General features: G+C 47.4%; 8 protein-coding genes and 1 pseudogene across 25 annotated transcripts; 3 read left to right on the top strand and 6 right to left on the bottom strand.

Moving 5' to 3' along the window:
- The first annotated feature begins 140,331 nt into the window (after nt 1-140,331).
- On the top strand, nt 140,332-140,784 carry LOC308428000 (small ribosomal subunit protein uS17-like; annotated as a pseudogene). The gene has a single exon. The product of its transcript is annotated as a small ribosomal subunit protein uS17-like (transcript).
- A 120,171-nt stretch (nt 140,785-260,955) lies between these two features.
- On the top strand, nt 260,956-263,414 carry EGR3 (early growth response 3; the record flags this gene model as incomplete). 2 transcript variants are annotated; one of them, XM_080926551.1, is made up of 2 exons in its annotated part: nt 260,956-261,109; nt 262,405-263,414. In XM_080926551.1, the coding sequence occupies 2 exons, from the start codon at nt 260,956-260,958 to the stop codon at nt 263,412-263,414; spliced, it is 1,164 nt and encodes a 387-aa protein (XP_080782677.1). The 2 variants fall into 2 exon arrangements, with proteins under 2 accessions (XP_080782677.1, XP_080782678.1); XM_080926552.1 differs by lacking the exon at nt 260,956-261,109 and adding an exon at nt 261,533-261,585.
- Nucleotides 263,415-283,457: 20,043 nt separating this feature from the next.
- Nucleotides 283,458-319,304, top strand: BIN3 (bridging integrator 3). The gene is made up of 9 exons (XM_080926050.1): nt 283,458-283,542; nt 301,267-301,315; nt 306,661-306,701; nt 307,045-307,106; nt 310,400-310,536; nt 310,975-311,015; nt 315,743-315,884; nt 316,047-316,181; nt 318,524-319,304. Exons 1-9 carry the CDS (start codon nt 283,535-283,537, stop codon nt 318,668-318,670), a joined length of 762 nt encoding a protein of 253 aa, XP_080782176.1. The 5' UTR covers nt 283,458-283,534; the 3' UTR covers nt 318,671-319,304.
- Nucleotides 319,305-319,550: 246 nt separating this feature from the next.
- Nucleotides 319,551-334,699, bottom strand: CCAR2 (cell cycle and apoptosis regulator 2). Of its 2 annotated transcripts, none has more exons than XM_080925881.1 (21): nt 334,598-334,699; nt 333,581-333,674; nt 333,289-333,380; nt 332,750-332,841; nt 332,431-332,545; nt 332,136-332,265; nt 331,862-331,958; nt 327,134-327,253; nt 324,969-325,191; nt 324,780-324,893; nt 324,324-324,487; nt 323,760-323,931; nt 323,302-323,533; nt 322,978-323,210; nt 322,232-322,376; nt 321,837-321,919; nt 321,360-321,506; nt 321,135-321,246; nt 320,871-321,059; nt 320,554-320,759; nt 319,551-320,320 (listed from the first exon to the last, which is right to left on the bottom strand). In XM_080925881.1, the coding sequence occupies exons 2-21, from the start codon at nt 333,636-333,638 to the stop codon at nt 320,264-320,266; spliced, it is 2,781 nt and encodes a 926-aa protein (XP_080782007.1). In that variant the 5' UTR covers nt 333,639-333,674; nt 334,598-334,699; the 3' UTR covers nt 319,551-320,263. The 2 variants fall into 2 exon arrangements, with proteins under 2 accessions (XP_080782007.1, XP_080782008.1); XM_080925882.1 differs by having other exon boundaries at nt 321,837-321,916.
- Nucleotides 334,700-336,304: 1,605 nt separating this feature from the next.
- LOC308427954 (uncharacterized protein C8orf58 homolog) lies at nt 336,305-340,022 on the bottom strand (the record flags this gene model as incomplete). 2 transcript variants are annotated; one of them, XM_080926248.1, is made up of 7 exons in its annotated part: nt 336,305-336,413; nt 336,848-336,954; nt 337,076-337,202; nt 337,320-337,435; nt 337,576-337,716; nt 338,068-338,540; nt 339,974-340,022. In XM_080926248.1, the coding sequence occupies 7 exons, from the start codon at nt 340,020-340,022 to the stop codon at nt 336,305-336,307; spliced, it is 1,122 nt and encodes a 373-aa protein (XP_080782374.1). The 2 variants fall into 2 exon arrangements, with proteins under 2 accessions (XP_080782374.1, XP_080782373.1); XM_080926247.1 differs by having other exon boundaries at nt 336,848-336,951.
- Nucleotides 340,023-344,647: 4,625 nt separating this feature from the next.
- Nucleotides 344,648-356,404, bottom strand: PDLIM2 (PDZ and LIM domain 2). 3 transcript variants are annotated; one of them, XM_080926671.1, is made up of 10 exons: nt 356,271-356,404; nt 354,365-354,459; nt 353,555-353,706; nt 351,376-351,445; nt 351,121-351,272; nt 350,927-350,996; nt 348,215-348,294; nt 347,917-348,044; nt 346,346-346,463; nt 344,648-345,131 (listed from the first exon to the last, which is right to left on the bottom strand). In XM_080926671.1, exons 2-10 carry the CDS (start codon nt 354,455-354,457, stop codon nt 344,954-344,956), a joined length of 1,041 nt encoding a protein of 346 aa, XP_080782797.1. In that variant the 5' UTR covers nt 354,458-354,459; nt 356,271-356,404; the 3' UTR covers nt 344,648-344,953. The 3 variants fall into 3 exon arrangements, with proteins under 3 accessions (XP_080782797.1, XP_080782796.1, XP_080782798.1); XM_080926670.1 differs by lacking the exon at nt 356,271-356,404 and adding an exon at nt 355,809-355,943; XM_080926672.1 differs by lacking the exon at nt 356,271-356,404 and adding an exon at nt 355,809-355,943 and having other exon boundaries at nt 347,917-348,041.
- Nucleotides 356,405-360,126: 3,722 nt separating this feature from the next.
- On the bottom strand, nt 360,127-385,607 carry SORBS3 (sorbin and SH3 domain containing 3). Of its 6 annotated transcripts, XM_080925942.1 has the most exons (22): nt 385,544-385,607; nt 384,887-385,033; nt 380,715-380,859; nt 380,366-380,483; nt 378,856-379,049; nt 377,186-377,249; nt 373,789-373,827; nt 373,282-373,375; nt 371,723-371,813; nt 371,442-371,528; nt 371,297-371,350; nt 370,559-370,645; nt 370,029-370,090; nt 369,364-369,506; nt 369,084-369,133; nt 368,953-368,999; nt 368,662-368,776; nt 365,244-365,369; nt 363,302-363,610; nt 362,481-362,593; nt 362,143-362,249; nt 360,127-360,326 (listed from the first exon to the last, which is right to left on the bottom strand). In XM_080925942.1, the coding sequence occupies exons 2-22, from the start codon at nt 384,988-384,990 to the stop codon at nt 360,265-360,267; spliced, it is 2,211 nt and encodes a 736-aa protein (XP_080782068.1). In that variant the 5' UTR covers nt 384,991-385,033; nt 385,544-385,607; the 3' UTR covers nt 360,127-360,264. The 6 variants fall into 6 exon arrangements, with proteins under 6 accessions (XP_080782068.1, XP_080782064.1, XP_080782063.1 ...); XM_080925938.1 differs by lacking the exons at nt 384,887-385,033; nt 385,544-385,607 and adding an exon at nt 383,124-383,187; XM_080925937.1 differs by lacking the exons at nt 384,887-385,033; nt 385,544-385,607 and adding an exon at nt 383,021-383,117.
- Nucleotides 385,608-394,756: 9,149 nt separating this feature from the next.
- On the bottom strand, nt 394,757-457,914 carry PPP3CC (protein phosphatase 3 catalytic subunit gamma). 4 transcript variants are annotated; one of them, XM_080926438.1, is made up of 15 exons: nt 457,614-457,914; nt 438,380-438,577; nt 437,733-437,857; nt 431,231-431,342; nt 423,435-423,580; nt 421,779-421,918; nt 417,409-417,486; nt 417,233-417,327; nt 413,311-413,436; nt 412,379-412,447; nt 402,241-402,270; nt 401,317-401,398; nt 400,675-400,772; nt 396,373-396,402; nt 394,757-395,156 (listed from the first exon to the last, which is right to left on the bottom strand). In XM_080926438.1, exons 1-15 carry the CDS (start codon nt 457,660-457,662, stop codon nt 394,978-394,980), a joined length of 1,557 nt encoding a protein of 518 aa, XP_080782564.1. In that variant the 5' UTR covers nt 457,663-457,914; the 3' UTR covers nt 394,757-394,977. The 4 variants fall into 4 exon arrangements, with proteins under 4 accessions (XP_080782564.1, XP_080782565.1, XP_080782566.1 ...); XM_080926439.1 differs by having other exon boundaries at nt 402,241-402,267; XM_080926440.1 differs by lacking the exon at nt 457,614-457,914 and adding an exon at nt 445,633-445,891.
- Nucleotides 457,915-469,776: 11,862 nt separating this feature from the next.
- SLC39A14 (solute carrier family 39 member 14) lies at nt 469,777-513,338 on the bottom strand. Of its 4 annotated transcripts, none has more exons than XM_080926914.1 (11): nt 513,219-513,255; nt 495,590-495,689; nt 488,472-488,547; nt 483,875-484,147; nt 481,500-481,686; nt 480,734-480,903; nt 475,925-476,044; nt 475,242-475,430; nt 474,922-475,129; nt 473,892-474,076; nt 469,777-472,911 (listed from the first exon to the last, which is right to left on the bottom strand). In XM_080926914.1, exons 4-11 carry the CDS (start codon nt 484,130-484,132, stop codon nt 472,765-472,767), a joined length of 1,464 nt encoding a protein of 487 aa, XP_080783040.1. In that variant the 5' UTR covers nt 484,133-484,147; nt 488,472-488,547; nt 495,590-495,689; nt 513,219-513,255; the 3' UTR covers nt 469,777-472,764. The 4 variants fall into 4 exon arrangements, with proteins under 4 accessions (XP_080783040.1, XP_080783039.1, XP_080783042.1 ...); XM_080926913.1 differs by lacking the exon at nt 480,734-480,903 and adding an exon at nt 478,750-478,919; XM_080926916.1 differs by lacking the exon at nt 488,472-488,547 and having other exon boundaries at nt 513,219-513,338.
- Nucleotides 513,339-524,911: the final 11,573 nt, after the last annotated feature.

Genomic DNA, 524,911 nt, shown 5'->3' with positions numbered 1-524,911 from the left:
CCTTTGTTAGAGGGGATCCTGGGCCCTGTAACTCTCTAGCTAATACCTCTTCTTCTTGGGAGAGAAAGACAGGCTGGTTCATGGGAGGATCTGAGATGCAGACTTGGGGTCCCGTCTTGAACCAGTGCAAATGTCAAAGTTGTAAACCTGCTCATAGTCAGTATAATGGCCAGGGCTGGGACAGTGGCTAACTGGAGAGGTGGCCGGAATCACCACCCCTACCTGGGTACACAGTTCCCAGTTCCTACTTGCAACTTTTCTTCAAACAGAAGTTCTGCTGGACTTGCATCCACTTGACACAAGCTAAACTCATCTGAGAGGTGGGACTCAAGATTGAGAAAATGGCTTTGTCAAATGGACCAGTAGGCAAGCCGGTATTTTCATAATTAGTGATTGTTGGGGAGGGCCCAGTCCATTCTGTGTTCTGTAAGAAAGCAAGCTGAGCAAGCCAGGAAGCAGCACCCCTCCAAAGTCTCTGCATCAGTTCCTGCCTCCAGGTTCCTGTTCTGTTTGAGTTCCTGTCTTGACTTTCTTCAGTGATGAACAGTGATATGGAAGCATAAGCCAAATAAACCCTTTTCTCTCCAGTTTGATTTTTCTCATGGTGTTTCACCACAGGTGCAATAGTGACCCTAAGTCTTCCTATCACCTCTCCAGCATTCTCAGCCAGCGCCCACTCAGTCCCGGTTTTGATGTCCTCTAAACTGTGCCTCCCCCTCCTTCCCAGGCTCCTTATCCAGCCCAGGACCATGCTAGCCCATGACTCTGCCCAACCTTTATTTTTCTTTCTTTCTTTTCCCCTTCTCTTTCCTTTTTGTGGTCTGTAGAAGCAGTTTCTCTGGGAAGCCCTGGCTATCCTGGTAGTCACTCTGTAGACCAGGCTGGCCTCAAACTCGGAGAACCTCATGCCCCCTGCCTCCACAGTGCTAGGATTAAAGACGTGAACCACCACCGCCTGACTTTATCTGCCCAACCTTTCAGTGGCAGATCTCTGAGGCTGGGGTTTCTCCAACACCTGGTAGCCAGCAGCTCTCCCATCGTCCGGAGCTGACCAGCCCATGTCAGAAGCCTGCTTCTCTTTGCTTCAGATTTCTTCTCAGGCCTAGAGTTCCCGCCTACCCCACCCCTTCCCCCTTTTTCTTCCTTCTATCCTGTTCAGCTCATTCCCTGCAGCTTGGATCCACCTACCTGTTCCCTCGCTTCACAGGCTAGCTGGCCATCGGCACTGCCCTTCCAGGCCGCCTAGGCCCTGCCCTGCCCTGTGGTGGCCTCCCTCCCTTATACCGGAAGCAGTGCCTCATTGCAGTCTTACAGATCCCTGCGACACAAAGATAGTTCTCGCTCCAGCATTTTCTGCCCCAGACCCCCAGCATCCCTTCCCTCACCACAGCTGTCTTGAACCTGTCTTCTGATGTCACTTCCTCCTTCCCTCCCTACAGCCAAGCCAGGCCATCACGAGGCTTCTGTTTTCCTGTGGGCAGATACCTACTCACAAGCTAGAGGTTTAGCTGGAGAGAGAAGCATCCCCCATGGTTCCCAGGAAGGTGTGAACCTCAAGATCCCAGGCTAGTCCCAGCACTGCCCTCTTCCCATGGCTCACTTCACCTCTTCCAAGGCCAGCCCAGCTCGTACAGACCCCTCTGTCCATCTGTCCCTCCTCCAGCCAGTGTGTTTCATGTGCTTAACCAGCGGCTCAGCCTTCCAGATTGCTAAGCACATGTTCACAGTACCCATCTCCTGTTGGAGTCACCCCACCCCAACCAGACTTGTGATATGGGCAAGTGTGCCTGCTGGAACAGGTAGCACCCCTACTCAGAGCCTGAAACAAAGATCAGACATAACCCTTAAGCAGAGGCTGGGGTATTTTGAGATACAGAGCCGAAGTAAGAAGAGGGAGCCAGGAGCCCAGGTTCTTCTCGGCTCCCTGACCAGAGTAATACCTCCACCAGGTCCCCATGAGGAGGTGTGGCCTTCGCAGAAGCAGCCATTGGGACACAAATATGCTCCCCATGCCACCCCCCATAGTGGGAAATATTTAATCATTCTTTAAAGCAGCCTGAGTGTCACTTCCTCCAGGAAGTCTTCTAACAACACCTGCTGTCAACCTTGGGGTTCCCGGTCTTCTTCTGTGTTACACTACTAACTCGGGACACACTGCTAGTAATAATGCTCTGCCCCTCCCCCTTTCAGTATTGAGAACTCCTTTGGAAGGGACATGCACCCCCAAAGGGGCATTTATCTATTTGTCATGCTAGTCTGGTGCTTCCACAAGCACACAGTAGATGTTCAATAAATAAACATTTGAGGGACAAATGAAAGTTTGGAGAGAGGCAGTAGGGTGGGGTGGAGGAGGACCACACCACACTCACGTGTTGTTCTGACTGGTCTCACATGGGCTATACCGGCCTTTTCTCTGTCTTCCCATGATGCTGGGTTTCCTCCAGGATCCTGGTGGAAGCGGCAATCGGGAAGGAAGCTAGAAGGGAGGAAGCAAACTGGTGAAAGGGAATAGGCAGACTTCGAGTCACACAAATGGTTCCCCAAGTAACCTCTCCTGTCTTCCACTGGGCACAAGAGAACAAGCCACACTGTGTGAACACAGTGGATGGCTCCCCGACCTCACTGTCCCTACCTGACTTCTCTGTCCCTTCCAGGACTGAAATCTCATGTCTCTGGATAACAGGATCGTACCTTCTGTCTGTATCCCAGCCCTCTGATCCCCCTCTCCACCCCCCCCCCCTCGGGCAGAGCAGACCACACAGGGCCACTGAGTGAGGCTAGAGTAAAAGTCTGAGTCTGACTCACTAGAGTAATAGAATCTCATGTCCACCTTGGCCCCAGGGATCATCTGCTGAAATGAAAAGGGAGGTCAGGGGAGACACAACAGGGAACATGAGCAAGAGTTCTTGGTGCAAGGCTGGCCCAGGCCCTCGAAACAGGCCTGCATCCACACCATGACAAGGAGAGTCCATTAACCATCTGCTGCGGGCCCCACTGGCCGAGGGCATGCAGAAAGATCCACCTCCTCCCTCCAGGTCTCCTACCCACAGCTGATCCAGGACCTCATTAAATACCTCCTATGGCTCTAAAATAACTCTTCATTCAGCAGAGAAATTTGAGCTCTTGATGCTTTATGTCTTTCAAGAGCTGTAAGAACCACCGCTCATGCCAGGCCCTGTAGCAGACCGAAGCAAGACACCCCGCAGTAGCATGGCTTCAACCCAAGCCTCTTGGGAAGCAGCTTTTTCAGGACAGAGTCCTGAAGCCACCACGAGGCAGGCAGGGCTACACCAGGATGAAGCTTGATGGCTCTGCTTTGTCCAAGAATGTTGAAGAGAGGACAAAAATGCACCCCATAGCCAATGCTGCTAGGCCCCCAAATCCTCGGCTTCCTTCAAGCTTCAGACCTTCCCAGCAAGGGCAGGTGCTGTCCTCAGAGCTCCATAGAGCTGGGGGTGTGAGGCCTTAAGGAGGCTGATCACCCCAAAATAGATTTGTGTTTTTCACAACTTTTTTTTTTTTTTTTTTTTAAACGAGCCACTGGCATCTCTTGCAGCATGGGGAAAAAATAGCCTCAACTGTTAACAAATAAAAGATTACAAAAAAGATTATTAAAAGCCCTCACTGTTCCCCATGGCTGTTTGTGGGGAGGGAGATGAGGGAACTCGGCAAACAGAGCCTGGGTCTCTTCTCTCTGACTTGCCCCTTTCACCTGAGCTGCCAGAAAGCAGGAGAGGCTGGGAGGAGTAAGGCAGGGACATTTGCGTGGACCTTCAGCCATGCCCACCTTGAGCCTACACTCTTGCTTTCTGCTTCCAAAAGGCATAGGGCAGCTTCATACAGACCACACTGCAGCTGGTTTCAGCGAAGCTGGGGAGCAGAATTTGGGAGGTTAATCGTCAGGAAGGCTCCTCCTTCATGCTAAAGTCAACTTAGCCTGAAAACTACTCCCCTGGGTGTTGCTGGCTGACACTAAGCATCTTGAGTTAGAGGATGCAGCTGCTTTCAGTGGCAGTAGCATTGCTTGGGGCTACCCAGGAGGGCATGCGGTCCTTACCTGAGTCTCCCTGGAGAGCTCCAGGCTGAAGCCCACAGAGCCTTTTGTGCCTCTGTCCCAGACTGGGAGCTTTCTCAGTATCTGAACCTCTAAGGATGCAGGAAGACACTGAGTTAGTGACTGGGCTCCTGTCCCTGCAGAAACCTCAGGAAAACAGATGAGGTGGTTGGCTTGGGGGACTCTTGTGGAGTCCCTGGTCCTGATCTTTGACAGGAGGGGAAAAGCCCCTTAAGCTCTGAGGCGCCCCTTATTCTCTCGAGGCCCCCCTTATTCTCTCGAGGCCTGGGATTCGTTCAGACCCACGTCACCCACCTTTCCAGGCTTGGCTCTCTCTTCCCTCCTCCCTTATCTCCCTTTTTCTCCCCCTCCCCTTCCTGATTCGGTAATAAATGCACATGGTTCAGCTTACATAGTTTGCACGGTGAGTAGGCAGGTGACTAGCCAGGACACCTGGGACCCTGAGGGACATTGCTCAAGCGTCTGGGGGTAGGGACGACTGATCTGAAGTTTCTTGAGAGAGCTACAGCAATGAGAGACCCACGGGCGTAGCATCTCTCACCTCCTCAGGACCTCAGTCTTTCCAGGGCTGGTTTTCAAATGGCCGAGAACTGGGCGGAAGTGCTGTGTGGAGATTGCTGACAGGCCACTTTATTGTCACAGACCAAGTTTACCCTGCAGGGTGTGGTCATGGCTGGCTTAAGCCCCCTCATACCAGGGAGCATTGTGTGAGTGAAAGGAGACAGAGGCATGGAGCCAAGCCACAAGACAGCTGGCTCAGGAATCCCAGAGACCCAACTTGCACACGAGAAAGGAGAAAGAGTTGCTCAGAGTTGAAGACTTTCCATGGGACAGACAGGACACAAAAGCCCTCTGCCTGAGCAGGTGCCTGGGCAGAGGACTGTGGGTAGATGCCAGGTTGTCCACTGGAAGCATGTGCCCCAACTTTGGTCTTCTGGGGATTACTACATGTTCTGAAAATTTCAAGGTTGGTCACAGACTTACCCACTCCCTCCTGGGAGTGCCAGGGGCTGGGGGGGGGGAGGGCTGAGTTCTTTGGAAGCCTGAGATATAGGTCAAAGCTCAGAACTAGAGGCAGCCCCAGGAAGAGCTTGGAGTGGAGTTGCTCTGTCACTTTCCCTACAGGGAGCCTCGAAGTCCTAGCTTGGGTCACTCAGATGCAGATCTGAGGACCAGAGAAGCAGATGAGTTAAGATATGAAGTCATGGGTTCAGCTTGGGGGTTCTGGACACAGGCTGCCTCCAAGGACAGGCAGTGGTGTTTCAGGAAGAGGTGGTGTAGAGGGACAAAGATCAAGATGGCGAACCATGAGGCCCACGGCACACTGCCTGAGACTTCCCATTCTCTGCCAATACTAAGGCTTGTTTGACCACTTATGCCTGTCATTAGCTTCCTTCTCTCATTCACCAAATACATGCTAAGCTCCTTCCGGTGCCCGGTGCTGGGCTAAAGGTCATAGAGATTATGAAGTGGCAAGGATGCCAACAATCCAGGTCATCAAAGGACTTAGGTTTCGGAGAACAATGACTATTTATTCTATTTTATAGAATGCATGCCTGGTATTGTGTGCTATGAACTATCTTGTTGACATTTTTAAAATCATCACCACCATCACGACTACCACCATCACTACCACCACCATCATTATCACCACCATCATTATCACCATAACCACCATTACCACCACCATCATTATCACCACCATCATTATCACCACCATCATTATCACCATAACCACCATTACCACCACCATCATTATCACCACCATCGTTATCACCATCACTACCACCACCACTACCACCATCATTATGACTATCATCACCATCACCACTACCACCATCACCATCACCACCATCATTATCACCATAACCACCATCACCACCACCATCATTATCACCATCACCACCACCACCATCACCACCACCACCATCATTATCACCATCACTACCATCACCACCACCATCATTATCACCATCACCACCATCACCATCGTGATCACCGTCACCGTCACCATCATCTTTTTTCTCCTCCTACCCCTTGACCAAGGAAGGAATTGAACCTGAAGCTTCCAGAGGAGATAGTCACAGAGCATATGGTCAGCATAAAGATCCCCACCAGGAGATAGGTGAGATGCAAATGTCCTGGGGCAGGTACCCATATAGAGGAACAGAATCATGGGCCACTACCAGTTTGCTCCATAGCATTACATCCTAGTGTTGATTGTCTGGGGCTTGCCACACGTGAGGCAGTGTTCATGACCCGATTACATTATCCAACCCTGGCTCCTCTCCAGTCTTGGCTCTAACTCCTCACAGGTTTTTCTGGCCTTCAGTTTTTTGTATGGAACTAGGTGGATGGCTAAGGTCCTCACCACCACACACACCTCCATCCTGTCACCTCCCCCACTCTCGTTTTGGAAATTCTGAAGTGTGATCTTATCAGGTAGCTTGGTCTGCAAACAGGGAGGGTCCCTATGGTTTCAATGGCTGGTGGTGTGGAGGGGAAGAAAGCAGAGAAGCAGGCTCTGCTAGTCTGGGGTCCTCTTTCAGGCCACTCTGGGTGGGACTGGAGCCATTCTCGCCTCAGAGTCCATCCATAGCCTAAGGAAGTCTCTGACTACCCTGGCAGGAGTCCTTAGCTCGGACCCGGACCCGTAGATCTTAACATTCCAGAAGAGAAAGTGTTGCCTGGGGGCAGGGTGAGGCAGACAAGATAAAAAATTCCAGAAATTTATTACCTGGGACCAAAGTGAAAGTAAACACAGTCAGGAAGATTCTTAAATGGGCACTTTAGAAAGCCCTTCCTAGTCACCTAGATTCTTGAACTAGACCCTAGGCCCTCTCTGCTTTAGCCCATGTTCAGGGTAGCCCACGTCTGAATTATAACTGCCTGGCTGGGACACCTGCAAAGCCCCAAGAAGCCCCGGGCTCAGGTCTGATCTCTGTGGTATCCCTCCTTGAGACCAAAAGAGTCTCTCACTCAGCTATGGGAGTGTCTGCTGAAAGCCTGCAAGCTCCTGGTCAGCTGGGAATGAAAAGACGAACAAATTGTAAGGGTTCAGGGAAGGTAGAGGGGGAGAATTGGAATGCTCTCTATTGATCTATTTCTTTGGGGGCCCCAAAGTATGAAAGGCCATCCAGGGATTGGGAGGCAGAAGATGCATCCATCCCAAAGGCTGGAAACACTAGTATAGAAGACACTTTCCAGGAGCATGTGAAGCCCAAGCAGGGGCCCTAAGCACTAGGAGAGGCAGGAGGAGATCAGGTGACCCTTGAAGACCAAGGTGGCCCCAACATCACAAGCTGTTAATGTGGCCCATCCCAACCTGTGTCCCCTTTGATGGATATGAATTCAGTGGTCTGGGGAAGTTGGGGAGGATATGGTGTCTGCTTGCTGGACCTCTTACATACCTTCCCTTCCATCCTGGCCAGAGTCACAAGAAAAGAACGGAACCCGGGTTTGCGCTGGCCACTGGCTACTGGCTACACTCCAGCTGGCTACATCTGCAGCAGGCAAATGTCCTTTGTCTCCTATTCTAATCTGGCAGCCACAGGCAGCTGCTGGATCACAGTCCAAAGGATGGTACAGGCTGACAGACCCAGCACCAGGCTTCTCAGACACCCACTTTGTCTTCATACACCACATTTCATAACAGATCCAACACTAAGAGCTGAAGACCTGGGGTGAGAGAACCCTTCCTCTTTTTCCAGTACAGCGCCAAGAAGGGCATAAACTTACCTGCTGTGTCTCCTTAGGGGCCCAGCTGACTTGTCACTATTTTGTGTCTGTAGACAGTGGTGGACTGGGGCAGGTTGTTGGGAGGGAATGTGTTAGAAACAGCAGGCCCATTAGATTGTAAGGCTGGGATCCAGTTCCTAGCCTATGAGAAAGCAGGTAAATGCTCTGGTAACCAGGAGCATGGCCTGGAGGCTGGCTTCCTGTTCTTACACCCTACCCCACCCCTTCCTACCCCATCCCAACCTCTAGGTCTGTACAGAGCCCAGGATAAACCACCTGTTCCTGCTTTTGTCCAGGTGAGTGTTCTAGTGCCTGGCCTATCTTCTGCCTCCCTTGGAGCCCTATTTAGCTGCCCTCAGACTCCTGGTAGGACTTGGCCTGTCCTCCTGGGTCCCTGGTGACTCACACTGCTTTGGAATTTCACTCACTGGCATTTTCTGACGCACTTCCTGAGAGCCTGGCCCGGTGCCAGTGAGCGGGCATTGCAACAGCAACCCCACCAGTGATTATTACTTTGTCTACCTGAATTCCAGACCATAGAGGTGAGGAACAGGAGAGAAACCAGGTGGGGACAGGGAGGCTTTGTTCAGCCTGGTTTTACCTGCACACAGGTGGAGAATAGCAGGAAGGCTAAGGATTAGCATGGTTGCCCAGGAAACAGAAGACAGAAAACCTAAACTGGTCACCAGGCTTCTTTCTTAGTATGTGCTTCTGAGGATTCAAGCAGTCCTCAAATTCCAGCGATCCTCCTGCCTCGCCCTCCCAAGGGCTGGGATTGCAAGCCTGAGGGCTTCTGGGAATGGCTTCCAGGCCTCAGTTTATTATCATTTGGTAGATCTTAAAGGTTTGAAGGCTCCAGATGTAGATGCTGAGTGTGTGCTGAGTGTGTGACTCCCTGCAAGGTTGAACCCTTCCGAAAGGAGCTGTCCCTACAGACTCATATACGTTGTGTTCTCCAGTCGGCCATGCAGTTGAGGGAGGCTGTGGGGCTTTAGGAGATGGCCCTGGACAGCACAAGTAGGTCACAAGAGGCAGGACTTGGAGGATCATTGCCCAGCCCCTGGTTCTCTCATTCCTGGCACGCCATGGTATGAGGGGCCTTATGCTCATTATGGATGTAGACAGCAGGAGTGTAGCCAGTAGCCAGTGGCCAGCACAAAACTGGGGTCTGTTCTTTCCTTGTGACTCTGGTCAGGATGGAAGGGGAGATACGTAAGAGGTCCGGCAAGCAGACACCATATCCAGATGTAGCCACCAACGTGAACTCTGCTGTGATGGGCTGAAAGTCAAGATATATGCTTCCTCCCTTAAGTTGTTCTATCAGGCATTATGTCAGTGATGTAGAAAAACACATATTTGGGCTGGAGAGATGGCTCAGTGTTAAGAGCACCAACTGCTCTACCAAAGGTCTTGAGTTCAATTCCCAGCAACTACATAATGGTTCACAACCATCTGTAATAGGATCTGATGCCCTCTTCTGGTGTGCAAGTGTACATATAGGCAGGCTGCCCATACACATAAATAAATTTAAAAAAAAAGAAAAATACATATCTGTATGTATAATAATATAAATATATACATATATTTACATGTATATCATTTGGAATAACATGTGACCTGGGTGGGATTTCAGCAAAAAAAATGGAAAGGGAATGTTGTGGCCAACACAGGGTTGGAGGGGGCAAATGGAAGATCTGAATTCATTCCCAGCTGCTCTGGGTTACAGATGGCCGTGGCCACGCCCATCTTTACATTTCTCATGTTGCCGCCCCAGCCCTTCTGTTTTTCACCACAAGCCAAAGCCAAACTAAAAGCCGAGCAGGTAGCAGTGCCACATTCTTATGTGTCAGCCCCCAAACTGTGACCCCATACAAACCTCTTTGCCTTATACATTTCCCAGTCCTAGGTGTTTTATTATGGGGACCCAAATAGACTAAGATGGTCTCTACCCACACAAGATTTTGTTTTTCAAGTTAAAAAAAAAAAAAACTTCAAGCAGATAACAGCTGGCCATGGAATTGTCAGAATTCAAACCAAAGGCATGCTCCTTACATGTTTTGGATGTTCTTTTGATTTTCTTCTGTGGCCATTAACATTTTTTAATTTTTATTGATTATTTTATTTACATTTCAAATGTTATTCCCCTGCCCGGTTTCCCCTCTGCAAGCCCCATCCCACCCCTATCCCTCCAGCTTCTATGAGGGTGCTCCCCAACACACCCACACACTCCCATCTCCCCACCCTGGCATTCATTCCTCTACACTGGAGTATCAAGTTTTCACAGGACCAAGGGGCTCCCCTCCCACTGATGCCAGATAGTGCCATCCTCTGCTACATATGCAGCTGGAGCCATGGGTCCCTCCATGTGGACTCTTTGATTGGTGGTTTAGTCCCTGGGAGCTCTGGGGTCTGGTTGATTGATATTGTTGTTCTTCCTATGGGGCTGCAAATCCCTTCAGCTCCTTCAGTCCTTTCTCTAACTCCTCCGTTGGGGTCCCCATGCTCAGTCTGACGGTTAGCTGCAAATATCCGGATCTGTATCAGTATGGCTCCAGCAGAGCCTCTCAGGCTCCTGTCAGCAAGCCCTTCTTAGCATCAGGCCATTAACACTTTTAACAGGTATAATATATAACATATAAAACATGGCATGTGCCTGAGTTATAAACAGTAGAAACCCAAACAACTGCGAGGCCTTTTTCAACTTTAAAAATATAATATAATCCTAGCGTAGAGCGGCAGTGCACACCGTTAGTCCCAGCACTCAGAGGCAGGCAGATCTCCTCGGTGAGTTCAAGACCACCTCGGTTTACATAGTGAGTTCCAGGATAGCCAGACTACATAGAGTTACTTCTCAATAACCGCCTCCCGCCCAATATATATAATGTAATCTGTATAACTCAGGAGAGAAGCTATATACCATCCCCGATTCTCCTATATCTCTACCATCTTTCCTCCCCTTTCCCTCCCGTTCCCCTCCCCTTCTCTCCGTTTCTACCTCTAACTTCTCCAGCAGAGAAACTCCTGTTATATAATATGGGTTTGTCATTTCAGTGATGATTTTTTTAAATTATTTATTTTATGTATACAAGTACACTGTAGCTGTCTTCAGGCACACCAGAAGAGGGTGTTGGGTTCCATTACAGATGGTTATGAACCACCATGTGGTTGCTGGGAATTGAACTCAGGACCTCTGGAAGAACACTCAGTGCTCTTAACCACTGAGCCATCTCTCCAGCCCTCAGTGATGATTTTTTAAATCACTTGCATCATATCGTGTGCGAACCCCTAAAACGTAATGTGGGTTTGCTTGCTTTGTGTTAACTTCTGTCTTCATCTTTTGGGTGAGAGGTCAGGAGTGATGGGGATGGAACCCAGGTCCTCCACACATGCTTACACATGCTCTGGTGTTGAGCTCTGCTCTCAACCTGCCTATTTGCTGGTCCTTTCTGGGTTGTTTTTCACATTAACATGTGAGACTTGTTTCATTTGTTCAAGCCTCCTCTGTTTGTAGCTACTGCCCTTCATTTTTGCTACAGCGTACTACTCCTCAGCTGTAAGCAGGAGGGGGCTGTTCAGTTTCTTTGGATATTATTCTGCTTATTTTTATGTGCACACATTCAAGCCATCCTGGTTGAGGAAGTAACTGGGTTTGGAATTCCCGTGTGATGGAGAATAGGAGTGATTAGCTGCACAAGAGAAGACTAAAGCCCCTTCCCAGGTGGCTTCTAAAAGGTCCCAGCCAAGCACAATAGTGCATGCCTGTATTTCCAGCACTTGAGATACTGAGGCAGGAGGATTTTGAAGTGTAAGGAGAACTGAGCTATACAGTGAAACTCTGTCTCAAAAATATAAATAAGTAAGTAAATAGATAAATATTTCAACTGCTTCCTGTTCTCACCTCCATGTGGGTTTTTAGATGTGACCTTAGACCTTTCTTCTTGGGGTTCATAATGGTGTCCCAGTGGTACAATCTATGGCTCACTGATTACTAAAAAGACTAAGGAAATATTTCCCTACGTCTTGGTACATTGTGTTTCTTTGTCTGTGGTATGCCCATCTCTGTCTTCTGTATACACACACACACACACACACACACACACACACGCATGCATGTATGTATGTTGTTGTTTTGAGACAGGGTTTCTCTGACAGCTTTGGCTGTCCTGGAACTCACTATGTAGAGCAGGGTGTTCTCAAACTCACGAGATCCCTCCTGCCTCTGCTTCCGGAGTGCTAGGATTAAAGTGTCACTACTGCCTGGCAAGGAGTTCATACTCTTAAACATGCAAACATCTCTCCCACCTCCACTCCTCCTCAACCCACCCCTTTTCTTGAGATGGGGTCTCACCACCACATAGCTCTGGTTAGCCTAGAATTAAGTATGTAGACCAGACTAGCCTCAGACTCCCGACATCTGCCTGCCTTTGTCTCCTTGACCAGGTGCTGGGATTAAGGTCAGAGGTCACACCCTCTGACCTTTTCCAATTATGAGCTTGACAAATGTGTTGACAGATGGGGCTTTGGGGAGTTTTATGACTTTCCCATTGTGTCTTTTGAAGAACAGAAATTCTTAATTAAATTGCAGTTGAGTTTATCAAGCTGCCTTTTCAGGTAGACTTTTCTATCTTAATTGAGAAGTCCTTCCTTACCTCAAGGTGACTAATTGGGTTTTCTCTGTTTTCCCCCTTGGGTGCCAAGTCCTGCTTTTCTTCTCAGAGCTTTTCTGTGCTCAAAATTTAAAAGTCAAGAGAGTTTTCTTGCTTGTTTTTGTCCTTAAGAAAAATAGTATTTTATTTGAAAAAAAATTTTTTTTCCTGGGCCTGTAAAGTTGGCTCAGCATTTGCCATGCAAACCTGACTACCTGAATTTAATCCCTGGAACTCACTTCAAAAGCCCAAAACCAGATGTGACGCTGCCCATTTGTAATCTCAGCACTTCTATGGAGTTGGCAGAGACAGGAGAATCTACTGAAGCTGTAGGCTGGTTAGCATGCAACAGCAGGGCCCCAGAAACAGGACCCTGCTTCAATAAGACTACGAAAGTCATCTGATGCTGAGGTATGTGCACTTGAACAAGTGCACGTGTGTGTGCACGCGCACACACACACACACACACACACACACACACACACACTTTCTCTCCAATCAAAATAAAAAATAAGATAAAAACAGAAAGCTATTTTTGTGTGTGTGTGTGCTCCAGAAATAAATCAGTAATACAATGTTTTACAGGCGAATGAGCCTGGGTTCTATCTTCATTACCAAAAAAGAAACAATAACTTTAAACAAATAATACTTTCCTGGCTCCATAGAAACATATACATGAAAGAAAAGGACCCCCAGACATGGAAAATAGAAACATTACAGAAACAGTCATCTGCAGTAGCTACAGAAACTGGAAATCTGGAAATCCACATGTCTTCACTTCCCTTTCCTTCTATATGTTCACAGTAAACATTTAGAAAGCAGAAGGAAAGCTCCCGAGCATCATACAGCTCTGAAAGTTAAATGTTTCTTCCAACATCCGCATTGCTAACCCCGGAGCAAAGCTCTCCATTGGCAAGAAGGGAGAATATTCCAGATTGTAGATACCATTACCATCTGAAAAACCTCCTAGCCTCGGCCATGGTCAGGAAGAGACCTCTGACTGCTTCTTACTGTCAAGTTGTATCTCTAGGGGACCCTCTATGGCTCAGAATAATTCTAAAGAAGCCGACTCAAATTTTAAGAAAAAAAATACTGTTGAATATTTGATAGAAGCATCCAGTCTTCATGTGAATTCAGTCTTTTCTTTAGGTGGTTGTGGGAATAGAACCTAGGGCCTTGCTTGTGCTGGATAAGGTTCTACCACTGAGATACATCCTTGGCACTCACTGTGCGTTGGAGGTAAAATCCGGTGCCTGTCCTTTTCCCTCTGTAAAGCAGGAGGCAAAAATATAGTCTATAGCTACTATCAAACGTTTCCTTCATGTTTAGCTAGAGCTAAACCAACAGACTCAAAACTTTTTGTCTCCTTCAAAAATTTATCTCACTCTTAAAAATTATGTGTATACTTGTGGGTGTGTGAGTGCAGTGTGCCAGGACTGGCCAGGACAGGGCCTGAGATCCTTTGGAGCTGCAGTTACAGGTTATAATACAGTTATAGGCATAAGCAGAGGATTCTGGGAACTGAACTTGGGACCTCTGCAAGAGCAGTAAATGCAGTTAACCACTGGACCATCTCTCCAATCCCACCCTGGACCCACTCACACATACTTTACACTGTGGTACCTGCACTGTTTCATTAAATTGATGGGCAGGCTGCCCATCAACACAAACTCCATCCTTCCCCATCCTGGCTCATGAGTAGCAGGCAGAGCCCATTCACCAGGTCCCTGTCGTTTCTAAAGTGATGCTAGAGATGCTTCACAATTCAGACAGTATCTCAGCGGTGAGTGAGATGGTTTATTCATTACGAGCACTAGCTCCTCTTCCAGGGAGCCAGGGTTTGATTCCCAGCACCCACATGGCAGCTCACTATAGTCCTTAAATCCAGTTCCAGGGGATCTGAAGCTCTCTTCTAGCCTCTGGGGGGGCACAAGGCATATAATGTGGTGTGCAGGCACCCACATATATAAACTAGAAGAATTAGAGGCAGGAGAGATAATCCGAACTGTAACAGTTTGAGAAAAATCGTTAGGTCACAAGATTAGGCCTTACAAGTAGGATTAGTGTCCTAAAAATGAGAGCGGGAGCTTATTTTCGAGCTACCTGAGGACACAGCCAGGATGCGACATCTGAGCCAGGACTGGCAGCGCCGGTGTGTAATCGCTGAGGCAAAAAGTTCAAGGCCAGACAGGGAAATTTAGTTTCAAAACAAAAATGTAAGAGAGTTAGAGACTAAGTGAAAGGGGAGCTGCATTCGGTTTCTAGTGAGACAAAAACAGAACTCTCACAAAATCTGCTGGTGCACTGGGAGCTCTCGCACTTCCCAGCTAGCAGGCCTGTGGGCAAGTACGTTGTCGCTCCTGGTCCTCTCCCTCCCGACTCCCTTCCCTTCCCCTTCTCCTGAAATACTGCCCAGGACCCAGTGCTGTCAGTCTCTGGAGACAGCCACCACCTTGCTCATACATGGTGTTTGGGGGTGTGGGGGGGGGGCGGAGGACTTTGAGAACCGGCGTGGGAGCTGAGGTGGGGTGCTGAGTTTTAGGCACAGGACTGCGGCACTTGGGCAGAAAGTGGTGCAGACGCTGAGACCCGGGGCTAGGGCAGCCAACGAGATCGCTGCGGCTAAGCCGGCTCCGGGCCAAGCTGAGGCCAGGAGCTGGCACTGGCGGTGTCAGCTGGCCACTGTGCAGCGTCAGCTCTGCAGGGCAAACTCGGGGTGGGCTTCGCAGACCGCCCCTGTCTGCCTCTTCATTCTAGCCTTGCCCGAAAGCGGCCAAGGGACCTGAGCTGGCCACTGCTTGCAGATTCCCGGTAGGGACCCGGTGGCTTTCTCAAAAGACTGTGGTTGGCGAAAGAACTCTTAAAAATCAGACTACTTGAACGGTCTCGAGGGGCCTGCCCTACCTAGTCAGCTCCAGTTAAGCAAAGAAAGGATTGGTTGGGGGATGGGAGGGTGGGAGGAGCTTCCTGCTGCTCCGGAGGGTTCCACAATGGGGCAAGCTGAGTGTGGCTCCTCCCAACTCCCACAGCCCAGCTTTTAAAATAATTGTCACCACAACCAGGCTTAAAGAGCCAATTTCCCCCGCAACCATGTTTGCAGAAACTCCTGGCCTTATGAATTACAGAGCTCCTTATGCCTAAGCATTAATGATTTGCTAACAAAAGGAAATGAGACCGCTGTAAGGAGGTGGGGGTGGGGGAGCGTTGGCTTTAAGTTCTACAAACAGATAAAAGATTAAACCAGAAAAAGGTTGGCCCAGAGCAATTTAGCGTTTTCTTTTGATCGGCTGTAGCTAAAAGAAAAAAAGTTAAATATAGGGTATGTGAACAAACTTTAAAAATACTGGTTTGGGGTGACAGGCTATGAGGTCTGGGTGATCACTTAACAGTGATCCAGTTGAAAGAACCAGCTGGTAACTTAGGACTCAAGTGTTTGTAGGTGTCACACAAAGCTGTAGGGGGATTAGATTCCTTAGAATGGAGAGCCAAACTTTTAAATATCTACAGAGTTTGTTTGCTGAAAAAACTTGGCACCCGACATCGACATCGGTGGAGCATTGTGCTTTGAAGACAGTTAGGATTACAATCTAAATTGTGCTGGTTAAACGAACGGACTCCTCTGTTTTTTCAAAATTATGAAGGAATTTGGTGATTAAATACATTCTCTTTTCTCTTCGCACTGGGAAGAAAATAGCCAGGTTTTTCACTGTCTCTCCTTATAAATATTCTAATGAGACAACTGAGCATTTAAACCTCCGGGGATTTAATGTACTAGTAAATCATTTAGGCAAATTAAAAATAGGCAAAGAACATGCAAATATGATTCATTAGAAAGGAATTAAATATAGAAACATTTAAAAAATGTTTTTACAATGGGCCTTATGAGACAAGCCTATCTCCTTGGGAGGTTGAGGTGAAAAGCTGAGTCCCAGGGTTGCCTGGGTTACAGGACAAGTTTTAGGCCAGCTTGAGCAACTTAACAAGATCCTGTTTCAAAAGTAAAAGGAAGGCTGGGAGATATAGTGAAATGGTAGGGTGCTTGCCCAGTTCTTCCCCAGAGTTACTATAAAGATTATTTAAAGATTATTATTCTATCTCTAGAACTGAAACAGAAGTGAAAATTAGATTAACCCTTCCCCTCCCTAGTGTGGGACTACTACCACACTGCACCTTGTCCGTGGGAAGAAAGTGTACAGCCCCAGATAAACTGTCAAACCAGTAAGAACCCCGTTCCATCCCACTGTTTGGCAGTAGAGCTTGAACCCAGGTTCTCTGAATGCTAAATAGCATTTGCGATAGCGGGGAGGTGGTGCTGCACTTGGGAGACAGAGGCAGGCAGATCTCTGTAAGTTCACAGCCAACCTGGTCTACAGAGCAGTTCCAGGACAGCCCAAACTACTCAGAGAAACCCGGCCTCAAAAGAAAAGAAAGAGAATACTCAGAAAGAGAGAGAGAGAGGAGAGAGAGAGAGAGAGAGAGAGAGAGAGAGAGAGAGAGAGAGAGAGAGAGAGAGAGAGAGAGGGAGGGACGGAGGGACGGAGGGAGGGAGGAAGACTGGAGAATGCTTTTGTGGGAACTGGAGAGATGGCTCAGGGGTTGAGAGCACATACTGCTCTTGCAGAGGACCTGAGCTTAGTTTCCAGAACCCACATAGAATGGGGAAGTGAGGGCACGGGCACACACATGTGCATATACACACATAAATGTGCATGTGCACATAATTAAATAAAATAACTCTTTTTAAAAGAATGTGTTTGTATTTGTTTCTAAAGTATGGTTTTATATGTAGACTAAGTTGGATTTGAACTCCTGATTTTCCTGTCTCTCTTTCCCAAGTACTTGGTTATGGTGTAGATGTGCAAAGTTAAAAATGTCCTTAAATGATAATATTCTACTCTCTCTGCTTGGTGGAAATATAAGTTGGCAAACTTTATCTGGAAAATACTTAGATGATGTGTGTAGGGCCCCAGAGTTACTATAGATTATTTAAGACTCCAACCACTTTATGAGCCAGCTACTTCTATTTATAATCTCATTATTGTATTTTATTAGTATATGGGTGTTTTACCTGCATGCATATCTGTGCACTGTATGAATCCAGATCCTTCAAAACCTAGAAGAAGGCACCGAATCCTGTTACTGGAGTTCCAGACAGTTGTAAGCTGCCATGTGGGTGCCTTGGTTCTTTGAGAGAGCTTAGATTGAACCTCTTTAGTCCCCAGCTACTTCTTCCATTGAATCCCATGTGTGCACATATAAACCCTTCCATCTCTTTTTAACCTCTTCTTTAATCCACAGGCCTAGGGACTGAAGATGACAGGATACACCAGATGTCTGGGGTCTCTTCCTTCTTTTCATATTATTCAGGGGCTTAAAACGTTCTCACCACTTGCTCCAGGGAAGCCTAATGAAATCTAAGGAAATAAATAACCTCTGTCTGGAAATATTTAGCAGCATCAGTAATGATGGAGAAAATGTCATGGGAAACAAACCTGCCAGTGTGAAGGGGAAAGCTTAAAGGAATGGTGGATGTCTGTCCATAGGATGGAATGTGGGTAGCAGCGGATGTCCTAGTGTGTGTACACATACACCAGCTACATGATGGTTGATTGTTTATCAATGGACTCTCAAGCATTAAGAAAAAAATTTGCTCACAAAAAAAATACAGAAGCATATAATTACATTATTTGACATGTCAAAATTATACTTCTTAACATTTTTCTGCATATCTTAAAAGTATTTTCCAGATTGATATGATACATTTAACTTTTGATTAAAATGTGCCTCAGTGAGGGTTTCTATTTCTGTGACGAGACACCATGCCTGACCTTGGCAACTCTTTAAAAGGACAACATTTAATTGGGAATGGCTGACGGTTTCAGAGGTTCAGTCCATTATCATCATGGTGGGAAGTATGGCAGTGTGCAGGCAGACATGGTGTTGGAGAAGGAGCTGAGACTTCTACATCTTGATCCACAGGCAGCAGAGGGGAGTGTGAGCCACATGGAAGAGCATAGCTTGAACATAGGAGACCTCAAAGTCAGTTCCCACAGTGGCACATTTCCTCCAACAAGGCCACACTCACTCCAACAAGGCTACACCTCCCTCTGGGCCAAGCAACCAAACACACAAGTGTGTGGGGGCCGTCCCTACTGAAACCACCACAGGTGAGAAAGCATCCCAGTCACAGAATGCACCTACACAAACTCAGGCAGTCTGGCCGACTTCAGACCCAGGCCCATAGCTAACATCACGGTTTGGGGTCTCTTCCTGCAGCATGCACTAAGGAAAACAGCGCAAGCCTGAATCAAGCCCTGGAGCTGGGGTAAACCCTGAGCAGTGTGAAGCTGAGGCTGGCATAAGATGGCATCCTTTTTCACAGGTAGCTTTGTGAGTGGAAAGAGTGACAAAGTACGTACAAGAAACACACCAATGACATAGTCACTATCATTAGCCAGAATGATGGACGACGTTAGCCAGGCATGCTGCTCACACCTGTCAGCCCAGTGTTTGGGAGATGGGAGAGCAGGGTCTCAAGGCTACACAGTAAAACCCAACCAAAACAAAACAGTCTTTGCTCAGTCAGGCAGTAATCCAATTGGAAGGCTAAGGCCAGGAAAGGAATCACAAGTTCAAACCTACCCTGAGTTACATAATGAGCTGGAAGCCAGGCAGGGTTATATAAGGAGATCTTGTCTCAACACACACACACACACACACACACACACACACACACACACACACACACACACACGGGGGGGGGGAGGGAAGGGGGTGGAGATGGCTCAGTTAGTAAATTGCCTTCTATATAAGAATGAGTCTAAGTTTGGGTCCCTAGCATTCAACTAAAAGCACGTGCTGCTCTTCCAAAAGACCTAAGTTCAATTCCTGGCACACACATGCTGCCTTATAAGTTTCTGTACCTCCAGTCCTATGGAATCTGACACCCTCTGCTGAACTCCATGGGCACCAAGCATGTACGTGCACACAAACATGCATGCAGACAAATAAAAAAATCACTCGTATACATAAAATAAAACAAATAATCTAAAAATAAATCTGAGGTAGCTCAAGCAGCCACAGTTGGACAGTGGGACAGTCTGTCTGGTAACCAAGGAGACCACTGAGTGACGGGGGAGCAGGTAGCTTATACACAGAGGACACAGTGGGCGAAAGGGTGGGGTAAATCCTGGATGAGACAGGGCTAAACGAAGCAGGATTTCAACATGCTGCTCTGAACAAACGAAAGTTTAAAACAGAAGAAGTATTTTTGGGGGGTTGCAGGAGGGGGGATGGCTCAGTGGTTAAGAGCACTGACTGCTTTTCCAAAGAGTTCAATTCCCAGCAATGACATGGAAGTTTACAACCATCTGTAATGGAATCTGATGCCCTTTTCTGGTTGTGTGTGAAGACAGTGACAGTGTAATTCATATACATAAAATTTTTGAAAATTAAAAAAAGAAAGAAGTATTTCTTCCTGGAATCTTCCATCGAATACTCTTGGACGGGAGTTGTCCAAGGCTAATGCAGACTACATGAAGTAAATCATGGATAAGAAACTGTTCTCTAAGTGTCCCACCTGCACTGGTGATGTGCTCTACTGTCCTGCCTTCAGCTGTGTCCTTTCTAGAAGGTTCTAACCATCCTCTGTCCCCAACTCAGAGCTGCCACTCTCAAGGCTAAGCTCAAGTTCTGCAGTTTTTTGTTTTTTTCCCCATCTTCTTGACCCCTCTCCTGGGTCACTTCTGCCCATCAGGGAAAACCCACTCTATGTAAGAACTCCCAGAGAGTCACCTCCTCACTTCTTGGGAGATGTTTCCAGGCAGCCACATGATCTACTTTGCATGCATGACAGACTCAGTATGTCACTGCCAGCCAGCCATGCACAAAAGCTTAATCCATAGCCAGTAGTCCTTCCTTGAAAGTGACCTCAGCATCCTCCCCAGGAGTTAGGGGAGTCTTCATTAGGCCCCTTTATGATACAAATTGGGTAGGAGGCTGATAGTAGGACCTAGTTGGCAGTTGCACTCTGGAAAGGTGGGTGTGGAGGTTGCTTGTTGCCTCAGTGAGTGGGGCAGCAGGACTTGAGTCCTGGGAGGGAGAAGGCACATGAGATGTGGGTTTTGGGGTCAGTAGCCTGGGGTCACATACTGGGTCCCTGGGGATAAGTACATGTGGAGACACCACAGGAAATGGCTCAGGTGACATAACTGAGAAAAGGACACACCATGCACTTAGTAGGCATGGTGGTTTGATAGGAATGGGCCCCATAGATTCATGTGTTCGAATGCTTGGCCATAGGGAATGGCACTATTAGGAGGTGTGGCCTTGTGGAGGAAGTGTGTCACTGTGGGGGCGGGCTTTGAGGTCCCCTATGCTCAAGCTGTGACCAGTGTAGCACACAGTCTCCTTTCACTGCCTTTGGGTCAAGATGTAGAACTCTCAGCTCCTTCTCTAATACCAAGTCTGCTTGTGTGTTATCATGTTCCTGCCATGACAACAACGAACTGAACCTCTGAAACTGGAAGCCGGGCCCCAATTCAATGTTTTTCTTTCTAAGAGTTGCCATGGTCACGGTATCTCTTCACAGCCATAAACCCCTAACTAAGACAGTAGATGGGTTCTTGACCTTGCCTCTTTTATTCACAGGTCTTCAAAGGAGAAGAAACGTTTGAGTCCTGGCTCTGCTTCTAGAACCTGGGCCAGCCACCTCCCGGCAATCCCTGGTCTGCTCCCACACTGGTCATGTTTAATTATGAGGTCAGGAAGGGATTTCTAGTAGAGGGTTGCATAGCCCGTGACTACTCTGCTGGCTATGTTTCACAGGCCACCACCAATCCAGCCTGGTCTCTGAGCCTTGCGGGCCTTGGGGAACTAAAGCTTCTTTCTGACCTGTTCAGCAGTGGTTATGGGATTCTCTTTTAGCAAGGCATAGGGAGAAAAATTAGAATATGAACTCCTTAGACCTGTGGGAGTTAAAGGGAGGCCACCCAAACCTCAGCTTTCTGTTGTCCTTTGGACCATTGCATGAGACCTTTTGTGGACCACTTGAGTCTCCCCTCTAGAGCTGCAGGCTCCATCTTGTCTCTTTGTCTCACCCTTAATACTAAAGGAGACACAAAGAACCCGCAGGCCACCCTGCACCCGCACCTTGCCTCTGCCTTGTGACTGTGCTTAATATAGGCCAAACGAAAACAGCTCCCAAAATAGAGCTGCTCTGAGAGGCAGCTGCGGCTAGGAAGCACTCCACAGAAAGAGAGAATGTGCAGGTGACAGGGGAGCCCAGTTCTCTTCAGGTGTTACATAACCCAGGCTAGCAAACTGGGGCCCTCAGTCAGCAGAGGGGAGAAAGCTTGCCCTGTCCCTTCAGAGGCCTTCTCCTCCCTTTCCCCCAGACCACGGGGGCAGCCCCACTTAACAGGCAAGGAAGGAGTTGGGCACAAGGTCACCCCTCAAAGCATCCCCAGGGAGCCTGTCATGCATGCCTAAGTGGTCACATGACTTCCTGAGCTGGCTTGGAGCCTCAGAGGAGTCAGGTGACTCCCAGAAGGGTTGGTGCCTGGGGTGGGTTTCATCTGACCGAAAAGGTGGGGGAAGGAGGGGAGGAGAGGAACAAGATGGGCAGAGGAAGCAGCGGCAGCGGAGGGTGCCCCTTGGCCAGCATTCTCTGGAATCTGGAACAGCCTTTGGCTTAGCATTTTTCATCTTGCTTCAGCCAGGAGGAGACTTCTATCATGCTGGACGGCTGGCTGCCTTCTCCCTTCACTCATCTTCCCGTTCCTTCAGTAGTCCCTTCATTGCTTTACTTCCTGTCTGATACTACTTCCCGTCTGACTGAGCCCTCCTTGGCTTACTTTATGCTTTGCTGGGTTTTCTTCCTCCTCAGCTGGTCCTCCTCATTTCTTGTGTATACTGTCCTTCCTCTGACATTCTTTAAATGTCATTGTCCTTTGTGTTTCTGACTGGTTCTCAGCAGGTGTGAAAAAGACTATCTCTTAGCTGCTAAAATCACTGTGGAGCCTAAAATGGTGAAGGCCTCCGGAGAGGGTGCAAGAGCTATTTTGGGGGCAGTTATGGGAGGTTAAAAGGTGCAGTCAGTTCGAGGGAAGGAATTGATAGTTATAAATTGTCCACACGGAGGACAGGGGCTGATGTGCAAAGGCCCAGAGGATGGAAGGCATACCATGTCCTTCATGAAAAACTATAGCCATTGTAGATTGATTCTGAAAGGCAGGATGAGGGTGATTAAATGCCCCGCAGCCACAAAGGGCTCTGCATGGCTGAATGCTTTCTAACCCAACAACCGAGGCAGAGGGTTCTCAAAGCCTGGGCAGTAAAGAAAATCTCTGGCCTTACCTCAGATCTGTTGCATCAGAAATTCTGTATGTGTGGAACAGTGTGGTCCTGTCTGGGTGTGGGCCCAGTGGTGGAGGTTTCTAGGTTTGGGAGCTGCTGAGGCCCAGGGCATGAACAGCTTGGAATGATATCTGGTTACAGGAAAAAATGGTATATGTCTTAGTTAAGGTTCCTATTGCTGTGAAGAGACACCTGACCACAGCAACTCTTTATAAAGGAAAATATTTAACTGAGGCTGGCTTACAGTTCAGACGTTTAGTCCATTGTCATGGTAGGAAGTATGACAACAGGCAAGCAGACATGATGCAGGAGAGTTCGGTATCTGGATCTGTAGGCAGCACGAAGAGAAAGTGAGCTACTAGGCTCGGCTTGAGCTTCTGAGACCTCAAAGCCCACCTCCAGTGACACACCCCCTCCAACAAAGCCACACCCCTCCAACAAAGCCACGCCTCCAACAATAATACTTCCTATGGGGGCCATTTTCATCCAGTCCACCACGGTGTGAATGAAACAGGGCAAAGCTGGCGAGGAGTGTTTGAGGGGAAATGTTAGTGAGCTAATAAGATGATGTTAGTGGACTCCTTCCTCCATTAGCAAAAATTAAAAGTGGCCGGAAGCAGTGATACACACCCGTTAATCCCACCACCTGGGAGTCAAAGGCAAGTGGACCTCTGTGAACTCAATGGCACATTAATGGTCTGCACAATGAGTTAGGAGGTTTGGAGTGTGGCTTAGTTGGTAAAATGCTTGCCTTGCAAGCCTGAAGATCTGAGTCCATGAAAACCCACGGTGTTCACTTGCAATCCTAGCACTGGGAAGAAGGAGATGGATCCCTGGGGCCTGGTCGCCAGTCAGACTGCCCAGTATAGTAACAACCAGAGACTTGAAGCACCCAGTGGCCAGGCATCAGCCCGCACAGAGTCCAGCACGAGGGCAGTCAAGCGTGTCTTCTGCGTTGAGTTATCAACACACAAGGTAGTGGTAGCCTGGACCTATGGAGCTGTGGAAGTCACCGGAACACAGGGAGACCAGGAGTAGGGGCTTTTCCTCCAAGATGTTTGGCTGCGGGGGTCGGGGGTGGGGAAGGAGGGAGGTGGTGGTTAGTGGGGTTGTAGGGATGTAGAGAGTGTCTCTATTGGTTCCCTGGGTTACAGATGCCAAGAAGGATGTTTGCAGGCCGGGCAGTTCTTAGGGAGAGTTGAGTGGAGGAAGCAGCGCCACCGATGGAGCCACTGAGGGAGTGGGCCTGTGATGCGGAGATAAAGACCTCTGCAGAGCTAGCTGGAGCTGCAGAGCTGGGATGGGCCTTCAGTCACCCTTCCATCAGGACTAGGAGAAGGGAAGAGCCTCGCTCTACCTACACATTGCATCTTTCTGATTTCTGTTTGTCTCTGATGCTTTGATATGGACTGGGGTTGCAGACCCTTGAGAGACTGGCTCATCCTCCAGGCTGGTGATTCTTAGAGCTGAAAAATAACACTCCCCCCCCACCCCATAACACAGTTTTTTAAAAAAAGATTTATTTATTTAGTGTATAAGGGCTCTATCTGCATATACACCTGCACGCCAGAAGAGGGCATCAGATTACATTAGAGATGGCTCTTAGCCACCTTGCGGTTGCTGGGAATTCAACTTAGGACCTCTGGCAGAGCAGCCAGTGCTTTTAACCACTGAGCCATCTATTTCTCCAGCCCTTAAGTACAGCCTTTACATTTACAACAATTCAGGCCCTAGGCTTTCCGTTCACTTCATTTGGGCTTACCCACTATTACTTAATATGCCTTAATTGGGGCAGGGCAGGTTCTGACACCTGGATAGAGGAACACCCTAAAACTATCAAAACTAGTTGAGTGGAGCCAAAGGACTTTATTAATATTTTCAGTAGAAGTCACAATAAAGGCTTTTGGTCACATTTTTCCCTACCCATTTGGTTTCCCCAGGTGACAGTGTTTTGCCAAATGACCCTGTAGTGTACCTTTTGCCCTTGGGACACTTTTCTTTTTGAGTGTGCTGGGATTTGATCCCAGAACTCCATGCATGTGAAGCTAATGCTAGCTTCAGAGGCACTTTCATGGATGTAGGGACATGTGAACTCGAACTCTCCTGCCCGGACAGTCATATCTCTCTCTGTGGCTTACTAATCTTAATAAAATAACCCCGATGCTTCCGACATCAGTCATTGGATGAGTCCTGCCCTGAAAATGGATGTTAGTGTGGCCTAGGCAGCTAGCTAGCCTTGGTAGTTTCCACAGGGGATTATGCTGTCAGCATGGAGGTGGGGACTGGGAGTATATATTTCTGTCCAGAAGGGGGCACTTGTTAATGAACCTCAATATCCACTATGGACTACTTTTGAAGACATTCTTAGAAAGTGCTCTTAAGATAAAATGAATGAAGGGAGAAGGGATCAAAAATGCAGAGGAGAGGACAGGAGAGATGGCTCAGTGGTTAAGAGCACTGACAGTTTTTCCAGAGGTCCTGAGTTCAATTCCCAGCAACCACATGGTGGCTTACAACCATCTATAATGGGATCCGATGCCCTCTTCTGGTATGTCTGAAGACAGCAACAGTGTGCTCATAATAAGTAATTCTTTTTTTTTTTTAAATGCAGAGGAGGGAAAGAAGTAAGTGATTGGCAGGAGGCAGAGGCCTGAAGGCAGGAAGAAGGAAATGTATTTAGAGTCCTGGAAGGATGAATTTTTATGTTGGAAGGAAGGTGGAACAATTCTGGAAGCTTTTGTCAGGAGGAGTCTATTCTTGCCTACACAATAGGAAGGAGAGTAGGGAAGAGGTTTACTGAAGAAGGGGAGGGTCTGCAAAGGTTTGTAAATGGGAAGGGGCATAATTGAGACATAGTTGTAGCATAAAGAAGCAACGAAATGGGAGAGCCAGAAGGAAGTCCTTAGGAAGCTTGCATGGCCAGTCACTGAAGGGAGCATTTCTGGGAGATGGGGAAGCGTTAGGCTGAGCCTTGAGGAGTGACAGCAAGGCAGAATGGTGGGAAACCACTCAGAAGGGGAGGCAGAGTGTGCTGTGGCTTCTCAGACCTGTGGTGCTGGGTTTTACCTGTCAACGCCAAGATCTGAGTAGAAAGGTTGGCGAGTCTGGACATCACCAAGGGTGAGGAGGAGGGGCAAAGAGGTCAGCAGGTGTTATTGCTGAGGAGCTATAGGGGGTGACTTGTCCTGGAACCTGGGTGAAGAAACCTTAGTTGTCACGAATGCTCATTTGTCTCTAGGCACAGGGCACAGGACAAAGTTCTGTTTGGTAGAGGCTTATTTGAAGATTTCTCTCCCACTGTCCCAGTCAGGGTTACCATTGCTGTGATGAAACACCCTGACCAAAACAACTGAGGGAGGAAAGGGTTTAATTTGCCTCCACTTGATATCAGGGTCACTATCAAAGGAACACAGGACAGGAACTCAAACAGACCTCTGCAGGGACCATGCAGAGGCCATGGAGGGGTGCTGCTTACTGGCTTGCTCCCGTGGCTTACTCAGCCTGTTTTTTATAGAACCCAGGACCACCAGCCCAAGGATGGCACCACCCACAATAGTGATGTGCTGGGCCCTCCCCCACTAATCACTAATTAAGAAAATGCCTTATGGCTGGATCTTATGGAAGGCTTTCTTTCAGATGATTCTAGCTTGGGTCAAGTTGACATAGAACTAGTCAGAACATCCACCATGGAAGAAGCCATGGATGTTACCTTTTGCACACTGACTTCAATATTCATCTCCTATCAGTTTCCTCATTCCTTGGTCTGCCCTTTGAGCTGATCATAAGACCTTACCGTTATTATTACTTTATTATTAATGAAGCTGTTATGATTTGGATCTGAAATGTCCTTTGTAGACTCATGTTTTGAATGTATATTCCTCAACTTACTGTGCTATTTTAGGAAGCTGTGGAGTCTTTAGGAGATAAGACCTAGCTGGCAGGAGTGAGTCACAAGGGGTAAGCCTCTGAAGCTTGTAGGGTCCCTGGTTCTAGCTCTCTCTCAGTTCAAAGGATTTCAGAATCAACTGCACAAAGGTCTGACTCATTCCCAGCAGGCATCGTCTGATAAGCTCGCTCTTCTGAGTTGGCATACCAGGGGGGCTGTGAGAAGGCATGCCCAGCTTTCTTCTGAGATCTCAAAGTGAAGATCAAGGCTCCAGCTTCACCCCTGGCCTGATCTTTGCTTTTTGGCTGGTGTTTGTGGATAACCTGACACATGGGGCCAGGGTCTCTCCCATTCAACATGTTACACTTGCTGTAGGTGACTCTTTTGACTTTAATGGCTTGACTGTGTTCCATCCTCTACCTTGCTATGTTCAGCAATCATGTGGTCAGACATAAGGGCTTGGGGCTAAGTCAGGTACTAAGGACTCCATACATGTGTTCTAGTTCTTAGCAAAGAACAGAGGATGAGCTTACAGAACACAGCCTCTAAGACTCACTGATGCAATGACTCACTGTGCAATGAACAATTCTAGTCCCATGAGACCATGGCCCTAAGCTTAGCCCTGACCCGTGACAGCACTTTCTCAGGATTTGTTCTCTATTTGGTTTTTGTTCCTAAAGCAGTCTCTGATATTTTATGATAGGTTAAGTAAATGCTTGTCTTTCCCATTAAACTGCCTGCTGCTTTGTGCAGCCTGGTAATAATATGCAAAGCTGAGATCGATACTTTGTACATTGGGTGGGCTCCCTTGAGGAGTTTTCCACTCACATTCCTTAGAAGAAAGCAGCTAAGCCACTCTTCCAGACCTGGCTGAGACTTTTTTTTGTCCCCCCCCCCATTTCTGATTCCATACTGATATGACAGCAAGACACCCAAGCTCAGAGGCTGGCAGCAACCAGCCTGGAGAGGACCCAGGGTGACACTGTCGAGTGGCGAGCGAGGGAATAAGTAGGGTGAGACACAGGGGAGCATTCGAGAAACCGGACCCTACATGATCTGTTGCCATTGCAATTTGGGAGAGCTGCGAGTCAAACCGACAGCTTGCTGCAAGGAAGGGACAGTTGTGTTCACAGGCCTTTTGGGAGAAGATAGAATGCAGGCAGCCAAGGGTATCTTAGCAAGCAGGGGGAGGGGGAGAATAAATAAACACACAGGCTTTGGACACAGTAGAATCTGGGTTGGGATCCAGCTCTTCCATTCACCGATTGTGCACCCTTTGGTAAGTATGCCCAGCTTCAACTGCCAACCAGGGACCTAGGTCACAGGCTGTATTAAATAGAAAAGTGCAAGTTAGACATCCTCTCAGGGTGCTTGGCGCGTCGTGAGCAGCAACACCATCGCTGTCTTTGGAACGGGCTCGTTGGTGCAGTCATCCCGTGGAGCAGGATACCTGGAGGCAGAGAGCAGAGATGGGAAGTCTGTCTATCTGTTCTTTCCTTCCTGCAAGACAGGCTCAGGAAGTGCAGGGGCAGTTAGAAATGTCTGCCCTGAAGTTCCTTCAGAGGTCACTTCCAAAAAGGGACGGATGCTGCCACTAACTGTGAAGACCTCTTGGTTCTTTTTGCAGATCGAAGGCTCTAAGGACTCTTGGTGGCAGCAGGGACTGTCTGGAAGGGATGCCCTTACTGAACTGGCACTCAGTGGAACCTTGTGAGCTGACATCGTGTGGCTTTGCTTTGTTCTGTTTGCAGTAGTAGGAATCAAACCCAGGCACTTGCTTATCCCAAGCCAACACATCCAGTACTCTTTCAGTTTGGGTGAAACATGTAAGCATTGAGCCAGGCAGCAGCAGGATCAGCATCTCCCAAGTGAATGCCTGCTGCTCACCTAGGCTTAACACAGGAACTTGGAGCTGGAAGCTCATCAGACTCTCCTGAGAAACATCTGACCATGTCTGGATCTTGCCCTCGGAGAGTGTGGCAGAATTCTCCTGGAATATGACAGCCACGGCTGTTTCTAGGACTCCAGTGGGCAGCTAGGGTTGAACATGAACTAACTACTAGTGTATGAATTTCCAGTGAAATTCTCCCTCCTTCCTTTCCTCCCTCCCTCCTTCCCTCCATTCTCCTTCTTTCCCTCCTTCCCTCCCATCCTCCTTCTTCATCCTCCTCCTTTCTCTTTTTCTTCTTCCTCTCCCTTTCCTTTCCAGTACAGGGAGTTAAAAATTAGGGCCTTGGGTATATTCAGCAAGTGCTTTACAATTAAACATTGTAAATGTTTAATTAATATATAATATTTTTTTTTTGAAATCGGGTTTCATATATCTCAGACTGGCCTTAAATTTAGATCTTGAACTTCTTGATCCTCTCGTCTCTGCCTTCAGAGTGATGTGACTTACAGGTCCACGCCTCCATTCAATGATCAGACTCGGGGGTTTTACGTATGCTAAGCAAGTACTCTACCAATGAGATGCATTACCTAGCCTTTTGTCCTTGTTTCTGTTGTTGTTATTTTCTGAGACCGGGTTTCTCTGTAACAGCTCTGTCTGTCTGTCTTGCACTCACAGACATCCTCTTGCTTCTGCCTCCCAAGGGCTGGAACTATTTTTTTATGCTCGATTTTGATATAAGATTCACTAAGTTGCTGGGACTTTTGAACCCCCTCTGTAGCTCAGCCTAGTCTTCATCTTGCTAGTCTCCCTTGCCTTGGTTTACCTAGTAATCGAGACAGCAGTGTCTCTGCTCTCAAATTCATTAGGTTCTTTTATTTCCTTGGAAGGAATTCCCTAGAAGGAGTTAAATTTGTAAATCTAGGTGTGGTTATTAAGACCCATAGATTTGTCCCAAGCTCGCTGATTTTAGGACAATCGCACCCTTGGAAACAGGAAGTCAGTTCTTCCTTCAAATTTCTGTAGGTCACCCAGGTTGGGGAGGCAAGGAAATTTTCTGTGTGAGCCTTCCTGCCATTTGTGCTTTACTCAGATGTGGTTCATCTGTCTCTAAATGCTGGATCCAGCTCTTTGACTTCCCGCATCCGTTTGCAGCTCTCTCCTGCATCTATAGCGTCCCCCAAAAAATAAGAGGAACAGGGAAAGAATTGCTTCTGAAGTTCCTGCTCTCCGCCTTAGAATCCTTTGGAGGATGGCAACCTCTCCCACCCTTCTTTTCCTCTCCTCTCCCATCGAAACTAAAAACAAGTCTTGGCCTTGGAACTTCTCTGGAACTTTCTCCAACTGCCTCCCCAACAGCCAACTGCTTCCCCTGTCCTGTGCTCCCTTTGCAAACATTCTCTAAGAATTATACGTCCCCAATACCAGTACATTTTCATCCCACTGGGCAAACACTGTGCGGGTACCCTGGAGAGACCTCTACCAGCTTCAAAACGGATCAAAATCCCCCAGAAGAGGGAGAAAGCAATGTAGGATCTAATGCTTTAAACCAGGTAAGTGAAAAGGTACGTTTGCCTCTTCATATGATATAGAGACTTTCCACAAGCCAGAGTTTAAAAAACCAAAAATCAAAACAAAACGGAGGGACTGAGACGCAGAAACTTGGCCTAGTGAGCTGACAGAAATTAGTGTCAAGGATAGCATTTTCTAACCCTCCAGTTTCATGTGATCCGAATACATCATTTGTAGCATTTCTAAGTGCTTGCCTCTGAGAATAAACACTTCTCTAATCGTCCCTATAAAGAGCACTGGAATGTTTCCAATCGCTGGGGCTCTGGGCTGGGCAAAGAGCAAGGCTCAATCTGACAGTCTTTTAGCATGTTGCCTTCCTTAAAATGTTTTTATTTTATGTGTACGTGTATACATGTCACATGTGTGCAGGCATCCACAGAGGTCAGAAGACGGCATTGTATCCCCTTAGCTGGCGTCACAAGCAGTTGTGGGTGCTGGGGACCAAATGTTCATCCTCTGCAAGAGCAGCAAGCACTCATAACTGCTGAGCCATTTCTCTAGGCCCACAGTTCCTCCTTCCCGGCCTCCTCACTCCTTCTGTGAAACAGAAAAACAAACAAAACAACAACAACCATTAACCCTATCTCTTTCCATACTTGGAAATATGGAGATCCACAGACTGAGTCTGTCCTTGGAAGGAGAAAGTGAGGTCCAATTTTGTCCAGCCTGCCTCTTTTGCTTCTGGTCCTTGTGCTTTTTGGCATAAAAAAAAAATGGTATGTCATTGCCAACCCCATGATAATCCTATGACAGTTTCCCTCCTGCGTTTTCTTCTGAGTTCTATACTTGTTCTTAGAGTTAAAACTGTGACTCACTGTGACTCAGTTTTTATGTGTGGCATGTTCTTTGGCATGGGGCTAACTGGTGTTATAGCTAGCAATCCCCATGTCTTGAGATAGTGGTCTCTGTTTTGTGTTCTTAGTATCTCTATTGGCAATCATTAAACCAAAATATATGCAAAGGCTTGAACTCTTTATGTAGACTAGGCTAACCCTGAACTCACAGAGATATACTTGTCTCTGCCTCCTGTATACTGAGATTAAAGGTATGCACACCACATGCAGCCCTCGTGTGTGTGTGTGTGTGTGTGTGTGTGTGTGTGTGTGTGTGTGTGTGTGTGCGTGCACCAAATATCCAGGAGCTAGAATTACAGATGGTTGTGAGCTGCCCAACATTTTGGAAGATCAATCTGTGTTTTTAACTATGGTGCCCTCTTTCCAGTTCCTTCACTGTTTTCTTTCTTTCTTTCCTTTTTCTTTTCGCTCCCTCCTTCCTTCTGTCCTTTCCCCTCCCCCCTTCCTTTTTCAAGACAGAGTTTCTTTGTAGATCAGGCTGGCCTTGAATTCAGAGATTCACCTGCCTCTGCTTGCTTGACCTGTGCTGGGTGGGATTAAAGGTGTCCGAGTCCATTGTCTTAATGTTTCTGTTTACGGTGATCTGAGATCATGTCCAGCTTTCTCTGTATCCCCTCTACCTTTGTATATTGTGTTTTAATTTTATTTCTCTCTGGTTATTCTATGAGTTCTTTAATAACCTCTTCTTTGTCAGTTTAATAATGTGCTATTGATGGACTAGGGATGTCCTTTGGTGATAAATGCTTTCTCTAGCATGCATGAGACCCTAGTTTTGATTCCCAGCATTGCTAAAAATGTATGCTATTTAATTTCAACCTGTTTGTGACGTTTCCGGTATTTCTTCAGCTTGCAGCACGCACCTTTACCCACTGAGCCCTTTCCGGAGCGTACTGACGTCTCCAACTACAATCTGGTTATTTTCTAGTCCCACTCCACAGAATCCAAAACACATGCTGTATGATTCCCACAATTTATATCCATTAAGACTTGCTGTTGTGGCCTAACACAGTACGTAGGAGAACAGTCCCCGCGTTTAGTTTTGGAACATGTTCATTATCCTTTTGTTGAGTGGGCTGTTAGGTTTATCTTGATACATTCCGTAGGTTAATAGTATTGTTCAGATCCTCTATGTCTTTACTGAAATGGTCCAATAGGTAAAGACACTCGCTGTGGAGCCAAGCCTGATGATTGGGGTCAATTCCCTGGACCCATGAGGTAAAAGAAAATAACTCCCATAAATTGTCCTTTAATGTCCACATGTATGCCATGGTCTGTGCACCCCACACAATAAATACATGCAATTTAAGAAAGTTAAAGCACACTGTTGAGTTCTCCAACTGTTATTTTCACCAAGTTATCCATTTCTCTATTTAAATCTGTCAGTGTTTGCAAGCTTCACACAGTTTGGATTGCTGGTGGATAGATAGCTATAATTGTCATATCTTTGTATTAGTGTGTTGTTTGTTGCTAACAGAAAATACACAAGGGTGGTGTCTTAGTCAGGGTTTCTATTCCTGCACAAACATTATGACCAAGAAGCAAGTTTGGGAGGAAAGGGTTTATTCAGCTTATACTGTAGAACCCAGATCTATCAGCCCAGGGATGGCACCACCCACAATGGGCTGGACCCTCCCCCCTTGATCACTAGTTGAGAAAATGCCTTCCAGCTGGATCTCATGTAGGCATTTTCTCCACTGAGGCTCCTTTCTCTGTGATAACTCCAGATTGTGTCAAGTTGACACAAAACCAGCCAGTACAGGTGGTTACTTTATAAAGATGGGGTTCATTTCTAGTTTTGTGGGTACAAGAGCATGGTACCAACAACCCCTGTGGCTGCATCACATGGCACCAAAATGGTAGATCCAATGCAAGACTTAGAGGTCACTTAAAGCAAGAAGCCAGAGGGTGGCCTCTCAGACTCACTCGTTTATAATAGGGACCACTGCTCCTTCCCAGGATGGGGCCCTTAGTCACTAAAGCACTTATTAGTCTCTTCCATCTTTGCTCTCCTTGGTGGCTTTTGTTTATTTGTTTTATTTTTCTTGTTGTTTCAATGTGTCTTGAGAAAGGCTCCCAATATGTCACCTAGGCAGGTCTAGAACTCACTCTAGTCCCAGAAATCTTCCTGCTTCAGTTCCCTCCAAGCACTGAGATCATAGACCCGTATACAAGCTGGACTGTGGTTCTACCCCCCTCCTGCGTCTCTTTCTTTTTTCACTTTTTAGCCTTGTCTGCCACCGTGCACCACATATATTCTTTGCGCCTGTAGAAGTGGTGAGCCTCCATGTGGGTGCTGGCGATCAAAACTGGGTCCTTGGAAACGAGTGTCCTTAACCACAGAACCAACTCCTTAGTCCAGGTTCTGCAAACGAGTGTTCTTAACCACAGAGCCAACTCCTTAGTCCAGGTTCTGTGTTTCTTAGTGTCCAACATGGTCACAGCAGAAACCAAGCATCTAACACCCAATAACCTGATGATAGCAATCTTCTCAGCGAACTGACTTTTTATGTCTCTGGCTACCTCATCTGAGTATATGTCTGTACACCACATGCATACAGTGCTTGTGGAGATCTAAAGAGGGTGCTAGATCATCTGTAACCGGAGTTGTTTTCAGTTGTCAGCTGACATGTGTGGGTACCAAGAACCAAACCCCTGTCTTTTGCAAAAGCAGCCTGGGCTCTTAACCACGAAGCCATCTCTCCAGGCCCAGGGGTGGTGGTGGCAGTTGTCTGGTCTCATTGTGTATCTCTGGTTGGCCTGGAAATGCTATGCAGACCAGGATGGCTTTGAACTCACAAAGCTTGGTCTGCCTCTTTCATGGTGTGTATCTTCACACTAGAGTAAAAATCATGTTCTCCTGTTCCCTTCAACCCGCCAATCTGTAACTTTTTTCTGCAAATTTTGACTGGAAAACTTGGGCAATTTAAATTTAAAGTAGTTACTGAGAGTCCATGACTTGCTTTGGCCATTTTAAAAGAATTTTTATTTTTTTATTCTTTTTAAGATTTATTTATTTATTATATATAAGTACACTGTAGCTGTCTTCAGACACACCAGAAGAGGGCATTACAGATGGTTGTGAGCCACCATGTAGTTGCTGGGATTTGAACTCAGGACCTCTGGAAGAGCAGTCAGTGCTCTTAACCACTGGGCCATCTCTCCAGTCCTGTTTTGACCATTAAAAAATTTTTGTTTTTAGCTTCCCCTAACCCATTTCCACTTTTCCATGTGACCAACTGATTTTTTTCACAGGGGTTGGGGGATGAAGCATTTGATTAACTTCTAATCTCCTTTTGTGTGTATTGTACAGATTTACTTTGTGGTTACCATGTGGATTACATAATACTTTTAAAAGCTATCACAACCCAACTTGAACAGATGCTGTGTAATTTCAATTAATTATAAAAACATGTTTCTATAGAGCTCTGTGTTGTCCTCCATTGTTTATGTTGCCAATGTGATGATATATACCTTTAGGTACTGTTTACTAGCTGATAAGGATTTATGACTCCTCATATTTATTGTCCTTAAAGCTTGTATTTAAAAGGGAAGCTACACATTAACATGGAAATAACAAACTTTTATTTTTGCTTATTTTTGCCTCTGATGGGCAGCTTCAAATCTATTTTTCATCTAATTTACTTTGTTTTTTATTTCTACCTGAACATCTCTTGCAATATAGTTCCGCTGCTAAAGAACTCCCTCACTTGTTAACCTAGCTACCTGGCTAATTTCTCCCTCCCATCGGGAGGATAGTCTTACTGGATTATAGAACTCTTGGTTGACTGTTGGTTTGTTTGTTGCTTGCTTTAGCATAGGAAATACACTATTCCATTTCTGACTGGCCTCCCAGATTCCTCATGAGGAGTTGGCTGGCAATGGTTACTGAGAATTCTGTACAGTTACATCTTTTCCTGTTTCTTTCAAGAGTTTCTTTGTCTTTGTCTTTTCAGTTGTTCAAATAGGTGTCTCAGGCTAGGTCTTCAGTTTATCTTAGGAATGCATGATGATGCTCAGTTTCTATTTCAAAAGCTTGACGTGAAGATTGAATGATCAAAGTGCCTGGCTCACCCAAACTGTGAGCTCCTCCTCCCCACCTCCACCAATTCCAGGCTGTCATTCCTGCCTGGACCTGGGACTTGATCTGAGCCTAGGGATAAGGCTACAAGAAAGCAGATGTCACACATGAACCTGAGTGTGGATTTCTCAGTTCTTCTATACACAGATGCTTTTGAAGATCTTCATTTCCAAAGCAGCTCATCCCCAGATGCTCCTTCTTAGCTATATTTCAATCTGTTATCTTTGTCTCAGGTATCTGTGGGACCAAAGTCCCTGTCGTCTCTTTCCTTGGTCGAGACTTGAGTTAGATGACAGTCTTGAGGCCTATCTCCCAATGGTTAAGGAAAGTAAAGTTTATTCTGCCCTCTCCAGTTTGTGAAAGGGTACCAGGAATTCAGATGCCATCTTTCCCAGGCAATGCCATCCTCTGTCTCTGGAGGACCTAGAAGCTTTGTGGGAACAGGCACAACAACTGGTCCAGAATGCCAAAACATGGCACGTAACTAGGTAGAGGGATGGATGGATGGGTGGATGAGTGCATGTGTTAGTGCATAGATAGAGATAGATTGTTGAATGGGTGGTTGGGTGTATGGGTAATAGACAAGTAGATAGAACAATAGATAGTTGGATGGGTGGATGGGTAATAGATAGATAGGCAGAGAGATAGATAGATCAATAGATAGATAGTTGGATGGGTGGATGGGTAGATGGATGATAGATAGATAGATAGATAGATAGATAGATAGATAGATAGATAGTTGAGGGGTGGGTGAATTGATGCATCTAGGGAGTGGTTAGCTTACCCCAAATGAGCTCTCACTGTAAGACCCTCTCCCTTTTCAATGATTGACACTTCCTTTCCTTCTTCCAGTGACAATGACAGTAAGTTCTTAGTTGCAGAGAGTCCTGCATGCTTGCCATGTTTCGGACTATGAGACTTAAAAATTCATTTAATTTGTAGAACCCAGAAGAAGGCTTCCCTGCTAGAGTTCTGGGTCTTGGAAACAGAAGCAGAAAAGAGTTCCACTCAGAATCAGGCACTATACCCCACCTTTGTGCTTTCCCAAGTGAGGGCTGGGGGCGTCGGGTTTTTGACGTGCTATCTAGGGAGGGAGCATGATGTAGCTCAGTGAGGAAAAGTCCTCACTGTCAGTTTGTCAGTTACTAGAGCTGAAGGTGGGAGTCCAAAGTCCCCAGTCCCTGGGATCAACAGAGTGGATCACACCTGTTTTGGATTCCAATTACAGTTCCCACCTCAAGCCCCACCCAAGGGCTGCTCTGAGGAGGAGCAATGTTCCAGCCCAGGAACCTTTATTCACTGCTCAGACTTGGACTGACTCCTCCCCGCTCACCTTCATGGTCTACCCCACCCACCTCTCCAGATGCTGTCATTTTGGGAATGTGCTGAACTCACCACAGTGCAAGGCACAGCTGGGTGTGTCCCCAGGTGGCATTGTAGAGCCGGTCTCTGAGTAAGGGCTCCATTCTGCATAGCAGCCCCTCTACATAGGGTCCCACAGTCCAACCATCTTGATGTTCTGGTGGCCCAAGAGGCTGTGGACACGGGTAGCAAAGAAGCTGGCGATAAAGCAGAACAGTTGAAGAATATATCTGTATCTGTATCTGCGTCTACATCTATCTATCTATCTTCTTATCTATCTATCTATCTATCTATCTATCTATCTATCTATCTATCTATCTACCTATCTATCTTCTTATCTATTTATCTATCTTCTTATCTCTATCTATCTTCTTATCTCTATCCATCATCTATCTATCTATCTATCTATCTATCTATCTATCTATCTATCTATCTATCTATATCCCAGAGCTGTCTGGAGTCAGCCCTAAAGCCCTGAAGCCCAGAGCTTGGGCCTTAAACTTGTCAAGTTTTTTTTTTTCCCCTCCATATTCTTCTTCAGAGCTAGCTGCCTGAAATGTTGAGAGCAAAGTTATAGTTATGTCCTGCTAGGGAGGGACCTTGGCCGGGACAGTAAACAGAGTCCAGCTTGGAGCAGGTCCATGTCCTCCCAAAGTACATATGGCTAGAGCCCAGACTCAGGGACCCTCCTGCTGTGCCTCTCAGACAGAGCTCTAACTGCCAGGAGGATCCCTGGAGCGGGGCCTAAGAGGGGATGAAAGTCCCTGCATAGGGTCACAGAATCACTCCAGGTTTTTTGTTTGTTTTGTTACTCCTTTTAGTTGCCAAGGGCTGTGACAATGAAGCTGGTTGCAGCAGCATTTTGCTTGAGCCTCCTTGCAGCCATCCTGTGGGTGGGTCTCTCATTGACATCTAAGTTCCCTGAAGGAGAAGAGAAACCTGGAGAAGGTGGAGGAGGAGTAAGAGGATGTTTTCTCCCACCATTGCCAAAAGAAGATACTTCACTATGCAGGTAAGCAGGGCAGGTAGTGTAGGAAGGGGTGGCCTCCTGGAGTGTATGAATCTAGAACTCAGTGGCCCCATGGCTTAGCCAGCTTTTTGAGAGCAGGTATGAAGTCTGGAGACCAACTCAACAGAGGGAGTGCCTACAGATTTCCAGCTAGTCATCCAAAGCCACCAGAAAACCCCCTCCCTGGGGCTTCTGAGACAAAGGTACATTTGAATGGGTGTGGGTGGTGGTGATGGGGGGGCAAGCATAAGAGATCCTCAGAGCCAGAGGTTATTTGTCAATAGTAGGCCTGTATGTGTTTTGCCAGGGATCCCTCAAGGGATTGTGGTCCCAGCTGGAGCTGAACTACCTGCATTCCTTCAGAAGGTGAAAGTTCCCCTCACCCTGGGTGGTCACCAGCTGCAGTCTCTGGAATTCTGCATTCTCCTCACCTAGGTAGAGAGGGAGAGCCAAGCCCACTGTGGGTAGAGCAATAGGCTTGGCTAGGCAGGTGGTCCTATCTTCTAAGAAAGCAAGCTGAGAGAGTCTAGGAGAACTAAGCCAGTAAGCAGTGTTCTTCCCTGGATTCCTCTTCAGTCCCTGCCTCTACGTTTCTGCCTTGGCTCCCTCCACCATGAACTGCAGAGTATTAAGATGAAATAAATCCTTTCCTCTCCCAAGTTGTTCTGGCCAGTGCTTTTTCACTGTAGCCCAAAGAAAACTAGGACACTTCCTAGACAGTAACACCAGCTAGGGACCAAGTACTCAAACACAAGAGCCCATATCTAGGGGACACTTCTCGTTCAAATCACGAGACCTTTGTGACAGGGGGGCCTTGGAAATGAAGACACAGCATTGGACGTGTCAGCACTGAGGACAGACCAGTACCTCTGGCTGGATCTCTCCCAGGGAGGAGTCCTGCTCGACTCCTCTTCTAGTCTTCACTAGGGAGCCCGTTCCTCTTGAGTCTGGCAGAGAACTCTGGAATGTTGGGCTTAGTACTCAGAGGCAGGAATCCATAAAGGAGAAATGTTTCTTCTGTTTTAAGTGGAGATAAATTATCATCAAGAAAGATTTTTTTTGGGGGGGTTGTGGGGGCAAGGTCTTAGTTACAACTGGCAGAGCCTACACTCGGTCTCAGAAGTGGAAGGGCTGTGGTTAACCGTCTGACTTTGTTTGGTACCCTACATGGCTGCAGCAAATGTGCACAGTTAGTCCTTGGAACCTTCCCCATGATGGGAGTGTTTCCCAAAGCCAGGAGGAAGATGTCAGCCCTTCAGAGCACCCACCCGCCCCTTACCTCCAGGCCTAGGGCTCTTTAACTTCAGCCCACTTCCCCTCATTTTGCTTAAGGAACTGCACAAGACAATTGCAAGTTCTCTCTTATTAAAGAAAAATGTTTTTGTGTCTATGTAAGTTTATAAATACCTTGCTGCCCGCCCATGGTCCTTGGTGTATCCTCTTATGTGAGGCACCACATGGCCTTCACACACTGGGCTGGCAGTGAGTACTCTTTGGAGGAGAAAGGTAGGCAACAAGAACACAGAACTACTCCCCAGAGCCCCTGGCAGGTCCTGTCAAGCAGTTTCTCTGGCTCTGAGCCCATTCACCAAACAAGGCTCCTGCTACCAACTGTTTAACCCTTTTAGCAATACCATAGCAGTGTGGGGTGGGGAGCACCTCTGTCATCAATTGGCTTCCTTCAGACCCTCAGTTTTTCCCAAGTAAGAAAACCCATCCCTGCCTGGTGTTGGTGGTGCGTGCCTTTAATCCCAGCACTCAGCAGGCAGAGGCAAGCTTTATTTCTGCGAGTTTGAGGCCAGCATTGTCTACGAAATGAGTTCCAAGATGGTCAGGAATACACAGAGAAACCCTGTCTCAAATACATAAATAAATAAATAAATAAATAATAAATTTAAATTTAAAAAATGAAAGAAAAATCTATTCCCAAAGATGTCTTCAAAACTGCCCAAACTATGTCACCCCAAGAGTGTTACAGACATGCAAAAAGTTAAAAGAAACAAACAATACTCCTGAAGTGTTGGCTTCTTGTGCTCTTTGGGACCACAGAGACCAAGTCTAGGTGACGGGGGTGCCCACCCATCAAAGCACACTATGTGTGGATTACTAGCTGCCGTGGATCCAACTGCCTTTCTCCAAATTTGAACCTCCAGAGCTACTGAAAGTACAGGAGAGCAGGGGGTAGAAAAGGCCACGTGGGTCTCACTAGGAGGCTACCCTTGGCCTCCTCTCAGCTCTACAGGAACTCTCCTGAAGATGTGATCCTCACATTCCATTCTCCCCTCGACCCCCACCCTGCAGCCCCCATGTCCTTCAGGTTTCACCCCTGCACAGCATGGTTGTCTAAAGAGCTATCATCTATTAGCAGAATGGCTCAGCTGCATTGGGCCACTGGGAAAGGCTGGGAGCACAACCCCTGGTCTTTGTGTAATAAGACTGTTCTGACAAGCTCACTCCTGATGTCCTAACAGGCCCAATTCAATCAATTTTCTGCTCCACCGGCAGGTTTCACATCTGTGGGTTCAACCAATTTGAGTTGGAAATGTTTGGGTCAAGGGACTAGTTCCGATTCCGGCCTGCTCACACATTTCATAAGCCAAATTTCGCTGTCCCAATGGCACACAGGATGGCTCAACCAGCACAGGTTCATATATAACAGCAGGCGCATGAACACAAGAGACCAAGAGCAGCCTGGGCTGTGTAGAGAGTCCCTATCTCAGAAAGAAAAAGGAAAAAAAGGGCAGAGATTATGGGAGTATAGCCCAGTGACAGAGTGCTTTCCTGGGTACCACACACATATGTGGATACGTATGCACATACACATGCATACACATAAACAGTATACATGTATAGACATTTACATAGATATACACACATACACAAGTACACACATGCACACACGCATACATACAGACATGTATACACATACATATGCATACACACAAACATGTATACACAGGTAAAGACACATTCATAGAGATATATACATACAGAAGTACACATATGTACACACGTATACACACATACATACATAAAGATATGTATGTACATACATACCCATACACATAAACAGTATACATGTATAGACACACATATATAGATGTACACAAGTACACACATGCACACATATATGCATATGCTTGAACACACACATTGCTTAGGTATTGGGCATGTACAGCCCTTTGTCTTCATTTCCTAAACGATACTACCACACAGCAATTTTGCTGTATGTATCATAAACACTACAGAAACGATCTGACTGCACAGAAAGACGTGTGTGTGTGTGTGTGTGTGTGTGTTAATGCAGACATCATACCGCTTTCTTCATATTCATACATAAGAGAGTGTTCATGCGTCGGGTCCTGGATCCCATCTCTGGCATACTAAGGTTGACATTTGTTTTTTCTGGGCCACTCACAGTATATCAGGCTTTGCTTTTCCCACTGACCCATGCTGTGTCTTCATACCAACCCCACGAGGAAGTCACTGTCCCTGTCTCAGGCAAGGAGACCTACCTAGGGCCTCAGTCACACAGTGTCACACGGCTGGTCAGTGTCAGGTCTGGAACTGAATTCAACCCAACTCTGCATGCCCAGCGGTGCTGGACTGCAGGAGCCTCAGGCTCTGCTGAAACCCTGGCATGACATGACTGCCCCTCTCTCTACAGGAACCTCGAAGTTTTCTTCATGGAGATGGGGGACATCAGCTGTAAAATTGTACCCAAGTGCAATCTGTACAGACAGAAGATCACGACATGGCCGTCTCCGATTGTCAAGTTCCACGCCGCTTTGGATGTGAGTGACCTGGGTTGGCTGAAGCAGAATGTGGGTCCCTTTAGCTCACTTTTCTTGGGAACTTGGACCGTCAAGCAGAGCCCCAGGGCCAGGTTTGCAGGAGTCGGGCAGCTCTTGGCCTGGAATGCTGGTGCTCAACCTTCCTAATCCTAATCCTCTCAACAGTTCCTTGTGTGCTGGTGACTCCCAACCATACAATCATTTTTGTTGCTACTTCATGACTGTACTTTTTACTTCTGTTATGAATTATAATGGAAATATAATATGCAGATGGTCTTAGGCGACCCCTGTGAAAAAGTCATTTGACACTCCCCCAAAGGGGTTGTGACCCACAGGTTGAGAACCACTGACTTAGAGGTTATGTCTTTCCTACAGTGGACCCATGACTAAAGTCCTGGATTCCTGCGGTATGAAATGTGTCCTTCCGGTGTTTGAAATAATCTAAAACAGAACACCAGAGTGTTTTAGAAATGGGGGACTAACTACTACGTTTCCTGGGAAATACTTGTTAATACCTGTTCTGGAAACTTCCTTGGTCTTGAAGGCCCAGAAAGCTTAGGGACAGGCCAGGCAAATGGGAAACAGGGAAGTTGGAAAGTTCCCTATTTCCTTCTTCTGGTTGTTTTCCTCTTGTTGTCTCCTGGCCCAGACAGAGTCCACAAAGCATCAATGGCTGAGGCCTTTCTCCTGTTCTCTGCCAGGCAGGGGGCACCAGTGTCCAGAAGTGACATGAAAGTCACAAGAGGATAATAGACAGAAGGTGCTGACCCTTCTGTGCAGTAGGGCAAGAAGGCACTACAGGGCTCTTTCTCCTCCCCAGTGCAGCCCCAGAGGCCCTGTGCCACCCTGCTCAGGCAGATCATGGTGAGGCATGGCAGACCTGGTAAAGCAGGTAACCTGGGCAACAGCATCACCAGGATTGCTCGTCTGGGTGTGTCTGGTCCATCTGTCTCCCTCCAAGTGTTTTCACTATTGGAGATCAAATGTGACGTCTCATGGTTGATGTGGCTGATTTTCGAAGCTGTGTTTGGCTAAGCTCTCCTGTGTGCAGTATTCCCTCCAGGAGACTGAGCAGCAATACTACCCCCCCCCCCATCCTTCTTGCAGAAGACCTCAGCTAGTGCCATGCCTATGGGGAAATCAAGAGGAACAGAGAGAGGTCAGCTACCACTGCTATACTGGGCAAGATTCCACCCCCACCCTAACACTCACCCTATGTATTCTATGAAGATCAGCATATCCCCGTGGGATGGGACCTTTGGATTCACTGTAATTTATTAGTTCGTCAGTCCCAAGAGTCTCCAGCTCTGTTTTGCTATTGCTACAGGGGCCACTAGATGGGGGTGTAGACTGCCAAGTTCCTGACCTCCCTGGAGGGAGGAACTGGAGACAAGTTAGGAGTCTGGTTTCACTGGGTTTACTCCCTCCTGGGCTGTGGATGCACGTGGGGGTCTCTGCCGCATCCTGAAATCTGCTGTGTCAGCCTGGAGGTGAAGGGTGGAAGTGAGAGAAAAGAGACTTTATGCTGCCAAGGAGAATCAAGACTCACCAAGGAAGGTTTGATGGAAGCAGAGGGCGGGAAGAGAAAGGAGTTTTGTACTAGTGCACACTTACGGCTTTCTGAAATGTGACTGACTCAGGAGAAGGTAAAGCCAGGGGCACTGTAAAGCTTGCACCCTGTGGCTCTTTGTGCTGCGTCCTAGTCATACTGTGAGTCCACTCAATTCTCTCATCAAGCCTGTGAACTAAGTGCTTTGGTGAAGGGGTCAGGGGAAAGTACCAGGATCTGTACTGGATGACATCCTGCTAGTCCCCAGACCAAACAGCACCCCCACCCCCATTTTCTATGCTAGATCCCCAAAGGTACATCAGGAGCTGCTTGCTTGCTTTTGAGAAGGGTGGGAGGGGCTTATGGGGGAAGCAGGGGCTGTTCTGATGGGTGTAAGGATTTAGCCAGTGCTGAGCTGGGCGGTGGAAGTACCAGGCTCAACATAGGTTGGTCCTGCTCTAGAACCCTGGGCTCCAGCGGCCAATCACTTCCAAGGGCTTTGAGGGGGACTTGGAGGAGGGGATGCTGAAATCAAGCTTCTCTGGTGAAGATGGAAAGGAGGGTGGGAAGGACAGTAGGCACAGGATTAAAGAAGGTGGCGGCTGGGGCTCCCTTGAAGAGACAGCTGTAGAGAAACAGGCGGAGCTGGAGAGGAAGAGCGCCATATTGGAGCAGGGTACCTCAAAAGCTGGGCATGGGTAAAGAGGACTCGCTCGATTCTTCATCTAGAGGAGGAAGTTATTTCCTCAGAGCCCCCAGGGTTGATGGGAAAAGGCAAGAGTTGGCACATAGCTTAGCAGAAACACCACCTTTTTCGCAAAGTGGCTGAATTTAAGTCACCAGAGTGACAACTGTCAGGGGACTTGCCCAGGGAGCTCTCACTCCCATCTGCCAAGCAAGTTCTGAGGTCTTGGCAGGAGTGCCTTAGGCATGGGGCAGGTCTTTGTTGCCCCATCGTGAGGTGAGTTGGGGAGGGGTAATGGGGTGGTGTTCCTGCCTTTCCACACCATTGCATAGGCTTCTCCCATCTTTGAGCTTTACTTCCTCCTTCAGGAAGTCTTCCCTGACTACTGGCCCTGAACTTTACTTTCCATTCTTGTTGTCTTGTTCCAAGCTCTCTAAGTAGCCCTTACCTTCTAAACTGAGCACTTGCACTCCTTCTGTTGCTCATTCATATCTGGTACCACAGCGGCCACCTGATAAGCACTGATTCGCTTGCAGTCCCCGTTGGCGTGGCAGACCCCATGCTGCATGGATGGCCGCATAGGATGGGAGTGAAAAAACGAGAGTGGAGAGATGGATAAATGAATGGACGAACTGATTAATGAGTGGTGAGTAGGTGAATGGGCAGATGGATAGATGAGTGGATAGATAAATGGATGGGTAGCCAAATGGGTAGATAAATGGATAAATGGACATATAAGTGTATGGATAGATATATAAACAAACAGAAAGTTGAATAAGTGGAAGGGTGGATGATGGATGGATGGATAGATGGATGGATGGATGGACATGTGATTGGATGAATGGACATGTGGATGGATGGATGGACATGTGGGTGGATGGATGGATGGATGGATGGATGGATGGATGGACATGTGGGTAGATGGATGGATGGATAGATGGACAGGTGGATAGATGGATGGACATGTGGATGGATGGATAGATGGATGGATGGATGGATGGACATGTGGATGGATGGATAGATGGATGGATGGATGGATGGATGGATGGATGGATGGACATGTGGATGGATGGATAGATGGATGGATGGATGGATGGATGGACATGTGGATGGATGGATAGATGGATGGATGGATGGATGGATGGATGGATGGATGGACATGTGGATGGATGGATAGATGGATGGATGGATGGATGGATGGATGGACATGTGGATGGATGGATAGATGGATGGATGGATGGATGGATGGATGGAAATGTGGATGGGTGGATAGATGGATGGATGGACATGTGGATGGGTGGATGGATGGACATGTGGGTAGATGGATGGATGGATGGATAAACATGTGGATGGATGAATGGATATGTGGATGGATGTATAGATAGATGTATGGATAGATGGATGGATGGATGGATGGATGGATGGATGGACATGTGATTGGATGAATGGACATGTGGATGAATGGATGGACATGTGGATGGATGGATGAATAGACATGTGGATGGATGATGGACATGTGGATAGATGGATGGACATGTGAATGGATGGATGGATGTATGGATAGATGGATGGATGGACGTGGATGGATGGATGGACATGTGGGTGGATGGATGGACATGTGGGTGGATGGATAGATGGATGGATGGATGGATGGATGGATGGATGGACATGTGGATGAATGGATGGATGGATGGACATGTGGATGAATGGATGGATGGATGAACATGTGGATGAATGGATGGATGAATGGATGAACATGTGGATGAATGAATGGATGGATGGATGGATGGATGGATGGATGATGGATGGATGGATGGACATGTGGATGGATGATGGACATGTGGGTAGATGGATGGATGGATGGATGGACATGTGGATGGATAGATGGATGGATGGACATGTGGATGGATGAATGGATATGTGGATGGATGTATGGATGTATGTATGGATAGATGGATGGATGGATGGATGAATGGATGGATGGACATGTGATTGGATGAATGGACATGTGGATGGATGGATGGACATGTGGGTGGATGAATGGACATGTGGATGGATGGATGGACATGTGGGTGGATGAATGGACATGTGGATGGATGGATGGACATGTGGTAGATGTATGGATGTATGGATGGACACGTAGATGGATGGACATGTGGATGGATGGATGGACATGTGGGTGGATGGATGGACATGTGGGTGGATGGATGGATGGACATGTGGATGGATGGATGGATGGACATGTGGATGGATGGATGGATGGATGTATGGATAGATGGATGGATGGATGAATGGACGTGGATGGATGGACGGACATGTGGGTGGATGGATGGACATGTGGGTGGATGGATAGATGGATAGATGGATGGATGGATGGATGGATGGACATGTGGATGAATGAATGGATGGATGTACATGTGGATGAATGGATGGATGAATGGATGCACATGTGGATGGATGGATGGATGGGTGAATGGATGATGGATGGATGGATGAACATGTGGATGGATGATGGACATGTGGTGGATGGATTGACATGTGGGTGGATGGATGGACATGTGGGTGGATGGATGGATGGATGGATAGATGGATGGATGGATGGATGGATGGATGGATGGATAGATGGACATGTGGATGAATGGATGGATGAATGGATGGACATGTGGATGAATGGATGAATGGATGGATGGATGGATGGATGATGGATGGATGGATGGATGGATGGATGGATGGACATGTGGATGGATGGATGGATGGATGGATGGACATGTGGATGGATGGATAGATGGATGGATGGATGGATGGATGGATGGATGGACATGTGGATGGATGGATAGATGGATGGATGGATGGATGGATAGACATGTGAATGGATGGATGGACATGTGAATGGATGGATGGACATGTGGATGGATAGATGGACATGTGGATGGATAGATGGATGGACATGTGAATGGATAGATGGATGAACATGTGAATGGATGGATAGATGGATGGATGAAAAATGAATGGCATGTAAAAAAAACCTTTTCTGGTGCCTGAGCTATGAGCAGTAAACCCCACTGCTTGCCCATTAAGCTGTTTGGTGTCCTCAGCACTGAAGAACAGCTGTCGAGACCAGGGGCTCAGGGAAGCATTCTCTGCCCAGGTAAAGATGGCTAGGAGTGGAAGGGAGAGGTAGGAAGGGATGTGGAGAAAGTCAGGGGTTCTTGAAGAGGCAAAGGCATTTAGGATAAAAGGATGCCTCCGAACCTAGAGCTAAGAGCGGGCTGGCTAGCTGGTGCCTTTCTCCCCTCGGGTTCCCTCCCCTGGTGTTCCTCCTGACAAACACTAAGTGGCCGACATTTGAAAAATGCATCCCCGCTCTCCAGCCAATGAAAACTGAAAAGCCCCAAGAAGCATCTTGACTAAGGCTTATTCGTCATCTTAAATCCAAACAGCTGGAATCCTTTTGAAAGGAACAAATTGCCCTTAAGTGGGAACTCTGTGCTTCGCCAGAGGGCTAGAACAAAGCCACAGTGCTCTCTGTCCTGCTGTTCCTTTAGGTTACCAGATCGTGCAAGCAAGGGACCCTGAACATTTTCAGGCACCCCACCCTGCCACCTGTGTCTGCTGCAGCATGCCTGTGTTGCCATGCCCTAGGGACTGTCCCCGTGCCCACTTTGTGGAGACAGCTTTCTTAAGGCCTAAAACCATCTGGAGACAGGCACAGAGGTGCAGGCAGCCACAGACTGCCTTTCGGGTGCTCTCAGATCTCACAGGCCTTTCCTGGCTTTCTCTTTCCAGGCAGAGTAGGGTAAGGGCCTGCTACAGGCACAACCGAGTCCATACAGGGCTTCAGAAACTCGAGATAATCTGTGGCAGAGTGGCTCCTAGTGGAAGGGGCAGATTTATGGGGCCCAAAGTAGGCTTTCCTGGCAGAGGGGGGATGGGGTGTACATGTTCACAGGGGCTGCCGACTGTAGACATTTGCTCAAGGGTCTGTGACCACACAGGCTAGCCATGTTGTTAGCAACCTAAGATGATTCATATTCTGAGCTCCCAGCTCCAGGTCAGCTCTGTTGACTTGAAGATAAGAAGATGTCACCTATCATAAAGCTTCCAGGATATGTGTAGGAACCAGGCAGGTAGCCCCAAAACAGAGGGATGTAGGTGTGGGCCATGGCTAGTGAGGGACAAACAGCAGCCAGAATGGCCAGGTATGTGGGAAAGTGAGTTGTGGGAGGCACATGGAGCCTGAAGTTTATCTTGAAGCCACTATCTCACGTTTAGGCTGAGGACTGGGAGCAACTTTGGAAGGGCAAGGTCACTGCGGCGGCAGATGAGGTGGGAGAGGGGAACCGGAAGAAATGCCATGGCAATGGAGTAGTGTTAGGGTGGTGGTGGGTCTATCAGGAGAAGGGTAGAGCGCGTGGAATTCTAGTTTTCAGGGAGAGATGGGCATGTGGGTTTGAGTGAGGCTGAAGGCTTGCTGTATCTTTGAGAATGGAAGCAGCGTTGTTTATACTCACGCCTCAACGTGGTCTCCTTGGGCACAGTCCCAGCCTGCGTCGGTCCACACTGATCCTGAGCAAGGCACCGTCACCAAGCAGGAGACACAAGGAAGCCTTAGCTCTCTCCAGGGACAGCGCCCGGCACCAGCAAGTTCTGTTGTTCAGCATCCCAGGACCTTGTGTGTGGCACAGGGACAGCCGCAGGCAGACACACTAGTCTGCCTTGTCTGATTGATGTCAGACAGAAAGACTGGGCTGAACATCTGGAGAAGGGGGTCTTCCGTGCCCAGGCCCAGGGAAATCTATAGAGGACCCCCACCTCCCTCTCTTGGGTAAAGGATACAGCAAGCTTAGTGGATGCAGGCCAGAGGTGTCAGCTTAGACAGGTGGTGGAAAACGTGCGTTGGACCCAACCACAAGGGAGTCCTTGGTGACCCTCATGAAGATACTAGGGAGAGAATGAGAAATGGACACTGTGGAGTAGGCTAGTTACTCATAACAGTCGGCCAAAAGAAAAGGACACCCAGGAGCACTTCAATCTGACAGGGTAGAGCAGATTGGTAGTGAAATGCCAAACTGGAGGAGGAGGAGGAGGAGGAGGAGGAAGAAGAAGAACAACAACCATGGTCCTGCTGGAAACATTTGCAGGGAGAGAGATGGACAGTGACAGTCAGCTGGCCCCATGCATCTTGGAACTGACTGGACCACCAGAAGCAGGAACCGACACGATGGGGGATCGTATCCTGGAAACGAATGGAAGGGCTTCAGGCACAGACCACGAGGGGTCCTCATGCTGCTGGGTGTGACAAGAGAAGAAAGGAAGGTGAAGAAGGAGGCAGCCAGTAGCCATGGGGAGAAGTCATGGTGGCCGTGTCTCCTACCTTCCCCAGATAAGGGAGGGAATCCCAGCAGCCTAGAACCTGGGAGCAGAAGGAAATGTATGACCGGGTGAGGGGACCATTGGCAGGAAGGCCACCATCAAACCAAACGATGTTTTAGGGAAAACACCTTCACCTGAGGAGCTACGGCCTTTACTTACTAACTAGCACCAAACCTGGAGCTTCATACATGGTACAAAATTGCACTGGGTGTTGTTATAGGAAGGGATAGGGTGCTTTGCAGTTTGTCTTCTGAAAGGCAAAGGGTTCAGAAGAAAGGTAGCGGCTGCAGGGTGCCTGTGTGGTTGGAGGCCAGAGATAGGAACCCATGAGGGACCCAGGTGGGCAGAGAGCATCAGCCATAGATTGAAGCCAGGAGACTCTGCTCAGGTGTCCCTGGCTTCTGAGCTTGAGTGGTCCAGCCTGTCCCTGTCCCGTTTCAACCTAGGTCATATGGTCATCAGTTGTCTGGGGGGTCACACAGCAGAGCCAGGTGGTGATAAGGGAGCCAGGAAATTCCCTAAGCTGACTGGTGGAATAGGAAACCCCAGACAGCAGACCTGCCCACTCGTCCTTCATATACAATCTTGTGTCTGAAATCTACCCTGAGAACATATCCTAGTGCTTATGTTAGACTCGGGGTACTATTCACTCACTCATAGATCCATGTGTCTGTCCACGCACACCTGCCATTCATTCATTCATTCATTCATTCATTCATTCATTCATTCATCTCCCCCATGTATCCATCCACATCCCATTTATCCAACCATCCATCCATTAGAACTAATCTTTTTTAAAAATTATTTATTTATTTTATGTCTGTGAGTACACTGTCACTTTCTTCAGACACACTAGAAGAGGGCAGCAGATCCCGTTACAGATGGTTGGGAGCCACTATGTGGTTGCTGGGAATTGAACTCAGGACCTCTAAGAAGAGCAGTCAGTGCTCCTAACCTCTGAGCCATCTCTCCCATCCTCACTGGAACTAATCTTGATGGGGGTTTGCTTTCTGTAACTATTGCCAGGCCCTGTTTCAGGAGCAAGGGGTGCAGACAGCGTACTTGGCCCCGCCCAGGTGTCTCAGATAAGCAAGGATGTCCGCCACTGCTATTGTATGCTCCTTAAACACGGAAGTTGAATGGAGGTCATAAAGACCAGCCACGGTGGAGCTGGAAATACAGCTCCCCATAAACCAGGTATAATGACACAGCCCTGTCGTCCCAGCAAAACTCTAGGTCATCCCTAGCTACACACTGAGTCTGAGGCCAGCCTCAAAAAACAAACGTGTCACAAAAACTAAAATAAAGCAAACTGCATGCTAAGGGGTGACCTCCAGGGTGGCAACCTTGGTAAGTGCCTTGGTCTTGACCTTTGACATAGTTCTCTTTATCCCCTGATCATCTTCCTCATTGAAGTCCTTACAGAACTTCCAGCCAGACCTGAGTCTAACCCCAGGGGACTCCAGAACAGCAGCTATGGCCATGGCAAGGCAAGATGCTTGCTCAGGAGCACAGCCATCTGATGGCTGATCCCAGCCAAGGGTTGAGGAAGCGTTTGCAGATGTTCTCAGATCAAATAGTGTCTTTGAACAACTGTGTGGGCTGCCGCACGGAAGGGCACATGGGACCCTGCAAATAGAGTTCAGTGGCTTTGCATGTGGTTGAGAAAAAGGGCAGGAACACGTATGTATGTATGTGTGTGTGTGTGTGTGTGTGTGTGTGTGTGACTGGACAGGGTCTAGGCACAGTGGTCTGTTGAGCACCAGCAAAGGCTTCTTAGCCTTTGTTGTTCAGAGGATGTGCATCTTTAACACCACAGAGGCTTGGTGCCAGTTCTCACCAGAGAAAGAAGGCAGTGGGTCCAAAGAGGAGTCCTGAGGAGGGTTCTTCTGATTTTTAAGAGACACAGTACACCATCTATTGTTCACATCTGCAGGGTGTGGTGGGGACAGTAACAGCAGGCCGCTCAGTGGGAAAGGCAGTCTGATACTCTGACTTTAAAGGCTCTGCTCACTCTGCAGGGACCAGTTGTACACCATCACTTTGGGGAGCCCATTGTACTTCATGAAGTCTGTATGACCCTAACCACAGCCTCGTGGGCATCATGAGCAGACAGGACAGGTCTCAGTGCCTCTGCTTTGCAAAGAAGGGAACACAGTTCTGGGGAAATGATTTTTTAATAGACTTTACACTTTAGATCAGTTTTGGATTTGTAGTTCTACAAAGAGGAAAATCAAAAGGCTTCCCCTGTCCCCCGTCTCCCCTTCCTGTCCCCCTGTGCCCCTGTTTCCCATCACTCTGCCCCCTGTTCCCATCTCCTGTCCCCTGTCTCCCTGTCCCCTGCACACAGCTGTCAGTATCCATCTATGTCACCCAGAGCTGGTGTCCCACCCACCATGCCATGGTTTTGTGAACTCTCGATGACATGCAGTCACTGTTATGAGTAGAGTAACCAGACAGGGTGAGCTCAGTGCCCCCAGGGCACAGGGCCTTTCCTGCTCACCCCTCCTTCCCCTGACATGCCTGGCAACTGCTGATCCCTTCCGCTGTTTCCAACGTGCCGTTTCCAGAGTGTAACGTAGTTGGAGTCATTTGGCATGCAACCTTTTCAGATTGGCAGCGCCTCTGCCGCCATCAGCCGTCTGAACTCCCAGCGAGTTTCACTCAAGTCAATGGCCAACTGCCCTGGGCTCATCCCCCCTCCCCCACCAGGATTGCTTTTCCTTCAAATGGACGTTTCTACCAAGACTCTGATGTGAACAGAGCACCAGCCACCCCCCCCCCAACTTCAACCCCCCTCCTCGTCTCTCCCATATAGATGTATCCAGGATAAAGATGTCTATATGCCTGGAAAACAATCACAGGTAGTTTTGGTGAGTTGAGATCCGGAGCAGAGTGCAGGCCACTGGGAGTAATAACAGGGTACGCGTCACAATTTTCAGTGCACTTCCCCTGTTATGACACTGTGTGCTGTGTGTTCTCCGACATACTATACTTTCACATTTCTTATCTCGCATCAGTCAGACAGGCTGGACAGGTGTGGGGCTCTAAGAGGCCTAGAGAGCCAGAAGGATGAGTTCCAAGTCATCCTTAGTTCCATGAGGTCAGCCTGAACTTGATAAGACCCTGCCAGAGGGGGCACACCATGGCCTACAGCCTTGCACGCACTGGCTCACTGCCTCCAGACCTCATACGAGTCTCACCATAACCTGGGAGACATTATTTTCATGTGACACAGGGGCCCTGGCTTCTAAGTCATTCTCTTTCCATTCCCACCGTGCCCAGACGTTTATGTGGAGACATTTACTGGCCCGGCTGAGGGCACGCATGTGACTGTAACCATATTTAGGTCCCGGTGTCAGCTCAGGCAGTAGAGTCTGGGAGGCTGAGGCACAGGAAGAGGCCTCAGCTAGACTAAGGGAGTCCAGAACCGAGCTTGTGTCTAGCCTTGTCGCTTTCTAGCGAAGGGAGGGCCGCATGGAGGGTGCTCCACATGGTTCAACTGCTACCTCTTGCTGTAAGTTTGTGTCCCTCCGCCCCTTCCCTGCCCCCTGGCACTGCCCTGAGCCTGTGTGGCCCAGTCCCTTTGCCTAGTAATGGAGAGAATACAGTCCCAGGTGCCCAAATGGCTTCCCAGGTTCAGGGAAGAAGCCAGCACAGGAAACAATCACTTCTCTGTATATACAAGCTAGAGTGATCCCAGAAATGTCCAATGCCTTAACCAAGGGACAAGAGTCGGCCAGGTGTGCAGGAGTGTGTACGGATGGAGGACCCTGCAATTCTTTGCTGCTTTTGGGGTCTGCAGGGACAGAACATTTGGGTTTCGCTATGGGGATGGAGAGGGACTAGGCCCATGTGTGCTCAGGGGAATGTAGGGCCCTAGACTCCCAGAAGAACGGTGTGGCAAGGGAGGAGAACTAAAAGGGGGGGGGGGTTGGGAGGAGGCGAGGCTGGGGGCGGGGCGGGGCGGGAGGCTGGGTCCAGTTCCTTAACCTGCTTGTGGGTAAGCAGAGATGGTTCTGTGCTCGCTCCGAGGTTGTAACGGAAAGAGTAACCACCAGGGAGCGCTAGGCGACCGTCATCCTGCCCTAAACAACGCAAAGCCCCGAAGCTTGGCTGGGGCCACCCGGGCAGGAATACGGATGGTTTGTGGAGCGGGATGAATGAAGGTACAGAGCCTCCGCCTTGTGGCTCTGGTGTGACGCTTTAAGTCCCAAGCCTAGCTGGGTCTCTTTTTTCACCAGTCCAGAGTGAAACAGCACCTCTGTTACCACAGCGCGAGTAACTAGATGAGGGATGTTTTTCGTTTATAATGCCCTCCGACTGGCCCCCGACTCCTGATTATCTGGGTGAAACTGCCGATGAGAAGGACATTGAGGGTACCCCTCACTGCCTACCCCAAAGCACAAAGATTTTGAAAAAGTGCTCCGCGTACCCCAGCCCCACAGACTTCCTGGGTGGAAATTGCAGACCGCGAAAGCTGCCTGCCTCAGTTTACCGAGGTTTAGAATCTAAGCCTAGGGAATAAGAAGCCAGGGGCTCCAGGAAGGTTTAAACCTTGGTGCGATTGCTTGGAGCTCTGCCACCCCGTGCAAACTCCCTGGTCCTCTAAGATTCCCTGTTCTCCCTTAGACTCCCAAGAATTTCAAGGCTAGAAGCCAGAGGGCAGTCCTCTGTGGGATTCTTTTGGCCCCATCTGGGACATTACCCACAGTGGGTGGCTCCCTCCTACTAGACTCAGGTTGCTTCCAGGACCCATGTTCTCATTGTTTTCTCTGCCTCCTCCTTAGCTGTCTCTCTTTTCCTTGGGTGGCCTTATTATCCACACACCAAAGTTCTCAGTTCGCATAGCCACTGAGATGTGGCCCCTCACAGGGATATGTCCGACCCCAAGCATCCAGTCTCCACCTCACTCCTTACCAAGCCTGATCCATCTTCAGTTTTAACCCCGGGACTGGGAAGAGGGGTGGGGGAGTGGAGGGGTGTCTCTGTCTCTCCCACTGTGCTACCAAGGCACCAGAGAAATCTAGCTACCTCTCCTTTCCTCGGGGTCCCTACCTTGGCAGTGGCAACCTCTCTCTGGACCTAGACCATTGCCACAGCCTCTCGCCTAGTGGTCACCAAGCACGGTTGTCTGTCCCTAGGGCCAAACATGTTCTCAATTCGGCCATGAGAGGGAGCCCTTAAATCTGCGGGTCAGATGAGTTCAAGTCTTTGTCCTGTTTTCCTGTCAGTTTCCTGAGTAAAAGCCCTGCTGCTACCAGTGCCCGCCAGGTGACCTGGCGTCTGACCTGTCCCTCACATCCTGTCTGCTCTCAGCCCCTCTGCACTTTGCCCAACTAACTTACCTGGTTTCCTAGTATTCCTGGGGTCCTTTGCACTGGCTGCGAGTCACTCCTACCTTCTGATGCCCCCACCCCCTCCCACCTTCCTGGAATGATGCTTGAAGGTTGCTCCTCAGGGAGGCCTCAGAGAGTCCCCTTACCCCCCTTACCTACCTAGTCACAGCCTTCCAACCTACAAGAGACTCCATCAAGAATTCTGGGGTTTGCTAGTTTGCCTTTCTGCCGCCACCACCCACCCCACGACTAGACAGTGAACCCTGCGAGGGTAGGGCTCTTCATCTGTTTAACCCAGCTCTGCACCCTAAGCTGGAGGACCGGCTCCCAGGAATATCGACTCAACACAGCACAAGATGCAGTAAGACTAGGGCTGGATGTGGCAGCCCAGTAGTAGAAAGAGTCCCAAGAGCAGTCAAAAGAGAGACAGCCCCCATTCCCACTGCTGGGAGTCCCAGAGAAGTCCCAAGATAAATGACCATAACATGCACACAGAGGACTTAGCACTGACCCTGCAACCCTGTCTCTGTGAGCCCCGTGGCTCTTGTGTAGTTGATTCTATGGGCCGTGTTCTTGCGGCTTCCCTGACCCTTCTGGCTCCTACGATCCTTCCTCCCCACCTTCCCCAGGGTTCCCTGCACCAAGGATGGGATCCAATAGAGACCTCCAATCGATTCATTCTGCTCCCTGCAGATCCTTCTCACCACTGCTTTGGTGTTTCTCCTTCCTTGCATCTTAACGGTCTTTCTCATTCGTATTTTCTCAGAATGGCTCTGTTTATGGTAGAGCTTAGCCTTTAGGCCTATCTTTTTCATCCTTCCTTCATTCTTTCCCTCACTTCCTCCCTCCTTTCTTTCCTCCTCTCTTTCTTTCTTTTCTTTCTTTTCTTTCTTTCTTTCTTTCTTTCTTTCTTTCTTTCTTTCTTTTCCTTCCCTTCTTTGACCACTCATGGCCTCCTGACTTTCTTTCTTTTTTTTTTTTCTTCTTTCGCCTGGTAATTCAAGCAATATCCATAGGACTTACAGCATAACTCTATGTATTCATAATGTGGCTTGATGATAACCATGGAGCTAAAAAATAAAAACAAAACTCTCAACGCCTGGGTCTCGCAGGCTCCTGTGTGCAAAGTCTGTCTGTGTCTGACACTGACAGTGTGCAGATGATGATGATGATGATGATGACGATGTTGATGATGCAGCCTCACAACTTGGCAGCCAAAACAAGGCCAAGCCTAGTAGGCAAGAGAGTGAAAATAGTTTTTACCTCCTCCTCCTCTTCTGCACCCCTCCCTTGCTTCTTATTCTCTCTCTCTCTCTCTCTCTCTCTCTCTCTCTCTCTCTCTCTCCCTCCTTCCCCTTGGCTCCTTTCTCCATTGCTGGAGACTGAACCCAGACCCCTGTGCCCTCCTGTCATTAACCCTACCTCTTCTCTACACTCTCCTCGCTCCTTGGCTGGGAGATAAAGGCAAAGAGAGACAGGAGGGAAATATTAGGCCTCTGTACAAATCGAGGCAGATAAAAAAGGCCAAAATCAGCTGTTCTAACAGTAAACACCCAGGAAACCCAAGGAGTAAATGGCCAACTGTCTTTCCAGGTCAGCGCCTAGAGAGAGCGCTTCGGTGAGGTCCGAGGGCTAGTGAGAGATGGTTATGGAGGGGCAGCAGGCAGTCACAGCACCTGCCTGGGGCTCTAAGGCCCCTTGAATAGGGTCAGACTGGAGAGAAGAACAGTATTTGTGGGAACAGAAATGAAAGGTCCTCGCTGCACCTAGCAGTTCTTCACGACGCACCATTTCTTCAGAACTGTTCTCCCAGTTCATCTTGCAGGTAGAACAATGACTAGTCTCAGGTTTGGCATTGGATCTCCATTTTTTTTTTTTTTTAACATGCTTTTGAGCTTTCTGCACATTTGGCTCTCCCAGATGGGAGTAGACCATGTGAAGTATACCTTGCTTGGTGTATAATCTTGGAATGGCTCTTTTCTCCTCCAGTTATTAGCAGCATTCCAGGGTTGCCCAGGGAAGGCACCTGCAAGGCCAAGGTCAGACAGGCAGGGGCAGATGGACCAATGTCTGCTGGGCAGTGTTCTCAGAGCTGGTTTACCAGGTTCCTGCCTCAGAGCTCCCAGGAAAGTCTGCACTCAAGGGAAGCCTGACCTGACTCGGAGCAGTTGATAGAAACCAAACCCAACGCAGAATGACCATAAAGCAGCATTTAGATTATATCAATGTGTCAAAGCGGTGGCCTGCCTAAGGAGCAGAAGAGAAGATGCTCATCAAGGCAAGAACAGTTGTATTATAAGCTGTAAAAAGTGCTGCCCTTCTGGGGCTGAGTCTGGCACAAACATATATTATCCTTACACATAAGGGCTCTTGCAAATCAGTACCAGAGAGATGAATACTTCATAGGGGAAAGATGCAAAGATGCTACCAGATGATGCTAGAAAAGTGAAGGTTTATTAAAAATATGGGAAATTGAATATATAAGTTAAGAAACACAGGGGTGGGTGCTGTTTTTTGTTTCTGTGTGTTTGTTTGTTTGCTCTGAGACAGGACCTTTTGTGGCTCATGCTGGCCTCAGACTCAGTCTGTAGTTGAAGATGACCTTAAAGTTCTTATCCTCCTGCCTCTTCCTCCCAAGTGCTGGGATTACAGGCATGTGCCATCAAACCCGGTTTTCAATCCACGACACAGGACCAAGTCCAGAGCTTCAAGCATGTCAGGCAATCACACTACCAACGGAGCTGGATCCTCAGCCCCACTTAAGATATAATTTAGAAATGGTGTAGACTTTATGTCAAACCAGCCAGATGGCAGTTTGTGTCCTTCTCTTTAAGGGGAGAGTGAGTGTGTTATAGACAAAAGTACAAATCGCCACAACCTCTCTAGAAGGTGATTTGGTAAAGTGTACCAAAACTATTAGCATGTTCATCATGCATAGACAGTAATTTTAGATCAAGGAATTTATTCTAATCAGATGACTTAATCAGCCACAGATGGACATTTATGTAAAGGATGTTCATTGTAGTGTTATTTAAAATAGCAGGAAAAATGAAAGCTATCTAAACGTTCAGTAATAGGTAGTCTTAAGAGAAGGTACTCTATCCATATGAAAAAAATACCAGCAAGCCATTAAAAAAAATCACATTCTCAAAGAATATTTAAGGCTATTGAAAAGTCTCACAGTATATTTTAACTGAAAGAAACCAAATTATAAAACAGTAATTTCACTCTAGCCCCAATTTTTAAAAAAAAGTATGTCTTTTTGTGAGTGCAAATTAAAAAAAAAAAAAAAAAAACTTGACAAATAGGGAACACATCAAAATGTCGACACCGGATGATCTTGAATGGTAGGATTCATGGTAAATTTTATTTTCCTCTGTACACTTGTCTGTAATTTCCATATGTTCTCCAATGAATGAGTATTATTTTAATAATAAAGAAAAAATGCTATGGAGTTGGGGTGGGGAGTGAATGCTAAGAGAAAAGACTTTGGCTACCCAAATGGTCTTAGTGCTGGTTGCTATGGAAACGGTAACTTTGAATTGCCCAACTTTTTGTGAATTACTTTCCTGCTCTGTGGGTTTAGAGCAGGAGCTGGATTCAGTATTCCCCAGGCTGACACGTGCCTTGGGAGTAGGGGAGATAGAAGCTGGGGGCCCTGGTTTCATCTTGGTTTCCTTTCTTCTTCCAAATGGGGAGGGTCCTTGCTCCCATGGAGGATGCTGGGGTGAGAGCTGCCTCCAGGACTAATCCTGTTCCTCTGATCTGGGTTCTTCTAAACCTCTGAGGAGCATTTGGTGGTTCTAGAACCTCTACTAGTCTGGCACCCAAAGATGGGGTCCTAGTCACAGCATGGGGTAAACAGCAGGTGACTTGATTTGTTATATCTGCACAATGAGCATGGGAGTTTTGGATTGCAAGCAACCATTTGCAGACTTCAGTATGTAAATAAAAGTCCTGCTAGCTCAAGCCTGGTCCTGCCTTCCCTCCTGCCACCAGAGTTAACGCCCACCTTGAAGCAAAACCAAAGGTGGAGGCTGGGTACCAGGTAATCCTGGTTGAGCTTTGGAGGCACTTTCCTCTGCCTATTCCCAGGCCATGGAATGGCTTGCACTGCCATTTGCAGATCCTGTTGGGCATGGAGAACGGATTGAGGCAGCCCCAAGTTGGAATTTTAAAAAGCAATGTGTCCTTTGAGCAGGAGCCCGGGCTGGGGGCTCTGCAGGCTGTTGCTTTGTCCCGGGGACCAGATGGAACTTGTTTTTCTGTGCACTCTGTGGTTTAACCCTTCACTGCGCTCCCTCCCCAGCGGCCCCACTCAGGAACTGCTGCCTCTGGGGTGAGGAGTTGGTGAGGGAGGTGAAAGAGTACTCCTGCATCTAAGTCTCCAAGATACTGCTTGGGAATGCTTCCCCTTTTATCCCCCCCCACCCCCGCCTGTGCTTGGTTATTTTGTTTTATGTAGCAGGCTCAGACATGTGCCAGACACGGCTCCAAGCACAGTGGAAATATTAATCCAGCTACTTTTCAGAACCATTATTATCCCCATTTCACAGATGTAAAAACTGAGGTCTAGAGAAGCTAAGCAACTCGCCCAAATAAGTACAAAGGCCTGAACCTCTCCACCCAGGGATCTCAGCAGCTGAGTTTGAAACTTAGGCTTTATTAGGAAAACTGTGGGGTCCTTTGTTTCCCTTCAGCCATAGCTCTGGCCTCTGCTTGTAAACACCTCTCTTATTCCAGGCCCCTGTGTAATATCGGAACCCCAGCTCTTTCTGAGGAGAGACGCTCTCTTCCTTACTCTACTGACATCTGGAGTGGAGGGGGCTGGAAAGAGACCAGGACTCAGCACTCACTGTCCCCTACCCCCAGCTGGTGACATGCAGGCTGTGGGGGAGAACCTAAGAAGGACCTGATCCTAAATGAAGGGACTTGAGGTTAGTTGCATCTTTTCTAGGTCATGTGTCTACCTGGGACCATTTACTCCATCTGCCTCAGAATCCAACCACAGGGGACTTGGGAGCTTGACAAGGTCTTCTTTGGAGTGACATAGGCTTGGAGTCAAGAGATACATTTGGATTTTTTAAAATTATTATCTTGAATGCCAATCTAAGATCACATGTACAAGGGAAGGAGCTGTTCAAAGTTCATCCTCTGAGTAGCGCCATCTTATTCATTTATGGTCCCAAATTTCCTATTTTCAATGTATTTCTAAAACAATTTATATACAGCCTTGTCTTATTAGGCTGAGTCTAAAGAGCGTGATTTGGCTTTTGCTAAGGATGTTTGTATCATCCCTGGAAAAGGCTGCCATACTTCAATGTGCTATCTGGAGTCCGATCATTTCATTTCTTTGAGCTGCAGGCTCATGTTTTGACAGGTTTGTTTCTACCTGGCTAAGGCCACACCCACTTGGGAGCATAGAAAGACCCAAGGGTGGGTAGTGAGTGCTTGTGGGACAGTCTCAAGACTAAATCCACAGGTCTAGGATTGGACCCACCCACAGAGGGCCCTGATCCAGAGTCCAATGCCGGTTATGCAAATGAGTATGCAAATGAGGAACACTATCTAGCTAGCTGCTGATCACCTGGTTTTGAAAGACCCCTGAATTGGGGAAGCCCCTCACTCAAGTACTGGGAAATGCGAACCCAAGAACTCACGGAGAGCCTATCTTGATGCAATCAGGCAAGAGGCTTATTTCAAGAGCTCTGGGGACATGTATCTCACGAAGGAGATAGAGGAGTTGACCCCGAACTCAAATGGGGAGAAGTATTTATAGGGAAAATCACATAAGCAGTTAGCAACAGGTGCATAGCAATTTCATTGGTTCATTCAAATTGGCACACCCTGTCTATTTTGGACATGGTTCAACTCTAGCCACCCGGTTTTGGGGCACACTGACCTTCATACTTGTTTTTCTCAGAACTGCAGAGCCAGACCTTATTAAGACCAGGTGGTCTTTGGTTTTTGTTCTCAGCCTTGAGACATACTTGTCCTCAAGACAGGGTTAGTGGGGCCAAGTTAAAATTTTAACTCTTTCATTTTCATACTGTGCTCTTCTTTTGCTCACCTTTTGTTCTCAACCTGAAGAAAAGCCATCCCTCCCTCCAGTCTGATGAGCTGTGGCTCCTGAACAGTCACAGACCTGGGGGTTTGACTACCTGTGTAGTTGAAGTGTGGTCTATTGGGTGGTGGCTAGGTCGTTGGAGGATTCCCTTTTGGAAGGGACTAAAGCTATCATAAAGTGAGTTCTTACTGAAGTGAGTTGTTATTAAAGAGTCAAGTCCAGTCCTTGACTCTTCTATTTTCTCCATATGTCCTCCTCCCCTACCATTTAGTTGTGTTGTGATCCTACCATGGGAACCCTCACCGAGGGCCACAGAAGAGAAGCCCCGACCTTAAGCCTCCAGCACTGACCGACCGTGGCCTAAGGAAACCTCTTTTCTGAAACAGTTCTTGCTGTACCATTTCCATAGTGATGAGTACGGCAGGGACCCTTCTAGGTGCCAATCTAGCCCCAGTCCCAGGAGCAGAGCTGGTTATGAAGTGGGCTACCTCTCCTGTGCTCTTGTAGGTCTGTTGTCTTCCTCTCTGACATAGGTTGTTGGGGGGGGGGACAAGTCCTCTTGTGGTCCAGCCTGCCTTCACCTGGCCAATGTCATTTTCACTTCCTTTTCATCTGCTGTCCTACATGTCTGAGGTCACCTCATGAGTTCTAATGACCTGTCCTCAGTGGGTAATAACTGGGGGTGATTTTGGTCTCATTCCTATTGCTATAACAGAAGACCAGAATCTGATTAGATTGCACATAGCAGGGTCCCAGCTTTATTCATTATTACAGAAATGATAAAATAAGGGCTACTTTGCATACAGCCATCTGGTTTTATATCTTTTACATACTGCTTCCCCTTTATGGACTCCCCATCCACTAATCATATCTATAGTTCTCGAGTGCTATGGTGCTGAAGACAAGCGTAGGGCCCTATCCCTAGGACGGTGTCTCTGGAAGGGGAAAGAAGATGGTGAGAACTTGGGAGAGGTCCAGCTGCCCTAGTCAAGGCGGAAATTTATTTTCTTGGAGCCTGGCCGTACGGCAAATACAGATTTAAAAAAAAAAAAAAAAAAACTCACACATATAAGGAATACAGGAGCTTTCTCAGACTGCTCAATGGTGTCTTGGGGATCAAGGAAATTTTGTGGGGTTTCTTGCTTTTCCCTGAAACCACCCAAGACTGCTAAAATTATTTTAAAGTTTATTCTTCTTCTGTCATCTGTCACTTCTTGCTGCTGTCAAAAAGATGATTAGTGTCCTTATGGTCCCTCTAATTCTTGACAGGGATGGGAAACCTAATAGCAGAGAATGTCAGAATTATGTCTAAACTAAGAGTAAATAGGCTCAGAATTCAGATGTGAATCTAGGGCCTGCATTGTGGCTTATGGAGTCCGAAACCCGAAAGACCCATTTGTGTGACCCTTTCGTGTCACTGAGGACCAAGAAGACCACACAGAGAGCACTCTGAGTTCAATCCATGTATGCTAAGGGAGGCAAGACTGAGTTCATCCCCACACCCCGTCCCCCCATTCCGTATTCAGCTAGCAAATGTACCTTTCTCTATAGAAGTGTATAAAGGTGCTGAAGAGATAGCCCAGTTGGTGAGGTGGTAGAAAGCCTGAGCACTCTAGAATCTATGTGGCAGTGGTGGTGATGGAGGGTGGATGTGGATGTATCCATATGTGCTTGTGACCTTAGCACTGGGTGGAGACAGGCCAATCCCTGGTGCTCATTGGCCAGTCAGCCTAGGCCAGTTGGTAAAGTCCAGGCCAATGAGAAAGCCTGTTTCAGATGGGGCAAAAAGAAAAGAAAAGAAAAGAAAAGAAAAGAAAAGAAAAGGCATGTGTGGAATGACAACCTGTGTTTTCCTCTGGCCGCTGTGTGCATGCTCAAACACACCCACCCACAGGGAAAACATACTCAAGGGCCTGGCGCCTTTTCCACAGCAGGTGTTCTGCTAAATGCCATCTTGCTCTCCCCCAGGGTTTCCGATGCTCAGCAATGCTTAGCAGGAACAGTGGCCTCGCTCTAGAGCTGTGCCTCCCCTGTATCTTCCCCTTAGAGGGCATGCCCCTTTTCCATCCTTTCATTCTCTTATGGACTTTGTACCAACTCTGAAGGGTTGGGTGGCAGGTCTCCCTGTCTTCTGTCCTCAAGCCAAAGCCTGTAGACACTCTTGCCAGAAGGCACATTGGGCAGGTGGCCATAGATCCACAACTACCATCTTTCTAGAAACTTCTCTATGCTTCAGTCAGCACTTGCCCGGTGGCCACAAGTAGGAAGGCCATCCGCCCGGCATCTTCTGTCAAGTTCAGTATGGTGCTATACACCTTTAGTCCCAGCAGTGGAGAGACAAAAGACCAATGGATCTCTGTGAGTTCAAGACCAGCTTGGTCTACATAATGAGTTCCAGGCTGGCCAGAGCTACATAGGGAGGCCCTGTCTCAAAGGCAAAAAGATGTTTCTGACCACCACTGATGAGTGATCCTATAATTTTCTTCAACTCAAAAAATTGGGCTGGAGAGATGGCTTAGCAGTTAAGAGCACTGACTGCTCTCCCAGAGGTCCTGAGTTCAATTCCCAGCAACCACATGGTGGCTCACAACCATCTGTAATAGAATCTGATGCCCTCTTCTAGTGTGTCTGAAGACAGCTACAGTGCACTCACATACATAAAATAAATAAATAAAGCTTTAAATATTTTTAAAATTATATATATATATTGGGGGGTGGGCATATAACACAGGTTCCTTATGGAAGTCAGCAGACAACTTGGGGGAGCCAGTTTCCCTCTCACTCAGTGGGTTTCAGGGATCTAACTCAGGTTAGATCAGGCTTGGCAAAAAGTCCCCTTGACTCACTGAGCCATCTCACCAGGCCACCATCGTTTTAAGTTCTTTCTAAGATGAGATGCCCAACATCTCCCCCCCGACCCCCCCCCCCCCCCCGCTATGACCAGGGAGACAGTAGCTTGGAATCAAAGCCCCTTTTCAGGAGCCACCACCTAAACAGTCCAGCAGCAACCATAAAGACACACAAGGTGAGCCCCAGGGACCAGGAACCCAGCACCAACATTAATAGACAAACCCTCCCCAGAGCCTCCCTGGATGCAAGGCAGACACTTCTTCCCCTTACCCCTTGCAGAAAGTCAAGCTTGGGATTTTTAGTTTAATTGTTTTGAAATACCAACTACTACATGTGATCAAGCTGGATTCTCTTCCACCTCCCTGACAGGGAGGCCTCAGACACTGAGCATGCTCGTCACCTTCCAAGGCTACCCTGAGAGGAGATGGCATAGAATGAGAGAGCCATTGAGTTGGGCGAGGATGGCAAAGGCTAGATGCTCCCATCAGCCCCTGTGCCCAGGGATCTCTGTAGGCTTCTCTGAGCAGATCCATGATCAGAGCATGGCAATACATAACTACACATCAAATACTACTCAGTGTGTGTGTGTGTGTGTGTGTGTGTGTGTGTGTGTGTGTGTGTGTGTGAGAGAGAGAGAGAGAGAGAGAGAGAGAGAGAGGTGTTTATACATGTGTGTTTTGTGCAATGTGTGTGTGCATGACCTACTTTATCAATCTCCACTTTATTCCTTTGAGACAGCGTCTCTCACAGAACCTGGACTTGGGTGGCCCAGTGATCCTCCTGTCTCCACTCCACACAGTGCGGGGGCCATAGTTGCATACATGACTATGCATGGCTTTTATGTGGGTGGTAGGTCTCTGGAGTAGGTTTCTCCCGCTTACACAGGAAGTACTCTTACTGAACCATCTCTCCAGCTGCATGAGTTCTTGGCACAGTCACCATTAAGTCTTCCCACAACAAGACTTCCAGGCAAGCCCTACTATTATTCCCATATGGAGAACCATATTATTCCCATATGCGCCTTGCCCTGAGCCACTACTGCTAAGCTTCAGGACTGGCCTCCGAAGTCCAGTGATGTGCCTCTAGAGGCTATTTATTGACTACCCTGCACTGCCTATCAAGATCAATGGTTTTAATTAACTATGACACAGTTCCATGAAGCCTCCACAATGGGGATCGGTTTCCTGTCTGGTACATTTTTCTTAATGAGGCCAGTCCTTTACTGTCTTTCTCAACACCTCCTTTCCAGACACTGTCAGGCTTCCGGCCCTTTGTCCCAGAGCCTTGATGTTACACACCCACCCTCACCTGCCCCTCCCACACTCTCTAGACTCTCGGTATATCTCCTCCCAATTTCATGGCCTTTATTTTGTTTTATTTTGTAATCCAATGGATTTAATTAAGGTTGTCTGCTGGAGCACAGCCTAATCCTGTTGGCTGGCTTAACCTTGTATGGATATTCTGCAGGTAACCACAGACGCTTCAAGTTCATGAGTACAACGGCCATGTCATGTCCAACAGACTGCCTTTCTTTGCACCTGAAAAAAAAGATTGAAAACATTTTAAAACTGTGTGTAAATATGTGTCCGAGCGTGGGGATGTGCACGTGAATGCAGGTGTCTGAGGAGGCTGGAATCAGATGCTTTTGGTGGTTGTGAGCTGCTTGATTGACATGGCCCCAGGGAGCTGAACTGCTCTGCAATATCAGTAGGTGCTCTACTCGGTGTAACCACTGAGCCATCTCCCCCGGCTCCAAGAAGATAGCGTTTCGTTGAACTCATGCCCATTTCCCGTCTCTCACACTTTGTCTCCTTCCACTTCACCTGTTTTCCATAAGCCTCGTAGGGAGTAGGGATTGATATGTGCGGGCGGGGGTAGATCTCTGCAAATACCACGGCCAGCAGAGGAACAATCTACCAGAGGCAAGAAGGCAATTTGGTCCAGCAACACTCAGCAGCCATGGTTACTTCCAACTTCCGAGAGTCTGACCCCGAGTAGTTTATCTTAGTCACATTTAATCACTGCACAGTTCGGAAAAGGGTTTCCCCGATGACAATCAATTTCATGTGCACAGCAGAGCTTAAGGCACAGCATCAAAACTCTGTAAAGTGCAAGCGCCATCTTCCATAATGATATGCTCCACAGACTGACGGTGACAAACCAGCTCGACATAGGGGTCTAGGGGGTGGAAAGATCTGGTGTGGTTTGGCCTCACAGTTAACACACAAAGGTGAGCAGGCTAGTACCAACATCTGCCCCCAGCCTTCTGGGCAGAAAATGGTTACACATCTTTCCCTTTGAAAGAGGCCCCGTGTGTTTAACATTCTTGACTCTCCTATTGCTTCTCTGTGGGCACAAGGACTGACACCCCCTCCCCCCCAGCCCCCCCAGACATCTCATGTATGGCTAAGCTCTCAACGGTCACTCTCAGAACCCTCACTAGCTACCGGCTTTTGCATTGTTGCTCGCTACAGAGAGGGGCTGCTCTGGCCAAGACTAACCTATTACTATAAACATGGGTATTTGGAAGGCAGTTTGGCAACACGTCCACTTATCAAAACAACACTAGGAGGTTCCCCCCTCTAAGGGCCTATGACTTCCTAGACCGTGGGATTTTGGTCAGGTTGACAATGTCAGTATGAACTCCCTCCTCGGGAAGAGAATTCAGATCAAAGCGCCAAGCGATTGGTTGCCTTTGTAACCCCCCCTGCCATTATTTAGAGCAGTGCTTACATTTTACTTGGAAGTTCCGTAGTATCTCCTGTCCAGTGGTCTAGTCCTGGGGAAGGACGACAATGCACTTTGCTAGCAGCCTGCATAAGACCTTCTGGCACAGGGAAGACCTGCCAGCAGGGAGGGAATGTTCAGGTCAGTTCCGGCTTGATTTCTTTGTGCTCTAAAATCCATGTGTGTTGTCTGTTCAGAAGCAGGGTCTTACCAGTATGTGGTGGGTAATCAAAGAGCAATGGCAGGACCCAAAAAGATGGTTCCTCGGTTAAAAAGTTCCTGCTGTTCTTCAAGGACCCAAGTTCACTTCCTAGTACCCACACCAGACAGCTCACAGCTACCTAGAACTCCAGCTCCAGGGGACTAGATGTCCTCTTTTGGCCTCTGCTGACACCCACATGAATGTGGCATGTATGCACAGAGACACACATGCATTCACATAAATTTTAACATTTTTTAAAAGAACAATGGGTCAGAGAGATGGCTCAGCAGTTAAGCACACTGACTGCTCTTCCAAAGGTCCTGAGTTCAATTCCCAGCAACAAGTGGCTTCCAACCATCTGTAACGGGATCTGCTGCTCTCTTCTGGTGTGTCTGAGGACAGCTACAGTGTACTCATATGCATTAAACAAGTAATGTATATGTTTTTAAAAAGAACTATGACAATAATCTGTGCCGTTTGGGGTGGGAGGCTCTGGGACCTTCCTGACCAGAAATTTGGAGGGAAGTCTCTTATGCCCGGCATTGAGATTTTTAATAATCTTCTGGGGTAAGCATCATTCATTTATTTAGGGTACCAGAGTTCAAACTTCATGTTTTAAAAATTATATTTTTAAGTTAGCTAAAACTTACAAAAGTAGATTTTGGCTTTGGCTAACCCACCCTCTTTCTTATGACCCCATCTCCACTTAACCCTTTAATCCCCAGTATCCACTCCTTCACTTTGATATTGCACGTGTCCTGTTGTCCCCTTACCCTTTATGGTCTTGACTCTTGATCTTCTCTTCTTGGTTCAACATCCCCTCATCCTGAGACTACAGGCGTGGACTACATGTGTGTCTAGAATTCCAACCATACATTTCCTCTACAAGGGGTAGCTCATCTAGCCCAGACTCCCTGAGAAAGGCTTACTGTTTGCAGAAGAAAAGCCGGAAGGGAAGGACTATAGTCCTCCCAATGGTCTATTTATCTGGGGGCCAAGGCGCGAGGAGGAAAGCATCTCCCTAAGGAAAAGGAGCCCCGAGTATCTTCAGCAGCCAGGCCGAGAGCACAGAGCACTTTGGTTGAAAGTTAGCACATTAGATTGAGCCGCTGCTGACTGGGAAGATCGTCGTCCCCTGAGCCGGAGTAGGCAAACCTTCCAGTTTGCCATAACAAAATATTGTGGCTCCGAGGCTTAAAGAATAAGCGTTTATTCTCATAATTCAGGAGGCTCAAGTTTCAATCAAGGTGCTGGCAGACCCTTTGTCTTGACAAGGCCTGGTTCTTACTCATTATGTGCTAACAGGGTGGTGAGAGGAATCTGAGTTGTGCTGTCTTTCCTTATCAGGGTGCTAATCTCATTCAAAAGAGGGCTGCCCTCATGACCTAATCACCTCCCTAAGACCTCATCTCCAAACACCATTACACTGGGGATTAGGGACTGTCTGTGAATGTAGGCAACAACATTCTGTCTGTCACAGAAGGAAATGATTAAACAGAACAGCAGCTTTAGAAGGCAGGCACAGGACCTCCAGGGCTCTGGTCTGGGCCTGGTGAATCGGAGCTGCTGTCGGATGCCAGACAGATGTATGAAGAATGCTTTTATGTGCACGAGTTTGGTGTTCAAGGGAATCCTATAGGCTGGAGATAGAAGTCGATTGGAAACCCACCTCTCCTAGGCAAGTTCCTCAACTGCAAAGCAGGAATCATAATGCTCATCTCATGGGGTTGCTGTCCATTTTAAATAAGAAAACGAGCCACTTGGCAATGTATGTGTGTATGCTAAGGGCGGAAAGCCAGCTGTGAGGAGTCCAACTCTGCGACAAGCACTGGAGAAATCGTGAAGCCATTCTCCTTCATCAGGTAGCTCCCCACAGGTTTTCTCCTCTCCCACATCTCTTGCCCTGTGAATAAAACAACATCCCCTCCCCTTCTCCACACTCCTAGCGCAGGTGTCCTCACCTGTGCAACCCTTGTCTGAAACACAGCCCCTCACATCACAGGGAATAGGCAGATGGAAATGTAAAGTATTATCTATGGAGTCTCAAGGGGCTCTGCATGATGAGAGGCTGAACAGTCTTAGCTTCAGGGAAGAGCAGTGAAGGAAGGAAAGGAGGTGGGGAAAGCAGGAGGAGGAAGAGGAGAGGGAAGATTAGGAATAGGAGAAAGAGGAAGAGGCATAGAAGGAAGAGGAAGGAGGATGAGGAAGAGGGAAAAGGAAGAAGAGGAGGAAAAATATTTTCTCGATTAATAGAAAAATATAGATTTTTGCTTATTTTAAAATGTTTCTTCTACATTCATATTGAATCTTTCTCACATATCAATGGCAAGATTAAGACTTAGTATATGTCAGGTATAGTAGCACGCACCTTAATTCCCACTGCTTGGAAGGCAGAGGCAGGCATATCTCTCTGAGAGTTCAAGGCCAGCCTGGTCTACATAGTGAGTCCCAAGGACAGCCAGAGCCACACAGTGAATCCTGATCTCAAAAAGCCAACTAACCAACCAACCCACCGAACAAAGAGACAGTGTATACCTGGGTTTATGATTCACACACATGTACACACAGGTACATAGAACATACACATACACACACAGGTAGAAAAGCAATGATGCAGACAAACAGTTGTTTTTCACATCTGTTAGGTGTTCTATCAGCTAGTTGTAAATAAAAAGTATTTTTAATTTAATAAACTTTAAGTTACATGCATGGGTATTTAATCTGAATGTTTATATGTGTACCACATGCATGCTTGGTGCCAGAAGAGAAAAAAGAGGGCATTGGAACCCTTGGAACCGGAGTTACAGATAGTGAGGCCCCAGGTGGGTGCTGGGAACTGAACACAGGTCCTCTGTAAGAACAGCAAATGCTCTTAACCACTGAGCCATCTCTTCAGCCCCTGAAAAATATTCCTTTTTTTAAGGTGAAGCATCTAATTTAATTAAATAATACTTTTAGGTAAATAAAAACTTAGGTGATTAATTAAAAGACTAGAACCAGTCTGTTCTCTGCAGGGCAGACAGAAGATGAAATGAACATCTAGTTAAAATAATGTATTGTTCATGTGAACATTAAACATGACGAACTTCCTGATACCCCTCCATCTCCAAGAAAAATGTTTAATAAGCTTTCCCCTTACATAGAGGGAGCAGGGCTTTCAAATGAGGAGAGGACACTTCTGTATAAGAACCGACCAGATTTGTAGTACAGCTTGAGGTCAGAGATGATGATTCTCCCAGAAGTTATTTTCATTGTTGAGAATAGTTTTCTCTATGCTGTTTTTTTCTTGTTGTTCCAAATGAATTTGCAAATTGCTCTTTCTAACTCTATGAAGAATTGATTTAGAATTTTTATTGGGATTCCATTGAATCTGCAGATTGCTTTTGGCAAGATAGCCGTTTTTACTATATTAATCCTGCCAATCCATGAGCATGGGAGATCTTTTCATCTTCTGAAATCTTCTTCGATTTCTTTCTTTAGAGACTTGAAGTTTTTGCTACACAGATCTTTCACTTGCTTGGTTATAGTCACATCAACACATTTTATATTATTTGTGATTATTGTGGAGGGTAGAAAAATATTCTTAATTGAAAAAAATATAATTTTTATAGTGGTGAATTTGGCTAAACCATTTTGTGCTCCCAGCAGGTCACACTCCCAGCCACACGTTAAAGCCCTCTGGATTCTCCAATGAAACACACACACATACACACGCACACACGCATGCCAGTTAATTTTAAATGCCTTGGCTATCTCAAAGGCTGGGTAGTTCTAATCCTCCCTGCAGCTAGCACACATATCCCTCCTATAATCCTGGCTTAACGCCCTTTAATTCTGCATTTCATCTCTGTTGCCCTGGCTCCTTCTGGGCAGCTCTCTAGTCTTTGCTGCTTAAGACACTTCTGCGCAGACCTTCAGGGACCACGTTTCTTCTCACCTACATTTTGGATAATTTTCCTTCTGCAGCTCTAAATCTGATCTGTCTCTCTTTGAATCATGGCAACCTTTCCCTCTTTCCTGTCCTCGGGTTCTTAGCTGTGCAAATCTCAAGGTCCAGCCTCAGTCTACCTGCCCAGCCACTAGCTATTGGCCCTTTATTGATTGAACAAAAACCAACTGGGGACAAGATCCTTCAGCAGATTCCCGATTTGGGGGCTGAATTAATTCAAAGCACTAGAACCAATTCCCAACAAATTTCCTCTGTGCTGAACACATACAGACTTTTCCCTTGCTGTCAGTCCTAAGCAATGAGATATAATGATTACCTTTCCAGCATTAGCTCTAGGCATGCATTAAGGGATCTGGAAAGATGTGTGTAGCTTTTTATGTGAGTACATTATATAGGACATCATTTTATGTAAGAGATGAACAAACTTAGTATCTACACAGGAGGTCCTTAGATAACCATACCCTCAGATAGTAAGGAACAACAATGTTGTCTACTTTATTTATTTGATTTAGAAATGTATAATATCTATCTCTATAACATCTATCTTTAATCTATATCTTTATCTATCTATATCATCCATATCTAATCTATATCTATCATCTATCTATGTATATATATTAAAATGCATTGTATGTTATGATTTGAATCTCAAATGTCCTCTATAAACCTGCTGGGAACTTTGGTCCCTAGCTGGCAGTACTATTTGGGGAGACTGTGGAACCTAGCTGGTGCATGTGCATCACTAGGTTAGGCATGGAGGAACGCACTGCCTGGTTTATAGAGGTGAGAGCTTGTGGTGGCGGCTGCTCTCACCACAGCAAAGCAGGAAGCAGACAGAGAGACCGCAGCAGCGGCAGCGTACTCCTCCATCCTTCCCTACCACCACAGGTGGACACTCCAGAAACCGTGAGGCAAGATAAACAGTTTCTTCTTTAGACTGTTCCTGTCCGGTATTTTGATCACAGCTAGACAGAAATAACATAATGTACACATATGCATGCTACGCTCTTCATGTTACACGAGGCCTGTGAGAGGAAAGAAGCCGCTGTTTATCAACGCAAGTTGGGAAATGTAGAGTTAAAGGAAGGAAATCCCGGCTGTGGAATTCCCGGCCTCGTGTGTGTACCGGGCAGAGAGATGTTGAGGTAGCCAGCGTTGTGAAACTCTGACTGCTAGGCTGATGCTCCACCAACGACCATGGGAGGCACTGATAAATTGTTTAGCCTCTCCTGACTCCATGTGAGAGTCAGGCCAAGGACAGGATGTCAAGGGAGGTGAGGAATGAAATATCCATTATCTCAAAAAGACTCTGTGAACAAAAGAAAGGCAAGGGTGCCTGGCTCAGCCCCCAAGAGGTCCACAGTCACAAAATGGAAGGATGTGGAGCGGAGGTCAGAGAAGACCCTGCTTAGCCTGAGGGTTAGCCTCAGTGAGCAGGATGGGTTCCTTATAATGTCCCCATCTAGCCCTGCAACTGTCAGTTAAAGAAGCCACCAGGTGGAAAGGAGGAGGCAAAAGCCAACAATGACTGGTCATCAGCGGCTGTTACCTCTAATCAATTCATCGTCCCAGGTCAGATCATCATAATCCCACACTAAGGCTGGGACAGTGGATCTCTGAGCTCTATTTTCTTGTCTGTTCTCTGGATTAGCCTCCATCCTCCTCTGGACTCCCACATCACCCATGTTTTAGTAGCTCCCATTCCATACCATGTCAAGAGGTGATCTGCCGGAAGCATATTCCAAAGTCTGGTACCAGCAGCTTTATGGCAGCTGTCTGCCACACAACACGCCTGCCCCAGGGAAGAAGAAGAACTAGGAAGTGATCTGTCTGTCTCTACCTTGCCAGATCTAGGGGGTGTCTGCTGACACACATGACAGTTTTATGCGGGTGCTGGAGGTCTAATTGGGTCCCCATGCTTGCTTGCATAGCAAGCATTTACCAATGGAGCCACTTCCCCAGTCTAGTTTGTAGTTTTTAACCACACCTGGAACCTTCCCTGTGGTTTCTTCTCAGGTTCCTTCCTCTGCCTCTTTCTTCAGGGACTCATTTACTGATAGATTCGGCTATTTGGAGATGTCCCACATTCTACTGATGGTTTCTGTTCCTCTGCCTCTTCTCGATAGCTCATTTTCTGTCCCATCCCGTTATTTTCAGTCTTTATCATAGGCCCTGAGATACATCTCTTAACATTCTATGGGGGCACCTTCTGAAGATCCTTCCCATCTCTCTGGAGATGTCGAAGCATTCTTATACTTCTTTGGATACAGGGAATATGGTTTCGATAAGTTTTTGATGTGCTGGCGTAGACCCGTTTGATCATCTGAACTATTTCTGGATTCATTCCCATTGACTGAGTTTCGTCCTGGTTATGATCTGCAGTTTCCTGCGTCTTTGCATGCCTAGAAGAATTTTTAGGTGCCAGACCCTGTGAATCTTGACTTTGTTAGGTGTGAAGTGTGAATGTAATCTTGTAAACATGTCTCAGCTTTGTTCTAGCATGTTGCTGGGTTCGTTAAAACAGCTCAGTTCTTTCTGGGCTTTGATATTTCTGCATTAGGATGTAAGACCAAAGCAACCAGCTTTCTTTCCCTAGAGCTGTTTTGGCCCCATTGCTGCGTGTGTGACCTTCTGCCTGTGAATTAGGGGGCTTTTTACTAGGTGTGGTGGGAATACTACACTATCTACTTTCCCCAATGCTTTGGTCAAATACCTAACAAGAAGCTACTGAAAGCTGAAGTAGTTACTTTGGCTCACAGTTTGTGAAGGGATTCAATCCAGCATGGTGGGGAAGGTGTGTTAAGAACATGAGGTGGTTGCTTACATTGTCAGACCTGCAGTCAGGAAGTAGAGAGGGGGCAGGAAGTAGGGACAAGCTGTCAAACCTCCAGGTGCACCCCTCGTGACTCACTTGAGTCAGGTTTAACCTCCTCAGGATTCTACAACCTTTCAAAGTGACTCAACCAGCTGGGCCCCAAGTGTCAAACACGGGAGACTATGAGGGGCATTACACACCCATACTGCAATAAATACCAGCTAGTCTCAGTCCTTAAAACTGTTCTCTTCATTTTGTGGGAGTGGGATAGAGGGAGTTCTTTATCTGCATTCAGATAGAACCCCATGTGCTGATCATCTCTTTGCTGAAGAGTTGGGAGAGCTGGACACACATCTTTTTGCAATTTTAATCTCAGCATAGAGGAGGCAGAGGCAGGAGAATCTCTGTGAGCTCTAGGCCAGTGAACTCCAGGCCAGAAAGAGCTAAATAGGGAGACCCTCCCTTCCCACCTCCAAAACGAAACAAAACAAATTTTCTGAGGATCTGCTAATTCCGGAATTCTCTCTTTCTCTCGTTGGTTTGTCCTCCCCCAAGGTTCAGCCTCAAAAACATTGTCTCTCATGTTTTACTCTGGTTTTTTATGGTCTTAGGGAGTAAGGCAAATCTTATCTCTGACACTTATCCTGGCTGGAGTTGTCAGCTCCTGAAACACAAACAAACAAAAAAGCAGTAGAACCCCCTTCCCTGCAATAGGAGGAGTGAGGAATATGCCCCCCCAATAGGAGGAGCTAGTACCTCCTCCCCCAATAAGAAAAGGTAACATGTATATGCCAGTACACATATCTACACACACACACACACACACACACACACACACACACACACACACTAAATAGAAAGAGTTAGCACCACCACCACCACCCAGCAATAGGAAGAGGTGTTGCCAGAACCCTCTTCTGGTTTCTAGTGCTGTATCAGTTGGTGGCACTTGCTTGCAGGAGACTGAAAACACAGTCTGCTGTTTTAAGCAGAAACTTACTACAGGAAACCGAGTACCCTCCAAACCAGGTGATGGGCTAAGTAGCAGGCTGTAGCTTGGGCCTCCAGAAAACACCCAAACTGGCCTGCCTGGACTTGCTATGCTTTCTGCTACAGTAAGAGATCCGGGGACCTAAGAGGTCGCTGTCCACATTACCAGCAAGTCACAAGCTCTATAGTCGGGAGATTAGGGAGCCCAGGCTCAGTGACCCAGGCGCCTCTAAACTCTTGTGCTGCTGCCTAGTGTCATATCTATAAGAAAACAGGCTGAGCAAGTCACAGGACGCAAGCCAGTAAGCAGCGCCCCTCCACAGCCTCTGCATCAGTGCCTGCCTACAAGACCCTGCCCTGTTTGAGTTCCCGAACTGAGTCCCTTTGATGATGGACAGCAATATGGAAGTACAAACAAAATAAACCCTTTTCCAACTTGCTCCCCCACCCCCCACAAGTCACGGTGTTTTGTAGCAGCAATAGAAACCCCAACTAAGACAATTCTCATGGTGTGATGGACTAGACTTGACAACATGGAGTCTGGATGTCTCTCATCCCAGGACTCCCTCCCCAAAACTATGAACTTGATGACAGCCCCGGATCGCTGTTGCCCAAACCCCATCTGCCATATGACTTCTGTACATAGACCAGGAAGGAAGAGATAATCTCAGTCTCACTCTTCCTCCAGAGTATATTTCCTTGGGGAAATTGCCTTTACCTCTAGATCCAGCATCCTTAGGGCAGGATCTACATCTTTTCTACAGTCACCTGCTTTCAGGTTCTTGGCCTTCTCTGCCTGCAGAAAGCAGTAAGGTCTAGCTGGGACTCTCCTCACTCCTTCCAAGGGGCTTTCTCTGTCTTACAGGTAACATCTGGTGGTACCCAACGCCTTGCTCAGAGACTTCAATATTGCTTGGCTCAACCAAAAATAAATTGGAAAAGAAAATTGAACATTGCATCAATTTGGAGCAAGTTTATAAATTCTGCAGCTAAGCAATACCAATAGAAAATGATAGATCGCCACAGTGCGGGGCGTCCCTGCAGTGATGTATAGTCACATTAGCTGAAATACCGTATTACATGATTCTGCTTTATTACCCGTGCTGGTGGCAGACAGAAAAACAGATTACACTTGAGTTCAAATCGATAGGAACTTTATTTACTGGCCTTTTAAAAACATATTTCTGCACTTTATAAAAACATACGGTAGATGCTATTGATAGAGCTTGTCTACTTGTTAAAAAGCAATTTGCCCAGAACGAGGCTTTTAAGCTATAATTTACGGCATTACTTTTTGCCTTTTTTTTTCTTCTGGGTTCTGTTCATCTGGCTGTGCTTTGACGACTTTCTTAGACTTCTCCTGCCTTTAATTTTCTCTCCCACTTACCATCTCCCTAAACTCTGAGCTCTCCCGAGCCTTTAAGCAAAATGGAGAACCAGATAGCATCTTCCCTCTGTGGAGGCTGAGACCTGTCTCCCAGCGTCTTGTGGCTTTAGATAGTCCTATAAGGATGCTCTGAGCCTTGAACCCTGATTTCAATGGTCCTGTGTGGTGGGAGCACAGCCCTCCTTTTATAGCTATGTAGATGTTTGATTCCAGAAGGTCAAGCTTAGATATTATGAGCCCAGATCAAATCAAGATCTACTTGGAGTCTAAGATGTGCCTGGCAGGTAGATCAGCATTATGGCAGAATGAAGAAGGTGGCTATCGGGAAGTACAGCACTATGGGGATGCAGAAGGAGGTGACAAATGAGCTGGGCCGCCAGGGGACAGAACTGACCCAGTTGGGGAGGCCAGTTGGGTATACTATGGGAAGTCCGAGTCATTGCAGAGTGACACTCTGCATAATTGTTTGAAAAGGTCCAGGTACGGGTGGTCACAAGCCTGAGAGCCTCCCCGGGGAGAACTAGAGAAGTGCTACTGTTTGAATGTGTCTGCAAAGCCCACTTGTTGGGCATTGGTTGGAGGCTGGTGAAGAGAGATAGCCGAGTTAGTAAAGTACTTGTGAGCATAAGGACCTGAGTTTGATCTCTAGGGCAGGTATTAAAAAGAAAGAAGGGAAGAAAAAAAGGGTAGAGAGGAAAGGAAGGAAGAAAGTGAGGTGGCTCAGTGGGTAAGAGCACTTCCTGCCATACTTAATGGTCTTGGCTTAATTCCTAAAAACCCCATGGTAGAAGGGAAGATCTGAATTGTCTTGTGATTTCCACTGGCAAGCATGGTACATGCAACACCCCCACCCTCTCTCTCACACACATACTAAAATATACGTAAGCAAACATAAAAGGATTAGTAAGGGAAGAATATGGGGGCACCCATGGAACATTTAAGATTGTCCGTCAACCTCCCCACACATGTGCTCACACGTGCACACCTGCCCACACACGACCACACATGCACAAATGCACACAGACAAGTAAGTTTACACGTTGGAAACTCAACTTCCAGATTTATATGTTAAGGGGGTTTGAAGGTGAGATGTCTGGGCTGGATAAGGTGGCAAGGATGGGTTCACTGTGATGGCATTTAGTGGCTTTATATGAAAAGGAAGACATGCTTGAGACGGCCCACCGAATCTGTTGTACCACATGGTACCCGACTCCATGTTGTAATGGAGCCTGAAAGCCTTCTCCAAATTCTTGGGCCTCACTGTTGGATGTTCCACCCTTTGAATGGTGAGCCCCAAAGTCTCTGCTCTTTGTACCTAGTCATGGGTATTTTATTACAGCAACAGACTGATGCTCAGAGTTAGCAGTTAAGAGTATTTCTGCAGCTGCATGAGAGCCCCTGCTCTCTGCATAACGTGTCTAGTGTCTGGGCCTTACCTAGACAGGTCACACTGTCTTTTATCTCTGTCATTGTTTTCGTTACTACTGGGTGAGGGAACAGAGGTTTTGACGGCCCACTAGAGTGAGCCAATGCCTCAATAGGTTGCCAAGGCTTCAGCATGGTTCCTGTGAACATGCTGGGAGCTAAGAGAACTTTAAAGAGGTGGGGTCCAGCGACAAGTCATTTAAGGAGCCACCCTCAGGAAAGATTAAGGCAGTTCTTGTTCCCAGGCCCGCAAGTAGTTTTAAAAAGAACAAGCCTAGCCCCTGAAATCGCCCAGGTTCTTGATCATCACGTGATCTTGTCCTATTCTCTCCTACCACCCACCACGTTGTAAAGCAACTAAAGGGGGTGGGGGGCAGCTCACAAGAGATGGGGCACCCTGAGCGTGGACTTTCAGTCTCCAAATGGAGACATATAATCCTCTTTGGTAAATATGGTATGCACCGAGCATTTATACATCAACGAGTCTTGTTGAAGCCACAGGACATGAGTCCAGAGGATTGATGGAGAGATGGAGCGCTGTGACTCCCATAAAGTTCTCAGCACCCACATGCACTCGACAAGTAAAAGTTCCCTTTTGTTAGTCAGACAAGCCAGGATGGGGCGCACACCCCGGGGCCTGAGAACTGTGCTCAGTACGATGGCTACTCCACTCACTGCAAAGTGGACCACTGTGTGTGAAGAGTTGTCACTCCATGGCCGCTACCAGCAGGCACATGCTCTGTGTGCAGACAGAGGGGCGGGAGCTCTGCGTCTGAGGCAGTTGGGCAACTGTTACACAGGGAAAGCCACTGTGATTTGAGATGAAGGAACGTGCAAAGGTGGCACCCACTGGAAGAGGTGAGCTGGGAGGGGAGAGGGACTTGAAAGAACAGGGGGAAATGAGAAATAATTGTCAGCCAGGGCAGAGGACCCAGCTGACGGGGATTCCCCACCCCTCGAAATCCAAATGGGACACAAGCCAAGCAAACCTTTCCCACGGGTTTCTCTTTGCTTAGCTTCTCCTCCCTCCTGACTTGTGATGTGCGCAGGCTCTTGCCCGATAGCCAGTGCGTTCTGCCATCCCACATCCGCACAGCATAATCGGCTCAGCATAGAAGGCAGTACCGTCACCGTGGTGGTGACAGCAGGCTCCAAGCCCTGCCAGGTAGCTTTAGCAACTTTCCAGTCTCCCTTGTCTTATTAATTAGGAGAGTCTATTTCACTGGTGTGGGCTACGGATCTCAGGGAACAGCCCAACTTTCATAACTGCATCTAGCTGGCTACCAGAATCAGGCCCATTTAATATCCACTTTAAAGAGGCCAAGTGCTTGTAATCCACATGGGCACCCTCTCTGTACTACAGGGACCAGCAGAAATGTCAATGGTGACAGAGAGTGACATCTAAGTGCCTCTTCAGTCGCCTCTAAACTTGCAGACTCTTCAGCCCACGGGTCCGGCTCTCTCTCTCATCCTCTCGTCTGGCTCCCCTTTGTGACTCAAGGACATGCGTCCAGAGTTCAATAAGTCCCCCCCCCACCTCTTTGCCTCAACATAAATATTTGTGAACGCTGGGACTGGCGGTGGAGGCCCCTCCCGCTTCTTGCCGCTCTCCATAAATAGTATACCGTCATGGGAGTTTAAGCCGCCCTGAGATGAAATAATTGCTTAACAATCATATAAGACAAAATGATTCAACAGATGACAATGGCGGCCCTCGGTATAAGGAACAGGTGCACTCAGTGTACCGTATTATAATGTGCTAATGCAGGATTGACAGCACAATAATAGGAGTGAGGAGAGGCTCAGCCTATAATTCCAAACCAAATTCCAGGCTGTCCGCAGAACTCAAATCCTAGCAGGCTGTAAAATTAGAGGTAACACTGAGCAGGGTTCAAGACGCTTCATTAGCAGGTTGGCAGTGTGTTTCAGGAGCAAATTTTGTCTGTTGAAGGAACTAATTTTGTGCCGTCTTTTTTTCTTTTTTTTTAAAAACATTTTTATTTTATTGAGTGTGCAGATATCATCCTCCCTGGAGAGGGACATAAGAGTTTTAAGATCTGGCCGTTGTAGCCCCCGAGGCATGGAGACAACATGGGGTCAGCGACTGGGTGGCCCAGAATTGAGTAGTAGTCTGGCTGTTAAAGGGTAAGACTTAAAGTACAGGTGGTGGAGCTGGTTTGTTTGTTTGTCCTGAGCCAGGGACTCACTCTGCAGCACTAGCTAACCCAGAACTCACTTTGTAGCCCACGGTGGCCTCGAACTTACTGGGAACTGTCTGCCTCTGCCTCTCCAAGTGCTAGGATTGAGTGCTAGGTGACGGCGATGAGTATTATTTCAGTCAGTCCTGTCGCTTTAAAGATTATTTACTTTGTGTGTATGAATTACTTTTGCGTGAAGTACCCACGTTGGATCCCCTATAATGGGGGTTGTAAATAGTTGGTGAGCCACCGTGTTGGTGTTAAGAATTGAATCCGGGTCCTCTGCACGAGCAACAAGTGTTCTGAACTGCAGAGCTGTCTCTCCCCAGACCCAGGCCCAGTTAGGCTTAACGGTTGGTCTCAACTCCAATGCTGGCTCTTCATGTTGCTTCCACATTGTCTGGAGGGGTTTGGTCAAGGATATAATTAAGGGTAATTGCAGCAGGGACCCTTCTAGGACTGAGCTTTCTGAACTTCTAAGCGGCATTATACATAACCTGTCCCTGTTATGTTGAGGGTAGCTGGGATTGGTTTTAATCAGGTATGGTTAGAGACAAGAGGGAGATGACAGACAGGAAGGAAGGACAAGGCCACAGAAAGATGCTCCAGGACTGGTCAGGAATCGAGGACAGAGCAGGCATAGGACTCTGGATTGCAGTTACAGGGGGAAGGGGCAGGTGAGGTAAGGCAAGCTGGGTCAGGGCCGGGCTGGTGTCAATAACTCAGCAGGCTATGTGTGCCAGTGATGTCCCTGTCAGAGGTACCAGAGTCCTCAAGGCAGGCCCCTGATGGCCTGCAGCGTTGGAGTTCGATAAAGGATTGGTCGCTATGCACATGAAATGAGGTTGGTTCATTGGCTCTGACAATTGGCTTTCCCTGGGAGGCGGGGGCGTGGGGGGGGAGTCCCTACAGAGTCAATAAGGCCCCAAGATATCAAAGTACAGAACATGCAGAGTGAAGGCAGCCATGAGTACCCGCCCACAGCCTGTGCTCACAGCTTCTGTCTGGAGTCATGGTCTGCTTTCTGACACTTTAAACCATGATTTAAGAGGGCATACGAACAGCACAAACTCATTTGGTCACAGCCGTAGGACATCCCCCTCACCTCCCCTGTCCTGGTGGACATTCTCATGCATCCTATTGTTACACCCTGAGGGGTCAGGACACAAGACCTTCACATTCCTTCATCAGTTAGACTCACCCCCAGTGGACAGTAACTGGTACGTCATAGAAAAACTCTTCCCTTTGCCCAGAACAGTTTGTAAGGCTCTGGCCAGGTTGCCGTGAGTTTCTAGGTCATTTTTCTAGGGGAAAGAGAGGGTGTGGGAGAGCTAGAGCAGATTCCAACTCTGAGAACTGTGGGTTGATGTCTATACGCAGGTGAGGGCGGGCACAAGATAAGGCGAGGCCTGTGATTGGGCAGTGAAAAAGAAAGGCAAGGGCAGAGTTTTTGAGAGATAGGAAGGGAGAAGATGAGAAGATAGAAAAGAATGACCCAGACCCGTGTGGCTTTAAATAGCCACAGGTGGCTATAAATATCTTATAAGGGATGGATAACCACAAGACAATTTGTCTTATCTAGGTGGGCAGTTTATATCAATATCAGTTGGCACTGAGTATTTTGTGGTGTGAGAATTTACTGACATAAACTGACTGCCTCTAGAATTTTGATTTTTCTAGGTTACAGGGGTTTGTTCCTTACATGGGGCTGGTGTGACAGCGACCCGCATGGGAACTAGATGGACGGCCTCTGATGGGGCTAACCATAGAGACAGAGGGTAACAGGCAGTAGCATGGCTTGGTGACCTTCATGTTTATTAATATTTACTAACACAGAGAACTTTTCTTCTGAAGCATGAAGGGGAGAGAGATAGGAAGAAACATCAGAAATGCTTAATGAGATGAAGGTGGGTTGGAACCCAACCCACATGGACAGTTGGTGACAGTCATGCTGGAAAAGCTACCCAGTCCAGTCCCAAGATTGGCTTGGGCTTTGGAGAGCAGGAGAAATTACCCCAGAGAGGGAGCCAGATTCCAAAGGAGGAGAAGGCGCTGGCTGGGTTTTTCTTCTTCCAACAAAGCTTTTGTGCCCACTACATGTCTGGTGTGGCTTTAGGCTCTGGAGGCAGCTATGTATAGAACAAAGTCCCTGTATTCAGGAAGCATTTGGCCAGAGAGAGGGACAGATGGAAGATAGATGAAGAAGTCCAGAAGCCTTAGATACCCTAAGTTACTTATCCCCCATCATTCTGACAAACTTCCTGGTAAAAGAAACTTAAAGGAGGGTTTCTTTTGGCTTATGGTTTGAAAGGGGGGCAGTCCACCATGGTGGACAAGATGAGGAGGGAGTTCTTGGCAGTGCTACTGGGAGTCTGTATATATGTATCACAGCAGACTAGACAGCTGACAAAGAGGAATGCTTATTTCCTCCTCCCATTCTTCTTCCTTTTTCTCCTTTTGCTACTCCTCTGGGAGTAGGGGAGCCCCTGGGAATGACATCAGCCACATCCAGAGCTGACACTCCATCTTGGTTCACTCTTTCTGAAACCATCCCCACAGACTCACCCAGAAGTGTGCCTAAAGTTGATGATAGCAAGTAACCAACTTAGGAAGTGGGAATTGACAAGCTCCGGGCCCTCTGTATAGCAAGACCTTGCCAGGTAGCCATCTCTGGTCACCAGATCACCTTCTTCAGAGATTGCCCTTGGTGTCTGGGTCAGCTGGGAATTTTCATCTTTGTCCAAATCGTCACTGAGTACTGAAAATAAAAAAGGTAATTATTCTGGGGTAGTTGTTTTGGAGATTGCTTCTGGAGATGATGGGAAGTCTGAGGCATGAATGGAGAATGAGGGGCCATCCCAGATTAGTAGCAACTGGAAGCAGTTACCATCCTCAGGTCAGAGTGAGGATGAAAAATTCTGGATTCCCTGAGCCCAGGTATCCCTGTGTGAGCCCTGACTCAGGGGCCGGCAGACACTGGCTGAAGGTGGGATCACTGTCTGGGACTGTCTTAGTCAGGGTTTCTATTCCTGCACAAAACATCATGACCAAGAAGTAAGTTGGGGAAAAAAGGGTTTATTCAGCTTACACTTCCACATTGCTGTTCATCACCAAAGGCAGTCAGGATTGGAACCCAAGCAGGCCAGGAAGCAGGAGCTGATGCAAAGGCCATAAAGGGATGTTACTTACTGGCTTGCTTCCCCTGGTTTGCTCAGCCTGCTTTCTTATAGAACCCAGGTCTACCAGCCCAGGGATGGCTCCACCCACAATGGGCTGGGCCCTTCCCCCTTGATCACTAGTTGAGAAAATGCCATACAGCTGGGTCTCATGGAGGCATTTTCTCAACTGAGGCTCCTTTCTCTGTGATAACTCCAGCCAGTACAGGGACAACAGGCAGAAATGGGAATATTCCAAATTTCTTCCTTTGCCCTTTAATTCTTATGCAACACCTTTGGATGACAGACACAGCCTAGACCAAGTCCAGCTGCAACAAGAGGTTTTGGGAATGCATTCTTCAGAAGTCCATGGAGTAGCAGGGCAGGAAGGGGAAGGAGTGGTTCTTCACGAGGGCTGGGGCTCCCCCATCTTACAGAAATGCCTCAAGGGTAGCAAAGTCCCTGGTAGGTCAAGGGAACCACTGGTTTTCATTCGTGGAAAGTCACCCTCTCTACATGAAAAGCAGAATCCAGATGCCATAGAGTGGCCGGGACCTATTTGCCTTTAAAGTTGTGGGGTGGCCATCCACAGCCTGTCTCTATTCCATTGGTTGCAGTGAGGCCCCTGATTTATACTGCCAGTTGAGTCTCCAAGTGACTTTGTGCGCCACTTGACACAGGAACCCTGTGAGAGTTATGTGCCTGCACAGTAAATTAAGTGGCTACAACCACACCAGAGTCCCTTAGACAGAGGCCAGAGACGACCATTCAGGGCTTCTCTGCTTAGCTGAAACGTCTTGAACACCCATTACCAAGACTCTTATCACTGTTAACTGCCACCCCATTATCTGCTTTATTCTGGTCCACTCTTTTATATCAGTTCTGGTTTTGTCGTTTACTTGATCATTTGAGACAAGATTTCCTGGAGCCCAGGCTGACCCTGAACACTTTATGTATGTAGCCCATGGCTTTGAGCTGATCCTCCTTCCGTTCATCCCTAAGAACTGGGGTTCCAGGCATGCATGTCACCATTCCTGCTTGGGTGGACCTATTTGGATTAGAGGCAAAACTCAAAATGTGTGCCCACCTGCTTTTTAGGAAAAGAAATTTTCAGCTACTTTCAAAACCAGTTGCATCAGGGCATGGCAGTACACGCACCTTTAATCTCTGCCCTCAGGAGGCAGAGGCATTCGGATCTCTGTGAGTTCAGTTTGCATAGTGAGTTTCAGGACAGCCCAGCTACATAGTGAGACCTTGTCTCAGAAAACAAAATGTTTGACACATTGTATTTTGTGCAGGAACGTTGAAAGCCATTTGTTCCTTTTTTTTTTCCCCTGGGAGGGAGGCTTCAGGGGATTTTGATGATTACAGCTCCAATCAGCCACCAGCGCTTGGGTCTCAGATAATTGCATTGCTGCCGCAGATGTGGGCTGAATCATGTACCTCACTTCTCCAGTGAATGCTCCTCTGTCCTCTCCCCACAGTGTGCGACGATGTAGTCAGTGAAGATGCCTGGGAGCCAGTCCTGTCCCAGTTTAAGATGGCCATGTGTGGGTTTGGTAGATGGCCTCACCGTTTTAGCCTACCATTCTCTCTGCTGTAACGGAGGAATTGGAACCTGATTGTTTCCTGCTTCTTTCTCCCCCCCCCTCTCTCTCTTTCTTTTAAAGGTCTTTATATTTTGTTTAAAATGTCTTTTTAAAAAATGCTTACCTTTTGATAATTTCATAATTTACAATGTCTATTCTGGTCATTAAAGTACTAATAACTTGTCCCTCTATCTTCCCTTCTACCTCTTATTACCCTCCTACAAGTCCCTTCCCACACTGATGAGTTTGTTATTGTTGTCTGAGACCCATTGAGTTTAACGAGGATTATCTGTGTGACCACAGGTTTGGAACCAGGAATCCTCTGGAGTCTGGCGGTACCCTTAGTGGATACACAGCGAAGGACAATGACTACCTTCTGCCCAGAATTCATCATAACCAGTAGTAGTTCAGTTTGGGCGGATGGGGCCCGCCAAGCTCCTCCCCGACGCATGATTGGCAGGCCTAGTCGGGTCTGCTCACTGCAGGCACCATAGCCGCTGCCGTGGGCTTCCGACTGCGTTGGCTGTGCCAACCCAGAAGACAGCATTTCACTGCTTTTGTGGCTCTTCTTGGAAGGTTAAAATTTGCCTTTGGTGCTTAACGGATCACCCGCTTATCGCCTATCTCTTTTGTGCCAGGGCTAGGGCTTAGATATACAAGAATGGCTTAGGAGCTATCCCTGCTTCTGGGGTGCTCCCAGGCTGGTGAGTGGGGGCTCCCAGAACAGATACATTGTGATTGGAGTTTTAGGGCAAAATTTCTGGCTCCGAGAGTCCCAGTGAACCAGGCTCAATCATCCGCCCCAGTGTATCAAGGAGATGAAGATCAGTGAGTGGTAGGCAAAGGAGTTTTGATCAAGGTGCTCTCTCATTGGAAAGGACTGATAAAGGGTCTCCAGGAATATGGACGCTGGGATTTCCTAGGAAAGTGTAGCAAAGGGGCAGACTGGGGTGTGCACAGATGAGTCTGCCTACAACCTCAGCTCTGGTACTGCTAAGGGTTTGCAGGGGGCTGTGATGTGTTTTGTTTTGTGCTTTGGGGAGCTGTGTCTGGTCTGTCCTTTGGAGGTGATCTCATCATGGGGAGAGATATATTATATGACGGTTGCTGTAGTTTGGGGAGTACATTTGATACCTTGTCATAAAGATGTCTATCAGTCCAGCCGTTCCCGGGATCACGGCGGCAGAGTGAATCAGGAACGGGAGAGTTATGCGGTTCAGTCCATTGCCTCGCATGCGTGGAGCCCTAGGTTCAACTCACAGCACCGCAGGAAAGACAGACAAAGCAAAACCCAAACCTCAGTTACTGTGGTGCATGCCTCTAATCTCAGCACTCAGGAAGTAGAGACAGGAAGAAAAGGAAGTTCATGACCATCTTCAGCCACACAGTGAAGCTCTAGCAGGGTTAGTGAGGTCCTGTGCCTGGTGCCTTCTTTGAGCATCACAATAAATACATTGAAGATCCTTCCAGAGAGTACATGCTTCTACTATGTGGATGTTGGTAAGTTCCTCATATCTGCGTGTCTGGCTTTTTTATTCATCATTTGGAGATATTTTCCTACCTGCCTGTCTTATGGTACCATTGACTACAAGTAGATTCTGAGACAGGAAGATTATGCCAAAGCAAGACTCGAAGCCAGTATTGTCTATGTACAAAACCTGTCTCTCTCCTTCCTACCTTCTTTCTTTCCTTCCTTTCTTCTTCCTTCCCTCCCTTCCTTTTCTTCCTTCCTTCCTTCTCTTTTCTTTCCTTCTGTCTGCCTTTCTCTCTTTCCACAAAAGAGATGAAACACTTTCTATTCTTTCTTTCTTCTCCTTTCTTTCTTTCTCTCTTTCTTTCTTTTCTTCTCTTTTTTTCTTTTCTGTCTCCCTTTCTCTCTCTTTCTTTCTTTCCTCTCTCCCTTTCTCTCTTTCCATTCCTCTTTTCTTCTTTTCTTCCTTCCTTCCTTTCTTTCATTCTTTCTTTCTCTCTCCCTTTCTTTCTTTCTTTTTTCTTCCCTTCTCTCTCTTTTCTCTCTCTTTCTCTTTCTTCCTTTTTTCTTTTTTCCTTCCTTCCTTTCTTCCTTCCTTCCTTTCTTTCTACCTACAAAAGAGATGGAGGCACTTGAGCAGGCTCCCAGTGCTTGCTCCTCTCCATTGTCTTGTCCCCAGAGACCAGGCTGGTATCACCCTATTTGCCCTCCAGCTTCTGGAGTCTGTCTGCCCATGGTGTCGTCATAGTAATGAGTGCAGTTAAAGAGCAAGGATGCTGTGAAAAGGAGGGGTCAGTCGCCATCATCCTGTCTCGTCCCCCCATGCTTCCAAGCTCTGTCCTATACACTCTCTCCATATCTTTGGCTCGTCGGTGAGTTCTGGGAATGTACACTCCCAGTCGGCAGATCCTGGGTTCTACTCCAGGGTGTCCAGGAGTAAAGAACCCATGTGAGGAGCTTGGAAGAGGAGACCCAGGCCTAACAGGGAAGCCCTCTACTCTCTCTGTACTTTGCAGGGATGCGTGAGGTGTGAGCTTCTGGGGCTGACTCACAGCCCTGCGGCAGCAAATCTTACTGACTCGGTGTGTCAGGTAAACTGACGCAAAAAAGTGTAAGAAAGCATGTGAGTGCCACCCATATGTGGGAGCCTTCGGCAGCCTCAGCACAGCTCCTTCTGGAAGTTCTGAGCATCTAGTCTCTCCCAATGAGTCCAGGCTCCCACGTGCCAGTTATATGAAAGCCGAGGGAAGTAGCCCTCTTCAGGTGCCACCCTCAGCCCCTCCTCCTGCACCCTCTCAGGAGCGACCACACCTGTCTTTCATTTACCTGCAGACCTCCAGCCTGAAGCAGCAAGGCTCTCAAGTGGTCTGTGTCAGCCAGGTTAGTTTGGAGGATATAGGGCTGGCTGGATCTGCCAGCCTTCCTGCCTGCCAGCCTGGGCCTGGCCGCTTCTGCCGAGAAGGTAATAATCCCATGTGTTGACTGATGTGATGTATGGGTGTTGAAGTGGGGCAGACAACGGATCTCTCCACTGCTGTCTGATCTTCAGTGCCTTTCCCAGCATCCTCCTCCAGCGACTCCTATTGTCAAACCCTGCAGGTGTCCCACAGGCAATGTTTTTCCAATCAGCAAGCTAAGCAGTGATACACCAGCAGGTGTTGTGGGTGCCTTTCTAGAAAGCCCTTGTTACCCATGAGTGCCGTTGTCCTAGCAGGTTTTGTGGGTCAGGCCAGGGAGGTGAGTCACCTACAGGTGAACTAGGCTTGCGCTGGGCTGACCTGTGTGCCTCCTGGCTGTGCTGCACATGACACACACACACACAAGACCAAACCAGGAGACAGGCTTCCAGGACACCTCACTTTCTCCTCTCTCCATCCCTCTCAATGTATTTTCTAATATTTTGGCTATAGGACTATAGTATTTACTTCCCTGACTCTCCCTGGCTCTCTCCTGTGGTCCCCAGGAATGACACAGTAATTGGCTATATTCTCTAATTTAGAATATCTAAGCTGTTCCCTTGTAAGTATTCACGTCTCAGGGACCTATTTATGCAGTTAGAGGGTACAGAGGATCTGGCCCTGATTGGGAAAAAAAAAAGTGTGCGAGTGTGACTTAGAGATGGCAGCCTTCTACAGTGACACCAACAAGCACAGCTCCTTCTCAGAGATTTCCTAAGCCCTCATCTCTCCACATCGAGCTAAGTCAAGGGTTCGATCCACAGTGATATAACTAGAGCACCTTGCTCATGTACTAGTAACCTTTACCAAATCAGCTGACTTCATCTAGGTGGGCAAGGGCAGGCAAAGATAATCAATCAGTTGGGGTGAATGGTCAGGGAGCCTCTCTGCCTGGCTATTTAGGGACTGTTTCTACCTCATTTTCTAAGCTGGTTTAGAAGAGGTAGAAGACATGAAGCTCTCTTGGTGAGTTTATAGGGGCAGAATAGATCCTGAGTCCAGACCATAATTCTAATAGTGAACAGGTGTAGAGTGTATCTCTATTCCAGAAATCAGCCTGTGTGGTTTCTGTTGAGATCCTCAACTGGTCTTAAGGAGACACTATGGTTGTTCTCATTTTAGACACAACCAGGCAAGGCCCAGGCAGATCACAAAACTAGCTCAAGGTCGCACAGAGTCAAACCCCTGTCTTCACTTCCATCACCTCACGATACATTGCTTTACTTTTTTTTTTCTTTTTTTCCTCACAAAACCTAATTCTGGTCTTGCTCAAACAAGCTAATGGAATCTGTTTTAGCCAGGGCTCTCTAGAGTAACAGAACTTATAGAATGAATCTCTATCTATCTATCTATCTATCTATCTATCTATCTATCTATCTATCTATCTATCTAAAAGGGATTTAGATTTATTGGAAGGACTTACACACCATGGCTCAGGGCACCAAACAATGATGGCTGCGAATGAATAGCACAAGAGTCCAGTAGCTGTTCACTGTCATTAAGGCCGGATGTCTCAGCTGATCTGCATATGCTGGAATCCTGAACAATCAGTTCTAATGCCAGGGAGGGGATGGACTTGCTAGAGGAGAGAGCAAGCAGGCAAAGAGCAAAGCTTCCTTCCTCTGCATCCTTTATACAGATGGCCTGCAGAAGGCATGGCCCAGACTAAAGGTGGATGGATCTTCCTACTTCAGATTAAGCAAAAACTCTCACAGGTATGCCCTTCCAGTTTGGAGCTTTAGGGCAGGTGCAGTCAAGTTGGCAACCAGGATACCTGTAACCCCAAAATTCTTCCACAGTTTCCTTCCTTCTTTGTGTCTGCTCCAAGGGCTGTTGTTCATACAAGCCAAGCACTGCAAACATACATCATCCAGAAGGAAGTCTGCTTTGTGAGCTGGAGCATAGACAGGGCATAGTACCTCTGTCATAGTGGAGGAACCCCTCTCCTCAGTTTCTGGTTTCTCAAGTGTCCCAGTGTCCCCAGATACTCCCATGCCAGCCTTCTCCTGGAGTGGGGACAATCCTGAAGGATGACTAGGAAGAGGGATAGGGGACGGTGGGTATTGCTTCTCAATAGTTCATTCACTCACCCAGTTCTTCAATAGACACTGGATACAGCTCATTCACCACAACATCAAGAACCTATGATACAGAAACCACTAAGCTGAGTTGTCTGCCCCATAGAAAGCTTGCCAAGATGGCCAGAAAGGTGTATGTATGCAGGTGGAACAAGAGCTGAACTGATAATGAGACAGAACAAATGATATCTGAGCTGAATCAGCAAGACCTAGGAGGCTCAGGTTAGGAAGGCCAGAAGGAGCAGGCGCATGAGGAAAGAGACATGCAAAGGTGAGAAGATCTAGGCAGGTTGGATGGATTCCAAAGCATAGCTCCAGACTGCTGGCTTTCAGCATCGTGTGTGTGTGTGTGTGTGTGTGTGTGACTTCTGGGAGACAAACAGGAAGGATGGGCTGGGTTGGCTTTCAAGAGCCTCGGGTGATGGAATCAGAGACCTGGCCTCCTGTAACTCCCAGTCTCTGCCCCCTCAGATGACAGAGCCCGGTTCTGAGTATTTTATCATTGACAGAAAATGACAGAATGTGTGCTGGGAAGATGGCTCAGCAGGCAAGGTTCTTGATGCACAAGTGTGAGGGCATGAGTTTGTCTCTTAAGAACTTACTGTGAAGCTGATGTCACCTTGCAACATCTACAAGCCCATCATTCCTACTGAAGGTGGACATCAGGACAGGAAGACCCCTGGAAGCCAGAGGGCCAGCTAACCCACTGTGTGCAGTGGGTGTAAGACTTTGTCTCAGACAAGGTAGAAGGTGAGGACTGACCCCTGAGTCTGTCCCTTGACCTCCACACACGTGTCATGACATGAACATGTGCGCACAAGTGTGCCCACGCAGAGAAAATGGCAACATTTATAAACAATATCCCCCTTTATAAAACAAACAAACAAACAACACCCCCTCCCCCCCCAAAAAAAAAAAACCCAGCTGACAGCCAGGTGTGGCAGTGTGTGTCTGTAATCCCAGCACCCAGGAGGCTGAGACAAGAGAATTTCCACAAATTCAAGGATTGAGACCCTGTCTCAAAAAACAAAAACAACAACAACAACAAAAACAAAACAAAACAAAACAAACCAGACAAACAAACAAAAAAAAAAAACAACAAAAAATTGGGTCATAACTGAAGATCAATACCTCTTGTAACTCACAACTCCAGAGAGAAAGCGGGATGGGGGTGGGGGGACTTGGTCCTGTGCCTGCTCACAGGAGAGTGTTTCTCATCTGGCCTTGAAATCTCCTGAGGCCCAGCTCAGAAAAGGCTGCTTGAGGCTGACTCCAAGGGACCACCCATCATTTCAGTAAGGAAGCTGATTCCCAAGGCAGTGGAAGGGGTTGTGGAAGCTCAGGCCTGTATGGGGAAGTGGGCAGCCAGCCACCAAGCCTTCATAAACCACCAAGGTATGGGAACCACAGAGCCTCTGCCTGAGTTTTACAACCCCAAAGAACAGCTGGAAATGACTTGCCTCTGGAAAAAAAATTAATAAAATTTCGCATTATCATTTCAAAGGCTCCTCACATAAATACTAAAGGATCAGAAAAGCGGGTGCCTCGTGCCACTCCCGGAATCTCAGAAACGGTATCTTTCGGTTATCGGATTTTTATTTCTTTGCAGCATTACGTTTTATACATATTTATTCATGCAGAACATAAGCACAGAGTTATTGAGGCTGCCATGGGAGCGGAAGGGAAGCTGTTATACATAAGAATGCACTGCATTTACGTCCTCACGCTTCCAACAATTGAACTATATGCAACTGCCTTAAAAAATAATAATAATAAAAAAACCCTCTCTGGTTTGCATTTAATTTGCTGTTTTTTTTTTTTCTTACACCTGAATTTTCATACGATGACTTTCACAGTTTGTTGGAAAGCATGAAAGGGCTGTGGGATCCGGATCCTTGAAGATACGGGGCTGGGGATGGGGGTTTGGGGGTGGCAAGAGCCCTTTGGTGCAGAGGGACTGGGAACCCACAGCTAGCTTACAACTCCCTTTTTTTTCTAAAAGCCACAGTTAACGGAACTGCAAGCATTCGTCTCGAGATTTAATAACTCATTCTCACTATGTGGAGACCCGGCCTATTATAGCGCTGGATATTGCTTTTCAGGTATTTGAGTGTCAATGATAAATTTCCATGTTCTAATAAAATGCATTTTCATAGTAATTGAAATAATAATTTCTCAGGTACTTAAAGGGGGGTTGCTCTTGCCCTCTTTCCCTTTGCACTCTCCTGACCTTATTTATTTTTATTGCCGAAGTGTTCTCCACTCTTCAGCTGTGGCGCGGGCTGGCGTCTCCACACTCCTTCCTGTTCACAACCACAGGATGGCTCCAAGCACCCAGCTGGCTAAGGGGGCTGAGAGAGCAAGACCTGCAGTTCTTGCCGAGTTTGGCTTTTTATCTTCATTTTCTTAGACCCCAGTGGACAGTCGTCTTAACCAGACACCCGTGGAGAAGAGAAAGCTACAGAGGAACACTAAGGGTGGGAACTCACACACCAGGCAAGCCCTTTGTCTCCCCGGGGCAGACATTTCCCACTTCATACATGCCTTCCTCAGGCTGCGAGTTCTCAGCATCCCCACCTACGAACATGAACATCATCAGGAGCTGCATCCATTTCTCACTTACAGAAGCGAGGCCTGAGTGACGTGGGCCACGACAGTGCTAAGAGCAGTGTATTTAATCTGTGCTTCTGTGAGCCGGGTTACTTTAAATGCTGTCTTAGTGAACTTCACTTGAACTGAAAAAAAAAGTAAAGTCGTCTCCTAAGACATCATTTCCTTCATGGCTGACAGTCAAGAGAAAGAGGGGGAAATAAAAAGTCACTTAAAACTGGCGGCTTTAAGGTGAACAATGGAAGTACAGCCAGCTTCAGGAGACTCCTGGTTCTTTCTCTGTGTGCCCTCACCAGGAACAGGGATTTTAAAGGCAGCACTTGCTCAGTTCAAGCTTTGCCTACAGCAAGGCTTTCTTTTCTGTGCCTGATTTTCTCTAATCTAGAAACAAACATACAAACAGACTCGGAAGTTGGGGATGATGCCTTAGGAACAATCTTAGGCAGGAAGCCAAAGAAGGTGTAGAGGAAATTGCCCAACAAGAGCAATACTTTCACTGCACTGTAGCCATCTGTTTCTTGTGGCTACAACAAAACGCCATAGGCTGTTTAGGTTATGAAGAAAAGAGGTTTACTTAGCTCGAAGTTCTGGAGATTCAAGGGCATGGTACCAACTTCTGCTTAGTTGTGATGAAGGCATTGTGGCGATGACCTCACAATGACAACAAGCTGGTGCATGTTGGAATCTCATGGGATAAGGAGCCACAGACTGGGGAATGGACTTGCGTGTGCATGCGTGCATGCATGCATGGGTGCGAGTGTGTGTGTGTGTGTGTGTGTGTGTCTGTGTGTGTCTCTGTGTGTGTATCTGTGTATAAGTGTGTGTGAGTGGGCATGTGTATGAATGTGCATACTCATAAGCATGTTATGAGTATGTGTACATGTGCATGTGTGTGTCTCTTTCTACATGTGTCTGTGTGGGGCGGTGTTGGAGATGAGCATGCTACCTTCAGGTATTGGTTTGAGACCAAGTCTTCCTGAGTACCTAATCAGGCTAGCTGTCCTGAGCCCCTGGTGATTGATTCCCCCATCTCCTTCCATCTCCCAACTACTCATGGTGGGGGGGGGCTTTGGGAACACAAATATTGGAACTACTTCAGCTTTGTATGTGTGCGCTCTGGGACCCAAACTCAGGTCATCGGGTTTGCATTTTCACCCACTGAATTATCTTCTCAGGCCCAGCCTTGCTCTTCTTACTAACAGCCCCCTCTCAAGGGAGCAACACAGAGGCCAGCACTGCTTCTGAGGGCAATGTCCCCAGTGACCTCCCCACCTCCCTCTAAGCTCTGCTACCTTTAACATCACCACACTGAGCACACAGCCCCCAGCAAATGCCCTTGGGGGACTGACCACAGCTAAAGTACTGCGTGTAGTAATGGAAATAATCATTTTTTCCTTTCTCAGTTTGCCAGGCATTGAAAAAAACTAAACTAAAAGGCTTGTCTGTTTTCCCTTTCTTTTACCTGCCTACATGTCAATGGTATGTTCTTAGAGGTAGGCTTCTGCATTCAGTCATGTTGGGGGTTGAGGGCTCAAATGTGCTAGGCAAGTGCTCTTAAAGTGAATGATGCCCACATCAGGACCAGAGTACTGCCTCGTGGCTTAGTTTGTCCCACGTGTGACTTGGCAAGGTAGCCAGACATTGAATTTTATTTTATTTGCTTGAATGCTTTCGATTTATTTATGTTATATGTACATGTGCTTTGCTTGCATGTATGTCTATGTACCCCATGCATGCCTGGTGCCCTCAGAGGCCAGACGAGGATATCGGGTAGACTGAGACTGGAGTTACAGAGAGTTGTCAACTTTCACGTGGATGCTAGGAAATCAAACCTGAGTCCTCTGAGGCAAGAGCAGACAATGCTTCTGACACCAGCCATTTCCACAGTCCCCCCACCCCCAACCCTATCCCCACTGGATTTCAGTTGTCCCTTTGCCTGGCAACCTATACTGAGAACACATGGCCACTCTTGACTTTAAACACCGGAGATCCAAACTTGATCTTGTACATTTGTGATAAGACTATTGTACAGACTGAGATCATGAGTGTGACTCTTTCAGCGCCATCCAAATCTCTGAGGCCACAGTGATTTTGTAGCCATTCATTCGTTCATTCTTGTCTTTATTGCTCATGGGTTTGAATACAAACTGCATTTCAAAGTATGATAGACATGAGGGTGACAAACCACGCTGTGAAATGTCCTTAGGACAGAAAATTGCTGTGAGAGAAAAATCACGGACTGGCTTGATCTTGACTTCCAGGCAGAGGCCAGACTCCTGGCGCTGCTTCCGGACATCAGCCATCTTGGCTTGTCCTGCCTCACAGTTTCTCTCCACCACACCCCAGGGCAGTGGTGATATTTTGGTGGCTCCAAGGATCCTGTTTTCCATGACCAGGGCTGGGGTTGAGGGTAGCAACAAGAAGTCTGTGGTGTTCTTCTCCAACTGAACAGAAAAGGCACCTTCAGAGGATCCTCCTCTTCTAAATCTTGCGTCCTCTTGGATCCTGGGGACTCTGAGATGAAAATTGCTCTAGGAGAAACCCATTCCCAGTTAGAGACCCAGGGGCTTTAGTTGGGAAAGAGGTAGTAGCTATTCAACCTTTAAGAGTTTAAGACCCATGGTCAAGCTGCCCTTAACCTGAGAAAATAATGGCTCCACCCCCATGCTCACCCGAGCAACCCTAATTAAATGCAGTGGATCGGTAAAAGGAAGACTTGAAGTAGGAAAGAAACTCCTTGGGAAGAGGGAAGGTCTTGGCAGGAGGGGGAAGGGATCATAACAAGGGAGATATACATCCATCACATACGTGTATGAGCTTGTGAAAAAAATTAAACACAAACAATAAAGATCAGTGGTCAGTCCAACTTAAAAAAATATATATTCTGTTTTAAGCCAGTTTGAGATTTATAGTAAAATTAAGTAAAGACCACAGAAAGTTCTCACAAAACACCTCCAACTTCTCCCATCCCTCAACCCTACCATACGGAGCTTTCAACAGGTCCCATAAGAGCATGGGTGTTAGATCCAATCAACCTGTAGAGGAATCACTATTGCCCCCAAATCTGTCATTTCTGTCCTGGAAGCACACATTATGGGTTTGGAATAATGCCCAATTACACCCATTCATCAGTACAGTGTCGAAGAAAGAACTCTCGTGGCCATAAACAACCTCCTCTCCATCGTCCCTTTGCCCCAAAGCCCTGGCCAACCACTTTTACGGTCTCAGTAATTTCATCTTACCCCAATGCCACAGAGTTGGAATCAGATAGCAGCAAACTAATACATGTCATCAGATGAGTACACCATGCTGTGTTTGTCCCTTCACCTACACACCTTGGCTGCTTGTGAGTCTCAGCGATTCTGAATAAACATAGGTGGACATAAGGTTCCAACTCCCTCAGGTAAATATCAAGGAGCACAGTTGCTCATTGCATTGGAAGAGTGTTTTGTCTTCTTGGGATTGCCAGGCTGCCTCCCGTAGTGTCTGTACCCTTCTGCGTCACCGCCAGTCGCCATGGCTAGCATCCCTGTTGCTCCGTGCATCACAAGCATTAGGTGTTGTAAGTTTGGAATGGATCTGGACCATTCCAAAAGGTGTAATGGCCTTACCTTGTAATGCTTTGATGGCATGAAATGAAGAACACCTTACCTTGCACATGTGTATTTAGTACATGTGAATATAATAGTGCCCCCTTATCCATGGCAAATACATTTCTAAGCCCCACTAGATGCCTGAAATCACAGATGGTACCAAGCCTATAGGTTTAATATCTGTTCTGTCTTCACCAAGTATTTATTAGGCATCGTGACTGTAACTTCTGCCATCCGAAGTACGGTAATAAAACTGCCTTGAGGTTTTCCTTCTTCTTCACAACCTCATGGATCAATTGATTCTTACTGCACATCTTAGCAAGGTCTCAGTGCATGATATTTTTTTCTTCTGAAGCCAAAAACTTTCACCTTTCCACTTAAATGACACCTTATGGATGCTTAGACATATCCAAGTTGTTGGCATTATTCCTTGTGCTTTGGGACTGTGCTGAAGTCAACAGAAGGTGACTTGCACACAAATGCTTTCATAGTATTAAAGGTCTGAAAGCCACGGTGGCTAACAAGTCACTAATTGACAAGTATCATGTACAGAACCTATGCACGGGATGAAGGAGTGACCCCCCCCCACCCTAGCAGGATGGAAGAGAAGGCATCACAGTTCACCAGTCTTACTCCAGATGGCATCGAACTTAAAACATGTGAGCCACTTATGTCTGGGAATTTCCCATTTGATATTTGTAAATGGTGGCTGATTTGGGACAACTGAAACTTTGAGAACTACTAGTTTGGGAGAGGGAGTGAGTAGGGTCTTCTTTGGTGACAGTGTCATCAAAGCTTTGGCCTTGCTTTTCTTCTGGTGCTGGAACTTGAACCCAAGGCATCTAAGCAAGCATTCTGCCACTATGTTATCCTTCCATTCCTGGCCCATTCTTTTGTTTGTGCTGTTTTAGTTCTTTTTATAGCAGATACCTCCATCCTCCAGCTACCTCATCTTTTTCAGCCTGTCTCTTCCCTTTTGACTCCATCTGGTCGTGCCCAGTAGGCCTGCTGGATGAATGAGAAGAAGCCAGGGTAGTTGTTCAGGGTGTGGATTCATAGGAGACTGTGTCGATCAGTGACCACCATACACTACAGACTACTCTTTAAACACCTCCATTAGGTAAGGCACCAAGTCCTGGGAACACTCCTGAAAAACAAAACAAAACAAAAAAATAACCAGCAAAAGTCTGTAACTTTGCAAAGCACACCTTCTGGTAGGGGACCATACATTAAGAGATACATGTTTAAAATAGCTGTAAATAAATGCTCTGATATCAAGATGTGTGCCTAACACAAGAATAGAATGAGAAAAATTAGAGATGCTGACATGGGATGCTGAGTCTCTGCAAAGCTCCAGGGACTTGACCAGACTGGGACAGCAAGAGAATGAAGAACAGAACAACAGATGGTCACAGCAAAGCTGGGCTCTCTCATAGAGAAGCCACAGCACAATAGTAGCTCAGCCTGTTATAAAATATAGTTGAACAGAGAGGTAAGGTTATTGCATACAGCTGAGCAAAGGGGCGGGGTTATTCCATACAAGGAGACAGTGTTGCTGGTCTTAGATATAGTCTCTTGTACATATAGTCTGATTGTAAATACAGTCTTCCTAGGGAAGCACTTTTCAGGATGTACTTGTCTGGCTATGGTGGGTATTTTCTGCACATACTATCAGACCAGAGGAAGGCTTTGCCATCCCTTTAAGCCTCACCCAGAGAGGAAGCTTTTGTGAGAATGACCCCCATAAGCTCATATATTTGAAATTGTTTTTAAAAGGATGAAAAGATATGGCCTTCAGAGACACACCAGGTTGCTCCCCTACTCTCTCTCTGTCTCTCTCTTCCTCTCTCTCTGTCTCTCTCTGTCTCTGTCTCTCTCTGTCTCTCTCTCTGTCTCTCTCTCTCTCCCCTACCCCTGGCTCAGGATATATGGCTCTCAGCTACTGCTCCAGTACCAGGTCTGTCTGTCTGCTGCACTCCACAGACTTATAAAAAGTGCTTAAGCCCCGAGTTAAACTCTTTCTTGTAAGAGTTACCTTGGTCATGGTCTCAGCCATAGAAAGGTAACTGAGCAGGGTCCTTGACACAACTGTGCTCACACTAATAGTACACACTTACTCAGGACTTCATTCAGAGCTTCCCCTAAGGAGACCTTTCCAGTTTAACTATGGTGGCAGGGTAGGCTTCATCAAGAAGGAGGCATTTAATGTAAGCAAAGAGGTTAAAGGAAACCCAAGGGCAGAGACATTGGAGGGATGGTACCAGGAGAATGACTGGTATTTTTGTGGTCTCAAGGAGGTTGATGACAGGAGGAGAAAGAAGGAGGGTGGCATGGGAGAAGGGAACTTTCTGCTTCCATGAGTCCGCAGTCCTTGCGTCTCTGTGGCTTTTGCTTGGAGAACATGGAGGAGTCATGGGAGAGGATTTGAGCTGGGGAATTACATAATTCCACTTTTGACAACAGTTCTCCCATGTTGAAGGCTGGCCCAGGTGGGAACTGGGCGGGCCAGCATAGCAAGCCAGGAAGGAAGTAGTATCAGTTAGACGCAACTGGACCCCCTCATGCTCAGTGGGATTTCTGCGGGACTAGAGGAACATCGAGCTAAAGGAGAATCAGACATAGCTCTAAGGTGCTTCACCTGACCTCTGGAAAGAACGACCTATGTTGGGATGATCAGAGGGACAGAGACAGGCCCTGCCCAGATGAGAAGTCACATTTGAGACCTGCTCTGCGCACCCCGACAAGCATTTTCCTTGAGACGTCAGGTAGCTAGACTTGGAGTCCAGGGTTGCCTGCACAAGATACTGCAAAGATACAGGGTTGCTTTGGAGGATAAAACGATTACAAATCCCCTTCCTCTTGGCCCCAGCCTTTTCAGAGACTTCCAGGGGAGGTGTAGAGACATTAGGAAATCAACCCATAAGACAGCCACACCCAGTAGAAAACAGCTTCTTCCAGACTCTCTTGAGGCTTAAGACAGGCAAAGCCATCCAAGCTGCCAAAAAAACACATTCAAGAGGATCAGAGTGAGGACAGCACCCTCCCCACCAACCCATCCTCTCCTTCCCTCCACCCCTTGCTCCAGCCATGACTACACAATACTAGAAAGACAGAGAAGGGGTAATACAAATGCGTTTCCTTTCCCTAGTGGCAAAGAAATAGACACTTTGGAGTTTTAGATAATCCCAACCAGTCTGCTTGCCTCTTCATCTCCAAGGCAGGCAGGTAAAGAAGAGGGAGAGAAGGCTCAGGGTGACAAAGGCAGGGGTACCCACCCACATCCTGGGCCAATCTGACGAATCCCTGGCCCTTAGGCCAGGCAATTCTGGCCCAGGCCCTGCTGCTGCCTGCGGTCTATGAATGCTAAAAGCTAGCCATGTAAAAAGAAGTTGTCTATGACTGTGGCTCTGCTACTCATGAGCCCAGTATTAGGTGAATTCCTAACTTCAGTAGCCTGGGTCCCTGGTCTAACATACCAGCTGTGTCCTCACCCTGGAATACAGCCAAGTGCCCAAGCGAGAGTTTTCACATTAAACGTCCCTGACTCTCTTGCAAAGTGGCAGATGGTGGATTTCATGCAATGACGTGAGCAAAGGCCCCTCTATTTCCAGCCTGGAGCAGCGAGAGCCTGTTTTCCTTGCACTCAGAGCTGCAACTCTGGGGTGGGAGTGGGAGGAGTCAGGGAAGCTTCTTGGGGCTGGACCAGGAGGAAGAGAGATGCGTTGGCCTTTGTCTCAGGCTCCTAGGCAGGGGAAAGGGGGACCAGGGCAGTTTGACAAGCCTGGGGTAAGTGTAAGGGGCAAGACCTGCCATCCACCACCTGAAAATCTAGTGCTTTAATAAGCCAGGGCTGATATTAGACCTTGTGTGCTGAGGGGACCTCAGAGAGATGGGCCAGAATGGCCAAGTGGGGGTTATTGATGGAATGTCTCTGCAGGCTCCGATCTGAGAGAGAGAGAAAAAAACTGAGTTATGAAACAGGACCAGATTAATGAAAATGTGTCCAGAACAGCCCATTCCATCTGCCTTGATTTCCACCCAGCACTTGGCACCTTCTGACCCAAATATGTTGATGGCGGCTTCTAATGTCCTACACCCAGCTTTCCCACCTCCAAAGACAGAAGAAGAAGAAAAAAAAGATTTATCACATAATAACCTTCGGGAATCTCAGCCCACTTCTGGACCACTCGCTTGGGTCCCTGAGGGAACTGTAGACAGGGCAGGTTGCCGGATAATATCAGGGGTTTGGAATCTTCTACTGGGGTTTCCTTAGAAATGTGACAGAGACCTGGAGGCCGTGTCTTCCACCCTCTCCACTTTCTTTCTTGCTGCCTTCTTCCCTGCCATTTCTTGTCCCACCCACAGAGGAGAATACAAAGCTCTCTTTCCTCCATATGACTTCTCCCAGCTCCCCGCTCCACTGACTTCTCTGCCCTCATGAAGACAAACTCAAACATCATCTTTAGGAAACTTTGCATTTAAGTTGTGTGGTGATGACATTGGTTTCCTCCTCAGGAGCTTCATATTCCTTATGGAAAATATGTTGCTTATAGGGAAAAAAAAAAGATCATCAGTTATTTGGACAGATACTCTCCTAGTCTTGGTCCTTCTTCCTGTTTATTGTGTGTATTTTAATTGAAAGTAGACTGTATTGATCCTTTTCTGGGCAGAGGGGAAGCTAGGGGGCTCACTTTGGGCTACATAGTTAAACACAAAAGAGGCTGGCTGTCATCGAGGTTAGTGGTGGCTGGGTGTTGGAGTCTAACTGGGTTTAAATGTGCGATCCAGAGACCTGAACGGTGGCTGTAGGTGTTTCTGTGTTTAGAATATGTGATTGTCACCGAGTCTTTATATGTAATTTTGTTTTCTCTTTCTGGTTGCATGGCACAGTTCCTGCATTCAATGATACCCACTTTCACCTTACCATCTTTCTGGGTGTGTAAACAGTCATCCCCCAGGGCAGCATAATACCTCCCGAAAGGACAATGCCCAGAGAGAGGAACCCAAGATCTGCTGGTAGGAAATAGGCTTTTTGCCCCATTGCTTGGCAAGAGAGCGACAGTAATTAGGTTGCTGATGTTCCCCTTCCTTTAGTCTCTAAATGGGGACCTTGAAACAAGCAAGACTTGCCCAGGAAAAAGCCCCTTTCAAGTGGGACTCCAGGCAGGTTCCCCATTGGTGACAGGCATCACCATGGCCTCTACTCCCTACATGTCCTAACTAACTAGGTGCCTCTTTTGCTCCTGCATAGATACTTTCTTCACTCAGCCAGGACCTCATGGTATGGGCTACTACAAGCTGGTGTGGCCACCCAATGACTGCACTCCCACGGCATGCAGGGTTTTCAGGGTACCACCACATTTGCCCCTTTTGTTTCCTAGGGTGTGTTTGCCTATCTGGTTGGTGGTATGAGCTGCCTCTCCTGTCAGCCCCGCTTGCCCTGCGTGCTGGCATGAGGGGGACCGCGGTTAGTACCTAGTACTGCCTGCTTCTACGGGCAGCATTCCATTCTGGGCTTCTCCCAGCATTGCACAGTGGGAAGGGGCGGGGACCACACTTTAAGTAACCTGGTGGCTGTGAGGAGGTCAGAAGGGGGCGGGGCTCGCCAGCGGCATCCTTTTAGTTCCTCCCCTCCCCCAAGCTTCTGCCTCTCAACTCTGCGGTGGGGGTGGAAGTGCCCACCGATCTGTTTTGGGGACAGCACACCTCTTTTCCTTACCCTGCCTCTGGTGGCGCAGGTTTGTGTGGAGAGCCCAGGATCCTGGGTCCCTTGGCAACCAGTAACCCCAGCCTTCCCTGTGAGTGGACCTGAGGTGATTCTCATCCCAGCCGCTTGCGCCTCTTGCCTGGCTGCCCTAAGCAAGTTGCTTTGTCATTTTGCAAAAACACCTTCCACCCTCCCCACCCCGCCCCCTAGTCTGTTTCAGAAATGGCACTGAGTCAGACCTGAGTCACAGGAGAATGTGGGCCCTGGCCCTCTCCTGAGGTTCTGCCCCAGCTGTGGCCAGCTCTCCACCCACAGCCCTGCCGCCACCGCTGGCTGGAATCACAAGCTCCCCCACCTGGCTACCTAGCTCTGAGGGATGGGCTACCCTCAACCACCTCCCACCTCCCAGGGCCAGCTCTTCCCTGACCCTCCTAACCTCCCATCCTTAGTCTTGTAAAGGCCAGTGAGTCTCAAGAAAAAGGCCACAGTCTTTTTCTCTGTCGCCTATTCCCCAGGTATGACAAAGCCACCTGCTTCTGGCTTTCCCAAAGAGAAGGCAGGTGTCAGGGTCAGTGCAGGAGTCACGTGCTCAGGAAAGGCCACACAGGTATCTTCGGCACAGTACCGGTAGATCACCAGTATGCACTGCCCTTCGGGTCGTGGGCTAGCCACTTTCTCCTCTGACTACCTTTCCTTCACCCCTTCCACCCTTCCCCAGCTCAGTGTTAGAAGGTGCCACACAACTCTATTTTTAGTCCCACCAGGCTGCCTGCTAGGAGTGATCTCCATCTGCAGCACTCAGAGCCTAATGCTAATGAATGGGAGAGACAGGGCAGGAGCAGGTACCTCTCACCCTCCCCGACTATGTTGTAGTAGAGGAAACTGAGGCACGGGGTTAGGGTTTGGAGACGTGATCCAGATACTCACCCAGAAAGCCTTAAGTTTTCTCCACCTTTTGGGGGTTCAGACCTCTGCCTTTGGGTCCTGAGTTAAGTTCACAGGTTAGGCAATACATACCCTCCGAGACTCACCACATTCCTAGGACAGATGAGCCCAGAGACTGATCATCTCCATTTCATCCCCAGGGGTTCAGTGACGTTTATGACCTGCTTATAATCCCACTGGGCTCCCTGAAGGCCAGAGGTCAGTCCTTACACAAAGAGTCGCTGCTGATGAAAGTGTGCTTTGTGTGGAGATGGGGAGGCAAGGGTATCGCCCAGGGTGGGCTGGCACGGGCTAGCCGAAGTGGGTTTGGTAATTATGGTGGTGGCTGGAAGGAGTTTGTTATTGGTAGGTTAGGAGGCTCCTGCAGAAATGTAGGCAGAAGATGATAACTGTGTAGACCAGGCACCCTGGAGAAGAGCCCTGGAGAAGACAAGTGTTTTGAGAGACACCTGACAGTCACTTAGCTGGAGAAGCAGGTGACACAGCCCCCTCTCCCCTGTAGCCTACTATCAGACAGGCATTTCCCTAGGACCTCAGGCAGGCCTCCTCACGCAGGTAGAAGGAATTGCCTTTCCTTTTCGCCTGAAGTTCCAGGGAGGTAGGCGCCCCGCCTTCCAGCTCTGCCATGGCAACCAGAGGCCAGGCATAGATTGTGCGTTTCTAAATGCTTGTTGAATGAATGGCGGTTTGATCAGATGATATCAACAAAGGGATAGGAAATGCTCCCTGCACGGAGAGTGGAGGGGTGTGGGATGGCGGGGTGGATCACAAGTTTGGGAAGGAAACTAGCAGGGTAACCTGTTCAGCCTTCGTGGCCTTTTCTGTCAATCGGGAAACACAGCTGCTCAGGGTTTCAAGGTTTCAGGGACTCTCCTTGCAACCCCCAAATTCAGAGCTGTTCTTCCAGTACTCGGGATAGATTCTGATTGGAGAAGGCTGTGCAGGTGGCAGACTTGGGTGTCAGCTCCTTAAAGTGCCCAGAGAGAAGGACACAAGGACACACGGCCATGACCACGCGGCAGTTCCGTTTCTGGGTATCACGGATGCTGGGTGATGATCCTCTTTCCATCCATAGCGGCAGCATCCTGCCTGGAGATTTCAGACCTTCTCCCCTCCCCCACCCGGCCCCACCCCATGGATAGTTTCCTCTGGTCGTCTGTCCAGGATCAAATATTGTGAGAATTCTTCAATGTTGTCTACTCTCCTCCTCCAATGACAACCTAAAATCCAATTCCACCCCAGTTCATTCTGGGTTGGGGGGGTTAGCTGCAGGAGGTTGGTTGACCCCAAAGCAGTCACACTGTAAAGTCTTCACCCAGTATAAATGGTGGCTTCTCCGCAGTCACATAGAATTAGCTTTCTCCTAACTTAAATACTCTTGTGCCCCTGAAACCGTAGCCGAGTGTAATTAGGGCAATTGCACACAAATGGTGAGAAAGACTGGCTGGGATCTCAGATGTGGGTTCCAGTACCAGCCCAATCCCCTTTAAGGAGGGACCAGTCTGCCCCCATTGTCTCCTGCAAGTGGATTCAGCTGATCTGATTGAGACTTGGAGGTTTTACTTGGAGGTTCCTCTGGTAAAGATGAGGTCAGGCAGGGTTCTAGTTTCCTCACCCTGGTTTAGCTGTGTGACCTTAGGAAAGTTAAGGGGACATAGCCATCTTTGGAAACCTTGTTTTTTCCATCTGCACACTGGGTATATACTAGAGTCCTTGAGGAGCTTAATTAAGGTGGCTGATACCTATTTAAGCACTTAGCCCATAGTAGGCCTTAGAATAAATGTCAACTTGACTTTGCTGTCTATAAGCAATGATGCAGAGAAAACTTTCGAACTAGATGACTCCGTGGGCAGAAAGAAAGATTTATTGGGGATCAAACATCCAAGGCCATCTCTGGGGTGTGGGAGCAGGAGAGAGGAGAGTAAGTCAAAAAGACAGCAGAGAGGGGATCTGAACTGATGGCCCATGAGATCAATCTGCCCTTGCTCCAGGTAGCTGATGTTAGGGGAAAGGTTAAGGGAGGTTCCTGGAGGATTATGGGTAGTCCCTGGTAAACAGAAACTGCTTTAAGAGATCTGCTTTTCTCCTGAACAGAGACCTTTAGGCTGGTTCACATGACAATAACCCTTCTGTTTACCCTGCCAGACTCTTGTTTAGGATAATGTCCCCAGCACTGCCATTTTGGGGAAAAGGGAGCTTTGAACCTGACGGAATCATCTTACTTTTGTGAGCATGACCAGCACAATTGCCCTGAAGCCTTGCTTCCTCCCCTTTGAGGCCTGGAGTCTTAAGAAAGGAACTGCAGTCCTGTACTCTACAGCTCTCTGGGGACAAGAGCATACACTTCCTTTAGGACAGCCAAACTTTGGTTTCTATTGTTGAGCCAGTCTTACAATGGAGCCCATGATAGCCTAGAACTCACAGTGCTGGTCTTAGGCACCCAGAAGTCTTCCTGCCTCAGCTTCCCAAATTGGGATTACAAGAGTGGAAAGCCTTGTTGGAAAGCCTTTTTTTCTTCCCTTAAAGATTTGTCTTTAATTGTGTGCCTGTGCACATGAGTGCATGAACCAGCGGTTCCGTCAGAGCTGGAGACCACAGGCAGATGTGAGTTTCCCCGCTGTGTCCTCTGAAGAAGGAGGATGTGCTGTTCACCGCTCAGCTGTCTCTGCAGCCCCGAAGGCTGAACTTTTGGAGGAGATAAAATAGTCCTGTAAAGAACTCTGGCAAGAACGAACGTTTCTTGGTTTCATTTGTTTGTTTGTTTGTGGTTGGGTGGAATCTCAGATTCCTGATCCAAACTTTTTCTGGTACTCAGGGAGCAACTCACCTGTGTGACCAGTGGGAGCTGGGGCTAGAACCCAGAGCCCACTCTTGTCCGTTTCTGAGTAACAGCTGTCTCAGGCTCTGTCCCCAGCCCACATCATTGGCTCACCTCAAGCCTTTGTGGTTCATTTCTTTCTCGTCCCCCTCATTTGTGTTAGGTAGTCTCCAGCCTCTAACAAAACACCTGACACGACATACTTATAAAGAAAAAAGGTTGAGCTTGGCTCCTTATTCCAGAGCTTTTAGTACAACAACAGAGGGGCCCATAGCCGTGGGTCTCTGGTGAAAGGAGAAGGGGAGCTTGTTGTGGACCAAAATGCTCACCATACCACCAAGAAGCAAATGAGAAAGAGCAAGGGTGGGGTATACAACCTGCTTTGAAGGCATGTCTGCAGTACCCAAGAACCTCTTGGTAGGTCAGACTTACAGATTCCACCTACCTCCCATTTAGTCTTTAATGCACAGACCTATGGGAGCATCACCCACAGCACTGCAGTCAAACACCCACCTAAACCTTCACCGCTGGCCTGCTTATCATCTGAGGGTAAGCCAGAGAAGCAGAACCACCAGGAAACACATGAAATCCTGGCTGTTGTGGCTGTGGATCTGACAAGCCCCCGGTCCACAGAGTAGGCTGTGAGGGCAAGCGGGCTTGCTGCTTGCTCACTGGCAGGAAGCAACCTTAGTTCAAAAAGGTTAGAAACTGAACTTAGGCAGTTCTTCCTCCAGGAAATTCTCACTAACAGAATGAAGCCCACCTGGTCCTTAGATATCAATCACATCTACAAAGTATCCTCACAGCCACGCAAGCACCTGTGCTCGCTGTTTGTTTTTGATAGTGAAAACAAAAAGTATGTTAGAATAAGTCAGCCGTGCTGTTTGGATAACCCCGGTTTTATTGGCCACTAGCCACACTGGCAGCATCGTAACAAGGAGCTGGTGGTCTGTGTACCTTCCTCTCTCCACCAGGCGAGGTGGGGCTGAATAGCTGGGTTCGGTAGCCAGGCCACATTGATACACAAAACTGACCACCACCGTTCCCGCTCACAGCTCAGTGCCATGCTGAATAATAATAATAACAACGACAACAATAATAATAAAACTTGTCTTGCCTTCATTTTTAAAATGATGGTCCATGATTATGGAAGAAAGCCTAGGGCTGTCAAGATGTGGCTCCAAAGATAAAAGTGCTTTCTGCCATGCCCAACAGGCACTGAGTTCTACCTCCAGTACCCACATGGTGGAAAGGGAAAACTAATTCTGACTTCTACTCATGTGCCACACACACACACACACACACACACACACACACACACACAAATAAATAAACGTAATGGTTTTAAAAGGTTATAAAGTTTGTCTGCCTGGATCTTCACTGTGCTATGTAATTTTCCTTTGGAGATGTGGACTCAAGTGTGTTTAACCTTCATGCCTTGGCTTCACTGCTTGGGAAATAGGCACAGTACAAGTATTTCTTTTAGCTGTGACAAATGCCCACATCTTGGGTCCACTGGAAGGGCTCAGTGGGTTTATGGAAAGTACTGGGAGTCCCCGCCCGTGGAAGAGCATGGTTCATCACGGCAATTCTTGCAGCCTATTTTTTGGACAAACTGAGCCCCCAGCTCTCCACAGCTTACAGGTTGTTTTAGTCTAGGTTTTAATTGTTGTGAGCAGACACCATGACCACAGCAACTCTTATAAAAGACAACATTTAATTGGGGCCAGCTTGCAGTTCAGGGGTTCAGTCCATTTTCAGCATGCTGGGAAGTATAAGCGCTGGAGAGGTAGCTGAGACCTCCACATCTGGATCTGTAGGCAGCAGAAAGAGAGGAAGACACTAGGCCTGGCTTGAGCATCTGAGACTTCACTGCCAGTGACACACTTCCTCTAACAAGGCCATACCTCCTAGTAGTGCCATGGGGGTCATTTTCATCCAAACCACCACACAGGTAGAACAGGTAATGTGGGAAGGACCAAGTAGACGTCATAGCCAGATGTGTGTTATCAGCATGGCAGCCAGGCTGTAGTGGAGACCTCAAAGTGTGGCCCAGGAAGCTGGGCTAGAACAGATCACGAAGAAGAGGCTGGTTTTTCAACCCCGTGTCCCACCACCACACAACACAGAACAGGGGCTCCAAAGACCTTTGCGCAGCAGAGACCTACTGCAGCCAAGGTCCTTGAGGACAGCTTTATAGGGGAGATGAAAATAGTCTCTGATGCAGAGAGGTCAAAGAAACACACAAGGAAAGGTTAGTCAGCCTAGAAAGGCATGAGTGTTCTGATCCACACTGTAACATCTCAACCCCGAGGACATCAGTCTGACTGAAATAGACTCACCACTGAAAACACACACACTGTCCTATTCTACTCATATTAAGTTCTCAGAATAGTCAAATTCCTGGAGAGAAAGCAGAACTGTGGTTGCCAGGGCTTGAGAGGAGGGGGAGAATGGGAAGTTCCTTAAAAGAGTGCAGTGTTTGGTTTTGCAACATGAATTTAGAAGATTGATTATATACTGATGTGAATATACTCAAAGTAGGAAACTGTACACTTTGCCACACACGCACATGTATAGACATTATATATACACACATACTGCAAATACATATACATGCTGTGCTGGCTAGTTTCATTTCGGTTTGACACAAACTAGAGTTATCAGAATGGAGAGAACCTCAATTATGAAAATGCTTCTGTAAGATCAGCCTGTAGGAATTTTCTTAATTAGTGATTGATAGGAAGATGCCCAGCCCATTGTGGTAGTGCCATCCCTGGGCTGGTGGTCCTGGATTCTATAAGAAAGCAGGTTGAGCAAGCCCTGGGGAGCAAGCCAATAAGTAACATCCCTCCATGGCTTCTGCATAGTCCCTGCAGGTAGGTTCCTGTCCTGTGTGAGTTCCTGTTCTGTCTTCCTTTGATGATGAGCTGTGATATGGAAGTGTAAGCCAAATTAACCCTTTCCTGGGCATGTATCTTGGTTGTTTTTGGTCATGGTGTTTCATTGCAGCAATAGAAACCCTAACTAAGATACATGCATATTTATAATATGTATTATATATGTATTAAAAGCATGTATTTGCAGAGATAGGGATTTCCAGTACATACATTAAAAAGCCAGGCACAATGTTACACACATTTATAATCCCAACACTGGGAAGACAGAGACAAACCAGTGAGCCAAATCAGAACCCAAGTGACAGGCTCTATCTAAGAGAGTAAGGTGAACAGCTCTTAAGAACCAGCACTAGGTATGTGTGGCCTCGAACACTCGAATATGCATATATACCTAAACACACATAATTAGTTAATTAAAATGGCAAATTGTACATTTATGCATTGTTGGCTCTGAAACGTCCCTTACTGGATCATGTGTTTGAACATTTTGGTCTCCTGTGGGTATCACTGTTAATAGAGGCTCTGAACATTTTAGGAGGTAGGGCCTGGCTAGAGGAGGGCAGGCCTTTCTCTGTATGGGCTGTTCCTGGCTGCAGTCTAGCTCTCTCTGTTTCCCAATCCTCTAAGATGTGAGTAAGCCACTCTGCAGGTTCCTGCAGTCAGAGCCAGCCCAGCTCCTGCCCCCCACTGCTCCCATGATACACTACATCCACTGAATTCAGGAAGCAAAACAAACTTCCCCTCCCAGATGTCATTCCTGTCAGGGGTTTTGTTGCCACAAAGAAAAAGCAACTGAGAAGAGTGTATGCTGGGACATCCTGAAGCCTAAAACAAAATAAGGGTGGGAGGTAAACTGGAGAGGCATGATGGCGCAAGCAAAAGGTCGGTGATTGACAGGGTTTGAACTTAGAGTGCAGACAGGGGCAAGATGAAAGACGAGGCCACCAATGGGCCTCCAATGCCAGACCATTTATGAATTTAGTTTTATGTTATTATCCTCAGTGTTTGGCTACATGGGGCACACCCGTGCAAGGTTGACTCTAGATAAAACTGGGAGCCAGATGGCCACAAGACAGGGCTCTCTGTGTAGTTCCATCATGTGTTTAGCACAAGAATTTCAGGCTTCTGTTCTCCTCTAAAAGTCTGTGGCTCTTTTTTTTTTCTTCCCTGTAATGAGTGTGTCATCCCTTCCTGACTTTCTAGGGATGTTGAGATGATGAATGAATTAAGGAACAGGACATACTTTGAACTCTGAATAACAAGATGAGATAATAATAATAAAACACACATGCCCAACGTTGACAGTATTGCGGATGCCCCAGCATGAAATAAAAGAAGGGACTTCTGGCCTGGCCCGTGGCCAGCCCAGCCTCTTCAGTGAGCTTCAGGAGAGGGAAAGACCCCATTTCAAACAACAAGGCGGATGTCTTAGAATTTCTGTTGCTGTGGTGAAACACCATGACCGAAATAAACTTGGGGAGGACAGGGTTACACTTCCACATTACTGTTCTTCCTTGAAAGAAGTCAGGGCAGGAACTGATGCAGAGGTGATGAAGGGGTTCTTCTTCCTGGCTTGTTCTTCATGGCCTGCTCAGCCTGCTTTCTTACATGAGGCATGGCCCCCAGCCCAGTCCAGGCTGGTACCACCCACAATGAGCTCTCCTTCCCACAACAATCACTAATTTTAAAAAATGCCTTATAGCCAGATTTTATGAAGCATTTTCTCAATTGAGGTTTGAGGTTCCCTCCTCTTAGACAACTCTAGCTTATGTCAAGTTGATGTTAAACTAGCCACCACAGTAGATAAGGCCCGAGGAACAACACCTGAGACTGACATCTACCCTCAGCACATGGACATATATGAAACCTTGGGATCACACACGCACAGGCACACACACATACACACACAGAGGCACACAGAGGCACACACACATGCACACACACATACACACAGAGAGGCACACACACACATGCTCCTCTTTTTAAAAAAAATTTTATTCCTGCCTTTTTAAGATAGGGTGATGTAGACCAGGCTGGTCTTAAACTCACAGAGATTCACCTGTCTCTGCCTCCCCAGGTCTTGGGATTAGGGTTACGAAGATACACTGCTTCACCTGCTGGAGAGATTCTTGTACTGAGATCAATGACAGTCACTTGAAGTGGCCATTCATTAAAGAAAATCAGCTCCTCTCTTTGTTTTGGCAGCATTACTCAAAACAACTAAATTCCTGTGATGTCTTTATGGTTTTGCTGCCTGATATCCAAGAAAAAAAAATACACCAACCTCGCCTATTCCTTGTCCCATTTCAGCAACCCTATTTGAGCCTTTGGTCGGCTGAATCTGTGGGTACAAGTCAGTTTCCTACCCTTCTCTCTGGGGTGGGGAAAGGACCCTGTCCTTAGTCACAATAGCAGTAAGGGGAAAAAAATGCCTCCAAGTCCCCTCAAAGAATTCTACCATATGATCTCCATGTTGTACAGAAGGTAGAAGAGATGGTTGGCATGGCAACAAAGAGTTTGCTCCATTCGTGGTTTATTAAAAATAGCCTACTACCCTCTGCACTGGGAGACATCTGTAAGTCATTCCATGGCTACCTCCCGTGTCAGGTAGTTCTCACCAGAAACTCTTCTCTTACAACCTCTCCATCATTTCCTGTTCATCTCTCTGGCTCACGGATGCCTGGCTCCATAAGTCGTCTTACATAAATACAAAGCAGGACAGACCAGCAGAGTCGTAAATCAGGAGCACTTTAAGATTTGGTGCTGGTTTCTGCCTTCCAGTTTACTGAATGCCTTGGTCACTGATGTATCGCTGTGAAGAGACACACGACCATGGCAACTCTTATAAAGGAAAGCGTTAGCTGGGGCTTGCTTACAGATTTCAAAGGGTTAGACCATTATCAGCACCGTGGAAAGCATGACAGTATGCAGGCAGACAGACATGGCACTGGAGAGTAACCTCCAGTTCTACATCTGGATCCTTAGGCAGCAGAAGGAAACAGTAGTCCTGGCTTGGGCTTCTGAGAACTCAAAGCCCACCCACTAGTGACACATTTCCTCCAACAAGACCATACCTCCTAATAGTGCTGCTCCTTATGAGCCTATGGGGGGGGCATATCCAAACCACCACAGTGACCTGCTTCTACCTCCTGCACAGTCTAAACTCTGCATGCACACAACTTGGTGACTTCAGGAGAAAGACTCTTAGATCAGTGCTGGGTTCAAGAAACCCATCAACCAAGTTAACTCTGGCCTGCTATCCTGGCAGTTAAAGCCAATTCTGGCTTTAAAATCCTGCTTACTACTTGGAAGCCAAAATAAAACTGGTCATTCCATCCTTGAACTTCTGGTGAGCCTTCAACAACTTGGCTGTGGAGGCTGGGGTTGCAGCTCAGTCAACAGAGTGTGCCTAACTTGCACGCAGTTCCGTGGGTTTGCTCCCAAGCAGTACATAAACTAGACAGTAATCTTATCACTTGGGTGGTAGAGGCTAAGGACTAAAAGTTCATAGTCCTTTTCAACTATATAGTGAGTTACAGGCCAGACTGGGCTATATGAGAGAATATATGATACCCCGAAGAGAGGGGACGGAGAGAACTTGGCTCTGGCCATGATGTTCCTGTAAAGCATGATTAGAAACAAGAGACAGGCATGGCCTTTGGTGGACATAGGTGAGACCTATGATGTATCAAGGCTTTCTCTACAAATTGCATATTGCTTCCTAATGCTTTAAGGCAGTAAACCAAAGTGAGTGTGTGTGTGTGTGTATGTGTGTGTGTGTGTGTGTGTGTGTGTATGCAACTTTAAAGAGGAGCCTGAATGTTGACAAAAATAGTTTGGACAAATTAGATATATTTATTTATTTGTATTTACTTACTTATCTTTATGTGAACGGGTGTCTTGCCTGTGCATATGTCTGTGCATCATGTGCATTCCTGGTGTCCACAAATGCCACAAGAGGGAGTCAGATACACGGGGACCGGAATTACAGACTGTTGTGAACCACCATCATGTGCTGCTGAGATTGATCCTGGATCCTCTGGAAGAGCAGCAAATGTTCTTAATCACAGAGCCATCTATCAAGACCCTAACTAGACTTCTTTTCCTTAAATTTGTTTTATTTGTTAAAGCAGGGGTTCTCTGTGAAGCACTAGCTGTTCCAGTGCTCCCTCTGTAGACCAGGGTGGTCTTGAACTCAGAGATCCACCTGCCTCTGCCTCCCAAATGCTGGGATTAAAGGCATGCTCCACCAGGACTAGCCTAACTAGACAGTTTAAAGAATACAAGAAAGAAAATTGAGCACCCCTGCTTCCACGGTGACGACTAGATGTAATACTTGGGTACACGTCCCTCCACAGACTGTTTTACAGGTCTCATCTAGCTCACCTTTCCCTGCACTATAGTTCATCAGTTCACGTTATCAAACAGTCACCTGTCATTTTTAATGACTGACTAGTATTCCAACAACTCTAATAGCACCATGTTTAACCAGTCCCTCTTCCTTGGGTATTGCTTGAATTGCCCCCATGAAATTTTCTCCCCTTTCAACTTGAAATATAATTGAAATCCAGGAGAACTTAGAATCTGATTCATTGACTCTATTTTTCATTCTTTAGGGTAAGATACCAGGGAAATTGGGTTGGAGGGATGGCTCAGTGGTTAAGAACACTGACTGCTCTTCCAAAGGTCCTGAGTTCAATTCCCAACAACCACATGGTGGCTCACAACCATCTGTAATAGAATCAGATGCCCTCTTCTGGTCTGCGTGAAAACAGCTACAGTGAACACACATCAAACAAACAAACAAATCTTTTTAAAAAGAAAAGATACCAGGGAAATTAGTAATTCAAAGGATATTGCATCTTTTCAGGCTGCATATTTCAATGAATGAGTGTGTGTGTGTTGCTGTTGCACATGTGTATGTGCACCTTGTACATACCTGGTGCCAATAGATGTCAAAAAAAGATGTTAGATCACCTGAAACTGGAGTTACAAATGGTTGTGAATCACCCTATGAATTCTAGGAATTGAACCTGTGTTCTTTTCAAGAACAAGTGCTCTTAACCACTGAGCTATCTCCCCAGCTCCTCCCTTTATGATTTCTATTTTGATATCATTATTTGGAAAGCCTTCTCATTCAGAGAATCTTTTCTTACCAGAGCACAATATTCCAGAATTCTGTGTCTCAGTATCTTAGCCACTGTTCTATTGCTGTGAAGAGACACCATGACCAAGACAACTCTTATGAAAAAAAAGTATTTAATTGGGAGATATTTTATGGTTTCAGAGATTTAGACCATTATTATTATCATGGTGGGACACATGGCAGCATACAGATAGGCACTAGGGCCTGAGAATTACATCTATAGGCAGAGACTGAAGCCTCACCACCAGTGACACACTTCTTCCAATAAAGCCACACCTTCCAAGAAACCACACCTCCTAATCCTTCTCAAATAGTGCCTCTCTATATATAAGCCTATGAGAGCCATTCTTTTTTTTTTTTTTAATATTTCTTTCTTTCTGTATATGTGAGTATACTGTTTCTATCTTCAGACAGACCAGTAGAGGGTATCGGATCCCATTACAGATGGTTGTGAGCCATCATGTTGTTGCTGGGAATTGAACATAGAATCTGTAGTCAGTGCTCTTAACTGCTGAGCCATCTCTCCAGCCCACGAGGGCCATTCTTATTCAAAACCTCATACTCAGGGAAGTCATTCTCCAAAAGACCTGTGAGGTAAAAATGTGAGAATGTGAGGATGCAGGTCAAGGTACAGAGCATCCAGGTTCCCGAACCAGCATCAGGGTTCTGCTTGGACCCCTGTGGGTTCAACCTGAGAGAACTGCCTTCTTGTTGAAATATTTTGCAGACATTTTCAGGTTTCAGAATAATGCCAACATTATCCTCAGTGCTCCTCTTCTAGGAGTTCCCAGGGTCACCAAATTGGCTAGCCTATGCACTGACATGCCCATCCCTGCAGGGTACAGGTTGCCCCCCCCACCCAGGCAATTACAAGTGAGAAGAGTGTAGGGGGAGGGTAGGGAGGGGCTGGTCCTTAGTCAAAGAATTATTACCACAGGCCACTTGCAGGACAGAAAATGCCTTTTCTTCTTGGTGAATGTGTCTGTCTGTGTTTGTATGCATATGTGTGCACAAGCATACACACCACACTGCTACATGCACACACACACATACACACACACACACACACACACACACACACAGAAAGAGAGAGAGAGAGAGAGAGAGAGAGAGAGAGAGAGAGAGAGTCTAACTTCACTATTCTGGTAGTTATTTCCAAGCAGAAGAAACTCTCTCCACAGTTGTTTGAAAGGTGGGGAGAGCAAATAAAACCTTAGGTAGAACTAGAAAAAGAACTGAGCATGTGCAGAGTAATTTTTTTCCTGCATGCTTTATTAAAGAATTAGATGACATAATTACACGTTATAATGTCTTTACACATATTTATGGTAATTACGTCAATGCACACTTGATGTTCTGTAATTACAGTAAATACACAACAATCCTGACAAATACTTGATTAAGAATTCAGATTCCCTAGGTGAAGATGGGGCAAGGCGAGGTTAACCTCACAGTGGCCTGATGGCCTAGATCATAGGTATCCTCCCTACCTCTTCTAGGCTGTCTGGGGATGTGACATATGTCCTCCACTGTCATCAACACACAGCTACAATTTTTTAGGGATGTTCAGTGAGATTGGCTGTTAGAGAACCCTACTTATTTTGGTCACTTCCTCCTCTCTAAGGTGCCAAGTTTTCAGATAGGGTGAAAGGAGGGGACATCAGACTCAGTGGGTGATCACGATTCAAATAAATGGTGAGAATATGCATCTGGGAGCTTCCTGTGTAAAAGAGCCATCCTAGGTAGTGGGGGGAAATCCAACTGGGGAGTCCTTCGTTCTTAGCCTGGTAAACCCTGAAGCATGCCTCCTTAGTCACAGGCTGGTGCTGGTCACAAAGACACCTTGCAAGTAGGTCAGTTCCTAAGAGCAGGTTGTGACCCACTGTCTAACCCTTGGACACACACACACTGGGAGTTTTCACTGTGGTACTGTGATGTCCCTGATGTGTATGGCGTTGTATATGGTGGTTGTGTTGAATATGTTTCATTTTCCTTTCCTTTTTTAAAGATTTTATTTACTTACTTTACGTACATGAATACAGTGTAGGTGTCATCAGATCCCATTACAGATGGTTGTGAGCCACCATGTGGTTGCTGGGAATTGAACTCAGGACCTCTGGAAGAGCAGTCGGTGATCTTAACCACTGAGCCATCTCTCCAGCTCCAGTATTTCTTTTTATTATATGGTGCTTTTAATGATCTCATAAACTCTGGATTCTGAAATTGGGGGTTGCTGTTGTGGCTTTTTTGTTTTGTTTTGTTTTGCTTTTATAAGCATCCCCTTTTGAGACAGGGTCTCAACATGTAGCTTGGGCCGAACTTGAATTCAGTCTTTCTGCTTCAAGCTTCTAAGTGCTGGGACTATAGGCAACTGTTGTTCTTGCTATATTATAGAATTCTTAGCCAGTTTCTCAAAACCCATTCCAGGCCCGGCGGAACCCACCTGTAATCCCACCTCAGTAAGCCGAGGCAGGAGGACAGTGCATTTGTGACTAGCCTGGGCTGCCTAATAAGACACCGTATCTTAAATAATGATGCAATTTTTGATTTTTTTTTTATGGAGATACACCACCTGAAGTCATTGTCTGTGAATCCCAGCACATCTATCCTAAGGCCAGGAAGTAAAAGCGAGTATTTCTCTTTACCTGGCAAGTTCCTGATTAGAACTATCCATTCACCCAGGCCGGTTTTTTGTTTTTTGTTTTTTTGGTTTTTTTTTTTTTTTTTTAAGCTCAAAGAAGGAGCTCTTGGACTCTGGGCTGAGTCCAAGGTGTTAGCTGTGAATCCCCAAAGACACATAGCAACGGTTCACCACCGTTCTGGATTTCCTCCAGGGGAAGGAGTTGACTGTGAGTCAACTGGCAAGTTGGAAGGATGCAGAAGCAGAGGTGGGAAATCCCAGTCCTCCCTGTGCATCCTGATCCCTGGCCAGCAGCTTTGCAGCCCTTTTATATAGAGAAGGGTGCTTTCCCAACCACCTCACTGGTCCCCAACTGACAGACATTAAATAGTTGTTAAGTTAAAAGCATCCAGTAAGTGTAAGGACTTGTCCATAGTCCTTACACTGTGCACACTGACCTCTGTCAGGATGGAAGGGAGAGAAGGACGAACAGTCCTCTTTTGCATTCACTGACTTGATCCTACCTCTGTGACCTGTAGAAACCAATCATCCCTAGAACAAGTGGCCTCAAAGGAAGATTTCTTCGGTTCCCCACGGATGGGATGGAGGTAGGGGGTGGGGAAGAAATTTACCACCCAGTTGAGTTCTGTGCAGAAAAGGACTAAAATGAGGACTCACTAATGACTCACAAAAGCAGCAAACTTATTGACGAATACAATTCTTAGTCATGAATTCACCATGTCCTGTACGTACCAAAATAAAAGCAATTACGGATTTAAACGAAGCCATGATTTTTAGTGCAGAAAACACTTGTTTTAGCCCAAGACAGGGCTTAGGGAGAGCGACCTCTAACTCCCCTGTAATGAAAACACCTGGAAGCCTTCAGGCTTCCGGATGGTAATTGCTCTGGGCAGAGAGAGGAGCTGTCCAAGCAAGCTAATGATGTTCTTTGGAGGCAAGTGGAGCCACCTCCACCCCCACCCCCCCATCCTCTGACTGCACAGGAATGAGGTAGAAGCAGACCCTCAGCATCTCAGATGCTCACTTTTGCCATCACCACAGGCCTCTTTTCCACGGTTAGTTGCTCAGGACCTGGTGGATTTAGGACCAGGCCTCATGGATGTATTTAAACACTCGAGCAAGCACACAGCCTTCTCGCTCTTCCTTGTTTTTCCCCCTTTTTAGTCAGTGAGGACTTTACATAGTCAGGAACTATATAATTCATATATTTTTTAAATATTTCATAATTTCACAGTCACAAAAGACTGCAGGGCCTGAGTCCCCCCCCCCCCAGGTTCTTCCTGGTTGGGCACTGTGATGTCGTAAACTGTTGTGCATTTATCAACTACTATAAAAGGTGGGTTCAGAGAGACAAGACTTATGTCTTTTTGTGTAAATTTCGACAAGAAATTGGGATGTTTGCATTCTAAGGAGTTGGGGGTTGTGGCTCTAGGATTTGTTCCTGAAATCAGAGCAAGGCCATTTTGTCAAAGCAATTTCTAGCCTCAGTACAACAGATAGGAAGAAAAAAAGAAAAGGAAGGAAAAAAAAAAAAGAAGCAACAGGGCTCTTCTCATTTCCAGAGGTTCATGCTTTGGAGGTGGAGGGCAGGAGTTTGAAATTAAATATTCGAGAGAGAAATCAGTAAGAGGCCAACTCCTCAGGACAGGAATGTCTATTAAAGTCTGGTGATGGGATTGCCAATAAAGACAGTTGCAACCGGCCTCTCCCTCACCTCTTCCCCACCTGCAACGGTGCTTGGGAACTCGACCACTCTCACGGAGGATTGTGCTCTGTTCTTCCCCTCTCCACCTAGCCTTTAACTGCTGGGCTACCATACCAACTGCAGCCCCTGGGAATTGAAAATTAATTTCATTCCCTGCCCCACGCAGCTGATCACAGATGGCCAGTGCCTCGGCTGAGCTCTGGGGTCAGCTGCGTGAGACCACCAGCTACCTGGAGTAAATGATACAGGCCTTGGGCCGAATAGATGTCTACCAATTCAGAAATCACATTTTCCGCTCAACTCAATTTCGGTGTGTCCCTTTGTCTCTCCACAAGATTCAATTATCAGGGTGATGGGTGCTTCTCTCTCTCTCTCATGCATGTCCCTCCCCCACCTTGCTCACCTGTGCTCTTCAGCGGAATGTTTAGTGTCCTCTCTCCTCCTGGTAACTGTGAGTAATGGGATTTCTATAAGCAAAAGAGAGAGGGGATTTTTTTTTCCTCCCTCATTGTCAGGAACTGAGTAGTTTTGATGGTGGTTGACACTATAGAAAAGTATCAGAATATCAGAAGGTGCTGATTCTAGCTGTGTGGCCTTGGGCAAGTCACTCAGCCTTTCTGAGTCTCAATTCCCCGCCTCCCAATCCCCACCATACGATAATACGTTATAGCAGGGCTGGGATGATAGATTATCCGGTAAAGTGATTGGTTTACAAGCAGGAAGACCCTAGTGAAATTCTCCAGAACCTGTGTGTGTGTAATGGTATGTGTTTATTTTTTTCTTACAACTTTATTTAAAAAAAACAGAGATACATGTACAGATTTTTTAAAAGCATTTTGGCACAAAACTATATGAATATATTTTTGTCAGTACTTGATTTTTTTTAAAGGTTTGATAGTATGCATTGAAATCTTACTAGTTACAATGAGCATAAAGTACATGTAAAACAAAACACAACATGGAAATAGTCAAAGTTGTCTTGGTGTGTAAAGATTAAGCATAATGATTTTTAAATATGGTATGTGTTTATAATCCCAGCACTGTGGACGCAGAGATAGCCAAACCCCTAGACTTTACTGGGCAACATGTCTAGCCTACTTGATGAGCTCCAGGCTAATTAGAAACCCTGCCTCAAAGCAAACAGGGTGTATGGTACCAAGTAACAACATCTGAGGGTATCCTGTGGCAGGTGCTACACATAGACACACACACACACACACACACACACACACACACACACACACACACACACACACACAATTAGTTATAATAGATTACCTGAGTGGGAAAATCTCGAGGGGTCAAATCACTTCCTTGACAGAGTGAATTCATTGTAAAGCTGCACCTTCAAAGGAGCTTGAACACAGAGTCACAGCAAAAGCCATCTAGGGTCCTAGTAACAGGTACGGTTGTAATACACATCAGGCATTCGGACCTTTCTCCATGGTGGTGTGGACGTGGTTCATTAGGAATTCCCCACAAGGTCCTGCATAACAGAACCCTTTCAAGGTGGCTTGTACACTAGGTGTGGGTGGGAGGCAAGAACTAGAGAGAGAAGATACACAAGATCTATTTGGACCTTGGCAATTAGGGGTTGCCTTCCCAGGTCCCCAAACCCCTGTCTCTCATTCTTTCTCAGTTTGCAAACCGCTCAGTAGGAGTTGAATCCAAGTGTTGCTGATTCAGTGGTGTTTGCCCAAATGCCGTTTCCTAAGAACCGTTGGATGTCCAAGATGCTCTAGGAGTCTGTTTGCTTTTTCTAACAAAGCCTTTTTTGTTTTTTGTATTTTGTTTCTTTCCTGGAAGTAGAATGTGGCATGAAAGCCAGCTGTATTTGAACCCAAGTCTATTCCAACTCCCTTCTAAACTCAGCAAACACCACCGCGACAGGCTTTGCTCCTACCCTTCCCCAAAGTCCTGAGGCTATGGCTGCTGCAGGCACCGACTGTATGTGACAGATAGGCTAGAGATGCTGGCCATGAGGTTTGGAGGCTCCATTCCCTTCCTTTGTGTGTGGGGAGGCAGGTTATCTGTGTTCGAGTTTGTATGTACATCTGCATTGCTTGTGAACACCAGAGGTTGGCATTCGGTACCTTCCTCAGTCCCTCTCAGACTTATTTTTTGAGACAGCATCTTTCCCTGAACCTGGAGCCTCCTGTAGGCTAACCTGGCTACACAGCAAACCCAAGAGATATTTCTGTTCCTGCTGTCCCAGGGCTGGGTTTGCAGGCACATGTGGCTGTGCCTGGCTTCTACATTGGTGCTTGGGGTTCATGCTCAAGTTTGTTTGTTTGTTTGATTCTTTGATAGTTCTATACGTACAAATGATGAGTTTCACTCATTTCACACTCTCGCCCTCTCTCATCTCCTGATCTTGGGTGAAACCTTTCTTTCTAGGAAGTCCCTCTCTTCGTTCCTTTATTTGTGAGTGACCCACTGAGTTGATTATGATCGCTTGCATCAGCATGGCTGGGGGTTATGTACTGGAGCACGGACAACTTTTCAGTGACTCCACCACCGCCTCCCCCAGCAACTACGAACTCCCAGCAATCCCTTAGGGAGGAGTGTTGCCCTCATTCATGATGAAATATTGGTAGGCACAGCCTTCTTGAGCCATAGAGTTTTATATCATCATTATCAGTCTCTAAAGGGTCTGATGGCAGCCCCCTCCTCACCGAATTCTTGGAGGAAGCCAGTTAAGTTCTCAAGAGTGGAGAATATTAGGACCCAAGCCCACTCCAGGTGACAAGTTCTTCGATGCCATGCACTGGTCAAATGCCCAGTCTATGGCATTCTCTCTTTAAACTAGACCAAAGTCCTCTCTCCCAGCCCCATTTACCTACTGGTTGCATTCTGGGGCAATAGATAGCAGACTGGAAGACTGAAACCATGAACCTGTTAGGAGAATCTGGCTCAGGTGAGAGTGTTCACTTAGCGTGCACAAAGCCTAGGCTTGATCCCCATGACTACACAAAACCAGACACACAAAACTGTGGATATTTGACTGTCTAGGGTTGGCCTTAATAAGAAGCGCTGGCTTTTGAATCCTCCCTCCCTCCCTTCCTCCCTCCCTTCCTCTCCCTCTCCCTCTCCCTCTCCCTCTCCCTCTCCCTCTCCCTCTCCCTCTCCCTCTCCCTCTCCCTCTCCCTCCCTCCCTCCCTCCCTCCCTCCCTCTCCCTCTCCCTCTCCCTCTCCCCCCTCCTCTCTCTCTCTCTCTCTCTCTCTCTCTCTCTCTCTCTCTCTCTGCCTTTTTGCATAAGAAGCAGATACAGAAGAGCAAGGAGCATAGTAACCCCCCCAGGCCAAGTAGCACATTCAAGGCAGCATGGCAGGTGACATCCAGGATGTCAGGGAATGTGACAGCAGCGCCAGGAACATGAATAGCATAATGCCACACATCAGTGTTGCCGGCAGAGCTCGGATAAGTTGGCAGTGGGCACAGAAACAACCGTCTGGGTCAGGAGATGCCAAGAGGAGCTGGTGTGCTATCATTTGCTCAAGCGACACACAGACGCCACCAGGGCTGCTGACACAAGGGACCTCAGCTGCCTTCCTGCCTTCGCACTGACCTTGCAGAATCAGATGTTAAGTGTCAGAAACCCGGATTGCAGGTCTGTGGGACACAGCACCCAGAGACTCAACAGCCACCTCGGTGTTTTTAATCCTGTGCCTCCACTCTCTCCACTTGGAAGGGGAAGGAAAATGTCCATGTCTTTTGAGTCATGAATGAGAAGAAAAGTTAACATCCCTGGTGAGTGTTTACTGTCACTGGATGCTTACATTCACTGGTTCTTATCTGTCTCTTCCTGCTGAGACCCTTCTGGTCCCAGGAATGAGGGTACCTGCCACCCACTGAGTGAGCTAGGCCCTGCACTTTCGTGGCAAGAAATGGGGATCCCAGTTCATCTTGCCATCTCCTGACCCAGAGGTGAAGTAATGGATTTTCCACATTTCTCCAGATAAAAACCATTTTACTGTCTTAGTAGGCCCACCATTTTTTTTTTTAAAGGTTAGGGCAGGCCTCAGATTTTTATGCACCACAGGCAGGTCTCACACTCATGGTAATACTCCAGCCATTTGCCTCCCAAATCCTAGGCTTATAAAAATGTATGGCATAACATCAAACTAATAACAGACTTAGTCTGTTTTTCTTTTTGATGTTTCCATATAGGGTCTTGAATAGCCCAGGCTATCCTCGAACTCCCTGGGTAGACGGGGCTAGTCTTGAACTCCTAATTCTTCTGTCTACTCCTCCGAGGTGCTGAGATGACAGCTCCAACACTGGCCCTTTCTTAGGGTGACATGTGTAGTCTGAGTCTTCAGGGAAAGAGCCAGGACCCACCGATGGTGGCCTCAGACAGGCCTCAGACGTCCTAAACACACGTGCAGGAGGAGTGAGCATCCATACACACACAAACACGCATCCACACACAAACACACATATACACACACACACTCCCCCCTCTCTGAGCCTCTAGGCCTCGCTCTCCTTCGTTTCCTGTGGCCGATCCCACACACTAATCCCGTCCTAGGTCCTGCTGCCCCCCTCAGTGACCCTGTACCTCACTCCCCTGAGCAGAAGGCCCCCATCACATCTCTAGCCTCCTGGCGCTGGGAGGGGGGGTTCTGGGGGGCCATGAGGGATAATGAGGGAAGCTGTAGAATAATGAGTTGAGAACTTCCAGCCTCCCTTCTCCTCCTGGCTGCTGACTGACACAAATGGAATTCATCTTTAATCATCTGTTAACTCGTTGTCTATTATAGCTCTTTAATAGCACCATAGATATTCTTAATGAAGCATGATTTAAGGTATTTACAGCCCAAGGACCGACAGACATCACTCACAGTGTGCAGGTAATGAGGCGGAAAACGGCTTTTGAATTTTCCCCAAAAGAGAAAGCTCACGGAGACAGAAAGAGCTTTAGCACAGGGGCAAAGGGGGTGGGGGGAGAAGAAGAAGGAAAAAAAAAAGGATTAAAAGCCTTGTGTTGTACAGTTTGTTTTAAAATGTTTAGGCATTTAAAGTCATTTTAGCTCTTTCGAGGTGTTTGGCTCACGGAGTTCAGCAATTATAGCTCAGAGGGTGGCAGGCTGCGGTTGAGAGTTCCCCAGGCAGCCACCTCGGGTCCTGTTGCTGTCACCCTACACTGAACTAGGGACTAGGGAGGGGCTGGTGGGACTGCTGCTGGAGTCCCAGGAACTCAGGTCTTCCCTTTAGGGAAGTTAGGATGGAGAGCCACGGGAAGGCAGCCCAGCCTCAGCAGACAGAGCCAGGTTCTCAGCTTCCTGCCCAGCTTGGGAGCGCTGGCCCCTGCTGCTACCTCATAAAACCTCCACATTTTCTGCTTGAAGTGCAGCCTATAACAAATGTTGAGAACTCAGCCTAGCATCCACCGAAGAGATCCAAGGTCACCAGCTCACTGGTGACAAAACCAACCCTGAGCCAAGGCCTCTTTCTTGGGAACTCTCCCTGCCTGCCTGAGTATATAAGATCCCTCTGTACACAGGTGGGGGCTGTGTGTGCTGAGGAGGCATTCTCCTAAGGTTGGGCTTTAAACACAGAGATCTCCAAGGCAAGAGGGAAGCGCTGAACCTGTGGCTCTCAATCTGTGGGGCTCGGCCTCTTTGTGGGTCAAAATGTCCCTCTTACAGGGGTCCTCTAAAGCCATCAGAAAACGCAGACATTTACATCATGACTCCTAACAGTAGCAAGAGTATATCTATGAAGCAGTAACAGAATAATTTTATGGTTGGGGTTCTGCAGCATTTGGAAGGCTGAGAGCCACTGACCTAAAGGATCAAGGGCTACCCTGTGACGAGAGGGATCATAGTTCTAGTTCCAATTCTGACTCTGGACTGTCAGGCCTTTGAACAGATTTCCTGACCTTCCTGCACGCCCTCTCTCTTTACCTCAGAGGGTGCCCTGTCCCTGCCATCTCTGTAGTCAAGGAGACATGAAGAGAAATGGCATGGACGAAGGAGGCGGAAGTGGCCGTCCTTCGAGCTAGCTGAGTGACGCTATTTGTCCTTGTGGTCCAGCCCACAGAGATCTCTCCTCACACCACTGCCTTGGCTTTCCTCGTCTCTCTGTGTCCGCTCAACCACAGTCTGAGGTGAGAACTGATGGGCGAGATTACGTGTCCCTGGCAACGTCTCATCCACTCCTCTTTCTGCAGCTGTCTGAGATGGTCTTTCTTAGGCCACCAACAAGTACAGACAGCAAACGGGAGACCCAGGCCCAGTGGGCCAGTTTTCCGAGGGCACCATGTTGGGCTGTTTGAAATTAGTACCGTCCATTCTTGCCTGGCTCAGAGACACAGGCCTGGGCCCTCTACCATCTGTACCTTGTCATTCCTGAAAGGAGAAAGGGCCATGGGCACCAGAGTAGCATGCAATATCTGGACAAAAAGGTAAAAGTTAGGAGGGCTGGAAGAATCTTCTGGAAGGTTTCTTGGCCTGGGGTAATGAGCATACTTGTGCTGCCTCAGAGAAGCTTACTGAGTCTCCCTCAGCCAGAGATTCCTTCACGGGCATCAGCCCTTTACTCTGAAGAACAACACAGCATTTCCCAGGCTCCCCAGCCCCTAGCTCTGTATCAATCTGCTTCTGCTTGGCATGTGTTGCCTCCTCCTACGCCTGAGGGAGCCAGACATCCTCCCAATCCACACATGGAAGTGCTCGGGCAGGGGGTGACATTCTGAGGACACAGTCAAGAGAATGGGGTCCCCTAGTGCCAAATCAAAGTAGGGAACCATTTGGAGAAAGATGCCGGGCCTCAGATGGAAAGCCCCCCTTCATCATTTTAACCCCACTCACACCTCTTGCCGTTTGCAAGAGTCTCCTATGCAGTGTTGCTTCACCCAGAACTGAATACATGGCTGAGGCTGGCCTCAAACTTACTGCAATCCTCCTGCCTCAGCCTCCCATTTGCTGCTATTATAGGTGTATGTAGCCATACCTAGCTAACCTTTCCTTGTTCTTCTCTTTCTCCCTCTATATCTTGCTTCCTTTTTTCTTTCTTTCTTTCTTTCTTTCTTTCTTTCTTTCTTTTTTTCTTTCTTTCTTTCTTTCTTTCTTTCTTTCTTTCTTCCTTCCTTCCTTCTTTCCTTCCTTCCTTCCTTCTCTCCTTCCCTCCTTCTTTCTAGCACTGGGGACCAAACCTACAATTCTGTGTATGCTAAGCAAGCATCCTGCTACAGATCCACATGCCCAGCCTCTCCTCTCCTTCCAGAAGTCCTCAGTCACATCATAGCCTCTACCATTCAAGCTACAAATCTCAGACATGCCCAACCTAAATTAAAGGGGCCAAAGGGGTATAAAAGCAGGGACTGTGGGGCCCAGTGGATTTATTCATTTGTAAATTTGTACATTCTCTTCTACCTGCCCAAACCTTGTGGAAGTCCTAGGGATAATGGAACAGCCTGCCCAGAGAGAAGAACTAGTGCAAACACAGATTCCTTCAACAACAACAACAAAAAAAAAGGGGGGGGGAGGAAGAAGGAAAAAAGGAAGAAAGAAAATGCCTGACAGTGATGCAAAGAGTTGAGATGTCTTACAGAGCCTGAGGGCAGAATACATCTGGGTGGACTAAATATGGCACAGGATAAGTTTCTTAGCCTCGGGTGGTAAAGGCTTTTCCAGAACAGTCCAATGGGTGGGTACAGAGCCCACCCACTGGAGGAGGACCCAAGTTTTTATGATCTCTGCATAGCATGAAGACACATTGATTTCCCTCCTGACTTCAGTTTCCAGCAATCGACTGGATGCAGAGTATAGACTCTCAGGAAGGTCTCCCTCGTGCTGATCTCCCTCTTTACATTTCATGGGGAAGCCTATCAATGAGGACCAGAGAAGAAGTGAAAGGCTTATGGGGCTCAGAAGGAACAGTGAAAATGAAGTCTCTTGTTTCCTTGCCATACTTACCTGGGATCTTTTATGTCGTTACAACTTCTCGGGAGTCTCGCCTGTACCATCGGCCTTTGACTGGTCTTGACCCCCATTTCTACTGTCTCTTCCCCACCTTGGTTCAAACGCTAAGGACTAGGGCAGGACTGGCTCAACACTGGAGTTGTTGCCACAAGCCAAAGGCCAAAATGAAGGAAAGCAAAGAGGGAGACGAGGGTCGTGTCCCAAACACGCTGGCCTCCTGCCTAGAATGAGGCTGCCTGCCTCTTGAGCCCCAGTAGAAAACAAATTCCACTAAATAGCGGGAGTCAATATGTCTCCGCAAAACCAGGCTTCTTGAGAGAGAGAATACAATTGAGTGAAAAGGAAAGAAGTCACATGGGCCCCTTTATTGGAATAGACTTGAAGTTGATTTTGTATGGTAGAGGTTGGGAATTAAACCCAGGACCTCACATCCTCTGGGTCGTAGTTATCATCATCATCACCATTGTCATCTGCTTTCATTTCAAGATAGTTCACAAAGTTGCTCAGCCTGGCCTTAAACTCACTATATAGTCAAGTACATCCTCCTGCCTCAGCTTCCCAAATAAGACAACAGACCTCTGGCATTGGGCCTGGCTCCTTGCCATTATCAAAGTTGTCAAAGTTTTGTGGTCCAGAGTTTCTTCATGGCAAGTCCTCATCACAATTTATAATAACTTCTTTCTCTCAGCTGACAAATGTCAGCCGGTAGTAGCACAGGTGGCTGGAGAAATGCCCAGTGACGCCTCACCTTGGGTTTTCCTGTGCAGTTGTTCCCAGGGTTTTAGGAGATACAGTTTCTCACAGCGGGGAGGGCTTGTCGGGGTTCCTGGCAAAGGGAAGGAACATGTAACAGGGACTCCTTACCTTTTGTTTGAGAGAAGGCCTCACTGTCTACACCCTTGGCTGACCTGGAACTCTCCATGTAGACCAGGCCAGCCTTAAAATCACAGAGATCCACCTGCTTTTACTCCCTGGATGCTGGGATTAAAGGTGTGTGCCACACACATCCTAGTAGAGAGAAGAGCAGAGCCCTGGATGAGAACCAGGGCAGGGTATAGATCTCAGGACCCACCCCTTACCACATACTTAGAGGTCCAGACCCTCCACAACCCACTGAAGACCATGTATCATTCACACACGCTGGTGGGGAGGGGTAATGGGAGTTTCACGTTCAAAGCCTAACAGTCTGGTATAGAAGCTCTACAAGCCCTGCAGTGACCTCAGGAGTGGCCCTGGTCATAAGCTCCGGCCACCACTTGAGGGTCTTTCTGAGAAGCATTCTGTGGTTATGTGCAGAAAGGCTGCTGCTCACAAGCCCTAAAACATCTACTTGAGATGGGACTCAATGAGGCCCCCCTCCCCTTTTCTGTCTCTCTCTGTCCCTCTCTCTTCTAGACCATTCCATACACAGGTTGGCCATACAGCCAGGCCTTGAGCACCATCTCCATGTTCCTAGAGCCTGGTCTCTGTTTTATTCCCAGCTATTAGAAATTGTTTTTAGCAAAGCATGCCTGTGACACTTAGATGGAGCAACCCGTTACCTAGGAAACTGTCCCTCTATACATGCTTTGCCGCCTGGTATCATTTGGATCCAGATGCCTCGATTGGCCTTTTTCCTTAGCCTCTCTCTGACCCCCTTTCTCCCAATTATTGTGCCAGATGCGTAGCTCCCAACCAGGACCAGCTATGTTATTTGTGGGGTTCACTGTAAAATAGTCCCCCATTCAAAACCTACTGAGGTTTCCTAGATAACAGACCATTAAAACAAGCACTAAACCCCGTGCTTGTGTGTGTGTGTGGGGGGGGGGTTCGGGGGCTCTGAGGTTGTACAGGCTGTATGTGTGAGAGGCACGTCCTGCTTCTCATGTGGTCAGAATGACCCTGCATAGTTTTCATTTGTCTCCGTAGACTGACTGGGATCCTAGCCTGGTGACAGAGGCATATGCCTTCCATTTTTATCATGGTTGTGTTTAACTCTTTTATTTTAAAGGCTTGCTCTAAAAGCACCTAAACGTGGGGTTTCCGAGTTTGCAAGGACCAGAAATGACTCCGTATAACCCTTGTTTTATCAGGATATTTTCTGCTTCCTTCAGTCTGACAAGTCTGATTGGAGCTCTAGGTCCCTGACAGGCCTGGTCTGTCAAGTCTGTGAGTGCTGCTTCTGGCTAACATGACCCAGACAAAGACTTTTTGTGAATACCATTCATCTCTGTATGTGTATTCCTTCTAAACTTCCTCAAAAAAAAAAAAAAAAAAATGAAAAAAAGTCACCACCTATCCCCCAAACACATCCTGACTGAATTACCCACAGGTTCTCCCAAAAACCTTTTGGATCGATTTGTGTTTTCAGTCTGTCTTACTTCTGAGGTTCACCAATCAGAGGAACTGCCCCCCCCCCACACATACACAGTGTAGGTTAACAATTCTTTTCATCTCTCAGCTAGCTACTTCTTTTTAAGTCTTTCCAGCCCAGCCTCCCATATTTCTGGGGGCCAAGACTGTATCCCTTATCTCTTGGTAATGTGAGACCCATGCACACCTCAACTTCTGTTAGCTGGGTCTTATTTCATCTTTGTATCATTCTGTAAGACCTTGGAGATGTCCCTCTCCATGGCCCAGAGGCTCAAATGAGCACAGCGCCTTCGGATTCTGGGATAAGACACACTGGTGACTCAGTGGATCTCAGCCTTCCCATGTCCTCCTGGAATGCAGGAGACTTTTGGGCCACTGTCCCCTGGTGACAGTCTGTAGCCACTCCCACCTGCCATTGGCCTGGCTTTAACCCACTTAACTTCTCTGACCCCTTAATGAATCCAGACTTATTTTCATAAGGTGACATCTCCACAGGCCAAGGAACATCCAGTTTCCTGGTGGCCCAATGTAAGGTTCCTTTTCTTACCATGCATGTAAGAGAGCTGAACTCAGAGAAACATGCTAGAGATTCGGAGAAAGAGACTTGCTTGTTGCTATCTTTGAGCTGCTCTCCATCGGTGACAAAGTACTTAAAAGTCAGCTGTCAAAAGCCTTCGTAAGGCCATGTCCCTTCCCACAGAACACAACAGGTTAAGAAAGCATAGCCACCTCGGACAGAGACCCTGCATTCCTCTCCCTCTCCCCTTCTGTGAGCACAGGGGGGGCCCAGATGTCCAGAGCAGGCGGGATGCGGCTGGCTTTCTGCCTCTGCTTTGTGATCATGTGCTTGTGGGCAAGTTGTACAGCCCCACCGTGAGGCAGCACTCTTAGTTTTAAAATGATCATGGTAGTGCTGAACTGAGCACGGTACCTGCTATTTGTCTAAGAATCTTTTAATATTGACTGCGTCAACTTATAGTGGCCAGTGTTTGAATGGCTATTTTTCCTTTGGAGACAGGGCCTTGCTATGCAACCCAAAGGGCTTTCACCTGGAGACCTTTTTTTCCCTTCCCAAACGGATGTGATTACAGGTCCATGCCACCACACCCTGCTTAGAGCGGATTGTCTATGGAAAAGTTTCTCCTTTGTGGTCAGCTTCTTGGCAGTGTGTACCGTTTGTTCTATAGCTGTATTCCGCCTGCATGCTTACTATGCACCTTATGTGCATCGGGAACCATGTGGAAGTACCCACTCGTCACTTAGTAACAGGGCCATGCTCTGAGGAACTCCATCATGTGTGACCGTCCTAGAGTGTACTCAAATAAACTAGATCGGTTTAAGCAAACACAGCTCTTGGCTTCTCCACGAAATCAAGAGACAAGAGAAGGGCTGGGTGTGGTGAGCGCTCCTTTAATCCCAGCACTTGGGAGGCAGAGGCAGGTGGATCTCATTGAATTTGAGGCCAGCCTGATCTACTTATTGAGCTCCAGTACAGCCAGGGCTACACTTGAGACCCTGATCCAAACAAACAAGAGAGAAGGAAACCAGGAAGTAGGAGCTGCTGAGGCCACCAATGGCCTCACAGTGTGTGCTGTTTACAATTGTATGTGTGGGGTGCATACGTATGTGGGTGCACTTGTAAATGAGGATGCACATGCACACACATGAACAGAGGTCAGAGGTCAACTCTAGGTGTCATTCCTCAGATGCCATCTTAGTTAGGGTTTTATTGCTGTGAACAGACACCATGACCAATACAAGTCTTATAAAGGACAACATTTAATTGGGGCAGGATTACAGGTTCAGAGGTTCAGTCCAGTACCATCAAGGTGACAGCATGGCAGTATCCAGGCAGGCATGGTGTGGGAGGAGCTGAGAGTTCTACATCTTCATCCAAAGGAAGCCAGGAACAGACTGAGCATCCTCAGGCAGCTAGGAGGAGTGTCTCCAAGCCCACCCCCAGAGTGATGCACTTCCACCAACAAGGCCACACCTTCTACTAGTGCCACTCCCTGGGCCAAGCATATGCAAACCATAACACCGTCCACCTTGTTCTTTGAGAAAGAGTGTCTTATTGATCTGGGGGTTGCCAAAGAGGCTAAGCTGGCTGGCCAACAGCCCTAGAGATTTGCTTGTTGCCATCTTCTCAGTGTTGAGATTACAAAGCAAGGGCACCACATGGGCTTTTATCTGTGGGTCCTGGGGCTTGAACGCCGGCTCTGTGTTTATGAACAAGCACTTCCCTGACTGAGCCACCTCCTTAGCCCCATTGGTTTTTGATGTCGTTGTTGTTTGTTTTGCTTTGATTTGTTCTCCGGTAAGGAGAATGATACCTGGACATCACGATGAGCGGTCTAGTGGATGTGCAAAGATGAAACAGGATTCTTTAGTATCATTAGGGAAGGTAGGCAACTGTCGACACCATTCTTTGTAGGGGTGATAACACAGCAGTTTTGCTTGCAAACCACCAACATGAGCACACCGGTTCTATGACACCCCTTCCCCCCCCCTTTGAAACAGGGTCTTATTCTATAGCCAAGCTGACCTCAAACCTGATATCCCCCCACCTCATGCGCTAGATTACAGGCACGCACCACAGTGCAATAGCGCCGGAAGAGGTTTTCAGCCCTGTTTTATTAAGAGATACTATGTCTATGTGCAGCCTGCAGCTGGTAGAAATGTATAGACATTGTCTCAAGAGACCAATTCTTTCTCCTCAGTCAGATTTGTGAAAAAGAGCAGGTGGGCTCTCCTAAGACCCCACCACTCTTGACAAAGAGTCACCAAACAGGAGATAGGTCTTTCACTTCCAACTCCTTACTCAGAGAAGTAAGCTGTCCTGGGACCACCACCTGATGAAGACCAGGTTTCAACCACACCTCCAATAAAGTCCTTGTGGTCGTCAGACCCTGTTATAAAGTCTGAGAGCAGTCTGGTCACATCAGTAGGTGAAAAATAGGCAGACTCTGCCTCAAAAGTTTTGTGCAAACATTTTTGGCAATGTGGTAAACACCCGTAGGCCTGTCCCTTCTCTGACCTGTTCTCTGAACCCTTCCAGAACAGTTATTTAAATCATTATTTTTAAAGTTTTGCTCGTCATTGTGTGGGAGTGGTGCAGGGGCATGTGTCACCACATGTGTGGAGGTCTCAGGGCCACTCTGGGGAGTCAGGTCCTGCTTTCTGTCCTTCCACCACGGGTTTGAAGAACCAAACTCAGGTCCTCAAGTTTGCACAACACATGTTTGCCTGCTGGGCCATCTCATAGGCCCTGTTTGATCTTTTGATGGATTGAGAGAGCAGAACATGTCTTATCCCCATTCCCCAACACACACACACACACACACACACACACACACACACACACACAATTCCCCCCCCCCTCAACCACTATCTTATTTACAATGGTCTCATCACATTCTGTGACTCTCTTGATATTGGAAAAATACTTAGAGAGCATACGGCTGGCTTTGTCCATATGCTAGGTCCTCTATAAGAAACCAGAGGCGCCTCCCCCTCTGCCCTCCCAATAGGGACTGGGCCCATGGATTAGCTCTGTCTTCAGCCTCCAAAGATGAGAGACTGCCCTACAAACTGGGCCATTCACATTTAGGAGATGGATAGAGAAAGAGAAGGTGTCAGAACAAGTCCTAACTGGGAGTCACCGTTAGACCTAATTTTACATTCCACAGGGAGAAAACCCCATACCAGGTTCACGCTCGAAGCACGTGGCACCTGCCAAGATTTGTTGTGTGTATGTTTAATAAAGTCTGTCCTCTTGGGTTCTTTGTGTTAGTTCCTCCTGCCCCTGGAAGAATCTGGATATTTTGTAGTAGCCCATCCATTGCCCTGCTGTCTCTCCAAGGTTCCCCTCACTGATTCTGTATGTGGAAGAACAGATGCCCAGACAGAGCCAGCTCTGAAGCTCGAAACCTTCTGCTCTAGCCTGTCCTGGTTTCCCACCATGTCCCCCTGGCCATGTTACCTTCCAGGGAGCAGGACAGCCAGTGTCCAATCAACGCCCTGCCTCTTGCATAGGCTTCTGCCCTCCCTAGCACTTCCCACTAGGCACTCAGACCAAAGTGTCACCGCCTCAGTCTGTCCAACCGTTGAGCAAACAACCATGTCTCCAAAAGGCCGAGCCACCAGCCCAGCTACTCACTCGCCCTGTGAAGCTGGGCTCGGTCACCCGGATGAGTGTGAAAAAAAAAAATGCCGCCTTTGCAGGCCGGAATCCGAGAGAAATTGGAAGGCTGCTGCTCTCTCCAGTCCCACTCTCTTCTTGTGTTTGCTGTTATTTTTTAACACTTTTTTTTTTCCCCTCCTCAGAGAAGCACTATCCTCTTCCCCAGAGCTTGCCTGTAGCGAAGGCATGGTCTGTACAACTGTAATTATTTCAGGAACAGATGGAGTGAAGAGCAGAAAGTCTGTTAATAGTAATAGAAACGCTACATGTTAACCTGGACTGCACATGATGACAGTCCCATGACTACCGTTCTGTTCCCACCAGCTGGGCACCCAAAGGAGGAATGAGATATTCACAAACAGACATCAGCCACGTAGCCACCTAAAGTTAGAACTCAAATTCCTTCACACCAGGGCCCCTGGCGACCACAGAGGCTTGGGCCTGGCACATAGGAGGCCAAAGCCACGCAGCTCAGCCGCAGGCCTCACAGGCGAGCCCGGGCTCGGTTTTAGGGAATCACAACATCCTGGGCCGACAGAGTCACAGGTCTAGTTTTAAGGAAAATGTCTGCTGTGCTGGTGCCAGTGAGAGCCAAAGAGCCAGCGATTTCAATGGATGCTTGGGGGGGGGGGTGGTACCCTAACTGCTCTTGACTTCCTGGGGGCTGGGAGAAAGCATGGCACCAAAGTTCCCCAGTGCCGGGCCTCACCCAGTTCTGGGACCAGAAACATCTCTTCGCTCTTACTAAAATGTGGGAAACAAAGTCTTACCCACAACAAGGGTCATAGGCAAATTTATTCCAGAAACATATTTTAAGCACCTTCTGTGTAGACGAAAATCATCACCTAGTAAGGGGGACTCTGACCATGGAATGTCACTCACAGGCTCCTGCGTATGAACATTTGGTCCCTAGCTGGTGGCATTATTATTTGGGCAGGCTGTGGAGTCTGAGGAAGTGGAACCTCACTGGAGGAAGTGGGGTCTGGAGGTGGGTCTTGAGCCCAGCGCTGTTTCCTATCTGCTCTCTGATTCCTTTCTCCAGAGGCAATGAGACCAGCTGCCTCGTATTCATTCCAACATCCCTTCCCTGCCAGGATGGACCGGATCGTATCCCCAAAAAATTCAAAACGAAAAGGCTCAACTTCCACAAGTAGCTTCTGGTCAGATATTCTGCCAGAACAATTGATCCTGGGACAGCGCCACGCCTACATGGGCACGAGTGTAGCCCAAGACACGGACACACCCCAGCAAATCAGCAAGCAGGATGCAACTGAGCTTCATTTCTCTGGGTCAAGGGACACAGAAGACCCCACAGGGAGGAGGTGACAAGAAGGATGCTGGAGACAGCAGGGCTAGCTGAACAAGGTGTCCCATGCCGGAGTGAGAGCCATGCACAGTCTGAGGTCTTTCTGAGGGTGTTCCCAGGCAGCCATTGTCATAGCCAGTCCTGGACAGCCTTTCAACTAAGTCCAGCGACCCTGGGGTTTGGATATCTACCCATATAAATGAGCTATGGTGGAAATCGGGGTTTGTTCATTTATAATAGAGAATAATTTCACCAAAGTCCCACTAGGCCACTCCCCTGGCCAGCAAGGGCCACTTGAGTGGGAAAGGGAGAGATGGCCATCAGGACTCTGCGGAAGTGGTGGGGACATGAGCTTCCTGGAGGAATGAAGAGGAGCCAGGGTGGATTTCAGACCTTGGAATCCACAGTAGCAGTAGAAAGAAGCCAGGGATTAGCACTTGGTGACTAATGGTGACATTGTTGTTCATAAGAAAAGGCAGGGGACAAGGAGGAACTAGCCAGGATGGAGATACAAATGTGGCCGTGCAGCTGGACATGGCCCGGTTGCCGTTTCAATCCTAGAAATGCTCTGCCCATCTCTGTCCCAAAGAACTCTTCTTTTCCTCTGCTTTCCTCTGCTCCTGCCTGCAAGGATGCTTTCTCAGTTTGTCCGTCAACATGTGCTGACTATTGTGGTCTGCTCAGCTGCCATTGAAACGCTGACATTTAAATAGATCCCTTGGCTTTATTGACAGAAGCGGTTCAGTGTCCCAGAGGGGTCCAAACACTCCGGCTGTAAGGAAAGGGCAAGACAGTGAACTGCTCAGGATTTGAACTCATCACTAGGCATGCCAGAAGTCTTTTGACATATGGCCACATGAGCCTAGAAGAAGCATCCCTTCCCCTAGACACCTTGAGTGGACAGATGCTGTAGCAGAGACCAGTGCTTCCAGAGTACTGGGCAGCACAGCTGAAAACTGGGGCCTCCGGAACACATTACCAACAAGAATATCTTGGGGATCCATATTGTTGGGAGTAGACGTCAACTCTGATTGCCAGGGTGTAGCTCAATGGCTGTGAACATGCTTAACATGGGTAAGGCCCTGGATTGCAGCTCTAGTCCAAAAAAAAAAAAAAAGATCCTAAATCTGCCCATCTGTCCACCTGTCCCTCCATCCCTCTGCCCCTTGCTCCTCATGCTGTGTCTGTCTGTCCCTCTGTGGTAAAGAACTCCATGGTTTAGAACTCCAGAGGCGGTTGTTTGTTCCTCATGACTGGAATCTTTTTAGTCGTTTGACCTGCACTAGGCTCTATTCAGAGCCATTTGTTTAATGAAAAGAATTATTATCGTTCCCACCTGGTATATAGTAAACATGGTGACCGACAACTTGCCTAACTGACCTGCTCCTGTGTCACCTGCCACCACGGACCCTTGATTCCCCCTCACGTTACTTCTCATTCAGGGCATGGGACACGTCTTCAATTCCAGCATCCAAGAGGCAAAGGCAGGCGGATCTCTGCGAGTCAGGCCAGCCAGGATTACCGGAGATCTTGTCTAAGAAACAAAAGAAGGAAGAAAGGAAGGGAGGGAGGGAGGGAAGGAGGGAAAAGAGGGGAAGAGGAGATTACTTTTCCATACTGGGAAAGTAACTTCATCATAGGCTGCTTGTCTAGTCTATGAATCCCCAGCACTGCAAATACACACACACACACACACACACACACACACACACACACACACACACACACACACCTGCCTTTTCTATGAAGATTCACACTTCCATCCCACCTTCTCCTAGGTCCAAACCCATTTATTTGCACCTTTAAACTGGAATCTGGTGGGGCCCTTCCTACCGTAGCTGTTGACACATTGCTTCCTCTGTGGCTTGAGAACCACTCAGAGCAGGTGTCTTAGTCAGGGTTTTATTGTTGTGAAGAGACATCATGACCACAGCAACTCTCATAAAGGCAAACACTTAATTGGATCTGGCTTACAGTGTCAGGTTTAGTTCATTATCATCATGGTAGGAAACATGGCAGCACACAGGCAGACATGTTACTACAGACCACTTGATAGAGTTCTACATCTTGATCTGCAGGTAGCAAGAAGACTGTGTGCCATCTTGGCATAGTTTGAGCATAGGAGACCTCAAAGCCTGGTCCCACAGTGACACACTTCCTCCAACAAGGCCTCCTAATAGTGCCACTCCCTATAGGCCAAGCATTCAAACATATGAGATTATGGGGATCATACCTCTTCAAAGTACCACAGCAAGTATCAAATACACTACAAGGAGCCGTCAACACTACTAGGAACTTGTGCTTGAACAGAAGGTAGTTGGAGAGCCTGTTGATTCTGAGAGTCTGAGGCTACTGTGTATGAGAAGGGTAGGGCTTATTCTACAACGGTGCTTGAAGAACCTGTATGTTTCCAGAAAGTGAAACATACTTTCTTTTATTGGCTCTCTGAGACATGGATATTTATAAGGAGCTGAGAGGAGCCCTAGCAAGTGGCATTCCTAGGCCACTGAGGGGCATCCAAAGCCCAGAGGCTATGGAAGATGCTAGACAATCCTTGTTAGGTTCCCAGTGAAGACACACAGCCCTGGTCATTCTAGCACTCCAGGATTCTCCGATCCATCCATTCTGAGAGAGCTTAGTTTTTCTAGGGATATATATATATATCGAGGGAGAGAGAGAGAGAGAGAGAGAGAGAGAGAGAGAGAAAGAGAGAGGACACTATATGTGGGATGCCACAATTCTGTGTTCATTCCTACACTCAGTCTTTGTGAACAGACATTTGGAGAAAGTTGCATCAAGATAACCAGTGCTCTAGGAATCTCTGAGATTGGTCACCGTGACATGTCTTCATGAGAACCTAGCCTGGCCCCCTAAACATTGCTTAAAAAATTTATTCCTATAACTCACTCTACATCAAGAGTAATCATGTGGTAGGAAGCAGACACGATGACCATTTTTCAGTGTAGGAGAACACGGCCCAGAGAAGGTAAATGGCCTCCATTTTGATGAGGAACTGAGGTTAGAAACCAAGTTCCCTGGCATTGACTCAGGAAACCTCTCTATATCAGCATGGCTTTCGGACAGACAGCTTCAAGCCCCTACTTACCTAAACAGGCATGGGGAATTGACATATATGTCCATTAGGAGTGTGAAAATCTCTGCAACCCAAGCTGAAGGGTTCATTTCATATTAAGAACCTAGGGCATTTCTCAGATGTGGGTGATCCCACTCCATGAGCTGGGGTCTCGAGCAGAATGAAAAGGAGAAAATGAACCGAGTGGTGGTATTCATAGCTCTCTGCTTCTGCCTCACCCCTCCACCATGTCTTCCCCACCACGGTGGACTACATCCTCTCAGACCGTGAGCTGTGATAGACCCATTAACTTGCTTGCATTTGGTCACAGCCACAGAGAAACAATCCGCAGAGCATGATGGGAGTCCCAGATCTGGGAGGATTCTCTCCCGGTTCGCCCATCATGGATACTCCTTCCTCAGCACTTCACAAAGCAAGGGTCCAATGGACCAGGAGCCAGTCCTGGTATGAAAAGCTTTGGGCTTCAGGGCGGTGCCCAGCTGGTATCCTGTCGGGCTTACCCTCCCAGTGAGCATCAGCTGCTCACTGCAGCCTCCCAGGAAGGAGGTTCTTAACTAGATTTCCCATGCAGAACTTTGTGGGGGCGGCTCAAGCCTCTACCCACTGCAGGCTAAATTTGTGTTCCACCCATCATCACGAGCCGTGGGAGCCTAGGGCGACTGTGTTTGTACTTCAGCTGTTCCATGGGTGCTCAAGTTCTTTCACAAAGACCAAATCTGAGTCCATGGACAGTGCTCTTCCTTATGAAGAAGACAGAAGCCCCTTTCACCCCAACCCTACCATACCCCAGGCCAAGGGCCCTGAATGGGAAAAAAAGGAATCTGTGTGGTTAGGATAGGAGGCATGGTGAGGACTTGGAAGGCATGGTGAGGACTTGGAGGGAACTAGACTTTTGGGCTGTGGTTCTTGTCCCTATCTCTGCATGAGAACCACCCTCCCCAGGAGGATGCCATCTTAGTGCCAATGCATGGGTGTTTGTAAATCCAAACCTCTGCCAGGGAAGTGAAGCCTAGCCCTGGAACCCTGAAAATCACCACGGGTGATACCAGACACAGGCAGGGTTAAAGCATCATCTTGGTGAACAGGGCTCATTAGGGGCCAGGGACATGGCTCAGTGGGTAAAGCATATGCCTAGCAAGCATAAGGACATGAATTTGCATCCTCAGCACCCACTTAAATAGCTAGCTGTGGCATCTATAATCCTGGTGTGGCATCTATAATCCCTAGGGCTCACTAAAGAGACAGTCTAGCCCACTGGTGGGCTCCAGGATCAATGTGAGACCTTATCTCAGAAAATAAACAGTGATTCATCACTGACCTCTGGATTCCATATCTGTGTACATAGACAGACAGACAGACAGACAGACAGACAGATACACACACACACACACACACACACACACACACACACACACACACACACAAATTTGACTGTGAACCTAACCTGGCCCTGTCAGCCCAGATCCCATTGAAGTACTATTCATAGGCAACAAGCCACATCAATGGTCCTTGGGAAATGGGAGTACATGCCCCATGTCCCTGTACGTCTCCAGTGGACTTCATAGACAGCTGTCACGAGACAAGAGTCAAGAGCCCTGCTCAAGAATGGACCTGGGGCTTGTTTCACTCTAGAGTGGCAAGCCAGGTAAAGAGAAAGGAGTGCAATCCAGGAGCAAAGCGCTGCATACCAGGAAGAGTCACACCAAGACGTGGGTGACAGACCACGAGGCAAAGGGAACAAGTCAGAAGAAGCATTGAGTCTTGGCGCACTTGCTGTTGCTATAACGAAATACCACAGTCTCGGGAGCTGTGAAGGGTAAAGATCTCTTTGGCTCATGGTTCTGGAGGCTGAGAACATGTAAGAGCGTGTCACACCATGACACTATTGTTATAAATCCACTAATGTCATCACAGGGGCCCTGCCCTCTCCACCTCATCTAACCCCCAATATCTCCACAGGCCCCACCTTCAAACTCCATTAAGTTTCCACCACACAGATTTTTGAAAGAGCCCTCTCCTTTATGGTTCTCCCATCTAGGGAAGGGCAAGGCAAGACAAGGGTTAAGATGGACTGGCTTAAACAGTTCTGGTGGATGCTGGCATACCCACCCCTCTGTCATGCTTGTCGTAGTTTGTCTTTGTAAACCGGAAACAGACATTGTCAACCTGGGAAGGAGGCATCCCAATGGAAGAATTGCTTCCATCAGATTGACATCTGAGCACCTGTACACGGGCATTTTCTTACTTGCTGACTGATAAAAGAGAGCCCAGCCCACTGTAGGTGATGTCCTCCCTCCGCAGGAGGAACTGAGCTACATAAGAAAAGGCAGCTGAGCAAGCCAACAAGCAGCATTCCTCCATGCTTTTCAGCTTCAAGCTACTGCCTTGAGTCTCTGACTTGGCTCCCCCTCAGTGACAGACAGTGACATCTAAACCACATAAATTCTTTCCTCCCCAAACTGATTTTTTTTTTTTTAACCACAGGAACCAAATACGAACCAGAACAATGATTCCATCGGGGAGAGTGGCTCAGCCTTCTAAGAGAGGTGGCTGAGGTGGTGAGCCTTAGCAAGGTCAGTTTGCGTTTGAAGAACACCTTCTCTTTGAGAAATGGCCAGCTCTAGCAGAAGTCATCAAAAAGCACCCGAAAATAAAAGACAGGACAAATATGGGCTTCATTTTTTCAGTATTTCTAGGACTCATGATTGTCCCAAGGGCTACTGAAACATGGCCATAACCTATTTTAGGATTATTTTTCATCCCTTCTTCTCTCCGAGGAAGAAGACTGTATAAATGGCCAAGCAAAAGGAAGGGGCATTGGAAACTCTCATATTCATATCTATGTTGGGATAGCATTGACTCAACCTTCATCTGTCTTAGTCATCTTGGGCTATGTACTATTATTTTGTGCCACTGTGACCAAAAGACCTGGTAGAAGTGACCCAAGGGAGGAAAGAGTTATTTTGGCTCACAGTTTCAGCCCCAGCGCACCGGGGAAGGCAAGACAGAGATGCTCCACTCATGATGGTGGCAGTACGTGGCCGAGGCTCTTTGCATTTTGGTAGATTGATAAGCAGAGACGTTAAGTCGGAGCCAGAGTGGAATATAACCTTCAAAGACCCACCCTCTTGCTAGCCTGGTCTCACTTCTCATGTGCTCAACAGCCTCCCAAAACACTGCCACAAGCTAGGGTCTAATTGTTCTACACATGAGTCTGACTAGGCCTCTATAGCAATAATTCCATCATCTGGGTGGCTGACACAAACATTTATTCTAATAGAGTAGATCTGTAGGCTAGACATCCAAGTTCAAGTCACATGCAAATTTGGTGTCTGAAGAAGGCATACTGCCTGATTTATAGAGAGTTATTTCTTGATAAAGAAGAAAGGTTCAAGAGTAAGCTTTTATGTGTCTCTTATAAGGATAATAATCTCCCCACCAGGACCCTAGCTTGCCCTCTAATTACCTCCTAAAAAGTGAGTATATCCAAATACCAATCTATTGTGGATTAGGGATTCAGATATGAAGTCCTCTTCATTCATTCATGCCACACCCCAGGCAAGGACTATATTTCAGTTTACAATTCCAGATTATAATCTGTCACTCACTGTGGAAAAGTCAAGGAAGGAACTTCAAACAGCTAGTCACATCCCGTTAGTAGTGAAGAGCCAAGAGAAACGGACGCCTGCATGCCCACTTACTTACTTGCTTGCTTGTACTCAGCTTGATTTCCCCTCTCTTATATGCTCCAAGATTTTCTGTCTAGGGAATGGTGCTGCCCACTATGAGCTAGGTCTTCCCACATTAATCAGCTTAAGACAATCATCCACAAACCAACTTAATGCAGACAGTCCCTCACTTAGAGTCTCTTCTTGAGTGATTCTATGTTGTGTCAAGTTTAGCAGAGATAACCATCACACCATCCTACACATAAATCCTTCTCCAGGCATCTCTCCAAGAGAAATGAAGACAAAAATGTCCACCAGGACATGAACAAGTGTTCATGTCGGCATCACTAGTACTAAACAAAATCCAAGTCTCAGTTAACCAGACAAGAAAATGTCTCCACACGCAGTAAGATGCTTTTCTAAAAGAAAGAAAAAGAACTGACACATATTGATACCCAGTGCCATGTGGAAGAACTTCCGAGAACGATGCCAAGAAGAGAAGCTATGCACATAAGACCACAAGTGACATGATTCCATTCATATGGAATGCTCAGAAAAGGCAAAGGGAGATTGAAAATGCAGAAAACAAATTAATGACTGCATAGCTCTGGGGGAGGAAATAGGCACAAGGTCATCTGGGAGATGGAAATGTTTTCAGTGTGTCGTGTAGAGGGCTCTACAGCCCTTGTTCAACTACTAGAAAAATGCTGGAATATATGGTAAAAGAGGCGGGCTCGTGATGTGTCAGTTAAAATGGACATCCATATTTTAAGAATTCATCTGGGTGCTGGGGATGTGGCTCACTGGATAAAGGGTTTGCCTAGCATGCATTGGAACCCTGGGTCTAGTCTTCAGCACTGTACCGGCAAGATGTGGTAAGGCACACCTGTAGTCTCAGCTCTCAGGAGGCAGAAGTTCAAGGTTATCTTCATCTGCATAGAAAGTGGGTCAAGATAAGCCTACGAGACCCTGCATCAAAACAAGAAAATCAATCAAACAAATAAAAACAACAACAAAAGGACATCTGGCCAAGTTCATGCTTAATTCTACCTCTAAGCCATCAGCATGACCCCAGGCTTCATAAGCCTGGCCCCCATTACCTGGTGCACGCTCTGTAACAAGATATTCTATCCTTTAAAAATGTAGTATAGGTCCTCTCCTTTTCTCAAGATGGTGGACACTCGGATGGAGCATGCTTACCAAAAGCAGCCTACAATCTTTCACAGCAAGAAGCGTGCTTTGCTGGGAGAAACTGGCAAGGAAAAATTTCTTCAGTACTACACAAACATTGGTCTAGGCTTCAAGATGCCCAAGGAGGCCATCCAGGGCACCTACATCGACAAGAAATGCTCCTTCACTAGTAACATCTGCATCTGAGGTTGGATCCTGTCTGGTGTCGTGACCAAGATGAAGATGCAGAGGACCATTGTTATTACATCTCAAAGTACAATCACTTTGAGAAGCGTCACAAGAACATGTCTGTGCACCTGTCCCTCTGTTTCAGAAATATATAGATTGGTGACATTGTCACTGTGAGAGTGTGCAGGCCCCTGAGCAAGACCCTTCAATATGCTCAAGGTCATCAAGACTTATGGCACCAACATGCAGTTTCAAAAGTTCTGAGGGGGACTCTGGCCAACTCCCCAGAACAAATAAAGTTATTTTCCAATTAAAAAGAATATGGAATGCACATCCCCAACCTCTCTGCCATGAGGCCATCTCTTGAAAATTCCTTGCATGAGAGAGGAAAAGCCTGAAGACCTGCCTCTCACCGAATCTTCCACCTTGCGTTGTAATTAAAGTCTAGTTTTAACAAGTCCGTGTTCACAGGGCTCATAAAAAAGCCAAATGACAATGTCGTGGCCTTTCTGTCCCCTTCATTCCAACCCTAGCACTCTATCACCCCTGGTTAATCATTTCAAATATGTTCCTGCAGTTTGTGAATAAGGAATGTCCCCCATAGCCATTTGAACATCTGATCCCCAGGTGCTGGCGCTACTTAAGGAGCACAGCCTTGCTGGAGGAAGTGTGTCACTGGGTCAGACTTTTGAGTTCTCAGTTGGCTGCTGTTGCCGCCATGCCTGCTGCCTGCTGCTATGACTCCACACCACGAAGGTCCCTTATCCCTCTGGAACCACAGACCCAAATCAACCCTGCCTTCTGTAAGTGGTCTTGGTCATGGGATCTTATCACAGCAACAGAAGAGTTACTATTTGTTTATTCAAATGCAAGCACGCTCATTTGAAGAACTACTTTATCTTCTAACACGAAAGTAAGACGCTAGATGGATAGTCCCTCTTCTTGCTTTTCCCACTTAATCTATCCTCGATCTATCCTTAATCTTCCCAAAGCACATACAGGACATTGCACATGTGGGGTGCATGGGCAGTGCTCAGGCACACATATGTGTGTAGAGGCCAGGGGTCCATGTTGAGCATCCTCATCAATGGCTCTTCCCATCATGTTTCGGGACAGAGTCTCCCATGAAACCGGGAAATCACCAGCTAGGCTGGTCAGGATGACCAGTGAGTCCCAAGGATCCTCCTATTCCTGCCTCGCCCATGCTGGGATTATGGGCGCACACTGCTACAAATGACTCCTTTAAAGGTGCAGACGCTGAGGATCCTAACTTAGGTCTTCAGGCTTACGCAGCAAGCTCATTACCAACGGAGCCACCTCCCCAACCCTCTTTGTAATCTATTTCATCGTGTAACTAATACCTTACCCACTTTGCAACAATTCATCCTCAGCTAATGTCCAAGTTACAGCCACAGTCTATTACGTTTATAGGTATCGATTATCAATCATCCACAAATAAGCCCTATTCTTGCCTCTGCTGCCCGTTTGTCCAGTTCTGCTTCCACACACAGATGGAATTACACGTTACTTGGCATTTCATGATGCTTCCTTTTATGAAGGATAACATCACCAATGTTCACTCGTGTACTACGCATATTACAGTCATTCCCTTTTAAAAAGCCGAGCGAGAGTCTACTGTGTACATAGATGGCTAGTGACTTACAAAGGCTTGCCTAAGGACGTTTTTGGCTTTATAGCAGTATGAAAGTATGTGTTGAATGGAAATCTGACTTCTTATCTTTCCCAGGCTAGTGATAGCATGATTCTATCTTGTGATTCCCAAATACAAGTGAATGTACGTTTTCTGAACACATTGCAGCTAAGCTATTATGATTGTCAGGTTACACATGATAAAGGCATGTTCAATTTTCAGCCTGATCTACTTGCCATGGTTTACTGTGATGTAACCCGATTACATGCTAAGGTGCATATACGCATATAGCAATGTTTCCTTCTGGACATTTGGATAATTCTGTATCTTGGCTATTGTGACCCGTGCTAGGGGGAGCATAGCAGTATGGTTATTTCAGAGACCTTGACTTCAGGTTCTTTGGACAGACCCCAGAAACAGAATCACTGGATTATATAAATAGGCCCGCCTTTCCAATGCCTAGAACTCTCTGGGTTCGAATGTTAGAATCCCCAAAAGATCATCTCCCTCAGCTTCTTCAGTTTTTAGGAAAAACCCAGAAAGAGAGGGCTGATCTTCGATCCAGGTCACTGTGTAACAAGCATCTTACTAGGTCACTGTTATCCCCCACCCGGAGAGGTTTCTAGCAGTCCCTGGGCTGGGCCAGGTCACATGTAGTAAGTTCAAATGGCTCTGAAGACAACTCTATCCTTTATTAGTTTGTTGCTGATGATTTGGGCTAGGAAGGGAATGATGGCTTTCTGCGGTGTGGAGGCTGACCCCAGGCCTCTCAGCACATTATGCTAGACTGCCGCCACCGCCGCTGAGGGACAGGGACAGCCTGCCCAGCAGACTCACAGTTTCAAGCATTGACTGTACATCCTTCCCCCTCCACTATGCTTACAGAATGGGGCTCCATGGTTGGAAGAGAGTTTCCTCTTCTAGAAGATTGGCTGGTTTCTTTCTGTTACCATAGGAGCCCGTACACTCCAGGAACAGTCAGATCTCCCTCCAGTTGCCTGGCCCAGCTCTGGAAGAGCTTGTTTCTTTATTTGTCCTGTGAACACCCTGCGTGTGTTCTAGTCTCTGTTGCTCTAACAAAATATCCAAGGCTGGGACAGTTTATAAAGAGGAGAGGGTTATTTGGTTCAGCATTCTGGAGAGTCCAGGGCATCACACAAGTCTATAGTTGATGCCGGTGAGGACCCTTTAGTAGATGACATCACAGTGTCAGCAAACATGCAAGGATTACATGGTGTGTTGCCTGGGTTTCTATCAACTTGACACAAGCTAGAGTCATCTGTAAGGAACTTCAGTTGAGAAAATGCCTCCATAAGATCAGTCTGTGAGGCGTTTTCTTCATTAGTGACTGATGTGGGAAGGCCCAGCACATTGTAAGTGGTGCCATCCTTGGACTGGTATTCCTGGGTTCTATAAAAAAGAAAAATAACAGGCTGAGAAAGCCATGGGGAGCAAGCCAGGAAGCAGCTCCATGACCTCTTAACCAGCTTCTGCCGTCCCTTTCCCGCCTGAGTTCCTGCCCTCCCAATCTTTGATGATGAACTGTTATGTGGACCAGTGAGTGAAATAAACCCTTTCTCGCCCATGTTGCTTTCTGTTATGGTGTTCCATCACAGCAAGAGCATCTCTAACTAAGACACGTGATAAGAAGGCAGCCAGAAAGCTACTGGAGACTCACTGGGATCTCATGAGAATCACATTTGTCTCTTCCAAAAAAATTAATAGCCCTTAGTTCTAATGGACCAAGGACCACAGTACCATCCCAATGCAAAACAGAACAGATGAATAACACTCAAACCACAGTAGTTGTCTGGGGTGACCCCTAGCAGATGAGTACCGGGAAGAGGGCCATGCGACACCCACCCACCTAAAATTACTCTTGGAGCAGTAGAGAGGCCAACAGGGACATAGAATAGCTGAAGTAGAAACAGGGAGGAGCTGCCAGCAAAGCCAGGGAGGAGCTGAAGGGAAGCCCACTCTGGGCAAGGATGCTGCTGGATGCTGTCTGAACAAGAAGGAAGGTTCTGGAACTTTGTACGGTGGCTTTATTTTTTCCCCCCAGGCCTAAATATTTTAAGCACAAAAACATGTTTTTTTTCTTCTCAGAAACTCTAGAAAATATAGAAAGGCATAAAGATGAAAAAGACTCGGAGTTATTCCACCCCTAAGACAGCTGTCAGTCAGTCAGTCCCATACATATGTACTTCCTGGTTTTCTAGTCTTTTCATGAATTGTGTGGTGGCTTGAATGTGACACCTAGTGCCCAGCTGGTGGCGCTGTTTTGGAAGGCTGAGGAGGAAGAGGAATGCCTTGTGACCAGCTGCCACTTGCTCCTGCTTGCCCCAGTGGGCTGTATCCCCTCAAATTCTAATCCCAAAGAAGCTTCCCCTTCCTTGAGTCATTTTCTTAGAAGGCATTTGTCACAGTGACAGAAGAGCAACACAAAGGGTAACTAAAGAGACGGTGTGTGCGTTTGCGACAAATTGTCTGTGCCTTCCTTCCTCTTTAAGAAGATGATGAACTTGCGGGGGGTTCATTGGGTTTTCTAACTCATCCTTCGGTTCTACATATTTTAAAACTCTCGGGATAAAATATTAAAAATTCGTATTTCTAGACAAAGGGTTCTATTTTCTATTTTGCTGGTATTTCATTGTTAGTAAAAGTCAACAAATTGTTCCAATGTGTACTGATCATTTGTGTTTCTTATTTTTCAGGTTGACTGTTCTTCTACTGGTTTACTATCCTTTCTTCTATTTCTTTTCTTTCTCTCTTCCCCCCTCCTCCTCCCTCTTTTCTCGAGCCATGGTTTCTCTGTGTAACAACCCTGGCTGTTCTAGAACTTGCTTTGTAGAACATGCTGGCCTTGATTTCACAGGCATTCACCTACCTCTGCCTCCTGTGGGCTTGGGTTTAAAGGCAAGCACCGCCATACCCGCTACTAGTCTTTTTCTTATTGATTCAAAAAGGTACTTTATATATTAAGTACTTTTTCATAGATTTTGTAACTGTCTCTCCTCAATTTGTTGTCTTTGAATTTTATTTAACGTTTTTTTCCTGCCATATAAAAGACTTTAAAATATATCCAGTCAGATGATATCAATCTTTTCTTTCATGCCATTTACTGTTAACAGTTTGGTATGTATTTCTCCAGACATTTTTCTGTGCATATGGAGATATATCTATAAATATATATATAGCTAGATATATAAAGTTTTCCGCACATTTAAGATGTCATGCACACTGCACCGCAGCTTGCTTGTTTCACATTAGTGATATAAAGATCTCACTCCAATAGTGTGTTCTGCTCCATGGATTCAACGTTCTGTTATTAAACCAGCTTTTAGAGGTAGTCCTTTTCACTTTCACATTTAAATATGACAGTTTTCTGACGCCTGGAAGAAACAGAGACCTCAATTTAGCTAGTCCATGTAGCAAGCCAATTAACCCTCTGTGCTGGCTAAATTTAGCTGTCAACCTAACACAACATAGACCCACCCAAGAAGAGAGAGAATTTCAGTGAGGAGTTGCTGGTCTGAGGGCATGTCTGTGGGGGGTTGTCTTGATTGATAACTGAGGTAGAAGAACCCCGAGTGTTGGCAACGCCATCCCATGACATGGCCCTGTACTGTGTAAGATGGCGAGAAGCTGTCTTAGCAGAGGTTGCAGGCCAGGGTGGCAGCGTTCTCCCTGCACCCTTGACCGTAGGTGTGATGCGTCAGAAGCTTGAGGCCCTTAACCCCGAGTTCCCCAAGATGATGGCATGTCACCTGGGAGCCAAAGAAATACCTTCCTCCCTTATGTCACTTTTTGCCCTGGTGTTTATCACAGCCACAGAAATAAAACTTAGACATTGCCATAGCATTTACATAAATTACACTTTTCTGAGACAAAGTCTTGCTGTGTGGTCTTGGCCAAGACCAAGATGGCCTTGAACTCAGAGATCCGCTCCGACTAAAGGTATGCACCACCACATCAGACTCCCTATAGCGTTAGTAATAGTACCTGCCCTGGCCCTTCTGACTTAACACATTATATATTAATAGCAAATATTAAAGACCGCTATCATATATTAAATATACATACATTGAAACTCAGGTTTCTCCCTTGTACCTATCTTCAATGCCATGCTGTTCTAACTATTTTAGCTTTGTAATATATCGTAAGTCTTTGTAGATAATACCATCCCTATTTCGTCTTTTTCTGTGCTGCCTCTTTTTTTTTTCCTTTTAATTTCTTGTTTCTTAAATTTAATTACAAGTCTTAGTATCATGCATGAAGTTTGCAAACTATTCACTTAAGATTTTAGTTAAAATTATGGTTATATTAATGAGTTAAAGTGTTTTCTTGAAGTTTAGTGGTAAAACGCTTATTTCAGCTTAAAAGCAGAGTGCGTCTCTCTCCAGCTAGTCAATTTTGTGGTTTGTTTGTTTTTTTTTTTTAATGTCTTACATTTTAAATCATGTTTATTCTGAGACAGTTTAGATTTTTGTTACAACTTTAAATGGGTTTAACGGAGTTTAAAAGTACATTTCATTACTGTTATTAGTATGTAGAGAAGTTGTATGTGCTTTGGTATCAGCTCACTTTACATTTCTGTTGACTTGGATGTTTTCAGGGTTTCTGAAAAGGGATTCCCAAGTAGACAATCATGTCGTTTGAAACTAAGGAAGAAAAGCTCGGAAGGTTTGGAGGCCTAATTTCTCCTTTCAGTGTGATTGTACCTTGTTTCTTGTTGTTGTTTGTTTGTTTTCCTTGCTGCTCAGCTAGAACCAGCTCTGGGATGCATCAAACATGAAGGCTCCTCCTTCCGGAACTCCTCGGGGATGACACACATACCTGGTGTCTTCCCCTTTTAATCTGTCCTTCCTGAGTCCTTGGAGACTTGTCTGAGTTTACCCTTGAATTCTCAGATGTAGGCTTCTGTAGTGTCCAATATGTGGCTCACTGTTCCTTTTGGGTTTTAGCACTCAGCAAACTGTGCTTTTATCTCTTTCTTTAGAGAGTAGCAAGTGCCCCCTCCCCAAGGCCACCCCAGCATTCTCTGTGGATCCACATCTCCCCAAGGCCACCCTGGCTCACCTCCATCTTCCTGGAGTCCACAGCTCCTTGGCTCCCTAATTCTCAACTGACTCCCTTCTCTGCTGTCTTGTCTCCACACTTGTTTGAGTTTCTGGGTTTTTCCTTTGATTCTCCACAGGTTATCCCTGGATGGTCTTCAGCATCCCCAGATACACGATAATTTTCTAAGTCTTGGGGAAAGCATGAAAAGACCATTTCTGCCTGTCTGTCCCAATACTTCACTTGTTGGCCCATTGTCTTCCAGCTCAGCCCAGCATGATCTTATCCAGGAGAAAATGACAGACTCACCCTGGGTCTCTTCTTCACCAAGCAGCCCCATGTCTTCACACACTCCATTTGCTTTGCCTAAAAAGAGACTTTTCTGATCCCTTACCTGCTTATCCTTCGAGATGGAGCTCAATCCTGTATGCCTATTGTAGAAAAATTCAGACTGTCCTCCTCCACGTTCCCTTAGAGCTTTATAAACACTCCTTCACTAGGATGCTTGGGACAACGTAGAGCACTTACATGTGTGTCCAGGTCATGAAGGGGATCAAGATGCCTGTATTCCTCTCCCATATTTACTTTCTTTCTCCTTTCTTCCAGGAGATCACCAGCCTAAGTCTCATCTGAGTTAAGCCTAATTACCATGGTTAACCAGAAAACTGATGAAAAATATAATCCTATTCTTTCTATTCCCAAATTATTTATAATTCCTCCCTACCCATAATTCCTCCCTCCTAATAACCTTGCCTCTGAGAGTCAGGGTGTGTTATGGTTGTGTCTTCTGCTTCTGCATTTGTCCCTGCTCACAACAAAGACCCAGTTTCTGTTTTGGTTCTGGATCCTGACTTAGTAGAGACTTGGCTTTCACAACGATCCCCTCTCCTCTCTGCCATCTGTACCCTGTTTCTACTAGATGATCCCAACTGGTTTACAAGCATGCCTATGTATTATCCATCAAACAGATAAAATAAAATCTCTTGACTCTCTCTTCCCTAGTGGAAGCCACTCCAACCATGTTTCATGCCATCTTTAACTGCATCTCGATTGCTTACAACCCATCTCAGCCCTTCCCACTCCTTCCAACCCCACCCAGACAGGTCTGATTAAGATAACAGTTATCTCAAAGTTGCCAATTCATTTTATTATATGTGGGTCCAAATATTGCTCTTCTAGAACACAGTGGTTCTCAACCAGTGGGCCGTGATTCCATTTGGAGTCAAATGACACATTCATTGGAGTCCCATAGATCCTAAATATCGGATTCCACACTGTGACTCAGAATGGTAGCAAAATTACAGTTATGAAGTATCAATGAGAATAATGGTTGGGGGTCACCACGACATGAGGGACTATATTAAAGGGTCACAGCATTTGGAAGGTTGAGAACCACTACTTGAATCTAGAAGTATTCGATGTGGGTTGACCCCCTTCTTTCTTTTTTATTTTTTGGTGATTTTATTTATTAGTGTTTGTGTCTGTCTGTCTGTCTGTCTGTCTGTCTGTCTCTCTCTCTCTCTCTCTCTCTCTCTCTCTCTCTCTCTCTCTCTGTGTGTGTGTGTGGGGGGGGGGGGTCTCAAGTTTCCTATGAAACTTAGGATGCTCTTGAACTTCTGATCCGATCCCTCTGCCTTCACCTCTTGATTGGTGGGATGATAAATGTGTACACCACGCCCCTTTATGTGGTGCGTGGGGTCACATCCAGGGCTTCCTGCAAGGACTAGGCAAGGACTCTGCCAAATGCCCCACACTCTCTTCCTTGGGACACACCTGCTCTTCAGGTCTTACCCCCCTCACTTCCTTCTGTCTCCTTTGACAGATTCTGCTCTCTCAGTGTGCATGGTCCTAAGCTCAGTCCTGAGCCCTCCTTTCTTCTGCATAGGCTCTCTTCTAATGTCACATGCTGACAGAGTCTATGTCCATGGCTCAAAGAGGTACATAGACACCTGGCCCAGTGATTACCCTTGAACTCCAGCTTCTGATATGCAGGGTTGGGTTGTCTTCTAGCCCACCTTTCAAACTTTTAAGATCTGAAACAGAAAGCCAGTGTTCTCCTCCAAACTTTCTCCCCTCACAATCGAGATGTTCAGTGGCCCAGTTGTCAGACAAGCATAGTGGCCCATGCAGGTAATCTCAAAACTCAGTGGCTAGAACAGGAAAAATGTGAGTTCAAAGCCATCTTGGGCTACACAGCAGGACATGTCTCAAAGACAGAACAAAACAAACAAAGCTGAAAATGGGAAGTCACTTTTGACTTTCTTTCTCCATGCCCCCCTCTCTGTTCTGCTACCCAGTCCTCTAGCCAGCCCCGCTGAGTCTACCTGAAAATGATTCTCTAAGCCACCTCTTGGTTTCTGGTTCTGCCTTTACCATTGTCATTCAACATACCACCATCCTTTTCTAGCTCCTGCTGTCTCTTCTGTCCCTGCTTACCATTCCTCTGCCTGGCAACCCACCTCACCTCCCCACAAACACCTAAAACAAGGGCACAACACAGTCCTGTGTGATCCTGCTGTACTTAGAGTTAAATTCCACTCCTCACCTGTGCCTAGAAAACCTTCTGTGTCTCCCAACTGAAACCCTCCACTCAACATGCCCACTCCTTCCCTTGTCTGCCCTTGGTCAGGCCATAATTGTTCTTTCCACGAATACAACAGGATAAGCCTTAGAGCACTTGTGCCTGCCCCCTTCCTGCCTATGCCTACTCAGCCCACCCTGCTGCACTTTTAACAGAGCGCTGGTCACAACTGGGTGTGTCCTTTCTTATGAATTCATTCTTATTACCTGTGTCTTAAAATTTTCCTGGGTGAGTGGATCTTACGATGTGCTATTCCTACTCCTAGAGTAGTTCCCAGCACACAGGAAACAGCTAAATGCTTGTTGAAGGGATGAATGTGCCTGAGTAGCTCTAACATGGAGCAAACTCTCACTGGTTTGTTGGATGAGCAGTTCCCAAGAGTGTACCGGAAGCTCCCAGAGGGCGGACAGCCTGCCAGAGGCTTCCCCATTTCCTCTCAGCTACCTAGCATGAAGTCATGGACTCTCACCCCTCCACCCCCCACACCCACCTTACACCAGGAAAATCCCATGAACACGAGAACAAAGCAGGTAGGGTGCAGTAGGCACTGGCTGCATTCTCAGCTGGAAACGGGAAGTAAAGTCTTCCCCTTTGGTGCTGTCCTATCAAGTGCCAGGCACGGTGTTACATTACTTCTTGATGCATGTGTTACAGGATGCACAGTACCTGCTGGTGATGGTGGATCCAGATGCCCCCAGCAGGTCTGATCCCAGGATGAAATACTGGAGACACTGGGTGGTGTCCAACATCACAGTAAGGAGACCAAGGGGTGTTTTCAATTCAAACTCGATTGGAATTGTTTGGAGATGTAGCTGGGAGGTCATTGTCCTGCATGGTTTCTTAGTATTCATCCAGAAGAGCTGGAGATGTGAGGGTGAGTGGGGCCTTCTGGGTCAGATTCCCTAAGTTTCTAAGACCTTCAAAGACACATCCAAATGTGAGCCATGGCGGGCTGGGTGAGAGGAGTAGGAAACTCTGGTTCTCTGTGCAGTTGCTGCTCTTTGTGATGGAGCTCTCCTCTCCAATGCCAATTTCAAGGTACCAATGACTAAAGAACTGACCCACAAAACTTCTAGAAACCCACGAGCACATCACTGTGGAGTTAAGAGCGAGGGCATGCCTATTCTTGTTGGCAGGATGGAGAATCATGTGATGGGCCTTCCACGGCTGCATCAGGGGCACAAAAGATTCAGGGACAGTTGCCTTCTTTATACAGAAATAAACACTGGCCTGTTAGCTTGTTTCATGATCGTTGGGGAGAAGCCTAACTTGCCCTTTTCAGAGTATGTCTGAGAAGCAGACTATACCAACACATGAGTGTTGGATCTTCTGGCTTTAACTCATTTGGTCTCATGTCTCATCAAGTGGCCTTTTAAAGATATTGCAATCCTAACCGACATCTTAGAGTCAACTTTCAGTGTCCTCAGGGGACCCCGAAAGTCTCCTATATAAAATAGTGTTTGGATCAAGCCTATACAAATCTCACACATTCTAATTATCTCTAGATGATTATCACATCTAACACAGTGTAAATGCTGCAGAAATAGCTTGTTGTACCATATTGTTTAGAGAATTGATGAAAGGAAAATAAGGCCCATGCTCACAAATATAGTGTTATCTGTCACCTATTTATTATCTGTCATCTATCCATGCATCTATCTATCTATCTATCTATCTATCTATCTATCCTTCCATCTATCTACCATTTATCTATCCATCCATCATCTATTCATCCATCCATCTACCTATCTATTTATTATCTATTTATCATCTATCTATCTATCTATCTATCTATCTATCTATATCAGCTTTTGGTTGAATCTGAGTATGTGGAACCCACAGATAAGAGGCCCAACTGTATAATAATCCATATGTGTTTCCTAGTTCTGTTCAATTCTAGAATCTGGTATGCATGAGTGGCCTGGTAGTATACGTTGGAGAAGTCCATGCTAGCCCATAGCCTTCAGGCTCTGTGCCCAGACAACCTACTAGTGGGTTTTACAAAGACTGTATAAAGGCCCCTGCTCTCTAAGATAACAGAAACCAGTGAAATGAAATTTGAATTTGAGTTAAGAACTGTTTTCCAGCTCAGAGACCAGACATCCACTATTGCTCTGCAATGTGTGAATCAGACTCCTTGACTTTCTGTGGCCATCCTGGTGACCCCATGAAGAACACTCTAGGAAATGTAGAGAAAACCACAGGTGCAAAGCCTAGTGTCTTGACTGTTAGAGCCAGGGGCAGAAGCAGGGACATCATTTAAAACTAGCTAATGACTCGTGGCAAGGGGAAGATTCTCACACCAGAGCGGGTATGGAAGGGAGAGTTACCCTGGCAACCAACCATGTCCCAGCACCAGGCCTCTTGGTAGGAATGAGGTGGTGGTGGTGGTGGACAGCCCTCCTTAGGAGCTGTTTAGCTATAGCCCTGATGGGGCTTCTCAAGCAGCAATGGAGCACTTTTCCTTGAGCATACTTGTGGGAGAATTTTGCGATTAGCACAGAAGCATGGCTGAGGGAGGGTCCTGGTGTGTGTCAGGGACAGCAGCAGGGGACACTTGTCAGGCCAGCCTCTCTCTAGAGCATTGTTGTTTTCTAGACGAAGTAAAGTTCTTAGGGTGGAAGCTCAAGAAAAGATTCTTGCTAGAAGCCCCCCTGCCCCATAAACTTATCACACACACACACACACACACACACACACACACACACACACACACATGCTCACACTCTCACTGTTCCCTGTGAGAGGGTTCCAGTAAGGATTCTCAGGTCAGAGGGAAAGCCATATGGGCAGAATGGTTTCCCAGCTGAGGAGCCCTGGGTCTGTGACACAGCCTCCGCTGATGTCTGACACTTCCATTCCACCCACTCCATCACCCTGATACTCACTCAGGACGTAGCCTCTGCGGCTCTGCACTGTGAACAAGGATTTAGCCCCAGATGCCCTGCTTAGAGACACAGCAGGTGGTAGGTGACAGGTGACAGCTGTCAGGCAAGGCTGCTAAGCCATAGAGCTTAACCAAAGCCACCTGCCCGGGGCATGGCCCTCACTTCCCCTTTGCCCAGAGGAGGCTCGGGTTTCCCTCACATCGACACCCACTTTCCGTCTTCTGGGTGCCGAGCAGGAAGCTGTGGCTTTCCCTCATGAAGTTACTTGGCCCTGCCGCCTGCCCTCATGTTCTGCAAGCCAGAAAGATGGCATCAGCCATGTGGGTTCAGGTCCCAGATCCCAGAGCTCTGTCAAAGGAAGGGCGGTTCTGACCAAGCCTAGGAGCCTGTTCTCCAACTCGGACTTCACACAGAAGGGTAACCTTGGACAAATGTACATTCTTGGGTCCACAAAACTTATGATCTCCACAAACCTCAGTGGTGAGGGGGTCCATTACCTGACAACCGGAAGCTCAAGGGAACAGAGGCAGCCAGGTCACTGCCCTGACTGGACAAGGAGCAAGTCGGTCCCCATACTGCCACATGGTTCCCTGGCTATGTGGTGGAAGAGCTTTGCAGACTCATGGATAACATGGTCTCCACCTTGGCCAAGTGGTCCAGAGTAATTCACAGACTGGGGAAGGCTGTGGTACCCCAGGCTGGGATGGATGGCTGATTGATGTCATCTGCTTGTAGGGCAGTTTTCAAGTAAAAACACTTTGAAAACCATTGAAACCTCAATTGCTTTGTGTGCTAGTATTATCCCTTAAAAAAAAAAAAGCAGGACTTGAGAGGTTTGGTGACACTGTCCCCTAGCAGCAATAGTAAACTGTAACTGCAGGTATTGGATGTGTGCCCCAGACTTTAAGCTGTTCATGCCACGCTACACCATTGTGGGATTCCACTGTGTCCATCATGTCTGGGGACCACTGTGTCGCCTCTGTAAGATGAAAACAGTCCCTGTGCCTCACTTCTCATGATTCTAGCTCACCTCTGGGTGGATAGAGGCTTCTAGGGCACACTGCCCAGGGAATGTTGCCTTGGTACATAAGGCACACCTGGTCTGTATTTTAGACCCACAAACCTACACCCCACCAACACCCACCCAACACACCCAAATACACTCACTAGTAAGGCATGCAGTAAAATCACCAAAAACAGCAACAGTGGCCCTGTGGGTCTCAATGGACACAGAGAAAGAAAACTGGAGGAACTTAAGCTAGCCTGGGAATCAGGTGGCGAGGTATAACCTTGCACAGGACCAGAAATGGCCACACAAGCCATTCTGTGGAGATAATGTTCTGAAGGGCTATCCAGAGGAGGACAGTATAGGAATCAGTTCTTAGGAACATTGGGAACACCTGTAGCCCGCCTCCCCCCACACACCCTAAAGATAGGCTCGAAGGGTCTAGATAGAATAGGGTAAGATTCTAGGCACGTGGGCATCTTAAATAAAGAGCAGGGACAGAAAGAAGTCCAGAAACAGAATTAGTCCTCATGTAGTGGTTAACAGCAATGGCCCTGGTGTCAATCTGCCCCAACCCAAACCCTGCACTCACCATTTTTGGCTATATGATCTTGGGGTAACTTCTCTGGGTCTCAACATACTCACCTGTAAAGTGGGAATATTTATAGTCTCCGCCTCCCACTGTTGAAATGCTATTTATAATTGTTATTTCGGGTAAAACGCTTAATGTAAAAAACCCACAGCACAGTTGGGAGCTATGCTCTTACTGCCATGGCTCCAAGACAAGTCCCTCTCATGTCCCAAGCACAAATGAAACCTAGGAAAGTTCTGTCCTGCGCAAGGGTGGAATAATGAGGGTCCAGGGGCAGGCCTGGGTAGCAATTCCTTTACCTGTTGGTTCCCATCAGCTCAGCAACAGGACTAGATGGAAGCCTCCCCCACACACCCCCACAACCTGGTCATGCCAAGGAATTCAGGGATGCAGACATCACACACGGGGTGCTCCTTGGTACCTCTCTGAATCTCTCTCATTGAGTAATAGACATGTGTAATCGTAGCCAGACTTGGTGGGACACACCTGTGATCTCAGCACTCCAGAAGCTGAAGCAGGAAGACCTGGAGAGAGTTCGAGGCTGGCTAGCTGCCCCTGAGTGCTGAGATGCCACCTAAAAACACAGACAAAGGAGTGCTGGTTGCCAGCGGCACACAGCGAGGTGGCATCTTCCTCCCTGGTGGCATGTCCTTAGGTTTCTCTACAGATGCTTTTCAGTTCCGATGAAGCCCGATTGAGACATCAAATTAGCCCACATCATTCACCAAAGGAGAAGACTTTATCGGCTCCTTGTCTTATTTGTCTCCGAAATTAACACTCGGGGCTTTTCATGAAGATATTTTCATTAGACTTCTTTTTTGTTGTTAATGAGAATATTAAACACAGGAAGATGGTACTCGAATGCTTTTCCACAAAGACTATCGTGATCAGTGACAAAGAACATGAAGAATAATTAAGGAGACAAGTGTACCCTTTTTTTTTTCTTTCCAAAAAAGAAAATCTTCCTAGAAACAGTCAATGATTCTAAAATTTGTCCTGAATGTCTTTTTTGTTTTAAGAAAGAAAAGGAGCCGCTGAGCCCTTACTTCCCTTTCATTCCATGCCCTCAACCTTTGGCAGCCATAAAATGGCAGCCAATTCTGACTTGAATCAAAGGGATCTCTAAGGGGTGATTATTCTGTCTATTTTTCTATAGGGTTGGATTTTTTTTTCTGTAATAAGAGGTTGTGTGTGTGTGTGTGTGTGTGTGTGTGTGTGTGTGTGTGTGTGTGTGTGTACGTGCTTAAAGAACCTCTAAGTATGTTCGATGAATAGGGTGAATAGAAAACCCAACAAACAGAGCCAGGATTAGCACTGCTCCCTGCTTTTGACTTTCTGTGGTCAGCATGTGTTTGAGTGAGCCGCACTGGGGATGGGGAGATAGCTCAATTGATAAAGTACTTGCCTTGGAAACAGGAGGGCCTGAGTTCAATTCCCAGAACCCATGTTTGGAAAAATAAATTGATTTAAGAAAAACCTGGTGCGTATCCTTGTAAACCCAGCACTGGAGAAGCAGAGATGATGAGAAACCTTTCTCAAAAAGAACATCTGAGAGCGACAGCCAGGCTTGTCTTTTGTCCTTCACATGCACGTGTGCACATATCAAATAAATAAAAGTTTAAAATATATATATTCCCATGTGGTCATGAATAGTTGCAGACGTATCTGAGAATTTGACTTTCTCCACTGGAAAATGGACACAGGGCATTCTTCCCCAGGGCAAGAGTGGGAAAGAAGGAGATTGAATAGTGAAGAGGAGAAGCCTTCCTAGAAAGTAACATTTTGACCTCATTCCTAATAAACCAAACAGCAGACCCTGCAGAAATTTACATATGTACCTATGAATAATTATGGAGTGTGTTTTGCTTTTTTTTTCTTTATAACCAGAGCCTTGCTAACAACAGAAAGCAGAATAAATTATCAGGACCACCAATTGAGATGATGAGGGAAAATTGAAGAGATGGGATTGTCATTTGTTTATTTATTAATGTTTTGGGGGTTGTTTTATTATTGCCAAGTGTGTGTTTGTGAGAGGGGGAGGATTCTTTCTGTAGTCCAGGTTACCCTCAAACTTGCAATTGCAGTTTTCCTACCCAGAGGGCTAGGATGACAGACACATGGCCTCATGCATGTTTGGGAATGGTCAGTCCAGTAGCACAGTCTCAGCTGGTTGCCATCTGACCTCTGTGCCCGATGAGGCCTCTGCCACCCCCAGCGTTAGGGCAAAGTGCAGGCTTTCTAGTCAGGCTTCCTGGGCTTTTTGGGCCTGGGCTGCAGGCCCGTCCTCCCCAACACTTTCCACTTCTGTTTTTAACCCTTCACCGGGTTCTTATCACTCACTGTCCCCCACTCAGCTGCCATTGTCCTACCCGAGAGATGCCTTCAGCCCCATTCAAAATAATTTAAATAAAATGTTGCTACAAAGTGGAATATTATCTTTTGATGAATGTTTTTAAAGCCCTTTAGGTTTTCATGGTAATTTGTGGTGTAAAATTATTTGGAGATAAGAGCCAAATTAGCTCTCCTATGCTGAGGTCGCTGTGTCCTGTTATCCATGTGAGCAGTGTTTAAATATAATCAGCCCTTAGACTAATGCAGCATAATTGTTCATTTGAAATAGCTTTTTTTACTCCATTCAATGAGTCATTAAAATATTCAAGGGATAATGCAGTGAATTGGAAATGAATTTATCATATTATCCCATACATACTGCAGTGCTTCAGGTAACTAAGGAGAGGGAAGGAGGGGGAAGGGAGGGAGGGAGGGAGGGAGGGAGGGAGGGAGAGAGAGAGAGAGAGAGAGAGAGAGAGAGAGAGAGAGAGAGAGAGAGAGAGAGAAGGGGGCTTGTGTACATAGGAATATGAGAAAGGTTTTCAGTGGTAAGTAGGAGGGGGAGAGGAACAAACAATCACTGTTCTTCAAGAATCTCTCTCTCTCTCTCTCTCTCTCTCTCTCTCTCTCTCTCTCTCTCTCTCTCTCTCTCTCTGCATTCTGAGAATCTGCTCTACCACAGCTCCACTGTTAACTTATTTTTATCAAATATGTTTATATCAGAAAGTCGTTATGGAAACCAATTCTGCCATCCAGGAGAATTCCTGGAGCAGGCAGAAAACATTCTCTCTCTCTCTCTCTCTCTCTCTCTCTCTCTCTCTCTCTCTCTCTCTCTCTCTCTCTCACACACACACACACACACACACACACGGGGGGGGGGCACAGTACAATCTCCGGTGGCTCTCAAGTTTAGGGGCTCAGCTCTGCCTCTTGGACAGAGTTGTGCAGTGGACCCAACTATTCACCCACGGTCTCAATCTATTCCTGTCCTAATGTAAGGGACCTGTGCTTGTCACTCCCCTGGGCTTCAGTCACCTACCCTACGTGTTTTAGTTTCTATTGCTGTGATGAAGACCATGACCAAAAGCCACTTGTGAAGGAAGGAAAGGATCGACCTGACTTACAGGTCACAGTCCCATCAAGGGAATTCAGGGCAGAGTAGAGACCACGAAGGTCTGCTTACTGGCTTGCTCACCATAGCCAGCTCAGCTTGGTTTCTTATGCTACCCAGCACTGCCTGCCCAGGGATGATACTACTTACAACAGGTCTGACCCTCTTCCATCCATCATTAATCAAGAAAATGCCAGAGACTTGTTTACAGGCCAATCTGATGGGAGCATCCTCTCCTTGAAATTCTCTCGTACATACTCCTAATTCGTGTCAAACCGGTAGGAGTGGAGGTGGGGAACCCTAACCAACATCCAGTGGCTAATGCTTCTTAGGGTTGGGGGTGGGAGTTGGGACTACGGTAAATAGACTCTCTGAATGCTCCCAGGATCTGATGGATGAGAGCATTAAGGTAGATGCCATATCTAGAATGAGGGTCCTCTGCCCTGGTCACCCTTCCCTAAGATATGCTAGGTCACCAGCCCCCAAGAAATCAGTCCATACTACCACGAGGTTGTCTAGAGACCATTTCATATCAGCCATCATGAAAAGAAGGAGGAAGGAGGGTAGCTGTCTAGTATGGCCCCAGAAAGCAGTTAGCGTAACTGTCTTTGAAGATATGTGGAGACCTCACCAGGAGGCAGGGCTCTCCTGCAGCCCCGACTGCACTAGGGAAGGGCCAATGGGTGATATCTCACAGGAAACAATACTTGATACCAGGAGGAAATTTTTAAGAATTTCAACAACTCAAAAATGTAGTGTCTACTGCAAGAGATCGATGTCCTTGTCACTAAAACAAAGAACATGGGTGACCCAGGGAAGCAACCCCCTGCATACCAGGGAGGAGCCAGCAACTCAGAAGATGAACACAATTCCAAGATTCACAGTCACAGGAGGTTAGGCTTTGGGGTTGAGGCAGACACTAAAAGTTTCTAAAACTGGAAACACGACTAGATTGCTCTCCCGCTGGAAGCCATATCCTACCGTCTCCCCAGGCCCAGGTCTGCTCCTAAAGACTATACAGCCTCCTGCTTAATCTGTCTACAGTGACCCCAGGCCTTTCCCTGGTCACAGCCTCTGTGAAGCATCACTTGCTTTGTCCCTTCATCCTACAAGCTCTTCTACAATCTACAAATACAGGAGCTTTAAGTTCGTCAGGACCTCCAGACAGATTTACACCTCCAGGGATCCAGGAAGAACTAAGATCATGAAGCCTCTTCTAGGATGGGGAAGGGTGGCACCATCTCCTGACCTCAAGCTACTGTCACAGCACTCTTGATTAAAATATTTTTTTAAAAATCACTATTTGTTTCATTTTACCTGCATGTGTGTGTGCCTCATGAAGGCCCATGAACCCAGGTGAAGTGCAGGTGGAGTGTAGTTAGAGGTGGCCATGAGCTGCCTCATGTGGGTGCTGGGAAATGAGCCCATCTTCCTCTAGGAGAACAGCAAGTATTCTTTCTTAACCACTGAGCTGTCCGACACTCCAGCCAATCCTCATCAAAATTCAAAAAAGCGTCTTAACAAGCAGGCAGGCGGAGAAACTCACCAAGAGGAACCCACATAGGTTCGGTGAAAGCCAGTCACTCTGGATTACTCGGATGTCTTCACTGACACGTGCATTGGTCCCTTGGGCAGGAGGGAGCCAGAAGGAAGCACAAGACATCTAGACCAGCAAAGGCAAACCTTACCAATCCTCAGAGCCTGTGGGAAAGGAGCGGGGACTTGGCTGCCATGGCTATGACATGATGTGGGGTTGTGGCTCATTAATAAACCAGTTCTGAAGAGCATCGGCCTCGAGGTTGGTCTCTGGTGTCAAGCCACACAGTCTCGGCATGAGCCATGTCTTGTTCTTGTTTTTAGGAATAGCATGCCACCACATTTGTAGGTGACACAAAGTTTCAAGAATTAGTTAATATGGAGAATGACATAAAATGGTTGATTTTTGACAAACAGGAAGTAGGGGTCCTCATTTCAGGGGGGAAATGGATTTAACGGGGATTGCTGTGAAGTTCTATATTTAAATTCAAATCAGTTTTGCTCGTTCAGAATGGGGGAGATCTGGCATGTCAGAGGTTCATGAAGGGAACGATCAAGAAGAGTTGTTGTTAATTCCTAAGCTAATTTAAATCTGAGTTTTCAGATAATAATAGAACGTCAAACCATAATGCAGGCATTAAGACAGTTAAGATAATCTTAGGCTGCATCAGAAAAAGAAAAGCTTTTAGATCACTGAAGATGCTCAGTGACTGGTCTTTCTCTGAACTGGTCGAACCATGTCTGTTCTTTTATTCATTCATTTATTCACGCATCCATTCATTCATTCAGCATGTGCACAGCACATGGGCGATAGGTTCCGTGCAGTCATCTGCGAGCTAATGCAGGCAGATTCCTTCTTTTTAAAGAATCTCATGTCTGGCGACAGAGACCAGGGAAGAAAAACAATGACTGGTGTGGAGTGGGAAGTGTTGGGGTGGGGTAGAGTCTTGAGAACCCTGGGGAATGAGAAGAAGGGCTGGGAGCAAACTCCCCAGAGGTTTGGACCAATCGCTGAGTCAAGTAGACGCTCACCAGGTCACCAGGTAGAGAGAACGCTCTCCGGGCAGAAGAGGAAGGATGTCACTATGGCCGGAGCTTGTGATCCAGGGCAGGTGCTCAGGAGACAAAGCCAGTGAGATGATGAGAGAGCCCATGAACAACGAAGACCCTAATGTCCCTTACCACCCATTAGAGCCCCCGGGGAAACCACACCCAAACCATTACATCCCAGACTTGGGGCTGGGGGTGGTGGGTAGAGCTCAGGTATCCACTTATTTTACCAGGCTTCTCAGATAAGGTAAATGTACATGAGAGATGATGGGTTGGGGAGAAATGTTGCCATAGAACGGCCCTCAAGTTGGATTTACGCAAGGTGATTAGGTCCCGGTACCTAGTTTAACAATGCTATATCAAATGCTCAGAACACAAGAGGGTAAACACGTGTAAAGTGTTCTTACCACGGTAAAGGGAAAGGAATTAAAAACAAAAATTGATGCATCTGAATTGAGAAACACCAATGCAGGGCCCTCACTGAGACTGGACAAGGATTTTTTAGCACGTGGAGTACAGCAGATCTTTGACCAGAGACTAGAAACTCCCAGAGGGGGCTGAAGGGAAATTCTCCATGGTTAAGAGCGCTTGTTGTTCTTCTAGAGGACCTGAGTTCAATTCCTGGCACCCATACAACAGCTCATAAATGGTCCATAGCAGTAATTCCAGGGGCCCAGACTCCCTTTTTTGGTCTCCTCAGGTACCAGACACACATATAGTACATACATTCAAACAGAACAGTCGTGTGAGTAAATAAAAATATAATTAGAAAGGAAGAGTAAAAAAGAAAGGAAGCAAGGAAGGAAGGAAGAGAGGGAGGAAGGAAGTAAAGGAGGGAGTGAGGGAAGGAAGGAAAGAAGGAAGGAAAGGAGGGAGGGAGGGAAGTAAGGAAGGAAGGAAGGAAGGAAAGGAGGGAGGGAGGGAAGGAAGGAAGGAAGGAAGGAAAGGAGGGAGGGAGGGAAGGAAGGAAGGAAGGAAGGAAGGAAGGAAAGGAAAGGAAAGGAAGAAAGAAAGGAAAGGAGGGAGGGAGGGAAGTAAGGAAGGAAGGAAGGAAGGAAAGGAGGGAGGGAGGGAAGGAAGGAAGGAAGGAAGGAAAGGAAAGGAAAGGAAGAAAGAAAGGAAAGGAGGGAGGGAAGAAAGGAAGGAAGGAAAGGAAGGAAGGAAGGAAGGAAGGAAAGGAGGGAGGGAGGGAAGGAAGGAAGGAAAAAAGGAAGGAAAGGAAAGGAAGAAAGAAAGGAAAGGAGGGAGGAAAGAAAAGGAAGGAAGGAAGGAAGGAAGGAAGGAAGGAAGGAAGGAAAGGAGGCAGGGAGGGAAGGAAGGAAGGAAGGAAGGAGGGAAGAAAGGAAGGAAGGAAGGAAGGAAGGAAGGAAAAGAAGGAAGGGAGAGCTTCCTGGGAGCTCGGCACAAAGCCAGACACCTACAGTTCTCTCTACAGGAAACAGGAAGATCACCTGAGCCCAGAGTTTGAGACCAGCCAAGGTAGCATACATAGCAAGACCTTTAGTCAACTGATCGGCCACTAGATAAATAAATATCATAAAAATCCAGGTCTGCATTTCTAAAAGTTTCCTATGTCTGCCATGCCAGCAGGCAGCCTCAAGAGACAACTTTGTTCTTTCAGGAGAGATGACAGTAGCCTTCCCTGAGACAAGAGTAGAAGACATGGAGGGGACAGCTTCAGGACCTTCCATGAGGTCAGGAGTCATCAGGACCTGCCAATGGATGCGAAAATGAGGGTGAAGGATAGTTTGGTGGAAGCTCCTAGAATTGGGTGCAATTTACTAAGATGGAGACCTTCAGACAAGCTCTGCTGAAAGACCTTTTTGGATCTTCTCGTGGGGATATCAAATGGGAGACTGATGGAAATCTGAGGTCCCAGGAGGGCATGACAGGAGCCAGGAACAGACATGCAGGGTGCTTGCAGCCAGCTTCTGCTGCCTGGAGAGAGGCAGTGAGCAATCCTTGCAGATGGCCAAGGAGAAGCTGCCTTGAAGGGCTTGAGCAGGAGGCTGGGTTAGACTGACAGTCAAGTGTGGGCCTCAGACACCAGTCAGCAGGAATTTACATGGATGGAACTGAGTTCATTCAGAGAGGAGTTGAAACAGGCAGAGAGGCTGGGGTATGCAGAGGCTTGGGAGCCATGACGTGTTAGCCGTGTCTTGGTGGGTACTGGGTGGTCCTTCATAGTTTGGGGACAGTGTTCAGGAGGCTTGTCTTCCAGGCCACCTGCCATTTGGGCAGCATGACTGTAGACTCTTGGGTGGATCTCCTATGCCCACCTTACAGACTGAGACAGGCAGGTGGACTTTGCTGGTACCAAGCTCCCATAGTAAAGAGCTCTGGATCTGATCCTCTACAAAACAGCCCTGTAATCTTTCTGCAGAAGCATTGTTCATGTGCACAGCCTGCCCTCCTGGGTCTCAGAACACACGAAGCAAGCTGTAAGCTCTCCCCATCTGCAGAGTAGCTCCAAATACCCAGGAGAGTGGTACTCTTAGAGGGAGAACATGGAAGCTACTCACACCTTTTGTAAAAGGTGAGCTGCTCCTCATTAGAACTTTACTGTTAGTCATACCTGCCTGCCCGAGAACCTACTTCCCCAGTGATCCACAACTGGTGGTTGACCACCAGCCAGTACTGCAAACCTCAGCTAGTAACCAGAGGGCCAAGGTGGGCCACAGAGAAAGGTGGGGCCTGAACACTTCTCATCTGGGAGAATTGGGGGTGGGGGTGGGAGCGGGACCAGCAGCATCTTGGCTACACTGGAGATGGATAAGGTCCCAGTCCAGGAGGTACAGCTACAGGAATTCACACTTGGCTAAGGTGAGAGCCTTAGGTTGTGACAATGAGGCTGAGGAGAGAGACCCAGAAGCATACTAGGACTCACTAGTTAGCCTGCACCCCCCACCTCCCCACTATCCCCCCCAAAAAAACCAATGAAGCCAGTGTAGAGATCAAAGGATGAGGAACAAGTGACCCCGAGTTCAGTGCCCTCTTTCACTGGGATTTTTGTTTATCAGAGACGAGGGGGTGGGAGGAAGGAAGAAGATGAAGAGGATGAAGGGGATGGGGAGAAAGAGAATGACAGAGAGGAAAGGGGGGAAGAGGATGAAGAGGAGGAGGGGGAGGCCAGTCCAGAGCTCCTCAGCACTCCTGGGGAGGAACCAACAGGTCTTTGGAATGGTGGGGAGGGGCACACAAGGGACTCCCCCCTCCGGGGGTGGAAGGACAAATGCCCAGAGCTCCATGGACTGCCATCCTACCAAGCCTTTCACTGAGAACCAGCTCTTTCCTTTCAAAGAGGGTGGAAGTCACTGTTCTCTTGTCTCCGTTGATGAACAGATTCTGGGTGGCAGGAGTCACCATAGAAACAGGTGCTATCTTAAGCAAATGAGCCTTATTAACCTTAAGAGTGGTGGAGTTTTCACAAGATTGCACATATAGGGTAGGAGGGAGACAGGGTTTGGTGGGGGGAGGGTCGAGGTGGCTGGGAAGCCGTGTTGCTCTGGGTGGGGAAGCATGTGTTGCATAGGTGTGTGCATGCGTGTGCACTGCATGTGTGGGTGCTCATCTAGATGTGATGTGCAAAACTGCTTCTGGGGGGAGGTGAGCTCAGGCCTTGCCCCACCCCCTTTTCCTAGGAAATAAGCATCCTCCCCAGTCCCCTCCTCCTGCTAAGAAACCTTTGTCTCCTAGAAAGTAGCCTTAAGGCTACAGATGCCCAGAGCTTCAGCCATGACCCTCTTCCTTCTTCTACTGCTTCTGTGTAGACCTTGCGTGTGTCCCCTTGCCTTTGGCCATTAGAAACAGGTGTTTCTGGAGAGAATAGCCAGGAAGAAGGACCCTCTTTGCCCTAGGCGGTAGTTTACTTCAGTAGCATGAGCAGGAATACAGGCGTCTAGTAGACTTGGGTCTGTGTAGCTGGTCCATGGCTGACTGACTGCTTATGTCCCTCAGAGAGCCCCCATCTGTAAAGGGCAGATTCACCAGGCACCTTCCAGGGTTGAAGCCCATGAGATCACCTATGTTCACATGGAATGGATACCCTCAGCATTCTCCTCTGTGACCTGACTCCTTTCTTCGGAGAAGGGGAGGGGGCTTTTCCCACATTTCCTCAGTATGGTTCTATCAGTCAACAGACTTGCCTGGGATGTGTCCCCCATTTTGTGCCTTGGAGATGAGTGGGAGGGGGTGTGTGGGAAGATCAGGACAGAGTGCCTGGCCCTCAGAGAAGCTGTGGTAGACAGGTAGGCCTAGAAGAGATAAAGTTTGGTGAGGCTCTGAAGCCAGGTAGGATTGGGATGGGCAGAGAGAAAGGGGCCACAGGTTCAGCTCTTGGTGTTAAGAAATAGGTCTTCTCCCTTAGGATCCCTGAGCTCTGAGTGTTGGTTCCAATGCACACATCTGCTGCCCTCTGCAGCCCCTCCTTAGGCAGGACACTCCACTACTCCATGCCACCTGCCCTATTCCCCTCCCTAGTATAAAGCCAACTGTTGCCTCAGGGACTCTGATGCCTCTGTCCAAACTCTGTAGTCCAAGAGGCTCTTTATCAGGGAGACAGGTTAGCAGAGACGGAATGCCCGGAAAGGACTCTTAGAAGTCAGGAAATCTTTTTCTTCTTAGAGCAAAGGGTCAAGAGCCCCAGGGCTGGAGATATGGATGGCTCAGTGGATCAAGTGTTTGTGTGCACAGACTGAGTTAAGTCCCCAGCACGAGGAGGCAGACTAAAAAAAAGAGCTTACTAGTGAGTCCTAGGTTCAGCGGAAAACCCTATCTCAAAAGATGAGGCGGGGAGTAGAGAAAGACACTCTACACTGATGCGCGCATGCATGCACGCACATACCCACGCACGCCCGTACCCACGCACGCACACATGCACACTGAGCTCTAACACATGCTTTGAAACTGAGACGAGGTTGCCACCACAGACTGGCTCTTCCCTGCCTCATGGCTTTCTAGGTCTCTAGAGCTGATAGATGCCTCAGGCTCACTTGGTGATACCCATGAAGACACTGATACCCAACGCCATGCAATCTATAAGTGTAGTATGGACCATAACGAAGGAAGGGTCCTAGCGTTTAGTCTTTAGTGCTCCAAAATTGCTGAAATGAGAGAAGACACCCTCCAGCTCAGGTTCGGTGAGTCACCAAAAGTTACCAGGTGGTTAGATAGGTAACTGGTGGTGCCAAAGGACCCATCTTTTGGGTCTGACTAATGGAGAAGAAAGAAGTTCACCTCTGGGTAGATGAGCTCTCTCACCTCCTTTCTATTTAGAAATCAAAACCTGGCACTTGGGAGTTGAGCTTGGCCCCAGCCAAGGGATGCAACTCTAGAATGGAGGTGTGTGTGTGTGTGTGTGTGTGTGTGTGTGTGTATTTCCCAATCCACCCATCTGTAGCTCTGGAAGCTCTGGAGTCTTCTTCCCCAATGGCTTTAGAGCTTCTTAGTGACATGAAAACAACACAGTTGAAGGTCTGGCTGAAAGGGCCTCTCACAGAGAGAAGCTGTAAGCTGACTCAAGCCCCAGACTCAACTTGGCAATAGACAAATGGAATTATTTCATGAGCATCTTAGAGAAGAACAAATCTGGAGGCCCTGGCCACAAAGCAAAAACCAGAATGTCACCCTAATTTATCTCCCAGCAAAATCTTCTCTTTCCTCTACAACAGTGGCCTCTGGAAGTAATAGTAGCTTGTCTCCCTGCCCACCTTCCATTCTTCCTTCCTTCCTCCTTCCATTCTTCCTTTCTTCCTTTCTCCTTCGTCTTTCCTTCCTTCCTTCCTTCTTTCCTTCCTTCCTTCCTTCCAAGGGCACCCAGGTCATACTTTATAGGCATAGTATGGAGAGATCAGTGCCACTGAAAGAAGTTTTTATTACTCAGCTTCGAAAGAAGGCGACCTGCCAAGCTATGCCACACAAGGTCCCATGGGGAAGTCCCGGGGTGTGTCAGGAAACAGAGGTGGCAGAGGAGAGTGTGGCCTAAAGCCTTCGCTGTGGTTTCTGCAGGAAAAGAGCAGAGAGAGGGCAAGCAAGCCCTAGCAAGCTCTGTCCTAATGAGCTGGCATAATGTCAGTGGACTCTGGGGTGATGGGGTATGTCCCAGCTGCCTGGTACCTGCCCTAGGGTGGCATGGGGCAAGGAATGTTGGCTAGGTATGAGAGGATGAGGGAGAGGAAGTGATGGAAAAGATGGGCTTGGGGCTGGTTAGTGTGTACGTGACAGGTGTGCTTACAGGCAGTTCCAAGGAAGTAGGCAGCCTTGGCAGGGATATCTTTCTAGAACAATCGCCCCTCAGGTTATCAAAGCATCAGCACAAAATACAGAAGATAAAAAGCATGACCAATTCACCCTGCACCCTATCTCTCTGAGCACTGCTCTTTTGAAATCATTCAAAATCCTCTTGTTCAGGTGGCTTCTTTGGAACTCTAAGACCTGCTGCCCCACCATCACCCACCGCCTCCCACTTAGCACAAGCTGTGCCGCACAATTTAGCACCCAATTCCACGCTATCTTGTTTCTAGCCATTCCAGGGTGCTTGCCCCAGTTTCCCAGCCCCCTGGGAAGGCTCTTCTAGCCTCCTTCCTGCACTGGTGCATGTCTAACACTGTACCCTGAGCTCCACCATGTATGTGCCTTGGTATCAACACTTATCTTGTCTAGAGTACCACTTCTGATCACATTGCCTTTGACATATTTAGAATGGTCACTCTCTTCCCTAGGTCCTTCTGATTGAACAGGCCTAACAGAGGTCTTCTCAGTTTCCTCCAGTAATCCTACAGCCCCCAGCACTGACCTCACACCACTACTCACCATCCACAAACTCCTCCATTGCCTTCCCCTTCATCAAATAGCCTCTTCTTTCTCTCCCCCAGCAAAGTGCTCTGTAGTTTCCAAACTGGCTTAGGCCACAAGATGTCTTCCAGAGAGACCATGAACTTGCCTATCATGAGTTTATTGACTTTGGTTGAGATTGCTCATCTTCCTGGCCTCAGTATCCAGCTTGGATAAAGAGTTGGCAATATGACCATCAAGGCCCCTTTGGGCATCACCATCTGGAGTACTGGCAATTACTATATAGCTCTTTCTTGGCCTAGGCAAGAATGTCTCCTTTGATAGCTTGGGGGCAGATATAGAAACTGTGGTGGCTGATATACCCTCTCCCCAGAGCCAGAGCCATGTGCTGGGTAGAGAAACCTTCCTTCCATTCCGTACTGTTGACTACGCTGTTGATAGTTTCAGTAGCAAAAGATAACTCAGCCCACCCAAGACTGGTCAGGAAGACACCTCCATCCCCCTTCCTTTCTCATCTCTCTGCTAGGTCTTGTAGGAAGCTGTAGAAGGTTAGTATTAAATGTCCTCAGGAAACTCAGAACCCCATGGAGAAATCAACTAAACATACACATGCGCATACATGCAAACACAGCACAAACACACAAACCATCTGAGAGCTGCCAAAGAAGCTAGATGAAGCCTCAGCCCAATGTCCTGGTACCCTCGCCAATCTGGGGTGTTGTTTGTCATCCTCCCTCTGAATTTGCTGACATCTGACTCTCACTCTCTGGCAACACACAGTCTGAAGCCACACATGGATACCCAGCGCCTACCACCTCAAAACAACTGCTGTAAACTTTGGACTAGGTGCAATCTGTCTGATGCTGTTGCCATTGTAAACATTCTTCATCGTGGTCCTCTTAACCACAGAAAGGCTCTGAAACCACCATGTCCCCACATCTAAGACACATATCTTAAAATGTCCTTGACACTTAGAAACGCAAAAACCATCATGTTTGTACCGATACTTGCTCCAGAAAGCATGATAAATTCACTTATATGTCGTATTAGAAGGGTATGAAACAACAATGAGATGATACCCAATAAATATGAAGATTTTTATGAAATGCTTCAGAAAGTAAATGAAAGGCTTGATGTTAGATGTAGACAGATGTTAGATGCATGATTATGTAAGTAGGTAAATATATATGTTCATATATTCATAGGTAGATACAGATATGCAGACAGATACAGTTGATACATTGATAGTCTCTACATTAATCTGATTGATAAACATTGATTTTATTGGATACAATATAAATTTTTATAGACTGGAGACAAAGCTCAGCTGTTCTTCTGGAAGATCCAGGTTTAATTCCCAGTACCCACCTAGTAGCTAACAGCCAATAGTAACTCAAGTTCAAAGAAACCTAACGCTCTTATCTGCTCTATGGACACTACACACACATGGTTCACAGACATACATGTAGGCAAAACATCCATATACATACAATAAAAATAAATAACATTTAAAAAAATTTATTGGAGCTTAAGGTATCCAGTTTTACCTAGGAGGAGGAGTAGCAGGAGGAGGAGGAGGAGGAGCAGGAAGAGGAGGAGGAGAAAAGACTCACAAGGACTATTCAAGAAAATTTGTAAAAGTGGACTCATGGGGCTGGGAGTCAGATGGAATTGTTTGCCTGATATTGGTGCAAATTAGAAAACTACAGTACGTAAAGTGAATCACAGATATGTCCTTGAGATGCATCAAGGAGATCTGGAGCCAACTAGAATACTCAGCCTAGCATGAAGAGGAACTTAACCAGTTCTCCTTCCCAGCCACTCAGGAATCTGAATCAGAAAAATGACATATTCAAGTCTAGTCCGGTCTACATCATGAGCTTCAGGGCATTCTTGACAACTTACTAGGACTGTGTCTCAAAACAAGCATTTAGGAGGAGCCGTATGTAGCTTGGTGGTGGAGCAATGGCCTGGCATATGGAAGACCCTGGGTCCATATCCCAGTGCAGCAACAAAGGTACTAAGGTTCTTTCTCAATCTGCAATCACAAGAAATTCAGAATTAACTATGTGAAATTAGATATGTGAACGTTAATTTCTAGTGTTAAATCATAAAAGAATTAAAAAAGAGGCACTGACACTTTTTACGCAATGGTGTGAAGCCTTGAAACTGTAAATAGAAAAACCTTCAAGGGCCGATTAAAAGAAAATGCACTTTGGGAAAACGTCATGTACAGATGACAAAATGTCACTGTTGTGGACATACACAGCCATGACAGTGGGTTAATGACACACAGACCTCTCTGGGCCGTGGGAAGGGGAAAAACGAGCAGCAGGTTAAATGCTCAGGACAGTGCCTGGCACAGAGGGCACTCAAAACGTGTTAGCAGTCATCAGTCCACTTAAGCACTCAATAGAAAAACGTTAGATTAGAAAACCAGCAGAGGCCATAAATAGGATAATTTTGGTGGAGATGGGGATAAAACCCAGAGCCTTATGAATATTTCACAGTACCCCGATGCTGTACCACACCCGCAGCCCTCTTCATTAACCTAAAGAAATGAACATCTCTTACACAGACAGTGAGAAATGCAAGCCAAACAAGAGATGGTCTGCCTTCATGGCCCACAGTGACCACAGCTACTGAACCTGCAGAACTTGAATTTGGCTTCATTTTAAAATTAACTAATCCCCAAGATCCTCTCAGATGTCACCAGTGGGGGTGGAGTCTGAATTGCTGAGAACCCTCTCGTAAGGTAACACCACCAGATGCATCAAATGTCAAATGCCTTTACAATGTATACAGGCTTTGACCCAAGGCTTCTTTCTAGAAATCTGTACAAAAATTATATTAAAAAAGTGATATCTGTCAAAATAAAATCAGACATGTTAAGTACAGAAAATTATAGAGGATGTGAACAGCGCATATCATCCACAGTACAAGTCACTGCCAGGTGGCTTATACTAGCTACAAAGTAGAATGTCCCAATACTACAGGAAAAAAAATGGTTAAAAAGTAGCAATAGCAATGACCTATTTATCCAGTGAGAGGACTGGTAGCTAAATTGTAGCTTGTGGAATAGTATGCAGCTACTAAAAGGACCTGGACAAGGTATTTATGCCACATTGCTGTATGAAACAAGAAAGCAGATTAGAAGTTGTTAAGCTTTGGGGCAGGGTAGAGTTCTTCCCAGCCCACATAGTCCTGGTTTCTGTTTCCAGGGCCACCAGAGCTGGATGTGGTAGTGTGTGCCTCTAATCTCAATGCTGGGAAGATGGAGATGGGGGATCAGACATCCAGGGTCATCAGCAGTGGTATAGCAAGCTAGAGACCAGTCAGGGATGTACAAGTCTGACCTTCCAAACAAAACCAATACAAGTTATTAGACAGATGTTGGACATAGTTGTACCTATCTGTAATCCCAGCATGTGGGAAGCTGAGACAGGAGGATTTTAAACTCTAGGCTAGCCTGGGCTACATAGTGAGACACCATCGGAAGGAAAAAAGGAAGGAAGGAAGGAAGGAAGGAAGGAAGGAAGGAGGGAAGGAAGGAAAAAAGAAGCCATCATTAGTCAAAGGGCATTCAGGGAATGTCTACAGGTACATTCATAGAGGACACTGTTTCTGCCCCACCGGACGACTTCAGCTCAGTAAAGATACTTAGATGGGACCTACCCCATTTGGGTGTCCGGGAAAATATGCACGAGAGAAGAACCCGGAAAGCATAGGCACCAACATGTTCCTAAGAATCAGATCCAGGCAGCAGCTGCAGAATTGGTTTTTATGTTCTTCTTTTGGGCTTAGATGTTTTTCCAAATATTATATAATATGTATTTTTATCACCATATTTTAAGTGCTGTCTAAAAAAAAAATTAAACTGCAGAGCAGAGCATATGACCATCACAGTACAGGGGTGATGGGAGAACTAGGAAAGGTCCCTGAGGCTTCCTTCAGGAGGCACCGAAGCCCCCAGAGCACCGCGCCACCACCTCCCTTCTTACAGCCTGCACATGCCTCTGTCCTCCGCCTGGAACTCCATTTGCAATTACAGGTGGCATGTCTGTCCTAGGACTCAGGGCTGAGAATGCCCTACAGGCAGAGCCCAGGATCCTCAAATCCTGACTGCTCTTTGAAAAGGTTACTGATACTCAAATAAGGCGAGGCATGTCAAGTACTGGATGAATCACACAGACACGGAGCGTCTAAGTCAGAAATGTCGGTTTAACTGGTAAGAGCAAGGAAGAAGCCTTTACCGAGGAGGACGTCTGACAACATGGGTGGGATGGAACCTAAGTCACAATCCAGCACCACTGCCTGCTAAAAAGTGAAAGGTCTCCAAGGAATCTAGGGGAGATGGCTCAGTCAGTAAAGCCCCTGCTTCACAAGCACGAGGAACCGAGCTTAACCCAGAATCCATGTTTAAAAGGCTATGCGTGACAGCACGTGCGCATAATCCTATTGCAGATCCCTGGGGCTTGTGGCCAGCCAGTCAGTGAAAGACTGTCTGAAAAGACAAGGTAGATGACACCTGAGAAACAGCGCCCAAGGCTGTCCCCTGCCTCCCACACACATCCCGCAGGCACACGCACATACACATACATGCACAAAACACAGGTCACCACAGAAATATCCCACCAACCCTGCCCCCAGCTGGACCAAGCCCTGCCCCCAGCTGGACCAAGCCCTAGAAGCCTCGAAAGGCCCTCTATGGCAAGGAACCCTACACTGTTTCACTCAGAAGAGACCAGTCTGTTTACAGGGACCACAGGTCTGTGATGTCACCCAGAGCCGGCTCACTCAATGACCTTAACACACATTTCCTTACATTTGTTGGCAATCCTTTATAAGAATCCCATAAAATCAAGCATCAACTCCCCAAGATTGAGGCTGTTTATTTTTAATCTGACTCGCTCACTGCTTTATGCCTAGGGCCTGGGATGGTGTTTAATCAATTGTAAGTACTTATTAAATGTTTGTTATATAAATTAAATAGAACTTAAATATTGGCTTACAGGCGTCTACACCGTACTGCACGTATATGTGACGAATGCATATGTATGCCTACATAGTTCTGTGGCTGCCTTGTGAATATGCATCATGTGTTTGTAGATAAGATATGCAGAGGATCCAAAAGTGAATGTGCATACATGTGTACACACACACACATACACACACACACACACACACACACACACACACACACACACACGTGTGCCATTTGGTAAAATATCAAAAGGAGAAGCCCACAGCTTTCCCAAGAGTCAACTGCATCCTTTGAGAATAGAATTCCAATAAAATAGAATTTGGATGGTGTCACAAATAAATTTGCCTTTCTAAAAGCTCCCAAATTAAAATTTGCGAGGCTTGAACATGAGGACGGGTGGCAATGAATAGATATGAATCTGCTTTATTTGTGCAGCATGGAAATCTCACTGTACCATTTCAGGGAGAGGGAAGAAAAGCCGAGGTGAGGGAAAGGAGCCGCCGGAAGCTCGCCTGCTCAGGCCGCCTCCTATCCCAACCTACATTCCTGGGTCTGTCCAAGAGCCCAGGGGACACTACAGCTCATTGCACTATCCCAACCCAGAAGCCCACACAATCCAGCTTCTCCTTGGGTGTGTACAGACTGAAGTGGAAGGGGAGGAGCCTAAGGAACCCAGTGCCTGAGGCTGAGGGTGCCTGTGAATTGCCAGCCTAACTGACAACTCTCTCGGCCTCTGGCCAACCAAAGGGTGCTGGCTGTCTCTGTGCCTTCACCCAAACACAAAAGACAGTGATTTCTGTCACACTGAAAGCCCTGGGGGATCGTTACATGCCCCAGAGACTTGCACATCTAAGTGCCTCGTGCTAAAGACTGTGTTTAAGGGTAATAGAAACAGTTTGATCTTTAAAGAACCCTGGATGCATAATATCTATACATAGTTCTTGAATTTTTATCCTAAAAACAATTAGCCAAAAAGCCCTTTTTATATGATATTTGCAACTACACTGACAGTAACAGCAATTAAACCCCGTCTGTTTGCTGAGAGGAGCCAACTCCCCCTTTCTCCAGAAGCCTGTAAAATGTACAAAGTAGGGACTGTACCAGCAAGCCTGCAGAGATAGCTCGAGACCCTCCAAAGACAGGCTCCAGCTCAGCTGTGTCCTCCATAACCCCAAGTACCCCAAAATCTCAGACAGCCATAGCAACCCAAGAATAGTCTTGGTATTTCCTTTTATATCTCCCCCCCCACCCCATCCCGACTATGACAGCTTCTGGTCTACCTCTTTCCTGACCCTCTCCCATAACTTCCTGTTCCCTCTGCCTCGAAGAAGGGCCTTTCACTTGCTATGGTCATGGTCAGTTCCAAAGGCTTTTCTGTGCTCTATTGACCTGGGGTCTCTTCAAGGAGAAACTGTGTCTAGGTCTGGGCCAGTGGCTATGATGAATAAATGAGAGAGAAGGTAAATGGGTGGATTAATCAGCCCTTGCAGTAACGGAGGGTAACAAAAGAAGCCTTTGAGGTGTATGCAAGAGAGACTGGGATTCTAGGGCTGAGAGAGAGAGAGAGAGAGAGAGAGAGAGAGAGAGAGAGAGAGAGAGAGAGAGAGAAAGAGCTGAGCTTGTACCTATCTTTCTACTGGTACCCACGAACACTGGGCATGACCTAAACACTCTCCAAATGCTCTCCTGGTTGGGGAAGGTTCCCAAGCTCTTAATTTTGATCTTTTTTTCTTTTTGTATCATTAAACAATTTTGGGGGGGTAGCTTCTCTGATACAGAGAGCTCCCAGAAGCATGCCACAAAGCAGCAAGTTTCAGGATTAGTGAAAGACCCTGTCTCAAGGGAATAAGTTGGGATGTGATAGCTAGGCTATCCAGTGTCCTCACCTGGGCCCTCTGTGCACTCAGGGGCAGGCACAACTGCACACACATGCATGCATCACACACGCGCACACACACACACACACACACACACACACACAGAGAGAGCAATGCAGCTTGGTACTGGCACAGACCTGTAATTTCAGTTAAATCAGAAGGCTGAGACAGGAAGAGGCCTCTGTGGTCTCCAGACTGAGTTCAAGGCCAACCCAGGCAACTTAATGTGACTCTGTTTCAAAATCAAAAGTACGGAGGGCTGAGGTCATAGCCCAGGAGTAGAATGTTTGCCTGGCACGCACAAGGCGCCAGGCCCAATTCCCAGTACCGTGACCGAAATTAAAATTAAAAAGCAATACAAGCTATGGTGGATCACCAGATACTCTGTACTGGGGGACAGGGCTGTAGAGTGAGGTGACATCTACAGTGTGTGCCAGGGAGTGCCTCTCTGAGAAGCCCATGTTGGAACAAAGATCCCTGGGTATCCAAAGTGGAGCTCGGAGGCTGTGGCTTCACACCAGGGTAAGGCGATATGAGGTGAGAAAGCGGCGAGCCTATCCAAGCTCTGCCCTTCCCGTGAGTCTGTTTGGAGCGACTGGGGCAATGGGAGCAGATGTAGGAGACTCGAGGGAGAAGCAAGAAAATGTCAGGAACTACTGTTGTAGTCTAGGTGACTGAGAAAGGAAGCCACAAGTCACTAGGGCTGACAAGAGCCAAAGCCATCTACAACTGCACCTTGTCTGGAAGCTAAGCTCGGCAGAGATGGGACATTAGCCAGCTGGGGACAGAAGAGGAAACCCATGTTAAGGGAGGAGAACCACTTCAAGCAAATGCCTTACAAGCTGAAGGCATTCTTTGGGAAACCAGAGATGCTCAGCTCAGGAGCACCCAAACACTGAGCTCCCCTTGGCACATAAGATCAGCTAGCTCCAGAGGACTCAGTATTCCTAGAGGAGTCACCCCAAAATGGTGCTATGGTCTCAGGCACCACACTGCTGCCTTCTGACCGGCACAGATGTTCAGTGGCAGGGATGAAGGAAGCAAGTCTCATTTCAGGAAGCTCAGACACAGGGTCCTCCATAAATACTGGTACAATCTTTGTGGGGGCAGTGCATTGGCATACACTGGAGGTTGAGAAACTGTGTGTCTTGGTATGGCATCTGACCTCATGCTAACTAGCTCCCCTAAAGGTCTAGGCAAACCTAACAGTTTTCTAAGTGAAAGGTTTGAGTCCCCTGAAACTCAGGGTGGCTTCCACTCCTGAAGCCCCACAGTTTCTCAGCTCCTCCACGTTTTTGACTTGCCAACAGCCTATTCTCCATCCCAGCGATTTTCAGAATCCACGTGACACACTCAGTGTGGGACTCTGTCTCTCTGTTTCATCTTTCTGGTTACATTAGTCCAGATAATACTCCTCTCGCTTGCCAAGAGAAGAAGGGGGAAAAATGACATTAATTAAAGATTTGGTCTGTGTCCTAATCAAAAATTTTGAAAATGAATGTATCATACTGTACGTTCTGTAATGTAGTCGGCTTTTTTACTTAGCAATATATCATTAACATTTTCCTATGTCAACACATAATCTTCCAAACCATGTTTTTTTTTTTTTACTGCAGAAGTAGTTTACCATATGGGTGTACTATAATTTCCTCAGCCAATCCTTTGCTGTTGGACATTAGGCTGTGTCTCTTTTTTTCCCCCTCGAATATATATAATTATCACCAAGGCTACAATGAACACGTGAGCAGATAACTCTTCATTCACCTCTGTGGTAACTTTCTTAGGACGAACCTCAGAGTCTCAGAAGCTTCATGTGTTCAAAGGCTGGATGGTACACACCACTGAAATACTCCCCAGTATTTAGAATTTCTGTGTATTTAGATTTCTGCCAACCATATTTTGGGAGCTGAAGGGAAATAAAGCAAGACTATGGCCCGAACCCCCACCACCATTCTACACATGGGTAAACTGAGGCCAGGTGGAGATATGATCCAGTCATTGTCCTGGGCGTTCCTCACAACTGTGTGAGACATAAAACAGTGAGGAGGAAACCAACCCTGTTTGTGTTCCTCAACTGCCCAGCCTGCCCACCTCAGATGCAACTGCCACAACTCAGGCTTCTGGAATTTTCCTCTGCCTTTCACAACCATGCTAATTCTGAGACCTACTGGCCCACAAAGGTCTCCTTCACCACTCCTCACACACCACTCCCCTCAGTAAACTGTTCCTTCTTCGACCCTCTCAAAGCAAGCACCCTGGTTCTTTTCCCAGGGACATCTCCAGAACATTGAGATGTTTCCTGTTACAGAGCCGTCTCTGTGAGCTGCCAAGGCTTTCTTCCCACCCCTGACCCCCTCATTATCCTTCCCTGGTACCTCCTATTGCCCTCTCCTAATTACCTTTCCCAGCATGCACTCCTCACAGGGCATCCCAGAAAAAGTGCCTTTACTCCCAAAGGCTTCAGCCACACCCTTACCTCTGTCCAAGGTCCCTTGGGTAGACCTGTGACCTATTTCTCCCTGTACACCCTGCAAGGGCATTCACAGTGCATGAGACAGAATATTAGCTCAGTTTTGCCTGAGTCCGCCCACACCTCCCCCACTAACCGGCCTAGAGCATCCTTTAAGGTTGAATATAAACATCTCATCTTCCCTTTAGGAAGTCAGGCACTTCACAGAGTGTACACAGAGCCCCCCCACACCCCCAACCTAGGCACCCTTAGGGAACATCCAGAGGTCGTGGCAGTTTATTTCTCTGACTCTCCACCTAGGCTCAAGCACTTGGAGACTTTAACCCCCAAGTGTGTTTGAGGACTGAAGAGCAAATATTATCCTGACCTATTAAATCCTCTTCTCTCTGCCATCGCCAACCAACTGGGATCTAGACCAAGAACTGTTTCTGACTTCAGTGAGAGAGTCTGGGTACCACGGAAACCAAGCTCATCTGTCAGAGTGCTGCTCCCCTCGCCTGCTTCCTCTATTTCTATCCCAGGCATGAACCATAGTGTCCGTTAGGAAAGGCCATTTGGAAATCTGAGACCTGCTCTAATTCTTGTCTTCTGCCCGCTTCTCCAGAACAAACTCCGTGACAGCCTGACTTCCACGTCTAGAGCAGGCCTTCAGCTCTCAACCCTTCTCACTGTTTCATCCCTTCTTCCGAAGCGCCATTCCTTCACCCCGATCCTTCACCCCGAATGGGAATCTCATCACGCACCAAGGCAGGCAGCTTGGCGGTGTTCTCGGAAGGGCCCACTAGTAAAGATTTTGCTCCTAAACTTCAGGATCCAATCTAAGGGGACCGCTTTCTTCCCTTTGTACATCCTAACTTCTCTCTAGAAAAAAAAAATGCACAGGACACAACAATGTCTTTTGGAGGCTCCCATCCTGGTATTGTTAATCCAGAACCCTCTGGAATGGAAGGATTAGCGTTTCTCTTCCTTGGAAACAAAAAAAAAGACCGGTGGTGGGGGAGGGTGGGTTTCATTTCTACTCTGTACTGGACATGTTCTAAACACCTACTGTTTAGGATCATTTCCTCCTCACACCACACTACAAGGTCATCATAAGCTCTTGCTTGCACAGAAGGAAACGGTGGTTCGGAGAAGTCACTTTCTTTATCCGGTCATATAGCTGGTAAGAACCAGGGCAGAGATTTAAACCCAGCTTCTCTTGACTCCAATGTCTGCCCTCTTTCTGGTACAACCGTTGTTTTCAGACTCCATTTCCAGGCATCTACAGAGTCCAAGGAAAGTTCTCGATTCCCCTTCTCATGTGTTAGCACTTGCTGATACCATCCTCCATGCCAAACTCCCAGGCCCCTGCCTGCTACCTAGTGTCTTTATCTTCAAGGAGGAATTGGCAACCTGGGTTTCTGGGTTCATATTCCTTCTACCAGGGGACAGAGTTCTGGCCATCGGAGTGAGCTGCGCTTCTGATCATCTTGTCTCTACTGCCTAGCCTAGCATATCTCTCAACTCTCTTCCCCTAAAGAACAGGATCTGTGGCCAGACATGTTCCAAAATATCCACCCCTTCACCCTACCCCAGAGCTGGAAATTTTGATAAGGCCTCAGCTTTGACCCCAGCTTTGGTCAGGATAGGGAAGGTACGGGTCAGCTTCCCAAAGTCGTCTCACAAGGACAAGGAATCACCATCCTCTTCTTTAAAAGCTGGTATCCTGGGGCTGAAGAGATGGCTCAGTGGTTAAAAGCACTGACTGCTCTCCCAGAGGTCCTGCGTTCAACTCCCAGCAACCACATGGTGGCTCACAACCATCTAATCTGACGGTTCTGATACCCTCTTCTGGTGTGTCTGAAGACAGAGACAGTGTACCCACATACATGAATAAAATTAAAAAGAAGAAGAAGAAGAAGAAGAAGAAGAAGAAGAAGAAGAAGAAGAAGAAGAAGAAGAAGAAGAAGAAGAAGAAGAAGAAGAAGAAGAACTGGTATCCTGGATTAGAGACCATTGAAAGCCAATGCCCCTGCCTCCCACCCTTCCCCACCTCAATGAACAAGAACAGCCCTAAACCTGACCTTTATTCATACACTCCCATCATTTAAAAAAAGAAAACGCCAAGAGACACTTCCTAGGTGAGGTTACCTGAGGCCAGGCCCTGGGCTTTAGCTCGGCTGCTCTGCAATCCCTCCTCAACTTGTAGATCTGGGGCAGGCAGAGTCAAACTAAGTGAGCAAAGGTGCCAAGGAAGGGGCACAGTGACAGCCACATGCTCAAGGAGCTCCTGCAGGCATCATGTGGATGGAGTGAAGCATCTCTGATGGTCCTCTCCACAGCACCCATGCTTTCCTCCTGGTGTCCTTGCTGTTGACAGAGGGTTATGTAACCCAGAGTGAAGGCCTGGAGTTCTCCCCAAAGCAGCAGAGTGAATCAGTTTTGGTTCTCTTTTTTTTTTTTTTTTTTTTTTTTTTTTTTTTTTTTTTTTTGCCACCGCCCGTCATTTTCTCTACAGGAATCTGCTTTATGCAGATTGGATTTAGGGGTTTTTCCTGGATGCTTCTGTTTCATTTAACATGCAAGGGCTAATAACTTGTCACAATTCAATAAGGCGGTGGTTACAAACACCAGGCAGCTGCTTATTTAAATGCAGGTTTGTTAATTAGCTTCTCTTAACAAGGCTTGTGCTAAATCAAGCTCCTCCTGGCTGGCAGCACCCAAGCCTGGCACTGCTCCCAGGACGGGAGGTCAAAATTCAAAGCAAGGAGAGCTATCCTGGCCACTCTTCTGCCTCAGTTTCCCTACAATTGAGGTACCTGTTACGTGGTTTGGTTTTTGTTTTAACAGCCACAAGAGACCTACACTGCCTCCCCCTGCTCATTTCTAGTGCTCCCCCCCCCCCCCCCCGACTCTGGGTTCTGAGCCCATCCTCCCATCCGAGGCTGTGGTCTGTGTTTAGTATTGTGATATTTTTCCCCCTGAATCTATCTCCTCATCCTCTACTAAGCCATCCTATGTTCCCTCATCCCTCTCTGGCATCATTCTCCCCTGATCATCACTATCTGTTCAGTTCTGGGGACAGGGGTGCCAGGAACAAAAGGGAACTAACCAACACAGGGTACTGCTGCGTGCCAGGGACTGTCTCTGTAACCACTGTGACAGCGCAGAACTGACGCTGTCCTCAACCTGCTACACATGTCTGCACTGAGACCTGGAGAGGCCACACGGGGCTGGTGAGCATCACTCTGGGCTTTCCCCACAACCCTGATTCCAGAGGGCACTTGGAGACCATCTACGGACATTATTAGTTTGTTAGCCCGATGCTCTCCATGCCGAGATCCTGCTTAAAGAACATGAGCCTGGTTGAATGGTGTCTGAAACATGGATTCTGGTTCCTTTTGGAGGCTGGAGGCCTCTCACCGATCACCTGACCACCAGCCCCAAGCATGCTGCTCGGGAGCCTTTGAAGATATCTAAGAGGCTGTTGTTGGGGGCCCTGGCCTTTGTAAGGGGTTAACAGAGCAACCCCAAGTGTCAGTACATGGGGGGGGGATGCAGACAGAAGCCATAATTCGGGAAGAATTGGCCACATGGAAATCAGAGGAAGTGTCTACCCATAGATACCTTACAACCTGGCAGGACAGCCATACCTGTCTTTCCTCAGAGGGACAGCAACATGGACGAAGTAACGAGAAACAACAAGAAAATAGTTGTATGTGCCTGATTATTCTCAAGTGAGGGCTGGGAAACAACAAAATATAACAAGAAAAGGAAGCGAGGTGTAGGCCTGAGACGCTGGCTGCCCAAGTTCCAGAGCAGGTGTGCCTACCATGAACTCCTGATATCGGCTGAACCTGAGAGGGCTGACATCCGCTGGGACTCTCAGTGCCACAGGATCTTCCCGTGATCATGGCAGAGGCAAGACTGGGAGATCTAGAAGATTAGCTACTAAGACGTCACTGTGGACGCTAAACTTCAGATGAGTGCAGATGTAGACATCCTTCCTATGATGCCCTGAAGCTTTGCTGCTTCTGAAACTGGGCCAGCCTCTAGAGAACCTTCAAGAGAATTCGAATTCCCAGGTGGAAGCAAGTGGTGGCTTCTCCTTAGAACAGTGGCTCTCAACCTGTGGGCCACGCCACCTTTGGGGGTTGAATAACCCTTTCACGGGGGTCACCTAAGACCATCGGAGAACACATTACAATTCATAATAGTAGCAAAATGACAGTTATGGAGTAACAGCAGAATGATTTATGGTTTGGGGGTCACTACCACCTGAGGGACTATCAAGGGGGTCACAGCATTACAAAGGTTGAGAACCACCGCCCCAGGGAAACACACATCCAAACAGACTCAAAGGTGTAGACATTTCTAATTCCTGCTCATCTGCCAACCGTCTGAAATCTGTACACGGTTCCTACACATTCTCAAGACCTTTCCCCTAATTAACATCCCTCTGAGAGTGTGTGAGACTTGCCACACGTGGCCCACGGGGGCCCTTCGTGAAAATTGCTGTTCTCAAACACCCTCGGATGGAGAACTTGGGCAGCTTCACACTGCTAGAGGGTGAGGTCTAGATCTCATAGTTTTTAAGGGTGTAGACAACACTTAGGACAGAGTAGGTAGTCCACGAATGTGTGCTGAATTAAGGAGCAAAAGGATTCTCTGCATTCTGCGATACTCACTACTTTGTTGTATCGTTGGTACAACTGCCCTCAATTCAGAACACCAAGCACCTTGTCCCATTACAGCTGGCATTAATGGGGTCTGTGAGATGGCTCAGTGGGTAAAGGTCCTTGACAATAAGCCCAATGAGCCAAAATTGGACCCAGGTGACGGGAGAAAACCAACTCCCACCAGTTGTCCTCTGACCCCACATGTAACTTGCATGAGCCTGCAGTTTCGCGAGTGCGAACACACACACACACACACACACACACACACACACACACGCACACACACACAGGGGGAGGTGCACAGGGTCAGGTCTTCTGATTCTCTGTCCTGTGTTTCTTACCTCAAGAGAGACCCTACTGCCACCCGGTACCTCAAATCTAATTCTCCCAAGCCACTGCACTGCTGTGTAACCAAGGCTGCCATGAGCAGTTTCAAGAGAGCCATAGAGAAGGGAGGAAGTAGACCACACTCCACATCCTCTCCCAACGCTGAGAGGAAGGAGATCGGGAGGACAGGCCCTTCACCTGAGGTAGGCCTCTACAGTCCTCAGATTCCCTGGGCCTTGTTGAGAAAGTCCCAGCTTTGTTTCTTCACTGGGATTCTTGGCCTGCTTTCTCTCCCCAAGAGAAGAAGGATGAGAGCCAACCAAATCCAAAAGCCCATATGGGCATCTCCAGGCATGGGCCGGGAGGCTGGGGGCCTAAGCCAGGGGGTCCAGAATGAAGTCCGAGGTCGGGTACAGGAGTTTGGTCTCCCCAGATGTCTCCAGAAGCTGGGCCACCTGACATGCCAACTGAGGCAGGAGTGGCTGTGTGGGAGGCCTGGGTACAGGGGGAGGGAACTCCTACCCCACCCCCCAGGCCTTGGAGCATTTGAAAGGCAAATGTGCTGGGTTGCCTAGGGAACAGGAGAAAAGGGACTTCCCTAGCACCGGTGACTAGTAAGGGATAGAGCCGGGGAGCTGTGATGCTGAGAAAATTGTTTCCAAAAAAAAGTAAAAAGCAGTGACTAAGCAGGCCTGGTTATGTAAAGCGATCCCTGAGGAAGTGTGGGGAAAAGCCTGGGACCCACCCCCGTGTCCCTCCTCCCCACTCCCAGCCCCGTGCCTGGGAGTTTCCACCAGCCCCGTCCCCCTCCCATTCTTCCGGAACTCCCAACTCCTCCTCAGGACTGACAAGGGAGGCCGCCTACTTGCCAGGGCAACACCACGTGGTGGGCCAGGCAAAGAACGGAAGAGGGATTGTCACGCCCCTCCCCCGCGTGTTCCCCTCCCCCAGGTGATGGTTCTGAGAACACCATTCCACTTGTCACCCAAGGTCAGGCCAACAGGGGCAAGGGGTTATTTATTTACCATTCCAGGGTCAAGGGCTGTCCACTCAGAAGACAGAAACACAGATTTGAACCACAGCTAACCTGTTTGCTAGCTGTGAGACTTTGCGTGGGTCGGGGGTGGTGGTGGCTAGTTCTCAGAGATGGTGGGTTTCTTTAGCTGGGGATGTAGGTAGATGTCTACCCCATGCGGCTTTTAGGGCTCCCTAAGAGGACTTAAGGGAAGCATGGCATGAGAAGGGTTCTTGCTCTGTGCCAGTGGAAGAATCTCAGGCAATGTGAGTCGTGCTTGGAACCTGAGAAGTGTACCCTTAAGCATCCTCCGTGTGTGTGCGTGTGTCTCTAGCTGAAGATTCCCAAACACAGAATAGACCTACAACAGCAGGGTAGACCTGTGCCTTCAAGCCCAGCAATACTCACCCCCGGAAGCTGCCTCACTTAAAAGGCTGATGAAATGTTATGGAGGACCCCCAAAAACCCACAGCTGGGGTTCAGGCAGGATCCCAAGTATCCCTGTTCCCATTCTACATATTCAGACTTCTCTGGACAAGTAGATTTTTGTTTGAGATTTATTTTATTTCTAATCGTGTGTATGTGGGGGAGGGGTACATTTCTATGAACGCAGATGTCCCAGGACGCTGAAGCGGTCCAGTCCCTTGGTCCTAAAGTTACAGCCAGTTTGTGAACTGCCTGATGTTAGGTGCAGGGAATAGAACTCTTGTCCTCTGGAAGAGCATGGACCCATCTCTCCAGCCTTAGATAAATGGATTTCAAGGCATGAGATACCCCTGGCTTCACAAAGCTACAGGAAAAGTCTGGAAAACAAAGGCTTCTGCCTCAATGAACCTGACCTCAAAGAAGGAGACTAAAATCTATTTCTTACTTTCAGGTTAAAAAAAAAGAGAGAGAAGCCTATAACTCTAGGACCAAGGGATCCAATAACTCTAGCATCCAAGGACATCTGCCCCTGTGCAGTGCCCAACAGTGTTCTTTAAGAGCTCATCTTATATGTGTCCCCTGGGGGCTAGTTTCAGCCTTGGTCCCTCTTACTTGCCCTCCTTAGTAAAGGGAAGCAGCTAGAGACTTTCCATTTCTAATGACGAATGCAGGAAAGAAGTTAACAGGAAGGTTTGGAGACCCACCACTTCCCGTTTTCCAAGTCCTCTGCTGCCTTTTAAAGTTCTGGTCCCTGCACTCGGTTCTCTTGGATCCACAGGGTGCCCTGGGATGACGGGACTGTCCCAGCTGATCTGAGCTCTCAGCAGAGACTAAGGCTGAGTTGGCTTTATAGAGCCTCAGTCCTGCTGGCTCCCCTGACACTGTGTCCTCCCCTAAGGGTGGATCTCTTTTTACTCTGCTCCAGATGAAGGTTCAAACCCAGCCCCTCCCAGGCCTGATGGACAGTTGAGTTTTCTCAGTACCTCTTACATTGCTGTCGAGCTTCAAGTACAGGCTGAATCTCTTTTCTTGGAAACTTGGCTCTCCTGGCCCTCTCTGGGAAAATAGCCCACTTCGTCCACAGAATTTAAGTAAAATGGATAAACATTCCAGTAGAGACACTGCTCAGAGTCCCGTAAAAATCTACCTTATCGGTGGGCAAGCAGAGCCAGCCTGGGGTATCTAGGGACCTACCCTCACTAGCTCTCTCCCTGAGTGTCTAGTCGCTCCATAGAGTTGGGGACCGGACACTCATGACATCTGACTCAGGTCTTCTGTCGAGACCCTAAGAGCTCCTGTCTTGCAGCTGCTATGACACTATGAAACCCACTGGCCTCATAGTCACACGTTCATCCTGTCTTGTCACCTCTTACCCACTGACCTCAGAGTCACACGTTCATCTGGCTCTGTCACCTCTTAGCTAAGTGACTTTTGACATGTCACTCATTTCTTGTATGCTCATTTTGTTGTTGTTGCTTTTAGTTTGTTTGTTTATTTCGGGTAAATTGAGGCTACCTTGGAGTTGCAAGAAGGAGGAGTGCCTGCTCCTCAGAAAGCATTAAGAGAATTTAAACACAAGGTACCTTGGACCCCACCTCAGGGTAAGGTCCTTCCTGTGAGGGGACTGAGTCCCTGTGACTCTGATCTCTGAGGACTTGACACTCTCCTCTGGCCACCACCAAAGTCACCTGTTACCAAGCAGCAGCTAACAGGGTGGGGAACTCCCCTCCTCCCACCTCCACGCCTCCCCCACCTTCCCACACCTCCTCCCTGGAGGCTCACAATTGGCGTTGTGAGGATTAGTCACCTCACCAGCGCAAGGAACCTCCCCCACAACTCAGGCCCCCACACAGGCGGACTGGCTGAATGCTTAATTGGAGTTCCTCACACCTCTAAGGACATCCTGTAATGAAGAGACAGAAGAGTCTGATCAGGAAGTGGGGGTTGGGGAGGACAGCGGGGAGGAGGGGCCTAAGGCTGACCAAGAGCTCACCTTCCCTAAAAATGTCCCCTTCAAATGGGAACAGCAGGGCTGGAAGAGAAAGGTTAAAAAAAAAAAAAAAAAAAATCCAGAGACTTGGAGATGGCCTGGGTACTCAGCATACAATCAGAGGATACTTCCAGAATCTTCCACCCAGGAGATCAGGAGACGGGAGGGTGGGCCATTGCCAGTCAGGTCCATCCATCTTATCTCAGTAGAAGTGGTACCCCTGGGCTCACCTCCACCAACAACAGCCTCTTCCCCTCCTGGGATGCTTAAAGGGGGTGGCAGGGGGTGGAGGGGAAGGGGAGCAGCAGCTGAAGGCTTGAGAATGTCAGGGGCCTATACAGAATCTGACAGGGTCACAATAAGCTATTCTACCAGCTTAGGTGTCCACCCATAGATGTCCCTTGATGAGGACAACCTGAAGAACCTCATTTGGCTGCTAGGAATCCTTGGGTATAAAGGCTCTGGAAGGAGTGAGGTCACTTGTCATTCATTGTACTACGGTCCCAGCAGAGCAGGATGCATTCAGATATGCTCAGGGGGACCGAAGAAGGGAAGGGTGGGTACCCAACTCCCAGGGGAGCAGAAGACAGCACCCAATCTAAATTTAGAGGCAGCTAAAGAGAACGGAACAGTGGCGGCCCTTCCATTTGAGGTGCTGCTGACTCAGGGCTTCACTCATGGGAAGTTAGACAGGGTGGTGGTCAGAGCACAGTGAGGTAAACGGAACAGGAGAGGAGCCATGATGGAGCCGAGCTGTCACCTCCCACCGAGGGCCAGCCAGAAAGCGAGAAGCAAGTTTGCCCACTCACCACACAGCTCCCCAGCCTTGCATGTCTAATTGGATTCTTCTCTTCCTCCTACAAGGTTATCCCTGGCGCGTGGAAAATACCTCACGGTTGGGTTCTCTCCTCTCGCTCAAGAGGAAGGCTGAAGGCTCCGAGCTGCTCTGACATTATTTCCCCTGTGCCCAGCCACCCCTGGCTTTGGGGTGACATGCCTGTTGTAGCAACAGTGTAGGAGGAACACGGGGGGGGGGGATGGCTGGATCCAGTGGATCCTCAGGATGAGCTTCCCAGTTGTCTCCAGGCTGTTTCAGGGAGACCCTGTCCAATGTAGACCCAGCAGATACCTGCCCATCTTCCTCAAGATGTGACTGTCCCCGAGGGTCTTGGGGCTGTATAACCAGCCTCCTCCCTGTCCATCCTGGACAAGAAATCCTCACAGTCACCCACCACTCACTACTTCCCCAGTCCGGCACAAATCCCACCTGTGGCTTAAGGGATCCACTCCCACATACCCAGGATTATAATCCTTCCTGAGATCATTCAGCCCTATAGCAGCAGCCCAGCTGGTCTCCAACCTTCCTGCCTAGAGAGGGCTTTCCCCTTGAAAAGTGCTCCTGAGAGGCAGGGCCATCCTGTTCTAGTCCTGAGGGTCAGAGGGATATTATGGTTCGAAGGGAAAACATCTTCTATCACGAGCTCTCGTTTGAACACTTGTTTGGGGTAGAGGCTGTGGAACCTTAAGGTAGGAGATGTGAGTGGCATAGATGGCCCCCACGTGCAGATTGTTTTGGTCTAGCCTAATCTCGCCTGCAACCAGAGTTCTCTGCTTTCTGATTCACCAAGATGTGAAAAACCCACCCCACCAACTCCTACCACGGACTGCCCTCCCCTGCCACGATGGGGCTGTGTACCCTCTTAAAGTGTGAGCCAAGAGCAATTCTTCCTCCCTTAAAGCAAGGGAGTCTCCCTTCATCGGCCGGTTCCTAGAAGCGGGGCTGATGTCATCTGTGAGATCCACACAACACAGAACATCCCATGTCACAGGTGCTCTGGAAAAGGAGAGTAGGAAGTGTCACAGCACTGCTCCTCCACCTCCCAGTCCACAGATGAGGACTCAGCTGAGTTCCGAGGGTCCTTGGCCTATGTCTGAACACAGCCCGGTGTTGTCTCCCCGACATATCCCACAAACATCTGATGTGAGGAAGGGTCGTCTCTTTCCTTCAGGAGAATTTCACATAACCCGATGCTACCAATTTAATATTCTCAAAGTAGACCTGTCTCACCCTCTCCGAATTCTCTGCCTTTGGCCTCCTCTGGTCCCCTTGACCTCTGCTTGATCTCCTGCCTCTCCTCTAAGCCTGCACCCATACCTCTCACCTTCCCATCTAGTGAGGAGCAGGGGACAAAGATGATGCAGAGAGTCCAGGCACCCCCTCCTTTGTGTGATCCAGGCTCCTTATCTTTGGGGACGTTGAACTCAGAACCCTGGCAGGGCATCTTCAGAGATGGTCTTGTCTTCTCTGCTCCAGGAGGCTCCTCTGAGGCAGCCAGGCCGCTCTCTTCCTACCTGGTACATGTGAGGGATGCTCTAGGTTTGGGTGGAGAGGATGGTGGAATAAAGGAAGGATGCAGCAGAGAAGAAATAGAAAGAAGGGGGCACAGAGAGAAGGTCAGGCAGAGGCTGTCATTTGTATTCCTCCTTGGATAACTGGTACCAGACTTCCCAGCCGCCCACTGGTGACTCTGGCCCAGCCCGCTTAGCCGTACAACGGCTTCCTCTGTAGCTTTCTTTTTCTAGACCTCAATGGCACCATTCCCCATTCTGCCCAACATTCATTCCATCGCTCCACCAGTCTTGCTTCCCTGGTACCCATTACCAGCCATCCCAGTTGTGCCCACGTGCCACCCTTCAGGAAGGCATGAAGCCACTTGCCAACCCCCCTCTATATCCAGCAGGCTTCACACTGGGGCTGCTCGGAAGAGGAGGCGCCTGCTAGCATGGGATGACTCAACCAACATCTTGGGTGCCTTGATCAGAAAAATACCCATCTGACAATCTCCTCCCCCCCATCCCCCTCTGTATCAGCCCAGGCAGGGGCTTGCGTTCTCATCCTTTAAGCAGAGTAAATGTGAGGTGACGGTGGACCAAATAGGGAGAGAAGTAACACTAAGTGCAGGGACTGACGGGTGAAAAAATGGGAAGATGGAGTAGCAGTCTCAACAGAAGACCAGTGTTTTGGTAGCTAAGACTAAGAAGACAAAGGTCAGGTTGACCAGCCATTCCCACAGCCCCCGCGGCCGTGCTCACTGAGCGTCAAGTGTCTCCCACTCACTCAGACCTCCTCAGAGCCACATGGTCTTTCAAAAAGACGGGCTCTATCTGGGTCGACGTAGATTGGTCTTTGTCGTCTAAAAAGCATTTCTATTTTGCTCCATTTCATTTATGAATAATAAGAGAACCGGGGGACAGGGAAAAGGCTCGCAACAGTTTCTGGGGACCTGTGTGAGCCCAAAGTGACTCTACATGACCCTCAAGACCAGCATCTTAGGAGCTTTTTTGACAGTGAAATCGCTGCCCTGGCTGAGGCTCCTCACATGCTCCTGTGGAATAGGAAGGTAGGAGGAGGTAGGTATTCTAGACCAGAAGTGGCTGCCATGTCTGCAGACTCTCCTCCCCATATGTCAAAGCCCCTCCCAGGAGTGAGCACGGACCACCCTGGCCATCCTCATGGGGACAGATGCCCCAGTGGAGCTCACTGCCAGCATCCGGAAAAAAAAACCCAAGAGCCAAGGAATCGGGCAATCCTTCCTGCCCACTCAGAAATTCCGGAAGCCCTTCCAGCCGGGAACCCGCCTCCCCAACCTCTCTCTAGCTTCCTCTGTCTGTCTCCTTCTTGCGACTCCTGCGAGTGCACAGGAGGGTTGAGGGAAGCCCCGTGTGCCTGTGATGAACGGAGCTAATTTCTGGTTTGCTGGTATGCCGCAGAGACGCTGCCTCCATCCCCTCCCTCCAGCAAACCCTCTCCCACACACAGACAAATAGGCTGCATATTTAATTGGAATTCCTCACACCTACAGGGTAAAGCCTTGTCAGTAGAAATAGAGCCCACAGCCAGCTGGCTTCCCCCATTCCACCCACCTTGTCTCTTAAAAAGAAATCCCCCCCCCCATACGTGAACACCACCCACAGGCCCTTGCAAGTCCCTCCCAGCATGGTTGTAAAGGAGAGATTGGTTGGCAATGCTGCTTCTTGCCTGGGCTGCTACAGCCTGGCCCACCCAACAGAGACCACCCAGGAGCTTCTCCCCAATAGACAGACCCCGGCAGCCTTCTGACTGCCAGCCTCAGGACCCCCTTAACCAAAGCTCTCGAGGCCCCAGAGTCACTGATGGAGGCTGCCCAGATATCCGGGCTACTTGGTGTAAGAGACCAGGTGGGAGGAGGAGAGCCGTGGAGAGATTCCAGAGCTAGAAAATTCCCTGTGAATAGCCAGCCTTTGGAGCCAGTCTCACATGGTACAGGTGGGAAACTGAGGCCGAGGAGACAAAACAAAGTGTCTGTGCATGGCTAACAATATGGAGTTAGACTGAATCTTGGCCACCACCACCCCGGGTGCTGCTCCAGCGTTGTGAAGTTGCTCCCAGAATGCAGGAGGAAATGCAGGCACACAGAGACAGAAAGGGTCATGGGGTTCGGGGGATAATCATGAAGGAAGGCAGAAAAAAGGTGGGAAGTCTCAGAAGGGCAAGAGTCCCTTGCAGATCTGTAGAGAGAAGTCACAGTGGTCTGTTCCCATGAGACAAGGCAGGAGGTCTAGGGGCACAAAGCAGGCAATCAGAAGCTATAAGATGACAGGCTGGAGTTAGGCTGAGTTCCTCAGGACAGCCTCAGGGACACCCAGCCCAGAAACAGTACTGTTAGCAAGGGAAAAACAGATGAGCGACGCTCCTCCCCACCAGCAGTTCCAGAAGGGGACCCTGCCACCACCAAGCCTCATGGGACCTCACCATTCAGATCAACGGCCTCGGCTGGCTAGGTTCCTGCAGAGGGCTTCCTATCTTGCTGTCTTGTTCCCGTGGGCCTCTTTCTTCCCTCCCTGGCTCAGACTCAGCCTGGCACAGGCCCGCGCGCCAAACTGGTGTGTGTATGTGTGTGTGTGTCAGCAAGTAGACAGCTGCCTAGGGGGCTCTGAAGAGCACTGTGACATCCTCGCTCCCCCACAAAATATCATCTCGGTTTGCCTGAAAGTTCACCATTAGTGACTCATTTCTTTGGGTTAAACATAGCCCTCCCTTCTCCAGTGTAGCTGCTTTGGGAAAGGGGAACTCATTGAGATCTCAACATCCCGGTGTGAATGGGGAGACAGCCCAGAGGAAGGGAGGAAGTGGGAGCTGCGGAAAAGAGAAAAAGGAGGAAGGAAGTTTATTGAAAAGGAAGAGGAGGCCAAAGAGAGAAAAGATGGGTCTGGTGTGAGCCATGCCTGTCCTACAGTGAATGTAGAAACCCAACTTTATTGATGCTCAGATTCACCAGGGGCTCAAAAATCACAGGTACACATCTGTCCTCATCTGATCCTCAAAGGCCAGTGAGACTGTATACCCCATTTAAGAGATGAAGAAACTACTGAAGCTTGTGGAGGTTGGAGGGCTTGTCAGTCTAGCCAAGGAGCTGGAAAGCCAGGGCCCCATTTGACTCACATCTGCAGAGCCACCAGCACGTATTCAGAGAGCACTCTTCCTCCATCTCTCTCAGCATCCGTTTCCCATGATAGAGGGGAAGGTCCCTGGTAGACAAACAAGAGGGACAAGGAAGAAACTGTGTGGGAGGCTTGAAGCAGGCGAAGGAGTAGACTGAGGCCCAGGCTATGGTCCTGATGCAGTCAACGGAGACCCAGTCAAGAAGAAGGCAGTGTGGATGAAGGCAAAGACTCACTGGCTGGTACCAAATCTGGCACTAACATGGAAACCACCCTACCACATCCCCCATTATGACATCCTCGAAGATGGCGCTTCAAGAGTCTCTGCTGGAGGGTCTTTGCTGACTGGCAGGAGGAGCAGGCAGACCCTAGCTCCTATACCCTGGCACCCTCTACTCTCCTTCCATTTTCTCTGCTTGCCTTTCCTTCCCTCCAGCCATAGCCCTGCAGGAAGTGGCCTGTCGGCCATATTGAAACCGTCTGCTCCTCTCCCTCTTAACGAGCCAGGTTAAATACGCTGTAATCAGAGTAATCATACACCTGGGCTGGTTCTCGAGAGAACTGCCTTTTGTACTGCGATAGGACATTAATAGCAATTATTCTGCTTTGTAATTGGAGCTTTAAATACTAATTCAAACAGCCAGAGGAAAACCAATTAGTGCTAATTTATCTCTATGTGTTTTCCAGAGCTGGTGTCTGTCACACTGTGAAGAAATAGGTTGGTAATTAGTACAGTTGGGTGGTAGATAGAAGTAATTATCAGATTCTTTCATTTTTCTTTGGGGGAGAAAATGGGTAGGGGGGCAGGGAAGGCCAAGATAGGTACTGTAAGTCTTTGTTATCTTGAAGTTTACCGGGAGGGCCTGTGAGTGCCCAGCTCTGGGCATCCCAAGCCAGCAAGGTATTCCTGAGCCAGGTGGGTTCAGGTGGGAAGGGACATGGAAGGTCTTAATGGGGACCTTCCCACTAGCAGGCCCATGGAGAACTATGGAGAATTATCAGTAATGTTGTAGTAAAGCATTCTTTTCCTGTGTGTCTGGAAGAGGGCTTGGAAGCCCCAGCCCTGGTTAAATGGGCAGTAAGGCCTGGGCCCCACGTCAGCCTCTTACTCATTAGCCGTGTGGCCTGGCAGAGGCATTGGATCTCTACGGTTGCTGCTCTGCTTTCCTCCCATGCCAAATGAACAAGAGTGCTCAGATACTGTTACCTGTCAATTCGCCAAAGTAGAAACACTTAGAAAATGGGCCTTCGGGCGTACCTGTAGGAGATTATCTTGACTAAGTTAATTGAGGTAGAAAGACCTGGCCACTATGGGTGGTGCCATTACCTGGCTGGAACCTAGACTGTATTAGGAGAAAGTGATGAGCAGGCCTCAAGTAATTATTAATCTCTCTGTGCTTCCTGACTGTGACTGTCATGTGACCAACTTTTGCCTTGACTTCCCCACCGTGACAGACTGCACCTTGAGCTATCCTTTCTCCCTTACATTTCCTTTGCCATGGTATCTGATCACAGCAACAGGAAGAAAAAAGAAAGAAAGAAAGAAAGAAAGAAAGACAAATACTTTCCTCACAGGGTAATTCTAAGGATTGATTTAAATTAAAGCCAGACTTCCCTAGGCCTGACACCAAACAGCAATGTGTACCTATTACTACACGCCCGCAGTGTGCCTGCGGCTCTTGTAGGTGCCTTTGCAAGTGTGATTGTCTGGTGGTTTCAGTCTTGTGACTCAGCATGCCCTTGACTTCCCTACTTTCTATGGTGGACCTCTCTCCAGCCGCATGGCTCAATTCCTCATCTTCATAGGAAGGGTAACTGTGGTGCCTTCCTTGAGGACTTATTGTGACGCTTATATGAAGCAGCGATCGAAAGGCTCTTAGCCAGGGGTCAAGCGTGCATGCAATAGAAGCTCTGTCAGGGCCAATGTCACTGCCAATGTCATTATGTTGTTATTTCTCTGCACCTGGTCGTGTTGGAGTCTCTGTGAATCCTCCATCGAAGGAGGTAGATATAGTGTTATAAATGCACTCTATCAATACAAATATTTTATCAAAAGCTGGTCCACCCTTTGGGGATGTCGGGTCGGGGGGAGCAGCCACTACCTCTCAGAAACTTGAGACTAGCTTACCTCAAACAAAGGAAGACAGGAGGCTAACAGCACTTCCCGGAACATCAGGGTTTGTGAGACGCCTTCACTTATGTGACCCTCGAGCGAGTGGGCAGAGAGCTGCCTTCATCTCCATTTCTCAGGTCAGGAAGTGAGGATCAGAAAGTATAAGTGATCTACTCAAGAGCGTTCTGGAATCAGAAGCCAAAGCCAAGGGCTATGAAATCTGGAAAGGACTCTCAATATGTCCTTGTCAAGTGAATGAATAAGCAGGAATGTTCGTCACCGCATCAGGCAGCCTGGCCTGCCATGGTGTGCGGGGTCCTTCATGGGCAGTGGTGTTGACCACAAAGAGGTGCTGCAGAGGGCCAGGACTCGTTACAGGAGAAATAAGTTGACAGAGGGAGACAGAGTTTGTTCTATCTGAACAAGGCCTTTAAAGAGTTGGATAACAGTCTCAAGTTGACAATGGTTCAACTTGAATTTTTCAACATTAGGCTGATGTGAACATGATTGTACATTCAGTAGAAACCATACATGGGTTTGATGGGTTTTTGTTTTGTTTTGTTTTAATATGTAATCTTGTACTGTGCCCAGGTTAGCCAGGAACTCACTATAGCCAAGACTGGCCTTAAAGTCCTAGAGATCCTCCTACCTGATTCTCCCAAAGGCAGGATTACAGCTCTGGCCATCACCCCCACCCAGACTTGGAATTCAGAGTTCTGATTTCCTCCTAGGCTAGCCACTATGAAACCCAAAGTTCTGGGAAGAGCCTTGGCTTCCGGTCAGTCCCACAGACACGAGAGGAGACAACTAACACTTTAAAGTGTGACATGTTTTTAACATGTGACATACTGTGAGTCAGGTGCATAAAATACATCCACAGCCATTTGTTGAGTCTGGGTTATGCCCATTTGTTACTGAGAAGCATCTCTAGCAAGCAACACTGAAAAGTTGTGAGGTTGTCTTAATAGAGAGGGAGACGAGGTCAGCCCAGGTCCTCATCACGGAGCCCCGTCCCACCTACCCACTGATGCATCCGGGGGACTGTCTGGACTCTATAGGGCTGACCCTAAGTCACAGAAGAGGGTCAGAAGAGTCATTTGAAGGAGAATGCTGAACAAAGGTAGAGCCTCAGCAGGAGCATAGGAAGGGGTAGAACATGCATTTTTGAGAAGCAGGATCCATTTACACCCAACTCTAGTGCAAATGATGAGTGTCAGGAAGCCAGAAGCTGAGGCTGGTAAGTTAGGCTTTGCTAACCACATGGCAGAGGACATTTGAGCAGGGCCACCTCCTAAGCTGTTCACTGATCCCATGGGGAAGTTTGTTCTCCACCTTCCAGGTCACCCATCCTTGGTGTCTACTGCTATCACAGAATACCTAAGAAATGGGTGATTCACAAGGGACAGGGGCTTAGGACTGGAGAGATGGTTCAGTAGTCATGTGGACACTGTGTAATCATGAGGGCCGGAGATTAATCCCCAGAATCCACATTTTAAAACATCCAGGTGCCCAATGCACACATGTAATCCTAGCACTGGAGAAATAGAGACAAGAGGATCTCTGGGACTTGGTGGCCAATCTGTCTAGCCTATTTAGTGAATCCCAGGTCCAGCAGGAATCCCTAACTCAGAAAGTAGATGACATTCCTGAGGAACAGCAACCCAAAGTGTCCCCTGGCCTCTCTATAGATGTGTACTAGGCACACATGAACACACATATGCACATAAGCAAAAGGTGGGGGAACTGTAACAGATATGTGCACAGTCGTGGGTCTAAAGGCTGAGGAGCCTAAGAGCATGGCCCTGACATCTGGCCAGCTTGTGGGCTGCACACCGTGGGAAGCAGGGCAAGTACGCACCCCCGAGTCTCTCTCTGCCTTGGATTCAACCACTTCCAAATACCATCGGCATATTAATGCGGGGGTAAAAGTCTTTATGGACTTTGGGGGATACAGTCAAACACCGAATGAACTTCCACCCTGAGTAAGGCAAGCCTCTTCCTGATTCCAGCGAAGGAACTGGCCGTCAGCTGGCCAAGCTGTGAGCTTCTCCCCAGGGCAGGGGCACTTGCTTCCTGTGTTCTCTCTGTTTCTCTGACAGGAAGTTTTGAAGACCTGTTTGAGGAGCTTAGGGTGGGATGGCCTGAGCAGAAGAGGGTGGGAGGGATAAGTGAGGAGAACCTGAGACCTTGAAGGGTGGGCAGGGTAGGAATGGGTAACAATGGGAGGAAAGACAAGGTTGAAGGGTACAGGCACATTAGCAGGAACAGGGGACTTGGCATGTAGCCGAACAACAGGAATAGTTAACCATCATAGCAAGAGCTGTTGGCGACTTCCTTTTCTTCTCTCTTTCTTTCTTATTTCTTTATTATTTATCGTCTTCTTTGGTTACAGGGACTGTATTTTCTAAACATTTCACACTGAACATATTTCTCCTTTATGCAAAGAAAAACAATGAAACTTGTTTTTAAGGAAGGAAGGGACATATGCTAGAGACACTTCCGAAGGAAGAACTGACGGAATTTGATAAGCGACTAGATAAGGGTGATAAAGGAGACAGATGAATCAAAAATAACTCATAGGTTTTGAGACTGGGTGATGGGGGGGGGTGTGACAGCATGCAGGCAGGCAAGGAGTGGATGAGATGAGGGGGCTCTGTATCGGGGAGCAAGACTGGCACAATGTCAAGGTGTGATTTTTTTTTTCCAGCTGTTGGCAAGACCACAGAGGGTGCTCACACAGCCCAGAGGAGAGGATCTTGGAAAAGAGGTCCAGGAGACTTCTTTGTCAACTCACCTGGTGGAGGAACAGCCTAGGGCTAAGGACAGGGATTCAATATATCCTTACACAAGCCAGAGCCATGAGGAAGGCCCAAACGGAATCACAGGCCTGATACCTGTCTCAGAACAAGCCCTCCTCCCACCCCCCAGGATCAGGCTGTTTTCCCAGCCTGAGTCATTAGAATAAAAAAGGAAAGATGGTCCTAGGGGAAGGGGTTGAGGATGTGTACAAAGAGGCCCAAGGCAGGGAGACAAACTGCTGGTCCCAAGAATCCTGGTATCTAGGCAGGTGGTTAGACAACCATGGGAAGCCAAAAAGTTCCTCTCAGAGCCACAGAGGAAAGATCTGCCTGAGTTAAGCACTAGCCCATGCCCCCTCCCAAGTTGTCCATGACAAGAAACCCTATTCTCCCTGGCTCCTGACTGTGCTGTAGTATGCGAGGCTTTGGACCTTGGAAAGCCTCACAAATATCAAGGCAGGATGATCTGTTACCACTGCCCTATATTTGTCTTGTATCTGCTGGCTGCATCGTGAAGGATACATCCCTAGAGACTGTGTATGGCTGGGACTGGCAGGTGGCTGAACAGCCCATCACCACCACCCCTCACCCCAGAATGCCCCAATTCTTCCTTAGAACCAACACCTGCCCCAGGCCCACCACCCTGAATGTGGACTCAGAAGACTCTATTGACCAGCTCAGGCCCCACCCTGGGATGCATCACTGTTTCCTTGGCAACTGAGGGGGTGGGTTGAAAAGTAACACACAAAGCAAATAAAATGAGCTCTCCAAAATGGGTGGCCTGCAAACAGGCACCTCAGCATCCTGGAGCCTCAGATATGAAGGGGGTTGTCTATCCAGCCCCCCTTTACCAAGATTGCACAGGGGAACCCAGGGCAAAGAACCCTTCCCGACATGCTGTGGGCCTCACGCATGCTCTCACCGCACCCGTAGAGCTGTCACCAGAAATTAAATCTCTGATGAAGATCTGTCTGTATAAGCACTGGTGTTAATGAGGCAAGGACAGCCAGTCATCTCCCCGGGGGTAGGTAGCTCAGAGCAGACACCAAGCTACTAAATGGAGAAGGGAGATGGGGTGTAAACACAGCTCATAGGCAGAACCTACAGGGGGACGGGGTCTGCTGGAAACCCCAAAGGCTCCCAGAGCCCCCAAGTTAATGTGATCACCCCACTGTCCCCTCCTAAGACCTTAGAGCATTTAGGGAGCTCCCAGCAGGTATTCTAGGAAAGCCTCTTGGCGTGTGTGACTAAGATGTGCAAACATTTTCCTGTGAAGGTACAAACACACAGGACAAGGACAGGGACCTTTTATTGGGAGAGGAGACATTTGTAGTCCTGGCTGGCCTATAACTCACCTTGAAGACCAAGCTGGCCTCAAACTCAGAATTCTGTCTTCTTCTGTCTCCCAAGAGCTGGGGTTGAAGGCATGAATGTCATACCCAGCCCAAGAATTCAGAGCTTCACGAGACACCCTTGAGGCATTTGTTTTAGCTGTGGGTCAGCCAGTACCCCCAGACCAAAAACTCTCTTTAGCACCCGAGAGGTCTACCACATTGCCTCTCTGCCATTCACTTCCCCCGCTTTGGAGACTGCATGCTGTCACCACCAACTGGCATATATTTAAGCGTCATTGATTGGCACCATGTGGCAGGTGCTGGTTTGTGTCACCTGTGCAGATGCAGACAGCAGGTGTTTGTTTCCTTGTCTGTGTGGCATACAACTAGTGTATGTCTCTCTGTTTCTCGAAGACTTTCATGTCTGGGCTTCTCCCAAACAGAGGCTTGAGCCCATGACACCCAGGACATCCCTGACGCAGTGATCAAGTATACACATTCCTGTAAAGCCAGGCCCAATTCCCAGGCACTCCCTCTTCACAGGGGCATAAAGTTGGGTCTGACAACACGAGAGAGATAACCTTGAATTCCCTCTAATTTACACAAAAGAAAAAAAACAGAGGGAAATTATTCGAAAACCGCAACACTTTATTATTAGTAACGTATTTGTCTGCGATGCATCTCACAACTGCTGGTCCCACACCAGTGTGTCACAGCTTTGAGGCTGAGAACTGCTAATCTAAGTGGTGCGATTTCAGAAGTTGAAGGAGGGCCACTTCCTGCCCCCAAAATATCTCCTGTCTCCACCCTTTAGCGTTCCCCTGAAGTCTCGCCCCAGTCGGTCTATTGCACTGTGTTAAACAACCCAGCATCCTCTTCTAAAGTGTGAGGACTCCTGAGGGGAGAGAATCCATTATGGCCATGGTATCCTTTAGTGAGACTTACCCTTCTACTCACCCATGTTCCACTCTCTCCATCCCCTCCACAAGATAGGCAGGGCAGTACTGTTGTCCCCACATCTCACAAGAGGAAACGGAGGCACGGGACAGGTGATCAACTGTCAGCGTGTAGGCAATCATCCCAACCTAGTTTGGTCTCCTCCAAAGATTGTGTTTTGATGCACCATTAGTGGAACAGAAGATCTTGGGCATCTATGGGCCAGAGCAAAGAAGCCTGCACCCAGGAGGAAAATGATTCCTTTAGGACATAGGGAGGAGTAGCTTTGTTTATTTCTTTTTCAGGGGTTGGGGAAAGGATCTCATGCCTTATAGCACATTACCGAAGCAGGCTTCTTTCACACCAGAGGCATAGATGCCCTTCATGTTTGCCAACATCTGTCCCATTCCTGGTTGCCATCAAGGTAAGGGACAGGGATCTATCAAGATATCAAATCACATCCTTAATGATATGTGCACAGGAGCTTCTGTCCCAGAAGAGCTCTTTTCCCTATACTCCCAGGATAGAGAAGAAAACCTACTTGAGAACCTTATGGAGCATTTACTTCTCATCAAATGTCTCCACTATAGTAGCCCTGGGGAATGCACCTCCTGGGCTCATTTTATAAATGAGGAATCCTGTGCTCCAACAGCTAAAGAAATAAAGAAGTCGAGCCCAGTGACCAATATGATACTCACCTACCCCCAGCCTCTCTCTACCACATACATGCTGTGTGGGCTTCACAGCCCAAAGTCACGTGAACCCATATGGCCAGGCCTGTCAGACCCTGAAGAGAGCATCCTTCCCACCCTGTCCCCATCACCAGAAGGTCTCACTGCAATAGAGATGCAATATGACAGAGAGGAGGCAACCACGAGCTCTTTAGAGAAGCAGGGACCATCCAAGTAGGCCAACGAGCAGGCAGCCAGATCTGCTGGTGTGAGGTGAGTGCCCTCCCTTCAAAATAGCACCTACACCACCCTTGATTCTGCCAGGGCGTATTTATTCCTTAGGGTCCTACACGTGGAGAATTATGACTGCATGATTTACAAAATTTGCATCCAAGACACAGTCAATGCCTGGATTGAGTTAGTCTGGGAGATGACAAACTAGATAAAACACAGCCATGCCTTTTAGTTCTATAAAACAGGAGGTAAAAGTCTTTTTTAAAAAAGAAAAGGAAAAAAGGAAGGAAGGAAGGAGCAAACAAAAAGCCGGGCTGTGGTAGCACCCACCTTTATTCCCAGCACTCAGGAGGCAGAGATGGGCAGATCTTTGTGAGTTTGAGGCCATCCTGGTCTACAGAATGAGTTTCATGGTAGCCAGGACTACACAGAGAAACCCTGTCTCAAAAACAACAACAACAACAAAAAACCAAAACCAAAACAAACAAAACTAAACAAACATGGCAATCAGTGGACTGTGGAGGGAACCCACCCAGCATGTGGAGCCAGTGTCCATAAGGCCTTAAATGTGTGCGTTTCTCCACATATCCATGTGCATAGTTTATATGCTATCCTAGATTCAACAGGGAACATCGTAGAAAGGGCGTTAGCTGGAGAGTAAGCAAAAGAAACCCATCTTCTTCCAATGCACTTTGTGTAATCAGCCATGGGAGATGAGAAAGCAGAAACTGCGAGTTGCACACAGGTGGTCCCTGCAGTCCTGAACTAGTCTCCTGTGGCACTGTACCTGTTCCTGGGAGATGTTCCTAAGAACTGAGAGCTCTCGATGAGACTCCCGGGAGGGAAGGGAATGTAGAGGGAGTCTCCAGCTAGATCCCTGGCATGTGGTGACAAGGGAACTGGGCCTGCCTTGGATGGAAATAGGCAGGGTTCTTCCCATTGACCTGCCTCCCCCCGCCCCTGCCAGGGCATCCATGCCATGTTTTGGTAGGTATCCAGATTAGGAGTAGGGAAGAGGCACCAAATTCTGCCTGGCAGGGTCCAGGATGACCGCTTTTGTCCCTTTTTGTCCCAACCCAATACACATTGGAAGGTGTCCCTAATCTCCACTCTGCACCTTGCTCAGTGCCCTACTGAGACAGCACAATCAGTCATGGGGTGGGAGGGGTAGCAGAAGCACATGCCAGCCAGGGAGACGCCGAGTCCCTAGCATGTGCTGTCCCATCAGTCCTCATGCACAGCACAGTTTCAAAGATGGAGTCATTAAGAACGCAGAAACATGGACAGCAGAGATCTCTGTCCCTTTAAGGTCAAGGGCCTATGCTGGTCATATTCATAGGAAGATACCCTGGTGCCTGGTGTGGTGGTGTGTCAAATACGGTGACCAAGGAGTTACCAGGTAGCTCAGCGCTTTTGGAAGATTCACTTATCATCAGCTAGTTTCCAGCATACGCAATGACAGCTCATCACAGAATTTGAGACAGAAATATATATATATATATATATATATATATATATATATATATATATATATATATATATATATATATATATTCCCAGAGAACTGGCAGAAACAAAGTCAACCTCTTCAGTTTAACCAGTGTGTGAGAGTAAAGAGAGAGAAGGAAGGAAGGAAGGAAGGAAGGAAGGAAGGAAGGAGGGAGGGAGGGAGGGAGGGAGGGAGGGAGGGAGGGAGGAAGGGAGGGAGGGAGGGAAGGAAGGAAAGACAGACAGACTCCGGCCCTCTAGCTAAGGAGTACTCAGTGTCCTAGAGTTTCAAGTACTCTGCAGTTTGAGGAAGAGAAGCTCAAATTTGCTGCTGCTTTTCCTGATCTATTTCTATTTCCTCAGGGTCTCCCTCAAGGCAGATGGGTAGGACAGCTACAATGTCTCTTGCCAAGAGAGCAGCAGGCCAAGCTCTGAGGAGCCCTTCTGAGAAAGACAGGCTCTGAGCTGGAGGCCTTGCAAATGGAGACCAGGTGTCCCCATCAGCAGGGGTCACCTGGTAAAAGTGACACTTGTGAGTTAAGGCAACATTTGAAGGCAGCTCAGTTGGAGGAGAGTTGATCTCAGTTCCTGGTGCCAAAAGTAGAATCGTAACCAAGTAGTCCTTGAGAAAATATAGGTTTTGTTGGACTCTCTCTCTCTCTCTCTCTCTCTCTCTCTCTCTCTCTCTCTCTCTCTCTCTCTCTCTGTGTGTGTGTGTGTGTGTATGTGTGTGTGTGTGTGTGTGTGTGAGGTCACAAGATAACCTCTGGTGTCAGTGTTCACCTTCCTTGCTTATTATTATTATTATTGACAAAAACTTTATTGTAAAAAACTGTCAAATAAAAGAAAGAAAGAAAAAAACAGCAGAATTATCCAGATCCAAAGTCTTCTTTGATCTCACCATGAACTTCTACACAGAAAGACCATCCCAAAGCTGTAGGGCTTCACAGTGAATCTTACACCTTCACTCAACTCTATTTTCATGTGTTTATTTCACCAGGTACCAAAAACAATACAAAACAAAACAGAAAAGGGGTGGGGGGACCAATGACAGAGTTAAAACTGGAAAAACAATTTCGTTTCCTCCTTCATGACTCGAGTCTTCTACCTGAATTCTTTCCTTCCTCATCACTGAACATTTAGCCTTTCCTGTTCTCCTTCCTATATGTTGTACAGTAATCCTATGTATGTTCTTTACATACATACACATCCATACACATATGGAGCCTGGGGTCCTCGTATGAGGGGGAACGTGAGAGTTTCCTTTATTCATTCTGAGACTGCATGACCTTGCCTAGTATTATCTTTTCCAAATCCATCTTCTTGCAAGTTTTGTGATTTCATCTTTCTTTAGAGCCGAATAGTATTCCACTTGGTGCCGGTACCAGAGTTCACCATAGCGTTATCTGCTTAGACAACCGAGTTAGTTCCAACTCCTTGCTGTAGTAAATAAAGCAGCAATTAAGCTCCCATGGGGATCAGATACCTCTCAGGTAGAATGTGGAATTTGCTGGATATCTGCCCAGAAGTAAAATAGACAGAAGTTTTATTTTTAGATTGTACGAGGAAGGGGATCTTCAAGCTGATTTTCATAGTGACTTATTAATTTTGTGTCCCCACCAAAACACATTGTTTTGGAGCATGATCCCTTGTGTTTGCCACTGCGCCATGTATTGCCCCTAGCTGGCCCTTGAGCTTGAGAGTTTCCTGTGTCTGCCTACTATCTCGTCATAGGAGTACTAGAGATGGGTTTGGGAACCAAACCCCATCATCATCAAGCTTGCATGGCAAACATTCTTCCTCACTGAGCCAGCACCCCAGCCCTTACCCCTCTTTCTTTTATGAGATGGGGTGAGGGTGGGGTCTTGAGAATTTGCCAAGGCCAGACTTGAACTCACTGTGTAGCCCAGGCAGGACTTGAACTTCCAATCTCCCTGCATTGGCCTCCGAAGGAGCTGGGCTTACAGACCTGCACCGCCAGACCCAGCTAGTTCTTGTCCACAGTGATAGTGCTCAGTTGAGTTTTCTAACAGCAATGATTGTGAACCTGAGTTGGCCCAGAAGGCTGGAAGTAACATGTCTGATCTCCTTCCTCCTCACAAAACCCTGCAAGGCAGGCACTCCAAATTACCAGTGTACAGGCAAGGAGGAATAAAACCCTTGTCACTTACTCAAAGGCCACTGAGTGGCAGGTGCCATGCAAGATTTGAAAGCAGGAGTGGCAGCTCTAGCTGTAACTGCCCCTGAACACCTTCTAGGCAGCAGGGCTATACAGCCTTGAGCTGATCACCATAGGAGAAGACCCAGAGCCAAGAATACATTCCTAGGTGTGGATGTTGGAGAGATGGCCCATCAGCATCAACAGAGGTGAACTCAGTGACTTCTAGGTCTCAGAGAGATAGTTGTCACTCCATTGCTTTGCCTTGGCCAAGTTTACCGAAACCAGTTGCTTGGAACTACTCTTTCTGAAGTGGATTAGTCAGGGCCTAGATGGAACTAACCTCGTGGCCGTGGGATGGTGAATGGTGTGCCCTGTGTCACTCCACCAAGGTCATCCAGATGTAAAACAAAGAGCAAACACAACTTTTCAGCTGGACGCAAGGTTCAGCGCACATCACAAATGATAGCCATAGAGGAAATACAGTCTGAGAGTTTACTTGGTTGATGTCATTTGAGGCCCGATCTCAGGTTGGCCAAGGCTGATTTCATGCTCCCCATAGAACCAAATATAACCTTGAACGCCTGGTCTTCCTCTACCTCCCAAGTTCTGGGATTACAAGCATGATTGGGTTTAGCAACTCAATGGTTGAGCAGATCTATCTCTCAGACATGAGTCTCCTTTAGTTGTAGTACCCCCAGCCATGGGAGGCCTGGCCAAGAAGAGGCAGCATCAGGCCATCTGTCTAGCTAGGACTTAGCCTTTTCCTCCCTTCGAGTCTCCTGAGACTCCAGAGTACCTCAGTCTTGCACTGCTTCTCTAACTATAGACAAGGGAATAAAGGCTCTAAGAGGCATCTGTGCACAACGGTTCCTAAAGGAATGGCCCCACCCCACAACCCCACCACCATGGCTTGCCACCTCTGTGTTGCTCTACAGATATATATTTATAGACATATAAATATCTTTTTCCCCTGAGGGACAATGAAACTCAGCCAAGTGGGAATTCATCGTGATCTGGTAAGATCTGCTGCAAAAGGAATTTTACCAGGGTGGGGAGAAAAATTGTATATCCAGGACAGCACCTGGTTGATAAACCAAACACACAGCTCGCAGAACACACGAGATTTCCTTCCTTTATTCTCTTTAAGTTAACCAAAGCTGTATTGTTATCCCACACTAACACGCCCCTCCTTTGCCAATTTAAAATGTGGAGATTTTTTTTTTCCTCCTTTGAGACAATAAGCAAATTAACAGTAGGGGTTAAATAATTTGTTAAGGAGTGGTAGATAGAGCAGAGTTGGGGGCTTCGGAGCGGGGGTAGGGGACTAAAATCCGCCAGTAGCAGCAGTAAATACGGAGCAGTGCCTCAGGCATAACATATCAAAGAAAATATAATGCATCCAGCTTAAAAGTAATGATCGCCATAGAATTAGATGAGAAGCATTGTGCTATAAATGTGTATTCTTTAGCGTGCTGTGATTTTACTGTAAAAAAAAAAAAGGAGAGAGAGAGAGAGAGAGAGAGAGAGAGAGAGAGAGAGAGAGAGAGGAGACAGAAAAACACAGAGCCCAGCAACATACTATAAAAAGACCCCTCTGTTGACTTCTGGGCTGTTTAGTATTCCTTGGCTGTTCTCCCTTGGGAGTGTGTAATTAGTGCTTTATGAAGAGTACATTTAAAGCAATTTAATATTCACCTCATTCAGTCTGAAACAATGTGATCCGTGCTTAGACAAATCAGTGCTCCTTGCTGACATAATCTGTCAGAACATTACCTCCGAAAAGACCTTTCAAGAGGTTCTGCTGTTAATTAGTTGTCTATCATGTATAAACAGAGCAGTGAGCAGAAGGGCCTCGACAGGCCAGAGGGATACGTTGGGAAATGCATTTTGTATGAACGAGGGTTGCGGGGGGGGGGGGTGTCTTCTCACTCACCAGTCTCCCTCCTCCCCCATCGCCTTGCCTTGCCACGCCCGCAACCACACATGCCTCTGGCCTCTTCCAGGCAAGCAAAGTGCTTTCCAGTTGACTTCAGGGGGCACTACCAGTCACTGCAGTGAAGTGTTCACAAACACACACACACACACATTCACTACCTCTCTAGTCAGATCCACCTGCAATATAAGACAGCTGCTTTTACAGCCCAGGGTACATGACCTCACAGGACATCTGAGCACCCTAGGAGGCTCTATAAACATTTGAGTGGGACAGGCCCCACCCTTCATGGGCGAGGGCCAGGCAGAAAATAAAAGTCTCATAGTCATCTTTCTGCTCTAGTCTACATGAGAGAAACTAATACACATGGGCATTTACACACGGGAGCCTACTTGGTCGCAAAGAATGACAGCCATCTTCAGAGCCCTGTTTAAGGTCACACCTTCAGGGGGGTGCTTTTGCCCAGCATCCTCCATGGTGAGTGCTGGCTCTTTCTGAGTATTTTGTCTAAGAATTTGAATAGTTCTTCTTTATTTTAGATTGAAAGCACCTCTGTGCAAGCATCCTAGATCCTGACAGGGATGCTTACCAAGTAGTAGGTCAAGACACGATTTTGCAGCATTCATAGGATGGCACCTGCAAGAAGCTATGATGTGAACTCCCTCAAGTATCCTCTTCCCCTTTGGGGCTCCAGGAGGCTGGGGACTATATCCATATAGTCTATATGTCTATATCCATATGTCTGCCTCTCGTGCCTGTCTAAGATTTGTCATGTTCCTCAGTGGCCTCAGCGCTACAACTTCAACATTCACTCCATAAACGTCCATTAGGCACCTACTGTGTGCACTGTTCTATGTACTCCATTCTAGGGCAGCTGAGACAAGTAAGTCACAGTCCTTGCTCATGAGATGCTTACAGACCCATAAACTTCTAATTACTGTTTGGGGCAATTATAAGTAATGAAGAAAGGTGATATAATTTTGTATCTAGGAGGGAGGGCACTGGAATTGAACTGCTTGGACTCAGACTTTAGACAACTTACCAGTTAAGTGACTCTGGGCAAGTTATGTGGCTGCCCTTTAGCCTCTGTGATGGGGGTGAGAACATATGCTTCACAGGTTTGTAAGGATTAACTGAGATAATGCAATAAAGTGCCGGTGTTTAGGGGGTGGGCTCAAGTGCAAGGGGGCGCAGAAATGAGCAAGGTTTTTGGACTGTAGTGAGTGACATCCTGGGAGGTGGGTCCCAGCGAAACCCTTCAGAAGGAGCCATGAGATGGCACAGACTGAGTAATGGAGAGGTGTCCTGACAATTAGGGAGGCAGCCATTTCTCCCTGTATTTCTGAGAGACGGTGGGGGAGAGAGAGAAAGAAGAGACAGAGTGGGAGAGAGGAAGAAAGACATTTCCCCCTGCTCTGGCCAGCTCTCTCACAGCCAGGAAAGGTCCTGGTTCATCAGTATGGTGCAAGCGGGTTGGGAGGAGGGGTGCCCAAGTAAGCCCAGCCCTCACACAGCACCTGGTGCCCAAAGGCTACTCAGTATATGTTCCACTGGACATTAGTAAAAAGCATGGAGTTGGGTCAGCACCGTTATATCTGAAAGAGGTTAAATGGGGTGTCCAAGGTTACCCGAAGCCGTATGTCAGGCATTTCCTCTTTCCGGTTTCCCACCTACCTTTACTCCAGTTAAACTGCAGCCCACGGGACACATCGGCGTGCTTTCACGGGGCCTGGGAGTTAACGGCTTCGGTGTTTTTAAGGGGTGGTAAGCAAAGACACAAACACACAGAGAAGATGTCAGTGACACCATAAGTAGCCCGCCAGTGTTCAGGCATGCTCTACCTGGGCTTTTCTAGAAAGTTTGCTGTGATGCTGCCCCCGGGATGCTCACACACTGAGAGTCAGGCATTGAGTGCAATACACACAGTACAAAGGACACAGAGGGAAAGCCAGACATGGGACCTGAGACATCAACTTGAGCAGTAGCCCACTCACTTCAAAGTCATTTACACACACACACACACACACACACACACACACACACACACACACACACGGTGTCTAGCAGAGGAAATGGGGCCGGGGGAGGGTGGGGGACAGCAGCTGTGTGTCTCTGTGCAGGCTTTGTGGTTAAGGATGAAACAGTTCACACAGTCTTCTTTGTGAGTTAGCATTCCCACTCTGTGTGAAAAAGCAGGGACAGGATGATTAACTGAGAGATCACCCTAACAGGGTTCGATGACCCATCACACCAGGCTGCTCTGACCCCCAGGGCCTCCATTGAGAGAAGCTGGAGCAGGAGCTGTCGGGCAGGTGGGAGGGTCCCAAGGCCACCCCTTCTTTCCACGACACTTAAATTTCTGTGCATCTCAGATTTCCCTTTCCAACACCACTCCAACTCTCCTGGAGTTGTCTCAGCCTCTGAATCACCCTCACACACATACACACCAGGAGGAGCACCCCCCACACATACAATATTCAAGATCTTGGGGATGATTTTGATTCCTATCTATCAAGCTAAATGACTGTCCTAAAGGACAGGAAAGACCAACTTCAGTCCTGACCAGCTGTGTGACTGAGGGTGGGTCTCTGTGCCTCTCTGTGCCTGCCTTTGATTCCCTGGGAATCAGAAGTCAGAATCTCCACCACTCCCAGGTCTTAAGGGATCTGGGAGAGCGAATGAGGTCATGTCTACGAGCCGGCCCAACGGAAGGAAGTCGCAGGACTAGCACAAGGCTGCATTATCTTCGGGAGTTGGCAGGGTAATTGCTATAAAGTTGCTGGAACAGGGCAAGCCTCGAGGGCCTCAGAACCAGTCCTGGGAATGCCACAGGGAAGTGGTGTGTCTTGCTAGATCCAGCTTTCCTGGGCTCTGAGATGTGAGATCAAATCCCAGCTCAGCCACTTAACAGCCTTGGGAAATCCCACAATCACTTTCAGGCTCGGCTTCCTTACCTCTAAAATGAGACTAACCCAAGCCCCAGATGGTTCTTCAGTAGAGGAGTAAATAAAATGAGCCCTGGCATACAGCGGGCATACTTACTGTGGCAAGTACCCTGGGGCTGTCACAGAGAATAACCTCGGTCTCTCTGTGAGCTGTCTCCACGCATATGCCAACACGTGCTGCTGTTTTCTGAAGGACGGCCGTCTGCAGCAGAAAGGGGCTCAGTGCTCCAAGCACCTGCTTTGGACCAAGAAAAGAAAAATGGTGGTGAGCACACGTCCCCTGCATCTTCCAAGAAGCCTGTAACATACACAACCAGGAGTCCAAGGTCAGAAGTCTCGGGGTGGCCCTTCCACCCTTAGTCATGGTGAGACTGGCAAACTGAGTTCTGAACCCAACACTTTCAACCTTTGCAAGCCAAGGCTCTCAGCCCGGATGCCTGCTTTTCTTGGTCACTGCCATTCAGAAACAGATGACAGACCTCAACGAGCTTGCAGTTAAGCGGGTCTCCGGACAGATAGGGGAACTCTTTTACTGTGGCCTCCTTTGTAAACGCAGGAAGATGCCCAAAAGTGGGAGCAGGGACGGATGCAGAGAGGAAAGGCTTGCCTCCTTAACTACATAGATCTAGGTAACTTCCGGACAAGAGTTTACGTTTGGGGAGCTGAGGCCAGTGAAAAGGAAATCTATCCAGCAGAGGGTGTGAGGACCCGTCACAGACCGGCTGAGCCCTCTGAAGCTAACAACAGGGCTGCAGAGCCAATCTGGCAGAGACTGAATTAGTCACCAGTTTTGATGAGGAGGTAAACCGATTACATAACAACCTCCCTCCCTCTCTCTCTCTCTCTCTCTCTCTCTCCTCCATAAGGCTTTCTAGAGCCAGGGCTCTACTCTCTCCCTCTGTCCATGTAGGGGCTCAGGGCCAGGGAGGCTCACATGCCAGAGCCTAGGGGCTAAGGTTGAGTCAGGAACCCTCCCCAGTCCTGCTCCCGCCCGGCAGGGCCAGAAGGAGGCGCCCGCAGTTCACCTCCTGTCTGCAGCTTGCCACCCTGCCTCCAGAGCAATCCCATGCTAGTCTTGCAACCTGCGGCTCTCAAGATCTAGGTGTCAGCCTGGAAGATGCCCCAAACAAGGAGGTAGAAATTTCTCAGTTGCTAGAAGCTCCCAGGCCCCTGGGTTATTCCAGGCCCCCTTCCCCTGCTAAATGCACCATGATTCATCATTACAAAAATTAATATCAATCGGCGCCGAACCAACACTGTTTGTAGTGGAGAGACGGCAGGGGTATGGGGGCATTGAAGGCACAACTCTGCAGCAACAGCAGCAGCATGGAATCCAAAGGCTTATATCTTCTCCAGAAGAGCAAACCTGGAAAACACAAGAGTGCAGGCCTCTGGCTCTTATGTCCTGTCACGAGTGAGACTTGGCCTCTAGGTAGAGGTCAAGTTCATTGGTTTCAAAGAGATGCCTAGGGTAGGACTGGTGTCTGTGACTGGATCTTCCTGTGCATTTACTCATTCCCTGCACAGGGCTGAATAAAGAACAATAAATGTTTGGCAATATTAATAATGGGCAATGATGATGGTGATGACTGCAGTGGTATCAGAGTGGGGTATGAGTGTCCTGTTTAGCCCCAAGCCCTGGGGGCTTCAGCTCTTCCTAACTGCCTCTTGGTGCTTCTGTTGCACTCACTAGACAACTACAACCCAAAGCAAGAGTCTGAGAAACTGTAGGAATCACACTGACCTCCTGACCTCACACAGGACTAGCTAGGCTCCATGGGTCCAGAAAGAGGAGTCACCATTACACAAGTGGGTGAGTCGAGCACTGAGCAGGTGACGTTAGCGTCACACTTGAGTCTTTCTTCCTCTTGAGAAAAAGCCTAAGTGAAGGCCAAGTGCCCAGCCCAAGCACACAGGAGACAGTGCCAACCTTCAAAGGCTGCACCCCCTACCGGATTCTAAGATGGAAGAGTTTGGAGGGGTCTTGGGGGTGCGCTGGTCCAGCCAACCTCCCATTGTACAGATGAGAATGCTGAGGCTTAAAGAAAGGTGAATGCCCAGCAGGAGCGGTCCCAGCACAGCTAGGGTGCAAGCTCCCATTTCATCCACACCGTGGAAACCAGAGAAGGTGGCAGAGGATAGATGCAGGATGATCTATCAGCTACCAAGACTGCTGAGGTCTGTGTGACATCCTGCCTCTCCTGCTCCAAATCAGACAGGCGACAGTTCTGAACAGAAGAATGGACAACCCGGCCCAGAGAGGCCACACAGATGGCCATGACGTGACGACAGGCCAGTAGCTACAGTTTCTAGAACAATGAGCCTTTCCTCCCCACCCTGCTCCTGAGAACGTAGAGAAAAGGCTACCTTACCCTCTAAGCCCGAGGGTAAATTCCCCAGGAGAAGTCTGATCCTGCTGCTATCTCTCAAAGATCTCTCCCAGGTGTCTATTTGGGATAAGCTTCCTGGCAGTATTTGAAGCTAATTAGAGGAAATTTCGTGCTAGTTTAGGCCACGAAACCATTTATTCATTCAACGAACTTCTCTACTTACTTTGTCCCTTGTCTCTTCCCTCTTACCATTGCTCATCAACGTTTTTAGTTTCCATCTGAACACACACACACACACACACACACACACACAAGCTCCCTAGCCTCTCTCTTGGCCCCTTTTCTCTCCCATCATTTTCTCCATCTGGGACCCAAACCCAGCCCACACTCAGCAGAGAGGCTGTGGGAGGGGCCCTGCCAAACTTACTCCTAGACAGATGTGCTCTGTTCCCTGCACAGCTGTCCAGGCCTGTCCATCTGTGCTCACTTCCTGCCTCCCTGCTCCAGCCCCTCACACTTCCCACGCCAGGATGGGAAAGTCTAGTCCAGAATTTCTTCTTCCCGATCCAAAAGCTGTCAAGTGGCCACTGGCACAGCAGAGCCAAGAGCCTTGGTTCCTGCCCTCCCCGGGCCTCCAGGAGGAGCGATGGCCTAGGAGACTCCAGCAAGTCTGTGTCTTCTAAACTTCCACTGACAGCTGCTCAGGACCCACCTGGCTCTAAAGTCCTCCCTTTCAGCATTCTTTGTTCCCATGACACACACCAATATTGAGACTGATATGATTTCATTATTTTCCCAAGCCTAAGAAATTGGCTTCTGGCAGGCACCTAAAACAGCAGGACTGGGGAGGTGGAGCCATTGGTAGCGTGCCTACTGCACAGGCGTGAGGACCTGTCGTTGAGTTCATCTGAGAGTCATGGGATAGCCTTGTGTTCCCAGCACTGGGGAGGCAGAGACAGGCAGGTCCCCGGGGCTCTCTTGTCACCTAGCCTCCTGAAAGACCCTGTCTCAGAACACAAAATAGAAACTGGTTCAGCTGGTCAAGTGTAAGGACTAGAGTTTGGATCCCTAGAACCCAGGTAAAAGCAGGCAGGCCTAGTGGCTGCTTATAGTTACAGCACTTGGGAGGCAGAAACAGGAGATTCCTGGGGCGAGCTGACTAGCCATATTCACACATGCGAGTGCACACACTTTCACGTACACCTACACATCTACACTGAACACACAGAGAGACACAGACCACATACACAATTCACACTCTAAAAGAAACTGAAAGGAATGACACCCAAGATTGTACTCTACCTCCACACACATGCACACTAATGAACACACATGTGTGGGTGGTAAACAAAACTGTCACCATCATGAGTCCTGCAGAGACCCATGTGGCACCTTGTAGCCTCACCACCGCCATGAGGTAGGGACTGCTTTGCTAAATGGAAGCGGCATCTCTGGAACCCAGCTTGTTTCGAGGATTCCCAGAGTTCCCTGCTGGCTCCTGTGCATGGGGCACCATTCATCTCCCTGGACCTCAGAATGGTTTGGGAGCTCTATATTGTCCATATGATAACCCCTCCTTAAGACCAGGAGCTGAAAAACTGTGACAGTGTGCCCTATGACAACCAGCCTTGACTGCAGACGTAGAGTGTGCTGAACTAGGCTGCCAGCTCACTTCTCTAGAACCCATCAGCATCAAAAGGCAAATGGGGAGTCTGATTAACCCCTTAAGATATGCCTTTGGGAAACCCAGATTAGGCAATCAGGAAGAAGACAGACAGAAGCGTATGTCTCCATGGTAGAGAAAGGTGTGGGGAATGACCCAGATAAATTGTGCCCCCTATGAAGACACAACCTTGTCTTTGACACCATGGCCTAGTGTTCCAAGAGTGACCAGAAAGATGGGCAGTCATTTCCTTTTTCTAGAAGTTTTTTTGGAGTGTGGACGGGGGGGGGGGGGGGTGGAAACAGAATCCTACCCTTTCTAGAGAAAAGATATAACCTGCATGAGAATTGGCTTCTCCAGGCAGAAATGAGCCAGGATCAAGCACCATGTCCAGGAGCAAAGCGAGAGCTAACTTAGACTTTACAGTTGGAAGGCAGGGCTCACTTCTTAAGCCACCATCTGTAAATAAAACACAATTTCAATTCACGTCACTCTCCCGGTTTACAGAGGCACCCGTGACTTTAGGTGAAGGCAGTTACTGCTCATTCTGCCAGATGCCCCAAGAAAACATGAATCATGGGATTCAATTTAGGTTTTGAGATGGTGCCATTGATATGAACTGCCTCTGAACAGCTAGCCAACTGTAGACACAGGCAGTGGTGGTTTTTGTTTTGTTTTAACCCCATCTTCTTAAGTATCTAAGAAAGAGAAATTCTTGGTGGCTGAGGGTGTGACTCCGCTAATAGAATGCGTGCATACCAAACACAAAAGCCCTTGGTTCGATTCCCAGCATCACATAAACCAGGTGTGGTGGCAGGCACATGTCTGTAATCCCCAACACCCACGGGGTAGAGAAGACTTAGAAGTTCAACGTCATCCTCGGCTACAAAAATAATTTAAGCACTCTGACCATAGGAAACCGTGTCTCATGAAAGAAAGAGAAGGAAGGGAGAAAGGAGGGAAGAGGAAGGGAGAGATGGGAGGTACAAAAGAAGGGGAGAGAGGAGAAAAAGGAAAGTTCTTTCATGCAGGGTGTCACCTTTTCCCCACTCCACAAATTGGGCCACCATCATTGTGATGGAGTCCCTTGCCACTCAGGTCTCAGCCTGAAGTGTTTAATCTGATAAGTCAGAGTCTCCTGTCACAGAAAAAATGATCACGGGGATGACGGGAGAGCCAGATGACAGACAGGCAGGAAGGCAGCTGACAGGCACTAAGTAGGCGCAAAGGCCCTGGCTCATCCTCATCTACGGCCTTGGAAGCAGGCTGACAGGCAGACTTGAGGGATCCGATGACTTATAGTCCTTCTGTGGCTTCAACTAAGATCAACCCCCCCCCTCTCTCTCTCACTCACACACACACACACACACACACACACACACACACACACACACCCCTCTTCCAAGGCAATATTTCTGTTCTGCCAGCCCACCAATGGTTGGCAGCCTCTCTTCTCACTCTATGTCTCATAGAAAAGAAAATCCATAGGCAGGCATATATCCACCGGGTTTTTCTCATAATTCTTCTAGGGTCTTGAGGATGTCCCTATGTGTCATACCCATGCATTTTAAAGCAACTGGGGCTGGAAAGGCAGGGAATTCTGGCCATCCCCCATAGCACAGCCTCAAGCAGGTTCAGTGGCATCCCTAGGATTCTGAGCCAAGGTTCTCCACCTATGTTGCTTTACTCACAGGATCTCGGTCCAAGGTGGCCACCTTGACACACCTGGGAGCAGGGACCTTGGCCTCAGAGCCCCCATAGCATGGATTCCCTGGGACTAATTTCACAACCCAGCACCGAGTTTACTACACGTTTCAGATGAAGGTGTGTCGGAGCCGAGAGCATGCTTCTGCCCGCTGTGTGGGCGTCAAGTTCAATGCCTTCTTGTCAACACTTGAATGTGTTGAACATCACTCACAAGGGCATTCTTTAAGAAACCTATTAAGTTAATTACCCAGGCATTTTTCCCTCTCTCCCCCTATCCATGTGTCTCACAGAAGACACACACACACACACACACACACACACACACACAAACTTGGCTTTCTTCCTTTCTGAGATACTTTTGATGTAACTCCTCTTTTTGGCACAATAGCATCTTGTTTATTTCTCCAACAGTTAATCAGGATGGCTACACTACACAGACCCACTCCTTCTCACTCAGGTCTTAAGACAGGGTGTGTGACCCAAGAGATGGAAGAGTGGTTTGCCTGCTATCCTCACTTCTAGCTAACTGTCCTCAAGCGTGGCAGTGACGAGGATGAGGACAGCCACAAGGACATAGGAGTCCCCCAAGAGAAACAAATCCATTGGCAAGCATTTACTAGACAGCAGCCCTGTGCCCAGTGGCTTTGGAAGAGGACAACACTGCACTCAGAGTATTGTCTTATTAATGATTATCAAACCAAGTGGGGAGGTCAAGAGATCTGGGTTCTAAAACCTTTCTGCTATGGGCACGTGCTCCTTGGATGCCTGGGTCATGAATATGTCCCTTTGTTGAATGTAGGAGTGGCCCTAGATCATCAGTTATGGCCCTAGAGCATCATGGGACTGATGTTCACTACTCATCTGTGCCTGCACAACTGCCTACAGCAACCTACAAGGATGGGGCTTTACTCAAGGGGATGGGAGGGGAGGCAGTGTTCAGACAGACCATAAATAGAAACCACCTGGAAAAGTTGATCTAAATGCTATGCTACATGAATGGCTGCAACCCTGGGTGGTGACACTCCTGGATAGGGAGACAGGTGGAGTGAAGGCTTGTGGCAGACAAGGCTCTCCAGCTCTAACAGGCAGCTGTGGTATTTGTGCTGCCATGATACCGAGGGGAACTTCTCGAATTTGGATGGAAAGCAGGAAGAGCAAAAGAGGGGGTTACAGAGACCTAGAATGAGGTACCAACCAGCCAGACCTTAACCTCACTGTATCGGATGATACAGGGACTGCTTGCTTTGAAAAACGGAGCTATACCCCACAGCTTTCTTATAAATACCCTACATAACCCAAAACCATTGCCAGGACTTTCTACTTACAAGGAAGGGGGGAAAAAGGCAAATAAATAAAAACAAAAAAAACCACAGGACAAATAAAGGCGCTGTGGGGATTCTGGGAGATGTACCATCTTGTACCTATACACATCTTGGTCTCCTGACCACAGCCTGTTATTCCCCTAGTCACAGCAAGAAGCCATCTCAACTCTCAGTCAGCAGATCTGGGTCAACAGGGCAAAGAAGCATTGAGGAACCCTAGGAATCTTCCTTCCTTTCCCTACCCCTACGTAGCCCTTCTCCTAAGTCACTCAAGCTTTTGGTGGCCTGTCCTGTTCTGGGGTGTTCGGGAATGGCCTGTATATCCTGGCGCATCAGGAGCCTTGAACCTTCCGGAAGGCCTTGGTTTTCTCAGGATGCTTTTGTTCCTAGGGAACCATGAGACTATCTATAGCCACTCCCACCCCTCCCCCTGCCTGCCCTCTGATTCAGGGTTGACAAAAACCTGGTCATTTCTGACTCACACCTCGACTCTGCACAAGTCCCTAGAGACTACATCCATCCATGTAAGGTCCAGGGGAGTGTCGATAGAAGTAGGGAGAAGAGCTGGCTGAGGCCAAGGACTTGACCCTGAACACCTCAAGGTTGGAAAATTGGGCTCACAAGCCCTCACTGCCTTCTCCCCCGAGGCATCCAGCACAGTTTCAGTCTGATGCAACACTCTGACAGGCAGGTTCTATGGCATAGGAAACTGGAGGCCTAGGCACCATCTCTCTGGGAGGAAGAGAGGAAGCTTCTGTTGCTGTCCAGACTTTGGCCATGTTCTACCTAATGCTCATTTCTGGAACTTTCTTCCCTAACATAGGACCCTCCCCTCAATGGTTCATCAGACTAGAAACATGCCCCACACCCAAGCTGCCTGACAAAGCTCTCTATCAGAGTCACCATCTTTCTTCTAGGTCTGAGAGGACCTATGGGCAGAGGTTTTGCAATAAGAAAAGGTAAAGCAGCAAAAGATAATTTTCTCCCTTCCCTATACCTCTCTACATAAAGTATGTGCATGTGTGTATGTGTAGGAGCTCGTGTATGCTTGTTTTCAGTTGTTCAAGTTGACTTTGGACTTGAATACTTCATAAAGCCAGGGCCCCAAGTATCATAACCCTTCACCCAAACTAGCATGTGTGTATATGTGTGTGCACGCTCATATGTGCATATGTGCCGCCACATACACACACCCATAGCTCTTTCAGATAGCATGTTCAATAACTGTGTGCACACCCTCACACATTCCCTGAGAAAGCCCTTGAGGTCTCTGTGGGAAGGTTTTCTGGGAGACATTTATGGTTAAAGAGGAAGTCTGAACACCGTGAAATAAACAACCCAGGCCAGGGAACCTGCAGATGCCTGCCAGGAGCCGAGTCAGGTCACAAGCATCTCACTAGGTCTGCAGACTTCGGTCCATTTCCTAGACTCATGCTGCTCGGTGAGGGAGGCCTGGGTAGAAAACCTCAGGTGAACACACAGATCACGTGACTTGGGCAAGGCCAGCAGATCTCTGCATCTTCTCATGAGTGTTGGGGTCAGGACAAAGTCACTAGGTTTGGGGGTATAGCCTGGGCAGAGCAGAGGACCTCCCAGAATGTCTCAGGAGTCTAATGCTTGATACCAACATGTGCGCGTGCACACACACCAAGTTCTGATGCCTAATGTAGTAACCACCAGCTCCAAGTGACTCTTTCCACCTGGATGAAGTCAAACGAAGTCATTGTTGCTCTAAGTCCCTTCCCAGATAGCACTAGCAGCTGTACACTTCCCTGTACAGCGCTGGATGACAGCACGGGGCCATTCTCACCATGGTAGAACACTGCAAAGGGTGAGGCTGACCTGGAGGGAGGTGAGTGGGAACCTACTTGCCTGAGGATCTGTTCCTAGGCTGCAGTGGGGGGGGGGGGTGATGCTGATAGGCTCTGGGGTCCAAAAAAGAAGGAAAGGAGGATGTGGCAGAAGAGAGGAGGAGAAAGGTGAGACCAAGAGAGGTAGAGGGTGACAGAGTAGGGGAAAAAGAGAGATCACTCTGAAGAGCTGTCATTCGTGACCACACCAACTGGCCCTGGCCTCAGACTGTGCTGTCTCCTACCGACTACAGAACAGTGTGTGTGTGTGTGTGTGTGTGTGTGTGTGATCTTTAAACCTTCTTTAACAAAAATGCTTCTCCCAATACAAACTGATCACTTCCCAAAACAGAGGGCACACCACATAGACACACCAGCAGCTCACTTTGTCACTTTTGTGTGTGTGTGTGTCCTTCTAAGTAAACATTTGAAAGGCACCACTAGGCTGGGCAAAGAGCATCTCCCATGCGATCAGAAATGGCAAGCTTTCATTGAGAGTTTACTACCTAATGACTTGTCCAGGCCCTGTCCTCCCCGGCCTTAGCCTCCCTTCTTTACTGGAATGGCTCCCATAAACATAGAACTCAAGGGTAGAGAAGGCCCTCCAGCCCACATGTTCCACGAGAGGTTGACAGTGTGGTGATGCCCTGGAAGATTGTCCATAGAAGAAAGGCAGAAGAAGGGATGGCCAGGTCTGTCAGTGGAGACCAACGCAGGGTGAATGAGGAGCAACGGGAAAGGAACAGTTTAGGAAGGACTTCCTGGAGGAAGCTGTGTGGAATAGAAGGAGAAGAGCACTCAAGACAGAGAACCCACACATCAAGCCAAACAGTAACTCATTCGCTCTTCCTGGCCAAGTCAGACAAAGGATGCTCACTCAGGCTTGCGTGGAGAAACCTCCACCACTGAGCCCTACCTCACCCCCCCACCCCCAGTTCACTCACCAAGTCTGACCCATATCTCCACAGGACTCTGTCTCCAGTCAGATTACAAGGGTAGAGAACAGCTGATTCAGCATATCCATACCCCGGGGTGCCCCTGGCACCAGAGAGAGACCCCTCAGTTAAACAGGCATTGCAGAAAAATAGCCGTTCCCTGTCTGGAAACTCTTTCTGTCCCTGGGCCTGCCATGATGCAGAAGAGGTTAGGAAATGACAAACCAAGCACCTTTCTTCCCAAGGTTGCCAGAGTGATTCCAGCAAGTGAGGAGAAACCCCCCAATGTGTGTGTGGGGAGGCTCCAAGATGGAAGCTGGAATGTCTTGGGCCATGACTCAGGAGGTAAACATGAGCCAGAACCCTTGGAGTCACTCTCAGCTCTGCTGCCCACTGGGACTATGAACCAGCCCGAAGGGGAGCATATGACACAGTGGCACACAAGGACTGGAACCCTTGGGACAGACAGCCTCTATGCCCTGCAAAGGCCAAGTGAGACCTATAGGCGCTTTGTCAGCCCCACTTAGAAAGAAGAGGGCATGGAAAGGGAAGGTTGGCTTAGGGCATAGGGAACTTGAATTCCTGTGACCCTCTGCCCTCTGCTGACTCCCTGTAGCTGCAGGTCACGTGGAAACAGGGCTGGGCCAGCACCTCCATGGTAACATGGAGGTTGCTAACTGAGTCAGAAATGACCCTTGTTACTTGCTGTAGACTTTGCCATGGCGGCCTGTAGACCTTTTCCAGACTGTGACCAGAAGACCTCAGTTAGGTAGTCCCAGCATCTTTCCATCCTCGGAGGCTATGAGGGCTTTAATGATGCCTATCCTATCCCCTTCGAGGCTGTGGCTTACCAAGATCCCCTGTGCACCCCTAGGTATTTATCTATAGTAAATGGGTGGGGCGACTTCCTACTTCATGGAATATCCTGGGAGATTTTATGTTCAATGGCCAATTTCTACTACCTCGTGTGGGCATGGACTCGCACAACTAACTCTCTCTCTCTCTCTCTCTCTCTCTCTCTCTCTCTCTCTCTCTCTCTCTGAACTAGTCCTGGGAACACAGAGGCCAAGTATCTCTTTAAAAATCCTCCCTGCATAGCAGGTCACACTGGCCTGGAGCCATAACACCCTAGGCTGTGATCTCACCAAACTCCAGGAAGCCAAACAGGGTCAGGCTTGGCTGGTCTAGGAGCAGGAGACCTCCCAAGCAAAACACAGGTGTTGCTGGTGATTCAGCAGGCCAGCCCCTCCCTCCTGGAGTCTAGTTCTTCTCAGGTGCTGGACGGAGACTGGCATGATTCAGTGAACCCTATCAGTACCCAGCCAGAGGAAGGGGGTGTGGTGCAGCCTCTGGGCACTCACGTGCTTTCTGGGTCTCTGCTGGGTCCACAGGTTCTGTTCTTAGGAATCAGGGTGTAAGTTCTGTCTTCCTTTCATAATCCCTGCCCAGTTCCTCAGGCTGAGCATTCTCAGTCATCGACCCAAATTCCTCAGGCTGTTTGTACCAGGTAAGGGATGGAGGAGCAACAGGCAACCTTCCAGACCAACAGTCCTCCTCAGCCCCAACTCTATCGGTGTCGGTGGCTGCCATCTGGCTCAGCAAACACCCCCCCCCCCATAGTCGCTTCTAGTTTGGGAACAGTGAGGATAAAAGGGGTCCACGAAATGAGGGCCGTCATTAGCCTGTTTTATGAGAACAGAAATATTCATTACACCCCAACCCCGTCATTAGAAGCCGCAGTGAGAGCTCTGGCCCTTTCTTTATGGCAGTAGAAACTGAGGGGGGTTTCTCCCCCAAAGGGAGTACCACTTCTCCCTCTAAGGACGATGTCCAACCGAGGGGAAGGAAGGACTGTAAGCCTCAGTCACAAGCCTGCCTCTTAATGTCCCTCCAACTCGCCAATGTCCAGATGCATGTGGAGAGCATCAGCAGGACCTGCGGCTGTTTGTAGAGGGGGTCCTGCTGAGAGGGGGAGTGGCATCTGAAGACTGGCACAAGAGAGCATGGCCATCCCAGGACACAACCCTGTCCATGTCCTTCATGTACTAGGCACCACTAACTGACCTACATGGTTTCCTCCCCCAGAAGGCTTCTTTATTCCCCACCAGGTCCTCCGCATGTCGCCTCTGTGTGTAGCTCTGGTCACAGTTACATGTCTGTATTCTCAAGTCCCTGTCCCGCTGTGAGCCACTCCAGACCAGACACCGTGTCCAGACACAAGCAGTGCTTTAGAGGTCTGTTGTCAGGAGCCAGGACAGGGCATGCTGGCCCAGTCAGAAAGAGGACACTGTCCTAGCCCCAATTCCTCTTGTTGCCTTTTGTCACAAGAAAGGTCTAGTGGCCTGACTACCTTCTAGAGGCCTCAGCCAGCCCAACCTAGGAGGTGCCCTGCTCACCTGCTAAATTTAACCCCTTTCTGTAAGTCCCATCGAGGGGGTAGTCGGCCTTCCCTTTGCAACTGAACCCGGAAACCTTGCACTAGAACCTATACCACTGTAAGGGGACACCGGATAAGGAAGTCTGAGAGGGTGAAGGCCCACCTTCTAGAGACATTCCATAACACTTCAGTCCTAAGGGATTAGATGAAAAGCCAGTGACCGTAAGTTGAAGCCCACCCCACGGCACAAGCCATCCAGACTGGATGGAGCGTAGCCACAGCCCACAGAGAAGAGCCTGCAGATTAATTGGCTGTCATTTACATTCATTAAAGACCCCTCTGCCTTTGTGCACAGCCACATGTGACAGTCACTGCGGAGGTTTTTGTCTCAGTTCTCTGTGGCCTAGGTATCCAAACTCCCAGGCTACTCTGCAGAGGTGGGACATGCCCTGAACTAATTGCAATGGGCCTTGACTGGCAGGAGGTAAGTTAAGGAGTCAGCAGATGTCCCTTGACCCCCTTTGGAGTTCTCTGCTCTCACCTGGTCCCCTTTCCTCCCATCTCCTTATGCCCCTCGGCACCATCACCTGGAAAGGCCAGGCCTTCCTCAAAGTTGTGCAAAGATTCATTTCAACACATTGAGACCGAGGATGCTCCACACAGGGGCTGGATGCCAAACCCCACAAGCTGCCCTGCCCCCCACCCTTCTGCCTGCCAAGAAGCAGCCAGGGACCTCTTCATATGCACCTTCCCAGGGACCACTGACACTGAGCGGCCCTTAAGAAATGTCCCCCACCAGGTTCTCACATGAGTGCCCTCTCCCTGAGGTCATGTCAGTCCCCAACCATTGCAGAGACCTACAGAACCAACCATGAGGTCAGGGTGGAGTTTGCCACATTAGCCTGGGTTGTTTTTCTCATTGTAATTGCCAAGCTCCTGAGGTTGGCATTTGCCCTCTGGGCACTGTTAAAAGATGACACAATGGAGTGAGAAGCAAGCCCAGGGCCTGACGGGAGACTGCACGGCCCCAGCCCCTGGCTGGGCTCTGGTGGGCCCCCTTCATAATCCCCTGGGTTTAGCAAACATCTGGTTTGTCACAGGCAGGCAGAGGCACGAAAGGCCACCACTCAGGTCCCAGCACAGCCGAGGAACGGGAGGGTACTGTAGCACCTGGTCAGAGATGGTACCTTGGACATCTGGGAGGAGAGAGATCTGAGCTAGGAAGGGGGACAATGGTCCTCCTATTGCCACCAGAGCCCCAGAGAGGATCATGGTCCTCGGGGCCAAGCCTCCCTGAACCCTGCTCCTCTAGTGTATAGGTCCCCACGTTCCCGTGGCTTCCCTCCCACATTGGTCTCTGAGGTCCCTACCCACATGGAGTACAGAAACGCTCTGCATCCATCACATAAAGTTGTAGAGAAAACTATCTGGGGAAAGATTATCTTGGGGGGGGAGGGATCAAATTCCCACAGATACCTTCATGTACCTACCAAATGGGGTGATTACCTCACCCTCATGACTTTAAAGACTACAAGTCCAGTGTTTCTAAGTGAGGTGACTGACCCTCTGCTGGCTGTCCCACCCTATTTAAAGCACCTCACTTGAAAGCCAGGCACCTTAAGACCTGAAGGCCAACCAGGGCCTATCAAGGAACGGCTTCCAAGGGGCCAGAGCCCGGAAAAGGCAGGAAAGTGGAACCATCCAGGACCAGAACAAAGAGGGTTCCCATTGCTGCCTCCCGCCCATGTCTGCTGAAGAATCAGCCTCCCCTTGTCCCTGGGTCCAGGGATGCTTAGGGAATTAGGACTCTGTGGCAGTTAGTATCCAGGTTGATAGGTGTATGAGAATCAGCTCAGATTGTTGAGGGATGAGGGATTGTTTGTTCCTTGTGACCACACTGGAAATTGAGTCTATACCAGGCAAGCCTTCTATCACTGAGCCATATACACCCCGAGCAGCCCACCCCACTTTTCGCACTTGTAAAAACTTTTGAAACAAGTCACATTAAGTTGCCCAGCCTGGCTCTGAACTCAGTCTGATCTTCAGCCTCGGGTTCTCATTTAGAGAACCCCTGGGATTTACTAGGCCTAGAGTGGAACCCCAGATGCTGCATTTTCTAAAGACCTCCCACCCCAGGCAGGCTACTAGAGACCGCTCACTATCGGTCTTTGGGAATGAGTAAAGCTGAGACTTGAAGTGTCTCTGATTTACTGTCACACTTTCTCGAGACTGTCCCTTTCCCAGAGCCTCCAACTCTTGCCTACAACTTCTCCTTCAAAAAGCTCTTAATCTTTTGTTCCCTGAGCACCCCCTCTCCTTCCTTCCTTCATCAAATGAACCAAAGAAGGCAGACAAAGCAGCGACAGGAACCCAAGAGTCTGGATTCTTACTGTTCTGACTCTCCCATCCCTGTCCTCGAAGCCACAGTAGCCAGCCCTTGAATGTAAGACTTCTTACCCAGCTCTATACCCTAGCCCAGCCTGTGTGACCCAACTTCAAGAGGGTCCCTCAGCTCTTAGATGACAAAGGGAAGGGCACAGTAGCCCAGAGATGGTTGACAGCTTCTGATTGGCACCTGAAAGGGAATGGATGGATTGGGGTGGGGAGTGGAGAATGAACAGGGACCGAAGATTAGTGGGATTGAGGACAGAGGAAGCCATCAAGTTGGAGTGTGGCATTCTAGACATCAACCCAGCTAGGTGTCACTCCCGAGGGGTCTGCTATGGAATAGGAAGCAGATGTCTGGTAGGGTCACCTCCTCCCAGTGTATGGGATCCCCCTCAGCTCATCTCACTTCATAAATCAGTGCAGGGAGGGGTGTCAGGTATGAGGTGCAGTCAGCAGCCAAAAAGACAGGGTTCTGCAGGTGAGAGATAAAGCTGATAAGAGCCTGGGCTGAAGAGTGAGTCCTGCAGCTCCCTCAGATCTGGTTGGGCTGCCATTTCTCAAGCCCTGTTTGTTTTAGGGATTAACTGCACTCCTTTCCTAATTACTGCTGGAGACGGTATCCCTGCAGCCTCCTGTAAGCATCCAGCAGACACCACACACACACACACACACACACACACACACACACACACACACACACACTGCACCTCCCAGCCCTTAGATCCCAGAGCAACAGGCCAGCTCTGGGCCTACCCGTGGACCTCTGTATCAGTCAGTTCTGTTTGTCTATGCTCCCTGCCACTTTCCTTATTTCCACCATCCGAGCTGTAGCCAAGACATCTGCCCAGCCCCCTCCTCCACGCTTAAACTCTTACCAGTGACAGGCTGCCTGGGAGAGGAGCGTATGTGAACTAAGGTCACATATCTGTGCATTAGCGAGAATGGAAACACAGGGGGCCAAGTATGAACATGCTAGTGTATGTGAGCATGTGTGTATGCGTCAGCATGCACGTTTGCACATACATATGTTCCCGTCCATGTATCTGCATGTATGAAAACTTAGAGGCAAGTGTATGAGAGATTATGTGTCATGGTCCTGTGTGAACATATGTGGATGTATGAATGTAGTGTACATGTGAGCATATTATACTTGCTGCATTCAAGACTGTAAACATGTATATATGAGCACCTCAGTAATGTGTATGAAATGAGCATATTAAGTATGCATGTTTCTGAATATTATATTTGTGAGTATGTGGGAGGTAAGCATCAGAGGGTAAGTGTGATTATTTGTCTCTATATATGTGTATGTGTCTGTGTGTCTGTGTGTGTGCCTATGTATGTGTATGTGAGAATGTGTATAGTCAGTGCAAACATGTAAGAACATACGAGTGCTATATGCATGTTAAATATGTTAGTAAGTTTTAAGTGGGCTTGTTGGGTGAGCATTTGTGTATGTGTATGTGTGCATAAAAGTGAGTGTATATGTGAACATGGAGGTATAAGTATGTGTATGTGTGTATATGTGAGCACATATGCATTTGTGTATGAGCACACTGTGTCTAGACATTATATGTGGATATATGAGTATGCATATGTGCATATGAGCACATATATGAGTGTATTGAGTGAGAACACATTGTGACTATGAGTACATATGTGTGAGCGTAGGTATACGCTGAGAGTGGAAATTAAGAGTATATTGTGTGTGTGTATCTGTCACCATTCTCTTTGCCTATGACTATCTCTCCTCTGCCACCTATCTTTCTAAGACCCAGTCCAAGTGAGATCTGATAGCCTCCTCAGCCCTACCCCAGTCCACCCACCCCAGAGCCGCTCCCTTTAAGGAAGGGTCTCTGTGACCTCTGCTATCCCCCAGCCATACCCATGGATCTTACAAAAGTCCTGTCACTGTTCCCCTTCCCTTCAGCCACTGAGCCATTTCTGGCCAAGTTTCCACCAACTTCTGCCTTGTTACCTACTGAGACCCTTCCTCTGATCCCTGAACCCCCTACCCATCCTTTTTTGGACAATGGCTCCTGCCTTGGTCCTCTGGTGTGAACCCCCTCCAGATCTGATGGCCCAACTGCACCTCTGTGTTCTCTTGTATGTCACAGTGTGCAGCTCTGTGGAATGGGGGATGAGTGTGGGCCCAAGGATCAAGGAGTAAGAGTAGAAAAGAGACCAGGCTCAGATGGTGTCATTAAGAGATACTAATGCCCCTCATCAAGGCCTATTAATAAACAGCATATACTGCTTGCTCCACAAGCCTGGGGGAAGCACAGGCCCAGCGGGACAAGCCACAGTCACAGTTGGGTAACCTCTGAGCCCTGGGCACAGCCATTAGCCTTGTGAGCTTGCCCTGGCCCAGACACTTCTTGGGCCTGTCACAATCAAGAAATACAGGCAACCACAGAGCCCCACCCCCCCACTAGCCTTTCATGAAGCTTCAGCAGAGTGAACTCACTAATGACCCTTATACTTGGGCGGCATCGTGGGGCTCTGTTTCCTAATTACAACAAACAACGACTCTGTGAGAAACCCCAGCTGTACATTACCGTCACTACTTAGAGGTACAGAGACTGAGACCTCTGGAAAACTGAGTGTCTCCTCAAAGCCACGTAGCAAATTGGTAATGACATTGGGCAGAAATCTGGCTGGCCCTGTAGCACTGTCAGGTTGGATGCCTGAGTCACCTGTCAACTGGATGTCTCCATTTTCTCAGTCTTGTGACTTCCAGAAGCCGGAGCAGGAAGCGTGGCTCTGTAAGCAGCGTGGCAGGCCTCTACCCTCCAAGCAGATGCTCTCCCAGCTTCACTGCTCTTCAGGGAGAAGTTCCTGGAAAGTAGAGCCGAAGTGAACTAACTTATGCAAAAGCACTGAGCAGTCTGCCCCACTGAGGCTGTCCCGTGGCCTCTATGCACACACATACGTACATCTAACCAAGCGCATACACACGCACGCACGCATGCACACACAAGCACACAAAGTTAAAAGAAAATAAATGTTGAGTCCCTTAGTAGCCTTCAACAAAAAAAAAAAAAAAAAAAAAAAAAAAAAAGTACTGTTTGTAGAAGAAAGGTGTTTGGGGTCCCGGGTCCCAGACTCACATGCTCAGAGGAAAACCGCTGATAAATGGAATCCAGCTGCTTCCCTTTTGACCTTTGGCAAGGCGGGGGAACCAAAACCCACCCTAACCCATATCCCCCTCTTGAGGTGAGAGGCAGCTCAGCCAGCTAGCTCCAATAACCGATAATCGATAACCGTCCTGGGATGGCAGCTGAGTCTCTAGAAAACAGAAAGGCTTAGCCCAGGACCTGTGAACCCAAGGTTTGCATGCTGATGCCTTTGGCCTTCCGCAATCTGATGCATTTCCCCCGCCATCGGACCCCAGCTTCTCCCTCTTGAGTCTCTTTCAAGCTTGTATACTGGTGGCCAGCTCGAATTCCACCTTCCCCGTCCCTTCCATGCTCCCACACCACTCAAGCAGAGTGTTACATACTTTTCCCACCGCTCTCACGAAAACACCTTGAGGGCGGGATTTGTCTTAGCTGGCCATTTCAGAAGGAATAGTCCGTCATGGTAGGGGAGGCATGATGGTCAAGGAAGCCCCAAATGAGGCAACAGATCCTCAGATTTTGGTCACTTAAGAAGTAGGAAAAAAGAACCAAAAGTGACGCGCATAGAAGTCCCAAGGCTTGCCCCCCATGACCCATGGGCACCGGCTAGGTACCATGTCCCAACGGCTCCACAAACTCCCAAAGGAGCACCACCACCATCCAGAGGGGGACAGCCAGTGGGGGGGGGACACTGCAGATTTGAAAACTAGCTGGCAGATTTCTCAACGTGAGCTGTCCTTCCCTCCCTCGTTTTAGCCACTGACAAAACACACAGCCTTCAGAGCTCAAAGACTAGTCTCCCCACTGTAGTTTTCTAGGATTGTGCTCTCCTCTCCCCTACAGTTTGTATCTCCTACCATCTGAGCACTGCCTTGGGCCTCAACCACCACATCCACTTTTTTGTTAATGTCTCTGCTCCTCTGGACCATGGGCTCCAGAACACCAGGGATTGTGTCTTGTGTCCAACATAGAACATTCCATATATCCACTTATTTTTTTTCTCCATCTCTCCCATCATCCCACAAACCCAACTCCAAGTACAGTGTCAAGTGAGCAAGACACCACTTACACCTCGAATGTCCTGGAACAAAGGAGCTACCCTTACTTTTCAAACCACAGACAACCTTGACCTTGGCCTTGGGAAATTTGCATATTAACCCAGTGTGATAAAGGGTGGTTAAGCTTTGGATGATGTTCCTCTTACCCTCGGCTACAGCTTCCTGGAAGAAGTAAATCATTCCCCACCCGGCCCTACCATGGTATCTGAAAACCTAGATTTGAAACCTAGCTAGCTCAGAAGCAAAACCCAGGGGGTCCTATTGTCAATTGGTGTCAAGGTAGCAGGATCTGCTGTCCGTCCGTCGGTCTGTCCTAAATACAGTATTCACCATCCTGTCTCTACTGCCTATGAGGGCAAGGAGGAAAGACCTGAAAAGTCTTTGATCTTGACATATGGTGAAGGAAACAGGTGTGCAAAATAATTGGCCATCTTGCACCCTGGGGTCTAGAAGCTTTCAGCTGACAGGAGGCCTCAGATCTGTGTGTCTGCATCCTACCATTTCCCACGGGCTTCATTCCACCTGCCCCAGTGACCAAGCCCCAGGGCAAGAGCAGCCCATGGGGTTAATTGACTGGAAGGCTTTCCCTCAGAGTGGGCACCATCTCTAGAGCTGGGTCTCCTCCAGGCTGCCATTTGGTGGCCTGGCAGCCACAGCCCCTGGGGATCTCAGAGCCTGGGAGCTGTCAATGCCTTCCACTCACTTAGCCCTTGTTAATTGCAGAACACACAGATTGCCGGGTAGCACTTTCCAGTGTTGTGCCTTTTCCTGGCTCCTTTGCCACTTGGCAGCTTACAGGCAGCTGTGCAAAACAGCAAGGAGCTTTCTCATTCCGTGCCAGTGTCAGGGAATCTGAACTCCGTTTCTAGTTTCCCTTTTGCTGTTTTGTTTTGTTTTGCTTTGTTTTTTTTGTCCCCCCCCCCCCCCGGCGGTTTCTGTTTGGTTGGTTGGTTTGGGTCTGGTTTGCTTGTTTGTTTGTTTGCTTGCTTGTTTGTTTTTTGCTTTTTTGTTTTCGTTTTGTTTGGAGGGTTTGTCTTTCTTCCTTTTCTACCCAAGTATTCCATTTCCCCTACTACTTCCTTATCTCTCTGTGCCTTGCCTTTCAAATCTGGGGCTCTTTTGATGCCCCCCCCCCACTCTCCCTGAAAAGGAAAAGAAATGAAACTTCTCTCTCTGCCAGAGGGAATCCTAGTGAGGCAGCGATTGACTCCTCAGTGTAAATGGGAAGAGGTGGGTGAAGAGATTAAACCATCTGAGCGCTCGAGGAAATGTGTGTGGCCCCGCTCTCCCTGGAGGTCAGGTAGCCGAGGACCTGGAGCTTTGAAAGGGTGAGTGGCTAGTGGCCTGTGAGCACCTGCAGCAGAACGGGGCCAGCAGGACAGCGAGCCTGCTGGGACCAGCAACAGCCAGACCCCTTCCACACCCACCCACTCAGGAACCAAACCAAGAGCCTGAGTCTTTATCTGGTAGGCTTTCTGAGTGGGGTAAAGTGACAGGCCTCAGAGAGGATAACAAAGTGTCCCCATAAGGAGAGGAAAGAGAGCATAGATGAGAGGTAGACCTGACAGGGGTCACAAAGGGCAGAGGAGCAACAGCCCTGTCTACCCACTGTGCGCAAGACATCCTAAGGGGGCTGAAGGAGCAGGAGAAATTCCTTGCCCTGGAAACTAGAGACAGACAGACAGACAGACAAGCACACGCGCGTGTACGCGTGCACGCATACACACACACACACACACACACACAAACTTCTAGCACCACACTTTTTAACCGGAGACAAATCATCCAGGAGAAGCATTTTAAGATGTTTGAAGTCTTGGCTCCTGTGGCTCTCAATCAAGCCCCAACTTTCCCTTAAATATCTCCAAGTTCTAAGCTAGCTCGACAGGGGGACAGTGGATACAGAGAGGGAAGCCAGCAAAAGGAAACCTCATGTCTACAAATACAGAGGGAGACCCATGTGCTCCCAGAGTCCAGATCCTTCTCTGCGATTAGCACCATTTGTGCTAAGGCCAGAGTGCTGTCCAGTTGTAGAGTGCTTGCCCAGAATGCACATGGCCTTGGTCTATCCTTACTATAATGTGGAATTCCTATACCGTGTGTGTACCCAGAGCCCTACAGCATGCACATGTATGCACTCGCACAAGCACATGCACTCATATACACACAAGGACAACTACTGCTCTTCCATTCCCTAAAGAGCAGTTTGCCTTGAATACCCACAGATAATAGATTCCCCTCCCCTGAAGATACTGATTGTAGAGAAAAGTTGCTTCTCTGCACCATCTGTCCTTTGACACTTAGGAGAGCTCCCAAGTATGTGACACAAACTTACCTAAAGGAATCCTAACCCTGACACTCAGAAAAGCCCATCTTGGCTTCTGACTCTTGTTCCTGAGAGTCAGAAATCCACCGACATCTATGGTGCTTGTAATTTCTATAATTATTTTTTTGTATAACTAAGCATTTAGCAAAGGACTTTTTACATTCTTTAATCTGTCATCAGGCACAAAAAGGGAAAGGAAGTTTGGGCTGGGTTTGCTGGGTCTCTAAAGAAGACTAAGAACATCTGAGGTCTGCCAAGCACAGATGGAGACAGCAGGTTAGGGCCAACAGAAAGAGGCTAAAGATGCTGGGGGCTCTTGGTGGTCCATGGCCTCTTGCAGGTCCTCCTCCAAAAGTGCAAAGGTAGTGTCTGTGCCACCCCCATCAGGGTCCTTTCTTGGTCCAGGCTCTAGGGCAGAGCTGGTCTTTCTCAGCATCCCATTCACATCCTCCTACTTATCTGGACCATCCTCCTCCAACATCCTAGCTTTCCAGGATGAATATGATTTTCTACCAGGATAAAGCTGGGATGGGATGGGATGGGATGGGATGGCATGGGATGGCATGGGATGGGATTGGGATGGGATAATGAGATGGGATGGATGAGACATTTCCATTGTAACCCCCAGGCAGACACTATTTGGTTCCATTTGATATGGGCTAGCACTAAACCCAACTCCCCACACATAGTAAGCACCCCATTCTATTGAGCCACACCCTCATCCAATGCCTGTGTATCTGATAATGGTTGACTAAGAACAATGCTTACCAGTGGAGCAATGAGGTTGTCAAGACATCGTGAAAAAGCACAAGGCAGCAGTGTGGGCTAAAAGGTACGAGCCCTTGGTCAGCCTTGAGAGTTCCAGAGCCCCTCAGTCCCCGACCATTCTGGCGCTCTTCCACTCATTACCCAAATGGCTTGGGACTGTTTGTTTAGCCTCTCTGGGCTCCAATGTTATCAGCTTTTGGAGTTCGACTTCCCCTACGGGTGTTGATCCCAAAATAGGAATGTAGGGCCTGAGAAGGGCTGCAGCCCTAAGGACACTTAGCCATGTGCCCCCAACCCAAGTAAGACACTCTCCACTCACTGAATGTGGGTCCCCCACTATCATGTTCTACCTTTCCTGTCAGCAAGAGTGGCTTCTGTCTGTAGGACCAGCTTAGGCTAAATGCCCTTAACACTCAGAGTGACACAGTCGCAGAGACGCAACAAGGAGGCAGGCAGGAAGGGCAGAAGGCATGATTCTGTAAGGCAAACCCAAGGATTTGCATCCAGTTTCTACAAAGAAGCCCTGGTGAGTGAGAAGATGCTCCCAGGGTCTGAGCAAGGCCTCAAGTCAGACTTTCCACTTGGGCTCAGCTCTGATTCCACAACAGCAGCTTTCTGGCCCAGAAGGCTCAGCCCCCACCCTTACTGCCTCTTTGCCCTCACTGGAGGGGAGAAGCCGGTTTATTGCTCTGGGTGGGACCCAAGCCCATAGGGAACTGAAAAGAAATGGATGGCCTAGGTTGCTATTGTTTGGTTTAAACAAACTACTGGCTGGGCTGCCTTGAAGAGGAATGAGGGGGAGGCCAGAGAAAAGAGAGCAGGCTGCAGGGCCGGCTTCCCTGCCTCCTCCCCACCTTGTTAAGGGTAGTCCAGAGAGCTATTTTAGGAGTGTGCTTCTAGGCTTCTGTTGGATCCTGACCTCCCCTTCTGAAAGGGCCAGGCAATAAAGAGAAAAGCCTCCAGGCTCCAAACCTCTTACCTTTACCCTCTCCCACCTCAACCTCAGCCTCTCAGCTTCTGGTCACATTTGGGTCTGATGCCAGCCCAAAATGGAGGCGCTAAGAGGCTGCACAGAGAAAAGCACTAAGCAGGCTGCCATGGGCGGGAATGCAAAGCTACCCATGGGCAGCAGAATCTGCAGGAATAGAGGGGGGTGAGGAAGAAAGAAAAGGAACAAGGGAGAGGGAGAGAAGGAAGGAGGGAGGGAGACATACACACACACACACACACACACACACACACACACACAGGATAGGAAGAGAAGAAACAGGACGGAGAAAATCAGATGCAGTAGACTTATGGTGGAGGATTCTGTCCTTCTAGCTTCCCGCCCCTTCTCCCAACTAAAATGACCTAGACCCTTATAGTTGAGCCCAGGGAAGGGTCATGAGCAAGGTGACTCAAAGTGTACAGTGGACAAGCATAGCCTGAAGCAGAAGGCGTTAGGTCCCTACCCACTCCACCCCCATCAGTGTCCCTTCTTGGTCCTTGAATGGGCAATCAGTTAACCAGGATCCAGCCCTCACCTCCCCCACCACTCCTCCATCCTGCCTCCACTTTCAGGGAATGAGAGGCATGGACTGCCCCAGGAAGGACTGGCTGGAAAGGGGGCCGCCAGGGCACAGTTAGGTGTTGGCAGAATCAATTAAGAACCACACTAATCACCATCATTAAGGCTATAAAACCCCACACCTAGGGGCCGCAGGGCTCCCTGGCATGGCCTGGGGCCCTGAGCTGTGGCACAGACCCAGGGGCCTGGCTCCAGTCTCTTTCATCTAAGCATCCACCAGTCCTGCAAAAACAATAATTAGTTACCCGCCTCCAGGAGCAACTCATTATCCCACAGACACAGAGTGGAAGGAAGGAGGGCAGAGGGAAGCGGAGAGAAACTGAGGCTAAAAAGACTGCCCAAAGCTGTGACTGGTTAAGACGATCCACTCTCCCCTCTAACCTCCCTCTACTTCCTTGCCTTATAGGCTTTAAAGGTCCAGCAGGAGCATAGTCCTCCCTCCTACAAAACCAAGTTAACTATCCCGCTAGTAAAGATAGCCAGCCAAGAGCCCCACAGTTACACCCTGCACCCAATCTCAGGCGCAGATGGCAGTCCTAAGGCAGCCCTTGGGAAAGGTTCCATTCAGGACCCCTCAGAGATCGGGTATCTGTCCTTTGCCTCCAGGGTACCTCCCACCCCTTGACACCCCCATCCCATCTCCTCTCCCCCGGGGGTTCCCTGAAGTACCATTTTCCAACTTCAAAGTCTTCTCCCAGAAGCCACACCCCTCTTCTGTCTGCTCCCAAAGAAAGGTCAGCTGCTAAGGACCCAAGGGAGGGCTGCCGAAGCCAGGCAAGAGTCAGCCTTTACCATCACTGCCCGGGAAGTAATCCACAGTCTTTCCTGTCTCTCCTTTTAGGGTGCTGACATGAAAAGTGGGAATATTCGTGGCAACGTAATAACAGGTGAGTGGGTTCCTCCAGCACCCCTTCTCTAGACAGGACATTAATGACAGATGTAAGAAAGAGTAACCGTACCCTGATCCACAGTGTGCAGATACCAGCTAAAGATGTCGCATCACAACTACCATGTCTTATGGACTCAGGGTCTCATGTATTCTAAGCTGGCCTCAAATTTGACATAGTTGGAGAATGATCCCGAGCTTCTGATCCTCCTGCCTCTGTCTTCTGAGTTCTGGGATTACAGACATGCACCATCATGCTTGCTTTATGCCAAGCAGGTGATGGAACCCAGGGCTTCAAGCATGCTAGGCAAGTACTCTACCAACTGAGCCATACCTCCAGCCCCAGGGTCTAATTCTAAAGAAGCTGAAGTAGGGGTGAGAGGTGGAGGGAGGGCTTCCGCTTATCATGCAACTGGGAACTCAAGAGGCCAGCCAAGGGTCTAGCCAGCTAAAAGGATACTCTTGACCAAGTCCCCCAAACCCCAGTCCCCTTCCTTCTGAGGTCCCCATCCCCAAGGTGTGCCCTAGATGCTCAGGAAGTGAGTTGGCAACAGACAAAAGACTCAACACAAATGGTCACACGAAGTCTGGGAAGCAGCATAGGCTGGCGTCATGCAGGCCCATCCATCCAGCTCCACTTCCTAAAGGCCCAGTCCCACGTGTCCATTTCAGTTTTCTCATCATAAGAAATGGACCTGGGCGGAGGGAAGTTGTCCATTGTATAACTAGCAAACATGTGGGGTACCCAACCACCACTCCCAAATCTTCATTTCTGGAGCTTTTGAATGGGAGGTCTTCAGGAAATCCCTAGTTAGAGAGGTAAACTCCCCATCTCCCTTGAGATTAAATCCTTAATTCTAATTTCAGTCTTGTCCAAGAATTCTGTGGCCACCTGCCTTTGGCCATGAGGAATATACCCAGAACCCACCAGCCTGGCCAGAAGCCACCAGATTCATCTGACTTCCACACACCACAAGAAATGACAGTCTTTTCACACCCCATGCTCAGAAGTCTTTCTTAGCCCTAGCAGTGTTTGAGAGGAATCCCCTGATTTACCTAAATTCAGAAGCTCCAAAATAACCTCAGAACATTGACATACTGTCACCTACTCCCTTGTAGACCCTGAACCACACAAATGCACGTGGCTCTTGGCATGCCTTTTTCTGTTCCCTCAGCAAACACGCACTCGAACACACACACACACACAGAATCTGATCTGTGATGGGAAAGATGAACAGTCAGGAAATCCCCTGGCTCTCTGTATGCTGGTGGCCCAGTGGCTGAACACACTCTATGAGAAACGCTTCCAACAGTGCCAAATGGTCATTCATTCTTTTGTTTCATGGTTAAGAGAAGAAAAAAGAAAAAATGGCCATGATCAGCCAGCATCCCCACCCACTAGCATCCTCCTTGCAATCCTCCCCTCCCTCCCCCACCCACTACCACCCCCCAACCCAGGAAGACTCTTGGCTCCAGCTCCTGTGGAGAGAGAGCAGTGGGAAGAAGCAAAGCAACACTGGAGGAATTCCAGTCTAAAAGACCTAGGCCAGGCCAACCTGCAGAGGCATGGGGCAAGGAGGATGTCTATCTATCTTCACCTGTGACCTTACCCTCCAAAACAGCCAGCCTCCAGGGGGGAGAGCAAAAGGAAGGGGTCTTCTCCCCAGTGCTCTGAGATTGCCAGCTTCTACAGTGCCTGTGATCAAACCTTTTGAACCCAGTCCCACCCACCCTGGAAACCACTTCCAGATCCTCCCAAACCAGCCAAGAAACTGACCTCTTTAGGGCTTGACTTTGTAAGGAAATGTTGAGGAAAAAAAAAAAAAAAAAACTTAAAACCCGCTGCCAAACACACTCATAGGGGAAGATGGGTTTTCTCTTGAGGCAGAAAAAAATCCATCTGGATAGACTTAAACCAAAACAGGACACCACCACCAACACCTATCACTGGTCCAGAAAGGCCTGGGAGCCTCAACCCTTTATGTCAACCTGGACCCCCACTCCCAACAACACACCCTGACTTATCCCATACATATACCTTAAATCAAACACCAAAAGTGAGATCCCACCAAGCCTACATCCTAATGAGGGAGGGAGGGCGCAGTGGGTGTGACTTCATCTGTATGACCCTAGGAAGGTCACCAGGGATGGAAAAACAGAGGTGGTTTTTCTTTTTAAGAGCTGCCAGGAGATGCTACAAGCATGGTGGTGAACCCACCCTGTGCCTCTCGTCCCTTTCCTACAGCCTACAAGCCTCCTAACCCGCCGCCAACCACTGGACTGCACCGCTACCAGTTCTTTGTCTACTTTCAGGGAGACAGAGACATTTCTATCCCGGAAGAAGAAAACGAAAACCGAGGTGAGGCCTTCCAGACCTTCTCTCTGAAGCTAGGGTAGATTCTGGGGTAGGAGCAAAGTTGTGTGTCTTCACAAGAAAAAAAAAATCAGAACTTTGACTTCCACCTTGGAAGTGATTGGGATAAATGCTCTAAAGGAGGTCTTGGCTTCAGATGTGGTCTCCCAGAAGTAAACACATCCGCCAAGGAGCACCCCCAAAACTTTGCACGGCATGTACAGACAACAACCCTACAACACCTCAGCAAGTAATTGTGCCCTATAATTGAGGCCAATCTGGGCAAGAGTACCCTGGAATGCCACCCTGCTGGTCTGTCTTCATTGGTGGTTAATTGCTTGGTCTGCCTTGCCATCTCAGTGATGGGGCAAAAGATGTCCCCAGCCACGCCCCTCCCCCAGCTTCTCTGAGCACTCCTCAGACACTGGAGGGGACACATTTCCACAGCCTTCTCATGGCTAACCTAACCTGCTTGTCCTCAGCATCGAACCAGCAGGGCTGGGGTGCCAGATAAGACTGACTCCCCCCCCCCCCGAACAGGCTACAGTCACGCACTATGTGAGCCTTAGATTTCTCTTTGAGAAAAATGGGAATACAATGGTCCCCATGCACTCGTCATCTCCTAGGTTTGGAAAGGGAAGGTCCCACAGAAGTCACAGGTGTCAGTGTAAGGGTACATAAACACGTATGCCCCAGGCTGTGCAGAAGTGAGTGGGAAGACAGATCTGAACAGCCATTTCCTCTCCCCCAGTGACCCCAACTAACTTCCACCCACTGGGAAGCCAGCATAGGTATTGTCACATCCCCTGTGCCTGAGGCTCCAGAGGCAAGGAGCTTGAAGCCCAGAAAAGGACTGGCATGCCGGTGATGTCCTTTAGATGTATGCCAAATGAAGGTGGGGGTGGGGCTGCATCAGTCACAAGAGACTCAGCCCCTAGAATCAAGACGGTACCACCTTTCCACCCATAACCCTCCCAGGTGCTTCCAGGACCTTGTCAAATCCAAGTCTGTTTAAACAGCTCTACTAAGGACACACTTTTCAATCTGGACATCAAGGGTGAAGAAAGGGAAAAAGAATGCACCTTGGCCAGATCAAAACAAGTCTCTGTTTCTCTAGCTTCCTGGGTACCAATCTCACCGAAATAACAGGAAGATGCCGAGGCTCAGTAGCTGCCAGGTACCAGGAACTGAAGCCTTCTATTGAGTCTCCATCCATTCTATGAGATTCATGTAGAATAAGGCAGGAGCTCAGCACTCCAGCGCAAACCCCAAGATCCTAACGCCAGTGCTTTGGGCAGGGAAGTGCTTCAAATGGGTTTGTGCTAAGAAGCTGGCTTTCTTACAACAGGATAGATGTGAGAACATCAGAGGATGCTAGGAAGAACAGCAAACAGGGCAGGAGAGGAAGGGGGCAGCATATGCCCAAGACATTGCCTTTCTCTACTGAGACAGGCTGCCTCCTCTCCCAGGAAGACAGCAAGGCAAGAAAACTGCAGAACTATGGGGCCTAGAACCATTGTTGACCACTTTGGAGTCTCACCAGAACCATCATTCCTTGCACACTGTCACATACACCTTGCACACGTCCGAGCAGAGTAAGGTTCCTATAGTCTTCTCTGCTGCCAAATGTTCTGGTCGTACAAGGTTGTGCCCAGCTTTGGGCTAGAGGAAACAGTCCCAGAGCCCACAGGATTTTCCCTGGCCTTGAGGAGCTGACAGTCTACTTTGGGAACTGATTAAACAACAGTGCAGACCAGCTGCTTATAATTAAGCCCTTAATCGAGTTGTTCTGATTGCAAGGATACAATAGAACCAAGTGGACAGAGGCTATATCTCTTACCTTACTAGGTAGTGTCTCTTTCTCTCCAGAGCAGTACCCCTCTTCATCCAGGCAGAGAACAAAGTTATCTTTCTGAGGGTTAGAAAATCTTGCTTCCACTTTCTAACTGGTGATAATCCTCTTGGGGGCCTCAGTTTCCTCTCCAGAAAGATGAGGTTTGGCAGCCAGCCTACAGGTGTCTTACCCTGGGACTTCATGGAGGAGTGGGGCATAAATTGGGCCCCACAGAAGAAGAGAATCTGAATGCCCGAATGAGTGGGCTCTTGGCTCTAGAGACTAGAGGTACAAAGTTTATTTGTTTGTTTTCAAGTAAGAAAATAGAAATCAAGCTGGGTGGGGGTACACACTTTTAATCCCAGGACTCGGGAGGCAGGGGCAGGCAGACTTCTATGAATTCAAGGCCAGTCTGGTCTACAGGGCAAATTTCAGGACAGCCAGGGCTGCATAGAGAAACCCTATCTGGAAGAAGAAGAAGAAGAAGAAGAAGAAGAAGAAGAAGAAGAAGAAGAAGAAGAAGAAGAAGAAGGAGGAGGAGGAGGAGAGAGAGAGAGAGAGAGAGAGAGAGAGAGAGAGAGAGAGAGAGAGAGAGAGGAAGGAGGGAAGAAAGAGAAAATAGGGAATATGCAGAAGAGAGCACGTGGGCATTCTCAAAGGCCCACTAGAACTGTGACACTAGTGGGTAAACCATAAGAAGCCAGTAGATTGTTTTTAGGAGAGGCAGCACATGAAAGCTTCTTAGAGACAAGCAATCTGAATAATCAGAGAGCCGGGCAGACGGCCACCAGCGGTGCACCGATGTGAGGCGGTAAGAGGCCAGCAGAGATGGACCCAGGGCAATTGCAAAAGCAGAAGCTGCTGTGGTCCTTGCATAACTTCAGAGTGTTGAGAGTCTGGTACACTGTGCTCAGGAACTCGTGGAGCCCTAGGCCAAACCAACACTCAGGTCAGGGCATAGTTCCCTGCCAAGGAACACAAGCCCCAGGACTTACCGTGATCTAGTTTTCTGTCCATAGGATTAGAGCCATGAAAGATGCAGGTATGCTAGCACCACTTGCTGTACCCCCCACCCCCTGGGGGGTGAACAGGCAAGGACAGCTCCCAGAGGCTGAAGAGAAAAGGTGAAGCTCTGGGAGTTAGGCAAAGGGACATCTAGAAAGACAGCTGGCTGAGCTGGTGAGCTGGACAAAGTATAAGAAATGTTTGCAGGGCAGTTTTGAAACTAAAGTAATCTAAAGGTCCCCAGTGTGGCACAGGGTAAAGTCCGTTTTAAAAAATAATAATGTAGGATCAATTGTGTTCAATTGCACCTCCTACTCAGGACCTTGTCCTCTTTAGGACTTTGTGCATATGACGAGATGAATCGATATTGAACCTACCAAGACTGATGAGTGTCAGGTGGCACTGTTCAAAGTCAAGGAGGGTGAAACCCTCCTCAGGATAAATATGACATGTACTCAGAGAGTAAAGACATCTTGGCTTCACACTCTCCATCACTGTGTGACCTTGGACAAGCCACCTCACACCCTGGCACCTTGACTTGTATCTCATCAGCCCGGAATGAATTATTCTATGGTGGGATGCCCTGTTGTAGTGACATGCTCCTAAGTTCACTTCCTGCCTTTACTGCCCTAAGTTCCGCCATGATGAGGGGTGATGGGATCACTGAAGGGGCCAACCCTAGACATTTCTAAGTGCGGGGTCCACAGGGATGACCCAGAGGGGCTCAAGTTACCAGGATCTAGTTAGGAAGCCCTGTGGTGCCATGACGCCACTCCTGTGCCACAGCCCTTTCCTCTCTAATCATGACTGCCCAGTGTACTCCGCAACCCCCCCCCCCGGGACAATGTTACATGCTAAGTTGTGCATAGCTCCAAGCCCAGTGCTGACGGGACAAAAGAGAACTGCCAAGTCTCTGCTCCCCCAGAAGTGTGTGCGCCGCCCTGCTGGCGCCTGAGACCTGTGACACCCAGATTACTTTGGAGGTATCCAAATATATGAAGTATCCTTAGGACCCCTGAAGCCACTCCCTCTGACAAGGGCCGGCCATAGCTCACTGACATCATCCCAAAGGCCATGCCTTGCCCATACTTGGAGCTAGAGGTGATTCTGACCTAGGATTACTGGAAGTTTACTCTCTGCTTCCTAACTGACTGTTCCTGTCCTAGCTGCACACACACACACACACAGAGGGGAGGGGGATTTCTTGGAGCCTCACATGTTGCTTGCCAGAACAACTGATTCACCCATCCCTGTCTGACAATCTAGAAGGGCCAACTGTTCCCCTCCCCCAGTCTGGACTGTTCCCAACTATGTCTCACAGTCGTCCAGGCTGTCCCTCCTCAGCTCAGCCTTGCCCCACATGCTCCCATTAGTGTCCTCACCACCGTGCCAGCTCTCCTACTGTCCCACTGTCCTCAGACATCTGCCTGGGTCTCTTCAGTGTGCTCATATACTGCTCTACTTACACCCACCCTGCTTCCATCGTGAGACCATGAGAGAAGAGGCCCCTCCTTTGAGCATCTGTCACTGTGCCCAGCCTACCATGGCCTGTCAGTCACCAAGAGTGTATATATGTGATACACCCACAGACACACATTTGCAAGCCATTCACACACAGATCTGCACGTTCCCACACCCCCAGGTTCCCATACACCCCATGTCAACATCCTTCAACACCTGAAGAGGCAGCCACCACCTCTGTGAGTACTTATGAGCTCAAACAACAATCCCTGCATCCACATGGTCCCTGTCCAACCCCCAGGCCAGCAGGGCTCCTTCTCTGCCAGCTGCCCTGTACTCCGTAGCATTTTCCTTGGCCCCACCATGTCAGGAGGCAGGACAGTGGCTGGCATTCCTGGTATGACAGAGGGAAACTGAAGTCCATGATGACACGGAGATCCACAGGTAGCTGCAGACCAAACCTCCTGGCAAAGGGCTCTTGATGCTGGAACCAACACACTCAACACCCCTCTCTCTCCTCCAGACTACCAGGTCTAAGGTTCTGAGACAGGCAAGAAGCAACTGTATCTTGTCTTAAGGTGATCATCTTACGCAATACACCTTCTTCTTGTCTTTGACTAAGCCTCAAGCTCCTAGACAGCCATAGCCTGCACCATGCCGCATCTGAGCCACTGGCCCTCGGTAGTCACAAGCCAGTCTCATGCTCCTCTTGTGTGTGGGGACAGAAGAGAGTAGGAGGAAGGTCTTGGCTGTCACTTGGCAGTAGCCACGGCTGGCTGGGATTTGTATAATATCTGTGGGGTTCTCCATGACCTATGAAATGGCAGACGGTGACAACTGTCACCAGTCTCTCCAGAAACTCAAAGGCCACAAGTCCAGCATGGGGCCATTGTGATAGCTACCACCTCAAGGGGCCTTCAGTGGGAAAGTTTACTCATTTCAAAACGGGATGAAAATAACAAGGAGGGACGGCAAGGGTTTGAAGCTAGACAGCTGTGAAGCACTTCCCAAAACGCAGACATCTGAATTCCAGGGTCAAAGAGGAGGAACAGGCATGGGCCTGCCATACAATGGCTTCTAAGTCTTGCTTATGGGTCTGAACACCTGCAGAGCTCTCTAGGTGAGTGGGGCAGGGCCATTGTGGGGCCAATGTTGCATGAAAGCAACAGAGCCCTAAAACTGTGGTGACATTCAGCAACAAGGTTAGGAGGGACCCCATAGGCCTGTGGGCAAAAGCTCAGAGAGAGTTGGGGGATATACAGGGAAGAGACTCAGAAAGAAAGAAGGCCCTATCTGAAGAACAGCCCCACCCTCAAACTACCACCCTCCAGCATATACACGCAGACAGACACAAACACACACAGGGCCCACTGTAAAACAGCTCAACCCAACCCCCCATGACCTCCCACAGTGGTTCGTCTGGCCTGGTCCCAGAATCCCCCAGGGCCTAGCCCCTGATCACACATCCCACTGTAGGCCCGTGTGGCAGATAGCTCTCTTTTGCCTCCATAGGGCCCCACCCATTTGGCAGAACTTGGTAAGCTGGGCTCCTGGCAGGCACCCAGCTGGGACGATCCTAGGCAGCATGCAGTAAGGCATCCTGATCAGGAACTACCTGAAACTTCTGTAGGCTGATGGTAGGTCTCCTGGAAAAATGTGCCCCAGCCAGGCTGAACATGGACCACTCAAAGCAAAAGACATCACATAGACCATGTAGAACCCACAAATAACTCCCAAGTTCCAGCCGGCCACTACTTCTACCAAATAGAGGAACAGGTTAGGGCTTCCCCACCACTGCTGTCAGTTACAAGATGGAAGGAGGCCCCGGGGCCCCCAGGCTGAACAACTAGAAATCCCCTCTCATTCTCCAACTCCCCTAGGTTCTTTTCTACAGAGGGCAGAAACAGCTCCTCACCACTACAGGCCTGCCTCCCTCCTGTCCATTTGGGCCAAAGTCCCGGGTCCCAGTGGCCCCTCTGTTCCAAAGTCTCTCAAACCAGCAGGATCAGCCACTCAGCAAATACTCTCCAGAAGTAATTGGATATGATGGAACGAGGGCTTTTCGGCTCCCAAGTGAAAGTCTCTGGATGTCATTTAATGGCACAAAAAATAAAAGGCTCAGGCCTCCCGCCTACCACTGCCAGGACATCATTAATCTCTGCAGAGAGGCATCAGCTTCTCTCTCACCTCGGCCAGCCCCAGCGAGCCAAACAAATTACAGACCTGCACTAGGCTCTCCATGGGGTGGTTATTAGGCTGGACTTTAATTTGTGTTGTTTTCCTCAGAGCCACCATCCCCTGCTCTCCCAAAAGGCCAAGGCCAGGGAAGAGGCTGGATACCTCAGTTACATACAAGTCCCTCACCTTGAGGCTCAGGCAGCTAAGAGCCAGGTGCCTAGGTCCCTGCACAGACAGCCTCAGACAGAAGACCAAAGTCAATAGCCGAGAACCTCCCGTCTTATCTGAACGGCACTTGCCTCCCGACCCCACATCCATGAGCCAAGGACCAAATAGAAAGTCTGGTGGAAACTGGCTTTCACCAGAGCAGGGCTAGGCAGCAGTGAGCTATGGTGCCTGAAAATCTGGAAGTGGGCTTGCTGAAGGGTCTGTGAGCCTCAGTCAGGAGCCAGCAACAAAGCCATGCTACTGGACGAGGCTCCCCCCATCAACACCAGCGGACTCAACTAGTGTAAGCTGAGTAATAAAAGAAACTCACTGAGGTCAGGAAGGAAGCTAGATAAAGCAGCTGCTGCCACTTGTGCCTAAGAGAGGCCTAGGGAGGCCCTGCCAGAGTTGCATAAAAGGGCACGGGCACAAAGATCCACTCAAGCTCAGAGTTCACACATTCTGTGAGCAGAGCCATCCATCTCATCCCCGTGGCTGAGGCCTGCAAAAGACAGGCAGGCACACGACTGTCACTTCCAAATTGCAAAAGCTGGCCCACGTACTCAGGGCCCAGAATGGAAAAGGTGACCACCAACGTCTACAGCCAAGGCCGGTCCAAACCTTCGAGCCGTGGCATTCACTTGTGAGTGAGACTCAAGAGAGGTAGTTGCTCTCCTGGATGCTGAAGAAGGGGTCCTTCATCTTACACACCCCTGGTGCCTAACATGGGGTTAGACCTCCTCCAGGCTTTTAAGCGGTGTTCCTCATGCACCTCCTTACTCCCTTCCATGCCTGAATTAACATCATCACTTTGGCCAACTTCTTTCCCCATCAGCTCTTAGAAACAGCAGCCTCTTGGCAAGGCTACAACCACAGCCGCTTCTGTGGGATGAGAGGAGTGTCTCTAGGTTGTGTGGAGACCAGGCTGCATGTGATCTGTGTGGCCCTGCTGCAGGAGCACCAGCCTCTGTATTGCTCCCTCAGGGCAGTTCATGGTATAAACCCGAGAGTATAAATACCTCCTTCCATCCTGGTGGCTACCAGGGTAGTGGTCCCGCCCTCTTCCTGCAGTGAAGAGACAGAGCACAGCCATACAGGAAGGGGCTTTCCTCCTTGCAGTCACCACAGAAGCCACAGCTCTCCATTTCTCCCCACATGGCCCTGAGGGCCTGACTCACCCCTCTTCCTTCTTGAGCTTGCTCTGGGTCAGTTCCTCCTACCCTCTGTGGCAGGAAACAAGTGGGGTGTATAAGGAGTCCCTGCTGAGCCAAAGGAAGAGGCAGTGGGAGACCAGCCAGGTCCTGGCTTTGTGGAGCTGCTGCCCAAGTTGCGGAAACTGTGGTGTTTTTTTGTTTGTTTGTTTGGTTGGTTGGTTTTTGTTTGTTTGTTTGTTTGTTTTTTGGGTTTTTTTTTTTTTTGAAATGTAGCCAGAAGAAGCCTAAGTACCTCAGGACACTCTGAGCTCACACAAAGGAGTTGGGGATGACCAGCCCTGCGTGAGGGGAGGCAGGCCTCTCTCGGGACATAGGGGATTTCTTTCCACCAGCTTACTCTGATCTCGTGATGGGTTTCAATTCCCTCACTGACACCAAAGCTCCTTCCGGTCTTACTAAGTGAGGAAAGGAGAAAGCTAACCTGTCCCTTCATACCTGCCACATGCTACTTCACCCAAGATCCTGTCTGACACACATGAACGTGCACACACATACACGTGCGCACACACACTGGTGGGGAAAAGGGCATGCACACACATGCATACAGAGGACATGCCTGCACATGCTTTCCAAGAGTCAGATTACCAACATTTTCTTTTTAGCAAGCCTGGCCCCCTGAGTCCTCCCAGTCCCAGGGGTTCTAGCCAGGTACAATGTCTACAAAAGAACCGTGACACCAAACTGCACCAACTGCTCGGAGTAGTCAGCACCTATCTATGGTCCAAGCAGTCAGCACCTCAGCAGCCTTCCAAAGACAGTCCCTTAAGTTCTAACTCTAACAGCCCTTGAGGCTGGGTGAGAGAGACGTGCAGTTTCTGGGTCAGATGGGGTTGAAGAGACCCGGAAACATCTTGGATCCCCTCGCTGGGTGTCCCATCCTACCCGCCACTCCGTCTTACAAGTCCTCCACACTAGACATGAAATAATGGACACAACACTCCTGTGACAACAGCTGGCTGCTAGGAAACACTACAGGGGTGTGCCTTTGCTGTTCTTCCTAGGTCCATAGCATCCTTATAGCTTTTGGGAGCCGGTATAAAAAACTGTTCGATCCTTGAGAAGATCATTGAAGCATGAACCTTAGGTGGTGGGGAAGGGAGGCAGGTTGAAAAAGAACTGTGGGTAGGTTTCATCTCATCCTCATTATAAAAGCAGTTGTGGCTATGACCTGGGGGGAGGTGGTACGTGCCAGCAGCCTATGACTCTAAGGTGAGGCTCTGCTGAGACTTCCAGGCTGCCAGCCTCGTGTTGGCATTCTTCCATCTGGATCCCAGTAATGACTGGTCTCCACAATTCATAGCACATTGGCCACTGCTTCTCTGCGCTCCGAGCAAGGCCTTCCTCGGGCTCTCCCACCCAAGGAAGATTGCTAGAGTTCGCCACCCCTAAAAGAACAAAACACCACAGAGCACGTGCGAATTACAGTTATTTAAATAAATGGGAAAAGAAAAAATGGGCATAAGTATATCCCATGAAGTGGGAGAAGGTATGCAGCAAATTATTTGTTATCTGAAATCCAGACCTACCAGTTCTTCCTGAATTTTCCTGACAACCCTCTACCCAGGGTGCTCAAAGCTTAGGATTCCAGAAAGGAACATGGGAATGTACCTCAAACCACTTCCTTCAAATTTCTCCAGTGTCTAGGACTATGTACATTTAATTACCTGTCACGAGACCTGGTCACTCTCGTCACAGAAGGTATACCTTGTTGGGTTGTCTCCCCCGAGAAGAGACCACTCTGGCCTAGGCACTGACTAGGATTCTCTAGCACCAGACAGAAGTGTCTCCCATATTTGATCCCAATCTAGGATCTAAGTGCAACCCTTCTCTCAAGAAAAACTCATGTTTCACGGGGTGCTTGGAGCCCTGCGGGGGTTGGAGGGGGGACTATAAAGACAGCAAAAGGCTCCCACCAATCTCAGCCCCATCAGCTAGGGTAAGCAGGGGTGAGGAGAGGAAGTATTGGAGCCTCTATCATGTCAGACGTCTGAAGACCTTCAAGAAGAGGGCATGAGAAGAGGCGGCACCCATCTGATGACGCTGGCTACGTGGGTGAGACTAAAAGACCCTGGGGAAAGAAGCCCAAGGTGGCCTGAACTCACTGAGCCGTCCCATCATCCTTTAGCAAGCATCCACCTCACTTTGACGCATGTTAGGGGCTCTTCAAGCACCCAGACCCCCCTAGAACTAGAACCCAGAAGATTCCTCCATGCAGTATACACTGCCTAGCCTAATGATCAAGGGTAACTCTACCCACTCAGAGAATACCTCTCCCTCTTCAGGTCATCTCAGGTCAGTGGTTGTCTCTTACTCTTTCTTTGTGGTCTGTCTGATTTCTAGGTGCTTGGAAACTGGACAGATTTCTGCAGCAATACGGGCTGACTGAGCCCGACACAAGCACCCAGTTCATGACTCAGTTTGATGGGGAAGTGCCACCAGGTTTTAGTAGAATTAATGAAGACTGAGACCAAACCGATCAAAGATAACTGTTCACTTAGCTGATACTTTTACCTTCCAGATGTGTGCTCATGTCGTGTAACCCACTACAGATGGTCTGAGGATGGAATCTCCTCTTGGCATCTTCCAAATAAATAAAAATAAAACAAAATAAAGCAAAAACACCAACCCCCCCCCAAAAAAAAAAAAAAAAAAAAAAAAAAAAAACGCTCACCCGGGGCTTAGCAATTTACTTTCTAACCTGCATATTACATTGAAAAACATGGAGGGAAGGACTGAGGAGATGGTTCAGTCAATAAAGAGCTTGCCTTATAAGCATTAGGAACTGAGTTAGGATATCCAGAACCCATGTAAAAAGCCCAATTATGGGAAAATGAGAATCAGAGGAAGCAGATCTTCAAAGCTCACCAGCCAATGGTCTAGGCTACTTCAACAACTGGGCCAGTAAGAAACTCTGCCTTAGCCAGGCAATGGTGGTGTACAACTTTAATCCCAGCACTTAGGAGGCAGAGACAGGCAAATCTCCGAGTTCAAGGCCAGTCTGGTCTAGAGTGAGTTCCAGGACAGCTAAAGCCACACAGGAAAAAAAAAAAAAAAAAAAAAAACTGTCTCAAAAAATGAAAGAGAAAGGGGAGAGCAGGGAGATACATACTCTGCCCTAAACAGCATGTTGAATGTGCCTGAAACACTAGTGATTGGAGGTCACCTCTGATCTCAAGCAATAATGAAGAATGGACCAGATTTGAGGTCTAGACCTAAACTTGAGGATTTCTTAGGAATGCAAGCGAGTCAGGCTGGGATGGACAGGCAGGAGACCAGGTCCCAGAAACTGAGTTGCCAAATCATTCATCCTAAAAGCCCCACTTCCCCAGCCATGGCAGGTAGGAAGGAAGAAATAGTAGCAGAAGTTGGGTTTTTGACCATGGGCCTTCCCAGCTCCAACAGACAACCACCTTCATTCAGTGAGCTCAGCTGGTACCTGTTCCATGCCGGGCCCAGGACAGACAGTAGAGCCCAACAGTCTGTGGTGGGGGCGTCATCAGAAAGTCACAATCAAGTTTTACTAAACTGTGATATATGTTCTGAGGCTGTAAAAGGGGCCCTGGTTTCTGGCAGGAGTGGAAAAGGCAAGGCCTCCTGGAAGAAGTGGTATTTGAAGTTGGGGCTGGAATGGGGGTTAGAGATTGATTCAGTGACTAGCAACAGAGGCAGAGACTTTCTTAGAACTTCTCGGAGCTACTGGCTGGAACAAATGTAGCATCTTCCTGAAAATGAAAGGCCAATAAAGGAGTTGGAATGAGGCCACTCCAGGCCTCATAACCACACCTTAGTTTTTAATCAAATCTATAAAAAAGTAAAAAAATAACATGAAATGACAAATTGGAGATTGGAGAGAGACTGGTATCATAATCAGGCGTGTGCTTTTGACCATGTATGAGGAGGCTCCTTGGTGTATGTGGGGAAAGGGTTCTCATCTAAGGTCCTTGCGTTTCCTTGTATGCTTCTTGGCTTTGCTGCCCAAAGACCCCCTGAAAATGCATCTCTACTGCTCTCATAGGCTGCACGAACTGTAGCTCTTCAGGTGTTTCACCCCATTCTATTCCTCTCAGGATCCTCTAGATCAGTTTCCCTCCACAATGCAATAAGACACGGAGACCTTGGCTGAGACACTAGTGACTCACCTGCAGCGTGCTTTGAGATCTCCAGATGAAAGGGACAAGATGAAGCTGGGCGTGAGGTTATTACCTCCTTAGAGGCATGTCCCATGATGGCTACAAGGTAGAGGGACCCTAGTTGACCCTTCGCCCTGTGAAACACACTCATTAGTTAATTTTCATGACTGATCTAAAGAATGCTGAGAGGTAGGATACTAAGTCTGTGACGTGGGGGGGGGGGTGTTGGATGCTGTCCCCTTCCACTGCTAGGTTCAGATCCCTGCCCAGAAGAATAGGAACAATGCTTGTGTTCTAGAAGCACATCTGATGCCAGCCCAGGGCAAGAGGAACCTTCTGCTCCCTCTCCCGCATCAGGCAAGCCTGTGAGCAGAGCTAAAATAAGAAACAAAAGAAAGTTTCCATTTGCAGAGTCATGGAAGACAGCCACGAGAAGGGACTTTTTGGGTTCCATGTTCCCCGGAACCATCTCTCCATAACCCTTACCATACTAGGGGCAGAGTGTAATTGGCAGCTCCAACTGGTGCACAGGACTAGGATAAATAGAAGGTCAGCTTGCTAGAACAACCCCAAATTGAGACATCCTCCCTCTTCTGCTTTTAATTCTTTGTGGCTAGCATGTTTATTTTGGGGTAAGGGAAAAAAAATCGGATGTTTACCCTTCGAGGAAATTATCAGCTTGCTTTCTTTCCCTTTTTTTTTTTCCACCCCTCCTTTCCTTTGCCCTAGTGTTTTATAGGCTTTGAGTTTATCCCCGTGAGGGAACTCTATTCTTTAAGGTCCTAAAAAGTGAAAAAGAAAGCAGCTGGCTCCAGGCCCTCGGCTACAGCCAGCCCCGTCATAACCATAGTGAAAAGTCTGGGGTAGAGAGGAAGCCTGGAATCCATGAAAGCCAGCGATGGAGCAGCCACCTGCAGAACTCTCCGGAGAAAACAAGGGCATGTAAACGACCAAGAAATATATAAGAATAATAATATATGCAGTGTGATCCCTTACACACTGAGGAAAACGGACTTTATTTTAATCATCGCTGTGGTCGCCTTTGTCAGCAGATGTCACTCACTGGACACTTTCTGCAAACCATGCACTACACCAAACGCTGTGTCCCCACCCCGATTCACAGCCTCCTCAGGCTTCGTGTGTGTCCTCTCACCTGCCACAGCAGCTTAATGGTGCAGGTAGTTGCGGACTCATCTTATGGGTGAGGAACCAGAGTCCCCATTCTCTGATTCGTGGAGAGCAATGGCAGAAGACAGTGTTAAAGCCCCTCTACCGCACTATTCAGAGGGAAACAACGCTCTAATTTTACTTTCTGGGCAATAAAAATAAATAAATAAATAAATAAATAAATAAATAAATAAATAAATAAATACATGCCAGGACAGGGCTGAAGGAGAAAAGCTGCTTGTCCCATAATAACTTTACATTTTCAGCCATCCAGGATCATTGTGGAGAAGGCTAGGGCCTCAGAGTCCTCAAGGTAAGCAGGCTAGCCCAGTAAAAGACCCTCGTCACCGCCCCCTCCCTGTCAAAGGTGACTAGTTGACTTCAGTTCATTGAACCTCCCTTCTGTTTTTCCGCGCGCTCGCGCACGCGCGCACACACACACACACACACACCTGTGTGATGGCTACTCCTAGAAAAGGTGAAGGGTGGAAAAGGAGGGAAAGCTATCTAGGGAGAACTCAAGAATGGTGGTAATGATGGTGGTGGTGGTACTAGTGGTGGTGGTGCTGGTGGTAGTGGTGCTGGTGGTAGTGCTGGTGGTGGTGCTGGTGGTGGTAGTGCTGGTGCTGGTGGTGGTGGTGGTAGTGGTGCTGGTGGTGGTAGTGCTGGTGCTGGTGGTGGTGGTAGTGGTGCTGGTGGTGGTAGTGCTGGTGCTGGTGGTGGTGCTGGTGCTGGTGGTAGTGGTGGTGATGCTGGTGTATCTGGTTATTAGGGTTAAGTAGCCATGAAACTCACATAGATTTCTGCCACTTGACAACCTAGTGATCTTGAAAAACTTATGTGTTTCAGACCCCCCATTTCAAATGCAGTAAAGAATATAAGGTGACTTCCTTCTAGGACTGGCTACAACAGTTAAATGAGACAGCAAAGCAGATACTTAAGCACGGTGTCTGGCATGCAGGCTGTTCAACAAATGCGTGATTTTTTTTTCTTCCTCCCCGCCTGCATTTCACCTGCCCTACCCAACCCATCTGAAATAAGCAATGAAGCTCAAGCCAAGGAGCCACTACCTCCAGAGGAGTGTCCCTCCTGCCATACTCATCAGAGCCTCGGCAGCCCAGAGCAAAGGCCAACTAGCTAGGATGCCTGGAGCCCCAGCCCAGAATCCTCCCAAACTGAGCAAAGCATTGGGAGGCTTGGATCAGGAAATACACCCAGTTCCTTAGCAACTAGCAAGCATTTTCCTGTAAAGACAAAGACCCTTCACTCAGAATACTCCCCCCAAGCCTCCCCAGGTGTCTGATCTGCTTTGCAGGAATGGAGCACAAAGCTATCTACCTCTAGGACCCTACCCTACCGTCTTAGCCAGTCTAATAGTAATGATTCCAGAATACAGTTCCTCCTTCTGGTGGTTAAGTTTGCCTCTGACCCCAGTAACTGCCAAAAGACACAGGAGATGTATATGTACACACACAAACACACACACACACACACACACACACACACACGTGCCCTCAGCATCTGAAGCCAGCAAAGAATCAGAAATGAAAGGAAATCAAAAAAGGCACAGCCGTATGTTGTTGAATAAAGCAGTTAATGGGCAGCTCCTCTCTGCCATTCACTGCTCTTTGCCTAGGCAAGTCAGCCACCCTCTCTCGGCTTCAATTTCTTCCTAAACTGAGTACCTTTTCCATAAGGTCCCCTCCACTTCCACATTCTACAATTCTGTATCGTTCTTTTGGAAAGCAGTTGAGAAGGCACCACAGCGGCATAGAATGAGAGTTTTCATGATTACGAATAAAAGGGGGCCAAGCACATTTATCTGCAGAAGCTGGAAAACTCTAGTGGGGTGCTCGGGTTAAAGATGAGTTTTCAGATTAGGGAGCTAGGGACCCTGGGATACCCCACAGGCAACATCGATTTCAGAATCAAGTCAGACAAATCTCGAGCAGAGGGACCCTCATATTCACTTCAGGGATGCAGGGCAACAGGTAGATTCATGAACGAGAATCCTGAGTCAAGAGTAATGTGCTAAAAGGAAAGCGACAGCGTCTGTCAGAAAAGAACCCAGCTGCCCTGGGTTCCCACTTTCATGTCCAGTCTAATGGTGAAAGCAGGTAAGCATACTTCCTGTAGCACCTGAGTAGCAGCCTATTAGCTCCCAAGCTCTCTGCATCCCAAGACCACCTCCCACCCACAGAAACAGAGGCAGTTTCATATGTGCATCTAAACCCATGACTTAGAGGGGCCAAAGTCATTGCTCCATTCCAGTTGTGTGATTGTGAAGCCTATCAGAGTTGAGCCTAAGCAGCCGGAAGACAGGTTCACACGAGAGGGACATATATGCTGGGAGGAGATGCTGTAGTCTGTCGGGATGGGAAAGGAGACAGAAGAGAGGGTAAAGGTCAAGGCATCTGTGAGCACATCACTACAAGCAGGCTTACCTGAGCCATAGCTGCAATTTGTCTACTTGCCCTCAAACAACATCTGCAGTAGCAGCAGCCCTTACTTACCTTTCCTAATGCTGCAACCCTTTAATACAGTTCCTCATGTTGTGGTGACTCCCCTCCCTAAACCATTATTCTCATAACTGTAATCTTGCTACTGTTATGAATCCTAATGTAAATATTCGATAAGAAGGATGGTCGGTAGGTGACCATTGTGAAGCAACTTACAACCTAAGCTTTGCTGACGTGGACACTGGACACAGCTGTCAGGAATGCAAGTGTGTCTTCCAGCTTCTTACCTGCCATGCCCCTGCCATTCCACACATAAACAAGCCCGAGCACACACACACACACACACACACACACACACACACACCTCTCGTGCATGCAACCTGCACATGCATACTGTCAACACAGCATCCCACGCAGAATCACATGGTGTATGCAGCCGACAGACACGAAGGGGTATCAGCTCTGCCAACCTCTTCCTAGACATGCTAGACAAGTCGTATTTGCGATTACCTTGTTGAACCTCAGCATGCTCTCGCTCACAGCCTGATCACACACCAGCCTACCACTAAACACAGAAGAAGAAAAAAAAAAAAAAAAAAAAACCAACCACTCTTTGTATGAGACAGGGATCCGACTTGACTTAACCACAAATCTCACTTTTCAATTACCTGTCACTGCCAGTGGAACCCTTTGATGATACAGTGGAGCTTTCTTGTGTGTGACTGGGGAAGGAAAGGGGTGGGGGAGGTACCAGCAGAAGGGAACCAGACCTTCCCTTAAAGTTCACGAGGAAGGCCTCCAAACACATGCCTATCCTTCTAGTGGCCCTACATCTGGCCCCTTTGCCTGCAGAGTGCTCAGCCAGGGAAAGGAGAAGCCAAAATTGGCCAGACTTGAGTTGCTAAATTGAACCTTGGCAGCCAAGGGGAAACGCGTCAGTTCCCTGGGGAAGTGGCCTAGCCCGGGGTGGCCACAGGCCCCTGGGCTTCTACTCCGATGGAACAAAAGTTGCTCAAATAGATCTGATGCTTTGTTTTTGAGCCTAAAATACCCTGTGGTGGCAGCCGGAAGTGTGACCACGGGAGGGAAGTAGGGTAATGGGGAAGAATTTGATTGAGTTTCCATCTTGACTTTTTCTTTCATTTGGGGTCCAGAAGAAGCTTCTCCACCTTCTTCCAACCCCGGAACTCCCCCAAAAGCCCAACGGATCCCAAGATTTGGGGCTGGGGCACCCAAAGCCACCATCACCAGTGATTGGCTGCCCTGTTAAATTCTCCCTTACTACTCCATCCCACCCCCCTCGCCCTGCCAGCCTAAGAAGGACTAGGGCCATGAACATGACCCTACCACAACACTGTCAGAATTTTTCTCTCGGGCCATCTGGTAGAAGAGCAAGAAGCTGGTCCAGAAGAAGAGGGATTGAATCATGGGACAGGGAACAAGTGGCAATTGCTTTCAGAGTCTGACTGTCTGTAATGTGCTTCCGTTTGATGTGTGTGCGCTCAAGTGTGCACGTGTACATATGTGTGTGTGTGTGTGTGTGTGTGTGTGTGTGTGTGTGTGTGGTGTGGTGTGTGTGTGTGTGTATGTGTGTGTGTATGTGTGTGTGTGTGTATGTGTGTGTGTATGTGTGTGTGTGTATGTGTGTGTGTATGTGTGTGTGTGTGTGTGTGTGTGGTGTGTGGTGTGGTGTGTGGTGTGTGGTGTGGTGTGTGTGCATGTGTGTGTGCACACGAATGAATAGACGTGCTGTGATACAAGCATGGAGCCAGAGGACAACTTTCAGCTCGCTTGCATCAATATGTTGCTGTGTGTAGCAGCATCTCTGCCTGACGAGCCATCTTACTAGCCCCTGATGAGATTTAAACAAAATAAAGATCCTGTTCATGTGAAATTGTCGGTGAGCCAGGACATAGCTCGACTACAACTCTGATCCATATACTGGAATTCAGCACTTTGGTAGGTGAGCCAGCAAACCAAGCCATATCTGCAAATGCAAGGACAGTAGCTGCCAAGATAGGCCCCACCACTTTTCACCTCCTCCTACCTAATTAATTTCTACCCGTAACTCCTTACCACCAAATCACCTATATTGTTTACTCTCTCTGCCCAACCTGAAACCTCATGGGACCTTCATTTCCCCCACTGCAAAGGCCTGATCTACTTTCACCAAAGCCTAATCACAGTGTGTGACCCCCGCAGTGCGTGCACAATGAATAACCTCCAAATGCTGGGGCAGGGAAGGAATGGTGGGACGGGAAGTCATTAAACAGTTCTATTTCTCCCTGAAGACTTAATAATTCAAAAAAAAAAAAAAAAAAAAAAAAAAAAAGGCCAAGGCCTACTAGACATCAGAGGCTGGTGCCGAGTAAATGGGAATCGGATGGGGGCCAGGAAGAGATAGGGGTGCAATGGTAGTCTACACGAAATCAAAGTTACACTTGTGCCCTTGTTGAAGGGGCACGTTTATCAAAGGATTGCACAAGGGTGTGGGGAGGAGGAAGAAAGCAGGTGGGCAAGGTATCTCTGCAACATTCCCGCCAAGAAGGATGACTGAGGTGGAAAGTCACGAAGCCCCACACTGCCCTTTGGAGGATGATATACAGAACCTGACTGTATGCCCGGCTGGTGAGCACTTGGCTGGTGGAGTGGCACGCGGTGGAGCGGGAAATGGGGATCTCAGGGGGGAGACACCAGGGACACTACGTGACTACAATAGGACAGAACTAGTCCCCGAGACCACATAGAGCCTGTGGGTCTTGGCCCTGGTACCCAGGATATTTGGGTTTGAACAGGAAGAGTTGGAGTTAGTGCTGGTGGCCCACAGCTGGGGACCCATGAACTCTGATTGCAGTTCAGAAGCAGCTCCCGGCCTCCATCCCTGGGTGAGATTTACCAGCTTTTAACTACAGCAGGATAATCACGCTAATGAAAAACTCCCTCCAGGCTTGGGGCAGCCAGACTGAGATGAAGAAACCAGGAGGCATTTCGAGTCACTGGATGAGTCACCCTGAATGTGCTGGGAGTCTGCCTGCCTCTGGGCGGGAAGGACTTCTGTGTTGTCCTCTCTCTCTCTCTCTCTCTCTCTCTCTCTCTCTCTCTCTCTCTCTCTCTCTCTCTCTCTCTCTCTCTCTCTCTCCTTGCACTCTACAGAGATGGCAGGCGAGGCCTGTATAGGTCCTCAGGTTCTCCCATCCCCCTCCAAGTGATCTTGGCTACCCCACAATGCCTGCCAGTCTGTCAGGCTTTCGAGAGGGCAGTGCTCTAATGTGTTCCAAGCTCCCCAAAGATCCCAGCTGGGCTTGGCTCCAATCCTGTTTTCCTAAAGACTTTCTGCCACTGCCTCAGTTTCTCTGGGCAGCAGTAGGTTCAAGGTTCCCTACACTCCACCCTGCCCCCGGGTGGTGGGAGCATTAATTACAGTTTGTCCCTGGCTTTGAAGATGAAAATGCCAAGGATCATTACCTCCCAATTAACGGGGTTATTACCTCTTGAGATTGTGTTGGATGGCTCCCACCGCACCCTTGCCCCCAACCTGGGATCATAAAGTGGTTCCCTGTTGTACTGTTTCTGGGTCCCCCATTCTCATACTCCTCCTTTCCTGGTTTCACACTGGTAATTAGCACCCCTCCTTCAGCATTAGAACCGGGAGAGTATTAAGAATATTCCATCTTGAACAAGGGTTTGTGGAGTCTCTGATAAGGTGGGTGGAGTGGGTAAAAGGATGGACGGAGCTACAGGCAGTGGTGAGTTGTATCCATAGTACTCAGTAGGCTGAGGCAGGAGGATTAAGAGTGAAACCGGCCCAGCTTAGGCTACCCAGTGAGACCCTATCTCAAGCCCTCTTCTCCCCATGGAGTTATTTCAGCCAGCCCTGCAGAGGCAAAAAGCCCCTCCTGCGCTGTTCACAGGGTACAACACTAATGCCAAGAGTTAGAGGTTAGAACTCTGGAGTCATTAATGGCTTCCCTGAATCCAGTCTGACTAGATGCACCCCACTCGGCAGCCAAAGAGCCAAAGGCATGCTTCTCCATCCTCTCTGAGGTGGATGAGACAAAGGAGCTAACAGCCTGGAACTGAGACTAGGGTTCAAAGCTCATGACCAGAGCTCTCTGAAACCTAGAGCTTCTCTTATGAGGGTGAAGGAAAAGAATCAGCACCTGCCATATGAATAAAGCTTGTTACTCAAAAGCAGTTACACAGCAAACCATTCAGAACTTACCCACGATCCTTCCAACTTTCTTTTTTAGCTCATTCTTCTTCTCCCCAACTGCCTTCTCCACTGCCCCTCCCCCCACATACTCACACCTTTTCTGCTTTATTTCTAATAGCGAAGTTCCTCTTTCCAAAAAGCACCATCCATCCCCTGAGAGTCCTCCCTGCAGACACCATCCCTCTTGAGAAGGGGTTACCCCACAGTGGGTCCCAGGGGAGTGGCAGGCCCTTAGAGCACATGACTCCACTTGCCTTTTATGAGCCCCTTAGCTAAGACAGCAAAGTTCCCATTACAAGCCCTCATCCCCAACTCACTCACCGGAACACACACACACACACACACACACACACACTTGCCAAGGAACTCAGCCCCTCCCTCTAGAACCTCTAACTGTAACTAGGAACCTCAACATATTCTCCCCAAACTCAGAGAGCTGGGAAAGGCGACCTGGCTCATCCACTTCCTCTCCCTCTCCCCTAACCAACCCCCACCCTTAGGAATCCATTCAGAAACCCGTGAGCTGACAGAAATTGGAGCTGAAATTAACAGAAAAGTGTTGTCTAACTCTCTTGAAGCCCACAAATAAGACTAATCATAGCCAAAGTCATACACAGGTAGTTTTTAATCAAGGAAATCAGAACTCTTGAGTCCCAGGCCCTGGCTAGTGTTGGACATTTATTCCCAGTGTACACTTTTCTCAGTTCTGAATTTCAGTATTTTCCTTCCCTCCTTGCCCCAGCTCAGTCATGAATGCTCATCCTCTGGATTACCATGGTAATTAGTGAGTTCTATTGGCACACTCAAGTCCTGGAAGACATCTGTAGGATCAACAACCTTTCCAATTAGGTGGCTACTCCCACGCTCCTTGCAAGTGGTACTTTATAACAAACTTCCCTTCCCTACACACACACACACACACACACACACACACACACTCGAGCTCATAGATGTACACATACATGTACACACATACAAAATTTAAAAATATATAAAAGTATGTGATCGCCCTTGGAGAGAACCCCATGGCCACTGAAACAGCTGTAGAAAATAGGACATGAGCTATGGTAACACAGTTACCCTTATGCCTACTACTAAATAGATCCTGGCAGAAGTCCTGAGAAATATAATTGCTATGCCTCTTTACCGGCCTCTGGGCTCTTCTTTTACCTCCATGATTGGTCCAAAGGATGCTAGGATACCACAGTCAAGCCTCCTTCTAATTCATTACTTTCTCCCCAGGTTTTCAGATTCAGTGAGAACTTGTCTTCAAAAAATAAATATGGAGGAGCTAAAGAGATGCCTCAGTGGTTAAGAGTGCTTGCTTACTGCTCTTCCAGAGGACCTGGTGCTGTTTCTAGCACCCATGTGGTGGCTCACAACTGCCTATAGCTCCATCCTTCCTCCTACCCACACCTCACTTCTCTCTGTTATAGTCACGAGGGGACAACAGCTAGAGACAAAAGCATTCTTTTTGGAGATACAATGGGATGAATTCAAATCGATCAGCCACCTTGAGAGCCATTAACCTCCAGTAAAGCACTAAGACTTCCAGGCATGTACATCTGTTAATAGTAAGCTATGAGGACGACCATCCTAAAACCCTCTTCACTAGACAGTTCTAGAGAAGAGAGAGAGAAAAGGAGATTGAGAAATGGTTTAGTGGATAAAAACATTTATTATTCTGAGGACCCAGTCCCCCTACACACTCCATCTCCCCCAAGCCCCAACCCCAATCCCATGTGGTAGCTAACATCTGTAATCCTAATATCAGCAGCCTAATCTTCTGAAGATATAACATCTACCAGAAGCACTAGCATCGGGGACTGTGAAGCCCACTGACCCTACTGGGTGCCAAGACATTCCTTCTTCAAACTTCTGCCTCTACGCTGGCCGCTTTTACCAAAGAATCAGCAGCGACTTCTAGGGATTTCACTGAGGAGCAGGAAGACTCCAGTGACCCTTCCAGGTGACATCCAAAAGTAGAAAACACAAGAAGACCAAGATAACTACTTTCGGTAACAATGCCACCAGGCAGGTCCTCTACAGAGGTTCTGGGTGTGATTTGAACTATCCCATTGCTCATCATTGGGCCTGATGTCCTACAACCAGACTTCCATTCTAGCAGCATTAATGACTGCCTCTGTGCTCCAGGTGACATCTTCAGGATCTATTAGTAACCCTTGTTAAGTTTTTTTTTTTTTTTTTTTTTTCTCCAAATGCTGGGTAGTGAAGCCACGCATAGATAATCACAGAACTTGGGAAATAGAGGCAAGAGTTCAAGGCCATTCTCAGCTAAATTCAAAAAGCTCATTAGATTATATATATATATATATATATATATATATATATATATATATATATATATATATATATGGAGCAGGAGGTGACAGAAAACTGTGCGCTGCCATGAAGACATGAGTTCTGAGTTCGAATCTCCAGCACCTATGTTAAAAGGGCAGCATGTTGGCACACAGCTAAAATGCTAGTGCTGAGAATCAGGAGGGTTTCTGAGGCTCACTCTCCAGCTAGTCTTGCCCAATCGGTGAAATCCAGGTTTAATAAGACTCCATCTCAGAAGTAATGTAGACAGCAATTCAATTGAGATACACACACACACACACACACAGAGAGAGAGAGAGAGAGAGAGAGAGAATGTGCACATGAACACAGACACATACAAATAACATATACACCAAAAAACAAAACAAGACCTGGATCAGGCTACACAATACACAAAAGTACTCTCTCCACTGAGCTAAGTCTCAAATCCTTAAAATTTTCACTTAAAATGGGAATTCCCTCATGACTGGAACAATGGCTCAGCAGTTCAGAGAACTGGTTGCTCTTGCAGAGGACCAGATTCCCACAGGGAGGCTCTCAACTGTCTGTAACTCCTGGGGAACCTGATGGCTTCTTAAGGCATCTGCACACATAAGCGCATAAGAGACACCCACACACATAAAAACAAATAAATGCAAATGCCCTCTAAAATCCGTAAAGCATTAAATGGCTAACGTCCCAGGCTGACATTACTTTAATGAGGGAAAGAAGGAAGTCCTGGAAAACAGAAGACTGTGTAATAAAAAGGAAAACTGAAGTTCACAGATGTCTGGGACAAAAGTCCAGGACAGAATTATGCCTGTTACTACAATGGATTCCCAGGACTACATATTCTTGATCCTCATCAAAACAAAAAATGCCCTTTCCCCCTCTGTGGGAGACAGCAGCCTTGGCTCTTTTAGGGGTGGATGGCCTGCCTACCTTTCACCAGCTCTGGGAGAGGACTCCCTGAACCTGTGCCTATTAGCTGCCTACAACTTCAGTGCTTAGGGTTCAGGTAATTAAGCTCTTGCCAATCTCTCAGGAGCCCGCCAATAAACCTGAAACAAACACCCTTTGCCCCTCTCCAGGAGGATAAAAAGAAGCACTCGGGGAAGGGAAAACGGGAGAACTTTTTTTCTACACTGAATTCCACCCCTAACAACCAGGAAAGCAGAAATCTACAAAACCGCCACTGTAAACACCCCCTTGCTGCTCCAAATTCCTGGTTGTGTCTACTGCCACAGGAACATAGCTTCCACCTACCATCCTCATCCAGGGTGACAGAGGACAACTGCTGGCACTACAACCTGGATAGACAGTAGTCATTACGGGCCTATGCTTGTAGGCTCCTTCCATGATAGCACAAAGGCCTCAGAATCCTCCACCCTATCCTGGGAGCCACAGACACTCTGGGCGTTAGAAAATGATTCAGGAACATTAGAGCCTGCCTCCTATCACCGCCAGATGCTGAGATCTTAAGTCATGCCTTGGCTCAGGCAGAATGGGGGACCATTCTACAAGCATCACTAGACTGACACAGACATCAAGCACCCAAATAGTAATTTACTTTTCTCTGTAAATACAGTATTTCTTTTATGTGACAAGCTGGAAGGGTGGCTTTCCCCCATTGGGCACTTTTTAGCAGCTGCATTGTCTAACTGCATCCCTGGGGCACATGGGGAGAGTGTCCGTCATTCAGGAGGATGGGAGTGAATATAGTTTTAATAATAGTAATTGCTGTTTATTGAGCGCTTGCTAGAGGTTTGGTATAGGTACTCTTACGAAAATTCTCTGATTTAATTCTTCCTACGAGGTCTATATTGTTACCTCAATAAATAGTTAAGAAGCTCAGTAATTTTCCTTGTGAAGTTCTGATAAACATATTAAGTGAATTGAAAACTTCCATTCGATCAGAACTAGTAGGAAAGAGGCTGACAGCCTTTTAGGTCTTATCTGGTATGCAACAAAGTCCTGGTGCAAGCCAGTCGGGCCCAGATGCGTTCTTTCCCTCTTTAAAGCAACAAGCTAACTATCCTCGAAAGTGTTCCTGGCCATTCTTGGAGGAGCAATAGCCAACACTGGGACCGGAAAGCCTTTGGGTGTCCCCAATGCTTCCACCACATGCCCATATGGAAAAAGAACAGGACCCTCAGCTCCTTCCTATAGAGAGAGCCCAACAGGTGGAAAGAACATGGTATCTAGGGTCCCCGCTAGTTGAGATGAGCTGCCAAAGGCCTTCCACTTCCTTCCCACCACCCCCTTAGGCTGATAGCTGCCTCACGCGGGGAGATACGGGCACTGCAGTTAATAATCTTGGACCTGCCGCTTGGTCCTGGGCCGAGAACCTCGCGGCAAGTCCAGGCAGAAGGCAGGAACCCACCGAGACACCCCGCCTCTCCCACTGCAGTCCGCCAGCCTCCCCTCGCACGCGCAAGCAGGAAGCACTGCAGAGGCGCGCCCAAAAGCTTGCGGGTACCCTGGGCACCCCTTCCCCGCCCCAATTGCCTGGCCCTCCGGCCAGAGGCCAGAGCTCAAGGCTAATTTTTCATGCCCCCCACCCAAGACCGCCTCCCTAGGTGACGCTAGTCTGTGCGGTTCCTTTAAAGGCTGCGGGTTCCGTTCTTCCCTTTTCCACTGGATGCCAAAATATGCAAATCCGGGGACCGGAATCGGCAGCCAAATAGAGCAGGAGAAGGGGCGCGGCCGGCGCGTCACCGGATCCGCTCCTTGTATGGCTCTTCCCGGCTTGGCCCGCTGCCCCGCGACCCTCCCTGCAGCCGCGGAGGCCCCTCCCGCACCCAGCTAGGCTCACACGGCCGCCCACGCCCCTGACCGGCCGCTCCCCCCTCCAGGGATGGAGCCGGGGGCGGGAAGCGCTGCATGCCCTGATTCCGGCCGAAGCCCGGGACCGCTGCAGCGCGCAGTCTCCCCGCGCCGCGGGGGCGGAGGAGAACCCGGGGGCGCAATGCCTCTAAGAGCACAGGAATGGGTAGCCTGGAGGGAGAGGAGGCGGGGGTGGCAGAAAGGGGGCTTACGGGCGGCGGGAATCCCTCCTTTCCTAAGAGCTAGAGGAGATCCGGGGGAGTCTGGGCCCTTCCTACTCAAATGTTCTACAAACTGAGGGGAGGGAAAAGGGAGTGAGGTTGTCATCCACCCCCATCCCAATGCACAGCTCAGGAGTTCCTCCCACGCGTCCCCCGTCCCCGCATGGACCTCCCACGGCGTGAGGCCCGGGGATCCTCTCTTCCTCCTTGTCAACACTCCCACTCCCCTTGAGAGATGCAAGTTCCCCCAACCCCGACTCTCCAGCGGGGGACGCGGGATTCACCGCGCCCACGCGGCCACTGAGGAGGGAATCCTCCCCCGCCAAACCGGTGTGATTCGGGGTCGCGCCTCCGTGCTCCCTCCCTCTCCTCCCCCTCGCTCTCAGCCAGGCTGCGCGCTTCAGGAGCAGGCCTCGGGGAACACATCACCCACCCCCGGGATCCGCTGTCGAGGTGACAGCACCCTGGGTCGGCACAGGGGGCCGCCCTTGACTGCCAGGCACCCTCAGGCAGGAATGAGGACAACCCAGAGGGAGACAGAGAGGGTAGAGACTAAGGGAGACCGCCGTAAGTAGCTTAGAAGCTGTGGGTTTCGCGTCTTCCTGCTGTAACTCAGTCGCAAGCCTTTCGCCGGCGGCAGCAGATAGCGACTGTGCCCCGGCCTGCTGGGCCCTCCTGCCATCCTGTGGCCAAAGGGGTTCGCTTTAGAACCGTTAGGGAATTTATCTGGGAATTCATTGGCGCACATGTTTTCTGTCCCCTAAACTTCACTCTTTCCTAATCTCCACCAAAAACTCGCCCCTAAAAGTGTGGAGCTCCTGCCCACTGCGCAACTAGCTAGTCGGGGCTACACATTACCGAGCCACTGCGCTCAACCGAGAGTCAGCGCGGGGTCAGGAGCCCCAAGGGAGGGGCCGAGGCTGTGGGCGGTGAATCAGAATGATGTTGTCTCGAAAGTTCTAGGTGTACAAGACTAAGGAGCCTTGGGACACTGAACCCTTTTCCCCAAAGGGAAGTACTCCCTCTCTCCATCAGAGTCAGGGTAAGGAAAGGATGCTGGATGAAGGGCAGGATTTGTGTGTGGGAACCTGGGTTGAAGCGGTCACCTCCTTTCCCAACAATTCCCAGACTGCTAAGGAGCCTGTCCCTGGTGTACTGAACTCTTTTTTTTTCCTGCTGGGAGTGCTGGAGGCCAATTGCAAACAACTCCACTCCTCCAGCCGCTAAATTCTGTCTCTAATGCAACCCTCAAATAAAAACCCACACGTTTAGTTACAGGGTTTTCGACTGTGCACTGCGCGTCGCGTGCTTTGCATTCGGCTTCGTCCCTCTTTCTTTTCTCCTCTCGCTTTACTTCTTTCTAATCTTCTAATTGACTTCTTTTTTTTTTTTAAAGAACGGCGAGCGGTGCGGGCGCTGCACGTTGGCTGCGGCCCGCTTCCTGCTTTCTAATGTTCCATTGTGAGGAGCTTCCATTGTGACGTCGCGCCCCTTCGGCTGGGCTTTGTCTGTCCATATATGGGCAGCTACGTCACGGAGCTTTCCCGGGGCTCAGATAAATAGACTGGTGGAGTTCCCTGGCTGGGAGCTTTTGGGCAGCAGTGAGCTAGCTAGGAAGCAGCGGGGCTGGTTGGTGGTGGTAGCAGCGGCGGCGGCGGCAGCAGCAGAGGAGGTGGCGGCGGCAGCGGCGGCGGCGGCTGTGGCAGATCGGGGGGCGGGGGGGTCTGCGGACGCGTGTCTGTGAGATCAATACCGAATCCGCGTCTGACCCCCTGGAGCCTAGATCCCCCCCAGCCCAGCCCCCATCCCACTCCCCGCACACGCCCCACCCCACCCCCACGACCCAGCGTCGCACCGCACCAGCTGAGGCACCCGAGAGGATTACCCTCTTTGCCCCTCTCCCACCCACCCCCTAAAAAAGAATAGATTCCCCTCCCCTGACCCACCCCTTCCCCTCTTTACTCTCCCCTCCCCCCCGAACTTTCCCTCTCGCATGCTTTTCCCCTGCACCACGGATCGCCTCTCGGATGCCGCTAGCCTGGAAGCTGCGTTAGGAACAGGCGGCGGCGGTGGCGGCGGCGGCGGTGGCGGCTGTAGCTCGGGAGTGCTATGACCGGCAAACTCGCCGAGAAGCTGCCGGTGACCATGAGCAGTTTGCTAAATCAATTGCCTGACAATCTGTACCCCGAGGAGATCCCCAGCGCGCTCAACCTCTTCTCCGGCAGCAGCGACTCGGTAGCCCATTACAATCAGATGGCTACAGGTAAGGGTGGCGGAGAGGCGGCGAGGCAGTAAGGAAGGAAAGGGGGAGGACGAGGAGGAGGGAGAGAGCTAGCGATGGATGCATAGACCGATGGATGCAGAAATGGATGGATGGAGAGATGGATGGAAAGATGGGGGGCGCGCTGGGAGTCTTCTGGGGGGCGAGTTGCTTTTCCCACCCACTCCTCCCGCCCTCCGAGATCGGGAAGGCTTGGTTGGAGACGCCACGGTTGAGGCTTTGGTTCTCCCGGGTGGGGGCAGCCGCCGACCGGAGGGAGGTAGGTGCGGGTAGCTCTGGGGTTCTCCCTCCTCACGCAGGGGGCCCGATCGCTGGGCTGCGCGTAAGGCGTGGTGCTGTAGCCCCCTTTCTCGGGAGGAGCCCAGCGTCTTTTTCACCCGCGCTCTCCCCCCCTTACTCCCTCAGCCTCCCACCCGGGATGGAGCCATGTGCGGCGTGGAGTCCCCACGGTGGGAGAGGTACTGCGACGCTACCTTTCCGGGGCGTTCAGCAAAGCCATTGGGGGTGTGGGGACGGCGGGGAGAGGGAGGGGGCTCACCCACAGGGCGGGGGAAAGGGTTTGCCACTGGGGGCGATCCTGGGACCCGGGAGACTGGGGACGGCGGCCGCTCCCGCCGCGGAGACATCGGCCGGTTTTCCGCCGCTCTCCACTCTCCTTAGCTGGGTTTAGGCTTTTCCCATCCAGCCCGAGCCGAAAGCTCCTCCAGGCCGGGAGGAAACTGGGGCCGGGAGAGGCTCCCTTTACGGGCGGCACCCTTCTGCGCTCCGAGGACAAAAGCGTCGAAGCTCTTTGGGTCGGCCACCCGGGCTCAGCGCGCGTAGGGGGACATCGCTTGGGGCATGAAGGCGCGGCGTCTTGGAGTAGACAGGGCCGGGGGAAGAGGCCGAGTTGTGTGTGCTGGAGAGCGAGAGCCGAGCGCGCTCCGGGTCTGAAACTACCTGTAGCTGCAGCTACCTGTCCGCCCCACCTCGGGAAGAACAACAATGCTCTCTCGCGCGCGTGCGTGTATGTGTGCGGTACGTGAGTGTGTGCGCGGCGTGTGCGGTGTGTGTGCCGGAGCCACTCCACACCCCGATCCGTAGTATTTTGCTGTATCCAGGTTGCGCCGGGGAGCGCGGCACCGCCCGCTTTGCGCCGGGCTCAGCGTTCCTCTTACCCCACGCGCTGCGCACTCCAGCCGGCCGCACCCTCTACTCCTGGGCAAGGACCTGGGCACCGCGGCCCGGAGCCGGCTCGGCTTCACTCACCCCTCCCCTCTCTCCCCCGCTCTCCGCAGAGAATGTGATGGACATCGGTCTGACCAACGAGAAGCCCAATCCGGAACTCTCTTATTCGGGCTCTTTCCAGCCAGCCCCCGGCAACAAGACCGTGACCTACTTGGGAAAGTTCGCTTTCGACTCTCCTTCCAACTGGTGCCAGGACAACATCATTAGCCTCATGAGTGCCGGCATCTTGGGGGTGCCCCCGGCCTCAGGGGCGCTCAGTACGCAGACGTCCACGGCTAGCATGGTGCAGCCTCCTCAGGGCGACGTGGAGGCCATGTATCCGGCGCTGCCCCCCTACTCCAACTGCGGCGATCTCTACTCGGAGCCTGTGTCTTTCCACGACCCCCAGGGAAACCCTGGGCTCGCCTATTCCCCCCAGGATTACCAATCGGCCAAGCCGGCCTTGGACAGCAATCTTTTCCCCATGATTCCTGACTACAACCTGTACCACCACCCCAACGACATGGGCTCCATTCCGGAACACAAGCCCTTCCAGGGTATGGACCCCATCCGGGTCAACCCACCCCCTATTACCCCTCTGGAGACCATCAAGGCCTTCAAAGACAAACAGATCCACCCGGGCTTCGGCAGCCTGCCCCAACCGCCACTTACTCTCAAGCCCATCCGGCCCCGCAAGTACCCCAATCGGCCTAGCAAGACCCCGCTCCACGAGCGGCCCCACGCGTGTCCCGCAGAAGGTTGTGACCGCCGTTTCAGCCGCTCTGACGAGCTGACCCGGCACCTGCGCATCCACACGGGCCACAAGCCCTTCCAGTGTCGGATCTGCATGCGCAGCTTCAGCCGCAGCGACCACCTCACCACTCACATCCGCACGCACACCGGGGAGAAGCCCTTTGCCTGTGAGTTCTGTGGGCGCAAGTTTGCGCGCAGCGACGAGCGCAAGCGCCACGCCAAGATCCACCTCAAGCAAAAGGAGAAGAAGTCGGAGAAAGGGGGTGCGCCCTCTGCATCCTCAGCGCCCACCGTGTCCCTGGCCCCTGTGGTCACCACCTGCGCCTGAGGATCCGGCACCCAGATTCCTTCTTTTCCCTTCCAGTGCCTCCTGGCTGGTCGCCTGAAAGCAGCAGGGAAAGCCAGTCACCGAGGCGCAGGGGCCGCGCCCTGATCTCGCCCTGGACGTGCGGCCTCCTTGCCTCCCCTTCGACGCCCCCCATTTCCACCCTTTCACACCGGCCGGCGGTTGGGGGCTAGAGCTGGAGGCACTTTCTCCTTGCTTGCCCCCTCTTTGCCAAGGCGTGGGGGCGGAAAGGTGGCGTCTAGCCCGCTTTGTTCAGTTAGGATCGCCTTGATCCAGGGGCCGCTGGACCACACCAAGGACCTGCGGAGGACTGAAGGTGGGGGCCCATCCAACCTTCGCCAGACCCAAGCACCTCACTGTTTCCCCCCCTCCAGTGTCTCCCTGTGTTCCCCCTCGAACACCCGAGAGGGGGAGGGGGTAAGGAGCGCACCAAAGCGCAGAGCTTGCTGCCCGCCGCACGCACGCGCGCTTGCGTGCGGCGATGCGCGCGAGTGTGTGCGTGCTCGCCTGTGTGTAGTGTGCGTGTGTGTGTGTGTGTGTGTGTGTGTGTGTGTGTGTGTGTGTGAGTGAGTGAGTGAGTGAGTGTGGTGTGTACGCGCGCGCGCACGCGTGTGTGAGACTCTAGAGCTGAACTGGGCTGTGTCTACCCCTAAACTCTTCTTCACATAAGGTCCCCAAGCCGTTGGGAAATGTCCCAAGCTAAGGACCTGCATGTGACCGGAGGAGATGGTCTTCCATCTGCTCCTTAATAATGTTTCTTACAGAAATGCCTCGGATGCAGCTGCTGCGGTGCTGCTGCCCGCCGCCTCGGGTTTGGCCCCTTAGAGCCCCCTCCCTTTCCGAGCGCTTCCCTCTCCGGCCTCAGGGCAGTTTGATCTTTGGGGGAGTAAGAGCCACCTTTTTTTTTTTTTTCTTTAAAGAGATCACTTGCTCAGCCCCACTTTTCAAAATCTGTGTTCTTGAGCTTGCCCTCTGCCTCTCCCTCCCATCTTCTTTTTCCCTCTCAGGTTCGCACTGGGTCTCTCAAGGTCTTTACCCAGAAAGGCAGGCCTCAGTCAACCACCCAAGTATTTGTCTCTGTCACATACCCATTCCCCATTCCTGGGAAGGCCGGCTTTATTCCTTTGCCCTCTGTGATCACCAACATAACAGATAGAAGTGAAGTGTATGTATATGTTGTTGGCGTGTGTATGTAGATATATGTGTGTTTCTTTATACACACATGTTTACATAACACACACTACCGTATTCCTAGCAAAGTCAAATCTAAGGCATTTGGTTATCCAGCGCAGTGCACTGGAATAGAGAGAATTTGTAGGCATATACAGCTTAAATGATTTATTTTTATGAAAATGTTGACTGATGAGATGATATCTACCTGTGTACGTGTGTGGCTATATGTGCACACGTGTATATAATATATGCATACACGTTCTGTTCAAATTTTCCTCAAAAATAGATGGGGATCTTTGCATTAATCTGTGTTGCTGAATTGAGGCACATCTGTTTCATGGCCCCATCGCACCTCCCCACCCTACCTCACCTCTTCTCAGGAGCCCTCTACCCCAGCGGTCCTGCCCAGCCCTTCCTCACACAGGGTGGCCCTTTTGAAGTGGAGGCTTAGAGAAGGGTGCTCTCTGACCCAGCTCCCAGCACAGTCTTGATTGAATGTACTGTTCCCTATTAGGGTCATTTCTCCCGTGGCCAGTAAGCTGCCCACAGAGAAGAGACAAAGGTCTGGAGTTTACAGAATGTCTGTTTTTAAAGTCACTTTATGCGTTTCCCACTTTTTTTTTTTTTTAATTAAAAAAGCACCGTCTTTTGTTGGAGGATTAAAAATACTAAGTGGAGTATAGTGCAAGAGAGAAAGAACTCAAAGGGCGGGGATTGTAGGGGATTGTGAATTTCCAGGTACTAGGGCTTTTTGTAGAAGGAGAAGTTTGCCAGGAGGGCCCATATTTTTTCAGCTGAAGGGTAAAATCTTTCTTTGCAGAGACAGTATTTTGCTGAATACTTTTTATAATGTGATGATTATTTAAAACACACACACACACAATTTGGTCAGTTCGAAGCTGGAAGGAGCAATCAAATATCCTTTAATATTTTTTTTCTTCCTCCTTCTGGAGTATGCATGTCACTGCATGATAACTCTGACTTTTCCTTTGTTTTAATAAAACTGTTCTCAGACATTTAAGCTAAACTAAGAGAAAAAAAAAACTTTGTTGCCAAAAGGTTGTGCTATCCCGATTTTTTATATGTCTGCATGTTTAAAAAAAAACAAAACAAGAGAAAATGCACTCTAACTTATGTGAACTGAGAGAAAAAAATCAGGTTTTAAAAAGGAAAACCTATGGGGAATGATATTTTTTGAAAGACTTTTGTATACAGTTGAGTACTTAGAAAAAGACAAACCAGATGTAATATATTTTGTGGATGTTTTTATTTCTTGGATTTATAGTACCTTATACTAAGGTTAAAAAAAATGCTTGATATTGTGAAAAGGTGAGATTCTTCACCAACATTTCATTTACTTCTTGTCACATTGTTATGCCAATATAATATAGTTAATGAAAACAGCATTTTTAAAAGCAAATATTGAAACGGTGTAATGTTGTACCATTTGCCCTGTGAGCAAATGCCAATACAGTAAATATATTGTGTTTGCTGACAATCAGCCGGGCTTTAAATCTCATTTTATTTCTTGTTTTCACGGTATAAAGTTTTGGTTTGGCCTGGGCCTTTTTGTCTTGTTTTGTTTGTGACTTTGGAAGTCTGGTTGATAGGTTGTGTTGCCTGGATGTCTGCTTCCTGCTCTGAAAATTCTCAGCAGAATTAATGTCCTTGGATGGGGCTCAGAATTCTGTGTTGGTTCTGGTGTTGCTAATCCACTTTTGAGTCCTGATTCTGAGAGAATCCACTCTACCCTTCTGGGATTCTTAGACTAGCCAATCAATTAGATGAACAGGATAGATAAACTAAACTCACAGGAGTCAGAGCAGTGACTTAAATCTAGAACCTTCTCTATGGTTTCCATGGGTAAATCTCCATATTGGTGAACTATTTCTCATGGGTCTTAGGACAAGACCCTGGAAGGCCTCTGGAACAGCACTGAGAAGTTCTCTTGCTTAAGCTTTTGAAGCCTGTGAGACAGGTGGAGACTTGACCAGGGTTCTTCAGGGTTGGCAGGGTAAATGGGGAGACTGGCAGCTCTTCTGCGGTCAGACAATGGGGAGGGGGGAGTCCGGGTTTTCAAGTCCTTGGCTTTAATCCTACTTGAACAGGCTTTGCAGGGTGCTCACTGCTTGTCAATGTCTAAGAAGGTCCTTAGAACGTCTTATGAAGGACTCAGAGATTTGATGCTTTTAAAGGAGAAAGGACTTCTGAGATTTAGAGCACACACAGAGCAGGGAAAGTTGGTGTAGGGTCAACCCATGCATCTCTTGATTTTATCTCCTGTGAGAAGAGTGGTTCCCATGCCCTGCAAGCTGTTTCCCTGTCTCCCTCATCCTTAACTGACTTTCTTGGCTAGCCTAGGGGTACAGCCATTGCTCTTAAGAGAGTATTATTCGTCCTTTGCTTTTATCTATCTCTTGTTTCCTTCCTGCTTGTACCTGTATCTCAGGATCTTTTCTTATTCTAGACCAGTCTTTAGAAAACCCAATCCCCTCTCCCTCCCAGTCTTGCCTACCCTATAGAAAGTTCTGTGTATCTGGCATATGATCTGCTCTGGGTTATGGAAACACAGCACTGAATTGTAATGGGGAGTCAGTGTTTCAGCTACACACACACACACACACACACACACACACACACACACACACACTGAGCCAGCCCAGCTTCAGAGAAATGGCTTTTGCTATTGTTATCAGTATAGGCCTGTCTCACTAAGGAATAGGAATGTCATTTCAGGTTGGCTATAGTTACTACCGGTAAGCCAAGGCCAGAGCTGAGTGGAGGGGGTGGTGGGCTGTGACCCTAGGAATAATATTTCTGAAGTGAGATGAATACAGAGAACAGAACAGGTAATCTTACATTCTTGCACTCATACAGTTTTAGGTCACTCATTAGCTGCCCATTTAAAATTCCTTTCTCTCTCCTTATGAAACTAATAATTTCAAACTCCACAGTTATACACAGCCACATGGAGCTATCCTCCTCTTAACAGGAGTCCAAGGTAGCTGAAAAGTCTCAGTGACTGAACCTAATAGACCAGCTCCTTTGCTGAACTAGGTGTTTCCTTCCAGATTTGTGTGGTTTTTCAGGTGAATTTTATCAGAACAGAAGATATTATCACTGGATGTCTTCATAGTCAGCATCCTGCCCCACCTGTATCTTCTCCAACTAAACCAGGCCTTCAAAGTTGTGTGTTCATCAACAGCATACTATGCTGCATGATTAATAAACTCACTTCCCATTGGTGGGTATTACTCAACCCAACCTAGTTCAACTACTGGGTTACTTGGCAATATGGCAGCCCGCCTGGCTGGCACCAGCCCCGTATGGTGTAATCACTGATTCAAACTTTGTAGCGAGCTAGATAAGGCTGCCCCAGATATCATCAGACTAGCTACCCAACCTGCCTGGGTTTTGTAAGTAAAGAAGAAATTCCCAGCCTGAAACTTAAAGACAAAATGGACATAATGGGGTACAGGGAGATAGTGTCATGGCTTGTTCCAAACAACACTTAAGGTGTCTGGAGGAAAATGAGGGTGTATGGCATACCAATGCACACATGAGCCACATCTGATGTGGCTCACTGAACAGATGGATGCAAAGGTTTACTGGTGATTGGGCACAAATGAGATATTTTAAAAGAATTTGCGAGAAGTATGCTTTTGTATGGTAGTGATAAATGTGTGTGTGTGTGATAACTTGTGTGCATACACACACACACACACACACACACACACACACACGAACATTTACAAGTATGTAAAAAAGAACCACAGGTTGGAATTTGGTGAATACAGGCATTAGTTCAGGGTTTTTGATAGTTCAGGGTTTGCCTGCATAGATGGGGGAATTGTGAACCACCTCTGCTGGCCCTGATTAACTTCCCTAGTGTTACTGATTGATAAGCCTAAAGAAAGCAAAAGACCTCCAAGTGTTCCAAAGGCAAGCAATCATACTGGCAAAACTTTAATGACTAGCAGGGGAAATGTGGCTTCTGAAAGGTACCAAAGAGTTTTAAAATTAGGATATCATCCTAGACTTGGCTTTCAAGAGGGTCATCTCATAAAGTTCTGTCTCTCTACAGAGAGGAGAGAGAGATCCAGAAAGAAAAGGAATAGTTCAGAGATCTTCAGCCAGACTGTTCCTAGGAAGCTCCAGAGGACATAGTCTTACCCATCCATCAAACACAGAGGCCCAGAAGGACATCTGGGACCAGTAGCTTCTCTCTGTGTTCCAGCTCTTAAAGCTTTTTCCCCCTGGGTTTAAAGGTTCCCTCACCCTGCTATTTCCAAACTGGTTATCTTTACAGTCCAGTGATAGAACAGGGGTGGGGTGGGGTGAAGGCAGTGCGATAAAGCTGCTACTCACAGCAGTAATGCCTCTAATGTATCCCTGAATGTTACTCTCCTAGATATGGTCCTGGCTTCTCTCTAGTCTGGCTGTGAGGCAGTCCCTGCCACCCACCTGCTCCCAGGAGCCCCTAACTCTAGGGCAGACACACCATTTCTTTCCAACTGACAAACAGAACTGAAAGTCTTGTCAGCAATCTCAACAGGGCACGGATACAAACAAATCATGGCCACAAAGCTGCAAACAAGGACAGTTCTCCCAAAAGTTTAACCATTAGACTGGGTAAGAATCAGACCCACTACGTGGCTTCTTTAACACGACCTAACCTGTTTCCTGGCCACCCCTTCAAAAGGTCCTCGGAATATTCTCTCAGGGTTAGGACACATGGTCCAGTGGAAAAGGCCTTTTCTGTGAGTCTCAAAGATGTCTTCCCCAGACCTTAACCCCCGCCCCCATCTCCACAACCTCTTCCTTCACTTGGTGATGAGAACCTGTGTTTTCCACCCCACTCTCTCCTCTCTCACTGATCCCCTGGTGTTCTCAGGGTCTTGGTAATGTCACAACCCTCCCAGCTGGATTTTCTCACCTGGCTTGCCCAGGCCCACTGTCTTGAACTTTCTATTGTTGGCATCATGACCCAAGCAGAGATGCACTGCTCAACTGCCAATGTCACTGTCCTTTGTGACATCCACCAAGTTGTTCTCTGGAGCCTCAGAAAGTCTCCCACCTCTCACCTCCCTAAAGGAAAAGAGAAGGCTGTTGCTCTTAAGGGTGGGGTTGCCTCATATCCTTCCTCAGAGAACACTGCCCTTATCCCTAGGCCCGTATCTTTTGCGTGGCACACTCCTCTAGGTGCTGTTCATCAGATGGGTTCCATCAGTCCCTCACCCCTTCCAAAGTGTCAGACTAGTGAGCAGAGCAGATCTGAGATTCCAAGCCCTTTGGTATCTTCTCAAAAGAGCTCTGGGTCGATCAACAATTAGCATTTGCCCCCACCCCACCCGCTGCCCCTGCTGCTTAGAAGAATCAGTTCATCCCAACAAGAAAAAAAACAAACAAAAACCAAAAACGAAAAATCCTCGGTTGGCCCATGGGATCTCGGGATCCCAAGAAAAGTCTCCTTTGGGGCACTCTTGTCCAGCTGTCAATTCAAAAATTAGAAGGTCACGTGACAACCCAGCAGCTATTCTGTCCTCCCCTCTGACTCTTAACCTGCTTTGGAATTATGATCTTCATCCAAGATCCAGATCTCAACTCAGCCACTTCATTGCAGTGTGACGATGAATAGATAGTGTTACTTCGTAGTGTTGGGAATGGAGTCGGGTCTCTCAGTCTATCCAGGTTTTCAACCTCTGAGCTGTGTACCCAGACCAGGTTCTTGTCTTTGTGAAGCTTAGTTTCTGCCTGACTTTTCATAGCTGTTGTGGAGTTCATACAAGGTCATCTTTATATTGCTGGCTCGTTGACGATACCCTATCAGTATTAGTCTTGTCTCTGAGTCCTGTCCCATGCCCCAACCTCCGAAACATCACAGTGAGTAAAATGTCTCAACGTCCAGCCTAGAATCGGTGCTTTACTTCAAACACCCAGGAGACAATGTAGACCTTGCCAGTGCTGGCCATCCACTTAACATATGGGGGTACCAACATAGGTCTTCCACACTTCCCAAAACCTTCATCCACCCAGAGAGAGCTCAGGTGCTTTTTCCTCTTGGCCAAAGTTGGGGTTCACCATTGTCATTTCCTGACCTGGTTCCTGCTCCCCCACACACACGTCCTTGGTTCTTTTGTTTTCTCTCATCAAAATGGGTGGATGTAACACCTTCCTGATCCAGTATCACCTACAAAATCAATTAATGTGTCATAGGGCTGTTGCCACTTCCTGATTCTTATCAAGGATTTAAATAAAACGAAGCTGGTCCAGTTCTGTTCTCTCCATCCATAACCCTTGTTACCAGCAGGGTTCTTAGTCATCCACCCTTGAACTCAGCTCTTAGCTTCCAATAACAAGTCTAGTGGCATTGCACATCACCCAGCCCCAGTTTGGGAGCAGAATAAATTCCTCAGACTTGAAGGCATGGTTTCCCCTGAGAGAACCACAGGTATCAAGACCCCTCTAATCCTGCCTCTTGGGGTAGGTGCTCTTACATTTTTAAGCATTTAGCCAAACATGCTCTTTTCTTAGGGAGGAAACGGGAGTCATAATGGTTGAGATCTGTCCCAGTGCAGCTAGTAAGGCCATTCCAGATCCTCTTCTGGTCAGTGGAGGATTCAGGGAACCAGCATCCACACCCTCTCTAACTAGTAAATATTACAACACATTCTAAGCATCGAGGCTGTGGTGGTGAAGCAAAAAGGGCCCTAAATTTTCAAGGCTCATCTCTCCGTGGCAGAGACAGGTAAAACACAAACAAGCAAATATGTGTTGTGACTGACTGTGATATGCGATGCGGAGTGAAAACAGGGCTTATAAAAAGCTGGAGGGAGGGATTTACTGCTCGATGGGTGGTCTGGGACTGCCTCCCAAGGAGGAGACTTGTACACACAGGCCCAAGAAGTCATGGAGTGAGCAGGCAGATGCAGCAACCAACAGGATACAAGGGGTCCTGCGGAGATGATGTCTTAGAATGTTCAAAGGAATTCTGGGAGCCAGAGTGCCTAGAGAAAGGAAGTCAGCCATCTTGTAAGAAGTGAAGTCAGAGTGGCAGTGTGGGGCCGAATCATTGAAGCTTCTAGAAGAAACTCATACATCCAAAAGAAGCCAAAACAAAACAAAACGTTGTGAGAGAGAAGTCTCGAGATCCTTGAAATCCCAACATGCTAAGCCACATGGCAGTTGCCTTATTCTTCGCCATGGGTTCTCCCCTCTGCCTCCAAAGACCTCATCTCTCTCACTGATCTTTGGATTTTCTGACTCTGACCTTCTTAGCCTCCTTTTCCTGAGGGGTCACAGGTCCCTGGTGATCTGTACACCACACCTATGCTAAAGGGGATCAGAACTGCCTCCCTTGAGAACCACAAGTCCATCCTCCTGCTGACATTTGCCAGGGTACCAAGTGCCTAGTGGGATAGATAACTCCTCTCCTTACTTGTCAGTCTAGGAGGAGGAATGAATCTCAGTCATAAATGGGTCCTGCAAAGTCAACTTGTCTGTGGCTGGAGTAATGTTTTCCTACCTTGGCCCAAAGCTAGCAGATGGCCAGGCTCTGAAAGATGGGCATATTCATCTATATACCCTCATCCCTGAACATTTTAAGTGTGGCATCCCTAAAAGAATTTGATCTACCATGTACTCCTTTCCATGTCCCTGGATTCCCTTGACATGGCCCTGGATTCTCGCAGACCTCGGGCTTGTGGACTCGTGTCTATGGCCTTTGTAGCTCCATCCCTGGCTGTCTGGGGTCCTCTATTTCATGCCTCTCCTCTTTCCATGACAGTGCAGTGCCATCAGGACTGCTTCCCAGTTCACTCACTCATCTAGTCACTTACAAAAACTTACTGAACCAAGCAGAGTTCTCAGCAAGAAGGCAGTCACACTACAGAGATGAACAAGACACTGTCTCTACCTCCTAGGATTTACTGTAGGGAGACACCAAAGTCAGAATGAAACAGGAGGTAAAAAGGCAAGTTATGGGGAAGCTGTGACAGGGAGAGGAATTTCTAAAGGATCTCAGAAAGTCCTTGTCTAGGTCTTCCATAATACAAAACCACATCCTACGGAGCATCCTATATACCATATACTGGGCTGAGGATGCCACTTGAAGATCTCACTGTACTCCAGGTACTGAGGAACTTGTAGGATCCTCACTTGGTGGCCTGTGGGTTGTTCTCCCTTTTTGTCTTTTTTTTTCCAAAATAAAAAGAGAAAAGAAAAACCTCAGTGGCTCTAGGCCCCAGGATGGCAACACACAGTTTGGCATCTCTAGCGTGTGGACAGCTGGCTTGTGGAGGTTGTCCAACCCAGATGACATGTCCCTGTGTTACATTCTGGTTGCTTCTTCTTGCTACAGGGAAGACTTCTGGAGCTAGGAGTGGAAGGACACACTGCCTTCCTTCATATTTGCTTGGGACACGCAGAACATCTCTCTGGGATGTGGAAGCCTCCTTCTCCATGTGGGACCCAAGGAAGGGAGCTCTTCAATCATTCAGGAAATGGACAAACCTCCCCGTTCCCCTCTCCCAGCCCAGCCTTTCTGTTACTCTTCCTTTGCTGGTGATGAGATCAGGTTCCCCTACCAAAAGACAAAACTGTCCCTTTGGACCCTCACTTGGTCTCTTCACTTGGCTTAGCCAGGATCCCCATTCATAATGTTAGTTGTTGATAGAGAGGATCTGCTGTAATACAAGATTACAAAAAGAACTATTCTGGTCCAGAAGCTTAAAGACCATTGGGAGAGGCAAATAGGGACACTTCTCTTGCTGTAGGTAAATATTCTAGAAGCCAGGTCTAACTCTAAGCAGGTCAGGTAAACAAGCCACATAGGCTCCAGATGGCTCAGAGGTGACAAACCTGGGAACAATCCTGCTTCTCTGTGGAAATGCATCTTCTGGGTGTTAGGGCACTGAAATTTCCACCCAATGAGAAGGTGTTTCATGTAACAGGTCTGTACCTCTGAGCTCCACTGCCTCAGGAGTTAGGAAACCTTGCTTCTCCTCCTGGCTCAGACACTGGGGCAAAGAGGTATGACATTTGCTGAGTCACAGTTCTTCTCTTGGGTCTTGAAGGCCTCTTCTGAAAAGCTTCTATAGCAATTGACCTGTTGACTACGGCCTGCAAGTCCTCGGACGGTCATGCCATACACAAGACCCTTCCCCCTTTCTGTCTCACATCTAGGGATAAACTGGGGCTCAGAAACATCAGGCAAGGCCCAAATTCGATACCCCTCTTCCCTCTGCTCTGAAACACCACTCTGTCCTCTGTGGATGTCTGGGGGGGGCTCCCCTGGCTTTCTGGGGCTCTGAGTTCTGGCACCTGGCTACCTGACTTTGGATCCTTTTGGCCTAAGGCAGTGTTCTAGTCTGCACTTGCTTCTTGGAATGTGTTTATAACCCTCTTTTTACTTATATTTTCTTGAAAATATAAACTGACATGGAGTTACAGTCTCTAATCGGAGGTCACATTCAAACCCAGGCGAAAAACATCTAACAATGCCCTGTTCAAATCTGCCTCAGAAGGGCCCAAAAGGGAACTTCTAACCTGATGAAGGAGCAGCAGGGACCTGGAAAGTTCAGAACCTCTATCTCAGAGACATCATCTGCTTCCTACTGCTGAAAGCCCTCTGAGTTGGTCCTTAACCCCAACCAACCACCAAAGACTCTGCCTCTTACAAAGGTCTGGGAACCTCAATTCTTCTCATCCTCAAAGTCCAAGTGTGCTCCTCCCAAAGGCAGCTGCCAGGAGCCAGTGGTCCCTCCCTGCTGGCACACCCTCATGCCCTTATCTCCAACATCAGCCATTTATTCCATCCGTACTCCGCTGTGGCGTCTGCTTGGTTACTCAACGTCCCTAGGTCAAGCCAGTGTCGGACAGGTTGAGTCATTATCTCCTGCTCCTCCCAGCCCTCCCAGGTCCCAGGGTTGGGCTGGTTCAGCAGGCTTCCACCTTCTGTGTCTCCAGCTTCTAAGCCTGGGAGTCTCTTCCTGACAGTCAGCTTCATTTGGTTTTTCCTGGAACAGCTGCTTTCACCACTCTAACCATTCGACAACACAACCTGAGTTTGTTCTCCCTCCGTCTCCTCACTCACCTCTTTCTTTGACAAGTCATGGAAACTTAGAGCTAGCCATAAACCTCAGCCTTGGCTGACACATCTGTAAAATGGGGATAATCTTACTTCTGCCTCAGGGCAGGGCACTGGGTCAGCTTAGTTCCCAGGACCTTCTTGCCATTCTCATATGCTTGCTAACCTCGGTTTGTGCAGCCTTCCCTGTAGCTCGAAGAATACTTTATTCACGAACACTTAGGAGTCCTGGTTTGATGCATCTTTTTGGTTCTGTTTTGGTTTGGGTTTTTTTTTTTTTTTTTTTTTTTTTTTTGACACAGAGTTTCTCTGTGTATCCCCGGGCTGTCCTGGAACTCATTCTGTAGACCAGGCTGGCCTCGAACTCTAAGATCTGCCTGCCTGTTCCTCCTGGGTGCTGGAATTAATGGTGTGCTCCACTACACCAGGCTTCAACGCATCTTTATTATCCATCCTGCAAGCCCCTCCTTTCCATTCACATCCTATTCTTGGGATTCCTGTAGGAATCTCAGCAAGTGTGACACCCACCAAACAGTCCTTCAAACAAAGCTCCCACAAATCCTGGGCCCTGCTTCCTTCTCCACCCAGCCCTGTCCTGACTAGAAAAATACACAAATTAGACAGAAAAGCTCAAATCCCTTCTGGGGACAAGGGACTGGGCTCTGCTGTCTGTTCACACAGCACCTTGGAGATGGCAAGGCCCTCTGTGTGCATCTCAGGGTTATGCAGCCCCCATCTTTGCTCACACCCTACACACACATGCACTCAGCAACTCCTGCTCTTCCTCCCCCTCTCTCCTCTCTCTGCACTGTGCCTCTAAGACACACCCTCCCAACCCACCAATCCCACCTCTGCCGCTATGCGCTCTCACAAGCCTCAGCTCCAGAACATGCACTGGCTTCCTCCACCCCCAAAAGGGTGGGCCCCTGGAGGCCCACAAAACAAACATGCCTCTCTCTCTCTCTCTCTGACACCCCTTAAAGGCTTTTCCTATACCTGTCTACTGCAGCCCCTCACCTCCCTTTCCTTGAATGGGGTGAGGGGAGCAGCCTAAAGCCCCCACAACCCAGCTACCTCCCCCCAGCATCTGGTGAGAGGGACAAGAGGAAGGAAGAACTGTGGGTTCTTTTCCACGAGACTCCTAGATTTTGTACCAAAATGCAGGGTGTGCTCCTGTTTGCATTTTTTTTTCTTTCCTTTCTGAAAATAACCATGAAACTATCATTTCCTCCCACTGCCTTTTCCCCATCTTATTTGGATTAGCAGGGCTGTTAGGAGAGATGGTTTGGAGCCACTGACAACCTCCTGCTTTGGCCTTGGTCTCCCAAACTTACAGGTGGCACTTGAGGAGATTTCGCCTGTTGGGTGGAGTCCTTGGGGTGGAAGGGAACGAATACAACTGACGAACACCGTGGTCTCTGCTACCCTCTCACTGGTGTCTGGGAAACCAGAGCTGGTCCTGCCTGGTCTCCAGCTTGCTGAATATAAGAACAGCCCCTGGCCTGGTTGTCTGTAGCTGGTTGAGGCCATGGGGTGTAACAATTGAGACCCTCCCTTGGAACATAGGGACACTGCCAGAAATGCAGACTCTTCAAATTAGAGGGGTTGATGTGTAGGAATCTGTACTTATGTAGGAAGAAGTAGGGGCTTATCATGAAGGGGCTTCTCTTTTTCAATTTTTGTCTGTCCCAGCATCTCCTGTGTACTGCTAGAAATCCATACTCCTCATTAAGTAACAGGTCTCAAAAGAAGCCCATCTCAGGGTTGTTCCCAAAGGAACCTTTCTGGCTTCACCCAGTTGCCTCCTAGGCCGTTCTCCCGAACCTCACTGGCTCTCCCTCCTCCCCTTCTCAATGTAGAGGTGCCATTGGGCAGAATCCCAGGCCTCTCGGCAGCTATGGGAACTGAAGTATAAGGACAGGAACAGGCACATTTTGCATAGTAGAACAAATAAAAACCGAGGGGTAACATGCCAGGCCTCCCTGCCTTAAGCACCCTCTTACAAGATGCTCTATCCAACATACTGTGGCCCCAGCCACTACCCCACCCCCTGGTGTCCCCGATACCTGTAGCTTAGTGGCTTTGCCTCAGTCTGAAAGGAATTCTGAGAAAAGACTGGGCATTGCAGTCTCACACAAGACCAAGGGTGCTTGAGGACTGGAGAGTCTTGGCCTAGTCCTCCTCAAGTGGAGAACTGGGAGTCCTCATCCTAGCTGGGACTCTCCTCCGTGCTCTGTGTCTTCCATGGGTAAGATCAGTGCAGGTATAGGGGGTAACATCCAGCCTGACTCAGTGATATTACTGGCTACTGATTTAGAGGAGTGAGACCTTTCCCACGTGTCCCCCACCAAAGGCACAACTCTTCCATTTTGACCAGACTACGTGGCTTGTATCCTGTCCAGTTATTCAGAATCAGCCTGCTTTATTGAAGCATCATCCCTTTCTCTGGTAGTTCTAGACCACCCGAAAGGCAGAGGCCTGGAGATGAAATACTTCCCCATCTCCACAGCCTACACCCATGCCCACACTCTCCTGCCCCTTCCTCTCTCTCAGGACCCTTCTCCTCCCCCACTTCCAGCACCAGACTGGGTTTCTGGGCTATTTGAGGCCCTGCTGGCCCTGTGGTGTAATCAGTGCCCAGGGATAATTACCACCTGTCCTGCCAGTGTCTGGGGGCTGTCTCGTCCACAGCAACAGCAGGCAGACATGGGGCAGCCAGGCCTGGAGCAAGGTCAGATTAGGGCAGACCTGCCCACACCCTGGTCAGCTTGCCACTCAGGGAACCTGCAAGGACTCCCTGGGAAATCTACATGCCTCTGTGAGTTGGGCTCACCCCGAACATCCAATGGCTTCATCTGAGGGGGAATGGGACCCTGGTCAGGGACAAAAGTCTCAGAGCTAATTCATTCTACTTTTATCAGCCCAAAACATGAGCTGTCTTTTGATATCAGGAAACTTCATCTGCAAGATGGCCAATGAGAAGTGCAGCCACCAAGCAAGAGGAACTTTACCTTGACCATCAGCCCACCTTTGCCAAGATGCTATCAAGGCTTAGTGTTTGAGAGTAAATCTTTCACAAATGCCATTTGTTTTTCTTTTTGAAATCCAAGGTAATGTAGATAGCCCAGATTTAAATGCATGTCCTCATGGTCAAGACTATAGCCTTGGGTAACTAGTTTAACCTCAGTTTCTCCATCTATAAAAGAAGGAAACAGAAGAACTGCATTGTTGAACTGCTATGCAGGGTATATTATCCAATACATATAGGATGACTTTGTTGCCTGGTGCTACCAAGACTCCACAATGGTAATTATGGTTATCGGGAACTGTAGAAGGCACAGTAGGGGTGGGAAGCCTCCTTACACCAGCCTAAAGATATTCAGAAAAGCAAAGCCAGGAGAGATTCCTAGACAGTGCCTGGTAACACAGTGGCTCTCAACCTGTGGGTCCACAAGGCCTCTACAGGTCAAACGACCCTTTCACAGGGGTCACATATCAAGTATCTTATATATCAGATACTTATATTACAGTTCATAACAGTAGCAAAATTATAGATATAAAGTAGAAACAAAGATAATTTTATGGATGGGGACTCACCACAACACATGACAGGGTCATAGCATTAGGAAGGTTGAGAAGCACTGTTCTAAGAAAAGCTGTTTCTATCTTTTAATTCTATTCACTCCAATGCACTGCCTTGTAAGCTCCGGAGGCCAGAGTATACCTAACACTTGTGGATGTGAAATGTCCCAAACCAATTCCATATTTGCAGTGAATGTATAGCTGAAACCCTGCTCCTGGGAGAAGTTGGGTGAATGTCTTGTTTCTGCCTTTCCAGTATTTTTAGCACTTAAAATGATGTGTATCCAAGTATTTGAAATTCTCCATGCAAGTGTCTACAGCCCTACTATAGGAAAGGCCACTCAGAACTGCTTCTTTGCAGAATGGGAGGAATGAGCTATAAATCAATGCTAAGGGGCAAGGATCCCCAAAGTCAGCCCAATCCCTTGTGAAAGGCCCTTATCACAGGGCCCAAAGCTGCTCCCTTGGATCAATAGGCCAGCAGGAGAATGTCCTAGCCCTATAGCTCCACGGCAACAAGGTAGGGACAAGAAGAAATCAGATAAAACCAGCCAAACACAGCAGATACTGCTCCTTGGAAGCAGAGGAGGAGGGGTGCTGTTCCAGAGAATAGTGAGTGCTGCCTCTTCTGACAGCAAATTCCAGCTTCAGATGAAGGCCTCAGGGCCCCATCAAGGGGCAGTTGTAAAGTCTATGTGACACTTTAGCAACATCCCTACCAGGGTCCCCACCTCAGGAACCCTGTCTTTAATGGTTTACCTCCACCCTCCCATTCCCAGTGTACTCCGGACCTACCTGGGGAAATGGGCCTCTCAGAGCCAGCTGGCCATGGCTCAATACCCTCCTGATAGTTGTCTACAGTGAACACCTCCCTCAGGGGTCTCCCCTGCCCACCTCATCTGGCAGCTCACACCCCCAGTGCCTGGGGATCATCCAGAGGGGATTGCTTTGCTCCTGATAGCCTCTCTCTCTCTCTCTCTCTCTCTCTCTCTCTCTCTCTCTCTCTCTCTCTCTCATCCCTTCCCTGGGCCTGTGAGCTAATTGGAGAGAAGGAGGGGGAGGAGGGGGACGCTGTTCGCCTTCCCCGTTATCTGCAGCAATCCTGGGTGACTAATGCTCCCAGTTGGTGAAAAGGCAGTGTAATCAAAACACTTTTTTTTTAGTCCTTAAACTTAGTCATTCTTCCAGAGTGGAGGAAGGGGGGGAGAGCCCACAGCAAGCACCATGAAATGCAAGCTGAGAGGCTCCCACTGCTGGGTGGAATCAAAGCATTGGCTCCAGGGGCTCCCTGCAAATCTGAGGTCTGCAGCCCTACTCAATGATGCCCTGGCTAAACTTCCTCTACACCCTTGTCTGCCCTGGCTTCCCTTGACATCTGGGTTATGGGCACCCTGAAGGTTTTCCAGGCTGAGTCAGGAGGTGCCCTTTGCTCTCACCCTTACCAAGTGCTGCCATCTGCTGGTGTCAACTTTCCAAAGGGCAGGAAGCATATTAAAGTGCTCTTTGTTGGGGGCTTTGGAAACAGGCTGGCCCCTCGGTACCAAAGCTCCTTCTGGCTCCAAATGCTGCCCTGAGAGCCTACTGAACCTCAACAGAGCTAAAGACAGTCAAGAGGGTGGCAAGAACTTTGGAAGTCACTCAAGTGGTTAATAAAAAGCAGAATCAGAGCTAGGTTGCCCAGGTTGGGATTCTCCCTCATCGCGCCAGGACTGTGCTTCATACCTGTAAGATGGCATCAGTGATAACCATTACCTACCTCACAGCATTACTGTAAGGATTAAATCGTGGTTGCCTAGAACAGCACATGGCACGGCATGCATAGTTGATTGGTTGTTAACTATTTGTCAAAATAAGATTGGCACATATACCATCTTAATACCTTGGCTCATTCATGTCTTCATGTCAGACATCACTAATCCATCACAGAATGTCTTCACTGTACTCACAGAGCGAGTTCCCAGAATCCTCAATATAGTATTCTAGACATCTAGTAATAAACAGTCAAAACTGGTACGTGGAATGACGCTCATTTGCCAAACCTGATTTAGACTGGACTCTTCGCATTGTGGTCAAGGAAGATAAGCCCATTGGAAGAAATGAGTAACTCTCAACCCCTTGGAGACAAAGCCAAGGCCTAGTAGGTATTCCTAGTCCACTCAGCTGCTGTTTGTCAGCCTGGCTTCAGATATGACTTTTAAAGTAGTCAATGTGGGCTTCCCATCCTCCACAAGATTTTACTCTGACACCTTCATCTTCTGTCACCCTAGCTTGCCATTCCATGCCCTTGGCTCTTGGCTTCTCAGGGAACCCTGACTTAGTGGTACCCTTCTAAGCAATTAAAAAGCACAGAGAAGCTAAATGAGGTCCATGGAGAACACTGAAGGCCTGGATCTTGGTCTATTTCAGGAGCCTTCGTGAGTCTCTGTGAAAGAGTTGGGCCAGCCCTAAACTTCATATGGGAAAGGCTGGGACAAAGCAAGATGTAACATAATCTGAGACAAGGCCCCATAGGGAGCACTTGTATATAAATTCCTGAGTTAAAGCCTCTGGGGAGAGGTCAGGACAATCATAGGTTAGTTCTTCTGTGGGTTTGTTCATTAAATAGACCTCTGCCATTTGAGCGAAGCAATATTTACCAGGTTTGCAGTCAGGAGCATCACCTCTACCTGAAGCCTTTCCATTCTCAGCTTCTACTTATAAACCGACTCTGCTCCTGTCCATCCCTGAAGAGGCAGAATCAACATGTATCATACTGTCCTTTGGTCATAGAAAGGCAAGATACGCATGCTAGATGTGTGCACAGCTACCCGTGGATGAATGCCAATCATAGGGAAGCTCACAGAGAGAAACTTCAAGGAAAAAGCCTGACTGTCCACCCTAAGCCTGAGGCCCTGCTTGCTGAGAGGAAGGAAGGCACGTTAAGCTCAGAGACTTCCAGACACTTCCCAGACAGACCCTGGCAAGCCACCATTCTCCCTAGTAACCTAGAAGGTCTTGCTGATTATGTTAAAAGTCTGAGGTGGGCAATAATCAAACAGCCCCAGTTAGGCCTCAGACTGAATCCTTTTCTCCCTGAAGATTCATATTTAGCTTCACCCTCAGACATCAACAATTGCTCATACCTGCTCATTTCTCTGGGCTTGTCTCTCTGCTTAGGTCTTGTCTCCTCTGTCCCATTTCCCAAGAGCTTCTAGATCAGTGGTTCTTAAGCTTTGATGGGTCATGACCCCTTTACAGGGCCTGCACATCAGACATTTACATTATAATTCATAACAGTAGTAAAATGAGATTTGAAATAGCAACAAAAGTAATTTTATGGTTGGAGGTCGCCACAACATGAGGAACTGTATTAAAGAGTGGAAATATTAGGAAGGTTGAGAACCAATATAACAGTGCACTTGGAAATTGACTGAGGGAGACTTCAACACAGTGTTATCCATCCCCACTTGTGATAGATGAGGAGTCAAGGCCCAGAGAAGGGATATGACTTTTGTGAGTTGGTCATGCTGTCAAAGACAGGACTAGAGCCCTGAGTTCTTCTCTTAGTCCAGATCTCATTTATTCTCGTCCTGCAAAATACATCTGCTACTCCAACCAACAGCTCCCAAACAGACTTCCCTCGATGTACACAGTGGCACAGGCTAAACCTTTTGAAAATATTTATCTCCACTGGCAATATCTGAGAGAGGCTGAGTATGGGGTAGGAGGAAATGGGGCTGAGCCATCCACAGGTGCTGGTACACCAAGAGATTTACAATTACACACTGTTTCCATTCATCTCACCCCATACAAAGCTTTAAGACTTCCCTGATCTATGCTCTCTCCCTGAGCTGTTCTTTAAGAACTCTGGCTCTTCTATTCTCCTCAAGACTACTCCTGTGCTCCTGCTTACTTCTTTCCTGAAGAAATAGCATGGTGATGTTCTGTGAGATGTCTTGAGGGAGCCACCACCTCTTATTGGAAAGCCTTTTAAAACTAAAAATCACCCCTCGTTCCTCCTACTCTGAGCCCCTGTGCCCTGGGAATTTGGGACACATTGTATATACCTCTGCTCTGGGTCATGGGGACTTAGCTGCTCCCCAGACTGTGCCTACAACCCTCAAGGTTCATTTGAAGAAAGGGAATTCCTAGAAAGGTCAGGGGAGAGGATGAGAATGGTCCTCACTGCTTGAGTTTCTCTCTTCTAAAACAGGAACTTGAGCAGAGAAACTCAGTTCAGTGCAGAACTCTATCTAGGTAGTTTGGGGTACACTGGGGCTCTGAAGTCTGAGGCCAAAGGCAAGCTGTTTGCTTAGATCTTATTCTTCTAAAACTACATGCACAGCTCCGGGGGCCCCTAACAGTCTGTCCAGCAACTTGTCCTGCCTCACTCGTTAATATTGTTGTTACTTCTCCCTGTAAGACAATAGCTCTTAAAGGGCACAGGGACAAGATCAATACTCTTTCTCAAGGCTATATCCCACCCCCACCCCGCCCCTGTCCCGTTCCAGGTCACCACAGTACCTAGTACATTTTTGTTAAACCAATAAATAGAATTTGGGATTTTTCCTAACATTGCTGCGGACTTCTACTCGTTTGTAGTTGCTGTTGTTTTGTTTGGTAGGCTTTGGTGTATTGTTTTTTCTTGAGACTGGATTGATTATGAAGCCCAGATGGGCCACATTGTCTACACTAGCCTCGAACTCATGGCCCCTCCCTGCCGCAACCTCCAGAGATTACAGGTACATGGCATCACACCGGGCTCTCTGAATCTTCCCTCATTGTATAGCTTCACAGAATATTTCACCCTGAGAGCACTTACTCTGTTTTCATTCGAACCCCAAACCATCTTGGAGAGGGGGAAGGGATCCTTGTTGTAACAGGTGATATATGTGAGACACACAACATTTTAGTGTGTAGAGCAAAACGTAAGCTTCCCGTCTACTGTCTCTCTAGCTCCTTCCCCAAGACAGTCGCTGCTTGTGTTTCTGAGTTAGAAACCCCATATCAGACAGAGAAAACTGCAGTGACTAGCCTGTGAAGGGCTCTATGTAGAGATCCTGGTAGTTGGGCCCCCGTGCAACCACGGCCAGCAAAGGAAACTCTGCCTCAAACAACAAGAGAACAAAGTGTTAACTCGTAGGCCCACCTCCCACCCGCCTCTTCCGGGAAAAGGGGGTGTGTTCTACATCACTTCCTGGAGACTGGCTGAATCCGGAAGTGATCCTGGAGAGCCTACTTTTCTACAGAGGACCCTGGCAATCGGCGTGGGTTTAGGACCATGAGCTGGTGAGTGAGGCCGGGTGGCGTCGGCTGGAGCCAGGGCGGCCCGACGGCCCCGCTCCTCGGTGCCCTCCCGGAGGCTCCGTCTCTCGGCCAGACACCCGAGGATCCCTTAGTCTGGGATCCCGCGACTGTGCCTGTTGCCTGCCCTTTCTCCCGTCGCATTTTCTTTCAGCTCCTTGGTAGGAGGAGTCCCTCTTCTCTCAGCTATCCATTGAGGTGGAGTCAGTGTCCTCCTTCGCTCCCGTGGCCATCTATCTCTACACCGCGCCTGCCCTCTTCCGAGCTGTGTTTCTCACTGAGGTAGTCTAGGCAGTCCTGTGATCAAAAACCAGCTGCTTTCAGAGAACTGTAATAGTAACCTAACAGTCCTCAAAAGGCAAAATTCTTTTTTAAAATTTAAAAGTTGGTTCGCACACCAAAGGGATCAGAATCACACCACGCACAACCCTTTCATGTGTGATTGGACTCTTTGACTCTTTCCAGGGCTGTGACCCTCTCTCTAAGATAAACAAAGCTTAAACTTTATGGGGATCAAACCAAGGAGTCATGGAGCTGGGTTGTCGCAGCCGCAGGTGGTGGAGAGCTCGCAGCAGATTTTTCCTAATGTTTGTGATTAGTTTACTGTGGAAAGTCCTCTTTCCCCAAAAGCTACTCCTTATTTGTTACTCTGGATTTTTTTTTTTTTAATATGCAGAGGGGAAAAGTTATAGATTTTCTATCTTCCTAGGGTTTCTTTAAGAGCTGCCCATGTCAAGGACTTTGCCTTTAGGCCCAAAAGCCTGTGTGTCCCCAGTCCCCATTCTCACAAACTCCTGCATTGCATTTGTATAACTAAATTGGCCTCCGGAGAAGTCCGAGATTAATCACCCCTCTTCAGATCCCAAGGTACATTAATGTAGGGGCCATACTTGCTCAGAGCCCAGCCTATTATGCAAAATAAGTGGGTGGTAATCAGCTGTGAATGAATGAATGAAATTAGCTAGACACCCTCTGAGAAGGCTTTCACTCTTGACCACCAGTGGAGACCAAGCGTTAGCCACAAGCATCTAACGTCAGTCAATGTCAAGGACAGCTTTCTAATGTACAGTGTAAACCACTTCGGCCCCTTCCTCCACCTACTTCTCAGACTGAGATTAATTGGTGAACAAATGTCAGACAGCAGGAGAAGCAGTGAAGGGAAGCCCCCTGCGATGCTCTAATAAGCCCCAGCAGGAGATACTCATTTCCTTTCAACCTCTTGCTCCAAGAGGTCAACAAAAAGCTGGAACCCCTAAAAGCTAACTTCCCTGTCTTGTTATAGCTTAGCGAGTGACAGGTCAAGGGGCACTTCTTCAATTCCCTTTTTTGTAGGGAAATTTCCTAGAGGAATTGTTTCTTTTAAGCACCAGTCAGTGTACCTCTAGCCTCATGATGCTAGCAGTCATCTTGGTTTCTGCACCTTGAATCTTCGAGTCTCTCTTGCCTAGAAGGCAGAAAGTACATGTGCTTCCTGTTTAGACTGACATTTATCATTAGAAAAATGGAATAAGCGAAACAAAGACCACTAGAGGTGTGGGTTCTGTGGATGAGCTGAGGCAAGTTGTTTTCATATGTCTTTCAGAAAGTTTCCCCTCCTCCTCCTCTTCCTTTAGTAAAAAACTAGCCTTTTTTTTTTCAATAATTTCATCATTTTCCAACGATGCCCATCAGGTTGGAGAGAATTGGAATTGGCAGAGGTTGTCATTTGCCAGTACAAGCACATCCTAGTGCCTCTTTGGACTGAGGGTCACAACCAAAAGCATGGCTTTGTCCCTAAAGGATGAGATTCTTTTCTCTTCCTGCTTCGAGGGCTTCTACGTCATCTCTTGCGTGGACCCTGACCCCCTCTCCCAGAGAGGGGACCAACACCAGTGCCTGGGCACACAATCGCACTCAGTTCCTAGCTCAATGGCTGGCAAGGGAACGAGGGTTGGGTCCTTCTGATTCACTCCCAGCGTGGTTTTCCTGCTCCCAGAATGAATCCATCCATTCATCTGAGACTGGAATTTTCACTAGAGGAAGAGACCAGAGTGACGTAGAGCCATCATGGGAGGCTAATGCCCAAGGTCAAGTTCACCAAGTACATGGACTATGCCAAGCCCAGTTAAATAAGACCTAAAGCTGCCATGGCCCATAGTGCCCAAAGGGTATCCATTGTTCTGGACTAGGCTGTACTTTCAAAATGTCACGGTGAGAAATGTCCAATATTGATGCCCTTTGCACACTGTGGACTTTGCACGAAGAGTAAGAGGTCTTTGTTTCTTTCACTAAGCAGGCAGCCTGCATAATCCGTTTATTTAGTGAGTACCTGCACCACCACCCACCCATTAGCCTTCCAGCAAGGCAACTCAGTGATCTGTCCTATTTAGAAGGAAGCACTGGATATTTACCTCTCAGAGCACCAAATCATCTCCTCGGTCCCAAATCAAATGCACCCCCCCAACTTTGTCCTCACCCCGGCTCCTCCTGTCTCCGCATAAACATGTGTTCAGTATGGTGTGTAGAGAAACTTAACTACAACTTGGAGTAATTGCCGGGCATGGTGGCACACACCTTCAAGCCTAGCACTTGGGAAGCAGAAGCAGGTGGATCTCCGAGAGTTCAGGGCCAAACTGGTCTACATAGTAAGTTCCAGGCCAATCAGGGTTCCACAGTGAGACCCTGAATCAAAACCAAACAAGCAGTGACTTTACCCTAGCCATCCCCAAGAATTGTAGCTTTCCCTGGGTCCAGGTACCTTGATAATCTGAGGTTTAAATGACAGGACGGAAGGTAGGGGAGTGGGTGGGGTGGTGCTGGAGCTGGAGGTGTGGAGTCATTTGAGAAGGGAAGGGATTAAAGGTAATAGAGATAACACTGGGCCAGGAAGCCAAGTGCTCCATTCAAGTCCAGGTCCTGCTGCTCACAGGGTGGCTGGTCAGCCTTTCCAGGTCTTGTTTTCTCCCTTTGTGATACGGAATAGATAATCCCAGAAGATACTCTGCGTCAGAAGTCTGCTGGGCCGCATCAAGACTGTGTGCCCCTTTCTGACATATAGGCTTCTCCTCCTCGCTCATGGCTTCTTAGATATTGATATTCCCCAGGCTCAGTGTGCAGTGTGTTTGGAAGGTGAACAGCTGGTGTCCCACAGGCGGGGTGTCTGGTAAGTTAGGTGTCAGTAAATGCCTTTTTCCTCTTAAGTCCTTTTCCAGTTTTGATGGTTTTATGCCGCCGTACAGTGCAACACAGATGATACGTAACCAATATTTGTTGATTAAATGCTGTTAAACATTACAGAGGTACCGAGTGTTGAGAAACATCTGGAAGGCTGTAAGAGTCAATGCTTGCCTTTAGCAAGTGCCTGGAAGTACTGGAAATTACATTGTCAGGAACGATTCCAAGCAGATTTTAATTGAACTTTGACCTACTGAGTGCCTAGTGTTCCCATGGAGAACCAAGAACAGGATGCAGGTGAAAAGAAGCGTGTGGGGAAAGTGTTTGGAGAGGGTGCTTGGAGCGGTTTGCACGGCCAGTCGGTGGGGGGTCAGCGCAGTACATGCTGGTCAGGCAGAGGCTCCACGGTTAGGGCTTGGCACTCTGCTTTGGAGACACTTTTTGTCCTGCTGTCAGTGCCCTGCTGAGGAGTGGACATTGAGCCTGGTCTTTGGAAAATTGAGGGCTTTTAAGCAAAGAGGTGGTATAGCAAAAGCAATGGTTTAAATTATTGTGGCCATGGCCTGCAAAGCTCAAAAAGGAGAAAGAATAAAGTCATGAAAGCCATCTTGGATGATATCTTCCCAATAGTCTTATTGCAATTTGTGTGTGTGTGTACTTTTGTGTGTGTGCTCACGTGTGCACGTGTGCAATCTTGTTTTACAGGTGGCCCCCAACCTTGTTTTTTGAAATAGGGTCCCAGGATAAATGTATATTATACTATATTTATATATAATATATGTATATTATATTATATTTACATATAATATATGTATATGTATATTATATTCACATATAATATATGCATATATAATGTGTCACAATTTAAATTGATCTATATGCCCTGGGTTAGAACCCAGCACCCCAAAAAGAAATTTGGTAGGTATTTTGCATGGATCGCAATTTGAAAACTGACTGTGCAGGAGTATGGTCACAGATATTCAAACTACAAACTAGTACTTGTCACTTCAGCAGTGTGGCTATGGTGTTAATTTGGCTGGTTTCGCTATGTTGATAAAAATACAATTTTTTAAAGGGTGGGTACTGGGGGTGTAAATCAGGCTGTAGGTTCAATCCCCCCAATACCAAAAGAGACAGAGACAGCAGATTTCTGGCAAACAGACCAATGCCATCTCAATGCCATCATAGGGGCAAGAAGTGTCTGAGGGTGAGGAGTTATGGGAACCCCGTGGGGTGGTGGGAGCTGGAGGGACAAATTGGGCTCTGTGGACCTGAGACAGTGGAGCCACAGCAGCCTGGACCCCAGATGAACCAGAACATGCCAGAAACAAGCTTTGTCACTGTGGATGTCCAGCAGCTATGAGACACACGCACACACATACACATGCACACATGCATGTGCACACACATGTACACACGCACACACGGTGAAGTGACATGTTAAATGAGTGATGTAGCCAGGCATAATGGCATGCCCCTGTAATCCCAACACTTGGAATACTGAGGCAGGAGCATCATGAATTTGATAGCAGCTTGGACTATAGATTGAGATTCTGTCTCAAAAAAGTAAGTGAAGTGTGAGTGTATATGTGGACATGGGTGAGACTCGGAAGTATACAGCTGAGTGTCAAAGCTGGCGTCTCAGTGACATTGTGCTGCTTATGTAAAGTCGAGACCAGAAAAATGAGACTAGGGGTTTGCCGGTGGACACATGTAGTGAGAATATGAGGTGAATAAGAAATCAGCCATGAGGCAGTGATTCACACCTTTAATCCCAGCGTTCGGGAGGCAGAGGCAGGGGAATCTTTGAGTTAGAGGCCAGCTTGGTCTATAGAGTGAGTTCCAGGACAGCCGGGACTACACAGAGAAACTGTGTGAAGAGAGAAGGGGGCTGGGGAGGGACTGACTCAGGCTTGGAGCTTCAGTGGCAGCATTCGTGAAGTTGGGCACCCATCCTCTCCTGTCTTCATTGATGGATTAGAATGAGGCTAATGGGGACCTGTCCACCAAGCACTAAGGTTTCTCAGCTATTCATCACCAGGCACCTTGACTTTCCTATCTGCTCAGCTCTTGGCGTTTAAGCACACGCCAGCCTCCAGGCTGCTAACACAAATCCTCACACTGTTTAGGGAGAAATCCCCTCTGGGTTGTAAGCTCAGGAGTAGCTTGACCCCGGATGGGGTACAGTCTGCTACAGGACAGCCTCTCGCTTCAAGAACAGCACAGAAGTCTTCTGTCCACTCCTCCTGTGTGACTTCAGTCACTTTGCAGCCCTCCCTCTAGGCCTCAGTTTGGTCCTTGTCACATGACCACTGCCACCACTGTCACGGTAAAACTCTCCAGACCACTTAGTACCAGGAGCTTTTCAAGCATTAACAGCCATATAGGATAAGCAGACGTTTGCCCTGTTTTACAGGTAAGGAAACCGAGCAAGTTGAGGTGACTTGTGTGAATGTCACAGCTGGTGGTGGGCACAGCCAGGATCTGAACCCCAGCATTCTGACACAACGCCTTCCCCAGTGCCTTCCCTGTGAAACACAGGAGTAGAGCACTTCCTGTGAGTCAATGGATAGATCAGAAGCATCTCACACAGATGCTTAATAAATGCTCACTTTAATTCGATGGTGTCCTTGTTTACATGACCTAACACCATGTGGTTCATTCTATGTCCCCATCAGAGGGCAGCTTGACGAACAGCGGGAAGGAGGGAGTCACAGATGAGCTGGTGGATTGTCCTGGTCCCACATACAAGTCAGCCAAGTCACAGAGTCATGCTTTTTATTTTTAATTCTGCACACAGAATGAATGGCAGGTCAGGGGTCATGTTCCAAGTTCTCTGGTTTGGGATGCAGTTAATTCGTGTCAAGCATATCCAGGACTGGAGGCAGTGGTATCACAGATAACCGCAGTGAATGGTTTCAGCCCAGGTTGTTACCCTTTAAGGATGTCCGTCCTTCCCTTTCTCAGGCTGACCTTTCTCTGGCCTTCAGCATAGCAGCTAGAAAAGAGATCCGCTGAGCACCTGTTCCAGCAGCGCCACATGACTCTATAAACCCTGCCTGGCCGTGACCCAGGCCTTGGTCCTCTACTTGTATGATTGTTAAAGTGGCAGTGACCTTGTGGGCCTTAGACCAGAGCAGGCAGGACTCCAAAGACAGTGACTGAGGGATGGGGGCAGGGCCAGTCCTTGTCCACTGGAGAAGCTGCCGCCTCACGCCTACCTTCCTCTCTTGCCGAGACAGTGACTCAGGCCCAGACCACTCCCTGGGGAGCCAGGGTTTCAGCCACTATCAACCACCGCCCACTCTTGCTCAGCCCTCCTTTATTCTCACCCCCACCCCAGCTCTGTGAGTCTCTTACCCAGCTGGAGATATCCAGAGACACAGAAAGGGGGGCCCTGAGTCACTCTGGGGTTCTCTCTACCCACAGGCCTAGATACCTATTTACTAGAAACAAATTTTGGAAAGGCAGGTGAAGCCGAGAGAGCACACAGAGTGTATAGAGGTTTGAACTCCCAGCCATTGCGTGTGTGAGTGCAAGGGATGCTCCCAAGAAGATAGGAATTGAGTGTGTGCTGGGGTGACTCAGGGGATCCCCACCCAACCACCATCTGGGTCAGCCTGTTATCTCGGTCCCTGCAGTAGGGGCGGGTGAGGAAACAAAAGATTGAGAAATCTAGCAAATGGAGAATGCAAATCACCGTTTTGTAAATAGATGTTACACAAGAGCAGGAACTTTTTTGGAAGGTTTTACTGAGACAGACAGAATTAGCCAACTGGCATCACGCTGCTAATGGAGATATTTACTGTTTGAAAGGAGTATATTTGTAGCTTTGGAGAACATCCTGTTGACTTCTTTATTGTGAAAAAAAAATAGAATCCTTTCCCTCTGTACACACGGAAATTGTGTTTTGTTTTCTTTCTGTCCAAGGTGAGGCATGTTGGAGGTTGAGGGCTGTTTTCTCCATTTTGTTACTGAGACTAAAATATCCCTTCCCCTGCCTATGTTTATAGAGTGACCAACAGAACTGAGAAGTGCCTGCCGTTTGAGACAAGGAACTGTGAGCCTCTTGATTGCTTCCAGAACATAGGAGCTTTCTGAGGAGCAAACCCTACTTTCTCTCTGGACTAGTGCTTGCCCCACTAGTCTCCAGAAGATAACAGGAAAAAGCAAACAAACAGAAACAAAACAAAACAGGGTCAGGAGGAACAACTCACAAGCTGCCAGAGCAGTAGCTTCTCTCCAAACTGCCACAGGAAAGGAGATGCAGAGAGCCTGGCGAAACGTAGCTAGGCTGCAGTTCTTTTCTTTTGTCCCCTCTGCCCACTGAGAGTATGTCCCATATCAGTGCCAAGGAGCATCCCATCTGCCCCTGGTTTCTAGTTATTTCCTGGGCACACTGGGGTTAATTTATATATATATATAATTTATTTGTATATTATATATAATATAAATTATATAAATTAACCCCAAAGACTATCTCCCTTCATAGTATCCTCAAAATCTCTTTAGCATAGATTGCCTTTGGGAACTGGAGAGATGGCTCAGTCATTGAGAGCAATTGCTGTTCTTGCAGAGGAACGGAGTTCAGTTCCCACCATCTGTAATCTGTACCTCGACTTCCAGATATCTGACACCGCCTTCTGGCTTCTACAGGCATAACATTCATGCACATAAAATAAAAATGATACATTCTTTTGACTCAAGCTCTGGTAACTTCTCCAGACAAAGGCTATGTCTGATCTGCAGCTGGCTGTTGGCATTTCTTGTCAATTTACTTTGATTGAACATCAGATTAGAAGCCCAATACCTTTTTGTCCTTTATACACCTTTGTCTAAAAGTGAGGGGAGGATAGGGGGGCTTCTTTGTATATTGTTCAGAAATTCTAAGTCATAGTACAGTACTGCATTCTGCAGGACCTGAATGTGGAACAGAACATTTCTTTTGCTCATTCATTTAATCACTCATCACTGTGGGATGACATAAAAGGTCCTTGAGACCATGGCACTGGTTTTCCTTGTTTGTCCTGATGTTTCCAGACCCTAGCATAGCACTTAGTACAGAAGGTGGCCCTCAGTAAGGATGCAGTAAACATTTACAAAGGCTGAGAACGCTGCACCATACATCCAACAGTACCTGCCAGGGTTACAAAGAAGAAAGGCATCCAGCCTGTGTCCTCGATAGGCTATGTGTCATGATCAGAAAGCAAGATGTAGATACATAGGAGTTAATCAGTCCGAACCCTTTACCAAGCAGAACGCTTCAGTCTTGATAGGATAGTTCAACAGTAGGAAACGCATTTTCTCACTTCATCACAGTGGAACATCCGGGAAGTAAATGGCTCACCCTGATGCATGCTACCAAGACACTGGCTTGCCAAAAATGCAGTCTTTGTGTCTTTTAGTAATCTAGGAACAAAAAGCTACTTTCTTTCTGTTTGAGGCTTTCTGGCTGAAGTTGGTGACTCCCTTCATATTTCTTAGTGAAAGTACAAATGCAAATCCATGTTGTTCTTACAATAAATAAATAAAAAGACTGTTTCTAGTTAATACAACAACTAAGAAGTAAGCATAGGTTTGTAATTGTAAAGAAAAGGAACATTTTATCATTATTTTCCTATTATTTAGAAACCCTAGTTTCCCTTCTGCAGTTGAATTTCTTAAGCTATACAGATTAAGTGTGTAGGTATGGTGGTGTGGTGGGTGGTTGCAAGGTAACTGTATTCAGCAAGATAAAATGAAAAAGAATCCCATCTCATGGGATTAAAAAAAAATTAACCACTATGAAACATGCCTAACACAGGTAGAGCTACAAAATTTACATTTAAATATTACTTTGGGCTCTTAATAGCCAACAAAATAAATGTAGAGGCCCTATTTAAGAAAAGGGCGGAAGGATGGAGTGGGAGAGAGGGTAATGGAGAAGAAACAAAGAACCAAGTCTTATGACTAAGGGACACAAGAAAAAGACTTGAATGAGCAGATGGAACTATTACCAGCCTAGGTGTAAACGTATGTGTCTGTGGATCTAGGTTCTTCACACACCTAAAGTATGATACATCTCTAATGATATTAAATATGTATTTATAGGCTTTCGTGTGGAGGGAGGACACAACAGATGACTCATCTTGAATAATAAAACAAAATTAGCCCTAAATATTACCTGGAAAGTCATGCAATGAAAAAGATTCGGTTTTATTGGATGTTAAAGTTTTTTACTTATCTGTGAAGCAGTAGGAACATTTAACACCAATACATGATTTTTCTTAAAGATATTTTTCAAGTCATGCCTGGTGGTGCATGCCTGTAATCCCAGCACTTAGGAGGCTGAGGCAGGAGGATTGCTGTGAATGTAATGTCAGCTTATACTATATAATGAGTTCCAGGCCAATGTAGGCTTCAGAGTTAGAACCTATCTTAAAAAGAAAAAAATCACACAAACATACACCAAAAGAAAAAAGAAAGATTGTATAGTACATGTTCACTTCACATGTGTGTGTCAGGGCCAGAACAACCTCAGCTGTTGTTCCTAGTCCCTTGTCTCTCAAGGTAAGATCTCACCAGCCTGAAACTCCAAGTAGGCTGTGCTGGGCAGCCAGCAAGCCCTGGGGGATCTGCCTGTCTCCCGCTCTGAGATCTTAAATTACAAGTGTGCGCCAGCACACCTAGGTTTATAAAAATAAATAAATAAATCCCCGTTAAAGCAACTCTCTAGCCACACACTTTAAATCAGTTCTAAATAGATATAAGATTTAAGAGTTTAAAAAATAAAAAAAAAAAAAACACTAAAATCCAAGGGAGATAGGATGATCAAATTAATCTTAAGAAATTTTCCAGTCTTAACGCCACAGCAAGAGAGATGGGGTGTAGACTAATGGGGTGAAATTGAGGGACTGACATCCAGAGTATAAACTGGCCTCTTACAACTCAGTAGGAATAAAGAGAGCCCAGTGTTTCTCCAGTGGTCCTCATGTAACCCGTAAACACATGAAAGGGAAAAGATGTTCAGCGTCTTAAGAGAGATGCAGATCAAAGCCACAGTGAACTCACTTCACACCCACCTGTAAGAAGGAGGAAAAAGGTAGACCCTAAACTGGCATTGGGCAACCCTAAGAACTATCATCCAAGCTTCCTTTCCAGACCACAGCAGCTCAGGAGTTGGCAGCTCTATTTAACCCTAGAGTTGAGTGAAGCTGGTCCCAAGGCCAGGATTGGATGAAAGATGCTTGTTTTAAAAAAAAAATGTAGAGCGCAGTTATATCCCCCTTACTGAGAGAAGCCTCTGCTCTGCCCTAGTGAAGGACAGAGGGTCCCCTCAAGAGAGCTCTACACTAGGGCACATCCAGGGGGATTTCTCTGTGGAACTAATAAAGACCTCACCCCAGGAACCCTGACTCACATGAACTTTGTTCAGCCCCTTTAGAAAGAACTCTAGCCACATGGTCATGTGGCCCTGTTTTTCTAAACTGAAAGCATTTCTACCATAATTCATCTTTATTGCTTGAGGAAACCTTTGTCTTTTTTTTAACCCCCCTCATGTCACTCAGCTTTGACATAGCCTGAGCCTTTATTTGGGTGGGACTGGGAGATTGAATTGAGATTCTACTACTTAACCTGCCATTTATGAAGGCATTTTAAAATGTTTTTAATAAAACAAATGAAAAAATGAGTAACTCTGAGTTTGAAGTATATGTACCTCTGAAGTTGCCTTCCAATTGCACTGGTGAGCCTGGGTTCAATCCCTGGCATCACAAAAAAATGAGAGGAAATTGGATTTAACAATGAATCAGACAGAAATGGTAAAGGTAGGCTGAGCAATTATGTCAATGGAAATCAAATAATATAACAGTTTTTTCAGTGTGTCCCTGAAACTAGTCACCAGTAAGGAAACAAAATCGGTTTTAAATATTAATGGTAATTGTTTGGGAATCCATTTGGTAAACAGGAGAGAGTCACATGAACAGGATAGGACAGAATTTCTGGTGGATACAACCAAGATAACAGAACTCACGATGTATCTCCTACAAGGACATCCGTGACAGAAAGGTGACTGTCACTAGCTCCAAGAGCATGAGACGAATCATTGGTCACGAAACCTTGAACTATGTCCTGACATCTTACCATTTGTTTACAAAAGAAATGTGGGATTTCCCTAAATTTTACATCAATTTAAAAATTTATAGTTATGCATTGCTAGTTAGCACAGAAATGCCACTTATTTCTAAATTGTTAGTAGAAAACAAATTCAGTCAGCTCTACTAGAGAGAAAAAAAAACCTGAATTCTCTTTTTCCTTTGAGAAAATGATACTGACTCTGTCATGTAAAAAGACAAAGACCATAAAGCCAAAAAGGTAGGAATAAAAATACAGAAGTGTGTCAAGCAGATGATTGATAAACCTGCAAGGTTATCCTTGATTTTTTTGTTTCATTTGTTCACTTTTAAATTTTATTTTGAAGCCTTTTTTCCACACTTAAGTTTTCACTTTTCATGCCTATTTTTATAATTTGTTCTTTAGAAAGGGATGCGAAATTCTATACTCACTGGCCTACAAATCTCTAACCACCTCTGAGAGATTGAGCATAGTCAAGGGAAAGAGGACCACACTGAAGTCAGGAGGACAGAATAATTGTGTGTCCACAGCCAAGTACCAAGACATGCCCCTCCCCGCCAGCACTCATGGTGCACACACCCTGCTCCACCCACCAGCTTCCCAGAATGCTGAGCAGGGTGGCCTTTATTCCCAGCGCAGGAGACTAGTGGGCTCTTCTCTTCCCGGGAGGAAAAAAACAAAAACAAAAACCAAAAAACTACATGTCAAGAAGATCTACACAGAAATGTTAGTCAGATAGCTCTCCATGGTCAACCGACATCCCATGACTGCAGACTTTTCTTTCATCCTCATGTGAGGCATCCAAGGAAGATGTGTCAGGCCAGTCCTTAAAGACTAGAAAGAAAGAGACTGGAAGGGGAGAGGGAACTTTAGGCGTCTGCTACAGTCCACAGAGAGATGAACCATCTGGGAAGTCAGAACAACACCACAAAGGACAGACCAAAAAGTCAAGCTCTGAAATTTAAAATAAGCTAGTGGGTCCCCTTCTGGGCTTCTGCCTCAGCACTGAGGTGGTGGTGGTAGCCAGGCATTTTTTTAAGTTAATAATAGTAACAATTGGATTTTTTTTTCCCCCGTAAAACACATTGAGTTAAAACCATGCCCCTGGGATTGAAATCATGAAAGTAAGTAAAACCTGTTAGCAGAAATGCAGAAATAATTAGAAAATAAAATTAAGAAAATGTTGGAAAGTAGAGAAATCAGAGACCAAGAGGGACCATCAAGATCACAGCAAGCATAACAGTGGAGGAAAGTCAACACCAGTCAAGGCTTAGGGATTGCCAGCTGCCCAGTGAGAAGCCGGCACAGCAGATGGAAACAGACCCAGGATGTACACTGTTACGAAATACCATGACAACCCCACCATCCTTTGGACTTGCAAAAAGAAAGTGAAAAATAGACCACATAAAAAGGGCAGAAATCGGGGTGGCTTCAGATTTCACAGAGACTTTATACTTTACTGGGGTGTTGGAAGATGAAAAAGTAATGCCTGTGAAATTCACAAAGAAATTTTGTTCAGGCATGTGACACACCTGTAATCCCAGACTCCGAGGATGAAGCAAGAGGGTCATACCTGGGAAAATAGAGAAACCCTGACTTAAAACACGATGTAGCCAGGCATGGTGGTGCATGCCTTCAATCCCAGCACTCAGGCGGCAGGGGCAGGTGGATATGTGAGTTTGAGGTCAGCATGGTCTACAGAGTGAGTTCCAGGACAGCCAGGGCTACACAGAGAAAGCTTGTCTCAGAAAACTAGACCCTGATGGCCTGGCTCAGAGGGCAAAGGCTCCACCTCCGTGCCTGACAACCTGAGTTCCATCCCTGAGGCCCACACAGTAGAAAGAGCTGACTTCAGCAAGTTGTCCTTTGATCACCACACGTGTACCATAGCACTCACATGTATGCACATACACAACAAGTAAGTGTTTAATATTTTTAAAAACCAATGATGAAAACTATATTGGCATATTACACGAAAACGAATAGTAAAAAATGCTGGTGGGAATGTGGGGGAAGGGGAGCCTGTGCCCACTGCTGATGGGAACGTAAACTTGTACCACCATTGTAGAAACCAGTATGGGCCAGCTACTTGCCTCTTGGGTCAGTACACCAGAGCAATACCTACATAACCATGTTAATAGCTGTACTAGTCACAAAAACCAGGGCATGCAGTCACCCTAGGATCCTGCCAACAAATAGATGGATAATGAAAAAGTAGGAGATAGACACAAGGGAAGTTTTTTGCAGCCATAAAGAAAAATGAAATCATGACATTTGTAGGGGGGAGGGGGAAATGGTTGCAACTGGAAGTCATTATGTTAAACAAAATAAACCAGACTCCAAAAGACAAATCCCATGTGTGTCTTTCCTCTTGCAGAAGCTAAATTTAAAAGGGTGTGTGTGTGTGTGTGTGTGTGTGTGTGTGTGTGTGTGTGTGTGTGTATCACAAAAGTAGAAAAGCGATCATGAAAGGAAGAGAACTTAGGGCAAGTGGGAACTAGAGTGCTGGGATCCACGCAGCAGGACAGCTGAGGCGAGACTAACGGACAGGGAGCCCAGGGAGCCGGCTAAGAGGAGGGGGCAGTGTGCACACATGAGCAAACGAAGCCAAAGCATTTCCTTACAGACAGGTGCCGACGCTGTAAGGAAACCCATCATTTCGTCTGCTAAACTAGTAACTTCTAAATACTAGATTTAAACATTATGTTGACATACCAAAACATGCTATGTGCATCCTCTTTTTTAAAAAAAAGAATGTTATCAATACATATGTGCATGTATACACACGTGTGCAGATGCGTGGCCGTGCAGCAATTCAGTATTTCACTGCTTGTTTTGGCCTCTGCAGTATGTGAGCATTCAGGTGCTGTTCTTCATCATTTGTGTTTTTCCATGACTTCTAAGTTTCTAACACTAATCAGGTGCTATTTTTGCAGTTAAGGAAAAAAAGAAGAAGGGTTGTTTTTGTTTGCTTGGTTTCCTGGGTTGTTGTTTTTTTTTTTTTTTTTTTTTTTCCTTGCTTGAGGCATTGCAGCAACTGCAAAGAAGAGAACAGTAGCCACATTCTCTCCCAGGACTGACACTACCACCACTATTTGCCTCGGCTGTTTTGCTTTCAGCCCATGTAAAAATATATATAATTAATACTGCTGAAACGGTAACCTTGGGCGGAGATAATGGCTGGCAGGGGATCTTCTTCCCTTATTTCTCATCCTTTTCTTGAAATTGTTCAACAAAACTATTCTAAGTAAGCAAAGCGCTAGACTTAAGAGCACCTCCTAGGAAGGCAGGAAGTGGGAAGGCTCCGTTTGGGTGTAGCTGTGTGTGCCTTCCCTGTGTAATTCACATAGCACTGACTACTTAAATCCCCTGGTGTGGGGCAGGAAATAAGAAGTACGGAGTCAGAGAAAGTAGGAAACGGCCATGTGGCTGAAGTAGGAGTGACTTGTATTAAAGGAGATGCTACTTAATTCAGCCCATGCACTGATGGGGATTTGTCTGCAAGTCACAAGCCAACTGCAATACTCTCAGTGGGTCAACTGAAGCAGTTTTTGAGTATCAAAGTAAAGCAGTATTGGATCATGACCCAGAGTATAAAATACCCATGTGTTCATCCTGATATGAATGACAGCCAAAATAAGTAAAATAAATAGTGACTCCCTAGTGGAAAGGGGCAGGAGGAGGGGAGGGATGACAGTGGGGGAACTTCTGAAGCACTTCCTCAGCCTGTAGCACAGTAGGGACAGTAGGGGTGTATCATGTCTGCACTATATCCGTGAGGAGACGTGACAAGAGCAGGGTCTTTTTGTTGTTGTTTTAAAGATTTATTTTTACTTATGTGTCTGTGCAAATGTATGGCACATGTACGTAGGTACCTACCCAGGCCAGAGGAAGGCGTCAGATGCCTTGGAGCTGGAGTTTTAAATGGCTGTGAGCTGTCCCATGTGAGTGATGGGAACTGAACTCTGGTCCTCTGAAAGAGCAATCAGTACCCTTAACCCACTGAGCCATCTCTCTAGCCTTAAATCCCAAGGGGTTTGGGGAGGCATCCTAGCTATAAACTGACCAGTACCCGTTAAAGGGTCAGTGTCTTCAAAGCCAGGGAAGTCTAACACTCACAGCAGAGGCACTTCAGGGCCAGTGTAGTGTGATAGTCGGCATGGGTTCCTGGTTCTAAAAAGTTCACTGAAGAGAAACTGAGGCAATCTGAACAAAACACAGATTTTATTATGTCATTTCAGGTTTATTAACCGTGTCTAATATACCATACTAATGTAAGATGTCCATAGGAGGGAATAGGCCATGGAGGCATAATTATGATACTTCACAGTTTTTCTGAAAATCTAGAACAAAATGTTTATCTTACTTAAAAGGTGTGGTAGCAGGTAGACACAGCTTTGGAGCAAGCGAGTGCTATAGTCTGATAAAGTCCTGTCTGATTGGTGGAGGCCTGGCTGCCTGCATGTGACTGGTTTCCCTTTGTGCTAAAACGTGACTCCACACAGACTCACCTTCGTTTTCGGGCTCTCAGCCATTAGCCCCGCCTGACCCCACAGACTCTAAGCATCAAGTACCTAGAATAGCTCTTGAGAAGAACCCTGCAGGGAGTGGCAGAGAGAAGTCAGGGGCTCTGGAGAAGCAGCACAGTGACCCTGAGCCTGTCTTCAGCACCTCTAAGAGTGAGAGAGAGTGTCAAAGTGGCAAAACTAGTCCCTCACGCCTGGCTTCTCTAAAGGGCCTGTGAGTCTAAGCTGAGCGTTAGCAAGGCCATGGCTCTGTCGGTAACACCCGCCAACTTTAGCTTCTTTGTCTAGAGTCTGTCATAAACTGAAACTGCTCTGAGGGCTCCTTGGGATCCTCAGCCCACTCCCCCACATGCTTGGGGTGTAGGGTTTTTGTAGGGCCATCTCATCTCACTGGCTTCATAGTTGAAGAAACTAAGGTTTCAGAGAAACTGACTTTTTCAGTGAATGACCAAACCAGTGAGGCAGAGACTGGGTCTGCTTTCTGGTTAGAGCTTGTCCCACTACAGCTTCCTTCCCAGAGAACCCTAGTGATGTATGGCCCCAGCACCTCAGCTGCCTCCAGAGTGTTCCTCAGGGGTTCGTGGTCATCAGCCATCAACTCCAGTTTCCAATCTTAGGGAAAACATTATGGTGACTGGAACAGAAAACCCAGCTCCCCTGGTCCTTTTCCTCCGAGAGAAGCAACAGCTTCCCTTTTTCTCCTCTTTCAGTTTCACAGCATACCTTTTCCCATCTGACAGTGATACCACTCAAGGCGCTTTGTTTTCAGCCAGCCCCCAAAGGGTTAACTCTCCCAAATTACGGGGCTGGGTTAACAATAAACAGGATGTCCTCCAGAAATTAAATTTAAACCGCTGTGACTCAGGCGGGCCCATCCCCTCAACCAGATCGCTGTCTGGGGGTTATTATCGGTGGTTAATTATACAGTTGGGGTTAGCACAGTGTTGGTCAGCTTGGGCCAGGTGGAGGCGGAGAATAGCCATGGAAAGGATGGGAGTGGAGCCTAAGGGTTGGTGATAACAGCACTGGCACATTGGTCTGTCAGAGTATTGAGAGGCTGGCTTTGGACTTCTTCCCACAGCTGGTCCCTAGATTCACTTCCTTCCTGGAGACAGAAAAGGCAGGGAAGACACATTACCATTTCTGTTACCACTGGGATGAACCATGTTGATTCTCACCCCTGGCCACCAGCGTAGACTAACAGAGTCATCAGGAAAGACATCCTTTCATGACCCGGGGCAGCCATTTGGGCCTTAGGGCAGCCTGCTAAAGTAGTTGGAGGCTGGGCTGTGGCTCCCCTTCTGAGCCTGACCCCAACCCCAAGATCTTCTGTTAGGTCCACCTACTTCCGGATGAGCATGGGAGCCTGGCAAACAGCTTCTTAGCGAGTTCAAGGCAGGCTTACCTTGTAAGCAAATTCTTTACCAAGTAGCCACATTTGATCTCATCTGTTTTTAACTAGTTAGAAGTGCTCCTTCATATGTTGTCTCCCCTTAGCATGATCAGAAACCTCTCAAGATACATTGTAGCCCCTATGGGGAAACTGAGTACCTCTTACAGAGAGAGTAAGGGATATTGTGGGCTTTTTCAAGGATGTGTTTTTAAGAATAGAGAGCCATGTTTCACACTTAGTAGTTCCTCAAACAAGATTTACAGATCCTCAAGGTGTCTCCCTTCCCCCACTTTTCCCATGTGTTTAAGTGACAAACCATTAATAGAAATGATGTTCTCAGCAGGCAGGAGTGACCAAGAGCCTGCATGGCACATGATCTGTCCCAGAACCCAACTGGGTGCTCTTGGATCACATGTCCCCAGGCCATGAGTACTAGGGGACCAAGTGTCGATCCCCCCTGTGCATCCACTCCTACAGCCCAGCCTACCCCATGTCTCACAGCATCTCTGTCTCTTCCTCTTACAGGATTCCATTTAAGATCGGGCAGCCTAAGAAACAGATTGTTTCCAAAACAGTGAGTAACCTAGTTCTTATGCCCTGAGACTCAACTGTGCTTCATATGACCTGTGCATGGAACCACAGCCTTCTGGGTTTTTTCTCTCGGTGCTGGAGATTGAACCAGGGCTTTGTGCATACTAGACAAGTGCTCTGTCAGAGAGCTACCTTTCCAGGGCAGAACCTGAGCACTGTCAGTGCACATTTGGGAGCTGGAAGATCAAACCCTGAGCCTTATTCCCATCCATTGGTTGTAGAACCTGGGGTTCACAGGGGCCTCCTGTCCTGAGTCCTGTTGGTTGCTTCTCCAACTTTGGACAGCTGAGATCCTCTCCATCTGAGCAGTCCTGTTCCTGGGTGAGCTCTGGGGCATATACATATACACACACCCCCTTGCGCGCGTGCGCGCACACACACAAACACACACACACACACACACACACACACACACACACCACAATAGTGCCAAAGGCCTTTTTTTCACCTCAACTACATAAAAAGCAAACAGGTTCTCCGGGTGGTCCACTTCTTTTGTTTCCACAGACAGGTGAGTCTCTGCCATGGTCCTGTCGCTCTGTGCAATCCATGATCTGTATCCCTGTTTTATGTCTGAAGTGGGAAAAGAAGAACTACATTTCCTAGAACGTTAGAGCTAGAAGCCCATGGACCTTGTCTGGCTTCAGCATCCAGTTTTTCCATAGAATAATTGAGACACTGTTAGACCTGAAAATCCTCTCCTGGAGAGCTGGAGTCAGCACTCAGTCTGTGGCCCTGCGCACTCCTCCATCTTTGCTTTGTGATGCTCCTACTACGCAGCCCTGTCTGTCCAGAGTAGCCTCCCCAGCTCCTCACACACAACAAGGCTTCTGTTTTTAACAGGAGTGGTCCTACATGTAAAGTCCAAACTCCATGGTAACAGCTCAAGTTCCGGCACTGTTCATGCAGTAGAGGCCCCCTTGCCCATCCTCTGAGGCCTTTGTCTCCCCCCTTCTCTCCTCGGCTCAGCTGCCAGAGCTAGAGGGAAGAGCCTATTTTAGCTTGGCAGAAAGTTCAGCACATCTGACCAATGTCTCCATCTTCAGGAAGTCCAAAGTTAGGTCACAAGAAAAAAGCTGGACTCAACTTAAAAGAGTCGCCCTCGGCCTCATGCAATGTCAGGTTGTAACAGACTCAATGTCGCCTCCACAGCTGACCATCTGTGGAGCCTCTCTGCTAAGACCCAGAAAGTCTGGGTCTTCAAATGCTGGGCTCCAAGAAGTGGGAGGGTGTGGCTTTAAGCCTCTAGAGAGTAATCTCAGCAGATCCAAAAGAAAAGTGGTTTTTGAAAAGGGTCTTTTTCCCCCTTTGTTCACAACCACAAACAAGAAGACAGAAATATCACCCTCCACCATGACTTTCATCTTTCATCGATGGGGCTTTGATCCCACAGAGCAGAATGGGCTACAGTGCACTTTCCAGCTTCTTGCCAGAGTCTTTTGGTGGGAAGGTCTTGGTTCCTGGGGGTATTTTTTTAGGGAAAGAATTGTTTATTTTGGCTTATGGATCCAAGGGTCTCAATCTATCATGATAGCAGGTCCTAGATCCTTTACTTTGAGAAATAGCAAAGATTCCCAGGGAAAATCAAATCTCCTGACACCTCTACCCTGCCCATAGCTTCCCTTGTCCCCTTCCTATGTATCTGTGTCCTTGCTAGGTACTTGTCATCCCTTAATCTATGGCGTCCCTTACCCCGAAATTGAGCAAGTGTCCAGTGGTTGTTAAGGAGCCAGGTAAGGGCCTGACTTCCTAACTCCCACCTGGCTCTGCCTCTGTTATTGGAGACTTTTGGCGCATGCCTTAGCCTCTTCGAGCCTTAGCTTTCCCATGTGTAAGGTAAGGCTAACCCTAGTACCTATGTTACACACACGAAGAGTCTCACACCAACCAGGGCAGATCAGGACTTAATCCATCTCTGCTCTATAAGAAGCCCTCATTGACATCTGTTTTGGCTTCCTCCAAAGCCAACAAGAACTCAGCCTGTCCCAGCAGCTCCATCTCCCAGTTCAGTGAAGTTGTAGGCTAGGCCTTTGATCTTTCACCAACAGTCAAAGCTGAGGGATGGCTTAGAATAGAGGTTTTGTCGGCTCAACCTGTTCCCTTCAGTTCCCTGGGGGTGTTTAAGCATAGGTAGCAGGACCCTGCCTTTTCTCGATGGGTTCTGGTTCACCTCTCCACCCCGACACAGGCCTGGGCTGTTCAGATGTTTCCAGATATCTGGCAGCTGTCCCGGGACACTGGTGACCACTTTCGGATAGGAACAGATGTGGTCGCCCAGGTTATTGGAAGTCATGGGAGCCTTGTCATGGGAAGAAATGTTCATGCTATGTTCATGGATTTTCAGAAGGATTTGGCTCAGGGTGCTCAGCTTCCAGCCACAAAGAAAACATTGTCTTTGCTGTCACTGCTTCCCTGTGCGCAGGTTACCAACATGCATTCTGTGATTGTTGAGGCAGTGGCAGGCAGGAATCACATGTTCCTTGCAGGGGCTGACCATTGGCACTGAGACCAGGACCACAGCTTCCACCTCCCAATCCAACTTTTACCAGTTCCCTCTGGAGCCTCAGAGCATCTTAGTATGGAGAGAGAACACATAGACATAGAAACACACACACACCATAGCACATACAGACACACACATATACACATACCACATGCACCTACTTATATGTCACATGTGCATACACACCACCCCCCCCCCCACACACACACACACTCCCTCTAGCTTGGAGCTCTTGATGACATGGTTTTCTGTGCCCTCCAAGCAAGGGTTGCCTAGGTCTTATGTACACAGGAAAACACAAGCCAAGATTCCTAACTAGGTAGGTTCCTTACAAAACCAGGGCACAGACAAGTAGGTACATTGAGCCTCTCCGACAGAAGCAAATGTCAGACTTTGGCCTCTCTAATCTTCCTTAGCCCTGGAGCATACTGAAGAGGAGATGCAGTCCATCCTTGCATGGTGGCTCTCAGAATGCTTTCTCTGCCTCACTTTGACCCGACATACCTTAGTCCTGGCTCAGAACCCCAGCCCTGCCTGCGGCCTCCTTTTCCCCTTTACCAGGAATTTGGGTTTGGAAGGAACTCAGCTTGTTCACTCACTTGGCAAATGCTGTTCTCATGCTGGGCAGGCTGGCCTAGGCATTGCCCTTGCTCCCTGAGCCCAGGAGAACGTACGGAGCTTCATCTAGGGCTTGATTCTCCCCGTGCTGCCTCCAGCAGCCTGGCCCAGCCCAATCCCCTGACAGTGCGTGCACATGTGTTTATACTTGCATTGTTGACTGGCCTCCAGTTACCTTTTGGCAAAGCCATCAAGCATTCAGAAATGTTCAGATCTTTTCCACTTGGCCCTTTCCCTCAGAAGACATGTACCTTGGAATGTGCCTTCATTGTGTCTCTTTATTCTATCAGCCATAATCTGGAATTCTGGTCCTACCCCCAAGTGGCTCTGTCTTCTGGGGAGAAAGATGGAAGGACCCTTGACCATGGCTCCCGGAAGCAGGGGAGGTGGTGTTTCCAAGTTTCTGTGAGTTTCTTTGAGTGGCATCAAGCAGGAGCATGTGCCCATCCCAGCATGTGACTGTGAGCTTCTCCTCCCCCAGAACAGCTCTACCTGGCTGGGAGCTTAAGGCCCCTCTGTACAAGTCCAAGCAGTCCCCAGCCAGGCAGACCAGGTGCTCTCTGACATCCCACACACATCAGCACACTCAGGAATTGCAAAAGACAAGGCTGGGGGCCAGAGGCAGCAGCAGCACAGGGCCTCAGCCCCCACCACCCCAGAAGAGCAGGCACATAGGTGTGTCTCCGGGCGAGTTTATTTGGGCCAAGAAATACTTAGTTTTTATTTTGTCCCTCTGGAAATAAATGCTAGTATGAAATAAAGTAAGACACTCAGCAGCCACATCCTCTGGGTTGTAAAGGCCATAGCATGGTGATGCTGCCATATCAGGGCTTACATGGCTGCCATTTCCCAAGTAGTTCTGGCTGCTGCTCTCTGCATCCCTGTCTGCATCCCCAGGCTGCCATGGCCCCCCTGTACCCATCAAGCTGGAATAGAACATGAATGTAAACTCTGTAATCACCGCTGTGGGCCATTGTTAGCTTCCCTTGGGGAGCAGTGACCAAGTGAGATCACTCTGCTCAAAGATCCCATAAGCAGGGGCTGGAGAGATGGCTCGCTGGTTAAGAGCACTGACTGCTCTTCCAGAGGTCCTGAGTTCAATTCCCAGCAACCACACGGTGGCTCACAACCGTCTATAATGGGATCCGATGCCCTCTTCTGGTGTGTCTGAGGACAGTGATGGTGTACTCGTATGCATAAAATAAATAAGCATTTTTTAAAAAGATCTCAGAAGCTATTGATGGTAGAGCTCATCTTTCCCTGCCTCTGTCCACTCCTCTCAGCTGCCTTCCTGCATCATAGTCCAGCCTTTTGAAAATGGCATTGTCCTCTTCAGAGTTCACTCTCAAGAACCACACAGTTACGTTACTGCTTCCCCCCTTAAAAACTTCAGGCCAGTATGATGGTTTGTGGGTAAGAGCGCTTACTGTGCAGTCTTGACAACCTCTGATCACCAAGCCCACAGCGGACTGAATTTCTGAAAGTTGTCCTCTGCCTTTCATGCATACACCAGGCCTGCCCTTGCATATACATCATAAACACAATAATGATGGTAATAATAAATTAATTTTTAGTTAAAAATACTTCCTGTCTTGATAAGCTTACACTTTTGTGTTGAGCTGTACCTGTAGCCATCCTTGCATCAGGCCACAAGTTGAGCGGCCCTGGAAGTGCACACCTTGAAGGCTCAGGTGCAGGCCCCCTTCGTTCTAATGCAAGCTCTGCACAAGATCTTTTGTGATGTACCCCAGATCCCACAGCAGACGAATAGGGCCTATGAGAAACCTATGGCTGAGAAGGGAAGCCCCACTTGCTCAGGCCTCCGGCTAGCCCATGGCAGAACCTCCTACTTCAGATCCGCCTCTTCCTTGGGACTTCAATTCTAGGTGGGGTTCAATCCTGTCAGATCACCTTGGCTGCCACCAGAGTTGGGATGAGGAAGGGCACTAAGCAGGGCCTCATTCTGGAATGGCAGAGCTAAGGCACAGTCGCTGAGACTTGCCAAAGGAGAGGCCTTCTCCCTAAGTCAAACACTTCATTAGTTTGGGAACACAGGGACACTGTTGTTAATGATCTGCTGGAGCATGTAGGGACTGGACAGCACTGTTGCTGCAGGCTGGGGGAGGGTGTGGAGTTTCAGTAAGCAGGGAGAGTTTTTCCACCGCGCTGTCATTGCCCCACTGACTGAGCTATCGCTTGCCTTACAGGTGGAGAGAGACTTTGAAAGGGAGTATGGAAAACTGCAGCAGTGAGTGTCAAACTCCAGAAGGGTGAGGTGGGAAAGATCTGGGGCACAGTCCCTGCCCTGCCTCCTCCTGGCTAGCTCGGGCTCAGTCAGGGAGCCTTTCCTGGGCCTTTGTCCGTTTACAGTTAGGAACCAAGGACAGCTCCAGCAGGTGACTGGCTATAGAAAGGTCATTACTGCAGTCTCTGGGTGATTGGCCTCCCGCAGAGCCTGGGGTGGCACAGGTGGGGCAGGTGTTACTCAGAGAGGGGCTTTCCTCCCTCCTGGGCTTCCCTAAGGCAGAGAAGAGGCGAGAGGCCCCAAGCGCTGGAGGTTGAGTGTCCATCCCCCACCCCCTCACTTTCAGGCTGGAAGAACAGACCAAGCGGCTGCAGAAGGACATGAAGAAAAGTACAGATGCTGACCTAGGTGAGTGGCCCTCCTTCCCACCCATCGAGGCAACAGGAGACCCTCAAAGGCGAACTAACTCAGAAGCCAATGCTCAGAAAACACCAAGCGCTGTCCCTAAGAGGAGGCCTGGATTATTTCTCTCTGATCAGATGACCACCTCCCACAGGGTCCTGCCATTCTCCAGCTTAGTCAGGCAGGAAAACAGATGCTCCCAGGTTCCTGTCAGGATAGTAGTGCAGCCAGCAGAAGCCTCTATTGCAAGGGCCATTTCTGCCTCAGGGTCAGGGCCAGAGAAAAAAGAAAGCATGGCCTTCCGGGCAGAAGTCCGGCAACATGGCTTTCCCATGGCAACAGCAGCTGAAGGGGCTATGCCCCTGAGCAGGAGAGTCAGCTAAAGTAGAGCCAGGAAAACTTCAGGATCATTCTGTCATTACTGAGGACAAGGTGGTGAGGAACCAGCAGGTGCTAGCAAACAGCCAGGGCCAGGGAGGGCTCTTGGCTGAAGAGACTTGTTCAGGAAGAACTAGGCCCTGGGGCCCAATGATTGAGGCAGCTCAGGTCAGGAAGCTCTAAGAGGCTGTGTCACTGAGTGACAAAGAACAGAAGAGAACATTCCCGTACTGTCCCCACCAAGCACTGTCCTAACAGCCTCTCACCCAACACTGCCCTTTAACCTCACGGTGCTTTGAAAAGTACCCGCATCTGCTGGTCCTCAGCCCTGTGGCTTGCAGTGATGGTAAAGCTGTGTGTTGGTGTAAAGCCCCGAGAGCAGTGTGGTTGCCAACATGCTTCTCTTAAGAGCAGCAGTACTGCCACCAACATCCGCAGCACAAGTTGTCACACCAAGGCTCCTGCCCAGTGGACCTCGACAGCTTCTCCATAGATTCCAGAGAGAGGGATGTATCTGCATGTCACTTTATAGAGAGACAGGCTTGACCAGGGTGAACCGCCATCTCTCATTTGACAAATGCTGGTTGAGAACCAACTTATTCCAGGCACACATCTCAGTCCTAGGGATTCAAGTCAGAAGCTTCCATCCCAGGAGAGAGGGCACGTAAGAAATCAGTACATATGTACTATAGTACCAAGCAAAGGCCAGGGCAAGTAAGGAACAGAGAGTAATGGAGTGCTGCTTTAAGTGGGGTGAACGGGGTGGCCTCTCTCCCGAGGTGCCCCTGTTCATGAGTCAGACACCTTAGCTGGAGAAAAATCTGTTGTCCGGCAGTAAAATTGTAAACAAGGGGTAACTATTGAAACCTAGGACCACTGGGTCCAGAGCAAGGAGCAGAGCACCCTTCAGAAGGCAGCTTCCCCTAGCACACAGTGTACATTCAAGGTCTGGCTCATGGGTGACAGCAGGGCCACTAGAGGACTAGTGATAACAGACCTGACTTTAACATTCTGAGGTCCAGAACAAGGCCGGGAATGTCTGTGACATATTGTGACACCAGTACAGTGGGACTAGGAACATACTGAGAGCCACTGACCCAACAGTTGAGGAAAATGAACTATGCCTCTTCTGACATCAAGTTCTCCCAAGTTCCCAGGACAGGTCCTAAAATCCTCTGGCTCTCTGAAAAGAGGATCTTCCATTTGGTAAAATGATTAGACTTTGAGAGTTTTCAGAGTGCAGTTTCTGAAGGCTTCATTTGGAGGCTGTATTGAGCAGGAACACAAGGGGGAGGTCCAAGACTCTTAGTTCCCCCAAGTTTCAGAGACTGCCAGTTCCAGGTGGTAGGCCGTGTGGACCATGGACTCACTGTGCAGTCTCTGCAGGGCAGAAAGGCTGTGTTCTGGGGCTGGGATCAAGAACCATGTTCTGCATTGTACTTCAGACCTGGCTGTGCCCAGGGAAGTGGCCCAAGCAAGTGCAGCACCTTGACTTGATGTGGTTTCAGCAGAAAGAGGCCTGAGAATGTGAGAGTGTTAGGTTGGGGGGGGGGGGCTTTCTCTAACCAGTGACCCTTAAGGTTTTGATTTGCTTTGGGGGTATTTTGTTTTGTTCTCTTTAAATACTGGGAAAAGAATAATAGAAGACATTTTCAGACATGTTTGCAGTTCTGTGCAGACTTTTTTTTCTTTTGATTATATTGTTTATAATCATTTCATAACTGTTTTGTAACTTACTGCTTCAACATTTCTGACAAGTTTACCTTTCCGGTCACCTCACACAGTAGGCTTTCTTTGCTTGGTAACTGTAACCCCCTACCATAATAGGAACCTCTAATGGGGTATGGGGTACTCCTTTCCCACAAGGCCCTTCTCCAGGAGCAGGCACTGGGCATGGGCTATCTGTTCCACTCATGGGATAGCAAGGAAGGCCCCACCTGTAATCAGCTGGAGATGGGTCTTTCAAGTTAGTGTCCTTGCAACCACAGCTCTGTCACTCTTGCTCATATGGTGGTTTGAGGATCAGCATTTTTTTTTTCTTTCTCAGTGGTTTATACAGTAACAGTGTGTTTTAAAATCAATAGCATCTTGAATGCTGTGTTGCTCAAGTAATAATAAAATAAATTCTAGCCAAGTGTGGCAGTGCATGACTCTAATGCCACCACCGAGCAAGCTGAGACAGAAGATCCCTGCAGACTAGAGGTCCATCTGGGCTACATAGCAAGGCCAGCTTGGGCTACAGTGCCCAGTGGAGTTTAAAACAATCACAACAATAACAAAAACATCTTTCTTCTACTGCTTCTCAGTCTTTTTGACCAAGATCATATGTAAAATTCATCTTCTGCTGTGATACTCAACCAGATGTGTTCAGAAACTGGTGTGTTGAGCCAGGTCCTTCTCTAGGCCCTCTGCCTACTCTTTCATGTGCAAATATACAGTGCTAAAAATGAGCCCCAGATCAAGAACCTCAAAGCTCGCAATGTGTCTCCATCCTCCTTGGTGCTGCCGGTGACTTCCAGACAGCCCACAGCACCTCAAGTATTCATCCTCTGTCCGGGTGGGATAAGTGGACCAGCCCTAGTGTACAGTATAGAGAGTCCCAAGTGAGCAGCAGCCCACATACAATACAGGTTCTCTTGTTCTTGAACTATTGAGTTAGCATCTTTGGAGCAGAAATGTGTCATACAGCCTTACCATTTTCCTTGTTGGTCCTAGAACAACCTAGGAGTTTTGCTATCTATCAGTATAGTACTGCATCTGTAGGACTTGTGAGAAACACTAAGGACCATGTCATGTGTCTTTTTGGAACCTCATTGTTCTGGTAGCTGTAACATAGGCAGAGGTGCTGAGGTCAAGGATCACTAAGAAGACCTTCAACCCTGTCCCCCTGGGAGCTCACAGAGCTTTTAACTTCTCAACAGCCATGTCCAAATCTGCTGTGAAGATATCCCTGGACCTACTCTCCAACCCGCTATGTGAGCAGGATCAGGACTTTCTGCGCATGGTGACAGCCCTAGACACAGCCATGAAGCGGATGGATGCCTTCAACCAGGAGAAGGTGACCAGGTCTTGCTGCCAGTGGCCTATGTCCCTCACCCCTCTCCCCGAGGACCTTGCTAGATGCAGGGACCATAGGTTGAAAGTGGTTTTGGGCTTTAGCCTTCTGAAGCCTGATCGTCTCAAGCCCAGCTCTTCCCAAACCAGACTGGTCAGATGCTCATGTCTCTCGTGCCTTCAGCAGCTCTGCCCACCCATCCATCCTTCCACACTGAGCAAAGCCATTACAAACCTTTGTCAGTATCACTGATAGGACAGGCGTTAACCTGAAACCAGACCCAGCCCTAGGTGTGGCCCCCAGGACAGCAGATCAGCTAGCCACTTGGAAACCAAGAGGCATGTCTAGCAGTGTGGCCTCTGAGGAACCCGCCCCCAACCCTTTTAGGAAGAGTCTGAATATGTTTTTGTTTGTTTGTTTGTTTGTTTGTTTTTTGGACAGGTGAACCAGATCCAAAAGACAGTGATTGAACCCCTGAAAAAGTGAGTAGATCATCCATGGACCTCGAGGTACTTGGGACAGCAGATCAGGTAGCCACTTGGAAGCCAAGGAGCATGTCTAGCAGTGTGTTCACAGCTTCCCATGACAAGGAGCAACAGGGACACCAGCCACACAGCCTGTCCTGTGTTTGAGGCTCCTGGTTGTTCCAGGGCACCAGCATTTCTAGTGACAGTCTAGGGGCAGGGAACTGCTAATTTCTATGGTGCCAGACACTGCCCTGGTGGTCGCTTGGCCCCATCCCCTTTTGCCTCTGGTCGGGCCCTGGGAGGCCCAAGTGCTGGCTGATTTCAACTTGTAGAGATTCTGGCCAGCACTCAACAGACATGAGCAAGGCCTTTCATCTCACAGCCGGCCTGGGATGCAGCTGCCTGCAGCGCTTTGTGTTGGAAACGTGGGGGTGGCCGCACATGGGGAAGAGCGCAACAGCAGCAGCCGCCGCATCCTGCTTGGGAAGGTCCCCTCACTCATGACCTGTGGGAGCAAGGAATTCTGTGAGACTCATTTTTTTGGTCCTGCAGGCCCTGGTCAAGGATCAGGCAGGTTTGTCCTGTGGGTCCCCAGGGGAGGAGGCTGGCCCAAGCCTTGCCTTGAAGCTCTTGAATGCTTCCTCTCTCCTGGCCTCACCCAGCCTGCTCTGACCTAGAAAGGCTCCTGCTCTGCACCAGCAGCTGCACTTTATTACCTCTTCCGTGGTGGTCCCTGGCAGTTGCCTTGCCAGGGCTGGGCAGTGAGCCTCTGCTTCATTATCACGAGGCTGAGATCAAGCTGGAGGAGATGAAGAAAGTAGTTTTTGATCCTGCAGTCTTTGGGTGTTGGGAAGTGCTGAGTTATTCCTTCCCTGTTCAGGTCCAGGCGTAGGATTAGGAAAAGCCCTCCTAGCTTTGTCAATGCTCCTCCCCAACACTGGACACGCAGAGCACCCGCAGCTACCATGAGGCCAGGCTTGACCCATGCCCACCAGCCCAGCCTCATCAGCCTGGGCTCTCACACCCCTTGGTCAGTGTTCATCTTCAAACCAGAGAACCCCCTGTGGGGACCTGAGTGTAGAAGGAGCTGTTCGCTTGGTCTGGTCTCAGAGCCGGATGGAAGGGTCTCGGGAAAGTACCTCTGTACACAGAGCTCTGGTGTGCTTGAAACGCAGGGAGCCCGAGGCAGTCACATGCACCCAGAGTTGGCAGAATATGGCAGGACTGCCAGCTCAAGAGAACTAGGGGGTTGACTACCTTCTCGATTTCACAACCGACGAGGCGGCATTGAAATTGGATCCCTGGCTTCTTCAGCCAAGTAGAGAGAAACCCCGGCTGCTTCCCACCATGCTAGCGGCCCACCACCTGCCAGGAAGGTGGGGGCGTGGCAGAGGGGGCGGCCACCATCTCCGCCATGGATCCGCTGACCTCTGTATGAGCCTCAGGCCTGGCTGCCTGGCTGGCTTCTGCAACCCACAGCCAGCATACAATCCCCCATGACCACATAAACCACCACTGCCTGTTCCCTCCTCCCCACTCGCTTCCTTGTGCCAGGAGAGAAGCTCCCAGGGACCCCAGCACCGGAAACAGGAAACTGCAGCTTTCCTGTCCTCTAATGAAGATCATGGCCACTCTGTCGCCCCCAGTGTCCCCCGCAAAGGGGGCTTGGTCTCTAATCCCCCAGTCCCTGGTTGTTCACATGTCGGATGGGGATGCTTTCAATTTCCCTTTCCTGGTGGGTGGAAGATCCCGGCTGTGTGGGCACAGATGAGGAATGGCAGGCATTCCCCACCAGGCCGGCTGCTCCCAGCCCACCTCCCAGCCGGCCTCTTTCCCTCCCCACTCTCTCTTCACCCCACGCATTATTTCCCTGGGGAGTGAGCTTGGTGTTAAATCCTATGCCAGGCAAGAAATGGGTACCTACTAGGTTGGGCTTCCTGAAACCCTGATGTAGACCTAGGCCCAGCTCCCGTCTTTGAAAATCTGTGAATCAGATCTAGGCACTTTCAGACTTGGAACTCAGGAAGGTGGGTCGGGTGTGTGTGCTGCCATATTGAGTAGAAGTGCTCCAGCCACTCACGCCAGCCTGAGTCTGTTTCCTCTGTAGACAGAAAGCCAAGCTGATTCCTTGGTACCTAAAAGCAGGGCTGGGTGAACTAAGTGTGCATGAAGCATGTGGTTGTATGACTTGAGCAGGGCCAGGGAGCAGCGTATGGCCCATCTCTTACTACTAATTATCAAGGGACAGCTGAGACTAGCAGAGGATTGGACATTTCCACCATGCGTCTTTGGAGAAGATAGTAGAACATGCAAGCTTTGTGCTTTAAGGAGAGCTGGGCCCATGTGTCATCTTTGCCAGGTTAGCAGGAACCTGGGAAAAGTCCTGACACAAAAGACCAGCCTGTTCCTGTCTTAACCTTGTGCACCAGCACCCCAGCCCTAGCTAGTCCACATGTAGAGTGGATCCTGCTCTCAGGAACCTTGAAAGGTCTGGCATAGATGAGAAATAGAAAATAAGTGAGCAGGAATTCCTTCTCCCATCACCTTGGGACAGGCACTCTTCCTGCCAGTGACATTAATCGCCCCCTCAGATGAAAAGAACATGACACCTGTCCCTTGTCTCGGGGGCTCCCAGTCCCAGATTTCCCTTTGTTAGTGATTCATCTACAGTTGCCTGAGCTACGAACAAAGCTCAGATCTCAATCCAGTCATAATTTGATTGAGAAGTACTGCTGTAGAAGACAAGATCTAAGTAAGACCTTTGTCCCCAAGAGTCAGGAACTACTAGCAGGGGCAGCAGAGCCAGTTACACCTGCAGAGGGTAGTGATCTCGATTGGTTAAGTAGTGCTGTGTAGACACTACTTCCCTGTAGCCCCTCTATGGCAGCCTTGGTCCCCCAGCTCTGCACTTTCCCCGTGCACTTGCACCATTGTGGCCTTCATGAGCTGGCTAAGTCATGATGGTATCAGAGTTCCTGGTAGGTATGACAACCATGGAAAGGGGCTGGGACCATGGGCTAAGGTCTAAAGTTCTGCTGAGGGTAGCATGTATCTAGGGCTTCATGGCCAACTAACATTGCACCAAGGTCACCTCACACCTGCAGGACACCCTTCACATATGGTGTTGTTCCTTGTGCTACATTCTCACCCCCCCCCCCCAGATGAATTCCCATGAGCAAAGGAGAGATTGTGTGGCCTGGACAGAAAAGTGTTCCACCTCTGCCTGTCTCTCCTTCTTACCCTTTCTCTGACCCTGGCCCTGAGGCCACCCAAAAAGCAGACTGCTAGGGTCCTTTGTCCTCTTGGGCTAGAGGGAGGGGCAGGACAGTAGGTTCTCAGGCTTGAGGCACCTGTTCCCTTGAGCCACACTGCCCAGCTGCCCAGGAAGGGAGAGGGGCTCCAAGCAGCTGAATCACTAGATACAGCTGTCCTGACATAGGCAGTGTGACTGGCCCCTCCCAGTGTGACCTGGTGGTGCCTGGTCCCCACGTCTAGTTTGCACCTTTCTCCTGATGTCTGGCCAAGTCCATACTCTCTCTTCAATAGCAGGAGTACTCATTCCTCCCTGTGTGTCCCTGGCTCGTTGAGACTTTTCAGTACCAAATTTATGATCATGTCCTATGAGAAGCAAAGCTGAGAATCATGCCTCCTGAGGTATGTGAACCTGCTGAAGACAACCTAAGCATTCCGATGTTCTCTCGGCTCTGGTGCATGTGAAAGACTGGCCTCAGCCACCGACTGGCATCCCAGTGAAAAGATGCCCATCCCCGGACTTCCTTTGCTTTGTCACACTCTCTAGTCTCCACCTAGACAAACTGACTCTTGTGGTTCTAGGTCAGCAGCTGTGTCCCTCTGAGTGGCCAGCGGCATTGACTCTTTTGTCTGTGTCACACCAGGGTGACAGAGCTCCCGGCTGGCACAGTGGGCACCGCATGGTATGGGAGGAAAGCCTTGCACAGCACTAAAGCCAACCACATGTCCTCACGGCTTTGAGGTTCTCACTCCCAAGAGACCTACTTGCTGAATTACCTCACCTTCACCCCTCATCTGTGTTAAGAAAACATTTACTCTTACCTGGGCCCCCCAAAAGTGGCTCTCCCCTGGGCCTGTCCAAGATAGGTGACCTTTCATGGGGGAAAGGTGGCCTTGATGATGGTTATACTCAAATGCCATTTCAGACGGGGCCTTCTCTGTGTGGCCAGTCATCTGAGTGGTCATACCTTTTCAGTCACGTTGGGTAGGAGGGGCTAGGACCATCTTTCTAAAATGGGTTTTTTTTCTATTTGTTCTTTTGGTGGAAGAACTGTTCCCTTTGTGTGTCCTCACGGTGTAAAGGAACCCTTAGCCAGAATCTTACTCTTTTTTTGTCACCCATCAGTGGCACTGTGACATCGTGGAAAAGTTGTTGACAAACTTAGATACTCATAGCCCTTTCTAGGCCATCACTACCTGATTGTGGCCCTGGCTTCCCCTGTGGGTTTGGTTTGGTTTGGTTTGGTCTGGTCTCTAGTACACACAGGTGTGTAGGGAAACAGCAGCAGGACAAGGACCACCGTCAGTCACTACCGCTTGGGTCTGGGGGAGAGCCCTCAGTACTGTCTGCTGCTCCCCACACCCTCTCACCTGTACAAGCCCCAAAGCCTCAGAGCCTCATGGTACTGGCGCATAGTAGGTGTTAAGTAGGGACTGTCAGATACACTCCCGCATGACAAGCCTGTTTCCAACCAGGCTGTGCCCAACAGGTTCAGCAGCATATTCCCGAGCCTCAACATGGCAGTGAAGCGGCGGGAGCAGGCCCTGCAGGACTACGGGAGGCTGCAGGCTAAGGTGGAGAAGTACGAGGAGAAGGAGAAGACTGGACCCGTGCTCGCCAAGCTCCACCAGGTGCTGGGGAGTTGGGAGGGTTGGGGACGAAGCAACAGGGTAACAGGACAACTATTGCCACGGGGTCCTCCCTTCAGGACCAGCAGAACCAGGACACTAGCTATTCCCACCCACACCCTGTCCCTTCAGTGACCGCCCTGACTCCAAGATCTTGTTCCCCAGGCCCGAGAAGAGCTACGGCCTGTACGGGAAGACTTTGAGGCCAAGAACAAACAACTCCTGGATGAGATGCCACGGTTCTATGGCAGCCGACTTGACTATTTCCAGCCCAGCTTTGAGTCCCTGATCCGGGCACAGGTGAGACAAGGTTCTTCGCTTTGGGAATCATCTTGGTAGGGACCCAGTTCCCATTAGATGTAGCCTTGCTTTGCAAAGACAGCAATGTTTCCCTGCCCCAGGCACTGTGAAAATTCATGTGGTGTCACAGCGCTGGTGCCTAGCACCTAGATTTATTTATTTATTTTATGTATATAGCTGTCTTCAGACACACCAGAAGAGAGCATCCGATCCCATTACAGATGGTTGTGAGCCACCATGTGGTTGCTGGGAATCGAACTCAGGGCCTCTGGAAGAACAGTCGGTGCTTTTAACCAGTCATCTCTTTAGCCCTGAACTATAAATTATGTTGGACATCCTCCATTGGCAATCTACTCAATCCCAACCCTATGGTAGACAGAGTTCCTTTTTAACTCTCAGCCCCTTGAGTTCTTCCTCCCATGCGTAGTTAAGGAGGCATTTGCAGAGGTGGTTGAGAGGCCAGTAGAGTAACTGCCTGAGAACCCAACAGGAGAATTCCATTAGCTGGAGACCATAGGGATCCTAACTGAGTTTCCTAGGGAAGGATCTTGAACAGGCTCTGAAATGCTGCCCCCTAGTAGAAAGACAAATAGCAGTACAAGCTGGTATAGGGGTGGCAGCCAGAGGGAGGGGAGGACACAGGTCAGAGCCCAGTGTCCCCTGCTCCTGAGATGCTGGGTCCGATTGGGATGGCATGCAGCTCCTGCCCTTCCTTCACCATTCATCTTCAGGCGGTTTTTAGCTAGGATCGTTCTCCCCACTAGCAAGGTGGGAGAGGCAATGGAGCCAGGAGCAGGGCTTCTCCCTACAGACCTCGCTGCTCACAGCGCTGACTCCCACACTAACTGGCCACAAAGCTAAGGCCTCTCGTCCCCAAGCTCTGCTGCCCTGCTTCTTGTCTTAGCTGCACCTTTGCTGCCCTCCAGTGGACACTATCATTCTTTGTTGCTTTCATAGTCACAGGGGCCATGGGTAAAACCCGATTCCCACTTCCCAGCCTTCATTAGGAATGATACCCAAAGCCGTGGAGTAGAATGCCCATCAAGAAGCCCAGGCAAGGTTTGGACTGGAGCCTGGACTTGCTAATGATCCATGTTTTCAGTGCAGTGCTCCCTAGGGAGTGAGACAGACAACAGAAGAGAGGATGCTCTCCTGTTGTCCCTGCAGGTGAGGGCTGCCTTCCAGCCCCTGCACCCTCTGTTTGGATGAGGCGTGGATTTAGAGGGGAAAATCTTGGCCTGCTCTCTTTTGCTGACACCTGCCTCTGCTTTCAATGAGCTGCATACACCATCCCCACCCCCAAATTCTTAGAGGAAGCTGCAGGGTGCCCAGGCTATGGGGTGCCCTGTAACCAAGCAGCAGGGTAGCCAGAGTTGTTTACCACCTCCCCCTGTGCCAGCCTCCTTCTCACCCGGCTGCTGCTATTAGTCACTAGAGAAGTGAGCATTCCCGGTGACTCACCAGGCACTGTGTCCCAGGCAAAGAATTAGCCCTCCCCCCCCCCAGTACTTGGCCCAGTGCAACCTAGCTGGGGATTCTAAAGAAACTTCCTAGGGTATCACTTCCCACTGGCCCTTGCTGCACAGCCGCCCTCCCAGTCCCCATCTTCTGGTTTCTCAGATGGAAGGAGAATTTCTAGAGACATCTCAAAGTTGAGGTGTTTGAAGAATGTAGGGACACTGTGATGAGTATGTGCTGTCATGTCAGGAAGTGGAAACTGAGGCAGAAATGGCCTCTGACCCTTATGGAAGAATCACAATCTATCAAATAGAGAAGCCTCTGGGGCCTTGGACCCGCCTCTCATCCTCACTCTCACCATATCTCCAATGCTGCTTTCCATCCAGTGACCTGCATGTGATAATTAGCAAGACCGGGGAGGGGTGGAGTCTGGGGAGCTGACACCTCCCTCGACTGGACTCCTAGAACTAGCTCTCCAGTGTCTGCCATGTTCTTTTTTTCCATGACCAAAAGCCCCTGGCTCCTCTCCTCACTTAGAAAAGGCAGTAAACCCCAGGCCTGCCCTTGCCCACATACTGCCCTCTGGTACCCTCAAATGCATAGTCTCCCTGTCCAATCTAGCTATTTTGTTCTTGACAAACCTGCAGTATATATTTCCAAAAGCCCCAGCTGTGGTTCCCCAATCCCTAGGCGCTGAGGGATAGGGTGAGATCTGAGAGGTAGTGATAGAGCAAGTGAGAGACACACACAACCCACCCACTTCAGCCAGAGCAACCCATAGACCCAGAATCAGGCCCTGCTTGTGCCTCTTGGCTGCTTTGCTGAATAGGTGCTGTGTTGAGCCGGTGTCTGGTTCCTGCCAACAACTCTTGCCTCCTCCCCAGGTTATATACTACTCAGAAATGCATAAGATCTTTGGAGACCTGACCCAGCAGCTTGACCAGCCAGGCCACTCAGATGAGCAGCGAGAGCGGGAAAATGAGACCAAACTAAGTGAGCTCCGAGCCCTCTCCATCGTGGCTGATGACTGAGCCCACCCCTCAGGAGTCCTTAGACTCTTTGGGACACAGATGACATCTGTATAGGCTTTGCTTCTAGCAGGAATGGATTCATGGACCTCCCAATAGCCAGCCAGTCGGAGACAGGTGGCAACTTACGTGCCAGTTCTCTGACTCAAGTGTCTCCATTTCCTTGAGCCTGGTGCTAGGAGCCTCACAGGCTGCTGTTTCCGTGTGCCCAATGCTGATAAGCAATGTAGAAAAACCCTGGGGCCTTCTTACTTCCAGAACCGTCCAGAATGTGCTGTAGTATCTGGCCAACAGGAGCCTTTGGAAGGGCCTGGGCTTCCTCTGTAACTTGAGGCCTTAGCTGTCTACCTCCAGAATACCTACTCTAGGAAAGCCCCATCCCCTCTTTAGACCGTTGGATAAGGCACAGTGCCCTGGGTATCAGAACTCTGGTCTCTCAGCTTTGATGGGCCCTTCACGCCAACACAACCAAAGCTGGTCCTCTACAGGTCCAGTACAGGGACAAACCCCAGATGTTTAGCTTTCCCTTGAACTGGGACTTTGTCTCTATCTGTCCACTAAAAAATGTCACATGTTGAACCGCTGCCCTCAAAGCATAGTTTCTGTCCCACCTGTATTACTGGAATTTTATTTTCACTTGTTATTGGAATTTTATTTTCAAGTAAAATTTTCCAGTAAAACAATAGTGTACTTTAACTGACACCAAGTGGGAGCCGCCACAGTTTTGTCACAGGCCTGCCAACTTGGCAGAGGACCTTCACTCAGTCACAACCTGTGGCACTGCCTGCCTTCTGGGGAACTGAGGAGGGCAAACAGGGGGCACAGGCAGCTTGAGGGGGAGGAGAGCTACAAGGACAGACACTTGGTTTGTTTTTCACTTTGGTTTATTTAAAAAACAAAAAGCCAAAAAAAATAACAACAAACAACTTTATATACAAAGTCAAACTGAAACCATGGATTATGGAAAGAGGCAAGAATTATGGGAAATGGAAAAGGGCTAGGCCAGGGCCAATACCACATCTGAACATAAGAGCTGGAGAGAGAAGTGCTGGTTCTTCTGGCAAGTTGGGGGCAACTGGGACACAGTGTTCTATTGGCAACCTTGACCCAACACCAAGTGCTTCCTAGAATGGGCTCCATCACCTAACAGACACTGAAGCCTGCAGGACTCATGTCGCCCAGAGTACGGACATTCTTAGCTGCACCAACTCTACGCCCATTCCTCCCATTAGTTGGCATTAGACCTCGTTCTGGGCTGGAAAAGCCTTTTACTCCCGTCTTGCTCTAAAATGGACGAGGACAGGAGACAGCACAAGACTACAAGGGCCCTGGGAGAAATTCCAAGATTGAGGGCAAAATGACATTCTCTAGGGGTGCAAAAGATGTTGTATTTAGTTGTAGCTGGAACTGAGGTTCCTTACACATCCATCCACATAGCACAAACTCCATACTGAGAGTTTGATGCCCCCTGCAAAGGCTGAGCACAGAACTCAAGCCACCCCTGCTGTGGCTCCCAGGCCCTGCTCCAGCTGCTTTCTGGTACCAAAAGGGCTCTAATGTCATCAGGCTCCATCGCAGACCTCACTAGGCAACCACTCAGTTGCTAGGCGTTGGCTCCTCTTTCTCTTTCTCTTTCTCTACCCAGCTGTCAGCCTGTGTGAGCACATGTAGCAAAGATGAGGGAGGACAAGGCTTCTCCCATGTCCTGCCACTAGAGTACAGAACATCGGGAGCAGCTGAGTCTCCTCAGAGCCTAGTGGAGGGAGGACCAGCACAGCAAGGAAGGACCAGCTGTCTCCCAGGCCTCTCCACACAGAGACTAGCTCCACTCTGCAGTTCTTGTGGCTTCACCAAAAGGAACTCTGGCCACCCTTTAGCCATCCTACCTTTTCAACAATCCGCTGCATCTCAAGGTGCAGTGGGGTCAGGCGCCTGCGGAAGTCCTGCATCTGACGCTGGAGCTGGTTCTTCTGTCGTTCCGCTGTCCGAGCTGTCTCCTCCGCCTCGGCCAGCCGAGCCCGCAGCTCCTGCATCTCTGCTGCCAGTGTCTTATTTGTCACTTCAGTGGCTGAGAAGCGGTTATGGCTCTCCTCTGAAAGGTAGGTGAGAACATGGCAGGAAGGCTCAATCAACTGGAGCACCAGGACAAAAAGGTGAGGCCTAAGGAGTGATGTCCCCTAAGTGACTGTGACATCATACTCACCAAGCTTCAGTTCCAGTGTGTGAATCTTGTTCTCCAGGTATAGGCGGCCGCTGTCTTGCTGCTCTGCCCGCTGTAACAGGCTTCCCACATTGATGAGGCTACCATTATGGGGCACCAGGCCTTTGTGCTCGGTGGGAGTAGCACCTGGCTTTGTGCTCTTCCCTGAAGGAGGCAGTAGATCCAGGTTTCCTAGAGATGACACGCATGATCTCAGAATGGCTGACCATGGCCCACACCCTGCCGGCCACAGAGCACAAGACATACCAAAGAGCACGTCTTCAGGAAGCCCGTCATCCAGCACCTCAGCACGGCTGTACTGAAGGCTCCGGTACTGGCAGATGTTCTGTGCCACCACTCTACTAACCAGCTGTTTGGCCTACAGAAAACACAGCAGGACACCTACTGGCCACACACCTGCGTCAGGAAGACCAGAAGCCCAAAGAACTCTGGAAAGGCCCTCCAGAGGACAGGTGAGACAGAAGAGACTACCTGCTCTGCACTGAGCCGGATCCCCAGGGTGAGGAGGACCCTCTCCAAGTCTCGCCTGTGCAAGTAGCCACACCAGTTGGCATCAAAAAACACAAAAGCCAGAAGGCAGTCCAGGGGGAGCACAGCTGAGGGATCCAGCTCCTTGGGCTACAAAGCAGAGAAACAGGCTTTTAAAACAGTTCTCAAAGCCAAAGGGCACAATACACACATAGCCAGGTGCTGGGTTGATGGCAACAGGTAAACCTCCTAAGTGGAGGCTTGGAGCTGGGGCTACAGGCTTCTGTGGGGCACATTCCCAGAACATATGTTCCCTGATCAGATATCTCTCTGATCTACCCTGACAGGGAAAAAAGTATTCTCCATGAGTCAAGAACCATAGTTGGTCTCTTGTCTAGGAAAGAGGTCACTGGTAGGCAACCCTCACCCAAGAAGGGCCAAGCTTCCCATATCCAGGGACAAAAGGAGACAAGGTCTTACCATGTCCTGAAGAGAAGAATATTCCATCTCTGACTGGTTTGAGGCAACAGAGCGTACCTCCGTTTCCTCTAGCTTTGCTCCTGCTACAGAAATCCCAAGCTCAGCATCTAGCAAGGATGATGGTCTACACCCCTAAGAGCAGTGGTTCTCAACCTGTGGGTTGTGAACCCCTTTCACAGGGGTTGCATGTTAGATATCCTGCATAGCAAATACTTGCATTTCAATTTATAACAGTAGCAAAATTACCGTAATGAAGTAGCAACGAAAGTAATTTTATGGTCACCACAACATAAGGAACTGTATTAAATGTTGCAGTATTAGGAAGGTTGAGAACCACTGCCTAAGAGGAAGTCACCACAGCCAGCCCCAGAGAGCCACTACCCCCAGACACACACCAAACTCCTCCTCTCCATCATCCCTTAGAAGCAGCAGGTCTGGGTCCAAGGCCATCTCACAAAGGTCTTCAGCTGCCTCACCCCGGGCCTTCTCCTCTTCTTCTCCCCCTGAAGAGGGCCGTTTAGGCAGAAGGCCATCCTCCTTCTAGAGAAGCAGACCAAGGTGGTGAGGAGCAGGACTCTTGTAACACTATCAGTTACTAACACTCCAACACCAGCTGGGCGCTCATGTGCTGGACACTGGTGGGCACTCTGACCCACCACATGCTCATGGTGTTTAACCGTACCAGGGTTCAGATCAGCAAGGGCACACGCAGACCTCTGAGGTATTGCTCAGAAATCAGTCTTAGCTGTACACATAATTAAGCAATTACGTGTACATGACATGTTTGGACAAGAAGCCAAGTTACATTTTAGAAATGGCTAAAAACCAGTTTGTCCACCTAGCTATCAGGCAATCCTAACTCCTGAACATTCCGACTGGCATTTCTAGGCTGCCACGGCTTATCAGACACACTTCCCTCTTCTTTCAGGTCACTTCCCTCACCCTGTACACAACACTTCCTAGTTGTGTGGCTACACACAGAGATTCTTGTTCCTGGGCCTCAGGCCATCCCCAAACACTGGGTAACGTAAAAAAGCAATGCAACTAGACATGCGAAGCGCCTAGAACTGTGCCTGACACAGATGAGGGGCTTGAATCATACTAAGAATGACAATGTGTGGGCTGAGAGCACAGTACTCACCAGTGGGCTGTCTGACTCGGCAGTTGTGCCCTCATTCTGTACCTCATCCTTGGACACCTTCACTGCCTCTTCTTTGACAGCCTCCTCCTCTTTGACCACATCCTCCTTGGCTGCCTCCTCCTTCTCAGGTTCAGGAGGAGACACAACTTTTTCTGGAAGGCTCAGCAGCATCTTATAAATTCTATAGCCAAAATCCCTCTGCAGCATCTCTATAAACAGCTCAGCCAGCACCACTACCTGTTAGAAGAGATGCAGGGACCATGGCATCAGGGAAGAAGTCTGCCACACTATCCCTCTGTCACACTCATGAGCTCTCTCCTACACTTGCCTCAAAAGAGATCCTTTCTTTTGGCCTCCGATCCTCCACAATTCCATAGAGAGACAGGTTGACACAGCCAGGATGTGCCATCACCGCAGGTTCTAGAGGAGGCGGAGGGGCCTCTGGGAGATCAGTGTCCACATCTTGCTGTGTGGTGGCCTCCGTTGTCTCTGTGTTCTGTTTAGAAGTGTCTGCTTGCTCTGATACATCAGGAGCCTGTTCAGTAGCCTCTGCTTCCTGTGACAATAGCTCAGGTGTGACCCTCTGGGCCCTGGGGTCAGGGCACATACTTTTGAGATAGGGGCTCATGTAGCCAAGGCTAACCTCAAGATTCACTATGAAGGTGAAATCAACTTTGAACCCTGGACTCTGGATCTTCCTGCCTCCACCTCCCCGGTGTGGGAGTTGCAGGCTTGTGCCACCATGCCCAGCTTCCCTGTATTTCCATAGGGCCCAGCCTTACCCCTGATGCCTCCTGCGGTTGGGGAGCTGCTTCTGTGGCTTTCTGTTGGCACAATGCCTCCCACTCCTCCAAAGTGGGCATGATGGTCCACACGTCTGGCAGGTATACCACTACTGTGTGTAACTGCCGGGGCGGCCCTGGTCGCAAGTACTGAAACTCGGCAAAGCGCCACCTGGTCACAGTATAAGGGGGAAAAAAGCCCTCAAGTGTGCCATATTCACAGGTATTGCACTCACAGACAAGTACCTCTGTTTCCAGTCAGCACTCCATGCCCACATGCTGCATGCCAAGCCGTGAGTACAGACATAAAGCCACACGCCAAAGCCTCAGTGGTTAGGCAACAACAGAGAGAAGCAGTACGCAGACAGCACATAGGAGCACTAAGGCACTGAGGACTGGGTGTGGCTCGGGGGTCAGCTGCCATGCTCACAGCCCTGGGCTCTCAGTCATCTACGAGCAGTCAGGAGTGGGCAGGCATGAGCTGTGGCAGGAGAGAACCCAGAGGGCAGAAGCCAGGCTCCTGACACCCCACAGCGAGCTGGCCACATGGGGAAGGCCACTCACCATTTGGTGCAGGTGCTCAAGTCAATGCCAGTCTGGGCTTGTGCACAGCGGATGGCTGTGCGCACCAGCACCTGCGGGTCTGCCTGAGGGTCGAGGCCATCCAGGGAAGGAGACCACTCACCCCCAACCAGCACTGCCTCTTCTTCTTTCCGGCCCAGCAAAAACTGCAGAGAGATTGGGAGTAACGAAACATGGTCTGCGTCTCCCACAGTGAGGCAAGGCTGCTGCCCAGCAAGAAGTAGTTAAGGCCACCACCTAGGGCTCTAGGGCCATTCACTCAAACCAGCCACCTGACTCCTCTTCAGAGGAAGCACCTCTTTACTATCCTCCTATATAAAGTGAGGGCTTTCAGCTCTGAAACACTGAGTCTCTATGTTAATGCACAGGAGCCTGGCTGCTGAAAATACGGCAGATTGACCAGCCAGCACATCTTGCCTCCTATAAGCCAGTTCTTACCTTTAGCTGCTTCAGAGGATGCTCTGGTGTCTCCCTTGGCTCAGCCATATCATCCACAAACAGCATGCAGCAACGATAGAACTCCTCCAGGCCTGGGGAGGAGAGCAGCAGCACCTGTGTAGAGGACAAGGTGCTCAGCCACATTCTGTCCCAGCAAGGTGACAAGTTATGAGAGCCCAGTCAACTGACCTTGGAACTGTAAGTGGGGTCACTGTCCTCAGGGCTGGGCTCAGCACCAGCATCTGGAGCTGCCTCCTTCTCTGAAGAAACCTGGATCCGACTTGGGTGATGGAGGGAAAAGGGCTGGCCCAGAGGGAAGGCTGACAGCCAGCTCAAGTGAACAGAAAGAAAATCTGAGGGGACCAACAGGCTTCGGTAACGTCGCTGCAGTTCTAGGAAGTCACAGGTAGGACTGTAGGAAGACAGCAAGGGAATCCACTGAGCAAACACTCAGCATTAAAGGAGGGGTTGGAGAGACTCAGAGCTTAAGAGCTCTTGCCGCCCTTACAGACGATCTAGGGTTAGTTCACAGAGCCAATATGGCAGCTCACAATTATCTGCAACTTCAGTCCTAGAGGATCTGATACCCTCTTCTGAGCTCTGTAAGCACCAAGCATACATGTGATACACTTACATACATACAAGTAGGCAAAACACTCAAACATTTTTTAAAAGTTTAACAAATCTGCAGGGCCAACAGAATGGCGTATAGGGGGTAAAGGTATCTGCTGTGCAAGCCTATTCATACTCTAAACCCTTGCAAAGGTAGAAGGAGGGAACCAACTTTAGAGTTGTTCTGATTCACATATATGCACTGGCAGGTATGTATGCCACCCCCTACCCCAACATATACTGACATGCTGAATTAATGAATGAATAAATTGATGAATGAACAAATGAATAAACAAAACAGCAAAAGACTACAACGTTTTATACAGCTTGAAAAATAAAGACTCTAATAAGGGATAAGAATGGACCCCATATGACCATTTCATTTATAAATCCCCATAACAAAAAAGCAAAATGGGGAACAAAAAAGAAGTCATAATACATGATACAGCAGTGGTCATGGCCCTTTTTACTAGGGTTTATCTCAGTTAAAGATGTCTGTGTGGGTGTGTACACGTGTGCAGGATCCCAGAGGATCAGATTCCTCTGGAGCCGGAGGGTCCAGGCAATTGTTAGCTGCTTCTTGTGGGTGCTAGAACTAAACTCATGTTCGTTGGAAGAGTAGTATGGACCCCTAACCACTGAGCCATCTCTCAAGCCCCAGAAATGGTCATGGTCTTGATAAACAACTTACTAATCAGTAACAAAAATCTCAGGTACCTAGGAAAAACTGAAACCTCACATGATAAGTCTTTCCCAGAATCAAACACATGCCACATGAAAGCCTAGGAAAAGGATCTACCAGCCGAATTCAATCCCTGGAACACACGTGGTGGAAAAAGAGAACCAACTCCTCAGTTTCCCCCTGACCTCAATGCCCCAACTCCTGAACACACACTCATGAAAAGTAATAAATATAAAATGTTCTTTACTGAGTGTCAGACTCACTGCTAGTTAGAAATGAAAATGAGAACACTTTTCACCAGCAAAACAACAATGAAAAGGTACATGAAGACCAGGTGTGCTAATACACACTTTAAATTCCAGCACTCAGGAGGCAGAAGCAGGTGGATCTCTTGAGTTTGAGGCCAGCCTGGTCTACAGTGAGTCCCAAAACAACCAGGGCTACACAGAGAAACCCTGCCTAGAAAAACAAAAACAAAAGGTGTATGAAAACAGTGTTGGCACAGACACAGCAAACAAGGCAGTGCGCCCTGCACCACGGTGACTGTGGACACAGACCCAGTCTCTGAAAGAGAACTGGTAATAGCTATCAAAATTAGAAACCAGGCCAGGTATGGTGGCACTTGCCTTCACCTTTAATCCCAGCACTCAGAAAGAAAACCTGCTGGCGTGGTAGCTCACATCTGCAGTTCCAGTGCTAAAGAGGCAGAACAAGCAGCTCCTAGACAACTGAGCCTGCCTGGCAACTCCCAAGCCAATCCGTCTCCAAAGCAAAAAGCTAGTCAACACCTGAGGAATGCTATCTGAATGGTCTCATCTGGCCTTCACACACACCCAAACACACATCCGAACTGACACATATGAACAAATGTACATGCATACACACAGAACAAGACTCACTAATATGCATTAACACAGAACCTACTCCAAGATAAACCACACCATGTATGGTTGGTTAGTTTTAGAAGAGACTACACACATTCTCATGCATCCAAATAGACCTTATTTACCCCAGAAACCACTGCTTGTGCAAGTCTAAAGCCGTTCCCAGCTTCACTCACCTGTCCACAGCATAGGGAGTGAGATGAACCCTGTAAGGAGGCAGGTCATGCCTAGGTTTCTTAGCACCCCAAGGCTCTCCGCCAGCCCGCTGTTTGCGTTTCTTCGAGTCATAGTCATCGCTGGAGGTTGATCCATCAGCAGAAATAAGAAACCATATTGTTACACATATATTCAGTATATAAAGATCTAGAAAATACCTGAGTCCTCAACATTAAGAAATGAATACAGGGGCTAGAGAGATGGCTCAGTTAGGAGCACTAGCTGCTTTTCCGGAAGTCCTGAGTTCAATTCCCAGCAACCACCTGATAGCTCATAACCATCTATAATGGGAACTGATGTCCTCTTCTGGCCTGCAGTTGTACATGCACATAGAGCACTCATATACATAAAATAAATAAATCTTTAAAAAAAGATGAATACAGGTAGTGTGTAGCTCAATGGTAGAACACTTGCTTAACCTATGGGAGGCCCTGGGTTCAAGTCCAGCACCACACAGATACAGAAAGAAGCCATGCTAGCAAATATGTAACAGATTATTAAAGACATTAAAATAGGTAAGTAAACTCTTTAATAACTTAATAACATAAATGCAAGGTACAGCATATATACAGAAGGCTATTATAAGAAAATAATAGGGCTGAAGAGATGGCTCAGTGGTTAAGAGCACTGACTGCTTTTCCAGAGGTTCTGAGTTCATTCCCCAGCAAACACATAGTGACTCACAACCCTCTGTAACGGGATCTGAGTCCCTCTTCTGCTGCATCTGAAGTATAGTGTACTCACATGAAATAAATAAACAAACAGATAAATAGGTATTTAAAAGAGAAAAAAAAAACAGCTTTAAAATACTGAAAGATGAGCCAGCAAGATGGCTTAGCAGATCAAGGCACTTGCCCAAGAGCTTAGTTATCTAAGTTTGGTCCCAGAACCCCATGGCGGAAGGACAGACCTAATATCTGCAAGACATCTGATCCCCACACAACACACTCAACAACAAATAAACAAGTAAAATTTTTTAAAATGTAAATGTCATGGCTCCAGAACCTTTCTTTACCTGTTGAGCATCCTGCAGGCTTAGTGTTTAGATTTTAATTATGTTTTATGAATGTGCACAGCATGCCACAATACACATGTGGAAACTGGTTTTCTCCTTCAACTTTTTGGGTCCCAGGGATCCAACTCAGGTCATAAGGGTTAAGTGTAGGTGCCTTTCCCTGCTGAGCCATCTCTCCAGGCCATGTTTTAGAATTTTTGAGACAGTCTTCTACTCTATAGCCCAGGCTGGTCTAAATTTACAATGTAGCCCAAGCTAGCCTTGAACTCATAGCCAACATCCTCTAGCCTCTGCTCCCAAGTGTTGGGATGAAAGATATACACCACCAATCCTGACTTAAATATTTTTTATTTTATTTTGTTTTTTCAACACAGGGTTTCTCTATGTATCCTGTCCTGGAACTTAACTGTGTAGATCAGGCTAACCTCAAACTCACAGAGATCCACCTGTTTCTGCCTCCTAAGTGCTGGAATTAAAGGCATGTGCCACCATGCCAATTCAATTTCTTTAAAAAAAAAAATTTTTAACAACAAAAAGGAGGGAAAAACAAAGCAATACCTTTTGCTCCAGTAATTCTACCTTGAAAAACTATTTCAAGAAATTGGGGGTGGGGGTTGGGAGGACAGTATAAAGCAAAAATACCAAGCCATATAATGAAATTCATGCATCCTCACTGACAACTGGATTTAGTGGCTATAATAATGATTTCATCACTAAGGCACCCACCAAGATGATGCTTCAAGAGAGTAGCCACTGGTAAGCTGGACTTGCACTTGATCCAGTAAATCACACCTACCCAGGGTCATGTAAACAACCCTAAATAACAAACTAACAAACTAAGTAATGTAGTGAGCCAAAAAAAGGACATAGAATCGAGAAAGGGAACAAGTTTTCTGTGGGGTGTGTTTTCCAGTAGGTTGCCATGCTCCAGTGAATGGCCCCACACCTGTAGCATTCAGGTAGCATTACTTGAACTCAGTAGGTTAAAAAAACAAAACAAAAAAAAGACCGTGAAGGTAAGCAGGAAGTGGGGGGGGGGGCAGGACTGGAGTAGTATGATTGAGAGACATGTATGCATCATGAGACTGTCAGGGAAAATTTAGAATTTTTTTAAAATAAAAGAGGTAGGGGGAGGAACGTTCAAGGAGGACAACGGGAGGCTAATGGTAGTGTAATCAAGTGTACTCATCAAAGCATACTTAGATACCTGACAGGTGTGAGAGAATAAGCCTTTAAAGATCATGCTACAGTGTAGGACCTTGAATATCACAGAACCAGGTACTAGCTAGAAAGAAACTAGCAAAGTCACAGGAAGGTACAATGTTTTCCATGCAAAAACCACTTCCCAAACTAACCTTCCTGTCAACAATAGGGCACTCAAAGAAGACTAGAACTTTACCTTTCAATGTTGCCATTCTATTTGTCTTTTGTTTTGAGACAAGGTCTTAAGTAGCTTGGGCTGGCCTTACACTCCTAATCACCTGTGACCCACAGCCAACTGGAAACACATTAGTGGTGGGATCAGCAGAAACCTGGCCTGTCTGAAGACCTCAGCTGCTCACATAGCAGGGCAATGGCGATGTCATTCTGCATCCCAGAGCTGGGAGTTTAACATAAAGCTGGACTAATGGGCAAACGACCCATGTGCTCAAATCCTTTATAAACTGATGAATGCTCCCGACGCCTCTCTTCCTACCCAATACATTCTCAGAGATATAACCCTGAGCACCTTGGCCAAACTAATACACTGCAGGTGGTGCACCAGGGTCTGGCAATCAAATGCAACCAGCAGCCACAGCTGGAATTTCAACTGAACACAGTAGGCCCACAGTCAATGGTTGCCAGCCAGGTAACATAAACTTCCTTCAAGGTAGTTGCTATGGTTCTGAACTGGAGGCTTTCATAAGTTCAAAGAATAGAGAAGCCCCAGGAAGATATACTAGACAAGCCATTTATAAGTTTAGGAATAGAGAAGGAGACAAAGGTTTCAGAAGTAGAGGCGATGCCAAGAACAATGCCAAGCTGATCTGCATAGGATCCTCAGCAGCCTTTCCCAGAGAACAAACACTAGCTTCTGCACAGGGACTGGGTACATCACCTCCCCTCAACTCTCCTCAGGTTATGCCATGCTTCAAGGGTTTCCCACTGAAGTGCTTCTCAGCTCTTATCAGCATGTGGGAGACAGGGTGTTTCCCTCTCTGTAGTTATTCCAAAGAAATCACAGCACAGGGGTACTGTCTACGGTTTTACAAAGGCAGGGTGCTAAGAGATCAAAAATGTATGACTCAAAAGAATCAAAATTCTGACATTTCAATGTAAATCAGTCTCACTTCAAGATTTCTATCAAAAAACAAAATCAAAACAAGACAAATTCAAGGAAATAAGGGGAAAAGGTAGAATAGAAATAAGAAAGAATGCTGCCTGTGTAAATCAGGTAATGGCTTGAAGAATCATTTTCCACTTCCTTGGCATATATTGAATTTTCTATTATAAGAAGCCAAACAAAAACTCTCAAGGACAGAAGCACAAAGGAGATGTGAACTTGAGACACAATGAGCATGCTCCTGGAAATTCCCTAAATTTGCAGACCATAAAGAACCACAGGATGTTTCAAGAGCCTGCAAAGACCATGCCTGCTCTACACTAAGGCCAAGAAAAGTGTCAGCAAAGGACAAATCCTGAACTACTGAATATATTGTAGGCTCTGTGTTGTAACACTGTTACACAAAGTGTACAAAAGAAGCCATTTTAAATTAGGAACTAAAACATTTTGTAACAATCCCTTCTTTGATGTTACTATTTTCTAGTAATACTTGGTATCTCTGTGTTAAATACTAAAAACAAAAGTATATACTTTTTAACTCTCTGGGGCTGAGTAGCTGGCTCAGTGGGTGAAGTTACTTGCTACCCAAAATAATTCCAGTACCCATGTCAAAGCTGACACAATCTGTGATCCCAGCCCTGGAAGGGACAAACAGGAAGGATCTCTTGGCCTTGCTGACCAGTCAGCATATGGAAAACAGCAAGCTCCAGTGAGACTCAATCTCTAACAAAAGCAAACAAAACCAACAGAGTACAACAGAAGACACTTAGAATCAACCTCCTGGCTCCACATACACCTGCATATACCTCAATACAAATTCATAGAACACACACATACACATGCAACATATATCAAAAACCAGAAGCTAGCAAAATGAATGCATAACCAAGTAGGTATGATGCTGCATACATAAACCCAGCATATAGGAGGCAGGGGGAAGAAGATGAGGAGTTCAAAGTCATCCTTAGCTATATTCTGAGTTCAAGGCCAGCCTAAGCTACATGATACTTGATTTAAAATAAAGTATTTCAGCTGGGCAAGTGTGGGAGAGCACACCTATAATCCCAGCACTAGGCAGGAAGGAGGATCTCCATGAGGTCAGGCTACACTACACAGTGAGACCCTGTCTCAAAAGAGCAAAACAACAAAAACTGTCAATGTGACATTTTGAAACATAAGTTGTATTAAATCTCAGCTTGGCTGAGGTAGTGTATAAAGTTGCTGTGTTAAGTATATTTCAGTGAGAAAAGGGACTAGACTCTGTCCACAGAGAGAAATATTAGTGTCAACAGGTATCAGAGGTGGAACATGGCCCCTAGAGGGAAGTGTAATACCTGCTTATCCTCTTACCTTCGGCCCTGGTCCAGCCTTCCATGAGGACCCCGAGCAGGAAATCTGTTCAGGTGGCTCAGGTGAAGTGTGTGGGATGTCTGGAAGAGACTCAGAGCTGAAGAAAGGAAATGGCCGGTGACTCAAAAGCCCTAAAACCCTGTCTAGCGTTCTCCTCTTCCTGTGTAGAGAGGTACCCCTTCTGTTCTGAGAGCATCTATACAAAAGGAGCAAGTCCTTTCCTCCACACTACCCCACAAAGCCAAGCCCCAACCTGCAGGCCACCAGTACTCACGCTTCTGAGGGAAAAGTGGGGGAATTCGGTGAGGCTGAAAGATTAACTGGGGCTGAGCTCCCAGGATTCCTTGCTTCTGGCCCAGAGCTGCCACATGCAGAAGGGGAGGTGCTGGAGACTTCAGTAAGGGCTAAAGGAAAATAGCCGGTAAGTTTAGGGGATCCCCAGGTTGATACCATGAAAAGACATCTATCCCACCCCTTCAATAAAAGGAAGGATTGTGCCCAAAAGTGAGGCCACATGACTTCCTCCTCTCCTTCCCATTGCAGTAGATATGCTAAGGAAAGAAAAATACCTGGTTGGAGAGCGTCTGCACCTTGACAGCATTCCAGGGCACCGCCTGGCCTGGGTTATACGCAGCCTTCACCAGCACCTTCTCACCTAGCTGGGGTAGTCGGCCCTTCACCACACTGCCAGCACACAAACCAGGAGGTCCCATCAGGAGGCACCCTGGACAAGTTATCCTGCCTGCCCCCAGAAAGACCTTTTCCATCAAAAATTTTCAGACCTTGCAGTAAAATAGCAAAGCAATGGTTTTAAAGAGGGGGCCTACCAGCACAGAGACAGAACTGAATCCAAAAACCATTCCCAAAAGAGACTAGCCTCAAGCCTACCTTAGCTGAAAAAAGACTTCTTCATCTACCACCCCAAAGTAGTCATGCAGGCTGGTAACAATGCCAGTGAAGACTCGCTGCTTCTCTCCACTCTGCAAGAGAAGGATGGGTCAAAAGCAGCAGGAAGCAACCTGCTATGCCACTAGACACTTATTTCTAGTCACAGGGACCTGGCTCCGTAGTATTACAGAAAAATTCACACGGAAAGAAACATAGTGGACACAGCCTATCTGTAAAGAAGAGAGAAGCCAACTCTGGACTTTCATCCTTCTAGAATATCCGGTCCTTTAATCCCAAAAGGCACAAAGAGATCTCTCTGGAGCTAGATATTAAATATTTCCCAACCTAAGATGTATCTGAGCTCCCCAACACTGGCCTACTATCAGGACAAAACAAAACCAACCAACCAAAAAAAAAAAAAAAACCCAAAAAAACCAGGGATATTGACCATTATAACACAAGAAACAACATACAACAGACATCAAAACACACTAGGGTCACCTCAAAGGAAGATTCACTAGAAAGGGCACCCAACATACCTGAAGGTGCCTGGCATTTTGGGATAGGTCTGTGGCCACAGGTGGAGTAAGTAGACCAGGAGGAGGACCCAAAAGAGACGTTGAAGCTGCGCCTATAGGGACAGGGAAGCAATCTCCAGGAACCGCACCTACTACCATAAGCACTAGAAGCCAGCCAGAGGATCTTGGAAACCCAGAGGTCTAGGTGGCTCCAACCAGCCAATCAGACATTCTTGGGAAACACCCAAGAGCCCTATTTTTGGAAACTGAGTCTAGAGCATATCCTGAATGTGACCAGTAAGGAGGTAAGCACCTGAGAAGTTCCGTCCCCCTGGAAGTGGGTTGATCCTCTGGCGCTTAAACTGGGACATTTGGAATGCTGTCCTTTCAAGGTCTTGGGGGAAAACCTTCAATCAAAAAAAAAAAAAAAAGAAAGAAAGAAAGAAAGAAAAAAAGAAAGAAAGAAAAAGAAAAAAGTTAACAGCTCAAATGGCAATATTCCATCTACTTTGGGGGTGGGGGAGGAGATGGAAAGTCTAAATGGAGTAAAGCTTTTACGGTGAAGAAGTGGGTCCTAAAATGGAGGAATGGAGAGGATGTAGAGGAGGAAATGAAATAGGTAATTACGTTACTCCAGTTTGTTCTTACAATAACCTAGTGGTGGGTGCGAGTGACTGACATGCTGGTTTACAGACAAGGAAACTGGAGCTTTGAAATCAGGAGACTTGCCCAAGGCCACAAAACCAGGTAGTGACAGAGCGGGACTCACACCCAGGTCTCCCAACAACTTAGCACTTTCACTATGCCACTGACTGGCACCCTTAGAGAGGCTGGCGGAGTGAGGGAATGGAAGAGCTCAGGTGACATTCATTCATTCAAAAACATCCGCCAAAACACTCCACGCAGGGCCGGGGCAAAAAAATGGAGGTGCGAGTAGCGGAGAGGTGATGCAGGCCCTCTCCCCGGAAGCCCGCCAGGCGTCCTTTCGGACCGGCTGGTGGGAAGGGAGCTGTCCAGCCGGCCCTCGCCAAGCGGCCTGCACGCCGCTCCCTCCTCCTAGGTCCCGACCCTAGGCTCCGGCCTCCGCAGCCGCCTGCGCAGAGCTTTCCTGGCCGGGCCACCAAGAGGCCACCGTGGGAGGACCACGGCGCGAGGTTTCTCCTCCTCCCGCCCGCCCCCAGGACCGAGGCCGTTGCCAGGGAGACGGAGCTTGCAGTCCGGAGGGGGCTCGATTCTCTCCGCGACTGGCGCATCTTCGCTGTTCAGACCCCGCGGCCTCGCCACCCGAGAGAGACAGAGGCGGAGGCGCAGCGGGAGGCCCCCAACCCACCTGCGGGCCAGGGCCACGACACCAGGGGGACAAAGACACCCGGAACCACCGCAGCTGCTGCTGCCACCACCACCGGAAACGCCTCTCCGGAAGAGCGACCACTGGTCGGAAGCTGCCACTCTCCCGGATATGGTACCTCCCTCTTCTCCATCGACCTCTCCCTTCCCCCACAGCAGCCTGCCATCCCGCTCCAACTGTGGAACGGAAGTGCGCCTTCCCAGATCCGATAATGCCTTCGGAAGCTGAGCTCCCTGGTGTCCTCTCTCAAGTGCCCCATCAGAAAAGTAGGTTCGAACCATTGGTTCCTGGTCTCAAAATGACTGGAACCAGACCTCTCCCTCAAAAACACTTACCCCTGCTGCGCTCTACTAACCCCCAAGACTACAGCAGCAAAAGAAGCAGCGCCTCCATTGGCTGGAGGAGGAGATACCTACTCCGGGGCCATTTCCAGGTGATACTCTTCTGACTAAAGCCAATGATACCCCCCCACCCCATCCCCATTTCTGCCCTTCTATTGACTGCATCACCAGCAAGGGGTAAGCATATCGGAAATCTGTGCCCAAAGTCTCAAATATGAAATGTACAGGGGCTGGAGAGATGGCTCAGTTGTTAAGAGCACTGTCTGCTCTTCCAGAGGTCCTGAGTTCAATTCCCAGCAACCACATGGTAACTCACAACCATCTGTAATGGGATCGGATGCCCTCTTCTGGTGTGTCTGAAGACAGCTACAGTGTACTCACATACATAAAATAAATAAACATTTAAAAGAAAGAAGAAATGTACTACAAGATCCCAATAAAATGGCTTATCAAAAATCTTGCCAGAAATGTGGCTATTTTCACAACTATTAACAGTGGCCAACCCCTTTAACCTCTGGCCTCTCATCTCTCCACTCCTGTTTGTCCCCAGCAGCACACCCTTTCCTGTTCACTGAACAGTCACAGCACACATTGAGAACGTTTAATGTTACTTTATCCTCCTAACAAGGTTATGAGGTAGGTAAAGCAGGCATCATCCCAAGTAGGAAGCTGTGGCTCAGAAATTAGAGACTTGGCTATGGTCTAAACTCCAGGATAGAAGACAGCATCTTAGAGTTGACCTTGCAAGTTATTTGTTGTTCCTCACAATGTTCTTGATCTTCCCTCCAACCCCCACCCACTCCTTACTCAGTTTTCAAGGGCTGTGCTCCAAAGCCATGACTCGCTACAAAGGTACCCAAGGCAGTGTTCTTGGTCCTAGGGCTGCTGTCTCAAGTATGAGGAGGAAATTAGCACAGCACATCAGTAACTGTTCAGTGTGGAATGAAGATCAGTGACACTCAAAACACCAACCCTTTGGACGAATGATTCCATTGGATGGGGCAGTCGAATAAAGATTACATAAACATACGCCTGCAACATGCTGACACATTCCCATACTAAACATGTTCCGTGAGCACCTGATAAATAAGTCAGTTCACATTGCTTAAGCCCAGAGGTTTATGACGAGGAGGAAGGGCCTGGAAGAATGCTGGAACTTTACTTGAGGGCCTCTTGGGGAACCAGGGCTCTTTGCCTCAACGCTTAGAGAAGGACTTGGCCTTCACCTTGAAGAGGAGCAAGCGCCAATAGCCTTTCCTGGCTGGGCGGAGAAGCAACAGTAAGCCCAAATGTGAGGGTCTTCTTGGCAAATCAACCTCCACCCAAGGTCACCAGGTATACCAAGAGGTCATACAGAAAGATTTTTTGCTCGTGGCTTCTTAACTATCAGTGATGGGATAAAGGTCTTCCGTTGGGAATGGCATGGAATCCTTTCAGAGATATTCCTGAACTCTGTCCTATAGAAAAGCAAAGGAGAGTTAGACTGGAAGAGAAAAAAAAAAAAAACAGGCATATGAAACACTGTTTACCTTCTGAGGAGAAGCTGCCACCCATGACAGACTTCACCCACAATAAAATACTTTGCCTATGTGTCTACCTTGCCAGCCTCTACATTTCAGTGTTAAGGAGTGCAGGATTGACCTGGAAGATGAACATACTGCCCACAGTCTGGCTGTGGCTTCGGGAAAGCCGCTGTCCCTAATCTTATGTAGTCTTCCCTCTCTGCCCCAACAAATGGGGCATCTTAACTACTCTTGTCACTTGGAGTATCTTCTATACATTGCAATTCCATAGGGACTGAGATGACAACTGCCAAGACAGGACAGTACCAACATCCTGGCCCATCAGTCTCTCCCCAACTGCCTTAACCTGGGTCAGGCACAAGACTCACCTGGGTCCAGAACTATCAGGGGGAACAGAAGGCTCAGGAAGTCGAGGACTCCTCCAACGAATCCGATTGAGCAGAACCTTGACTTTATCCCAGTGGGAGAGATCCTGCTGAACAGAGAATAAGGGCTCAACATACAAAGCACCTATAGACTATATACATCCCTTACACATTCCCATGTTCCCCACCCTCCACCATTCTATCACATGCTCCACATCCATCCATCACTACCTTGTGCCCTTGGGAGGGTGGAAGGATATGGGTTGGTTCCAGCAAGGCCTCCGGCAGCCTGGGGGGGCTGTCGACAAGCACCCCCACCTCTGGGAGTGAAGCTGCCTCTGCACCTTCAGGAAGAGAACTACATCATCTGGGGCCAGAAACAAGCAGGAAGCAACCCCGATAAGCTACAGTTCAGGGGGTCTGCTGATGGGACCCTGGGCAGGCACATAGGCAGGCAGAATGCAGAGGAAGACACAGTTGCCCCTTACCTGGGTTCTTTGTCTGGCTCGGCTCCTCTCTGTGCCCCTGGATCCTATTGTCTGGGATATGTGATGTTGAAAGATCTGGAGCCAATTCTTCCTCCTCAGGATCCTGAGACAGGCAAGACGGAACAAGCAAAGACTCACTTGAAAGCTGGGGCTGTTCAGAATGCATTCATGCTCCAGGTGTCCCACCCTCGCCCTACCTCCCTCACTAATTGACCTGGCCACCTGCTCCTGTCCATCACTCACCCTAGGGGGTCTCTGGGTCTGCAGCTGCAGGTACAGCTGCTGGAGTCTCGCCATCTGCTCCAGCACAAGGCACAGGTGTTCCAGGTAACGCAAGCCCTGCCCTGGAAGGCAGGTACAAGCTCCAGACTCCATATTACCCACCTGTGGAACACATTAAGTTAGGAAGACCTTCAGAGTTAGCCAAAACTCCCATTCTGGGTAGTCAGGCTGTGCTGAGCCAACCAAGTGGGACACAGCAGACAAGCCAAGAAAGATACACTTGGCTGGCTTCCCCAGTGGCCAGCTGAGCATGGCACCCATTCCTGTCTACCGACTCTGTGGGGGTGGCTACATACTGCTGGATGTAAGATGAGACCAAAAGCAACCATCAATTAGGGGCAAGGAACGCCCCACCCCGAGAGAGCTCCAGGGAAAATGGGGGGAAGGGTCCCCATAAGCCACACCTCAGGGCTTTCTCCACCCCACTCCACTTTAGCCAAGATGAATACTCGCCTCCTTTGCTTCTTCCAGACCAGCCTCTAGCTCAGTGTCTGCCTCAGTGGACTCCTGTTCTCCTACAAAGATGGGCACTCCATCTACAGGTTTGTTCAGCAGCTGCAGGGAGCCGCGCCGCCCAGACAAGCTGGGAAACTGAGACCTCTCCAGCACCTGTTCCAGCTTCCGTCTGGCCAGCAGCCGGTCTAGCTGGGCAGGAGGCAGCTCAGGGCTCCCTGTGGGCTCCAGATTCAGAGAATCTTGAGAAAGTCCTGATAAGGTAGCCAAGGAGCTGTCCCCGACCACCATCTCCATGCCTGAGTCCTGGGAAGCCAATTTCAGAAGTGGCATCTGTCTCTCCAGACCTCTCAGCTCACTCTGTCCCTCCCTGAAGTCCAATGAAAACCCGTGAGTTCTGTCTGGTATCCGTCTGTAGGTGCAAGTGACTCCTGGCACCACACAGCCTTGTGCCCGGTCTTCAAAGGCCCCATCTGTAAGGAGAATCTGTATCAAGCTGGGCAGGATGCCCTTAATGCCCCCAGCATTCCTAGCAACTGGCAGCATTCCCTTGGGTGCCAGTGATGAACAAGGACACAGGACATCACATCCCCACTGGGATAAAGTTCTACCCCTGCCTGGAAGATGTCTTATCACAATTGTGGGCAGCTCACAGAAACCTACACTTTGAGCATGTGGTAGGCAAAGTCCTTGCAAGTCATGACAGTTATCGATTCAGACAGCTTAACAGACCCTTAACTAAGGTTCAGCTGAATCAATCAAGTCTAAGTGCCTCAGACTCCTTGGATAGGGGAAGGAGAAAGAGCAAGGTAAAGGCTGGGGCTACACAGTGCTGTCCGAAGTCCCTGACACCAGGAGGCAGAATGAAGTATCTATCTCCCGGAGGTTATGAGGACACTGGTAAAAATGACAGCAGCTAGGGCTGGGGTGTGACACTGTGAGACCTTTCCGAGCATGCGCAAGGCACCGGGTCCCATCCTCACACTGCAAGACAAATAGCAGCAGCAACAAAAAACAATAGCAATTATAATCATCTAGGGTAACTTTGTCTTCTTAGAAGCAAGAAAGGATGATCATGTGACAGGTGGGGGAAATTTTTGGAGTTGGACCAATGGTTCGGTATTTTAAAATACTGACTGCTTTTCCAGAAGTCAGGCATTGGGTTCCCAGCACTTACATGGATGTTTATAACTCCAGTTACAATGGATCTGAGTCCCTCTTTTGACTTCCCTGGCCAGTCCACACAGGTAAAACAGGTAAGCCCAAATTTTAAACAACAACAACAAAAAATACCTTTAAATATAAATTAAGTAAAACAAGGAAACTGACTTTTGTTTTGTTTTTGAAACAGTGTTTTAAAACTCTGTATCCTAAACTGCCTTGGAACTCCCAATATTTCTCCTGCTTCAGCCTCCCAAGTGCTGGGATTATAGGCACGAATCTTCACGCCCCTTTGGCTAGCATCCATTTATTACCACCTTTGTGCCCCGGGTTATTCTGGTCTGGGTGGTCTACTGGAATCGGGCAGGAGCTTGGGCTGGTTTGGCGGGAAGAGGATGCCAGCCCGTCCCCTCTGGATCAGGAAGTGTACCAGGAAGCCTATGCCCCGCAACCATCCTTGAGAAATGTGTTTGTGGCCACCAAGGAGCTTGCAGGACTGATGGCTGGGGCAAGGATATCAATGTCACCCAACCTCGGGGATTAGAGGAAAAGGAGGCCACGGACCAGTAGGATGTGGGTGGTGGGTGACTGACCTGCAAATCCCGAAGGATCTGCACTGTGTATGGCGTCCCAAGCCTATTCACTCCTTCAAAGCAAGGAAGGGAGGGGGCGCGGCCAGTGGACGCCGCTCGAGCAGGGCTGGAGAATGGGAGGCGACCCCAGGGTGGGAGGCAACGCGACTCACCCCGGCCGCCAAGTCGCTCCACCGCAAAGACGCGGCGCCGGCTCAGCATGACGTGTTCCAGACTCGACGTGAAAACCGCTGCAACAGCACGGGAGTGATGCCGGGCGTCCCCTAGTCCCTAGTTGCGCCCGAGCGGCTCGGCTCACCGGTTGCTGCCCAGCTGGGCGTGGCCCCAGGACACTCCCCACGGGGGGCGGGCCGGGGCGGGGCGCGGCACGCAGGTGGACGACGCTGACCCGGGCTTCGCCAGTCTGGGGACTGCTTTTCTTAGGCATCGTATACCCCCAGCCCTGGCAGCAGAAGTGCCCCAATTCAGTGCTCTTGGAGGAGAGGGTATCCACTCGAGGACTCTAGCGGGCGAGGAGTCACTGCTCCCCGCCCCGACACACACCCACACACATACTGCTCGAGTTGCCCGTGTTCCTGCTGCTGCAGTTGGAACCTTACTAGCTCAGAGCTGCACTGCACAACAGCCCGGAAGGAAATGGAACCCCACAGTGCTGGCGGAGGGAAGAAGGCAGACTAGGACTGCATCCGGCCTCGCAGCTGTATGACTTGAGGGCAGGATCCTCAGCCTATCAGAAAGGGGAAAAGGTTCTGTGCCCTGGGGAAACCTGCAGAGCACTCGCTGCAAGGCGCTGTGTGACCAGAGCTACTTATGAACCCCCTACCCAGCCCAAGCCTCTTTCTTATCTGGGTGCTGTTTATGCGTATGGTGGCTTGGGTCTGCAGGGTGTGGGCAAGAGGTGAACCACAGCCTGGAGGCAGAGCAGTCCAGACGTTTAAATGTTTCCCTGACCCTAGCAGCCACCACCCTTGACCTGGTTCCATTCCACTTCAATCCCATTTTAAAAGGAACCCAGGCAGCAGCTGATGGTCAACTACCAGGTGACCAGACGGCTTCTAGGGAAACATCCCATTTCTCAGAAGCCAAGGAGGACTGGAAAATCTCAGCTGGCCTCACACACCCTAGAGGCAGATAAGGGCGACTGGAAGTAACTGGAAGTCTATCGCCCCTCTCCTTGCTTCTTCCCAGATCCCATCCCCAAAGGCTCTCCACTGGTTCCTTTGTCAGAGAGCCACCAACAATCTGATTTCAATACTATAACGTTGGGAAACTGAGCTCCCCCTCCTCCTTCCCCCAGTTCAGATGCAAGATGAGAGCGGGAACTGTAGTACTCTCATCTTCAGAACCTTGATGTTTAGGTCAAGCCCTTTTCCTGCAGCGTGAGTTCCCAGGGTTGCTGGCTGCCCTGCCCCACCCCCATCCCTGTCCTTCAAATATGAGGGAAACAGGATGCTGGGCCTGCCTTCTCCAAGTCTAAGAAGATCCAGGGAAGCAAGCTTCCCAGCCAAGCCAGGCTGCTCAGGCCCTCAAGGTGGAATTGTAGGGAAGTAAAACAGAGAGATCCTTTGCCTGATTTCGCCCTGAATTCGGAAAATGTGGGGCCCAGATTCCAAGCAGCAGTATCCGTGGTGACTAGGGCAGGAATGCATCTAGAAACAGGAAGCCAGGCCAGCAGGAATTTAGTGTCTCAGCACAAAGAACCCACACACGCCCCACTAAGTACACTCCCCAACACATACACTCCCCCAGATAGGGCCCCACCCCTCTGTGCAAGGCTGGGCCAGGTCTGATCTGTCACAGCCTTTATGAAAACTGGACCTGATGTGGGGGGCTAGACTTCCCTCGGCATCTAATGTCCTGACTGAAGCTAACTTAGAACCCAGCCAGTCCTTCATTACCAAAGGCTTGTATGTCCCTGCAGCATCTGCCATTGCCTAGGTCTCTTTTCTCTGCCTCCTCCACCTGGAAAATCATGTATGTCCCCTTGGAGTGGACAGCAAGAAGCATCACAGCTCTACTGTGTGTGGCTGCTTCAAGCAGTCCACCAGTGGCCGTGGTCCTTCTGCCTCCACCGGGGAAGCCCCGAATTCAGGAAGCTGGCTTTCTGAAAGCAAGGACCTTGACTCAGTGGGCAAGTGAACCGAGAGCAAGCACCTGAAAACAACAGGCTCTGGTTTGGTTCCTTTCCCGACTTACTAACTAGAAGTCCTCCCTGTCCACAGTCCCTTCATTTGTAGAATGAGGGTGCCAGCAAGACTCGCCTTTGAGCTGTGAGGATGCAGATGAACCTTTTCAAACATCCCTAGCACATTCAGAATGATGGGCTAGAGCAGTGGTTCTCACCTGTGGGTCTCCACCACTTTGGGATTGCACATCAGATGTCTTGCAAATATTTGTGTATGGTTCCTAACAGTAGCAACATTTCAATTATGAAGTAGCAATGAGCATAATTTTATGTTTGGGGGGTCACCGCAACATGAGGGACTGTATTAAAGGGTCACTGCATTAGGAACCACTGCCTTAGAATCTCAGCTACTATTATCCAGCTGTGTAACTTTCTCGTTTTTTTTAAAAAAATATTTATCTATTCATTATATATAAGTACACATAGACTACACACCAGAAGAGGACATCAGACCTCATTGCTGAGGGTTGTGAGCCACCATGTGGTTGCTGGGATCTGAACTCAGGACCTCTGGAAGAGCAGTCAGTGCTCTAACCACTGAGCCATCTCTCCAGCTCCCAACTGTGTAACTTTGAGCTGCATTCTCCCAGCTGTTCAAAGGGAGGTTCATTAGATGCTTGGACCACTTAACAGATGTCATTTTTGAACTTACTCTCCAAAGCACAGTAGTGCCAAAGAGATGTGTGGGTCAGAGAGAATGGGAACTCACCACCAGCTGGCTTACAGTGAGGATGAGGGCCCCAGACCCTGCCCAGTCCCCCTTTATTCCTTCTGGCACATTTTGGCCCATATGGGTTTGTTGCAGGTGGGGATATAACCATATCAAGAATCCAACCCTTTGTGACCTGTCTCTGCTTCAAGTGACTTTGTAAGCATCTCCAAAGACTCGAGGGTGAAGTTCCTATCATATTTGGCATTCAGGCTCTCTTGGACCTCCATGCAGGTTTCCCAGCAGCCACTTCGCTAAGCTGAGCATCCTCTTCGGCAATCACCTAGCTCTCAACACAGTATCAGTCCCAGTTCCAAAGGCTGCAGCTTTGAATACACAGAGCAGCCCTTGTGTGTAACAAGACAGCTTTTAACAGCTCCTGTGTTCTATGATGCCAGCCCCACAGCTGCTACTTCCACATTATCTACAGGAAAGCGTGTTGGGGTGGGGCTGGGGGGTGTTTAATTGTTCTGTCTGCCCACTGTGCAGAAGTCCAAATTCCAATGAATTCTTCCTGTGAGCAGTTTCCCTGCAGTGGGATCACTGAACACTAGATGACACCAAAGAGACCTGTTTTCTAACTAGCAGCTCAGCCTGACCGACTCCCCAGCCAGCCAGCCTTGACCTTTTCTATAAAAATACAAGCGCATCTTTGGGCAGGCATCCAGGCAAAAGGTGAGGTGATTACATCAAGGTATAAATTATAGTCACAGGTGTCTAAGAAGGCAACACAGTCTCTGCCAAGATTACTTTCCCAAAGAGCCAGACAGCAAAGACTGCCATCAAGATGCCACCATCCAAAGCCAGCTTTGATCCCTGATGAAAAGAGGATTCACATGCCCCTCCCCCACGGTGGGGAAGGGCTGGATTTAGGCATGGCTGCAACACACGCCACCACCTGAAGATGTTCTGAACTATCAGACCAAAAATTAAGGGTTTGCAGAGGACCACTGTTCCCTACCTTCTCTCTGTTCAAATGTACCTACCCCATACAGGGCAGGATGTTGAACACCAGACATACACACACACACACACACACTCACACATTCACACACACACACTCACACACACACACACACACACACACACACACACACACCAGTTGTATTTCCCTCAAATCAATGAAATCAGCAGAAAGGGTACATGTATGAGACCAGCCAGGCTGAGACCCAGCCATGGTGGCTGGTGGGCAGTACCTTGGATTGGGTACTCTTGTTGGACTGTCTCAGGCCCCAGCCCTTCCTGAGCAAGCCCACCCTGCAGTGCTGGTCCAAGGTTATCGTTGGTTGATGGATCACTGTTCCACATGGAGCAAGCATCCAGAGGGATCAAGTTCCTCAGACCCCCACCCGCATAGCATCACTGGATCCCCTTCCTGCTTGGCCACCTCAGCTGTGCACACTGGCAGTCAGTGAGGTTGGTACCACCCAACTGAGTGAGAGTCCAGCCCCAGTCCAGCTCTGCCCACAGCTTACCACTAAACTCTTCCCTGACCCTCTGTTTCTGTGTCTCTCCTAGCTTCAGAGGAAAAAAAAAAAAAAAAAATCCCTCCCTCCAAACATGAGCAACCATTTTTTTAAAGGGAGTACCTTTACAAAAAAAGTTAAGGAGGTATAGATCCCCCCAAAGAAGTGAGTGACTGAATGTGGCGGGGCTCACACCTTTAGCCCCAGCATAATGAAGGCTGAGAGGCAACATCTTAAGTTTGAGGTAGCTGGCATACTGTCTCAAAGGTATGAGAAAGAAAAAGAAACAGGTCTCTGTGACGGGGTGTGTAGCAGGTGGGACTTAAGGGAGGAGGAAAAAGAGGGTAAATAGAAATTTTCTTCTCAGGAACAGGAGAAGGAAGAAAGGACACTACTTAATTTTATCCACGTGTATATAGAGTTCATATGTTAGAAACTTCACACCATGAATATCATGAATCTCAGTCCCACGTTTCCCTTCTAGATACTTCTACCTGTGCCCAACCCTACCCGAAAACTTGTCAAACATGGTGGCCACTTCAGACTAGTATGGAACTTGGCCTGTAGGAGAAAGGCCAGAGAGAGTGGAGCTGTCCTCAGCACTAGCAACTTGATACTAGTCCCAACCCTTGGCCTCACCCAGCAAGGACAAAGGGGGCTCCCCAACCTCAGTTCATGTAAGATCTATCACCTGTGATCAGCCCTTCCCTGCTTGCTCTCAGTACGGCCATGTCTGCAGTCTAAGGTGCAGACAGGCTGAGCGCCTTGAGGCTCAGGCTCGAGAGCTGAGAGTTCCGGGCACTGAGTAGCGTTGGCGGGCATGCTTCTCACAGTACAACTCATTGCCCACCCAGAAGTGACCACGCATCTTCAGGTTCAGGCCGCAGTCGGCACAGGTGTAGCAGCCAGGATGTCGGTACCTCCCCTCTTGAATTCGGACGGCCTGGTTCCTGCAGAAAGGGAGAACCATTAGTTTCAAGACAGTTAAGGACCTGGCACAAGCCAACATTTTCAGGAAACCTGCTCCCCAGCCAGTCAGAACCTTAGACACAAATACCTCAGGGCACTTGGCTCCCAAAAGCCTCTCTATCAGGAATTTCATTTCACCAACCCCCGACAAAGGATCAACATACACAGGCACAGACACCCGACTAGGGCCTCTAATGGGCCAGTCTGATGATTTCATTGGCTAAAATCACTTTGCCACACAAGCCTGGCAACCCGAGTACCATCCTTAGAACCCATGGTCAGAGGAGAAAACCAAATCCCTAAAGCTGGTTTGTTGTTGATTTTCAGACGGGGTTTCTCTGTGTAGTCCTGGCTGTCTTGGGACTCACTCTGTAGACCAGGCTGGCCTTGAACTCAGAGATTCAACTGCCTCTGCTTCCAAAGTGCTGAGACTAAAGGCCTGTGCCACCAGCACCACCCGATCTTCACATGTATATCGCGGTGACTTCCACATTCACATATACACTGATGAATAATTGTTTAATTAAAAATAACACTGTTACACCTCGAGCCAGGCATGCTCATACATGCCTGAAATCACAGCATTCGTAAGGCAAGAGTATATGGTTGGAGGCAGACCCTGTCTCACACTGAAATTCCTCACGTCTCCTGGGCTGTGGCTCTCAGAGAGTGACCCTCCCATGACGTCAGCACTTCAAGACAGTGCAATCAGAACTGATACCCTGGAGCTAGTTGTGTGCTCTGTGTTTTATGAACCCTCCAGGGACAGGGATATAGGCCCCACCTCTGTTCTTCAGAGGACAGGACACTGTCCTGTCCAGCCAATGAGAAAGCGGCCACTGGGAAAAGTCAAGGCATGGACCAAAGTAAGTCACCTCAGTGTTGGCAGTTAGAGAGAGAGGGATACCAGCCATTTTTCTTTTAACCAGAGGGAAAGGATACATTATAATGTTAATGCCCAGGACAGGGAAACAAAGACCAAGTTTCTGGAGCCTTGGGGAATATGTTGGGGGGGGGGGGGAACACGACCAAAAGTGGTAGCATTTTTCATTCCTTTGCAGGGAGGAGAGAGAATGGGGGTGGGCAGGAAGCAGCCATGCATTCATTTTGATCCTGAAGGTACTTGGTCATGCTTCCCCCTATGGTCCCTGACTAAAAGCCCCCTAAGTTTATCACCCAGCCCTCCCATACTCACGAGATGTTGACGCTGCATTTCTCACAGGTGTAGAGCTTGGGTGGAGTGGCCAAAGCCCTGGAGGTGGGCAAAGAAGTCTGGGGACTCAGAGAGCTGGGCACAAAGGCAGGTGTGCCACCTAGGAGGGGCAGGAGACAGACCCATGAGAGCTGCTTGTCCACCGCAGAGGTATCCAGCTGTACTTAATGGCATTTTATGACATTCCTCAGTTCCTCCCCGGACACTCCCACTCTTGTTGCAAAAGGTGCGCTGTCACATGGACCTCTATAGTACCAGTGGGAATGCAAGATGGTAAAGAGGGTGACTGAGGCAGGGCTGATGAAGAACCCCGTCCTTCTTCCAAAGCAACCTGAGAATGTCTGTGCCTCGTGTTTGACTTAGACAAGGAGGTGTTCTCTCTGCCAGCCAGCCATGATGATATAAACACATAATACTAGGTCATAAGCACATCACAGTGTCTTTGTACAGCCCTTTCAAAGGACGTTTATATGCATCACTGTGTCTGAGCCACGTGAAAACAGCAAGACTAAGCACAGAAGCATTGTCCAAGCTTCAGCTGAGAGTCTGTGGCACCCACACAAGAAGTGACCTTATGTTTCTATTCTTCTCCCTGCACCGACCCACTACCAATCTCCTCGTGGCCCCTCCCTTAGTCCATAGACACCTCAGAGTCAGGATGGGCAGGATTTATTCTGAAGCCTTCCACTTAGCCCCCTGGGTTCCAGCAAACAGCCCTGTGAGCACTGCACATTCAGAGCTGTAACCCGCTGCCGGGGACTGGCCATTCTCCAGATCTAAGTCCTGTTCTTCGTGCTCTCTGTGGACAAGACAGTGCTTTTGTCTGCTGCTATAAAAGACACTGTTCACGACTTCCTGGAGGGACAGCATGCATCCCACTGCTGTATGCACGCCTGTGGGAACTTCTCAGAGCCATATCTCAGAGAACTGGAGCTCCTCAGGGGTCGAGGTCAGGTATGACTCTACATATCTGTCCCACTGGATAAACACACCATTGTATTTCCAATGAGTAAATGGTTGGCTGGCAGGAGATAAAGATATCTTGCCTGGCATGATAGTTTGTGGCATAGTGTTCTTTGTTCTGGCTCCCAAGGACCTTGCCTCAGCACAACAGTTCCCCCTGACACCCTCCAATGCTGCCAGGCCAAGCCAGCTTCCAGTGAACATAACCCAAAGCTCTGGTTGCTGGCCTCCACATTCCATAGTGCTCCTGCCAGGCCACTGGCTGAAGGCTGTTGGAGTCTGAGATCTTGTTTCAAGGCCAAATCAAATCCCTCTTTTTCCAAGAAGCCCTCCCTGGAGACCCAGCCTAGAGTCCGTGCTTGTACCACTCCCTTGTTTTCCTGGTTCTGACTGGTACCACCCACCACCTTCTGAGGGTACCCAGTAACCCCACCCAGAATGTATAAGCTTCTTTAAGGCAACTGGGGCCTGACATCTGCTCCCCTAATCCCTAGTTCTGCTAAGGACCCTTAAGCTACTTCCTTAGTCTGTTTGGCCTCATTCCAGAGAGTCCAAGGGGCCTTACTTCATCCAGAGCCTAGAGGCCTCACCTCTCTCCTCAGCCTCCAAGGCTTCCTGTAAGAGCCGAAAGGAGCTGGACTGCTTTGGGGCGGCCCGTCCCTGGCGGTTCTCCTGCAGCATCTTGAACACCTCAGAGTCCTCCTCTAGGTCCAAACTGCTGTGGAAGAGACAACTTACAATAAGGACCCTGTAAGGATGTTGGGACACACCCCGGTGTAGACGAATATGAAAGGATTAAGGGGCGGGGAGACTCCCATCCCTCTCGAGGAAACCAGTCCCCTGTAGACCCTCCAGGGGATCACGCAACTCTGCAAGACCTGCTAGTACCTGAACCTGGGACTGGAGGGCCGTCCTGGGGAATGGAGTAGCACCCTCACTGCGGAGTCGCTTGGGCTGCTGTGGCCGGCCTGTGGGAGGAGAGCAGCAGGGAGGAGTCATTCCACCCATCCCCACCCCCGGTGGCCAGCTTGTTCTGTGTGCTTTACAAGATGCTGTTCTCAAGAGTAACGCAAGGGGGCGCCTAGCCTCCAACAACCCACTGGTGTCAGGTACCCTGTGCCCGGCCCCTCATAACCAAGAATGAGATCTCATAAGAGAAGAGAGGTCCGCGCCCAAATGCAGAGATGTTTAAGTCACACCTAAGAATCCCACGAGGAGCAAAATGAGGACTTTGCACAGACATCCTTTAGATAATGTTCCACACACTTAGATCCTGCTGTCTGTCTGGCCAGAAATGTGGCCAGCCTCATTCCACAGAAGAAACAGAAAGAAAGCAAGAAAAGAAAAAAAAGAGAGAGAGAGAGAGAAAGGTCTGGAAGCCAGCCAATCATTTTGCAGCAAAGCCATGGAACTATAAATGTGTAAAAGTGTACTCTAGGTGCAGACTAGAAACATGCTTCTAGATTCAACAGTGAAGAAGAAATCTGGGTTTCAATGTCCCAGAGCAAAAGAATCGAAATTATTTGCAGAGGCTAGCTGCTCATGACTCTTAGGAGGTGGTGGTAGGGGTGGGCAAGCCCAGACTTCAAAGGGTAGAAGGAAGGCTAGCCCAAAGCCTGACCTGATCCTCTATAGGAAGGGCACTGAGGGCCCTCCCCTCCTCCTGGCTCCCTTTCCACAAGTATATTTCCACAGCCTTGTTGCAAACTTCTGTAGCACAACAAAGTTAGGAACCTAATCAGACCAAATATGTCTGAGATGCTAAGAGTGTGACTCAGGAGGGGAGTGGGGACCTCTTGAGTCCCGCTGCCTCGGTCAGCACAACCTGAGGGGTTCAGAATTCTAGGTGTTTTGTGTTTGTTTGCCTTTTCCATGAATGCATCCTTAAGAGGCCAGAGGGTGCTTGAGAAGTAGCTGGTTGAAAGGATGAGAGTTCCCAGGGGTCAATCTAGCCTGACCCTGAAGACCCAAGAGGAAGAGGATCCTGCTCTTCTGGTGGCAATGGGACTAGCCAGGGTCTGCCTACCACCTGACCCCGGCTCCTTTAGCATACAAGTTTGTCCAAACACAAGTTCCAGGCCTGGTGGTGGCAGTATCTATCGGCAGCATAGGTCTTTAATCCCAGGAGGCAAAGGCAGGCAGATCTCTGTGAGTTCAAGGCCAGCTTGGATCTCAGTGAGTTCTAAGATAGCCAGGGCTACAAGGAGAAATCCTGTCTTGAAGAAACAAAAACACAAGTTCCTGTTCTGAGCCCCCAATTCCCACTCTGCAGCTACTCCACGCTGGGGCCTGGGGATCTGTATTTCTAATAAATTCTCTGGGAATCTGCAGTTCCCCATAGAAATTCTCAGGGGCTGCTGCTGGCTTGATAATCACCCCCTAGACCACCGGCCATCCCTGTTTGCCTAGGTGGGACACCACAGGAAGATCTTCCCACAGTGTGCTCAGCCAACAGCCTAGAATTTCTTAGAAGGGATGCACCTAGACCGAGGTCCCTCCCAACTTGTCTTAACTTACTGGGTCTTGCTGGGACCCATCTTCCCCCTCCTAGAATTTCAAACACATCATTCTCTAATCAAACCCCTACCCTAATCTCCCTCCACTGTCCAGCAAAATTCCTAGCAGAGCCCTCCCAGACCACCCAACCTACTTCTCTCTCTTCCCTTCCAGAATGCCTCCTGCTTTTGTAATTAATCCCATACTGCTTCATACTTAATTGTTTCAAAATTGTTTGGCATGTTTGTCTTATCTCAACAGCCACATCTTAAATTCCTTAAATATGGATCTGTGGCCACATCATCCACGCAGCTGGCCCTGAGGTAGGCAGGCACAAGGCCTAGCACCACAAATTGAACTCCTTCCTTCTCCAGACGCCCCCTCTCCACGCTCTCCCCCCCCCCCCACTCCCTCTCCCCTACTACCCTCAAAAGCCCTGCTCTTTGGAATGCAGAACTGACCCAGAAGTAAGATTCCAGCAGCTGGGTCTTGTTCCCTTCACCCAAAAGGCCGGACATGCCCCCAGCCTCTCTGCCCCCAGCAGCTGAGGGCCAGAACTGTTGTCATCTAGTTATTTAACTGCCCCACCCCTGTCCTGGGGGAGGAGAAATACCACCTGGGGGTTAAGCTGTCAGCGGTGTCCAGAGGGACTGTGGGGGAGGGGCCAGCAGAGGAAGGAGGAGACAGAAAACAGGCCAAGGGCAGTGTGAGAGTCTCTCTGGGCTTCATGGAAGGAGATCAAGAGGTGGGGGAATGGGGCTGGAGGTGGGGGTGGGAGTTGGGGGCTTGGAACTGGGAGGAATGTCTTTGGGGGATGCAGCCAGCGCAGAGAGGGAGTCACCCCAACAACAGCAGCAAAACTATTTCAGCCACAGCCCAAAAGAAACACTGGGAAGTCAAGAGCCAGGGGTATGGAGGGGGCCAGAGTGACAGGAGAGAAGAAGGCAGAGTGGCCTCACTGTTAGCTAGCGTCTCTGGCTCAGGGGTATAGTGGACCTGACACTAGGGGATGGTCCCACAGGCTGTCCAGATACTGCCAGAGGTAAACAGTAGCTAACGGCAAAGGAAACAGACCTCTCCTCTCCTTCCCTTAAGAAGCCTCACCTGGTGGCTGGTGGGGCGGCCGGTGGCCAAGTGATGAGCAAGGCCTGGTGAGTGTGTCAGACTCTGGAAACTGAAATAAGGAGGCGAGTGGGAAAGTGGGTGAGGTGTGGTGCAGTGCCCACACGGCCTACCCCTGAGAGGAGGGGGCCTCAGACTTGGTGGCCCACTTAGCCAGGGTATCCACCCCTGCTCACCTGCAGCCAACCACATCCTCTCCAGAAAGGGCAGTTGGGCTGGTAGGGGGTGGAGTGGAGAAAGGGCTGTCTGGCCTGGGACTGAGAGAGGCTGGGCTGAAGTAGGCAGACCTCTGGGAAGACTGGCTGTCAAGGTGTGTCCTCAGGGAGCCCTGTGGAGAGAGGGGCCAAGACAGAGTTGGTATGACCCTGCAGGCTGCACCCCTCAGGGTACTTAGGGGGTGCTGTAACTCATGGCTGGAAAGCCCAGCTTACCTGGAATCTAGTTGCCAGCACTTCCAAAGAGCCCTCCCCATTGGTCTGCCCAGGAGAGGCAGTTTGGGACCTGAGGGACAAGAGAGAAAAAACTGTCACAGGATCCTAGACTTGCCCCTTTCTGAACACTGTTCCTAGACCTAGTCCATCAGACCAGCCAAGTAGCCAAGACACTTGGACATTGGACTTTTAACTTTGTTAAGTTCAAAACAAATGACTCCCATCAACCACCATTCCTCTCGGGTTCAGCACCATAACAGAAAGGACAGAGTTTCAGCGGGCTGCTTGATAAATTCAGTTTATCAGACGCTCCTCACATGACCCACACCCCTCCTTTCTCCCATCTCATCTAGACTGTCACAGGACAACTACTGCTTGAGATCAATTCTGAGCAAGATGGCTAATTCCAACGTAAATAACCCTTTGTCTTTTAAACTGTGGAGAAACCAAAGCCTTAAGAAAGAAAACGAGGAGCTGGAGAGATGGCTCAGGGATTTAGAACACTGGCTGCTCTTCCAGAGGTCCTGAGTTCAATTCCCAGCAACCACATGGTGGCTCACAACCATCTGTAATGGAATCAGATGCCCTTTTCTGGTATGTCTGAAGATAGCAACAGTATACTCACATACATAAAATAAATGTATACTTTAAAAGTGAATATGTAAAAATAATAAATAAAAATAAAAACAAAAAAATGAGTTGTTCCAAGCCCATTGTTGACTGAGCCAGATACCTACTTTACCTCACTGATAGGTTTGTCTCTACCAGTTGCTCTACTGGACCCAAGTGGACCCTCTCTAAAACTCCTCTTGGTAGAGCTGGCAGGAGCCTAGAGCGGGAGACCACTGGAAGTGAGGGGTGAAGGTGAGGAAAGCACCCGCCAAAGCCACCCCTGCTTTCCATCATTACTACAGCCCCGGGCCTCTGGTCACTTCAATAGCGGTGGGCTAGCAGGAGCCTTCCTGGATCATGGTAGTGATACAGGACACAGGCTCAGGGTGAGGGGGGTTCCTGCCTCAGCTGCTGAGGTTCCTCTGAATGGTTCCTGGAAAAGTGGGAGGAGGACTGAGGAGGGGTCTTGGCAAAAGAATGAAGCCACCCAGAGCCTTGGCTTGCCTGGTATGAAGCTGGCCAAGCCCACATCCCTAGTGGCCAGGCTCCTCCAAGAAGGACCTAACAATAAGCAATGAAGTCAGCAGATCTTCCCCTGATTGGCACCTCCTGTGGATTTTGGTCCCATTCCCAGATGCCATAAGGTCCCCTCCACCCTCCTCCTTTAGGTCTCTCTCCTACAAACACTCAGGGACAGAGTGGAACCAAGAGGACCAGTACCATTCGAGCCAGCCTCTGCAGTATTACCTACTAGCAGGGCCCACAGTGAGGAGGCTTCAGATGCAGGGCCAGAAAAAAAGCCAAGCAGGCAGGCAGAGAAAGAGAGAGACAGAGACAGACAGACAGAGACACAGATAGACAGACAGAGACACAGACAGACAGAGAGGGACAGAGAGAGAGAGAGAGAGAGACAGAGAGAAACAAACATCCACTCCTTTGCTGGCCTGCCCAGAGAGCCTTTGGACCAAGGGATCTCCCAGCATTCTTGAAATCTGACTCACTGTGATGTTCCACCTGTCCCTTCCCCTCCCCCAACACATAAAACTCCTTATGAGTGCTATGTTCAATGACAAAGCCCAAAACAGTCACAAGAAGGGACAGGGACAATAAGCTTTGTGAATTCCGAGTCCCTAATCCCCATCTCTACCTGGATCAAAAAAAAAAAAAAAAAAAAAAAAAGCATCTCTCAGATACAAGGGTACTAGAGATTCAGGTTAGGGTACACCTTGCTCAGAACTTGCCTCTCTTCAACCACTCCATGCCCACACCCTGTACCATTCACACTCCTGGGAACCAGTCAAACCCGGGCTTCCAGGTAGCCGGTGCCAGCTTGCCCCGCCTCGCCTGTGGCTGCATGCCCAGTCCGGCGCCCACCTATAACCATATGGTCACTGGGATATCTTCCTTTTCCCTACCACAGACCCTGAGGACATTCGAAGAGCCTTGGAAGACTGGGATGGGACTGCACGGGGGTTGTAGGCAGGGTTGAAGGTGGCTGCCTGGCTGTCGATGAGCAAGTGCAAGAGTGAAAGGTGGCCCGACCTGCCGGTGGAGGTAGAAGACCTACCGGTCCAGCTGCAGTCTTAGGGGTGAGGCACTCTGGCGGATCTTGCTTTGGGCCTCTGCATGTAGCATGCTCTCAGCACTCTCTCCATTGATGGCCACAATGATGTCGCCAGGCCGGAGATCAGCTGCCTCCGCCTTGCCCCGTTCAGTCACCTATAGGGATGAGGAGCCAGATGCTGGCTGGTGAGTGCCCACCCTGGATAGTACACTTGAGAAGACTGGAGCAGAAGAGTCCTCCTGCTGCCCGAGAGATGCAGAAACGGGACTGTACCTCTACCACCTTTTTCTCTGTCTTCCCTGGCCTGCCAGCTTTTCAGCTAATCCCTTACAGGCTTGAGTGGCACCCCTACCCCATGCGCTGGCATTCAAACGTGGGCCTCCCAAGGAATGTGATGGCAAAATGTCAGGAACCGAGCTTGGGAATACTTCTGGATGGAGAACCCTCTGCCTGTGCAAATCATACCTTGCAGGTGGCTGCCTAAACACCACCCTCTGCCATGAATGCTCTCCAGTAAGGGTGGGCCTGAGGCTGGGTGAAAAAGAAACTAGGAGCTCCCAAGACCATGAAGAAGCACCTGTCCTGTGTAACTATCCTAAGTGGCTGCCAACAGGTGTGAGGTTTGAAAAAGTAGGGAAAAGGGGCAGGCCCTGTCCTCGGCCCTCCTCCTACGTGACAGAGCACAGCTGTCCCCCTGGTCAACATTGCCCAGGGCAGGCTCCAGGCTCTAGAACAATTGGGGAAAGTACCCTTGGGGAACAAGACACCCTTCAGGAGGTAGCCAGCTCCTTAGCTCCTAAAATCAGCCCTTACCTTGGTCACGATGATGGGTGTATGGAAATCTCTGCCTCCACTAATGCGGAAGCCCCAAGGTGCTGGTCCCACCACATCCACGGTCAACGCCATGCCTGCGGAAAGAGAAGACGAGGAGGTGGGACACACTCCCGAAGAAATACACCCCAAAGGGGAGAAGGTGGATGGCTGGTCTCAGCAGCCCAGCAGGGCCCGGGCTGGGCTGGTGGAGATAGAGGAAGTGAGTAAGTCCCTCCCTCTCTTGAGAGTTTCACTTCCCCCCAACCCTGGGAGGCCTTGAAGATTCTGAGTTCACCCTTCTTGGGTCTTCAGACTAGCAGATCCCCTAAGACAGGTAGCAGTCCCACTGACAAGGGGCCAGATGTCCACACAAGCGCTTGGTGGAGAACTGTGGGAAGGAATCAGCAAGTGATAGGAGCGATCGCACCCCGCCCCCTCCACTACCTATTTCCTGTCCCCAAAACTAAGAGCACAAGATACTTCCTACACTCTATATAGAGCAGAGCTTTCTACATAGGAGAACTGCAAGCCTTTGGGTGCTTCCACCAGACAGGACTGGGGCTGGCTGGTCTTAGACCAAGGTGTTCAGAGGGGCTACCTGGTTGCCTGCCCAACTCTGACAGTTGGGTTCAGATGAGCAAGAGGAAGCTTGCGCTTCTTCTAGGGGCCTGCTGTGCCCTCTGAGCAGCCTGAGAAAGGAGGCCAAGGCTCATCTGCCAAGGGAAGCACACCCACCCCCACCCTGGGACTGGCCAGCAAGGCAAGTTCATGATGCTGCCAGTTTGGCCACAAGCTTCTCATCCACAGCCCCATCTGCCCCACAAGGGAGTGTCCTTGTGGACCAGGCCCTCCTAGGATTTCCTGAGCCTCTAGGTCTGGAGCCAGGAGCCAACCAAGGCAGGAAGCTACAATGCCAGGCTGGGCACCACCCAGCCCAGCACCCATCCTCAGGCTGTCCCTGGGGAGATATGGGTCAGTAAGAATGTCCAATATCTCAAGAACATCAAGGCCTAAGGGAGGGAGGGGGGCTATCCAGGCCAGCAGTTCGACTGTCTTGTTCCCCAGGCTTTCCCTTTCTCCCAGGCCCAGCCACGGTGTCCCAGGCTGATCACAGAAAGACTGCAAACGCCCTGAGATTCTCAGACCTTTGAGCCGGCCAGTGGACTCAGTGCTGGAGCGCTGCGGGGATTGCCTAGCTGTCATCCTGGCTGTGTCCCCAGCACCGGACAGTTCTGAAGCCTGCTTCCCATCAAAGCCAAAATACCCCGGGGGGAGTCTGGGACTAGAGGACGAGCGTCTGGGTCAGGGGCGAGCCCAAGCCACCGGGTATCCAGGCGGAAGAAAGGCTTCAGGGAAGAGGGGCTTTGGGCCGAGGGTAGGGTCAGGAGAGGCGGAGATCGCCGAGGGTGGTGACCGCGGAGGGTTCAGGTGGGCGCGCGCTCACCTAGCTGCCGCTCGCCTGTCGGGCTGGGCGGCCAGGCCGGCCAGGAAAGGGAAGGAGGGAGGGAAGAGCGAAGGGAGTAAGGACGAGGAGCTGCCGCCGTTCCACCGCAGCCGTCGGTCCGACTCTAGGGAGAGCTCGCCCGCGGCTCCCAGACCTGCCTCCGCCCATGTGATCCCGGGGCCGCCCCTGCCGCCGCCCCTGGCCCGGGAAGCCGCCTCCTCTGAGCTGCCGAGCCGGGGCGCCGCCACCTGGCCCGCGCCTTGTGGGGGAGCTGGGGGTGGGCGTGCGGGGAGAGCAGACCCTCCGCAAAGCCGTCTCTAGACTGAGACCCTTCCGAGGTGTCCACATCTTCCGGACTGTCCCGAAGCACAGGGGGTCGGTTCAAATGACAAACCCTTCCCACGGTGCGCAGAATACGAAGACTGCGTCCCACCCCACAAAAGGAAAGGAATCCTCAATTACCTGGTCCCCAGACCTCTGTCAGGCAACCGCTGGCTTGATGGGCCTATCTGTGGTCTGTCCGACTCATCTGCCCACTCCTGGCTCCGATAATGGAGCAGGTACAGTCCCGATACCCACAAATCTCAGATCCATCCACCCTCCTATCTCGTGGTTTTGGGCTGCCAGCGCAGACTTAGCACCAGATACCCAGCAAGCCAACCCTGGGCAGAGAGACATGCCCAAACCCAGAGGAGATGGAGAACACTTGGCAGGGTCACCAGGCGCCTCCTCTCCCACTAGCCTGCCTGGCATGGGCCAGCTCCAACCACTACCAAGGACCCTGTCTGCCCAACTCCTATGCCAGGCTCCTTGGCTCAAGCCATAGAGGGAGGGGGAAGCAGATGCAGGCCCAGGAAGGAAGAGCCACCTAACCAGAGGGTCCCCCAGAGCTATACCTGGCAACTCTTGCCCTGGGGAGTTCGGGGCCCACGCAGCTGCTGCCTCCTGCCTCTTCAGTTGCTCTTACAACTTGGCACACCGGAGAGCGCACCTGTGGACCCAGCTGTAACCTGCCTGCCTCGGGTGTGAGTCATTCTCTCCGAGTTCCCCAAGAGGATTGCCCTCACCACCGTCACCATCCTCCTCACCTACGAAACGCACCCGGTGTAGCTCAGAGTCCCTGCACTTCCCATTCGACCAGCTTGCCTCCCGTCACCTCCCTGGCCCCACCTCCCACAGCCTCCCCTAGAGCAGGTAAATGGCACTAACCACAGACTAATTCCAGAGGCCTCCTGGAGGGGGTCCCTTGTCTGCTGCACCTGCTCTCCCTCCACAGCTAGTCTGGAAGCCTTTTATGGTTGTTTGTTTTGGTGCCAGGGATTGAACACGGAGCCCCAGACCTATTTGTATTCTCCCTTTAAGCTTCTAGCCCCAGCTCCCTGAAAACGTCTTGAGCAGCATTCACGCTGATCCTCAAGAGCCACAGCTGCCTTTAACTGTGTGGTGTTGCGAAGTGTGCTGTTTACTTTGTCTCAACTTGATACAAACTAGAGTTATGTGGAAAGAGGAAACCTCGCTGGGGAATTGCTTCCCTCAGACTGTCCTGTGGGCGTGTCTGTGGGGGCATTTTCTTGACAGATGATTGATGTAGGAGGGCCCAGCCCACTGGGGGCGGTTCCGTTCCTTGGTAGGTGGTCCTGGGTGGTTAAGTAAAGCCGGCTGTGCGAACCTTGAAGATCAAGCCATTAAGCAGCGTCCCCACCACGACCACCATGGCTTCTGCTTCAGTTCCTGCCTTGAGTTCCTTTGATGATGGACCATGATGTGGAACTGTAATAAACCCTTTTCTCCTCAAGTTGTTTTTTGGTCATTTCTATCACAATAGTAACCCTGACTCTGCCCTGTTTTATCACAGCGACTGGAAAACAGAGTCAGCGAAAGCAGTTCCCACAGCTCTTTGGGAGCCCCTCCCCGTGCAGTACTGTTCATCTTACTCTCCCGCTAAACACATGATTTCCCAGAAGAGAAATTCAAGAATCACAAAGCAGAAAGGTTGAAGGATGTGGTAGGGAGGTAACAGAAGAGAATTCACCTTCATCTCATCCAATCAATGATTCAAGCAATATTAACAATTTATTGAGCACCCACTGTGTGCCAGGCTCTGTCCCATACAGACTTACAAGGATGCCTCAGACAGGCTCTGTGAACACACAGGGATTAATCTGCTGGTCGCCCTCCCCTGCATGGAGTATCCACAAATCCTACTGCAAAGTCAACTGACCAAGGGCACGACTCTGCCTTGCAGAAAGGACCTGTCCTGTCTAAATGATCCTGTTCCTGGTACAAGTCACATCCTTCATCTGTCTGATGGGTGGGCCACCCCAGCAGCCTCTGGTTCTCCTCACCAGGTCAAAGTGCCAAAGTGAGCACCTCACAGACCTGCCTGGTGGCTGAGAGAAGTTCCGGGGCCTCATCAAAGACGCTTGGATTCTGTGTGTGGGGGGAGAAGGGGGTGGGGGGTGTCTTTCAACCTTGAACAGGTTCATGAGGGCACCAGGGAACATCAAACACGAGGTTAAGGGATCAAAAGCCGGCCATCAGGGCTCTAGAGAGTCATTTTCTGGATAAGAATGGGCTGGACTTGCCAATCTAGAGCCAGGCCAAGATGAATCCTGGGTGCCACAACTGAATGGATAAGAACACAATGGCATGCAGGACTCATTCTGTAAGTAGCTGTTTAACCACCCTGGCTGCGGTCCAAGCCACACCCAGGCTCAAGGAACCAGCCAGGGCCAGGCCATTGCCCTGTGCACCTAGGCTTTCCCCTGTCCCAACAGAACCAGGCACACCACTCTTCCTGTCACCAACTCTGCCTCGGATAAGGACATCTTAAGTGACATGACAGGTCAAGGAGGCAAGAGTACCAGGAAGAACATAGAGGCAGCCCAACCCTAGTCCCTCCCAAAGCCCTGCATGATTCTCCTGCAGCAGGGGCCTCTGGGCAGGGATTGCAGGGCACTTGGTAGATAGTCTGTGATAAGGTTCACCTGACTCCAACCTTCAGCGAGGATGCGGCCTCTGAATTCCTGGGCTTCCGCCTTGTCACCAGTTGTACTGTTTAGGTTAGGTGACGCATGCGCAGCACCTTACTGCCTGCTCAACTATCAGCAACAGTCAGGAAGGGCGCTTTCTGTCAGTGGCTGAGGTGATTCTGGTGGAGGCTGAAGGAGGAGTTTGACCTCCAATTCCAGGCCAACCTGGGTCATAGAGTTAAGACTCTGACTCAACAAGAGAGAGAATGAAGTTTTCCTTTTCTGGAGGAAAGGCCAGGCCCAGGATGTGCTAATGTCCCCAGAGGCCACCAAGCCTTGGGTGAGAAGAGTTACTCTGGCTACCTCTGCCCCACCCACTCCCACCCACTCCCAGTTTCCCCAAACTGAACGCTCAAAGACTTGAGCCCAGAGAAGAAGACCACACGGGTTTGGTGTAGAAATGGAGCACCGAAAAGGAAAACCTTGGTGGGGAATAGTTAGAAGTGTCATCAAGTTGAGCAACCTCGTGGTAACAGCTCCAGAATCAGGAACACATATCAGTGCTAAGCTCTGATCATCAGCTCCTGCCCTGTTCCCACTGACAACTTTCTCAGGACCTCTAGACCTTGGAGCTGCTCCATTCTGTCTGTCACCTCTGCTGAGAGACAGGAGAGTAGTGATCAGCCTACCTAGCTTGGACTACAACCCAGAACAGAAAGAAATCCCACAATCCTAAATGAACAGAATCTCCCATCCCAGCCCCTCCCCTAAACCCACCCAAAGGAAAATGATGCAGACAGGTCCCTGGTGGTCACGTTTATTTTACATTCTCTTCCAGAGGGGACCTGGACACTGGGAAGGGCTGGGAATTAGGGCAGGAAGCTTGTCTCCCTGTAAATAAATCTTCTTATCATCCAGGGCAGTTGTGTGCCTCTGTCGGTAGGATATATATGGAGGCCCTACCCAGGGGCTCGGTAGGCTCTGGGAAGGGAAAGCCTTGAGGTAGGCCTCTCACTGGGCCTCGAAGGCTGAGGAGGTGTTCCTCACCTTGCTTCCAGACCCAACTGGAGGCCAGAAGGCAAAGTGGTAACAGGCAAGCTGATGAAAAACCAGGGTAGGAGGCTGGTCCTTATTAAAGGAACCCCATGGGGGTGAAGCGAGAGCCAGTCCCCATTAGGGGAAATGCTGGGGGGTTGGAGGCTTGGGGGTCTTGTCTCAATAAGGCCTAGAGACAGTCTCCACATGAAAGCAGATGTCTGTATTTGAGGGACAGGAAGGGGGCTGTCAAAGGAATGCCTGTGACTTGCGGGTGGGAATCAGTCCAGGGGACTTCAAGGAGGCTTGGAGGGAAAGTTGCTGGGGTCTCTGCAGAAGCTGGGAGCACAGGTCCTGGGGGAAGGAGGATAAGGAGGGCCTCTCTGCCTTCCATAATGCTACTGCTCCCCACCCGATCCTCGTTGGCTCCAAACTGCCATGGAGACCACTCACACCGGTGCTACATAATTTCCAGGGAATGTCCCAAATTTCTGAGTTCTCCGGGAGACACCTGAAAAAAGACGACGTTACGCGGGTTAGGGAGCGCCCTCCGCTGACAATAGCTGGAGCTGCAAGTTCGCAGAGAAAGGGCTTGACTTCCTCTCCTCATCCATGCCCCCTAGCGGTACAACAAAGCTGTGCTTCTAAGCCAGCCATCAACGGTTGGAGGCAAAGACAACTCTGCACCCAGCACGAACTCCAGGCTTCTTTGAGAAAAACCAGGAACTGAGATGATTAATCACAGACTTCCTACGGGGAGGAACCCACTGATATGATATAGCAGAACACCTTCATTTTAAAGATGGCTACTGGGATGCCTAGGGGCAGAACTGGCTTCTGGCTTGCTAAGACCTCCCCTCCCCACGCCAAGCATGGGTCCTGGGGTGAGAAAGGGAATGTACTTGAAATATACTCCACTAGTATGAAGAAGGGGCTAGGAATTTTATTTTCCATCTTTTTAACTAATCCACATGTAACTGTCCACATACGGCTAGGGGATACCAGTATCAGAGGGCACAGGTACAAGCCGCTCTCCATTCTGCGGCAGAAAGGGTGCTTTTGCTTCCTGTCTATAGAAGTCTACAAAACCTATGTGGTATAAAGAAAATGCGGAAGCAAAGGTGTGATTGCTTCCGGTTGGCTTGTGGCTATGTATTGTAATACTAAATACTGGCCCTCAAGGACTGGTTGCCCTCGGGGGATGCTGTGTAACATTGTTCCTTAGTTTAAAACTATTGGTTGAATAAAGATGCCTACAGCCTCTAGCTGGGCAGAAGAGAGGTAGGTGGGGTTCCATTTCCCCGGGCTTGGGGTCAGAGGTAGGACCACCAGAGAGAAGAGAGAGGAGAAAAGGAAGACGCCATGGGGTAAGGGATCGTGAGGACTGGCCATGAGAGCTGCCCACATGGCAAGTTGGAACTCGGGGTGACTGATAGGGAAGTAGACACAGCAGCTTAGAAGGTAGATCTCTTCCCAGCTCTATGCTGTCGGAGGCTTACTGTGTTGTGTCTTTTATCTGGGAACTGAACAATTTAAGGCGTTGGTTGAGATTAATTTTTTTCTACAAGGCACGAGTAAAACAGTGAGAACCGTTAACGCCCGTGGTATTAGAAGCACACCTGGCACCGAGCCGCTGACCTCTTCTACCCAGATCACACTTCAGTCCTTTGGGCCCAAAGTCTACTTGTTAGAAGTCAGGGCTTCTAGCCTGGCCTAGCCTTTGAAGCCAAGAGTATACAAGGTCTGCCCAGTTTGGGGGGGAATCTGGCAAGTGGGTCAGCTGGCACCAGACAAGATCAGCATGAGGCTTTAGGTCTTAAGTCCTTGACGTACAATGTCTTAGGCCAGTAATGAAGGGCTGAGATCTGTTTTAGTGAGGGTGGGGTTCGAGAGAGGGTTTCATTGGATAGCCTTGGCTGTCCTGAAGTCGACCAGGCTGGCCTCAAACTCACAGGGAACTGGCCTGCCTCTGCTTCCCGGGTGCTGGAATTAAAGTCGTGTGCCACCACGGTCGGGCAGGCTGACATCTTATGTTGCTTCTCAGGTTGTGGGTGTGGGTGGGAGCAGGGGAGAGGACACTGGTGGTATGCCCAGGGAAGAAGCAGGGGCCTGGGAGTTGGGAATTCTGTCCCAAGTGTGACTCTATCACCGATGACACAACTGAGGCAGGGTCCCCTAGGCCGTGCCTCTCTCTCTTCAGGACAATTCAGAAGGTTGGTGGGGGTGTTGGCTATGAATCCTTACTGATTCAGCACTGCCACTTAAATCCCAAGGAAGACCCTAAGATCACTCTTTCTGGCCAGCCCTCCCCTCCACAGGCTACATACCCACAAACCAGCCATCGTCACACTGCTGCATGACATCCACGCGGTCCCCCTCGCGAAGTTCCAGCTCATCCTCATTCTGGGGCCTGTACTGGTACATGGCCCGGTACCTGTGGGAAATGTCAGCATGGCAGCCAGAGGCCTTGGGCTCCTTCCCAGACCTGCTGGCAATTCTGCGGAGAACTGTCACTTCCGGTGCCCTGTCCCTATCATTGAAGCACCAAAAGACTAGCTCTACCTGGAAGTTTCCCCAACCTATAGGTGAGTTATGGTAGGACCCGGGATTCTGCCAGCCATCAACCCCCTCCCAAGGCAAGTTCCCCACCCCAGCTGGTACTCACGGAGTCCAGTGTATCTCTGTGGTGCCTGGGGAGGAGGGCCCCAGGTTTATGGGCTGGCTAGTGCCCTGAGGATGGGACAGGGTTGGTCCAGGGGTACTGAGACTCTGGGGGTTCTAGGAAGAAAGAAGGGGCATAAGGAAGAGGTATTAGAAATAGTAGACTGGGGTCCCACAGAGCCTGAGAAGCAGTTTTAATGCCTTTTCATAAAGCTCCCAGGTCCAAGAAGGTGCACTCTGACTAGCTCACACAGCAGCACTTGGATGTGGGCCCAAGCCCCATGCAGCGTGAGTGGCTGGACTTCTGAGCACCAGCAAGGACAAACCAGGCCCAAGGAAGAGCCAGGAGCAGCTGTACCTGCTCAGAGAGGCGTGCTGGGTGAACATGTGGACCCAGGGCCAAGAGCACAGCGAAGGACTGCCAAACACCTTTGCTCAAACCTACCTCGCCAGTCGTCTCCCACAGTGGGAACTGTTAGTTTTTCTACACGGGGAGACTAAACCCAAGGAGTGAAGGCTCTACCTGTGAGCTGCAGGGCAGGAAAATACCACAGCCCTCGTACCTAGCCACCTTGCTAAAGATCTACACTGAAAATATGGCGGTCCTGGAGGATCCAGCCTGCTACCCCCAGCTGGACCTGCCCATGCCTCTCTGAGCTGAAGGATCAAAGATCAGGACAACCTCAGGGGGGTTAGGGCCAAAGCAAGATGGGGTCATGCTAAGTTCTGCCCAGCTTCTTGCTTCTCTGGAGGCTGTTCAGGAAGGATTCCCAGTGTAGACCAGTGAGAGGATAGGAAGGCAGTGTGAGAAGCAGGCCACCTCACCTGGGTTTGGGATCTGGGCTCCTGCAGGGTGATGGGGAAGGGGAAAGCAGAGCGTCGAGGGGAGGTCCGACCTCCCCAGTCAGTGGGGTCCACAGGTATTGAGGAGGGGTGGGGGTGGCTCCCTAGATGAGCAGTGGTTGTTAGGTGAGGTGATACAGGGAACTGGGGGCCATCGTCACAGAGCCTGAGCCGGGGCTCCCGGTTTATCTGCACGTAGCTGGCAGGGAAGATGCCTTGGCGTCCTGTGCCCGTGATGCGTCCCTCGTACCAATGTTCATTCACCTTGCGGATCAGGCAGATGTGTTCCCCCTGAGGGGTTAGAGAGAAGTTCTTGTCAGCAGGGGTTTCTTGGGCATCACACCCCTGAGGGTAGCTCACTTGGGTCATTTTGTTCAGGCCCAAACACTTTACATGCAGGCTCAGAAGGGGTCAGCGGGTTATCTAAGATCACACAGCTACAACAAAAGAGGAGTCAGGAACTTAGTCATGTAGATGACTAAGCTCTTCCCAGAGCAGGAGGTGCTGAATTTGGATCAGCTCTTTCCCTTGACAAAGTTCACAACACTATCAATCCCTACCTCCAGTCGCTAATTACAAACCCCAATTATAATTCCCCAGTGCCAAGTCTGAGCCATGTGGCCTTGGACAAGCTGCTCTGCCCCTCTAAGCTTGGTTTCCTCCTGTGTTAAGTGAGATGACCAACCAGTGCTGTTGCTATGAGACCGTGTATGAGAATCAAAGGTGACCTTTTAAGTAGCAATGGGCAGATCTTAGCAAGTCACCACTCAGTCCTGGGCAGACAAACTGATGGAGTTTGGTAAAGAACCGTCAACAGGCTACTCTAAGAAGGATGTCCCCACCGCTCGCTGCCCAGTTCTCTCCTGCCCAGCCACCCACCCCACCTCCTTTCCTGCCTGTTTATGGAGCCAGCCTTTCTTAGGGGTACTCACTACAGGCATCTATGGCCTTTGCCCCCAAATTCAATCAAAGGAAGGCAGTTCCTCATCTTGAAGAAACTTTTCAAACTATCTTCACCATAATCTAGCACAAAACATGCTTGTCAGTAGCATCCTGGAAACCACATACACACATGTATGTGCACACACAGGGCCTCATGTTGGATACAGTACCCTTCGAGCACAAAATTTATCTCTAGTCCTTTAAGAATGTAGATTATGATCTTCATCCAGATGATTAAAGGTCAAGCATGATGGCTCCTACCATACTGAAATGCGAGTATTTGTGCAGCTGAGGCAGGAGGATTTCTGGGAATCCCAGGCTGGCCTGGCCTTCGCCATGAATTCTAGGCCAATCTGAATGACAGACTGAGACACTGTTCAATAATTTCAAAAATAGGATAAATTCGGTCAAGCCATGGCACAGGCCTAGAACTCCAGCTATTTGGGAGGCTAGAGCAAGAATATCAAAAGCTCAGGGCCTTCAGGCTGGAGAGAGGCTCAGTAGTTAAGAGTATCTGGTGTTCTTGCAGAGGACCAGGGTTCCATTCCCAGCACCCATATGTGGCTCACGACCATCTACTACTCTTATTTCAGGGGGTTGAGGCTCACTTCTGGTCTCCATGGGCACTGCACACATACATGCAACCAAAACATTCATACACGTTTTTTTTTTTAAATGGCTCAAGGCCAGCCTGGACTATACAGTGAGTTCTAGGCCAGCCTGGGGAGCTTAGCAAGACCCTGTCTCAACATTAAAAATAAAATGAGGGCTGTAATAGAGCACTTGCCCTGTGTGACAGGACCCTTGGTTCAGTCACCAGTACTGGGGTTAAAAATAAAAGATCAAGGATAACCTAGTCCAAGAGATTGGAAAAAATGAAAATTCTGAGCGCAGTTGACATTTTTTAGAAATGTCCGTTTCTTTCTGAGGGATCTCCTTTGTGTTTCCCTGCCTACTCTACCCCCGCCCTGCCTGGCCTCACCTTTCGGAAGGACAGCTCCACCTCCAGGTCTCCCTTGAAGTTATACTGGGCTACAGCGTCTCCGTACTCCAGGACCTGGTATGTTGGCGGTTTGATGGGCTTAGGAATCTCATCTGCAGGCAGAACCTGAAGGGGAGGTGTGAGAAAGGTTCAGACCAGGTATCAACCGGATACACACCTATGCTTCCGGAAGACGGAGCCCAGGTCCACACGCTGACCAGATACAGCCCAGCAGGTGGCAGTGTGAGTACAGGCAGGCACTGAGAGATGGGGCATCCTAAAAGGCTTCCTGGAGGAAGACTTCCCAGTGGAGTAACATGCAGTGGGACAGTGCAGGATGGTGAATGCAAAGATAGAAGCCAGTCCAACTCCAGAGCTACAGATATGGGCCACAGATGTGAATGAAGGTGATACAGAAGGGTGGTTTGGATAAGAGCGGTCTCCACAGGATCGCATATTTGAATGCTTAGTCAGCACGGAGTGGCACTGTTTGAAAGATTAAAAGGATTAGGAGGTGTGGCCTTGTTCGAGGAAGTGATTCTCTAGGGGTGGGCTTTGAAAAAAGCTCCGCCCAGGCCTAGTGAAACTAGTGATTCATATTCTTTCTCTCTCTCTCTCTCTCTCTCTCTCTCTCTCTCTCTCTGTCTCTGTGTGCCTCTGTCTGTCTCTCTGTCTCTGTGCGTCTGTCTCTCTGCCTTTAGATCAGGATGTAGCTCTCAGCCAGTGCTCCAGGGCCATGCCACCATGCTCCCTGCCACAATGACAATGAACGAAGACTGAATCTGTAAATGAGACCCCATAAAAGTTGTCTCAGTCATGATCTCTTCAAAGCAATAGGGCAATGACTAAGACAGACAGTCTAGAGGTCTTGGTCAGTTTGTTTTCTCTGCTAGTTAAAGAATTAAAAGGCAGGAAAAGCCCTGAGCACACCAGGCAGCAGCGGAGAAAGATCAAGCACCGCAGACAGCAGCAAACACAGTCACAAGGTGTTTTGGGGGCTGAAGAAACACATTCAGCAGACCCACAGACAAAGACCCTCTGCAAGGGAAGCTGAAAAGTCTGCTCTCTTCTGAGGGCTGGGGTTTAAGCATCAGAAGGCTCCTCTTCCTCTCCTAATTTAGGGTTGGTCAGTTTGAAAAAGCTAGAATGTCTGATTGGTCCACAGCTGTTGTATAACATGTCCTGGCCTTGACCTTACTGAACCAGTTCATCAGCAGGGCCTGCTGGGGGAAACGAGGGCTTACTAGGCCCGTGTTTGAAGCTGTCAGGAGGATGAGGAAGAAGCCCACCATCTTGAAGAGTCACCATCTCTGTCTCCTAGCCATGGCCCTTCTCCCTCTCCATAGCAGGGAATCTAACTCCTCCTCTCTCAAGGGCTCTGCAGAGTAACTTGTTCTGAAGATGAGAATTTATTGTTATTGTTGTTGATGATGTTATTTGATTTGTTTTCTCAGGGCAGAGTCTCACTATATATCTCTGGCTGTTCTGGAACTCGCTAAGTAACACAGGCTGGCCTTGAACTCACAGAAATCCATCTGGCTCTGCCTCCCAAGTGCTGGGATTAAAGTCATGTGCCACTAAACTTGGATTAATGTATCCCATCTTTTACCACTGCTGAGGGCCAAGTAGCCCTTGGTTGAAGTTTCTTGGTCCTTCCTTCCCTTTGGTCCCACCAAGGGCTCTAAACCCCCATGTTTGCTTGGTTAACCCTGTTCATAAAAATCAATAAACTAATCAACCATTTCACACTAAGCAGTAGATGACTGCTGGACTAGTACTCAGTCTGAAAACAGAGATGAATGTATGGGTGGACAGAATCTGTAATACCTGTTAAACCAAGAGCCTGAATCACAACAGCCTACCCAGTTATCAAAGAGACATCATGAGGGTAATGAGGAAACAGTGTACGTTAACAGAAACAATAAGAACAGTAGTAGTAGTAATAATAATAATAATAATAATAATAATAATAATAATAATCACAATTTGGTCAGTCCTGGTGGCGCACACCTTTGATGCCAAGCACTTGGGAAGCAGAGGCAGGCAGATCTCTGTGAATCCAAGACCAGCCTGGTCTACATAGTGAGTTCCACGCCATCCAGGGCTACATAATAAGATCCCATCTCAAAACAAAACCAAAACAAGAAAAGTAATTATTTTTATTTTATTTATTTGCTTCTATTTGTGGGATGCAGCTAAAACACTGTCTAGAGGAAAACTTACAGTATCGAATACTGTTATTATGAATTACCTAAACTACCACGAGACAGGAGGATAACCACAAACTTGAGGCCAGCCTGGACTACATAGTGGTTCTAGGCTAGCCTGGGCTGCTACGCCACTCTTGTCAAAGAAAAAAGAAAAGGCTAAACTTTCACTCTTGAGGACAACCATTACATCATGAGCATGGAAGAAAGGTGATGTCAGGGAGGAGGCTCACTGAGGGTAGAAGCCTTATGACCTGGGGTTAGACCCCAGGACCCACAGAAAAGCCAGAAGCAGAGCAGTAGCAAATAGGAAAGCCTGCCTTACGGTGGATGGCAAGAACTGACACCCCAGATTTGTGCTCTGGACTCCAGATGCACACCATAGCAGGTTTGCACCCACATATATGACTAAATATATTTTTAATAATGTATTAATTTTTAATTTTATGTGCACCGGTAGTTTTGCCTGCACTTATGTCTGTGTGAGGTTGTCAAATTCCCTGGATCTGGAGTTAGACAGTTGTGAGCTGCCATCTGGGACCTGAACCCAGGTCCCCTGGAAGAGCAGCCAATGTTCTTAACCATTGAACCATCTCTCCAGTGTCAAGAATAAATTTTTATTAATTTATTTATTTTATTAAATATTATAGCTCACAAAATTTGTTATATAATAATATATGATGAATACACATTGTTTTCCTTTTTCTTTTTTATCCCTAAGGAAAAAATATCTTTAAAATTCAAGGGTATATTATGAACAACTTTATGCTAGAGGTTTAGTTTGCTACAAATTAAGGCATAGATACTTGAAAAAGCCTATAGGTCTCCTTGAGACACCACTTTTTGACTTAGCATGGAATCGCCATCCCTAAAGTGAGACAATTATCACTTCCTGGGAACAAACAGGTAACACATTTGCAGCTCAACTGTCACACGGTTTGTGTTCTGGTTAGTTGAACCCAGGATAGAAAGATGGAGTCTGATAGCTAAAATCTAAAGCCCTAATAGAGTGGTGGCTTCTGGGTAAGATCTTTTCATTCCCCATCCCCCCACCCCCCCACCCCGGGCTGGGAGGCAGACTGAGCCCTGGACTAGGTGATGTGAGGGCCAAAGACATTCGAGAGAAATAGCACAGAGCCCTCTCAACATTTTACAAGAAAACTGGAGTCTGCAATTTCTAAGTTTCTCCCAACCCATCTCTCCCCATTCACCTCCACATAATTAGCTGGGAAGATGCCCAGCCGGCCATGGTGTTCTCCTTCTAGCCAGTTCTTGTCCACTTCTTTATGGATATAGACAATGTCACCCTTCTGCAGAGTCAGCTCCCTGTAGGGGAGAGAAGTGCACAGCGCCTGGTACCTGAGACTTTCTCCCTCAAATACTGCCCAGTGTACCACCTCTCCTCCAGCCTTCTGCCCACTGAAGCCTGGGCCCTTCCCTAACTAACCCTCACAGTTCAGACTGCCCAGGGTGGAGGGGGAAGGGCTGGGAAAACCACTTACTTGGGGGATTGTGCCTGGAAGTCGAACTTGAGCCGGGCAGCCTTTTTCTGGGAGAAGAGAGAAATCAAGTGAGCTACCTCAGACAGACAGGGACCTGCCCAGACACTCCCTGACCCTAGGGACTCTCTTACCTTCTTCTCCTTCCTCGCAGGGCTGCTACTCCTTTCAGAGGCTTTAGGCTCTGTGGAGAAGCACCACCTCAGCTTGGGGAGGTCATGTCTGAGGGTATCGGGTTGGGATGGTTTATGCTCCCCTCCCCCCCCCCAGGTCAGGCACAGGGAAGCAAGGGGCTCTGTGACCTTCCTGGGCCCCACCCTCCCTTTCCTGGGGCACCACATAGCTTAGCTGTAAGAGAACTTCCAGAACCAGTAGGCCGCCATTCAGGGCCAACAAAAACAAGATTTGTCTTACCTCGGGCTGAGGAAGGGTAGACAAAATCTCTACGTCCCAGAAAGGGGCTTCCTCCTCCATCTGCCATTCTGTGGGGGCTCAGGGGTCGGGAGGAACCGAGGTAAGGTGCATGCGGTGAGTTGGGCCTCCAGGCTGAGGACAGACTGCAGGGACAGAGGCAGGGACAGAGTCAGCTGTTTGAAACTTTACATCCCTCAGAGCTAATCGGCACATCTTACTGACCTCCCAGGCCCTCTGGCTACCCCCAGCCCGTCCCCTGACTTCCAAGGCGACTTCCCAGGTCCGGGGCTTTCAACAGGATGTTCTATTTCCCGTGCAGCCAGAGGGCCGGGAAGGGTGAGGCCTTGGGTTAGAAGAGGCGGAGGCCGCCCCGAGGAAACGCGGGAAGTGCCGGGCCTCAGGTCCCACCACCCACCTCCAACGCTGCTGCCAACGCCACGACCACTAAGAGTCCTCGGTTTAGGACAGGTGGCCTCAGGGGACAGACAAGCCCCTGTGGAGGTGTGGTTGGGATGCCCCAGGCACTTATCCGATCTTCAGGCCCCTCCCCCGAGGTTCGGCCGTCCTCCACCGTGGGCAGGGCCATCGCCCCCTCTCCCGGCCCGCGCCACGTCCCCTCCCCCGGGAACAGACCCTCTGCTCCGGCCGGCGCCTCTACAACTCACCGGGCCGTGGGCTGCTGCTCCGAGCCGGGCTGCTCAAGGGGCCGTCGTGGAGTCTGAGAGTTCTGCGCAGGGACACCGGACGCGATCAGAGCCTAGGACCCCGGGGACAGGGCAACCGAGGCCACTGCCGCCACCTCCTCCGGAAAAGTTCGCGGCTCGGGAGGGAAGGAGGCCGGAGAGGGGCGGGGACGCGGGGTCCTAGAGGCGGCCGCGAGCCTTCGCGCAGGGAGGAGGCGCCAAGGAAGGAGGCCTGGCCCGGGAAGCCAAGGCCGGGTCGGGTCTTGGGGTCCCTGGGGCTGCGACTGGGGGCGGGGTCAGATAGGGTGGGGGCCCCGGAGCCGATACACTGAGCTAGAGTTGGTCAGGAAGGGTTCTCAAGGGTCACTTAATAAGTCGACGCCCAGTATTTTGTAGATCGGATAAGGTTTAAAGTCCGCCCAAGGTCTCTAGTTTCTAGTTCTCCCTGCTTCCCTCTGTCCCCTGCTGCTGTGGCTAAAGCCTTCCTTCTAGAAGCCTCCTGAAACTAGTACCTTGGGGGACGGCAGGCGGGTCTCAATGGCCCGCAGGTCCTTGTCCAGTTCTGCACTCAGCTTGGCCAGTTCTTTCTCTAGAAGGACCTGGGGAATAAAATCCTCTTGGGAAGTGCACTCTATTAGAGGTTGGTCAGGGGCAGGCTTCAGGGAGGGGCATCAGGACGTGGTTCAAGGCTAATGGGAAGGTGTCACCTCATTCCTGTCACAGTCCCCAACCCAGGACTCCAGGGTGTCAAACGTGCTTTAGTATTTACTGGCCTTTTTAATTCTGGAGGAAAACGGATGGGGGTGGGGAGTATTTCTTAAGAACCCAAGGGCCTGCCAGATTCATTTCTGTTGGCTTCCATGGCCTTTCATGGCCCGGGTTTGCTGCAACCACCACCCACTCGTTCCAATGAGCAGAGCAGGTGCACGCTGGCATATTCAGTGCACTCTCCCTGCCCCACTCTCTGCTTACAGGTTTTCTTTCCTAGAGGACTCTACCAGGCTGAGCTCAGCTCCAATTCATGAGTACCTTTGATAGCATCTATATTAGTGTGTGCGTGTTTATTAATCATCTACTGCATCCAGGCACTGTCCTTGGTGCTAGGGATAGAGCTGAAAATGTATTGGCCTAGGGCAAGTTGGAGCCTCGAATCTATGGCCTCTATCCATGGCTACTGAGACCACATGACCCAGAGTCACTCTTGTTTACTGTTGACCCTGATTTCTTCCCCCCATCCCATCTGCACTCACCTCAATGGGCTGTGCAGGTTTCTCGACAGGGTCATCCACCAGGGGTTTCTTGGGCTGTAGGGTAGGAAGGGTATGTCAAAGGGAATGAACCCATTTGGAACAGGCTCCAAATGAGGGGAGTGTCCAGTCCTGCTAATATGCTCACCTTATGCCCAGTTTCTAGTTCATGCAGAAACTGGTTCCAGGAGTCTTCTGTCCAGACATTCTCTACTTTCTCTCGATGTCTAGGCACCTGCATGAATGTGGGTGGCCACTAGCTTGAGTGGAGGGACATCTAGAGCCTAAAGGCAGGTCTTCCTGACATGCCCACGGATCCCTTATTAAGTATAGAAGCTGAAATCAGGGAATCATCTGTGCTGTGTCAGCAGATGGGTATGGCCAGAGAACATGCATCTGAGGATGCTGTTGGGGAATACAATGATCTACCTGATTTGGGGGACGAAGCCCTGAAGAGGATGATCCAAGATTATAGTTAAAGGTGTTTCTAGATGACTCTTCAGAGTGGTTCCAGTTTCTTCTGAAGAAAGAGAAAACACCATTTAAGCTTCCTCTTAGAAAACGGAGACCTGGGATGGGAATGTAACCAAAGGAGAAGGGGCTGTGCTTCTTTCTCTACTTCTGTCCTCACTCCCACTGAGGAAGCCTTCCTGCTCACTTGCTGTGGAAGTTGTGCCATAGACCTCATCGCTATGACAAGTTGTATGGAACCCTGGGCTCAACACCGGTAAAATGGGAGCGACTTGCAAGGAAGTCCAGCAGAAGGCCTATACAAACATCACCCCATGGATAGCCAGGATCTCTCTTACGACCTTGGACAAAAGTATTCTGCATATGTTTGGTATAGTGTGTACCTGTGCAGCTGGCTTGCAGGCTGCTCTAGCCTGGGTCTTATAAACCATGACCCAGAATGTAAGACTACAAACAATTCCAAAGAAATCCTAGGAATATCTCTCTCTACCCAGGAGACCTGGGGAAATTGTTTCATGTCCCTGAGCCTCAGGTTCATGGGGCTTGGGTAAAGTGATAAAACCTGTGTGGCCGCCTCAGTCACTGGGGTGCCCTGTTCCCCTTAACTCTTCTCTAGGGGTTTTCTCTTGGCTGGACTTCATACTCCAGCCTCTGGTTTTAGTCCAGAACAACTGAATGAAGCTTATCAAATGATGGCATGTCTGACCACAGGATGAGGATTCATCACCTATAATTATGAGCCTGTTCTCATTTCTATAATAAAAAGGTGATCATGAGAATGGAATGTGCTGTTTGCGATAGAAGGAAGCTCTCATACGGGAGCCTGTGTGTTAGCATGTTGGCAGACTTGCTATATGCCAATCTCAATGCAAGATGCATACGCTTGCTCACTCCATCCTCCTAGTCACTTACAAGTGACTTACCCATCACCCCTACTTACAAGATGGAGACACTGACACTGAAGCTCAAGGTCGAATGACTTTGTCACTACCTCACTGATGACCAAGGCCACACAGGTCAGCGATGGCTGTACTAGTGAACTGAATTCTAGCCCATATAGGCACATGCAGTGGATATACCTTATCATAAAGCAGAGTTCCAGGTCCCCACGGTGTGGCACCCCTGAATACTTAACCCAAGGGAAGGAATTTCTCCTTTTCCCTCTCTGGAGGGCACGTCTGAGCCACAGTCTGACAGAAAACTGGGATCACCCATGTTGTAGGTTTTCTTTCAGTTTTTAAAGAGGACGGGCCACATGTCCAAGCTGTCCTTAACAGCTCCCATCCCTGGTGCCCTGGACACACATCGTTTATGCTCTCTAGATCTGGGAGGGTCTGGCTTCTGATGCACAGCAGAAGTGGGTCTATTTCTGGCTATCTTTGATCCTTGTGAGTTGGAATCTCTGCAGCCCCTCTAAGCACCTCTGGAGCCCAGTGGTGCTTCCTGTCCACTCCCAGGTTATCCAGGTTTGGCCACAAGGGGACACTAGTCTCTACATTGCCTTGGTCATAGCTCACCTGCTAGAAGTCCCAGTTGTGCCCGATCTGGAGGCAGGTCTTTGCTGGGGCCCTGGATGCCTGGGGTCTGCAGAAGAGGCACGTGAGGAAACCACTGGAGACAAATGAAGACAGACAAGGACTAGTGTTGGGAAGTGATTTTAGGTTCTGATATCCACCTCCATTTTAACACCTGGATAACAGGCCCACAGGGATGGAGAATGATTCCTGGCTAGTTACATGGGCACTGTCCCAAGAGATCTACAATAAACACTCTTCAAAACATCTTTGGGACAGGTGGTATCCCCATTTCACAGATAAGAAAAGAGAGGCCCAGGGAAACCTGGTGAACAGAGAGGAAAACAGAGGCTCTTTGCACAGTGAAGGTATACTTATTGTCTATCAGGGGACTTAATGTTCCCAGAGGTGCTCCTTAAAACCCTTTTGCATTCAATCACACCACCCAGGAAGCCCCCAAGCCTAGCCCACACGTCTCCAGACTCCAACCAATGGACCCACACCCCTCACCTTTGGGTGGGTCTTCCAAGGTCCAGTTCAGCTGCAGGTCTGGGGAACAGAAAGGACTGGGTCACCAAAGGAACACAGAGTAAGGACAGGGTGCTGCTCTAGGAGCCTGCACAGCCGCTCCCAGCCTCCCTTCTGCCTAGAGCAGGGACTGAGGGCTGAGTCAGGGCCTGAAGAATGTCCTGAGGGAGGGAAGGAATTAGGAAGGCAGCCCTTGGGAGGGTTTGAAAGGCCTGCCTCTGGCAGCCTTTAGCCCCAGGAGAGCCAAATGGGCGGCAACCACGCCCTCTAGGCCCTCCTGCTTATTCCCCCACACACCCTCTCCTGACCTCTGTAGGCTTGCGCTGGCCATGCCAGCCTCTTTTCCCTCCTTCTAAAATGCCTTACTTCTCCCTTTGCCCAGTCCCACGCCTCCAGTGTTGAGGACTTTCAGGGGTTGAGATGGAGGAGGGGCCATAAGAGGTTCTAAAACACAAGCACTGTTCTCAGGAGCCTGCCTCCACCTCCCTCTGATGCCGGGTGCTTTTCCTCACAGCAACCATACCACCATATCTCTAGCCCCCAGTCCGCTTTCCTGGCAGGCCTGTTGCTCGCCACAGCTGCCCCAGCCACAGTAACCAGGTGACTCCGGACCTCCATAGCATGCAGCCTTATGGTCAGCTCTCTTGACTTAGGATCTCAGGATCATCTAGCTTGACTCAGTGGTAGCATCTGTCACAGCTCTTCCTTCTGAAACTCTGTTCTCTCATCTGGCAGCAGGGAGACTATTTGGCTCTCCTTGGCTCTCTGAGGAAGCACTTCCAGTCTCTCTTAGCTGCTTTCCTCGCCTCAGAGGAGCTTCTCCGAACCCACATGCCAGGGGCCTCAGTCCTAAAGACTGTTTCTCCATCTCCCTGTGTGACCTTGGCTAGCCTCAAAGCTTTTCAAATACATTCAGCCGTGTTTCCACAGGGTCTATATCCACGGATCCAACTAGGCCCTCTTTGAAAATACAAATCACTTCTGCACTACACATGTGCACAAAACATTTCTTGTCTTTATTCCCTAAACAACACAATATAGTGTATATGTAGCTGCTGATACAGCATTTACTTTGTATTAAATATAAGTAATCTGGGGGACACTGTAAGGTCTACGAGAGGGTGTCTACAGGTATATACAGATATGACCACTATACCCACATTTATCATACTTTTACATTTATTTTATATTTTATATGTATGCATGTCTGTGAACCACATGTATGCCTGGTTTCCCATGGAGGCCAAAAGAGGGTGCCAGAGAGTGTGGGCTTCCAGGTAAGGACTGGGACTTGAACCTTTGTCTTATAGAAGAGCAGGCACTTAACTCTACAGCCCCTTCAGGGTTTTTTGGGTTTTTTTTTTTTTTTTTTTTTTTGTTGTTGTTGTTTGTTCATGTTTTAGAAACATTTCTTTTGTGTATGTGTGTATGTATGTATGTATGTATGTGAACATGTGTGCCATAACATATGTATGAGGGCCAGAGGACAACTTGCAAACAGCAGTCCCCTCCTTCCACAATGTGGGTTTTGAAGATTGTCAGGCTTGGAAGCCTTCACCCACAGAGTCATAGGACCTTACACTGTATCCTAGTTAGCGTAGAACTCATGGCAATCTTCCTGCCTCAGCTTCCTGAGTGAGCCACCACCATTGGGCCCTACGTCTGTGACTTTGGATATGGTGCTTTATACAAGGGACCTGTTCTTGCAGGGAGCCACTCTCTAAGGACAGGGCTGTCTGTTCCTGCGGTTCTAGTTCTGGTCAAGCTATACATCAGCACTCTCTAAGACTGATCACCCCACACAGTTCATGTGCAAATTTAGACCTCGCCCCTGACCTAGCCCAGGACATTTCGATGCCTGTTCCCCTTGGATGTGGCATGCCTGGCAAACCAAAAGCCTTTTCGTTGTTGCTTTTTAGAGACGAGGACTCATTTTCTACTTTTGGCTGTCCTAGAACTTACTGTAGACCAGGCTGGCCTTGAGCTCAAGTGCTGGGACTAAAGGCATGTGCCACCCTGTCAGGCTGCAAATGTCTCTTAAACCTGCTTCCTCTGCAGTCTTCCCTATCTCTAAAGAATGTCAGCACCCAAGCCAGGCACACTCCCATGGCCCCCGAGACAGGAAGACTGAGAACTTTTGGTCAGTCTCAGCTACATGGTGAGTTCAAGGCCAGCCTGGAATACCTGAGACCCTGTCTGAAAGATTAAATGAGGCCAAACAGCAGCTCCATCCTTCAACTCGCTCAGGTTGAAATTCACTCTCGATGCTTTTCTTCCCCATTATAGCAAATTCCAGTGCCACACTTGGAATGTCCCTGAAGTTCCCTTCCCATCCCACTGCCCACTGCCCTGGACCGAGTCACTGCTAGATACAGACTGGATAAGAGCAGAGCTTTCATGATGCCCCCCTCCCCCCACCTTGCTAATCAGGGGAATTGGTGCCCTTGTTCCCACCATCTCTTCTGTGTCTAGCAGTGTGGGAGATCCTCCCAGCCCTCTTTGTTAGAACTCTGCTGCTCAGATAGGAATCTCCAAAGCCTCACAAGACCTGACTTATGACCCTTCTGACTGAGACTCCTACCCTGAATCCCCTCTTACTCCTAGTCCAGGATTTCCAGATGTGTGTTCCCCTCTGGGTTTTTGGAGCGCCCTCTGCTGGCACATTCCTCTCCACCCTTTCTGGGCCAAGCTCAAGGGCCTCTTCACAGAGTCCTTGCCTCTTCTGTTCTGGGTGAGGTCTCAGCCTAGCTGAACTGGCCACTCCCCAGCCTCCTCTGGCTTTATTCTAGCCCTTCCCATCATCTGTGCATTGTGCATTTTTCTAGAGCAGTGCTCAGAACACAGGAAGTCCTCGGAGATAGGCAAGGACTGACTCAATGCACAGATGGCCCGAGAGCGCTCAGTGGAGCTCAGGATTGGCTGCATTTGGACGAATGCTTCGGGTGGTGCTGCAGCCTAACCAGAAGTTCAGGAAGTCCCCAGAGGACATCGGGAAGCTTCAACTAGTACATACAACATTCAGATGTGTTCTGGAGGCCATTGTTGGCCTCAAGCATTGGTAGAACAGAAAAACCACCTCCCTACCTCCTCTTTCTCTTCTCCCCCCACCCCACAACTTTCTTTTTTTAGATTTTTGAAACAGAGTCTCACTTTGTGGCCTAGGCTGGCCTTCACATCTGTGATTTCCCCTGCCTTTGTCTCCTGAGTGCTGGAATTAGAGGCAGCAACTTTTTTTTTCCTGTTTCCAGGACCACTCACCTGAGAACTTAAGAGAGAAATCAGAAGAACTTCATTTCATAAGCAGAGAAATCCCCTGTTCTGTCCCCCCTACAAGTTCTAGATAGTTGGGAGTCTACTGGGCCCTGGGAGGGTGTCTAACCTGGCATTTTCCGGTGAATTTGCTGGAACATTCTCCGATACCAGTCTCTGGGGCTGTCAACACTCTGAGATCAGAAAATTAAAGTCAGGTCTCTTTGCACACCCACCCTTCTCAGGCCTCCCCACTCACCCATCCTCCCCAGTGACAAGCCAACTCTGGGCACCTTGAAATCCCTATAGAGGCTGGGTGCCGGTGCTGCTGTGTATGTATGTATGTGTGCACCCGCGTACGTGCAGGCACATACCCCTGTGCATGTACATTTGAAGGCCAGGGGTCAATTGCACACCACCATATTTATTTTCATTTATTAGAGGGGGTGGGACGTGCAGATGCCACACACATATGTGGAGGCCAGAGGACAGTTTAGAGGAGCAGGATCTCTCCTGCTACCATACGGGTTCTGGGATCAAACTCAGGTCCTTAGGAATGATGATGCCTGCCTCTGTCCACTTGAACACTTTCGCCAGCCCTCTACCAAATTAATTTTTTATTTGTTTTATTTCTTTAAATTTTTAATGTGTATGGGTGTTTTGCTTTTATCCCTAGAAGTCAGAGGAGAGTATTAGAGTCCCTGAAAGCAGAACTACAGAGAGTTGCGAGCTGCGAGGTAGGTTCTGGGGACCAAACCCTGCACCTCTCCAGGAACAAGTGCTCCTAACCACTGAACCTTCTCTAGCTCTTTATTCTTATCTTGCTTTTGAGACAATGTTTCACTAGATAGCCTTTGGCTGGCCTAGAACTACTATGTAGACTGCGCTGGCCTTGAACTCACTGAGATCCTCCTGCCTCTGCCTCCTGAGTGTCAGGATTAAAGGCACCACTACACCTCAAAATATAAGATTATTTGTTTGAGACAGGATCTCTCACTGAACCCAGAGATCATTGTTTCCTCTGGATCGATTAGCCAGCAAGCCACTGATCTGCCTGTGACCTCTGACCCCAGCTTTGGGATCATAGACATATGGTAGCCCCCATCTTTACTATAGTTATGCAGTAAACGCTTTGTCCGCAGAGCCTTCTCCCCAGCTCCTTTCGTGGCATCTTCATGTGGTATGTTGTGTCTGAGTTCGACACATGCAAGGACTCTCTGCGGTGTATAGCATGGTGACCCTCCATTCTGAGATGGAGTCTGATGTACGTTTTTATCATGTTTTCACATATCTATCATTTTTGAGACGAGAACTCAGGCTTGTATGGCCAGCACTTTGTAAACCGAGCTATCCGCAATCTTGTACCTACATTTTTTTCTACAGGAGGAAACGCTGTAGGGAGAGAGGGTATCTCACATAACCCGCCACATCTGGACCTTACAAAGCAGGAAGGGTTCGTGACTATGAGGAAATATGGCTGGCCCAACTTAGAAGGCAAAGGAAGGCCAGGGCCCCAGTAATCCCCCGTGGAATGTGGAGTACAGGATCCTTCCCGGCCTCCCATGGCAATCTTGCTCACTCAGCTGGTAAATAGGCAGCTAGCCTATGGGTGCTAGGCTTGAGATATGAAACTGAGAGGCATCCTGTTACGTTCAGCTCTTAAGGTGAAGACTTTCCATCTCTGAGATCCGTACCATATAACATCTATGAGACTCCGTGCCCCACCCGATTATACTCATAGAGATAGAACTTAGGAGGGTCTCTGGGCCCCCTGTCTGTGACCCTCAGCCCTGGACTCACAGATCGGGGGGCAATGGGCATGCCGCTCTCATCCACGGGCCCGATCCCCTCGTACTTCACCCAGCGCTTGTCCCGTCGCTTGCTGTCCTTGGTCCATGTGGCTGACCAGTTCTGGGCACGCTGGGAGGCAGGCTGCTTAGGGCTCATAGAGGGCCGGCTCCCAGGGCCTGGCCAGGTCTGATACCATGCTGAGTCTGTGAGAGGAGTGTACCATTAACTGAAAGGCAGGGGTCCCCATCTGACCTAGTTTGTCTCCTCAGAACATCAATCCCTGTGAGTTCAAAGTTTCAGGTCCTCCCTATTTGTTTGGCTGGGTGATGTAGACTCCTCAAAAACCTCCACGTCCGCAGCAGCGCCTCAGGCTTCTGCTTGTTTATTACTTAAAATTGATTTTAAGAGGACTTTGCTTGGAGCAATCTGTGTCCATCCGCCCCCGTTCTGTTTTCCCGGGACGGTCCTAAGAGTTTGCAGAAGGAGGGCTGGGAATGATTACTTGAAGTAAATGCTGGGGGCATCCCAGTTAGGGTGTGGCAAGGCTGAATCTGGGCTGTAGGGGATTGGCAGGGGAAAGGAGATGGGGGATGGTACTGGAGGGGCACAGACTTAAATTTAGACTCCGGCTTAGGTACCTATTGGTTGTTTAAGTTTGGGCTCATTAATCACCCTGGTGGTGCCTCGGTTTCTACTTGTACAGAAAGAGTAATTTCAGCAAAGACACGGTGACTTCCAGTCTGTGCCACTGGACATAGCGAATACAGACAGCAGCCCCTAGAGAGGTCAGAAACTCATTCCCTAGACATGTGTTCCCGTGTCCCCAGCTTTCCCACAGAATGTTTAGTTTCTAAGTAGTTTAGTAGCATACACGTTTCAGGGCCAGAGGGTCAAGGGTGTGGATCTCAATGCAACCCTATCTACTCTGAGCACCTCGGAGACTGGATCCTCACTGGGAAGATACCTTTAACTCACCCTGACTTTGCTTAGATATAGATGGGGTTAGGCTTGTGAAATGTCTGTTCAGGGTTGTCCACTATTCAATAATTCCTTGTTAAATGGCTGACGTCCTTTGCACAATGTCTGACTCAGGGGGGTGAATGATCAGTAAAGGACATTATTTCTCAAAGGGCTGGATTATACTGACAGGTCCCCAGGAGCTCAGAGACCTTAGAGCCCAGATGGCAGGCTCTTAAGCTGCATCTCCAGTGTTCTTTTGGGTTGGATGAGAAGCCTGAGTGTGTGTGTGTGGGGTGGTGGGAAGGATGCAATTTTTACAGTTCCCTTGACCCCTGAGGCCATGTCCTTCCCTTGTCAAGAAGGAGGGAAGGGCTGTGTCAGCCTGTTCTCTCTTCAAGGTTCCTTTCTCAAGATCTGCAGGATCACAGAGAACCCTAAACTGAATCCACAGTTCCCGGGGGAACCTTCTCATGGCCTTGAAAGAGCCATTCCCATCCATATGGCGCTCCCCCAGCCCCTGCGTACGGTTCTTAGAGCGGATCTTCGCAAGCAGACCCACCTGGGTGCTGGAAACCATCTCTCCGGGGTGGGGGACAGCCATTGCACACAGTCCTGGGTGCAGGGTCATGAAACTGGAAATTAAGGGTGTTGGAGCCACCATTCCGGATCACAGGCACCTGTGGGGAGGGGCCAGGAGCAGCAAGCTCAGGGCCCAGAGGGTCCACCGGAGTTCCACTGGGAAGGAATGGCAGCCTGACATAGCCTGAGTCTGGCCTCCTGGGGAAGCCCTGGAGGCCCTCTGGAGTGTCCTTCAGACTGTCGATCCATTGCTCCCCCCACCTGGTCCACTAGTGTCCCCATCAACTGCTGGCCCGTCAGTGTTCTTTTTCTCCTTGCTGTTCACTCACCCTTGTTCCCCTGGAGGATGCGTCTATATGGGCCCGGAGGTGGCCAGGGATGAAATCATCCAGGCTGAGCCCAGCAGGGAGGCCTTGCATGCTTGGGTCAAGTTTGGAGGACACGGGATGTGCCAGCTGCTCCTTTGTGTGTTCTCTGCAGTGAAGAAGGAAGGGAAAGCCTTGCTGGGCTGGACTGCCTGGGACCTCTTGACTCAACCCACTGGTGGGGGAGGAAGGTAGGTTGTGGGAGGGAATTATGGCCAGCTGGGTGGGAGCTCAAGGACCCAGGAAACAGGCAGCTCTGGGCACCCGCCTGCAGGCTGCCAGTGCTGACTCCCAGAGGCACAATGGACTGCTTGTTAGGCCTGGGGCAGGAGCGCTGGGTGGGAGTGGGGGAGGGGAAGCCAGGCAAGGAGGAAGATAGGGAGGCTGGCCAGGAGCAGGCCTGAAGCCTGCTGACCACCCCTCTGGGGCTCTCTGTGCCAGGACAGCCGGCTCCCCTAGAGGGAAGGCACAGGAGAACTAGGGCAGCTAGCAGAGAGGACCCAAGTACACAGGACTCTGTTTCCATCCCTCTGACATGCCCTAGGTAGCATCTGCGTGCTCACAGGCACAAGGGCAGTCAACATCAAGGCCACCGACCCGCTGACCACTGGAAAGCAGCCAGCAGTGCTCTCATCCCTACCAGGGCCAAGGAGAGCATGGGAGAGCACTGTCAGGCAGGGAGCCACTTCTGAGATCTAGGCACCGTGGGCTGCCGCTGGCCTCCTGTGCAGATGACTAGTGCTGGGTGGATGGAAAGCAAAGCAGCAGGTGACAACACAACACAGAGGACCTGCTTCTGCTCTGCGGGTGGTGCTGAGCTCTGGAAGTTTCTCTCCTGCACACTGACAAATGCTCCGGCACCCACAGGCTTGGCTTTGAAAGTAGGGTCCTTCCTGAGTGCATCATGTCTGACAAGCCAGTAGGTTCTGCCTCACTCAAGGGGCAGTAGGAGCAAGCCCAGGGCCCTGGGGAGACAAGTGAGCAAAAGGGGACCCACAGGTGGGCGCAAGAGGACAGAGAGTTCATGGTTCAGGGGCACAAAGGGAATTTAGTGCCAAGAGGGCTATGGTCTAGGATCTGCACCTCTTCATCTTCCTGGCAGAATGGGGTGCTAGTGGAATAAACTTACACCACTTTTTGGACTGGGCTGAATCAGGCTTGTATGTGCCTGTGGGGTCTGTGGAGGTTCCAAGAAAGGACACCAGATACCCCAGAAGGTGTCCTGTGTGTGGTAGACTATATTCAGTGCTGTGACTATGACGGGGCAGGGGGCGGGGCGAATCAGGTGAGGAGCATGGGAGATAAAGTGTAGAGCATGTCAGCAGGAGGGTGTGCAGCGAGCAGTCATATGAACAGCACGGGGGCTGTGGGACTAAGGGGAAGGCGACAGACAGTACAGCAGAGGCTTGCTAGGGGCAGCAAGCACCCTCTCTGGTCTGCATTTGTGGGGATTCCTTCTGACATCTGAGCAGCCTATGGGGGACCCAGCCAATCCCGGACTTTGTGGGGAGGGGAGGTTGAGGTGCAGCCCACCAGCTGGATCCAATTAGAGCTCTTACCAAAAAAGCCAACCATACGAACACACCCCAGTTCCTGACTCTCGGACTTCCTCCAAGAGAAAGTGAGGCCCAGCAGACTGATGACCGGAGGAAGCCCTGGGCACACTGGCAGTAGAGCCACCCTTCCCTGCTCGGATGTTGGCCTGAGGCCAAGTTGCCCTCCGAATCAGCAGTTGCACCCATCAGCTGACAGGCTTTCCTTCCCTAATGTCACTGTGTCCCACCCTCCCAACAAATCCAGAAGTGTCTTCTCTAGGGAGAAAGATTCAATCCCCCATCACCACCTGGTTTCAGGAGCTATTGACCGGAGGATACCTCAATCTGCTCCCCTCCCACTGAGCTCCATGTAAAGGCACTTCTGCGAACACACAAGAGTAGGATAGGGCCCCGATGGTGGTCCTGGTTTTTCTCCCAGCTGCCTGGAGACATTAGGCAGAACCTAAGACAGAGGCCTCCTGGGAAATTGGTATCTGTCTAGCATAAAACAGAAGGTGTCGCGACACCTCTGGTAAGTTCCCAGAATTCAGACAGCCCCTGCATTCAAGAAGCCCACTCCAAAGTGCTGGAAGAATGAAGTATTTATAGGTTTGGTGGACTCCTTTCCATCCCAGAGTAAGATCTCGCTGGTGGGGACGCTCTGCTCTCTGCCTTTCCAGGTCTTATCAAACCATATAAATCTCCACTAACGGGGTCAGAGTTTTTCAAATTTACCTTTTCTGGTTGCACAACCTCAGAGACTGGGATCCAGAGGGAGGGGCTCTATGCGCAGGCTGTGTCTTGCCTCGTTCCCGCCCCTTTGCTTCGCTGAACCTACCTTCCCCCGACGAGCAGGTGTGGGGGGGGGGGATTGGGGCTGTCCAGGAGAGCAGGAGTATCCCTGGAGCCGCCGCGGCGAGCCCTCGGGGAAAGAGGGCAGGGAGAAGTGCGGGCGGTCGCGGCCCTCGTGACCGGTCAGGACGCTGGGCCAGGCTGAACGCCCAACGAGGAAGAGGGAGGCCGAGGGGGCGTGCTGGGAGGCAGGACCCTGAGAGTAAGCGGCGGGAGGAGTTCGGGACTCGGATTTGAACTGTGAGCCCGGGCTGTGCTGGAGTGAAGTGGAGATGCCTGCTACTCCCTCACTCACTCCCGCGAGTGTCCTTGTCCGGCGGCGCGCCACGGGGACGCTGTGGCCCCTTGCCCAAGGGGCCGAGCTGTCCAGGAGGCGGTGCCGGGAGGGGCCACCGAGGGTCCCCCGGGAGCCCGCTGGGTTTCCCAGATGCCTTCCCCGACCCCCACTGCAAAGCTGGAGTCAGAAAGGGGAGGGCGGGCTGGCGGGGGCCACTCAGAGTTTCCAGCGACATTTCCAGGGTGTGGGAAGCGAGCTGCACTGCGAGAGCCAGGACACAGGGCAGGAGTGATTAACCGAACGGTCCCAGAGTGCCAGAGCCCGGGTGGAGCCGGAATTAGATACGCAGCCCTCGGCCTTGAGAAGGCAGGAGACAGGCCCGGAGGCAGACAGGCTGGGACCAAGATAAGTCACGGTGGCCCAGGAACTAAGGCAACGCCCGCTTGGGGAGAGAGTTCGTGCCTGTCTAAGCGCACTGACCAGGCGCTGGCAAACACTCGTGTACTATCTTATGAGCAAGGGGCTCCCGGGACGTGCCACAGCATGGAAGAGGATAAGGGTGGGGCCCCTTGGGCGGGGATGAGGTTAGGAGGGTCTCGGTGTTCCCATTCACCGCATTTGTTTTGATCCTGCTTTTCCGCTGTTCCTGCGGTGCTGACGCGGATTTGAAGGGCACCGCCCACTGGCTCCCCTTTCTCTCTGACCCTCCCTCCGCCCCTCCTCGTCCAATCTTTTGGCTGCCAGGTGCCAGGGCAAATGTTTACTGACAATGGAAACCCTGGAGTAGCCTGTGTCTCACTGGGATACCCAAGTAGTCAACAAATCGACGACCAGTAAAAATGATTTCTGATCCACTATGCTGGGTATGGTAAATGATACCTACTGCAGTTTGATTGGTGCCTGAGCCACCCTGAGTTTTAGTGGTTCCCAGCACATCACAAGCCCTAGCACCCTCACATCTCATTAGCTGCACATTTCCCCACGTGTGTCGCTCTCAAACAAAACCCACCCCTACCTCCCAGGGAACTGAGGTCAAAGAACCGCTCAAGAGTTGAGCGTGCCAGAGCTTCCATGGGTGGGAGTCTCCAGGACAGTTTTGCAGGTTCCCATAGATGTAAACCTGCCAACGGGACTCTGAATCGCATGCATAAGGTATTTTAACAGATGCAGGTATTACACACTGCACAGTGTTTGTGTGTGTGTGTGTGTGGGGGGGTTCTAAATGAGATTCCCTATAAGAGTCTTTTAAGAGAATACCACCTGCCTTTTAAGGAAAGCTGAAGGGAGAGAGATGGGTGGGTTACAAGAAGGTACTTCAGGAGTGGAGGAGCTCTGAGACCCTCTTTGAGGTCAGGCAGCAGTATGCTGCCTCTCTCTGAAGCTTGAATTATCCACCCATCCAAGGGGAGCTGCCTCTACCTTCCCTTTGGGATTATTCATACTACCAATTTCCCTCTTTCAAGTTCTCCCACCTGTCAGGGTCCTTGGGACTAAGAAGGGCCACATCGCATTCATTGTCTTCTTTGTTGTCCAAAGATGACGCTGATGATCTTCCCACTCCAGGAATCTTGGCCATTCCCCTCACCAGCAGTGAACTGCTCAGGTTCTACAGCTCTGACCTGGACTCCAAGATAAATATTTAATGTAGAAGGTGCCTGAGCTGACAAAGGTCCTAGCTTCCTGTTTCTCACAAGAGAAGGTACAGCGTGAGCAAGGGAGCTGAGGACTGGCTACCAGTTCCATCGCTATGGGAATAGGGAGTCCAGTAAACAGTCTTGGAGAATGCAGGTTGGGGGAAAAGGGGGAGGGTGTGTGGCAATGAAGGGCTGAGCTTTTTAGCCACTCAGGCCTGGGCTGGTTTACCACCTCTCAGGTTGGAGCCTACTGTGTTCTCAAGGATTCTGATGGCCTCACAAAACACAGGAGGCACACAAAGCAGGTAAATCCAAGGAAAACTTCAATAACTCCCCACCCCCTTCTTTTCTGCCCAGAGTTAGGGAGAATTCTTCCTCTTTTAAGAAGATTAGGGAGAAAAATGTAGCAAGGTTCAGAGATTGGACTGAAAGCCAGGTGTCTGGTTTCCTGACCCCTCCCTCTAGCTTAAGCTGGTTGCTGCCTGCCTGACTCACCCTGGGCAGCATCCAGTGGCACATTAGAGCCAGGTAACCTTGTCCCAGATAGTGCAGCCCTGGTCAGTATGCCATGTGCTTTCTCCTGCGTGCCCTCTTGTTCAAGAGGGACCTCCTTCCCTTTTAGTCAGCTACCTGCACACCTCCAGCATGGCCTTGGGTCAAGGACTGCCGTGGCCTCCACAGCCACCTGAGCCCATGTAAACACAGTTACGTAACTGCTCTGTTTTTCCTGGCTATCTGATTCCAGTCACCGGGAGCCCCACCCAGCCCCAGGCAGCCAATTCTGTCCTATGCACATTCCCCACCCCTCAGCCCCATAGTACTCTGTCCCCTGCCACCAACTCAAAGTACCATTAGTCAAGTGACTACCGATTAAGTGTTGAGGACTGTCTACCATTTATTTGGATGAGTCGCATGGACATCTCCTCCGATGCCCGTCCTCCCTGTTCGGTAGAAAAGCACCTGCTATTTCCTTCCCTAGGACAACCTTCAGTACATTCTTGAGGTAGGCTTTCTTGTCCATTTTCATTTGTGTTGCTAGAAGAGTGTTTTCTTTCTACAGACTGGAAGGGAAGTCGCCAAGAACTCACAGACTCTTCTAGAGTCTGTAACCAACCCAGCAGTGAGGAACTGGAGCCAAGTCACCAAGGTCTCGACTCTGTTTCATCCCTGGGGCCATCTCCTGATTCCAGCATCTCTGGCAGTACTGCCAACTAAGCTCTATCAATGGCCCCACATATGCCAACCACTCATGAGAACAGGGGCAAGCAAGGGATGAAAGGGAGGTGACCCACTTTGGGGCTCCAAGGGCCCTCTTACACACTGGCCTATCGGGAAGTCTGAGGTTTTGTTTTGTTTTGTGTGTTTTTTTTTTTTTTTTTTTTTTTTTTTTTTTTTTTTTTTTTGGTTCAGTCACTGCAAAGTGGAGAACTCTAAAGGAAGCAAAAACAATAAAAAACTCAGGGCAGGTCAAGGCAGGTCAATGCCAGGTCCAGTAGCAGGTAGCATGGACAGGTATGTAAAACCCCACAGGAACAAGAGGCTGAAGATTTCAGCCTGCTTTGCACAAATATTTTCATAGCACACATATTACGGGCATCTCATGGCTCTCAGCATCTAAACTCCAAAAAAAAAAAAAAAAAAAAAGAAAAAAAAAAGATTCAGTTCCTGCCCAGTTTATCCAGCCTGTCCTCCAGGAGGCCTGGACACTGACTGACATCCCATCCACCATGCATTCCTTTCCGTGGGTAAACAAACAGATGCCATGGCCAGACAGGAAAGCCTGAGAAGGACCAAGCAAGACAGGCTTCCTTCGATTCTTACAAAGGATGAAAGGAGCAAGTAGGTGACATGTCTTGAGAAAGTAGACTTCACAGAGTGATGACCTCAGAGGGGATGTAAGCCAAGTCACCTCAGCCACAGACAAGGGCAAAGAACCAGGGCCTGGAAAATTAGGTCTGCCTCAGCCTTCCATCCCAGCTCAGGGAAATGGAGATAAGGGAGTTAGAGAGCTGATTGGCTGGCCAGAGGGTACCACGACAGAGTGCTGGTATCCAGACAAAGGCTATCCTGTCTTCTGCCCTCCTTGAGTTCTATGATGTATCAGCAGTAAGACTCAATTTACCTCTAAGTGACCAATGCACTATCAAGAGTAAGTTTTGCAAATAAAATCTTAAGAGTTGTGATCTTTTAAAAAGTGAAGAGGAGGAGGAAGAGGAGGAAAAAAAGGAGGAGGAAGGAGGAGGAGGAGAAGTGAAGCCTTCTAATTACCCAGAGCAGACAACAAAGTAGGGATTAGATCTCGATCTAGCAGGGGTCAGTGTGACTCAGTGTCTCATCCTTCTTTCCTAGGCTCTGAAACAGCTTCCCACGACTCTGTAAATAAGGGCAAACATTACCTCATCGCACTGGGGCTTTAGCTAAGGGATAAGGCCACTGTTAACGCAAGATGTCACTGGGGTAACAGAACATAAAATGCTCACTTGGCTTTTGTGCAGTTAAGAATTTGAGCTCATTTTTCTGATCTTAAAATTGCACAGTGTGGCTGTATTTGCTGTCAACATTGCTATTTGGATCTAGCAGACCAAGATTTAGCCATTCCATCTCTGTTGCCATAATCTGTCCAAGCCCCTGTCCAGGGCCCCAGCCTTTCCCTATCTCCACCCACAAGCTGTGCGGCCATGCCTATTTGCTCTTGTGAATTCCCAGCCCCTTGGGATCCATTTGCTTTGCAAAGGACTCCAAGGCTGCTCTGGTACTTCTCAGCTTGGTAGTGCAGCTCTTCATCAACTCCCTTCCGGCTTCTGGCTTTTCCCAGATCATATGAGAACTTGTTGAATGACTCTCGTTGAACATGTTTGTGTGCTTTGTAAAGACTGTTTTCTGGGTTATCGTCCTTCTACTCCTTCAAGGAGGGGCCTCTGCTGGAAAGGCCACGGAGGGTCTAGAACAGGAGTTAGTGGTGGGCATAATTTCAGGAGGTAAGAGGCAAAAAAAAAAAAAAAAAATGGAGTTTACAGGAAGGCAGGGGGTGGCAAGCAGAAACTCATCAAAGGTCATCAGAGCTTTAGCTACAGCTGAAGGATCCTCTCTTGGGTAGGGACTTGCTGGCATTGTCAGAGATCAGCCCAGACATCAGAAACTAGGCTTTCCCTCACCTCTGGAATTACTAACTGGGTCAGAGCCAAAAGATCAGTCCCTCTACTAAGAAATCAAGGAAATAAAGACACAGGGAGTCAAAGACGTTATCCTTCACTTATAAGAGCATTTGCTCCTTTTAATCTTAAGAGGACTTCTAGTGTACAGTAAGAAAGTTCCTATAAAACTTTTGTTTACAAAGACTAAGGTCTCCCGTGGATAGGTAACATTTCTATGACATAGCAGAAAGCAAGAGAATGCAGGCAACCTCTAAGCACAAGCGAACAGGACAGCATTCAGGAGAGCCACTGTCTAGATTGGCATGTGTGACCCCTTCATCTAGGCAGTGGGACTGGGAACCAGCCCTAGAGAGGGTCGGGTATGGGGAAAAAGGAGCTATGGCTTAGGATGCTGAGAGGAATGAATGCAATGGGTTTCCGATGGCATCTTCGGGAACAGACAAAACCACATTTTCTTTTTCCTCTTGTTTTAAACTCAGGTTTTCATTATGCAGCCCCGGCTAGCCTGCCATTTATGGACGCCGGGCAGCCCTCAAATTTGCAATGGCTCTTTTGCTTCATCATGTGCCCAGCCCAGATCACATCTTTATCAACCCAAACCCATAGTTTCTGACTACCCACATCTAGTCATGTGCTCTTCACTTTGATATGCCCCTCAAAACCAAGAAAGACAGGGAGGGGACTTGAGAACTGTGAAAGGGGGTGAAGGGAACGTGGGCGGGGACTTACGGGCAGGCAGAGTGCTTGGCTCTACTTCAGAGCTGCACAGAGGGATGGTCCATGCTCACGTCCTTGCTGCTTGATCTGAAACCACCTAGACTTGGCATGAAATTGTTGACGATGCATAACCCTGGCTCAAACAAAGGTGTTATTTACCCCGTCTTGCCACAGTTGCTGAGGCGTGAGGCCAAGGCCTCCCAGGAGGGACTATGCTCCCAGTATCATCTTTACCTTTGTGACTGCATAGATGGAGGCAGTTAACACTGACCCCATTCACTTTGGCTGGCTAGATAGAGGCAGGACAGCTCCCAAGTCCCACTGTCATGTAGTTTCCCTCTCTCAAGCCGCCAGCGGCACAGAGCCCTATTGTTAGCACAGTTTATTGCTGGCATCCAGATGAGAGCACTGCTCCCGTCCTTCCGCAGACCCGCTTTCCTCTCCACACTCATCTGTACGGCAAGAACTGAAAGGGATTCCTCCGTGTGACCCCCGTCAGTGTCTTGCTGCCTCGGCTGCTTCTTACGCTGGTCTAACAGGCGACAGGAAAGATGAGGTAAAACCCCACAGTCTAGCAAGCTGGTGCCTCCTACCCAACCCTGAGGTCTAGGTCCACTCCTGTTCTGGAATTGTTTTTCTGCCTGGGTAGGGAAAACTGAAAGCAAAAAGACGCCCCCTCACCCCCTCCACCGTTACCATAACAGCTAGGTTAAATACTCGGGTTCTAGAATGCTACCTCAGCAAGTCTTTACTGGTTAGGAAATACTTTTAAATACAAACATTGGGCAGAGGAGCCCAATGATCACTGATATGAAGAAAACTATGAATCATTTATGTGGGGCAGGATTTTCCTAAACTAGTATAAGTGGCCAGGCAGATTGGCCAGCTGCACTTGTTTCTCCAGTGTGAACTTTGCAGATATTGACAGATATGATACAGGGGATACTTGGGAGATCAGCTAGGGGATTTACATAAGGCAGAGTGAAGGGATTTTGACTTCTGCATTTGTAGACTACAGTGCTCTTGCACAATTGGCTGTAAAAGCGGGGCACCAGCTGCGTCTCACATGACTTAGGTTATTTTTCTTATTTTTCTTATGTACACCAGCTGCTTCAGATGTCGTGTTTGAAAACCACACGGAGAAAAGGAACTTAGGGAGAATGCCAAGACCGAAGGGGCCTCGAAGCTACTCCATTTTCAGAAATCTTACCTTTGCTCCTTAATGACAGCAAATGGTTTTTCTAATGACTGAACCAATAGAAGCTATTCTTTGCCCATACTGAAGTGTAAGGAAATCATTCTTAAGTTATCAGGGTAAAAAACAAATGTTCACTAGTGAGAGGAACTTGCTTCACTGGCTAGCAGTTCTAGAAGAAGAGATAAGGCACTGAAGGAAGGTGGTCGGCAGGAACAGTGCTGACTGACATTTCTGAACAGTTCCTAGGCAACGAGCCGCATCATGTGACAAGCCATGTAGACTTTGATCATCAGTGTCTAGTGGCAAGATGTCTGTCACCTTAAGATTGCAAAGAAAACGGAAGCTGTTTCCATTGTTGTAGACAACTAACCTACACACATGGTTGCACATACACACCATGGATGCACACATAGGATTCTGATTCTAATCAGAACACAGAGATTAAAAGGGGACGCTCCCTTTGTATCAGACAAGTTTATGAATTCTTATTTAAAAAGTGAATTAGTCTTGGTAAGTGTAAAGTTTCTTATGTATACATGTTTCGTATATATATGCACATAGTTGGGAAGCCCTGTCTGTGTGAAGTGATCATTTTAAACCAGTTTGCAAAGGAGTGCTCCGACATTCCTAGAAAACTGCTTTAAGAAATGGGTTCTTGGGGCTGGAGAGATGGCTCTGCTCTTCCAGAGGTCCTGAGTTCAATTGCCAGCACCCCCAAGGCAGCTCACAGCTGCCTGCAACACCAATTCCAGACGACTGTGGCGCCCTCACACAGACGTACATGCAAGCAGAACACCAATGCACATTAAAAGAAAAAAAAAACTTTAAAGAGGAGTAGACAGAAATAGCCACCCCAGGGCAAACATAATGTAGGCACCCAGGAGGAAAATCTGAAAAGAGGTTAAAAACTTCTAATGAAGTTTAAAAGAGAAGAAACGGCAGTTATTTCAACATTCCTAAGACTGTGCAAATGGGCCTAAGTCTGAACTATTTCTGGTTCCTAGGGATTTTCGGAACTTCTGCCTGCTTCTGGGTCCACGGGAGTGAGGGGGGCCCTCAGTGGACTGTGTCACAATACGATCTACTAAACTTTCATAGGCGAGGTTTCCAAAGAAAGGATCTTTTCTACCACTGGGCTTCAGGGAGAGAAGCATAAGCTCCGGAAATGACAACGGAGAAGACATTCTTCAGGAGTTCCCTCCCAGTTTCTCCTGACAGTGAAGACCCTTCCATCCACACAGGGTTTGTCTAGCCCAGGCTGGCCTCCTTGTTCTCCCCCCGCCCCTTTTTTTTTTTTGAGACAGGGTTTCTCTGTGTGGCCCTGGCTGTCCTGAAACTCTGTCTTCAGAGACACTCTTGCAGCTACCATCCGAGTGCCGGGACTTAAGGTGTGCACCTCCACCGTCCAGCTTCATTTTCTGCTTTCTTTACAGCTCTATTTTTATTTATTTAGTGTCTATATGTGGTACTGGGACCCGAACTCAGGGTCTTACCCATACTAGGCAAATGCTCTTCCATTGAGATAAACATTTTAAATAGTTTTGTTCTTTTACATTTAAAAGGCTATGTTTCTATGTGTGGACCGTACATGAGTGTATAGTGCCCACAGAGGCCAGATGAGGGTATAAATCTCCTGGAACTGGAGTTACAGGCAGTTTTCAGCCAAATGGCAAAGGTGCTGCTGGGAACTGAACCAGGGTCCTGTGGAAGAGCAGTCAGTGCTGCTAACCACTGTGCCATCTCTCCAGCACCATCTTCAAATTAAAAAAAATATTAAATTGTGTTTACATTTGATAACTTTATGTATGCATGCAATTGTGCATATGGAGACTAGAGGACAACTACTCTAAGCTGGTTGTCTCCTCCCCGTGGGTTCCTGTTATCTGATTTGGACCATCCCACATGAAGACAAGTGTCTTCCCTGCTGAGTCATCTCACAACCCTTTAATTACGATCACTATTAGTGTTGGTGGGTGCAAGCATGCTTATGCTGTGGCTCCTGTGTGGAAACCAGAGGACACCTATAGTGAGTCAGTTCTCTCCTGCCACTGTGGGTTCCAGGGGTCACACTCAGGTCATCAAGCTTGTGTGGCATGCTGTTCCCTTCTGAGCCATCCATCTCCTCGGCTCTGGTCCTTGAACTCAATAGGCAGCTAGGGATGGCCTTAAATGTCCTGCGCTTCCTGCCTCCCCCTCCCAGAGCTGGGACTGTGAACCAGCACTACCACACCTCTTCTCTCTCATGAACAAAGCAATCCATGCAGGAAGGTTACAATTCCAAAACATACTTCGATCTGTCATGGACAAACTGTAAAATGTTATTTAGAGCGTCTTAAGCAAACCAGATGGCTTGGCAGTTCAGAGCTCCTGTTGTTACTCTTGGGGCTCAATCTCAGCACTCATGTGGTAGCTCACAACCATCTCTAACTCCAGTTCCAAGGCTTCAGATAACCTTGACACATTCTGACCTTTTACTACAGGTACACATATGGCACATACGCATACATACATTCAGGCAAGACATTCATATACATAAAATAAAATTTAAAAACCCACAGAAAGCCAAGTAATGTTTCATTCTCCTCATGAAAATTATTTTTTTTAAAAGTAAAAGCTATGCTATCGTTTTTCTGCTTTCCTCTCAATGTGCCGTATCATTATCTGAGATACTTGCTTTTAATGCTAGACCCCCCCCCCATATCCCACATGGCATCAAAAAGCTCTAAGAAATGTACACTTTCCAAGCTTTGATTAAGGGTGCCCAGACTCCAACAGTCATCAGGAAGCTCATCAGTGAGCACCTACAATCAGACTGAGTCAAAGGTGACACACAGAGGACCCTCATCTCCTACTAATTAGGACATTTTAAAGAAAGTTAAAAAGCCCAACCAGCCCTCAGGAGTGACGGTGCACATCTGTGATGCCCACACTTGGGAGGGAGAGGGAGAGGATCAGGTCAAAGACAGCCTCAGCTACAGAAGTCTAGGGCTGGCCTGGACTATATGAGACCCTGTCTCAAAATTTACAACCAAAACAGGTGTGGTGGTGTATTCCTTTAATCTGGGTGCTCACCGGGCAGACAGCTGGAGTTATGTGAGTTCAAGGCCAGCCTAGTCATTAGAAAGAATTCCAGGCCAGTGAGGGCTACAAAATCAGACTCTTTATTTCAAAAAAATAAAAATCTAAGGGGCAATTAAATATGAATCCCTAATTTTGGGTTATGCTAATCAAGGCCGCAGAGTTCAGCCTAATGACCACGGAGACTTGAAAGACTGGGACCCAGTCTCCTGATTAACCCAGAGCCTTCACTCATCTGACCCCTCAGCAAGGTTCAGTGTACAAGGAACCCACTCTACCATCTATGAGTTTCTTTCAGACACACTGACAGTGAAAACAGAAGAATGCTGGGAAAGTAGCTGCAATGCTTGGCATGATGACACAGAGGGCCAGGGGCAGGTCTTAGTGCTGCATGTCCCAAGGGCATCCTGAAGATACTCAGATGTCTAAGTTCCTTTGCAGACGGGTTCGCCTGGGGTTAGACAGTTGAAACTTTGAAAATCTCTCTTAAACGTCTGAGGGGACTTTAAGCAACTCTAAGAAAACCTCTCATCATGATCGTCATCATCACGTTTCCTTGTTTATTTGTATTCAACAATTTGGTGTGAAGGCCAGAGGACAACTTTTGTGCATTAACTTTCTTCTTCCTGGGGATCAAACTTAAGTAATCAGGCTAAGCTACCACCTCACTAGCCCACCTTTATTATTATTTTTTGTGAGGAACGTTATTAGAACATGGACATGAATCCAGGAGAGGAGGCGTAGCTGGGTGGCAGAGCGCCTTCATAGCACATGTAAGGAAGGCGTGGGTTCAGTCTAAGGTATCACAAAGAAAACACACACTCACTCCCAAAAATCACAGAACTAAGAGTCCAAAAGGAAGTAAATTATTATGGAAGCAGTTCCACCTGGATCTTAAAAATCACTACATTGGGGGCTGGAGATGGCTCAGCGGTTAGGAGCACTGGCTGCTCTTCCAAAGGTCCTGAGTTCGATTCCCAGCAACCACATGATGGCTCACAACCATCTGTAATGGGATCGACTGTGTGTCTGAAGACAGCTACAGTGTACTCACATCAAATAAATAAATAAATCTTTTTAAAAAATCACTAGGTTTAGGTTGTTCTTTTGGAAGTTCAAGTTTCTCTCAGAAGAAAAGCAGTTTTAGCCACTGAAATCTGGTACTGAGCAGAAAGTGGAAAATTTGAACAGACATTTTTGAGTTAAGTCTTGAATGAAAAAAAAAATCACCTCCCAAAACAAAAGGAGGGTTAACTAGGAGTATGAGTTGGAAACCCAGGGTGAAAGTTCCAAGGCCCTTTTTATTAGGGGAAGATCTCCTTTATAGCATAACATTTCAAAACACACACACACACACACACACACACACACACACACACACACACACACACACACCTTTTTATTAGGGGAAGGTCCCCTTTATAGCATAATATTTCAATACACACACACACACCTTTTTATTAGGGGAAGGTCCTCTTTATAGCATAACATTTCAACACACACACACACACACACACACACATCCCAATCAGACCCATTCCTAAAATTAGGACAAGGGGAGGGAAACAAAACAGAAGTATTTATATATATATGTATATATTGAACATAAATTAGAAGAATTTATAAAATGGTCACCTTTCTTACAGAATAAATTTGACTGAATTACAAATGCACCTCCAAATTTAAGTTGTTTGAGTTGTTCCTGTTTCATTTTCAATATAAATAAATATGATTTGCTCATGGGGTTGGGACCCATCTGTGCTGCACAGGGCCCTGGGTTATTACAGGGCTTTCTTTCCATGGTCGCTTCTCCTTGCCGCATGTGAGTGTGTGTGTATCTTCCCTGCATCATGATGATACGAAGCCTCTTTTCGGGGTGGCATTCTCTCATTAATTCGGTCTAGACCTCGGGCTTCTTCAAAGCTTCGGATCCTGTGTGCAATTGTAAAACCTCTGATGGCTGCAGAAAAACAGGAAGGGGGTAGGAAGTGCTCAGGGAGGTGGCAAAGTTAGCAGCTTAAACACACAGCAATCTCCTAGGAACACACAGGCAACACTGACCAAATCAGCTCTGTCCACAAACACTGCTTCCAAACAGCTCAAGTGCAGTAAAAACCCGCATAAGAATAAAACGCTTTGGGACTGGAGAGATCGTTCAGTAGTTAGAGGACTCACTGCTCTTCCAGAGGCCCTCAGTTCAATTCCCAGCAACCACATGGTGGCTCACAACCATCTGGAATGGGATCGGATGCCCTCTTCTGGTGTGTCGGAAGAGAGCAATAGTGTACTCAGATAAGTAAAATAAATAAACAAGTCTTTAAAAACAAAACAAAAAGAAGAGAGAAAGAATGACAAATCTAGCAGATTTGATTAGCTCTTGATTAGCTTACACACACTTGAAATGGTGTTTCTTATGAAAAACCTGCTCACTTCTAGAAAAGGTAACACCAGGGGTGCACACCCCACCATGAGGATGGTTGCTGTAAGCACAAACACACAAGTGACAGGCCTATCTGCTCGAGACAGCTCTTTATCTTCACGGCTAGGTGAACACAGATGAAAACATCAGCACGGCTTCTAGACACTTCCCATCCGATTAAACTGACATTTTTTATTGTGGTATTGGGGTTTGAATCCCGGGCCTTACGTACTCTAGATGAGCATTCTACCACTGAGCTGATTCCCCTTTGAACCACCTTATCTAATGAGATTACTAAACCTGCAGTGCAGGGTTATGAATTCCAACAGTTTTCATGTAGAAATTCATAAGCAGTATGACTTTACATGTCTCCACAGAAACAAAGTTGCCCTAAAATGAAATGCCTTAGGGCAACCTCAGAAACAGAGCATCTAAACTCTAGTCTACTTTAGCCTCCACTTCTGCTAACCTTTGAGTTATTAGGTAACTCTCTTAATAAAGAAAAAAAAAACACTTAAATCATTTGACCTCTGTCATTAACGGCTGCACAAGCTTCAGTCATTACATAAAACCGATAGATTTAGAAAGGACATAGGCTGTGTGACGGCCATCTGAGACATAAGATGGCATGTGGCCACATGGAGGGTCACCCTCTCCTTTCCTGTCATGGTTCTGCAGATGCGGGTGAGTTTGGACATGCAGATGAAGCTGTGACAGGTGCAGACACAGGCTTTCCAGGTGAGTGACATGGCCGTACCTTCCCGCTCCTCGGCTGCTTGTATCTTGGCTGTAAGAAGGCAGGAGCAGCACATGCAAAAATGAAGACAGAAAGGATGAGTGAACCAACAGCAATGCAGCCAGCACAGACACCCGGGGTCCCACCGGCCAGTGAACCCACCCACAGGAGCTGAAGGAGGGCATGAGCACGAGGTGGGGAGGCGCTGACAGTTCTGCCGTTTCTGTCGGCATGGGGATTTGAAATCATCAACTGCTCGTGTGTGTCTTGTGATCATCACACATCAAAACGACTTGTCAAATCAGATAATTTAATATCACAACTGTGTTTGAGCTTGTAACTGCTCAGATTGTATCAATCGAGCTGTCGCTCAGTCCTATTTAAAAATCCTACTTAATCTTGCTTCTTAGTATTGTTAAATGACTTCTGAATGATCTATCCTTAACCATTTAATCATTATAATAATAAAAGGATAGGGTAGTACTTGAATAGCTCTAGCATATGAAAAGGGAGAAAAATAGGTTATTAGTGAGGAGTTACTTCTGGTCTAGAGGTGAGGAGCTAGGCACCGATTTGAACTCTAATTCATGTACCCATCTGAGATTCGAGATATGGCAGAGGCTCATGCTAACACCCCACACGGCTTCTTTTCCTTGTGCAGAAAAGCAGGTCAGTTACTAAGAAAGCAATCTTCACCCTCTCAGTGACAGAAATGGAAGCAATCAGAATGAGCACCAATAGGGAAACTTCTGCCATTCTGTGTCAGGCAGCAAAGCTGTAATACAAGAAATGGTTCCAGGGTACAGCAAGAAGATCCCATTAGAGTCCTGCCAGCTCCTCCAAGGACAATTTTCCTAAGGAAGGGAGGAAGGCCACTCAGCAGCAAGACCACAGCGAGGCTTTCCTCATCACTATGACAACAGAGGGAGCTGTGAAGCTGCTTAACCTCCCTCAGCAATGTCACAGCAGTAGCTGGCGGCCACCCATGTTGTAATGATCACCATGTAATGATCCCAGGAAGGCTCCTGTTAGAGCACTGCCACAGCCTCCTCACCTGAGATGGGCCTGATAAGCCGCATAGGGCAGTGACAGTGCCTCCTCACAGAGCAGGGTGCTGCCTCTGCAGCTGTGAGAAAGAGGGAATCAAAGCTCTGTTTAAAATTCTATGGATAGTGGCGGTTTATTTGGAGTTTGAATATGTGAGGTAAAGTATATACCAGCATTCTGTTTTCAAAACTGTATTTTAGATCTTTTAGATCTACTTATTTCATGTGTATGAATGCTTTGCATGCATATGTGGAGGTCAGAAGAGGGTCATATCCCCTGGAACTAGAGTTAAGAATGACTCTGAGCTATTATGTGAGTTTTGGGAATCAAATCCAGGTACCCTGCAAAGATAAGTACTTTTAACTGATGAGCCATCTCTGCAGTCCTCCAGTAGAACTATTTTTTTTTTTTTTTTTTTTTTTTTTTTTTTTTTTGCACTGGTTACTAAGATAGCAGCCTGTACGTACCAAGAGACACGGTAAGAAAAAATATAAAACTATTTACATATAATTCCTATGCTATAAAATTGTTTCAAGTGTGTAAGTCAACAGTTTTGCTGTTTTTGTTGTTGTTGTTGTTGTTGTTTTGAGACAGGCTCTCTCCACGTAGCCTAGGCTGGCATGGAACTCACTATGTAGTAGAATCTAGCCTTGATGTATGTGTGTGTATTTCCTTCTTGTTATGGCTATGTAGAATCCCACTGTATAAACCTTACTTTGTTATCCAACGATGAACACTGAAGTTGTATCTACTTTGAGAGTGTTCTGAAGAAAGCCATTTGAGGCTCTTTTGAAGCGTGTCATGGACCACTGATGTACAAGTTGTGGTGAGGACATAGTTTATTTTTCTCATTGGAGGGGATACGTTAGGGTGGCAGTGTTGAATCTATGGTGACTCTAGTCATCTGAAGAACTGCCACACTATTTTCCCTATTACTTATTGTATTGCCTCCAACAGCATATGAAGGACCCGATTTCTCTAAAATCTCATTAACAGTTTCCTTTCTTTCCTTCCTTTCTTTTCCTCAGTCCTAAGGATCAAACCAGAAGTTTCGTGCACACCAGGCAAGAGCTCTATGATAAACACTGAAGCTCTCATTAATACTCAAAAGAAAAAATTTTGAGGTAGGGTCTCATAGGATGATGTCATTATGCAGGAAGGCAGTTCTAGGATAAGGTGAAGCCTATCATTGGATAAGAAGTAGGCAGGGAAAAGTCTAGGAAGGAAGAGGAGGAGAAGCAGGAGAATCAAGATGGAGATGGAGAAGGATTATCCAGATCCAGATGGTCTTAATTGGCCCTTATATCTTTATTAATTGGCTGTACTGTGGACTGAGATTTTAACATATAAATCTGACTGATAAATTATTGCTTGTTGAGTCATGATTTCACTGGGAAGTTGGGAGTTTATACCTTAACTACCAAGGGGTGGTTGGTGGGAGTGTGAGCTGAGTCTGTGGCAGGGAGCTGCAATAGGCTGGTCCTTGCTGGACCTCTAGAGCCCTGACTTTACTGGGCTGCTGGGAATATGAACAGAGTTCCCAGCTGGCAGAGAGACAGCAGGGCTCGCAGCTCCCAGCTCTGTGGCTAGTGGACCAAGTGACTCTGCCCAGAGTGAGAACACACAGAAAGTGGCAGCTGCTGATCATTTTATTATTTACTGCAACAGGGTCTCATATATGCCAGGCCATCCCTGAAATTTGCTGTGTAGCTAGAATATCGACCTCCTTCCTGATCCTCCCAAGCCTGCCACTCTTGTGCATGCAACTACATCCAGCTAGCCACTGACATCATTATTATTATTATCATTATTATTATTTTATATTATTATTTATTATTATTAAATCTATCTTAGTTGTGCGTATTAACTTTTTTCAGATTTATTTTTATTTTATGGATATGACTTTTCCTGCTTGTATATACATGGACCATTTTTATGGAGGGGATGTGAAGCTATCTGCTGAAGGTTGGTCGACCTACCAGGGGCCATGCCCTAAATGAATGTGCAGGGTTTTTGAAAAATATAAGATACTTATCTACTTTTATTTTACTTGTTAATTAGTCATGTGAGATTTTTTTGTATGAACAGTTCTGATGAGGGTGTTTTGATTAAGAAAAAAAAAAATGTCTACAAATCTTCCTTACTTGAAGTTTCAAAAATTTATTGATTTACAAAGTTGCTTTAATCTAACTTTCTTTCTTTCTTTTTTTGGTTTTGTCTCGGCTAGATCTCATAGGAACAACTACAAATCAAGGGTAGCAAGAGAATGTTATAGGTGTAGTAACTTGGGAGATATATATGTTTTTTTACTCCTTTTTGGACTTGGTCCCAATGTTATTTCCAAAGCATGCAGAACTCTTCAAGAATGTCACTGGTTTTCAGAGTGACACTCTGTCTTACAGATGGGCAGAAGCTGAGCTGTGCTCTGATCTCAATGCGACAAGTCCAACGGGTGAGCAGTAGCCCACTGTATCAATATAATATAAACTTATTCACTACCAACACGCAGGGGAGCTGCTTCTCATCTGGAGCTACCATGAAAAAACCACAGCAAACATCCTTATGCACACCCTCTGGTAGACATGTATCTAATTTCTCTTGGATATTCTTGGTGTGGAGGTGCAGGATATGGGTCCAAAAGTCTTCAGTTTTATTGGCTGGCCAAAGTGGTTGAGTCTATTTCTAAGCCCACTATCCTATATCTAGTCCAGTCCTCCATAGACACACCAACTCTTGATCTTGTCAGATTTTAGGTTTCAGGAATTCTTGTGGGTATGCAGTTGTGTTTCACTATGCTTTAACATTCATCTTCCAGATGAGTAACTATGTTGGGCATCTTCACAGATGTTTGCTGGCCATCTTCAAATCTTCTTTGGTGAAATAAATTGTCTATCTTGAAACAAGTCCTTTGTCAGACATAGGTAGTGCAGAAATCTTCTCTGTGGTTTGACTCTTCCTTCTCTTAATTATGTATTTTCATAAGGGAAATTTAATTTTAATAACCTTGGTTTTCTTTTAAGGTCAGTATTTTCTGTCTTTTATTAAAGACGTTGCCTACTCCAAAGCCTACTCTCCACACCCTTTTCCCCTAAATTTATTTCAACAGTTGCATTAACAATGTACTTTGAATGATTTTTGTGGACAAGAAGAATAAGGGTAATGATTCCTGTTTCCCTAGATAAATATCTATTGGTCTAGCACCAGGTTGTAAATAAAGTCACCCACTCCTGGTAGTGGGCACGAACACCGTTTAGGAAGGGGTATCTTCATACTCACCCGTCTCAATGGTCTGCTTTCCTCCAGAGAGGACCCCCACTGGGAGTGTGCCTGTGGGAGTGAGGCCCTTGAGGGTCAGCACATTCTCACTCTCTTCCCTGCAAAGGAACATGGAAGCCCTGGTTAATGCCAGGGAGCCATGGCACAGTAACACAGTGCGACCTGAAGGAAGGTAACAGGGGGGCAGAGACAGGAAGACAGGTCCCCACCTTCAACTGACCAGGTTTCTGCACACAATTTAGATACAAAATTAACCAGCCCTTTTCAACCAGAGGCACTGGAAGCCAGGCAATGTCCCTGTACTTTATCACATGTGACTCAACTAGCAACATGTGAGCTACATTCTATTATCATTTCTAGTTTATAGACAAAGACACTTAAGACCCAAACATTAAACCCAAAACAACAAAGCTAAGGAAAGCCAGAGTTTGAACATGGGGATCTGCCTCTAAAATCCATACTAAACCTCTACATCTACTCCAGTGCCAAATGTCCCTTTCACATGAAGTCTGGTTCATCCTGCACTCAACTGGAAGACATGCAGTTCCTGCACCAGACTGCAACCTTCACAACACTACTCTAAAGCTAACTTGTGACCTGCTCCCTAAATGCCTCCATCCCAGCGTAAAGATGGAACCTTACCGAAGAACCGTAAAGACCCGTGCCATTTTCCCAATGGCTCGGATTTTATTCTTGATGACTTCTTTTCGAGATGAAGGGGTTCCTTAGAAAATACAAAGAACAACTGGATTAAAGTGATTTGGTTAACAGGACAGATTTTTTTTTTCAAATGCAAGATGGAGTGCTTTTGTGCTTAAATTAGAGAGAAACTTTTAAAAAAAGAAACAAAGTCTATATTTTAAAAAAATTAACAATCCTGGGAAGTTACAAGGAACAAGAAGAAAACAACAGAGAGAATGAATAAAGGGGTCACAAAAAGACACCAAGTCATCTATGGGGAGCAGGAGGTTTCGTAGTTCTGAAGTGTTGAAACACTAAGGAATGACACACAAAGACATAAACAAAGCTCACAGCGATGGCTGCTATGAGCCAAGGTCTCCTTTGAGAATGCTACATGCCACCTTTGGATGCGGGGTCTGGTCTGCCAAAGGCAGCAGCAGTCCTGAACTTAGGAATGGCCACTTTCTTTCTACAGTCTTCTTTCCAGTTATGTTTCTTCAGAATACTCCTAACAACTGTGCCACAAAGATTACAAGGATGGATAATGTATTTTAAAAAGCAACACTGAAAAGTTAATGTAAGACTTTATGGCTTTTTCTTATTTAAGATTTAGGAAATAGCCCAAACATGAAAGGCATGATAGAGGCATACACCAGGCAACAGCATCCAAAAGTCGGACAAAGATACACAGGCTTTCCCTCCTCTCTCCTACCTCTCAATTCTGCTAAATCAAACAACAGGTCCACAGAAAACAGCTATTCCCACTGAGAGGGAGGGTGGAAAGTCATGTGAAGCTGCCCAACTACCAATTCAAAATGACCAACCCATCAACGGTGGCAGAGCAGACTGCAAGAACTTAGCCGACAGCACATTTCAGTTGGATACCTTTTGGACAGCTTGAAATGTAGTGATCTTCTGGGAGAGGAGACACCAAGAAATAAAGAGATGAAGACAGACACATGGGAGGATGATGGGAGTTTACATGGAAGAGAAAAAAAAAAATCCAAGTGTAAGATGCACAGAGAAGAGCAGGCTGTTAGACCACTTGCTCCTCAAGACTAAATACAGGCTCCAGTTTTATCCTTTCACATTAATTCCCGTCTTCTATTATTCACCCCACCCCCAGCATGAAAACAACATGAAGATACTGGTTATGGGTCAGAACAGCCCACAGATCTCTCAGCAGGAACATGGTGCTGCCGTTTGACTTGCTAGTGCACCTCACTTGTCAGTAGACATTTTCCTTATACGTTTATTTAAGCCTTCAGGACTTCAAGCTGTTTTTTGTGGCTTCTGTCTTGTAAGGACTTTGCTTAGTGGTCTGATGGTCCTTGGTGCTTGCTCATAGTTAAGACCCGGAAGGAATCAAAAACTTCCAGAGCTGGGAAAAGGCAGCAGATAGCTCTGAGCATGGCATACTGGTCCTCTGTTAGGGAAATGGCTTCTCCTTTGTCATCTACAACCCAGAGCTCCTTTGGATTTAGAGATCAGCCTTTGGACTTAGAGAAGGGACAGGAATCCCATGGCAAGCAGTTTTAACAGCTTTTTCAAAGGTTCTCATCTATTTTAGTTACGTGAGAGCAGTGTCTCTGCCTGCTCTTCTATTCTCAGTTCTAGCAACTAGTACTGATCTTCAGCGTCCCCTAGCACTACACAGGGTTTTAGTGTTCCCAAACCAACTAAGCGAGCACACTAATGCCATTTAAAAGTAATCTGTTCTCTTGTTCCAATCCTAGACAGAATTTAAGGTTGGATGTGTCTTTTTTACAGAATGAAAAGATCTTTGGTTTTTTTTTTTCTTTATACTAATTTTTTAAGTTACAAATTTGCAGATTTTATCCTGGCATTTTCAGACCTGTTGTTAAGCATCTTCTAAATTGCCTCTCTCCCCACTGACCATCACCAATGAATTTGTTTTCTCAGCTTCCAAATGTTCAATCTCTTCTGTTTGTAGACATTTCATTTTTACCTTTTTACTATGAAACATAATGAGTTTTCTGTATTTATACAAAGCAAACTAGTCACTTCATAATTTGTTTAAAAGCACATGCCTATAAAACTAGTTGCCCAGTACCAGTGTTGCCACAACCCACAGTACCTCAACACCTGTAGCCTCTCCTGTCCAAAAGACAGAACTCCTTTGCTTTTCCCTAGGACTTTCTTTTTGTTCTTTTCAGTTTTATCATGAATGCACATTAAGTTTTTTAAATTGCTTTTTAAAAACAAGTTATACTTATATATCCTCTCTTTGTGTGCTCACTCGGCAAGGAGGTCAGAAGTTCACTTACAGGAATTGTTTCTTTTCTTCCACCATGTGGGTCCCAGACACTGAACTAAGGTGCTCAGGCCTGGCCTGGTCTCAGGTTTTTGATTTCATAAGGTTGGACATTTGAGCATTGGGGTGACACTACCTCAGTAAGACACACTCCCATTTTCACCATGGCCCATTTTCATCATCACATACCGTCCCATGGCAGCACTGTGTAGTCAACTACATTGCTGCTTTGGTTTGGTTTTTTGAGATAGTCTCTTTCCATAGCTCTGACTGTTCCAAAACTCACTAAGTAGACCAGGCTAGCTTCAAACTCCCAGAGATGTGCCTGCTTCTGCCTCCCAAGTGTTGAAGGTATGTTCTACCATGCCTGGTCAGCTATGAAACAATTCATCGCCTGTACAACAATAATTATTTGTGTTGCTTCTAACTTTTGACTATTGCATGTGAGGCCCTGCATGCATTTCTGTACATATCTGTCTTTGGTGCACATGTACACATTTCTGGTATGTTTCTAGGACATTACAATGCTCGGCTCTAGAGCATGGGTATGCTTAACTTTGGATAATAGTTTAGCACTGCCTATTAGAGTGGGATCTATAAAACTACTTCTGTGTGTGAACACTCTCATTACTACATGTGCTGGCTAATACTGGATATGGCTTGTCTTTAATTCTAGATAATTTGGTAAGTATGAAATATTATCCCATTATGATTTTAATTTGCATTTTCATGATTACTAATGTAGCTGAATGTATTTTTATATTTTTGTTAGTCACTTGGAAATTCTCTGAGGCGCCTATTCAGGCCCCATCACCCTGACTGGAAGCAAGTCAGTCTTTTGTCAATGGGCCGTTTGCTGGTTGCACTACAAATACCCTGTCCTTCAGGACGGCGTGCCACGTCACATGCTGAGCAGAAACTCTGAATAAGCAAAAGCTCTTACCTTTATTTTATTCTTAATATGTGTGCATGAGTGGATGTAAGTGCATGCAGTGGCCTCAGAGGCAGAAAGAGCTTCAGATAAGACCCCAGGAACCAGAGCTGGCAGCAGCCATGTAAGCACAAAAGCTGACGTGATCTTAGTCACTGAGCCACCTCTCCACTCCCAGCTCTTGCTTTCTTCTTTCTTTTTTTAACATTTATTTATTTTACTTATATGAGTACACTGTAGCTGTCTTCAGACATACCAGAAGAGGGCATTGGATCCCAATACAGATGCTGTGAGCCACCATGTGGTTGCTGGAAATTGAACTCAGAACCTCTGGAAGAACAGTTAATACTGTTAACTGCTGAGCCATCTCTCCAGCCCACGGCTCTTGCTTTCAATTTACCTAATTTATTAACTGTCTTGTGTTTTTGCATCCTGTTTAAAGCAAATTTTCCATTGCATGGTTATCAAGGTAATCCGTACCATAAACACTATAAAATCCATTGTTTTACATTTCAGTTTTTAAAAGCTTCTGCTGTTTGTTGAGACAGGAGCTCTCTTTGAAGCTCAGGTTAACCTTGAATTCACTACACAACCCACCTGGCCTCAGCCTATGGTTCTCTTGCCACAGTCCTGAGGGCTGAATGACAGGAACTCATCACTATTCTGTTATTTCCTGCTTGCTGCTGTGATGTGGTGATGCTAGAGAAGCAGCCTAGGACCTCACAGATGCTCCACAAGTGCTCCACTACAGAGCCACTTCCCCAGCCTCCCCTACCTTTCATATCTGAATGAAATGTAAAGCCACAAAAACAAGTATTTTGGATCCACAAAATAAATCCCACATGGATTTACTCTTTTTCAAAAGTGGATGTCCACAAAGATTTATTTAAAATGCCAGAGCTGGTGGATCTCTGTGAGTTAAAGGCCAGCCTGGTCTACATATCCTGAGTTCTAGGATAGTCAGAGCTATTCACTGAGGTCTCACACAAACAAAGTCATTGTACAATTCAACAGCTGATAAAAATCAAGTATTATATATACATGTAGCTTAATTCTGGATTCTCTACCATATTTCAATGCTTAGCTACCCTTGCATTAATCATTTTAATTGCTCTAGCATTACATTAAATCTTGACATCTAAAGAGCAAGCCCTCCTGTGGTGTTCTTTAAGTCTTTAGCCATTTCCCTAGGAAGTTTAGAATCAATGAAGGCTAGGTAGTTGTACTGGATAGGTTTTTTTTTTTTTTTTTTTAAAGATTTATTTTATTTATATGAGTACACTGTAGAAGAGGGTATTGGATTCCATTAGAGATGGTTGTGAGCCACCATGTGGCTGCTGGAAATTGAACTCAGGACCTCTAGAAGAGCAGTCAGTGCTCTTAACCACTGAGCCATCTCTCCAGCCCCACTGGATAGTTTTATGTCATCCTGATACAAGCTGGAGTTATCAGAGACATGATGGCTTGAATGTGCTTGGCCCAGGGAGTGGCACTATTAGTAGCCTTGTTGAAGGAAGTGTGTCATTGTGGGCATGGGCTTTAAGACCCTCGCCTAAGCTCCCTGGAAGTCAGTCTTCTCCTAGCCGCCTTCAGAACATGAAGTAGAACACTCAGCTCCTCCAGAGTTGCCTAGAGTTGCCGTGGTCATGATGTCTCTTCACAGCAATGAAACCCTAACTAGGACAAGAGAGGAGGTCCTCAATTGAGAAAATCTCTCCATAAGACCAGGCTGTAGGCAAGCCTGTAGGACATTCTGTAAATTAGTGATTGATGGGGCCCATCCCATTGATGGTCCTGGGTTGGTGGTCCTGGAGTCTATAAGAAAGTAGGCTTAGGAAGTCACGAGGAGCATGCTAACAAGCAGCATCCTTCTATGGCTTCTGTAGGTCCCTGTTTACTTGAGTTCCTGTCCTGACTACCTTTGATGAACTGTGATACGGAAGCATAAGCTGAATAAACCCTTTCTTCCCCAAGTTCTTTCGGTCATAGTGTTTCCTCAAAACAATAGTAACTCTGAGACAAGTTGGTACCAGGCAGGATAGAAAGGTATTGCTATGACAGGCCTGACCATGTTGTTTCGGGGGAGAACCGTGGAAGGACTGGCCTTTGAAGTTTCAGAGGGAAGCAAAGGCTCTGCTGGCCTTTTGCTGTGATGAATCTGTGATATCTGGTCAGCTGGGGCTGTAGAATCAGCTGTGTTTAATAAGAGACCAGAAACTAACGTCAAACCTTTGTCTTAACTGAGACAGTTGACACTGGTTAGCTGGAGCTGAGAAATTAGTGGTGATTAAGAAGAGACCAGCATCACTGAGGTGAAATCTTCTAGGAAGTGTTTCCTGAGGTTTAGCACCCTGAAGCTGTTGCATCCTGTGCTGGCAACTGAAGCTGGCAGTGTAGGAGTCACTCAGGTGGTAATGGGTTTTGAAGGCACAAAGGGGTCATGGAAAACAGCTGAGGCTTGGCACTTGGTGAAGATACGGCCTCAGTATCAGCTGAAGGCCCAGGATAGAAGGGGTCATAGAGAGGAATTGAGGCTTGGCACCAGGGAGAGCCTAGGAGAGGTTATTGGTGAACATGTAGCCCAGCTGCAGGGGAAGCAGTGGAGTAGAGCATGTCCAAGCTAAAAAGACAAATTCTGTGCTGCAGAGTACAGAGCCAGAGAAGTAAGCCAAGCTCTTTGGAGGATTCCAGAAGATCATAAGTAAATTCCAGATCCAGGCATTGAGTTATGTATTATTGCTGGAGTTTGGCTTTGCTCAGATTGTGGCTGTGCCCTAGTTCTCTCTTAAAGTGAGAAGGTATCTAATATCATTTTGTTTTTTATCCAGGAGCCCACAGGTGAAATTTGAACTTTTAAAAGATAGTTTGGAATTTTAGAGAAATTGGGTATTTCAAAGTTCCTGAAGTTTTACAGTACTTAAAATTGTAAAGTCTATGGGACTTTTAAAGCTGTTTATGTTTTATATTGACATTATATTAGCATGTCAACTTGAGGTGTATGAGAAAGGAAAGGTTCTGGCTGAAAAGTGACGTGTTTGTGTGTTAAGCTGACAAGGAGTCAGTTGTCCTGGTTAGTTTTATGTCACCGGACATGAGCTAGAATCATCAGAGAGGAGGAAACCTCAACTGAGAAAATGATCTATACGACCAGGCTGTAGGCAAAACTGTAGGGCATTTTCTTAATTAATGATCAGTGGGGGAGGGCCTAGCCTACTGTGGGTGGTGTTATCCCTGGGCTGGTGGTCCTGGTTTGTATAAGGAAGCAGGCTGAGCTGAGCAAGCCTGGGGATCAAGGCAGTGAGTAATGAGCCTCTGGCTCCTACCTCCCGGTCCCTGCCCTGCTTGAGTTCATTTCCTGACTTCCTTTGATGATGAACTATAAAGTGTAATATACACTGACTAAATCTTTCCTCTCTAAGTTGCTTTGGTTGTGGTGTTTCCTCACAGCAACAAGTAGCCCTAAGCCAGGGGTGTTTTTGTTACTTTCCAGCCCTTTGCTCTTGCACTTTGTCAACACACCTGGTTTGTTTGGTTTTAATACGGTTAAATGTACATTCTCTTCTGTTTTAATTTTCTTCATTCCATTTTTCCTATAACTTAACAATTATATAACAAACTATTTTCTTCCAGCTGAACCTGCAGATTGCACTGAGTCTATTACATTCTGGAGTACAATGCTAAAGGCTGAGGCTATAGCTCAGAACACTGACTTAGCATGTGTGAGGCACCGGATTTGATCAGTTTACAGTCCCCGCACACATTGAGGGCGTCCATCCAGTATTGTTTCTATAGTTCTATAGTTATACATGACTAGCACAAGCTTTGCTTGTTCATGTCTGAGAGAATGTATGTCCACGCCATCTGTGCATGCGCTCTCTACTTCTCCCCCTAATTCCTTCCTCTGTTTCTAAACTTCTTTCTAGGACTTTCCTTCTGCCTAAATACTATCCTTTAGAATTTCATTTAGTATATATTTCCTGCTCATTTTCTTAGTAAAAATTTTGAGGGTTGGGAGGAATCTACAAATATTTATTTCCCTTTTATTGTTTACACATTTTTCTGAGTGTAGGATTCTAGAGTGCTGGGTGTTACTCCAGCCCCCTGCACTGCTATTTCCATGAAGAACCTGCCTGTTCAGCAGCACCTCTGGGGCGACCCCCATTTGGGCAGCTGCTTTCAGATCAGCTTCCATTCACTCCAAGAGGCTACAAGTTGTTCTTAGTGTCCATCCTAAAGCTGAGGGCTTCTTCAGTTACAGCTCAGTGTCTTCTCAGTTCCTGAAACTGCAGTTATGTGGACCTTTCAAAGACCACCTCTCTCCCACCTTCTCTTACTCCAGGCACACGTGTGCAAGGCTGAGCAGCATGTGTTCTGAGTCTCTTGGCTGCCACTACATGTTTGTCACCGTGTTTCAGTCACTTAGTCCATGCCTCACTGCATCATTTGTCATCTTGTTTTTCAGTGCTATGACTTCACGTTTGACACTTTATCAAATATGCTACATTCTTTCTTACAATTCACAATTCTCTACCAACATTTTTAACCTGGTCTTTTCATTTCTTAAACAAATCCAGCCAGGGATATTGGTATAGACCTTTAATCCCAGGGCTCAGAAGGCTATGGCAGGAGGAGCTCTCTGATGTTTCAAACCAGCCTGGTCTACGTAGTGGATTCCAAGCCAGCCAATCTACCAAACAAACAAATTAAGGGTTTTTTTTTAAGTTTGACTTGACAAAGCCAATGTCTGTGGACTATGGAGGGTCTGTATTTAATTTCTGGTGCTTCTGAAAATTCTTTGTTGTTTGTGACAGTCTCATTATGTATCTTGGGAATGCCCAGAACATTTATATTCTATACACACACAGGCACTTTCGTCTGCATCCTAAATGTTGTAATTAAAGGTGTATGACACCATTCTTGGCTGGAATTTTAAAAAATATTAATTCTGTTGTTATTGTGCTCATGCATGTATAATGTGCACTCACGAATGTGTGTGTATGTGCAATGGGAGGGTCATGCCACAGTGTGAATACAGTGGGCAGAGACTAAGAACTCTATGGAGTTGGTGCTCTTCTGTGTTTCTGTGAATTCTGAAGTCAAATCCAGGATGTTTGAAGCCTGTGCAGGAAGTCCCTTTACCCACTGAGCCATCCTGGCGGTCCTGTTTTGGGAACCCTTTCTCTTCCTCATTCTGCTGTTAGCTCTCCACATGCCTGCTTATTTTTGCTTGTCAGCCATGCACTGTATTTGACAGACTGATTATTGAGATCTTGTACGCTGTTATTTCACAGAGATCTTTTTACCAGGGGACTACTTCATGCCAAAGGCTGAGATGATAAAGAAAGACAGCGTGTCTCCTCCTAGGTACATCCTCCTTGGAAGTCCTAAACCCATTCTTTTAAGCTTAGTACACATGGTTATAAAAGTTACTCTTAAATCTTTTTACCCACTCCTTTGAAATTTATGAATGGTCTCAAGACACGGTTTCACTAATTTCTGACCTTTTCAGTTCTCACCTTGTAATTCTTTACTATTTTGTCTGCTTTCGTATAGATTTAAAACTATTCACAACATTTTTGCTTTAGTTAGTTAATTTTTAAGGCAGGATTTTTCTCTGTGTAGCCTTGGCTGTTCTGGAACTCTGTAGACCAGGCTGGCCTCAAACTCAAACAGATCTACCTGCCTGCCTCTGCCTCCCCAGTGCTGGGATTAGAGGCGTGCACTACCACCAACCAATTTCTAAAAACATTTTGTCCAGCTTTTCTAGTTGTCTTAACAAGCAGGGCTGAAGTAGAAATTTTTAAATTGTATTACTTTTTAAAAACCCAAAATTTCAGACAGTGGGTGGGCTCAGTGGGTAGGGTGCCTGTCGAAAAGCTGGACTGAGTTAGATCCTAGAACCCACCTGGTGAAAAGAACCAAGTACACACTGTGCAGAATGTGTATGCAGGTCATAGACAACGTGTGAGAACTAGTTTTCTTTTGCCATATGAGTCCTGGGGATGGGGCTCAGGTCCTCAACCCTATCAGCAAGGACCTTTAGTCAGCTGAGCTATCTCACAAGCCCAAGAAGTTTTTCTTAATGCATATCCTAGTTTACAACCATTTTAATTTCTATTTAGATTTGCATGAAACTTTATTAAATCAATTTTTATATATTTTATTTTCCCTAAGTTCTTTTTAAAGTTCCTCTCAGATTTCTTCAAAAGAACTGGCTCCACTCAACAAACTCCTATCCAGAAGAAGAACTCACAAGCTATACTCCATCTGCTTACAACCTTCCATGTAGAATCTAGTAATAAATATGTTTGGGAACCTCCTGTACAGTCCTAATGGGAGGGAGCTATGTGTTCTCCACCATACAGCACTTTATGCAATAGGTAAGTAAACTACACAGGCCTGCAAAGAATATGAACTGTGAGGTCTGTGATCATGTACCATATTTCAAAAACTCCTATATCCTCAGACAAGTTAGAGTCTACCTTTCAGATCAAACCACTCACAACACATTAGAAGCACTTGGCTACAAAGTAGTTTAAACTTAATTCTTCTAAAGGAAACAAATTAATTCATAGTGATAGAAATTAGAAAAAAAGCACTTAGCTACATATATAACCAGCATTACTATACTACGACACAATACAGAGATCTCTTACATATCAATACGGGAAGCAAAGCATGCATATGATCCAGTAGAAAAACTAGTAATATATACATTTACATTCACAAAACAGAAAATAACATGGTCAATAAACATAAGGAAAAAATGTAATTATTAGTCATCATAAAAGTACAAATTAAAATTTTAGGGCTAGGGTTAAAGCTCAGTGGTAAATGCTTATCTAGTTCACAAAATGTCTGGGTTCTAGCCGAAGCAGTGTGTGTGTGTGTGTGTGTGTGTGTGTGTGTGTGTGTGTGTGTGTGTAAGCATTGTGAACTATGCAGCACACAGAGAGATACAGAGTAACATAGTCTTTAAAAGGCTATCTGTATCAGATTAAGCTTTAATACTAACTGATACATATCTAGTTTCTAGACATTTAACCTATAAAAATAAACAAGAAAATGTTACTCTCAGAGTTTCTAATACTGCATTACTTTCTTTCATAGCATACACCAGTAGCTGCATTGTATTTATTTCTTGTTTGTCTTCCTTCTCGTACAATGTAAGAAGAAGGCATAGACAGTATTTGTCACACATCAGGCCTATAACACAGACTGACTGTTGATAGAATGAGCAGTAATTTATCTATATAAACTTAAAATTGTTAGCAGGCTTTTTGTTTGGTTTTCAAGACAGGGCTTCTCTGTGTAGTTTTGAAACTTATTCTGTAGACTAGGCTTTGAAGTCACAGAGATCCACCTGCCTCTGTCTCCACTGTCTGGTAACAGATTGTAGCAGTTTTAAAAGCTAAAGTTGTGGGAGAAAACATAATATCCAGCAACATCTATAATATTGGTTAGCACAGTGATTGATAAACATGGACAACTACGTAACCATGAACAACTAGACTACAAAGGAAAACAAGAAATAAATGTGAAGATATGATACTATGTTACCTCATTTTTGTAAATGACAAAAATGAGAAGAAAAATATCTATGTAAAGGTAAAGACAGTCTATACAGGCATTATGGCAGACATTTGAGATGGCAGAACAATAGTGACTGTTTTCTTCCTATTTGAGGTTTCCTATAGTTAGCAAACTTTTTTTTTTTTTACAGTGAACATAATTCTTTTCCAGCAAGACCAAAAATACTCAAAATAAATGAAATCCCAATCAGAACCCGTTAGTTTCTATTTGAGTAAGAAGTTTACCTTCTTCTTCGCCTAAGGACATTTCTTCATCCGAGCATATGTTGAGAATATTGACCAGCATCTCTGTGACTAAGTGGCAAATAACACAGTGTGTACACAGTTAATAGGACACTTCTGGATGTGCATAAGTTAAAATACATTAAGTAAACACTGACAGAAACAACTTATCATATTGTAATGAGCTATGAAAACAGAATCAAGGGTAGACCATAAGGTCAGCGAGAACGTCTGTCCATACTTGTTAATAAGAATCTGTAGGGTCTATTACAGAACTACTTGATTTTATTAGATAGCTGTTCACAACCTTTGGCTCAGATATGCATATGAAAATTCTTCCCATTTCACAAAGAAATCACAACAGGCCTATATCCAACAGGCTTGTTTTCGGTCTGCACTGTTCACTTGTGGATCTGTTTGTGCAGCTCAGTTGTACACATAAAACGCTAAGACAAACTCATTCCAAATTTCCTTAGCACTGATAATTCACAGGAGAAATAGGATAGTGGCCACATTAAGATTTTGATCATACAAGAGAGGTGATTTGAATTGATATTTCAGATAAAAAAAAATCGTAAGACACTAACATTTATGAGCAGATTAGTGCCATTTATAAACCTCTGAATGGGGTTCAGTGGATCAAGGTGCTCCTGCTCAATCCCTGAAGCTCATGTAAAGGTGAAAAGAGAGAACCAATTCCACAAAGTTGTCCTCTGCCCTCTCCACAAACATGCCACAGTATGTGAGCTCTGCCCCCAATACTGCACACATACTTGTCCTGCACAACACAAGTTGATTTTTTTTACAAGCAAAAATGTTTTAAATCTTTGTAAAGAACAAACAAAATTAGCACACATTTCAGATAAACTCCAGGAATGTAAAGGTGTCTTGTCAGGAGAGAGCCAGTGTTCAGATGCACACTGGGATTCTCTTACCTTTTTCTCCAACAAAAGGCAAAGACCACGTGAAAACATCCATGAAGTTTGGGAGCCAGTAGGGGTGTGGAGAACAGTTGAACTGCCTGATGTTCATGATATTGTTTTCGTATTTCAATACTGCAGCTGAAAAGGAACACACCAGACAAGTGGGCACAGAGAACCACAGCACAGGGCGGGGGACTGACTGCACAGGCTTCTCAATGACATTTTCCATTTGTAAATGCAGGGCAGCCTGACAAATTTTACAGGGTTCATTCTCTTGGGGATTAGTTATCACAGGGAACAAAGTCACCTGGAGAGTTCACATCAAAGCACAGAGGACACTGATCTGAAACATCAAGGGTTTGCTGTGCACTAGCTACTGAAGAAAGTCCAGATTCAACACAGAAAACTCTGTAATTTCCATTGACTGGCCAAATAGTTACAACCACAGCTTCTAAGGGCAAATAGCAATGTCACCCTCCAAACAGACAGACAGTCCTTAGCAAGTCAGGAGCCACAGCTAAAGCTTCTTGTAAACACTCAACAAATTTATCAATGCACAGTGCAATAAATGGCAAAATAATTTATAATTAATGTTTAAGGAGAATCTTCTTACAGTCAATTAAAAATGTTTCTTCTATTCTCAGCATCCTGAGAGTGTCTGTGACCATTAACAGTAACCAAGTCACATAGGTGCACACTACTGATTTTCTGTATACTTTTTAAAAAATGAGCTCTGGCAAAGCTCTACTTAAAAAAAAAGTCTTTCCCTGTTTACTATTCACCAATCTGTTCTAGCTGCTCCAGATAATATTAGCATCACTTGTGTCAATAATACCCAGCATGCATCTCTGGTATTTTCTGCATGCTATGCCCAATTCAATATTTTTGCCACTTTTGTGATGGGCACAAATTTTGGCCAAAATGGCACTGTATTCTATTTCAGGTTTCCTCAAGCTGGGCAGTTTTTGTTGAAAATAAGCTATTTTTTTTTGGCTCTGTCTGATCATCTTCAGAGTTTGCATCTCAGCATGTACTTTCCACTTATTGTAACAAACTAGAGCCCAGAGTTGACAAACGCCAGAGACTTGTGACTGGGGATGAGACAGGGTTTCTCTATGCACCCCTGGATGCCCTAGAACTTGCTCTGTAGACAAGACTGGCCTCAAACTCAGAGATCCTTCTGTCTCCTCCTCCTGAGTGCTGGAATTAGAGACCTGTGCCACCACTGCCTGGCTAGACTTTTGTCTTTGCAGCCACCACCTTCCTGCCTTAGGTGAGGGACAGCCCCCAACCAAGGGCAACTGCTGGGAAGAAAGGCTTCTTTCTATTTTTAAAAGTTTCTCATTCTGTATCATCTGTTACTGTTTGTACTGTTCATTCAATTATTCTTTTTGGTTTGGTTAGAGGTTTTTTTTTGTTTTGTTTTGAGACATAGTCTCTCTCCCTCTCCCTCTCCCTCCCTCTTTCTCCCTGCCACCCCCAAAGTTCTAGCTGTCTGGAATTTACTGGCTGGTCTTGAACTCAAGCAATCCACTTGCCTCCTGTCTCCCAAGTTCTGGGATTATAAAGGTGTGTGCCACTACAGCTGGCTTTCTTACTGAGACAAGAAACACAGTTCTCTAGAAGTAACAGGCCAAGGTCACATTGGGTTCCTGTTTCCTTGACTAGGGTTCTAAACTTTAAGTTACTAATGGTCTAAAATGTATATGACAGATTATTATAAAGCACACGGAACCAGGCTCTCCAGTTGCTGGAAGCCTAGCTTCACCTGACATGTACACTTCCATTATTTTCATGCTCTGTACATTTTATGTAGCTGAAGTGAATATATCAATAATTCTCTCACTCACAGGAAAAAGAAGTTAGTCTCAACAGTAGATGATTAACAATGGAAGCTTAAGAAATTTTTGGAGTATGTTCCCAGAGGATACAAGGGTGAGGAGACAGAAATAAGAATAAAAATCCCAATTCAAGGATGTTTTAGGTCATCGGTGGAACAGAGATACAACTTATGAAACTAAAGATCTCTCCAAAAAAAGCTTAGCTTGCAAAACACTGCCTAACATGCATGAGGCCTGGCACCACATACATCACACATGCCACATGCCTGTAATTCCAGTATTCTGAAATGGAGGCAGGAGGATTAGAATTTTATGGTCATCATAGACAACAAAGCAAATTCAAAGGCCATCTAGCTTAGGTCTCAAAAAAAATAAGGAAAGAAACAAGACATTAAAAGCAGCTGCAGAAAGAGGAAGCTTCGTGTGAGAGTTCTTCTCAGAACTGAAGAGGCATTTGTAAACTGTTGGTACAAGTCTTTAATCCCAGTACTCAGAAGTCAGAAGCAGCTCTCTGTGAGTCTGAGGCCAGCCTGGTCTACATAGTAATTTCCAGGACAGCCAGAGCTGCATAGAGAAACTCTGTCTCAGATATATAAAACAAATCAAAATAAAGGTATGTCTTGGTAAGGCGTTAGGAAGTACGTATGTGAGTGCAGGGTTCAGCTCAGCACACCAGGAGCCCACAGGCTTTCCACAGATGATCTCAATAGTGGTACTAAAAAGGAAGAAGGAAGAGTGTGCCTCACAAAAATGAGGCATAGGAGCACAAGTATCCTTGAGGATGATTCATAAAAAGTATGTATACTTGATAAAAAAGGAAACTAGAAAAAAACCAAGCTGCTAATACATGTGAAATACTAGGGAAAAGAAGTAAGAACACAGAAGAGGAGGAGCACTGTAGGACAGTGAGGATTAGGGGTCAGCCTGGAACAGTTAATAAAGCTAAAGCTAGGGAGGAATGGATCTGCTCTTAAATAGTGAGGACCAGGGCTCGGAGTGGTGCTCAGTGCCAGAATAACTTCTAGCAGAGTAAGGCTATAGGTTCTAACAGAGCACAGGATTTAAAAAGAAAAGAAAAAACACTGAAGGACAGTCTCAGTTTTAATTTTATGTACATTGCTGTTTTGGTGGCACGTTTGTCTGTGTAAAGGTGTTCAATCCCCAGAAACTAGAGTTATAGGCAGTTGTGAGCTGCCATGTGGGTGTGGGAATTGAACCCAGGTCCTGTGAAAGAGCAGCCGGTGATCTTAACCACTGAGTCATCTCTCCAGCCCTCAGTCTCAGATTTAAGTGAAACAAAACAGGGCAGCAGTGGCTCATGCCTTTAACCCCAGAACTTAGGAGTCGAACAAAGAAACCCCTTAATGGAGAGTCAGGTATGATGGTGAATGTCTATCCTAGGGAGGCCAAAGGAGCACTAGGGAGGCCAAAGCAGGATGGTTAGTTTGAAGCTAGCCTGGGTTATACAGTGAGACCCCACTTTAAAATACTGAACCGATATACTCCCAAAGAACCCACTCTCTCAGGAGATGAAGGCCAAGCAGTAGCTTACATTCTAAATGTATTGACCTTTTTCCCAGTAAGATCTCCTCTTCATCTAGGTACAGCAATGCATATTTGTGACCCTGTCCCTTGGGAGATGAAGCATGTGGACCCTAAGTTCAAAGTCAGTCTGCATTACATAGCAAAACCTTGTCTCAAAACAGAACAAATGAGAAGGGAGGGAGGGGGGGTAGATGTCAGGATGGGGGGGGGGGTAGATGTCAGGATCGTGTGGAGCTGGGTGCAGAGCAGAGTAAGATACCAGAGACTGAAGCTAAGGCCTTCCCCGTGCTAAACACATGCTTTACTACAAAGCCACATCTCTTACTCAAGATCTTGTTATCTGACTGAAATTTTGTACTTAAAAATAGGTGTTCAGGACATAGCCAGGGGTAGAGCACCTGCTTCACAAACACAAGGTCATGGGTTCGAGCCGCAGAACCAAAAAATAAAAATAAGCAAATGAGCACAATAATAAAATCAAACGCAAAATTAAAGTAGAGCTCACAGTTCCCAACAATTCACACTCAGATACTGCTGGGCTTCTTTACCTTTATTGTTATAGACATCTAGGTAATTGGGGGCAGAGAAAATTGTAATAAGTGATGGAAAGCCCGTTGCCTGGTTCTTCCTGTACATTCGGTACCTGGAAAAAGAGAGATGAGCTCAGGCATTTACACTGCAAGTAAAATCTCTGCAGGAATAGGAGAGTCTAAATGCAACTTACCCAGCATCCTGGGCTTCATGGGCTCTGATTATTGATAATAAACTGTTGTTCTGTAAAAACTCACAAACTGCAGGGTAACTGAAAAAGAAAACAAGGAAATCTAAGTATAGAATTATTGCAGTTTTGTTTTAATAGGAAGAAACAGAAAACCCAATCTGAGAGTTGTTTTGTGATTACAGATATTACAGACTATTCGATTTTTTAAGATTTACTTCATGTCTATGTGGATTTTGCCTGCTTATATGTATGTGCACCATTTGAGAGCCCAGTTCCCACAGAGGCCAAAGGAAGGCGGCAGATCCCATGGATCTGGAGTTACAGACAATTATTAACTACGAGTGCTGGGAACCGAACCTTGGTGTTAGAACAATTTTAAAAGTGATAATTTTTTTCTTTATCCTGACTAGCTTCCAAATAAATGAGACAGAGACTATAAGATTTGTTTAATCAAGCTTCACAGTACAATAGCTGGACAATATTAATCTATTTTAATCCTCTAAAGCAGTCTGGCTACCTCCCAACCAAGACGTGTGGGTTTAGTACTGCTCTGGCTCTCTCTGCCCCAGGTGTGTTTTCAAGGTCTCCTCGCCCTCTCCTCACAGTGACTCCTACTTCCCAGCCCCTCTCTCCTCCCTCCTCCCATTCTCTCCTCCGCACAACCTTTAGCTGATTAGCTTTTATTGACAAACCAGAGAATAAATAAGAAGAAATGTGTACACAACACAGAGGCAGGAGGAGAGTCTTATAATAAGCATTACAATGCCAAGTCAGGATTTCAAGCAGAGAAATCGGCATTTGAATAATTCTCACACAGGGCACAATAACATTATGCCCACACCCAGGTCCTCTTAATCCTGGAACCATCTCTTCAGTTCTAACACTGAACTTTTTCTCCTAAAAGCTCAGAAACCAGTGATTTCCATTTCACACCACTATCAAACCTGAAGAAGACACCTTAGAATAGAAACAGTTTCTCCACCTTAACACTAATATTAGAATCAAAATTTTTGGTATTTTGGTATGAAAATGCATCAGAACTCCATGTATGTGTAAACAATCAGTGCTATAAAATCAGTGCATAATTTTCTTAAATCATCAAACCTTTAGAAAAATTAAAAGAATCAACTATGACTTTATATGTAATATCAATAGCAAGATAATACAATGCACGGCTATCTCAGGAGTGGATATCAATATTATAGACCACCATACTCTAATGATATCTGCATATACTCATAAAATGGTCTTTTTAAAAACTTTTCTGGATGACAAAAAGAAAGAACAAAAGAATATAAAATTATCATAAGTTTGTAGATGTTAATTACTTATCTTTTAAAAAGTATTTCTTTCTTGAATTGGGATATGACTAAGCTGGTATACGAAGTCCTGGGTTCAACCCCTGTATACCATATCCTAGGGATACTGCACATACTTGTAACCCCAGTACTTGGGAGGTGAGACAGAAGAATCAGAAGTTCAAGGCCATCTTTTCCTACACAGTAAGTTTGGGACCAGCCTGGGATTCATGAGATCCTGTCTGAGAGAAAAGGGGGCAACTTTGTTTTTCACTATGCTCAGTGGAAAACATATACTTTTAAGATCACCTATTTATGACATTATCACCTATTTCAGGACAGGAGGTCCCCTCTTGACTGGCATAGGAAGAATGATCTGTCAGCCATTCAGAGACTATGAAACAGTTCTCTGAAGGCCTTAGGAATGAGGTAGGAGGCTGTGGAATCCCGCTAAAGCCCACAACCTCGGAGTCATGCCATGAGACTGAGGTTTGAGATTCCTAGGAGCCTCTGACCATATTTTCATCAACCATTTAAGTGTTCCAGGTGTTTTCCTGCATAATGACATTTTATGTAAATGTACGACTGATTCATGAACTCATGGCCAGGAACACAACTCATACTTGACAAATCTCTGTGAGTTACATTCCAGCCGGCTTGTGCTCATGGACACCGGACAACACTTTGCTTAATAACATTATCAGCATTGAAAAAGTCTGCTGACAAAAAGTGCAAAGACAGAAACAAAACTGAAAGGGGTGTGGAGGGACGGCTCAGGGATTAAGAGCAGCTGCTGCTCTTGCAGAGCATGTGGGTTTGGTTCTCAGCACCCACATCCATAATTCCAGTTCCTGGGGTCTGATGCTCTCTTCTGGCCTCCATGGATACCAGAAAGACACACATGCAGAAACATACATGTGAGCAAAACACTCGTACACATAAAACAAAAAAGAAAAAAGACTAAAACCAGAAGTCAGCGCCGTGTACGGGCTGGAGAGCTCAGGTGAGTATGGGGACAGCTGCAATCCCCAAGCCAAAGTCTAGAAGGGGGATTTCTGGGTGGAAGGTCTGTGTTGTAGGGACCACAGGAACTGTAACAAATGACAATCTGCCAATAGTACTAAGTCCTTAAGCAACACTGTAAGAGGGAAAAGTTAAATTGTTTCAGTAAGTAAGTCACTAGAAATATAGTAGAGTAGAATTCAAAGATTATTTTTAAAAATGCTTAGAAGCAAGTTAAGGCTTCTTTTGTACATATGTATCATTTAATTACTGTATTAGCTTAATCAATGAGCAAGCTTTTTAAAGAACTAAATAAATGCACTATTTGTCATGATAAGTAACACTGGAATTAAAATTAATTTAGATTTCAAAACTCTATTTTCTCTACATTTTTTTGGGGAGGGGGGCTTGGCAAACCACACCAAGTCAATAACTTCTAGGAAAAGTCCTAGATCGGTGGTCTGTTTTTGTTTTTGTTTTTTTGTTTGTCTATAGCAGAAGTTCCAAAGGCTGGGAGCAAGCTAGTAAGCAGCACCCTCCAAGGTTTCTCCATCAGCTACCTCCAGGTTCCAGCCCTGGTTCAGTTCCTGTCTTGACTTCCTCCAGTGACAGATTGTGATCTGGATAAGCCAAATGAACCCCTTTCCTCCCCAACTTGCTTTTCAGTCATAGTGTTCTGTCACAGTGACAGTAGCCCTGGCTGGTTTGGCACTCACTATGTAGATGAGACTGGCCTTGGACTCACATTGAGCAGTCTGTCTCTGTTTCTCAAATACTAGGATTAAAGATGTGTACCACCATGCCTGCTCAGTATCTAGCTTTTTATGAAAATTAGATAGATAGATGAGTGAGAGAGAGAGAGAGAGAGAGAGAGAGAGAGAGAGAAGGGATTAGAGACATGTTTAGTGCTAAAGAACACTTCCTGTTCTTCCAGGTTTGGTTTGCAGCCCCCTCCCCAAGATGGCTCATAATTATCTGTAACTACCAGTTCCAAGAAATATGATGCCCATTTCTGGTCTCCACAAGCACCAGGCACATATGTAGTTTACACACACAGAGACAAGCAAAGTACCTACACACATAAAAATAAATCTTTAGGAAGTATCTAGATGATATCTAAAAATAAATAATAAATCATTTAGTGCTTATTACAGTGAGATATTGGGAGAGGTTTTAATTGTGTTTACTAATCTGTACTTCTTATGATCTCGTATCTAAGAACATATTAAGACTTCTCTGCTATTAAGGAGTTGAACAAGTGCTTGCCCAGGATGTGTAAGGTCCTGTGCTCTCCAACACCAAAATGAAAGGAAGGGAAGAAAGAGGGGAGAGAAAGAGAGAAAACAAGAGAAATAAGAACACAAAGAATAAGGCTAGACAGAAGTCTCTACTACATGTTTGAGACCTAAGCCATTAAGAAAAATGTCATAAAACCAGGCATGGTGGTACATGCTTTTAATTCCAGCACTCAGGTGGCAGAGGCAGAGGCAAGAAGATTTCTGAATTCGAGGCCAGCTTAGTCTACAGAGCAAGGACAGCTAGGACGACATAAAGAAACCCTGTCTCAAAAAAGAAAAAAAATTCATAAAACCAGGGTTTGAGAAATGGTTCAGTGGTTAAGAACACTTACCGCTCTTATAGAGGACCCAAGTTCAGTTCTTAATACCTACATGGTGGCTCCAGAGTTCCAGTTCTAGTGGATAGAATACCCTCCTCTAACTTCAGAGGGCACCAGGCACACACCTAGTACACGGACAGACATACAAGTACAACACTCATACAGAAAAAAAATAAAAAAATATTTTTAAATTCCATTAAATGGATCACAGTGGGCTGGGAAGATGCCTCAGTGGTTAAGAGTATGTGCTCTTCTAGTAGAAGACGAAATTCAGTTCCCGGCACTACACTGGGTGGTTCACAGCTGCCTGTAATTCCAGCTCCAGGGGATCTAACGTCTCTAAGCCTCTCTCTGAGCACCTGCACTCATGCGCACAACCACATATGTAACTAAAAAATACCTAAAAAATAAAAACTAAAATGATCCACATTTGCTTCATTGTTTTCTCAGCTTACCTGAAGAAGTAGGAGCAGCCTCGGACAGTGTTGTGGGTATAGTGCTCCAGGGTCTTCTCACTGCCGTAATCCTCTAAGGGATCAGACCAAAGCAGGTCACACATTGGCCCAAAGGCAGGAGGTTCAGCAAACCTATCTAACTAGAAGACACACAGGGCCAAAAGAAAAAGAAATCAGGAAAGTAAAAGGCTCATGGAGGCAGCAGATCCAAAGTCTCCTTGTCCCTACAGGAAACACTGCAGATAAGGCGGTGAGCCCCAAGGATGGTCCCCTGAGAAAATGAGAGTTCTGTCCACAATAAATGTGTGTAAGTATCCTGTATCTGTCATCCAAGAGGCCTGTAGAAAAGGGCCTCTCCTTCCATGCTAATCTAGTGCAGCATTCATTTAACTCAAATGTGAAATCAGCTGCCACAAAAGAATTTAGCAGACTAAAGCTAACTTTTGTTTTCTCTGGGAAGCAGTGCTCCAGGAGAGCAGGGACCCCAGCAGTCACCCTGTGTACTGCTCACTTCGTTCCAACGGAAATGTTTGCTCTGTAAAGGGCCTTTTATTCTTTCCATTCTACAAAGTGGTGACATCTTGATATTTGTCACTAACTTACTTTTTTAGCTACTGTTGCTTTAATTAAGAGCATACACAAAGAATATAAATAATTGCTTTTCAACACACCAGAACATCTGAGAGAAAAGGGCTTCTTCGGAGTGAGAGGGAAGGGTTTTACTACAGTCGATTCACGGTGGGTAAATACAAAATCTAAAGGAGAAAGGCTGGACAAGTAAAAGCCAGCACACAGGTGTACCTCTTACTGGGGAGATTTCTATGAGCTCAAGGAAATCCTGCATTTGTATCTCTGTGTGGGACTGAGGAGATGAAGGTGAGGAGGTCCTTTTTTCCTCAGTCATGAAGACACAGAATCTTGGAAATAATCACCACGTAAGGCAAATGGAGCAACCAACAACCCGTATCATCTAGAATGTTGCCGTCAATGCACCTCAGCTGCCAGAGCTCGGGGCACTTTTTCACAGTTCCTCATTTACAAGAAGAATGTACCCAAAGGCTAAGGGACCTGGCCAAAGCTCCACACTCCTGTTCTTTCTCTGAAGTTTTAAAGCTGGGTGTGGTGGCACAAGTCCAATAATTTTAGTGGATGAGGCAGAACTGTCTTGAGTTCAAGACTAGCCTGGGCTTTGCACGGAGACCATGTTTAAAATATACAATTATGTTTTTTAAAGTTTCAGAATTATACTATAAGAATAATATGCTTTTAGCTATTAAGATTTAATTTTAAGGCCAAGCAGTGGTGGCACATACTTTTAATCCTAACACTCAGAGGCAGTGGCAGGCAGATCTCTGAGAGTTCAAGGCCAGCCTGGTCTACAGAGTGAATTCCAGGACAGCCAGAGCTATAAAGAGAAACCCTGTCTCAAAAGACAAAACCAAACATAACAAAACAAAAACTTTAATCTTTAAAAAGAGAAAGAAGAACTATTAAACAACAGCTCTCAGAAAATGACAAAAATCAGTTCTGGTTTCCTACCTCTGATGATATTTTCATTTACCCCCAGCAATTGCTACAAGTCATGGATAATCATTGGTTAGGATAACAAACAAAAGTTTAAAAACATATTCTATGAAAATGGTAAAAAGTACTTACTTTCCTAATGTCGTCTAAACAAGTGATTTCAGGAGACATTCCTCCATGTACACAGAGAAACTGCTGGTTTAAGAGGGCAGCAAGAGGAAGACAGTCGAAAGTGTGCATGCATGCATCGTACACCAGCTCTGAATACTTGATCCGACCTACCCAAAAAGGACAAAGTCAGGGGATGAACAGTGTCATACTCAAGAGACTGACCAGGTGAAGCCAGCTCAGAAGCCACTGGTTAGAGGAAGACTGAAGACCCTGTCCCAGAGAATATGTCCTTGAAGACTTGCACACAAGGGCTAACAGAACACCCTTCCTTTCTAAAGATACATGTGACCTTAGATTAACTTTCTAGTTCTGCTGCCCTGGAAACCTGATAAGGCAGCTGGCTGCCTGTGTCTTATTAGTCAGCATCATTTACCTGGAGGAAGGTTATAGCTTTAGGCTCCTGAGGGTCCTTTTAGGATCCTCAAATTCTGCCATTGAAGCATTTACAAACACTGTTGGCATTGGTGACCCCTGGGGCTTCTAAGGCAGAGTGTATCCCAGCCCCAGTCATGTAGAACTGTATCCACAGAACTGGAAACGATTTCTGTATCAGAAACCTTTTTACTTATGTGTATGAGTATTTTGCCTGTGTATATATCCGTGCACTGAGCACATGCCTGGTGAGGTGGCCAGAAGAGCGCTGGATCCCCTGAAACAGGAGTTCAGAAGAGTTGTGCCACATGGGTGCTGGCTATGAGTTGAATGTATTTCTCAAGGGACATGTGGGTTTCAGAGTGGGATGTTGCCATACAGTGTAGAACTTTTAAGAAGCGAAACCTTAACAGGCAGAGCCTACTGGGGAGTCACTGGGGCACTGCCCTCAGAAGAGATAGATACTGTGAGACCCTCAGGATTCTTCCAGGAGGATTAGAGTTTTTCTCTAATCTTTGGCCTTGTGTGTTCTCTCCCTCTCTCTTTAATATGTTCTCCCAACATGAAGTCCTCATCAGTACAAAGCCAAAGCTGGTACCATACCCTAAACCTTCAAAACTATATGCTAAACAAAGCTATTTGATTTATAAGGTACCCAGCTTCAGGTCTTTTGTTAGAGTAATAAAAATCAGATTATATGGTTAGCCTTGGGTTTCAAAGTCAAGCTGTTCCTTTAGGGTGAATGCTGGTAGAGAAGCCTAGACAGTATACACATAGGAAGCCCTACAGTCCTGTGAATTCCTTCTCTTCTAAGACCCTGTGAAGATTAGGCCACCTACAAAAGAACAGAGCTGTATCCAGCCAATTATTATCTTGATGGTAGTGATTGTTTTCTTTCTTATAATCTGTAAACTTCTAGAGAAAAGCACACTGCAAAGTCAAAGCCTGGTGTTGGCTTCAGGGAATACATCAAAGGCTAATGAATCTTACTCTGGACCAGAATGCAGGATCCAGGCAGTCGGAAAGACTAGAGATCCCTAAAGGAAAGTGTAAACTGGAGCCAGGCACGGTGACGCACACCTTTAATCCCAGCACTCAGGAGCAGAGGCAGGTCAATCTTTGTGAGTTCGAGGCCAGCCTGGTCTACAAATGGAATTCCAGGATGCTATGGCTACACAGAGAAACCCCATCTCAACCAAACAAACAAAGGAAAATGTAAACAAAGGTGAGAAGGCCTCCTACTCAGGACAATCCAGGCCTTCTCTCTGCAGCTGAGACTAGGGGATTCATTTTGGGTTTTACGGAACCTGTGGGCTCTTTTCACACTGGCACAGAGGTGGTCAAGACCATGTATTTAATAGCATATGTAACTTCAACACGAGCTCAGTTTGTGAGAAGCGTGACTAATGTGGGGCTGCACCTCCTTATAGTTACAGCTCACTTTGCTATTTCAAAAACAGATCCAGCTGTGACTATAACATCTGTTCAAAAATAAAACCGAACCAAAAAAAAATCTTTACTATATAGTCAGTGCTAGATATTTCCTCCTAAAAACCCAAAGGCAGAATCACCTTTGTTGCCAATGTCAACAGAAATCCCTTTATAAGAGTCCTAAACCTGAATATAGGCAAGAGTCTAAGTGACATTTTACTTCTTGGTCCACACCACCATCTAGTGTGCCTTTAATCCTAACAATGACTCAGAACAAGTCCTTAGCTTACTTCTAAACAGATGCCAGATCTGCAGGAGACAGCAAGTATACACAGAGTACAGAGCCATTCTGTAAACCAAACCAGGAGGCCAAAAGCCAAATCAGGTGAAAGGAAATCCATGGAGCATTAGTATGTGAGCAAACAGGCTGTTCTATGGCACCTTCGCCCTGAGGGATTAGACTAGAGACAGTCCTAGTTTGCCATACTTTTTCTAATTTTCTCTGATGAGTACATATTTATAGGTGTATAGCAAGTGCACATATGTGCAGTGACTGTAGTATATATCAGTGAGCTCAATGCCTGAGCCGGCTCAGCTGTCAGATAAGTGACCTGTGACCTAACTCTCTTAGTTTGGTCCTTAGATTGTTAGCTTTCTAGTCTGGAATCTTGGGTAAATGCTTCCATTCCATGTGTTTTCCCAACTATATAATTGGAATGGTAATTCTTACAAGTCACAATGCTGTGAAGACAGAAGTGTATTCACACCTAGCACCCAATGGTTATAACCACATGTTAACTGACCATTTCATAGACTCCCTATGAAGTAGGTACGTTCCCATGTTCATTTAAAAGCCGAGGAAGGCAACTGGAGAGTGATTCAGCTGTTAAGAGCACTGGCTGCTCTACCATAGAACCAGGGTTCAATCCTCACAACCCACACAATAGCTCACAACTGTCATAACTATTTGTAATTTGAGGTTGATGAAACAGCTCAGAGGTTAGATGCCATTTCAAAAATAAACTCAGACCTAATCTCACGTAGCACCCAACAAGTGACAAAAAAATGAGGGATCCGAGGGTACAGTGAAGTCCAACAAGAATGCATGGCTGCGGGGAGACATTCAATGACTAGAGGTCCAGACAGCCTGTTTCTATCCATGTAAGAATGAAGTGGTGCTGGGGCTGGAGAGAAGGCTCAGCAGTAAGAGCTCTTCCAGAGGACCTGGTCTCAGTTCCCAGCACCCACATGGTGAACTCAAGTTCCAGGGTATTAGATGCCCTTGTCTGGCCTCTGAGAGCAGCAGGCATGTATGTGGTACACAGACATACACATAAGCATGCACATAATATAAACACAATTACATACAAGGGGAGAAAGCAACCCAATGCCCAAAACTACAAGCTTCTCAGAGGCAGAGCTCAAACACGCTCACATTCTTAACTACCCACTCAGACTCTTCCTAATTATGGTGCTGGGATTGTGACCCGGGGCCTTGAGAATGCTGGGCAAGTGCTCTTCCAAATGTTTACACCCTCATTCTACAAATTTTCAACATGGGCTCTTGCTATGAAGCTCAGGCTGGCCTTGAACTAGCAGCCTCCAGAATGCTAGGATTACTGGCATGTGCCACTGTGCCCACCACTATTGTTAAGTTTAAATTAAACAGAATTTAAATATTAAAATATGTAATTCTAAAAGGCCAAAGTAGCTGATTCAAGAGCTTTATTTTTATGGGAAAAATGTCTATATTATAAGATTTCTCAATCACATTTAAATAAGGTTTAACTCTTCAATAATACAACAGGATGAAACAAAATGTAGTTAGTTAAAAGAAGGTTTCAAATAATCCAATCTGACCTTAACTCATCTCCTAAGTACTGGGATTACAGGCAAGCATCATCCCACCCCATGACCAGCAATAGAACAAAACTGTAAAAGAATTCCAGAAAAAGGTTTGAGAGTCAGCATCATTTATTTATAAGAAACTATAACCTGGCCATTAAGCATATATTTTCTTTATTTTTATTTGCATTCACTAAAGATTCCCTCTCTGCCTTTGTCTCTTTTTTCTCTCTGGCCCCAGGCCCTCAGGTCCACTGTCTCCCAGGCTGGGGATTAATGGTACACGCCATTTGCAAACCAATTTAATTCTCTAGTCTAGCTGAAAAATACTGAGGGATAAGGTAAACGTTTGTCTTTCTTATGCAAACATCTTATTAATTTAAAAGAAAACAAATTACACAGCACTTGACTTTATGGATTATGCCATAATCTAACCACACCAATCTGCTACTCTAAATAATATAATGAACAATATTTGTTCTTTAAAACATCTGTTCAAACAGTACTATTTTCTTTCAAAAATTACAAGAGTCTCTGGAACACATCAATAAGCTATCAAAAAGAAGTTCAAGAAACAACAAACTCTTGAGAAATCTGGACCCAAAACCATGAGATGGGGTTAAGACACTCACTACACTTCTTGCTTTCTAAGTACACAACAATAGAAGATGGTATGTAAAAACTTGACTATTAGTCAGGCTTTGTAACACATGCCTGTAATCTCAAAAGGATGAAGCAAGAGGCTTACTGAGTGTTTGAGGCCAGTGGGGGTACAGAGGTAGTTCAAGGCTAGCCTGGGTTGTCCAACAATCTCCTGTCCTAAAATACCTCCTCCCAAAAGGACATCAGCTATTCTTTTCTTTGTTATTCAGATTTTCTTGTGCTTTAGAGAAAAGAAGTGAAATTGAAAAATAAATCTTAGTGTAAGTTAGAATGAGTATGATACAGGCCTGGTGACAATAGTGACATGGGCTTGTGATCCCAGCTATTTAGGAGCTAAGAGGGGGTCCAAAAATTCAAGGCCAACCTGGGGAACTCAGACTCTTTCTTAAAGCAAAAAGTAAAAATAGGACTGTTTAAAAAAAACAAAAAACTGATCTGAGACAAGAAAACCACACTCCTTAAAAGCCTGCAGCTGCACACTCTGCAACTGAGCATCAGTCACTTAGCAGTAATTATATGGTTCTGATTCTAAAAACTACAGTGGCCCGTGACAAGATCAGCTTATCAGTGAAAACACACACACACACACACATACACACACACACACACACACACACACACATGCTCTTTCCTCGTATAATTTTATATTTGTACGTTAGTTTGTCAGCAGACAGTGTGACTGGGCTGAAGCATACTAAAGCCAGCAGACCTCACATGAGGTGTGGTGAGGAATTCTGGGCAAAATAAGAAACTTAAAAGCATTTCCTGAGCCTATTGTTCTATCTTCTAAAAATACTCAGAACCAATTATGCTGATCACAAACGAAATCTGCATCACTCTCCAGTACCAAATCCCATAAAAGAACAAACAAATGAAAGCTGTGCTTAAATTACAGTAATGTCCCTTAAAGACCAAACCAACCAAGGGACCTGAGCCAATGAGCTGTGCACAGCCAGGGCAATGCAGAGGACCCGCTGTCTAAACAGAGAACAGCACAGTGACTTCGCTTGAACAAGGCATCTGAGGCCATGTTCTTGCTGCTCACTTAATTCTAAGTACAATTAGCTGGGTTCCATCGAGCAAATTCCAGGCCCTTTGTCACCTGTTTGATACATATTATTTAATTTGTTAGAGAAATTGTAAAGACTACTCAGACCATCAGACTCAGTAGCAAGTGCCCAGCATTTCAGTGCCCTGCAATCATTCTTAACCAACTGCATACATACAGCTGGATTACTAGGAGAGCTTCAAAACCTGTATATGGGCCAGTGACATTACTCAGTGGGATACAGCTCTCATTACCGAGGCCGGACCTAAATTCAATCCCCAGGACCCACATGGTAGAAGAGAGAAAATCATCTCTGTGACTTTCACAAAAGCCTTGGCATGTTCCTCATACACATACACAAAATAAAAAAAAAAAATGGTAAAAAGTATTTAAGTCAAGCAGTGTTGGCACATGCCTTTAATCCCAGCACTCAGGAGGCAGAGGCAGGCAGATCTCTGAGGTCCAGGCCAGCCTGATCTACATCTTGAGTTCCAGGATAACGATGGCTGCACAGAGAAATACTGTCATGAAAAACCAAAAAAAAAAAAAAAAAAAAAAAAAAAAAAGAAAGAAAGAAAGAAAGAAAGAAAAAAGAAAGAAAAACCAAATAAAAGCCATTTAAACACTTGGTTTTCTCAACTGCATTGTTTTTAAGTTAGCAGCTTGAAAAAAATTACAGATGTAGTACAAAATGTGGCAAAAATAATTCAAAGATTTCAAACATTAAAATAAGACCCTCTGACCCAGCATGAGAAGTAAACACCAGTGCCAGTTTCTTTTGTGCTCAGTGTGCAAATCAGCCAACGGTTTCTCTCAGCTAATAGCACATCGAAGCACTTCTCCATATAGCACATACAGATCTCTTATTATTTTAACAGTAGCCTAGTATTGCTTTAAAAGTTATTTTTGGGGCCAGAAAGATGACTCAGCAGATAGAGTACTTGCTGTGTAAGCCTGAAAACCTGAGTTCAATCTTGGGAACCCACATAAATAAATGTAAAAGGAAAGACTGGACTCCACAAAAAGTCTTCTAACTTCTATACTCCCACACCCCTTTCTGATACTCATATATTGTACTTAATTAGCCCTTCACTGACGTCTAATACTTTTCGTTGTTATAATTAACACTGGAACGAGCATCCTTAAGAAGCAAATATCTACTGGTTTTTGTCCACCGGAGTTAGACAAACTGTAACATGATGATTATGACAAGCCTCCCACGGTTACACTTCACTAGATGGAAAGGGAAGAGTCTTCTGGATGAACCCGGCCTGGTCACACCAACCATTAAAGAGCAGAGATTTCCCTCCAGCAGAAGTCTGAGACTCATCCAGGCTGGACCAGAAGAAAGCCAACATCTACACTGTGAACTACCTTTGGGAACCATATGTCAAAAACCTGAAAGCAATCTTTCAAAACTGGGAGTGACTTCCCCCAACCCCCAGTTAGGAACTAAAAGGAAAGTAAGGACTTTGATCCATGTTTACAAGGACTCCAAACAACTACTAACTTCAGAGGAAGACTCTAATACAGTCCTTACATACCATGCTCCCAACTGGGCAAAGCCTACCAGAGAATCCTGACTTTTGCTTTGGCATGAGATCCGTGAGAGTAATAAACTCCTGACAGTTGCTTTAGCATGAAGTCTGCATGATATCTGACAAGTCAAAACACTGAGAAACAAGAATGTATACTTTACAAATATTTCAAAATCACTGTCCAAATATTTGACACCAATTTAAATCCCTACAAGAGTAAATCTACTTTGAAACCCTTCTTGGTCATTATCTGATGGTGTGTTTACTTGAGGAAGTTTCTGGGGCTACAATGATCTGAAGATCTTTTACTTGCAACAAACTTCTGTCTCTTTTGTTTTTTGAGACAGGGTTTCATATAACTCAAACTGACCTTGAATTTACCACAAAACCAAGGCTGGCCTTGAATTCCTAATCCTCTTGTCTCTACCTCTCAAGTGCAGGGTTACAGACATATCCATCAAGCCTGGCTTACAATTTCCTTTAATAATTCTGACCTTTCCTTTCAGGCTATACTGGGGGGAAGGCAGTTATTATAACCTGTCCTATGTCCAGTAAAGCTCCTAGCAACATGACAGAAACCCTGTCAGCTGGAGACCACCATGTGAGTATAGTGGTGTGTGGGTGCTGAACAAACTCATTCTCCGATAAGCAATGTAAGAGCATTTAACTTTTCTTCTCCATCTTCTTTTAAATAGCTGGCTTTAAAGTTGTGGTGATCCTTCTGCCTCAGCCTCCCAAGTGCTGAACTACAGGCAAGAGCCACCAAGCCTGTCTTGCTATCCTTCATTTTGAAGGTCTGATCTTAACTGAGTGTAGCAGCACCTGAGATAACTAACTGTCCTGGAGAGATGTATACTCACATTCCTGTTTGAAGGTGAAGTACTCTGTAAGATGCCTGCATTCATGATTTCCTCGAAGCAGAAACAATGTTTTAGGATGGTTAATCTTTAAGCTCCACAGATACAGCACACACTAGGAGACACAATTAGAGGATAAATGTTCTTCATGACCATGACAGTACATAAAACACATTTTATCTAAATCCAAATGATGTGCTATATGGTATATCTCATTGTAAGCCCCAGTTGAAATTGTAGTTTTCTAGCTTTTGCATGGTACTCTTAAATTTGGTAGAATAAGTAGCCTTCATAAAAATCTCTCCTAAAAATCTAAATATTCAGGACTCTCTGGTCAAAGCTACCCACATACATATTGTAAAATCTGCATCATTATTTTATAATGGAAAAAACACGAGGACCAGGAACAAGGTAAAATATTATTTGTTACTATTCAGCATAACAATAGAGGTGTTAGCAAATATAACTTGACGAATGAAACCAAGTAAAGGCTTTAGAATGGGTAAAGGAAAAATTAAAAGCAGACAATATAATTGTATAACTAAAAAAAAAAAAAAAAACAGAAAATCAATGAGAAAAGCAGCTTAATAAAAGAATTCAGCAAAATAGGATATAAAGTTGAATACACTAATAAGCATGTATTATTACATGTTCATTATACAGGTGGGAGTTGGCCTGGTACTACTGATATTCAAATGCTAAACTCTGTACCCCAAGATCTGACTGCTCCAAGACAAGCAGATCCTCACATATACCAGCTTTTCTTGCCTAAACCTTGCCCCCAAGTTATCCTTGACTGGATAATAAAGATGCTGGCAGCCTGGGCTGGGCAGAAGAGAGGGGACAAATCGAAAGTTCCCAGGCTTGGGGTCTCAGGCAGGGACCACAACAATGGGAGAAGGCAGAACTCGCCATGGGGAACATGGACGGGGAGCGCATGGCCACGGGCCAGCCTGTTAGAGTAGGAGTGGCCCGGGTGGAGCACACAAGTGATATATAGGGGCTATTGACAGGGAAGTAGACAAAATAGCACAGAGGGCTGCTATCTGTCCAGCTCCGTACTTTAAGGCTTATTTTAAATCTAAAGGTTTTTGTGTCTTTTATTTGAGAACTATAGAGTCTAAGTAGGGTAACTATCTGCTCTCCCCGAATAATATTTACAATAGCAGCAACAAAAGGTGGGAATGTAGTTCAGTTGGTAGAGAGCATGCACAAGGTCCTGAGTTCAATCCCAGTACCCATAAACATAAACATAATGTCCCACACCAATAATACTAGCCCTTAAGAAATGGATTCAGTGAGGAACCAGTAGTTCAAGGTCAACCTCAGCTATACAGTGAGTGGAAGGCTTAGGCTACATGACATATTGTACCCAAAAAACCCACCACCACCAACAACAACAAAAATAAACTACAGAAAAAAAAAAAAAAAAAAAAAACAATGTCCTGAGCCAGACAAGGTAGCATAGGCCTGTCATCCCTGTACTCAGGCAAAAAGAGCATGAATTCAGGGCTAGCTTAGACTACATAAAAAGTTCTAGATTAACCAGAAACAGATCCAAGTTCATATGAACATCTGTACACAGTACAGGCGGCATCTCAAGTCACCAGGTAAAAGCTGCGCATGGCAGCTCGTCCTGAAAACCAGCACTGAGTAAGGTAGAGCAGGAGAACTGCCTTGAATTGGAAGCTAGCCTGTGCTACAATATAAAACCTCATCTCATAAAAACAGGAAAGAAAAAAAAAGATGACTTTTTAAATGAAACAGTAATGAGCTTTTTTAATGAAACAGCTCAGAGGTTAGATGCCATTTCAAAAATAAACTCAGACCTAATCTCACGTAGCACCCAACAAGTGACAAACAAATGAGGGATCCGAGGGTACAGTGAAGTCCAACAAGAATGCATGGCTGCAGGGGAGACATTCAATGACTAGAGGTCCAGACAGCCTGTTCCAATCCATGTAAGAATGAAGGGGCGCTGGGGCTGGAGAGAAGGCTCAGCAGTAAGAGCACCCACTGCTCTTCCAGAGGACCTGGGCTCAGTTCTCAGCACCCACATGGTGATTTACAACCATCTATTAACTCCAGTTCTAGGGTACCTGAAGCCCTCTTCTGACCTCTGGAGTACTGGGCACATACATGAGCTATACACATACATGTTGGCCAATACTCACATACATAAAACAAATCATAAAAAATAAAAAAGCTAAGTAGTGGTACGGTACATGCCTTTGATCTCAGCATTTAGGATCTCTGAATTCAAGGCCAGCCTGGTCTACAGAGTAAGTTCCAGGACAACCAGGGAGGGCTACACAGAAAAGCCTTTAAAAAGAAAAAGAAGAAAAAAAGGAAAGAAATGAAAATGCATGGTAAAGACAATGAAAAAGTTTGCAACATTATCATAGTAAATACTGACAACAAACACGTGTACTCATGTACAGGCTAAGCCACTCCAGGACACTATGACAAAGAATGAGAAAGAACCGTGTAAACTGTCTCAGAGTCATTTCTAGTTAGGTGAAAAAGAAAAGAGTATGGTATGTTACCCTTTATAAAGACAGGAATACATAAATGCATGCTCGTCTGTTTAAGAAACATGGGGAATTTTGATAAGCCTGACACTGTAGAGGAAACAGAAAGGGTGAGAACCCCTGAGTGGGGATAAGGTGGATACTTTCCTTTAGATTTAAGAGGAGAAGAAAGGAGGGAGAGAAAATGTGTGTGTATGTCTGTCTGTCTGTCTCTCTGTCTCTCCATCTGTCCACCCTAATGTTACTGATATCTCTTATCCATATCACAGACTGATTGCCAAATTCCAAAATCTGAAATACTCCAGAATCTGAAACGTTGTGAGTGCCAACTTGATATTCCAAAGGATTTAACTTTGAAGAATTTCAAAGATTTTACTTTGGATAAGGAATGCCCCACTGTCAACATCTATTCAAATGTTTAAATCAGATCCAAGGACTCAACATATACTAGATAATACATATATAGTGGGTAATATTCCTAAGCGTGGTCTCTGGAGTCCACTGATTACATAAGCAGCCGCAGTAATCGTTGTGAATACAAATGTGGCTTGCTGCTCCCCTCAAAGCCTCCCAAATCAGGGAGGAAAATAACATTAAAGTGACAACACAGGGACTTCGTAGCATGTCCAGAGCAAATCTAAACTCCTGGACTATGGTCTTCAGGGTTTGCCAACACCCAAGCTCTGCCTGCCCGCCTGCTCCAGCTCCCACTCCCTCCTTGTGGTTTTGCCCAGCCCCAGCCTTGCTCCTACAGGCTGTTCCTGTCACTGAACTTTCACTCTCTGTGCCTCTGCATAGAAGGGATTCCCCTGACGGTCATTCCAGGTTCTACCCAAATATTACCATTTCCAAAAGGCCTGCCCAAAGTGATCCAGTCAAATTAGTTTAGTTCCTAGTTCCCTTATCCCTCTTCTGATTTCAGTTCCATCAGTGGTAAATTATATAGAAATTCGCATACAAGATTCTCAGTGGAAAATCAAGAACTTAAGTTTAAGTATTTGATTTACAGTCTGGTAAAGGGCTTGCTTTGTAAGCCTGGTGACCAGAGTTCAGTTAGGGCACTCACATAAAAGTGAAGCCACAACAAACTCCACAAAGGTGTCCTCGGACCTCTGTGCACTGCAGCATAGACACCCACACATATACCATGCACACCCACCCACTCCACCCATATAGTAATGCATCTTTTTAAATTCAAGGAATATTCAACACGACACTAACTTCAGCAATGTACAGAGCAAGAATGGAAGTAAGTCTGTGCCACTTTCAGTACAGTGACACAGAATCTAACTAGCTGGGCCTGAGAGATGACGCAGTGGGTAAGGAATCTGCTGCTAGCCCAACAACCCAAGTTCAATTCTGGGGACCCACAAGGTGGAGAGAACAGGTGCCTAAAGCTGTCCTTTGACTTCTATAGGCACGCATAGAAACATACACACACGCACAAACATTTAATATAATTTAAAAGTTAAAATCTACAAAACAGCCACAAAGCCAATTAGCATTCACATTAAACAAGAGGTGGGGAAGTAGATGTTCAGTGACGGTCCCAACACTGTTCACACAGAGACCAGGGCTGCCCTTGCCTACTCGTTCGTTGCTCTGTGATTCACAGGACACTCCTCTGTGGCTGCAGGAAATGGCTATGTCGGCCACACGTCCACGTTTACTGACAGGGTGAACAGCCTGCACCCACTGCACGGGGCGGCAAAGGCAGAGTGCTAAGTTACCACTGGCTATACAATGAACTCAAGGCCAGTTTGGGTTTGTGAGATTCTGCATCAAACAAAATAAGGCAAAGCCTAAATCTTTAACTTTCTAAGAGCCTTTTCACATGGAAAGATGTCCTTAAGAGACATCTAAGCAAACAAAATCAAGCATACAAAAACCAAGCATAGCACCAGAAAGAGTCGTATGCGTCAGTGGGCAGAAGGAGCTAATGCTTATCCTTAGGCAAATCAGAAGTGGCAGGATTTACTTTTACAAGCTCAGAACAATCAGAATTATTCCCTGGCCTGGGATAAAAGCTTTCCTTTCTTGAGGCTGAAAGCAGTTTTGTTACTAAGGGAGGAGGAGGAGAAGGCAATAAGCAACCTTTTATAAGCTTGTTTATTCAATACTAAAGGAATGGTAAACTGTGGACTTTATGCCACTAATTATATGTCATCATAGAAAAATTAATGACAAAAATGCTTCTGGTATGATATTGAATGGAAAAGGATTTCAAAAGAATATCCATGATTGTCCTAATTTTCTTTTTAAAAATGCTTACAAGGGGCTAGGACAGCTCAGCAGTCCTTCTCTTGCAGGTGACCCAGATTCAGCTCCTAGCCCATGTGGTGGCTTACAATCACAAGTAACTCCAGTCCCAGGGGATCTGACGCCCTCTTCTGGCCTCTGTGTGCATTTGCATACACATGGTACAGAGACATACATGCAGGTAAAACACCCATACTAATAAAATAAATGATTAAACCGAAAAGAGGACTTATGATATTAAATATGTATATATAAGAAAAAAATGAAAACAACAACAAAAAGTCAGAGCAAGGGAATAGCTCAGTAGTACAGTGTACAGCTATGGTGTGTGGGGGACCAGAAGGAAGATATACAGATGGGCTGGAGAGATGCTCAGAGTGCTTGCTGCTCTGCCAGAGAACCTGAGTTTACTACCCAACTCCTGTCAGCTCAAAACTGCCTGTAATCTAGTGCCTTCAGAATGAACTGAATGATCCTCTGCTGCTCCACAAGCATTTGCATATGAATAGCATAAAACAACTCTCTCTCCCTCCCTCTCTCCCTTCCTCTCTCTTCCCCTCCTCCATGCACAAATTAAAAATTTGAAAATAATAAAAATGTAAATGATAGCAGACAAAAGCTAAAAGTAATCCAGACATGGTGGTTTACGCCTAAGCTGCCAACAGTTGGGAGTAGAGACAGGCACGTGAGGAGTCCAAGGTCAGCCTTAGCAAGCTTCAGACCTGGCCTAAATAAGATGCTATCTCAAAAGACTGGGAGGAATGGTAGCTGGAGAGATGGCTCAGCAGTTAAGAGCATTTACCGCTCTTGCAGAGGACCTAGGACACACACATGGAGGGTTCACATCCTCCTGTAACTCCAGTTTCAGGGACCTGGTGCTGTCTTCTGATTTTCTTGGACAGCAGGCATGCACTTAAATACATTCAGGTAAACATTTATATACATAGAAATAAGTAAAAAATCTTAAAAAGAAAAATATTAGACCATCACTGTAATCTAAAACTTTCAATTAATTTTATTTTAGAAAAGTCAGTCAAGTAAAAAAAAAATAACAAAGTCAAATGCAAACTACAATTCATTAATATTATGCATACATTCTGGTGTGTTAAGTATGTGCACAGGAGGGCAAGTGCCCAAAGGAAACTCCTTTAGATCCCCTGGAGCTGGCGTTAGAGGCAGCTGTGAGCTGCCTGATATGTGTGCTGAGAACCAAACTTGGATCCTGTGCAAGAACAGTGCATGTTTTTCTCCACTGAGCAGTCTATTTATGAGCTTCACTTCACCTTTGGCCTTCTAGTGCACATTAGTGCCTGTCATGTGCAATGGGACCAGAGTCCCTCCTATGAGGTCAGCAGTGCCCAGTTCTCACAGGAAGTTAACCTGAGAGTTGGCTGCGGTGTTACAGTTAAGGTAGTTAACTCAGATACTGTTTAGAATGAAAAACTGTGTATGCCTCTTCTATAAAGCCCAGACAGCATCTTTAAAGAGAAAAACTTAGCCAATATCTATTTTCAAAATTAGCTTAATATAGCCTTCCATATGACAGGTTTTCTACTGCTTAAAACAATAGATTTTATTTAAAATAAAACATTTCTCAATGTGTTGACTGTCAAAAGTAGGAAAGTAGATAAATTCTACCAGCATTCATGTCTTAGTCTGCTCTCAGGGATGGAGAGCAGATCTTGAAGATGAGAGGCATAACCGGGTTCATTTACCTCTATACTGAAATAGCCTCTGTCCACATAGTCACCCAGGAAGAGGTAGCGAGTATTAGTAGGTGATCCCCCAACTTCAAACAACTTCATCAGGTCAAAGAATTGTCCATGAACATCACCACACACTAGGCAAGAAAAATATGAGGTGAGCATTATGAATTAGAAGGGACCAAGCTTAACTTTTAATTTAATCACTTTGACTTTTGACTGGTCTTCTGTATATTTAGTTACTCAATCAGTACTCAATACCCCTATTAGAAATATTAAGCAGTATGCTTATTTTCAAAAAACGGTTAATTTTTAATTTTGTGTGTGTCTGTCTGAGGAGAGGGGTGTGTACTTGAGTGCAGGTGCCCATCGAGGCCAGAGGTACAAGACTCTCCCTACAACTGGGAGTGACAGTGGCTGTGAATCACATAATATGGACACTTGGAACCAAAGTCCAGTCCTCAGCAAGGGCAATATGTGCTCTTGGCCACCAAGTTTCAGATCCTAACGTTTCCTGAGGAACAAAAGTCTTTCTAACCAATCCCTAGACTGCTTCAAAATTCCTAGAAATATTTATCACACTCATGTTGTTGGCTTTTGGTAATCACTTCGCAAAATCAGCACAAATCTCCAGGCTACCCTGCAAATGCGTTTCGTACCTGTGATCGGAGCGTCCACTTCTATCATAGTCTTCTCTTGCTTCAGGATGGCAGCCCCGTCATTGATTATCTTTAAGGCTACCTCCTCTTCCACCCGGCCTTCTTTTATCAAATGGTTTTTCAAAACATCCATTTTAGGTTTCCCATTCTCAAATACTTCCTTCAAAGTTAGCCGTCGGGTTGGAGGAAAGGGGACAGCTAGGAAGAGAAAACGTAATTTCAAATATTTAAATATACCGGTAATAATCGCAGTCAGACTTCTTAAAATAAACTAAGCCTAATAAGCAATCATAACTTCACAGTATTAGAATGTGAAGAATTCTACAAAAGTGTGTATCAGAACTAATCATTCTAATTTTAAAATGGTCACAGTTCAAGTCATGTGGTTAAGTCTATACATTTATCTCTCTGTCTCTCTCTCTCTCACACACACTGAATAAATAGATTAATGAATGAATGTGAATGAATGAATAAATGAATGGAATAAATACATATGTCTTAGAGAAACAGGTGATGGAAGAAGTAGCTCAGTTGGTAGATACTTCCCTTGAATGGCCAAGTCCCTGGGTTCAATACCCAGTATCACAGAAAACAGGCTTGGGGGTTCCCACTTCTAATCCTATCACCTGGAAGGTCGAGGCAGTTGAAACAGTTCAAGGTCATCTTCAGACACAAAATAGTTGAAGGTAAACTGGGCAACATAGGACCCTGAAGCCATTTAATGTCCACTTTTAACTTTCAACTGTCAGGTAAAACCTTTGAAATGAATTAATTTAGCAGGCTGCTAGATTCCACCAACCCCAAAGCTAAGAATCTCATTCATAAAACACCTAAGACTTACTAACTTTATTGTAACCTGCTAATTCGATACCTTGATTTATGATTTTCCTGCAATATAAAAAGTCTACATAACCTCTTCCATGCTGAAACATGTTATTCAGAGTGTAGAGGTTCATCTTGGCAAGCTGAAGACTTTAAAAACACTCAAAAATACAGACCTTTGAGTATGTCTGTGAGGGTGCTTCCAGAGAGGCCTTACTGAGGGGATAAAACCTAGTCTCCAAGCCAGTGGGCACTCTCCATCGGGCGACCCAGAATAAAGGGCCCAAGGGAAAAGTAGTATGCACCTGCGCCCTACCCTCATGTCTTCTCAAGCAGGTACATCTTTTGCTACTTCTGACTTCAGAGTACAGCTTCCTCGGCTTCTCAGCACCGCCTCCTCCAGGGAGCGCCAGGCCTTCAGTGCCAGATTGGTACTGCTTAAAGCATCTAGTTTCATGAACTGAGCAGCTAGTGGGTTCTCAGACTCTCCACCATACAGACGACTACCACTAGACCCTGTTACTTAAATCAACCTAATAGATCTCCTTTTATAATAGAAATATATACGTTTTATTGGTTTGATCTTTCTTTAAAACCCTGAGTATATGAAAATTGGTACTGAGAATTTGGGCTATTGCTGTGACTACATCTCTACTGTATGAGATTAGCATCATTAAAGAACCTTCCAGTTTGTACTGGGTCGATAGGAAATGAACTCAATAGCCCCAGTTTATTAAAGTAGAATATCTTTTGAAAGAAGGGGCTGAAGTAAGATTGCAGCTGAAGGAGGTCCCTACTCAAAAATAACCACCTAGAGAAAGTGTTTCCCAGTTCAGACACAAAGGAATCAGATACGATACCAGAAGAAGGAACCCAAGCTTTATCTTGAGCCCTCATGATGATGGCTTTACAGTTTGTGGGGGCTGGCACCCAGGGTCAGTCCTAGTTGTCTCTCTAGCATCTCACTCTCCCTCCCCCCCCTCCCTCTCTCTCTCCCTCTCTTCCTCTCTCCCCCTCTCTCTCCCTCTGTCTCTCTCCCCCCCTCTCTCTATCTATCTCTGTCTCAGTCTCCCTCCCTCCCTCCCTCTCCCTCCCTCCCTCCCTCCCTTTTTCCCTCCATCCTTCCATTCCTCCCTCCCTCTCTCTCTCTCCCTCTCCTTCCTAAGTGGACACAATGGGACCTGCAGCGTTGCACTTCTGCCACAGCAGCTAGAGTCACTCTTGCTGCCACATCTTCCCCGCCATGATATACTACAGCCTCGACCTGGGAGTCAAAAAGAACCATTCCTTCTTCAGTTGCTGTTTGTCAAATATCAGGTCACAGCAAAGAACTTTATTCTTGAACCATGGTCACTCATATTTGGCTCTTATTATTTTGAAGTGAGAGATGTGTTTTAACATAAGAAAATGGTGATGGTGATGGTGATGGTGATGATGATGATGATGATGATGATGATGATGATGATGATGCAGCAAAGGGACTACATTTAAATAGAAAGCAGAAATGCAAGACTTTTGTAGTTTAGGACAAAAATCCCTGACCTGAAAGTTCACAAGAGACTAGGTTTGGCCACCTGTCCCAAATGTCAATTGAAGAAACAGATCAAGGTTGCACTAAGAACAGAAATGTCTGGTGATCTAATTTCTGCTTTTGGGTTTCTGAAAGGAACTTTGAGTCTTACAGAAATGAGGAGAAATTGTTTGTTTGTTGAGTACAGTCTCCTGATAATACAGCCACGGATGGCCTAAACTCAGTATACAAACCAGGCTAGTTTCAACCTTGCATTGCTTTTCTTCTCTGCCTCCACAATACAGGGTTTACAGGCATGCCCAGCTTACAAATACTCTTCTGTCAGAAGTGGCAGTGCCAGAGACTGACACACAGTCCTTAAGCATGCTGAGCATCAAGTATGGCTCTACCATGAGATGCACCCCTAACCCCACAAATACACAAGAAACTAACACTGGCTGTTTTTTAAAATTAAAAGAGAGGGGCTGGAGAGATGGCTCAGGGGTTAAGAGCACTGGCTGCTTCCCTAGGGGACCTGGGAATCCAGCACCCACGTGGCACCTCAACAGCCTGTACCTCTAGCTCCAGGGGATCCATTGCATCAGGCATGCATGTGTGCATTGTGTATTGTACATTCAGGCAAAATACTCATACACATAAAATAATAAATCTTTAGGGGCTGGAAAAATGGCTCAAAGGTTAAGGTTGTTCTTCAGAGGACATGGGTTCAATTCCCAGCACCCACATAGCAGCTCAAAACTGTAACTTCAGTTCCAGGGTATCTGACACCCCACACACATGTAGCCAAAACACCAAAGCACATAAAACGTAAATCATCAACTTTTTTTTCAAAAAATTAAAAGAGATACCACAACTTGCCTGCATGATGATTCATAAAACAGATAAAGTGAGCACAAGAACCCACAATATACATCAGAGATCATCAAAACCCAAGGAAAGCCTTCAGCTTCAGGTCCAAGACAAGACTGTCTAACACTAAGTCAAAGGCAACTGCAGGCACAAGAGTCAACGGAATGCTAGAGTTTTGTAACGCCTACCTTAATCTCTCTAGTGCTTGCCCAGATGCCAAATGTCCGCCTAAACTCTGACAACTGTTACTACTCCAGCAGCAGTCCGTGAAGAGTGCCTGCCGTCACTGTCTCCCCTTCACCTGATGATTGCTTGTCCCTAACTGGCCCCCACCTGCTGAGCACCTGCCTACAATTGCTTCTTCCTTCCCAGAAAACACCCAGTTTCCTCTGCATCTCTCTGCTTGTTGAAACATGTGAATTAAATCTAACCTTTTTTAAAAAAGGAGTTTGAGAGAAAGACAACACAGAGCAAGCAAAAAAAAAAAAAAAAACTCTTGTCTATTTTGTTCTCTTCTCTATTCTAGACTGCCAACAGGCTCCCACCCCTTCCTGGGTAGTTAGTACTGCAAAGACCTTAACCCCTGACCATCATCAAGTACTAGATTATTCAGACATGTGCAAAGGTAAACAATGCAAATCAAATTTTAAAAACCTGTGGACTGGTGAGATGGCTCAGCAGGTGAAGCTCTATCTCAGGAACACACTGAAGGCTGAAGAAGAACCCTACCTCCACAATTGTTCTCTGACCTCCACATGAATGCCCCCATGCATCATGTGTGCACACACACACAACACACACATACACGCATATGTCCCTATACATAATGAGCACACACACATAATACTATTTTTTCCTAAATAAAACAAGCAGATGAACAAATAAAAAGGAAGATCTAACTGATTATGACATAAGTGGAACATTATTTCAAACTAGATACAAATTCTTCTCTGAGTTTCTGTCTGGGATACATAACATGTCATCTCCAGAACCCTCAATGCCACTGTCAACCAGATGACAGAACAAATCATCCAGGAAACGGGCCAGTGCTTGAGGTCAAAATATCTCTCACAAATGGCTTGATAAACATTATAACCTATTAAGCAAGGGTACAGATCTCGTTGGCTTACCTCCCTCAAGTGATAAATGCCCTGGTTTAACTAAAGAATGATCAGAGGTGAAGACAGAGAAAGAAAACAGAAGCCACAAACTACTTGAAATGCACAGGAATGCACTAAGACTTGCAAAGCAGAGAAGCTGAACCAAAGCAAACACACTGTACGGTATAGGTCACCGGAGCTCAAGCACTGTTTTTGAGTGTCCCTAGACACTCAATCCCAGTTCACAAACTGATCACAGGAAGCCTGTGCAGACTAATAGCAAAAACACTCAAATTAGATTTTAACCATCTTGACCAGACTACCTTACTTCAGCTCCTTTATACCTTTTGCAGACTTTCTGACTCCTTTCAACATGCTCACAGCTTTCAGGGGATGACAATGATTTTTATAATAAGCTAAATCAATAAAGTTTATTTTTCACTATATTGTGTTCCTGATGTTCTTCTGTGGTGGGCTTTACATTTTAAGGAAGCAATTGATGAAAGAGATAAGAATTCTTGCTAAATATCTTTTAAAATTATATAATATAGTTATTACTAAGTCAAAATTAATTACTTTAGGCTTATGTTTCATTCCATTGTAAGTTTGTCAATGAAAAGTAATAGTACTCATATTCAATCTAGTCGGAATTTACCTATGAATCAGAGTATTGACAGATGTCAGAAGATAGGAAAATTCACAATTTCTCTAAGACTAGAAAATTATAAAGCAGTTTGAGGTGCTAATGATCTTGAGATCTGTAACTCACTGAGGCAAACCACAGGGTCGGTGAGATGGTTCAGTGCCTTTTAAGCACAAGGTCTCAAGTTCAATTCTTAGAACCCACATAAAAAGGGTTGACACACATAAACCTAGTACTGGAGAGGCAGAGACAGGTGGGTTCTAGAGTAGTTAAGAGCACTGACTGCTCTTCCAGAGGTCCTAAGTTCAATTCCCAGCAACCACATGGTGGCTCACAACCATCTGTAATGAAATCCCATACATTCTTCTGGTGTGTCTGAAGACAGCTATAGTGTACTCATATAAATAAAAACAAATAATATTAAAAACAATAATAGTGTGTGTGTATACATGCATAAACAGTAAGAGGTTTTAACTACTGAACCATCTCTCTAGCCCCTAAAGATTTCTTAAAAATCACAGATATTATGTATTGGGCTGGGGATACAGCTCAGTGGTAGAACTCTTAATTAGCATGTTCAAGAGTCTACTTTTGACCCTACCATCACAGAAAGCACACACAGTATAGAGAATGTAAAACTATTTTTTGAATTAAGGAGCATAAAAAAAAACACACAAATCTTTTAGAAGTCTTCCAATTAAAAGGACCACTGTTAACTTAATAAAATATGCATAATTACCTTTGTTACTAAAATATATTGTTTTACAGTCAGTAATATACTCTAGACATATTTTTAACTTAGTAGCAAACTAACTCAAATTTTCTTATGCAAATAAATATTCATAACAATATAATTTCCAGAGCTGGCATCACTTAGGTAGTCTCTGCTGTGAAATATTAAAAGGCTCCCTACTGGTTTGCTTTGCTAATAAAGAAATAATGTATCAACAAGCTGTGAGGTTGTATTTACTGGCCACTTTACTCTGCTCACTTATGAATGATCAGTGAGGACTTTGGTATCTTTTGCCTACTTTTCATGCATATAACTAATTTACAGTTCTTTAAATATAGATGACTAAAAATATTAAAGCTAGCTGGAGCCCTATCATACACATGACAAGTACTCTCCCTAAACATTCCTTTTAAAAGAAGGCATTCAACCTAGACAATATTTCAAAGTACATCTATCTTTCTAAAGCCAACTATTAACCTCCCTTACCAAGGGGCTGTTTATCCTTTTCTTTCAGATTTTTAGTTAAATTTCTCAGTAACCTATCAATTCCATAATCTCATTTGAACCAAAGTATGTCATCTACATAAAGTCTGCTTTAACTTTATAGTATAGCCTCCACAACCACATTTTAAAGATGAATTTATTGATGTTTAAGCTATCTGACACCCACCATTATGCCTGACTTAAGTTTTGCACATGTATATAACAGTTGATATGAAGCATTCCCATTACCCCAAATCTCTCCTAGTTGGAAATGGTGGTGTACACTGTAGCGGAGGCAGAATGAATGAGAATGTTCAAGGCCAGCGTAGACTAAACAGCAAGTCTGTCTCCAAGTCTAACCCTGTCTTCAAAAATTAAAGAGCCGACAGGGATGGAGAGATGATCCAGCAGTTAAGAACACTTTCAGAAGAACAGATTTTGGTTCCCAGTAACCACTCAGGGAGGTTCACAATTGCTCCAACGGATCTAGCGCCCTCTTCTGGCTTCCTTGGGTGTGTGCACGTGTGCCAGGGATCCACCAGCCTTCACCTCCTCAGCACTCAAGAGTAGCACTAGCCAGCACACCTGGCTTTTTACAGGAGTGTCAGGACCAAACTCTGGTCCTCGTGCTTCCATAGCAAACACTTAGTCCACTGAGCCAGCTCCCAGCTCCCTACTTTCTAATACATAAATTAGAGCATTCTGCTATGGGCTGGAACAAAACTAACCAGAGAGACCAGTAAGGTTTAAGTAAGCAGTAACTATGTAGACAGAACAGGTGCTAGATGCAGTCAGTTATCAAAAGAAACGGGATTTGACACCGTTCTAGATAAACCTCCAAGAATTCTATTTCTTAAAAGAAACTTACACACAATAAAGTAAGAGGGAAGTGGGTAAATATCACAAACCTGACTCACATCCAATTCTTATAGAGACTAAAGCCAAATGAAGTCCTCCAGGATTTCAACTATTATTAAGTTATTTTTAACATGCTTCACACCTGAGTCACACTAAAACGCTGTAAAGAACTTGAAGCTCTAGTATGAAGGAGAGCCAAGAGCCAAGATAAAAATAATAAACCATGGCACTTACCTTTCTGGTGTCAACTTCAGTTATGCGCAACAGGCCTCAAGCTCACTGACCTCTTCTCTGAAGCGACAGGACATTTTATTCTTCTGTCACTTACTTCCAGACTCAGACTGCTGACCTCGTTAATTTTATTTAAAAGCAACAGACGTAATCAGGCATGGTAGGAGTGAAGGATCAGCTCAACCACCTCAGCTACATGGCTGTGTGAGACTCTGTCTTAAGCCAACAAAAACCCAACACTGAGGACATGCACTAGCCACACCACCATCGCCTTCTTCCTTACTAAGGAGAGCTAAAAATGACTGTGAGGTCACACACCCGTTTCTTTCTGAAGCTTAGACATCACGGTCTCATCTCCTCAAGTCCCGTCATCGGTATCATCTTTTTAAAGGCCAACAGAGTATACATTACTGACATCAACACCCAATACCCACTAAGTCTACATTTCTATTCCCAGACTAGAATTCTGGGTAACAGTGATATTTGTTTAATGTGAAATTCTGGAATCTTTGGTAGACAATGAAAGAAAGGTTTAGAAAGGTTTTTAAAGTAAAAATTCTAAAATGCCAAGGGGAAAATACTAAGAAAATAATTAGGTTATAGTTAAGCAATTACAGACTTATGTACTACTGTCTATCTCACTGTGTGATGGCATGCAGCATATATAAGATCAACACAGGAGTCTCTTTACACTCTAGTTAAGTGAGATAAAGTAATTCTCATAAACAAGATAGAAAAGGCCATGTAAAATAGCACATGCCTGTAATCTCAGCACTTGGGAAGCAGAAGCAGGAGGATCGCCTCAAGTTTGAGGCCAACCTGGCATAGGTAGCAAGTACAAGCCAGCTGTCTACTAAGAGTCAGTCTAAACATAAAACAAGATGGCAGCAGCAAAGGATATAAATGCAAATGTGCGATCCACACAGGTGGAAACTGCAGGCAGCGCGTCAGTCAGGAGGACTGTAAACATGCACGATTACAAGGACAGGAGACAACTAAAGAAGGCTCCAGAAGCTTGAGGTTCAGGCAGCTCCAAATTCATTTATTATATTAAAAGAAAATCTCCTCAGCTGTCCTTTAACTCTTGCACAAAAATTAGAAACTGATATACTAAAGGGGGAAAACAATTCCAGACATGCGTGCGCACACGCACGCACACACATTTACTTTACATGTATGAGGTATGCATGTGTACTATGGGTGTCCTTGGTACCCTGAAGCTGGAGTTGTGAATGGCTGTGAAACCCCACATGCGAGTGCTGGGAATCAAACTGGGTCCTCTGTAAGAGCAGCCAGTGCTCTTAACCAGTAAGCCATCTTTCCAGCCCTCATATGGATATTTAAAATAAACCACTTTAAAAATTACAATTTGACATGAAGTGAGTGGTACAGCAAAGAATATAAATACCACATGCCAACTGTGTAAATATAAAATATTTAATCTTTTCAAGCCCATTCCAAAAATTTAATTTTAATCATATGTATGTGTGTGAGGGGGAGGTGGTGACTAGCCCCTCAGAGGCACCAGATCCCCTGGAGCTGGAGTTACAGACAATTGTGAGTTGCCCAATGTGGGTGCTGGGAATCAAACCTGGGTCTTCTGAACGAGCAGCCAGTGCTCTTAACCACCGAGCCATCTCTCCAGTCCCATCTCAAAGAAAAAGAAAATAAAACAAACCCACAATGCTATAGATATATATTGTAATATACCTTCTACTCCTCTTCATCTCGCCCTCCAAGTCAGATGGAACCTTAAGGTAGTGAACTTTCCTGTGTTTATATTCCTGTTACTAATGTGAATTTTGAAGTTTTACACCAATATCTTTTTTATATAAATGGTACTATACTGTATATCCCTTTTCAAATTACATTTTTAGACTAACCAGGGCTTTCAAGACTTCTCTAGAATGGGGCCAAGGCACCTTGTTTTCCGTCATGGTTTCTACTAACTCCACAGGAAACCGAGCTTTTAACCACATGTGAGTTTCTCTTATATTACTTTATAGTTCTTCTAACTCAGAAGCAAAAGCTTAACCAAACCAGACTCACAAATGACTCAAACTAGAGCTAAACTATAAAGATGAGTTTGTGGTGAGGAAAGTTATCTGTGTTGCTGTAAAGGAGAAGTTTTATGTTGATGGTACTGTTGAATAGCATTTGATTATTTTACATATGTAAATGCTAGGCAAACACTTTACCTCTGAGCTAGGCTCCCAGCCCACTGATAAATATCTTCACTGTGGTGGTCTGTAAGCAAGATCATGTAAGTAAGCAAGGCACACACACACACACACACACACACACACACACACACACAAACAAGCACAAACATACAGACAAATAGCAGGGTATCATAAAAATAGCCACCTCTGGATTTATGCCAATGTCACCCTGCTGTTTAACGTATAGGACTGTGGTGGCATTTAAAGTTGAACTGACACTGTACAGAGAGGGACTTAGAGACGTTGGGTGGCTTCTGTACACTTTCTTGTAACATTTGTGTATAATTATCAAAATAAAATTTAAATTTAAAACTAAGTTCTTAAACTAAAGCACGTTGAAATTCCACAGCCTCTTTGCCATCAAATTCAAGCTGGTGTATTGCTATACAAAACACCCTGCACCTAAACAGTGCAAGTAGTTTAAGCAAAGTAAGAATAAAATCTAATTAGACTTGCATACATAAGAAAAGGCCACACTAGTGATGACCACTTTAATCCTAACGTATAAAGATAAATCTGAAAAGCTACTGACTTATAGGCAACTATTTTTAGGTTACTGTAAGTTCTTACCCTCATGGGACAGGAGGATTTATTTAAATAGCTATCTCTGTTCACCACAAACAACTCTGCTTCCTTTCTATTTTAAGCCAGCAAACTGGCCCTACATTTGCATATTTGTTTCCTAATCTAGTCACCTGTCTTTGCAGTAGTGAACCATTCACTACTAAGGAGGTTAAATTAAATACTGAAGATTACATGTTCTTTGTAGCATCTTTCATAACTCACTGGAACAAGAAATTTACTTCAGTGATCTGAAGGGAGCTCTTGGAAACCATTTCCTCAGTTCTGATGCTCACAGAATTCACCATCAAAGTACAGCTAAGCAGTGGCCCCCGTATAGCCAATCAATCAGTGACAGTCAACAGAAACAGTAATTTTTTTCTAGAAAACATATCAGTATTGTATGCACTTAGAGGCTTAGGCAGGAAGATAATGCATTTGAGGCCAGCCTGGGCAACATAGAGAGTCCACCTCAAAAAGAAAGAAAAATAACAAGCAGGGGCTAGAGAGATAGCTCAGTGGTTAAGAATGCATATTGCTCTTACAGAGGCCCAAGTTCCATTCCCAGCATCTACACTGTGTGGTTTACAAACATCTACAGTTCTAGCTCCATGGGATCCATTACCCTCTCTGGACTTCACTGGCACCTACACAATAAAACAGATCTTTAAAAAGGAAAGTCCCATTTGAGTGTTACAGGATATTAGGTAGATGTGGTTATTTAGATAGGGTGTTTGTCTGTCTAAGAACTGGAATTGCTGGGAGTGATCTTTGTAATTGCATGCCTGTATACATCTCTGGCACTTGAGGCAGAGGTAAGAGAAGGCAAGAGGATATCAACTTCAAGGCCAGCCTGAAATACATAGTAAGATTTTGTCTCCAAAAGCCAAAGACAAGAGTCGACAAGGTGGCTCAGCAGGTAAAGGCTCTAGCTTCCAAACCTGATGACCTGAGTTCCACCCTAGTAAGCCACAAGATAGGAAAGAACTAATTCCTGCAAGCTGCCCTCTGACCTCCAAAGCATGGCCTGGCCTATGAGCACCCCTACTACCGTCACTAACAAATAAACACAAAAATGCAACACTGCTAATTTATTTTAGTCACCTGTTATACAACACACATCAAAAGATTCCTGCTTTCTACCACAGACTCTGCCCTAATTCCACACAGAGGACTAAATAGTTGTCCTTCACTTACTATTCTGTACTCCAGATTGATCTATGCTGTCAGAAATGACAGGATGTTCCCCTTTAAAGATGAATGCACACTGTGTGTGTATGTTTGTGTGTGTAAGTTTTATGGTTATGGATACTTAGGCTGACTCTATAACTTGCTTTGTGAATAATCCTGAATTGAACACAGAGAGTACAAACACTCCTTCATCAGCATGACTTGGTTTCTCTGCATGTATATCCAGCAGGGGAATTCTGGATCATGTGCTAGTACTATTTACTTTTTTGAGGAACCTCCAGACCACAGAAACAATAACTTCCACAGTGATACCATGTTTTGCATAGCAGTGCAGGATAGTCAAAATAACCAACTTGGGGATTGTAAGACAGTTTAAGTCTTTTAGCCTCAGTTTGATCCCTAGAATTCATGTAAAAATTCTGTGTATGATTGGTAATCCCAGCACCAGGAAAGCTCTCCAGTACTCACTGGCTAAGCCAGTCTAGCCTATTTGGTAAGTGGCATGCCAAAGAGAGACTTTGTTTCCAATATTGTTGTGGTAGTTCTCAGCATACCTGAGATTGTGCTCTGGTCTCCATATACACTTAAACTACAGCTATATACACCCAATAAACACATGCACCTACATACAAAAACAACAGTAACAACAACAACAACATAATGATAATAATAATTTTATAATAGCCCTGTACACCCCATGTTACTTTTAAACTTCTACAAAACCTAGACATCCATAGAAAAACACAACTTAGGCTTCATTTCTTTAGTCTCTGATTATAAAGTTTAAAAGATTATCAATTTACAGGGTGTAGGAGCAAATCTTTCACACTAGATATGGTCTAGTCTAGTTATCCACTTTCTCATGGGCATTAGTCACAGGCAGCTCCATGGTTCTAATGTTCTGTTACATTTTGGGGAGGCTATTAAGTGCTATACAGTGTGAGTACATTCTAAGCAGTATTTTAAAACCTATTCAACATAGTAAGAGTCTATCAATATTTGTTTATAAATAGTCAGATTTCCAAAATTCTACGTATACTACAAAAGGAAATTTCACCATTTGTTTAAAGCTTTACAGCGCTAAGGAGACTAAGGTTGGAAAACACAATAGATTTCTCTAAGTGTTTATTTCATGGGCCACTTTACGAAGGACAGGCTTCCTGTAAAATTTCACCAAGATTTACACTTAACACACACCTAAGGTTAGGGCCTAAAATCTGCTAAAAGCAAGCTCTACAATGAAGTACACACCTCAGCGAACGATTAACTTACTGAGTAAGTGCTAGCCTTCACTGAGGTCCTACAACAGGAACTGTGCTGCCCACTTATGTACGTTATTCCTTATAAATGCCGAGGACAGTACCAGCTCTTATCTTAACTACGGCAAGGAAAATTAACTAACAAAGGTCAAGGCGGTTACAGTAAGCAGGGCACATGCTTTTCTATGCTCTTATCCCAACACAAAGTTTCTTATAATTACACCTAAACCCTAGGCACCTAGTCATGTGCTAGACACTGTATTCAGCTTTGAGAGTACAGTTATTGCCCTTGAAAAGAACAGTTTGGGAACTGTGGAATATTTTGGGGGGTAAGGAGAGTGGTACTGAAGAACTGACCCAGGGTCTTCTGAATACTAGGCAAGCACTCTACCAGTCAACTATGTATACTACTTCAGCAGGAAAACACTCCCAAATGTTTTTAAAACTGGATCTGAGAGAAAGCTCAGTGGTTAAGAGCACTTGTTACTACTGCAGAGGGTCTGGGTTCAATTCCCAGCACCCATAGAGAAGCTCAAAAATCTGTGACTCCATATCAAGGAACCCAACACCGTCTTCTGGCCACACATGGTACACATACATAGATGCAGACAAATGCTCATACACATAAAAATTACATTTTTAATTTGTAAAGCAGTAAAAATTGTTAATAGGAGTTCACAGGAAATAACAGCAGAAATGACGGCGGCGGTGGCTAAATCTGACTTTGAAGTCCAGGAGGTAAAACCATTATTCTTTAAAGCCATCTAATAGAGGGGGAAAATAACAGAAAGCCTCTCAGTTCTATCTTGAAAGATAAATGGATGAGGCGGGGTGTAGGACAAATTCTTCACAGATGGAAAGCATCCAGAGGCCTACAGGCATTGGTTAAGCAGGCTGGAAGGAGTGATGTGTGGTGCTGAAGAGGAAGTGGAGAGAGATTAGATAGGGTTAACCTTCGGCGAGGTGCTGCTCACCAGTGTAGAACCTAGTCTCAAGGCAAGAAGTACTCATGAAAGATTCTGAGTGCAGAGTCCTTTACGTTATTCAGAGACCCTGGAGGCAGCACGGTGAATGGGCAGCTGGAACAACAGGCCACTGAATAGACAGAGAAGACAGGAGAGGGGTGAAGCAGGTTACTCAGAAACCGCATGTCCAGCTCACCTCATCTGGTGGGACTGGCTCCCCAGTGAAAAGAGGAAGAGCTAAAACTACCATTAGCAGGTCACTTGAGCCAATTGCTCCTCTACTCATCAACAGTTTAGTATCTATCCCCCAACCCTCCCCCTCACCTCAGTCTAATAAAATTTTAAAAATTAGCACTGTTCATCACTTATTTATATGCTGTTTTAATATTTTTTTACTATTACAGATTAGGTTGGTAAGTCTGTTTTTAAATACATCAAAATAATCTTGCTATTCTCTCTTTAAATATTTTGTTTTTAAATTTTATGTTATGTATATGATCCTCTTTAAATATTTTATTTTTTTAAATTTTATGTTATGCGTACGATTGCTTTACCTATGTGACTGCATGTGGGCCACATGCATGCCTGGTACCCACAGAGATCAGAAGTGGATGCCCTGAAACTGGAGTTACAGATGGTTGTGAGCCACCATGTGGGTGCTGGGAACCAAACCTGGATTGTCATAAGAGCAACAAGTGCTCTTTGGTGCTGAGCCACGCCTCAGCTTCTTACTATAATCGGTCGACAGCCCTCGCCCCCTGCCCTTCACTATCCCTTTGTCTATGGCACATCTGATTTACCTGACTTCTCCTTCCTCCTGGGGGCTGTGCAAATGTTTCTCCATGCGTTTAAACCTGAAACCTGTTCTATGCTGTAAATGGTAGGGCCATGAAGGTGGCGATGGGACTGCGACACATGCTTTCACGTCCTCTAGTCATCTGGTAGCTAAGGAGCAGCAACACTCCACAATGACTACGAGTGGTACAATCAGCTGAGTAATTCTCTTACAGATGTACGTCTAAAGATTCTTTTTTTCCCCAAAAATGTCACCCTAATGGGAAAGTGTTCTTTTCCTACTCCCAAGTATGGACTAAGAAAGGGCTTTAATTATTTGCCACTGAGTCCTAAGTATTTCTTCTGAACTCGTCCGGTAACGTAGAGACTTTATAGTAAAATGCGATCGTGAGTTATTAGGCTGGAGACATAGCTCAGTGCCACAGTGCTTGCCCAGCATGCACACAACTCATGGCTCCATCCCCAGAATGGAAAACAAACAAGCAATACATTGCTTTGTAGAAAACTGTGCCATCAATGTCTAATGTAAAGTTTTGGTCACAACCAATGACACAGGCAAAAAAAAAAAAAAAAAACCAAAACAAAAAAAAGTTTATCTTCTCTCAAGAAAGAAAAGTGTTCAGTTGATGACCTTTCAGCAGTCTGAGTTCTATTCACATGTGAATCTCAAAGACAGCTTCAAGTGTCTTAGGGATTGCAGTTTATTGACTACAACTTCAAATCAAGCACAAGCCAAACCCTGTTAGCAAGCACGAGTGCATACTGCAGTCTTGTTCACACGGAAAATTCATGTGAAGATTTGCTCAGGATTGGTATTGTGCTGCCCCACTGAAAACTTAAGGTACCAACGTAGGAGCAAACAGACTTTGAAACTGTGCCCGTGCCCTCTGCATCCTTCATGGAAACCCTTAAGTAAAACCACAACCTTTACACTAAAGATTTGTCTAATGAAAGCTTCAATATGTGTGACTTGCTTTCTTTTTCATTCAAAATTCCCAGGACATGGAAATACAGGAGAGAATTAAAGCTGTTTTGGGCAAGAAGAGGTTTTTTTTTTCTTCTTTCTGCCTTCCACGTTTCATGATTCACAGGGTTCAGACTACATTTAAAAGAAAGAAAGAAAAAAAAAAAACTCTTATGACATAAAAGAGGAAGAACCAAGAGGAAAAAAAAAATCCCCAAATAAGAAACTTGAAAATTTGGGGAGGGAGGGGGTCAAACAAAAAGAATTTCATAACTCAGTTCTTTGTGTTCCTAGTTCTCTGCTCCAGATACCAGCAGTAAGACCCCAGCTCAAAGCCTCTGCTCTAGAGCTTTGTAGACACATGACTCTCAAAGCAAAGAAACTAATGAACACAGTTAAGGTATAACGGACATGGCTCTTAGCAACACTTAATTAACTGGTGGAATCCTAAAAGGGTTTGGACATAAAATATGCTGCAGGAGAAATCACCCACCAGACACAGTGGACAGAGGTACACTCTTCATCCTCCAGGACACGCTTCCACTACCATAACCTCTGTACTTCAAAACAGGTGCTTCTTGACTAGGACGAGGCTTGTTTTGTGTGTGTTTGTTTAATCTTGTTACAATGTCATTGCTTTCTACACTTGGCATTTTTCAGCTGCCAATGAGTTCTCTTCTAACCATCCTGTAGCTGGGGATCTAGTAACCGTTGGTTATGGTGGTACACACCTGTACTCACAGCACTAAGGACTGCAACAGCTTGGAACCCAGCCAGGGCCACAGAGCAAGACTGTGGGTCAGGGGACTGATTATAAAACTGCTTTCATGTTTCTTAATGTTATCGTGTTTCCACAATTGTTATGCCATTTATATGACCTAGACAAGAAAGTTATTACAGATGAGATTACTAATCGGAAACAAGTGTCAATGGAAAGGCAAAGTAGTAAGTGTGGCATTGAATGTCTTTGATTGAAGCTCTGGGAGGCAGAGGTCAGCCTGATCTACACAGTGAGTTATAGGCTATCCATGTCCACACAGTGAGACCCTGTCTCAAACAAACAAATAATGTAATGTCACACTGGGCTGGAGAGAGAGCTCTTTCTTAAAGGCTAAGGCTCACAACCAAAAGATAAAAATACCCATAATTTTAGGTACTAACCAAAAAACAACCACAACAAAACACACACACACACACATACACACACACACACACACACACCCCACACACACTCCCCAAATATGGTCCAGAAGCGGGAGTAAAACAGGTTTTCTGCCGCCTTTAGTTTCAGAAAGCTGCATTCAAAGGGCATTTAAAATGTAATCCCGCCCGCCCACCCACTCTTCTCCAAGATTTGCTCACAGAAAACAATTAAGCAGACATCAAAGTGAACAGGAAATAAAGTGACTAAAAATAGCAGGTGTGGCCTCACCTCTGGTGAAGCTTTGGATAAATGTAGATAACTGTCCAGAAGAGCATCAGATTGGGGATAGGAGCCCAATACAATAGGCCTTTCCTGCTCAGTCATATCCGGCATGCTTTGCTTTTCTTTTCTTTTTTCTTTTTAAAAAACAGGACGGTAAGCTGCCCAGACTAGCCTTGATCTCAGGCTGGGCTGAGAAGCACCGGAGCTCCAGATCCTCTTGCCTCTGCCTCTCCAGTTCTGAGATTACTGGCATCATGCTTGGCCTCATATGGCCTCATACCCCATTTTGTTAAGAGACTTAAAACTATTTCAAACTCTGGGAAAACCCAAGAAAGATGTTACACAGAATCCAACATTGCTGGAGTCGAGTGCTTATGCTAAAGTTTTTATATGTGAATCTGCGTACTATAAGCATCTGAAGTCTTTATTAATTTAGTTTGGGCTTGGGGCTGGGGGGATGGTAAGCTGCACTTGCTTCTCTTGTAGAGGACTCAGGCCCTATTCCCAGCATTCACATGACCAGCCTGTAACTCCAGTTCCCGAGGATCCAACATTCCTCTTTTGGCCTTCGATCGCTACAGGCACGTACACTGTGCACATATGTGCATGCAGGCACAATGCTCATATACGTAAAATAAACAAATATTATTTAAAAAGAAAAGGTGAGGTATGATGGCATGCATCTTTAACCCAAGCACTCAGGAGGCAGAGGTAGCAGGATCTCTGTGAGTTTTGAGGCCAGCCTGGTCTACATGCCAGGACACCCAGGACTACATAGAGAGACCCTGTCTCAAAAAATTTTAAAAAGTCTTAAAATGTGTGTGTACCATTACAGTCCCTGCAGTGGGAAGTAACTACGAGTTTGCCTGACTGGACAACAGAATGGACCGCCGCTCAGTCACTCACACACTGAGACACTCAGGCCTTTGGTACGCAGCATGTATTAATATGGAATTGTGCTAAAGGACACGTTTGTTTCCTTTCACACAGGCTATAAAGACGGCTTTCAGTCAGCTATGAGCAGACCTGTTCTTCAATTTCATTTCACTTCTGTTTAAAATGTAAGAGCCGGTCATTTTACACTGTCCTTTATGCACTGTGGTAAAATAGCTGGTCTAAAAGATTAGACTCTGAGATTCTTGACGGTCTGAGGGTGCCTGCCACTTAAGCCTTGCTCAGACCTCTTTTATCCTGGCTTGACTTGGGATTCATGTTTAACCAGTTCCCTTGCCTACTTCAACTGAGAAACAGGCATATTAAGGCAGAGAAAAGTACTGGAGAGGAAAAGAGGGGTGGAGACACTACAATGGTAGAGGGTGAGAAGTCATTTTGCCATAGGGGGAACCTGCCCACGCCCTTACGGCCACTACGCAGGTGACTTGCGCTGGCCACACTAAAGGTACAGTTCAGAAGTTAATGTACACAATGACCTTGCTTCACCAGTGAAGGTTGTAGTGAGTGATTTCTGGGTATTAAGAGGCTCAGATCCTCCTTATGATGAAGACTTACTCAGAAACGGTCACGAAACTCCAGCTGCTAAGGGGACTATATCCATTCTATGGACAACTGACTTAAATCCCTAGTGATTCCAATTTCGGAGGAAATATGTCTCAAAAGTACCATATGTACTGTCTGCTAAGGCAGAGAACTAACATTTATGACACTAATACCGTCCTTCTCTCTGTGAGAACTCAATAGGCTCTCCCTTTTAAAGAATTGTCGTTACTAATCTTTGTTTCCTTTCTCCTAGTATCAAAATGAATCAGGGAAAGGATTTTAGTAGTTTTCTCCCACTATGATAAAATCCACCTGACCCAGAAACAACTGGTCTAAGCATATCACCTTCTCAGAAAACAGTGCTTTCAAACCAAGTATTAACGTGGAGAGAGGAGGAGGTCTTATAAGTCAGATAACAGAAGCACATGAATCAGTGGTTATGTTTGACAGGTCCTTTGGGGTAAAGAGCAGAAACTACTCCATAACCCTAGAAGATTTAGAAACAAACACTTTCATGTTTCCTTAGATTAACAATGAAAATCAGATATAATTGTGGACATCTCAGAAATTATTATTTACCAAGTCCTTTATAGCCAAAGGGAAAACCCACATCAAGAAATCTGTAAGCATCATTAAGATTGTGTTACTATCATCTTGTTTCTTTTAATAAAAGCAGTGACTTGTGATATGTAGAGCAAGTGAGCCAAACGTGCACAGTAGAACCACCACACCCCTCAAAAAAATTTTTTTAAAGGGTTTGGTAAAGGACTGTCAAAAAAAGAGCTGAGCCTAAAGAAAGGCAAGACTTGGTTGGGTGAGTCAAGGGAACTCCCTGCTCACACGACCCCAGACAGTGTCCCCAGATAGGTGTGAGGAAAAGGGACTGAGGAGAAACCGCCTGGACGCTTCAGGAGTGGGTGGCGGGCGCGGTTGCTCTACCCACCTCCCGCTAGGTACCCGTCCAGCAGTCACCGGGGACGCCGGCGGACGACCGCCCGGTCCTCCCCGCGCCCTGCAGCGCCTCCCGCCGCTGCCTCCATCCCCGCTCCTTGAGTCCCCGAGCCGTCGCCCGGCGAGGGCCGTTCCCCGCGGCGCGCTCGGCACCTTTGATGACGCGCTCGGTCGTGGAGAACTGAGGGCGCCTCACGGACATGGTCTCCTCCCGGCTCCGGCGGCCCGCTGGACGCGAGCCGCCGCCTTCCTCCCAGGCGGGCTGCGCTTGGCGAGCCGGCAGCCACCGTGCCCTGCCCGGGATTACTGGGCGTCCTCGGACGGCGGCGGCCGCAGCGCCGCTCCCTTCCTGCGGCGGCGCCCGCGGTTCGGCTGGGACGACCGCGTCGAGCGCTTACGGCGACCGCGGCTGAGGGAGACAACTAGGGAGAGCGCGGCTGCGCGCGGCCCGGTCCCCGCGTGCGCGCCTCCGCGCTCACAACTTCCCGGCGGCCCCGCGGGCCTCCGCCGCGCTCTGCGCACGCGCGGCTCTCCCTTCTCGGCTCTGGGGTTACTGCTGCCCACCGTCGGCCTCGCGTGGGGCGGATGCCTGGACGCTCCACCCCGACCTGTAGCTTCCCAAACCAGCCGCTGGGACCACGGAGGCAGCTGCGACCTTGGGACCAGGCAGGCATCCTGATTCTCGGTTGGCACCGAGTCTGTGTCCCTCTCTCATGAGAGAGAGCGCCCATCTTCTCGTGAACGCTTCTCCCCCACCCACTGTGTCTACCTAAGAAATTATCCATTCTACCCTGCTTCTCAGATTTCCTTCTCCCATTCACCAACCCACAAATTTTGAAACCCCTGTCAACTTCATGTTTGTTGCATGCAGCATGTGTCTTGCATCCTAAGGACCTTGGCGCCCCATCCTACTCCACTTGGGAGGGTGGGACCCTGTCTCTGAGAAGCGGTGTCTCCCATTCTATTTACAAGAGAAAGAAGAGTTGTTACTTGCTGTCTTCTGGGAAGCTAGACCAGACCTCCTTAAGAAAGGGAATTGACTTCTAACCGATCTTCCCTAAGTCACCTGCCTACTTGAACGCATCTTTTTCACTGTGGTTTAGTGACACCTCACCTGCTTCCCTTTCGTGTGTGTGTGTGTGTGTGTGTGTGTGTGTGTGTGTGTGTGTGTGTGTGTGTGTGTCTGTGTGTCTGTGTGTCTGTGTGTGTGTGTACGGTGTGTAGTGGGTGTGTGTCTGCATGCATGAAGTGTTCGTATTTGTGTGTGCTGGCGAGCTCTCTCATATGAGCGCATGTGGAGGCCAGAGGTCGAGTTAGGGTTTCATCCTCTATTGTTCTTACCTTTAATTTAATAGACAGGGTCCCATTAAACTTGAAGTTGACATGCCAGCTAGACTGGCAGGCCAGCAAGTCCTGTCACATCTGCCTGTCCCTCCTTCCCCACAGCACTGAGGTTACAAACGCTGAGGTTGTACCCAGAGCCCTTCAGCCACTGGGGCATTTTTCCCAGCCCCCTCTCTGTGTGCTTTTTATTTGGTTTGTGCAGTGATAGGGACTTGCAACACCATATTCAAGATTCAACAATCTGTCTTATTTTAACGTTAAAAACTGGTCATTATCGCTCCTTAATTAGAAGCCTAGAACTAACTGTCTTGCTACGACTGCCCCCTCACTGAGGACAGGACTTGGCCAGGCAAACAGTACTTTGATTTTTTTTTAAAGCAATGATAATGAAACTGGAATCCAAGGAAACATATACAATTTATAGGCCAACCGGTCTTCATAGTTACAGTGGCCAAAAAGAAAACATATGTAGCATTGTAAATTAAATTTCAGTAGTTCAGTTTCCTCTTGTGTACTAGCCAAACTTCATGTGCTGGGTACAGTATTTGATGTGATAGGACATTTTCATCGTTCTGGAAAGGTTTAGCTTGGTTTGGTTTGGGGATTTTACTTACTTTGTTTTTAGAAACAGGTCTTACGTCATTCAGGCTAGCCTGGAACTTGATACGTAGCCAAGAATGATCCTGATCCTCCTGCCTCCACCTCTCAAATGCTGGGATTATTGGTATCTATCACCATGCCCAGCCATTGCAGGAAGTACCCTGGAATAGTTAAGAGACTGTGGGTAAAAACTAAGTCTCCCTAGTACAGAGTCCAGAAGGGAGTCTAGCACAGGGTCTAGCATCAGAGCCAAAATTGTCTCCTGTTGTTTTGACCTAAGATCTTTCACAGTAAGGCACACTCGAGTCGGGAGCACTTTAGGGACTAAATAGAGTATGGTTTTGTTTTCACGGAGCCTGGTTTCAGGCTTCCACAACTGAGAACGGTTCCGATATTTTAAAGAAAGCTAAGAAGCAGTCACAGTGCTATGCCTCTGTTGAGCAGACCTGGAAGCAGATGCTAACACAAGGATTGTTAAAAGCAAAAAGGTTTGGGAAACTACAAACCAAAAGGAAATGGCAGATTGTTCCGTGTTAGTTATGGAAAGTTTAGCAACTACTTGGATTTCCCCCACCCTCCTGGGGTAAGCCCAGGCTGTCCTAGAACTCATTCTACAGACCAGGCTGGCCTCGAATTCACAGAAATCCACCTGCCTCTGCCTCCTAAGTGCTGGGATTGAAGGTGTATGCCACTGCACTGGATCGCCCACTTGGATCTTAAAATTGAACCACCCCAATACATAAAACATTAAGCACTCAGAAGGCAGAGGCAGGAGGATAGGAATATTATTCAGTTCTTTCTCCACTGGACTCTAAAGGTGGAGACTATATCCTGTGTCTAGGTTGGTCTTTCTATATAAGATGCTCATTGTTTGCTGATGCAAGAATAATAAAGTTACCTCCTTTTAAAATAATTTCATACGCTCTTGTACAGAGCGAGTGAAGTATATGGGCAGTTGGCGAATTGTCTTAGTTTGGGTTTAGAGTTTCATTGCTGTAAAAAGCATCAAGACCAAAGACAACTTGGGAAGGGTTTATTTCAGCTTATGTGTCCTGGTCACAGTCCTTTGAATTCAGCAACCACATGGTGACTCACAAACGTCTGTAATGGGATCTGATGCCCTCTTCTGTTATGTCTAAAGATAACTATAGTGTACTCATATAATAAATAAATCTTAATATGCCTTATATTCAAACCACAAGAAATATATATATGATATATAAGTATATTTATATCATATATATGGAGAGAGAAAGAGATCAGTGTGGTAATTTGAATAAAATGGCCCCATAGACTGATAGGGAATGGCACTATTAGGAGGTGTGGCCTCACTGGAGTGGGTGTGAACTTGTTGGAGGAAGTATGTCACTGGGGTTGAGGTTTGAAGTTTCAGAAGATCAAGCCAGGCCCAGTCTCTCTCTCTCTCTCTCTCTTTCTCTCTCTCTCTCTCTCTCTCTCTCTCTCTCTCTCTCTCTCTCTCTCAGCTACTCTCTGGCACCATATTTGCCTGCTGTGCTCCCTGCAGTGACAGTAATGGACTAAACTTCCGACACCATGAGCCAACCCCAGTTAAATGCTCTTCTTCATAAGACTCGCTGTGGCCATGGTGTCCACGTGGAAACTCAAATACAATCGGAGAGCATGTCCCACAGAGAGACCAAGTATTGTTTCAAGAAAGCCTCTGTATTTTCTTTCTTTCTTTCTGTTTTTTGTTTCGACGCAGTTTCAAGAATCCCAGTGTGGCCTCAAACTCACCATGTAGCTGAGGATATTTTATTTGAGAGATTTATTTCATATTTATTTATTTAGCTAGTTTTTTTTTTTTTTTTTTTTTTTTTTTTTTTTTTTTTTTTTGAGACAGGGTTTCTTAGGGTAATCAACCCAGGCTGGCCTCGAATTCCCCGATATCTGCCTACCTCCGCCTCCTGAGTGCTGGAGCTAAAGGCGAGGCCACCATACGTAGCTTATTATTATGTTTTTAGTAACCATTTGCATGTCCCACGGCCTGCAGAAACCAGAGATGTGAGACACCACCCCGGGTGCTGGAGCGATGGGTGATTAAGAGCCACTTGACATGGGTGCTAGGAATTGAACCCAGGTCCTCTGCAAAAGCAGTCCCCACTCTTAACCACGAGGCATTTCTCCAGTTCCTAAGCCATCTCTTCAGACCCTGGACTTCTTTATAAACCTATTTTGTTAAGATCTTGAATTACATGTATTTATTGCATATGTACTCATACATTTAAGTTTCACTGCCTATGGAAGCCATAGGGTAACTTGCAGGAATTGTTTTTCTCGTCCCATAGAGAGTTGGTCCTGGGTAATGAACTCACGCCATCAGGCTCGTTAGCACATGACTATTCCACTGAGTATCCAAAAGTCCTGACCTTACGTTTCTGATCCCGTTGTCTCCACCTCCTGAGTGCTGGCATGCTGGCACATGTGTGCTAGCACCACGTTTATGTGGCTTCAGGATGCATCCCAGCTTTGTGAATGCTAATTGAGCACTCCACCAACTGAGCTACTGCCCAAGCCCTCAAGAAAACCCATGTTTCAGTTTTAAATATTGAGGTATAACTTTAACATGATACAAATTTACCCCTTGTTTTAATAAGGGAGGAAGTGATTACATGAAGACCATGGGGGGAGAATCTATATAAAATTAAGACACTATCCTACATGATGTCTTCCTAATTTCATCCTAATGAATGCCAGTAGATGCTGACACCTTTTCCTTTCATGTGCACATTTATCAGCTCAAAATAAATTTAGCCAGGACATGGTGCACAGCTTTAATCTCAGTACTTGGAAGGCAGAGGCAGGTGAATCTCTGTGAATCCCAGGCCAGCCTGGTCTACATGGACTGTTCCAGGACAGCCAGGGCTACACAGAGAAAAGAACCGATCTTGAAAAACAAAAGACAAAACAAACAAAATGAACTCAGTCCAGTCAGATGTGGTGGTATACATTTCTGGTCTTCGCACAGAGGGCCAGTAGTTCAGGGTCATCCTGGCTACTTAGCAAGGTTGAGGTCAGCCTTGGCCAGGTAAGATCCAGTCTCAGATGTCAAAACAAATCAGTAGCAGAGCATTTGACTAGTATAACAAGGCCCCACGTTAGAACTTCAGCGCCAAAAGACAAACAGTGGAACCAGGGATGTGGCTCAGGGGTTACCTACCATGCAGGAAATCCTAGATTTACTTCATAGACACACACACATACACACACGCGCGCGCGCGCACACACACACACACACACACACATATACTTCCCCATATAAAACCAACTCAGTGATTTCACATAAAGACTTCCTAAGCACAAAAGTAATTAAAGTAATTAAAGACTACTATGCTTGACTACTTAAAAAAGATAAACATAATTAAAAAGCATAAAAGAAAGTATTTTCATCTCACTTGTCAGTATAAATAATACCTGGTTAGAAAAACAAACAAACAAAAAATAACAACAAAAGGCAAAACCCAGCAAGGCAAGTTGAAAAAAAAATGCCAAAACAAAACACTTCATATTATTATTAAATGTAGTGGTGTATGTATGGCTGTAATCCCAGCACTTGAGGGCTGGAGATAGAGGGATCGCCACGACTTTTAGGCTTATCTACATGGCAAGTTCTAGGCCAGCCAGAGTTACACAGTGAGATGAGATCCTATCTCAACAACCACAAAAATCAAATCAAAACAAACTCAAGGGTTGGGAGCTGGCTCAGTGGGCTAGAGAATTTGCAATGCAAGCATGAGAACCTGAGTTCAAATTCCTAACATAAAAGCTGGGCAGGCTGCATGAAACCTCAACACTGAGGGGCAGACGCAGGAAGTCCTAGAAACTCACTAGCCTGCTAGCCTAGCCCAGATGGCAGGCAAGCTCTGGTTCAGCAGGAGACAAAAGGGTAAGGATCAATAGAGGAAGATACTGGCGCCCACCTGCATACATTCCCATGTATACAATACACCACACAGACACACATACACACACACACTGCACAGAAACAAAGAAGAATAAAAATACATAAGGTGATAAAATTTAAGAAGGGGACCAGCCTGTAAGTTCAGGCCTGTTGCCCCAGATTCTTGGGACACTCAGGCAAACTAGGAAGTTCAGAGTCAGCCTAGAGTACAAAGTAAGTTGAAGGGTGGCTTGGAAAACTTAATGAGACCATATTCTTTGAAAGTAAAAGTAAAAAGTTGGCTGGGGAATGTAGCTCTGTGGCAGAGCACTCCTGTGCTCCTATCACACAATCTTAGCGCGTAGATGGCTGATGCTGGGAGATGAGGGAGAGGTTCAAGGCCAGTGTTAGCCACATGATGAGTTCAAGACCAGTCTTGGATGTATGAGACTCTGTCTCAACACACAGAAAGAAAACCAAAAATCAAAGTGAGAGTTGCATTTCTAGCGTGTGGGAAACAAGAGGGAAAAAGACTAAGTTCTAGGCCAGCCTAGGCTACACAGTGAGATCCTGTCTCAAACAACCATCCAAGATTCACTGAGCTAACTGCGTCTCTTCCTTACTACTTTCTGCATGGGACAAAATTGAAAGTACTTCTGAAATGACCAAGATTAACACTCAGTTATTTGTGGTGGTGCAAGTCTGTAGTCACAGCCCCTAGTCACTGAAGCTAGAAGGTCAAGAGGTAAAGACTGGAGCTGGGTATAGTGGGTGTGTGTATGGATCTATGCCTACAACTCTGGAGGGTCAGTTCAAGATCATCTACCACTACATATGGAGTAGAAGTTCTGCCTGAGCTCTGCTAGATTCTGTCTTTAAAAAAAAAAAAAAAAGGAGAGAAGGAACAAAAAGAGAACAAACAAACAAAAAAGGCTTGAGAGAGGACTAAGCTGTATTTTGAAACTTTGTTTCAAAAAAAGGGATTCATGTTACATTGGATTTTTATTAATTACTTTGAATTTAGGTTGTCATCCCAGGGCTTGTGAGACTTAGAGTATTTCCCTAAGCACTGCATACATTTTAATTAATGACCTCTAAGAAATAAATGATAGCAAACTCTTGTAATTTAACAAAAGCACAGGGAGTCACTGTTTCTTACTGCACTGTAAAACTAACCTGGCTTCAGTTTCTGTTTATATGAAGCCATGAAATCTCAGCCAAGTGCAAACCAAAGACTGAAAAACACTTTAGAAACAAGACTAAAACAAGCATTTCTAATGATTGTTTTTTTAAAATGTGCATTGGTGTTTTGTCTCTGTACGAGAGAGTGTGAGTGTGTGTGTGTGTGTGTGTGTGTGTGTGTGTGAACTCCTGGACCTGGCGTTACAGACATGTATGAGCTGCCACATGGGTGTTGGGAATTGAACCTGGGTCTTCTGGAAGAGCAGCCAGTGCTGTTAACCACTGAGCCACCTCTCCAGGCCCCTAAATAAGCATTTCTAAAACAGGTGCCCAGTTGCTTTGTAGTGTATAGCTTCTGATTTATGTGAAAAGTACTACATACTGTGTGGTGCATGCACATGTATGTGTGGGTGCAGCTGCACATATGCAGGTGTGTGTTCAGAAGCTACCAGGTGTCATTTCTCTCTGTCTCAACTTTATTCCTTTAAGACAGGGTCTCTGAGCCTGGAGCTATGCTGGCAGCCAGTAGGCCCAGCAGTCTTGGGGTTTACATTCAAATTCTCATGCCTGCACATGTCCTACTGACCCATTTTCCCTCTAGTCCTCTTTTTTTTTTTTTTTTTTTTTTTTTAAGATTTATTTATTTATTGTATATAAGTACACTGTAGCTGTTTTCAGACACACCAGAAGAGGGCATCAGATCTCATTATAGATGGTTGTGAGCCACCATGTGGTTGCTGGGAATTGAACTCAGGACCTCTGGAAGAGCAGTTAGTGCTCTTAACTACTGAGCCATCTCTCCAGCCCTCTAGTCCTCTTTATTGTTTAATTTTTCTTTTAAAAATTCCCAAGAAACAATATAGTTTTTTTAAATTGATTTATAAATTTTATATGTGAGTTAGTATTTTCCCACATCTGTATATATGGACCACCTTGTGTGTCCTGGTGTCCAAGAAGGCCCAATGGTGGCCATCAGATCCCTTGAAAGTAGAGTTATAGAATGTTAGCTAGAAGTTAAATCCCCATCCTCTGCACAAGCAGCGAGCACTTTAACCACTAGGCCATCTCTCCATCCCCTAATACTATTTTTTGAAGTTAACAAATAAAGCAATATTTCATTAAGATATCATCCTGTGCATGTGTCTTCATACTTTGTTCTAATTCATCCCTGCCTTCATTTTACTTTTTATTCTGAGACAGGATCTTCCTAAACTTCCCAGACTGGCTTTGAATTTACCTTGTAGCCAAAGTCAGCCTTAGACTTCCAACTACAATTGTCTTGGCCTCCCAAGTAGCTGGAATTATAAGTCTGTGTCACCAGGTCATGTTAAAAAAACATCTCTTTTGCGATTAGAAAAACGTGTGTGGTGTATGTACATGTGTGTGGTGGTGGGGGCGTGCATAAATGCTGAGGTCAGAAAAGGACATCACAATCTACCTTATTTTTCTGATGCAGTTCATTACTGAACCTGGAACTGGGCTGGCTGGCAGCAATCCCAGGGAACATATCCCATGCCAGTAATTCTAGCACTTGGTACACCGAAGACAGATGTGAGTTTGAGGCCAGCCTGGGCTACAGAGTAAACAAAATAAACTGACTTAGACGGCCACAGAGGATGTTGTTACCGGCTTGCTTCCTCTGGCTTTCTCAGCCATTCTTCTTACACAGGCTGGATCCACAGGCCCAGAGAGTGGCATTGCCCATGGACTGGGTCACTTAACAATCAAGAAAATGCCCAGAGGCATGTCCACAGGCCAGTCTGATGGAGGCAATTACTCAATGGAGGGTCCCTCTTCCCCCGTTTCTGTTATTACTTATCCTGTCAGCTGACCCCTTCGACAGTCCATTGTTATGCATTGCAGATCCTTCTAAGAGCTTGAAGCAGATTTGCCATTTTGGCTTCAAAGTGCTCAGATGCCAACTGTCCCTTCCTGATTCACTCTGATTCCCATCTACTTCTCCAAGCTCAGCAGTGCCTTCCCTCTGGGGCTGTGACGGTTGGGGCAGCCTCATCGCCTCCTACAATCTGGCCTCAAGCACACCATGCTTACCCCTCCCTACCTCTTGCTTTCATGGTCCTTTAGCTTGGAACATTCCTCTTCTCCTAGACTTTCACAGAGCCACAACTCAAATCAAATAGCCTCTGGCTTGGGCCCTTCTCTGATATCCAGCACCCACATAAAAAGCCAGGGTTGCAATGTGTCCTGTAACCTCGATTCACTCATTTTCAAAATAAGGGATAAGAACCAATCAAACCAAAGCAAAACCAACCCCAGAGCATATGTTACTTGGCCTTCTATTAGAAACCGTGACTTGGACAATATGTACAGGACACCATCAGACCACAGCTCAGGAGTCCACTTGTGAACCTCCAGTAATAGGAAGCAGGAGGGGACATATATGATCCAAGCACAGTGTGTGTGTGTGTGTGTGTGTGTGTGTGTGTGTGTGTTGGTGTGTGAATCAAAGTGTCTCCATGAAATGAGCAGAGATGATTTAAAAAGATGGTTGTGGGCACTTGAAAGAATCTCTCACTTTGGGAAGAAATGACCAAAAACTATTTGTTTCTTCCTTAGTAGCATTTATAATTAAACACCCCCCCCCCAGTCTTGAATCCCCAACTCTCTCGCCTCCACTTCTCAACTGCTGCAAGGCTGTATTACACACCCCAACAGATAAACACACATTTTAAGAGAAAACACCTTATTTACAATGACTTCAGCAAAGGACCCATTGGGGTCTCCACTGAGATATGTGAAAATGCAGGTGGACTGGGTGGACCTAATTTTCTTGTTCACAACCTAAGTGTTTAGAGTATCTATGAGCAAACCACAGGCACAGAAGTAAACCCCACAGTCTTGTGGGAGAAGTACTTCTTGGCTTATGATTACCAGGCCGGAGACCTTCTAGTTATTCCTTAATTGATGTTACAACCAACCTGACCCCACTACCTGCTGCCAAGGTCAAAGGCTATTATAGCAGAAGAGTGTGTTAACTCACTTCCTTCCAAATGAATCTTGAGAAACAGTCGGTGAGGAAAGGTATGGTGGTGAAAAGAAAACACATGGGGGGTGTGCATTCACACACCTGCGCAAACACACACACACACACACGGAAATATAATATATGTATTTCCTTGACTTCAATTTTCTGGGGTTAGGGGGTGAGGGTTAGAGGCTGGAGAGACAGATCAGTGCTTAAAGAGTTTTTACTACTCATAGAAAGACCTGAGTTCAGTTGCCAAACGCTCACAACCAGCCAACTCCAGCTCCAGAGCATCTGATGCCCTCTTGTGGCCTCTGAGAGCACCACCCCCCCCCAGTCCCAATTCATAATTAAAATAAAAAATATTCTAAAACTCTTATTTATTTTATATATGTAAGTACACTGTAGCTGTCTTCACATACACCAGAAGTGGGCATCAGATCCCATTACAAATGGTTGTGAGCCACCACGTGGTTGATGAGAATTGAACTCAGGACCTCTGGAAGAGCAGCCAGTGCTCTTAACCACTGAGCCATCTCTTTAGATGCCCTAAACTGCTACTTATTCAGTGTAGGGAGCTTCACATACGCCATAGCACCTTTGTGGAGGTCAGAGGATAACTTGCAGAGTTCTCCTTCCACCATGTGGGTGCCAGGGTCATATCAGGTTATCAGGTGTGGATAGGTTTACCTATCAGTCTCCGGGATATACAGTATGTATGTATATCCCATGCTAGATCATGAAGTAAATAGGCAGGCATTTGTTTTCCCAGTGTTAAGATCTATGTTCACATGGAGTATCTTTGCTATCTCTCAAAATAGATTTCCCTCCAATCAGATCTAAGCACCACTGACTAGAAGAGGAACCAAGAGGGCAGACACCTAATTACTTCAGAAGACATTTCCAGTCTTAGTGCATTTCACCCCATCCCCCCCAAGGGCTTAGCTGGCTAAGAGTATTACCAAGGGATGTCTGCAGTGACCGTTTTAATCATCTTAAAGGCCTGTTTACTTCTGTGTTGTGTGGGTCAGACTTTTGCCTCGTTCAAGGATGTGTTTCTAAACCAACACAGGCCAGATGAGAAGCAGAAAGCAAAGCCATCCTCCGGGAACATGCTATCTGTTGTAAGGAAAGGTTTGGCAGCCCACAAACACGCAGGTGTGCTGTACCCCGTCTAAGCCTTCTCTTCTCATTCATTCTTTTTGCAGAGAAGCTGCTGATGTATCAGAAAGCAACTGATACTTCCAGCCACAACTTTAGTGTGAAAACGTCAGTTCACAATGCCAGTCCTGAAAATGAGCTATTGCAAAGGGAAAAACACACCCAGTCTAGGAAAGCAGTGAGCGGGTGTAGATGCCAATGCCACAGCCAACAACCATTTGATAACCCCAGCAAACATGGAGCAAATTAGTGCAAATCAAAAGACCAAAGTGGGGCGTGGCACCGGCTAGTCTTTCTGAAGACCAGGTTTGATTCCCAGCTCTTCTGCTAACCAGGTCCCAGGGGATCTGATGCTATCTTCTGGCTTTCTCTGGTACTAGGCACGCAAGTGGTACACACTTGTAAATTTTACAAAACACACAAAAACACACACACACACAATTAAAGACCAATATGATTTGTGGATGCTGTCCTAGGAGAGGTGGTTTTGAAAAGCTATTCTAAGCTCAGGAAACTGCTGCTTTGCCTAAGGCTGGGCTTAAGTAAGTCCATGACTGCATTCTAGTAAGACTGGAATAGACCGTAACAAGCCCTGGATGAAATCTTAGGTGTCAGGATACTGTTTCAGAAGATTCCACACCTTAATGAGCAGACTCTTAGCTCTCAACAATTCAGTGGTTTTTTTTTTTTTTTTTAATTATTCATTTTTGTTCTGGGCACACTTGTGTTTTGCCTGCATGAATGTCTGTGTCAGGATGTCAGAGACCCTGGAACTGGAGTTACAGATAGTTGTGAGCTGTCACATGAGTACTGGGAATTGAACTTGCATCCTCTGGAAGAGCAAGTGCTCTTAAAGCAACACAGGTGGAGTTCTATACAGAACTGTACAGTCTTTTCTGTTTCTAAGATGTCACCCATGGCTAAGTGCATTGCTCCTGAGCTACACGCTTAGCCCAAAGTGAGTAATTTTAAAGTTAGTGCATTATATGATACAGGATGTCCCTACTAAATTCCCATAGCCAAACCCGGTAAAAGAACCCTTTGTAAGCCAGCAATACATGAGCACCACCTTGTGTCCAAGATTCTTCATTACACCCCAGCTCTTAAGGACGAAGCAAGACCACACTTGGGACTCTCACCAATTACAGAACATAGCTTTATTTATAGAATCTTACAAATAAAACATTTACAGTTCACATGATATAAGTTATCTTATTTTCTAATTTGTCTCATAACACCTGAGTTATTTAAAAAAATACTGTGATGGAACTGTAAAGGGAACTATGAATAAAAGCCTCTTTCTTTTTGCAAAAATCACCCAACGTATCTCTTTGGAAGAGGGTTCACTAAAACTGGATCCTAGGTGATCCAGACCGAGAGAAGTCTTTTAAAACCCAGGTGAAATGTGCTGGAGAATGTTCCCCCTGCAGGGATGGAGGACTGAAGATGAGGTCAGAGATGAGGTGCTCGGTGACAGAACCCAAGGCTTGGCTAAGGGCTCCTCTGTGTGACAAGCACTTTACTTGCTAGTGTTAACAGGGGACAGAAGCTATGGGCAGTAAGGCCAGGGGAGAAATGTCTGCTAAGCAAGTCGCCGCCCCTTAGATCTCTAATATGTACAGATGCTTAAAACAGCAAGTTCAACATTAAAAAAAAAAAAAAAAAAAAGGTCAATGGCCACATTTTCAACTCATGGGGCGAATCTGTCCCCGAGAGCAATGCTAATCAGCTGAACGACTGGGGGGTGGCCCTCACACCCCACCTGAGTCTGCCAGCCTTCTGCTCCGAAGAAGCCCCAGGATTTCCTTTCACGGCAGCTGCCTGCGCAAGAGCTCATGGGAAGAGCGCACGGCAAACATCTATCTCATGTTTAAGCCACCGTCCTTTTCCAGCATACAGGGTATTTAGAGAACAAGTTCTAGGGGAGAGGCTAAAGTTAAAAATATAATACAAATATTATAATAAAATATAAGGTAAAGCAGAATCTTTCGATCTTTCGGGGGTGGGGCTGTAGTGGTGCTGGGAATGAAATTCAGGGTGTCACATACACACTAGACAAAAGCTCTACCACTGAGCCACACCCTCAGACTTACAATCTTAAATTTTATGTTTTTTATTTTCATTTTTGTCTTGCTGACACAGGAGCTTGCTATGTAGCTGGATGAAACGGGAGTCTTGGGTCTGCTGACTCCGCCTACTTAGGGCTGGGATGACAGGTGTGAGCCAGCACATCCTGCTCAGTCTTACATTTTGAGTGTTTCCTGCTAGCTCCTGAAGCAGTTGTAGGAAAAATAAAACAGAAACAATGAGGCTCATCCTCAAACAATAACAGCAACTATGACGATAACATAAAAGCTTAGAATCTAACATTGAAGGAGCTGGTTCTTTGGTAAAACTGGACCCTAATCCCACCAGGACCCGGTCCTAACATTCAATCTTGTACCTTGATTGCTGAAGTTTCCTCGTCCTTCTGCCTCTTTTCATAGGCAGGAGTGGGGAGGGAAACTGAGCAAGTCTCTAAGTTTCCCCAGTTGTTATCAGGATTCCTGGTTTCAAGCATGTTTCCCCAAAAACAAGAATGAACACATATGTATGCATGCTTTTAATGGACAGTTTTCCTGTGGTGAGAACAGAAAGACTCAGGCAATGGCAAAGATAAGTCATGCAAACAACGGCTCCTGGGCTGTGAGTGTGGGCACCACTAAGAAAGGCTCCGGGAGAGACTGGCTCCCCAAAGTGGCTAAGGAATCCATGTATCAATATGATAATAATAAATTAATTCACTTAGTGAACCTGGAGATTAGCTCCCCTGGAAGCCAGAGTTCTGAGGAGGGGGCTACGCAAGGCCTGAGGCTGGCTTGTGGTGAGAAATGTCAAGCATCCTTTTTTTTTTTTTTTTCCCCAGAACCAAATGAAAGCAATTTACACTCAATTCAATTCAGTATTCAATCTTGTTGTCTGGGACCAGGGAGGAAGTGGTAGCTAGACAGCGCCCTTTAAACCCACTGGCAGCAATGATGTCTGCAGTCCTGACCTCAAGGTCCAGAGTTCTGTGGTATTCAACTATTATTTTTGCAATTAGCAAGTCCTGGTATTCAACTATTATTTTTGCAATTAGCAAGACCTAAGTTTGCCCTGCAATGACTCCATTTCTGATTACCTTGGTCACAAGAAGGTATAAACAACTGTGTCCTAACTTTATGAGTCAGGTTCTCCTGGGCAGAGGTCTTGACCAGGGGTGGTTGTTTGTGCAGTTTCCCTCCTAATGCAAACACCTTTAAATGTGCTCTGACTGTGTTCCTAGCAAGGCATCTACAAAGTATCTAGAAAAAGGAGGCCAATAGGAAGCTGTGGGAATCAGGGCAAAACCATCTGATTTAGGGCAGACCTTATTACACTCTAGAGAGTATCCACCACAGTGGCTCACCTAGCTGATTGTGTGAGTCCAAATGCCACACACAACCAGCACGTAGCATCCGATGGAAACTGAGCACCAAGGAGACAGGACATCTATCACTAGTTCTATGCCCTTCTCACTCAGATGATCAATCTCCTGCCTCTCTGTCTGCCCTGTTTATTTGCTTGGAAAGGCAGCCTTTTCAGAGAATAATTAACAGACCGGGGGAAAACAAAAAACAAAAAAACCCAGGATTCTTGTCTTCTGCCCTCTTCTCTGGACTGACCTGAAATCCAGGGTACAGACATTTAGAATCATGGGCCCCAAAGCTGAGCCACACTGGTCATTTCTAAGCAAACCATGACCACTGGCTTCATTTTTACATTGTAAAAGATTCCACATCTCTCAGTGCTTCTTCTAAGAGAAAGGGTTGGGGTGACCAGAAGGAAAAGGGAAGCAGGTCCTATATGTGGTGTCTCAGTTCCAGAATCATCAGTGGAAAGGGTCAGGAGACATCGGTTTGAGGCACTACCTAGAGATTCCCAGGGTAGCTTCTTCCTAGGACAAAGCATTTTGAAAGAGCTCGCATCTGAATGCAGGCAGGCAGGCTGTACCAGTTTTTAAAGAGCTGCCTTTTCCATGATGCTTCATGGATGCTGAGTCCTCGGGCCAGGGACCAGATGGGGGCCCAGAGCCCCATGTCCAATGCCACTGGCTGCCCATTGGCAGGGTCCTACCCGATCTGAATCTGCCCTGAGTACATTGTAAGGACCAGCATGATAGAGAAGCCTGTTAGAAGGCCGAGATTCTGGATGACAAAAGGGACCAAAAAGCTGTCCTTCTTCTCGTCCTCCAGGCAGACCTCATTCATCTCAGGGAACTGCGAAAGAAGAGAAAAATGAGTTACAGATTTTATTATCATTGTCCCGGTGATTGGGGCAATTATGGTTTGAACCCCTCACCCTCAATTTCAGATGTCTGGTGGGCCATGTTTTTGCAAGTTCTGAAGACTTCTTTGGAGTAAGGGGGTCACTGGGGGCATTATCTTTGACCATTCCCTGTAACTCTCAACAATATGGCTGCCAAAATAAGACCTGCATAATGCAGACACCAGCTGACGTGTCAGCACGGACTGGGGAAGATGAAGAGTTGTTAGCATTAATTTGGGGTAGACAGAGTCTAAGTAATGTCCTCTTTTTCTTATTCCCTCTTTTCTTTCTGACTGCACAGTATACCTTTTCTGGCAAATTTAAATAAGGACCCTAGACTGAATATGTTTAATTTTCTATAATGATATGCTAACAGAGACCAAAGTTCTCCCTTTGAACCCTGAAGACTTGCTGGGTGTAGTAGTTTACGCCTGTCAGGCAGGCAGGGGCAGGGCTGCAATGACTTTGAGGCTAGCCTGGGCTAAAGAGTGAGACTCTTGTCTCAAACAAACATAAACAAAGCCCCCTAGTGCTGTATTGAAAATGTCAGATTATTATATCATTTTAGATGTTTTTAAATTTGTTTGATGTGTGTATGATGGATGGGAATCCAACCCGGGTTCTTAACAGCTGAGCCAACTCCCTAGCCCCAAATTACTTCTTAAATCAGTGCATTGGGTGGCGTGTGAAGGAGACTTCAATAAAGCCAATATTACAAACAAAATCATGACTGGCAAGATGGCTCCGTGTGACAGAGCACCAGGTCTCAGGAACCCATGTGATAAAGAGAACCAGCTGTCACGAGTTGTCTTCCACGAGAACAAACACGCATCCATACACATATCAACGCAAAAAGGGTTAAAAAACACCCTAACTTGTGCCCTTTACGCTCCCTCCTGTCCAAGAGGCAGTCACAGGCCACAGCACTTACCATGTCGGCCAGAGCAATGTACAAGAACATTCCCCCGGCCAGGGCGAAAATCCAGTTCGCAGAGAAGTGACTGCCAGCCAGGATGCCAAAGGCTAGACCCACATAGCAGCAGCAAGCGGAGAGGAAGTTGAAGAAGAGAGCCTGCTGGATGCTCATGCCAGCGTTGAGCAGGATAACGAAGTCTCCTGCAACAGGGAGGAGAACAGGAAGTCAGGACTCGAAACACGAATGAATCAGATTGCTTCAGCTACAGATGCAGCTCATGTGAGCTAAAATCCCAGACTCAGATGGTATTGGGCTAAAGGCACCTCCATTTCCCAATTCCAGCCATGGCCTCCCGACACAGGGGCTGCAAATAACTCATAGGCTTCTGGAAGTTTGTTGTAACTAACCAGCACTGGCCCCGTTGCCCCCCGACCCCCAGAGGCTGAAAATACTTCACAGGACTTTAAATGTAGATAACCAACCCGCCGCAGCCTCGCTTCTTTTTTGACTGATGATGAAATAGAAATAGTTCCCTCCCTCCTAATGGACGGTACGTTTAGGATCAGACTAGAGAGAAGGAGAAGATAGTTCACAAGCCAATAAATGCCAAAGTAGGACCCCGGGTTGTCACTGGGTCCTGAGCCATGGCGGCTTAGGCTCCCCTGATAAAACTACACACACCCTTACTGGCCTTTCTACTTCGTTCACATGACACACTTTGACAAGACTTCCAGTTTCTGCAGGATGTAGGACGTAAGAGGGGATCTTTACTGAGTATCCAGAATATTGTGTGGCACCTGGCAGGTCCTTTTCAACATTTGTTTACCTATAATCAATCCCTTTGGTGATTCTAAAAGGATGGCGCAGTTATTAATCACAGTATACAGGTGGGGAAAAATTAAGGCACAGGACACAGGGCTCACAGGTTAAGAACATCTATCATTCTAAGCTCTGCTCCATTCGAGAGTTAGACGATGTGGTGGAGGAGGGAGGGCCAGCAGGGAGTGAGACACGTGAAGGGTGGGGACAGGGACTAAGCACTCACCCAGCTCATGAGGGAATTCCTCACATAGAATGGCCACCGAGGTGCTGATGCCTTGGAAGACAGACACCGTGAAGGAGGCACCGATAGCCAGGCCATCAATGAAGTTGTGGAGGCCGTCGCTCAGGGTGATCATCCAGGCCAGAGTACCAATATCAGAGTATCGGACCCCTTTGAGCCAGTAGCAAGCACTCTGGGATGCCTGCAGGTCCTACGGGGAAGGACATACCGGTGGACTTTAGATTACAGAGCGACTTCAGGTAAGCCGGACTATGAAGTCATGGCCTCTTAGAGGCTCCTCCCAGGTGCCCGTGGCTGCTGACCTGCACAGACATGGAGCTTACGATGACCTTCTCGTCCATGCCAGGTCCCTTGCCATCTAGCTCACTGTTGCAGTGCTGAGGAATCACGTGATCCAGGTCCCCATTCTGTAGCTTCTCTGTCACACCCTCCTCCTGGTCCTTCTTGGAAGGAAGTGTCTCGGAGGTAAAATGGTTATGTCCGTGGTGGTGCTAGGGGACGGAAAAGCGATCGGTGTTACTGACCCAAACCGCCAGCCCAACACAGCCCGCACTTAGAGGAAGCACGCTAAAGGCACAGGAAGGTCTTATCCCTTTATCCAAGGAAACTGAGCAGGCCACACACAGGGATGTGGAGAAACTGTGAAGCCAGTGGTAACATATACAAAGACAAAGACATCTCCCGCCATCACCCAAGCCAGTGAGGTGACTGCTACTCTAAGTACCTACGCTGCTCTTTAAGATGGCCACTTCATCCCACTCTAACAGGCAGCGACCCCATGCCAGCCACAGGAAGCCTCTTACTGGAGCTATACTAGTCAGAGCTGTCCCTGGATGTACATAACCAAACCGCTTTACTGTCTTTTACAGCAAGGCCAGGAGAGCCTGGCAAGAACTGTCACCTGCTGCTACACCACTTTCTTTTCTTTTCTTTTTAAGTTAAGCGTTTTCCCCTAGATAGTCCATCACCAGCTACTGGATCTCACCTCGTTTTTCTGCTTCAGGAGCATCTTCAGGATTTTTTCTGTAAAAAAGAACAGGTAGAAACCCCCAAACACCACTGCAGACTTGGAGACATAATTGTCTTGAGGGTTGAAACCAAAAGCCTGTGGGCACAGGAGAACAGCATGAGTTAAGCAAATGAGACTCCATGAGCTCCTCCCCTCTGTTTTACCGCGCTCTCCACCCTGGGAAAGAGGCAATCTGCTGGCCGCTCATTCTCTTGCCGGCAAAACACCCTAGCCTTGGCATCCTGGCTCACCGGGATCTTCTGATACAAAAGACAGGCAGTCTTGAGGATTCTCTGATTCTGGGGTTTGCAGCCAGGACCTTGTGTTTGCTAGGCAATCACCCTACCACTAAGTGACATCTTCAGCCCTTAGGGTTTTATAAGTATTTTACACTTGCTTTATTTTTATGTATGTGTACGTGAATGTGTGTGTTTGCAAATGCAGCCTGCGGAGGCTAGAAGAGTGTCGGTTCACCTGAACCTGGAGCTGTAGGCAGCTGTGAGCCATGTGCATGCTGGGAAGGAACCAAGCTCTGGTCCTCGGAAAGAACAGCAAGCATTCTGGACTGCATGATAGGCAGAGACTACCATGGCCAACTTGGTTTTCCTCCATCCATCCATCCTTCCTTCCTTCCTTCCTTCCTTCCTTCCTTCCTTCCTTCCTTCCTTCCTTTCTCAGACTCACAGAGGTCAGCCAGCCTCTACCTCCCAAAATCTGGGGATTAAAAGCTGGTTTTCTCCCCTTTAATGAGGATGCTGTCTTAATCTGTTAGTAGCCACACAGATTCCTCATTTAAAGGAAAGCCATTTGCATTTATTTTGCCTCATCCACTGTCCCCTGCTGTCTGCCCGGAAACACAAAGGGAAGTGGTTTAGTTACCATTGCTAAAAGAAGAAAATCCACTCCAGTTCCACAGCAAGAATTGCAGCATCGTCCTGACCACAGAATCTTGAAAGGACCACAGACTAAAAAGGCAGGCTGTGTGGGTGGATTAAAGCCAGGCCTAGTTCCACATGCCTGCAGTTTCCAGGGCTCAGAAGGATGAGGTGGGAGGACCCTGGGACTCTGAGCCCAGCCTGCCCAACAAAGATTCCATCTTTTTAGAACACAATAAAAATATTTTTTAAAAGAATGGAGTGGGACTGGAGAGATGGCTCAATGACTGCTCTTCCAGAGGTCCTGAGTTCAATTCCCAGCAACCACATGGTGTCTCACAACTATCTGTAATGGGAGCCGGTGTGTCTGAAGAGAGCTATAGTATACTCGTATACATTAAATAAATAAATCTTAAAATAAAAGAATGAAGTGGGGATATGCTGCTTTGAGTTTTTTCTGGAAAATTCACTTATTAAGTAAGGAAGGAGAAAAAGGATTTATCAACAGAAGACAGGAGTAGCCAGAGAGCTGCCCTAAGTCTGGCTCCTGGTTTATGGTGCCAAGTGTTCAATGACCTGTTTGTGTCATTTCTAACAGAAAACAGGCCTGATTCCCACCACTTGGGAGGCTGAGGCAGAAAGACAAGTCTGAGACCATGTGGTGAGACTATCTCTTGGAGGCAAGACAGAGACAAGAGCTAGCCCTTCTGAAGGAGAACCCCAAATTATTGCAAAGGCAAACATTTCTCCTCTAGGTGTTTAAGGCTGCAGCTCACAGCCTTCTAAACGTCTGCCTCAAAGAGACCTGGAGGGCAAATGCTAAAGAAGCCCTGCATTCAGGTCAGCTCTCCTGGAGAAGAGGTGCACCCTGGGAAAAAGTAAAGGAAAAGAGCCAATAGGTTAGGTGGAATTCAAGAGCCCAGGACTCATTAGACCTGAGCTTAGGACAGTGGCCTTGAATGCATGTTAGACTCTGTGGGCAGGGGAAAAAAAAAAACAAAACCAAAAAACCAAACCATGATTCATTTAACAGACATCACAATTGCTCTACCAAGAACACAAAACAATACAGTAGAAAATGGTGTTCTCAGAAGCATGTGAAATCAGCTCTTGCCTTTGCTCAGGCCTGTCAGACCACCCGCAGCGAAATGCAGCATGCTCAATATAATTAGCAGGTCTACTGAAGGTATCTCACTAAATCACATGGGCCTTCTCCAAAGCTGACTACTCAGGCTTCAAAACACTGGACTGGCTCCCTTCTCTCCTGTGAAAGATCACCCACGTGAAGGTGCTGCAGATGTCCCATCTCCTTTGGATTTCCTCTGCCCCCGAGCTCAAGCTCCCTACTGAAGAGCTGGGTTTTTACTGAGAACTGTGATTTCACTGTGTTTTGTTTCTGTAAATCAAAGCCCCACACTGAGAGTCAGAGCTACTCTAGCTTGCCTGCTTTCCCCTTAAATATGTGTGTTTTGCCTGCATGAGCATATGGGCACCATGTTTGTGCCTGGTGCCTGCACAGGCCAGAAGAGGGCATCAGACCATCTGGAACTGGAAGTAGAGTTTGGAAGCTCCATGTTGTGTCCTGAGAATCGAGCCAGAGCAGCTTTACAGCTGAGCCATCTTTTCAGTGCCAAGTTACACTGGTGTTTTACGCTATGGTCCCAGCCTTTCAGAGATGTGTGTATGCCTTTGTTTATCACAGACAAAGAACAGAGAGATGAACAGCTGGGCCAGGTGTGGAGTCTGTTAAGGATGGGATTTCAACCTAGCCCTTAGACCTCACCTAGTCCTGCCTTGCTCCTAGCTTTCCTTTCCAAACAAGGACCTTGGGGCCAGTCCCTGTGCCTTCCATGTAAATAGAGGCTTCCCCCTGCTGTCCCCTAGCTGACAGGGGTGCTCTGGTGAGAGCGCTGCAGCTTGTCATACCTCCGGGATGAGCTGGAAGAGGGCGTTGGAGTAGAGGGTTCCAATCGCCAAGGCTATGAAGTAGAGCAGCAGCCTCTTGTAAAAAGTCTTCTTCATGAAGGGCACCACGCTGGCCCCCATGAGGGAGCAGAGGGAGATGACGGTAACGCAGAGGAGACCGTACCCCCATACTGCCAGCCCACCCAGGACAGGGAGCAAGGCAACCACCACAAGGGAAAGGGGGGTAGAGAGGAGAATTGTGGGTATTAACAAAGGAACCCAAAATGAAAAACCAGAGACAAGAAGGGAGAGAGAGAGAGAGGGAGAGAGAGATAGGAAATTTGTTAGTGATTCGGGTCTGATGCAATTTCCTTTAATCAGTACAGGAGGTATGAGGAGGAATCTGAGGTGGTCTTGGAACCCTGTGACTACTGCCCCTGCTCCTGAGGTGGCCTGGGTCATAATTTGCCGCTGGTGTGACTGGCAAACAAGGCAGCCTACTGCCTCACCGCAGGCACACATGCAGCGCGTGCTTAGGCCCGGCACAGACTGGACTCACAGGACACCAGCGCAAGTGGGAAGAAAAGGTCTGGTGTGTCACTGGCTCTACTTGTGAACATTTAAGCCACATCACAGTGGCACCTGTGACACTGCCCAAGGATCGTTTGGTTTGTGTAAGATACAACTACAAAGTTGTGTACAGGGTGGGAGGAACGCGGAACAGGCAAGATTTGGTAGATTCCTATTTGCTTTGAGGGATCGGTGTAGAGATCAGAGTTCCAAGACCAACTCATAAAAATTAATTTCAAATGCATTTTCTGAAGTGACACTCCTGAGGGTTGTGAATACAGCCCTCAGAAGGGGACAGTATAAAACTGTACCAGGATAACAACGCTCATGTGACCCAAAGTGGGGACACAGACAATGGCAGCAGTCCCAGTCAAACGGACAATAAAACATCTCATTTCAAATCCTTAAAACAAAAAACTTAGGAGCTGAAAAAATAGCCCAAGGTGAGGCCTCCCTTGGGAAGAACTTTCTAGATTCAGGTGGAACTGAAAACTGTTAAGGGAGCTAGCCTTAACTCAGTTCTTCCCTCATGATGAAGGAGGGGGAAGGCATGACACCTCAGAGAGAAGCTTTCCTCAGTTAGCCTCTTGGCTGAGGAGGCTCAGAAAGCCAAAACGCTTTCACGGCACCAAAGTGGTCAACTGGGTAGCTACACGTTATTTCTCCCACAGTGGCACCGGCCTGAGCTGAATAGCTGGGCAGACTCTCAACCTGGGTCTCATTTTTACAGCTCCTCATGGATGAGGATTAAAGAACAAATTACTTAACATTTAAACAGTCAGGTGAGTGCAGCAGGAAGTCAGACCCATCGGGAAGATCAGGATGCAAGATACAGACTGAGCTCCTCTGAGCCGCATTTGTTTTGTTGGTTGGTTGGTTGGTAGGAACAACCTATTTGCCCAAGCTGTGATCCTCCTGCCTCAGATTTTCAAGTGCTGCAACTGCAGGCATGAGCTGCCACAGCAGCCTAAATTAAAACCAGGATCACACTCTTGAGGCCGGTTCCCCACAGATCCCCTGGTGACCTCCCTCCCTCTGCCTCACTCCTCACTGAGGATCAACTCGAGTCCAGATTTCCCTTAAAATAAGCACCCCCAAGATTTCCCTTAAAAGCCAGGTCCTGTCTGGCACATCAAGTCCCAAACTGAAATTTTGCTTTGGACTCCTGTAAATGGAGGCTCTGGAATGGAGTCAAGAGAGAACCCCAAAAGGGGGTACAAATGTTTAAGAACCTTGCATCTGATGTCACCCGAAGAGGCCAGAGGCCAACCTGTGTGAACAGAGGCATGAGAGAAGTTATTGGACGCCCTGATGTGAAGAGTTGATTCATTTTTTCGGGTGGCAATTGTTGGGGAGGGGGCGCCTTAGAACACAGAGGGAGACTGTCAGCCCGAGGGGGGCTGGGCTGGGCGAGCGCACGCCTGTTCTACTGCACCTCTGGGATGAGCTGGAAAAGCGCGTTAGAAAGCAGCGTTCCAATGGACAGGGCAATGAAGTAAGTGAGCACGCGGCTGAAAAACGCTTTCTCCGTGCATGGCAGGACCAGGACTCCCAGGAGAGAGGCCAGGTTAATCAGTGAGACACTGAGGAACCCAAAGCCCCACACTGTGGAGGAACAAGAACAGACAAGGGCCTCCATTACTGGGGGAGTAATGCTGCCAACAGTGATCTAGGCACACGGAGACCCAGCAGCCCCTCAGGAAATGTCTGCTGACTCCATCTCTTGTTAGGGAAGCCTCGGGAAAACAAGGTGGACGCTGCTATCTGAGCAGCTTACTCTTCAGAGGAAGAGACTGGTAACTCAACATGGCAGAGGACCGTGAGTTAGACAGTGCGTGTACTTATGATGGTGACACAGGTTAGGTCTGGTAGCCCTTGCTGCCTCCATAGGACTTAGAAAGGCAATCAATGACTTACTCAGACAGGGTGAGTCCCCTCTAGCTAAAGGGGAGCTACTAAGAGGCAGTGGGGGCAGGGAGTGTGGGGGATGAAGTAGCCAAAGGAGGTCATAAGACTGGCACTCTTAGAGTTTAATGAAAACAAAGGGTGAGTTAAAAAAACAAATTCACATGCTGGCCAGGGTCCAGTACACCCCATGTTCACCAGTCAGCCCACCCAGGGTCTGGTGATTAGTGTTAACAGTCTGGGTGCACACATCTGCCATCAACATTTACCATCAACACATCCCAGTCCTTGCTTACCTTCAATGGCGCTTGGCTTCCCCTCCTCCGTCTGCTCATTTTCCTTGTTCTCCTGGTTTTCTGAGGTGCAGGCCCGGGAGTCCAGCTGCTGGAGAATGGTGGGGCAGAACTCCTGGAACTCACTCACCCCAATCTGAGATCGCTCGCTGAAGTTGTGGGCAGCAAAGAGGTCTCCAGAGCTAAAGCACTGAAACCAGGAGGGGCAGAAGGGTTCTTAGAATCCAAAACTCCCACCCTGCCCTGCACGACTCGACCCTTCAAGGAACTCAACCCTCTGAGAAATAAGGAAAGACCCGCACTTGAGAACCTGGCTTGGATCTCAGATTGGCCATGGCGAGTGCTTAGTGCGCACAGTTAGAATCTGGTTGTAGAAAGAGGTTTGGGGAACAGATTCCAAGGGGGACCTTAATCTCGGCCACTTAGGTAGCCAAGGCAGGAAGACTTTCAGCAGTCTCAAAGGATGCCTGAGCTGCAAAGCAAGTTCAAACCCCAGCCTTCTCGGCTCAGTGAGATGCCCTGACCCGCCCCGTACACACCCCATCTCCAAGTGAGGAAAGAACACAGAGAAAGGAGGGCCGAAAGTGACTCAGGCTGGCAGGGTCTCTAGCACACACCAGGGAGGCCTAGGTCCAATGCTACTGGGCGTGGGGTGGCAGTGGAGGACAGGATTCTAATCATGTGACCAGGGTGTGGCTTCAGAGAAACAGGATTCCATCTGTAAACCTGATAGCAAATTTGGCTGCACTTCACAATAGCCCAGGGAGCTATTCTACTAAAATGCAGATTACAGAGACCTGTGCTAGGGTAGGGACCTGGGCTGGTTAGCAGACACAGGCACCGAGACCTTGGGAAGTCTTGCACATTATGGGAAATGAAACTGAGCGCTCTCTGCAAGAGCCAGCATGTGTGTGTGCATGGGTGCGTGTATGATGTATGCATATATTCATGAGATCATGAGAGGACACTGGGTGTCCTGTTCTATTTCTCTCCCTGCCTTAATCCCTTGGGACAGTGTCTCTCATTGTACCTGGAACCAGGCCTGCAGCCAGCTAGGGTTAGAGATATGCACGGCTGCCCAGCTTTTTACCTGGGTGCTGTGGATTCAAACTTCGGTCCCCAAGCTTTCAAAGCAAGGGTTCTTATCGCTGAGACATCTCCCCAGCCCACATTCTTCTAATTGTGTTTTGCTCACATAAACCACAGTCCTTCTTCGAGTGTGATTTTACCAGGGCCTACCTCTGAGAGTCAGCCCCCTGGGATTGCTGACAATATAGGTTTTTAGATCTGCAGACCCAGAACACTGCTGCAGACCCTAAGGCCCATATACAAGTCCTCTGAACTCAAGCCTGCCACTCACCCATGTGCCACACTCGGCCTTCCCAGTGATGCTGACAATAGTCACACTTGAACAGCTCTGCATGCATGCAATGCACAGTGCCCCGTCCGTCCACTTTCTCCTTTCAGCCCCAGCTTATTCATCTTTCAGGGTGTGGCTTCAGCATGCCTCATGCACATGACCCTCAACTTCCCTCTCTCATAGGAGAACCCCATAATTACAGTGCACCCCACAAAACGAGGTGCTTTCTTTACCTTTAAAGATTTATTTATTATATATAAGTACACTGTAGCTGTCTTCAGACACCAGAAGTGGGCATCAGATCTCATTACAGATGGTTGTAAGCCACCATGTGGTTGCTGGGAATTGAACTCAGGACCTCTAGAAGAGCAGTCAGTGCTCTTAACTGCTGAGCCATCTTTCCAGCCCTGAGGTACTTTATTTTCATCCCAGCTAGTTGAACCCCTCAACTCAATACTGGTATATGGGTCCTTCTCAAGAGCAGCCACCCCTCTTAACCACTGAGGTCCCTGACCCTGTTTCTCCACTCCCCCTCATCCCCGACCCCCGATGCTCAGTATGAGGGACAAAGCAACAGAAGGACTGTGCTGACTGACCTTTGGGCTGCCACAAACAGTTCCAGACTCCTGAGTAGCTGAGATGATGTGGAGAAACATTTTAGATAAAACTAAGAGACTGGACTAGTAAAACCCTGAGACTAGAGTCTTGGCCCCTATCCCAGGAACCCCTGTGAAACACCACTCCCCAGAAAAATAATTCTTCCTGCATCTGAGGGGATATGAGGCTCATCTGGCACGGTGTGAGAACAGTAAACTGTACTGGCTGTGCTAACCTGAGAGCCATGGTTCACCAGCAGTGACCCAGGCACAGCACAGTAGTTGGGAAGCCCCATTGGAGAGGCAGAATGTGCTGACCCCAATGAAGGTGAGAGCCGGTAGCCACCAGGGTCTACCTGCCTCCTCTTACCAAGCTGCCAGGCCACTCTGTGCCCAGCAGTGTTGACAAAGAGGAGCCTTACCGTGGAGAGGTTCCAGGGTCCTTCCTTGGGCAGGGAGACATTATCCCGCCCCACTCCCATGCTGTTGAGCAGGGTCTTCAGCTGTGGCAGGGTAAGGCTGCCATTCTCTCCATAGTGTTTCATGAGATCTTCCAGGAAAGCGGTGGCACTGAGGGGCGGCAGGCCGGCAGATAGGGCGTGAGTCTGGGGGACAGCTCTCCATATACCAAACAGCACCAACAGAAGGCAGCTAGGGAGGGCTGGGTGCAGCCGCTTCATGGTGACCACGTATACCTAGAACACAAAGTCAGGTGAAGGCAAGGTCTCTAGTTCTCCCCCACACTCAAGTCAATGCCAACTCACTGCCCCCATACCAAGGGCAAGGGCTCCCTCCCCTCAGGCTCTGAGTAGGATGAGCATCAAGCTCTGACTTAGCCTTGCCCCTACGTGTTCTACTTGACTTTGGAGACCCCTTCTTCCGAAGGGGTAAAACAATGAGAAAAAAGGACATGCTGGGCACTGGGGTACATGCCTACGAACACCTAGGAAGAAGAGGCAGGAGGATTAGTTGTTCAAGGCCAGTTTCAGCCATACAGTGAGCTTGGGTTATGTAGGAACCTGTTCCATCTAAAAGGAGAAGTAGAGTTGGAAAGCCTGTGTTAGGTGTCCATACTGTTGTAAGAAACCTTAAAGAAACTCATTGAGTCAAAACTAACTCTAACACACTCACACACACACACCCCAATGGGAAGAGAAGGGGAATCGGTAGGAATGAGATGAGAGGGTACTGTAGAGTGAATAAGATCAGAATGCATGGTATACAAATATAAAAACATCTTAATGAAACCAATTCTGTGCCTAATGGGGTTCATTATGCTAATAAAGATATTGCACTAATAAAAATGTCTTATTATTTTATGTGTCTGGGTGTTTTGGCTGCATCTATGTCTACGTGCCCCGAGCATTCCTAGGTATCCTCAGAGACCAGCGCAGGGCACCATATCCTCTGGAACTGGAGTTGTGGACACTTGTAAGCCACTATGTAAGTTCTGAGGAACAAACCTAGGGGCTCTGCACAAGCAGTCAGTGTGCTTAACCACTGAGCATCTGTCCAGCCCCTAATAAAAGGTCCTAAGAAGAAGAAAACAAAAGAAAACTCGTGCAGAGGAGGCTGATCTGTGTTGGCCGTACAGTCAAGAGGCCCAGTCTCCACGCCCACCACTTAAAGCAGACACAGATAATTAAAAGCAGCAACCAGGTTATGGCTTTTAACACAAAAGCCTTACAAAGATACTGGATTAATGATACCTCAGATTCACCTCAAGGTACGTTAGTCAGGTAGGACATCCATAAAATTAGATTAGGTACATAAATTTCAAAACTAAAACACTTATACACAGAGAGTTAAATTTAAAATAAATATAACTTTAAAAAAGCCATAGATGGAAATGTGTTGTGGTCAACTAAATCGTTATCTATTTCGTGGAATATCGTGTGGCTGTAAGAGGAAGGTGTGGCTGTCATGTCCATGTGGGAACAGAATTATATAACAGAGCTAAGAGCTGAGAGGGAACAAAGATGAATGAGAGCTGGCCTTGATTTTCCTGTGAGTCACTCATTCTCTTAATACAGTTATCACCCAGTCAGTGACATCAGCGCGCACTGCACCACCTGTCCAGAACAGCACAGCATCCTCATGACCAAGAAACAGGTCCTACAGACCCATGCCTGGCCCTGCTGCTTACAGACAACGTGATCTTGGGTAAGCTACTTAGTGGGAAACATCACAGGATGATCCAGAGCAGCCTACCATAGCCATTAGCATCAAACACAGGGCTTGAACTTCCACACCACTGCTTAAGAGAGGGAAAGGCACTGGGCAAGCTACACAGCCTCAACTACTACCATTTTCTCATCTGTAAAGGTGGTACCCAGCTTACAGCATGGCTGTCGGAATTTAGCGACCAAAGTGATGGGGGAGGCCCTAGCTGCTAACTACCTGAATTGAGGGATTCAAAACTTGACTTCTACCAGTTGAGACTGATCTGTGCTACACAGTGAAGAAAAAGGAGGTGAGGGGATGTTGGGGGGCTGGGAAGGAAGGAAAATGACACTCCCTTGAAGAAAGGCTAGGGACTACAGCTCAGTTATAGAGTGAGCATGGGCCTCACATGTACAAAAGCCCAGATGGGATCCTTACCACCTCTGGCCTAGGTGTGGTGGAACATGCCTTTAATCTCTTGGGAGGCAGAGGTAAATGGATCTCTGCGAGTTTGAGGCCAACCTGGTCTATAGAGTGAGTTCTGGATAACCACAGCAAATAATACTCAAAACAAACATAATGATAACACCAAACAAAAAGAAAGAGATAACAGAAAAAAAGAAAGAGAAAAAAGAAGGACTAGAATGAAAAAAAAAAAACAAAAACGAACCAGCCAAAGAACAAAAATTTGAAATCTGGTTATAATCATTCAAAGACAAGATTGCCTTCCAAAGTTTGACTTTCAGAGGAAGCTATTAACACTGTCATGAGACCCTGTCATTTGACTAAGGCTCAACTCCTGTACGTCAGTCACATTAAGCCACAACACACCTGAGGGTATGCTGGCTTTAAGATCCCATATATGGAGTACAGACGCTGGGGACAAAACTGTCATTCCTCACTCAGGAGGCAGAGGTAGACAGATTTCCTTGACTTTAAGGCCAGCCTGTTCTACTTAGCAAGTTCCAAGTCAGCTGGGGCTACACAGTAAGACCCTCTGAAATAAATAAGTAAGTAAATAAATAAAAATTTTAGGGTGGCTCTTCAGTTGAATATACTTTCAGCCACACAACTAGAAGGACCAGACAGGGCAAAAAAGACAGTCTGCAAAATTGTTATTTTGCAACTCAATACTCTGGAATCATCACCAAGAACCAGATAAATCTATACTTTGTGGAATGGATCTCAGGCAAAAGTTACACTGAAACCCACCGTTCAAAGGAAGTCCTTTGCCTGGCATGGTAGCACATGCCCATATTCCCAGAACTTGGGAGATGAAAGAAAAAGCAGAATAAAGAATTAAGGTTAGCCTTGGCTATATAAGGCCAGCCTGGGCTACATGAGACCCTGTTCAAAAAAAAAAAAAAGAAAAAAGAAAAGAAAAGAAAAGAAAGGAAAAAAGGAGAAGAGGAGGGAGGGAGGGAAGGGGAGAGAAAAGAAGGGAGGGAGGAAGAGAGGGAAGAAGATAAGTTGGCTATCCAGCCAGCCAGCTTCGAGCTATGTTTTCCTCAGTGAAAGGGCTGGATGTGTGAGGAGCAGAGGTCTAAGTAGATTCAGTTAAGGTGAGATGCTGAGGACTTTTCCAAGGGCAGCTCTTGCTATGCCCCCGGCATTCATTCACTGCTTCCTTACGAAGAAATATTACCTACTAAATAGATAAGGAAGCCAAGAAATGAGATCTCAGGGCACACTGAATGTTTTATGAGCTGAAGTCAGGTCTGAATGATGTCTAAGCCCTGGCATCCGCCATGGTCTCAGCATGAAGACAGAGAACATGTACCTCGGGTGCTGTGGAGAACCACAAAACTGTCGACCAATTTCTGTCAGCACCAGAGGGGACCCTATGTTCAGGCTAGGGATACCCTGAGGACCTGGGACAGCGAGGGGTCCTGCGGAGGCCAGGCTGTCTTACAGGGCTCTCACTGTAGAATGCTAGAACAAAGCGCTGTTCCTACTTCAAATACCTTTCTCAAACTTCCCTTCAACAACTTCAAAATACTAGGAAAATGGAAACAAAAGCCCTTCGTGTGGGCACTGTGGCTGATTTTACTTTGGCAGCTCTACCTGGCTGGGGATTCAGATAGAGGTTGGCATTTATGATGGATTGGTTCTACAGAGACCTCGCATGGCTTTGAGGGCAGCCTGGAACATCAGGCTGAAACAACTGTCTCCTTCTGGTTAGGCCATAACACAAGCCCAGGGCTACCTGTGCTTCTCGGGGAAGCCTCTTTACTCTACTCTGACCGCATGGCTGCTGGCTCCTCTAGAAAACACTGCTTTGGCCTTTACAAAGATAGGGTGTGTGGTGGTGGTGGGGTGAGGAGTTAAAGTGCAAACTAGTCCCTGTGGATGGGAAGACCCAGTGAGCAGGGTTGTCACCTGGACCAGTCCTTGAGCACATCTCACACAAGAGTAAGGCAGCTGGGTCTGTTAGGAGTCCTTGCCTGGAGGTCTCAGAGCTGCCGAGGGCATACAAACTCAGTGACCCTGGCCTTTTGGTGAGCGTGAAGGGCTGTCTCTGCTCCAGAAGAAATTTGTTTTCGTTTTTCCTTAACTGTAAGTTATTCTTAGGGGATAAAGTGTTTATAAAAGGCTCTTTGAAGTTAGCCAGCCAGGCATAGTGGCTCACATTAGTAATCTTAGCACTTGGGAGGCAGAGGCAGGATGATTGCTATTGGATCCACATAAACTGAGTTCCAGGTCAGCCAGGGCTACACAGAAAGACTGGAGAGCGCACACGGGCAGGCAGACACTACCCAGCAAACAACCCAAAACCCACAAACAAGCAAATAACAGCAAAACCCAGATTCCCTGTAGGAAATAAAGAAAGGCAGAGAAAACACACACAGGTCTTACCAGACAGAGTTCTTCGCGCAGTGGTGTACAGGAGCTGTCCTCCTGCCGGAGAGCTGAGCCTGAAGTGCTAGTCAGACTGGGACAGAGACGAGGCTACAGTGTGTGGCTATTCAGTCCAGGCCCTGCCCATTAAAGAGCCGCTGGAGCTTCCCCCTCCCTCTCAGACCACTGGGCTCAGGGTCAGAAGTAAGTTATTCTAAAGCCTCAGGGGACAATATGACTTTCATCCTGGAATCCTGAAGCACCGTGCTGGCCCCCTGCCATCCTCAGGCTAAACTGGAATCCTGCCAGTTGATACCCCTCGCCCCCCTCATCAAGTCCAGAAGCACCTACAAATGTGGTTCTGCAGGCTCTGTTGACACTTTTCTTCAGTATTTACCGGGTTCTGTTTTTCTTGTTTTTTTTGGGGGGGGGTTCCCCCTAGACTAACCAAGAGAAAGAAACAAAGCACTTTCTTTTCTTTGAGGTAGCTAGTTCTTTGTGGTAACTTGCCATGAGGTTCATTCAAGAAGCTTGATCACCAAGGAGAATAGAATAGGAACTTGAAGGAACTCGGACTGGCCTAGCCTACTACTCTCTACCCAGACTCCTCTGAGCACTGCTATAAAAACAAGAGACAGACAGAGACACACACACACACACTCATACCAGATTCAAGACAAACTTGGCCAAGGCAAGATTGTTTCTGAGGCCACTAAGATGTGCACTTATGACCCTTCTCCTCCCTCGTCACATGGAATACTTCCTAAGGTGACCAAGCTGAATCTCAGCCTCACCTAATCTTTATCTTTGAGGGCTGGATGCCTGAAGGGCCAGAAGTTCCATTTCAGGTGGGCTGGCCAGAACTGGTTCTAAGATGGCTGCCCTAATTGACCTCCCTGTTACTACAATCCAAATGTTTACTAAATGACACACTTCCCAACTGCCTTGACCATGACTTAAAGAACACTGCTTTCTATACAGCCCCAACTGAGACAACCTAAATGAGGAGCTGAGTAGGCCATTTCTCACTAAGGCCCCAAGCCCAGCAACACACACACACACACACACACACTGACCAGTTCCAGCAGACTCAGTATATTCCCTTCTAATAGAAATGGGAGGTACTCTACCAAAATAGCAGACCAAACCATGTCAGCGCTGCAGGAATAATTCACAAAAATCCCAGAACATAGGACAGACCCCTGTGTCCCTGCAACATCCCCATTCTCCAGACCCAAAGAACAGCTCTGAACATCCTCAGCCTGCCTGTGGGAAGTGGACAACAAATCAGTCTGCCTGGTGGGAAGGAAGAGAGCGGGTTTTCTACTTGGGGGAGGGGTGGAGGTGACAACAGAACATTAGGCAAACACAGGCAAAGCTGTGCACACTAGCATCATAAGATTCAAGGAAAACAGTTCCACCCATGGCCAGAACAGCGGATAACAGATGACACCAGATGACAGGGCTTGGGAGGCTAAGACAAAGGTGGGAGGCATGAGTTCTAGGCTAGTCTCAATAGTTAAACTCTATCTATGAACACACAAAAATAACTTATCATAAAACAGGGCTATGGCAGCACAGTCTCCAGCGCCTGTGTAAGAGCCAGCTACGGAGGCCAGGACTTGTAATGTCAGCACTGCAAAGATGAAACCAGGAGGATTCCTGGGGCTTGCTGGCCAGCTAGGGAAGCTCCAGGTTCAGTGGGAAAGTCCACCTCAAAGGAAAAAGCAAGGAACCATTAAGGAAGATGCCTAACATTGACCTCTTGGTCCCATATATACTCCTGCACATGCAGACTTGTGACATGTACACACACATGCAGAACGGAGATAACATACAGCCAAAGGTTAGGAAAAGTGGAGCCAAACAGCACCACTGAGGCGCTAGTAGATTATAGTTGTCAGAGAACCGAATTCTGCTGGTAACTCAGACCAGGAATACCAACAAAGGAAGCTTGAGAAAACTATTGTCAGCGGAAGGAAAAACAGAGTTTCCAGTACCCACATGGAGGGTCACAATCATCTGGAACTCCAGTGCCAGAAAATCTAACATCCTCTTCCCACCTCCATAGGCTCTTACACACATATGATGTATATAACTTCACACGGGCAAACACACAGAATTATAAAATAAATCCTTACTGTAGAGGAAGGCACAGTCTTGGGAAGTGGCTCAGGCAGACTTGAAAATCACGGTCCTCCTGTCTTGCCTCAGCCTCCCAAGAGTGGTGTATAGATCTACACTTGACTACAACAGTTTTTACATGGGAATTAATCAGATTGCTCTCGTCTCCTTATAGCAACATTCAGCTTCAGAAAATACACAGGAATGGACACACTACTCTGACAGAATGACCAGGTGGTGCACACCTCTAATCCCAGCACTCAGAAAGTGTTATAAAAGCAAGAAGATTAGGAGTTCAAGGCTAGCCCTAGCTACATAGTGAGTTTGAGGCCAGATGGGTACCAGGAGAAAACAAAATCATTATTCCTTGTTGAGCCTTAAAGCCTGGGCTTGTAATCCCAGCTACTCAGGAGACCAAGGCAGGAGGATTATGAATCCAAGGCAAAGCCTCTGGGCCACAAAGTTGAGTCCAAAACCTACTAAGTATGTTCAAGGTTGATGATCTGGTCAATTTAATGAGATCCTATTTAAAAAAAAGGGGGGGGGGACAGTGGCAATTAAGTGCTTGCCTAGCAAGTGTGAGGTCCTAGGTTCAATTCCTAGAAATTAAAAAACTAAATAAAAGATAAAAAGAGTATTATCCCCTGTCAAGATCTCATTAAGTTGATGATTAGACTCCTAAGCATCAAAGAAATCCCCTTACCAGGGAAGAAAATGACTTCACAATGAAATGTAGCGCTATGTCTCTCTCTGTCTCTCTTCTCTCTCACATACACACACCTCTCACACACATATAAACACACAACTCTCATACACACACACACCTCTCTTTCTCTCACACACACACACATGCACACCTCTCTCTCATGAACACTTCTCTCTCTCTCTCTCTCTCTCTCTCTCACACACACACACACACACACACACACAAAGTGAATTTGGGAGTGGTGCAAAGAAGGAAATTAAAAGTTTGTGGACAAAGTAAGGAAAGACAGCCAAGTCGCTGGTCCCAACGAGCCTGATGTGAGAACCTGCTTCACCCCCAGAGCGAATGTAAAAACCTGTTTGTTGGGGCTGGAGAGAGAGCTTTAGTTAAGAGCACTTGTTACTCTTACAGAGGACCTGGGGTTCTCTTCTCAGGACCCACATGGTGTCTCAGAACCATCTGTCACTCCAGTTCATCCTCAGGTCTCCCCCAGTCTCTGCACTCATCTGGTACACACCCATACGGCACACTACTCAAACATAAAATATAAATACATTTTAAAAACACATTTTTTTTTAAAGAAGTTGGTTGTAGCAGGGCCCATCTGCAACCCCTGCCTTTGCACATCGAGACAGAGGCGAGTCAGGAGCGTCATCTAGCAGCTCAAACTCGAAGGGCCAGAGAACCCAATGAACAGAGCTAAGAGGCCTTGCCCTCTGACTTCCACACATCATCTGTGGCACACATCCGCCTACATACAAAAATAGTAAAATTAAAATTCTAAAAGAGAGAATAGTTAGGGAGGCAGAAACCGTGGCTAGAAGAAATCCTTTTTTTTTTAAAAAAAGTAGACATTCCAATAATGTAATTAGCTTAACCATGGTGTGTGTGGGGGGAGGGGGGAAGACTAGGGCAGTGTGAGAAGGCAAATGTCCTCCTCTGAAACAGAGCTAGAGTCAACAGGCACTGTCTAAAATTAAAACAAGTAATTACAGACTATTCACAAGCACTTAACGCTGCTGGGTAGAAAATCTTCTCTTACAAAGGACATATTTTCTTAAAGCTTAACAATCTCCTTCAGTTTACTGCAGTGTCTTTTCCTTCTGTCAGGGAATTTCAAACCTTTTCCACAGGAGTGTTTAGACCTGGGAGAACGTTGAAAACTGACAATGTAGATTTTATTTGCCATTTGTTTTTTGAACCAGGGTCTCTCTACTTTAGCCCTGGCTGTCCTAGAGCTCTCACTCTGTAGACCAGGCTGGCCTTCAGCTCGGAGATCTGGCAGCCTCTTCCTGCCAAGTGCTGGGACTAAAAGTGCGCACCACCACGGCCCAGCAAAAGGATAGATATTCTGAGACCTGGAGTCAAGGTGGGTTTGCTTTATTCTGCTACAGTCTATTGACCAACCCCAGTCTGTGATGTGGGGATGGAGCAAGGTAAGAAAAGACAGGCACTCAGTGTCACTGATTTCTCCCTCCCTCCCTCCCTCTGAAACAGTCTCATGTAGCCTAAGCTGCCCTCAATTTTATATGTAGCTGAGGCTGACCTTGAACTCCTGAGTGCTGAGATTCTCAGAGCCACACCAGTTTATGCAATTCTGGGCATCAAACCTAGAGCCCTGGGCATACTAGGCAAGCACTCTGTCAACTGAGCTACATCTCAGCCCAAACCTTCTCAAGTATAGCACAAAAGCTAAAACCCACTGGGCAGTGGTAGCACACTTAGGAGGCAGAGCTGGGTGGGTGTCTATAAGTTGGAGGCCAGCCTAGTCTACAGAGTGAGTTCTGGGACAGCCAAGGGCTAAGTAGAGATGTGAGCTGAAGGCCAGCCTGGTCTACAGAAAGAAATCTTGTCTTGAAAAACTAAAACCAAACCAAACTGATACAACTGCTAACACATCTGCTCACACGAGTTCTTCTATAAACATTTCACTATCATATCTTCCCTATTTATGGTCAAATTAATACCTGTGTGAGTCTCCATATCCAAAATTCGAGAGCTAGTAGTTACTCTTTTCCCATCTCCCTCTGTAGGGCCGAGGGCTAAGCAAATGTTTTTTCTGCCAACAGATACAACGCCAGCCCGATATTCAGGTAAATCCTGCCTCTGGAGCCCAGAGAGCTTCAAGGACAACTCTGGCGGTGCAGTCTGTGATTGACCCCAGCTACGCAAGTGACAAGAGAACCTTCAGTTCAGTCCCCACTTGGGCTACAGAATAAGTTCAAAGACAGCCTAAGCACCATAGTAGGACCCAGTAGTAGGAACAGGTAAAGTGGTCCATGCCTGTCATTCTAAGATTTGGGAAGCAGAGGTAGAATCGTCAGTTTAGGCCAACCTCAAATCATATAGAGAGGCTTGCTAGGGCTATAAGCCACTTCCCCCAAAACAGGCCCTCCATCCCCCCAGCCCCCCATACCCCCCACCAAAAGGCCAATAATGTAGGTTCTAAGACTGAACACACACCACACACCACAAAAAAGGGAAGGGAAGGGAAGGGGTGGTGGGTTACTGAGATAGCGGACACCTGTAATCTCAACCCTCTGTAAACTGAAGCAGGAGGATCACTTCAAATTCAAGGGCAGCCTAGGCAGCAAAGGGAGATCCTGTTTGAAACTAGCAAAAAGAGATTAATTATCCCATCTCAGTCTCTATTCACTCATCAAATAAGCTTGATTCAGAGGCCTTACCCACCCCAGACAAGCTATCCTTGGCCTTCCTTCACTCCAGGCAAGAGCCAGTGAACAGTACATCTGGAACGCAGCCGTCTCCTCGGCTCCAGGCATTCGAGGGTTGTATTATTCCATTGCCTCTCACCAAACCACTTTACAGTTTTCCTAGCTCCTGTTCCAGAACCTGAACCTCAAGCTGCAGCAAGCCAAAGGCCACCCAGGGTGGGCGACAGACAACACAGGAGGGGCACACTCGTTCACCCCAAGAAATCTCAGGCTGCTAAAACAGGAAGGATGGAAGACCATTATAAAAAGAAAAAAAAAAAAAAGGTCAGTGGCAACCCAGAAGCAGGAAACAGAATCAGAACCGGTAGCCTGGAGCTCACCATACAAAGATCTGCTGATCTCTCCCACCGTGTGTGTCAGCGCAGTGGAAAGGCGGTTATAAGGCCAGAAAGCAGTGATAAGGGCCTGCGGCAGCCAGCATAAACTGACCAGGAAGGTTTATTTAGCCCCAAGCTGGGCCTGGAATGAGTTTAATGACACCCAAGCCCAGGGTTGGAATCAGGCAAGAGGGGGAAAAGCATACCTCAGGGTTCAGAGCCCACCAGGAATCTGGGCCTAAGAAAGCCAGAACTTCCAAAATGTCTTCAGGCTGGGAAAGACAGGGAAGTGGTCCGAGGCAGGCAGCTCTTCCCACGGAAGACTGGTGAGAGTTGTCCCTGTTCTCATCCCTCATCCATCAACATTTCCCAGGTTGTCGAAGTGTGGCCTGTCGTTCCTCTAAGCTCACTACTGTCTGCCAGACCAGCGTCCCATGTCCCACGTGTGGCCTAAGCAATGTGTTACTCACTCACTTACATCATGGCTTAAGCAAATGCTTCCAGTTGGGTCATTCAGAGTCAAATAAAAAAGCAAGGCCTGGTAACTCCACCATAGGAGCTTTTCCTCTCAGGCGTCTCCACTGCATTCTCTTCCAAGGAGCCACAACTCTGAGCTCCCCAACTACTTTGAATACTAAATTTTTTGGTCTTCCAGCAATCCTGTTCGACTAGATTTTGTCCCTAAAAAGTGAAGGTCTTCTGGTATTCTTTTGTCAACATAAGTCTAGCACAGTGCTGGGCACACAAGGGGCCACGTGCAGAGAATTTCTGAACAATGATGAGAATTTCTGTCTTGTCTTTTATTTCCAGAATGAATTTTGCTATGTAACTTTTGCAGGTCTGGTACTGAACATGTAGCCCAGGCTAACCCTGTACTCGTGACAATCCTCCTACTAAGGACTATGGGTAGGCACCATCACCCTGGGTACTTCACTTATATTAAATAAACCAATAGCTAGCTTATACCTACCAAACCTAAAACCCGGTCCCTGCCCAGCACACACCAGCTCCCAGAAGAGAAGAGAAATGAATCCACGCTCAAGCTCAGCTATACAGCAAGTCTGGGATACATGAGATGGTCTCAGAAAATAAGAAAGAAATAAAAAGCAATGGCAACCAAAATCTACCTTCATTCATTCAAGAAATGCCACTTCCTGCCAGTTACCAAGAATAATGTTAGTCCCTGAGATGCAAATGGCACTAGGTACCTTCCCTCACAGAACAGGGAAAGTAAGGTCCACACAAGAAACTTACCAGTATGGTGAGGCCAAGGCTAATGTGCAGCTCAAGGTCTACCTGGTCAATCTGAGCCAACGGAGATTCCACGCAGGATATTAAGTAGCCCAGAGACACACTGGAAGAGATGAAGAACAGGCTGAGCTACCAGGGCCGACTCCAAAGATGCTGCTGCTGAACTGTGCTATAAAGGGGCTGCTACTCAAGCCTTTGGTAGCTGTGGCATAAAGACATCCCTGCCAGGGAACCATTCCGGCAAAACAGATGTCCTCAGGTCTATCCTGAAGAGAAGGCCCAGCCTCTTCCCACAAAACAGTTACACAATCAACGTGACATCTAACTGGCACAGTCTGAGTCACACTGGGAATCTGAGCAGCACATACTGTCAGAGTGCGGTCTGGTTTTGTTTTCTTAGGCAGTGCCTAAGCCTTAACTCTGGTACCATGAACTCGTAGTAGTACTCATATGGTACCACAGAGAGAACCAGAGAGACACTGAGCTATGGAAAGGTGGAGCAAAGTGCCTGGGAAGAGAGATGCTCCTTGGGGAGTTGGTACTGAGAAGCTGCTGGGAAGCCGAGGAAGGGAGGCTACCGGAAAGCTCCACTTCCAGGCCGTGTGTGTGTGTGTGTGTGTGTGTGTGTGTGTGTGTGTGTGTGTGCTCTTAATTCTCCAACCCCAGGAGCGTGCATGTTTCTCTACCCTTAGTAGGCTGAACTGTAATTTATTTTCCAAAGTGCATTATACACAGGACAGGACAGTACGAGTGAGCTACAATTACATCAACAGACCTCAGGGAACGAGTTAATGTGTGCCCCTCACCACAGACAAACAATGGAAAACAGAACAGATCAACCTGGTGTCAGAGGCGGCCAAGAGAACTCCCCTAAAGGAAAAGTTCAGACCCCCCAGAACATGTAAAAATAAGCTGGGTGTGTGTGAGAGAGATGCTCTATGAATGGTAGGCAACTTAGGAACATTTACTTGAAGTCCACAGTGACTAAAATAAACAAGAGGTCACACAGGATTACAGACTAGAAATACAGGCCTTGAAGGATTCAAGAAAATATATGGTTCGACTGTGGTGAGAATCAAACCCAGTCTCAAGCACACTAGCCAAGTGTGCCGCCATTGGGTGTCCCCTTTGTACCTATTTCTGTCTGCTTTATTTGCAGTCTCACACTATGGTTCAGGTTGGCTTGGAACTCACTAGCTTAGGCCAACCTAAAACTCCTGGCAATCCTCCTGCCCCAACTACCCAAGAGCTGGGATTACAGGCAAAGAGTTACCTGGCATTTACATTCTTGGCTGCATCCTGGAGAACAGGCAGGGAAGCAGGCAGATAAGGAGCAGGGGAGATTACACAGCAGACACTCACCCAAGGGAAAACAAAGAACCAGTTTGGTCTTAAGGGCAAGAGTTCTTCATGCTGAACTCGGACTTAACAGCAACCCAGGTTAGATTATGCGGACCTCAGAATTTTGCAAGTCAGATTAGAAAAGAGACCACCCCAAAATTCAGGCTAAGACATGTCCGCTAAACGTTCCTGCTGCAGCAGGCCGACAATTTAAGAAATGTGCACTTCGGCTTTTCAGTAAAACATACCCCAAGGGCCTTTGGTGAATGGCCAAGACTATCTGCCCTGGCAGCCCGTCTCCTCAAGCCCCTCCAGTCCTCTTGCAAGCCAGTTCAAGCCCAAGACCTCCTCAAAGGCTCCAGCTGGCCAGTCTCCATGAGACATCCTGACACAATAGGTTATTATTTGACGGAAGTAGTTCTTGAAATGAACAATCTTCAAGATCACCTGAGAACCTGCTGGAAGGGCAAATTCCCTGGACCTCCAGGTAAACCAGAAGCCGGGTTGGAACAGAGTGTGGGTTTTACCTGGGGATCTGGCAATGTTCCTGCACACTAAAGCCTAAGGCTTGCTACTCTGCCTCCATAAAAACTAATGGGGCAGTAAGAGACCACATGGCCCTTTCTACCAGTATCTAACCTTCCTGACTGGTCGCCGCACCTAGACACCCTATACTCATGAGAAAGAAGGTTACTAAAAGAAGAAAAGAGGTAAAGAAAAATGCCTATTTCCAAATCGGGGAAGCAAGCAGCAGAGAGACAGACAGACATGACACTCACTAATCCTAAATCTACTACTCCTACACAGCTCGCTCTTTGGCCAAGGTTATAGCCAGCCAGTGAGTCAGTGACTACTAGGATGCAAGGCTCACTTGGGGAGCCTCACTGTGTGATCGAAAACCAGAGCATTTTGCTTCCTAAGATCCGGAAACAGCATCCTGACCCTCAGTCTAGCCACTAGGACTCTCCCTCTGCGCTTCCCTGCCTGGCTTCCTGAAGCCAGGGTTCTCTCCCTTTAGGATCTAGTCTGCCTTCCACCTTCATCTTCATTGTTCTTTCCTGGCTCTGGTCTCCATGTAGAACACACACCACCCCCACTTCACCCCTGCACCACCACTCTGGACCCAAAAGTGTGATGAAGCCAGCAGAGAGCCATCATATGCATGCTCACCCTTTCTCTAACGTGAGGAGGTCCTGCAGAAATATGTCTCTACTCCATTCCGGTCCTCCCCAGGAGCACTGCCTCACCCTACCCAAACCCATTCTTTCCTTCCTCTTTGTCTCAATGGCATGGCACTTAGAATGACAAGCTTTGAGTCCAGGAGGTTGGCAGGGCCTTCTGTAATACCTAGGACGTCTTTGTGGAAGCCCTGGGTGAGGCTATGAGGAGCAAGAGAGTCACCACAGGAGCATCTTCTAGAAGCTCCCTGTGTTGAAAGGGGTGAGGGAGATGGCGAAGGCCCTGCATCTTCCTGATTTACTCATCTCAGTCCTGGCCAGACCTCTGCAGAAAAGTTGAGAAGTTCAAGCAGACAGATTGCTACAGCGAAGCCAAGCAGGCTTCTGGTTCATCCCACAGAGCCACAGAACAGCACACTCCATAGATCAAGGCCACATGAGCAAACCTGGCGACACACTGTCGTCTCCAGGCAGTATGTGCAAAAATGAGTTCCCTACCAGGGTGGCTATGTTTGCGTGAATTTCCCTCCCCAGCCTCTCACAAACTGTCTGCCTATTAAAAAAGGATCAACATTCTAGCCATACTTAAAGGCTTACTCTGACCCTAGCTCCAATTTGGGTAATTTTCAGACACAGAGATGAGAAAAGCAGACATTAAGATAGTTCTCGGTGCTGGAGAGACAGCCTGGGTGGTAAATGTTTGCCCTAAAGCATCAACACCTGAATTCAATAATCAGAACACGAGTTTAAAAAAAAATGGGTGAGGAGTTACGAGTCATAGAGGAGGAGACGGGAAGATCCAAGGCTCACTGGCCACCCAGACTAGACTATTTGAGTGATCCCTTCTGAAAAAGAAAAGGTGGGAGTCTGGAAAAAATGACCTAGTGGTTAGGAGTGTATACTGCTTTCAGAGGAACAGAATCCTGTTCCCAGGACCCACACTGACAGGAGGAAAATTGCTCATCACTCCAGCTCCGGTGTGTCTAGCACCCTCTTCTGGCCTCCATAGGCACCTACACTCATGCTTACATACACACATGTACCCGTAATTAAAAATAGATAGTTTCAAAACAAGAGTGGACAACACCTGGGTAACACCCCAGGCTGTCCTCTGGCCTCCATACACAAGTGCACACAAATGCATACACCAGCACACATATATACGACACACAATTGGTTACAGAAGCACCATTCATCAAAAAAGCCAGAAGTCAACCTAAAGGCCCCCGAGCCAGAAGGTATGTGGAAAACCTTCAGGAGATTCTCGGGACGGACCCCTTCTAGGAAGACCTGGAGAGCTTGTCTGGAACACTGCACAGGAAACTTTTGGGGCCAAGAAGTTTTCCTAGTAATGCCAAAGGAGAATGAGGAATTTGAGAAGAGATGTTTACATGTCAGTAACTGAGAAATCTCTGACCTGGCACCTACCCAGCTATCAAGAGTTCTGTCTGTCTGTCTCAAATGTATTTATTTGTTCTTACGTACATTTGGTGTTTGGTCTACACGTCTGTCTGAGGAAGTTGGATCCCCTGGAACTGAAGTTAGATATTTGTAAGCTGTCGTGTGGGTGCTGGGAATTGAACCCGGAACCTCTGAAAGAGCAGGCAGTGCTCTTAACTGCTGAGCCTTCTCTCCAGCATTTCTTCAGTGTATAGTATAACAGATACACACAAACATTGATTCTACATTTAATCAAAGTGCTACTTCACTACACTGATAGTGTTCTTAGCTTTGACACAGTTAATGTTCTCTCCCCAAAACTAATATGAGATTTTAACCTTTTGCTGGCCTTTAACAGTCACCGTGTTAGCTGGATATAATGGCATATGCCTTTATGCACTTGGGAGGCAGAGATGGGTAGATTTCTGTGAGTTTGAGGCCAGCCTGGTCTACAGAGTGAGTTCCAAGACAGCCGGGGCTACACAGTGAGACTCTGCCTCAAAAACACAAAACAAAACAGAAGAGGGGTACGAGAGACAGGTCCCTTTCTTCCCCACATCCCTGAGAAGGAAGTGCCTTGAGGGGCAGCTATCTGATAATCTCATAAAAAATAACATTTCACCTGCTTTCCCCCAGTGGTAGGGGAATTAAAAGGGAGCCTCATAAGCCCAGGCTATTTCTACAATTTCTCAGCTGCTCATGGAAACTCTGAGTTTTGCTCCCATTACGCACACAACCCCAGTCAATGTGCCAACTGCGTGGCACTGTGGGGGAGGGGGCTAGTGTGGCTGCCCGGAAGAGGGAGTGGACAACAGTCAAGGTCATAGCCAAGCACACAGAGAAGTCGGCTCACCCACGGTCAAGGTCTCTGTCCTGGGTCTCTGGTTGTCAGAAGGTGGCAGTAGGGGAGGGTGCACAGAAACAGAAACATTGGAACTTTGTTCCCAGGGATGGACAGGCTGTCCTGTGGGGCCTTTTGGTGAACTGCCCGGGTTCGGGGGATGGGGTGACTGTACTTTTTGCGCCTTTCTGGGAAACGGAGTTGGAATAGTCATGGCTTGCTGCCCTGGAAATCTTCCAGAGACCTGGTATCTTGAGAACTTGCCTAGCCTGTCACATGCAAAGTGTTCAATACTGGGGAAGTCATACTGGAATCCCCAAAGGCTAGAGATGTCCCAAAGGCCAGGGATGGCAGAACAAGGGACCAATCTTCAGGGAACACAGCCAGCCTCTGGCAGGCCACTAGGGCTGCAAATAGCCCCCAAGCTTGTGGTCTAGGAAAACAAGAGTATGTATGGGCTGGCAAGGGAACTAAGTCTGACTTCCAGGAAAGAACAGAGAAAGCACCCATAAACAGGGCTCTTCTCAACTGTCAGAACATTTGTGATTCCAGTTAAAATAAAATAAAATGAACAAAAATACCCCCACTGCTGTCTAGGTCAGCCACCACTGTCCTTAACAGGTCTTCATCTATGGGAGAAGAGTTGGCAGTCTCCATCCCCAAACCCCCGAAAGACATATGGACTCAAACCATAAGAAACAAACAAACAAACAAACAAAAAGGATCTTCTGGAATGGGTCTTCTTGGGAACAAGAATGAGATTCAGGAACAAGTTAGCAGAGGTGGAACTTAACCAATAATTATTTAATTTGTGGTTTTACTTATTTTAGTTTATTTTAGTTTGGTAACAAGGGTTAAACCTATAGTCTGCACATGCCACGCGAACACTAACCACCCAGCCCTCTATTTACTTATTAATTCATTTTTGGTTTTTCAAGGCCAGGTTACACCATGTGGCCCTGGATGGCCTGGAACTTACTCTATAAACTAGGCTGGCCTCAAACTCAGAGGTCTGTCTGCCTCTACTTTCCAAGTGCTTTGAGTTCCTACGCATCATGTTCGTGCAGCAGCCCGTGGAGAGTCCTGTATCTGCTGGAAACGGAGCTGCAAGCAGTTCCGAGCTGCCATGTGGGTACTGGGAATCCAACCAGGTCCTCTGCAAGAGCAGCTTTTAATCACTGGGCCTGAACCACCTGTCCAGCTCCTGGTGACACAATTTTCAAACAAAAGCCAAAACAATTTCCCTTAAAGTCTTCTGCTTTTACTAGCATGATTAGAATAACCTTCCCAAGCCAGGAATGAGGTTCACTCTCCCTAAGCCAGGCATGGGGGTACGTATCTGCAGCCTTGGAGCAGACAGCATGAAGCTCTCTACGAAGTCAAGGCTAGCCCAATCTACACAGCAAGTTTTGGGCTGACAGGGCTATGGAGAGATTGATGGAAGGAAGAAACAACAGCAAAGACTTTGTAGTTACAGACATAGACATTTGAATTTCTTACATTTTAAAACTTTAACCTCTAACCCACCTAGAATTTACTTTGGCCTAAGAAAATCTAATTTTGTTTTTCTAAAATATTTGCTGGTTATCCCAATATTGCTAAGGCATATCTTCTATTATTTCTTTCTTCTAAAGCACATATATTCCTTTCTAAAGCTCAATGTGGAGTTGAGGCATCCTGAGGCTCAGGAACCTGACTTGATGTCATTTACCCACTGAGCCATCTCATCAGCTCCTCCCCTGCCCCAGCTCACTGTGTAAGCCAGGCTGGCCTCAAACTCATGGAGATCCACCTGCCTCCTGAATTAAAGGCATGTTCCACCCCACTCTTTTCTAAAGGTTTATTTTGAGATAGAATCTTGCTTACTAAGGCCTTAGATTTGACCCCTGGTACCAAATCCCAAACAGACAACAAATCACAACCTACCAAAGAAAAGCAATCTAAGTGCAACAGAAAGGATTGCTAAAATGAAGGTAATGTTTGCTGTTTTTTAAGATTTATTTATTTTATGTATATGAGTACACTGCCGTTGTCTTCAGACACACCAGAAGATGGCATCAAATCCTATTTCAGATGGCTGTGAGCTATATGTGGTTGCTGGGAATTGAACTCAGGACCTCTGGAAGAACAGTCAGTGCTCTTAACCACAGAGCCATCGCTCCAGCCCAAAGGTAATGTGGTCAATGACATGTACACAAAGGTGAGGAGTTAGAAGAGGCTCTAGGACCAGCAAAATGGCTCAGTGGGTTAGTGCCTGTGGCCTGGTGACCTGGGTCCAATCCCTGGAACCCACTTAAATGGGTAAATGGAGAGACCATCCTCCACAAAAATGTTCTCTGATCTCCACACATGTGCCATGACACGTGCACTTCCCATCACGCATACACATATCAAATCATGCTAAATAAGAGCTAAAAGTGTTCTGAGTCACACAGACCTTAGCCTAACCCCTGGCCCTACATTATCAGCTTCAAGGACCCAAAGTCAAGACACAGGCCAATGGGACTCAAGCACCTCACAGAGAAAAGCAAAGGCTGTGACGATCCCTCCCTCAGAGTAGTTGAAAAAAGTGAGGTGCGGAATAGAAATATAGTACCTGCTACGCAGAAACCACTCAGTAAATATGAGTTGTCTAGAGATGGAGTAACACAGACAAGAGAAATAAAGAAGGTCTGGAGGTACAGCTCAGAGCTGTGGCACTCAAGTGGTCCCTCGACACTTCCTACAGGGACACCCCACTCCTGGGGATCCTGTGTACTCAGTACTATGGTGCTGCAGAGCCTCTGATCAGTCCAGAGGGACTCTCAGGTCTGCCACACCAGGGGCAGCAGGGAGCCTAGGGTTGGGCTCTGAGACAGCATCCAGGCCTGCTTTCTGTCAAAGGGCTGAAGAGCAGTATCCTCCTCCCTCCCTTTGTTCATTGGTCCATGAGCCAGATTTCTATACAAAGGCTGTCTTCCTGCATAAGCTGAAGGGTACCCCCAAATCACCTCCATCTGAAACTTCAGGATCTGATCTGAGTAGGAAATGGGGCTTCTGCTGATGAGGTCAGGCAAGAATCTTGAAGAGGAAAGCATTCTGGGATCTGGATGGGCCCAAAACAGAGGCTAGAGTCATGTAGCCACAAGTCAGGAAGTACCAAAAGCCCCACCCCCACCCCACTGTGACTACCTCCCCCACAAGCCCCCTCCTAGACCCAAAGCTGAAAATGGCTTTAACCGGAAGAGCTGTTGGAGCAGAGAGGCCCACCCACACTTGGTTTCAGGCTTCTGGCCCCTGGAACTACAGAGAACAAACACTGTGGTTGTTCAAAACCACCAGTCTCCGGCAACCTGTCAGGAAAATGAACACTAGGTAAATACTCTGGTGCTGGAATCAAGGCGGGATCACTTTAGTCATGTTTATAGTTCGGGTGACTCCTGTGGGCAGCACCTATAATAGAGAAGGCACGTCTGTGCTGGCCACAGCTGGTGGCTAACAGATAGGAAGGAAGAGAATCAGGAGCCATCCTCAGCTACATAGTGAGTGCAAAGGCCAGCCCAGGTTACAGGAGACCCTGCCTCAAAAATTAAAAGGACAGAGGGAGCCAGGCATGTTCTTGCCTGGTATACTGCTTGCATAAGACAAACAAAGCCCTGGCTTCTATCCTAAACACAATCCATGCAGTAGCACCTGCCCATAATCCCAACAATGGTAGGGGAGGAAAAAGACTCTGAAGTTCAAGGTCTGAGGTCTGCCTATGAACATGAGGTCCTGTCCCGGAAATAAAAACAAGCAATATGAGGGAATAGGGAGAGAGGGTTTTCTAGGAACGGAATGTGGTCCCTGGCTAGCCACCAGAGGGGGGGGGGAATCCATCCTGTATCAACAAGGAGCTGACTTCTTCCCAACCTTGCAAGCCACCCTTCCAGAAAAGAACTATGGTTGGCTCTTTGATTTTAGCTTTGTAGAACCCTCAGCAAAGAAGCCAGACTGGCCAACAGGAGTGGGTAATCACAAAACAGGGCAATCACAAAACCTATAGTGTTTGCACTAATATGCCTGCCTGTTTCCATACACACCACACATTTCCGTTTCCTAGAAGTATGAATGCCAAGTTCTAGTCACAGGAGGTAGACCGAGCTCCTCCCTTCTCTAGTTGAACCTCCATTAGCCAGTCCTACTGACTATGCTACGCATGTGCATGACATCATTCGCAGAGGGGTCAGTGGACACTAAGGATAGAAGTTTCTGACTATGGCTATTGTTGACAAGTTTTCACCCAGGTGGCTCTGGCCTTGTAACACCAGGGTACAGTATGTTCTATGAGTTACAATAATACTGAAGCTACAAAGTCAACAAGACTATTGCTTAGGACATATGCAAAGCCAGGCAGGGTTGAAGAGAGATGTAGACTGGGGAGATGACTCAGCAGGTAAGGGCACTGGCCCCAAGCTTGACCACTTGAGTTCAACCTCAGAACCCACAGAAGGCAAGAACTGGTTCTAGCCAGTTGTGCTCTGACCTCTGCCCAGATGTGTGTGTGAGCACATACAATCAGTCCATCAATGTAAAAAAGAAAAAAAAAAAATTAAAGATAGATGTAGCAGTTAATACCCTCACTGCTAAGCCTCCTTTTCCCGAGTTCTAATTTAAAAGGATATGCATGCATACATATGTGTGTGTGAGTGTGTGTGTGTGTGTGTGTGTATGTATGTATGTGTGTGTGTTTATCCCCCCCTTTCCCTTTTCATTTCTTCTGTGAATACCAACCAAAACTCTAAGCAGTCTTGGTCCAGACACTCCAGCTGTGTTTTTTTTCCTCTGAAGACCCTCCCTACACTCTTTCTGCAGCTGCTTGTAAATCTCCATAGCTGAAATGTCCTTTCTTCATCCCCTTCCTACTAGCAAGTGTCAGCTTTACAGCTCACTTGGCCTGTCTTTCTCCCAAACTCTATTAAAACAGTCCTTGAGCTTTAAAATAAGTAGACAGATGAAGGCAGATGCAAGCGTCAGAAAGCGGAGTGCCATGGAGGGCAGGCAGAAGGGATGATGTCTGCAAGCATTCTCTATATCCCGATGACACTGTAGGTACAAGTGTTAGCCAGGGACACCAGCCTCTACCTCTGGATTCTGTCATCAAGAAGTTCAGTGAAGGAAGGCTGGGCCAGAGTGGTATGCGCCTTTAATTCCAGCACTGGGGAGGCAGAAGTAGGAAGAACTCTGTGTATTTGAGGCCAAACTGGTCTACACTGTGAGTTCCCGGGGAAGCCAAGGGCAATCACAGAGAAACCCTGTCTCAAAAAAAACAAATAAAATATGTTTAAAAAGAAGTTCAGTGAGGTCAAATCTACAGTCCACACATGTGTGTGTTTAGGTGTGTCACACAACAGGAGTACAACCCACAAAGAGCCTACAACCGGAAAATGGCAAGTGCTGAGAGTTTTTCACCGTTGAAGAAGGAAGCTATAAATAACGGGGGAAAGGCTTTACGGTGTTTGGTTGAAATTAGAGGTATTTAAAGGGCTCCAGCAGGCCCGAGCATGGCAAACATGGCACTAACAGGTTTTGCCCTTTACCCGTCTCCCCTGTGCCAAACTGTTAGAACACATTCCTAAAGCTAGTCACCACGGTCTGTTCCCTTATTTGGCCGCTTCCTTGTACTGGGGCTGATTACCAAGGGCCAGCTCTCAAAATATTTGAAGCCCAGCAATCAAAAGCCCCCCTTTGGTTACCCTAATTAACAGTCCCAGTCAAAATTAGCCAACTCATCCTAACACAGGGTTTCCCCCTTTACCTATATAAACTGCCATTTGCCTATGGGCCAGGGCTTTCTCCTGTGCAGAGGCAGTCCTTTGTCCCACAGGGATAAAATCACTTCCTCTCCTTAGTTCCTTTTCCCTTCTCCCTTGTTCTTTGTCTCTTATTCCCTTTCCTTTGTCCCTCTGGGGCAAATAAATCCCCACTGTGCTGAGAACTTGGTCCTGGTGTTTCCTGTGCCAATGCTAGTCTTGGGCATTAAATAGAGACATGGATTAAGATACAGACCAAGGGGCTGGGACATAACTCAGTTTGTAGTGTTTGGGCCTAGCATCCCTGAAGCCCTGGGTTAAAATCCAGGGCTGAGAAGCTGGGTGTGGTGGTGCATACCTTTAATCCCAGCACTGGGGAGGCAGAAGCAGGCAGATCTCTGTGAGTTTGAGGCTGGCCTGGTCTATACCTTGAGTTCCAGGACACACAGAAACAGTCTGGAAAAACAACATAAAAAAAGCCCAGGGCTAAGTAAACCACACATTTGTAATCCCAGCCGGATTAGAAATTCAAATACATAGCAAGTTAAGCCATCCTCAATTACATAGCAAGCTAAGGCCAGCCAAGACCCTGCTCGAGATTGTTCTAAATCATATAACAAACACAGGTATAGCTACATACATATGGGTTAGTACCATTATGCATTCCCTGCTTAGTCTCTCTTCCAGGCTGGTTTGAGAAGGGGTTTAGGAGATAAGGAAAGTCTTCAAAGGGCATGGGTGCAGCTCATGGGGAGAGCATTAGCCTTACACACGAGAGCCCTTGGTTCAATGGGCAATACCATAAAAGACAGAAGGAAATGGGAGGGGTGAGTCTTGAAACAGGATCGTGAGATCCTACCCCACAGAATCAGAGCTAACACAAGAGAAGGGTCAGTTCTTCCTTTCAGCAGAATCCCAACTAATAAATGCAGCAGGAGAGATGGAAACAGAATCATTAGGCAAACACACAGTAACTACTGTGCAAACAAGATCCACAGACAGATGCTACAGTTGGTGGGTCATGGTACCCGGAGAAACAGGACTGCACAGTCTCAAAGCCGCAGTGACAAAAGGGGAGGCAGTACGTAACTAGTGAGGAGTTGTGTCACACACTAATTTAACCAAGGAATCGGCAAACGTAGGTAGGGACTTCTTCCAGATTCCTGACGGTCTAAATCACAGAGCAAGGGCTAATGGCTCCGGTGTGGAAGTGTCCTGGGCCTCAGCCTGGGATGACCACAGAGCAGAAGGCACTTTTCCTGGGAAGATCTAACCTGACTCCACCTCTCCTGTCCTCCCTAGGTGGTAAAGAACCTAAATACATGATGGCCCCTCCCCAGGGACCCTGAGTCACGATAACTCAATGGAGGGCAAACAAGATCACTCAGCAAGTAAAAACACTAGCCTGCAAGCCTAACGCCCTGAGTTCAATTCCAGATACCCCATCAGAAGTTTGGGGTACTGTGTGTGAGACATTCACCTGTAATTCTAGCACTCCTGAGACAGGATGGGAAGCACAGACAGGGGGATCTCTCAGAAGCTTGCAGGACAGCAAGCCTGGAGTATGTGGAAAGGGCAGAAACAAAAAAAGACCCTGCCTGCACCGGTGGAAAGACAGGACAGCCCTGAAGTTGTCCTCTGACCTCCACAAGCTGTGGTAGACACACATAATCAATGCTTATTATGAGTTTCCAAAACGGCAAACCACCAGTCTTAGACCACATTCTCACCCAAAATGCAAGACCACACCCTAGAAAAAAAGACCAGGGAACCTCTGTCAAGAGACACTAAGGAGAAACTAAGTGTGAGGTGGGCAGCACATCAGACCCTAGACACAGAGAAATGGTATTAGTGTAGGAACTGTGACAGATTAAAAAGCCTTACAGTTTATGATGCTGTGCCAGTATATCTGACTTTGTGCTCTTGGTAAATGGACCCCAGAGTAAGGAAACCTATTTCTACAACCCCTAAGTACATCTGAAGTCAGCATCATAAATTTCATATAACAGCTGGGTGTGGTAGCTCAGGACTGCCAGCACTCAGGAGGAAAACCACTGTAAGTTCAAAGTCAGTCCAGGCTACATATAAAATCTAGGCATGAGATGAGACCTCAGAAGGAAAAGGAAAGAAAAGGCCTGTAACCCCAGCTTTGGGGAAACTGATGCCCTCCTCTGGCCTCCGCCACCTCCTGCAAAAGCACACTCATACATCTAAAAACAAACAAACACCTTCAAAATAAGTAAATAAAGTGAAGCCTAACGGGAAACGACATGATAGCCAACAAGCCTATACCGTGGCACCCAACCATCCATAACTCCAGTTCCAGGGGAACCCTACACCCTCTTCTGGCCTCTGTGAGCACTGCATTAAAGTGGTGCCTAGACATTCATGCAGGGAAAGAAAGCCATTCATATACATAAAATTAAAAATTTCAAAGCATGAACATGAATAACCCATACAAGTAACAAAAGTAAAACCAGAGAATTACTGATTTCAAACTAGGTGTCAGCTAAAAGAAATAGGATTCTAAATACAGTTTGTAAATGTCTTTTTTATTCTTTTTTAAAGATGGATTTATCTATTATATATTAAGTACACTGTAGCTGTCTTCAGACGCACCAGAAGAGGGACTTGGATCTCATTACAGATGGTTGTGAGCCATCATGTGGTTGCTGGGATTTGAACTCAGGACCTCTGGAAGAGCAGTCAGTGCTCCTAACCGCTGAGCATTTCTTAATGAATGCGAACTAGATGGTTGCATCTAACCTTTTGCAAAGGCTCCATTTTAACCATTGCCGTAGGAATTCCACTTCACAAAACTTATTCTACATGCTTTGGGAGTGCTGCTTGTGTGCAAAGTTATTCACTGCAGCCCTGAGTGTAAGGGGAAAATGATGAATGCCCACGGCTGACAGGGTTGTAAAAGATGGAGGACAGCACCTTTAGTATGAACTACTTCACAGCTGCAACAAAGTAACAGCACCTTTACTCTGGGATACTACACAGCTGCAACATAGTAGCCGCTGTAACATAGCAACAGGAATGGCAAGGTACTAACAGTCGCTAGACCTTTGGTAGGCAATGTCTGAAACACTGCCCAAGAACATTTATTTTAAAAAAGGACAGCGGGGGTACAGAACAACGAACGCATTCATTCTTGACTGACCTGATCTTTGAGCCACACAACTATGCATAGAGTCTAGTGAAAATGATGTCATGAAGAGGGCTGGAAATGCAACACACGGGCAGAACACTACCTAGAGTACACAAGCCCCTGGGTTCTGACCCCAGCACCACAAACAAGGAATCAAAGGGGATTGTGATTTTCATAGACAATTCCCAAGTCTAGTCAGAGGACTAAACCCAAAGTGGTCATGTTGTCAAAGGCAAAGTGTTAGCCTAGCATAATGGGAGAAGGAACACATAGAGGGTTTGTTTTTAAATTACATTTTTACATTTCTTTTTGTGTGCCTGTGCACAAACCAGCGTGAGTTACAGGGCAATTTTTGGGAGTCACTCCTCTTCTACTATGTGGGTCCTGGGGCTCTAATTCCGATGTTGAGCCCGACAGCACATTTATCCACTGAGCCATCCCACAGCACCCCAATCACCCCCCTTTTGAAAGTTACACATTCAAGCCTTTAGGAGGAAATACAGATGACTCAGTAGCTTGTCCTGTGGCCTTCATTTGTGCACAAAGCACATGGGCCCACAGACATACACAGGAGCAAATAAATCATGTAATTTAAAAGCACAACAACAAGCAAACAAACCCTGCGGTATCAGGGAATGAAACCTAGCTCTTGTACAGGCCAGGCAAGGGCTCTACCACTGAGCAACACTCCCGCCTCCCTCGTCTCCTTTATGAAATGAGTAGATAATAACAAAAGTACTCCACACTGAGCTTCACCGACTAATACCCCTCACCCCTTAATTGACAACTTTTAGTAGATCTTTTTTCTATTAATACCGGATGTCCTAGCAGTCGACCACAATAAATTTAGGAGCGTCACTTCATTCCACCAAAGTCTAGGCTCTCCGAGACCAACTCTCTGGCAGAAAGTTAAAGGGCCTCAGGAAGTCAGAGCTCTGGCTGCCAGAGTTGGGCATGAGGGCTTCCCTGACAGTGAACGCCATACCTGCCAGGCCTGCTGGTCTGTATAAATTGGAAGGTCCAGTAGGGGGCTCTGCTTCCCCAGTTGCTCTTGATGAACCAAGGTCCCTCTCTCTCTCTACAGGCTCCATGGCAGTTGGGGTTTGGAGTCCTTGTGATGGACAAGCATGAGGCCCTGGCTGGCAGCAGTCCTGAGTTAGCAGACTCTGGACTTCTTATCTCCTGGCATTCTGACAGCTGCTGGCCTGGAAATCAGAGAAGGCCCTAAAATCTAAGGTGTGTGTTGGGGGAGGGAGGGGGCAGCGTAACCCTTTCTTCCTTCCCTGCTCATTTTGAACCCTCTCTTTTCCCCAGAGGCTGCAAGAAAATGGAAGGGCTTCCCCAAAACTTTCCCAGAAATGCTGGGCAATAACTGACCCACTTCCCAGTGTGCCAAGAAAAATACAAGACTATCAGTAAATTCACCAAAGGGGAGGCACTCTTTTGGTATTCCCCCAACAAATCTCTGTCATTAGCAAACAATGTGACTTGAGGACACCAACTAACCTTTCAGGATCCAGGATCCTCCGTTCTAAAAGTCACTCCAGACAACAAGGCAAGCCTGTGGTTCTGCAAAATGTCAGGTGGTACTTTCTTTGGGCATTAAATGGAACAGAGAGAATACATCTGGTAGGGTTGTGGGGTGTTGGGAAGAACACATGTGGGGTGCAGGGAGAAAAGAGAAAGGCGGTAGGAAGTCTTTGAAACCAGAACCCATCCTGTGATTGTATCCTACACAAACAGGGGTGGGGACAGGGAATGGAGAGGAGATGGGTCCTTCTTGGCCATCACTAAGCCTTCAGTAGGGACAGTCTTGGAAAAGAGAACTTCTAAACTCAAACAGAAAAACACCCATCTTCTCTAAGGTTCCCCAGTGAATCTGTGAGCTATTCACGGGTTGGACACAGAAAAGCAGTCTCCCAGGAGGACAAGGAACACTTCATACCCTGCTAAGGAGGAGACAATCCACCTAATGTCTGGGTTCCAACCGTCCTAAAACCCAGCCTACTTGAGCTGCCGTGCCTCTAAACCTCTCAGTCCAACCCACAAAAATGGTGGCACTATCAAGGCGTCAGCCACATTCCAGACATGACCACAACGTTCCACCAGTTAGTGAGAACAGACTCACTATTGGAGGGTGATGCTGCTGAGATTTGGACATACAGCTCCAAAGTCCTGAGGACTCTGCCACTGTGCCTTAAGTCAAACAGAGCTCCCTTCTCCTACCAGCAAGGAGACTCTTGTATTGCTACTAATTCCTCGCTTGCCACTGTCTGCCTTAAAGGCAGAGCAAGCCTCCTGCCTGCACCTACCACAGTGGCCATTGAGGGGAACAAACCAAACACTGTACATGGGACCTGGGCCTTCTGCACCAACCCTGGGTTTGGAACAGAGCTCAGGATCTCCAGGAGCCTCTAATTCTCCTCCTCTTGTCTACATGAAAGACCAGTTACATAGCCTCTGTCACTTCTCAAGTCTGTTGGTTACTTAGCCAGCTTCTGGGTTCTTTCATCCCTGTATCTGCCTCTGCACTGTCCAGGTGAACAACGCAATACCAGGTGTGGCAGCAACTAGGGTTCTGCCATGGTCCTTCTGGAAGAGCCCAGGGCCTGGTCAGTTCAGTGTCTCTTGTCATACTGATAAAACAGTCATACAAAGAGGACCCACACACCACTTTGAACCATTAGCAAAGAGCTCAACTGAATCACCAGTAGAAAGGGAACTAACAATAGTTCTAGTTGTTCAAAGTTGTGATTCTGGACATTCCTCTGGCTGTTTAGCCAAGGAGGCACGTTGGAGTCCCTCAGTGTTTAAGATTTGTTTTAATATGTAAGGATTATGGGATTGTACATATTTTGAATACACAATTCAGGCTGACCTCAGCACTAACCTGAACCAGAACAGTGACCAAATTAAGTCACTCTAGGGCCAGTTTCGATCATCCCCTAAAATCAACACCCCTTCCCCCCAACAAATATGTTTATCCCAGTGACCAGGGGCTATTTGGGTTAAAAGGGCTAATGCTTCATTTCCAAATCCAGGTTACCTCAAGAGGGATCTGCCAAAGTTGCTCCTGCTCCTACCCTTCCATTGAGGCCACAGGAAAGCACTCCACCCCTCACCAAACCAAACTCAGAGTCCTCTTGAGCACACAAGCCACGTAACTATTTAGACTGGCCGATCAATTTAGAATCTAGGCCCAGGGAGACAGAAAAATCTTAAAGCTGAACCCACAATACAGAGAAGCAATTTTCCTGGTTAGAACCCACCTCAGGATCACAAAGTGAACCTGGATGGCTACTTTAGCCAAGAGGGAGCAACCGGTAACCAGACCACCTAATTTGGTCAGCCCCAACCTAAGAGCGACCAAGAGGCATCGCAGCCGCTAGTCAAGCGAGAATTCAGCGCGGTGCCAGCCTTGCGGTTCTCCTGCTCAACCCAACCAGAAGAATCGGACATCACTCTTCATCCGGAGGGTGGCCTGGCGAGGGGCAGGGAGGAGGACACATAGGTTCCTGGAATGCAAGCTCCAGACACCAGAGCCTCGTCCGAGCAACCGCCACCGCAGAGCATCTGATCTGTTCATCTACTCCGCTTCCTCTGCGCTCTGTGACCCGGGGCTGTAGAAAGCTCATCTCAGCCTTTCCGCACAGCTATCGACCTCCCCGGCGTCCTTCTCTGGCTCACACATCCCGGGCCCTGCTGCTGAAGGGACAGAGCTATGACCTCCTTCCCCTCGCCACCGTTGCACGGCGGTCAGGTGCTACCAGGACTGGGCTCAGGGAGTGAGCGGCCTCCCAAAAGACTCCGGGTCCTCGGCGTGCCGTTGTCTCCAACCCCGACCCGGCGTCCCCCTAACCCGAAGGAGCGCCAATTCCCATCCTGCGTGCGCCCGGTCCGTCCTCACCTGAAGTCCTCCAGCCGGCAGTAGGGCCCACGCAGCCTCACTATCCAGGCCCCCAAGGCAGCCGGCGACACAGATACTGAGTGGGTGCGTCCCCGCCGACAGCCACGCGCCCCCTCTCTACGTCCGGCCCCCGCCGCGTGCGCATGCCCGGCCATATACCGGCGCGTCACCGCTGGGCCCGCCCCCCGCCCGCAGCCCCGCCCCGCTCCCCAGGGCCTGCCACGTGGGGCCGCCAGCTCGCAGCGTCAAGTTACCCTGGCCAACCTGGTCCTCCAGCGTCGTGCATCCCGGGCTCACATCCTTCGCACTCTCGGCTTCATCCACCCTTCCTCTTGAATTCCATCCTTGACTCTTCTCCGCTATTCTCTGGAAACCTCCCACCTGTCCTTCCTTGTCCCTTCTGTGGGAAACTCTCACAGCCTGACCTCCATTCTGTCTCTCCTGAGGGAAGCGTGCCCCTCTTTTTGGTAGCTATTTGTGTTTTTAACACTGTTGATGAATCTAAGAGGCTATTCTGTTTTCTCCAGTTCTAAAAATGTTCTGCAAGCAGGATGGAGCGCCGCATAGACGTTTCTTTTGCTTGCCCAGCCAACCAAAAGAATTCAAATGCCTGTAACAATCCAAATAAAAGATTCTATTCATTTTTCAGATCTTCGGTACACTTTCTCCAGGTAATCAGATTCCTAAAGAGCCTGTCAAGCCTTAGGTTTTGTTTGTCCTGGGAGGGAGTCTCTTCCGCTGTAGGAAGAGCCTATTGTGTTGGTTAATGAGCCCCGGATATGCAAATTTCTTGAGAAAAATAAACCACCCACTAAACTCTTATTGTTCTATTCAGCTGGATATTATTAGGATTATTTCCTCTATAGCTTAACCAGGTGTCACCTGGGGCAGAGAGGGCCCCACAGAAGGACCTCAAGTGTCACTGGAAGCAGTGAGTGACCGGGTTTCTGTTCTAGCACCCTGAGCATGTCCAGTTGGCTGTGGTATCTTTATATTTGTTCAGTAGAGAGATGACATCTAAGTGTTGGGAAAAGTTCCCTCAAGAGGGAAGTGATAGGAAAAGAACTCAGTGTCCCTAGAACAGGTGGCAGGAAGGACTCAGCTCAATGGCAGCCTGCTCTTGCAGGGTGGCTAGAGCACCAAAGGGTGGGGTTGGGGATTGGGGAGGTTATAGCCGCCCGGTCCTGGTGGTAAACACCTATATAATCTCAGCTACTCTAGAGGCTGGAGGATCCCAAGTTCAAGGCCAGCTGGGGCAAAGTGGTGAGATCTCCAAAGGTAAAAGGGAGACTGGGTACATGTTGGTTTAGTGTATGCTTAGGCCTGCTTTAAGCCATGAGTTCAAGCCCAGCAAAGTCGGGTCTGGTACTACTCACCTGTCATTCAGCACTTGAGAAATGGAGACAAGATTCTCAAGTTTAAAGTCCACCATGGCCCCGCAATGAATTTGAGACCATGCCTGAACTACCTGAGACCCTTTTTGTAAATTAATTAATAAATGTCTTGCCTAGCATATACAAGGTCTGAAGGTTAAAATATGTAAAAGTACTTAAGCCAGTCAGATTCTTCTGGCCACTGCATTTTTCTAAAATTCAATTATCTCTACTCTGTAATTACAGTACTCCAATGAGTAAGGGGGAAAGCCTGTGATGGTCCTCTCATTTACTTTCTGAGTCATTTTGAGGTAATGATAGCTCTTGCAGAATTTCCTCCAGAGCCCCTTCAACTCTATAATAACACAGAATATTTGCCCTGGTTAAAGCTACTGTGTTTTTCAGACATTATGTCATCCACTTAAGACTCCAAAGTGCAATGGACTGAAAGTCAGTACTGCTAAATCTTGCACTAAGGAGTCATCAAAGACTGCTCAGAGGGCATAGTGAGGAGCTAGGCAGGATAGCCCATGTCTCTCCAATGTAAGAGGAGCGAGGGTTCAAGGCCAGTTCAGCTCCATAGTGAGTGTGAGCCCAGCCTGGGTTAAGAGAGACCCTGTCTCAAAGCAAATATGCAAACAAACGAAAGCACTAGTGGGAAAGAGGAGTGATGGGCCACCTCACCACAGGACCTATCTGTGTGGCACTGTCACCTGTTTGTGAAACTGTCAAAGTCCACAGGGGCACCCGGAGTTGATAAGCTATCTCAAGCTGATAAGCCATACTACATAAGAGGCATTCGATTAATCGTTAACATAGCTCAAAATCAAAAGGTCCTAAGTCTCTGCATCTGCCCCCATGGGCATTTATTTCTTCAGGAGGCACATCCTGATGAGATGACACATGCTGCTAGGTCCTACCTGAGATGACAGCGATGGTCACTATACATAGCGGCATCTGGAGCCTGGATTTCCCACTTGCTTTTCCCCCTCCTCCCCTTTACATTCATCTTCCTCTCAGCAAGCTTCTAGATTGTTCAAAAGTGCATTTGATCTACTCTTTCTGACTTTTTGGAAACTCTTATATTGTTAACAAAAGTGATGTGCTTGATGTCTCAGAACCCTCTGTCACTCCAGTTCCAGGGGGATCTGACCTCCTCTGGTCTCCACTGTCACTGCGCAGACATGGGGCATTTCCAGGCATGCAAGCAGATCATTCATATTTGTAAAATTAAAACATAGTGCCACAACTCCAGTATAAATAATATAGCAAGCAATATTTTTCATAAAATAGGGTCTAAGAGTATAGAACATTTACCTAGCAGGCTTGAGGCTTTGGATTCAATTTCCAAGATCAAAATACAAAGGGCTGGACATGGTGACTCATACCTTTCATCCCAGCACTCACAAAGCAAAAGTGGTCGCATCTCTGTGATTTCAAGGCCTATGACAAATCCACTAAACCTGATTTTGTGACCATTATTGACCTGTAATCTACAGAATTAATATGATTTATGGAACTTGGATTTTTTTTTTTTTTTTGCCTTCAAAGCATCTCATTTCTAATACTAGCTTTTTAAATTACATTTATCTACCTATTTATTGATTGTGTGCATGTGTTTGTATGCACGTAAGCACCAAGACGTGCCTGCGTGCGTGTGTGCATGTGTGTGTGTGTGTAGCTCAGAGGACAACTTGCAGGGAGTTGGTTATCTCCTATCATGTGGGTCTCAGGGATTGAACTCTGGTTGTCAGGCTTGGTATTAGTGCCTTTACCCCCTGAGCCATCTTGCTGAGACTCAAATTATTTTATTTCTATCCTTAACCTTAGACCATCACCTGCCTTGATTACAAGAAATTTCACTCTGTATCTGAACTCCCTAAAGTAGCAGTTTGCACTTAACAGATTTTTCTATAAATATTTGTTGGACTGGCTAGCAGCTCCCTCAGTTTTCAGTGTTGGGCAATATTTAAGGGAACTGAACGCAAGAAGCTGACACGGTCACAGCCCCTGCCAACATATGTAGACAGATTTCCCGCAAGAGAGATGAGGGGAACAGCCCTGCAGAATAAGCCAAAGAAATGAGACACCCATCTTGTCCTGTGGACGATGGGGCTGAAGACTCAGAAAGCCACAGCTGAATCAATTGTGTTGATAGGACAGGAAGGGATGAGCAGGGACAGCCAAGACTCCTCATTTTTCCTGTCAGTTTTGGACAGTGTTGGGTTTGGCCAAGAGTTCACAGCTTTTTTCCCAGACTGTTAGATTAGTTACCAGTTTCTCTGTTTCTTCTTTTGGGGGGTGGGGTGGAGGGCAGGGTGCTTTTTCTATGTTTTTTTTTTCTTCTTATGTTCTGGTAAGACTTAACAAATTTAAGAAAATCAGAGGAAACATGGTGTCCCACACCCTAAAATCTGACCCAAGAACCCATGTGTTAACACCCTAGGCTGCTAGGCAAAGCTCGGATGAGGGCCAGCAGCCTCAGCTGTGACTCAGGCAACTGGGAGAATAAATGACCCTGAAGTAATCATCAATGGAAATGCTAACTGGGCAAATATTACCAGTGTTCCAGTAATTTATAACTTGTTTTTTCCCTGCTTTTAGTAATTTGATTCTTGTTTTGTTTTTTTTTTTCCTTTTTGGTGTTTTTAAATTTATTTATGAGTATTTTTGCTTGCATGTATGAAATGTGCCATATACATATCTGGTGCCTACAGAAGTCAAAGAGGGCACTGGATTGCCTGAAACAAGAGTTACAGAAGGTTGTGAACATATGGGTGCTAGGAACCCAAGCCAGGTCCACTGCAAAGGCAGCCTGTGCTCTTCATCTCTGAGCGAGCTCTCTCTCTAGCCTCCTTTAAAATTTAAAACTCTTTTTAACATTTGTTCTGTGTATGGAGGGGTGCTAGAGTGAGTGTGTGGGCCAGAGGACAATGTAGGGGAAAGGGGAAGTATTTTCTCTTTCTACCACACGAATCAGTGAAATCTAATCTCCTCACATGGGCACCAATGTTGTTAGAAGATGACGTCCTGGGTTTCAGCACCAATTTTAGGAAAAGGATGAAGAGGGTTGGGATGGTATAGCCCATGGAGGTGTGGTGAGTCCTGGAGGTGAGGGGGATGCCTCTGGGGGGGTCCATGTTGGGAATCCCTTCCCCCTAAGGGACCAGCCACACAACAGTATAGTACAGAATAGAGTTTATTCAGGTTATGGGGGAGTTAAGAGGGTAGTAGAGGCAGAGAGGGGGGGTGGGGCTGGCCATGAGAATGTGGAGAGAGAGGGGTGAAGGGAAGGGGAAGAGGAAGGATAAGGGTGTAAGAACAAGAGAGAGTAAGAGAGAGAGGAGGGGGCAAGCAGCCCCTTTTAAGGTGTCAGGTCACTGGGGCAGAGCATACCTGGCTATTGCCAGGTAACTGAGGGGTGGGGTTTACAGAATCCCAACAGTCAGACTGTGAGGCTTGTTCACAGGGACCTCCACACATGTGGCGTCCTGCCTGCCATTCTCTCTCTTTACCAGTCTGCCCGTTTTGTTATTCTTCTCAAAAAGACAACTTATGGTTTTGTTGACTTTTCTCTGTTATTTTTCTGTCATCTATTAATTTCTGCTCTGGTCATTTTTTAAGAAGATTAGCTGGGCATGTGGCAAACACAGTTGCCTGGGATGCTAAGGAAGGGTCACTCAAACCTAAGAAGAGCTTACGGCCAGCTTGGTCAACATAGTGAGACCTTCATCTCAAAATTTAAAAGTGTGTGTGTGTGTGAGAGAGACAGAGAGACAGAGAGACAGAGAGAGAGGTTCATTTGAAGAGTGGTGGCCCAAGCCTTTAATCCCAGAACTCAGGAGGCAGAGGTTTGGGATACACTGTAAACTCTGGAGAAGCTGAGACCAACAGCATATCTGAAGTCAGCCTGAATTACACAGCAAGACCTTGTCCCAAATCGAACAAAGCAACCATCCCCAACACATACCCTCAAAACTGTTTTGGCTGACACATGTCTCTACCATTTTGCCTAATAGTCCTCTTTTTTCCCTACCCACAAGTAAAAATAACTTTTATATGGACTTTATTTTTTTTTAACTCATTTTACAGCAAAATTGTGCAGAATGTAGCACCCTCCCCCAAAATGTCCCTGACACCCACATCCTACTACCAACATTCCTGGCCAAGCTGCATTTGTCGAATAGGTGAGCCAATACCCACAGACCATTATCTCCCAGCATCCATGGTTTTTGTAAGGGTTAGCTCTTACTGGTGGGCAGGCAATTAGTATAGACAAATCCTGGCATGTATTCGCCATAACAGTTTCATAGAGAACGACCTCTCATCATTCCAGAAGTCCTCTATGCTCCAGCTATTCTCCCCACACACCCCAGACCATACACCTGACACAAATGTCAGCTTTTTCTAATCTTCCAAAAGGCTTTTAAATTTTATATGTATGGGTGTTTTGCCTGTGTGTATTTCTGCATGTCTTAGTCAGGGTTTTACTGCTGTGAATAGACACCATGACCAAGGCAAGTCTTATGCAACATGTAATTGGGCTGACTTACAGGTTCAGAGGTTCAGTCCATTATCATCAAGGCAGAAACATGGCAGCATCCAGGCAGGCTTGGTACAGGTAAAGCTGAGAGTTCTATATCTTCATCTGAATGCTAGCAGAATACTGACTTCCAGGCAGCTAGGATGAGGGTCTTAAAGCCCACATCCACAGTGACACACCTATTCAACAAGGCCACACCTACTCCAACAGGGCCACACCTTCCAATACTGCCACTCCCTTGGACGAGCATATACAAACCATCACATGCACCAAGTACATACCTGGTGCCCAAGGAGACCAGAGAGGATGTTGAATCCTTTGAGACTGGAGTTACAGGAGATTATAAGGCAATATGTAGGTGCTGGGAATTGAACTTAAGTCCTTTCCAAGAGCAAAAGGTACACTGAGCCATCCCTCTAGGTCCCTCAATTTAAATCAGAACTTTGTTTCTGAGATGAATCTCAACTACTTAGCCCTGTTTATTTGGAACTCTCTAGATCACACTAGCAATAAACTTGATCCACTTCTTTCTGCCTCCTGCGTGTTCAGATCTTGTTCGAGAAGTGTGTGTGTGCTTACGTATGTGCAGATGTGCATACCTGTGTGTGGAAGAGGAGTCCAGAAGAGGATGCCAGGTGTCCTCTGTCACTCTCCACCCATTCCTTTCTCTCCGAAATAGGGACTAGCATTTTCTTGGCTAGGCTGGAATCCAGCAAGCCCCACAGGCCCTCCTGCTGGAGTTATGGGTGTGTATAGGATACTCAGCTTATTATATGGTGCTGGGATCCAAATTCTAATAATTATACAGCAAGCATTCTCAACTGCTGTCTCCAACCCTTTATAGCATCTTATTCTTTCTTCCTCCCTTACTTCCTCTCTCCTTCCCTTCCCTTCTGCCCCACCCTTTAGGCAGGATCTCACTGAGTAGCTCTGGTTGGTCTGGAACTGGATATGTAGACCAGGTTGGGTTCAAACTCCCAAAGTTCTACCTGCCTTTTCCTCCTAAAGGCATATAACCACAACGTTCAGCCTCAAAGCTCTTAAAAATAAAACCATATTTGGAAGGCTAAATCTCGGTCAAAAATAAAACTTATTTTCCCTGCTTCTGATTCTATTTCCAGTGGTTTTTCTTTTCCAGAATGTTCTATGTAGGAATCACATATATGACATCACCTTTTCAGAATGGCTCCTTATTGTGTATTATTACTTTTTAGTTATTTTGAAGTAAGGTCTCTTATAGCTCAGACTCAAAAACTCCTTGTGTAGCTGAGGTCATGACCTTTGACTCTGATCCTTCTGCCTCTAACTCTGAGCACTGGGATTATAAACGTGTGAGTTCTTAAAGATTTAGGAGCATAAAGAAACTGGGGAATTGACCTCAGAGTTTCACAGATGCTAAGTCAGGGTTTCACCACTGAACTATGCCTACAGCCCCTTATTGTTATTGTGTGATACATATACATATAATGTGTATGGATGTTTTGCCTGTGTGTCTGTATACCATGTGCTTGTTTGATACCCATGGAGGCCAGAAGGGGGCATTAGATCCTTTGAAACTAGAGTTACAGATCTTAGTGAGTTATGTGTGTGCTGGGAACTGAACCCAAGTCTTCTGAGAGACCATTGGAGCTCTTAACCTCTGAGCTTTGTAGACCAGGTTGGCCTCAAATTCATAAGGAACTGCCAACCTCTATTTCCCTAGTGCTGGGATTAATGACATTTGCTACCACACTTAGCTACTGTTACCTTTTTGGCAATTCTATGTATATTTTGGGTAATTATATTTTCATTCTGTGGCTTTTCTTATAGGCTCTTAATTGTAAAAAGAAAACAACAAACAAAAATAAATCCATGACAGAACAAGTTACTAAAGAACACCAATAAAGCTAAGCTTATATTCAGAAATAGTAAACAGGGTCTTCTTGACCCCAGATCTCTGGGTATCTCAGACTGTCAATGGGTCAACGGTTACAGATACACCATAAAGTGTTCATGAATAAGGTCATTTATCTGGGGGTTTGTCGTGGTGTATGTGTGTGGTGTATGAGTGTGTGTATGGTCCAGGAAATTACTCATATTATCAGGCTAGGAAAATAGCTCCTTCATCTAGTAAGCTATATTACTGGTCCATTTTGTTCTTCTTTTTAAAAAATATTTATATGTGTACGCTGCTTCTATCTTCAGACACACCAGAACAGGGCATCGAATCTCATTACAGATGGTTGTTGAGCCACCATGTGGTTGCTGGGAATTGAACTCAGGATCTCTGGGAGAGCAGCTGGTGCTCTTAACCACTGAACCATCTCTCCAGGTCATCACCTTTCTTATTAAAAATTTTTTATTTTATAACTGGATAAGGTAGCATATACCTTTAATCCCAGCACTTGGAAGGCAGAAGCAGGCAGGTCTCTGAGTTTGGGGCCAGCCAGGTTTACAGAGTGAGTTCTAGGACAGCCAGGGTTATATAGAGAGACTGGGTCTCAAAAAGAAAAGCTTTTTTTTTTTATTACATTATTATATTGCTTTATAATTAAAACATGGGAGTATTAATGGCCTATTTAGTGTAGAAAACCTGGATAATAGAGAAAATTAGGAAGAACACAATTGCCTTCTCTACTGCTGTCTGCATTTTAACTCATATCATTACACTGTGTGAGCTGCACACAATGCACACACTGTGTGAGTGCACAACATTTTAACTCACATTGCTACATTGCTGTCTTAGTTAGGGTTTTATTGCTGTGAACAGACACCATGACCAAGGCAAGTCTTATAAGGACAAAACTGAATTGGGGCAGGCTTACAGGTTCAGAGGTTCAGTCCATTATCATCAAGGTGACAGCATGGTAGCATTCAGGCAGGCATGGTGCAGGAGGAGCTGAGAGTTCTACATCTTCATCCAAAGGAAACCAGGAACAGAATAAGCATCCTCAGGCAGCTAGGAGGAGTGTCTCCAAGTCCACCCACAGAGTGACACACTTCCACCAACAAGGCCACACCTTCTACTAGTGCCACTCCCTGGGCCAAGCATATGCAAACGATCACAATTCCTTTTTGCACTGCACAGTGTTTCTGTGCATAAGCTGGCCTTTCGCTGCCTTCAGTTTCCTTCCCTGTAAGTTTCTTAGGCTATCAGGCTTTTGTATTCCATCTTTATCTTTGATCTTTTGATGAAAGATTATTCTTCCTTCCCTGTGAGCTTTACACTCCCATCTTAATTGAAACATTCCTGTACTTCCTATGATAGCAATCTTCAGAGTTGAACTGTGGCGCTAACATTTTAGTCACTTTTCTTTTTCTTTAAAAAAAAATTTTATTGGATATTCTCTGTATTAACATTTCAAGTGTTATCTCCTCTACCCTTACTCCCATTACCACCCCTTCCACTTGTTTCCATGAAGGTGCTCCCTCTCCCAACCCCTCTGACCCCCAGTGCCTTGGCATTCCCCTACTGGTGCACTTCAAGACAGGGTCTCATGTCCGAAGCCTGGCCTTAAACTCAATATGTAGACAAAGGTGATCTAGAACTCCTGATCCTCCAACTCTGCTGGAACTTGAGGCTTGACATTCATCTCCCTGCCTCCCTACATATTATAAATGTAACAAAAACAAAACAAAACAAAAAAACCCCAAAGCTTCTTAATGGTAGAGAAGTCACGCGTGGAGTGAACTTTGGTTCTCTCTTGGGCTAAGAGTAGCCGTTAAGAAAGACTGACAAGGGGAGAGAACTTCTTCTCAGCAGTCACGAACACTGGTTGCTTCTTCAGAGGACCCAGGAGCAATTTCCAACACTCACATGGCAGCTCCTAGCTGCCTATAGCTCCACTTTCAGAGGATCTGACACCTTCATGCAAACATACATGTAGGCAAAACACCAGTGCACACAAAATGAAAATACATATATTTTAGAAATAGAAAGAAAAGAAAGCTAAGAAGTCAGGTGGTGGTGGCACACACGTTTGATCCCAGCAGTTGGGAGACAGAAGCAGGTGGATCTCTGAGTTTGAGACAAGCCTAGCCTACATAGTAAGTTCCAGAACATCTAGGGCTTCATGGGGAAACCCTGTCTTGCAAAACCCATAAACAAACAAAAATAAAAGGAAAAACAGCTATCAGGCACGGTGGTACCACAGTATGTATGTATGTTTGTTTGTTTATTTTAGCATTCTGTTGAAAACATATTAGTGAGGAATTTCCTATTAGTAAGCTTGTGAGTGTCCTTACCCCAAAGCCCCAAACAATTCAAGCGCACACACAAACTTAATGCACTGCTGTGTAGGCCTCCCAGTTTTCTCAGGGTGAAACCACTTGGCTTCCAATGGTGCTGCCCCTGACATGAACAATAATAAAGGAATAACTCTAACTTTCGCTTCTCTTTGAAGGAAAAGCCACTTAATAAACAAGCCATATTCTTTCAGACACAACTATACACATACATTTTTATTTTATACCACAGAGCCCACTTGCTTGGACCTGAAACTGAAAAAGAAGGCAAGAACATCAGGTATAGAAAGTGTGTTCTGGCATTATGGTTAAGCGTCTGTTCTACCTAAAGAGAAAAGGAGTGCTATGAACAGAACTTCTAAAAACAAACTCAAAATACTTCCAGAGAAATCCAGAAAGTGAAAAGTGTTCAACTTAAAGACTCGCTTTTCAGTCTGTTCTGTTTAGTTCTGTAGCTTTTACATTTTAGGTCTCAGACTGGCCTTGGTCATAGACACCAAAAACCAGGGGTGTATTTGAGGATCACCTCTGGGTGCTACACAGACTAAAGGCTTTCCTGGTGTTTTCTTCAACCCCAGGCCTGGCCTGGCTCAGTAACCACTGATACCACCTCCCACAGCCCTGTTGCTCTTCAACACTCCACCGAGGGTCTCCTAGCACACTGTCACCTAAAGTGAGTATTTCTGCTCAGTCCCTACCATCCATCCACCATACCAAAACATAAACAGATACACACAAATTTGAAAAGGTTAAGTAAAATTAGCTTTTAAAACCCAGTAAAGTAAGGGATGGCCCATTTAAGCCTGAAGAAACGTGAAGATTCTGAAACAGAAGGAAAAAAATAACAAAAAAACCAGTGCTTCCCCCAAATACTGAAGCCCACAGGCCATAGGGAAATTTCCTACATGTCTAGACTCAGGTGAGAGTATCACATTTGTCCAAGCCAACTTTGGAAAGCCTGCAACTTTGGGATTTTGAAAATTTCCAAGTAACAGCAGCCCACAGCTGGAAGAGACTGTTGCGTAATCTCATTTACAGACTTTTGCAGGAAAAACCTACACTCCATCCAGAATGTTCCTAGGTCTGCTGAATCCTTTCCATGTGTTCTCATTGAATTTATTCAAGATTAGTCACAAAGAACAAAATGTGTCAGTCGGGCTGCAGAGAAGCAATCTGGTGGTTGTAAATAACTAAGAGGTCCAGAAAAGCAGCTCCAGCTGGACTCTCAGGAAGCCAGGGAGTGGCCAGACTCACAGCCCTGGGTCAAGTGGGCTCATACACGACTGTGCCTTATGCTGGTTTTACTACATGTCTTTCACGAATGCAGACATCTGCTCTCTGAAACACTGTGCTCCACAGTAACCCTCCTTTACAATGTCTGCAGTGACTTCAGATCACTTCTGGCACCAGAAACAGAACGGCCCTGTAGACGTGAACTCTGGGAACTGACGCTCCTGCTGCCACGTGGCTATTTTTTACTTTCTTCACTTACATGGCAGGGGACTTAACACACTAAGGACATGCTCAGCAGAGGCACGGCACTGCTGCACCGC

Source organism: Micromys minutus, assembly GCF_963924665.1.
Source record: "Micromys minutus genome assembly, chromosome: 12".
In the NCBI taxonomy this organism is placed as follows: domain Eukaryota; kingdom Metazoa; phylum Chordata; class Mammalia; order Rodentia; family Muridae; genus Micromys; species Micromys minutus.
This window is presented reverse-complemented; position numbering and strand designations above follow the sequence as displayed.

Coding starts and splice junctions, on each gene's coding strand:
- BIN3 (XM_080926050.1), top strand. Junction 310,537..310,974: donor ATGCCTTCAACCAGGAGAAG/GTGACCAGGTCT, acceptor TTTTTTGGACAG/GTGAACCAGATCCAAAAGAC. Junction 311,016..315,742: donor GTGATTGAACCCCTGAAAAA/GTGAGTAGATCA, acceptor TGTGCCCAACAG/GTTCAGCAGCATATTCCCGA.
- CCAR2 (XM_080925881.1), bottom strand. CDS start 333,638: ATGTCCCAGTTTAAGCGCCAGAGGATCAACCCACTTCCAGGGGGACGG. Junction 327,254..331,861: donor AGGCTGGACCAGGGCCGAAG/GTAAGAGGATAA, acceptor ATCAACCTCCAG/CGATGACTATGACTCGAAGA. Junction 321,507..321,836: donor ATTCTTCTCTTCAGGACATG/GTAAGACCTTGT, acceptor TCTGCTTTGTAG/CCCAAGGAGCTGGATCCCTC.
- PDLIM2 (XM_080926671.1), bottom strand. CDS start 354,457: ATGGCGTTGACCGTGGATGTGGTGGGACCAGCACCTTGGGGCTTCCGC. Junction 351,446..353,554: donor CTAAGACTGCAGCTGGACCG/GTAGGTCTTCTA, acceptor CTTGTCCCTCAG/GTCCCAAACTGCCTCTCCTG. Junction 350,997..351,120: donor GAGGATGTGGTTGGCTGCAG/GTGAGCAGGGGT, acceptor TCCTTATTTCAG/TTTCCAGAGTCTGACACACT.
- SORBS3 (XM_080925942.1), bottom strand. CDS start 384,990: ATGGCCAAGATTCCTGGAGTGGGAAGATCATCAGCGTCATCTTTGGAC. Junction 370,091..370,558: donor CCCGCCTGCCGTCCCCCAAG/GTACTAGTTTCA, acceptor GTCCCTGCGCAG/AACTCTCAGACTCCACGACG. Junction 363,611..365,243: donor TGGAGCTGTCCTTCCGAAAG/GTGAGGCCAGGC, acceptor CTAACCCCTCAG/GGGGAACACATCTGCCTGAT.
- PPP3CC (XM_080926438.1), bottom strand. CDS start 457,662: ATGTCCGTGAGGCGCCCTCAGTTCTCCACGACCGAGCGCGTCATCAAA. Junction 437,858..438,379: donor AGTGGACGCTCCGATCACAG/GTACGAAACGCA, acceptor TTTCTTGCCTAG/TGTGTGGTGATGTTCATGGA. Junction 417,328..417,408: donor CATGAAGCCCAGGATGCTGG/GTAAGTTGCATT, acceptor CTCTTTTTCCAG/GTACCGAATGTACAGGAAGA.
- SLC39A14 (XM_080926916.1), bottom strand. CDS start 484,132: ATGAAGCGGCTGCACCCAGCCCTCCCTAGCTGCCTTCTGTTGGTGCTG. Junction 476,045..480,733: donor TTTTCCAGCTCATCCCAGAG/GTGCAGTAGAAC, acceptor CTGTGCCCACAG/GCTTTTGGTTTCAACCCTCA. Junction 474,077..474,921: donor GGAATTCCCTCATGAGCTGG/GTGAGTGCTTAG, acceptor TCCCTGTTGCAG/GAGACTTCGTTATCCTGCTC.